This window comes from Homo sapiens, chromosome 9 (genome assembly GCF_000001405.40).
Source record: "Homo sapiens chromosome 9, GRCh38.p14 Primary Assembly".
Taxonomy (NCBI): Eukaryota; Metazoa; Chordata; class Mammalia; order Primates; family Hominidae; genus Homo; species Homo sapiens.
This window is the reverse complement of record NC_000009.12, coordinates 77,711,656-78,220,552: the sequence shown is the minus strand read 5'-3', so window position 1 is coordinate 78,220,552 and position 508,897 is coordinate 77,711,656. Positions and strand designations below refer to the sequence as shown.

The 508,897-nt window shown below is 39.6% G+C and overlaps 1 protein-coding gene, 2 long non-coding RNA genes and 5 pseudogenes across 5 annotated transcripts, besides 8 other annotated features; 5 read left to right on the top strand and 3 right to left on the bottom strand.

Moving 5' to 3' along the window:
- Window positions 1-1,011: 1,011 nt before the first annotated feature.
- Window positions 1,012-1,497, bottom strand: LOC107987082 (cyclin-dependent kinases regulatory subunit 2-like; annotated as a pseudogene).
- Window positions 9,237-9,556: an enhancer, noted in NCBI's record as "active region_28486". NCBI's record gives its function as "activates an Ori minimal core promoter by ATAC-STARR-seq in GM12878 lymphoblastoid cells {active_cell/tissue: GM12878}" and the evidence as "EXISTENCE:reporter gene assay evidence [ECO:0000049][PMID:35858748]".
- On the top strand, window positions 39,860-40,373 carry RPL21P84 (ribosomal protein L21 pseudogene 84; annotated as a pseudogene).
- On the bottom strand, window positions 40,812-42,391 carry ASS1P3 (argininosuccinate synthetase 1 pseudogene 3; annotated as a pseudogene).
- Window positions 42,697-42,910: a silencer, noted in NCBI's record as "fragment chr9:80792559-80792772 (GRCh37/hg19 assembly coordinates)". NCBI's record gives its function as "represses an EF-1alpha promoter that drives an FKBP-Casp9 reporter gene in an ReSE screen in HepG2 liver carcinoma cells {active_cell/tissue: HepG2}" and the evidence as "EXISTENCE:reporter gene assay evidence [ECO:0000049][PMID:32094911]".
- On the bottom strand, window positions 54,775-55,088 carry RN7SKP59 (RN7SK pseudogene 59; annotated as a pseudogene).
- Window positions 69,343-70,811, top strand: SYNGR2P2 (synaptogyrin 2 pseudogene 2; annotated as a pseudogene).
- Window positions 75,759-75,808: an enhancer, noted in NCBI's record as "active region_28485". NCBI's record gives its function as "activates an Ori minimal core promoter by ATAC-STARR-seq in GM12878 lymphoblastoid cells {active_cell/tissue: GM12878}" and the evidence as "EXISTENCE:reporter gene assay evidence [ECO:0000049][PMID:35858748]".
- Window positions 123,135-126,838, top strand: LOC107987031 (uncharacterized). The gene is made up of 3 exons (XR_001746571.1): window positions 123,135-123,218; window positions 126,128-126,635; window positions 126,799-126,838. It is a non-coding gene; the product is annotated as an uncharacterized LOC107987031 (long non-coding RNA).
- Window positions 188,659-189,553: an enhancer, noted in NCBI's record as "H3K27ac hESC enhancer chr9:80645916-80646810 (GRCh37/hg19 assembly coordinates)". NCBI's record gives its function as "activates a minimal SCP1, AML or CMV promoter by ChIP-STARR-seq in naive H9 embryonic stem cells {active_cell/tissue: H9 hESC(naive)}" and the evidence as "EXISTENCE:reporter gene assay evidence [ECO:0000049][PMID:30033119]".
- Window positions 188,742-504,456, top strand: GNAQ (G protein subunit alpha q). Of its 3 annotated transcripts, none has more exons than NM_002072.5 (7): window positions 188,742-189,453; window positions 298,208-298,392; window positions 404,783-404,937; window positions 422,905-423,033; window positions 425,961-426,090; window positions 491,886-492,039; window positions 499,040-504,456. In NM_002072.5, exons 1-7 carry the CDS (start codon window positions 189,318-189,320, stop codon window positions 499,228-499,230), a joined length of 1,080 nt encoding a protein of 359 aa, NP_002063.2. In that variant the 5' UTR covers window positions 188,742-189,317; the 3' UTR covers window positions 499,231-504,456. The 3 variants fall into 3 exon arrangements, with proteins under 3 accessions (NP_002063.2, XP_047279195.1, XP_047279196.1); XM_047423239.1 differs by lacking the exon at window positions 188,742-189,453 and adding an exon at window positions 189,632-189,811; XM_047423240.1 differs by lacking the exon at window positions 188,742-189,453 and adding an exon at window positions 236,505-275,757.
- Window positions 208,070-208,222: a silencer, noted in NCBI's record as "fragment chr9:80627247-80627399 (GRCh37/hg19 assembly coordinates)". NCBI's record gives its function as "represses an EF-1alpha promoter that drives an FKBP-Casp9 reporter gene in an ReSE screen in phorbol 12-myristate 13-acetate-treated (for megakaryocytic differentiation) K562 erythroleukemia cells {active_cell/tissue: K562(+PMA)}" and the evidence as "EXISTENCE:reporter gene assay evidence [ECO:0000049][PMID:32094911]".
- Window positions 242,926-243,220: an enhancer, noted in NCBI's record as "tiled region #6688; K562 Activating DNase unmatched - State 12:CtcfO". NCBI's record gives its function as "activates a minimal TATA promoter and a strong SV40 promoter by Sharpr-MPRA in K562 cells {active_cell/tissue: K562}" and the evidence as "EXISTENCE:reporter gene assay evidence [ECO:0000049][PMID:27701403]".
- Window positions 263,549-264,087: an enhancer, noted in NCBI's record as "OCT4-NANOG hESC enhancer chr9:80571382-80571920 (GRCh37/hg19 assembly coordinates)". NCBI's record gives its function as "activates a minimal SCP1, AML or CMV promoter by ChIP-STARR-seq in primed H9 embryonic stem cells {active_cell/tissue: H9 hESC(primed)}" and the evidence as "EXISTENCE:reporter gene assay evidence [ECO:0000049][PMID:30033119]".
- Window positions 301,559-325,340, top strand: LOC107987081 (uncharacterized). Its single transcript, XR_001746758.3, has 2 exons — window positions 301,559-305,204; window positions 305,327-325,340. It is a non-coding gene; the product is annotated as an uncharacterized LOC107987081 (long non-coding RNA).
- Window positions 364,234-364,434: a silencer, noted in NCBI's record as "peak7274 fragment used in MPRA reporter construct". NCBI's record gives its function as "represses an SCP1 promoter by STARR-seq MPRAs in K562 erythroleukemia cells {active_cell/tissue: K562}" and the evidence as "EXISTENCE:reporter gene assay evidence [ECO:0000049][PMID:32103011]".

Below are 508,897 nucleotides of genomic sequence, written 5' to 3'. Positions count from 1 at the left end.
TAACATCTGCATGCATGGATATTGTCAGACCAAGCACTGACCTGTTTGGACAAGGTATCTTGGTGGCTTTTTCTAGCCATGCTAAATGACAGTACATCAGATCTTGTCCTGGATGCAAACTGTTCACTCATCTGGGTTGAGTCACCATCGTGTGGTCTTCGTGAACTTGGAGGAGTCACAATAAATAGCCCCCAGGACTCCTGTAGCTGATATGAACTGTGCTGAGGGCTCGGTGATCCTGAACTAGCCTGGGAACCCTACTCAGCAGACGCCAGAGTGTCCAAATGCATCCCAGTGCTTCCTCATCCTCATTCACAGCTGCGTTGTCTGGGACAAAGCCTTAAAGGGCTGAGTGGAGCAATATCTCTCAAAGATTTCAAAGAGGGTGAGGCTACCAAAGAACAAAGCAAAGGTGGTGTGGGGGCCTCCATAAATGTGCGATGAAAGAAGCCACAGGAGCCACCTTTTGTTCTAATGCTGCCCTTTCCTCCTAGAGGGGTGAAGGAGTTAGGACAGTGTGGCCCCTCCTGTCTGCCCCCAGCCTGTCTACCTGACCTCACTCCTGCATGGTAGTCCTAGAAAAGGCACATTTAGCTTCCACTGAGTGGGGCAGGCTTGGAGAGCAAACAAAGACTAGAGTGTAGGGAGATTAATTTCTGGCTTAATGATCTATTTAATAAAACTGAATACCCATCATTGAATTTGATTTTTCCAAATTGAAATTTAAAGTACTCAGTCACCCATTAGAAGAAAAGCCAGGACTAGAGACCTCAAGGGATGAGACTCCCAGGCTGTGGTTTTTTTCATGTACCTGAGGCTCAAGGACTTCTCACCAAAGGAGAGTTTGTGGCTTGAAAGAGCTCAGGGAATGCCCTTTGGTGACATAGACAGTCATTTCTGTATCCCATATCTTTTTTTTTTCTTTACTGCAACATACAAACTTTATTGAACAAAAGTAACAGGTAAAGTCAAACAGGCACTTAAGAGAAAAACTGACTGGAAGAGCTTTTATCTTAAACATCTTACACTAACCTACTTGCAGTTGCATTTAACTGAGCTCTGTTGCTGTGAAGAATACAGCTCATGCACAGGTATGGATGAAGGATTTGTACGTTTCTCAAGTATTCACTGAATACTACCTTATATACACATATACATTAAATTTGAAAAAGATTTGACGATCCCCAGATAAACTTCATTTTTGTTGATCTTTTGGAAGAGGTCCTCTGAAGAGAAGAATATGTGGTTCTGGCTCATGAATCATGTAATGAACCCGGCCTAGACGCCATTGGACATAAGTCTCCTCCACTCCTCTTCAGACATCAGATGAGTTTCAGGTGCTTGTTTGGAAAGTTCTCTGGGTAACATAACATGCCGGTACTTGTAGTGCTCGTCGAAGTACTTGTCCGAGTAGTAGATGGCTTGTGGGCCATCCTGCTGGCACACTGCAGGAAATGAAATGAGAGAGCGCGAAGAGGGGGGTGCAGCAGGCAACATGTCCCCATCCGGCCAAGGTAACGACTCACCAGAGACTAACTGGATCCCATATCTTTGCGGATCCCCACAGACGCATAGCAGATGAAGCAATCAGACAGGATTTTTATGCTCAGGGAGCTAGTATGAGACCTGTCCCCAGTGGAGATGGGCACGGGTCCAGGAGAGGTGTTTCAGCACTGTGCTCCCTCCCCTTCCCCAATGCCTGTCCACATGGGAGAATGTAAAGGCAGAAAAGCTAACCAGCTGAATAATGGTGAGGGACGATCTTTTTACTAGGGAAACTTGTTAGTGCTTTGTGCACAAACGCAGGGCTCACAGAGGTATTAACCCAGGCGCTATCATTCAGTTTGCCAGGGTTGTACAGAAAGCGCAAAAGTTGCACCTCAGCGGGTGTCACTGACATTGAACATAGGAATGGGACTCCCTGGAGTTCTATACCACCAAACCTCACATCTCATACTAATGTCAGGGCAACCAGTGCGTGAGTTGGCAGGCACCTTGGGAGGGAAGAGCCCTCAGCGTCCTCATAGCCCAGCTTCCTCACAGCCCAGCTTCAGGGACCACAGATTTATTTAACATAGCAAAGGCAAGTGGATGATTGTTCTAGACTGTCACTAGTTTTATGTCAAACCATATCACTGAAGTCCATTCAAAGCTCTCTTTGTAGCAACAAACACACATGAAAAACATTTGCAGCTCTTGTTGCCTTTGGATGTATGCATTCCCAGAATAAACCCCTTCCTATGAAACCAACCTTAGCACTTAGCCTGGGCAGAAAGGAATTCTAACTCCAGTACCTTTCAACATGCAGTTAAGAATATACTAAAACTTAGACAGTCACATGCTACATTATGACTTTTCAGCCAAAAATGGATGGCAAATATGATGATTATAATGGAACTGAAAAAGTACACAATCATGTTTTATGATTGTGTCTATGACATTACTGTACACTACTATAGACTTTATAAACACTGTACATACACCTCACGTGTCTGTGGTGATGCTGATATAAAAAAAACCCTACTGGTCTAGCTATGAATGTATAACACATACAATTACATATAGTATATAATACTTGATAATGATAGTAAATGACATGTTACTAGTTCATGTATTAACTACACTATATACTTTTTATTGTTATTTTATAGTATACTCCTATTTTTTTAAGTTAACTATAAAACAGCCTCAGGCAGGACCTTCAGAAAGTATCCAGAAGAAGGCATTGTTATCATAGGAGATGACAGCTCCATGCATGTTATTGACCCTGAAGACCTTCCATTAGGACAAGATGTGGAGGTAGAAGACAGTAATATTGATGATCCTGACCCTGTGTAGGCCTGGGCTAATGTGTGTGTTCATGTATTTGTTTTTAACAAAAATTTTTTTAAAAATTTAAAAAAAAGTAATAAAAGAAGTTTGTAGAATAAAGATATAAAGAAAGAAAATATTCAAAGTATCTGTGGTGTTTGTTTTTTTGTTTGTTTTTGAGACAGTCTCATACTGTCACCCAGGCTGGAGAACAGTGGCTTAATCTTGGCTCACTGCAACCTCCATCTCCCAGGTTCAAGCAATTCTCCCTGCCTCAGCCTCCCAAGTAGCTGGGATTACAGGCGTGTGCCACCATGCCCCGCTAATTTTTGTATTTTTAGTAGAGATGGGGTTTTGCCATGTTGGCCAGGCTGGTCTCGAACTCCTAACCTCAGGTGGCCTGCCTGCCTTGGCCTCCCAAAATGCTGGGATTACAGGTGTGAGCCACCGTGCCCAGCCTTTTGTGGTTTTTTTTTTTTTTTTGAGACAGAGTCTTGCTCTGTTGCCCAGGCTGGAGTGCAGTGGTGCGATCTCTGCTCACTGCAAGCTCTGCCTTCTGGGTTCACGCCATTCTCCTGCCTCAGCCTCCTGAGTAGCTGGGACTACAGGCGCCCGCCACCACGCCTGGCCAATTTTTGTGTGTGTGTGTATTTTTAGTAGAGACGGGGTTTCACCGTGTTAGCCAGGATGGTCTCGATCTCCTTACCTCATGATCCGCCCACCTCGGCCTCCCAAAGTGCTGGGATTACAGGTGTGAGCCGCCGCGCCCGGCCGGTCCTTTGTGTTTTAAGCAAAAAATCCAAAAAATTAAAAAAAATTAAAAGTTTATAAAGTAAAAAAGTTAAAGTAAGCTAAGGTTAATTTATTATTGAAGGCATTTTAAAAATTAACAAATTTAGTGTAGCCTATGTGTATGGTGTTTATAAAGTCGACAATAGTGTACAATAATGTCCTAGGCCTTCTCATTCACTCACCACTCACTCACTGACTTACCCAGAGCAACTTGTAGTCCTGCAAGCTCCATTCACAGTCAGTGCCCTATACAGGTGTACCATTTTTAATCTTTTATGCCATATTTTTACTGTCACCCTTCTATGTTAGATACACAAATACCATTGTGTTACAACTGCCTATAGGATTCAGTACCGTAACATGCTGTACAGGTTTGTGGCCTAGGAGCAATCTGCTGTACCAGATAGCCTAGGTGTATAGTAGGTTTTACCATCTAGGTTGGTGTAAGTGCACTCTGTGATGTTCTAACAATGATGAACTCACTTAATGATGCATTTCTTAGATTCGATCCCCATTGTTAAGCATGTATACATGCACACAATCATGTTTTATGTCCCAGGATATAGCTTGTATTTTCTAAAACTAACCATAGCACTATTTCCAGTTCCTCATTGTCTTCCAGAACTTTGCTACCCTCCACCAAATGTTGAAGACATATTACCTTTCCTTTAGAGTTGGGTGGAATCCATTGCTGTCTCGGTGAATAGAATGCAGCAGACATGAGTGCATTCATTTCCTAGAGCTCCTGCAACAAAGTGCCATAGATTCGGTAGCTTAAAAAAAAAACATAAATGGATTCTCTTACAGTTTCTGAGGTTAGACATCTGAAATCAAGGTGTCAGCAGGGTTGGTTCCTTCTGAAGCTGCTTAGAACAACGGAAATTTATTTTCTCAGAGTTCAAGAGGCCAGTAGTGAGAAATCAAGGTGTCCACAGAGCTGGTTCCCAGCTTTCCCTGGAGGCTCCAAAGGAGAATCTTTTCCATGCCTCTCTCCTCGCTTCTGCTGGTTGCCAGTAATCCTTGGCATTCCTTGGCTTGTAGATCATCATTCCAATCTCTGCCTCTACTGCCACATGACATTATCCCCCATGTATATTCTGTGTCCAAATTTTCCTCTTCTTATAAGGAAACCAGTCATTGGATTAAGGCCCATTCTAATGCAGTATGACCTCATTTTAACTTGATTATATCTGCAAAAATGTGATTTCCAAATAAGGTCACCTTCACAGGTTCCAGGGGTGAGATTTCTAAGGTTAGGTCATAAAAGAAAATCCCTCTTCTGCCTGAATCTTTCTCCCAATAGATAATCACCATTGGAACCCAGCTACTATTTTGTGGGGAAGCCTAGAACATATAAAGAGGCCACATATAAAAGATCCAACTGACAGCCCCAGCGAAGGCCCCAGCCCACAGCTAGACATTTAAGGGAACGGGCCTTCAGATGATTCCAACCCCAGCCTTTGAGCTGTGCTAGCTGAAGCTCAGTAGAGCAGGGAGGAACCACCCCCACTCACCCCTGCCCAAAAATGCAGATTCGTGAGCAAAATATATGTAGTTGCTTTTTTAATCCACTAAATTTTAGAGTGGTTTGTTATGTAACATTCAATTCCCGGAACATTACCCAATGTCCACAGACCTACCTGAGACATTTGGAATCTCCTGTGGTAGGGTCACCTTTTGTCATGCGATCACGACCTGGTGATCTTGCTATGGGTTTCTTTTGAGTTCAACCATCCTTCTCTCTGGACATAGTATGAAGCAGTTTGGCTAGATACATAGGTGTTACCAGCTTCAGCCTGGCTTAAGAAAAGATGTAGCTAAGTACTGAAAGAATTTAACTACTTCTTTTGCTGGTAAGGTAGCTCTCCGGGCCTCTGGAGGACCAACCAGTGGCACAGAAGTGTAACTCTGACACTTACTAGTTGTGTGATCTGAGCCAAATTCCTCAAATTCTCCAAACTACATCCGTAAAATGGGCATTATGATACCCATCTCATTTATGTAAGCTTGTAGCTCAAGGTCTGGCTTATTTTAAGTGTTCAAGAAGTAATAGGTGACTGTTTTAATTGAAAGTTAAAATGTTCAAATTTTTTTTTCTCTTAATATGTAAAATAACCTCATTGATGGAGGTTGTATAAACTTGCAAAACACTTCCATACTTAGTAACCAACTGTAAGACTACGCTACTCTGGACTCTGGATTTTTCAGCATCAAGTAAGGGACAGTAAATATTTATAACAGCAACACAATCCTTGTTGCCACAGCTCACAAGGGCCTATTTATTAAAACAGGTGGCATTAAGCCAAGAGTGACTATTAAATTTGTAAGTTGAATTTTTTTGAATAGTGATAGCCCCCTTACTAAGCAAAAGAAGACAAAAAAAAAAGCCCTACTTCTAACACTTGGGAATTTCTAACTAAATAGTTTCTTTTTTGTGATGGCAAGATTTATCCCTTATATTAGAAACACACGTGAGACCGTGAGACCATGAATCCATGGTATGGGTTTTAAGACTGCAGAATTAGCTGGACTTAGGGAGCACTTAGTTGATCCTCAGATCTCAAGTGGGGGCCAAATTTAATGCTTCTGAGTAAGGTTATTTTTATACATGAGATTCTATGTACTATTTACTAGTAATTTTTTTCAGCTTTGTGCATGCATCAAAAACTCAGTCATTTTACAAATTGCAACATAAATAGCAATTCCATCCACACAGTTTTTGGCAGAAAGAAGTTTCTTTCCACAAAATCCACTCAGTTTTGCTTGTTTTATTCTCCTATTTGCCAGTATATACTAAGGAGAATCCATTCTTACTGATATTGCTGGCCTTTTTAAAAGCCTTCCCACTTGCCTCTTACAAACTGAGGCTCTACTGACAAATGGCTTTTTCTCCCTGCATTCTGTGGAAAGCTTACAAATGCTGAATGCTAAGTGGAAGGCAACCAAAACCCAAATTCACAAACGTGTGCACTTGAAAATGTGCAGTTGGAGTCAATCCTTTGTCTGGAGCCCAGAGGAAAATACTTGATTCTGTTACTAGGTGGCAATGTTCCTTTACCAAAAGGGTGGTTATTAGCGTCTGCTCTAAAACAGAAAGGAAAACGCTGCCTTCTTGACCCATCCTTAGCAACTTTTTAACCAGACTTCTTGGTTTAAGACCACAAAGAGACATCAGTAATGTCAGAAATTCCAAGGTTGGAGTGCACAAACGAAAACTTATTCCCCTGGTCACTGTACATTGCAAAACTCTATGATATAAAGCACATGGTTGCTTCCAATGACTGTAAAAATCCTCTCTAGGCTGGGACTAGAAGTATATTCCAGGCCTTAGTGAACAAGTGATATAATCTCACTTGTCCAATGATCAGTGGTATAGTATTAATTTTATTTATGAAAAAACAGCCCTTGCATTGAGGTTCTTTTTAAAAAAAGGAGTTTCTTCCATCCCATTATCAGTTAGGGTTACCAGATTTAGTAAATCAAAATACAGGACAGCTAGTTAAATTTGAATTGCAGATAAACAATGAATACACTTTTTAGTATAAGTATGATCCTTGCAATAATTTGCAACTACTGATACTAAAAAAATTATTTGTTATTTATCAAAAAAAGTTCTGAATGAGTGGGCCTGGTACCTACATTTTAAAAAATACGGTGTTTTCCGTACAGATAATTCTCAGATCACACTTTCAAATAGCAAGAGTCTGAAGCTGTGAGATCATGAATCTCCTTGAGAATCAAGTCTTTTCCCAGAAAACACTCATATAAACTCAATACTTTCACACAACTTCAGTGAAAGAACTGAAATTCAGAATTGGCTAGAGCCTACAAACCTCATGAACCCCAAGTTAAGCACTAGCCTTAGTAATCTCATGTGGTTTACTGAAAAGCTTGGCTCTTCCACAGAAGTGAGATGAGAACAGGCTCATTTTGAGCCCTCCCACTTGGCCTACTCTTTGTCCTTCCCAACACTTCTCAGCACAAGGAGAGCATTTTTTTTTTTTTTTTTTTTTTTTTTTTTTTTACTTTCCACAAGAAATAATCCATAATCCCCTGCAACAGTATGAGTTCCCTACTTAAGTGACATGCTTTTTCTTTAGTGCCTCCCAGTTACCTCTGTAAAAGGATTGTTTGGAAATAGGGTCTGCCTGAATGAAGCCTAGAGGCTGTAAACAAAATTCCTCTTCATCAAAGATGCAAGTAAACAATTCTGGGCCAAACTGAACCACAGAGAGGTCATCTTAAATGCCCATCAAGCCATAAAAGGGTAGCCAGGGGATTGAAATTTTACACCTGTGTAAGGCAGGGAAGTAATACTGAAGTTAAAATAAAATAGCAGGCTCATACACTTAAAGATGGTTATTAAGCAGAGGTTGTCACCTTATCTCTGTGAGAACTAGTCTTGCAGATGCCTTGAGAAGAAGGAGTCCCAGCGTGGGACTCTGAGGGCCTTGGTGTGCTGACCCTGTGGCAGGGCCATTGCCCACTACACACTAGCTTTGGGTGGGAGGTGTAGAAGTTGCAGTGAAGTCCCACACTCATGGAGCAGCTGTAGTGCTGAGAAAGTGCATTAGAAGGCATAGGTTGTGTTCAGAGATAAGGCACCCATGATACCCCTCTGAAGTCCCTTTAAGGTGCTCATCCTGCCACCTGTAAAGCATCTAAGGCACCCTGGCCCCAGGTCGGGGGATGGAACCACAGTAAGGCTGTGGTATTACTGTCCCTTGGAGCTGAAATAAGTGCCGGGTAAGATGGCACTGGGACTTGGTTGAGTCACTAAGGTAGAAGTCCCAAGGCCCTCCATTAAATTTCTCCCACCTGAAAGTCTGGGCCTCATGAAGGTAAAAACTGCTACACAGGGAAGGTGTCTCTGAAGCTGCTGGAGCTCCCTGTTGGGCTGGACCAGAGCCCTTCCGTAACCTCGGCACTCTTGCAAGAGAAGGCAACCCCACTGTATTATACTCTCATGGGCTGGAATAGGCCGGAGTCCCAGGCTTTAGCGCTTTGGGTTTATAGGGATAACCACTTCTCCAGAAGTACCATGGTTAATTTATTTCAATGACTCTATTGGCTAGCCTCCTACTGGCTCTCAACCTAGCCTCATGGACCTCTTTAATTCATAAAGGTAGGCTGGCATGGGGAGAGTATTGCTCCATTTTCCTTTGGAGATGGAAGTCTTAGTATATCTTAATTACCAGACAATGGAGTCTTCATTCCTTCTTTAGATTTGCCTAACCAAGAAAACCTCAGAGTAACATTCCAAGAGCAAAGATGAACATCTATCCTGAAAACAAATAAACAAACAAGCAAAAAAGCTGCTTTCGACTACAAAGCTACAGCAGGACACTTTCTCTGCAGTGAAATGACTGAGTCAAAGGATACGGGCATTTGAAAAGCCCTCTTTTGTGTAGCCACTATGTGGAATAAAGACAACTCATGTGATATAACTGTAAAACAATTTCTTATTTCCCAGTGCCCCTTTAACTGTTTCGTTCTTCCTCTCTCCTGATTGAAAACTCCTATAGTCCCACGCGATGATCAAAATTTTAATCTTCGTTCAAAGGTCAATCATCCTGCCTTTCCCACTGTGGTACTGTTTCAGGACAAGGTCGACTTCTCCATCCTACCCATAGCACTTTCCCTCCATCTGCCCATCAAGGCTATGATTAGGCCACCTGTAAAAGTCTGTCTTGGCTTCCTCAGGCTGGAACTGCAAGGTGGGAAAGGAAGTGAAAAGGGCGAGAAAGTTCTTATTTGATTGATGTTGTCAGTGGATGGCTTCTGCTTGCTGGAGCGTGAAGCTGTTTTTTTCTCTTATGTGCATTTTTTGTGGGTTATCATGAAAGCTGCCATTGTTGGGGGATGCTTCTCTTTCCGTTTCTTTGATGTGGGAAATGATGTCTCTTCTAGCTGGTCACTGGCAGCTCCTCTTGCGACTTCTCACCATCCAGTGACCCACAGCTAGCTTCCTTCTTCTGATGTTCTCTTAGTCTTCAGATAGCCCTCAGAAAGATTCTTGATGCTCCCAGACTGCCTGCCTCTCAAGAGTGGTACAAACCTCTTCCTCAGGAAATACACTTTCTTTGGCCACAGCCACCTCTCCTAGATCAGCTTCTAAATACTTCTATCTCACTGTGTTTACATTTCTTAGTGGGAATCAGACACAAGTATAGTCCCCTAAATCAAGCTTGTCCAACCTGTGGCCCATGGGCTGCATGCAGCCCAGGATAGCTTTGAATGCAGCTCAACACAAATTCATAAACTTTTTAAAACATTATGACATTTGCTTGCAAATTTTTTTTAAAGCTAATCAGCTGCTGTTAGTATATTTTTATGTATGGCCCAAGACAATTCTTTCAATTGTCTTTCAATTCTTTCTTTTGGTCCAGGGAAGCCAAAAGATTGGACACTGCTGCCTTAAACTGAATGTAGCACATCTTGAATTCTCTATGTGGGCTCCTTAAAACCGTTAAGTGGGAAACATCTTCTATTCCTCACCCTTGTTGAGGTATCTAGCACTCCAACATCTATCTCCAAAATCCTCCTCCCAGTTTCACCTTCAACCTCCATGTACTTCATCCTCTTTGTATTTTTAATGTGTGTGAGGGATGAGTTCTGTCATTGGTGTTCAGATACTTATTTTGAAAATTTGTATTTTGTTTTAGCAACTCACTTTGAAGTGCAATATATATTGTATCTTGATTCCTCAGTCAAAATCTTCAAGGAACAGCCAATTGCATAAGAAAGATTTGCTCTTGTTCTCACTCATAGGTGGGAATTGAACAATGAGAACACATGGACCCAGGAAGGGGAACATCACACACCGGGGACTGTTGTGGGGTAGGGGGAGGAGGGACAGATAGCATTAGGAGATATACCTAATGCTAAATGACGAGTTAATGGGTGCAGCACACCAACATGGCACATGTATACATATGTAACAAACCTGCACGTTGTGCACATGTACCCTAAAACTTAAAGTATAATAATAATAAAATTAAAAAAAAGAAAGATTTGCTCTTGTCACATAATCATAATTTCATATCAGGTATAAACCTGAAGGATTTGCAGGTGATATCATTGCAACTGCCATTTACTAGCCACCCGCAATATTCATTTACTCTTGAGATATTATTCATTGGTGGCCCTATGGAAACCAGATCCTCATTTGATTTCTCATTGATGTCGTCATTACTAAATCTTTGAAGGTATGGATCAGCTTTTCCACTTCTTCCATGAGCTTCTTGGGCTCATCCACAGAGGCATAAAAGTACTGAGAAAACTGGTTGATATGGTTACTATTTTGCTTACACCCTCAAAAAATTAAATACAATGTGTTTGTTAAAGCAAAAGTTGATTGATGACTTACGTATAATAAAAGCCATACACATTTATCACAAAAAGCCCAAATTGCAAAGAAAATTAGAAAGTGGAAAAAAGTAATGCGTGGTCCTACCACCCAAAGAGGTAATGAGATAGTCGTTTTACTTAATTGTCTTCCTTTTTTTCATAATTGTAATAATAATGTACTGATCCCTGGGTCCCGCCCCAAATATTCAGATTTATTTGGTATGGGGGCATGTTCTAGACTCAGTGTTTTTCAAAAGCTCCTTAGGTGATTGCGACATGCGGCAGTTTGAGAGCTACTGCTCTAGGCGCCTGCCATTGACTTGTTCTCCATGCTTTTACTGTATTCTTGGTTAATTAGACCATGCAGAATGGATCGTAGAACCCACTGAGAATCAACTGTAATCATAAGTGTGTGTCAGCATGAGAGGGAACAAGTCTTCTAATTACTAGTTCATACTGGATGGACATCTACATCTGGCCACTCATGATGAAGGATAATGATGGATGGGGATAAGTTGGTTTCCTTATCACCATGAGGATAGCCTCACTGCTTCGCCAATCCCCAACTCTCTCAAGGCTGGCATCAGAGACTAGTTAGCTTTCCATGTGGGAGGATTTACAGCGAGTGAAATCACTGTGGCAGTCTGACTCTCTAGTAATCACAAGTCATAGTTACAAGGGTTTTTTAAATCTAGTGGCAACTTTTAGGTTGCACTGAACTGTGAGAAAGGAATTGGAAGAGTCTTGGGGCTTATTTTATGAGAAGTCTCAAGGAACTTTTATGATTGGTTGCACCCATAAACAACTTCATAATCAAAATGACTTGCTCCATCATAGTTTCAGAGACCTTGGAGGGGAGGACAGAAATGGTCAGGACCCTTCTCAATGCTTTCTCTTCTCAGGAGTCCACATATCAGAAACAGATGTGTTAGCCCTCAGATTGATGGTGAGAAAACGTGTCAGGAGACTCAGAATGAAGGCTCACATGCTCACATCACATACTGGTTTTGCAGATAGCTTGTATTATAATTTACAACAAAATTATGGTAGTTAGCCCAGCTGCTAGATCTTGTTATTTATTAATAAAGCAGTACATGTTACATATTATTTTAATATTTTGTCAACTGTATTTCAATGTTACTGGTATAATCCTAGGTTTTTATAATGTGTTTACAAACATGAACAGGCTTTTGTTTCATATTATTTTGATAAGTGATGCATGTCATTTTCATTTTTAATTTAGAGGTGATTGTGGAATTGGGAGGAGAAAACTAGCAGAGATAACTAGGAAATTTTACATTGTTATAGCTTCTTTTTTTTAATTCTATACTTTATTTCCTGTGTTTCCAGTATACTTTTTATCTGATATTATGGCTTACTATGCTCATTTGTTGCCACATTTTAATTACCTTTCCCAGTGATTAATTATTTGCTTCCAGATAGTGGGCTGGTACGATTCCCGCTGGTTCTATTTTGGAACCAATGATAAGGTACATTAACGAGGCTCAGAGTTGCTCCCACGAGACTGTTTTCCTTTTCCCATTGATGTGGCCTCTTCTTTTCACAGTATTAGAAATTGTAACTCAGGCACAATGCTTATTAGCTTATTCTCTTATCCCCAGATCACAGATGGAGATGTGGTTTTTAAAATATCTCATATTAAAAGTTCCAAAATCAAGAGTAGGGTGATGTATCACCACCCCCAGGTTGATATTCTAGGAATAAATGTCAAGAATAGAGATAGAAATTACCTATTACAAGCGGCCTAATCATAAACATTCTCAGGGCTGTTTTTCTTGGGTAATGTGCTGCAACCCTGCTCCTGAATGATTTTCTCAGAAGTACATAAGCGAGAATGGCATCTTAGAGCTTTGTTCTACCAGATAGAAGAGAAAATGAAATTTATATTAGCACTAGTGAAAGTTAATATTCAAAAAAAAGTGAAATATGTTTATTTTTGTACATTTTAACACCTCCCCATCTAATGGAGAAAACTGTATTTCCACCATATGCAACATCAAATGCACCACCATACACATTCATCATGATGTATTGCCTCATTTTTGAGTCGTGTGTAATTTCCTTGCAATTGTCCTGGTATGATACAAGGTCAGCTCATTTCCTATTCAACACATTTGATAAAATATCTAGAGACAAAACAAAGGGCGCAGGGGCAGATTCATATATCATGCTATGTAGCTAAATAGTTTTTTTTTTTAATTATACTTTAAGTTCTGGGATACATGTGCAGAACATGCAGGTTTGTTACATAGTTATACATGTGCCATGGTGGTTTGCTGCACCCATCAACCCTTCATCTACGTTAGTTATTTCTCCTAATGCTATCCCTCCCCTTGCCCCCCAACCCCTGATAGGCCCCAGTGTGTGATGTTCCCCTCCCTATGTCCAGGTGTTCTCATTGTTCAACTCCCACTTATGAGTGAGAACATGAGGTGCTTGCTTTTCGTTCCTGTGTTTGTTGAGAATGATGGTTTCCACCTTCATCCATGTCCCTGCAAAGGACATAAACTCATTCTTTTTTATGGCTGCATAGTATTCCGTGGTGTATATGTGCCACATTTTCTTTATCCAGTCTATCATTAATGGGCATGTGGGTTGGTTCCAAGTTTTTGCTATTGTGAACAGTGCTGCAATAAACATACGTGTGCATGTGTCTTTATAGTAGAATGATTTATAATCCTTTGGGTATATACCCAATAATGGGATTGCTGGGTCAAATGGTCTTTCTAGTTCTAAATCCCTGAGGAATTGCCATACTGTCTTCCACAATGGTTGAACTAATTTACACTCCACCAACAGTGTAAAAGTGTTCTTATTTCTCCACATTCCAGCATCTGTTGTTTCCTTTTTAATGATCACCATTCTAACTGGCATGAAATGGGATCTCATTGTGGTTTTGATTTGTATTTCTCTAATGACCAGTGATGATGAGCTTTTTTTCATATGTTTGTTGGCCACATAAATGTCTTCTTTTGAGAAGTGTCTGTTCATATTGTTTGCTCACTTTTTGATGGAGTTGTTTGTCTTTTTCTTGTAAATTTGTTTAAGTTCCTTGTGATTCTGGATATTAGCCCTTTGTCGGATGGATAGATTGCAAAGATTTTCTCCCATTCTGTAGGTTGACTGTTCACTCTGATGATAGTTTCTTTTGCTTTGCAGAAGCTCTTTAGTTTAATTAGATTCCATTTGTCAATTTTGGCGTCTGTTGCCATTGCTTTTGGTGTTTTAGTCATGAAGTCTTTGCCCATGCCTGTGTCCTGAAAGGTACCGCCTAGGTTTTCTTCTAGGGTTTTTATGGTTTTAGGTCTTACATTTAAGTCTTTAATCCATCTTGAGTTAATTTTTGTATAAGGTGTAAGGAAGGGGTCCAGTTTCAGTTTTCTACAGGTGGCTAGTCAGTTTTCCCAACACCATCTATTAAATAGGGAATCCTTTCCCCACTGCTTGTTTTTGTCAGATTTGTCAAAGATCAGATGGTTGTAGATGTGTGGCATTATTTCTGAGGCCTCTGTTCTGTTCCATTGGTCTAAATATCTGTTTTGGTACCAGTACCATGCTCTTTTGGTTATTGTAGCCTTGTAGTATAGTTTGAAGTCAGGTAGCATGATGCCTCTTTTTGCATAGGATTGTCCTGGCTATACGGGCTCTTTTGGTTCCATATGAAATTTAAAGTAGTTTTGGCCGGATACAGTGGCTCATGCCTGTAATCCCAGCACTTTGGGAGGCCAAGGCAGGCAGATCACAAGGTCAGGAGATAGAGACCATCCTGGCTAACATGGAGAAACTCCGTCTCTTCTAAAAATACAAAAAAAATTAGCCGGGCTTAGTGGCGGGCTCCTGTAGTCCCAGCTACTTGGGAGGCTGAGGCAGGAGAGTGGCGTGAACCAGGGAGGTGGAGCTTGCAGTGAGCCGAGATCGCACCACTGCACTCTAGCCTGGGCAACAGAGTGAGACTCCGTCTCAAAAAAAGAAAAAAAAAAAAAAGAAATTTAAATTTAAAGTAGTTTTTTCTAATTCTGTGAAGAAAGTCAATGGTAGCTTGATGGAAATAGCATTTAATCTATAAATTACTTTGGGTAGTATGGCCATTTTCATGATATTGATCCTTCCTATCCATGAGCATGGAATGTTCTTCCATTTGTTTGTGTCCTCTCTTATATCCTTGAGCAGTGGTTTGTAGTTCTCCTTGAAAAGGTTCTTCACATCCCTTGTAAATTGTATTCCTAGGTATTTTATTCTCTTTGTAGCAATTGTGAATAAGAGTTCACTCATGATTTGGCTCTCTGTTTGCCTGTTATTGGTGTATAGGAATGCTTGTGATTTTTGCACATTGATTTTGTATCCTGAGACTCTGCTGAAGTTGCTTATCAGTTTAAGGAGTTTTGGGGCTTAGATGAAGGGATTTTCTGAATATACAATTATGTTATCTGCAAACAGAGACAATTTGACTCCCTGTCTTCCTATTTGAATACGCTTTATTTCTTTCTCTTGCCTGATTGCCCTGGCCAGAACTTCCAATACTATATTGAATAGGAGTGGTGAGAGAAGGCATCCTTGTCCTGTGCAGGTTTTCAAAGGGAATGCTTCTGGCTTTTGCCCATTCGTTATGATATTGGCAGTGGGTTTATCATAAACAGCTCTTATTATTTTGAGATACATTCCATCAATACCTAGTTTATTGAGTGTTTTTAGCATGAAGCAGTGTTGAATTTTATCGAAGGCCTTTTCTGCATCTATTGAGATAATAATGTGGTTTTTGTCATTGATTTTGTTTATGTGATGGATTACGTTTATTTACCTACATATGTTGAACCAGCCTTGCACCCCAGGGATGAAGCCAACTTGATCGTGGTGGATAAGCTTTTTGATGTGCTGTTGGTTTCAGTTTGCCAGTATTTTATTGAGGATTTTTGCACTGATGCTTATCGGGGATATTGGTCTGACATTTTCTTTTTTTGTTGTGTCTTTGCCAGGTTTTGGTATCAGGATGATGCTGGCCTCATAAAATGAGTTAGAGAGGAGTCTCTCTTTTTCTGTTGTTTGGAATAGTTTCAGAAGGAATGGTACCAGCTCCTCTTTTTACCTCAGGTAGAATTTGGCTGTGAATCCATCTGGTCCTGGGCTGTTTTTGGTTGGCAGTCTATTAATTACTACCTCAATTTCAGAATTTGTTATTGATCTATTCAGGTATTTGACTGCTTCCTGGTTAAGTCCTGAGAGGGTGTATGTGTCAAGGAATTTATCCATTTCTTCTAGATTTTCTAGTTTATTTGCGTAGAGGTGTTTAAAGTGTTCTTGGATGGTAGTTTGTATTTTTGTGGGATCAGTGGCGATCTCCCTTTTATCATTTTTTATTGTGTCTATTTGATTTTTCTCTCTTTTCTTCTTTATTACTGTGTCTGGCAGTCTACTCTGTTAATCTTTTCAAAAACCTACCTCTTGAATTCATTGATTTTTTGCAGGGTTTTTCGTGTCTCTCTCTCCTTCAGTTCTGCTTTGATCTTAGTTTTTTCTTGTCTTCTGCTAGCTTTTGAATTTGTTTGTTCTTGCTTCTCTAGTTCTTTAATTGTGATGTTAAGGTGTCAATTTTAGATCTTTCCTGCTTTCTTCTGTGGGTATTTACTGCTATAAATTTCCCTTTACACACCGCTGTAAATGTGTCCCAGAGATTCTGGTACGTTGTGTCTTTGTTCTCATTGGTTTCAAAGAACTTATTTATTTCTGCCTTAATTTCATTATTTACCCAGTAGTCATTCAGGAGAAGATTGTTCAGTTTCCACGTAGTTGTGTGGTTTTGAGTGAGTTTCTTAATCCTGAGTTCTCATTTAATTGCACTGTGGTCTGAGAGACTGTTTGTTATGATTTCCATTATCTTGCATGTGCTGAGGAGTGTTTTACTTCCAATTACGTTGTCCATTTTAGAATAAGTGCCATGTTGTGCTGAGAAAAATGTATATTCTGTTGATTTGGGATGGAGAGTTCTGTAGATGTCTATTAGGTCCGCTTGGTCCAGAGCTGAGTTCAAAACCTGAATATCCTTATTAATTTTCTGTCTCATTGATCTGTCTAATATTGACAGTGGGGTGTTAAAGTCTCTCACTAGTATTGTGGGGAGTCTAAGTCTCTCTGTAGGTCTCTAAGAACTTGCTTTATGAATCTGGGTGCTCCTGCCTTGGGTGCATATATATTTAGGATAGTTAGCTTTTCTTGTTGCGTTGATCCCTTTACCATTATGTAATGCCCTTCTTTGTCTTTTTTGATCTTTGTTGGTTTAAAGTCTTTTTTATCAGAGACTAGGATTGCAACCCCTGCTTTTTTTTTTTTTTTTTTCTTTCCATTTGCTTGGTGGATGTTCCTCCATCCCTTTATTTCGAGCCTATGTGTGTCTTCACATGTGAGATGGGTCTCCTTAATACAGCACACAGATGGGTCTTGACTCTTTGTCAAATTTACCAGTCTGTGTCTTTTAATTGGGGCATTTAGCCCATTTACATTTAAAGTTAAAATTGTTATGCATGAATTTGATCCTGTCATTATGATGCTAGCTGGTTATTTTGCACATTAATTGTTGCATTTCTTCATAGTGTCGATGGTCTTTACATTTTGGCATGTTTTTGCAGTGGCTGGTACTGGTTTTTCCTTTCCATATTTCAGTGCTTCCTTCAGGAACTCTTGTAAGGCAGGCCTGGTGGTGACAAAATCTCTCAGCATTTGCTTGTCTGTAAAGGATTTTATTTCTTCTTCGCTTATGAAGCTTAGTTTGGCTGGATATGAAATTCTGGATTGAAAATTCTTTTCTTTAAGAATGTTGAATATTGGCCCCCACTCTCTTCTGGCTTGTAGGGTTTTTGCCAAGAGATCTGCTGTTAGTCTGATGGGCTTCCCTTTGTGGGTAACCCAACCTTTCTCTCTGGCTGCCCTTAACATTTTTTCCTTCATTTCAACCTTAGTGAATCTGATGATTTTGTGTCTTGGGGTTACTCTTCTCAAGGAGTATCTTTGTGCTGTTCTCTGTATTTCCTGAATTTGAATGTTGGCCTGTCTTGCTAGGTTGAGGAAGTTCTAGATAATATCCTGATATGTGTTTTTCACTTGGTTCCATTCTCCCTGTCATTTTCAGGTACACCAATTAGAGATAGATTTGATCTTTTCACATAATCCCATATTCTTGCAGGCTTTATTCGTTCCTTTGCATTCTTTTTTCTCTAATCTTGTCTTCACATTTTATTTCATTAAGTTGATCTTCAATCTCCGATATCCTTTCTTCTGTTTGATTGATTCGTCTATTGACACTTGTGTATGCTTCATGAAGTTCTCATGCTGTGTTTTTCAGCTCCATCAGGTCATTTATGTTCTCCCGTGAACTGCTTATTCTAGTTAGCAGTTCCTATAACCTTTTATCAAGGTTCTTAGTTTCCTTGCATTGGGTTAGAACATGCTCCTTTAGTTCAGAAGAGTTTGTTATTACCCACCTTCTGAAGCCTACTTCTGTCAATTCGTCAGACTCATTCTCCGTCCAATTTTGTTCCCTCACTGGCAAGGAGTTGTGATCCTTTGGAGGAGAAGAGACATTCCGGTTTTTGGAATTTTCAGCATTTTTGCACTGTTTTTTTTCTCATCTTCATGGATTTATCTACCTTTGGTCTTTGCTGTTGGGGTTCAGATGGGGTTTTTGTGTGGGCATCCTTTTTGTTGATGTTATTGCCTTCTGTTTGTTAGTTTTCCTTCTAACAGTTAGGCCCCTCTTCTGCAGGTCTGCTGGAGTTTGTTGGAGGTCCACGCCAGACCCTGTTTGCCTGGGTATCACCAGCGGAGGCTGCAGAACAGCAATGATTGCAGAACAGCAAAGATTGTCTGTTCCTTCCTCTGGAAGCTTCATCCCAGAGGGGCATCCGCCAGATGCCAGCCAGAGCTCTCCTGTATGAGGTGTCTGTCGACCCCTGCTGGGAGGTGTCTCTTACTCAGGAGGCACGGAGGTCAGGGACCCACTTGAGGAGGCAGTCTGTCCCTTAGCAGAGCTCGAGGGCTGTGCTGGGAGATCCGCTGCTCTCTGCAGAGCCGACAGGCAGGAACGTTTAAGTCTGCTGAAGCTGTGCCCATAGCCGCCCCTTCCCCCAGGTGCTCTGTCCCAGGGAGATGCTGCCTTTCTTTCAGAGATGCCCTGCCCAGAGAGGAGGAATCTAGAGAGACAGTCTGGCTACTGCAGCTTTGCCATGCTGCGGTGGGCTCCGCCCAGTTCGAACTTCCTGTAGGCTTTGTTTACACTGTGAGGGGAAAACCGCCTACTCAAACCTCAGTAATGGTGAACGCTCCTCCCCGCACCAAGCTCAAGCATCCCAGGTTGACTTCAGACTGCTGTGCTGGCAGTGAGAATTTCAAGCCAGTGGATCTTAGCTTGCTAGGCTCCGTGGGGGTGGTATCCACTGAGCAAGACCACTTGGCTCACTGGCTTTAGCCCCCTTTCCAGGGGAATGAACGGTTCTGTCTTGCTGGCATTCCAGGTGCCACTGGGGTATGAAAAAAAACTCCTGCAGCTAGCTTGGTATCTGCCCAAATGGCTGCCCAGCTTTGTGCTTGAAACCCAGGGCCCTGGTGGTGTAGGCACCCAAGGGAACCTCCTGGTCTGCAGGTTGCGAAGACTATGGGAAAAGCATAGTATCTGGGCCAGATAGCACTTACAGCACAGTCCCTCACAGCTTCCCTTGGCTAGGGGAGGTAGTTCCCTGACACCTTGCTCTTCCCAGGTGAGGTGACGCCCCACCCTGCTTCTGCTCACCCTCCGTGGGCTGTACCCACTGTCTAACCAGTCCCAGTGAGATGAACCGGGTACCTCAGTTGGAAATGCAGAAATCGCTCACCTTCTGCGTTGGTCTTGCTGGGAGCTGCAGACTGGATCTCTTCCTATTTGACTATCTTGCCAGCCCTCCCCCGGTAAATAGTTCTTTACCTCACTATTCCCCTCATCTTTTCTTGGGTCTAGGATCTACAAGGAAGCTACAAACATATCCCCTCTACTGTTGGCATTAACCATGAAAAAGGATTGAGGATGACTACATGGCCAAGGTCTGGAATTTCTTCTAGGGTATATCACTCTGCTTATTTTGGAGGAGGTTATATTTCTCCCATAATCTATTTTACACCCTCTCCTTTGTAGATACAATAGGGTATTTATTTTCATTGTATTAATGCATTCAGTTTACATATGCTTAAATTTAAACAACTTCAACTTTAATGGAGAATGATCATGGTGAGGTAGTGTTTTCCATAATTCATCTTTTGTTTTCAACAAAAATAGCAAAAACAAACAAACAAAAAAAAAAACCCTCATTTCCAAACATTTACTGAAATAACTCTTTGCACAGGATTCTATTTGAACAAACCAATTCCTTTTGGACTTCGACAGGTGATAATGTTGTGAAGAAACAATTGTGTATGTCAGTGCATATCTCTGCAAAAGGCAATATGCTACAAGCTGCAGAGTATTCAAGGATGTTTGCTGCCTTGATGACCTTCGAATCTTGTAATGGAGAAGAGATAATACAAAAACAAAACACAAAGCAGAGGGAGGTAAATGACATAAGGAAGATATATGTAAAGAACTTTGGGAGTTCCAAGGAAGATGAACCTCAAATTCCAAGCCTCACTCACAGAAGCTTATTTAGAAAGTTTGCAATGTGGCCCAAAATCTGTAATGCATTTCAGAGCATCTGAGGCAGGTGGTCCTCAGACCACCCTTTGGGAAACACTGATCTAGTAGTCTTTTAACAAAGATAGCTTTTATGGGGCAGGGAAGAGTATCTTTTTATGACTCAGTTGCAGAACACTATCTTGAAGTAATTTTTAATGTTATCCAGAACACAGCACTTATATACCATGACAGAAAAACTGTTGCCATACCTTAAAAATTACTTGTAGGTCCAAAATCTCTTATCTGAAAACTTTTTGGACAGATATGTGTCAGAATTCAAAATTTTTCTTAAAAAGTTCCTAAACAATTAATCTTTAATAAAAATGTTAAATTACATTCTTCTATCAGCATGAAAAATCTTCAGGATCCATAACCTCTCTCTAATCTTCCCAGTACAACCCTACCCAAGCACTGCTTCCAAGACCATCCATGTTTTTCTGAAAAGATGTAGAAATTTAAGTTTAGTTATCAAATTTTCTTTATATTATACTTCTATTTATATTGACATTAAGCACTCCAGGCCTAGGCAACAAAGCAAGACTCCATCTCGAAAGAAAGAAGACTGGGCATGGTGACTCATGCTTGTAATCTCAGCAATTTAGGAGGCCAAGGCGGGCAGAGTACCTAAGGTCAGGAGTTTGAGACCGGCCTGGCCAACATGGGGTGAAACCCTATCTCTACTACAAATACAAAATTTGCCAGGCATGGTGGTGCACTCCTGTAATCCCAGCTACTTGGGAGACTGAGACAGGAGAATCGCTTGAACTTGGGGGGCGGAGGTTGCAGTGAGCCGAGATGGTGCCACTGTACAACAGGCTGGGCAACAAGAGTGAAACTCCATCTCAAAAAAAAAAAAAGAAAGAAGCCCCAATTTTTTAGATACAGTGATATATTTTTGCTCACTACTGCTTCTTTTCTTCCATGTGTTACCTCTCTTTATTCTTCCTGGAGCACATTCTTTCTTAATTTTTTATAAAATAATTACGGATGATAAATTTTATGGAAAATGTTTCTTCCTCAATCATCCGTAAATACTGCTTTAGATTAAAGAAGAACTGTGGACCAGAATTCCCACAGAAATTTGAGGACATATTCCTTCTCCCTCTTGCATACTGTACTTTAAATGAGTTACAGATCAATTTGATTCTATCTCCTTTGTACTTTTTTATTCTCTCTGAGTAACATAGGATATTCATTTTGTACTTAAAATTTTACTAGGCATTTGTAGGTGTTTTCACTATTTTTATAGGTATTTTTAATTATTTTTCTGGCTTACCATTTAGTAGACAAACCTTCTAATCTGAATGTTCAAGGCTTTTCCCAAGGCAGGAAGATTTTTCTATTCTTTGATTCTTTCTTTCTTTCATTCTACTCCTAAAGCTGAGACATTAGAGCACCAGGGATCTATCCTCTGAGTCTCTTATCTTTTCTCTAACATCTTTCATTTTTTATCTTTTACACATTCTGCACAAATAAGGTAGATTGACATTCCACTTTACTAATTCTGTCTTCAGCAGTGTCCTTCCTGCTACTCAGCCCTTCATCGAGTATAATTTTGTGTTTCAGCAATTATGTCTTTAATTTACAAAATTCCTGAGTGCTTATTTTTCACAATAGCCTTCTTTTCCTTGATAGCATGTCTTGCCAAGTTCATCTAAAGTTACTGTCTATATTTTTCATCTATTCTCCGTATTGACTCTACGTCCATGAAGATTAGTTGTATTTGTTGAGTTTAGAGCCTCTTTCATGCAATCAGTTTTCTCATGAGTAACTCTTTCTCTTAACTACAACTATTTCTGAGTTTGGGAATATTCCAAGGCTCTTGTTGTAGTATTCACTTTTTTTCTCATAGGAAGTTGAGAGTTGCTCAGCTCTCATGGGTTTTGTCATCAATCTTTTCCCTCTTGGATCTTCCAGAAATCCCTGAGGGTTTTTGAAGTATGGTGGCATATCTTCAGGCCTGCACAATACACAAGTATAGGTTTATGGTTGTATATGATTCTTGCTTCTATTTATATTGACGTCAAGCACTCCAGGCCTGGACAACAAAACAATAATAGAAAATTATTTTGTTTTCTATTTGGTTATTGCTTCTTGCATATATTTGGTCTGAAGTCCCACAAGGGGGAGAAGTGAGCATCCAGAAAGGACCCTTTGATTCTTGGCAGTAATGCCATCATTACAGCATACAAAATCCCTCCTTCCCAAAGCCCATACATATTGACTACCAGTGAGGGTCATGTGGATATCTACATAAGAATGAGTATTGGGGGCAAAGTATCACATAGGGAAGAATGAGGTCCTTGGTGCACCTGTGACAGCTGATACTGTAACTCAAATTAATATTAGTTTTTAGGAAAAGAGAGACTTTGGAGCCAGAAAATGCTCATCTCAAAACGGAACTTCCATATATAAATGTTTTAGGTCTGGCAAGAGGAGTAATTTTTAAAGAATTTTTCACCAGAGCTTTTTTTCCCCTTTATTGTATTTCTCAGGCAGGATGGTGGGCCAGTATTTTAATCTGTAAAAGTCATTTCATTCCTAAGAACTTGAGAACACTAATGTGTAAAATATTTGGAATTTAAATTCTCAGTACACTAGAATGTTAGTTCCAAATCTAGTTTCTCTTTTTGCTGTTTTGAAGAGAAGTCAAGGAAAAGAAAATCACTGTGGAATTCAGCTTTGGATTCAAGTGGCTTGTCCCTAGGTCCTGAAATTTACCACCTGGCCCCTCCCCATCATGGTCTCCACCAGCATATGGTCTCGTGCCGGTTCTAACTTGTTCATTTCATAAGCTCAAATCTTAGATGTGAGTCCAGTCTGTGGGATCAATTGTGGTGGGCTGGAGCTAGGGGTTGGCATAAGGGTGATCTTGTTTTAAATAATGAATATGTAAAGAGAATTGGAAACCCATATATTAGTCAGGTTGATGTAGAGGAAAAAACTCAGTGTCATTCTTAAAAATTCAAGAGCTGAAGAGGAAATTTAAAAGCTTGTGCCCAAACACTGTGCCTCCAGGATGCAGGTTTGCTTCAAACCCCAAAATGGAATGTGATCATCTCATGAAACAGGTGTTCGTCATACAGTCAAGACAGGCAGAATCTGAAACATGTCTTCTATTTTCTCTCTCTTGTTTTCTTTGTCTACCCACCTTTCCCAAGAAAACATTGAGTGTCTGCTATGTTCTTTGACTGCCAACAGCAAGGCGGTCTCGATTATACCATCTGCTGAAATCTAGAGGAATAACTTTGCTTGGAAGCAAACTGCTGTCATGACTCCTTATTTGCTTTATTTTGTGGGCATAGGCTAACCCACTGATGTTCTTGCATGTTCTGCTGATCCTTATGAGTGTCAGAAAACCAGAGTGGTGAGACAAATGGGTTTGGATTAGTCCTGTTTTAGAGGTGTTTGAGGGAGCTCCACCCATCCCAGCGGAAGATGTTCCAGGCCACAGCTTCTGAAAAAGGAATTGAAACTCCATCTGAGTTTAGCAACTCCAGCTGAGAGCAAAGAAAATAAGAAGTGAGGATGGTGAGAATAAGAGACCATAATTTCTTTTAGATTTTAATTTCAACCAAAGGAGATAGATTCTGTTTCTCAGCTTTAATTTCTCTCTAGTGAATTAAATGGGAGAATGTTCATATTGTTTCAAGTTTGGGGCATTCTTTATTGCATTACTTAGGCTTGTGGAATAAACTCCAGTGAGCCAGTCTGAACATCATGATTGTGCACAGGAAATAGAAAATAGAATAGGAGTGAATTTTTTCCCTTAAATAATCTGCAACCTTTAAGTTAACTTAATATACTGTTGTGACTCACTTCAGGGACTTCTGGGGGCAATAGTTAAACAGATTCTAGGAGGGTTCTAAGGGATAAGAGACGACATAATATAATGTCATCTAGTGGGTAGAAGCCAGGTATAATATTGGGGAAATTTCTCCAAGTCTGGTGGAACCAAGCTACTTTACAATACTGTAGGGCTCTGACCAACTGATCCTGTTTGCCTGGGACTTTTTCCTTTTTTTTTTTTTTTTTTTTTTTGAGATGGAGTCTCGCTCTGTCTCCAGGCTGGAGTACAGTGACGCGGTCTTGGCTCACTGCAACCTCCGTCTCCTGGGTTCAAGAGATTCTCCTACCTCAAACTCCCAAGTAGCTGGGATTACAGGCATGCGGCACCACGCCCAGCTAATTTTTGTACTTTTTTAGTAGAGATGGGGTTTCACCATGTTGGCCAGGCTGGTCTTAAACTCCTGACCTCGTGATCCACCCACCTCGGTTTCTCAAAGTGCTGGGATTACAGGCATGAGCCACCACGCCCAGCCGCCTGGGACTTTCTTAATTTTAGTGTCCCAGGAACCCTCACCCTATCCCTGTATGAGTGGAGGATATCCCACTGTCCATGGACCTTAATCTGTTTGCCATCCCTGGGGGATGAGAGGCAATAGGAAATGAAGATGAACGTGGAGGGGACTCTTTAGCTATCTCTGCCCACCTGTTCCCTCAGAAGGATAAAGGGAGGGGTTTTTTCATGGTCTTCTTCTTCAAATTTTTTTATTTTTATTTTTTTTAGAGAGAGAGAGAGAGACAGGGTCTTGCTCTGTCACCCAGGCTGGAGTGCAGTGACACCATAAGAGCTCACTGCAGGCTCAACCTCCTAGGCTCAAGGGATCCTCCCACCTCAGCCTACTGGGTAGCTAGGACTATAGGCATGAGCCACCGTGCCTAGCCAAGAATAGAGATTTTAGTCAACATGGTAAGACCCCCTGGGCTTTCATCAAGTGGTGTTTTGTTTTGTTTTGTTTTGTTTTGTTTTGTTTTGTTTTGTTTTTGAGATGGAGTCTTGCTCTGTCACCCAGGCTGGAGGCTGGAGTGCAGTGCTGCAATCTTGGCTCACTGCAACCTCCACCTCCCAGGTTCAAACAATTCTCCCGATTCTCCTGCCTCAGCCTCCCAAGTAGCTGGGATTATAGGCGTGCACCATCATGCCAGCTAATTTTTATATTTTTAGTAGACACAGGGTTTCGCCATATTGGCAAGGCTGGTCTCGAACTCCTGACCTCAAGTCATCTGCCCGCCATGGCCCTCCCAAAGTGCTGGGATTATAAGCATGAGCCACTGTGCCCGGCCATCATCAAGGGTCTTTTTACTTGTGGGTAGAAGTACTGCATTCTAAAACTATGCACCCACAAAGGAACTATTCTCTTGCTTTCCTGCCTCAGAACAAAGTGGAATCTACTTCCCAGAGACCCGCCAACCATTCTGTTCTCCTCTAGTTTCGCGGGGGGATTTTGGCCCCCAGGGGACATTTGTCAACGTCTAGAGATATTTTAGGTTATCACAACTGGGAGAGGTGGGTGTGCTACTGTCATTTAGTGGGTAGAAGCTAGGTATGCTGCTGAAAATCCTACACAGAACAGGTCAGTACTTCCCCACCTACCCCAACAAAGAATTATCTGCTCCAAAATGTCATTAGTGCCAATTGTGAAACACTGCTCTTCGCTTTTTTCTATGCCATGAGAATATGTATGTAAGTGAACCGGGGTATGGGCCATACTTCCTTTGCAAATACACTTGAGTGTGTTGCTTACATGTGAGGAAGCAGGAAGTCTCACTTAGGTTTCCAGGTCTTAGCCATGATTTTGAACATAGGTTTTGGGAAAGCCTTGCATTGTCTATTCTGTGTAATGATTTAAGAAGGAATAATAGGTTTCCCTTTTGCTGGTTATTCTTCATATTTGGTTCCCTCTTGTTATGATATCCCAAATCTCATATTGAATTGTACCTCCCATAATTCCCATGTGTCCTGGGAGGGACTGGGTGGGAGATAATTGAATCATGGTTGTGGTTTCCCCCATACTGTTCTTGTGGTAGTAAGTCTCACGAGATCTGATGGTTTTATAAGAGGAAACCCCTTTTGCTTGGTTCTTATTCTCTCTTGCCTTCTGCCCTGTAAGATGTACCTTTTGCCTTCTGCCATGATTGAGAGGCCTCCCCAGCCGCATAGAGCTGTGAGTCCATTAAACCTCTTTTTGTTTATAAATTACCCAGTCTCAGGTATGCTTTTATCGGTAGTGTGAAAACAGACTAATACACCTCCATTGGGAATTCTGTAGGGAAGAGTGATGAATATCAAGCTATGACATGGGTATTCCTTGTTCCTGGGCTATAGTACCATCATAATATCATGAATACTTTGCCTCCAGCCATAGCTCCTCCTCTATCCATGTAGCATCAACCTTTCTCTCTATGCAGAGTCTTTCCTACGAGTGGGAAAACATGCTCGTATTTCCTCCAACTGTTTAGCAAATAAAAAAAAATTAAAAACACAATAAAAAGCCCCTTTTCTTGATCTCACATCCTTATTCTCTTCTTCATATAATAGTGAAGCTTTTTAAAGTTAGTTGAGAAATGGCAAATTTAACACAGCCAACAAGTGTTCCATTAATATGTGGTAGTTGATGAGGTGAGCCCATGCTCAGACACAGACCAGATATGTGGCCACAAGCAAAGCATAGGTTATTGCTTTCATGCAGCCCACCCTTAGTAAATATTGCTAAGGATGAATAAAAAAATTAAGCATTGAATCACCTTTCAAAGCTCTTGCTAAAATCTGGACATGAAAACATTAAGAAAGTAAGGAAAATTCAAAAGTTCAGGATCTTCTGGGTTGGGAACAGATACTTCCAACTCTGGAAGCCAGATTCTCACCTTCCCTGGTTCCCTTACAACTAGAACACAAACATTGACCTACAGCTCAGCAATCAAGTGCTCGGAGTCAGACTTTGACTCAGTAACTAGCAACACAAAGAGTCAGGAAATCAGCGACTGTGCATAGTCAATTATCGGGATTGATCCTGGGAGAGCCCCCTCCACCTTCCAGAGGCAGTAGTGATGTTTTCTTTAGCCAGGTCAAAGGTCCAGAAGGGGTGATGAGACTACCACTGGCTAAGTTTCTTATCCAGTAGTGGGGGCAGTGTGGACTATGTGGGATCACTTCTGTGGACTTTGGATGTTTCTTGCTACGTAGCCTCTAGATCTGCTTCTTCAGCTTTCCTGGATATGAAGAAAGCTTCCAAATATCATTTAATACATTAGTTTCTGACTCAATTGCCCAAAATGTGTTTCTATTGTTTGCCACTAAGAACTCTAATTGGTACCCCGCTGAGGCTCCTTAGCCAAGTGGCAACCAAATGTGGTATAAATATGACACTGTCAGGCCCTGTTGCAAAAAGGGCAGTCAAGCTAATTGTTGAATAGCAACACCATATTTGATTAATTCCATTTCATCCCTGATTTTTCCTTCTCTGTTCACTTCTTCCCTATTGTGGTTGCTGTATCTGTTAGAATAAGAGTGGTATCACTCTTTTTTTTTTTTTGGATCTTAGGGTGAAATTTCTTCTTGTCCCTTAAGCTATACCTAAGCCTTGGGCACACAGTAATAGATGAATAAAAAGAAAAGAAAAAAAGGCAAAAGTAATAGGAAAATAAAGGAGAAATGATAAGAAATATGGATGTAAACTGCTCAGATTTCAATATTCTATGTCAGGAGTCTACAAGCATTTATTGTAAAGGATTAGTAAAGGGTTGCTATAAATATTTTTGGCTTTGTGGGCCATAGGTTTTTGTCACAATGATTCAACTCTACCATTGTAACATACAAGCAGCCATAGATAACACACAAACAGATAGGTACTGTTGTAAATAAAACTTTATTCACAAAAGCAAGTGGTAAGCTAGATTTGGCCCCCTGATCATTGTTTGTTGACCCTTGCTCAATGACATGGTAGGTGCTAGGTTTTCTTTTCTGTTTATATTTAGGGTGAATACTCTTATATTCATTCATTCATTCATTCATTCATTCATTCATTCATTCTGGAATCACTTCTTGAACACCTATTTTGTCCCACTGTCCAAGATTTCTATAACTGAAGGAGCTCACACTCTGGGATGGATCAGGTGGCAGTAGTGCCATGTCGGTGCCCTGTCCATGTTCCCTCAAGCTTAACTCTTCAGTGCATGCAGACCCAACTTCCTACTGCCAGCATCTTCATTTCTTTGCCTGGGAAATTTCTCTGGCCATGATTGTATACAGTTGTATTCCTCAAAATATTCCAGTGTACTTCTCTTGAAGGTGGATGGGCTCTGTGACTATTTTGAGCAACGGCATATACAACAGTGAGTCCATGTATTATTTGGTCCCAGGCTGGAAAGCGTTAGCAGCCCATATTTCCCATTTTGGGGAACATTTGCTCTTAGAGTCTAGCCACCATATTGTAAAAAGCCCAAGCAGTAGCATCGAAAGACCCATGTGGAAAGGACTGAGTATCAACTTGCTAGCTTTGAGAATAAACCATTTGGGAAGTGGATCCTCAAGCCCTAGTCAAACCATACCAGTTAAAGCTGTGTATGAATAACAAGAGTAAATTATCCCCACTGAGCCCAACCCAACCTGCAGATTCATGAGCAACATGTATGCATAAAATGTAGTTGCTTTAAGCCTGTAAATTTTGAAAGGGTTTTAATGCAGTAAAACCCAGGACACTCACCCTAGCCTACAAGTAGTTATTATTATCAGCCTTTAACAGATGAAGGATAGGAAGTTTAGAGAAAATAAGCACACCTTGTTCCAAGTTCTTCACAACTAGTAAATTACAGATTAATTTACTAGTTAATTATTTCAAACTCAGGTCTTTCCGACCCCAAAGCTCAGACTCTTTACCTTGTTGCCTGTCTAAGCCAGAAACTAAACTGAAAAGAAATTAAATAAGATCAAATGAAAGAAAAGGAGGTAATATGAGTCAAGTCAAGGTGATGATAGGTGCTTGCCAAGCCAAAGCTGTCTGGTGCCACTTTTTTGGGAAATGTTCCAGAATGTTGCTATCCCCATACTTCAGTCCTGCCTGTGTTAACTCTATGCCCCCATTTTTAAACTGCTGTCCTAACACTTATCACATACTTTATTGTCCATCTCCATACTTGGGTAAAGCTCTTCTAGATATCTTACATCTATCACTATTCCTGGCCTCATTGCAGATATTCAATAAATATTTTGGGGATGCATTAATGAATTCTGGAATAGATTGTGGGGCACAAAGAACCTTATCAATTAGACTAGAGACACAACTATTAGACTTGTGCTGTCTATAACCTGGAGAACAATGCAAAGATGTTTAAAGAGTTCACAAGCTCTCCCACTCCATTCGTCCCCACCCATACCTGCCTCCCCAGGGTAATCCATGTTAATAATCTGGTTGCATCTCTCCACACCTTTCTTCACAGTCATATAAATTTATACAAACACACTGTATGATTTGGAGGGTTGTTTATTATTCGAATGTTGCGTTACTTTCTATTTCTCTGAAACTTGTAAGCTGGATAAAAAGCACAGGTTCTAGAGTCAAATTGATTGGGCTTAAATTCTGGGTCCTTGTTTACTAGCTCTGGTATCTTTGGCAAATTATTTAACCATCTTTGTACTCAGGTTTCTTATCTATAAAGTAAAATGGGGGAAATAATTGTTCTCACCTTATAAAACTGTAAAATGCACAACACTGCCATCAATAGGTAAGGATCTAACTCTTCTAAAATAGCTGCATAATATTCCACAGAATAGAAGTACCAACATTCATTTGACCATTCCTAATCATGGCCATTGGTTATTTGGTTATTTCCAGTCTTGTTACTATTATAAACTTTGCTTCAGTAAACATTATTGGACTTAAATCTTAGTGCTTTTATTTCCATAGAATAGATTATTCAAAGTAGGATTGCTGTTTCAATTTAATTGAACAGATTTATACTTGGCACAGGGAGAAGTATATCTCAGGGAGAGTGATATGGTTTGGCTGTGTCCCCACCCAAATCTCAAGTTGAATTGTAGCTCCCATAATTCCCACTTGTGGGAGGGACCCAGTGGGAGATAACTGAATCATGGGGACAGTTTCCCCGATATTGTACTTATGGTAGTGAACAAGCCTCACGAGATCTAATGGTTTTATAAGGGCTTTCTGCTTTCACTTGGCTCTCGTTCTCTCTTGTCTGCTGCCATGAAAGATGTGCTTTTGCCTTCTGCCATGATTGTGAGGCCTCCCCAGCCACGTGGAACTATGAGTCCATTAAACCTCTTTTTCTTTATAAATTACCCAGTATCAGGTATGTCTTTATCAGCAGCATGAGAACAGACTGTTCGAGGAGCGTTCGAGGAGTGTGGTCAGAGACTGGGCAGTCATTGTCCACAGAAATCACATGAATTGCTATGAGTCATATATCCATCTGACTTTTGGCTTGAAGTTCATGTAAGTTCCTTTGGTCTAGGATTCATGAGAACTTTGTCTTTTTTTGGGGTAGATTTATTTTAATCACCACGCAGTTGAGAGTATTGAAGAAATGCTCAAAAACAAAATCACACTGGAGCCACCAGTTTCTCTAGCTTAGTAAAGTGGCTGTAAAAAATTTAAAACTCAGAATGAAATCATAAGCCAATCCCCTACAAATTGGGTATACCACATTACTTTAGATCTCTTGTTTTATGTGACTCAGTTTATAACTGATCTTCCACTTGGGAACCTATTGGTAATTCAAACAACTCTCAATGAAAACGTGTGCTGCCTAATACAAGATCTGTGTCCAGTGATTCTTCAGCAGAATAGGCTCTCTTTTTTTCTAAATTGGGTTCTTTTCCTTCTGTATTTTTCATTTCCCCTTTCCTTTGTACTTAGATGTCTGACCCTTGGTAGGTTCACGGTACCAACACTGAGACTTAGAAATAGATTATTTTCAAATTGCCATTTCTTTACCACACAAGAAGCTTTTCTGATTTCTTGGGCGTTAAGCACTTCCAAACGTCCGGAGACAGAATATGCAATATTCCTTGACATGTTCCTGCTTATCACTGAGCTTCCCTCCTAAATATTTTTTGGAAATACTTATTGCTCCCCCTCTGTGGGACAAAATTGATCTGGCTTCTTTCTGCTACTTTCTAATGGAAATGAATAACAATATGCCTCCCAAAATAAATAGGCCTCAGTCATCCAGGAACACAAAAAAAGCACTCAACCATACAAAGGTATTTGAATCTGTACTCAGCAGCAATTTTTTGCCGGTGTACAAATAAAACAAAGAGGCCAAGCCCAGAGTCCTGACTTACTCCTGGCTGCCTTTTGTCAAACTGAAACTGAGGACATGGGACCACACATACAAGAAGTATGAGGGAAAATGAGGGATTCTAATACACTGGTTTACTTTACTATTTTCTATGAGAGACTTCTTTCATAGAAATATTCTTTAGTAGAGAGGCCATTTGGCATTATGGAAAGTGACTGGACACTGGCATCCAGAAGAAATATTCTTTAGTATTCTAATACTAAATACTCTTTAGTATTCTAATACTAAATACTCTCTGGTATTCTAATACTAAATACTCTCTGGTATTCTAATACTAAATACTCTCTGGTATTCTAATACTAAATACTATTTAGTATTCTAACAAACTGGTTTACTTTAGTATTTTCTGTGAGAGACTTCAACAACAACCATATGGCTTTCAGAAGCTTGTCAGAGCCCTAAAATGGAGAACTGGTATTAATTGCAGGCATGTGCCACCACGCCCAGCTAATTTTTGTATTTTTTGTAGAGGCAGGGTTTCACCATATTGGCCAGGCAGGATTACAAGCGTGAGGCACCGTGCCTGGCCGTCTTTCTTTTCTTTCTTTCTTGTTTGTTTGTTTGTTTTTTGTTTTTTGTTTTTTGTCTAAACCTCTTCTTTCCTTGACCTCCTTTGTATTCTTACTCTGACTTCAGGCTCTCCCCACATTCCCTTTACTTTTTTTTTTTTAACCTGCTTATTCTCACTTCTGGTTTCTGGTCTTCAAGGCAGAAGGGAGGGAAGTTGGGAGGCTGCCCAGGCCTCTTCCCACAGCCTGATGCGTGCCTACTGAGCACAGCTCTTGAAAAGTTCTTTAGATTAGGTCTCTTTCCAGGATGTCTTTGCCTCAGCCCAATTGTCCAAATTGTAAATGGACTTAGCAGCCCTTTTGAAATAAAGACAAATGGGCCACTTAAAACTTCTCTAATTTCTTGTGAAAAGACAAACTCTTACTTATGCCAATTTGTTTCTTCTTCTCTTTTCTAATTTCCCTGCTTTTCAAGGCCACTTTGTACAGATGTAAAGAGGAGGTGGCATTCTATAAGCAGGAAGAATAAAATGTACATAATGAAAGTCCATACTGGCTTTCCAAAAGGGTTACATAAAAGCAAAACAAAACAGAAAGTTAAAATAAAAGGAAGGACAAAGTTATTTTGTTAGGTAAAGACTAACAAAAAACAAATGTGTTACAATATTTAGTTAAACATATAAAAATTAAAAAGCAAAGAATTGAACTAAGAAGGGTTCATTGAGAAAAAGTAGGATCCTCCAAGAAGATAAAAGTTACAAACCTTCATGCCCCAAGTGACATAGAGCCAAAATACATAAAGGAAATACTGTTAGGAATGCTTTGAGAAAACGAAAAAGGGAGGACAAATGTGCAATTGTAGCAAACTGTAACATATCTGTCAGAATTGATCTGCTGAGTGCAGTGGCTCAGACCTGTAATTACAGCACTTTGGGAGGCCGAGGTAGGCAGATCCCCTGAGGTCAGGAGTTCAAGACCAGCCTGGTCAACATGGTGAAACCTCATCTCTACTAAAAATACAAAAATTAGCTGGGCATGGTGGCGCATGCCTGTAGTGTCAGCTACTCTACTCGGTAGGCTGAGGCAAGAGAATCGCTTCAACCAGGAGGCAGAGGTCGCAGTGAGCCGAGGTTGTGCAACTGCACTCCAGCCTGGGTGACAGAGTGAGACTCAATCTAAAAAAAAAAAAAAAAAGAAAAGAAAATTGATATACCAGTTTCAAGTTCTCAAAATTTAAATAAGAATATAAGACATTGCAAATTAAAATATCCAATTAGTAAGAATGATTTAACAGCTATATTCTTAACTATGTTCTCAATGAACAGAAAATTATGTTTTTGTTTTTTTTGCCTTTCAGCCAGAACCACCATCTTCCAGTAATTCGCCAAAATGACGAACTTCATGCGCATCCATGTGAAGAGACCACCAAACAGGCTTTGTGTGAGCAATAAAGCTTTTTAACCACCTGGGTGCAGGCGGGCTGAGTCCAAAAAGAGAGTCAGAGAAGGGAGATAGGGGTGGGGCCGTTTTATAAGATTTGGGTAGGTAAAGGAAAATTACAGTCAAAGGGGTATTGTTCTCTGGCGGGCAGGAGTGGGGGTCACAAGGTGCTCAGTCGGGGAGCTTTTGAGCCAGGATGAGCCAGGAGAAGGAATTTCACAAGATAATGTCATCAGTTAAGGCAGGAATAGGCCATTTTCATTTCTTTTTTGGTGGAATGTCATCTGTTAAGGCAGGAACCGGCCATCTGGATGTGTATGTGCCGGTCACAGGGGATATGATGGCTTAGCTTGGGCTCAGAGGCCTGACATTCCTGCCTTCTTATATTAATAAGAAAAATAAAACAAAATAGTGGTAAAGTGTTTGGATGGCGAAAATTTTGGGGGATGGTTTGGAGAGATAATGGGCGATGTTTCTCAGGGCTGCTTCGAGTGGGATTAGGGGTGGCGTGGGAACCGAGAGTGGGAGAGATTAAGCTGAAGGAAGATTTTGTGGAAAGGGGTGATATTGTCGGACTGTTAGAAGAAACATTTGTCATTTAGAATTATTGGTGATGGCCTGGATACGGTTTTGTATGAATTGAAAAACTAAACGGAATAAGAGAAGGAGGAAAACAGGTATTAAAGGTCTAAGAATTGGGAGGACCCAGGACATCTAATTAGAGAGTGCCTAAGGATATTCAGCATAGTCCTGCCAGCAAAGATTATTCATTTACTTCAAGAGTTAAGAGTGGCAGTTTGGGGATAGCACCAGGAGATATCAGCTGTAATGGCTTGGAGAAACAGTGTAAACTGACGGTGTAAACAAGAGCATGTATGAGTAGTTGAGAATGGTGAATAGGAGTATGACTAGACAGAAGATAGTAGGGATGACAAGTGTTTTGGGGCACAGTCCAAGTTGGTCTGGTGTCTGAAATGAGACTGGGGCCTAATAAAAAGGAGCGTCTATACAGGATCTCAAATGGGCTGTACCTTGTAGCAGTCCGAGGACAGGCCTGAATTCTGAGAAGGGAAAGTGGTAAAAGTATTGTCCAGTCCTTTTTAAGTTGGTGGCTGAGCTTGGTGAGGTGTGTTTTTAAAAGACCATTAGTCTGTTCTACCTTTCCTGAAGACTGAGGACTGTAAGGGATATAAAGGTTTCACTGAATACTAAGAGCCTGAAAAAATGCTTGGCTGATTTGACTAATAAAGGCTGGTCTGCTATCGGACTGTATAGAGGTGGGAAGGCCAAACCAAGGAATTATGTCTGACAGAAGGGAAGAAATGACTGTGGTGGCCTTCTTACACCCTGTGGGAAAGGCCTCTACCTATCCAGTGAAAGTGTCTACCTAGACCAAGAGGTATTTTAGTTTCCTGACTCGGGGCATGTTGAGTAAAACTAATTTGCCAGTCCTGGGTGGGGCAAATCCTCGAGCTTGATGTGTAGGGAAGGGAGGGGGCCTGAATAATCCCTGAGAAGTAATAGAATAGCAAATTTGCCAGTCCTGGGTCGGGGCAAATCCCTGAGCTTGATGTGTAGGGAAGGGAGGGGGCCTGAATAATCCCTGAGGAGTAGTAGAATAGCAGATGGAACACTGAGAAGTTATTTCCTTGAGGATAGATTTCCACGATGGAAAGCAAATGAGAGGTTCTAAGAGGCGGGCTAGTGGCTTGTACTATATAGCATAGCCTGCCTTTGCTGGTGTGTGGCGATTAGGCCTGGTGAAACTGCCATCAATAAACCAAGTGTGATCAGGGTGAGAAACAGGGAAGAAGGAAATATGGGGAAATGGGGTGAACGTCAGGTGGATCAGAGAGATGCAGTCATGAGGGTCAGGTGTGGTATCAGGAATAATGTGGGAGGCCGGATTGAAGTCTGGGCCAGGAACAATGGTAATTGTGGGAGACTCAACAAAGAGTGAGTACAGCTGAAGGAGCCGGGGAGCAGAAAGTATATGCGTCAGGTGTTCGGAAGAAAATAGATTTTGGAAATTATGAGAGCTGTAGAGAGTGAGTTGAGCATAGTTTGTGATTTTAAGGGCCTCTAAAAGTATTAGGGCGGCAGCAGCCACTGCATAGAAACATGATAGCCAGCCTAAAACAGTAAGGTCAAGTTGTTTGGACAAAAAGGCTACAGGACGCGATCCCGGTCCTTGTGTAAGAATTCCGACTGCACAGCCCTGTGCTTCAGCTGTGTGTAATGAAAAGGGTTGGGATGAGTCAGGGAGAGCTAGGGTGGGGGCAGTCTCTAAAGCTGTCTTCAAGGAATGGAAAGAGGAGTGGGGAAAGGATTTAGGATCTATGGCGTCAGCTAGGTTTCCTTTTGTGAGTTTATATAATGGTTTTGTTAGGATGGCAAAACCAGGTATCCAAAGGCAAAAATATTCAACCATGCCCAGGAAGGAAAGGAGTTGTTGTTTTGTAGAAGGGATTGGGGTTTGGGAGATTAGCCGGACATGATCAGCAGGGAGAGCACATGTGTTTTTATGAGAATTATGCCGAGATAGGTAACAGATGAGGGAGAAATTTGGGCTTGACTGAAGTAATGAGGGCTGTCTGTGAAGACTTGTGGCAGTACAGCCCAGGTAATTTGCTGAGCCTGATGGGTGTCAGGGTCAGTCCAAGTGAAAGCGAAGAGAGGCTGGGATGAAGGGTGCAAAGGAATAGTAAAGAAAGCATGTTTGAGATCCAGAACAGAATAATGGGTTGTGGAGGGAGGTATTGAGGATAGGAGAGTATATGGGTTTGGCACCATGGGGTGGATAGGCAAAACAATTTGGTTGATAAGGTGCAGATCTTGAACTAATCTGTAAGACTTGTCTGGTTTTTGGACAGGTAAAATGGGGGAATTGTAAGGAGAGTTTATAGGTTTTAGAAGGCCATGCTGTAACAGGCGAGTGATAACAGGCTTTAATCCTTTTAAAGCATGCTGTGGGATGGGATATTGGCATTGAGCAGGGTAAGGGTGATTAGGTTTTAATGAGATGGTAAGAGGTGCATGATCGGTCACCAAGGAGGGAGTAGAGGTATCTTATACTTGTGGGTTAAGGTGGGGGGATACAAGAGGAGGACGCAAAGGAGGCTTTGGATTGGGAAGAAGGGTGGCAATGAGATGTAGCTGTAGTCCAGGAGTAATCAGGGAAGCAGATAATTTAGTTAAAGTGTCTCAGCCTAATAAGGGAACTGGGCAGGTGGGGATAACTAAAAAGGAGTGCTTAAAAAAGTATTGTCTAAGTTGGCACCAGAGTTGGGGAGTTTTAAGAGGTTTAGAAGCCTGGCCGTCAATACCCACAACAGTTATGGAGGCAAGGGAAACAGGCCCTTGAAAAGAAGGTAATGTGGAGTGGGTAGCCTCTGTATTGATTAAGAAGGGGACGGACTTACCCTCCACTGTGAGAGTTACCTAAAGCTCGGCGTCCATGATGGTCTACGGAGCTTCCGAGGCGATCGGGCAGCGTCAGTCTTCAGCCGCTAAGCCAAGAAGATCCGGGAAGGAGTCAGTCAGAGAGCCTTGGGCCAGAGTTCCAGGGGCTCTGGGAGTGGCTGCCAGGTGAGTTGAACAGTCCGATTTCCAGTGGGGTCCCGCACAGATGGGACACGGCTTAGAAGGAATCCCAGGCTGTGGGCATTCCTTGGCCTGGTGGCCAGATTTCTGGCACTTGTAGCAAGCTCCTGGGGGAGGTGGTTCTGGAGGATGCCTGGCACTGCAGTTTAGGCTTTTGGAAGTTCTTGTGTGCTGGAGATGTGGCTGGGGTTTGTCTCACAGTGGAGGCAAAGAATTGCAACTCAGAAATATGTTGCTATTTGGCTGCCTCTACTCTATTATTGTACACCTTGAAGGCAAGGTTAATTAAGTCCTATTGTGGGGTTTGAGGGCCAGAATTTAATTTTTGGAGTTTTATTTAATGTCGGGAGCAGATTGGGTAATAAAATGTATATTGAGAATAAGACGGCCTTTTGACCTTTTAGGGTCTAGGGCTGTAAAGCGTCTCAGGGTTGCTGCCAAACGAGTCATAAACTGGGCTGGATTTTTTTATTTGATGAAAAAGAGCCTAAATGCTATCTGATTTGGGATAAAGAAAAAGGAGCATTAACCTTGACTATGCCTTTAGCTCCAGCCACCTTTTTAAGAGTAAATTGCTGGCAGGTGGGGGAGGGCTAGTCATGGAACGAAACGGTAAGCCGGACTGGGTGTGAGGAGGGGAGGTGATAAAAGGATTATAGGGTGGAGGAGCGGAGGCTGAGGAAGAATTGGGACCTAGCTCGGCCTGGCAAGGAGGGGAGAGGTCAAATGGGTCTGTAGAAAAGGAAGATTAGAAAGACTCAGCAACGCTTGGGGTTGGGACTGAGGGGACAGGTGGGAGGGAAAGAAGGAGGATTTGGGAGGAATTGCACTGGGAACAGAGACTAGGGAGGGAACGAAGTGTGAAAAATGCCTGGATGTAAGGCACCTCAGACCATTTGCCCATTTTTTGACAAAAATTATTTAGGTCTTGTAGGATGGAGAAATCGAAAGTGCCGTTTTCTGGCCATTTACAGCCATTGTTAAGTTTGTATTGGGGTCAAGCGGCATTGCAGAAGAAAATAAGACACTTAGATTTTAGGTCAGGTGAGAGTTGAAGAGGTTTTAAGTTCTTAAGAACACAGGCTAAGGGAGAAGAAGGAGGAATGGAAAGTGGAAGCTTGCCCATAGTGAAGGAGGCAAGCCCAGAGAAAAGACAGTAGAGACACGAAGGGGTGGGGGGTTCTTGCCCTCCAGAAAAGCAGAGAAGCGGTTGGGGTGCAGAAATAAGTGGTTGGGGCACAGACATAAGAGGTCGGGGCATGGAAATAAGGAATTGGGGCACAGAGATAAGGGGTCAGGGCATGGAAATAAGGGATCAGGGCACAGAGATAAGGGGTCGGGGTGCAGAAATAAGGGATCGGGGCACAGAGACAAGGGGTAGAGGTGCAGAAATAAGGGATTGGGGCACAGAGATAAGAGGTTGGGGTGTGGAAATAAGGGATCGGGGCACACAGATAAGAGGTCAGGGTTCCTGCCCCTCCCCTAGAAAAGTGGGACTTGCCGCTAAGGGTGAAGGAGAAGGGGTTGAGGGGTTCTTGCCCCTCCCCCAGAAAAGTGGAGAAGGGATAGAGACATGGAGAGAAGGGCTTGGGGTTCTTGCCCTTCCCCCAGAAAAGTGGGACTTGCCACTAAGGACCAAGGCAGGCGTCCCTGCGTGGTCTGACACCTCTGAAACCTGGGTGAATAATCAGAGAGGTGCCCCTGCAATGATTAAGCACCAAGGGAAGGCTGCCTTCCCAGTCCATGACCGGAGCTGGAGTTTGGGGTCCACGGATAAAACATGTCTCCTTTGTCTCTACCAGAAAATGAAAGTAATTGAAATTAAGAGAAGGGAGAGATAGAAGTGTGGTGCCAAGATTGAAAGGAGAAAGAGGTTGAGGGATAGTGAGGGACGTTGGAGAAGAGAGTAAAAAGAGGCTGCTTACCAGATTTGAAATTGGTGAGATGTTTCTTTGGCTGGTTGGTCTGAGGACCTGAGGTTGTAGGTGGATCTTTCTCACGGCACAAAGAGCAGGAGGACAGGGGATTGATCTCCCAAGGGAGGTCCCCTGATCCGAGTCATGGCACCAAATTTCATGTGTGTCTGTGTGAAGAGACTACCAAACAGGCTTTGTGTGAACAATATAGCTTTTTAATCACCTGGGTGCAGGTGGGCTGAGTCCGAAAAGAGTCAGAGAAGGGAGATAGGGGTAGGGCCATTTTATAAAATTTGGGTAGGTAAAGGAAAATTACAGTCAAAGGAGGGTTGTTCTCTGGCAGGCAGGAGTGGGGGTTACAAGGTGCTCAGTCAGGGAGCTTTTGAGCCAGGATGAGCCAGGAGAAGGAATTTCACAAGATAATGTCATCAGTTAAGGCAGGAACAGGCCATTTTCATGTCTTTTGTGGTGGAATGTCATCTGTTAAGGCAGGAACCAGCCATCTGGATGTGTATGTGCAGGTCACAGGGGATATGATGGCTTAGCTTGGGCTCAGAGGCCTGACAACGAACACAAAGGGAAAGAGGAGAAGCACCCGATATATGTTCTCTAGGCCTTTTAGAAAATGTGGAGTTGTTTCTTTGGCCATGTATATGTGAATCTACGAGAAAGGTGATATCGTTGACATCAAGGGAATGGGTACTGTTCAAAAAGGAATGCCCCACAAGTGTCACCATGGCTAAACTGGAAGAGTCTACAATGTTCCCCAGCATGCTGTTGGCATTGTTATAAACAAACAAGCTAAGGGCAAGATTCTTGCCGAGAGAATTAATGTGCACATTGAGCACATTAAGCACTCTGAGAGCTGAGAGAGCTCCCTGAAACGCATGAAGGAAAATGATCAGAAAAAGAAAGAAGCCAAAGAGAAGGTACCTGGGTTCAAATGAAGCGCCAGCCTGCTCCACCCAGAGAAGCACACTTTGTGAGAACCAATGGGAAGGAGCTATGAGCTGCTGGAACCTATTCCCTATGAATTCATGGCATAATAGGTGTTAAAAAAGAAAAAAAGACCTCTGGGCTGTTTTCTGAATAGCCTTGAAAAATATATAACTCTGGACCAAACATTGGGCTATTTAAAAAACTCAGTAGATTCTAGGGAAATATACTAAGTTACGTTCTTTGACAATAATCAAATATAACTTAAAAATTAATATTAAAAGGTATTATATGTCTATGTTTAAGTCAGACATACAACTGGCACTTAAAAATAGTTTTCTAAGCAAATCATGGTTTGCAGATTTTAAAAAGCTCAATTACCAGTTAATTGTAAATAAATGATTATCAGAAGCCCATGTGCTATCAATAGGATATGGCCAAAGATACAGAGAGAAACACATTTATTACTAAATAGTAATGATTAAAAAATAAAAGGAAAACAAGACAAAGAAAGGAAGTGATCAATAAAGATATGAGAAGAAATCAATAAAATAAAAAGGAAATTAATAGTTCTTTTTTTTCCTTTTAATTGTAATTTTATAGCTCCCCACTCCATCTGCCCCGCCCCTTCCCTTCAATGATGACGTTTGCAGGTTTCAGGGGGACCAGGGAACAAAGCTGGAGCCTGGCAGCCCCACTATGCTGCCAGCCGGGGAGAGCAAGTCACAGTTACAAATTATCACAACAATTAGCGCCTGTACTTGGGGGATCTGCAAATTGAGGAGACCCCAACTCCTCATTGTACAGGGGTCTATTTGGCAGTGACCTTGCTCTGGAGACGATGATATTCCCTCAGCGTGAGGGAATTGATGTTGATGAACCTGATGGCATCAATTGGCTCATAATCATCCTGCACTTTCATGCTCACCAGCAACTGGCTGTAGAGAGACAGTGCGTACTCCCAGCTGAGGATGTACACCTGGCCCTTGAGGACGGACACCTGCACTTTCCCTTCTACTCGCTCCTGGAACTTGGCAATGCAGTGGCGGACAAATTCACACTCTGGTCTGTGCCAGAAACCGGTATACACCAGCTCAGCAAATTCCAAGCCCAGGCCTTGTTTGATTTTGCGCACTTCCAGGTCCATGGTGAAGGCCTTGATGTCTAAATGAGCGTGGTAAAGGATGGTGCCTGCTGGGGTATCCTAGATACCTTGGGACTTCATTCCAATGAAGCGGTTCTCCACGATGTCAGTATGGCTACACCCTGCTTGCCCGTGACTTCGTTTAGGTACATGAAAAGGAGGTACCAAGGTACCAAGGAGGTCTGGTGGGTGGTGCCATCCTTGACGTTGGTCACCTTCACAGGGACCCCGTTTTGGAACTCGAGAATATCAGGGGTGTTGGGGGCTTTGGCCAGGTCCTGGGTCTTCGTGTAGAGACCTGGAGGCACTTAGTTCTTGGGGTTCTCCAGGATTCCAGCCTCACAGCTGATGTGCATGAGGTTCTGTTCCATGCTCCATGGCTTCTTGGAAGTGACCAGGATGGGAATCCCGTGTTGCTTTTGTGTATTCTTCCATCAGGTCATTGAAGGCCTTGAACCAGTTGTAGAACTCGGGCATCCTCCAGGGAGCAATGACCTTTATCTGGGGGGGGGCCAGTGAGTAGCAGGTGAGTTCAAATCAGAACTGATCGGTCCCCTTTCCCGTGGCACCGTGGGACACATACTTGGCCCCCTCCTGCTGGACAATTTCCATTTGTTTGCAGGCAATGCAGGGCCTGGCAAGAGAGGTGCCCAGGAGGCAGTGGTCTTCATACAGTGCCCTGGACTGGATGGCCGGCCAGATGAACTCCTCCACAAACTCCCTGCTGGCATCCTCAATGAACACCTTTTTGGCCCCAAGCTTCAGTGCCTTCTTCCTGGCTTCCTCGAAGTCTTCCTTCTGGCCAATGTTGGCTAGGTAGGCAATTATGTCATAGCCTTGTTCCTTCGGCCACATGAGGATGCAGGAGGTGTCCAGGCCCCACTGTAGGCCAGAACCATGGAGTCTTTGCTGGACATAGCGTCTAGGATTGGAAGCACCAGTTGCCGGCATCTGGAATCTGTCTTCATGGTGTAGTGAACCACTCAGGCTTGGGCAGCGGTGGCAGGTGACAGAGCAGTGGAAATTAATAGTTCTTAAAAGGAAACTAAATGCTTATTCTTTGAGTATAATAAAACTAAATAGACAAACTTCGTTAAGATTGATCAAGAAAAAAAGGAAGAAGGGACACACACATAAACTCATTAGGAAGGGAAATAGAATATAAATACAATCAAGAACATTTAAAAATTAAAAAGAATAATATGTTAAGCTTTATGAAAATAAATATTAAAATTTAGAGGAAACAGATGATTATCTAGAAAAATATTAATCACCAAGGAAAACAAAAGAAAGGCCACAGATAAAACTTCAAGATAGGCTGGGCACAGTGGCTCATGCCTGTAATCCCAGCACTTGCGGAGACCAAGGTGAGTGGATCACCTGAGGTCAGGAGTTCAAGACCAGCTTGGCCAACATGGTGAAACCACATCTCTCCTAAATACAAAAAGTTAGCCAAGCATGGTGGCACATGCCTGTAGTCCCAGCTACTCCGGAGGCTGAGACAGGAGAATCACTTGAACTGGGGACAGGGAGGTTGCAGTGAGCCGAGGTTGCGCCACTGCACTCCAGCCTGGGCAACAAGAGCGAAACTCTGTCTCAAAAAAAAAAAAAAAAAAGAGAAAAGAAAACCAAAACAAAACAAAAACCTTCATGATAATCAAAACTTCATCCTCTTTCTAATAAAACACCCCAGACATAAATGGTTTTATAGCTGAGTGCAAACAAACATTCAGGAACCAGGTAACCTCTGTGTTTGTAAGCTCTCTCAGAACATTATTAAAAATACAAAGTTCCCCCAAATTATCCTGCAAGGCTGGCATAACCCTGCTACCAAAGCTCACAAAGACAATAGAATTAAAATAAACAAACAGAAATTACAGAATAGTATGACTTATGAACAGAGAGGCAAGAATTCTTAATAACTTTCTAGCAACTAAAGTATAGCAGAATATTTTTAAAAATGCTTCTAATTAAATAAGTAGATTTTCCACCAAGAATTTAAGAATGGAAATCTAACAGTATAATTCATTACATTTTTGACCAATAGAAGTGAAATTTATGATTATCTCACTAGACACCTAGTAAACATTTGATAAAATTCAGTGAGATTCTTTTTTGTTTTATAAACTCTAAACAACCTGGAGGAAAAGAAAACTTCAGCCTGCGTTATCTGAAAGCAGATGCTGAAACAGCATTCAATGTGCAAGATATTTATTAGGATTCACTCCCTGTGGAAGGGAGAAGGCAGCAGGATTTGGCAGAAAGAGAGAGAGAGCCCATCAGCGGTGTCCTGCACTGAACCTATAAAATCTGGCTTTTATACCCCTGCCTCGATCAATAATTGGATGCCCAGCACTGCAGGAAGGGTGTACTCTTGGCTGAGGCAGCTCCCTGTAGTTGAGGAAAACCCCGAAGGAATTGTAGCAGCAAGTCATTCCTTGGAAGGGGGTGGGCGGTGCATCTCCTACCCATCACAATTTGATTAAAAAAAAAAAAAAAGCAACTTAGAATCGCCTCCAGTAAAGGTAGACGTATTGATTGCTAACACTACTACTATTCATCATAGAAAATCATAGACAATGAAATAAAGCAGAAAAGAAAACTGTTTTGAGGTACACACATCGGAAAATGGAGACAAAATTATTATTTGCAGGCAATATGACTATACAGAAAACCAACCCCCCAAAAATTGAACTTTTATTTGTTCCACAAGATACACAGAATACAAAATCAACAGACAAAACTTTTCTAAGTAGCTTTTCTAAATATCCACACCCCCAATTATCATCTGAAAAAAATAATTATTAGGTGGATTAAATGAAGTTTTTCAAAAAAGCTTTAAAAACATTTTGTTAATATGGTAAATGAACTAATATGGACCCCTCTCCCTCAATCACAAGCACATTGAACTGCTGGATAAAATATGGGTTAAAAAAAATGTCAATACTTAACAGCTCAAAACAAAGAGGAAATTCTCCAGACAGCTCAGATGGAATACAGTTTCTAGAGGCTACAAGCACCCACCAGCCTAGAGGAGCTACAATATGATGTGAATGGCCACCATAGCACAGCTCCCATGGGGATCAGATTTCCTTAGATTTGGGCAAGAAAACAGCCTTGTTGAGAAGGATAATTCTAGATAAAACCAGGATTCTGGAAGGGCTGCCACTTCTGGAAAAGGAGAACGGAAAAAAACTATGTACCTGGTTCTGGGTGACCAAAAGAGCACTTGACCCTATGAGCCTCCAGGTAGAAATTAAACATGTCTACTGTAAGAAATCAAAGCCCCACATTTGGACCATGCATAGGGTGGAATAAAAATGTATATTACACATTTAGTATGACATTCCTTACGTTGAAATGTTAGTATAAAAACAGGTTTCAGGCCAGGTGTGGTGGATCACACCTGTAATCCCAGCACTTTGAGAGGCTGAAGCGGGTGGATCACCTGAGGTCAGGAGTTTGAGACCAGCCTGGCCAACATGGTGAAATCCCGCCTCTACTAAAAATACAAAATTAGCCAGACATAGAGGCGCACGCCTGTAGTCCCAGCTACTTGGGAAGCTGAGGCAGGAGAATCACTTAAACCCGGTAGGCGGGGGTTGCAGTGAGAGGAGATCATGCCATTGCACTCCAGCCTGGGCAACAAGAACAAAACTCCATCTCAGAAAAACAAATAAATAAAACAGGTTTTGGATTAGGGAAACCTCAGCTGAAGTAAACATTTAAACAAACATAATAAAAACACAGACCACTTTTATGGCTCTGTGCTTATAAAATTCCCACCAGGGAAAACAATTGCTAGCTCATTATAAGAAAATTACATGCCTCATGGGGAAGTGATTGACTCTGAGACAGTCAAAAGATAATGTAGGAGGATTATGACCTTAAGAATATGACCCTAAGTAATAAAATAATCTGAACAATTCTTTAAAAGAAGTATTTGTTAGTATTTATATAGATTTTTCTAAAGGAATAAATGCTATAATAAATACTATTGATTGCTTACCAAACAGTTATTTCTCCCAATTTCTGGCTTATCACAGACGTTATTATACTTTTGTTTAGATTTTAAAGCAGCTAGAGCTTCAGGGGAGCCTGGGTTCCTGCCCAGTCAGAGGAGACAGATCGTGATTGGTGTAAATCAGTCATGGTAACTCCATCTCCTTATAATTTAAGAACAGTGTGTGGCACAATTGTAGTCAACAAGACATGAGGAAAAATCTGTGAAGTTTATGGAAAAGTCTTCTTGGTTCATATACAGGGACATTTGAAGTGATATCCTCTTTCCGCCACTAGACAATCTATGTGAGGATGAGGTGCTTGGAGCTGCTGCTGCAGCTATCTTGTGAACCATGAGAGGAAAGGCCCAAGGCACAGCCAAACATTAAGGATGGAGAACAGAAAGATGGAAAGACCCTGAGTCCTTGATGATATAATTGATCCACTGAATTTAACTACTCTGGAGCTGCCCTATCTTTGAAGTTTTTATTGTGTGGAGTAAACTTATGGTTTAAATAATTTGCACTTGGTCTTTTATTACTTAAAGCCCAGATCAAACCAACTGATAAATTATACCAGGAAAAAGAGGATAATAGGGGCGGGGTTGGGGGGAAAGAACCGGCAAGTTTGAAAAGAACCAAATAATACTTACAGAAATGAAAAATGTGAGGTGTTGAAGTTATAAACTTGTTGGGCAGCTTAAACATCTGATTACTCACAACTGAAGTGACAACTAGGTAAACAGAGGACAGATCTGAGAATTCACACAAAATGCAGCCTGAAATAAAAGAAATATGAAAGACAGTCGTAAACCGACAGATAGAAGGAAAAGGTCTAATTCACATCTAGGCTCTCCAAAGGAAGAAAATAAAGAGAATAATGAGGCAATATTTGCTTATTTAATAGTGGGAAATTTTCAATAATTAATTAAATACATCCATATCCAGATGAGAGAGAAATAACGAATCCTAAGCAGGATAAAAATACTTCCTCAATGGTTACATCATAGTAAAAGGGAAAAGAGGGAAACCTTAAAAGTAACCAGAGAATAAAGTAGGATTATCTATGATGAAAAATATAATGGCCCCCTCACCAACAAGTATCTTCCTGACTCCACATACCACTGGCCTTCTTTTGAAAAATCTCATTAGAATGCTGATTTTGTTCAGATGTTGAATGAAGGTTTCTTGATCTCAGGAAAGATACACTTCATGTGGGAGAGGGACTCTTGCCAATGAAACATGAGAAATTTCCAGCCATGATGAGATCATTGGTACCTAACTATACTCTCATGGTTAAAAACAAAACAAAATAAAATTTATTGTGACTGTTTTTAGACATTTTCAATAGGTATTCCAAAACTGTGATCCCTGAGAGAAGGGAAATAAATACAGTGAGACCCATAAACACCCCGGATTTCTGCACAGACACACATTCTGCATATTGGTGTGAGGATAGGTGGCCCAGACAGAGCACAGCAGTCTCAAGGAGGTGAGGAGAAAGAGGCCATAATTCAAGAACCCTGAGATGCCCAGAATTTTCCTGGAAGAAGAGAGTGGTGTTGAAAAGAAGATCCAGAAATCTGCATAGTAGGCCAGACACTGAACTGGTCATGCACAGGGTTACTGCACCTGCCCAGGAAAGAACTATTACCAGGGAAAGAATGACTGTCAGTGTGCTGTGAGATGAACAATTTCCAGGGCTAGTGAAAGGGTCAGGGACATTTGAGTCCTGACCACCCCGAGCAGAGAGAATGTACTGAACACCCAGAGTACACAATAGAGGCCTGAGAAAGGCTATAATTTAGGAAGATGGCTAATTTAGCATGAAGGAGGGAAGCACCACTTAAGACTTTCCCAAACAAATCTTATAAAGATGACTTGGAAGGATTAAACTAATTCTCAAGTAAATTGCCTGCCTTTCAGAACAGAGCTCAAAACCCTGTTGAGGAATCAACAAAATCCAGATACTCAAGAAAATAGCTGAAATCCAGTATACAATGCAAAATTTCTACTCATGTGAAGAAGTAGGAATGTTTGAACCATATCTAGGACAAAAATCAATAAAGTTTGAAGAAATTGCCGAGAACAGCTCGGTCACGGAGACCCTAACCCAGTGGCGCTAGAGGAATTAAAGACACACACAGAAAAATAGGGTGTGGAGTAGGAAATCAGGGGTCTCACAGCCTTCAGAGCTGAGGTCCTCGAACAGAGATTTACCCACATATTTATTGACAGTAAGCCAGTGATAAGCATTGTTTCTATAGATTATAGATTAACTAAAAGTATTCCTTACAGGGAAACAAAGGGATGGGCTGAAATAAAGGGATGGATCTGGCTAGTTATCTGCAGCAGGAACATGTCCTTAAGGCACAGATCACTCATGCTATTGTTTGTGGTTTAGGAACGCCTTTAAGCAGTTTTCCGCCCTGGCTGGGCCAGGTGTTCCTTGCCCTCATTCCGGTGAACCCACAACCTTCAGCGTGGGCGTCATGGCCATCACCAACATGTAAGCAGAGAAAACAGTTTATTTTTACTCTTTTTAAAAACATTTTACTTATTTATTTATTTATTTTGTTTACTTGACAAATAGTAATGATAGATAGATAGATAGATAGATAGATATAATGGGGTATAATATGATGTTTACATATGAATATATTGTGATATGATTAAATCAGGCTAATTAACACATCCGTCACCTCACCAGCTTACTATTTTTTTGTGTGGTGAGAACATTTAAAATCTACTCTTCTAGCAATTTTGAAATATATGACACATTATTATTAACTCTAGTCACCATGCTGCATAATAGATCACTAAAATTTATTCCTTCGGTGTAACTGAAACTTTGCACTCTTTAACCAACCTCTCTCCTTTCCCCATCTTCACCCCCAGTCTCTGGTGACCACCATTCTACTCTCTGCTTCTATGAATTTGACTTTTTTTAGATTCCCCATGAAAATAAGACCAAGTATTTGTCTTTCTGTGCCTGGATTATTTCACTTATCATAATTTCCTCTAGGTTCATATGTGCTTGCAAATGACAAAATTTCTTCTTTTTAAGGCTGAATAGTATTACATTATGTGTATATATCATATTATCTTTATATATTCATCTGTTGATGGGTATTTAGATTGCTTCCACATCTTGGCTATTGTGAATAATGCTGCAGAGAACATGGAACTGCAGATATCTCTTTGACATTCTAATTTCAGTTCCTTTTACTATATACCCAGAAGTGGGATTGCTGGATCACATGGTAATTCTATTGCTAGTTTTTTTAAGAACGCTCATGCTGTTTTCCAAAATGGCTGCACTAATTTACATTCTCACCAGCAGTGTACCAGGGTTCCCTTTTCTCCACATCCTTGCTAACACTTATTATCTTTCATCTTTTTTATGATAGCCATTCATTCTAACAGGTGTGAGGTTATACCTCATTATGGATTTAAATTGCATTTCTCTAGTGATTAATGAAGTTGAGCATGTTTCATATATTTGTTGGCTATTTGTATGTCTTCTTTTGAGAAATGTCTATTCAGGTGTTTTGCCCATTTTTTTACTGGGTTATTTGTTTTCTTGCTATTGAATTGAGTTTCTTACATATTTTGTATATTAGTTGCTTTTTACTCTTAACAGTGTCTTTGGATGAACAGAAGTTCTTAAATTTAATAGGTCCAATCATCAATATTTTCATTTATAAATCGTAGTTTTTGCCCACCTCAAGCTCATGAAACTGTTTTGTTTTACAACAGTTATCATTTTATGTGTTATAGTTCCTGAGTGCTTGATTTTCATTCTCAATATTCTCATGTTCCCAAGATACTTGCTGGAACACCAGCAATAGTGTACACATGCCTGGTAACTGGAAGAAATGGAGTGGGAGGGACAAAATGGTATACCAAGACATCTACACATATTTGAAGCATCTGTCCCAGAAATCTCTCCTATCAATGTCTACATATAGTCTACATATAATTACATGACCATAGCAAGCAGCAAGAGAGCTTTTTAAAATTTCAGTTAAAGGTATTGCTCTCTTAAATAAAACTTGCTTCTATTATTAAAGATGGGAGAAATGAATATCGGTGGAGACTTCTGGCTGTTTACTGAAATCCAATCTTACCTTTTCCTTGGCACATGGCTGCTTAGCTAACGGTTATTTTCCTACCATATTTTATTGTTTTCTATGGCCTTGTCATTAAGTTCTGGCCATTGTAATGTGAATGGAAGTGGTGTGTGCAACATTGGCTTTACTTAGTTAAAATAAAATCTTTTACCTTGGTAGTTTCCTTTTCTTCTTCCTGTGAACTATAATATAGATATGCCTGCAACCCAGCTAAGAAGATGCATTTGAGGAAAACCCTTTAAAGATGGAAAAGAATTGAGATGAAAGGAAAATTGGTTTTCTCATGTAACGAAATAATGCCAGATCCCTACCTCATACCATCTAAAAATATAAATGCCAGAGGGATCAAAGATGTAAAATGTGATAAAACAAAATTTCAAAGACTTTTAGAAAAAAATCTTTATGGTCTCTGGATCAGAAGAGATTTCTAAATAAAATACAGAAACAAAAGAGAAAAGATTGAAAATTTTGACAATACTGAACTTCAAAACTCCTTGATGATAGAGGAAAATATAAACAAATTTAAAAGACAAGATAGACTTGTGGCTAATCTCTAATATGCAAACTGTTTTTACCCATTGACAAAAATTAAATTGCCTAAATAGAAATATAGACAAATATTTGCACAATCAATTTAGAGACAAGAAAATTCTAAACGGCCAAGGAACAGAAGAAGTTAGCTGGCCTTGCTGTTGATCAGGAAATGCCAATTAAAGCACCAAGGTATTTTTCCTCATAACAAAGATTGTAAGGACTGCAAATATCCAGTGCTGTCACAGAACAAGAAAACAACCTCACTACAAATACAGAAATCATTGCATAAATCGGCAAAGATTCATGCTACAAGATATTATGCAGTTATTAAAAGAATGAGGTAGCTTCATATTTAGAGATCTGTTTCTGATCTTTTTAAATGAAAAAAGCCTGGTACAAAATAACAAGCATAGAATGATATTATTTTTATAAAATCAGATGACCCTCCTTCTTGTAAGCAAGCAAAACAAACCTCTGTAAATGTGTGTAAAAGAAAAACATTGGTTGATATTAAGTGGGTCCATTTACTAAGGCAATTCCTGCATTACAGTATGAGAGCTTTCAAGCAGCTGTGAGCAATGCACTTTTTGGCTATTGGCACTGCTATTCCATTTACTTGTTTTCCATTATTTATAAAACCTAATATACAAGTTTTGGCTTTTATGGTAATACCATTCCCAAGGGCACATTGATAAAGTAGATGAGGGCTTAGCCAAGCGACCTGCACAGGCTTGGATGTTGTTAGTACTTCTTTGATATTTGCATAAATGCTTCTGAAACCTTTTAGCAGGGTCAGTGGGCAAAAATGTGCTGCCTGTGCCCGTGCGTATCCAAATCTTCAAAAGTTGAATCTGCTGCGAATTTTGTTCTCAAAATCATTTTTATGTTATTCTGAAGTTGCAATAAACCAGCTTTTTGAAAAGGCTGTTAATCTATGAGGCAGAATCTGCCATGTAGCCAAATCACTTTTTTTCAGTATGTTTGACACTTGGGTAGAAACATTAACTTGTTCATGCCATTTGGGATACTATTATTTAGTGCACCAGTAATAGCTAAATGCTTCTCTGGGTAACACTTACTCCCAGGGAGATTCTTGAGAAGAACAGAATTCATTATGTTCACCGATGCTGTGACATTAGGAATCAACAGAGAAACACAGCAATCATAGGGAGATACACAAGCCAGGGAAGGACGAGGACACGGGCCACATAATACAATAGAAAATACGCTCTGCTTGCTGGGGCTGGAGACCTGTACTGTAGACCCAGCTGTGCCATTAGTTGTCTAACTCTCTATGCTGTCATCTTCCCATCCAAGAACAAGGAGCTTGTCTTAGATTGTGGTTTTTTAGGTAATGTTTCTCTAATTCGTAGGCTTCTCGGGGGTGACTGTGGGAGATGTACGTTAGAAGTACTAATGAAGATGGGGCACTAATCTCAGGCCTGGTGAAACCAGAACAGCTCTGCCTGTCTTTGTTTTTTTGTTTTGTTTTGTTTTGTTTCGGACAGAGTCTCATTCTGTCATCCAGGCTGAAGTGCAGTGGCTCAATCTCGGCTCACTGCAACCTCCACCTCCTGAGTTCAAGTGATTCTTTTGCCTCAGCCTCCCGAGTAGCTGGGATTACAGGCGCCCACCACAACTCCCAGCTAGTTTTTGGATTTTTAGTAGAGACGGGGTTTCACAATGTTGGCCAGCCTGGTCTCAAACTCCTGACCTCAAGCGATCCGTCCCCCACTTGGCCTCCCAAAGTGCTGGGATTACAGACATGAGCCACCGTGTCTGGACTTTTGTTTTTTATATTAGTGTTCTATGTAACATTTGGTATGAAATAAAGTTTGAAAACCCCTACACAAGATTATTTACTTGCTCTCAAGCAGTCCTCAAAATTCTGTGGTTTTAAGTACAGATGGAAGATATTACTGTGGACTTTCTTTAATGCACAGTCTTTACTTTGTCAACAGGAATGTTTCCCAAAGTACATTCTTTGGAACTCTGTTTGGTGTTAATAGAAAAAAGGGGGAGGGGGCTATTATGTAGACAAATATGTCTCATAAAATCTTCATCGCAGGACTTAGTCCAATGTGATGGGATCCCTTAAACGCTTTTCCCCATATTTCTTTGCACTTTATGTTTTTGATCTGATTTCCACTGAGCTCCATCTTCCCACACTTTTCCACTATGATCCCAGGAAGCTGGAAGTTAGGACTTCTACTTGCGAATTTGGATGCTGGATGGGGGACCACAATTCAGTCCATGCCAGGAGTCATTTGTTACTGGGACATAGCCTAGTGTCTCCTCATATACCATCTACCTGCTTGCAGACACCAATATTTGGATGTAATATATATATTTGGATACCAATATATTAGCAAGTCCTGTAATATTTATCTTTTAAAGATCTCTATAAAATGTTCAGCATCGGCTGGGTGCGGTGGCTCACACCTGTAATCCCAGCACTTTGGGAGGCCAAGGTGGGCAGATAACCTGAGGTCAGGAATTTGACACCAGCCTGGCCAACATGACAAAACCCTGTCTCTACTAAAAATACAAAAAATTAGCCAGGAGTGGTGGTGGGTGCCTGTAATCCCAGCTACTCAGGAGGCTGAGGCAGGAGAATCACTTGAACCTGGAAGGCAGAGGTTGCAGTGTGCTGAGATCACGCCACTGCACTCCAGCCTGGGGAATAGAGCAAGACTCTGTCAATAAATAAATAAATAAATAAATAAATATCCTTTTCAGTGGGAACTTCCAGATCCCTGGTGAACACTGCTCTCTTGAGTATTGAGAATAGATTTGAAAAGAGTGAGGAAAGAAAAAACAAAAAAACAAAAAAACAGTGCATCAAGTATAAGCCTGATTACTTCTCCAAAGTGGGCTGGACAGATTCCATGTCAGATCACCGGGGTAGGGCTTCCCGGTATGCTAACAGGCTGTGGCACCTCAGACTATGTCAATAGAAGAACTTCAGGATTCCAACAGCCACCTGGCAACACTAGTGTTTTCTCTGGAGTAATCTGATCCTGCCATAACATAAGTAAGTAGCAACAATAACTAAAGCCAATGCAGATACAAAGACTCCAGAAGGAAACACAGCAAAATGTTAACTATTGTTTTCTCTAAGAAGTAGAACTAAGAAGGAGTTTTGCTTCTTTTGTTTGTAAAACTTTCTGAATTGTATGACTTTTTTCTTTTTCTTTTCTTTTTTGTTTTTTTGAACAATAATAGGTTTCTGTTTTAAATCAGACAAATAAAAGTGTCTCAAATTTGGAAGGCAACCACTGTCACCCAACTCAATACAGAGAATGGGTAATATGATATTTAGCTTAACCAGAAAGAAAATTTCTTGATTAGCTGGTAAATAAAAACAAAATAGAAAAGTGGGCATTAATATTCCCATTTTACTAGCATTGATTATTAGATTGCTGTGTTTATTACAAGGCTGTACACTATAAGCTTACCACGGATATACTGAAAAGTTTCTATGGCTTCAAGGTACAGAACATCTGACTAAAATGGCTTAAATCATAGAGGTTTATTCTTACATAACCAGAATGTGCAGGTAAGTAGCACTAGCTTCAGCTTCTCTGCTATTCTTTTGGCCTGTCCTCATGGCCTCAAGATAGCTGTTGTAGTTCCAAGCCTCATGCTTTTGTCAGGGAAAAAAGCAGGAAGAAGGGGAGACCTTCTACGTTATTGAAGAAGAAAATCGTTCCTAGAAGCTTTCCTACCACATTCCTCTCAGTTCTCATTAGCCAGAATTGGGTCACTTGCCCATTCTCTGACAGCAAGGGATGCTGGGAAACAATATTTGGCATCTTCCATCTGTGGTAAAAAGCAGTCTCTTCCCACTAAGGGGCATCATGAGCACAAAGAGCAGATAACTTGGAGGAGAGAATCCAGAGATAAATATATCCAGAAATATTAAGTCCTTTATAAAATCTTTTATAAGCATCTGAAATTTCTTAGCTTGAGTAAAAGAAAACTAAAGATCAGATTAATAACATGCTTCAACAGTATGACATTTTTATGTCACAGTTATCTGCTCACTATCTATCCTATGCAAAGGATGATTCTCAATGCTTTAAAAAAGTATGAAAGTGTGATAAGGGGAGGAAAAGTACCTACTACATGCTTACTCTAAGTCAGGCACTGTAGTAGGTGATTTAAATATATTATTTCAATTACTCCTTTAAGAGAGCTACTGGATTTATTTTATAGATGAGGAAATGGAAGCTTCAGGGAAATAGAGCATTTTTGCCACTTTCCCTTTCTGGGACTTTACACCTCATACCAATTCTACAGTTAGCAAGACCTCTTCTAGGAAAAAACAACAACAACAACAACGACAACCAGATTACACAGGTATACACAGAATATGACTAAGTAAAACCGTGAGTTTATGCATTGATAAAAGATAGCGGAGGTAAATATGAATGATCTCAAAGCTGGTTAGGCTTTGATTATTTTCCCTTTAAATTTTCCTAATCCAGGCTGGGCACGGTGGCTCATGCCTGTAATCCCAGCATTTTGGGAGGCTGAGACGGGCAGATCACTTGAGGTCAGGAGTTTGAGACCAGCCTGGCCAACATGGTGAAACCCTGTCTCTACTAAAAATACCAACAAACAAAAAATCAGCTGGGCATTGTGGCACACACCGGTAATCCCAGCTGCTCGGGAGGCTGAGGCAGGAGAATCACTTGAACCCAGGAATCGGAGGTTGCAGTGAGCCAAGATCATGCCGCTGCACTCCAGACTGGGTGACAGAGTGAGACTCCATCTCATAAATAAATAAATATTCTTAAGCTTAATGATGTTTTAAGAGCTTGTTTGGAGGTTCTAGCAAGGGAGTACAGCTACTTGTACACCCTTGACAGAAGAACAGTCCTCTTCTATGGAGGAAGGATCTGATCAATCCCAGGGCTTTGGTTAGGATGCACCTGGAGCAGTGAGGTAGAAAGGGGACACCCACCTAGCTAGCCAGATCAGCTGAATCAACCCTGCCAATCAATGAGGTGACAGATGTCACAGCCAGATTGCCCTCACATCCCTTAATGGCGTTTTGAAAGTTGAAGGAGCTTTTGAAAGTTTTTGTATAGGTCCAAGCTAAGATGTAAAAGCACTGGAATACTATGCAGCCATAAAAAAGATGAGTTCATGTCCTCTGCAGGGACATGAATGAAGCTGGAAACCATCATTCTTAGCAAACTATCACAAAGACAGAAAACCAAACACCGCATGTTCTCACTCATAGGTGGGAATTGAACAATGAGAACACTTGGACACGGGGCGGGGAACATCACACACCGGGACCTGTCAGGGAGTGGGAAGCTGGGGGAGGAATAACATTAGGAGAAATACCTGATGTAAATGACGAGTTGATGGGTGCAGCAAACCAACATGGCTCATGTATACCTATGTATCAAACCTGCACGTTGTGCACTTGTACCCTAGAACTTCAAGTATAATAATTTAAAAAAAAAGATGTAAAAGCACTGTGTTTGGCTAACTGTGAATAGTTCATTTCCATATTCATGTTGTTTCAATGGTTTAAAAATAGGAGTTTTCACCTTATATATATTATGTTCTTATATTCATTAGCATGTGGTATGTCCCATTATTAATACTTTAAATTAGTTTGTTTAGTGAACAGTTTAAAGATATACTTTTTGCCCAGATAAGTAAAATACAGTCGCTTAAAAGGTTGAAGTATGTTATTTTTCCTCTTAAAAATGTATTCATGTAAGTTATAGAAACTTTGTAATTAGAAAGAAAAATAATCATCCATTTCTTACATGATATGAAGACACTGAATTTGTCCAGAATTTTATTTTTATTTTTTATAAAAGACTGTTTACTTTTTTAATAAAATAAAACCTCTATAATGTTTATAAAAACGGCCATCTATTCCCCACACTTCTACTTCCCAATTTTTGTTCCCCAGGTGCAATTATTCTAAATTTAACTTTTTGTCTTCTATTTAAAAAAAAAGGTTAGATATTATCTGTTGACTTTCTCCTACGGAAGACGAAAGTTCACACCTTTGTTTCTTTCCTGCCCCTTGCCTCCCAAATATGCACTTCTCCTCCCTCAATTATCCCCACAGAATTATATCACAACTCAATACATATATTCCATAAGTATATTATGACTGTACAAATAATATTCACAACTGAGCCATGAAATTAACTTTGATTACATTTTCTTTATTGTACAACTTTTCGTATTACACAGTGTAAATATTTTCCTTGATCTTCTGCTTGCTTCATGTTCTATGTTGTTATTAAAAATTTATTCTCAAATTATCTGAAAGAAGCAAAATCTGAATTTAATTAATTACATCAGGAAAATCTATCTGCTTTTTTTCCTTTACTCTTTTCTTTTCCTTATTTTGTTGTTTTTTGGAGTCACCCTTCCTGAAGCCCTTTGTCCTCCACATCCAATCTAGACTCTCTGGTCTCCTTTCAATTGCTATTTGGGATGGGTATAAAATTCTAGGTTGAAAAGTCACTTCCCTTAGATTTTTGAAGCCATAGTTTCATCGTTTTCTAGCTGCCTTCTAATTCCCATTTGTATGTATGGACCTGATTTTTCTCTCTGAAAGCTTTTAGAATTGTAGTTCTACCCCTGATAATCTAAAACTTCGTGATGATATCTTTTGGTGTGGAACATATTTTTCATCTATTATGCTGGGCCCTTTCCCTCTGAATTTCTATCCTTCAGTTCTGGAAATTCTTATTTGGATAATTCCTTAATAATTTTCTCCTCTTTACTTTCTCTGTTCTCTCTTTCTAGAATTTCTGTTAGATGTAAATGTCTGATCTTCCTGTCTGATCTTCTAATTTTCTTATCTTTTCTCTTCATTTCCATCTCATTGTCTTTCTGTTCTAATTTCTAGAAGATATCCTCACTTATTCTGCAGCCATTCTATTGACTTTTACATATCAGCTATTATATCTTTAAATTCAGTACAGCAACCTGACCCACTTTTGAATGTAATAACTTTTCTCATATCTCTGAGGATGTTAATGATTTGGAGTCTTCTTCTGGTTTTGGTATTGACTACTTTTGGTGTTTCTTTTTATTCCCATTTGATCTGGTCTCTATGCTTAACTGCAGGGGTTGTTGTCAAATGGCTGGTGATTCTTGGCTTTCCAAACATGTTAATATGTGAAGGTCTCAAAAGCTGACTGGAAGCTTTTTGTGAAAGTGGGTGATGGGCTTTCCTAGAAGACAGCCTGGCTGTTCTGTGAGGGAATCTCCACTTGTCAATATCTTAGGCCTTTTTTCATAAGCCAGAATAGAGAGGAATTCAGCCTTCAGTCTTAAAAAAGTATATGATCTGACAAACTGTGTTCTTGGAGATAAGTAGAAGAAAATAAAACAGGAGTGATCTTTCAGTCACTTAACAGCTCTCTTTTTCTACTATGACCCATTCAATAAATTATCTGAATACCTTGACTTCCCCTAGTTTAACTTCCTTCTCAATAAATCTTGTCTTTTACTAGGGATTGTCTCCTGACTGTGAAGGTAGCAAGGATACATAAAGGGTCTAAATGTTTTTAAAATAGACTTTTAAGCAATTCTGAACCTCTGCCATCAAAGATGATCAGCTTTGTCAATTCCTCAGTCTTTTATAGAGTGTGGAGGCATGAACTGGCCTCCTTCTTATTTCTCCCTTATTTCCTCAGCTTTCTCTGGTTTTTCAATTCAGTTACCCTTGTGTATCTGCTTTCCAGAATCTAAAATTTAAATGAAGCCTCTCATCTTCTAGCATCTATAACCACATTTTCTTTGACTTCTTGGTTTATTGTTTGTTTGTTTTAAAACAACTATTTTATTGTTATTGTACTCTGGGTTCAGGAGGCAGCATAGGAAAATGCTCGCATTCAGTTTATAATATTTAACTGAAGTCTCGTCTAATATTCCATATGCTTTTGAGTTTGGTTTACACAGTTTTAATCATATTGAGGAATACAATTTAGTGTCCTGCTTTTAAAATGTATCATTTATCATAAGCATTTCCCAAGATAATATGTCAATACTTTTTGAACACTAGGATGATGTTTATAAAATTCATTCTTATTTCAAGTATATAGCTAGTCTAGTCTCTAATAAGCCATGGTGTTCTTCTCTGTGTGTGTGTGTGTGTGTGTGTTTTACATATGCACAATGGTCTGGGAAATGCTACCAAATCATTTGAATATAGCCACTGAGTTACAGAATATCAAATAATAATCTCACATCTGTTATATAGTATCATGGAGATAATGTTCACGTTCCTTGAAGAGGGAGAAATGAATTTCAGTTCATTAAGCATTAGGGAAAAAAATGATCTCTTATCTAAGAAAAAAACCTCACACTCAGTAATTAAAATCAATCATGAACATGTCCTTAATGATATAGGAATGGCGAAAGCTACTAATTTCACTACTTTGCTCAAACACATGGAGAGCTTTCCATATATTGAACATATTTCTGAGTTTGAGCAAAAAAAATCGAAAGACAGACTAAAGGCCCTGTTTGGCTTTTAAAATATCCAAATTAGCACCTAGGATGCTTAAATATCAGTATTGATTATGTGTGTGTGGCAAGAGGTGTAAAGGTTGCTGGTCTTATGTGCTTTTTAAAAAAAAAAAAACTCCGTATTTTTGTACCCACTTTAGTTTTCTGCTCTGACTGCTTTCTGTACCCCAGTCTTCCAATCTGCCTGTCAGCATTTGGTCCTTTCACATTTGATATATAGGACACACACAACCAGATACTTTTTAATACAGATGTACACATTCCTTTTCTATAAACTTTATATACATCCCCAGAAGGAGTCAATATGTGTCTGATATAAAATTACGGTCATGGAAAATCTAATGCAGCTTTCAAATCATTAAGACTTTCAAAATTCTAATCAACAATAGAAGCATGGGCCCTGTTTATATTTACCAGATGCCCAAAAACAACTGCTTCCACTCCTGTTTTCCTCCATTTACATTAACAAACCATCTTTCGTAAAGCCTGAGACTTTTTCCTCCTAATCAACGGGGTGATGGCTGTTGGCACTGTTGTCTATATTTTGCTGCCTTACTCTTGCCACGTAATATAATAAAAGGCAAGGGTTCTGAGGAAAATAACAGATAATCATTATTCAACTATGTCTTCAATGATGACACATTACTATCTAGAAAGAGCTTTATTCTATACTAAAGCTATTTACATATGTCTATTCCATCAGTAAACATCAGTAAAATGAATTCAGAAGCCATTTGGATGAAATTAAATAAAGAGACAAATAGGGTGAATGTTATAAGAGAATATATTTTACAAACTGCCTCAAAAATGCTTCCCTCATGCAGATGACAAAATTGGACTAGAGACAAGATATAAAAAGGATGGGGAGCTTCTCACGAGCAGATAGATGTCTGCTCAATGTCCCATTCTTCTAAAAACAGAGCACTGGTAAATTCTGCCCTGATGATCACTTTCTTTCAAAGTGTGCTGTGGAAGAAGTGAGGGCAAAGACTAACTTGGACCTAATTCTTAAGAACAAGGAAAAAATTATCGTGAAGTAGAATGATAGAATTCTGAGTACTATCAATGTGAAGAGTATCAGGATGAAGGACGGGAAAGCTGAGAAATAATCATGCGTATCCCTTAAGACTGTAAAAAAGTAGTTTTAAAAATATAGAAAAAAAGATAAAAGCCCAGAGAATAAGGGATTCTATAAATAATTTTTTTTCTCTCTAATCTGGAATGTTTTTAATGCAAAAGAAAGTTCTTAAATGTACTTGATGGTATAGAAAGCCAATTGTGAGTTTATAGTTTAAAAGAATATGTGGCCGGGCGCGGTGGCTCACGCCTGTAATCCCAGCACTTTGGGAGGCTGAGGCAGGCGGATCACGAAGTCAGGAGATCAAGACCACCCTGGCTAACACGGTGAAACCCCGTCTCTACTAAAAATACAAAAAATTAGCCGGGTATGGTGGCGGCCACCTGTAGTCGCAGCTACTCGGGAGGCTGAGGCAGGAGAATGGCATGAACCCAGGAGGCGGAGCTTGCAATGAGCCGAGATCTCACCACTGCACTCCAGCCTGGGTGACACAGCGAGACTCTGTCTCAAAAAAAAAAAAAAAAAGAATATGTACAGAAGTTATGTCCCTTATAATGCTTGAATTCCAGGAAGGTGAGACATAGATTAGTACATAATTGCAGTAGCTAAACTTCTTAGGTTAGGAGTTTTTACTAGTTATTAGAATATCCTGCTCATTTTTTCTTCCAGCCACGAGGCACTAAGAGTCTGCAATTAACCTTTCGTCACAAACAACTAGAAAGATGAATGAAATTTAGGAAATATCTATATTCAGACATTAAACAAAAGTAGCAATGAATTTTGACTCCTGAAAAAAGAGAAATAAAAGAAGTGAACCCTACCATTGCCTAGGTTTTTTCTCTCCTGGGATAGGTCTTGAACTGTGACACAGAAAGAGTTTGGCAATCTTCAGAAATTAAGGAGACAGAGATTATATTTCAGGCAACTAGAATTTGTTGAACAGAGTACCCAAGAGGACAGATATACACAGAGAATAAACTCTATAAATTCACATAGATGTTTCCTCACATTTTGATAAAATATTTATCTGCAGAAGTATATGATGAGAGCCCATGGAGCTGGGAAAGAACAACTCTGGAGGAAGAAACAATTACTGGGGAGCTGTTAGATGAACAATCCCCAGACTCACACATAAATTATTAGTGTTTTTTACAACCAAACTGGAGAGACACTGCTGAGTACATTTAGTACCACTCAGATGCACCTCAGAAATGGGATGAAAAAAATTATTTCCAGAAGAAGGCTCTTCTAGACCCACTCTGAAAGAGTGGATCTTAAAACAACCTCAAAAAGTTCAAGCCAAACTGCCAATAACCTATCAGCAAGAAAATATTCAACATTTTTAAAGGAATACAACATTCAGCCTTAACAATATAAAATTTACCATGTCCAGCATCCAATCAAAATTACTAGACATATAAGGAAGCCCAAAAATGGGACCTGTGAGAAAAATTATTTACTAAAAATAGACCCATAAATGGTAGAGATAATATAATCAACAGAGTAGAAGATTAAAATAGCTATTATAAATGATCAATGTTAAAAAAGGTAACACAAAAACATGATTAGGAGACAAATTGATAATACTAAAAAAAACATGAGGCCGGGCATGGTGGCTCACACCTGTAATCCCAGCCCTTTGGGAGGCTGAGGTGGGTGGATCATCTGAGGTCTGGAGTTCAAGACTAGCCTGAAAAACATAGAGAAACCCCATCTCTACTAAAAATACAAAATTAGCTGGGCATGGTGGCGCATACCTGTAATCCAGTTACTCAGGAGACTGAGGCAGGAGAATCACTTGAACCCAGGAGGCAGAGGTTGCAGTGAGCCGAGATCATGCCATTACATTCTAGCTTGGGCAACAAAAGTGAAACTCCGTCTCAAAAAAAATAAATAAATAAATGAAACAACTATAAATAAGATCAAATAAAAAATCACATTGAAAACTATATTAGATAAAATTAACGGATTATAGACATTGCAGAAGAAAATAAAATCAGTGAACTTGAATGCAAGCAAGTTTTTTGGAGCACAGAGAGTACAGAGAAGAAAAAAGTACCAGGAAAAAAATGCACAGAGCATCAGTGAGCCCTGGAAAATATAAAAAAGATGAATATATATATATATAATTGGATTCCAAAAAGAAGAGGAATGGAAAAGGAAGAAAAAATATTGAAAGAAACTTTAGTCAAAATATTTCCAAACTATGAAAACTAAAAACTATAATTTTAATAAAATCAGTGGATAGCAAACAGAATAAAGAAAACTACCCTGAGGCACACCAGAATCAAATTGCTGAAAACAAATGATAAAGAAAAAAATCCAAAAAGCTGCTTTAGAAAAAAAAAGACTCTGTATGTACCAAGGATCAAAGATAAGAATGACCTCAGATATTTCCTCATATGTTTTGCAAGCCAGGAAACGCTGTAGCAACATATTTAAAAGAAAGTAAAACACTGTCAACTGAGATTCTATAACCAGTGAAAATATCTTTCCAAAATGAAAACAAAATAAAGAAAGTTTCAGAAAAACAAAAGCTGAGATAATTCACTGCCATTTGTGAGGCTCTTGCTATATGCAGGAAGTTGTATGATATTTGAAGGTAAAATGTGACAAGATAAATATTTTATCGTAAACCCTAGAACAAACCTAAAAACATAAAACAAAATGTTATGTTTAATAATGCAATAGTGGAAATAAAGTGGAATCATAAAAATACTAAACAAAAATGTGCTGCCAAGAGAAGGCTGGAAAAGAGGGAAGAAATAAGGAACATATTCAAAGAGAACACAAATAACAAGATGGTAGATTTCGATGCAATCATATAATCAAATGTAAATGATTTTAAAACTTCAGTTGCAAATCAGAGATTTTACACCCCATAAAAAAGTAATATCCAATCATAGATATCTACATAAAAACTACTTTAAGTATAAATATACAAATAAGTTAAAGGCAAAAATTTGCCAAAGGTTAACCATATAAACACTAATGAAAAGAAATTTGGAGAGGCTATATTAATATGAAAGTACATTTCCGACAAAGATAATTCTGGGGATAGGAAGGAACATTTTATAATGATAAAGGGATCTAATCAACATAAACACTTAGTAATATTAATGACTATGCACCTACAGTTAGAGCCTTAAACGATGTGAACAAGAAACTGACAGACCTGAAAGAAAAATAAACAAATCCACAATTCTGTTGGATATTTTCATAATTAAGTAATAAAACAAGCAAAATATCAAAAAGGCTATAGGAGAACACTGTTAACAACTTGACCTAATTGACATTCATAGACTATTCTACTCAATGACAGGAGAATATGTATTATTTTCAAATCAGATGGAACATTCATCAGGAAATAACATTTCCTGGGCCATGACACAGGCTTAAAATTTTTTTAAAGACTGATACCATACAATGCAGATTCTCTGACTACAAAGCACTAAACTAGAAATCAATGAAAGAATGATAGCTTTAAAATTATCTGGAAATAAAACAACACCCTTTTACTAACCTGTGGTTCAAAGAAGAAATCACAAGGGAAACTAGCAAATATTCTGAACTGAATATTAACAGACACAACCTACCAAAATGTATGCAATACAGTTAAAACCCTGTTAAAGGAAAATTTTAGCATGAACTATTGATATTAGAATAGAAAACAAGGTTAACATCAATTATTTAAGCCTCTACTTAAAGAAACTAGAGAAAGAAGAGCAAATTAAACCTGAAGAAAGAAGGTTAAAAAATAATAAAGGGAAAAAACCAAATGAACTAGAAGACAGAAAAATAATAGAAAAATTGAACTAAAGCAAAAGTTGATTCCTTGAAAATATCAGTGAAATAAACATCTAGCCAGACTAATCAAAAAGAGAGAAACCACAATTGTTCAATATCGTAGATGAGAAAGGGGACATCACTACAGATGCCAACAACCTTACAATTATATTAAAGGAATATCATGAATAATTTTATGCCAATAAATTCAATATCTTAGATGAAATGTACAAATCATTTGAAACACACAACTACTAAAGCTCACTCAAGAAAAAAAGAATAATTTCAGTAGCCCAATATTAATTAAAGGTATTAAATTTATAGTTTAAAAACCTTCATACAAAGAAAACTTTAGCCCCAAATTGCTTTGCTGGTAAATTCTACCTAATATTTTCATTAAAAATTTCACCAACCCTACACTAACTATTCCAAAAAATAGAAGGCACACTTCTCAACTCATTTTATCAGGCTAGCATCACCCTGTTATCAAAACTAGACTGCAATATGACTAGAAAAGAAAACTACAGTTTAATATTCCTCATGATCATTCCCTAACAAAATATCAGCAAACTAAATCAAAAAAAGAAAAAATAATAGTTCATTACCAAATGAGGTTTATTCCAGGAATGCAAGGTTTGTTTGATGTTTGACAATCAACCAGCGTAGTTTACCAGGTTAATAGATTTCAAAACTCATGTGATTACCTTAAGATATACAGAGAAAGTATTTGACAAAACTCAACACCCTTCATGGTAAAAACTGTCAGCTAACTAGGAATAGAAGGGAACTTCCTCAACCTGAAAAAGGACATCTACAAAACACCTATAGCTAATATTACATCTAGTGGCAAAAACTGAAAGCTTTGCACCCAAGACAGGAGAAAGGTAAAGATGTCTGCTTTTACCATTTTAATTCAATTTGGTATAGGAGGTCTTAATGCCATAAAACAAGAAAAAGAAAAAAAGGCATACAACTTGGAAGGAAAGAATAAAACTGTCATTATTTGCAAATATCTTGATGCTCCTAAAGAATCTTAAAAATTAAGAAAATACATTACTTAATATAAAGTATGATTTTATGTTATAAATTACAATTTATAATTGTCATATATGAGCAAAACATCATATATTGCATTATAAAATTAATGTTAAATAATTATAAAAATATAAATATAATTAAAATTAATAATAGGAAATTTTTTTTAACTTTTATTTTAGGTTTGAGGGTACGTGTGCATGTTTGTTACATAAGTAAACTTGTGTCACAGGGGTTTGTTGTACAGATTATTTCATCACCCGGATACTAAGCCTACATACCTAGCAGTTATTTTTTCTATTCCTCTTCTTCCTCCCACCCTCCACCCTCAAGTACACCCCAGAGTCTGTTGTTCCCTTCTGTGTGTTCATGAGGTCTCATCATTTAGTTCCCACTTATAAGTGGGAGAACACGCGGTATTTGGATTCTATTCCTGTCTCAGTTTGCTAACGATAATGGCCTCCAACTCCATCCATGTTCCCACAAAAGACATGATCTTGCTCTTTTATATGGCTGCATGGTATTCCATGATGTGTACGTACCACATTTTCTTTATTCGATCTGTCATTGATGAGCATTTAGGTTGATTTTATGTCTTTGCTATTGTGAACAGGGCTGCAATGAACATTCATGTGCATATGTCTTTATGGTAGACTGATTTATATTCCTCTGGGTATATACCCATTAATGGGATTGTTGGGTTGAATGGTAGTTCTGTTTTTAGTTCTTTGAGGAATAGCCACACTGCTTTCCATAATGGTTGAATTAATTTACTCCTGCCAACGGTGTAAAAGTGTTCCCTTTTCTCCACAGCCTCACCAACATCTATTTTTTTTTTTTTACTTTTTAATAATAGCATTCTGACTGGTGATAGATGGTATCTCACTGTGGTCTTGATTTGCATTTCTCTAATGATCAGTGATATTGAGCTTTTTTTCACATGCTTGTTGGCTATATGTATATCTTCTTTAGAAAAGTATCTGTTCATGTCCTTTGCCCACTTTTTAATGGGGTTGTTTGTTTTTTTCTTGTAAATTTATTTAAGGTCCTTACAGATGCTGGGTATTAGACCTTTGTGAGATGCATAGTTTGCAAATATTTTCTCCCATTCTGTACATTGTCTGTTTACTCTATTAATAGTTACTTTTGCTGTGCAGAAGCTCTTAAGTTTAATTAGATCCCATTCGTCAATTTTTGCTTTAGTTGCAACTGCTTTTGGCATTTTCATCATAAAATCTTTGCCCATTCCTATGTCCAGGATAATATTGTCTAGGTTGTCTTCCAGGGTTTTTATCATTTTGGTTTTATATTTAAGTCTTTAATCCACCTTGAGTTGATTTTTGTATATAGTTAAGAAATGGGTCCAGTTTCAATCTTCTGCATATGGCTAGCCAGTTACCCCAGCACCATTTATTGAATAGGGAGATTTTTTTCCCCATTGCTTGCTTTTATCAGTTTTGTTGAAGATCAGATGGTCATAGGTGTGCAGCATTAGTTCTGGGCTCTCAGTTCCATTGGTCTGTGTGACTGTTTTTGTACCAGTACCATGCCGTTTTGCTTACTGTAGCCCTGTAGTAAGTTTGAAATCAGGTAACATGATGTGCCCAACTTTGTTATTTTTGCTTAGGATTGCCTTGGCTATTCAGGTTTCTTGTTTGGTTCCATATGAATTTTTAAATGTTTTTGTTTTCTAGTACTGTGAAGAATGTCACTGATGATTTGATAGGAATAGCACTGAATCTATAAATTGCTTTGGGCAATGTGGCCATTTTAATGATATTGATTGTTCCTATCCATGAGCATAGGGTGTTTTTCCATTTCTTTGTGATATCCCTGACTTCATTGAGCAGCACTTTGTAATTCTCATTGTAGAGGTCTTTCACCTTCCTGATTAGCTGTAATCCTAGGTATTTTATTCTTTTTGTGGCAATTGTGAATGGGATTGTGTTCCAGATTTGGCTCTCAGCTTGACTGTTGTGAATGTATAGAAAGGTTATGACTTTTGTACATTGATTTTGTATCCTGAAACTTTGCTGAAGTTGTTTATCAGCTGCAGGAGCTTACGGGCTGAGACTATGGGGTTTTCTAGATATAGAATCATGTTGTCCACAAACAGGGATAGTTTAAGAAAAATTTTTTAAATGCACCAAAACGTATGAGTTTCACAAGGTCAGTATATGAAAATCAATATTATTTCAATATAAGATCAATGAGCAATTAGAAATTGAAATTTCTAAAAAAATAGCATTAACTATAGCACAAAAACATGAAATACTTAAAGTTAAATGTAATAAAATATGTTAAGACCTGTATACCAAAAGTTGATTCTTTGAAAAAATCAATGAAATAAATATCTAGCCAGACTGATCAAAAAGAGAGCACAATTTTTCAGTATTACAGATGAAAAAGGAGACATCACTACAGATGCTAATTACCTTAAAATTATAATAAGGGAATATTATGAATACCTTTATACCAATAAATTTAAAATCACAAAAAATTACTAAGTTAAGAGACCTAAGGAAAAGGGGAGATATACTATGTTCAGGAATCAGAAGACTCAGTATTATTAAGATGCCAATTTTCCCTAAAGTGATCAACAGATTCTCTCCAATCACAATAATAACAGCAGTAGAATTTTTGGTAGGGATATTAAGCTGGATCTAAATCTTATATGGAAACACAAAAAACAGAATAAGCAAAACAATTTTGAAAAAGAACAAAGTTGGAGATATATTACCTGGCTTAAGGCTTACTATAAAGCTTCAGTAACCAAGACAATGTGGTATTGCCATAAGGATAGACATATGTATATGTCTAAATATTTATATATCTATCTATATCTGTACATCTTCACAGACCAGAATAGAGTTTTCACAGAACAGAATACATACATATCTGTCAATCAGTGTCTATCTACCTACCTACCTACCTACCTATCTGTCTACCTACTTATCTATCTATCTAACTATTCACAGAACAGAATAGAAACTCCAGAAATAGACTTATACAATTGATTTTTTGGAGGGACAAATGTTCTAAGGTAATTCAATGGGAAAAGTAGAGTTTTTCAACAAGTGGTAATAATAATTAGGCCAAAAAAATGAGCTTCAACCCTTATCCTCACACCATATACCAAAAATAATTCCATATAGATCATAGACCTAAATATTAGAACTAAAATTATAAATATAGGCCGAGTGCAGTGGCTCATGCCTGTAATCCCAACACTTTGGGAGGCCAAAGCAGGTGGATCACTTGAGGCCAGGAGTTTGAGACCAGCCTGGCCAACATGGTGAAACCCTGTCTCTACTAAAATCTACAAAAATTAGTTGGGTGTGGTGGTGCACACCTGTAATCCCAGCTACTCAGGAGGCTGAGGCATGAGAATCACTCGAACCCAGGAGGCAAAAGTTGCAGTGAGCCAAGATCATGCCACTGTGCTACGGCCTGGGTGACAGCAAGACTCTGTCTCAAAAATAAATAAATAAATAAAATAAAATTATAAATATTCTTGAATAAACTACAGAGGGAGATTTTGTGATCTGGGGCTAGGCAAAGATTTTTGGTAGGACACAAAAAGCATAAACTTTATTAAAAAAATGGATAAGTTGAACTTTTAAATGTTTGCTTCTGAAAAGACTCTGTTAAAAACATGGAAAGGCATACCACAAACAGGCATGAAATCTTTACAAAACATATATCTGATGAAGAATCTGTATCCAGAAGTATGCAGGACTCTTATTATTCAATAACAAGAAGAAACTAGTTCAATTTTTTTAATGTACAGAAGATTTGAACATACACATCACAAAGGCTATACAAATAGCAAGTGAAAAGACACTCAATTTCTTTAGTTATTAAAGAAATACAAACTAAAACCATAATGAAATACCATTACATATTCATTATAATGACTAAATTTTTTTTTTTTTTTTTTTGAGATGGAGTCTCTCTCTGTCACCCAGGCTGGAGTGCAGTGGCCGATCTTGGCTCACTGCAAGCTCCGCCTCCCAGGTTCAAGCCATTCTCCTGCCTCAGCCTCCTGAGTAGCTGGGACTACAGGCGCCTGCCACCATGCCCGGCTAATTTTTTGTATTTTTAGTAGAGACAGGGTTTCACCTTGTTAGCCAGGATGGTCTCAATCTCCTGACCTCCTGATCTGCCCGCCTCGGCTTCCCAAAGCGCTGAGATTACAGCCGTGAGCCACCGCGCCAAGCCTATAATGACTAAAATTTAAAAGGCTGACAATAACAACATAGGCAGGAATATGGTGCAATTGGAGTTCTCAGACATGGCTGGTGGAAATGCAAAGCCACTTCAGAAAACAGATTAGTCATTTCTCATATATTTAAACACAAACTTACTACATCACCCAGCAATTTCACTATTAGGTATTGACCTGACTTAAATGCATACAGATGTTCATACAAAAGAATATAAAGGTTCACAATGGACTTTATTCATAGTAGCTCCAAACTAGAAGCACCCCAAATGTCCAATAGGCTTAATGAACAAACAAATCTTGGTTATCCACAAAATGGAATACTAGTAAACAACAACAAAAAAGAATATGATTTTTGCACAAACAAATAAATCTCAAAACCGTTAAGCGCAGTGCAAGAAGCCAGACTCAGGAGACTACATACCATATGATTCTATTTTTATGACATTCCAGAAAAGGCAAAACTGTGGTGACAGAAATCAGATCAGTGGTTGCCAAAGAGTGGAGGTGTGAAAACAGGGTCAAATGTTATGTGACAGAAGGCAATTATGGTGGGTGATGAACATATTCTATACCTTGATTGTGGTGGTGGTTACATGACTACATGCATTTGTCAAAACTCATCAAACTGTACATTTAAAACACATGAATTTGGCTGCGGCGACGGCAACATGGAGAGCGGGGCCTATGGCGCTGCCAAAGGCGGGCGGCTCCTTCCACCTGCGGGCGCTTCCTGACGCAACCGCAGGTGGTGGTGAGCGCTGCGTGCAGGGTCTTCGCCTTGATCGTGTTCTCCTGCATCTATGACAAGGGCTACAGCAAGTCTAAGCAGAGGTACTGCGTTTTCAACCATAACGAGGACGCCTTCCGCTACCGCAATGCCATCAGGGTGCTGGCCTTCCAGGCCTCGGCCTCCTTGGTGGTCGACGTTTATTTTCCCCAGATCATTAATGCCACTGACCGCAAGTACCTGGTCGTGGGTGACCTGCTCTTCTCAGCTCTCTGAGCCTTCCTGTGGTTTGTTGGTTTCTACTTCCTCACTAACCAGTGGGCGGCCACCCAACCGGAGGACGTGCTGGTGGGGGCCAACTCCGCGCAGGCAGCCATCACCTTCAGCTTCTTTTCCATCTTCTCCTGGGGCGTGCTGGCCTTCCTGGCCTACCGGCACTACAAGGCTGGCGTGGACTTCATCCAGAACTACGTCGACTCCACCCTGGACCCCAACACTGCCTACGCCTCCTACCCAGGTGCATCTGTGGACAACTACCAGCATCTGCCCTTCACCCAGAATGCGGAGACCACTGAGGGCTACCAGCCGCCCCCTGTGTACTGAGTGGCTGAGTGCCGTTTGGGGTGGGAAGGGGGGCAGAGAGGACCCTCCCCTCTGCCCTGGACTTTCCCACGAGCCTCCTGGAACTGCCAGCCCCCCTCCTTCGCCTGTCACGTCCTGTGCGATTGACACACAGCTAAGGAGCCTCCCAGCCTCGGGGTCTGGCAGAGCCACACCCCAAGTGCCCGCACACAGATGGCTTCAGTCAGCCACTCACTCTTCCATGACACTTTTAGGAAAGGGTTTTTAGCTAGTGTTTCTCCTTGCTTTTAATGACCCCGGCCCCTCCTGGAGTGGCTAGAAGCCAGCAGGCACCCATGTGCTACTGACAAGTGCCTCAGCTTCCCCCCAGCCCAGGTCAGGCTGTGGGAGTCGCTGTTATCTGCGTTCTCTGCCAAAGACTCGGGGGAGCCCTCACACCTGCCCTGTGCAGTGGGGCGGGACCAGGCTCCTGCGTCCTCACTCAGGTTTGCTCCCCCTATCCCCACTGCTGTATGATCTGGGGGCCACCACCCTGTGCCAGTGGTCTCTGGGCTGCCTCCCATGGTGTGGGGGTGGGGCCGGTGCCCACAACACTTCCTCCTTGCTCCCACTCCTGGCAGCAGGGAAGAGCTTTGCCTGACAACACCCAGCTTTATGTAAATATTATGCAGTTGTTACTTAAGAAGCGTGAGGAGGGCAGGGGTGCCCCATGGCTCCCAGACTCTGTCTGTGCTGAATGTATTATAAAGCCTTAGGGGAGATGCCCCGCCCTGGGATGCTGTTTGGAGATGGAATAAATGTTTTCTCATTCCAAAAAAAAAAAAAAAAAAAAAAACATGAATTTTATGGTTTTTTAAATGTGTTTATACCCAATAAAGCTGATTAAAATTTCTAAAAATATTCTGTTCATTTCTACCTTTTACTCCCCTCACATTCTGTAGTAGTTATTAGTGCTGTTCATCAAAGATTCCCAGCTCCCACTTTCCAAGCACATAATGGGTTTGCACTTCTTGGTTCTCTTGTGATTGGATGGAGCCATGTAACTAATTATGGCCATTGAGTCGTGAGAGAAGTGATATCACTTCCCTATGGGAAAGCTTATATGACCATGCAACGAGCTCCAGGACGCTCCCTATCCCTAGGCCAACAACCAGCAATTTTGAGATTATGGCTGCTCTGTCAGCATGAGCTTTGATAGACTCCAAAGTTTCCTTCTGAGCTAAATAGATATGGAACATGAATAAGAAATAAATTCTTGCTGTTTGAAGCCACTGAGATTTTAGGATTGTTTGATGCCACTGTATAATTTTTATTTTCCAGGATAATAAAGAAGATGGTACCTAGAATTGCTGGGGGTGCCATTTAAAGAATTATATACCAGTGTACGTATGTAGATAGATACTACTTACATACATGCTTAGGAGAGGCAAGGAATTTTTTTTTTTTTTTTTTTTTTACCAGAGTCTGGGAGAATGCTTTCCAGATTTATATGAGGGTGAAATATTTGGTTAACTGTTACCTAAGAAAACTTGGAAGGCAGATTTATGTTCTGAATTAGTTCATAGGCCTGGGGAAGAGGTTGAAAAACAGAAGGCATTTGTTAATTATTATCGTTATTATTATTATTTTTTTGAGAAGGAGTTTCACTCTTGTCACCCAGGCTAGAGTGCAGTGGTGCAATCTCGACTCACTGCAACCTCCGCCTCCCGGGTTCAAGCAATTCTCTTGCCTCAGCCTCCCCAGTAGCTGGGATTACAGGTGCCTGCCATATTAATTATTATTAAATGCATTTGAGAAACCATTAAATAAAGGCAAGAGTTCAGTTTATGAGAAGAATAAAAGAGAATAGAGAGAGTTCAGAAATTCAGGGACTTGAAGATTTTGAAAAAGTAACTTTCTCATCCGCAATTGGCAAAAGAAGAAATCGGGAAGACCTTTGGGTGAAAGTCCAAACAAAAATTTGACACCCCAGTTTCTTTTAACTGAACAACATTGCTCAGGAAAAAGATAATGAAAGCATGACTTTCCCACCAGAGCCTGACAGACTCATGTACCCACAAGCAAATTGAGAGAGACATGAGAATGAGAAAGCCTGGGAATAGTGCAAATGTAACATGCATGTCTAGAAAATAACTTGAGTGAGGCTACTGGCACATTGGTGTTGATAGGAGTCAAACAGATAAAAAGCTTGCTACACTTTTGGAAGCATCATGAAGCAACAATCTGGGGAGGGACTTGTTCTTCACATAGAGGGCACATGGAACAGTGATGTAGCAGACACTTTGGAGTGTGCCTGTTATGGCAGTTCTAGAATATGGCCACACATTCTTTGACCCTCTTTTTATCTGTGCTTGTTACTGTTTCAACCAATAGAGCACAACAGAAGTGACACTATGTTCCTTGTTCACTGGAACACTCATTTTTAGAGCCCCGAGCTGCCATGTAAGAGGCCCATCTTACCTGAAGAAACCCAAGTCACAGGGGAAGCTACTCATCTAGCTGTTAGGTCAACAGTGCCATCTAAGCACATCCTGCAGCCATTTCAGCCCAAGCATAGAATACATGAGTGAAGAAGCCATCTCTGAGGTGAATCCTCCAACCCAGCTCTTTATCAGCACCCCACCATTCAATCCATCCCAGCTGAGACCCAGATATCATGGAGCAGAGAAAAGAATGGCACACAGTGCTCTTTCCAAACTTCTGACCTACAAAAACCGTGAGCAGAGTAAAATTTTGTATTTTACACCATTTGTTGAGGTGATTTTTTAGGTAACAATAGATGTTATGGGCTGAAAAGTGTGTCCCCTAAATTTATATGTTGAAGCTCTAACCCCTAGTACCTCTGACTGTAACTCTGTTTGGAGATAGGGCCTCTAAAGAGGTAATTAAGTTAAAATGAGGCTATTTGGGTGGGCCCTAATCCAATTTGACTGGTGTCCTTATAAGAAGGAAAGATTAGGGTGCACAGAGAGGCACCAGAGATGAGTGAATACAGAAGAAAGAGCATGTGAGGACGCATTGAGAAGGCACCCATCTGCACACCAAGGAAAGAGGCCTCAGATGAAACCAAACCTGCCAATGCTTTGATCTTGAACTTTGATATAGTTTGGATATTTATCACCTCCAAATTGCATTTTGAAGTTTGATGCCCAGCCAGCCAGCATGGTGACTCATACTTGTAATTCCAGCCCTTTGGGAAGCCAAGGCAGGAGGATTGCTTGAGGCCAGGAGTTTGAGACCAGAGTGAGCAACATGGCAAGATCCCATCTTTACAGAAAAATTTAAAAATTAGCTGGTCATGGTGCCATGCACTTGTAGTCCTAGCTACTTGGGAGGCTAAGGTGGGAGGATGCTTGAGCCCAGGAGTTCAAGGCTTCCGTGAGCTATGATTGTACCACCACACTCTGGCCTGTGTGACAGAGCAACACCCTGTCTCAAAAAATAAAAAGCAAGAAATTCAGCCAGGTGCAGTGGCTCACGCCTGTAATCCTAACACTTTGGGAGGCTGAGGCGGGTGGATCACTTGAGGTCAGGAGGAGTTCAAGTCTAGCCTGACCAATATGGCAAAACCCCATCTCTTCTAAAAATACAAAAATCAGCCAGTCATGGTGGCATGCACCTGTAATCCCAGCTACCCAGGAGGCTGAGGCACGAGAATCACTTGAACCCAGGAGGCGGAGGTTGCAGTGAACCGAGATCGAGCAACACTGCACTTCAGCCTGGGCAACAGAGCAAGACTCTGTCTCAAAAGAAAAAAAAAAAAGAAAAAAATTTTATTCCCAATGTTGGAGGTCATCATGAATGGCTTGGTGCCATTCTTGTGGGATTGAGTCCTTATTCTTAGTTCCTACAAGATATGGCTATTAGAAGGAGCCTGATATCTCCTTCTCTCATTCTCTCCCTTGCTTCTTTCCTCTCACCATGTGATGTTGGCTCCCCTTCACCTTCTGCCATGAGTGGAAACTCCCTGAGGCCCTCACCAGAAGCAGATGCTAACAACATGTTTCCCATACAGCCTGCAGAACCATAAGCCAAATAAACTCATTTTCTTTATAAATCATCCAGCCACAGGTATTCCTTTTTAGCAACACAAACAGACTAAGACAGACTTCTAGCTTCCAAACTGTGAGAAATAAATTTCTGATGTTTAAGTCACTCAGTCTGTGATACTTTGTTATGGCAGCTCTAGCAAACTAACATATACAGATTACTGGAACCACTGCCAAGCTCAAGAAAAATCTTTTCTCCCCCATTTCCAGCCAACTCTGCCAAATACACTAAGTGAGACTTCAGTATCCTTTTTTTTTTTTTTTTAAACTATGTGACCTTCATCCTTAACATTTACTTAAAATCTAGGCTTGGGCTCATTACTAAAGCTTAAAGAATGGGATCCTCTCAGATGGAAATTGGTTTTAGGATTCAGAGAGAGCTAGGGAATTTCCTCAATGTGGGCCCAGGAGTAGAAAAATCGGAGGTGATCTCATGGAGCAGACACTTAGGAATACGCAGGTAAAACCGACTGGGCAAGTTCTCTAAGATTTTTGCTTTTTCTAATCTAGTAGAACTTTTTTGAGGGGCAGTTATAGTCAGTCTATTCTGAGAGATAGCCAAGCATCCTTATTGTAAACTCTCAATCTTGGTTAAGTTAGCTCCAGTTGGTTTCTGTGACTTGCAATCAGGAAATCCTAAATAATCCAAGTGCCAGTTTGGGCCTAATAACTGCAGACATCCATGGGATGGGGGCCTAGACAGAAACATGTGAGGGGACCCCTATTCCCAGCTCTCAACTCACCCCTAACATGCCCAGAAATGACTGGAGAGACCTTTGGGGAGGTCAAGAGGTCTTACAGGAGCACGTGGGCAAGATGGGTCAGAGAAATTTGAGTTATTACGGTAAATGTGACCTTATTTATCCTCACAGCCTTCGGAGGCCTGAGGAAATTTGAGTTACAGAGAGATAGATGAAAAAAATTGCAGGAATCTGTGACAACAGTGCCAGGCAGACTAAAACCCAGCATGAACTGGGGTTTCCAAAAAGTGCTAAAGAAAAAAGTCACTTCAGGAAGAAACACAAGACAAATTAAATCCTCTGGCAGTGTACTATGAAATGGCTGGCCACGATGAAAAATCAATAAATCAATCAAAAATTTTTCAGGAAGAAGCTTCATGAGCCAAAAAGGAAGGCCTCTGATCCAGCTGCTAATAGGAGAGGAAAAGGAAGCAGACCACAATTATTCTTTGTCGAGCCTGACCTAAGCCTAGTCAGGCTATAGCAGGCCCAGACTCCACAATGGATTGGTTCTGTGATGGGATGAGGAGAAGGAGAAATGCTGGGAAGCCTGGCTTGGAGAGAATCCCAGAGGTCAATACACTAGCCAGCAACTCCATCCTAGCCAATGACTCAGAAGCTTCTTGTCCCTTTGCACTGACACATATATCCTGATAGAGAAGCAGACATGTCCTGATAGGCACATATACCCTGATAAAGAGCTACGTATTTCCTGATAGCATCAACACATATGGTGAACTTAATGATCATCCCTGAATACTCACATCCTAGAGAGGACAATGTTTTTCTGCACCATTGATTCGAGGCCAATCCATGAGATTTGCTCTGGCCAGTGAAGTGTAAGCAGAAGTGGCATGTGTCATTTCCAGAGAGTCACTTTTAGACTTGGTGTGTGGTTTGCTATTTCTCCCTTTTCTCAACCACAAGACTGGTAATGTTCTAGATAGAGGCCTGTCCATCAGCCTGTGTCCCAGGGTGAAAGGAATATGAGCAGAGCTGCAACAATTTGTAATAATCATGAAATGTAGTGAGAAATAAATCTTTGTTACCAGGCATTGCAATTTGGGGGATTATTTGTTACTGAAGCATAACCTAGTGTATTAGTCCATTTTCACACTGCTATAAAGATACCACCTGAGACTGGGTAATGTACAAGTAAAAGAGGTTTAATTGACTCACAGTTCCTCATGGCTGGGGAGGCCTCAGAAAACTTAAAGTCATGGCAGAAGGCAAAGGAGAAGCAAGTACCTTCTTCACAAGGCGGCAGGAGGAGAGTGAGTGCAGGGGAAATGCCAGACACTTATCAAACAACCAGGTCTCATGAGAACTTGCTCACTACCATGAGAACAGCATGGAGGAAACCGTCCCCATGATCCAATCACCTCCCACCAGGTCCCTCCCTAGACATCTGGGGATTACAATTCAAGATGAGATTTGGGTGGGGACATAGCCAAACCATATCACCTAGCCTCTCCTGGCTCTTACAACCTGCAAAATCAATAGCACGGTGATGAGAATAGAGCACTTCTCATTACCAAGAAGAATCTACAGGCTTCAGGGGATGGCAGTGAAAGTGTATTACAGGAAGTACTGGGGCAGCCCATCAGAATTTCAGGAGTAAGATACATGTGAGAATTTGTTTGTAAAAGCACAGCCTCAGAAATCCCCTGAATAGCAAATATATTATTTATTTTTACCCCAACTGGAAAAATAAAGGGCTGATGAAGTCAAATAAAACAGAGGTTATATTATATTACTGAAAAGGATTTGGGGAGATTTGAGATTTTGTTTGTTTTGCTTTGTTTTTTAGCTAGGTTTTGGGCCAAAAGGAGATAAAGTAAAGATTAACCTACTTAATTGAGGAAGAAGATAAATGGTGACAGATTGTGAGAAACAAACTCACCCTTTTAAAACCAAAGAATGAACTCAGAGACCCAGAGAACAGTGAAAGTGAGACTTTTAATGACAGTTTTGCAAGACTGGGTGTTTGATGGGCAGGCATACCCAGCACAGTTTTAACAAGCAATTTATCCCCTAGTGTGCAAATCCCTCCCCTGTTCCTTATAGGCTGAATACTATGGGGTCACAGTCTTCCGGACGTTGCTTATTGATTGTTGGGTAGGGGCTTTAGATGTTTTCTTTAGGGTTGTCTTGCTGCATTTTGTTGCAGCCCACAATGCATTCCAATCCTAGTTAGCTCAGGGGCTCTTTAAGTATTTGACTTATGACCTAAGTAGCTGGGCAGGCTGATAAGAGCAGAAAAAGTGAGCTATTTGCAGGCTAGTAAACTTTTATCTTAGACTAAACTTTTTTGGTTCGGGTGACAGCAACTAAGGTGGGGGCTGGGGGCTGACAAACAGGCATTGGCTATGCAAGCAGGGGCCTAGTATATCCTGTTTCTTCTTTAGTTTGCTGACTTAAACTGATTTAAGGCACTTTGTCTTGGAAATGGACTACTATATGCATTATCTCCTTCACAGATGCACACACAATCCCTAAAACTACTGTTGGTTTTGGGTATAATCTTTTGGATGTAGGACCCAGGGTGTGGTACTCTGCTGATGGCCCAGGCCATAGTCCCTTAGATGTGACTCCTTTTCACATACTGTTTGTGTCTCCATTATCAAAAAGCCAGTTCTTGCTCCCTATTTATTTTTCTATTCTTCACAGCAGCCTTATCTTGCTTTAAGCAGCTCCTTTTCTTGGGACAGGAAATGTGTCCCTGAACCTTTGCTTGGGGGCAAGATCCCAGTTTCCATGGGTCCCAATGTCCCTTTGCTGTCTACCTGCCTCCCGGATTCTGATGTTCCACATCCAGCTTACCGCCCACTTGTGAAGACATCAGTACCATCTTGGAATCTTCTGTCTCCCATCTCCTTGCTGGCCCTTTGCCTGGAATAAAACAGAAGTGGTTGGAACCCTAGGTCATCATTCTTTCCTTGCTAACCCGAGACTCTGTATTTGTCTCTATTGGGGGAACCCACCCCCAATATTTCAACATAGGTTCTTTAAATTTTCCATAAGTGTCAGCTGGCTGAGAAATAAACAGAGACAGTACAAAGACAGGAATTTTACAGCTGGGCCACCAGGGGTGACATCACATATTGGTAGGACCATGATGCCTGCCTGAGTCTCAGAACAGCAAGTTTTTATTAAGGGTTTCAAAAGGGGAGGGGGTGTAAGAACAGGGAGTAGGTACAAAGATCATATGCTTCAAAGAGCAAACAGTAGAACCACTAATAAGCATCTAACAAAGATCGCATGCTTCTGAGGGAACAGGACAAAGGGCAAAAGCAGAACCACTGATAAGGGTCCAACAAAGATCACAGGGCAAAGGGCAAAAGGAGAACCACTGAAAAGGGTCTGTGTTCAGCGGTGCACGTATTGTCTTGATAAACATCTTAAACAACAGAAAACAGGGTTCAAGAGCAGAGAACCAGTCTGACCACAAATTTACCAGGGTGGAGTTTTCCCAACCCTAGGAAGCCTGAGGGTTCTGCAGGAGACCAGGGCTTATCTCAGTCCTTGTCTCAACTGCACAAGACAGACATTCCCAGAGCGGCCGTTTATAGACCTCCCTCCAGGAACACATTCCTTTCCGAGGGTATTAATATTAATATTCTTTGCTAGGAAAAGAATTTAGCAATATCTTTCCTACTTGCACATCTGCTTATAGACTCTCTGCAAGAAGAAAAATATGGCTCTTTTTGCCTGACCCCGCAGGCAGTCAGACCTTATGGTTGTCTTCCCTTGTTCCATAAAAATTGCTGTTATTCTGTTCTTTTTCAAGGTGCACTGATTTCGTAGTGTTCAAATACACATGTTTTACAATCAATTTGTACAGTTAACGCAATTATCACAGTGGTCCTGAGACGACGTACATCCTCAGCTTACGAAGATAACAGGATTAAGAGATTAAAGTAAAGACAGGCATAAGAAATTATAAAAGTATTATTTGGGAACTGATAAATGTCCATATTAAGATGAACTCTTCACAATTTATGTTCCTCTGCCACAGTTCCAGCGGGTCCCTCCATTCGGGGTCCCTGACTTCCCATAACATGTCTCAACATTCAATCACCTCTGTGTTGGTCCTACCCAGTAGTAACTCTTGTGTCCAGCTCTTCTCTACCATTATGAAGCTGTGCTTGTCACAAATCAGAATGACAGCTGATATAAATTAATGGGAGACTCAATCTTTAAAATGACTTCAACTAGTTTTCATGAGTTATCTGTGAAAACTAGCCTGCAAAATAGCTCACTTTTTCTGTTCTTATCAGCCTACCCAGCTACTTAGGTCATAAGTCAACAAAAAAGACTCCACGTGGAAAGTTTACTCTTTTTTTTTTTTTTTTTAAAGAGATGAGGTCTCACTATGTTGCCCAGGCTGGGCTCTAACTCCTGGGTAGAAGTGGTCCTCCCACCTCAGCCTCTCCAGTAGCTGAAACTACAGGCTTGAGCCACCACACCCAGCAATGAGGAAGGTTTTGTAGGCACACTCAAAAGTGGAATGACATGACTCCATGATGGGGAAGATCCAGCTGTCTGTTGTTCATAAGAAATGGGCCTGAGGTATAATCAGATTGACCACAGGAACCAGTTGTGTAGCCACCAAAAAGCTTTCCAAAGAAAACAGGAATTCATCTCTCTTTAAAATATTTTTGCCTATGTCTGGAAGAGGCTGCAGGCTCTTACTTGTGAGGCTGAGGTTGGGCAGAATAGCTGGATTAAAACACTAACTTGAGGCCAGGCATGGTGGCTCATGCCTGTAATCCTAGCACCTTGGGAGGCTGAGGCACTGGATTGCCTGAGCCCAGGAGTTTGAGATCAGCCTGGGTAATATGGTGAAGCCCAGTCTCTACTAAAAATACAAAAAATTAGCCAGGCATGGTGGTGCATGCCTGTACTCCCAGCTACCCAGGAGGCACGAGAATTGCTTGAATCCAGGAGGCAGAAGTTGCAGTAAGCCAAGATTGCACCACCAAACTCTAGCCAGAGTGACAGAGTGAGACCCTGTCTCCAAAAAACAAAAATAAAAAATAAACATTAACTTGAGCAATGCCATAAAATTCATACAAAAATGGAGGAACTATTCTAAATAAAAGAGTCATGAAAAACAAATGCAAATGTGAGATCTTTTATTTTATTCTAGATTTAAAAAATAGCAGAAAGCATTATTTGCCTAATAGGAAAATTGTATATGGTCTGTACCTTATGTATTATTAAGTATATTAAATTACTGTTAATCTTCTTAAGTGAGATAATGATATTGTGGTTTTGAAGACAATGTCCTTGTTCTTAGAAGACACACATTGATGTGATTTAGCATGAAATGGCATGATGTTAGCAATTTACTTTCAAATGATTCAGCAAACATTTTATATATGTATCTTATATATGTATAAAATCTAGGTGAAGGGCATATAGGTGCTGATTGTACTAGTCTTCACATTTTTGGTAGGTTTGCAAATTTAAAGGGAAAATTTTATCTTGAGAAACCATTAAAAGAAGAGATAATTTTTGCTTAAAGAAATGAAGAATGAAAGAAGTTAAGGTTGCTCTGTCTAATTATGTGAGGAACTGCATCAGAAAAAAAGGGATGGAACTTCAGAATATCTCCAGAGAACAGAGGTAGCATCTAGGCCTGGGAGAAACCAGAAAGTAGATTTTGGCTTAAAAGAAAGAAAACTGCGTAATAAGACTCTTGCTCCTTGGCTACAGCCAGGCACTCTAGTAGCAGAAGAGAAGACATAATTTTAAGGTGAGAATGTGTTTGTCACTAAATACGATCTTTGCATTTTTATTACCCAGGAATGACCAGAAAAATCATGGGAGCTGCCTGAGAATTAAGGGAATAATTTCCCCACTGAATAAAAGTTAAAGAAACAGTGAATATTTGATACGGTTTGGTTGTGTCCCCACTCAAATCTCATCTTGGATTATAATCCCCATAATCCCCATGTGTCGAGGGAGGGACCTGGTGGGAAGTGATTGGATGATGGGGGCTGCTTCCTCCCTACTGTTCTCATGATACTGAGTGAGTTCTCACAAGATCTGATGGTTTTATAAGGGGCTCTTCCTCCTTTGCTTTCTCTTCTCTCTCCTGCTGCCATGTAGGACATACCTTGCTTCCCCTTCATCAACCACCATGATTGTAAGTTTCCTGTGGCTTCCCCAGCCGTGCAAAACTGTGAGTCAATTAAACCTCTTTGGTTTATAAATTACCCAGTCTCAGGTGAAAGTGTGAAAATAGACTAATACAATATTTTAAAAAATATTCTTGAGTAGAGCTTGTTCAAAATACTGAAAGCTTTTGTTCATAATTTAGTTATTGTATACTACATTAACTGATTTTCAAATGTTAAGACAACATGGCATTTATGGGATAAATGCACTTAATCATGATATATAATCACTTTTATATTTGCTGAGACTCATTTTCTTTTTTTTTAATTATAATTTAAGTTTTAGGGTACATGTGCACAACGTGCAGGTTAGTTATGTATGTATACATGTGCCATGTTGGTGTGCTGCACCCATTAACTCGTCATTTAACTTTAGGTATATCTCCTAATGCTATCCCTCCCCTCTCCCCCCACCCCAATACAGGCCCCGGTGTGTGATGTTCCCCTTCCTGTGTCCATGTGTTCTCATTGTTCAATTCCCATCTATGAGTGAGAACATGCGGTGTTTGGTTTTTTGTGCTTGTGATAGTTTGCTGAGAATGATGGTTTCCAGCTTCATCCATGTCCCTACAAAGGACATGAACTCATCATTTTTTATGGCTGCATAGTATTCCATGGTGTATATGTGCCACATTTGCATAATCCAGTCTATCATTGTTGGACATTTGGCTTGGTTCCAAGTCTTTGCTATTGTGAATAGTGCTGCAATAAACATATGTGTGCATATGTCTTTATAGCAGCATGATTTATAATCCTTTGGGTATATACCCAGTAATGGGATGGCTGGGTCAAATGGTATTTCTAGTTCAAGATCCCTGAGGAATCGCCACACTGACTTCCACAATGGTTGAACTAGTTTACAGTCCCACCAACAGTGTAAAAGTGTTCCTATTTCTCCACATCCTCTCCAGCACCTGTTGTTTCCTGACTTTTTAATGATCACCATTCTAACTGGTGTGAGATGGTATCTCATTGTGGTTTGGATTTGCATTTCTCTGATGGCCAGTGATGATGAGCATTTTTTTCATGTGTCTTTCAGCTGCATAAATGTCTTCTTTTGAGAAGTGTCTGTTCATATCCTTCACCCACTTTTTGATGGGGTTGTTTGTTTTTTTCATGTAAATTTGTTTGAGTTCATTGTAGATTCTGGATATTAGCCCTTTGCCAGATAAGTAGGTTGCAAAAATTTTCTCCCTTTCTGTAGGTTGCCTGTTCACTCTGATGGTAGTTTCTTTTGCTGTACAGAAGCTCTTTAGTTTAATTAGATCCCATTTGTCAATTTTGTCTTTTGTTGCCATTGCTTTTGGTGTTTTAGACATGAAGTCCTTGCCCATGCCTATGTCCTGAATGGTATTGCCTAGGTTTTCTTCTAGGGTTTTTATGGTTTTAGGTCTAACATTTAATTCTTTAATCCATCTTGAATTAATTTTTGTATAAGGTGTAAGGAAGGGATCAAGTTTCAGCTTTCTACATATGGCTAGCCAGTTTTCCCAGCACCATTTATTAAATAGGGAATCCTTTCCCCATTGCTTGTTTTTCTCAGGTTTGTCAAAGATCAGATAGTTGTAGATATGTGGCATTATTTCTGAGGGCTCTGTTCCGTTCTGTTCTGTTCTGTTCTGTTCCATTGGTCTATATCTCTGTTTTGCTACCATACCATGCTGTTTTGGTTACTGTAGCTTTGTAGTATAGTTTGAAGTCAGGTAGCATGATGCCTCCAGTTTGTTCTTTTGGCTTAGGATTGACTTGGCAATGCAGGCTCTTTTTTGGTTCCATATGAACTTTAAAGTAGTTTTTTCCAATTCTGTGAAGAAAGTCATTGGTAGCTTGATGGGGATGGCATTGAATCTAAAAATTACCTTGGGCAGTATGGCCATTTTCACAATATTGATTCTTCCTACCCATGAGCATGGAATGTTCTTCCATTTGTTTGTATCCTCTTTTATTTCATTGAGCAGTGGTTTGTAGTCCTCCTTGAAGAGGTCCTTCACGTCCCTTGTAAGTTGGATTCCTAAGTATTTTATTCTCTTTGAAGCAATTGTGAATGGGAGTTCACTCACAATTTGGCTCTCTGTCTGTTATTGGTGTATAAGAATGCTTGTAATTTTTGCACGTTGATTTTGTATCCTGAGATTTTACTGAAGTTGCCGATCAGCTTAAGGAGATTTTGGGCTGAGACGATGGGGTTTTCTAGATATACAATCATGTCATCTGCAAACAGGGACAATTTGACTTTCTCTTTTCCTAATTGAATACCCTTTATTTCCTTCTCCTGCCTGATTGCCCTGGCCAGAACTTCCAACACTATGTTGAATAGGAGTGATGAGAGAGGGCATCCCTGTCTTGTGCCAGTTTTCAAAGGGAATGCTTCCAGTTTTTGCCCATTCGGTATGATATTGGCTGTGGGTTTGTCATAGATAGCTCTTATTATTTTGAGATACGTCCTATCAATACCTAATTTATTGAGAGTTTTTAGCGTGAAGGTTGTTGAATTTGTCAATGGCCTTTTCTGCATCTATTGAGATAATCATATGGTTTTTGTCATTGGTTCTGTTTATATGCTGGATTACGTTTATTGATTTGCATATGTTGAACCAGGCTTGCATCCCAGGGATGAAGCCCACTTGATCATGGTGGATAAGCTTCTTGATGTGCTGCTGGATTTGGTTTGCCAGTATTTTATTGAGGATTTTTGCATCGATGTTCATCAGGGATATTGGTCTAAAATTCTCTTTTTTTCTGTGTCTCTGCCAGGCTTTGGTAGCAGGATGATGCTGGCCTCATAAAATGAGTTCGGGAGGATTCCCTCTTTTTCTATTGATTGGAATAGTTTCAGAAGGAAGGGTACCAGCTCCTCCTTGTACCTCTGGTGGTGTTCGGCTGTGAATCTGTCTGGTCCTGGACTTTTTTTTGGTTGGTAAGCTATTAATTATTGCCTCAATTTCAGAGCCTGTTATTGGTCTATTCAGAGATTCAGCTTCTTCCTGGTTTAGTCTTGGGAGGGTATGTGTGTTGAGGAATTTATCCATTTCTTCTAGATTTTCTAGTTTATTTGCATAGAGGTGTTTATAGTATTCTCTGATGGTAGTTTGTATTTCTGTGGGATCGGTGGTGATATCCCCTTTATCATTTTTTATTGCATCTACTTGATTCTTCTCTCTTTTCTTCTTTATTAGTCTTGCTAGTGGTCTATCAATTTTGTTGATGTTTTCAAAAAACCAGCTCCTGGATTCATTGATTTTTTTGAAGGGTTTTTTTGTGTCTCTTATTTCCTTCAGTTCTGCTTTGATCTTAGTTATTACTTGCCTTCTGCTAGCTTTTGAATGTGTTTGCTCTTGCTTCTCTAGTTCTTTTAATTATAATGTTAGGGTGTCAGTTTTAGATCTTTCCTGCTTTCTCTTGTGGGCATTGAGTGCTGTAAATTTCCCTCTATACGCTGCTTTGAATGTGTCCCAGAGATTCTGGTATGTTGCGTCTTTGTTCTCGTTGGTTTCAAAGAACATGATTATTTCTGCCTTCATTTCGTTATGTACCCAATAGTCATTCAGGAGCAGATTGTTCATTTTCCATGTAGTTGAGTGGTTTTGAGTGAGTTTCTTAATCCTGAGTTCTAGTTTGATTGCACTGTGGTCTGAGAGAGTTTGTTATAATTTCTGTTGTTTCACATTTGCTGAGGAGTGCTTTACTTCGAATTATGTGGTCAATTTTGGAACACGTGTGGTGTGGTGCTGAAAAGAACGTATGTTCTGTTGATTTGGGGTAGAGAGTTCTGTAGATGTCTATTAGGTCCGCTTGGTGCCGAGCTGAGTTCAATTCCTGGATATCCTTGTTAACTTTCTGTTGCTGAGACTCATTTTCTAATATTTTGCTAAGAATTTTTCCACCTATATGCATGAGGGATATTGATATATTGCTTTGTTTTCTTGTCTTTATATATATATCAGTGTTTGAGTTGGAAACAACATTATATATGTGCACCTTGAGATCAGGAATACGACAGTGAATAAGATAGACCTGGTTCCTACCCTCAAGAAGTTTACAGTCTGTTGGGGAAAGTTAGAGATAACAAAAGAAAATAAGTGTATGTATTTGTACATTTACAATTACAGTTGTGATAATGCTATAAAAGAAATAAATGATGTTATATGATTTTTAAAGTAATGGAACCAAGTAGGGAGGGCTAGGGGGACTTTCTTAAGGGGATGATAAGGAAGTTCTCTCCAAAGAAAACTAAAGAATGAGTCAGCTCCGGCCAGGCGCAGAGGCTCATACCTATAATCCCAGCACTTTGGGAGGCTGAGGCGGTGGATCACTTGAGGTCAGGAGTTCAAGACCAGCCTGGCCAACATGGTGAAACCCTGTTGTTTAGTAGAAATCTCTACTAAGCATACAAAAAATTAGCCAGACGAGGCAGTGGGCGCCTGTAATCTCAGCTATTTGGAAGGCTGAGGCAGGAGAATTGCTTGAACCCAGAGGCAAAGGTTGCAGTGAGCTAAGATTGCACTACTGCCCTCCAGCCTGAGTGGCAGAGTGAGATGCTGTCAAAAAAAAAAAAAAAAAAAAAAAGAATAGGTCAGCTGGAAAAGGAAGTAGGGGTATGAAATATTTCAAACAGAGGTAACAAAAGATACAAAGGCCCCAGGCAGGAAAAACCTTGCAAATTAGAGAAACTGAAAAAGATGTGCTTAGGGCATGATAAGTGACCTTAAGACAGATAGAGAAGGAAAGACAGCCAGCTCAGGCAGGCCATTCTAGTCCACAAAGGATTTTGTATTTTATTCTAAGTGTTATGGGAATCCATCAGTGAGTTCAGTACAGGAGCATGGTTGGCAGAGTAGGTTTAATTATTTTCATCTTACAGATTATGTTACTGAGTCTCAGAGAGGTTGATTCATTCCGGATCACACAGTAAGTGGCTGAAAACCAAAATAATTCAACTCCTAAGGTAATACTCCTTGGACTATTATATTTTGATTTTTGGTCTTAATGATGACCTCCACTTGATGCTGGAGCCTCAAACTTGAATTTGTCATATCTTCTACTTGTGAGTTATTTGCTTAAAAGGCCCACATAGAGGGGAGCCTGAAAGCTGGTTTACAGTGAGGCTTGGCACCGTCTGTACATTTCTCTTACCCATTCTGCCCCAATAATAGAGAACTAAGCACTTTTCAGGGAAAGATGCAGATGGATGAAGGAGGTAATCTTTATAAAAATTAATACTAAAATACAATTTTTCCTTTAATGGTGAAATCAACTTAAGATTTAGTTTCCAAAATGGTAATCCAGCACCAACATAGGAAGATAGAATTTTGAGCATTGCAGGCATAAGTGTATTAAGGGCTGTGTGAGTTTATGGGGACTGGCAGGGGCAAGACTTGGGAAGATGAGCTATTTTTCAGACCTAAATATTAAAAAGCTCTTTACTGAGGGCACAAGAAGAGAAAACTGGATTTTACATCTAGGAAATTTAGACTTTGTCAAATACCACAAGAATGCTATGAGGGACCTGTAAGGAAGGCACCATGGTGGCTTTATAAGAAAAGTGGTGACTTGCTTCTTGGGAGGTCACAGCCTTCTCAGGAGACTGCAGGTGAAAAGCTACTGGACCAAAGGTCAGAAAACCAGGGGTCTGAGTCATCCTTCCACAAACCAAATGTGTCACCTTTGGCGAGTTTTCTGGTTTTGGCTTTCTCATTTGTAAAGCCAGAGTTTCAAAATAGTAGGTCTTTAAAGACTCTTTCAGGTCTAAGATACTACAATTTAGAACTTAGAGTTCAGTTTTCTAGCCTGTATATTCAAACCATACTATCAAGTCTAATTTTTTTTTTTTTTTTTTTTTTTGAGACAGAGTCTCGCTCTTTCACCCAGGCTGGAGTGCAGTGGCATGATCTCGGCTCACTGCAAGCTCCGCCTCCCGGGTTCACGCCATTCTCCTGCCTCAGCCTCCCGAGTAGCTGGGACTACAGGCACCTGTCACCACACCCGGCTAATTTTTTGTATTTTTAGTAGAGACGGGGTTTCACCGTGTTAGCCAAGATGATCTCGATCACCTGACCTCGTGATCTGCCCACCTTGGCCTCCCAAAGTGCTGGGATTACAGGCGTGAGCCACCACGCCCAGCCTGTCAAGTCTAATTTTTCAAACAGTAGAAGAATTTAACAATTATCTAGTGATTTTGAGTGTAACTAACCCAAATAAATGATGGCAAAATAATTGACTGAGTATTTCAGACTGCCGCTAGTGCTTGCGCAGGTCCTGGTATTACTTTGGCTAAATAGTAAGTTTCAATTCAATTCAACCTCAAATTTTCAATGTTATCCTTCTTTTTTTTTCTACTTCTTGCAAGGTCATCCCAACCTCTATAACTATTTCATTTGTAGAGAATACAAGTGGAATTGTAAATATCTGTGGGAATTTAAAAATAGAAGTGGCACTTTGGTTTCCTTTATTTTCACATTCTTTAAGACACGAATATTTATTGCAACCCCTTCCAAAACACACAAAATGTACATCTACATACACACACATTGACCAACACCTAGATCTCTTCACATTTAGTAAAGCTTAACCTATTCAGTGGTCATTAAAGATTTCAGAGCCAAAGATATGAATGATTAATGACTGGCCAAGAGGGGATATTCAACTGAAACGTTAAAAGGCCCTACTTTGTATTCTAAAAGGTATTGAATTTTGCCCTGAGAAAAATGAAAGTGAAAGTGCTAACTGAAGAAGTCAAATGGTTTCCTGGATGGAAAGATAACTTCCTATCCTGTCTTCTATATCACTGTGTAGGTTCTTAGAGGCCAAATGAGATGGTACATTGACAAACGTTGAGACTGACCTGGTCAAAAGTGACTTAACAGATTTTTCAAACATCATACACACCTAAGCCCGAATAAGGGAAGCCTGCCCACTACTATTTGCTGGAAATTCTTGTATAAATATTTCAGTGTGGCTTTTATTCTTTGATGCTTCTAAGGGTTTTTCTGGCACTTGAGGAGTTACATACCCATTCATCTGTCAAAATTGAAAGAGGAATGTTATTCAAGAGAGTGTTCACATGTCTGAATAAATGCAGCAAAATAAGACAAGTGAAAAATGGCTCAGTCCTAAGTGTCCTAAGCATTCTGGAAAGCGCATGTACATTTTAAAACTGATTGCTTTTTTAATTTTCTGTGTATCATGTTCATGGCTTTTAAAAAAAATTTACTGATTTTCTTGATGAAGAGTTTAGCAAATGCAGAAATTGAATCTTACTTTCCAAATGTTTTGATTGCTTCTAATTGCCTTTAGTTTTTTTATGTGTGTTAGTTTAATACCACAGAAAGCTTTAGAATCATTAGCTCTAGAAACATAAGCCTGCCACTTAATCACACAATGAGTGAATCACTGGCATCCAGGCTAGCCAGAAAGCCAGATCTGGAGCTGTCTGTTCTAAGCCTCAACTGGGAGATTCATCTGTCTTAGGCTGCTCAAATCACTTCTTGTCTAGTGGAAATTTTCAGAATGCCCTCACAGCTATAAATTTCCAACATGGTATAGAAATTCATTGGCCCACCACAACTGACTATTCTAGGGAGTGGAAGAAGCTTTTAGTTATATTCATTTTCTGAAACAAAAAGAACTCTTAACGGCCTCTTGTCTATCTGTCTCCTCTCCTTTGCTACCCTACCCAACAGCAGCAATGGTATAATGCGAAGATAGCCCCCAGAATTCCATGTACCAAAGGTTATGAATTGGTCTTGTATTAAAAGCACAAACCTCAAAATTAGACCTGGATTCAAATCCAGCCTCCCCACTTTTAGTTGTGGGCCCTAGGAAAAGTTATTTACTCTCTCTTAGCCTCAGTTTTTTCATCTACGTGATGGAAGAAATAATCTCTACTTCAAGTAGTTGTTATAAGAATCGGAGAAGATAATACATAAAAAACAGACAGCTCCTGGCAGGGACTAAGTGCTTTTTTTTTTTTTTTCTTTTGAGACAGGATCTCGTTCTGTTGCCCAGGCTTGAGTTCAGTGGCATGATCATGGCTCACTGCAGCCTCGACCTCCTGAGCTCAAGCCATCCTCCCACTTCAGCCTCCCTAGTAGCTAGGACTACAGGCACGCATTACCACGCCCATATAATTTTTGTATTTTTTGTAAAGACGGGGTTTCTCCACGTTGCCCAGGCTCATCTTGAACTCCTGGGCTCAAGCAATCTGCCCGCCTCAGCCTCCCAAAGTCCTGGGATTACAGGCACGAACCACTGCGCCTAGCCATAAATCCTTATTTAATGGGAGCTGTTAATGTTGTTGATGTTGTTGCTATTGTTGTTGCTAAGTTCTATCTGTGAATTATTCTACATTCCCAATAATCAGTGGAAGTCTTTGAATCTTATCAGTGGAAAGGAGTTTAAAAATCTTATCCCCCAATCCACTTAATTTACAGATCAAGAAACTCATGTTTCTGTAAAATATTCAAGAGGCCACACACTTGTCCAAGGTCACACAGAATGACCTGAAGGATGGCAAAGTCTCTTGATTTCCAGACCACAGTTTATTCTGCATGCAGTGCTCATGTACAATACTTTGATTGTTCTTTGGTACATGCAGGATTATTTCTCCTGCTTTCATATTTTTCTGATCACTTACAGTTTTAGTTCCAGCTTGCTATTATGTGGAATCTTAGATCAATATATGCATCTGAAAAAATGTGAAAATAGTGCAAATTAATTAGAAGCCAGAAAACCTAATCAGAAGAGAAACATTTTGAAAAAAGTGCATAAACAGTGCAAAATAATTTAGAATACCTATCCAAAGAACTGTTGTAGGAGAATAACGACTTTGTTATGAATAATGATAAACAGTTTTCTTTTTGATTTTCTGAAGAAATATTGCCAGGAAAAATGGTGTTAGATGCAAAGTCTAATATATGTTCTCCATATATATATCTTTGTATATATTACCAAAAAAAAACTACATTTAAAGTTTTGTTTTTTCTTCTAAATGTTTCACCTAAACAAGAATGAAAGTTTTGGAGAGAGGAAGGAAGAGAAAGAGACCTAATGTTATTTTTCTCCTGCTACAGGAGGGAATTTACCAAGAAATAGAAAATAGATGCCTTATTGTTGGATTGTGGCTAAGCAGTTCTCATTGCTGGAAGGACTTCCACTGAAGCCCAAAGCAGAAGAGGGAATTAAGTAAGCGACTCTTGCTTAAGCTGAATCTCAAATATCTTGCTGGTAGCTAGAATATAAAAGAGGGAGTCGAGGCGAAGCTATGACTCCACACTCCTCTCTTGTGCTAGCATTGGCTCAGCTTTGTTCTCTTTGGCTGGCAGCCTCCTGCCCTCAGTGCCTCTGACCCACCCCTGCCTTGGGAGGAAGGGCATTGCCAAGGATCTCTTTTAGCCCATAGGCGCCCCCTAGGAAAGCTTACTGGACCCATGACAACAGTCATAACACCGCTATGGTTCCTGGATCCTATTAAGAAAGATTCCTTTTATTCTTATTCATACAGCAAAATGCGCTTGTCATAAATAATATAAATAATGTGAAACATAGAGAGTAGAAAACTAAGTACTCTTTGGCCATAGTACTTAATTTTTGCTTTTTTTCACTTGACATATGTCTTGGAATCCTGTTCCATAGTCAATAGAAATTACCTCATTTTTAAAATAATTTTTTTCAATACTGTATTACTTTCAATACAGTATTCCATAATATAAATAAGCGATAATTCATTTAGCCATTTCCTGATTGAGACAAATTTCTGTCCCACTCTTATTTTTCTTTACTAAAGATAAAGCTGCAATGATCATCCATGTTTATTTACTTTATAAACATGTGTGAATATTTAAAATTCTTAGAAATGGAATTTAAGGACTTGAAGGATATGCTTGTTTTAAATTTGGATAGATATTTCTAAATTATTAAAAAAAGCTTGTACTGATTTACACCCTTGGAAGCTGTGTGTGAAACTGCCCATTTCCACCTGATGATACTGGTAGCAATCTATTGAATTTTTAACGAACTGATTAGTTGGTAATAAAGTATATCTCACTGTTTATTTTGCGTTTTCTTTGTCACTTTTGAAATTAAACATCTTTTCATATTTTATTTCTTATTTTTTTGTGAATTGTCTCTTTGTCTCTTATGCTAATTTTATATTTTATATCTTTTCATGATAATTTCAGGTGCCTTTAGTATATTTTGTATATTATATTTGGTTTTCTATATACTACAAAGACTTTCACTGGTACCTTCTATTTTGATGTCTTTTGTCATGCAGGTCTTTTCATTTTTTTTTTTTTTGGCATGTAATCTGTTGGTCTTTTATCAATGGCTCCTGGAATTTGTGTCTTTCTTCGGACAGCCTTTATCAACCCCCAAAATTATCAAAACTGATGTGCAATATCTTACTCTGGTTCCTTTCTGCTGTTTTTTTTTATTTGATGTTTAGAATTTAATCCATTTGGATTTTTGCTTATGGTGTGATATAGGTATCTAATTTTTTTTTCAGAATCTACAACGTTCTCAATATTGTGTGTGGGTTTTTTACTGTTGTTTGTTTGTTTGAGACACAGTCTCACTCTGTCGCCCAGGCTGGAGTGCAGCCACATGATCATGGCTCACTTCAGCCTTGACCTCCCAGTCTTAAGTGATCCTCCCCTCTCAGCCTCCCAAGTAGCTGGGACTACAGGTGCGAGCCACCACACCCAGCTAATTTTGTATTTTTTGTAGAGACAGGGTTTCCCTAAGTTGAAATGCTATCTTTTTATATTCTAAATGTTCCTTTATGCATAGCTTTGTTCCTGAATTGTCCTTTTTGGTTCCATTTGTCCATGTCTTTATTCTGAGCCAATAAAATACTGCTTAATTAATATAAGCTTTGTATATTTTGATAACTGAAAAGTCAGGTTTTTCCTTGTTTTCCTTTTTTTTGGTAAATTTTGTTGCTTGTTCTGAGGTATTCTCTCTTTTGAACTCTAAAATCAGCTTTTCAAATTCTATAAATCTCTTGTTAAGATTTTTATTAGGATTGAATTGAATTTATGGATTAATTTGAAAAGGTGACATCTTAGGAATATTGACTCTTTCATCTGGAAACATATATAGCTTTCTGTCTTTTCATGTCTTCTTTTATATCTTCAATAAGATTTTATAGTTTTCTTCATGCAGACCTTGCATAGTTCTAGGGGATTGTTTTTAAGTCTCTATTGCCATTGGGAATGAGATCTCTAGAATTTATTTTTCTGAAGAGAAAGGGGTAAAAGAAGAAAAAAGAAAGCAGGAGTTGGAAGAATATGATAGAGAAGGAAAAGAGAAAGAAAAATCAAAAGGGGAAGATGGAATGGTACAAAAAAGGAAAAAGGAGAAAATTTTATTTTTATTGAACATCTATTATGTGACACACACTGTGTTAGAGGTGTTCACGTGCATCATCTCGTGTGTACTTTCAACCACCTGGCTTGTTTGACAAAACTGAAGTTTAGAAAGATCAGCAAGGGATTATGGAACAGGAAATGGAAAGAGAACAGGTTTGGAATGAGACCTGGGAACCGATCCCAGATTCTGCTCTCATCAGCTGTGTGATCTTGCTCCCTTTACCTAATTACATTCCTTATTTGTAAAACTTGGATTATATCTGCTGAGGTGACTGTGAGGACCAAGTAAAACAGTGTATCTAAAGTGCCTGCCACATAAGGAGCTCACCGTAAATGCTGGTTCCCACCCATCATCATCTCTTCTGACCCCGTGGCCTGTCTGCCCCCTGCACCAGCCTGCCATGGAAATCCAAGTCTGCCCAGGACAACATGGAGCCTTAATATAAATGTGCTATGAGATGTTGATTCCATGAGTGTGTAACACCCAGGAACACATACCAACAGTTCTTAAGAAACACTATAGGAAAGACAATTGTTATGAGTTATGATTTGATTTGAAAAAAAGTCAAATAAGCCTGAAAAAAATAAATCATTCAGTACAAAAGGAGGCATTGTTGAAGTGTGGATCCTTATTTGAGCCTAAATCCCCAGTGAGAAACACCCTCTATTTCTACTCAAACAATGGTTTCTTGTTTGGGAGACAATGCTGGCTGCATGGTACTGGAAAGCATCAAATCCCCATGGCAATGGCAATGGTCTCCCCTGCAACACTGAAACAGTGTCTGGAGGAGCAACTGCACCACCTGACCAGGGCCTCAGCCATTGGACAGAAGCTCCAGTCTCAGCCTGAGCTGTAGGAAAACAGAACTGGCCCAGACATCTTGGCTACACCTTATATTTGCTGCAGGGGTCTGACCATCCAGAGGAGTTGTGCTCATGAAATGGGAGCATGAAGTAGAAAGAACGCTAAAAATAAGACATAACTGAAATGCCCCAAATGAATGTTCTCTTGGAAGCATGTAAGTTTTTTCCCAACACCTCTTGATCATGAAGGAAATTCATGAGCCAGCCTGGATTTAAATCCTCCCCCTCTGCAGCTGGAGGCTCTTGAGGAAATTTGTTCACCTCTCCGAACCTCATTTACTTCATCTGAAAAATGGGGTTAATAACACAAACTGCAGAGAATTCCTGTGAGAATTAAATCACACAAATATAAAAATGTTCTCTGTAAAAACCAGAATTGTTCTTTCATCATATAGGGAATTGCATTCAGAGCCTATGAATGTCTTCAATGCTTCTGAGTTTCACTTTTCAGGGAGAAATTTGAGTTCTTTAGTAGCCAAATGTCATATGATCCTAGGACTAGTAAATGATGTATGTGATAAAAAAATTTTTTTTTTAAAGAAGTGGACTCTCTTAAATACTGAGCCTGGTTTCCATATGTGACTTGTAACGTGATCTTGACCCATTGATTCTATGTTCAAATTGTATCTAGAACCCAATCACTTCTCACCACCTCTTCTGCTACCACCTGGTCATATCAAAGCCATCACCATCATATTTTTCCTGGATTATTGAAAGTAGTCCCCTAACTGATTTTCCTGCTTCTACTCTTGCCAGAAACATATTTTGAGCAATGGCAGTATCCTTGGAATAAATGTATCATCTCCCCAGAGGAGAGCCTTGGCCATCATTGATTGAATATTTATCTATTCAGCAAATATTTACAGAGCCTCAACCAGATGCCAGCATTGTTCAGGCTCTGGAAAAAAAAATACAGCAGGAAACCCAACAGGTACATTGCGGAGCCTCACGGAGCATATGTTCTTGAAGGGTGCAGTGACCAATAAACAGACAAACAAGCAAAGTATACCCTGTGCCAGGTGGTGATGGGTGATATACAGGAAAACAATACAGAGTAAAGGGAGGAGAGGGGCACAGGCACAGGGGGTGGAAAGTAGGGACTGTTATTTTAAGTGTAGTGGCTGGAGAAAGCCCCCTCTAACAAGCTAACATTTTGAGTGGAGACCAAAAGGAGAAGAGGGAGTGAGCCCTGTGGTCAGGTGGGAGGAGGGAGAGGGGAAGGTGTTGTAGACAGAGGAAAAAGCAGGTGCAAAGGCCCGGAGGCAAAGTGAAGGGGCCAGGATGGCTGGGGCACGGTGAGTGAAGGGAGAATAGAGAGAAAGGGGCTTACGGGAATGGGAAAGGGATCACAGTGGGCCCTGTGGGCCATGAGAAAGACTGAGGATCTTACTGAAATGAGCTGGTAAAATCACTGGGAAATTTTGAGGGGAGAAATGGCCATGATCTGAAGGAATTTTTAAAAGAATTATTTGGCCACTCTATACAGCAGTGGTTCTCAGACTTGAACATGTATCAGAATCATAGTGGAGGGCTTATTAAAACACAGATTACTAGACCCCAGAGATTCTGATGGACTAGGTCAGGTGTGGTCCAGGAGAATTTGCATTTCTAGCAAGCTCCCAGATGATGCTGATGCTGCTGGTCTGGCGCCACCCGGTAAAGACCACTGGTGTAGATAATCATCTGTAAGGGGCAATTGTAGAAGCAGGGAAACCACTTAAGGGGCTATTTGCAATAAACCAGATGATGATGGCTTTGATAAACCAAGTGGTAGCAGAGGAGGTGGTGAGAAGTGATTGGATTCAGGATACAATTTAAATATAGAGCCAATGAGATTTGCCAAATGATCAAATATGGGGCATTATGAGAGAAAGAAATGAATCAAGAATTCTAGATTATGCAATTAGATGAATACAATTGCCATTTACTGAGATAGACAAGAAAGATGGTTGGGGTGTGGAGAAAGAATTTAGGAGTTTAGTTTGGGAAATGTTAAATTTGTTATGCCTGTTAAAGATACCCAAATGGAGGTGTCAAGTAAGCCTTTCTTTAGAGGAGTCTGGAATTCAGGGGAACGTCCTGGTCTGGAGATAGAAATGCAGGGATCGTCAGCATACAGATGGTATCAGAAAGACTGAGCTCATCAATGGAGGGAATGAAGGTAGAGAAAAGGTTCAAGGATGGAGCTCTATGGCAATCCAATGGTTAGAAGTCTGGGTGATGAAAGGAACCCGTAATGAGAGAGAAGTGGCCAGATAGGTTAGAGGAAATCCTGGACAGTGTGATGCCCTGGATGTCAAGGGAAGCAAGTATTTCAATAAGTTCAGGTTTCTTTGCTACAAAGCCAGCTTGTCATTACAATTACCACCAAGAATCCACTGTGAAGGAGGAACTACTGGCTATGATAAGCTATGCTACATTTTGACCTTATGAAGAAACAATTCCAACCAGAAAAGATGGTCACTAAGATTGAGATTTATTTTCTTTTTCATATACACTTTTGAGCTGATTTTATTTTGGCAACCAAAAAATACAGCATTGACCCAATGTAATCACTGAAATGGACTGGAATATTTTCTTTCACCTTCTAGTGTTCTGTGTAATTGACATTTTTCCTTGAAGCAAATCCTCCAATTCTGAGAGATGGAGCTATAAATCTGAGTGGTTATATGTGTGGTCAGACTGCTGGGAATTTGTATGGGTAAATTTGATAAATGTTTCCAGAGGTGCAGTGCAGGCACTCTTTTTCCTACCCCTCTCCATTTATTCTCTGACAGTGGTTCTTGGAATTCTCTGTTTATTCAACAGTAAAAACAAATTAATATTTCAAATTGCTCATTCATTATCTCTGTGAAATCTGGTCTTTAATTTCTTACTTTTTCTAAGCAGGTTAGGAGCAGCCATGCCTGTAATGGCTGGGGAAGACTAGAGGTGGAGCCTGTGTGGGATTTGGGGTTGGTGACAATAGGTGGGAAGAAGAGGATCTGGATTTCTTTTGGAAGCCTGAAGCTTTGGGAGCAATCTACTATCAGGGTTGGGATAGGTTCTGCCATCCATCCACGTGGGTTTGTCTAGCCAAGTAAAGGAAATGAAGAACACATGGCCTAGAGCACCATGCTGCTCATCCTGGTTAGACACAACTGCAAGCACATCAGCTTTGCTCTCCACACTGAGTCCCCAACGTTCTCACTGCAAAGAACTCTCAGGCTTGCTTCTCTGAAAAATACAATTGCTGGCAACTCAAGATGCACAAAGCAGGACCATTTATTGCATCTCTTATCAAGGCATATCTGATGACAAGTCAGCCTTACTCAGCAAAATCTCATTACAGAACATTCATCTCACACAATTTTATACTGCTTCATTTTGTGAGTTACAACTTCAGAGGACTCATCTTTACATGTAAGTAGTATATAAAAACATACACCACAGACCATGTATTGCTTCTTACTGTAAGGAAAAATACCACTTGTTAAGTCAGCATTATTTCCCCCAAGTAAATTAGGTAAATAAGACAATGCCCAAATCTGTGCATTGCAACTCTGCAGGTGATACAACTGCTGGGGACTTGACTTCAGAAGAAGTGGATGAGGACAGCACATTGCTGTACGCTGTTTCTCTGGGGAAATGTAGGTGTTGGTATTCAGCACTGCTGCATGTAGAAGCTGCCCAAGCACAGGCTTCACGGAGCTATAGTTTGCTTCTCTATAAGGAGAAAACAACTGTTGGTTATTCAGGTTTTCTTCTCAAATGAGTTATTGAAATACTTATGGCTTGAAGTGTAATCTCTCCATGTCTTGTTCATTCAACAACAATTGCTTTTACATGTCAGACACTGATCTATGTGCTTGGAATATGTTACAGAAACATACAAAAATACAAAAATTCTTGCTGCCTTGGAGTTCATATTCTAGTTGGGGGAGAAAAAGTAACTAAAAATGTAATAAATAGTTAAATTATATAATGTGTTGGAAAGCCATAAAATGACATGGGAAAAGTGAAGCATGATAAGAAGTTTGGTAGAGAGAGAGCAACAGGTTGCAATTTGAAGTAGAGGAGACAGAGTAGCTTCATTGAGAGGGTGACATCCAAGAAAAGATTTGCAGGAGGTGAAGTAGTAAGCTAAGTGAATCTCCTGGGGAAAGTGCTCCAGGCAGATGAAAGAGCCAGTGCAGAAACAAGCCAGGCACATGTCAGGAAGAGCATGGAGACCAGTATGGCTAGAGTGGAGTGAATAAGGGAGAGAATAACAGGAGTTGAGGTCAAAGAGGTGATGGGGCCCTGCTTGTAGAAGGCCTTATTGGCCATCTGAGGGACTTGGCATTTAGTTTGAGTGAAATGGGAAGCCTTGGAAAGATTATAGGCAGAGAGATGATATGATCTGAGTTACATTTTAAGAAGATCATTCTGGTTTCTATGTTAGGAATAGTCTCTTGGAACACGAGTTTGACAGCAAAAAGACCAAAAGGAGGCTGTAGCAATACTCCGGGCGAGAGAGGGTGATGACTCAACCCAGGGAGGGAGTGGCGGCCAGAGGTATGAGTGAGAGGGTCAACAATGACACCAAAGATTTTAGTATGAGCAATTGGGAGCTTCTATCATCTGAAATGGGAAAACCCTCTAATAGAGTAGATTTGTGGGAGAAGATGAGAACCCCATTTTTGGACATGTTAAGTTTAAGGGGTCTCCGAGAAATCTCAGTGGACATATCAAGTAGGCAACTGCGTATATGAGTCAGGGATTCAGGAGAGATGTTAGTTACAATATAAAAAATTGGGGTTCATTGGCATATTGACAAAGGAGTTTATTAAGAAAGTGACTGTAGGGAAAAGAAAACCAAGGACTGATTCTTGGGGCAATCCAAATGAACTGATCTGGGAGAAGAGGGGACTACAATCAAGACCAAGAAGGAAGAATCAGTGAGATATGAGGCAAATGAGAAAGAGTGTGGTGTCCTGGGCGCCAAGTTAAAAAAATATATTAAGGAAGAGGGTGATCAGCCATGCCATTGGATTTGCAGGTAAATTTCCTCCTCTATAAAATTCAGGTCATATGTTATTTGGATATTGGGGTATCCTGTTTAAAGAATTTCCAATTAAAAGCTTTTTATTCATTAAAAAATAAAATAAAGGCTGGGCGCAATGGCTCATGCCTGTAATCCCAGCACTTTGGGAGGCCGAGGCGGGCGGATCACCCGAGGTCAGGAGTTCAAGACCAGCCTGGTCAACATGGCGAAACCCTATCTCTACTAAAAATACAAAATTAGCCGGGCATGGTGGTAGACACCTGCAATCCAAGCTATTCGGGAGGCTGAGGCAGGACAATCGCTTGAACCTGGGAGGTGGAGATTGCAGTGAGCCGAGACTGTGCCACTGCACTCAAGCCTGGACAACAAGAGTGAAACCCTGTCTCAAAAATAAAAATAAAAATAAAGTAAAATAAAATGCAGGTAATGATAGTGTCTGCCTGATAGGCTTAAATAAGATACTATATGTGAATTGCCAGTCACAATACCTAATGCTAGTATGGGCTATTATAATAATAAATAGTATACTATTTATTATTTTTATTCCTAACATCTCTGAAAAATCACTTATCACTATAAAGCTGTTCACTCACCAAGCTAGCCCCAAGGGGGCGCTCAAAGCCTTCCCTTCTTCCCCATTACTTTTCCTACAAAAGGGAACTCAAATTTAGATGTAGGACAAAATGAACTCTCATTGGCAACTGAACCATTTTGTAGCAAAGACTGGAAAACCCAATGCAGCGAGTGTCAAACTTCAGTGTGGATAAGAGTTACTCGAGGAGCTTGTTAAAATGCAAGACCACAGCAGGCCCAACAGATCAAATAAATCGGAAGGGAACCTGTTTTCCCACCCCAGGTGATTCGAATATATGTATTCTCATGATGCTCTAGTATGGGGCAGGAGGGTGGTAAAAATAATAACTAGCCTGGAGTAAATATTCTCTTCCTCTCTTCTTCTTGGGACCTTGAAATGAGTTTTGCTCTTCCTTTTTTCCTCTCTTCCATGTAGCCAGTGAGGTAAGCCATCCCTGGTGCTTCCTTGGACTGGGAGGTCCCAGCAGGACCAAGATGTTTCTACAAAAAGCACAGTGGAGAGGGCGGCTTGGGCTTGCTTTTAGTTTGTCGACATCAGAGGACACAAAGTGATGCCTGCCAGTCCACATCTGGCCCCCAGATTTGTTTTATTTGACCTGAACAGAATTGGCCCATCCAGTGCTTTAATAAAATTTGAATTTGTTTTCAACATTTAAAACTCAGGAGATTTCACATACAAACCCAGATTTCCTGCTTCTCTGGAACAATAAGAAGATGTGAAACCTGGCCCCGTGTTCCTATACGGCAAAGCTGCTTCCTTTAGATGGGTGTGGACTCTGGAATCTGCCACCATCCCCTTCATTCTTTATTGTTCTCCCCAAAGTCAGGTGTCGGTTGCTATTTATCATCATACATACACTCCTATTTTCCTTAAAGTTGAAGAAAACGAAGCATTTCTTTAGAAAATGAGGATATAACAAGAGGAGTAGTGTTTTTAAAAATAAATTTTCTTATACCAGACCCCTTTTCTCGTTTGCATTATGGGCCTGTCTTCTCTAGGCATTTAAGTTTGCTATTGCAGGTCTAGCTCTTAATCCAGAGGTGAAAAGTTGTCTTTATATTAAAGAATGATGTGGAATATCACAGCAGTAAAAAGGAGCAGAACTACTAATGCACACTAAAATTAATGAATTCCAAAAGTTAGGCTGAGCAAAAGAAGTCAGACACAAAAGCATAATACTATATAATTCCATTTAGATGAAAAATTCTAGAAAAGTTGAAACTAAGCTATAGTAACAGAAAGCAGAGCAGTTGTTTCCTAGGACAGAGGTTGGCTGCAAAGGGCATGAGAAAAAGTTTCTGGAATGATGGAAGTGCTCTATCACTTAATTGTAGTGGGACTTATATGCAGAGATATATATTTGTTAAATCTCATTGACGTGCATTGTATTTTATTTTATTATTTTTTTAGACAGAGTTTCTCTCCTGTTGCCCAGGCTGGAGTGCAATGGCCCGATTTCAGCTCACTGCAACCTCCACCTCCTGGGTTCAAGCGATTCTCCTGCCTCAGCCCCCCGAGTAGCTGGGATTACAGGCATGCACCACCACACCTGGCTAATTTTGTATTTTTAGTAGAGACAGGGTTTCTCCATGTTGGTCAGGCTGACCTCAGGTGATCCACCCACCTTGGCCTCCCAAAGTGCTGGGATTACAGGCGTAAGCCACCACGCCCAGCCTGATGTGCATTTTAAATAAATGTTTTTCTTGCATGCCTATTATACCTAATAAAGTTGATTCTTTTGTTACCTAATAGAATTGTCCAAGGAAAGAGATGGAATAAAGTGGGCCCTTGCCTAGGGCTCTTTTTTGCCTATCGCTGTCTGGAATTTACTATAGTAGGTGGGAGAATAGAATAGAATAGAATTTCAAGATTCACAGGCATTGTGACCAATATTTATGTCTCCTGGAGATGTAAATAACATTTGGCAGAAGGCAACAGACCCAGTTGAGAGTTCAGTTGGTAGAGGAGGCATGGATTGTGGCACAAGTTCCTCCAGAGACTTTAAACTGCTGGAAGACCTGCTCTTCAGCCTCCTTCCATGTGAAGAGAGCCTCCTGGAGGCCCTGGGAGAGGAGCTAGTAAGCTGCATGAGGCGCTGGCAGAAATGTGGGGGCTTTTCTTTTTTCCCTTCTTTCCTTCTTCCTGCTCCTTCTTTGATAAACTCACACTCCGGAACCTCAATCTGCAAAGGCATCTTTTATTCGTGGTGGGCGACATTCCTTGGTGAGAAAGCAAAATCTGGTCTGGGCGACCCTGGATATCCTCCTGGAGGACCAGGGCAGGCTCACCTCCAAATACACAGGGCTTTGGGGTGTAGGCTTTTGGCTTGGTTGTATCTGACATTGCAGGCAAATGCCCCATCTTTCCTCCTTTCTTGTGTTTCTTAGTCAGGATTGAGAAACTGACTTGCACTGTAAAAAATGCAAAGCAATAGAATTTTTATGGTTGACTTGGCCAACTTACAAGAACCTGACAGAGCTCTCAGTAAATTCAGAACTGAAGAACTCATTACGTGGGAGTATTAACAGATACTATGGGTACTCCACCCATATTCTCTTGCCCTTACCACTTCCTCATAAGCTGTTTGATTTCAACAGCAGCACCTGCATTTCTTTGCCTGAGGGTTTTCCAGTGAGGTTGTACCATTGTGCATTCCCACCAGCAATATCTGAGAGTTCCAGTTGCCTCTCATCATCAACAGCACTTGATATTATTGTCAGGTTCTTTTTTAAAGTTATTCTAGTAAGTGTAGCATTGTCTCATCATGGTTTTAACTTGCATTTCCGTAATGACTAATGATGTTGAGCACCTTCCATATGTTTATTGGCTACCAATATATCTCCTCTGGTGAAGTATCTGTTCAAAACTTTGCTATTTAAAAAAAAAAAACTTGGTCTTTTTTTGGTTGAGTTTTGATAGTTCTTCATATAGTCTGGCTTCAAGTTTGTTGTCAGAAGAGTGCTTTACAAATATTTTTTCTCTGTCTGTGGCTTATCTTTTCTTTTCTTTTTCTTTTTCTTTTTTTTTTCTTTTCTGTTTTTGAGACAGGGTCTCACTCTGTCGCCCAGGCTGAAGTACAGTGGCACAATCTCGGCTCACTGCAACCTCCACCTCCCAGGTTCAAATGATTCTCCTGCCTCAGCCTCCCGAGTAGCTGGGACTACAGGGACTACAGGCACATGCCACCACACTGAGCTAATTTTTGTATTTTTAGTAAAGACAGGGTTTTGCCATGTTGGCCAAGCTGGTCTCAAACTCCTGAGCTCAAGTGATGTGCCTGCCTCAGCCTCCCAAGGTGCTGGAATTACAGGTAGGAGCTACCATGCCTGGCCCGTCTTTTTGTAATGTCTTTCATAGAGCAAAAGTTTTGCATTTTGATGAAGTTCAACTTATTGATTGTTTTTCTTTTATGGCTGTGCTTTAGGTATCAGATCTGAAACTATTTCCCTAATCCAAGCTCACATTCAGAATCAACACCTGTTTCTGATTCATTTTGAGTTAATTTTTGTACATGGTGTGAGAAATGAATCAAAATTCATTTATTTGTCTAATTCTTCCAGTTATTTCTTGATAATATATTTCATATAAGGTCTTTTTCCAATATTACTCCACTTGTTTTTCCTTTCTTTGCGCCCCAGGCATAACCAATCTCGAGATTTTTGTGCATATCCTTCTGATGCAGCTTTTACACATTTGGGTATAAATATGTGTCAGCTGGGCATGGTGGTTCATGCCTGTAATCCCAGCACTTTGGGAGGCTGAGGCGGTTGGATCACAAGGTCAGGAGTTCAGGACCAGCCTGGCCAAGATGGTGAAACCCCGTCTCTACTAAAAATACAAAAATTAGCCAGGTGTGGTGGCAGGCGCCTGTAATCCCAGCTACTTGGGAGGCTGAGGCAGGAGAATCGCTTGAACCCGGGGGGCAGAGGTTGCAGTGAGCTGAGATCAGGCCACTGCACTCCAGCCTGGGTGACAGACTGAGACTCTGTCTCAAAAAAAAAAAAAAAAAAATTGTGTCACTAAATACATATAACATAGTATTTATTTTTACATGTTTTAAGCTCTATTCATCTTGATATGCATAGATCTAGTTTATTCCTTTTAACTGCCATATAATATTGCAATATATGAGTATACTACTTCCATCTCTTAATTGATGGACATTAAGGTAGAATCAATTTTTCAGGAGTACAAATGCTGCTACAATAACCATCCTTGTACACATTCCTTGTGCTCATGTAAGAGTTTGTCTAGGATACATAATGGAAATTCAGTGGCTAGGTAGTAGGATGTGTGTTTTTACTAAAATGGCTGAACCAACTGACAATCCCACAGCACAGTATGATTTACAGTCCCACAGCTTCACCAGATCACAAGACTCTGAAATTACTGCCAATACAATAGGTATGAAATAGATTTTTTTAGAAACTGGCATTCATCTGATTACTAGTGAGATCAAGCATCCTTTTAAATGTTTGTTGTTCATTTCTGAATTGGCCTTTTCTGTAAGTTTCTTTCTCACATAAGTTTTTAATTTTGATAGATATTTCTCAATATTTTCTATATAGAACTTTGTCTTGTTTAAGAAATACTTTTCTACTCTGAGCTCATAAAGAGATTTTCTTATTTTTTCCATATATAGTTTTTCAGTGGAGTAATTGCCCCTAAAATTGTCTACTGAGATAAACCTTCATACAGTGAAATACACAAACCTTAAGTACAGTTTCATCAGTTTTGACAAATATATACTTATGTAATCCACACCTCACTCAAAATACAGAACATTTCCATCACTGTAGAAATTTTCCTTGTACCCCTTCCCAGTAACCCCATTCTCTGAAGCCACAACTGTTCAGATATTTTTCTAACATATTTGCTTATTCCAGAAATTAATGTGTAGAATCATACAATATGTACTCTTTTGTGTCTGGTCCAGCTTTTTTCACTCAATGCAATAGTTTTGAGATGTATTCATATTGATGCGTGTATCAGTATTTTATTCTTTATTGCTAAATTGTTCCATTGTATAGATGTATTAGTTTGTCCTTCTGATGGACATCTGGGCTGATTCCAGTTTGGGACTGTTACGAAAAAATTTACTATGAACATTCCCATACAAGGTTTCTTGTGGACTTAGTTTTTCTCTTCCCTTAGATAAATATTTAGGGGTGAAATTGCTTGGTAGCCACTTGCATTTTAAGTTCACAGGTAATGGTCACTGGGCAAATGGCTTTGACTGATAGCACTTGGTGAATAAAAACCAAGAAGTTTTCCTCTTTTTTTTCTCTTCATTTTTCTCTGCCTATTCCTTCTCACACTCCCTCCCTTTCAAGGTCAACAGCTATAACAGCAATGTGATTCTTAATTATGAGACATTTATTGGAGTCTGGGAACACTACTTCAACTTGGAAAACACCGTTTTATAAGGCAACAGTTTTCAAAGTTTTGCAAAGGGAGTGAAACCTATTTTCTAAATGAAATCTTCTGAGGAGCCCCAATATAAAAAAATGCTTTTTAAATATGGGGCTACTTTAGTTTTGGGGGGATGCCACTCTGCTTGTAGCTACCATATCATCCTTGTTAAGCAATTCCTTAATTTCTATAGAACATATTTTGAAACACTTTGGTCTAAGGAGATTCATACTTATGCTGTGGCTAATTTTGTGTTGTTTAAATTTTATGGGTATGGGTTGTTATGATATTTTATGTGTTCAGTTGATACTGTGAACTTTTAGAAAAGTGATATGCATGAGAGACTTAAAATTGGAATTCTCTAACACTGGAGATTCTGAAAGAGCTACTTGTTTCTAATGGAAGGACCCCCTGGCTAGAGCTGTTCCAAGAAGAAAATTTGGTGTTTAAATGGAACTCCTCTGCCTTTTGTAAAACTTTTATTTTTCTATGATAAAGAGAAATGGAATCATTAATGACATGTATGTGTGGGTGTGTTACTGAGTTATCTTAATACTATAGCATCATACTCATGAATACAATGTATTGTTTCGCTATAAAATCTAATAAAGTAATTTTTTGTTATGCTTAATAGATGGGAAAGAGACTGGGGGGCCTCCTTTGTTTAGTGCATAATATGGCTTGAAGTCCATAATGTGACTTGAAGTGAGTCACATTCGAAAGCATATTTCAGATACATTAAAGCATCATTCACATATGGACTTGAGAGCCTGAGTTGTCCAAGCCGCTGGTGTCAGATAAACAAGGAGACCGATGGTACAGGTTAGAAAAAGCTGTTCTCTTCTGACATTCAGCTGATATTCCTTTGTGGGGTAGTAGCAACAAGGTCAACTCCGGTTGGTCTACAGTGCAGCTGGGTTAGTCCAGGAAAGATCAAAATAGAAGGGAACATTAGCCCCACATGCAAACCCCTAGGGAGCACTGAAAGTTTTATATCTTCCCTCACCACCTCACTATCCCCCCCTAGGGGTGGATATAGGTCAAGGACAAATTATAGGTGGATATAGGTCAAGGAAAAAATGGACACCAAGGATGAATTTAAGTCACTGTACTAGGGAACAGAGTTCTAGTGGAAGGAGAAAAGGGATTATAAATAAGATAGAAGTGAGGCAAACACACTCTTGGACCTCTTTGGGAGTGTTTTACCTTAGAACTCATAAAGATACATGAGTCCTTAAGCTCCTTTTTATGCTTGAAAAGATGTGCCCCACCTTTGAAACAGGGTCTGCCTTTGCTCCCACTTGGCTCCCATTCAGTTCAGCTTTTTGCCTTGGATTTGTCCTTTTCTGTTTGTCTTATTCCTTATTCCTGCTCTTTGGACTTGCTCACTTACCTTGATTTCCCTGACATTCCTCTACATTCTTCACGACTTAAGTTTGGGTTTACACTTCTGAGCCTCTCCTTTCCTTGTCAACTCAGGAAGCAACTTCAGTTCTAGTTTGTTCCCCTCTCCCTGACCTCAGACGCTGGCATGAATGCACCTGGATAAATGCCTCGCTTGGCTGACTCTTCTTGATTTAGACACCAATAGGGACTTCAAATTCCATGAATACTTGTAGCAAATTTTGAAAAATAAGCATTGTCTCTGTCCTTAAAGGATTACAATAAAATATCAAAATAAAAGATTGCGTGTGACATCAGCAAAATCATGTAAAGCAATTTCTTTTTCCTTTTTCATGAAACCCTGCTCTAGAACATGTAAAGCAATTCTTATTCAGGGTAAATCTAACCTGGTTTGCCAATCCTAGTGTTATCTGAATTCATTTATTGCCTTGGAGTCATAAGATAGCTAAAATTAATTAAATGCTTAAGTAAACTGGCATTGTGGTAGCATTTATTAGAAAAAAATTTGATCTGTAATTTCAACACATCAAAAAAAGAGTTATAGCTGTATAGCAGAAAGGATTCTTTGAAAACACTTTTAAGGAAAAGGTAATTCTCAAATTTAGATTTAAATCAGAAGAGAATGTGTATCAGCATTCAATTATTAATTTAATGAAATGACAAATATAATATTATTTGGGTTTTGTGGGGTTTTTGTTTTTGTTTTTGGTAGGAACAGGGTCTCACTATGTTGCCCAGGCTGATCTTGAACTCCTGGCCTCAAGTGATCTCACCTCGGCCTCCCAAAATGTTGGGATTACAGGCATGAGCCACCACACCCAGCAGATAATACTATTTGTGGTTATTATTGTGGGATCAAAAAATTTTATCAAATTCATCTAGCCCTTAGATGAATCTCTTAGCCCTTACAACAGACATTGATAATTACATGACACACTTGGTCAAAGTGAAGCTTGAACACAGGTTCTCCTCCTAAAACCAAGAAAATTAGAGCTACTAATATGGTCTGTGATGATTATTTACACAACTAGGTGCAATGAAATGAGAGAAAACCATTTGGAACTAAATTTACTGATTATTTTCGAGATGCCATCTAGCAAGGTATACTTCTCCTCCCCCTTTAGTTTCACCTAAATTAACATGCATTCTGAATTTTCGACAAAATGTCTTCTAATGATTTTCTGTAGGCCCAACTAAATAATGATAACTAACCCCAAATGTGTTATTTAAGGTGCAATATAGGCTGGGTGCAATGGCTCACACCTGTAATCCCAGCATTTTGGAAGGCCGAGATGGGCGGATCACTTAAGGCCAGGAGCTTGAGACCAGCCTGGCCAACATGGTGAAACCCTGTCTCCACTAAAGATGCAAAAATTAGCCTAGTATGGTGGCAGATGCCTGTAATCCCAGCCACATGGGTGGCTGAAGCACAAGAATCAAGTGAGGTGGGAGAATCACTTGAACCAGGAGACGGAGGTTGCAGTGAGCTTGAGATTGCACCACTGCACTCCAGCCTGGGCAACAGAGCACAGACCCTGTCTCAAAAGAAAAAAAATAAAAAAGATGCAATATATTTGCTCCCAGGATACTACTAGAAGATCAGAGAGTTGAATCATAGCCTTGTGTTTAGTTCCTGAAGTGTTTCAGGTCAAAAGAACTCTAGCAGCCTATCAACCCATTTTCAACTGGTTTGTACCAGGTTATCTCTGAAAAATCTCTTCTCTATTCAGTTCTTGTTCAAAAAGACTCCTAAATAATGATTCAAGCTCAGTTTGAGGAGGAACACCATGACCATCTGAACTGGTTTTCCATTCAAACTCTCATTTAATTTCATCTTCTCCCTCACATGCTGCAGGACCTTTATTAACTGACCAAATAGACTTAAATTGTTGAACAAACATGAGGTTTAAAGTATCATAAAAGATAAATCAAGTGCTAGAAACCAGAGCATTCAACAATTTTTGCAAGCACACATTAGAAAAAACAATACGTTTGCTTGTTTTTCTTTCCCATGTATTTTTTTTCACGAACTGTCTGTTTCACTGTTCATAGAAATTTGCTTATCAACTTTGATTCTAGTTAGAACAATTTATCTAAAATTTGACTAATCTTTTTACATCTGCAGTGTCAACCACCCCTATTTTTCTTACAATTCAAACATTATAAAAGATACTAGCATGTGTTATCTAATTTCCTGATCTTTCTCATTGTGACATCCTGTAATAATTGCAAAATCATCGCTAAATACCAATATGATGATGCCATTTATTGCTTTACAGTTTGTTAACTTGGTGGTACAAAAAACATTTCCAAAAAAATATATTTACATACAAAACTAAAGAGCAGTCACAGGAGTGTAGAATTTTAAAGTAAGACAAGACCTTACGAAGAGCATTGAGTCCAACATCTGCATTTTACAGATAAGTGAAATGAACAGAAAGTGTAAATGACTGGTTCAAGATCTTTCAACGGTCTTTAAAATATTCTTCATTGTATCCAAGAAAGTTACAGGAGCATCTCAACATAGCCCAGCTCACTCCTCAGTTTCAGTATCTCCCCATGCCTAAGATTTAATCTATCATTAGATCTTACTCATTTCACCTATTGATATCTCCCAAATCTGTCTCTTTTTTCCATTTTCAACATCACTGTTATATTTTAGGTCATCATTGGCTTCAAGATAACATCCACACTGCTTGCCTTGGTAAGAGCCTTTTCTGGGCGTAACCCTGTCAATCTCTCAACTTTTACGTCTTCACCTCCCTCTTTCATTCTATACCCCAGAAAATGATTAACTACTTACAGTTCTTTGAGTAGGCCATGCTCTTTCTCATTTTAGTTCCTTGTACTTGTTTTTTCAACATACAGTTGCATCATCATCTTCTTTCATCCATCTATCGTTTTGATCTTAGCTGAGCTATCTCTACCCTTCAACCTATTCTCATTTGAGGCCCTTTTTATGTATTCTCATGGCACCCATATTTTTCCCTCTTATGGTATTCAGGACAGTCTATTGTAATGATCAGGTAGCTTATCAGATCTACATTTAGACAAGGACAGATTGTATCTTGTGAGTTGTTATGCCTTCAGAATCTAACCTAACCAAAAAAAGTAGATATTCAATAAAGGATAATAGCAACCACTGCTCTCTAGCTGAAACTGGATCCCTTCCTTACACCTTATACAACAATTAATTCAAGATGGATTAAAGACTTAAACGTTAGACTTAAAACCATAAAAATCCTAGAAGAAAACCTAGGCATTACCATTCAGGACATAGGCATGGGCAAGGACTTCATGTCTAAAACACCAAAAGCAATGGCAACAAAAGCCAAAATTGACAAATGGGATCTCATTAAACTAAAGAGCTTCTGCACAGCAAAAGAAACTATCATCAGGGTGAACAGGCAACCTACAAAATGGGAGAAAATTTTCGCAACCTACTCATCTGACAAAGGGCTAATATCCAGAATCTACAATGAACTCAAACAAATTTACAAGGAACAAAAAACAACCCCATCAAAAAGTGGGCGAAGGACATGAACAGACACTTCTCAAAAGAAGACATTTATGCAGCCAAAAAACACATGAAAAAATGCTCACCATCACTGGCCATCAGAGAAATGCAAATCAAAACCACTATGAGATACCATCTCACACCAGTTAGAATGGCAATCATTAAAAAGTCAGGAAACAACAGGTGCTGGAGAGGATGTGGAGAAATAGGAACACTTTTACACTGTAGGTGGGACTGTAAACTAGTTCAACCTTGTAGAAGTCAGTGTGGCGATTCCTCAGGGATCTAGAACTAGAAATACCATTTGACCCAGCCATCCCATTACTGGGTATATACCCAAAGGATTATAAATCATGCTGCTATAAAGACACATGCACACGTATGTTTATTGCAGCACTATTCACAATAGCAAAGACTTGGAACTAAGCCAAATGTCCAACAATGATAGACTGGATTAAGAAAATATGGCACATATACACCATGGAATACTATGCAGCCATAAAAAATGATGAGTTCATGTCCTTTGTAGGGACATGAATGAAATTGGAAATCATCATTCTCAGTAAACTATCGCAAGAACAAAAAACCAAACACTGCATATTCTCACTCATAGGTGGGAATTGAACAATGAGAACACATGGACACAGGAAGGGGAACATCACACTCTGGGGCCTGTTGTGGGGTGGGGGTAGGGGGGAGGGATAGCTTTAGGAGATATGCCTAATGCTAAATGATGAGTTAATGGGTGCAGCACACCAGCATGGCACATGTATACATATGTAACTAACCTGCACATTGTGCACATGTACCCTAAAACTTAAACTATAATAATAATAAAATAAAAAAAAATAAAAAAGTAAAAGACAATGGGGTTCCCCAAAGGGAAGAGCTTATCTACAACATGGTTTAACATGCATAGGTTAGGGAGTGGGTGTGGAGGTTCCTGCAGCTCTGAGGGCTAACTGATGCAGATCATTAACCACTATCTCCAGTGTGTTTTGGGGGTATGTTTGGAAAGGGTGGAAATTTTCATTAAAAAGTAAAAAAAAAAAAAAAAAATAGCAACTACATCAATAATAATAGCTAATTTTTATTATTTATTTCCCGTGTTAGACACTGTGGGAAAATTGCTACCTGCATTATCAGTACTGCTTTCATGATGGTTAATTTTATGTGTATATTTGGCTAAGCCGTGGTGCCCAAATATTTGGTCAAACACATCTGAATGTTGCTGGAAGGTATTCTTTAGATGACATTAACATTCAAATCAGTAGACTTTGAGTAACAAACATGGGTTCACCTCTACAACGTGTGTTGGCCTCATCTACAGTTGAAGGCCTTAGGAAAAAGACTGATCTACCCCTAGGTAGAACTGCAACATCTGTTCTTCCATGAGTCTCCAGCCAGCTGGACTACCCTGTAGAGCTTGGACTTTTCCAGCCCCATGATCATGAGAGTCAATTCCCTAATATAAATCTCTCTCTGTCTCTCTCTGCCTCTCTCTATGTCCTCTCTCTCTCTCTTTTCATGTGTATATACACACACACTATATATATACATTCTTTCGATTCTCTAGAGAAATCTAAAACACACTTCAATAGCCCTATGATGAAGATAATATTATTGTTTTCATTTAGAAATGAGAAAACAGAGCCACAAATAGGTCAATAATTTAACTTTCCAAGGTCATTTATCTAGTGTGTGGAGAAACCAAGACTTGAATCAAAGTCTATTTGACCATAAAAGTAATGATCTTATCTACAGTAAGCTAGGAAAAAATGAATTATTAAATGAATGAATCAAACACTAAATGATACTGGCTAATTCTTCATGTCAACTTCATAAGTAGTTAAAAGTAATATTTCTAAATGCTGTAATGATTCACAATCTTCTATCCAAAATACATCTACAAAAAATCATCTAGTCACTCAATCTGTTGTTTTACTGATGAGAAAACTGAGGCACACTGTTGCTATCCAGTTAGTGAGTTTCTTGAGAGTTATAAAATCCAGGTCTCTTGAGGGTCAATACTAGAATCTTTCTATTCTAGTATTGAATAGAATCACGACCTCTTGCATAATAACATTTGGTCATCAACTCCAATTTTCTATGAGAAATCGATGATGTAAGCAAATGTTCCTGGAGCAGGATCCTGGGGCCACCATGCTGCTCAAATCCAGGGAGCACCATTTCTTCTCTTCTCTCCAAAAACTACCAAACCAGAGTTCTAATACATGAGAATTCCAACATAGCCAAGGCATCCCTCAAACCACAGTATGGTTTAACATCTGGGGCAAAATAATGTCATAAAAAGGAAGAAACTTCACAATACCAAATTAGACTCACTGAATTCTTCAGCCACAGTTGATAGCTTCCCTTGTTCATTTTCCACAGACCTTAGAACAGAACTCTAAAATTTTATCCATCACAAAGGCTTTTCATCTTTTGTTGACCATTAGGGTAATGGTGCTTAATGGTGCCTGTGACATTTTCAGTCTTCACAAAATATACACTCAGTGAATATTGATTCAACAAATGCCTATTCAGAAATGATGGCTGAGACTATTTGACTGATGGAGATTTCAATACAGTAGGTAGTTTCACCTTAACTCCCCAAACGTTTTTTTTCTCTCACAGCCATCAATATGAGTGCCTTAAAGCTGCCCAAATATTAAAGAGAGCTCATGGAGATATGCCAGGAGGAGCATCTTCCCTGCCTTCTAGAAAAACACGTTGCAATATTTTCTTCCTTGATTATTCATTACAGTGTTCATTTCTATAGTATAATGAGATCTCTGGTCTTTGTGTTTAAGAGATAATGAATGAAGAAAATCAGACTACATATTGTAGACTATATATTATTCTAATATGTAGGCTAATTTACATGACTTGTTATTGCCCCAATAACAATGTTATTAGAAATGGAAATAAACTGAAGTGGCTTATGCCTGTTGACTCACAGTAAAAAAAAAAAAAAAAAGAGAGATAATGTAAGTGTGGTGGGAACAATAAGATGCAGTTACAAGAAGAGGAAAACTGATAGCAGTTTAAACTCTCTGGGAAGAGAAACAGGAACTATCTCAGGGGAAATTTTATCTTTCCTTTAGAAAGATGCTTCCATGTTTCTGTTGGTGGTGAAAGAGAGGGCCCAGACTAGCAGAGTTGGAGATATTGCGTAAAAAAGAGGCTCAATTCCTCTCCATGATAACATAATAGTGAAATCCAGATGGGACCCTGGTACTCTGAGAGAAATAATTGGGGCAAAGGCTCACAACAGAAATGATCGGTTCCCAGCCTGAGTAACATGGCAAAAGCCCATCTCTATGCAAAATACAAAAATTAGCCAGGTGTGGTTGTGCCCACCTGTAGTCCTAGCTACTCAGGAGGCTGAGATGGGAGGAATGCTTGAGGCCAGGAGGTCAAGGTTGCAGTGAACCATGATCGTGTGACTGCACTCCAGCCCGGGTGACAGAGCGAGACCCTGAAAAAAAAGAAAAAGAAAGAGAGAAAGAAAGGAAGGAAGGAAGGAAGGAAGGAAGGAAGGAAGGAAGGAAGGAAGGAAGGGAGAAATGATAGATCCCAACACATAGCCAACATAGCAGTTGACAGAGATATGAAAAGTGGCAGCCTGAAAGAGATTCTCTCTGTCAGAGAAGGGCAAGGATTTTAAGACCAGTGATGTCCACTCTCCACTGTTGGTTGTTTCTTATCCTGAGGTACAATTCATCTCCATTATCCCTACTCTTAATAAAACCTGAAGCACACAGAGTATGGTGATAGTTGTGCTTCAGGGCCTGATGGAGAGGGAATGAAAGAACATGGAAACACAGAGCTGCCCAGAAGCAAGCAGAGGGCATGAAGGGGAGGCCAGAACATCCGCTCAGAAGGAAATGTGAGTGCATCACCCTGCTAATCACTCTCCAGAATTCACAGGAGGTATGGGACATTTCACCATTACCCAGGAGATCTCAAGTATAACCAAGGGTTACTTGAGCTGCCTGGAGACCTTGAGGACTTTATATCTAGATAACACAAAGTATCATTTAAGATGGATGTATTAGTTCATTCTCACACTGCTATAAAGACATACCTGAGACTGGGTAATTTACAGAGAAAAGAGGTTTCACTGACTCACAGTTCCACAGGCCGTACAGGAAGCATGGCTGGGGAGGCCTCAGGAAACTTACAATCAGGGCAGAAGGCAAAGGGGAAGTAGGCATGGTCTTCACATGGCAAGAGCAAGAGAGAGAGAAAGTGAAGGGGGAGGTGCTGCACAACTTTCTTTTCTTTTCTTTTCTTTTTTTTTTTTTTTGAGATGGAGTCACGCACTGTCACCTGAGCTGGAGTTCAATGGCATGATCTCGGCTCACTGCAACCTCCATCTCCCAGGTTCAAGTGATTCTCCTGCCTCAACCTCCCAAGTAGCTGGGATTACAGGTGCCCGCCACCACACCTGGCTAATTTTTTGTATTTTTAGTAGAGACGGAGTTTCATTATGTTGGCCAGGCTGGTCTCAAACTCTTGATGTGGTGATCTGCCCGCCACAGCCTCCCAAAGTGCTGGGATTACAAGCATGAACCACCACGCCCAGCCACAACTTTCAAACCACCAGATCTCATGATAACTCTACCGTGAAAACAGAAAGGGGGAACTCCACCCCCATGATTCAAGCACCTCTCACCAAGCCCCTCCATCAACACTGAGAATTCTGATTCGACATGAGATTCGGGGTGGGGACAAAGAGACAAATTGTATCAACGACTATTGTAATTTAAGGCAGAATTCTGGGTAATTATTTACTTGTCTCACTCCACAGCAGTGGAAAAAAAAAATCCTTCCACTGTGAAATAGAGAAATGGGGAGACTCACAGAGAGAGACAGCTAGGGAGAGAGAATATTCCCTCTTGGGGAGCTGGGGTGTCTCTCTTGCCACAGGCGAAACAGGGATTCCTTTCTGCCCATGGCCCTCACTTTCTACTTAATAACCAGAAAACTTCTCATCTTTCTCTCCTGTAAGAGGATAATAATACCTACAGTGCAAGATTGTTGAAAGAATTAGAGCTGAAATACCTTTCATAACGTTTGGTACAAATAGATACTCAATGAGTGCTACCTATTGTATTTTCTAGTACCATTTCTAAATAAAATAATAAAAATAGCAGTCTGGCCTTCTGAGCATGAAGAGAGCTGGAGGAATAAGAAAACTCTTTCTTTGCTTGTTTCTGGAGCCTCTTTTTGTCCTTTGGGACAATTAAGGAAAATAACAAAGAAAGGGACGGGGTGGAGGGGAGGCACTCTAGAGTAATAGGTATAGTGAGTTTAGATTCTAGTTTCCAGGAGTTGCTGTGAAATACTTCTGTCCTGGGTTCACACCATCAGTCTCATATTCACTAGGACAGATCATCTCTGTTTACATAGGCATTATTCTTTTGTATTTCTGCTCTACTTCTCTCCTTGTTGGGGTTGCAATGCTGGCCAACATTTTCAATTAGCTTGAACAGCTATTAAAACTCATCCATTAAAATTCACTTCCCCACAGAGCTAAAGAGTAATTTTCTGCATAAACCTCTTAGGGTTGTTACAAGGATCAAATTAAAGAAAGTGTGAAGAAGTCTTGTGCAGGCTGCTCTGCTGAGAGGGCAGAGAAGTAGAACATGGGCTTTAGAATCAGAACTCCTTTATTCAAAGCCTTCTGATTGCTTCCTTTGTACTCTATTCCTTGATTTTCTTGCTTAAAAATAATAATGATAACTACCATTTATTGGGTGGCTTCCATCCCATTGATTAAATTCTGACCATGCTATATGGGTCAGATATATCATTTGGCACTCACACTCTTCCTAAGAAGCATGGTTCTAATACTTTTTCAGGTTTACAAATGAAGAACTGATGGTCAGAGAGTTTAGATAACACTTAAAATCACATAGCTGTTAAGTGATATAGCCATGAGTCCAATTTGATTTGTTGGACTTCAAAATCATGCTGCTTAGTATCCTGTTGTAAAGACCAAGTGAAATAATGTATGTGAAAGACCATTTTAACCCGCAAAGCTTTATGGCCTTGATAGCAATTATTATTCTAGTTGAAATGGCTTATCCTCAAGTGAAACAAGGTGTTCAGAATCAGCCCTGCATAGGCAGAAGAAAGAAAATTCAAAATAAAAGGTCCTGTGCCTTAAGTTAGTCTACATAAAAAACAGAAGACTCTGACTTGCTGCAAGCAGGTACACTTTTTTAAAGTCATAGATTCATTATTATCCCATTGAATGAATATTCACTGTGCTGCACACTGTAGAGATAGTGTAGGAAATGGAATCTAATTAGGAGAGAAGACAAGCAAATACAAAAAAACACAGGGATATGCAAAACACAGCAAATTTTCATAACACAATGCTAAGGCACACACAGTGAGGCCGACTTTGGATGATTAATAATCAATGATGTCTTATGGAAAATTCTGGAAGGTTTTGAACAAAGATGGCTCAGTGTGAGAAATTGTGGACAAGGCATTGGGCACACAAAATGACCCATGTCCCAACACCAGGAAGATGAAGGGAGGGAAGAAGGGAGCTGATATATAAGAGCAGCTAGGATGAGTTAAACACTGTAATATTTAATTTATTTGTGTTGTCTCATATATTCTTCATGACCACCCAGGAGGCAAATGTGTTCATTAATTCATCCATTTTCCTAACAATTATTTATTAATGTCTATTATATGCCAGGATTTGTGTGAGGTATCAAAATACATAAGATGAATAAGAAACAACTACAAGAAACAGCAAATCTAAACACATAAGATTTATTTTGATGTCTCTATTTTGATTTTCTCCATTTCCAGTGAGGAAATTGAGGCTCAGGGAAGTTGTATAATTTGCCCACGTTCACCCGATACTGTAAATTATTACCTGAACTAGGATTAGCACTGATGCTCACATCTTCATTTTCATGAACTTAATGTGAGCAGTAACTTACCCCATGGTAAAAGGTGAGGTGCCTGCCACTTGCTTAATGGGGCAAAGGGTGAGGATTCGGCAACACTTGGTGGTGGTGAAAGAAGTCTTCCTTCCTCATTCTCAATAATTGTTCTCTGAAAGGTTACATAATGAAGAAGATATTTTTAAAAGTCTGCTTCGTAACCTCAAGTACAACCTGGAAATGTTGCCTTCATATCATGGATCAAGTAAGTTAATATCACCAGACATCTGCTGTTTAAAATAAGGAAGCATTTGGTTTCTGTTTCTGAGAGAGGATCTAGAACGATATGGCTTTAGATGGACTAGACTCAGAGTAGTTTCCTGAACGGAATGAAAAACTTGTGGTCATGGGCTCTGCGGTGAAAAGAGTTCCACTGAATGCAAGTGACAGAAACTCATTTCGACATACATTAAGCAAAAAATGAAAGGTTATTTGCACACATACTGGGACATTAGAGGTGAATCCAGGGACTCAAGTAATGTTCTCAGGACTATTTTTCTCCCCTTCTCTAGTGGGCTTTAATTTCTCAGTCTAATTTTACGCAGCAGGATTGCTCTAGAGTGGGGAAAGTGGCTGCCAGCTTTCCCACGTTTTCATCATCACAGCTCTATCCACATATCAAATCTCAGGGAAGAACACTGATTAGCTATGCTAGGATCATATGCTTTCCCTTGGACCAATCACTATTATCCAAGCAATATAGCACCATGATTGATCAGGCCTGGACATCATGCCCATCACTGTAACCATTGGTGATTGAGAGCCTCAACAAAATTTCATGGAAATCTTGTCCCAAAGAAGGAAATGATGGGAAGGCAAATGAACACAACAAAACAAAAAATCTACGATAAAATCTCTCTTTAAAATCCTATGGCCTTTGAGGCTGGGCGCTGTGGCTCACGCCTGTAATCCCAGCACTTTGGGAGGTCGAGGCGGGCAGATCACGAGGTCAGGAGATCTAGACCATCCTGGCCAACATGGTGAAACCCCGTCTCTACTAAAAATACAAAAATTAGCTGGGCATGTGGCGCGCACCTGTAGTCCCAGCTACTGGGGAAGCTGAGGCAGGAGAATCACTTGAACCTGGGAGGCAGAGGTTGCAGTGACCCAAGATCGCGCCACTGCACTCCAGCCTGGCGACAGAGTGAGACTCCATCTCAAACAAACAAACAAATAAACAAACAAAAAACGATGGCCTTTGAAAGTTTGATTTAGCTAAAAGTGAGAGAAAGACTTCAGTGACTTGAGATTTACTGATTTTTAAAAGTTGTGTAATGTTTATGAACTGTAGGAGGGAAACTACTGTACAACTCAGGGGCACCATTCATATTATCTACAATTAGTTATATATTGACTAAAATGTGATTGGTGCCCCCTGAAGTTATGCAGTGTGATGGACCTGAACAAGAACAAAGTGATTAGAAATGGGTCCCATTGATGTTCAAAATTTTGTTTAGCTGATTGCATATACATATAAACTAAACATGCTATTTGTAGCTTTAGTGCATCTGATTGGTTGTTGACAACAGTGTTTACATCCTGAGAGAGCAGAAGAATAAACTGTTGCGTAGATTGCTGTCAAGTCTGAGTTATTCTAGCAGCAGAGTTATTTATTGACTATAAAAAAAATCTTGCTATTTCCATCTGGCTGTCTGCTTGATGAAACATATTTCCAGATAAAATGTAAGCAGAGGAAAATCCCTTTTGTTCCACCTAAAAAACATCATTGGCTTCTAGAACATGAATACTATGCTCACGAGTAAACCTGCTCCAAGGGATACTTCTGAAGATGGTTATTTAATAGCTTTAGCTTTAGAAGAACAATTAGGGTGGCCATTAGTTTTCAATATTTCAAGCACAAATCTTTTAAATAGCATCAATCTCAAAGCAATGTAGAAACTACCCATTTTCTTGAGCTTTTGTCTCAATCAATGCTGTTTAAAATAGTTAAAAAAATAAATTTCATTGAACATGAATTAAGTCTTAAATCAAATGATTTGCAGGATTTGAAGGACTTTTATCCATTTAATAACTTGCTAAGATGAGACTATGATTTACTTGGTAAAAAAAATTATAGCCCATGAATCACTGGGTTACCACTCATTAATTATTATTGACTGTGTTAGGATAGTATTTTACAGAAGAAAAATATCATGACTTTCACAGTAAAGTAAGCATTACAATAAGAATGACAATTTGTTCATGAAAACTAGTAGCAGAATTGAAAAGGGCCTCTGGGGCAATTGAGTTTCTCCCCAAATTTGTTGACTGAATAGCTGCCATTATTCTTCAGGGCTTTCTCAACAGGTGGCTGTCAGATCCAGGTCTGCCTGCTATTGGTAACAGCATTTCTTCAACATCAGCCAGCATCAGGCCCCATTATCTTGAACTCTTTATAAGCTTTCTTTCCTTCAGCTTCAAAATTTCTTGCGTTAGTTCATAGTCTTTCTTGCTTTTATAGGAAATTCCAGATCTCTCCTTTTCTAAATCAAATTTGATCTGTTAATAACATATAGCATGTACCTATTTAGAATGTCATCTTCCCCTTGCAGACTTTCAGTAAATATTTTATTGTCAAGGTTTGCCCACATTTACTCCTATCCAAATCTGATTAATCGACTTGCTGAATGGTATTCACTATGAAAACTTGGTCCTCAATGTTGAGTCTTTAAAACAAATATATTTGTCTAGTTATTTGTCCATCGATTCACCCCTGCATTTCCTCACACACACTCAGAAATTGGCACACAAACTGCATATGCATAGCTTCTAGGGGCTTGGAGAAAGCATCAGTTAGAGCCTGCTCCCCAGAGCTGCCTTATGTTGTGATGTAGATGCACATCAAGTTTAGAATCAAGAATGTTAGAGTGAAAGTAACCAATGAAAAACTGAGGTCCAGAACTGTTACTGTGATGTGCCTGAGCCACGGCCACATTGAGTGAAACATGATGCACCTCACCTTCTAGGTTAGTGCTTTGTCTTTCTGCCCCCCTTGTTTTCCTGTGTGAATTTGATCTTGAAAATTAGCCACGTGTGAAGCAAGCCTAAATCAACACTCCTCTGTAAAATAGACAAGGTGAATTCAAGATTACTGTGACTCAGCTCTTAAATTCTGTCATTTAACAATCAACATTTCTGTGAAGTAAATAATTACTCCTTAATTCATATTCTTTTTTTTTTTTTTTTTTTTTTTTGAGAGGGAGTCTCGCTCTGTTGCCAGGCTGGAGTGAAGTGATGCGATCTCAGCTCACTGCAACCTCCACTTCAGGCGATTCTCCTGCCTCAGCCTCCCGAGTAGCTGGGCACTACAGGCGCGTTCCACCTCACTCAGCTAATTTTTGTATTTTTCTAGAGACGGGGTTTCACTATGTTGGCCAGGATGGTCTAGATCTCCTGACCTTGTGATCCACCCGCCTTGGCCTCCCAAAGTGCTGGGATTACAGTCATGAGCCATATATTCTTTTTTAAAAAATAGAATTTTAGTTTAGAATATCTTTCAATGTACTTAATTTTTGCAAAGATAGTACAGAGTTCTCATACACCCCACACCCAATTTCTCCTAACATTTTTTCCTGTATATTTGTCACAATTAATAAACCAATATTGATATATTATTATTAATTTTATTTTCTTTTGTAACATTATAGTTTGGTTTTACATTAAAGGAGATGTGCTATCATTTTTTGAAGGGAGTATGTAATCTTATCTGATATATTACATGAAAATTATCAGCAAGTCATAATTATTTAACGTTATTCTTCATATTTCTGACCTCGTGTCCTTTTTTCCAATGTACAAAGCTTTCATCTATTTGTTAATCAAATACTTATATTGTGTTTACTGTGTGTCAGACACTGTTCTAGGTCCTCTGTAAACAGTAAGCATTTAATCCTCATAACATACCTACATATTATTATCATCCTCAATTTGGAGATGGGAAATTGATGCTCAGAGAATTTAAGTAACTTGCTCAAAGTCACACAGTGCAATCTAGCTCCAGAGTCATGTTCTTCGTCTCACATGTGCTCCTATGCTTCTCTAGGGGACAGAATCCAGCCTTACCTTGTTTATTTCTATAACCCTTCGCCAACTCCTGCACCATAACTTGCAAGTGGTGTGGTAGATGTATTACTCTGCTCAGGCTGCTGAAACAGAATGCCACACACTGGGTAGCTTACACAACAGAAATGTACTTTCTCACAGTCTTAGAGGCTGGAAGTCCAAAATTAAGGTGCCAGCAGGGCTTGTTTCTGGGAAGACCATTTTTCCTGGCTTGGAGATGGCTGCCTCCTCTCTGTGTCCTCACAGGGCCTTTCCTCTGTGCATGATGACTCCTGATACCTATTCCTGTTCTTGTAAAAATGCCAGTCCAAGGCTGGGCGCGGAGGCTCACGCCTGTAATCCCAGCACTTTGGGAGGCTGAGGTGGGCGGATCACAAGGTCAGGAGTTTGAGACCAGCCTGTCCAACATAGTGAAACCCCATCTCTACTAAATATACAAAAATTAGCTGGGCATGATGGCACATGCCTGTAGTCCCAGCTACTCGGGAGGCTGAGGCAGGAGAATCGCTTGAACCCAGGAGGCAGAGGTTGTGGTGAGCCGAGATTGCACCACTGCACTCCAGCCTGGTCAACAGAGCAAAACTCCATCTCAAAAAGAAAAAAAAGAAAAAAAAAGACAGTCCTTTTGAATTAGGGCCCTACACTTGAGCTCTCATTCAACCTTAATTACCTCTTTAAAGACCCTATTTCCAAACAGTCACACTGAGGGTGAGGGTTTAAGGCTTTAACATATGGATTTTGGAGGTGGGAGATGGGGGTTGGAACATAATTCAGTCCATAAAAATAGGCAATCACAAATGTCTGCTAAATTGAATTTACATTTTGAAGCAATGCACCCAATATCCAGTCAAGCAGGCAGTTTTTGTTGTTGTTGTTGTTGTTTTAATTTCTTTTGAGACAGGGTCTCACTCTGTCACCCAGAGTGAGGCACATATCACTATGCCCAGCTAATTGTTTTTTCTTTTTTATAGAAACAAGGTCTCCTTATGTTGCCAGGCTGGTCTTGAATTCCTGGGCTTAAACCGTCCTCCCACTTCAGCCTTCCAAATTGCTGTGATTACAGGCATGAGCCACTGTGCCCAGCCAGTTGTTTTTGTTTTTAATCACCTCAGATGCACATTTGCGATAATATTACAGTTATATCCCAAGTCTTTTATTGTGCACACCATCATCTTCATAGTTTATCTCCTATTCTTTCCAAGTCATTTCCAATAAACAAGACATTTGCCATTGAAATTATTGTTACGACCACACACATTTGTAATTTTTTCCTCATAAGCTTTTATAAACACATCATAGTGAGATCAAGGCAGTTAATTTATCATTATAAAAAAAATCACTGGGTGCAGTGGCTCACGCCTGTACTCCCAGCACTTTGGGAAGCCCAAGGCAGGTGCATCACCTGAGGTCGGGAGTTCAAGACCAGCCTGACCAATATGGTGAAACCCGGTCTCTACTAAAAATACAAAAATTAGCTGGGCTGTGGTTGTGCGCACCTGTAATCCCAGCTACTTAGGAGGCTGAGGCGGGAGAATCACTTGAACCTGGGAGGCAGAGGTTGCAGTGAGCCGAGATTGCGCCACTGCATTCCAGCCTGGGCAACTAAGGAAGACTCTGTCTAAAAAAAAAAAAAAATCATTATGCTGTCATTTAAAGCAATTCACTTTTGTATTTTAGATGCTAACTGATGATTTATTTACTTATTATCTTTAGGAGCCATCTTTAAATTTCAAAGGTAATGAATTGCAAACAATTCAGACAAAACAGAAATATGTAAAATAAAATATGTCATCCTTCCTCATTGTCTCCATCCCATCCTTACCAAATTCTCTCCCGTTTTAACCACTATTAGCAATTAGGTGGCATTCTTCCAGATTTTGCTATGCTTGCTACATAGATAGATAGATAGATAGATAGATAGATAGATAGGCAGATACATACATACATATAGTTTTGTTTTTAATCGTTTTTAAATGGTCATACTACACTTGTTGCTCTGCAGCTTTCTTTTATTAATCAATGATACATCAAAGCAATGGTCCCTGTCATCCCATAAAGATCTGCAGAGCAGGTTATCTGAACCAGCCCTAAGCACATGTCTGTGGATTCCATTGACCACACATTTCTTTTCCAAACCAGAACATCAGGACCTGTAAGGGAGGTAAAAAAAACTTTTAGAGATTAAGGTCCCTGCAAACTGAAAATAAAATCAAATTTGTTGCTTTATCCTGCTCCCCAACACCTCTTCCAAATTTTTCATGTATTTAATTATTTGTGGCTTATGTATATATGTGTGTATTTAAGTTTCACTTGCTTCACAAATGATTTTTATGAAGCTTGTTCTCACTTCTCATGGAAAGCAGACTAATTCCAGCTTCCAGAGCAATTCCACCTTCCGCACTGTGTACTGCCACAGAAGGAGGTGCAATAAGGAGCAATAGGAACCAAAAAGCATTTAATTATCACAACAATATCCCTCTTAATTTGACTGCTGCACAGCTGTCAAAGAAATTGCCTAGAAAAATAGGAAACGAATTTAGCGTAGATAGAAAGCTGAAAGGCATGAACAGATCAGGGCATCTCTTTTCTGCTTAACAGCAAGACAATGAGTCATTAGCAGCAATAACCAGCCAGTTCTCTCTCTTTTTTCCTGCCTGATGCTCACAAACCCCCTTTCTTGTGGAAATGCAGCTGTAAGGCAAATTAACGGAAGAGGAACTGATGAATAGAAATGAAAGTGGCAGCCTCCAAAAAGCAGAATACTGCCATTGACTTTGGAGTAGATGGTTATGGATTAGCAAATTGTATAGCTTGTTAAGTTCTATGAATCTACTCCAAGGTGGTGATATCAAGCCATCCCCACTCTTTTGAATGATTCTTCCGCTCTGTCAGGGGTGTATTGTGCTCTTAGACCTTGTTTTTTCTTTACTTCTACTGCAGTTCCTCTTCCCCTGTAAGTTTCCACAAAGTTCAACGTTCTGCTAGAGTCTGTGTGCTTCAACTCCACTCCATCTGATGGAGGTATCTCTCTTTTCCAAATTCATAGCATAAGTTACGTATACCAAGCACTTGCCAAATATGTAAGCATTTTTGACATATATAGTTGTCTTGTAATGGGATTTAATTTTTACCAGTTTTACTTAATTCCCTAACTATGATACAAACTTTCTTAAAGCTTTGCACTGTGTGTTTTAGAAAATTCTGATAGTTTCCAGCGGGCTTCCTCGAGGACCAGCTCAAAAAGTATATTTTCTGTGAAGGCTTGCTCAAGCAGTAGGGTGAGATTCATGGCTTCCCATTTCACCATTGTGAACTTGAACAGTCCTTCTGAAGTTGGAAATGAGAAATAATTGCATTTTTCTTAAATGCTTAAAGATGTCAAAGTTTAAAGTTGGTAAAGTAGAATGATTCTTGGCCACAATTTAAGGCTAACACCTAGGGAAAGCATGTAGTAAATGACAAACTATGATTTAATGGGCAGCTAGTCAATGAAACACAGAGGCTTGCAGACTTGGAAGCGGGAGGTGAAGATAGAACCAATGTGTTCCATTGGCACACAGGTGGCATCCACTAAAAGAAGATCCTGCTGTTTATCTTAGGACCATGTTTCCATGAACAGCAGTCCACTTACAATTAGACACCATGATCTAGTTGGGCCATATCTCAGCTAATGCAGGAGAATTTTCTCCTTCCTATTTCTTCATGGTACATAAATATATGAGCTTAGAAATGGCCACACACACACATACACTTGTGTACTTACACACATACATATATGTATACTCTATATGGTCATTCTGTGACTTAATCAAATTGAGATTGAGTTTCTGTGATAATACCACCTTTCTCCCCTCAAAGCATATTTGTTCAACCACTAAGTACAGTAAGTCATTTTCTCCCATTGCTTGACAGTTTACGTTGTTTGATTACAAAATTTCAATGATTTTCTTTTATCTCTGAAAATATGAACAATTTTATAGCTTTTTAATATGCAGCTTTCATGTAGAGTAATTCTCTATATATCATAGGCACACTAAGATAAAAGAAAGCATCCTAGATCATTTACCCTCTAAATCATGGTTTTGTTTTGTTTTATTTTGTTTTGAGATGGAGTCTCGCTCTGTTGCTCAAGCTGGAGTGCAGTGGTGCAATCTCAGCTCACTGCAACCTCTGCCTCCTGGATTCAAGCGATTCTCCTGCCTCAGCCTCCCATGTAGCTGGGACTACAGGCATGTGCCACCACACCTGGCTAATTTTTGTATTTGTAGTAGAGACGGGGTTTCTCCATGTTGGCTAGGCTGGTCTCGAACTCCTGACCTCAGGTGATCCGCCTGCCTCCGCCTCCCAAAGCACTAGGATCAGAGATGTGAGCCACGGCACCCAGCATTAAGTCATGTTTTTTAAAACTTCTTGTTTAAAACAAATCACAAAAAAAAAAGCAAGTGTCCCTTCTCTGAGAGCATACTGCTAAATTACACATTGAATTATAGTTCACAGGATTTAGTAGACCCTCAGTATTCAAGAATGTTAATATTTGTGGTTCTAAATACTTACAAGCTTTGGGAGGCTGAGGAGGAGGGGGTCACCTGGGGTCAAGAGTTCAAGACCAGCTTGGTCAACCTGGTGAAACCCCGTCTCTACTAAAAATACAAAAATTAGCCAGGCGTGGTGGCTCACACCTATAATCCCAGCTTCTCGGGAGGCTGAGGCAGAAGGATCTCTTGAACCTGGGAGGCAGAGGTTGCAGTGAGCCGAGATGGCACCATTGCACTCTAGGCTGGGTGACAGAGTGAGAATCCATCTCAAACAAACAAACAAACAAAAACTTACAAGCAACCCTGAACCCTGAAAGTCTGTGACCTGTAACTATTTATCATTTTATCTGACACACAATTTTGACTTTTGAGAGTTATGAGCCTGGCATCCAGAATCAAATCATTTAGGTAATCAGTGAGATTAACCAATGCTCAGCACTGTTGTTTCAACATGACCTCATGGTTTTCTACTTGCTACAATTGCCGTATGTGATGATTCCTATTAAGTAGGTGTCTTAGTTCATTCTGGCTGCTATAAAAAAAAAAATCCCATAGACTCATAGCTTATAAACAACATAAATTTATTTCTTACAGTTTTAGAGGCTGAGAAGTCCAACATCAAGGTGGTGGCAGACTCAGTGTCTGGTGAGGGCCCTCTTCCTGGTTCATAGATGGCCACGTTTTTGCTGTGTCCTCACATGGTGGAAGGGGCAAGGGCTCTCTCTGGTGTCTCTTTTGTAAGGGCACTAATCCCATTCATGAGGGCTCCACTCTTCATGTAATCACTTCCCAAAGGCCTCATCTCCTAATACTATCCCACTAGGGATTAGGCCTTACTTGTGAATTTAGGGGAACACAAACATTCAATCTAGAGCAGTGGAATAATAATACTTCCACAGTCTAGGACATCTTAAATTCCAAGGCTCTCTTATTTCTCTTGTTATTGGAAGGTAAGTTCCTGTAGTGTAAACATATTAGGCTTTAGCGCTATGGTAACCCCTGGTGCTTAGCACACTGCCTGGAATACACATATTAGAAAACTAACCTCAGCCTCCAAAAGACACACAGTGGTGCTCACATGCACATTTGTGCACACACACTCCCACATAATCTGTATATAATAGAACCATGATTTCAAAATAAGCTGCTCTTTTGGAATCTATGTGCCTCTGCTTTATTCCATTAGGATGGACTATTGAGAATTGATTTAATATTGCCAGGTATGATCATTTGCATTGCTTAGCATGTTATAGGGCTGTGGTTCTCAAACGTAGCTGTATGTTAGCACTACCTAGGAAGTTTTATAAAAATCAGGTGTTTAGGCTCTACCCCAGATCAAATAGTCAGGTTCTCTGGGGACAGGACCCAGACATTAGTATTTTTAATGCTTTCCAGGTGATTCCAATATGCTGCCAACGTTGATCACTGCTGTAGTAGAGATTCTCTCATAACAAGTGGAAAGAAACATAAAGGCAACATCTGGTGTGCTGGAAAGAATGCTGAAGAGAACCTGGATCTAAGCTCCAATTCTACGTACAAGCTGCCTGACATTAGGCAGTGATCCGGCTGCCTGCTCCAGTGTAAAAACTACCCCCAAAATCAGTAAAGTAAAACAACAACCATCTCATTATGCTCAGAAATCCCATGGTTAGGAATTCAAATAGTTCACTGTAGGCATGGCTTGTCTCTGCTCCAGAATATCTGAGGTCTTGGTTGGGAAAACTTAAATAGCTGGGACTGGAATCATCTAGAGGCTTCTTCACTTACTTGTTGGCTACCTGGGCTGGGGCTCAACTGTGAGAACCCTGGGCTGTGTACTGGTTCCTCAATGGCGTGGGCTTCTTTATGGCATGGCAGCCTCAGGATAACTGGACTTTCTACACGGCAGCTCAGGGCTTCAAAAGTGAGTACTATTTCTTTCCTTCCTTCCTTTCTTTCTTCCTTCCTTCCTTCCTTCCTCCCCTCCTTCTTCCCTCCCTCCCTCTCTTTCTTCTTTCCTCTTTTTCCCTTCTCTCTCTCTCTTTCATTTTTTGTTTTTTTTGACAAAGTCTTGCTCTGTCACCCAGGCACAATCATGGCTCACTGCAACTTCAACCTCCCAGGCTCAAGTGATCCTCCCATTTCAGCCTCCTAAGATGCTGGGACCACAGGCGCACACCACCACACCCAGGTAATTTTTTGTTATTATTATTTTTTGTAGAGATGAGGTCTCATTGCATTGCCCAGGCTGGTCTCAAACTCCTGCACTCAAACAATCCTCCTGCCTTGGCCTCCCAAAGTGCTGGGATTACAGGCAAAAGCCAGTATGCCTAGCCCAAAAGTGAGTATTTTAATCAAGGTAGAAGCTGAATGGTCTTCTACAACTCAGCCTTGGAAGTCACATAGCATCACTTCCAGGATAACCTATTGATGAAAGCAATAAAATGCCTGCCCAGATGCAAATAAAGGGGACATAGAACTCACTCCTGGATGGCAAGAGTGTCAAAGAATTTTTTACCGTGTTTTAATATTTCCACAGATAGGTTACACTCTGCCTCAGTTTACCTCTGGTATTACTTATCTATTGCTGCAAAACAAATTGCCACAAATTTACACATTTGTTAAATGTTTACTAAACAATAAACATTTATTATCGTGTAGTTTCTTTGGGTCATGAATCTAGACAGGACTTAGATGGCTTCTGTACTTCAGAGTCTCCCACAAGCTGTAATCAAGTACTTGGCTGGGCTGTAGTCATCTCAAGGTTTCACTGGAGAAGGATCCACTTCTATGCTCATATGGTTGTTGGTAGCATTCAGTTCCTTGTCATGCGGGCCTCCCCAACATGGTAGCTTGCTTCCTGCAAGAATGCAAGCTGAGAAGCAATGAAGAGAATCTGCTTCTGCGATACAAAGCGCAGTCTTTTCTAATCTAATCATCAAAGGGACATCCAATCACCTTTGCTATATTCTCTTCATTAGGTATAAGTCCCTAGGCCCAGCCCACACTCAAGGGGACAGAATTACACAAGGACATAAATGCCAAAAAGTGGGCATCCCTGGGGGGACAATCTGAGAAGTTGACATGCCAAACCCCTCTATAAAATGCAATATTAACCCTGGGCCTGCCCAACTCACGGGGTTTTTCTAAGAATCCAGTAATCTGGTATGTTTGACAGTGTTTTACAACACGTGTGTCACTATAGAAAAGTGAGTATTTTTCAACAGAGAATAGATTGTGACTGTCTCACATCAGCCTTTCATCCGAGAGGGAGGGAGTCTCTTAATGTGGACTGGCACATTCAAAGAGTGGGAAGGGGATTTAAGTTCTTTTTTAATCAGTGATTTCTGTGTGATTTACTTATAGCTACCTAACATTGTTCAAATAAAGAATATGACCTCTTATCCCCAGGAGAAATGGAATTTATTTTTTATTAAAAGCGTTTACTAATGCTAAGATCCATCATATCTTGTGCATTTCCAAAGCAAACTTAGCAAAAGGTCAATGTAAATGTTCCTATGAATCAAATTCTAACGTGTTCACACCCTATAAAGGCCAATCTGGAGATAAAACTGCTGAGAAATTCTTGTTTTAAGAAGTGGTCCTTTCTAGTTCTTAAGCTAGAGAGAATTTCTGAGGTCCAGAAGATATTGACTAGTATGTTTATGTGTGTGTACCTATTTTTAAAGGGTAAATAAATGCTCCACTTTTTTTTAACCTAATAGCTCTATTTGCAGATGTCAAATACCATTAATAAAATGTTATACAGTGTATAAACTGAAGTCTTAAAAGTCAATCTTTAAAATTTTTTTTTTCTTGAGATGGAGTCTTACTTTGTTGCCCAGGGTGGAATGCAGTGGTGCAATCTCGGCTCACTACAACTTCCGCCTCTCAGATTCAACAGATTCTTCTGCCTCAGCCTCCCACATAGCTGGAATTACAGGCATGTGCCACCACGCCCCACTGATTTTTGTATTTTTAGTAGAAATGGGGTTTCACCATGTTGACCAGGCTGGTCTCGAACTCCTGACGTCAGATGATCCGCCCACCTCGGCCTCTGAAAGGGCTGGGATTACAAGCGTGAGCCATCACGCCTGGCCTAAAAATTTTTTTAAGTGAAAATCAGCGATGATAAGGTATAAAAACAAAGTTATGCATTAAGATATACCATGTGATTCTAATTTTTTACAAAAAGTAGATATAACTTCTATCTATACATAGGCAAGATAGACACCAAAATGCTAAAAGTGATTATCTCTAAATACTATAATAAGGTGTTGGAATATTTTTATTTTATTCTCTTTGTCTTTTTGTGAGTTTTCTACAAGAAATATTTTTATTTTTATGGAGACAGAAAAGCTGTAAAAAAATAAATGGAAAAGAGCCTATATATTTCCAATTCTAAAGTAATCGTGTCTGGTCAGAGCAGTATGGTTACAGAAGGATGCAGTTTCCCCATGGTGATGGAAAGAGGAGTAGGCTCTAGGCCCAGGCCACTCCTGCCCTCCAGAAGGCCTGGAGGACCCTGGCTGTGCCCTTGGGATGCTTCTCAGCACCGGTTAGAGCCCTGTGCAGGCAAACCAGAGCTAGTAAAACTGAAAAATACCACCCCCGTCCATTTTTTGGTTCTGATTTGGAAGTAGACTTCTGAAAGCACTATCACGGAAAGAACTACCTCTTGAGCCACTTCTGGTTAATACTTAAAACTTTGAGTTGCATTCATTTCAAACATCTCTGAAGTTGAAAGTGGATAAGATAGGTTTACTCCAGGTGGCTGCTGTTCCTTCTCTAGTGTCTATAGTGTTAAGGTGATTTGTTTCACATCTGCTCCCAAATCAGGCCACAGCAAAGCCTAGCCCCCTCTTAAGATTACTCCTTGCTACTGTATGGCAACTGTCCTGCTAGTTTTGTTTCTCTAAAGCACAGCTCTAGATTTGAGAGGTGAGAGAGCAGAATGTGTCTGCTTCATAGAAAAGGATCAACTGTCTCTCAACACCAATGGGCTGTTCTCCACCAGAGATATCTCTCCCAGGCCATGACTCTCCACCACGTTAGTCATTCTCCTCTTTCTTCTCAGCTGCCCTAGCACAACCCCCAAATGTCTATTTATTGTTTCATATAAAGCAGTGGCACCGCCAACTACCTCCCTCCCCTAGCAGCACCCCTGAGTCTAAATTGGTTTTCAGGCCCACACTCGCACATTCAAAATAGCAAGAGTCACTCGCTCTCTGTTCCCATCCTTAGCCATACAAAGAACCCGGAATAGCTTTGAAATTAGTGGGGCATCCATTTATTTAATTCACTTTGGGTTTTTGTTGGCTCGTTGGAGATTTTTTCACCCCAATAACGTATATACCTGGATCAAATTTGTACACAGAGCTCCCATCCCGTCTTGACCAAGAATAGATCCCAACGGTGAGGGTTTCTCACCATTGTATAAGCTTTGCTTTCTTCCCATTGCACGAGGTCTTTCTGACATATGGCTAATAAGTCAAAAACCTTTAAATAATAATAATTACAGCAAGTATTTTTTGAGCAGTTACAATGTGCTAGGAATTGTGCTAATCCTGAAAACAGCCCTAGAAGTTAGACGTTACTACTTTGGGTTTCCGGATGAGGAAAATGAGAACAGAGAAGTCAATAGACTTTCAAAACCACAGAGATTCAGTAAGAAAACTTGAATCCCAGATTGTCTAGCCTCAAAGCCATCACTCTTCTATGACATCAGATTTAATTAAAAGCAATTATGGGATTGAGGGTCCAAATTGAATTCCTTTCTTCCTCCCAACGACATCTTACTGAGAGGATGTGAACCTTGTCCCTAAACGTCTCTACAGTTAATTAAACCAGTAGAACTCCACTCTTGGTGCATAAAAAATTATCCTATGGGTTCAGTCAGCAGCATGAACCCTGTACTACATCAATTAATTACCATGAGATCCTGCTCTGCACAGCAGTGTGGAATCCTGGGTTAAACTCTAGAGCTGGATTCAAGATGATTCCTTCAGGGATAACACCTTAGGATAATCAGTTAAGCCACGTGCACCTTGAGTTCCTCATCTGTAAAGCCAGGTTTCTGGATAATGTCTAAGAACTCTAGTTGGTCTTGATTTTGTGAATATCATCTGCATAATAAGTAGTTTTTCATTCTGTTTCCAAAGATCATTGTTGTGAGAGAATTCTATGTACCCCTGGGGACTTCACAAGAAAGAAATACTTTCAATTTAAAACCCAAAAGGATTATATTGAGCGGTCCCCTTCCAATGGGACAGGACAATAAAGAAAACAAGGAGTTCAGGGCACTGTTCACAACAGTTAAAATACTAAATGTGTTAGATTGAACTATATTATATTGCTGATAGTCAGCCATTTTTTATTTACAAAAGCAGCAATTTCATATAGCTCAACCTAATAGTGAGATAATCATATCAATAATGATAATCGTAATAGCTTATGTTTGCTGAGGACTTACCATGTTCTAGACTGTGATGTGACGGTGAATTCCAGCAAGACTGAAATTGCCCTGACTTGTTTTACTGAAATAGGAAATAAACTTGCACAATGCTAATGCCTGCCCCAGGCATGAGTTGTTTTTGTTTTTTTTTTTTGTAATTATGGGTCTGAGGAATTTGGGGCATGGCTTGTCAGCATTGTTTATTGCTAATAATGAGATAAATTATGTGTATCTAATCTTGGTGAGATACCCACCCCATCCCGCTCACCACCACTGTATTAGTCCATTTTCACACTGCTATAAAGACATACCCGAGACTGAGTAATTTGTTTATTTATTTATTTATATTATACTTTAAGTTCTAGGGTACATGTGCACAACGTGCAGGTTTGTTACATATGTATACGTGTGCCATGTTGGTGTGCTGCACCTTAACTCGTCATTTACATTAGGTATTTCTCCTAATGCTATCCCTCCCCCATCACCCCAACCCCATGACAGGCCCTGGTGTGTGATGTTCCCCACCCTGGGTCCAAGTGTTCTCATTGTTCAATTCCCACCTGTGAGTGAGAACATGTGGTGTTTGGTTTTCTGTCCTTACGATCTTTTGCTGAGAATGATGGTTTCCAGCTTCATCCATGTCCCTCCAAAGGACATGAACTCATCATTTTTTATGGCTGTATAGTATTCTATGGTGTATATGTGCCACATTTTCTTAATCCAGTCTATCATTGATGGACATTTGGGTTGGTTCCAAGTCTTTGCTATTGTGAATAGTGCCGCAATAAACATACGTGTGCATGTGTCTTTATAGTAGCATGATTTATGATCCTTTGGGTATATACCCAGTAATGGGATGGCTGGGTCAAATGGTATTTCTAGTTCTAGATCCTTGAGGAATCACCACACTGTCTTCCACAACAGTTGAACTAGTTTACATCCCACCAATGGTGTAAAAGCATTCCTATTTCCTGACTTTTTAATGATCGCCATTCTAACTGGTATGAGATGGTATCTCATTGTGGTTTTGGTTTACATTTCTCTGGTGACCTGTGAGGATGAGCATTTTCTCATATGTCTGTTGGCTGCATAAATGTCTTCTTTTGAAAAATGTCTGTTCATATCCTTTGTCCACTTTTTGATGGGGTTGTTTGATTTTTTCTTGTAAATTTGTTTGCATTATTTGTAGATTCTGGATATTAGCCCTTTGTCAGATGAGTAGATTGCAAAAATTTTCTCCCATTCTGTAGGTTGCCTGTTCACTCTGATGGTAGTTTCTTTTGCTGTGCAGAAGCTCTTTAGTTTAATTAGATCCCATTTGTCTATTTCAGCTTCTGTTGCCATTGCTTTTGGTGTTTTAGTCATGAAGTCCTTGCCCATGCCTATGTCCTGAATGGTAATGCCTAGGTTTTCTTCTAGGGTTTTTATGGTTTTAGATCTTACATTTAAGTCTTTAATCCATCTTGAATTAATTTTTGTATAAGGTGTAAGGAAGGGATCCAGTTTCAGCTTTCTACATATGGCTAGCCAGTTTTCCCAGCACCATTTATTAAAGGGGGAAACCTTTCCCCATTTCTTGTTTTTGTCAGGTTTGTCAAAGATCAGATGGTTGTAGGTGTGTGGTGTTATTTCTGAGGGCTCTCTTCTGTTCCATTTGTCTATATCTGTGTTTTGGTACCAGTACCATGCTGTTTTGGTTACTGTAGCCTTATAGTATAGTTTGAAGTCAGGTAGCTTGATGCCCTTGGCAATGCAGGCTCTTTTTTGGTTCCATATGAACTTTAAAGTAGTTTTTTCCAATTCTGTGAAGAAAGTCATTGGTAGTTTGATGGGGATGGCATTGAATCTATAAATTACCTTGGGGAGTATGGCCATTTTCACAATATTGATTCTTCCTATCCATGAGCATAGAATGTTCTTCCATTTGTTTGTGTCCTCTTTTATTTCTTTGAGCAGTGGTTTGTAGTTCTCCTTGAAGAGGTCCTTCACATCCCTTGTAAGTTGTATTCCTAGGTATTTTATTTCTTCGAAGCAATTGTGAATGGGAGTTCACTCATGATTTGGCTCTCTGTTTGTCTGTTATTGTGTGTAGGAATGCTTGTGATTTTTGCACCCTGATTTTGTACCTGAGACTTTGCTGAAGTTGCTTATCAGCTTGAGGAGATTTTGGGCTGAGACGATGGGGTTCTCTAAATATATAATCACGTCATCTGCAAACAGGACAATTTGACTTCCTCTTTTCCTAATTGAATACCGTTTATTTCTTTTTCTTGCCTGATTGCCCTGGCCAGAACTTCCAACACTATGTTGAATAGGAGCCGTGAGAGATCGTTTCCCTGTCTTGTGCTAGTTTTCAAAGGGAAGGCTTCCAGTTTTTGCCCATTCAGTATGATATTGGCTGTGGGTTTGTCATAAATAGCTCTTATTATTTTGAGATATGTTCCATCAATACCTAGTTTATAGAGAGTGATATCCCCTTTATCATTTTTATTGCATCTATTTGATTCGTCTCTCTTTTATTCTTTCTTAGTCTTGCTAGCTGTCTATCAATTTTGCTGTTCTTTTCAAAAACCCAGCTCCTGGATTCGTTGATTTTTTGAAGGGTTTTTTGTGTCTCTATCTCCTTCAGTTCTGGTTTTATCTTAGTTATTTCTTGCCTTCTGCTAGCTTTTGAATTTGTTTGCTCTTGATTCTCTAGTTCTTTTAATTGTGATGTTATGGTGTGGATTTTAGATCTTTCCTGCTTTTTCCTGTGGGCATTTAGTGCTATAAATTTCCCTATACACACTGCTTTGAATGTGTCCCAGAGATTCTGGTATGTTGTGTCTTTGTTCTCACTGGTTTCAAAGAACATCTTTATTTCTGCCTTCATTTCGTTATTTACCCAGTAGTTATTCAGGAGCAGATTGTTCATTTTCCATGTAGTTGTGTGGTTTTGAGTGAGTTTCTTCATCCTGAGTTCTAATTTGATTGCACTGTGGTCTGAGAGACAGTTTGTTGTGATTTCTGTTCTTTTACATTTGCTGAGGAGTGCTTTACTTCCAACTGTGTGGTCAATTTTGGAATAAGTGTAATGTGGTGCTGAGAATAATATATATTCTGTTGATTTGGGGTGGAGAGTTCTGTAGATGTCTATTAGGTCTGCTTGGTGCAGATTTGAGTTCAAGTCCTGGATATCCTTGTTAATTTTCTGTCTCATTGACCTGTCTTAATATTGACAGCAGGGTGTTAAAGTCTCCCAGTATTATTGAGTGGGAGTCTAAGTCTCTTTGTAGGTCTCTGAGAACCTGCTTTATGAATCTGGGTGCTCCTGTATTGGGTGCATATATATTTAGGATAGTTAGCACTTCTTGTTGAATTGATCCCTTTACCATTATATAATGGCCTTCTTTGTCTCTTTTGATCTTTGTTGGTTTAAAGTCTGTTAAATCAGAGACCAGGATTGCAACCCCTGCTTTTTTTTTTTTTTTGGCTTTCCATTTGCATGGTGAATGTTCCTCCATCCCTTTATTTTGAGCCTATGTGTGTCTTCACATGTGAGATGGGTCTGCTTAATACAGCACACTGATGGGTCTTGACTCTTTATCCCATTTGCCAGTCTGTGTCTTTTAATTGGGGCATTTAGCCCATTTACATTTAAGGTTAAAATTGTTATGAGTGAATTTGATCCTGTCATTATGATGTTAGCTGGTTATTTTGCCCATTAGTTGATGCAGTTTCTTCCTAGCATTGATGGTCTTTAAAATTTGGCATGTTTTTGCAGTGGCTGGTACTGGTTGTTTCTTTCCATGTTTAGTGCTTCCTTCAGGAGCTCTTGTAAGGCAGGCCTGGTGGTGATAAAATCTCTCAGCATTTGCTTGTCTGTAAAGTATTTTATTTCTCCTTCACTTATGAAGCTTAGTTTGGCTGGATATGAGATTCTGGGTTGAAAATTCTTTTTTTTAAGAATGTCGAATATTGGCCCCCACTCTCTTCTGACTTGTAGAGTTTCTGCCGAGAGATCAGCTATTAGTCTGATGGGCTTCCCTTTGTCAGTAACTCGATCTTTCTCTCTGGCTGCCCTTCATTTTTTCCTTCATTTCAACCTTGGTGAATCTGACAATTATGTGTCTTGGAGTTGCTCTTCTCAAGGAGTATCTTTGTGGTGTTCTCTGTATTTCCTGAATTTGAATGTTGTCCTGCCTTGCTAGATTGGGGAAGTTCTCCTGGATAATATCTTGAAGAGTGTTTTCCAGCTTGGTTCCATTCTCCCCATCAGTTTCAGGTACACCAATCGAACGTAGATTTGGTCTTTTCACATAGTCCCATATTTCTTGGAGGCTTTGTTCATTTCTTTTCACTCTTTTTTCTCTAAACTTCTCTTCTCGCTTCATTTCATTCATTTCTCTTATCGCTTCAATCACTGATACCCTTTCTTCCACTTGATTGAATTGGCTGCTGTAGCTTGTGCATGCATCATGTTCTCGTGCCATAGTTTTCAGCTCCATCAGGTCATTTAAGGTCTTCTCTACACTGTTTATTCTAGTTAGCCATTCATCTAATATTTTTTCAAGGTTTTTAGCTTCTTTGCGATGGGTTTGGACATCTTCCTTTAGCTTGGAGAAGTTTGTTATTACTGATTTCTGAAGCCTGCTTCTGTCAACTCATCAAACTCATTCTCCATCCAGTTTTGTTCCATTGCTGGCGAGGAGCTGTGATCCTTTGGAGAAGAGGCCCTCTGTTTTTTAGAATTTTCAGATTTTCTGCTCTGGTTTCTTCCCATCTTTGTGGTTTTATCTACCTTTGGTCTTTGATGATGGTGACCTACAGATGGGGTTTTGGTGTGGATGTCCTTTTTGTTGATGTTGATTCTGTTTGTTAGTTTTCCTTCTAACAGGTCCCTCAGCTGCAGGTCTGTTGGAGTTTGCTGGAGGTCCACTCCAGACCCTGTTTGCCTGGGTATCACCAGTGGAGGCTACAGAACAGCAAATATTGCAGAACAGCAAATATGGCTGCCCGATCCTTCCTCTGGAAGCTTCATCTCAGAGGGGCACTGGCTGTATGAGGTGTCAGTCTGCCCCTACTGGGAGGTGTCTCCCAGTTAGGCTACATGGGAGTCAGGGACCCACTTGAGGAGGCAGATTGTCTATTCTCAGAGCTCAAACACTGTGCTGGGAGAACCACTGCTCTCTTCAGAGCTGTCAGACAGGGACGTTTAAGTCTGCAGAAGTTTCTGCTGCCTTTTGTTCAGCTATGTCCTGCCCGCAGAGGTGGAGTGTACAGAGGCAGGCAGGCCTCCTTGAGCTGTGGTGGACTCCACCCAGTTCGAGTTTCTCGGCCACTTTGTTTACCTACTGAAGCCTTAGCAATGGCAGACACCCTTCCCCCAGCCAGGCTGCCACCTCGCAGTTTGATCTCAGACTGCTGCAGTAGCAGTGACCAAGGCTCCATGCGCATGGGACCCGCTCAGCCAGGCCCAGCATATAAACTCCTGGTGTGCCGTTTGCTAAGACCTTTGGAAAAGCACTGTATTTAGGTGGCAGTGTCCTGATTTTCCCGGTACAGTCTGTCATGGCTTCCCTTGGCTAGGAAAGGGAAATCCCCTGACCTCTTGCGCTTCCTGGGTGAGGCAATGCCCCGCCCTCCTTTGGCTTGTCCTCTTTGGGCTGCACCCACTGTCCAATGAGTCCCATTGAGATGAACCCAGTACCTCAGTTGGAAATGCAGAAATCACCCATCCTCTGCGTTGATCATGCTGGGAGCTGCAGACCAGAGCTGTTCCTATTCAGCTATCTAGAGACTGAGTAATTTATAAAGGAAAGAGGTTTAATTGACTCACAGTTCCGAGGAGCCCTCAGGAAACTTACAATCACAGTGGAAGGGGAAGCAGGTACCTTCTTCACAAGGTGGTAGGAGAGGGAGAGCCAAAGGAGAAGAACCCTGTATAAAACAATCAGACCTCATGAGAACTCACTCACTATCATGAGAAAAGCATGAAGAAAACCATCCCCATGATGCAGTCACCTCCCACCAGGTCCCTTCCTCAACATGCAGGGATTACAGTTCAAGATGAGATTTGGGTGGGGACACAGAGCCAAACAATATCAGCCACCCAAGAGGGCTTTGCTGTTGAATTGCTTAGTAACAAACAAAACAAAACAAAACAATACAAAGCCTAAGTGACCAGCAGGGTATAAGAAGCCCCTGCCAGGACTCCATTTTGGTGTTCCTGTCCTCAGGGTGTTTTGTGCACATGCTAATTATTCCTAATCAAAGAGAGAAAGAGCCTACCTTGGCTTTCATGGAGGGAGGTCAGGAGCTCACACCTGGCCTCTCCAAACCCCTCTGTAAGGTAGCCTTTGGTTGTAATGCATATCTTCAATGCTGTTGCTATGTTGTATTCTTCTATTGCAATACACTGTAGATGTGCAAGCTTGGTCATTTTGGGTCCTATGAGTCTTTTTCAGCAATTGAACCTCTCTGCTTACCACAATTAGTACATATACACTTTACATACTAATCTCTTAGTCCTCACAAAATCTCCTGAGATAGGCACTCATTATCTCCATTTTATGAGGAGAAACCTGAGGCACAAAGTGGTTAAATGACTTTTCCAAGACCATATTACTAATAAAGAATAAAGCCAGGATTTTATCCCAGGCAGTGTATATTCTTCAGAGGAGGTGAAGCCAGCAAAGAAGAGGGACTAAGAAAACAAAACTTTAGAAATAAATATAAGAAGAAGAAAGAAAACAAAACTTTTATGGGGAAAATGACTATAAATAAATATAAAGGTACAGTAAGATGAATGGAGAAAGAAAAAAATTAATTGATCAAAGTGAAGGGAATAAAAGAAAAATAAGTGACTACAGATTTTTGTAATATATATTATAGCTAGAATGATGACAAGAAAATAATAATAATAATGTTTCATGTGTAACAGCCAACTCCCGTTTTGGGAACTGGGAACTGTGTCCATTCCTGCTGCTATAGCAAAATACTACAGACTGGGTAATTTACAAATAATATAAATTTATTTCTTATGGTTCTGGAGGCTGGGAAGTCCAAGACCAAGGCACCGATAGGTTCAGTGTCTGTCTGACGAGGGCCTGTTCTATCAGTGATGTCTTTCCATGGCAGCATCCCCACATGGCAGAAGGGGGAACAGCAAAAGGGACAAGCACTGCATCTTCACATGGCAGAAGGAGTGGAAAGGCAAAAGGGCCTACCTAGTTCCCTCGAGCCCTTTTATAAGGCACTAATCCCTCATGAGGGCAGAGCCCTTAGGACCTAATCACCTCCTATGGCCCCACCTCTTAATATCATCATCTTGGGGTTCAACTTCAAGAACATGAATTTTAGAGGAACACGTACATTCAAACTGTAGCAGCCACTATCGTAAACATACAATACAGAGCCTATATTCACTTAACACTTTCCATCCTAATGCACACCAACTCATGGCTCCTAATTACAAGCTCCTGTGACTTCGCCCAAGGACTTCCTCTGGCTTCAGGAGCCTGTCAGCCCATGCCTCAACCACAGGGTGAGCCAAAGTGCCAGGAGTTGATGTCCCTAGAAGCAGCCCTCAACCAAAACCAAAAGTGAGAATGACTACCCCAGCACTCACACCTCTAAGGTACATGTTATACAATATTTCCCAGAATTCCCCAGTGGTTGGAGCTGGGGGTACTGGGGAGACACTGTCACAGGATACAAAATTTTAGCTAGACAGAAGGAATAAGTCTAAATGATCTACTGTATATCATAGTGACTACAGTTAACATATTGTATACTTGAAAAATGCTGAGAGAATAAATATTAAGTGTTCTTACTCAAAAAATAATGGTAAGTGTGTGAGGTAATACATACGTTATTAAGCGGTTCCACAGTGTATACATATTTTAAAACATCATGTGGTATATCATAAATATATGCAATTTTTTTTTTTTTTGGAGACTGAGTTTCGCTCTTGTCACCCAGGCTGGAGTGCAATGGCTCAATCTCAGCTCACTGCAACCTCTGCCTCCTGTGTTCAAGCGACTCTCCTGCCTCAGCTTCCCAGGTAGCTGGGATTACAGGCGCCCACCACCATGCCCAGCTAATTATTGTATTTTTAGTAGAGACAGGGTTTCACCATGTTCACCAGGCTGGTCTCAAACTCCTGACCTCAGATGATCCACCTGCCTCGGCCTCCCAAAGTGCTGGAATTACAGGCATGAGCCACTGTGCCCAGCCATATATGCAATTTTTATTAGTCAGTTTTTTTTTGGTTTTTTAAAATTTTTTTTAATTATACTTTAAGTTTTAGGGTACATGTGCACAACATCCAGGTTAGTTACATATGTATACATGTGCCATGTTGGTGTGCTGCACCCAGTAACTAGTCATTTAACGTTAGGTATATCTCCTAATGCTATCCCTCCCCCTTTCCCCCACCCCACAACAGGCCCCAGTGTGTTATGTTCCCCTTCCTATATCCATGTGTTCCCATTGTTCAATTCCCACCTATGAGTGAGAACATGCAGTGTTTGGTTTTTTGTCCTTGCGATAGTTTGCTGAGAATGATGGTTTCCAGCTTAATCCATGTCCCTACAAAGGACATGAACTCATCATTTTTTATGGCTGCATAGTATTCCATGGAGTATATGTGCCACATTTTCTTAATCCAATCTATCATTGTTGGACATTTGGCTTGGTTCCAAGTCTTTGCTATTGTGAATAGTGCCACAATAAACATACGTGTGCATGTGTCTTTATAGCAGCATGATTTATAATCCCTTGGGTATATAACCAGTAATGGGATGGCTGGGTCAAATGATATTTCTAGTTCTAGATCCCTGAGGAATCGCCACACTGACTTCCACAATGGTTGAACTAGTTTACAGTCCCACCAACAGTGTAAAAGTGTTCCTGTTTCTCCACATCCTCTCCAGCACCTGTTGTTTCCTGACTTTTTAATGATCGCCATTCTAACTGGTGTGAGATGGCATCTCATTGTGATTTTGATTTGCATTTCTCTGATGGCCAGTGATGATGAGCATTTTTTCATGTGTCTTTTGGCTGCATGAATGTCTTCTTTTGAGAAGTGTCTGTTCATATCCTTCACCCACTTTTTGATGAGGTTGTTTGTTTTTTCTTGTAAATTTGTTGGAATTCATTGTAGATTCTGGATATTAGCCCTTTGTCAGATGAGTAGATTGTAAAAATTTTCTCCCATTCTGTAGGTTGCCTGTTCACTCTGATGATAGTTTCTTTTGCTGTGCAGAAGCTCTTTAGTTTAATGAGATCCCATTTGTCAATTTTGGCTTTTGTTGCCATTGCTTTTGGTGTTTTAGACATGAAGTCCTTGCCCATGCCTATGTCCTGAATGGTATTGCCTAGGTTTTCTTCTAGGGTTTTTATGGTTTTAGGTCTAACATTTAATTCTTTAATCCATCTTGAATTAATTTTTGTATAAGTTGTAAGCAAGGGATCCAGTTTCAGCTTTCTACATATGGCTAGCTAGTTTTCCCAGCACCATTTATTAAATAGGGAATCGTTTCCCCATTTCTTGATTTTGTCAGGTTTGTCAAAGACCAGATGGTTGTAGATATGTGGCATTATTTCTGAGGGCTCTGTTCTGTTCTGTTCTGTTCTGTTCTGTTCCATTGGTCTATATCTCTGATTTGGTACCAGTACCATGCCGTTTTGGTTACTGCAGCCTTGTAGTATAGTTTGAAGTCAGGTAGCATGATGCCTCCAGCTTTGTTCTTTTGGCTTAGGATTGACTTGGCAATGCGGGCTCTTTTTTGATTCCATATGAACTTTAAAGTAGTTTTTTCCAATTCAGTGAAGAAAGTCATTTGTCGCTTGATGGGGATGGCATTGAATCTAAAAATTACCTTGGGCAGTATGGCCATTTTCACAATATTGATTCTTCCTACCCATGAGCATGGAATGTTCTTCCATTTTTTTGTGTCCTCTTTTATTTCATTGACCAGTGGTTTGTAGTTCTCCTTGAAGAGGTCCTTCCATCTCTTGTAGGTTGGATTCCTAGGTATTTTATTCTCTTTGAAGCAATTGTGAATGGGAATTCACTCATGATTTGGCTCTCTGTTTGTCTGTTATTGGTGTATAAGAATGCTTGTGATTTTTGCACATTGATTTTGTATCCTGAGGCTTTGCTGAAGTTGCCTATCAGCTTAAGGAGATTTTCAGCTGAGAAGATGGGGTTTTCTAGATATACAATCATGTCATCTGCAAACAGGGACAATTTGACTTTCTCTTTTCCTAATTGAATACCCTTTGTTTCCTTCTCCTGCCTGATTGCCCTGGCCAGAATTTCCAACACTATGTTGAATAGGAGTGGTGAGAGAGGGCATCCCTGTCTTGTGCCAGTTTTCAAAGTGAATGCTTCCAGTTTTTGCCCATTCAGTATGATATTGGCTGTGCGTTTGTCATAAATAGCTCTTATTATTTTGAGATACATCCTATCAATACCTAATTTATCGAGAGTTTTTAGCATGAAGGGTTGTTGAATTTTGTCAAAGGTCTTTTCTGCATCTATTGAGATAATCATATGGTTTTTGTCATTGGTTCTGTTTATATGCTGGATTATGTTTATTGATTTGCGTATGTTGAACCAGCCTTGCATTCCAGGGATGAAGCCCACTTGATCATGGTGGATAGGCTTTTTGATGTGCTGCTGGATTCGGTTTGCCAGTATTTTATTGAGGATTTTTGCATTGATGTTCATCAGGGATATTGGTCTAAAATTCTCTTTTTTTGCTGTGTCTCTGCCAGGCTTTGGTATCAGGATGATGCTGGCCTCATAAAATGAGTTCCGGAGGATTTCCTCTTTTTCTATTGATTGGAATAGTTTCAGAAGGAATGGTATCAGCTCCTCCTTGTACCTCTGGTAGAATTTGGCTGTGAATCCATCTGATCCTGGATTTTTTTTGGTTGGTAAGCTATTAATTATTGCCTCAATTTCAGAGCCTGTTATTGGCCTATTTAGAGACTCAACTTCTTCCTGGTTTAGTCTTGGGAGGGTGTGTGTGTTGAGGAATTTATCCATTTCTTCTAGATTTTATCGTTTATTTGCATAGAGGTGTTTATAGTATTCTCTGATGGTAGTTTGTATTTCTGTGGGATTGGTGGTGGTATCCCCTTTATCATTTTTTATTGCATCTATTTGATTCTTCTCTCTTTTCTTCTTTATTAGTCTTGCTAGTGGTCTATCAATTTTGTTGATGTTTTCAAAAAAATCAGCTCCTGGATTCATTGATTTTTTGAAGGGTTTTTTATGTCTCTATTTCCTTCAGTTCTGCTCTGATCATAGTTATTTCTTGCCTTCTGCTAGCTTTTGAATGTGTTTGCTCTTGCTTCTCTAGTTCTTTTAATTGTTATGTTAGGGTGTCAATTTTAGATCTTTCCTGCTTTCTCTTGTGGGCATTGAGTGCTATAAATTTCCCTCTACACACTGCTTTGAATGTGTCCCAGAGATTCTGGTATGTTGTGTCTTTTTTCTCATTGGTTTCAAAGAGCATCTTTATTTCTGCCTTCATTTCGTTATGTACCCAGTAGTCATTCAGGAGCAGGTTGTTCAGTTTCCATGTAGTTGAGCGGTTTTGAGTGAGTTTTTTCATCCTGAGTTCTAATTTGATTGCACTGTGGTCTGAGAGACAGTTTGTTATAATTTCTGATCTTTTACATTTGCTGAGGAGTGCTTTACTTCCAACTATGTGGTCAATTTTGGAATAAGTGCAGTGTGGTGCTGACAAGAATGTATATTCTGTTGATTTGGGGTGGAGAGTTCTGTAGATGTCTATTGGTGCCGAGCTGAGTTCAATTCCTGGATATCCTTGTTAACTTTCTGTCTCATTGATCTGTCTAATGTTGACAGTGGGGTGTTAAAGTCTCCCATTATTATTGTGTGGGTGTCTAAGTCTCTTTTTAGGTCTCTAAGGACTTGCTTTATGAATCTGGGTGCTCCTGTATTGGGTGCATATATATTTAGGATAGTTAGCTCTTCTTGTTGAATTGATCCCTTTACCATTATGTAATGGCCTTGTTTGTCTCTTTTGATCTTTGTTGGTTTAAAGTCTGTTTTATCAGAGACTAGGATTGCAACACCTGCCTTTTTTTGTTTTCCATTTGCTTGGTAGATCTTCCTCCATCCCTTTGTTTTGAGCCTATGTGTGTCTCTGCACATGAGATGGGTTTCCTAAATACAGCACACTGATGGGTCTTGACTCTTTATCCAATTTGCCAGTCTGTGTCTTTTAATTGGAGCATTTAGCCCATTTACATTGAAGGTTAATATTGTTATGCATGAATTTGATCCTGTCATTATGATGTTAGCTGGTTATTTTTCTCGTGAATTGATGCAGTTTCTTCCTAGCCTCAATGGTCTTTACAATTTGGCATCTTTTTGCAGTGGCTGGTACCAGTTGTTCCTTTCCATGTTTAGTGCTTCCTTCAGGAGCTCTTGTAGGGCAGGCCTGGTGGTGACAAAATCTCTCAGCATTAGCTTGTCTGTAAAGTATTTTATTTCTCCTTCACTTATGAACCTTATTTTGGCTGGATATGAAATTCTGGGTTGAAAACTCTTTTCTTTAAGAATGTTGAATATCGGCCCCCACTTTCTTCTGGCTTGTAGAGTTTCTGCTGAGAGATCAGCTGTTAGTCTGATGGGCTTCCCTTTGTGGGTAACCTGACCTTTCTCTCTGGCTGCCCTTAACATTTTTTCCTTCCTTTCAACTTTGGTGAATCTGACAATTATGTGTCTTGGAGTTGCTCTTCTTGAGGAGTATCTTTGTGGCATTCTCTGTATTTCCTGAATTTGAATGTTGTCCTGCCTTGCTAGATTGGGGAAGTTCTCCTGGATAATATCCTGCAGAGTGTTTTCCAACTTGGTTCCATTCTCCCCGTCACTTTCAGGTACACCAATCAGACGTAGATTTGGTCTTTTCTCATAGTCCCTTATTTCTTGGAGGCTTTGTTTGTTTCTTTTTTCTCTTTTTTCTCTGAACTTCTCTTCTCACTTCATTTCATTCACTTGATCTTCCATCACTGATACCCTTTCTTCCAGTTGATTGTATTGGCTACTGAGTCTTGTGCATTCATCATGTAGTTCTCATGCCTTGGTTTTCAGCTCCATGAGGTCCTTTAATGACTTCTCTGCATTTGTTATTCTAGTTAGCCATTCATCTAATTTTTTTTCAAGGTTTTTAACTTCTTTGCCCTGGGTTCGAACTTCCTCCTTTAGCTCGGAGTAGTTTGATCATCTGAAGCCTTCTTCTCTCAACTCGTCAAAGTCATTCTCCATCCAGCTTTGTTCCGTTGCTGGTGAGGAGATGTGTTCCTTTGGAGGAGGAGAGGCACTCTGATTTTTAGAGTTTCCGGTTTTTCTGCTCTGTTTTTTCCCCATCTTTGTGGTTTTACCTACCTTTGGTCTTTGATGATGGTGACGTACAGGTGGGGTTTTGGTGTGGATGTCCTTTCTGTTTGTTAGTTTTCCTTCTAACAGTCAGGACCCTCAGCTGCAGGTCTGTTGGATTTTGCTGGAGGTCCACTCCAGACCCTGTTTGCCTGGTTATCAGCAGTGGAGGCTACAGAACAGTGGATATGGTGAACAGCAAATGTTGCTGCGTGATCATTCCTCTGGAAGTTTTGTCTCAGAGGAGTACCTGGCCGTGTGAGGTGTCAGTCTGCCCCTATTGGGGGGTGCCTCCCAGTTAGGCTACTCGGGGGTCAGGGGCCCACTTGAGAAGGCAGCCTGTCCGTTCTCAGATCTCAAGCTGCGTGCTGGGAGAACCACTACTCTCTTCAAAGCTCATTTGGAAATGCAGAAATCACCCATCTTCTGCATCACTCACACTGGGAGCCGTAGACTGGAGCTGTTCCTATTCGGCCATCTTGGCTCCACCTGCAGTCAGTTTTTTAAAAAAGGAATCCCCCAGTGAGATTTCACATCAGGTGGCCACCAGTTACATAGTCTGCCTTTTTTTTTTTTTTTCTTCCTTCCCTTAACTGTCTCACTTTCTCACTCCCTTACTGATGGATCCTGGAATCACCTCAAACAGACTACCTGAAATCACATCCCATGACAGCACTTTTTCTGGGAGACAAAAACCTAAAATAGAAAACTGAAGGAACAAAGCACTCCTGCCAATGGGTGTGGCAAAACGTTTCTAAAGCACTGGCTTAGAGAAGGGATACTTAGCAAAAGTTTGCTTTAAAGTTTGAAAAGTATATTCAGCACTAAATAGATGCTCCCACAACTGACATGGCTGCCTATTGCAGCCAGTAGTCCTCTATTTTGCAGCCACATCAGTTGCCTTGGATTACATCATCTGTGGTGATTGAGGCTGCAGCCATTAGGTTACGCTGTCCATGTGGCTTAACTAATGTAAAGGGATCCAAATCCCAGGCCATTGTTGTCTGGTTAAATTTTTCTTTTTAATCAAAAATTGTTCCGAAACAAAAGACAAAGACCAGCAAAGGAAATAAGATAACAAACAGTTATGTGGGTTTTTGTGACAGGAAGAGGGCAAGAGAAAAGTGTCTTTGAAAGGAAGATTCAAAGCATGATTCATATCTCTAAGCTAAGTTGATGATGCAGCTCCTGGCAAATGACTTCCATTTAGGACAACTCCATGAATGTTTGCTGAGTGAGTGAGTGAATGGATGAGGGGATGTGTGAATTCATAAATAAGTGAAGGGATGTTTGCTCTGCCAAAGAAATCCTCTTATTGCCCATTCCTGGAAGATGAAGAGAGGAGGAAAGAACATGGTTACCTTCACAGTTAAAGTCATGTAGGAGGCTTTATGAGTATTTCAGGGCAGGGTGGAGTTGAAAGCTCTCTCTCGTCTTGATAAGGCCAGGGTCAATGTTCACAGAGAATAGAGCCAAACTTCTGAAAATTAAAAAAAAGTTGAAAATGCAAACCTGACTAGACATGGGAACAGGTTGTAAGAAACCCTTGAGAAATGAGTGATGCATGACTTCAGATGTTCTAGAGGAAACTTTATGGACTTCTGGACAGTGAAGAGCTATAGCTGGAGAAATAATCTTTTTGACCCTCTGATCTACCCGTAGAGAAACCAGCCTCACAGATTACACTTAAAATAGTCTTTATCCCCCAACCTAAACTATTTCTCTCCACCTTTCCTCCCTCCCTGCTTCCCGCCTAGCTTCCTTCTTTCCCTCCCCACTTCCTTCCGCCTGTTGTTCCAGTTCCCCTCTTACCATCCCCCCTGCTTTCTTCCTTCCTTCCTGCAAATAGTTGAATTACAGTTAAGAAAAATGACTTTTGACTTAAGTGAGATGTCAAAAGAAGAAGAAACCGGGCTTTAGAGAGGAGCAGTAGATCAGGAAAGAACAATTGGTAGAAAAGTCATTTGAGGTGATCATCAAATAAAAGTTCTAAAGGGAAGACCGAGGAAGAGAATTGCAGAAGGAAGTGCTGAGTGTGCGAAGGAATGGAGGAGCTGTCCAGGGCACAGGCTGCTCCACGTGGTGAGAGTAAACGATGAGCGTGGGTAGGCGCAGAGGATGATGTCAGAGAGTTGACAGGAGCCAGATTTTAAAAAGGCTCACGCCTGACACCATCAATAGCTGTTCCCAAATGTGAACAACTCCTGACCCACACCCCACCAAATTCTCTTGTAAGTGTACAAACACATGGACTGGCACACCCTTGTTTCAATATGAGCCATACAAATTCATATACTATTCCTGATGTCAGGGCACCTTGGACTATACCGTCTATGGTGATTGAGGCTGTAGCCATTAGCTGAGCTGTCCATGTAGCTTAACTAATGTAAAGGGATCCACATCCCAGACTATGACCCAGCAGTGCCCCTCAGGTCACATGTTTATATGTCGGGGAGGAAGGGCCGTGGAACATCTCTCCACTGGGGATGGGGTTGGCCTTTTGATCCATCTATTGTCCCTTGTAATTTCTGGCAATGACATCAAAGATCAGCAGCTCAGTCAATGGAAGGATTTTATACAGGAATTTGATGTAATCAGATTTGCATTCTAGACAGAAAATTTCAGACAGTTGAGAGAACAGCAACTTTAGTTTAATTTACGCTCAGACTTTACAACTGAATCCCCTTGTAAGATGTGACTTCTTAATCCTTACAACCAGAACAAGAAAGAAAAAATCTCTTAGCATGCATTAAAGGTACAGAGGTTTAATATTAATGAAACCAAATAAACACTTTGGAACTCCCCACCTATTTGCCATCAACACATGGGAATTGATAGTCATCTTAAAGCTAGCCTGGCATGACCACTCGGACATATGGACTTTCTTTTTCTTCCTGCTTTGATGTTAGCTCAGTAGTTCTCAAACTTTCATGTTTAGTTAGATTGCATATGCGAAACCATATATGCTGTGCTAGGTGGGAAATGTTTGAGTCATTTTGACTCTTTGAGACCTTTGCATTATATACTCTCTAGCCTCTCCACCTAAGTTTAAGATTCTCATCTCTAGTCTTGAGCAATGGTCCAGGAAAGAGATAAGAACAGCAGAACTCAAGGTAATGGCTGCAGGAATGTGAAAAACATCTATTCAGGAAACTGGAGCTTTGCTTCCTAACTCTGTCTCCTGCTCTCTGGTCTCATCAATCCCACTTCTTGCTTTTGACCTACATTCCCTGTGCCTTCACTCTGCCCCACACTTCCTAGCTGTTAGGTTAGATTATGAGCCCTGATGTGGATACACGTTCATTTTTCTCTCCCTTCTCTCTGTGGAAACCTGGTGCCTATGGCAAATTCCTGATCTCAGTGGGTTGACTCATCTCACACAGATTAAACTAAACTGGAATGGATCTCCCACAATGAGTATAATCTTTTTAAAATTTATTTTCCAATTTCCTCATCGATGAGCTGGGCATAATAATAATACAGACTTCATGGTTGTCAAAGGATTAAACTGGATAATGAAAAGTAAAATTTTCAGCATACTAACCAGATAGTAAGTTCTCAGTACATCTTAGCTACTTCTTCTGCCCTAATGTCTATGAGTTTTTACAGAATAATACACTTATTATTTTTATTTAAAATTTTTATAGATACATAATAGTCACACTGCACTTATCTTTAAGTTTATGCAGAAGAGTAATATTTTCAGACAATGAGTATAGATACACTTATGTTGACTTCTGCCTTGATATTCTGCCAAAATTTGCTCTTTGGCTCTGGTTTCAATCTTTGCCTTTGGAAAGCTAGAAAGCTGATTGCTCTTTTCACTCTCATTCCTCATATTTTTAACGTCGTCAATGACCAATGATCATATATTCAGGTACTCCACCATCACACATAACCAGCATAACAACTTCAGTTATGCCAATAAGATCTACCACTCAGATATTTTTATGACTGTCTAAATATTTTCTTTCATTCAACATGTAACTTAAAGTGAAAATTACCCTTATGTGCTTTATATATTGGAGTTTTATTAGTTGAAATAGATGCATATTTATTACAGTAAGTTAACATGCTATGAGAATTAAAGACAACTGTTAATGTCACTAAAATTATATACAAAAGCACAAAACAATTTTTAAATACTTAGATGAACAGGAATATAGATTGATGCTTAAGAATATTAAGAGAGGAAAATAGCTGGAAACATCCAAGAAGAGTATCATACTTTTTGAGCCAATATATCTTATAAAAATTTAAATAATAAATAGCATGTTATTCAAGATTAGATTAGACCATAATTCTAATATCTGCAAAATTGTTTGATATACTTTTGTTTATAACTTTACAGAAAATAACCTTAAGTTATTACATTCTTAAATTCTTAAGAATTTGATGTAATCCGATCCATTGTCATTTGGGCCATGAATATATACAGGGAGATTCTTGTTTATGAATTCTCATCTTATAGGGGAAACTAAAAGTAGAATACTGACTTTACACTTCAACATTTCACAGATAGGAATATTTTTAAATTATATATAATAACACCCATGATGAGCCAACTTTAATTCCAGAGGTAATAAAGAATATAAAGAAGGCTGGGCATGAGTGGTTCACGCCTGTAATCCCAGCACTTTGGGAAGCCGAGGCAGGTGGATCACTTGAGGTCAGGAGTTTGAGACTAGCCTGGCCAACATGGTGAAACCCCGTCTCTACTAAAAACACAAAGCCGGATGTGGTGGCAGGCATCTATAATCCCAGCTACTCGGGAAGCTGAGGCAGGGGAATCACTTGAACCCAGGAGGTAGAGGTGGCAGTGAGCCAAGATCGTGCCATTGCACTCCAGCCTGGGCAACAAGAGTGAAACTCCATCTCAAAAAACAAAAAAGAATATTAAGAAGAGAAGAAAGCAACAGAGAAAATGCCTATTTACAGACCCCCACATAGTGAATGGCACTACTAGTATTGTGTAGTGTATAACCTGTGCAACTGTATATGGTGGTCATATATGTTCAGAGTCAAAAATGCAGACAAGTGACAGGCTGGCAGTGCTGAGAAACTTTCATTCCTACACTGTAATGTCAAACATTTTGATTACTAAGATTGTTTAAAACAAAATTTTCGTAATAATGACTTTTAAGTTAATATTCTTGGATTTATTTTTAGAGGCCAGAGGTTCATCCTGAAATATGATTGCTGTCCTCAGCAGAATATCTATTTTACCCCATGGCCATTTGGCAATTAGCCAAAATGTGTATTCAGCATACCTCTAACTACATGAAGATTTATTTTCTGTACTCTTTTTCTTGTTACCATGATGATAATCATCTTAATGCAATACACACGTGCAAAAATGTGATTCTTTATTTTTCTCCAATCAAACTGAGCCCAACTCATATGAGCTTTGATTACTTCTAATAGAAGAAAAGGTAATCTGACCAATTCAAAGCAAACACAACTCCTTCTAGGTTAAAATTTCAGCTTCTTCCAAGAAAGTGATTGGTCCAGTTGCAGGCTTCTACACTCTCTCCTCTCCTTTTCTTCCTAGGAAAGATCTGAGATCTAGTGTACCATTTGGCAATGCTCAGGACTAGCCAATTGTCAGCACTAGGACTCAGGGTTGCCCAGTCATCTCATATAATGAGAGAAGGTGGAGATCTAGAATTTTATATAAAAATGCTTGCGACTGGGCGCAGTGGCTCACACCTGTAATCCCAACACTTTGGGAGGCTGAGGCAGGTAGATCACCTGAGGTCAGGAGTTCGAGACCAGCCTGACCAGTATGGTGAAACCCTGTCTCTACTAAAAATACAAAAATTAGCTGGGTGTTGTGGTGGGTGCCTGTAGTCCCAGGTATTCGGGAGGCTGAGACAGGAGAACTGCTTGAACCTGGGAGGGAGAGGTTGCAATGAGCCAAGATCGTGCCATTGCACTGCAGCCTGGACAACAGAGCAAGCTCCGTCCCAAAACAAAACAAAACAAAAAACAAAACTTGCATTTGTAATTCTGGATCAGTTTCTGCTCCAGCTCTGTGTCGAGAGGCTGGCTTTTAGGGATGGCATCAATGGACTTCTTTGCCTCCTGGCTTCCTGTTGGGCTTCTCCTGTGGGAGTCATCAGTCATGGGTCATGCAAGGGTAGAGGACACTGAAGCAGGACGCTCTCTGCAAGGCATTGGATTGGACTGGGCTGGCCATGACTGTCTCCTCTACCAAAGGCTTCTGTCCAAAGCCCTTCCAGACATGGAGGTTGTGACTGCTCTTGGCAGTTACAAGCACCAAAGTGTTTTTGCCATACTTTGTTGTCTTCTCTTAACTCTGTTCAAACCTTTAGGAAAAGCTTGTTTGAGAGTGTCATCTGTTTCCCACCAAAACCCAGATTGATTCATAGACTACTTAATATTTTCTTTTTTTTTCAACTCTATGGGTCAAATAAGACATAAAAGACTGGGTGGGCCAAGTAAAACCATGTCTATAGATCAGATTTAGCCCATGGATTATAAAAATTTTATTTAGAACACCTCCTAAGATATATTCTTGCCTTAAAAATTAATCTGAATTCAATCAGAATGTAAATCTACGTTCTAGTTTAGGGGAAATAAGAGAGATAGAGGAACAAGTTAAATGACATTATCCGGAATATGGGACGTTGCTCTACAGGGCAGATGACTCAGCTTCTCCAACAAACCCAGGACATGGGAAAAGGAAAGCTGGGCAAGAATAAACTATAGAATAAAAGAAATTTCAGCAACAAAACTACCAAAATCAACATGTGATTCTTGTTTGGATCTGAACCAATGCCTTTGAGATTATCATGGAATTTTAATATAAACTTAGTGTAACATAACATTAAATATCATAGTTAATTCTTCAACTTACTTATTAATTAGAGATACTTCATAAAGTACCAGCTAAAGATGCATGATGAAGACTATGAAATGCCTGATGTCTGCGGTGAGCTTTAAAATACCCCAGCAAGAATAATAGATGAATAAGTATGCACAAGATAAATGAAAGAAGAATGGCAGAATTGTGACAATTGTTGAAGCGAGGTGATGATACATGGGGGTTATCATTTTCTTCCCCCTACTGTTCTGAGTGTTTGAAAAATTTCAAAATAAAATGTTTTTGGAAATGGGAAACAAAGATTTACTTGTTTTTACTCAAGCAAAATTCTGCTAGAGAACAATGTCATAATCCACACTCTGTGCCAGCTTTCGCTCTTTCTAAGAAAAGTCCCTATGGGCCCCACAGCTCAAAGAAGCCTCTCCTCCTTCCATGCAGCTTCCATTCAAAATTTGCTTGCTCAATTCTGATGTCCCATATCATATTCTTTTGTTTGCTACCTTGCTTTCACTTCTCTGCCCAACTCACTGAACTGACCTTTCTCTCTGTCTCGCTTGATGCTGGGCTTATCCCTAGATATTGGGTCTTCCTACACCTTGACCTCTACTATTTGGGGCAGGAGTTGGAAAATACCATGTAACCTAAGAGGCTATCAAGTTAGCAAGAGGCCATCAAGTCTTTTCTTTCTGGGATGATGGAATTCCTATGTAAGACTTCCACATCGATTTTTATGACACATTCATTTTCTTGTATTAGCGTGCAAAAATCAGTATCATCTTCATTTTATAATTGGAAAAATGAGAAATATAGCAAAAAATAATAAAAAGCTTGACTGAAGACAACAAATAAATCTTTAGAAATGTTGATACTATAAGTCAAGATGTTTAACCATCAGGCATTATTTATAATCCAATTTTAAAAATCAGTAAAAGCCCAGATCTATGCCTTAAGGCCACTTACTGCCCAGTAAAATTTAAAGCTGCGCAGTTTTATACACACACATGCATACACACACACACATGCATGCACACACAGATGCATGCGTGCACACACACACACACACACATCTTTTACCCTCCCTTCTAGTTCAAGTAGCCTTTTAAGGATATATTTTTACTCTTTGAAATATACCATTTTAAAATTATCTATGCATAGGTCATGTTATTTGTAAAATATTATTTCCACAAAGGCAACCTGATATGGTTTGGCTCTGTGTTCCCACCCAAATCTCATGTCAAATTGTAAACCCCAATGTTGGGGGAGGAACATGGTGGGTTGGATCATGGGAGCAAATTTCCCCCTTGCTGTTCTCATGATAGTGAGTTCTCACAAGATCTGGTTCTTTGAAAGTGTGTAGAACTTCCCCTCCCAGCCCCGACTGCTGGCCATGTGAAGATGTGCCTGCTTCCTTTTTGCCTTCTGCCATGGTTGTAAGTTTCGTGGGGCCTCCCCAAAAGTGGAAGCCTGTACAGCTCTCAGAACTGTGAGTAAATTTAACCTCTTTTCTTTATAGATTACTAAGTCTCAGGTAGTTCTTTATAGCAATGTAAGAATGAACTAATACAGAAAATTGGTACAAGGAGAGTGGGGCATTGCTATAAAGATACTTGAAAATCTGGAAGCAGCTTTGGAACTGGGTAATGAGCAGAGGTTGGAACAGTTTGGAGGGCTCAGAAGAAGACAGGAAGATAAGAGAAAGTTTGGAACTTCCTAGAGACTTGTTGTATGTTTGTGACTATTAACCCAAAATATCTGACATGGGTCCCAGTCAATTTAGAAGGTTTATTTTGCCCAAGTTAAGGACGCTCCTGTGACGCAGCCTCAGGAGGTCCTGATGACATGTGTCCAAGGTTGTCAGAGCACAGCTTGGTTGTATACATTTTAGGGAGACATGAGACATTAATCAATATATGTAAGATGTACGCTGGTTTGGGCCAGAAAGGCAGGACAACTCGAAGTTGGGAGGGGGGTTCCAGGACATAGGTAGACAAGAGACAAACAGTTGCATTGTTTTGAGTTTCTGATTAGCCTTTCCAAAGGAAGCAATCAGATATGCATTTATCTCAGTGATCAGAGAGATGACTTTAAATAGAATGGGAGGCAGGTTTGCCCTAAGCAGTTCCCAGCTTGACTTTTGCCTTTAGCTTAGTGATTTTGGGGTCCCAAGATTTATTCTCCTTTCACATGACCAAAATGCTGATAGTGATATGGACAGTGAAGTCCAGGCTGAGGAGGTCTCAGATGGAGATGAGGAACTTATTAGGAACTGGAGTGAAGGTCACTCTTTACTATGCGTTAGCAAACTGGCTGCATTGTGCCCCTGCTCTAGAGATCTCTGGAACTTTGAACTTGAGATGATTTAGGGTATCTGGCAGATGAAATTTCTAAGTAGCAAAGCATTCAAGATGTGGCCTGGCTCCTTCTAACATGTAAGCTCATGTGTGTTCAAAGAGATTATCTGAAACTGGAACTTATATTTAAAAGGGAAGCAGAGCATAGAAGTTTGGAAAATTTGCAGCCTGACTATGTGGTAGAAAAGAAAAATCCATTTTCTGGGGAGGAATTCAAGCCAGCTGCAGAAATTTGCATAAGTAAAGAGGAGCTGAATGTTAATAGCCACGACAATGGGGAAAATGCCTCCAAGGCATTTCAGAGACCTTTGTGGCAGCTCCTCCCATTACAGGCCTGGAGGCCTAGGAGGGATGAATGGTTTTGTGCATCGGGTCCAAGGTATAGCTCAAGCTATGGCTTCAGAGGGTGCAAGCCCCAAGCCTTGGTGGCTTCCATGTGGTGTTAAGCCCTTGGGCAGAGGGCAAGAGTTGAGGCTTAGGGGCCTCTGCCTAGATTTCAGAGCATGTATGGAAATGCCTTGATGTCCAAGCAGGGGCTCTGCTGCAGGGGCAGAGCCCTTAATGGAGAACCTCTGCTAGGGCAGCATGAAGGGAGCATGTCGGGGACTATGCTCTCTGGATTTAGTCATGCTTTGCCACATTACTATATTTGATAATACTCTACAAAAGTCATTTGACTTGGGTCAGAAGAATTCAAGCTTTGGTTTTGCTGATTAGCAAATATGAAATAGCCCATGCCTGTGATATGACCTCAGGCATCTTCTTTGACCAATTTTTCTTAGTTTCTACATCTATAAAATGCAAGTATAATATAATATGTCCAACATTTAGTTAAAATACAAAAGGTGTTTGGCACATTGGAAACATTCTCCTGTGTAACTCTCAGCTATTATTATATATATATGAGCTAGTCTTTTCTTTGAATCTCATTTTTCATCATGGCAATGAAGACAACACCTCCTTTACTTGTTAAGAACTAAATGAAATAACACATAGGAAAGTATGCCATAAACTATATTTGCTTTGAAAATGTGGGTTATCATTTTGATCACATGCCAAGATTCATGCCCAAACATGTCTTTGACAGTATTTTCTGCTCTGAGGAAAGAGAGATGTAGAAATTGAGAAGGAGGATTTTTTAACCAAACACTCGAAACACCTTTTGTAAACTAAGCCTAAAAAATGACCAGCCATATTGTCTCTTAAGTGATGAGTGCTTCTAAAGCAATGCCTTGCTGGAAGATACATATATATATATATATATATATATATATATATATATATATATATATATATATATACACACACACACACACACACACACACACACACACAAGGGAGGTGGGGACTGGTTTTGGTGGGGAAGGGTTGAGTTGGTCTGTCTGAGTCAAAGAGTTTACAGAGGAAATAAGTGAGCCCATTGATAACATCAATATGTGCTTTGAGTATGTACATTAAACATGACTCTTTCAATTGCAAGTGGCACAAGCCTACCTAGCTCAAATTGGCTTCAACAAAAGGAATTTTTTTGGCTTATGTAACTGAAAAAGGCTAGGGTTAGCTTATCTGTAAGCATGACTAAATCAAGAGAGAATTGTTTCCCCAAGGAAAATCAGCAATCTGGGCACCAGAAGATTGATGAACAAACACTGGGGAACCAAAGCAATATACATCCATGACAATAAGAATTCCAGAAATGGTTTAGAATGAGAACAGTGGAACTTATACTCTATCAATATATTTGATGGACACACTGATATTTAAGTCTTGAAGCCATATCAAAGTTCTCTTAGAGGACATAGATTCCATGATGATATCATTGGGCCAATTTTTATTTTAGAAGACACAAATATTCTCAGGATAATAAGTACAAATCGACTAGTATGAGACTTGGTGCATCATTATATAATAGTATATTATCTTCCTTGCTCACCCTCTTCTATGCTCGCTGGAAAGAGATTTACTCTAAAAAAAATCGATGAGAATACTTTTGGTTACAAGCATCAGAAAACCAACATGGCTAAAGATAATTGTGCCACAGCTCCCAATAATTTTCATCTCCCCAACTCAAGAGGCCATTTCAGTCCTGAAATGGAAATTTCAGCCCCTATTGCAAATGATCAGGAAAGCCTCTGACTGGCTCTGTATGTACAGAATCTAACAACAATCCACCAAGCAGTGATGGCCAGGGAGACTGGGTCACATGCTATGAAAATGACATACATGCCCACCTTTAGGCCTCTGAGTGGAAAACAGCAGATATATTCAGAGAAGTGGAAATCACTGTGAGAAGGAAACACACCCAAAAGTGTCTGTGGGAGACTATTTTTAAATGCTAATGAGAGACTCCTCTAATGAGGCCCTGTCACTTTAATACTTTGGACATATCAATGGATTGAAAACAGGGGCTGGCAAGGATACCATCAGCATTTCTCCTCCATTTAGCTACGGAAATCTTCAGGCTGTGAATTGGCCTGGGAGAGTTAGCAATCTGCCATATCCAGGAAGGCAGCCAATTCACTGGTCAAAGGCAACTGAATGCCAAAGAGCCAGAGAAACAACACGACAAGAGAAAACGTAGCATTGTATCCAGGGGACCTGTAAATACTCCATCTGCTGTACACAGGAACTCTTCTACTGCAGTGACCAATCTTATAAACTAGAAGTAGATGACAAATAACCTTTTTCTACCTAGTAAAGGGCAAAATAATATAAAAACAAATGGAAAACAAAAGCAAATCACCTCCTTTCCTAAGTCCTAGCTTTTTAAAAAATGAACTTTTTGTTTTAGAATAGTTTTAGATGGATGAAGCTGGAAACCATCATTCTCAGCTAACACAAGAACAGAAAATTAAACACCGCATGTTCTCACTCATAAGTGGGAGTTGAACAATGAGAACACATGGACACAGGGAGGGGAACATCACACACCTGGGCCTGTTGCAGGATGGGGGCTAGGGGAGGGATAGCATTAGGAGAAATACCTAATGTAGGTGACAGGTTGATGGTACAGCAAACCACCATAGCACGTGTATACCTATGTAACAAAACTGCACATTCTGCACATGTACCCCAGAACTTAAAGTATAATAAAAAAAAATTTAACTTCAAAAATAAAAAAGAATTGTTTAAATGTACAGAAAAATTGAAAAATAATAGATAATTTTCATGTACTCCGTATCTAGTTTCTCTTATTGTTAACGTCTTACATTAGGATGCTACGTACTGAATGAAGTCCATATTTTATTCACATTTCCTTAGTTTTTATTTCATGTTCTTTGTCTTAGGATCCCACCAAGGATACCACATTACATTTACTTGTTATATTTTCTCAGGGTTTCCAAGACAGACAGTTTTTCCAACTTTCCTTATTTTTGATGACTTTGACAGTCTTGAGAAGTTCTGGTGACAGATGATGTAGGATGTCTATTTTGTCGTTTGTCTGATGTTTTTCTCATGGCTAAAATGAGGTTAGGGTTTGGGAGAGGAAGACCACAGAGGTAATGTAGCATTCTTATCACATCATATCAAGGGTTCATACTATCAACATGGCTTATCACTCATGATATGAAAGTTGTTCGTATGGCTGAAGTAGTGTCTGTCAGGTGTCTCTACTGAAAAGTTACTCTTTTTTGCCTCTTTTTTCTTCACCTTTTGGAAGGATGTCACTCTGTGCAGCCTATAGTAAAGGGATGGAGAATTAAGCTATCCTTTCTTGAAAGGGCAGTATCTACATAAATTATTGGGAATTCTTCTGTACGAGAGATTTAATTATTCTCCTTATTTGTTTATTCATTCATTCAAACATTTATTTTGATGAGTATGGACTCCTGGGTATTTATTTTATAGTCTGGGTTGGATTGTGTAATAATCCAACACTACCTTATTTATTTTGTTGCACAAATTGTTCCAACCTTGGCTATTGGGAGTTCTTTCAGTCGGCTTCTACGTTCCTTTGACATACCCCCATCATTTTGTTGTTGTTGTTGGTACTTCCTTACTTTCTGGCACTGCAAGATGCTTCAGGCTTATCTTGTATATTCTCTGCCCCAGCCCTAGAATCAGTAATTTCTACAAGGAGCCCTGGTTATTGGAAAATGGTATTAGAAACCAAGACCTGGCTAGTAGATGTGCTTGTTGCTATTGGGGTGTTATTTCTAGGCCCTTCAAGTGAACAGAGCTTGAAAATACATATGTGTGTCCTAACTTGTGTATACACACATATCTATAGTTACTTCTATATTTATCCATCTGTATGTTACACTAAGCTAAATGTGAGTTCATGCTGATGTCTTCAACTCTAATTCAATACCATATGGTTTATTCTAGCCTCCTCTACGTGAGATGCCTAGCTACCACTATTTATTATTCATTTACTTATTGTTTAATCCCAGGTTTGCATTTGAAAATTAAAAATATATAAATATACACTCAGATGGGAGATGAATATTGGCCCAAATAGGCCTCAGAAAAGTCTGTCCTGAGGAAGTTTATTTGTTCTCTCATTCTTATTGCTTAATCTGAAATTTTCACAGTTCTTTTTTTTTTTTTTTGAGATGGAGTCTTGCTCTGTCACCCAGGCTCGAGTGCAGTGACATGATCTCTGCTCACTGTAACCTCCACCTCCTGGGTTTAAGTCATTCTCCTGCCTCAGCCTCCTGAGTAGCTGGGATTACAGGCACACACCACCATGCCTGGCTAATTTTTGTATTTTTAGTAGAGATGGAGTTTTGCCATGTTAGTCAGGCTGGTCCTGAACTCCTCACTTCAGGAGGCCTGCCTCGGCCTCCCAAAGTGCTAGGATTACAGGCATGAGTGAAGGCGCTTGGCCAGAAATTTTCATAATTCTTGACCTCCTAAAATGTGTTGTGGAAACAAATGCTTAATCAGAGGGCAACTGGTTATCTGATGATACTCTCAGTTTTTAATGGGAATAGAGTTGAAACTGAGCATACTTACTTCTTGTTTTGTTTTGTTTTGTTTTGTTTGTTGCTGTTGTTGTTTTGAGACAGGGTCTTGCTCTGTCACCCAGGCTGAAGTGCAGTGGTATGATCATGGCTCAGTGCAGCCTCAATGTCCTGGATTCAAGCAATCCTCCCACCTCAGCCTCCTGGGTAGCTGGTACTATAGACACACACCACCACAGCTAATTTTTGTATTTTGTATTTTTATTTTTGGTAGAGATGGAGTTTCGCCATGTTGCCCATGGTGGTCTTGAACTCCTGGGATCAAGTGATCCACCTGCCTCAGCCTCACAAAATGCTGGTATTACAGGCATGAGCCACCGTGAAGAGCCCATATTTACTTCTAATTGGACCTTATAGGGCAGCCAGGAAATCAGTAAATGTGCATTCTAGAGATATCTTTGCCACTACTTATATGACTATGATAGTCACTTTACCTGTCGAGGCCTTAGTTTTTCCATCTGTAATTCATTCACTTAACAGACATTTATTAGGTGACTATTCTTAGTCATTAACTGTGTAAGAAGCTCTGCAGAGAAATGTAATGGAAGGCCCAGTAAGGTGGCACTCAAAAGGTTTAAGCTAGGAAATTGCCATTTGAATCTTGTTAGCAAAAATATTGAAGAAATAATGTCCCATGAACCCAGCAATTTCACTTCAAGGTATCTGCCCTAGAGAAGCTCTTCAAGGACATCCACTGCAGAATTGGTTGCAAGAGAAAAAAAAATTAAAACAACATAATTATTTATTTTTAAAGTACCAGATAAACAGACGTTTAACTGTGCAGTAGAATACTATACAGGAGGTAAAATGAATGAAATATATAGATATATATGAATATGGCTATATCTTAAAAACATAAAATTGAAAGGAAAAAACCATTTTCAGAACAATACATACAGCACAATGGTATTTCTGTAAATGGTAAAACACATAGAACACCACTATAGATGGTTTATGAAATCATACATTTGTCATAAAAGTATAAAACTCTGGATAGGGAGAATACAGATCAAGTCCATCTCAGTGGTTACCTCTGGGGAGAGAAGAGAATGAATTCAGGAAAGAGAACAGAGGGGTTCTCACTAGCTCTCTAAAAAGGTATATATTAAAATGATTAAAAGTTCAGAATAATATAGAATTAGATGTTGATAGTTGTTAATTCCGGGTTGTGCAGGTACATGTATATTTAATGCTCTTCTCTACACTTTATTCATTTGCTATGTTGAAATATTATTTTCCAAAAAGTGGCATACAGTTTGCATCAAGCAATGGGAATTCAAGTCACCATGGAGACAATTTTTTTGTGGACATCTGAGGTCAGCCATGAAGATCATCTCATTGTCCCTTCATCTCAAGAAGTGCCCATTTTCTGCCACCTGTTTGGCTCCTCTCTCTGGACTCTCCTATCTGCTCCCTCTTCCTCAAGACCTAAAAACAAATTTCTCTCCCTTTTTCTTTTTTTATTATACTTTAAGTTCTAGAGTACATATGCACAACATGCAGGTTTGTTACATAGGTATACATGTGCCATGTTGGTTTGCTGCACCCATCAACTCATCATCTACATTAGGTACTTCTCCTAATACTATCCCTCCCTCAGTCCCCCACCCCTTGACAGGCCCCAGTGTGTTATGTTCCCCGCCCTGTGTCCATGTGTTCTCATAGTTCAACTCCCACCTATGAGTGAGAACATGCGGTGTTTGGCTTTCTGTCCTTGTGACAGTTTGCTGAGAATGATAGTTTCCAGCTTCATCCATGTCCCGACAAAGGACATGAACTCAGCCTTTTTTATGGCTGCATAGTATTCCATGGTGTATATGTGCCACATTTTCTTAATCCCATCTATCATTGATGGACATTTGGGTTGGTTCCAAGTCTTTGCTATTGTGAATAGTGCCGCAATAAACATAAATGTGCATGTGTCTCTGTAGTAGAATGATTTATAATCTTTTGGGTACATACCCAGTAATGGGACTGCTGGGTCAAATGGTATTTCTAGTTTTAACTCCTTGAGGAATCGCCACACTGTCTTCCACAATGGTTGAACTAATTTACACTCCCACCAACAGTGTAAAAGCTTTCCTATTTCTCCACATCCTCTCCAGCATCTGTTGTTCCCTGACTTTTTAATGATCATCGTTCTAACTGGTGTGAGATAGTATGTCATTGCGGTTTTGATTTGCATTTCTCTGATGACCAGTGATGATAAGCATTTTTTCATGTGTCTGTTGGCTGCATAAATGTCTTCTTTTGAGAAGTGTCTCTTCATATACTTTGCCCAGTTTTTGATGGGGTTGTTTTTCTCTTGTAACTTTGTTTAAGTTCTTTGTAGATTCTGGATATTAGCCCTTTGTCAGATGGGTAGATTGCAAAAATTTTCTCCTGTTCTGTAGGCTGCCTGTTCACTCTGACAATAGTTTCTTTTGCCGTGCAGAAGCTCTTTAGTTTAATTAGATCCCATTTGTGTATTCTGGCTTTTGTTGCAATTGCTTTTGGTGCTTTAGTCATGAAATCTTTGACCATGCCTATGTCCTGAATGGTATTGCCTAGGTTTTCCTCTAGGGTTTTTACGGTTTTAGGTCTTACATTTAAGCCTTTAATCTAGCTTGAGTTAATTTTTGTATAAGGTGTAAGGAAGGGATCCAGTTTCAGCTTTCTGCATGTGGCTAGCCAGCTTTCCCAGCACCATTTATTAAATAGGGAATCCTTTCCCTATTTCTTGTTTTTGTCAGGTTTATCAAAGATCAGATGGTGGTAGATGTGTGGTGTTATTTCTGAGGACTCCGTTCTGTTCCATTGGTCTATATATCTGTTTTGGAACCAGTACCATGCTGTTTTGGTTACTGTAGCCTTGTAGTATAGTTTGAAGTCAGGTAGCGTGACGCCTCCAGCTTTGTTTTTGTGTTTAGGATTGTCTTGGCAATGCATGCTCTTTTTTGGTTCCATATGAAATTTAAAGTAGTTTTTTCCAATTCTGTGAAGAAAGTCATTGGTAGCTTGATGAGGATGGCATTGAATCTATAAATTGCCTTGGGCAGTATGGCCATTTTCACAATATTGATTCTTCCTATCCATGAGCATGGAATGTTCTTCCATTTGTTTGTGTCCTCTTTTATTTCTTTGAGCAGTGGTTTGTAGTTCTCCTTGAAGAGGTCCTTTGCATCCCTTGTAAGTTGTATTCCTAGGTATTTTATTCTCTATGTAGCAATTGTGAATGGGAGTTTACTCATGATTTGGCTCTCTGTATGTTATTGGTGTATAGGAATGCTTGATTTTTGCACATTGATTTTGTATCCTGAGAGTTTGCTGAAGTTGCTTATTAGCCTAAGGAAATTTTGGGCTGAGACGATGGGGTTTTCTAAATATACAATCATGACATCTGCAAACAGGGACACTTTGACTTCCTCTTTTTCCTAATTGAATACCGTTTATTTCTTTTTCTTGCCTGATTGCCCTGGCCAGAACTTCCAACACTATGTTGAATAGGAGTGGTGAGAGAGGGCATCCTTGTCTTGTGCTGATTTTCAAAGGTAATGCTTCCAGTTTTTGCCCATTCAATATGATATTGGCGGTGGGTTTGTCATAAATAGCTCTTAATATTTTGAGATACATTCCATGAATACCTGGTTATTGAGAGTTTTTAGCATGAAAGGGCTGTTGAATTTTGTCATAGGCCTTTTCTGCATCTATTGTGATAATCATGTAGTTTTTGTCATTGGTTCTGTTTATGTGATGGATTACATTTATTGATTTGTGTATGTTGAATGAGCCTTGCATCTGAGGGATGAAGCCAACTTGATCTTGGTGGATAAGCTTTTTGATGTGCTGCTGGATTCAGTTTGCCAGTATTTTATTGAGGATTTTTGCATCAATGTTCATCAGGGATATTAGTCTAAAATTCTCTTTTTCTGTTGTATGTCTGCCAGGCTTTGGTATCAGGATGATGCCGGTCTCATAAAATGAGTTAGGGAGGATTCCCTCTTTTTCTATTGATCGGAATAGCTTCAGAAGGAATGGTACCAGCCCCTCTTTGTACCTCTGGTAGAATTCGGCTGTGAATCTATCTGGTCCTGGACGTTTTTTGGTTGGCAGGCTGTTAATTATTGCCTCAATTTCAGAACCTGTTATTGGTCTATTCGGAGACTCAACTTCTTCCTGGTTTAGTCTTGAGAGGGTGTATGTGTCCAGGAATTTATCCATTTCTTCTAGATTTTCTAGTTTATTTCCATAGAGATGTTTATAGTATTCTCTGATGGAAGTTTATACTTCTGTGGGATTGGTGGTGATATCCCCTTTATCATTTTTTATTGAATCTATATGATTCTTATCTCTTTTCTTCTTTATTAGTCTTGCTAGTGGTCTGTCAATTTTGTTGATCTTTTCAAAAAACCAGCTCCTGGATTCATTGATTTTTTGAAGGGTTTTTTGTGTCTCTATCTCCTTCAGTTCTGCTCTGATCTTAGTTATTTCTTGCCTTCTGCTAGCTTCTGAATTTGTTTGCTCTTGATTCTCTAGTTCTTTTAATTGTGATGTTACACTGTCGATTTTAGATCTTTCCTGCTTTCTCTTGTGGGCATTTAGTGCTATAAATTTCCCTCTACACACTGCTGTAAATGTGTCCCAGAGATTCTGGTACATTGTGGCTTTGTTCTCATTGGTTTCAAAGAACATCTTTATTTCTGCCTTCATTTCGTTATTTACCCAGTAGTCATTCAGGACCAGGTTGTTCAGTTTCTGTGTAGTTGTGTGGTTTTGAATGAATTTCTTCATCCTGAGTTCTAATTTGATTGCACTGTGGTCTGAGAGACAGTTTGTTGTGATTTCTGCTCTTTTACATTTGCTGAGGAGTGTTTTACTTCCAATTATGTAGTCAATTTTAGAATAACAGTGATGTGGTGCTGAGAAGAATGTATATTCTGTTGATTTGGGGTGGAGAGTTCTGTAGATATCTATTAGGTCTGCTTGATGCAAAGCTGAGTTCAAGTCCTGGATATCCTTGTAAACCTTTGTCTCATTGATCTGTCTAATATTGACAATGGGGTGTTAAAGTCTCCCATTATTATTGTGTGGGAGTCTAGGTCTCTTTGTAGGTCTCTGAGGACTTGCTTTATGAATCTGGGTGCTCCTGTATTGGGTGCATATATATTTAGGATAGTTAGCTCTTCTTGATGAATTGATCCCTTTACCATTATGTAATGGCCTTGTTTGTCTCTTTTGATCTTTGTTGGTTTAAAGTCTCTTTTATCAGAGAGTAGGATTGCAACCTCTGCTTTCTTTGTTTGCCATTTGCTTGGTAGATCTTCCTCCATCCCTTTATTTTGAGCCTCTGTGTGTCTCTGCATGTGAGATGAGTCTCCTGAATACAGCACACTGATGGGTCTTGGCTCTTTATCCAATTTGCCATCTGTGTCATTTAAATTGGGGCATTTAGCCCATTTACATTAAAGGTTAATATTGTTATGTGTGAATTTGATCTTGTCATTATGATGTTAGCTGGTTATTTTGCCCATTAATTGATGCAGTTTCTTCATAGCATTGAAGGTCTTTAAAATTTGTCATGTTTTTGCAGCAGCTAGTACCAGTTGTTCCTTTCCATATTTAAGTGCTTCCTTCAGGAGCTCTTGTGAGACACGCTTGTTGATGACAGAATCTCTCAGCATTTGCTTGTCTGTAAAGGACTTTATTTCTCCTTCACTTATGAAGCTTAGTTTGGCTGGATATGAAATTCTGGGTTGAAAATTCTTTAAGAATGTTGAATATTGGCCCCCACTCCCTTCTGGCTTGTAGGGTTTCTGCTGAGAGACCCACTGTGAGTCTGATGGGCTTCCCTTTGTGGGTAACTCGACCTTTCTCTCTGGCTGCCCTTAACATTTTTTCCTTCATTTCAACCTTGGTGAATCTGACAATTATGTGTCTTGGGGTTGCTCTTCTCAAGGAGTATCTTTGTGGTGTTCTCTGTATTTCCTAAATTTGAATGTTGGCCTGCCTTGCTAGGTTGGGGAAGTTCTCCTAGATAATATCCTGAAGAGTGTTTTCTAACTTGGTTCCATTCTCCCTATCACTTTCAGGTACACCAATCAAACGTAGATTTGGTCTTTTCACTTAGTCCCATTATTCTTGGATGCTTTGTTTGTTTCTTTTCACTCTTTTTTCTCTAATCTTGTCTGCTCGCTTTATTTCATTAATTTGATCTTCAATCACTGGTATCCTTTCTTCCACTTGACCAAATCGGCTACTGAAGCTTGTGCATGCATCACAAAGTTCTCATGCTGTGGTTTTCAGCTCCATCAGATCATTTAAGGTCTTCTCTACACTGTTGATTCTAGTTAGCTATTTGTCTATCCTTTTTTCAAGGTTTTTAGCTTCCTTGCGATGGGTTAAAACATGCTCCTTTAGCTCGGAGAAGTTTGTTATTACTGACCTTCTGAAGCCTACTTCTGTCAACTCGTCAAATTCATTCTCTGTCCAGTTTTGTTCCATTGCTGGCAAGGAGCTGCAATCATTTGGAGGAGAAGAGGCTCTCTGGCTTTTGGAATTTTCCACTTTTCTGCTCTGGTTTCTTCCCATCTTTGTGGTTTTATCTACCTTTGGTCTTTGATGTTGGTGAACTACAGATGGGGTTTTGGTGTGGACATCCTTTTTGTTGATGTTGATGCTATTCCTGTTTGTTAGTTTTCCTTCTAACAGTCAGGACCCTCAGCTGCAGGTCTGTTGGAGTTTGCTGGAGGTCCACTACAGACCCTGTCTCCCTGGGTATCACCAGTGGAGGCTACAGAGCAGCAAATATTGCAGAACAGCAAATATGGCTGCCTGATCCTTCCTCTGGAAGTTTTGTCCCAGAGGGGCACCCGCCTGTATGAGGTGTCTGTTGGCCCCTACTGGGAGATGTTTCCCAGTCAGGCTACATGGGGGTCAGGGACCCACTTGAGGAGGCAGTCTGTCTGTTCTCAGAACTCGAACACCATGCTGGGAGAACCACTGCTCTCTTCAGAGTTGTCGGACAGGGATGTTTGAGTCTGCAGAAATTCCTGCTGCCTTTTGTTCAGCTATGCCCTGCCCACTGAGGTGGAGTCTATAGAGCCAGTAGGCCTTGCTGAGCTGTGGTGGGCTTCGCCCAGTTTGAGCTTCCTGGCCGCTTTGTTTACCTACTCAAGCCTCAGCAATGGCAGATCACCTTCCCCCGCCAGGCTACGGCCTTGCAGGTCGATCTCGGACTGCTGCATTAGCAGTGAGCAAGGCTCTGTGGGTGTGGGACCCACTGAGCCAGGCACAGGAGGGAATCCCCTCGTCTGCTGGTTGCAAAGACTATGGGAAAAGTGCAGTATTTGGGCAGGAATGTACCATTTCTCCAGATACAGTCTGTCACGGCTTCCCTTGGCTAGGAAAGGGAAATCCCCTGACCACTTGCACTTCCTGGTTGAGGCGATGCCCCACCCTGCTTTGGCTCACCCTCCATGGGCTGCACCCACTGTCTAGCCAGTCAGAGATGAACCACGTACCTCAGTTGGAAATGCAGAAATCACCTGTCTTCTGCATCAGTCTCACTAGGAGCTGCAGACCAGAGTTGTTCCTATATGGCCGTCTTCTCTCTCCCTTTTTCATGCCCTGCAATTCAGCCATCTCCTCTATACCCTTGACCCTAGCTCTCAGTGTCTCGCCATTAACCCAACAGATTTTCATCAGATTTTTTTCCATGACAATTTTCCTCCTATGAGGAATTTTGGTCCAAACTGTGAAATAATAAAAATTTCGCCAGCTTTGCATTTGCATAAGAAAATTCACCAGAAGGAGCAATTTTTAATACGTAGGTGTGCGTACAGTCACTGCTCTGGGGGAAGGAAATATCCAGAACTGTTCTGCCATAGCAAGTGCCCCAGGTGGCAGCTCAGAGAGGGAGCTGTGGTAGCCAGGATGAGGCGCTACCCAGTCCTTCTCAAGGAAAGACTTGCTGCTCAGCTTCTGAGAGTGCTGTTGTCAGTGTTCTGCTGTCAGCTCCTTCAGAGACTGCATCAGCCACAAAAAGCCACCTCACCCAAAGTCACACCCTTTCTGAGGGAGCTCTCACCCACTGACTGATAATGGCAAGTGTATAAAGGCCTGGTCATTTGGCCAAATGTGGAACATTACTTATGACCCATTTTATCTCTAGAGCTCCCAGGAAGTCAGCTGAGGCTGTTGTCAGGCTGGCATTTTAGTTTCACCTTTTTCCCACACCCAATCCTGCTTCCTTATCTCCTATCCACAGGTATTGGTCCCAAGGGAACTCTAATAAGCATCTTGCACACTAAGCTCCATCAGGTACCTTCCTCTCTTTCCTCCATACTCACTAGTTATGGAGTGCATTGGTCAGCTATTGCTGCACTAATGTTGAGTAACAAACAACTCCAAACATCTCAGTGGCATATAACAACAGACATTTATTTATTGTCATCAGTCTGGAGATCAATTTGCCTTTGCTAGGATTGTTGATCTTGATTGGGTTTAGCTGGACTTGGTTCCAGGCCACAGTTAAGTTTCAAGTCTACTCCACTGATCTTTCATTCTAAAAGCTAACCTAAAGGAGTAACAGCTACTTAGGACATGTCCCTATGAATGGATGGCATAGCTGTTGGAGGAGTCATAAGACGTCAGCTCAGGCTGGGCATGGTGCTCACACCTGTAATCCCAGCACTTTGGGAGGCCAAGCCAGGAGGATCACTTGAGGTCAGGAGTTAGATACTAGCCTGGCCAGCATGGCAAAATCCCATCTCAACTAAAAATACAAAAATTGGCTGGGCATGGTGGCATGTGCCTGTAGTCCCAGCTACTTGGGAGGCTGAGTCAGGAGAATCACTTGAACCTGGCAGACAGAGGTTGCAGTGACCTGTGGCACTACACTCCAGCCTGGGCAACAGAGAAAGACTCTATCTCAAAAATAAAATAAAATAAAATAAAAACCTCAGCTCAGAGCTGAAACTGTCACTACTACTTTTGTTCCACTGGCCAAAACAAGTTATGGCCAAGCTCAGCATCCTTAAGGATGAGGAGATATATTCCACACATAGCAAAGGAAGGCAGGGACAAAGGACTGTGAGCAAAGAATGCTGTCTACCACAAGGAGCCTGAGAGATGGGCAGATTTTCCTAAAACCAAGGAGCTTTCTGGGAAAAGAGGGGTTGCGAGTCAGGCTTCTTTACTTGGAGACTCAGAATTACTAAAGCACTATTGGAATGAACTTGGATGGTCCTAATGAAGGCCAGGTGCAAGAAGGGGCAAAAAGCCCCCTTATATAAAAGACCATAAGAATAGAAATAGATGAGATTAGTGGAAGCTAATTCTATGTACACATTTGGCTACTACTAGAACACTTCCTGAACATCTTGGGGGGACTGATTCTTTCTATGTTATAAACTGTCCCTAAATTAGCTTTCACATTGGGAGTCCCAGCCCATCTTCTGCATCCCAGCACCTGTGGAGAACCAGGCAAGGCTAGTGTGATTAATGGTGATGTGGGCATCATGTACCCTCGGTGACACCACTGGGCAATGAAAAGACCCATGGAGATCTGGCTGATTTTCCCTTTCTACTTTCTGAGGCAATAGTAAGCTAAATTGACCCTTTAGCATAGTAAGCACCACAACCCTAGAGTCTTTGGCCTTAGCATGAAGTACTTGGGGAGCAAAGACATGCTTGCAAAACAAGAGAGTTTCCTTCTCAGAGGGGTTACAATGTAAAGAGTCTAAATTATTTTGCCTGCCAAGTACAAAGAAGCAAGTCCTATTGATTAGGTTAAAATAAGTAAGACATTATCCCTGCCCTCTAGTATTTTACAGTCTTTATAGAAAATAAGAGTGCAAGTATATATATTTAGCATCTCTTCCAGCTCTACAACTCTATAATCTTAAGATATGCTGCATCTTCTCTGTATAATACTTGTTTAGCAGGCCAAATGTGCAGCGGAGTGCCACATTTAACAAGCTTCATGCCAATGTCAGCACTCCCTGTAGGATAAAGATTTGAGTATCTACTGATCTAAAACATCAACTACCTGATTGCAACATCAAAGAGCAAGCTGGAAGACTTGCCAGCTTCTATGAGAAAGTACCTGACATTTCAAAATGTATAGCTCTGGGCAAGGCTGAATCCAAGGACTGACATCTAATGGGATTAATTGCTCTTATGACAGTAGACAAGTCCCTGTTTTACTCTATCGACTAAATTAGTATTTTAACACCAGAAAAAGAGGTGTGTGAAAACAAAGGCAATATTATTATCAGTCCTCTGCTTCTTGGCATTGTCAGTGCTCACTCAGCCAAGCCCCATGCAATCCCTAAGTTGTTTGGGAGCACAACAGTGAATTCACTACAGTCACCATCCATATCAACAGTGGGCCCATGAGCTACTGTGTTTGCTATACAGAAAGGTCTGACTTTCCATTACTTTTATTACTTGATTCCACTCTAGGTCCTCTGAGGGGACTTGGATCTTAGGCTTAAGTCCATGCCATTTGCTTGGTGCCCAGCTCTGTCCAGCTTCCTTTCTTCAAAAGTTAGCTCCAACTGTCATAGTTCCAGGTGATGAATAATATTCTGCTGAAATTCAGAAGCTTCGTGAGCCCATGTATCTTTGAGTAATAGTGCTGCCAGGATGCCCCTTCTGTAATATTCTTCTACTACCTGAGCAGATCCCTTGGAGGGAGAAAGTCTGAATCAATACTGAATTAGCCACATCACTCTTGACTCTTCTATCCAATAATAGGGGCAAAAAGTATGAATAGCAGAGTCCTTCCTAGTCTCAGGGCCAATACTGAAGTCCCAGCATGCTTCCAAGCAAACCCATTCAAGTTGGGAAAACCACATCTGCATGTGTCTTCACAAAGAATAATAAATATACTCATGTTAAATAAATACAATACTATTGGCATCTTATTTTTTCTTTTTCCTAATGCTGTGTTATCATCAGAAATGACAGAACTCTTAAGGTTTATGCATGTGACTGTTTTTGCCCCTGGATTCTACTGAAACATTTATTGGAATCTTGAGAAGTTAGATCCCCAAAATGCATATGGATTATTTATTAGGATGGTGAAATTATTTAATCAAAATGTAAAAATGTAAAAATGATGAGACTTGGGAGTTTTACTGAATCAGTGATCAAATTACTGTTACACAATATGAAAATGATCTGCTTGAAAATTTCTAGAGGTTGCTGTCAGGCACTTCATGCAGCATGAAGTAACCAAGGGGTAATTGTGGAAATGAATATTTCAAAAGCAGAACTGTGGCTGGGAACAATGACCTTTGTTTTGGTTAATAAATATATTTTTTCAGGATAATATTTTAATCTATTTTTTTCTGTGTTTTAAGAATGAGCCAATAGCTGAGCACAGTGGCTCACACCTGTAATCCCAGCACTTCAGGAGGCCGAGGCAAGGGGATCACTTGAGGTCGGGAGTTCAAGACCAGCCTGACCAACATGGTGAAACCCCGCTTCTACTAAAAATACAGTAATTAGACAAGCGTGGTGGTGGGCGCCTGTAGTCCCAGCTACTCAGGAGGCTGAGGCAGAAGAATCACTTGAGCCCAGGAGATGGAGGCTGCAGTGAGCCAAGATTGCAGCCACTGCACTCCAGACTGGGTGACAGAGTGAGACTCTGTCTAAAAAAAAAAAAAAAAAAAAAAAAAAAAAAGAGCTAATATTGATATAGTATTATTAACTAAAGTCCATAGCTTACATTAGGGCTCATTCTTTGCATTGCACATTTTGTGGGTTTTGACAAATGTATAATGACATCTTTCTCCATCCTTACAGTATCATACAGAAAATTACATTAACCTAAAAATACCCTGTGCTCCACATATTCATCCCTCCCTTCCTCCCCTGAATCCCTAGCAGCCACTGATCTTTTTACTATCTCCATGATACTGACTTTTCTGGAATGCCATATACTTGGAATCATATAGTATGTAGCCTTTACAGGTTGGCTTCTTTCACTTAACAATATGCATTTAAATTTCCTTCATGTCTTTCATGGCTTCATAGCTCATTTCTTCTTAGTGCTGAATAATATTCTATTGTCTGGAGGTAGCAGAGTTTGTTTATCCATTCACCTGCTGAAGGACATCTTGCTCACTTCCCAGTTCTGGCAATTATGAACAAGGCTGCTATAAACAGTCATGTGCCGGCTTTTGTGTGTACGTAACTTCTCAACTCATTTGGATAAATACCAAGGAGAGCAATTTCTGGATATAGTAAGACTATTGTTAGTTTGAGTTAGTTTTGTAAGAAACTGCCAAGATGTCTTCCAAAGTGACTGGACCATTTTGCGTTCCCACCAGCAATGAATTAGAGTTTGTATTACTCCGCATCCTCGCCAGCATTTGGCATTGTCAGCATTCTGGATTTTGGCTGTTCTAAGAGGTGTGTATCATCTCATTGTTTTATTTTGTGTTTTTCTGATGACATAGGATGTGGAGCATCATTTCGTATGCTTGTTTGCATCTATATGTCTTCTTTGGTAAGGTGTCTGTTCAGATCTTTTGCCCAGAGTTCTCTTTTTGCTTATTCTTAAGAGTTCTTTATATATTTTTGGATACCAGTCCTTTATCAGATATGTGTTTTGTAAATGTTTTCTCTCAATTTGTGGTTCTTCTCTTCTCTTCTCTTCTCTTCTTCTTCTTCTTCTCTCTCTCTTTTTGAGACGAAGTCTCGCCCTGTCGCCCAGGCTGGGGTGCAGTGGCGTGATCTCAGCTCATGCAACCTCTGCCTCCTGGGTTCAAGTGATTCTCGTGTCTCAGCCTCCCAAGTAGCTGGGATTACAGATATACACCACCAAGCCCGGCTAATTTTTTGTATTTTTAGTAGAGATGGGGTTTCACCATGTTGGCCAGGCTGGTCTCAAACTCCCGACCTCAGATGATCCACCCTCCTCAGCCTCCCAAAGTGCTGGGATTACAGGTGTGAGCCACTGTGCCTGGCCTGTGGTTTGTCCTTTCATCTCTCAACAGTGTCTTCTTCAGAGGAGAAGTTTTTAATTTTAGTGAAGTCCAATTTTTTCTTTTATGGACCGCACTTTTGGTGTTGTATCTAAAAAATAATCACCAAACCCAATAAGGCCACTTAGATTTTCTAATAAATGTCTTTTTATTGTGATAAATATATATGAATGGTTACCGTTTTAACCATTCTTAAATGTACAGTTCTATAGCATTAAGTGCATTCACCTTGTTGTGCATCTAATAAATGTTTTTGGGTTTGTTTTTTTTTTTTTTTTTTTTTTTCAGACGGAGTCTTGCTCTGTCACCCAGGCTGGAGTGCAGTGGCACGATCTTGGCTCACTGCAACTTCTGCCTCCTGGGTTCAAGCGATTCTCTGCCTCAGCCTCCTGAGTAGCTGGTACTACAGGCGCGTGCCACCATGCCCAGCTAATTTTTTGTATTTTTAGTAGAGATAGGTTTCACCATGTTAGCCAGGATGGTCTCAATCTCCTGACCTCGTGATCTGCCTGCCTTGGCCTCCCAAAGTGCTGGGATTACAGGCGTGAGCCACCATGCCTGGACAAATATATTTTAAAAAATTTATTCGGGGGGGTGGGCACGGTGGCTCACGCCTGTAATCCCAGCACTTTGGGAGGCCGAGATGGGTGGATCACCTGAGGTCAGGAGTTCGAGAGCAGCCTGGCCAACATGGCCAAATCCTTTCTCTACTAAAAATACAAAAATTAACTGGGTGTGGTGGCGTGCGCCTGTAATCCCAGCTACTTGGGAGGCTGAGGCAGGAGAATTGTTTGAACCCAGGAGGCAGAGGTTGCAGTGAGCCTAGATCGCACCACTGCACACCAGCCTGGGTGACAGAGTGGGACTCCATCTCAAAAAAAAAAAAAATTATTGGGGTATTTTTCAAATTTCAAAAGTAAAATGGTTTTATTTTGAAAATAAAAATACAGACGAGCAAAAAATATAAAGTAAAAATTACCCACAATCCCCCTCCTGAGAAATACAGCTGCTGATATTTGATGCACAGCCATCTAAGCACATGTATGTACTCCTATTATGTATATGTGTATATACAAATTTTTAGAACATAATTAGGATCATTCTTTCACATCATTTGACACCTACTTTTTTATTTAACAAAGAATTTTATCTGATATTACTTTTTCCACTATCATTAGGTATTTTTTATGTGGCATGATAATTACTTCATATTCCATCATATGGATATGGTATAATGTATTTAGTCTGTTCTCTAATATTTAACTCCTGGGTTGTTTCCATATTTTGTGTAATCTGTTTTAATTGTGATAAACACTCCATAAATAAATATTTGTTCACATCCTGATTATATCCTTCAGATAAATTTCTAGAAATGTCGCTGGTAGGTCAATGGATATGTGTATTTTTCAGGCTTTATTTTTCTGTTGCCAAATTTCTCTCCAGAAAAGGAATGCCAATTTATAAGACAAGAGCATGCCCATTTCTTCATACTATCACTAATGCTTGACAATTAATTTAAAACGAAAAATAAATCTCCACCAAAGAATATGAATTGATACAGTTTGCAAGATGAGAATAGGAGGACGGGAGATTATATCCAGGAACCGAGAGATCAAAATTAAAATAATCATCTTCTAAAAGCACCAAAAACATGGAAGAAATTAAAAACCTCAGCTGAGAATATGCAAAATAAGAACTATCCCCTTTAAATAATAACATAGTTTTAAGGAAAGCCTTACTGCATCAGTCTGTTAAATGTACTCAATTTTTAATTTCTTGGCTATAATTAGCCCATATTTTTAAATCTCCAATGTTTTAAGCTGTATCTTTTTCAACAAACCACTGAGCCATTAAAGTACAGAGCCATGAAAAATGTTAGTGCCTTTTGAACTTGTTGATGCTCCTAACTACAACTACATTTTCAATGAATTGGGCATACGGGTGTGACACATAAAACAAGATTTCATTGTCTCCAATTTTGCAACAATTACTATGAGATGGCTGTATCATCATTTTCAGTCCCTGCTTGAGAATAAATGATGCCAGAATTGTTTTTCTAGTATGAACAATATTTGTTACATGAAGATACAATGTCACCAAAGTAAATTATAAAGTATAAGACTTTCTACTTTTGGTCAAATTAACTCAATTGACCGTTGACAAGTAGAAAAAGGCCTCTGAAGGCATTTTCTTCCCTTTTAAAGACTTCCTAAGATTTGCAAGAAATTCATCACAAAAGTTTTTCTGGAAATACATTTGTATTTCTTCAAATTTTTAATAAATGTCAAATATTTCATTTATATCATATACATCTTGTTTTGAAAGGATAAAATTTATAAACAGTTCTTATAGCTGAGCAAGAAAGGGAATAAAACATTTTAAAGAACAAAGTGCATTTCTAGGGCTCTTCATTTTCTCACACTTTGTTAAAATATGCAAACACTTATTACTTGGCTCACAGTTAATTAAATGATCCCATGCAGACAGAAACTGAACCACATACTTGACTCTGGTCAAGCAGTTCACCACAATCTATTCAAGAAAAAAGTGTAGTGTTGACCATGAAGCCTGTTTTCATAACCCTAACCTTTTGCAAATCAGTTAAGAAGCTTGACTTGTAGACTGTATACTGTTAATTAGCCAAAATACATCCCATGCTGGAGAATGTTTATAGCTCATACTTTCTGCTGGCACTGACATGACATTTGCATGGTGCTATAGTAAAATAAATAATTTCTGCAGAATTTACTTGATTCTTCCCCTCCCCTCTCTTTAGATTGGATGAACTACATTTAAGTTAGAAATCTCTTCATTTAGAAAAGCTTATTAAGGAGAGAAAAGCCACAAGCTTCTTTCTTGTTAACAGGAATGTGAAACCAGCATTTTTCTGAAACTTCCTAAGATCCTCCAAATTTGAACTATGTTTAAAATAAATGCCTTGGTAAGTGAGCACTTACTTTCTCTTGTCATTTTGCTGGTATGACTGCGTAATTGCTGAAGGTCAGGAGCTGCACCCTGCACAGTCCCAGGAGCACAGCAGATGCCCTACAAATATTTGGGCATTATAAAGTGCCCAAGAAGCCCCTCCAGAAATGAAGAGTCTGTGGTTTTGTCATTGTCACCAGGAAGAGTTGACAGGGTGGCTTTTTACTTACCTTACTTAAAACTAAATTTCCCAAATTCATCTGAGATAAACATGCCTTTTGATATCATTCAGCTGTTTGACATTATTACGTATTTGAATGCACACAAATGATTTTAACCCCCAGGAGAGCTAAATTATAATGACCCTGCTTGGGGAGTGTCAGTTCGCCAACAAGTATCTAAAAGTACGAGTTTGAAGAAGAGGTAAGGTGACCACCCTAACAGCCAGGGCACGCTTAGAATTCCTTGGATTCAGTCATGAGCTCAAGGTGCCACTGCTGTGGAGCTTCTGTAATGACATCATGCCACAGAATCAGCCCTGTCATGTCCGTGCTCCTCCTTCTCAAGCTCTCAGTTGGAACAGGACTCCCAGTCTGCTGAAAATTAAGCCCCACCAGAATTTCCAGAGAAATAGAAGTTTGGACTCCAGGTAAGCTATAGTTAAATGCCTTGAATTTTCTCCCCTTTACAGCATCTCCTCTTTAGAATTTAACATTTGTCATTACCTGGTAGCCACTGCTAATGCTCATGGAAATTCCCATTTCTCATTTCTCCCATTTCCAGTCACATGGTCCATTGAAGTTAAGCACGGCCATGTGACTTGCTTTGGCCAAGGAAATGTGAGTGAAAATGAATGCATCCCTTCCAACTAGAGCATTTAAGTGTTGGCGCTGCACTATCCAGTCCCCTCTTTGCCCTCTGCCTCAACTGTAGATGATGTAGATCATTAACCTGGGATTCCAGGGTGAGGACAATGTGGTTTGGAGCCCTTCTGTGACATGCGGTGGCCAGGCAGCGGAGGAAGAAGTACAATTTTGTTGTAAGACATTTAGATTTCAGGATTATTTATTACTGCAGCATAGCCTAGCCCAATCTAACTGATACGCCTCCCCCTAACCGAGATTTGTGCTCCAGGTCATTTCTTCATTTATGTGAGCCCCAAGTCAGCACTTTTTCTCATTCAGTAAGAGTGGTCCCAGGCCTGAACCTGTTTCCTTGCTTCCATGTCTAACTCTAGCCACTTCCCGTTTGTACAGGCTGGCTCCCTGCTTCTGAACTCTAGCCTCAGCTAACCCTATGGACGATCTTATGTATAATTCCTGTCTACCTATTCCTTCCAGAGTACTCATTCTTGATTCCGCCCAGCCGGCTCCTTCCTTTTGCTAGAGTAATGCTACCTTTACTTAATTAAGCTCCTGTTCCCTCCCATAGCCCTGTATGGTCACAGCTCCTGCTGTGCCCGGGGGATGCTGAATCTGATCACAGCTGTGCCTTTATGCTCAGTCCTGCAGCTGGAACGTCTCCTGCAGTGCACACCTAGTGTCCTTCAGTGGTTGTAGGTCTGGGCCTTGGCTTCCTCTGCTGTTTGCCCTGTGCTACCAGGTGGCATTTCTTCCAGAGTAAACACCATAAGCACAGCAGTGGCCAGGTGGGAGGAATGAGACATGAAGACCAACACAGCAAGCCATGGCAGATGGTAAGAATCAAGGAGTTTGTTTAAGATGAAGAAACAGGACTATGCCCTCTGTTTTGGTAAATTTCCAGTTTTGAAATAAATCTATAAAAGTATTCTATATTATGATGAGAATCCTCCATCCTACTCTTTACAGTTCTGACTGGAATATCAATTCGGGGATGCTCACAAAGATTTAAGACAAGGGGCTGGGTGCAGTGGCTCACGCCTGTAATACCAACACTTTGGAAAGTTGAGCCAAGAAGGTGACTTGAGCCTGGGTGTTTGAGGCCACCCTGGACAACACAGTGAAACTCCACATCTACAAAAACTAAAAGTAAAATCTAGCTGGGCACGGCATACACATACAGTCCCAGCTACTCTGGAGGCTGAGGTGGGAGGGTAGCCTGAGCCTGGGAGGCCAAGGCTGCACTGAGCTGTAATCGAGCCACTGCACTCCAGCCTGTGTGAGGAAGCAAGACCCTGTCTCAAAAAAAAGATTTACAACAAAGGATGTTCATGATAGTGTGTGCTACTTATAATAGTGAGAAGAGGAAGGGCACGGTGGCTCACATCCCAGCACTTTGGGAGGCCGAGGCAGGCGGACCACCTGAGGTCGGGAGTTTGAGACCAGCCTGACCAACATGATGAAACCCTGGCTCTACTAAAAATACAAAATTAGCCAGGCGTGGTGGTGCATGCCTGTAATCCCAGCTACTCGGGAGGCTGAGGCAGGAGAATCGCTTGAACCTGGGAGAAGGAGGTTGAAGTGAGCCAAGATCACGCTGTTGCACTCCAGCCTGGGCAACAAGAGTGAAACTCCATCTCAAAAAAAAAAAAAAAAAAAAAGGTGAGAAGAATAAGTCAATGTGCACCAAAGGGAGAAAGGTAAATATAGGTTATTAAATGCTCATATGATGAAATAACATCATGTTATAAAATATGGATAGATAAGAAAAAAATGTTAGATTACTGAGTAAAAAGAGCAGAAATTCAAAATATGTATTTAATTATATTTTTAAAAATTCATGTTTACTTTGTAAGCATAGAACAAGATAGACAAGTGATATATATATATAGCAAAATACTGACCATGATGGTCTTCAGTGTATTTTATTTCCTCCTTAATACTTCCATATTTCCCAAAGTTTGTGTAATTAGCATGTGCCATTTCTAATCAGAAAATCCTGTTATGCAATATGATAAGAAATATGGTATTTACTTTGGATATGGTCTCCACTATTATGCTGAGACTTATTCCCCGTCTGCCTTTCCTTTACAATCGAGTATCATCAGATTTTCTAACAGGTTCCTTTCCTTTTTTTTTTTTTTTTTGTCTTGCTCCACTTTTCACAAGAAAAATTTTAAAAATTATTACATACTAACAATTATCATACAGAATAAAATATGGAGAGTTCCAGGAATGTTTTTCTGGGGTTGCATTTTATATCCTGGAAGCAATATCAATACTTTTGAAACTTCACGGTTTTTTTAAAAAAACTCACTTATGAGTAAAGCTTTGGAACAATATATCCATTTGGGTTTGGTATTTTTTAGTTCAGAAAAGTCTTTATTTGGAGAATAAACAAAAGGTGAGGACCAGGCACGGTGGCTTATGACTGTTATCCCAGCACTTTGGGAGTCAGAGGCGGGTGGATCACTTGAGGTCAGGAGTTCGAGACCAGCCTGGCCAACATGGTGAAGCCCTGTCTCTACTAAAAATACAAAAATTAGCCGGGCACAGTCGCGCATGCCTGTAGTCCCAGCTACTCAGGAGGCTGAGGCAGGAGAATCCTGAATCCCTTGAACCCAGGAGCTGGAGGCTGCCATGAGCCGAGATCGCACCACTGCACACCAGCCTGGGCAACAGAGTGAGATTTTGTCTCAAAAAAAAAATTATAAATGTTTAATATTGAACAAATCTAAAGTCTTTGGAAACTTGTTTTAAGTCAATCCAGAACTGGTAATTACTAAGCTGACCGTGCTTGCAAAGGGAAGAAAAGAATTGTCAAGCACAGATCCTTCTGCCAGCTTCCTCCAAATAGCACATGGGGCCATTTGGTGCCCAGTGCAGGTATGGCCCGTCTCCAGCTCCCATGACCAATTCAGGACTGGCTGACTCTAGCCCTATTTTCTGGGGATCAGCATCAGATTCATTGTGATGTATCTCAGCTCTGAGGTAGTACACCAGATTTGGCCCCTACCTGTGAGTTCTATTCTGCTAACCTGCCTTGAACTTAATCTCCTAGGGAATTTGGCTTGTCCCAGGAAATAGAGCCAGGTTCCAACCTTTTTGTCTTGTGGCCAACCTTTTCTTTTTTTTTTTTCTGAGACAGAGTCTCGCTCTGTTGCCCAGGCTGGAGTGCCGTGGCACAATCTCAGCTCACTGCAAGCTCTGCCTCCCAGGTTCACGCCATTCTCCTGCCTCAGTCTCCTGAGTAGCTGGGACAGCAGGTGCCTGCCACCATGTCTGGTTAATTTTTTGTATTTTTAGTAGAGATGGGGCTTCACTGTGTTAACCAGGATGGTCTCGATCTCCTGACCTCGTGATCCGCCCGCCTTGGACTCCCAAAGTGCTGCGATTACAGGCGTGAGCCACCACGCCCGGCCATGCTCAACTTTCTTGATACTATTTGAGTCCTTCCAATCACAGACTTCTTCCTCTATGTTCTGACCTGTTATAAAATGGGTGAGTATATATATGAATAAAATGACTTTATACATGCATAATAAAAAGAATGAATGGGGTTATTTGAGCTGTAAGCTCATATGGTTGTAATTCTTACACACTGTGTAATACTGAACTGCCATGGGCAGAATCTACAGCAGGATCTATCTTGTTACGCCTCAGTGGGCAAACTAGCATGATCCCTGACTCCTGTTGAACTCTCTCCCATTATCTTGATACTAAGTCTACGGGGTCCTAGTAATCCCATAGGTCAAAGAGGTTGAGGTTCCTTTGCAAAGAAATGTCTATTTTAGTCTAAGTTGACAAATGTGGCCTGAGAATAAATAACATTAAATCATTTGAATATGCTGCACTGGGGAGACACAAGTTATTTCCATTTTACCAATATTCAGCCTTCTATATAGTCAGGGCACCAACCTCCTGCAGATCAACCCGACATTGAGGTATTTCTCATGAAGAGAAGAGAATGATCCTGGAATCCTCAGATAACCTTTCTTTTTCTACTCCTGCCTTGAAGAAGTTTAGAATCTGTAGTCCTGGAATTGCAGTTAGTGGAATTGGCAGCCTTGCACCCATCCCTGCAGAAAGATGTACACTGAAATAAATACCTTTGGCACAATGACATGGCTTAGATGGCATTTCAAAGCTAACAACAGGCATCTGAGCAATCTGCCATCTCATTGACATTCCACCACATGCCTCGAAATTCTTCAGACAGGCCCTACTAAAAAATCTTGCAAGACATGTACTTCAGGTAAATTCTAATCATAATTTAGGTGCATTTGAGTGGTTCCAAATCTTCAGATATTCATCACTTGGCAGGACAAAATGTCCAGAAGAAATGGTGTGTGATGACTTTTAGAAGACTTGAACAGTGAACGGTCAGAAAGAGTTCCCAGGAAATTGCTTTACTCTTACTTAATCCAGCTCCTAGTTTTTAAAATTAATTCAAATGTACCATATTTGAAGATTTCCCCTACAAGTACAGTAGTAGCAAATGCACAGCATGTAACCTGTGACAATAATAAGATAGATATTAAAGAGGACTCTATATCTTCCTGGGGAGCAATTTTTCCCCCAAGTAATTGGTAACATCCTTTTCTTGATCTCTGCAAGATGTCACCATTGAGGTTTAATCTTCATGAAGCTGAGCACTTTTCTTGAATTGCCTGTGAATGAATGAAAGGGAAGGTTTAGCCAGTAGAATTTTTATTTGCTTTGGGCAAGCTACACTCTTAGATGCAAAGAGTTAAAAGGGTATATGGGGCATCTGCAGAATAAAGTTTTGGAAATGCCTGCAGAACAAGCTCAAGGTTTTCCTAAACTATAGGGTCTGGTGGATTTGTGTTAAAAGAAAGCCTGGAATATTTTGGATTGTACTGTCAAGCAGACTTTTCACTGAATTATGGGTTTTATTAGAACTCCCCAAAATAAAGAGCAGCTCGTGCTTTAGACTTCCAGCTTTTAAAAACTCAGCTTTAGACATATGGTTTACTATTTAGTTATAATAAAATCCTGGTCACAATGATTTGTAGATAGACACATAGATTTATTAAAGTCTCTGAAATTATTAAAGCCGCAGAGTAGTTTATAATGACGGAAAAACCTCCCAAAATTAGTTAGAAAAAAATCACAAGCATTTTGACACAAACCCATTCATAATTTTACAATCAGTACTTGTATTTTAGCAAAGATGGGGGAATGAGAGCTTTTATATGTTGCTGGTGGGTATAAATTGCTACCAACTTTCTGGAGAACAACTGGCATTATATACCAAAAGCCTTAAAAAAGTGCATGTTCTTTGGCCCAATAATTCTACTCTGTGGAATTCATTCTAGGGACATGAAGATACACACAGATTGATATACAAGTATTGTTCATTGCAGCATCATTCATAATGAAAAAGAATTGGAAACAACATAAATGTCTAGCAATACAGTATTGTTTGAACAGATTATTATAAATTCAAACAATGGAACACCAAGCAGGCACTAAAATAATCTTGGAAGCATATTTAATAAATAAAAAAAAATCATGGGAAGAACAAAGGACTAAATGCATAAATATTTACTATAAAAGTACCATAATACTTGAAACAAATATCTATCAATAATGGACTGGTTGGGCCCAGAAGTTTGAGGCTTGAGCCCAGGGGTTTGGAGGCTACAGTGAGCTACAATTGCACCACTGCACTCCAGCCTAGGAAAAAGAGCAAGATCTTATCTTAATAATACTTATTATTATTATTATTAACCATGGACTGGTTAAGAAATTGTGGGGAATCTGTAATAGAATACTACGTAGTATCAAAAAGAATGTATATGATATGGACCCATCTCTGATACATTGTGAGTAGGAACAGTAAATTACAGAATAGGTTGTATAGTATGCAACGATTTCTGTAACTAAAAGATATAGTTATATCTATCTATGCACAGGAATTTCTGGAAGTCTGCCAAAGAAACTAGTCACACTGGCTGCCTCTGGGGAAGTGAGAGGTGGGTTGGGGGTGGGAGGGAGACTTACTTCTTGTGTAAAATTGAAAAAAAATGGAAGAAAATAATGCAGAGGGGGAAAGCACATAAAAAATGTCTCAAGGTCTAATGGGACAGCAGGTGGGGAAGGGGAGCAAGCTTGGTTCCAGTGAGCACTGAGCCTAGTACTGGCCTAGTCCTAAATGGGACTGCCTTTACTTCCCTGTCTGAATGTGTAATTATGGCTACATCATCCGCTTCCTGGCTGAGGCGTGCACATGTAATTAGTTTTATTGCTGTAACTCAGTTGTTCTTAATCTTGCTTGCATACTGGAATACCTGGAGGCATAAAAAAATACTAAAAACATACCAAGCTCTACCCCAGACCAATTAAATCCAAGTATCTGGGGTAAGAATCTGGCATCCAGTATGGTTTAAAGGCTCCCCAGGTGATGCTAATGTGCAGCCAGGGGTCAGAACCATTGTTTTAATCTGGGGCCTTGATTTGATTGAAATTGCAAATGCTCCTACAAGGGCAGTGTAATTTATTATCAGTAAGTTACGGACTTCCTGAGAATAGGTAAAAGGTTAAGTGAACATTGATCTTTTCAAAAAGATGAATACAAATGTGGAGGTCGGGAAAGCTGGAGACCAAGGAAGGGGCATCAGGAAAAGAAAATTCAGAGTGAGATAACCCATGTCCTAGTCCAACGTCTGGCACTTCTTTTTATTTTTATTTTTTTCGAGACTAGGTCTCACTCTGTCATCCAGGCTGGAGTGTGGTGGTGTGATCTCAGCTCCCTGCAGCCTTGACCTCTCAAGTTCAAGCAATCCTCTCCCCTCAGCCTCCTGGGGAGTTGGGACTATAGGCACACGCTGCCATGCCTGGCTGATTTAATTTTTTTTTTTTTTTTGTAGGGATGAGGTCTATGTTTCCCAGGCTGATCTCAAACTCCTGGGCTCAAGGGATCCTCCCACCTCAGCCTCCCAAAGTGCTGAGATTACAGTGTGAGCCACCACACCTAGCCTCTGCCACTTCTTGGCTGCATGGCCTATATCAATTTATAGACCCTCTAAGTGTGATCTTCTGTGGCAGCCGGATTAGTGCAGAGGTTTTGAAAATGGCCTCAGAGAAGAGGAAAGAGGAAAGACATGGGGATTCCATGTCACCTTTACCCTTTTATAGACTGGCTTTTCAGTAGGCTTTATTTTTAATAAATGATTGCCAGATTTAAAAAATTCCCAAATCACATAGCCTCTGACGTCTCTTTAGTCTAAGATCTTTGCTTCTTAATGTAAGCCAAATAGTGAGCCTAAATGTAATGCTTTCTATATTTTTCTCATCATTTTCTTTTGAGTGTTAGAGAGACTGTGGAAACTTCTACTGCTTTCATTTGGACAACCAATGGCTTTTCAACCCAGTTCTTTTGCTCTAGTTCCACAGGCAGCAATAATATATATTTTTAAGCTGTAAAGAATAAATAACCCCCCACTGCTCATTCCTTCCCTAGAGTGAGAAGTTCTCCAGTTTGTAGGCCTATTCATGCATGACTTCTATACCAGAGCTGGGACTGGGTGAGGTATTTGCCTTGGGTGCAAAATTTAAGTGGCATCAAAAATCTCAGTAATCAGGATAGGTAATATTTTAATGCAATACTTTAAAAATCTATAGTAATGCAAAAACCCCGTGATGAACAAATAATCAACATTTTATTTATTTATTTTTTTGAGACAGGGTCTCTACCTGCCCAGGCTGGAGGCACGATCTCGGCTCTCTGCAATCTCTGCTTCCTAGGCTCAAGCAATCCTACTGCCTGAGGCTCCAGAGTAGCTGGGACTACACACATGTGCCACTACACCTGGCTAATTTTTAAATTTTCTGTAGAGACAGGGTTTCACTACGTTGCCCAGGCTGGTCTTGAACTCTTAGGCTCACGTGATCCACCCACCTCAGCCTCCCAACATGCTCGCATTACAGGCGTGAGCCACCATGCCCAGCCCAGCATTTTAAATAGAGACAAGATCACTAACAGTTCTGTGCCATAACAGACAAAGCCTAAGCCAAAAAAAAAAAAAATCCTCACTCATCTCATCTTCTTCCAGGCCCTATTCCATATTGTCCAATGCACTCATCTCAAATCCGATGCTTAGGAATTTGTATAAGAATGGAAAGCTGGAAAACATTAACAAGTTTGGAAGAAGTATTTGGAAATTTTGTGGCTCAAATAGATTTTGGTAGGCCTAAGAGATAGAAAAGGACAAGAGAAAAAATAAAGCAATAAAGAACACTTTAATATCTAAATTTGTGGTTAGGAGAGGATATTTCATATTTATCTTAAAGTTAAAAGCGATTACCTTTTTTAACATCTTGATAAAATTCAGAATGGGAGGTTGAAAAATTTACAAGGATAACAAATTGAAAAAATTCATATGAAGACCATTTCAATCATTGAGAAGGCAGAACAGGCACTTTAATTACTTACGTGTTTTCCATCAGCAAGTGCTGTGTTTCGTTAACTTATCACACACTGAGCAATTAACAACTCTGACTATATATCTTGTCAAGATCTTCAATGTATAACCTGCATGTGGTCTGAAATGAATTGGTAATAGGAATATCAACTCTCCTATAAAGTTGATTTAGGTGGAATTAATATAGGCTTCCATCTGGGTTTTGAACAAAAATACTGCTTCCCAACTTTCTGAATACTCTAGTGATGGCTAATTTTCCTTGGTGAACGCATTGGAGGCAAGATTTTGAAGCACAGGGTGGAAGAACATTTTACAGAGGGAGCCAAGCTTTGGTGCACACAATCTGGCTAAGGAAAAAAAAAAAAGAGAGAGAGAGAGACTGTCATGTGGTCAACATGTGGCTTCTTTCACTGGAAGATCTAATTTTCATTCATTTAACAAATGTTTATTAAACATCTATTATACTCCTGGCATTGTTCTAGATGCTGGATTCAGGAGTGAACAAAACAGACAAAAATCTCAGCCTTATTGAGCTTTACATGAGAAATCATCAAAAGGAAATGAACGTAATGGGTTCATTTGCTTATTCATTCATCAAACATTAGCTTCTCTGGCTGAAACACTATTCTACTCAGCTTAAAATGAGCTCCCATCTGACAAGCCTTTTAGAGTCTTCCAGTCTACCGGGACTTTGGTGGCCTTCAAACTGTAAAGTACAGTACTTCCCTTGATATTGCTAACCCTGGATAAGCACAAGATAGATACATTTGATTGGAATCAGAGTATTACCCGGGTACGTTTTTTGAGCTTGGTAAAGGAAAGATGTCACTGAGGTACTATGCTTCATTTAGATTCTAGAATATCTGCTATATGATTTGTAATGTGGGTATTTTCTCTTTTAGAAGATGTGCTTCGTGCCTAGTTTTTCATCTTCAACATGTTGGCCCTGCTCTTCTTTCAACAGGACAGTTCCAATTAAGAATCTCAGTTTTTCTGCTGTTATAAGAATGTTCCTGTAGGTGGCGCCATTTGCAGCTCTCAGCGTCTCACTAGGTCGGCTTCTTTTTCTTCCCCACGAGCAAGTCCACTTTATTACTTGGCCAGACATCTCTTTCCCAGCTCTTGTAGGATCTGCGATGCTCTTCAGGCTGATTTCTAAAAGGTCTTCTGGGTGACCAGCGTGTGCTTCCTCATACTCTGGGTTAATTTGAATGGCAGCTTAGGGAACTGCTTCTCTTGAACTTTGTTAGCAATCCATTTTCCATACTGTATGTTAGCAACGAGTGTTTCTCATTTTGTATTGTTTATTCTTTGAAACACATGGCCTGTCTCACCAAATAGATTATGAAGCCTTTAAGGGCTTTGTATGCCTCAGGCATCTGGCATAATACACTGCCTGGGACAGGCAGTCTGTAAGTGTGTGTTTGTTGATGATGTAGGTGGTAGCATTCTTTTGTTTATTCATTATTTACTGAGTAGCTGTTCTAGGCTAGGCTCTCTTTCTGGTGCCTTGAAAACAGTTATGAAAAACATGGTCCCCGCTCTCAAGAAGCTCCTAATTCAGAGGGGAAGGGGGCAGAGAGAAAGAGAACACAGAGAATGACAGTAGTATGGTGCATATGAAGCAGCCATGCTAAGTGACTGGGAATAAGAGAGGTACTGTATATTGCCTGTGTCTGATGACCTCTATGGGCCTTTCCTTCCCCAGGAGATCCTTTTAGAAGAGCATGGCCTTTTCATTCTTTGACTGCAGAACCACTCCTTAAGACTAAACTATGCCTTTTACTGTTTTTCTTTGCCAGTCCCCAAAGGACAGGGTGATATGATTGTGGGGTTGGAGATCCATCTCAGGATACCATAGAAAAGGTGACAGTCTTCCTATTTTTCTCTGAAGTTCAATTTTCCTTGGGTATTGCAATTTGCTTTTCAGCTCATTAGTAATTGTCCTTGAATTCTCAAAATGGTTTATCATCTTACTCTCTGTGTGGGGTGACTTGGAATTGCTCATTTACTTTGAGGTGATGTAGGTACCTATTTATTGAAAACCTTTTCATTCTTTAACATGCATGTCAATGCCCCTTTTCCTGCCGTATCTTTTCCAGTTCTCCCCTTCCTTTTTATACCTTTATGTTGTTACTTCCACCCCAAATTTTATACAAATTGATTTTAGTCTTGTATTATAGCTGCTTAGAGCCTCATTATAAGACTATAAGCCTATGGAGGGTAAGGACTGTATTTTATTCATTTTAGTATCTCTCTTATCCTGTACCTTCACCTGTTATTTACACATAGTAGGCAATGAATAAATGCTTGTTGACTGAATGAACTGGGATTTTGTAACATAATCCCTGTTTAGTTGCATGTTTTAGAGTATGTGCTTGTAGAACATGGTCAACTATCAGTTGTTTCTGCATGGGTTCTATTTGTTTGACTTAGTCTCTAGGAATATTTGCTTGGCAAACGCTCTCCAGATAATATGAAAAGGTTTTTGGATAGATCTGGGCTCAGACTTGGAATTTCTTTTCCTGTTTCCTTCTTGACACCCATATATGGCTTTATCACTGTAGAGTGTTGGTTTTTCTTACTTCCTGGTTTCTCCCCAATACTTGAAACATTCTCCTATTGATTCATTGCATCCATTTAAGTATCTAAGTTGCCAGGGAGTGTTCATGATGTTGGGGGGATACAGGGGGGACAAAACAGACTCTGACTCTATAGCCCGCTGAAACAGATGAATTCATCAAATAATAGGACAATTCAGTCAAAACATATTACCTGATAGCCTGATGGCTCATTTTAAAAGACATTTTTAAAAGTCTCAGAGGATCCCTGGGTAGGTAACCAGAGACTTCAAGCTTTCTGTCATTTGGTTTTCCAGTGTTCTGTGTCTCTCCAAAGCTCATATACATACATATATTCGGAGGATGCAAACTTAAAATTTTTTCTTCTGAAGCCACTTTCTATTTTTGCATACTGAATTTCAATCTTTAATTTCTTTAGTCACTTGATTTTAAATTTTAATTTCATAGCAAGTCTAGCTGTTCTCTGTAGGCATTCACATAAAAGGGTTGAGGTTTGCCCTCTCTGCTCTCCAGGGCAAGGTGAAATTTAATTATTTTCTAGGTTTTAAACAGAGAACCTAAAATATATATTTTATATCTTGACTTGCTTGATTTAAATCGTGGTTTAGAGTGTGTGTATGTGTGTGAAACGGTGGAGTAATGGCAAATGAAAGAAAGAAGGAAGTTACACACCTGTTGTCTAAGAACCCTATATGAGTTCTTGATCTGTAGCAAAAGCAGAGTCATGACCGTACCTTACACTCTGGATCAGCAGGTTGCACCAGGGACACTTCAGAGAACACATGAAACGTGAAAAAGCGGTTCTCTTCATAAAAGACAATTTTCTTTGAAGACCTCAGGTTCCTTTAAGGCAGGAAGCAATATGAGTTTCATCTCCTGGGCCTGATTAAACAAGATTATTTTCGTGTGCTATTTATCAGTAGACGATCACAATGAAATGTGCATACGACAGTTTACTGCCTCAATCACATATTGCAAATCAAAAAAACTAGAATGCCGTTTTGCTGGGGCCTCCTTAGTTTCTCTTCTATTTCATTCTTTCCTTTCCTTTTATTCCACATTATTTTACATTTTCCCATAAGTCATCCATAATTCAATCTCAGTCTAGAAGAGTAAATTCGATTACTCGGCGGCTAAACATCGTGTGCCTTCTCAGAAACAAGAGAACTTGTAAAACAAAAACAAAAACAACTTAAAAAAACAAAAACAACCAACAACCACCAAAAAAACAAAGGCATGAAAAGTTGGAACCTATCGGGAGGCTCTTGGAAACTTGGGCAGCTTCCTTTCTCTGTTCAGGATTTAGATTTCTATCTCACGTTACTTTGCGAACAGCTTCGCCTGTGAATCTCCCCCTACACCTCTGGGCACCGGTGCCAATTCCTTCCCTTCCCTTCCCCAGTAGCCCCACACAGTATAGAGGAGCTTATTTTCTAAGACTGCACCGGTGTCAGAGGTGACGTGAGAGTTTCTAACCGAATGGCGTTTTAGAAATAGGAACGGGAAACACAGAAACGGCTGAGGAGCGACCCCGTGGAGCAGACAGGCACAGCCCGGGAGCGGCGGACGCCAGCGCCGGCGCCGCAGGGAGCGCGTGCGGGGCTCCGCGGGGCCGCCTCCCGCGACTTCAGCAGGGGCCGCGGCCGCGCTCCCGGGCCGGTGGGCTGAGGCAGGCAGAGGCCGCCATATTCCTGTCTCACCACGCCCGGCCGGACGGCAGCCGCAGGTCGGCTGCGGCCCTGGCACGCAACGGCGGCCGCCGGCTCGGGCTGCGCGTCGGCGGCCGGGTCTGGCCCCGACTTCGGCCGGGGGCGGCCGTGACTGCTGCGCCCGCGGACTCTGCCGAGGGTGCGGGAGCAGTAGGCGTCCGCAGAGCCCGCGGGGGCCGGCCCAGCCCGGGAGCCGCGCGGGCGAGGCGAGAGCCGCACTGGGAGGCGCGCCGCGGCGGCCGCGAGCCCAGGAAAGCCTTCCAGGAGGGGCCGGGCGGCACCGCCTCCCGGCTCCCTCCTCCCGCGCCCATCCCCTCCGCCTCTTCCTCCTCCTCCTTTCGCCGCCGCCTCCTCCCTCCCGGATCTGTGCTCCAGTTCAGAGAAAGAAGAAAATGTGTGTGTGTGGCGAGGGGGAGGGCTCGCACTGAGCAGCCGCTCCGCGCCTGGCAATCGGGGCAGGGGGTGGGCGTCTGGCGGGGGCGGGGGCGGAGGCGGAGGCGGAGGAGCGCGCGGTTGCCGGGCGGGACGGGAACCGGGTCTGCGCGCGAGCCGGGCGGTGGGCGCGGACAGGGCCGAGGGCGCCCGGGAGCCGTGTCAGGCGGCGGCGAGGAGCGGGCGCGCCGGGCGCGGGGAGCCGTCGGCGGCCGCTCGCTGCGGGGACACCCCGGTGAATGAGCTCTCGCCGCCAGGCGCACGGCGTAGGGGAGCCTCGCAGGCGGCGGCGGCGGCGGCGGCTCGGGGGGCGAGGCGGGCCGCCTGTTCCCGGGGAAGGAGGCGCGGGCGTCTGAGCGAGGCCGGGCGCGGCGGCCTTCTCTCACGCGCCCCCCGAGCCAGCGCCCGCCTCCCGCGCCCGCCTCTCTTCTCCCGTCGGCCCAGACTATCCGCTCCCACCGCGCCCCCGGCCCACCTGGTGGCCCCGGCCCTGGCCGCCGCCCCCGCGGCGGTTCCCGGAGCTCGTCCCGGACGCGCGCCCGGGCGGCGGGGGCTCGGCGGCCACCGCTGCCTCGGGGGAGCGAGGGCGGGAGGGTGTGTGTGCGCGCTGTGAGCAGGGGGTGCCGGCGGGGCTGCAGCGGAGGCACTTTGGAAGAATGACTCTGGAGTCCATCATGGCGTGCTGCCTGAGCGAGGAGGCCAAGGAAGCCCGGCGGATCAACGACGAGATCGAGCGGCAGCTCCGCAGGGACAAGCGGGACGCCCGCCGGGAGCTCAAGCTGCTGCTGCTCGGTGAGTACCGTCCGGGGCCCCGCCGGGCCTCTGCGCCCCCAGCCCACCATCCTTGGCCCTGCGGGGCAGCTGCCTTCGGCGCCCCCGCCCCCCGGCGCCCGCGGTTCGCCCCTACCCTCCCGGGCGCGCCCCCGGCCACTGCCTTCACCCGCGCGGGCGCGCGGGCGCGTTACACACAGACACACACACACACACACACACACACACACACAGCGACACACACACGCAGCACAGGGGTCGGGGCTGCCCTGCCCGGTGCCTTGGCTTGTTCCTTTTCGTGTCCCTGAGGGCTGTACCTTATCTGCTGTGCATCTGCTAAATGGCAGATCACTCCGACCAGAGGCGCGGGGGTGGAAAGGTGGGCAGAGGGGTTGAACTTCCAGTGTCGTGGCCGCGGCACCCCATGGGGTGGTGGCGTGGGGAGCCGTGTGTGTGGCCCAGCGGGTGGCGAGCGGAGCCGGGGCACGTTGGGGGATGGCCTGCGGTGGAGTGGCCGGTGTGCATCCATTATCAGTGCCCTATGGGGTCAGGAGGGAATGGGGGAACGGTGGGCAGACTCGCAGCTGGATTCCCGGAGCACTCATGGTGAGGAAGCCAAGTGGTTGGCCCTCCAAGGAAAGGGTCTGTGTACTGGGGGCGAGGCGGGAGGGCAAGCCCAAATGTGTCACACAAGTGCTGTTCTCTAGCCACCAGACCATCGAAAGGAGGGAGCCTAGAAGAGTTGGCCAGTGGATGGTGACAGGCGTTATTCTCGTCTGCACCATTCCTTCTAGATAAAGATGAGGGTAGGGGAGCGTTGTGCTGTGTGGTTGTTGACAGCGACCGGTATCTTTTGTTTAATGAGGCAACCTAGATGTAGGCCTCAGTTCACAATAGTTACTACCGAAAACCAGTGCAGTCTCTCAGTTACTCTCTTGGCAACAAATAGAAACCTTTTGTTTAAAACAGATAGCATTTTAATGTCTTTGGAATCTGGGCGAGAAGGAAAAACGGGAAGCATACAGGAAAAATTTCCCTCTAGTCTTGAAAAAAAAATTCTGCTTCAACACTAAGTTAGCAAGAAAATGCCATTTCTCAAATAGAAATTTATTGATGATTATCTCTGGGAGGATGTTCAGAATCAAGCGATCAGGGTTCATATACAAGCCACAGTGACAGAACCCTGAGCTACTGTGGCAGGAAGAGCAAACAGCTTTGCAGTAACGGGCCTGAAAAATGTCTGCACTTGTGTTCTGGGTATTTGCATGTATAATAAATGTGTTTCTCAAACATTTCTGTAAGAAAAGAATATTGTACTGTTAGTTGGTGTTTGTGAGAAGCATGCATTTTCTTTCTTATCTTGAGCATTCCATTTGCTGGCTCAAGGAACCAATTGCCTTTGGGAATGAACTGCTTATGTACTGGATCATTTACAAGCAGGAACAAAATATACTGATCACACACATAGTTACTAATAGTTAATTCCCATGACATGCTTTCTTTATGTCTTCATTTTGAAACTCAATTAGATAAATGTGCACATGTTTATAAAAAGCAGAAGGCAAAAGCACTGGATGAAAGAGTTGGGCTTAGGGGAATGAAGCCAGGGAGGAGGCAAACTGCAATTGGAAAGTAAAGATTTTTTTTTTTTTAATTCTCATTTTGAGCTACTTCTAGTGGCTGAAAACAGGCAGTTGAATGTTTTCTGAGTTCTCAAGGTTGAGAAGAAAATAAAGAACAAAAGAAATAAGAGTGTTTTAAGTGTATAATTAAGGGGAAACGCACGTATTTTAGAGAGACTTGTTTTAAGAATTGTGTTTTTTTTTTATTTTATTGCCCTGTTGACAGTCTTTGTTTCTGTTTAATTGTGAACTGGGCAGTTGAGGTCTCTCCAGCCAACCCTATTTGCCTGAAAAGTGACAGCTCTGAGTTTCCCAGCAGCTAAGAGTTAAAGCCCAGGGAGTTTCTCAGTGGGCCTAGGTTTGAATGTCTAAGGGAAATACACTTACATGGATGCTTAATTCCATACTGTGTATTTAAATAACACTGTGCTTTTAAAAATGAACTTGGAGATAATTTTCTGAGAAAAAGTGTAAACCAATTTTACTGCTAAAGTGGTGGTAGTGTGGAGAACTTTTTTTTCCTCTTATTAGCGGAACATCATGCAAGAATTGCTACTGCTTCATGTTCTTGGTATATTGCTTTTGCAACATGAATACTACAATACTTACACTATTTCTGTAGTAATATACGCTAAATGTGGATTTGTGCGTGCGTGTATGTGTATGAGTGTGATTTCAGGAGTTTTTGAATCCAGGACGGTTGATTTCAACAAGGAAGATATTAGGGAGGGATTTCATTTGAGGAATTCCTGATTCGCTGCTTTGATGAGTACACTGAATGTTCTGGTTCCTTCTATCATTTAAACAAACCTATCTAGAGGAGATTATAAGATGTATCCATTCACAGTTTAAAGATCTACTAATATTTTTAACTAGTTTATGGAGGAATAAGTATTTTGAAATGAAAATCAATGTAAAATTGTTTTCAAAGTAAATTTTAGTTCAAGGCTTGATACCATTTTAATGGAAGAGGATTTGTTTGACAGGGATAAAAGTGGGTACCCTTGCATTTGCTCATGTAATTATTTACTTTTGTGTATTAATAATATGGAGACATTTAAAAAGACAATTAGTGGGTACCTGACTAGATGAAAGTATGGCAGTAAAATTTGGGCTATGTTGATTTATATTCGGCAACTATGCCAGTCTTCCAAATTTATTCCGTATGCTTATATATTATATATTTTTATTTTAACTTTAGAAACGTGAACCCTGAAATCTACCACTATAAGAATATTACATTAAATTTTGAATTATTTTCTTGTTGTCTTTTAACTTATTCATTCTTTGAATTCATTTATGTTAGTGTTTGACACTCAAAACTTACTCTTTGTATTCTATGTAGATATACAAGAGCATACTTCATTTTAACTTGGTTAATGTTTTTATATATTTTGTAGGTATAAAGCACATATTTTCTTTAATTGATTAATTTTCATGAATATTCACTAAATATTTCTGTTGGTGGTACATAGATAACCTCATTTAATATAATTTGTAAGTCTGTGTAATACAAGTGGCCTTGAGTGCCTGCTTCATGTTACATATAGTTATCCTGAAATTTTTTTCAGTTCCTAGAAGAAACATTTTTTTCCTGTTAACCTGTTCTTATTTTACACGTTTTTGAAGTCTTTTACTCTTTAGATCTTAATTATCAAATAGGAAGACTTAGTAAACCCCTTTAATTGATTGAATTATCGCTATTGAAACAGGCAAAGTTTAGGCCAGTCTTTTTTTTTTTTTTTTTGAGATGGAGTTTTGCTCTTGTTGCCCAAGCTGGAGTGCAATGGCGCGACCTCACTTCACTGCAACCTCCGCCTCCCAGGTACAAGCGATTCTCCTGTCTCAGCCTCCCAGGTAGCTTGGATTACAGGCATGCACCACCACGCCCGGCTATTTTTTTTGCATTTAGTAGAGCTGGGGTTTCAACATGTTAGTCAGGCTGGTCGCGACAGGCCAGTCTTAAATGGAAGACCTTAAATGGTCTTGGTCTTCTGAAATGAATTTTATATATGAGCACAGATTTTCTTCCTGTTGTACACTGCAAACATATGAGAGTAGAGGTTGTGTCTGTTTTGCTCACTATTAAATCCCAGCTTCAAGCACAGTATCTAACTCGTAGAATGCTCTCAATAAATATTGGCTGAGTAAATGAATTTATTTATTACCCTCCTGCTGGAAATTAGACCAGACAATAATGAATAAATGTATAGAAACATAGGAATATATAATGTTTTTATCTGTGGCAGATAAAATCAGGATCTTAAAAAAATTGTGTGTAACTCTTTGAGCCAACTGATTATAAATGCATTCCAGGATAGGAAGTGTTAATGTAAGATGTTGCATCACACATTGAACCAGTGTATTACAGTTCTGTACTGGATGTATTTGAGAATGGTAACAGTCATGCTTAAAGTATGAAAGTTTAAAGAAAAGAAAAACCATTCTATATTTTTATTACTTTTTATTGTGTAGAGGCTAGTTTAACCCTCTCATCTTTTTACCATACATTTTTCTCCATGGTACAGGGCTCAGTGAATTTTTAATACTCTGTAGAGCACAGGTGATGACTAAATGGGTGTTTGTGATTGACTTATACAATAACGTGAGGAAAACCACCATAATTAAATACAGAATTTCAGGAATTGCAGTTAGAACATTTTTAATATGAAGGATATGCATTTGTACTGAAAGCTATACAGTTTTAGACCAAGAAGGGGCTTGGAAGGCTGGAAGTGCTGTAGCCAATTTAAGCTGTATGGGAAGTTAATTTCTACACATCTGGAAAAGAGCACGCTTCCCACTGCTCCTCAGTAGGGTTCACTGGAGTGGGTATGTTGATTGCCTGAATTAACCTAGAGGTCAGTGCCATCTAGGATGGTGACTCAGAACCATTGAGTGAAAGCCTTGGTCTAAGTAACCTCAATAACAGCAGCTCCCTAAAAATAGCAAAATATGGTGTTTATGAGACTGCTTTAAGGACCAACAGGTTTTATTTTTTGCTACTCTTTTAGCTTCCAAGTGTTGAATATGTTTCTGAATGTCAGGATTTATTTGGATACAGTTCCCTTTTTTGTTGTTGTTGAAACAAAGTACTTATAGTTTATATCAGAAGAACAAAGTGGGAACATCCCTCATAAAAATCAAAACTGTGGCTCTGACTGTATAACAAAGCCTTCGGAATAAGTTTTTTGCATTGAACTACGTAGATTCATCGTCTGGATCTCCATATAATGTCCCATCCTTACCCCTATATGCTATTTCTTCATATGGCAAATCTGACACAAATTAAAACCCTGCTGAACAGTGAAAATATTGCAGGTTTATCTATTCACATATTCTAAAGTAAGTTTAGAAAGGAGAACCAGAAGACTAATTTAGTAGCCATTTTAATATAAATAAATTTGATAGAATCTTTTTCATTAAAAAAGAAAACCATCTCAGCTCTACTTTAGGAGAAATGGCTTATGTTCAGTTTTCAGAAGTGCCTATTAAAAACAGTTACGATTTTTATTACCCATGAATTTTTTAGGACCTGAAACAGCCTTTGCAGTTGTGAGGCTGCGTGCTATGCTAAACTTAGCAGAAAAAAGGAACAGATTTTTCTTTATGATCCAGGCACACTTACACTTGAAAAGAAATTAACAAGATTCTCTAAGGAAGGTTTTGATTCCAGCATTCATATTAATTTTTCTTTAAGGGGAGTTATTCTACTAATATTCTGTTAATATTAGTAGAAATGTTGATTGGATGTTGTAGAGGGAAAATAGGGAGCTCAAAGGGTACATCTTGGAAGAGACAGAAGCCATTTTATAAGGAGGTTAGGATTGCTTTCTCCCTCAGAAGGTGGAGGGAATCTGTTTCCTCTGTATTGGGTTGAGGAAAATACAAGTTTGTGAAGCAACAAATTTTAAAGTCAAATTTCCTGGTTGGAACGGGAGGCAGTCACATTTTTCAAAGGAAAACTTTTGTAATGCCTTTTAAGTTATGTTAAGATCTCTGCAGACTTAATCCTAGTGAAGTGTGAAATAGCAATAGAAGGTAAAATGTGCGATTGTTGGTAATTAAATCTGTGGCAATAACTGACTACAGTAAACCGTGAACGTTTACTCTTGTTCTGCCGAATGGAGTAACATTAAAGAAAGAGCTGCTCTCAGACCCAAACACTATTTTGTGTGAATAGCTGTTACTGATAAAATTATAGGAAGTTGTTCAACAATCACCTTTGATTTGTTACATTACCGATATGTAAAAAATAAAATTATAGGAAGTTGTTCAACAATCACCTTTGATTTGTTACATTACCGATATGTAAAAATCTGTCTGATTTCTCATCTAACATGTAGTAAAAGGACCTAGGCATACTGATGAAATGAGTTAACACATCCTAGGTGGTCATGAATTTGGGCTTTAAAAACAAAAATAAATGTCCATGTTGCAGTGCCGAGAATCCCAAATTGGATTAACTATACAGCTCTGTTGTTAACCTTTATACATAGCCATAATCAGTGCAGAATATTTTGTTAAAAGCCTTTATGGTTAATTTTAAAGAACAAAATTAGTATTACTTAAAAATCAAATTATGAAGATATCTCAAATCCATTTTTTCAACATATACTTGTCAGTTATTAAAAAATATTTCCTCTAATTTTTTTTTTTAACCAGGCATAACTTAAGAAGGAACAGTTTCATGCAGAATGCTAGTCAAATGAACAAATATGAGCACCTACTATGTGCCAAATAATGTGCTGTGTGAGATGCTCCTTATGTCTTATTTGCCGACAGGAAAGACTAAGCACTTTGCATAGTTCTTGTATTGTAGCTGATGTCCTCGTACTGACATGCCCTTCTGACTTTATCCTTCCTGGCTTTGGCTTTTCTATTGGGTTTTCATACACAGAAAGAGACAAAATAATCTGAAGGCCATTGTAGGAGCTTCCTGGGGATCACAGGACTGGGGAATGCGGATGATTTTACCTTGTGTTTCTAAGTGGATTGGAAGCTCCGTGAAGGCAAAGATCCTTGCTCTTGTATCTTTATCGCAATTCCTGATGATTCTATTATCAGTAACTAGGGATGTGTGTGGAAAGCTGGATTCCAAAAAGAATGGAGGGTAATCGGAAGAAGTGAATTTAAATTCCCTGCTTTCTTCTAATAGGCATCATCCATATGTCCTCCATTTTCCACTCCTCTTTGCTGTTTTGTGGGCCACCGGGCGCACAGTGAAAGGAATTCCGTTTTAAAGATGGAACAGTTTTTGCCTTCTTGCCTTCCTCTCATTTGTTCTCTTGGGACAATGTTTCGGTTGAACATTCTCATATTGTTTCCAGTTAAAAGCCAATAGCAATTGATCCAGCTGTTCCAATGGAAAGCTGTTACACACACAAGTTCTTTGAAATCTGACAATCTGTGCACCTTTATTACAGGATTAATCATGGATTGTGAACAATATGTCTGCTTTAGAAATAAAATAGTTGTTTTCAAGTAATGGATTGTGGTGCAGTTGGGAACGAAAATGTTACTAATGCCATTATAGTGTGTGTGTGTGTATATACACACATATACAATATGTGTGTGTTTATACACACATAATTGACCCACAAATTAAAGAAAAAGAGATCTAGCCAGACTTTTTGGCTCTGTTACCGGAAGCGAACAGTGATGTTTAGACACATAGTTACATATATTTCTAGGAGATAGCCTCATTTTTTTTCCCTTTGGAAAACTAAAATCATGAATTAATTGTGCTTTCCAAGAATTTTTTTTTTAATCAGCATCACTTGCTAAAAAATAGAAATAGAATTTTTTTGTTTCTTTTTTATGTTGAAAAATTTTTTTCATTTTTATTGTTTCTTTCCTACATTTTCTTTTACTGTAGGGGCAACAGGGTGATTGGTGAGATCTTCTACCACCATGTATTTACTGGTAACTGCAGGCATCTAGTTGCTTCTAAAGAGGAATGCTTCTGTGATTTACCCAGTCCCTTTTCAGTCTACCAGTGATTTCTGTAGCCCCCCTACCCATCCCTTTCATGTGAATACCACCCACCCATTTAATTCCTCATCACATCTTTCTTAAACAGATGCTAAAGAGGTTCCTCAGATTCTCTGACTTGCACATTTGCATACGATTTAGAGAACTTCCAAGTTGGTGCTTCTGTGAGACATCATGTGGCTGTGAGCTGGTGAGAGGGGAAGTTGGGTGCTTTAATACATTCAAAGGAAGGAATTTGTGAGTGTGTGTTTAGGCAATGATTAACTTTCTTTTGCAATACTTACTCTGGTCCGTAAAGCAAAAATAAATTGTTACTGAACACAATGTAAAATCCTCCTTCCTTTTCCAGAGGGCAGGGACTTGAGATTGGTTCATGATTACCAGCAGAGAGTTAGTGAGCCAGTGCTGGATAATCTATCACGGACCAGTGGGTTTCAGAATCGGATGCAGTGCGTATGCTGGAAGGGGAGAAGGTGCTGTAGGCATGTGTAGGCATCTTCCTCACTTAATGATTTGAAAACCCTCTTCTCAGTGACTTGCAAGCCTTAACATCTTTTTCTGATTGTATTTCCATACAGATAGTTAAGGGTGATGGCAATAGCAGTGGCCTTTACTTTTGTTATACCCAATCAGCCTGAGTACATTTTTGTGGTGGGTTTGTTTTGGTATTTTCTTGCCATGTGAATTGATATTTAGGACCTGCGCTTTGCAGAGCTCCTTCATTATAGTATGCGTTCTTTCTGCAGATGGCAAATGCAATTTTCCTCTTGTCCTAGAGAGATGACCCATTTCCTGTGACTTGTTCTAATAATACAAGATGACTTTAATTTTTGTTCAGTTTGCCTTTAAAAGATTGCCAGGTTTAACTCTCTTGTCTCTGTAACTCTTGTGATATATTTTTGAGCATTGGTAAGACATGTAATAATTTAAAAACAATGGCAGACTAATTTTGTGAAAGTTTTTTATTTTTTATTTTTGGCTAAATAAGCACCTTTTATGGCTGTGCATTTTGGATTCGTTACATATATCTTTTCTAAAATCTGTGACTGAAAGTGGGGTGAAGTATTCCTGCCCTGCTTACTGAATCTTTTTTTCCCACATAACTAACCTCAGGGTATTTTGATCATTTGCTTTTTCTATAAAAACCTGTAGAATGAGGAGATTGCAGCAGATGATCTCTAAGGACCATTTGAACTTTGAATTTTTTTCTCCTTCCCCTTTGCAGCTTTGGCGTCTCGGCCACTTTCTGCCCAAACTCACCCCTGGATGAAGGGTCTAAGCTTGCTGCTGTCTCCAGCAGTGATGGGCTCTACTAGGAGGCATTGCCAGGTCTGGTGGGCTCCTTCGGGTTGGCCTGGCTCTTCTCTTTGACCTCTGTAATAACTCTGAGTGCCCTGCAGTGGGGAGCACTTTGAGGGGGGCCTGTGAATGAAGCCTTAGCAAGTCTGTCCAGAGCTCCCCTGGTGCCGCCTGGCATGCTGCTGATAGTTTGCAATGTCTTCACAAGAAATGGTATCAGAAACCTCCTGTCATATCAGCATGGGTCTCTTGCTTCCTGCAGGAAGGGCGATATCCTGGGAGGCACAGAGGTGGAGCCCGAGAGACGCAGTGTTCCAGCGCTGCTCGGCTCAGGACTGGGTCTTTTCTTCCGTATCCTCAAGCAGCTTCCTTTGACTTACTACTTCTTTTTGTTTGTTTTTTCTTCATTGGGCTTTAAGCGTTGCTTCTCTTTAGTGTATGTGTGACTGAAGCCAAACACAACATTGCTTTCCCTTTGCCTGCAAATAATCTTGTTGCCCAAGCCCATCTCTGCCATTTTCAGTGACAGCTGGCTGGCCAATGAGCCTGAGCACTGGGAATGCCCAGCAGGGCACATCTAGGGGGCTGCTTTATATTTGGAGCTAGCAGGTCTCTTTTCTAGGGCTTTCCAGGAAAGATTTAGAATTAAACATTGGATGGATTTTGTGTGTTCATTTCTTTTTCCATCACTGTGCCTTTATTTTCTTGGGGCTTTCATTAAAAGCAGAAAAACAGATAATGGTAGAAACATCTATAGCATGCATACAAAGAAGTAAAAGATTTTTATAATTTTTTGCCTTAAAATATATCTAATGCTGTGGCCTCTGAGCCATTCTCAGTTGGTATGACCATGATCAGAGAAACCTTAAGAAATCAGCTTTGCCAGGTGTGGTGGTTCACGCGTGTAATCCCAGCACTTTGGGAAGCCAAGGCAGGCAGATTGCTTGAGCCCAAGAGTTCGAGACCAGCCTGGGCAACATGGTGAGACCTGGTCTCTACCAAAAATACAAAAATTAGCTGGGCGTGGGTGCCCATGCCTGTGGTCCCAGTTACTTAGGAGCCTGGGTGGTCAGGGCTGCAGTGAGTTGTGATCGTGCCACTGCACTCCAGCTTAGGTAACAGAGTGAGACCTTGTCTCAAAAAAAAAAAAAAAAAAAAAAGCAGCTTCCTGTGTTCCTCGTTTGCATTCTGGACAAAGACTCTGTGGCCAAAGAAAGAGCAGCTGGACTCTCATGCTAGTTCTGGAGAAATGTAAGAAAAGCTTAATTCCACTGGAGGTGCCAGGCAGGCAGTTGGCATTCCTAGGCCCACTTTACTCCTGGCCCAGGGCCTTCTCCTCATCAACTTATCAGCGTTGGGCTTCCTTACCTTGACCTCACATTTGCAGTTGAATGAGTGCCAGGGAAAAGAACAGACATAGGGTAAAGTAGAGTAATAGGGAGTCCCGTGGGGCTTGGAAGGGCAGAGGGTGTTGTTGCCAATAGGGGTAGCGCCATTGTGTCTTTGCTGGGCTCTGGAGAGAAGGAGAGAAGAGCAAAGGAGAGGTGCCTGATGCCTTGGATTGATGTTCTCAATCAGGAAGAGCCAGACCAATGCTGCCTCTTCTGGCCGCCTCCACCATCCTACCACGTGTTTTCATCCTCATTGTCACATCCACTGTGCCCTTCCTCACCCAGATGGTGGGTTGGGAGATGAGCAAGTAAGTGTAGACGCCTTGGTGGAATGGGAGTAGTTTGTGTTGCATGTACTCATTCCTGTCCTTTTGTTCCCAGAGGTGGTTAAATAGGTGAGCATAGAACTCTCATGAAGCTGTGTCCCGAGAAAAACCCTTGACAGAGTATAAAGAAAATTTGCAACATGTTTCCTCCATGTTTTTTTTTCTGTCAGCTGTTTCAGGTGATAGAAATGCATCTATTACTGTTTTGAGAACTCTGCTAATCCTGTGATGTGTTATGAGATGTCTCTTGAGACATCCTTGCTCAGGAAATCTGCTTTTGCTTGGCTTGCATCTCCTATAGTAAAATGGCTCTCAGTTTCCCACGGCAATAAATAAATAAGCAATAGCATGAGATATTCTTGCCAGGTAGATTCATGCAAAGTGGAGGCATGTAATGTAGAAATAACACCTTTTAGCTGAGAAAAGGCACCTATCAATTGGATGTATTCTCTTGTGTCTTTTTCATGTTCTGGGCCATTACATCCAAGCCTAAGAGCAGACTTTTTCCCTAGGATTTTTAAAGGTTCCTAAAGTCTCTTTTCTTTCTTTTTTTTTTTTTTTTTTTGAGATGGAGTCTCACTCTGTCACCCAGGCTGGAGTGCAGTGGCGCAATCTCAGCTCACTGCACCCTCTGCCTCCCAGGTTCAAGTGATTCTCCTTCCTCAGCCTCCCAAGTAGCTGGGATTACAGGCGCCTGCCACCATGCCTGGCTAATTTTTTGTGTTTTCAGTAGAGACGGGGTTTCACCATGTTGGTCAGGCTCCTCTCAAACTCCTGACCTCAGGTGATCCACCCATCTTGGCCTCCCAAAGTGTTGGGATTATAGGCTTGAGCCACCGCACCTGGCCTAAAGGTTCCTAAAGTCTCTAATTATGACCGACATTCAAAATGAAGCTGCATATGTTTTGGTTAATTTGAATAATTTTTAATAATTTGAGAGAAAAACTCAGTAGTGCAGAAACAAAAGGTACTTGAAATGAACCTTTATATTTTTATTTATCAATTACATTCTAATGGTCCAAGAATTAATGAATTGGCAAGCACTATCTCCTATTGGAGTCAAGTTTGGCTCTGACATGGAGTCTGGAGGTGGAAGGTTCTTGCTGTCTTTCAGAGCTAACGAATGGGTGTCCTCTGAACATTCTACCTTCTCCTGTTTTGCCATGGGTTACCATCTAAGATGTTATCCAGATCACGTTAGAAACGATTACAAATTTTGGGCACATACCACTTCTTGTAGTAATGAGTCCCATGCATTTTCTCATCTTATATGGGAGAAAATACCTGTATATTGCTTTATCATTTTCAGAGAAACAGTTTGTGTTTCCTTATCCAATACATCTTGGTAAAGAGTGGCATTTTAATGGAGGAAATTACAGGACTTCATCAATATTTCTTTAGGGAAATCCTGATTCAAAGTATATTTTCATGAAAATCACTAGCTCTGTCCTTTGAGAAACGTATTTTTTGTAGGGCTTTCTACTCTAGGCCATGCTTGTTATGAGAACAGATTCTTCTGCAGCGGGTGGGAGGATGTTTCTAAACCCCTGGAGTCTACCTATGAATTGCTACTCAAATTACAGTGTATCCATCTCAGAATTAATGTGTTGTGCATGCCTAGTCCTTACTTGTGGGTTGACACAATGATTTCTATTAAAAATATTCTTTATGTTTTATACTATAATGTATCCTTAAGCAGTATGCTGTGGCCTGAATTTACCTTGTCTTTTATTCTCTTTTTGGAATGAAATAAGAGCACTTGAGATACTGTCATTTGGTGGTTTGGTTGTTTGTAAAATAGTAAAAAAAAAAGTTTGGTAAGGAGAAAAGCTATTGTGCTTAATAGACAGTCCAAGTTTGAGTCGAGAAGAAATGTTTATTTTCTTCCACTTAATGTTCTGACATTCTTAAGAAATACATTATGTTGTTTTCATGCTAGTCTTTGAAAGAATGACAACCCACATTCTGTTATTTAATTACATTATTTTTTATAGCCTGTTTTTCAGTGATTTTGAAATTTTACAAATAATGCAAGTTTTTTGCACAAAATTTAATAAAACTTTTTAAAATATTCATAAATTTATCAAAAATATACCAGTCTAAACTAAGAACCATGCTCTTTTTGCACATTCCTTTATAGTCTGTTTTATTTTTATGTTTTTTACATAGATGTGATCATACTGTACAACTTAACATTAGGTTGTAAGCATTTTTTATGTGGCTATGTAGACTTCATATTAACATTTGAAAAGACTGTATAAGATTCTTTTGAGAGGATGTATATTGTTTACTTGTTTACTCTTTTTTTTTTGTACATTTAGGTTTCTCCCAATGATTTCATTTTAAAAATAATGCTGTGATGAAGTTCTTGGTGGAGATAGCTTTTTAAAACATGCACACACATAATTTTGTTAGAATAGATTCATGGAAATGTTATTTCTAGGTCTGAGGATATGAAAAATTTTACAACCTTGGTTATACACACCCAAAACATATTCTGAAACGATTGTATACAGTTTCCAGCATCATGAACAATATTATTAGAATATCAGTAAGTTAGGAGGCAAAAATGGTACATAATTCTAAACTTTGCATTGATCATTAGTGAGAATGATCATTTCCCCATGTTTGTTTCTAGTTGAATTGCTTCTTTTGTGAATTGTTTCTTCATTTCCTTTGCCTATTTTTGAACTCCAAACCTACAAATGAAATTAGCCTTTTGTCATTTTTATTGCCAAAAACTTAACCCCAGTCTGTTGTTTTCCTTTTGTTTTGTATTATTTGATACAGAAGTTTTTAATTACTATCAAGCCAAAACTGTTGATCTTTTGCTATTCTGTTTTAAAATAAAAATCATGATCTGCTTTAGATATTCCATGAAAGCTAGATTTACTGCCATTGTTATGGACAAAACTAGATTGAATGTAGTGTGTTATACATCTCTGATGTATGGTTCTTTTTCTTTCAAAATGAAGGTGAAATGTACATACAAGTTTCAGTGTCACAGATGACACAGCATAAGCTGTTCTATGTGTAATTGGATTTTTTTCATTCAGTAATATGTAGGATGTCTTGCCATGTTAATATAAATCTTTTGGAACATATTTATGGCTGTTTAGTGTTTCCTCCGTGCATTTTGAATCATACAGTGCTGTGATGCAGCTAGTTTGTACCTGCTCACGAAAGCCAGTTTTGATCATTTTTTTGTCTCAACTTTACATTTAGTGACCGAACTTTGGTAGCTTGAAATCAGACATGTTGCTAGGGTTTACACCACAGAAATTGGCAGATACAGATTAGGTCTTACTCCCATCTCTGGAAGAACTAATTGTTAAATATCAGCACAGTACCATTTATACCTGATACCTTTTAATGAATATTTACTTTGATTCTATTAAGAAAATGTTATAATCAGTGCTACAGTGAACATTGTTGGGTATTTTTGCACGCTGTATGATTCTTTTCATGCACATTTTTTAGAGTTTGATTATCAGCCGTTTTGGTCCATAACATAACATAACATAACATAACGTAACGTAACACAACACATAACAGTTTTAGCTGTCCTTGGATTATGTCTATTTAATGGGTTAAAAAAAAGACATGTCTTTGTTGTGTTTATTTGCATTTTATTGAATCAGTATTCATTTTACAGTTTTTATTTTCTAAACTGCTTACAAAATATACTAACAAAATTACAAAACATGCCTACAAAAATAATTAACAGATGCCTGAACTTATCATTTGAATTAGATTTTCTATCACTTTTAGCTTTCACTTTATTTCTGTATTTCTTTTTTTTTTTTTGAGACAGAGTCTTGCTCTGTCGCCCAGGCCGGAGTGCAGTGGCGTGATCTTGGCTCACTGCAACCTCCGCCTCCCGGGTTCAATCAGTTCTCCTGCCTCAGCCCTCCCGAGTAGCTGGGACTACAGTAGCTGGGACGCCTGGCTAATTTTTTGTATTTTTAGTAGAGACAGGGCTTCACTGTGTTAGCCAGGATGGTCTCGATCTCCTGGCCTCGTGATCCGCCCACCTTGGCCTCCCAAAGTGCTGGGATTACAGGTGTGGGCCACTGTGCCTGGCCTAATTTATATATTTCTAAAACTTTGATGGTTTTCTTTATGGAAAGATGGAGTGCCCTAGGACAAATGTCTCCAAGGGGGAAAAGAACAGAACTGATAAGATTAAATGATAGGTTTGGCTATATGCAGAATTGTTCTGAAGCGCAACAGTTTTAAATGGTGATGAAGTCCAGTTTATCTATAAGAATTGCTTCTGCTTTTTGGTCTCATATGGAAGAAACCATTGGAAAAATCCAAGGTCACAAAAATTTACGTCTCTTTTCTACTAAGAGTTTTGTAGTTTTAGGTCTTACACTTTGAGTTGATTTTTGTATGTGGTGTGATGTGGGGTTTCAACATAATCCTTTGCGTGTGAATATCCAGTTGTCCCAGCACCATTTGTTGAAAAAAACGTATTCTTTTCTCATTGAGTTGTCTTGACATTCTTGTTAATTTTTCTTATCTTTATTACTTTTTTCTTGGAATTTTTCTAAGTTTATTTTTTACTTTTTCTTGAATCAGAATTCTTAGATTATTTTAAAAAATATTTTCTCAATTTGAATTAGTAGTGTTTAAGGCTTTGCATTTTATTACATGTCCCTATGTAGCATTCTTATCCTTTTACAGATATTCTAAAATTACAATTTTTATTTTTGTTTTTGAACCAAGATTGTTTAATATAGTTTAAATTTTTCAAGTGGTTGTAGTTTTTTTTCAACCTTAGTTATTTATTCTGAGGTCATTTTGATAGAATGTGGTCTGTACTGTTTCTACTTTTTGGAATTTATTGTAGTCTAATATATATAGTCAATTTTTGTTTTATGGGTACATAAAATGCATATGTGTGTTTGTCTTAAAACCATAAATATATGTGTATTATTTAATTTTATGACTGATATTTGCTGCTAATCTGCTTCCTTATATTGTGTGTGAATCTGCCAAGTACTGAGAATTTTGCAGAAGTCTTCCATGACTCTGGTGTTTGTGGCAATTTCTCCTATTCCAGAAATTTTGCTCTATGTAAGTACAGTTATGTGTTGCTTAACAATGGGGATACCTTCTGAGAAATTTGTGGCCAGATGATGTTGTTATTGTGTGAGCCTTGTAGAGTGTACTTACACAAATCTAGATTGTATAGCCTACAACACACATATAGGCTATGTGGTAAAGCCTATTGTTCCCAGGCTGCAAACCTGTAAAGCATGTTATTGTACTGAACGCTGCGGGCTTTTGTAGCACAGTGGTAAGTATTTGTGTATCCAAACATATCTTAACATAGAAAAGGTTCAGTAATAAAAGATAAAATATGATACACATAGAGCGCACTTACCATAAATGGAGCTTGCAGGCTGGAAATTGCTCTGGGTGTCAGTGAGTGGTGAGTGAATGTGAGGGTCTAGGACATGACTGTACACTTTTGTACAACTGGCAGCTTGGTAGGTTTGTTACACAAGTATTACCACAAACATGTGACTAATGTGTTGCATTATGATAACTACGATGTCAGTAGGCGATAGGAATTTTTCAGCTCCATTATAATCTTGTGGGACCACAGTTATTTACGTGGTCTGTTGTTGACTGAAACATTGTTAATGTGGTGTAGGACTGTACTCTTTTATGAGGTACCTAAAAAACGTCGATGAGAATTAAAATTTTGTCATTACCGCATTACCTTTTATGTAAGTTAATGCTATTATATCTTGAACTCAGCATCGTTATTAATATTGTTCTGTTGTTTACATTTACTTGATGTATGTCTCTCATTTATTTTCAACTATTCTTTGTTTTAGCTACCCTCACAAGTTTGTTTTGTTTTGTTTTGAGACGGAGTTTGGCTCTGTCACCCAGGCTGGAGTGCAGTGGCGCTATCTCGGCTCACAGCAACCTCTGCTTCCCGGGTTCAAGCAATTCTCCTGCCTCAGCCTCCTAAGTAGCTGGGATTATAGGCATGCACCACCACACCCAGCTAATTTTTGTATTTTTAGTAGGGGGGTTTCACCATGTTGGTCGGGCTGGTCTCGTGATCTGCCCGTCTAGGCCTGCCAAAATGTTGGGATTACAGGAGTGAGCCACCACGCCTGGCCTAAAGTTTTTGTTTTTTTAAACCTCAGCCTGAGTGAATCTTTTCTTAAAATAGTTGAGTTTGTTCTTGTTACACTTGATGTATGATGAATAATGTTAGGGTGTATTGGCGTCTGATTTCTGTTTTCTGATTCTTTCTTGATTTCTTGCAGCTACCCCTATTCCTCCTCCATTATTTCCTTTTCTCTTTCTCACTCCTTTGGAATTTGTATTGGGTTTGTTGTGCTTTCCACACTGATAATTTGAAAGGTATGTACTCTGCTTTTAATTTTACTGTTGGTAGCCTATATAACTTTTAGTAGTCATATTCAATTTATGTTTCTCAGTTTATCATCTTCAGAGATCAAATGGTATTATATGTCCCTCCCCTGCATGGGAGGGAAATTTTTTTCACCTATACCAAGGATCATCAGCAAACTTTAAGGGTTAGATAGTAAACATTTTTGGCTTTTGGGCTATATGGCTTCTATTAGAACTACTCAACTCTGCCACAAACAGTTTGTTAATAAATGAGTATGGCTATGTTCAAATACAATTTTATTTACAAAAACAAACAGAAGCAGGATTTGGCATTCTGGCAGGTATTTGCCAACCTCTGATTACTCCATTTTCTGCTTTTTGTGGTATTTTATTTGCGTGTATTAACTTTTTTGTTCCTGTCTGTTATAGACAAATTAGCAATACCAGACTTAGAATGGTTCTCTAAGTCTTCGTGGTTAGTAATAACATCAACACATTTTATTTTATATATTTATTTTCTTAATAGTCTTCTCAGAGGCAACATTGGATATATAAAATGATAAAAGTCTTGTTAGAAATGAGAACACATGGACGCAGGAAGGGGAACATCACAAACCGGGGCCTGTTGTGGGGTGGGGGGAGCGGGGAGGGATAGCATTAGGAGATATACCTAATGTTAAATAACGAGTTAATGGGTGCAGCACACCAACACGGTACATGTATACATATGGAACTAACCTGCATGTTGTGCACATGTACCCTAAAACTTAAAGTATAATAAAAAAAAAAAAAGTCTTGTAAGAAAAACATAAAATTGTCAATGGCTAAGGGCATCTTTCTGAAGTCTAGGATTTATTGATGGTTATTAAAAGGCTAAGCATAAAATTGAAATTACCTTAATTTCAATATAATATGGGTATTTGTGTCAGATGGAAGGAGAGGTGTTTATGGTGTTCAGATCACTGCCACGTTCATTGCTCTAACTTACATTTCCTTTATTCTGTTCTTCCTCCTGATTACGGATTCCTAGCAATTCACCTATTTCTGCCCTCTTAATCCTGAAGTAGTTTACTCTTCTTTCCACTTACGCCCCCTTTCTTCACTGTCTTTTGTCCATCTCTGCTAGCATCAAGTTAATATTTGATCTTGCAGCCAATGTGATCTTTAATGTTTTGAAAGTGATTCTGTAGTAGTTTCTCAAATTTCATACCTAGAGTTTATTTATTTTCACACTTTCTAAAACTCTTAGCCCTTTGATTTCATATTGAATATCAGGGATGATCACAGGGAATCATTATAATTAAACCTAAGGAACCTCATTTAAGTATATTGTCATTTATCACTTATTCTGTTTTCCTTGAGAAATTGTGTACATATATGTATATATATATTTGTGTCTGCAATTAAGATGCATATTTAGCATTAGTTCTGTGTTTAAATGCTTATCACCAAATATTTCTTCTCTCAATTTAATTATATGCTTTTATTTATTTTTATCTATGAGTTGGCTAGATTATACCTTCAGATAGGTTTTTAAATGATGGGTCCATGGGTGATATATTTCCTGAATTCTTGGGTATTTGAAAATGCCTTTCCGAGGCCAGGTGAGGTGGTTTACACCTGTAATCCCAGCACTTTGGGAGGCCAAGGCGGGTGGATTACAAGGTCAGGAGTTCGAGACCAACCTGGCCAACATGGTGAAACTCTATCTGTATGGCGCGCACCTGTAATCCCAGCTACTTGCAAGGCTAAGGCAGGAGAGTCACTTGAACCTGGGAGGTGGAGGTTGCAGTGAGCTGAGATTGTGCCATTGCACTCCAGCCTGGGTGACAAGGTGAGACTCCGTCTCAAAAAAAAAAAAAAAAAGAAAATGCCTTTCTGTGGCATGCACATATTAATAACAACTTGCATGGGTATAGAATTCTTGGATTAGACCTCTTTTTTACCTACCTTGCTTGCCACGTAGTAGATTTTTCTCCATTGTTTCCCAGCAGATAGATTTGATAAGTCTGTGGCCAGCCTGAATATTTTTTCTTTGTGATTTGCTTTTTTAAAAATTTGGTTATTTGTTTCTATAACATGAAAGCTTAACAACGTATCCAGGTTATGCTTCAGTGTTTTATAATTTTTGTTATTTATCTTGAAGCACTGAACCCACTCCATCTCTATAATATTCTTTCATTTCAAGGATCTTGCCTATTTTATCATTGAATTTTTTTTAATATTCCACAGGAATTGTTTTTCTTCTTTAGGTACACCAATCATTCATAATTGAATTTTTGTTGTTTCTCTGCCAAAGCTGTTAGCTTCCCTCTAATTGCTGTATCTCTCCATTATTTGTGTGGTTTGCCCAAATCTCTTGTCTGCAATGCTGATTTGGCACTGTTTTGAATATCAATGTCAAGTGCCAGTAAGTAGGTGTTAAATGAATGAAGTACCTGCTATCTCTTTGATGCTTCAGATTCATTTTTAAGTTCTGCAGTATTATTGTTTTTTCTCCTTATTTCCTTTCTTAGTTCTGACAATTTTTGTTTCACCTTATTTTTTAGAATGTCCTATTTCAACAATGCACATTTTGTTACATTTTCTTGATATAGTGCAAAGCAATTATAGTCCATTTTTTTCTTCTGTTTTCTAGAGTAAACCTTTCAAAGCATTCTCTTCATTTTTCTTTTGCATGTCCTTTGCCTTGTCTTCATTTGTGCTTAGGAATGTTCCAAATTTTGTCTGGCCCTTGTATTTGTCCAAAAATAGGGTGGGTGGAATCTCATTGACTTCCTTCCCTATTTGTCTTGGGTCTGTTTGTATCTTTCCCTTAGCACTTGAGCTGGAGGACTGGAAGATGATGGTATATATTCTATTTTTAGCTGTTCAGTTGTCTGAGTAGAGTGGTAGGGAGTGCTCTCTGGCAGTGGCTACTATGAACTTTGCTTCATCTCACAACTGATTCTGTTTGTCCTTCTCTTTTGAGTGAGCCAGCCACTTTGATGAGAAGTCATTCAGAATGGAGCCTTGCTGTTTTTGGGATTTTCTTGCTGTGCATCTATAGGGTCTTTTTCTCTGCGTTTCTAGACCACTTTGCAAAGTAGTCTTGCTTTTAGCCCTCAACTTTTCCAGTAAATATGTCAAGTCAGAGGGGAAAACAGATCTGTTGGCTATGTTGTTCCTCTTTAGCCCCTTCATGGCTAGAATAGGTAGGAATGTGAGTTCTAATTAGACATTACATGTTCCTTGAAGTTGGGGGACATAAGGGAGTCTTTGAGAACCTTTGTCACTTATTTCCCTCAACATTGTACTGTTTTTACAAGCAGAAGAGCTGTGTGTAGACTCAGCCGCTTCTGTTTGGTCCATTTGTATTACTTCTGGTTGATAGGTCCGTTGCTATTATTAATGTAGATAAGGTTTTTCTTTCTACATTTTTTTTCTTCTTGTTCATCTTGAGGGATAGAAAGGAAGTTGCTGTTTTTAGAGGGCTGCCGTCTTTCCAGGAAGTGTGCTTTATGAGTCTTGATGACTGTAATTAACACATGTGAAGTCTTTCATAGAGAGTTATAATTATAGAATCTCAGTTAAGAATGTGCTTTAAAGTCCAAGCATGCACCCCATACTTGAGTGGCGTCTGTGACATCCCCAATTTGTCGTTAAGTCTGTTCCCCTCTAAATTCAGTGATGAGAACATTATCCCCCAATTAATTCCATCTTCAGTCATCTGTTTATTAGAAATCTTTCATTGAGCTGAAATCTGTCCTGTAACTAGCTTCAGATTCTATTCCTGGGGAACACGGAGAGACTGGAACCCACTGGAACACATTTGTTTCTCCCAGTAATTGAAGTTGGCCTCATGACACCCTTGGGGATGGCTTTCTTCCTTTTATGAACCATCGTGAGTTCTTGCCATCATTTCTCATAAAGCAGGAATGAAATCTTGTTCCTTAATATCCTGATTGTTCTCATCTTTTAAAAATTACCTGTAATGAAACCCAGCACTTGATGTGTGCCTTGATGAAGTCAGAGTAGATAATTCTGTCTTTCCTCCCTGACATTCGTGTGACTCTAGAAATCTTTGTCTTTTTGTCTAAATAAATTATCCCAACAATTACAGCAATTTTAGTGCAAAGGGCACTCAATAACTTTCTCTACCAGTACCAGTTCATGTTTGTTTCATTTTTCTTGATACAGCATTGCACTGCTAGTCCTGTTTTTGATCTGTGGTCATCTGTGATGTGTACATAGTCTTCTGCATTTTTCCTTTTCCCTTTATCATGTATTTGCTTGGATTTTTTTTCAATTCTGAGAGTTTTTACTGCTATTGAATTTCATCCTAATTCTGGGAACATCCTTCCAAGATCAGATTCATTTAAACTTTATTCCCAATTTCTAGCATTTGTAATTCTACCCTGTTCATTCTCTAAAGGAAAGTAGAGGAACCTGTTACAATAAGATTTGTAGTTAGATCAGGGAAAAACAACTATTTTTGTTAATACTGTCAGTAAAGATAGGGAAGTTTTTAGATTTCAAGACAGATTGCCATAGTCTGTCATTCTGTATCTCCAGTTGATTCCAAGTCTTTATTACTTTGTTGTTTACTTACTTAATGGGCATGAAGCCAATAATAGGCTACCCACATTTGACTTCACCACTTGTGTTGGTATAAAAGGGAATAGAGAAATCAAGAGAGAGGGACGTCTGCTCTTCCTTGACTATGGCACACTCTCCTGTCGTAGGAGGAAATCAGATTGGCCTTCTGGAGTGGGCTTCTCACATGTCACAGCTGTGGTGGTGGTGGTGGTGGTGGCAGGTGGCGGGTGGCACCCCTGGCAGTGCACATTGTTGGTGAACTGTTTTAATCTCTCCCGATAACCTGAAGTTTAGGTTGCCAACCAGTTGATAATAGCCATTATTGTTAAGGAGAGAAGGAGTATTTTCTTTTTCCTTCTTTTCTGTGAATATTAATTTCCATGTAGAAGTAAAAGGATATTTAGGAAAAGCAAACTTCATTTGGTACCTATTTACTTTACAGCCAAATAGATTTAATCTCCCTTTACCCTCCTCCTAAGGCAGGTGGTTCTTAAAGAGAGAAAGCCAACTTAGAAATCTGTATACTTTATTTGACAGTATGCCCACATTTTTAGCAATAACATTAGCTAGTGTCAATGTTTAAATTTCTTCTTTAAGAAATTCGATAGTTGGCTGGGCTCAGTGGCTCACGCCTGTAATCCCAACACTTTGGGAGGCCGAGGTGGGCGGATCACGAGGTCAGGAAATCTAGACCATCCTGGTTAACACGGTGAAACCCTGTCTCTACTGAAATACAAAAAATTAGGTGGCTGTTGTGGCATGTGCCTGTAGTCCCAGCTACTTGAAAGGCTGAGGTGGGAGAATCGCTTGAACCCAGGAGGCGGAGGTTGTGGTGAGCTGAGATCATGCTACTGTACTCCAGCCTGGGCAACAGAGCGAGACTCCGTCTCAAAAAATAAAATAAAATGAAATGAAATGAAATGAAATGAAATGAAATGAAATGAAATGAAATGAAATAAATCGATAGTTAAGTGAAAGTTGCATTATTCAGTGTATATGTATGATTATTTAATGTAAAATAAACTCAGTTTTTCCAGTTGGATGGTGGGGGTGGTAGCAGGGGAGGAGTTGATAGTAAATAATTCTGGATATTCAGCAAGAAATTGAGAAGGGATCTTGCCCTCCCTCCTTTTATCCCACTCCCTTGCCCCCATTTCTTAATTGAGTCTGGCCTGAGCCCATGTGGCTGGCCAGCACAGATGAAAGGCCCTTCTTCACAGCAGATGTATGATGATTCCTGGACAGTGGTCAGGATATTGCCTTTTTGTGGAACTTTTAACAGAAAAGGTAACTGAAGGTTTGAGCATGTCCCCTTTACAGGGGCCATCTTTCCCCCACCTGTGTAGAGGTACATGGGTCTTTCAGCGGCTCAAACAACACACCTAAGTGTCCTTGAGTCTCACCTTATTGTGAGTGTTGCTTGTAAGCAGTGTTGTCACTAAATTTATTTCTTCTTTAATTTGGTAATTTACCAGAATATCTTCTTTTCTAGCCTCGATGATTATAGCTCGTTGAAATGCCTGAAGTCATTTTTGATTTCTTCTCTCTTGCTCATGAGAATTATTCCAAAAAAAATTTTGGCCTTCACACCAGTGTTTAAAAATTGTTCTGTACCTAGGTTTACAGTGGGGATACACCATCTTAAATCTAGTTAAGGTTAACAAGATTTATATTCTTTTCTGGAGAGTTCAGTCTTGGAAGCCAACCTGAGTTTTTAAAATGTGCTGACTGCATGTGGATAAATTACAGCCCTGTTCCCAGATGTGTGGGATCTCACAAGATAGGGATTGGATGGAGAAGTATCCCTGATTTGTCAAAGTGCTAGTCTAAGAGAGCTGCCTTTGTTGTAAGTATACTGCTTGTGTAATTTCAATGATCAAGATTCCCTTTGAGAAAAAATGTGGTTGTACTGACATTTACTTTGAGCAAATGAAGCATAATTCATATCTGTTGAAATTGAAATTAATAATGCATGGCCATGGCTATGTGAGTACTTTTTTCAGCCTTCTTTGTATGTTCTTGCATATAAATTTTTAGAACCCGTGGTAAATCAGATGGTGCAGAGGCTGTTCGATTTTTTTTTTTTCTTCCTTGTTTTCTAGTGGGTGGCTTGCTTGAGCAAGGGAATGCAGTGAATAAGTTTATCAGCGTTAGAATCTGTGGTTATGAAATTATATCACTTATTAAAAACTAAATATTTTAGTCAAGGTTTTTAAGTGTCCTTTGCAAAAAAAAAAAAAGCTTTTAGATTGCTCTTTACTTGTACTTTCCCAGCTGAAAATGAAAGATAAGGGACAAATATTAGTATCAATTCTTTTATTTGCATGCCTTTTCTCTAATGGTTGTTCCTTGCCTTTTAGTCCTTGTGTAATGAATACGTTAGAGGCAAATGTCACCTATCTTGAAACCATAAAGACTTAGTTTCTGTACTACTACTTTTTAGGTACAAGTGCAGTCTGACTTCTGAATGTAGAACCAGTCATCAGAATAGCCCTAGATTGCACAGTGGGAAGAACTTGCATTGGCTAAGTACTCTGGTGAAGCTGAACAATTCCAGGTTGCAAAGAGTACTTGGCTCATCTCTCATTTTCATGAGGACTAACATCACACACAATGCTAAACCTCACTAGCAAAGAACTGAAATGAACTCCTGACAGGCCAAGAAATGCATCCAGTAACCTCATGTGATCTTTTACCCCATCAAGCCAAGGCCATATCTCTGAGGTTAAGAAAATTGTGCATTACATTGCAAAATCTTCTATTTGTGAGTTAGAAGTCTCAAACTCGACTTTGTTACATTTAGACAGTTCTAAACACACATATGAAAACAACTCAATTTCCATCATAACTTTGCAGTAAATTTCCAAAAGGCGTATTTCAGGAGACCTTAAGATAAGCATTGTTTCTGAAAGCATGATCAAATGAAGGAAATGAAAGAACAAACACTATCCTAGTTTGAATGATGCTTGGAAAGGTTTTAGTCCTGGGATTGCAGATAATTTATTTTTTTTGGTAGTACCAATTAGGGATATGCTGAGAACAGTGGGGAAAGCAACAGTAGGTTTACTTCTTATTGCCTGATAGAGTATTTTTCTCTAAGATTTTTTGGTATGTGTGTACAAGACAGTGTTTTTGGTTGATCCTATGTCTCAGTTGAAGACAGTCCTACTGAATTGAGATCTTATGGGGCAGGGGGCAGTATACTTCTTTTTTATTGACATAATTGCAGCCAGATAGAAATAGGTAATTATATTTCTTATCACACACATAATGGATTTGTTTTATGTTGTGTTATTCTCTGAAATTAACTGACAGATTAGAACAAATTGCATGTATATTTCACATACCCAACCTGCACTAAGTCCCTCAAATTCCTATTTATGACAGTTTACCTCTGGGAATTAGCTAGGGCATTTAAATCAATAGCATTATTAGAACTCACGTTCCAGGAATCCATTTGTGACCCCGTACAGGAAAGAGTTAACATAGTAAGCCTGCGTGCAATAACTTAAGACATTTCATGTTTATTGTCACAACTGGTTGTTGGCAGCATTAAATGTGACCCCACTTGGAGAGGACCCATGGAAGCTTGTGTCTAGTTTCTTCCAGACTTCATCCCATACCCTTTTCCGTTGGCCGATTTTGCATTTTGCTTTCTTGTAATACATTGTAGCCATGATACAACTATATGCTGAGACGGGCGAGTCTTCCAGGTGAATCATTGAGCCTGGGGAGTAGTCGTGGGGATGCCTAACACATACCCATCATCAACTGCTGAAGGCCTCTACTTGGTTAAGGTGGAGTGCTCTGGGCTAGAGTATTGGCACTGCAACCTTGACCCATGCACTACTGCACCAAGTTTGTTGGGAGGATCACATGGGATGGTGTTGGTAAAAGTTCCTTGAAAACAGATCACTATCCAGATGCACACTGATGTGATTATTATTTTGCTTCTTCCGTGATATGTTTTGGTAACTACTGTGAGTAAGACATTATTATGCACACATAGAACGCTCAGTTATTTACCCTTTGGTTAGTATTGGGCCTCCTTCTTCACATGAGGCAAGGCAAACTCCCGCTTCCCCAGACAATGGGGAGCACTCTAGACACTAATTCCCCACCCTTCCTACATTTTTCACATTGCTCTCTGGTTACTTTTCTTAACCCATGTTAATTACAGTTGGGTGGGTACAGTGGCTCATGCCTATAATCCCAGCACTTTGGGAGGCCAAGGCGGGCAGATTGCTTGAGCCCAGGAGTTCAAGACCAGCCTGGGCAACATGAAGAACACCATCTCTACAAATAATACAAAAATTAGCTGGGTGTGGTGGTGCCCACCTGTGGTCCCAGCTACATGGGGTGTGGGAGGATCGCTTGAGCCCGTGAGGTGAGGGCTGCAGTGAGTCATGATTGCCCCACTGCACTCCAGCCTGGGTGATAGAGCAAGAGCCTGTCTCAGAAAAAGAGAAAAATTGTAGTTTTGTCATCTCTCCAAACCATTAATTACATTGCATTCATTGTGAAATAAAGGCCAGATATGTTTATCTGTCAGTCAAGTTTATCTGATCCCACCCCCTCTTCTAGCCTTATTCCTTACTGCTTGCCTTGAGGTATTTGACAGTTTAGCCAAATGAGGACACTAACCCTTTTCCTTCCCCTCCTCAGATATTTGTTGCTTTCCTCTCTTCTCTCCCACCCCTAGGATGCTTTTTCCTCCATCGCTCTCTGTGCAAATCCTACCGTGTTTCAAAACCCATGTTAAATGGTGCCTCTTTCTCATTGCCTTTTCTGATCCCTCTAGTGGTCAAAGTTTCTGTTGACTCCTATGACGTTTTATGTTTGTTTATGTCTGAGTTTTTTTGATATGTGCAGGAGGTATTGGTATGCAAGTGGAGAAGTGAGATAGCTAAGGGAAGGCAGCCAATAAAGGTGCATTATTAAACCACTAATGGCAATGGGCAGTTGGAGGTCAAGCTTGGGGAGAAGCTCTGGGAGATGATGTCACGCAGGACTTCTCAAACTTTCATGTTCATGAGAATCTCCTGGGGACCTTGTTAAAATGCAGGTTCAGACTCAGGTCTGGGGTGAGACCTGAGAGTCTGAATTTCTCATGAGCACCTGGTGATAATGATGCTGTTGGCATGGGTCCAGAGACCCCACTTCGGAGAATGGTGATGCTGTAAATTTGTCCCACCTGAAGAGTAAGGTAGCTGGAGCATTTAACTTAATTAATTTTTTTTTTTTTTTTTTGAGACAGAGTCTTACTCTGTCGTCCAGGCTGCAGTTCAGTGGCTCAGTCATAGCCAACTGGAGTATTTATATACCAACTTTGGATGGTCATTAGTTGGGGGCTGTCAATTCCTGCCACCTTTGGCTTCTCGGGTGGCCATCCCTACCTTGGAGAAAAGTCCTCAGGCAGCGAGGTGCAGATACCTGTAGTTGGAGGTCAGCTTTGGGTGGCTAGGGCAAATTCAGCCCCATCTTGTAATTGTGATGATTTATACACATTTGTTCCTCCATAGCAACCTGTCAGATCCCTGAAGGCAGGATATGTAATTTGTCTTGTGTTCTAATAGCATTTAGTGCATATTATGCTTTTTTGTTTGCTCAATGAGTGAGTTGATTGTTGGTACTTTCTACTTTGGCAAAGTGTTACAAGTGCAGTTTATGGTGCAGTTCGGACTCCAGCTTTTTTTTTTCTTTTTTTTTTTTTTAGACAGTCTTGCTCTAAAGCCCAGAATGGAGTGCAATGACGCTATCTAGGCTGACTGCAACCTCTGCCTCCCCGGTTCAAGTGATTCTCGTGCCTCAGCCTCCCCAGTAGCTGGGATTACAGGCGTGCATTACCACACCCAGTTTATTTTTTGTATTTTTAGTAAACAAGGGGTTTCGCCATGTTGCCCAGGCTGGTCTTGAACTCCAGGTCTCAAATGATCTGCCCGCCTCGGCCTCCCAAAATGCTGGGATTACAGGTGTGAGCCACTGTGTCCGGCCGCAGCTTGTCATTTTTAGTCTCAGTGTCTAAGATAAAGATTCTGTAACACAAAAGCCTTCTTCCTGGTTCGTCATCTCTGAAGGTATCAGTGGCCTTGTCCTCACTGGTCAGTGCTAACAGGTACAAGAGAGAAGAATACTATGGAAGACAGCAAAAATTACCCCATCAAGGACTTCTGGGTTCTGTTTATTTTTAAGATGAAGATAGAGAATACGGCTCAAGAGAAAGAATTCTGGTGAGAAACTTTGGAGATAGCTAGTGCTCTCTCATCTAATTTTCCCTCTTGAAGGCACTTTTCATTCCTTGAGGGATTTCTGTTCTTTCTTTTTTCTTTTTGGACATTCTCCTTTATATTTGGATGGATTTCCTGTAATACAGACACAAATTTGGTTTTGAATTATAAGGCTAAAACAAATCTTTTAACTTGGTTGCTAAATTTCCTCTACATTATCAAAGCTCTTTTTATTTTGAATACCGTTTTCCAAATTTCATTTTTTCTTTGACTCATAAAATCTAGTGTTTTGAAAACTTCTTATATGGAGCTTTCTTTTGATTTTTAATATGAAATAACTACTATGTATTTGTTTGAGACCTCCTGTGTATCTCGTTCTGTACTAGATGCTATGGTAGACTGAAAGGAAATGTGACATTTTCTACCGGCCCTCAAAGAATTAGTCATTTAGGTGGGGAGAAAAGGTAGTTGATATGATGATAGAAAACCAATTGTAAGTATTAAGGGATATTCAATGACAGTTGGATGTCTTTGATTTTTTTCCATTCAGTCCTAATTTCATGTATTCCTTCATGCTATCATATTGTATAAGTTGTGGGTTCAGATTCCTAGTTGAAAAGATGCAGTCCCTGTCAGATGTAGAAATTTACCTGCGGGTAAGATTGTGGGTCAGTGTGGTTAGGGAATATCACAGAGAATGTACAGTTTTCTAGGTCATCCTTTGAAAAGTCAGCTGACTTAGAAAAGGCCACGCGGAGATCAAGGACCTTGTAGACATTGTTTGGCTCTGTACCAAGGGCTGGTTTGGTGTCTGGAGGGGCCCTGAAGTTAATGGGAGAGGCCACTGTCTGCTAGTAAAACTAGCAACCAGATGAGAATTCTTGATTCTTTTTCAGCGTATCTTTCTTGTGGTTGTGTGTCTCTGTGTGGGGGTGTGTTCTTCTCTTTGTGTCTGTAAATATTTTAAATATTAATTTCACAATCCTCTTGACTTTGACTCCTTTCAATCTTTGACAACTGGTATAATCTCTGTGCATAGATTCTTTCTGTGAGGTGGCTTAGGGGAGTAAATGATAAGGGGGTTATTTCTCAGTTAGTTCACATGGGGAGGAAATATGTCTTCCTCTGATTAATTCACATCACTTAACTGAATAATATTATGTGGAATGGTTGACTGCTAATGTCAAAGGAATGCAAAGAAAAAAGTGCAAATCACAGAAAAATGGCATCAAGGTTTTTCATTAATGGCCTTATATTGACAAATCTTTATCTTCTGGATAAATTTACAACCTTTTTACTTTATGATGCCCTTTCACAAGTGTGACTTCATTTGAAATAGAAAATTGTGATGAAGTAAGCATACAGTCCTCATCTAGAGTGACCTGGAGAGGCTATATGAGCTTGTTTGTAAGTAGAATCCTCTTAGAACTTGTGTAGTAGAATACTCCTAGTTGAAATCTTAGTCCTATTACTTATCAATCTTGGAATGTTGGTTAAATTTAAGGCCTTGAAACACAGCTTCTTTATTTGTAAACTAAGGAAAATAATACCTTCTTTTATGGGTTGTAAAAAATAAGACAGTGAGGCTGAACTCATGAGAGGGTCTCAGTAAATGTTCCTTCTCCTCTGATCTGAGATTCCAAGTACTAGAATCTGAAGCCAGAGGAAATCGGTGTTTCAACTCAATCCATGACTTCTTAAAAAAAAAAAAAAGTACAAAGAAGTATGAAAATTCAAAGTAACATTTATTTTTATAATTCTGCTGACTGAGAGTATCCTGTGATCATTGGTAGAATCTGTACTTATTAAATGCATTCTAATGATCCACCATTTGGGGATATATCTTGGTGCTGTAGCCAAACTTAGAGGCACTGCTTTCTATTTCTCTTTTTTTTTTGAGATGGAGTGTCGCTCTGTCACCCAGGCTGGAGTGTGCAGTGGCGCGATCTCAGCTTACTGCAGCCTCTGCCTCCCAGGTTAAAGCAATCCTCCCACCTCAGCCTCCTGAGTAGCTGGGATTACAGGCATGCACTACCAAGCCTGGCAATTTTTTTTTGTATTTTTAGTAGAGATGGGGTTTCATCATGTTGGCCAGGCTGGTCTCTAACTCCTGACCTCAAGTGATCTGCCTGCCTCGACCTCCCAGAGTGTTAGGATTTACAGGCATGAGCCACCGTACCTGGCCTTTCTATTTCTTACCAAAACCCAAGGCCCTTAGTTCCTTGTTTTATAGAAGTTGTTGTCAAGACAGAAATGCCTTTGTTTAATTTCTTTATTTGCTGTTTTCTGTCAGATTTGCGTGCTGCTCTGATACCCAGCTAGTCACAAGGTTACTGCAAAGTTATGTTTTTGATTTTTAATCTTGTGTTTATTGTGATTGGTTGGTGCATTTGTTCTGTTTGGTTATTAAATATTTTGAATCTCACTGGGGATTACATACTTTTAAACATTTTTTTCTGTGAGGGTTTTTGGATGTGCCATTTAAGAGAAAAGGTTATTTTAGTAAGTTCTACCAAATTAAAAGATGAATAGTAAGAACTTGCTAGTATCCTGTTTATGGCTGAATCTGAGCAGGCGTTTACAGTTATTTTCTAAAATAATCTTGAGTTAACGTTAATGGAACTATGTATTATCAGTCCCACACTGGAAAGCTAATTATTGGTATGTAATCTTAGCAGAATTACTATGCTTGTTGGTGTAATCCATGTCAGCAAGGTGACACATTATAATTTTATATTCATTTTCCACTTACTTTTCTCATCTTCTGCATGTATCATCAGACAAGCTTTCTTTATTACAGATGTGGTTATTTTAGGGGCAACCACTTTTACTTGAATTGACATAAAAACCATCCCTCATCTCTGGGCCACATGGTCTTTCCTGAGACGTAAATGTGATGTAGCATCTGCCACATAATCTTTCTTAATGATATGTGTGTAGACACCTGAAAGTTCCTTTTGTTTCTGTGTCTGAACTGTTAGGTCATCAGCTTACTTACCAGAGGACTGATGTGTTTCTTCAGGTTCTGCTGGCATAACATTTGGGGCCTATTTTTCACCGCTCTACATTTGATTTCCCTATAGTTTTAAATTCAGGAAAAAAAATTGAATTTTTGATGCTAATTACCCTCTTTTTAATTCTATCATTTGTAATTTAAGATGATAGATTAGATTTTGGACATTTATAGTTTATGTTCTCTAATATTTTAACCTTTATTAGATGGCTTTCTAAAATAAGTGTCTCGTACAAGTAAATTTCTCTTTTAATGTGTGGTTTTAGTACTTTCTAAGCATATTAACTTCATATTTTCTTAAGTTATGATCTAAAACTGATGAGAAATTAACCTGTTTTGGCTCAAGGAAGCCTAGATACTCCCTAAATGTTACCCTAACTTAGAGCTTTAATAACATTTTTTCCTACTAGGGAACTAATACTGTTATAGGAAGTTGTTCTTTCCTCATTTTTATTGGCCTCCAGTTTTCCATATTTGGTGATTTTTGGCAGGGTAATATATGAAATTTGATTTTAGTGTTGGCTTAGAGATTCAGTAAGAACAAATCATTTCTTTGTTAATCCTGTTCATCCATGTATCATCAGCTCCTAGCACAGTCCTAGGCCCAGCATAGATGGTCAGTAAATGTTTGTTGAAATAAGTAGCTTCCCAGAGGCTTGCTTGAATCTTTCCCTTGTCCAGTCACCTGGGAAGAGAATGAGATCTTTATACTGATTTTATCTTAGGAGGCCTAATTCCTTAGTTCTTGTGCAGATCGGCATTATGTAATCTTTCCACTATTAGATAACATTTTCTGTGACAGCTGACTCCTTTAGGTGACTGAATTTCTCTATCAGCTTTTAAAGTACTGAGTTTGGTTTAGAAGAATGTAGAAACTTTTGCCCATCAAGCCTAAAGAGATTGTTTAGCAGAAGAGAGGGGAAGTATTTAAATAATAAAAATTTGCTTTCTATTTCAGATTCTTCTTAGCCCTCCAGGCTGGCCATAACTTCCCGGATGGAGTAAATTCTTTTGTTAGATGACTAGAATTGAATCATGTAAGCCAAAGTTATTTTGCATGCTGATTCTGTTTGCATTTTAGAAGAGAGGATAATTCTAAACATTTATAGGTAATCTACAGTTGTGCCAGATTGACCCTCTATTACAAATTCAACTTTTTCTGTAAGTCTTTTTTTTTTTTTTTTTTTTTTTTTTGAGACAGAGTTTCACTCTTGTTGCCCAGGCTGGAGTGCAGTGGCATGATCTCGGCTCTCTGCAACCTCCGCCTCCTGGGTTCAAGTGATTCTCCTGCCTCAGCCCCCCGAAGTAGCTGGGATTACAGGTGCCCGCCACCACACCTGGCTAATTTTTTTTTGTAGTTTTAGTAGAGACGGGGTTTCACCATGTTGGCCAGGCTGGTCTTGAACTCCTGACCTCAGGTGATCTGCCCGCCTTGGCCTTCTAAAGTGCTGGGATTATAGGTTTGAGCCACCGTGCCCGGCCCTTTTAAGTCTTATTGCAGTGGTTATTAAATACAGTTAGTAAATACATTTGTCTTTGGTTTCACATAGTATAAAAAATACTAACAGTTTTATTCATCAGTAGTTCTGTGAGCCTCATTAATATTTTGATTTATTTTATCTTATGTAGTGTTTACTTTTTGTTCATAGATATTGAAGCAATGGGAAATAATTTCTAAGTAACTACATGTATCAGGTAATTTGAAGACATTGATAATGAAAGTGGTATATGTGTACCTTTTATAAAATCAGATTCAGCTGTTTGCAGTGACAGTCCAGATGTGAAGTAAAATGGAACATGGAGAACAGGGATGTTGTTACCTTTTTCTTGCATAAGAACTGGAGTATAGATTTAGGAAGAATCGAGGAGTGCTGTTCAGCATTAGGCAATGGTTTATGCAGTTCATTTTTGGGTATTTCATAGAAACCATATTCTCACTTCAAATCTGTTTGAAAGAGTAGGTATCATGTAAATTATATTTTTAAAAATGCTGCAGACAAAAAAGGCAGCATGAGAGGTGCCGTTGCCCTATCTCTCCTCATTTGTTGTCTGCTCTTGCGGGTGAACTGTGAGTGTATCCTGATCAGTTAGTGGGAATGCCTGAGGCGGACTTCAACAGGAAGCCGAGCAGCTTGACCCTGCCCTTCCTGCACATGGGCATTGGAGGGCTTGGTGCTCTGGTCCTGGGCCCTCGCCAGCGTGTGTGTACATGCGCGCGTGTGCGTGTGTGTGTGTATGAGAAGTGGGGAAGAAAGGAGGAGGAGAGAGAGCAGTTGATGGATTAATTCTGCTGGCTGTTGTCAGTGCCTTCAGTTAAGGAAATATAGCAGTTCTTTCCGCCAGCTCCTTGGCCCAAGGCACCTGATGTGGCTCATCCTCTTTCTGATGAAGTCACTAACCATATTTATTAGTAGTGTAATGATCATTTACATGAAACTCTGCAAAACTCTCTTGAGATGCCCTTTGGGACGAGACACAGTGGTGCCTAGGGACTGCCCTTGCCCGCCGGGTGCCTGTGATTAATGGCTTGGAACGATTACACTGTGAATCTGGGCCTCCAGGGAGGATCTAGGCCAATTCCAGCCTTGAGCTGCAGACTGCTTCTTCAGGTCCTACATTTATTGATGTGGCGGAGCAGCCTCCTGCTTGGGTCCCTTGTACAGAGAATCAGGCTGGCGTGGCTCTTGACCACAGGAAGGGGATCCCGTTCTGATCACCTCGCCTGACTTACCGGCACCTGTACCTGACTTTACTTGCACCTGTACCTTACCTGCTAAGGTGTGGATGCCAAGCCCTGATGGGGAAAAAGCACAGCAGCATCAGGTAGAAAGCAAGAAGCAATTGGAGACAGAGAATTCGATGGCAGAGGAAGTTGGAGCTGGAGGTCACAGAGCGGCAGTTAAGCCCTGAAAAATCTCTGGAGATATGAGAGTGGGTGGGAGGGCAGGCATGCTGATTGAATGTAGGAGGGGGCTGAAGGCCTTCTAATTGACATTTTATAGAAAAGGGTGACTGTACAATATGGAGGCCTTGAGAATACTCATAGAAGTTACCTCCATGTTACTGTTAAAATGCTTGCTGGGGCAGCTCACAAATGACATTTTAGGATGAATGAAGTATGATGGCTAAAGCTATGGGCATGCGCATCACCTAGCCTGGGTTTGAATCTTGACTTCAACATTATTTTCTCTGTGATAAAAGATAAAAGTAACTTTCCAAGCTCAGCTGCCTTATTTGTAAAATGGGAGATAAATCACAGTGATTGTTACAAAGAATAAATGAGATAATACGTAGTGAATATTTTGCACAGGGCCTAGGAGTAGTAAATACTCAGTAAAAGCTAGCTGTTGTTGATCTTTAATGCTATGTATGTCTGACTAATATCCGTAGAAGGGAAGAACCAGTAACAATTGTGGCAGATACTGCTTATTTGTTAGTTTAATGAGATCAGAACAGTGTAGACTTCAGCCTGGATCCTGTGAAATATAAGGGTTACAAAATTAAATTTTATGTGTGTAAGCAAAGAAAAAGACATCTTAAAATCTTAATTTATCTGACTATTGCATTTGTTTTTCTTTTTTTCTTTTTTCTTTTTTTTTTTTTTTTTTTGAGATGGAGTCTCGCTCTGTTGTCCGGGCTGGAATGCAGTGGCGCGATCTCAGCTCACTGCAAGCTCCACCTCCCGGGTTCAAATGATTCTTCTGCCTCAGCCTCCTGAGTACCTGGGATTACAGGCCTGTGCCACCATGCCTGGCTAACTTCTGTATTTTTTGTAGGGATAGGGTTTCACCATGTTGATCAGGCTGGTCTCGAATTCCTGACCTCGTGATCCGCCCGCCTCGGCTTCCCAAAGTGCTGGGATTACAGGCGTGAGCCACCGCGCCTAGCCAATTGCATATTTTTGATAGCTGGGTATAAATGACTTCAGTAACACTATTTGTGCTTGTCATCAAGTTTGTAGTGAAAACCAGTGCATTTTTGCTTATACTACACTCCCATCAAGTTTTAAACTTATCAAAAGATGAAATTAAATAAAGCTCTAAGCCACCTCTAGCCTCAGTTAATTCAAGATAAGTAGGTAGAAAGTGGTCCTGGGAACAGCAAAGCATTTTTAGGTGCATGTTGAGGAGCTTTGCTGTCCTGACCATTGGCAGTTCTGCAGCCTCCCAAGCCCTGTGTACTCTGCTCCTCTGAATGGTGCCGTTTTGTGTGGGTTCCTGATTCTGTGGTGAAGAGGAATTGCTAGATGTGAATAAGGGGACACCCCTCCTTTATAAGTAAGTTCTTTCTATACGCAGTCTTCTTTCTGTGTGCAAATAGAATGTATGGCAAAGACTTGGCTTTGTGTATTCCTTAGTTTTTTACTTCTAGAGAATTTAATTTATCAAGTTGTGTCTTCTAAATGAAAACAAATTTTCATTTTATGAAACTGAAGTGTCTAATGAATTCTAAAAATGAAAATTCTCTGTAGCCTGACAAGTTTAGAACTTTATTTAAGAATGTTATGTTGGGTCAGGTGTGGTCATGCTTGTAATCCCAGCACCTTGGGAGGCTGAGATGGGAAGATTGCTTGAGCCAGGAGTTTGAGACCAGCCTAGGCAACATAGTGAGACCCCATTTCTACAAAAAGTTTAAAAAAAAATTAGCCGAGTAGTTAGCTCCCAGCTACATGGGAGGCTAAGGTGGAAGGGTCACTTGAGTCCAGGAGTTTGAGGCTGCAGTGAGCTATGATCCCACCACTGCACTCAAGCCTGGGCAACATGACACCCTGTCTGGAAGGAAAAAATATATATATATGTTAATAAGCTTCTGCCCTCACCCTCTCACCTTAATATTCTACCCTGAATTGCTGAAGACTTTTTTTGATGCCTTTCCTCATCCTCTTCCCTCACCTCTACCCCCAGTTGTACCAATTGTAATTCTTGGTCATTAATACTCTTTGGATTGTAAAAATTAAGAGAAGTAGTGTAAGACAGTGGTTAAGAGTGTGGACCTTACGGTCATAGAACCAGAGTTTGAATGTGAGTTTGCCATTTAATAGCTGTAGCATCTTTGAGGCTGCAAGGCTTCTCTTTGCCCCAATTTCTTCATCTATAAATGGGGGTATTATTAATAATAGTGCTATCTCATACATTCATATATGTAGAGTATGTAGAGTACTTAGAATTTGGCACATGGTAAGGATTATGTAAATGTTAACTTCGATTTTAGAACACTGTAATAGGGTAATATGAGCTGCTATAGCACACATAGCCCATATATCAGTGACTTGATTCACTAGATTATTTCTCACTTTGTAAAGTCTAAAATGGATATTCTCGATAGGTAGGTGCTTACCAACCCAAGTGACACTTTTTACTATTAAGATGTTAGAATATCTACCTAGAAAGTGGAGAAACTTAAGCTGATCCTAGCATTAGTCATATATGGCCCATATTTAGGCCTAGAACAAAAAAGCTGCTAATAAAGACTTACAATATAGGAATGTTTTGAATTTTCAAGTAGAGGTTTAGGCTTTATAGGAGGTAACTAATTACTTTTAACGGGGCGAATGAAGTAAAAGTAAGCTCAGAGGCAGCAAAACATAGAAGTAACTCAGGCTAGATAGGAAGGGAAAATTGGTTCATATTAAGCACAGGGAGAAAGAATACCTTTGAGTGTGGAGCATTGTTAGTGATTGAGGTGGATCATAAGTGAATACAGCAGTAGGAGTTGATGAAAGTTAAATTAATATGGCTGCCGGAAACCAGTAATACACCATGAAATGGATGAATCTGAGATACTAGTAACCCAGTAGGAAGGATGGATAAAGTGTTCCACAAAGTTCTGAAGGAATAGTAACAGATTCATAAAGCAAATAGAATGATAGGGCTAATTAAAGAACATTCACATATTCCTGGTATCAAAAAATAACTATAGATATATCTTGTTTGTTTAAAATACACGTGGCTAGATGAGGTGGCTCACGCTTGTTATCCCAGCACTTTGGGAGGCCAAGGTGGAAGGATCACTTGAGCCCAGGAGTTAAGAGACCAGCCTGGACAACATAGTGACACCCCATCTCCACAAAACATTTTAAAAGAATTAGCTTTGGCAAAAAAAGTTAGCTGGGCATGGTGATGTGCACCTGTAGTCCCAGCTACTCTGGAGGTAGAGGTGGGAGGATCACTTGAGCCCAGGAGATCAAAGCTGCAGTGAGCTATGATCGTGCCACTACACTCCAGCCTGGGCAACAGAGTAAGACCTTGTCTCAAAAACAAACAGACAAACAAAAAACCCAAAGCCCCTCAATATATTTGGGTTTACAAAGCAGCTTCAGTAAGGGAAAATTATGAGATGGTTTTTCATTTCTTAAGGATTTTACTCTAGATTTTTTTATACCTGACTAGTTAAAACATCATTTTATTACCTATTTTAGCTCTATATAAATCATTTCAAAATGATATTTTACAGTTATGTGTTCATATATTTAAAGTAGTCTTGAAATGTCATTTTTTATTTTTCCTTTTGGAAGATTTCAAGCAATATTGTGAGTACCTTTATAATAAATTATAATTTAGCTGCACCTTTTTTTTTTCTTCCCCTGAGATGGAGTCTTGCTCTGTTGCCCATGCTGGAGTGCAGTGGCCCAATCTTGGTTTACTGAAACCTCTGCCTCCCAGGTTTAAGCAATTCTCCTGCCTCAGCCTCCGGAGTAGCTGGGATTACAGGCACGTGTCACCATGCCTGGCTCCTTTTTTTTTGTATTTTTGGTAGAGACAGTGTTTCACAATTGTTGGCCAGGCTGGTCTTGAACTTCTGACCTCGTGATCTGCCCGCCTCAGCCTCCCAAAGTGTTGGGATTACAGGCGTGAGCCACCGCGCCTGGCCTATCTGCACTTTTATATTCTTTTTTCTCCTTAGATTAGTACACATAAATCAACAATGTGTTTATATTCCATTTGTTTGCTTTGCTTTACTTATACTGAAGACAAATGCTGAAATATCTGATATAGTCTATATATATTATATATCAACTGTTAATATTTTCTGACAGCTAATTAAAAAATTGAATACCAAAGCATATTTCTCCATTAGAGAGAAGGCATACCATAAATGTTGTGGTTTAGACCTTTAGAGCCTATTTAGAGCTGAATTAAGTTGACTTGCACTGAATTTAATTAGTTTCTAATCCAAAACAAAGGCGCTGTGTTTTATATATAAGGTTACCATTAAGATAGATATTTTAGCTAACAATATTGGAATGTGTTTTGTAGAGGATAGGGAATGTTCTGATATTACAATAGAAAAATAATAAAAATTAATTCCTCCTAATATCTGCATCTTTCCTTTTTTATTTTTGAGATAGAGTCTTGCCCCTGTTGCACAGGCTGGAGAATAGTGGCTTGATCTCGGCTCGCTGCAACCTCCACCTCCCGGGTTCGAGCAATTCTTCTTCCTCAGCCTCCCAAGTAGCTGGGATTACAGGCGTGTACCACCACACTTGGCTAATTTTTGTATTTTTAGTAGAGAAGGGGTTTTGCCATGTTGGCTAGGCTGGTCTCAAACTCTTGACCTCAGGTGATCCACCCGCCTTCAGCCTCCCAAAGTGCTAGGATTACAGGCATGAGCCACCATGCCTGGACGTCGTTCCTCTTTTGTTTCAAACCTGCTAGCTTTTCAAAAATTATGTAGAAAAACTAAGTTATTTCATACCTTTTATAGAGGTTACTTGGATCAAGAATTTTCTGTCTTTATTTTTGAGGAATTTTTTTTTTATACTTTTGGGTCTTTAGAGAGATCTCTGTCCTTCTGTCTCTCAAAAGTCCAAGAAGGTTTAAAAAATTAAAAAAACAAATTTCACTATTTTGTGTTCATCCTTTTCAGAATAAAAATCCTGCATATAAGGCATTATAACATTTGGTGACTTTAATCTTTCCAGTCTACGGTTAACTTGCAAGTGATGTAAATGCCAAAAGTTGAATCGAAAACTTTTCTGTTACGGAAATTAAGGTAGTTGACTAGCCAATTTTAAATGTTTCTTGCATGGTTCCATTTACAGGGAAATGACAGAAAAATGCGAAGAGAGAGGTAAAACAAGAGGGAACACTCTTAAACACTGCCGGTGGGAAGGTAAACTAGTACAACCACTATGGAAAACAGTATGGAGATTTCTTAGAGAACTAAAAGTAGAACTACCATTCGATCCAGCAGTCACACTACTGGGTGTCTACCCAGAGGAGGAGAAGTCACTGTATGAAAAAGATGCATGTACATGCATGCTTATAGCTGCACAATTTGCAATTGCAAAAATATGGAACCAGCCTTAATGCCCATTAGCTAACAAGTGGATAAAGAAAATGTGGCATATATACACCATGGAATACTACTCTGCCATAAAATGGAACAAAGTAATGGCCTTTGCAGCAACTTGGATGGAGCTGGAGGCTGTTATTCTAAGTGAAGTAACTCAGGAATGGAAAACTAAATATCATATGTTCTCACTTTTAAGTGGGAACTAAGCTGTGAGGATACAAAGGCATAAGAATTATATAATGGACTTAGGGGACTTGGAGGGAAGCATGGGACGGGGGTGAGGGATAAAAGACTGCATATTGGGTACGGTGTACACTGCTTGGGTGATGGGTGCACCAAAATCTCAGAAATCACCTCTAAAGAACTTACCTACATCACCAAAAACCATCTGTACCCCCAAAACTATTGAAATTAAAAAAAGATTTTTAAGAAGGAGGGAGGGGAATACTGAAAGGAGTTGAAGAAGGAATGAGCAGGGCCATGGAGATGTGGAGGTAGAATATTAGAAAAGACAATCTCGTAGTCTTCCTGTTTCCTGGTGTGGGTTAGCATACTGGTTCTAATTAAGGACTGTGGTATTTATTGTTGAAACGTGACCAACATTAGGCCTTTTCTGGTATTTGTGGCCATTCCACGGTGGTTTGTATCTCTTAAATACATTCTGTATGCTAAGGTGAAGAACATCACTGAAAGGTCACTAATAAAGAGGAAAGGCCAACTGATAGTGTTGGATCAGTTTAGTTCGATGTTACCACACGAGCTGTCTGTACATCTAAATTCCTTTTAAACCCACCTGCTTTGCTTTGAAGGATTCTCTGAGTGAACAAATGATATGTCAATTGTAAATGGCAAATATGCTCAAACTGGTATAGAAACAGTTTTGTCAGTAAGGTTTATTGTTTCACTTTGTGCACCTTCTGTCATGCATACTTGAAAGCAATTTCTCTAGTTGGAGTATATAAGTTGCCTTGAAATCCGAAGTTAAAGTGACTCTATTAAATACATTTTGAGGGAATTTTATTTGGCATTGTGATAAGTGACTCCAGTAGAGATTTTCTTTCGTATGTATAAATAAGGTCAACACAGAGTTACACAAGGAAAGCATTCTTAGGTCATGTGTGTATGAGAGGGCAGGCAAATAAACATCTCCTTGTTTGCTGAGAGGGAGAAATTGCTATTTATTGGCTTACCATAACTACACTCTACTTTCATGAAAGCATTTTGTAGGAAAGCAGTCTAATGAAATGGTTAGGCCAAATTTTCGATTCCAACACCCTTTTATACTTACGCTATTGTCTCTGATAACATTAGATTCACATACATGTGTGCTTGTATATATACATGTATACACATACATGCATTCAAATATGCACACATATTCACCCCACAGGGTTCTTGAGATACTAATGGAGGGTAAAGTGTGAAAAACCTGGAGCCTTTGACAAGAACTCTGGAAAAGGCTTAAAAGAGGTTGGATGTTGTGGCTCATGCCTGTAATCCCAGCACTTGGAAAAGGCTGAGGCATGAGGATCACTTGAGCTAAGGAGTTCAGGACTCCTCCAGGCAACATAGTGAGACTTGTCTCTACAAAAAAATTTTTAAAAATTAATGGGCCATAATGGCATGCTCATTTGGTGGCCCAGCTACTTAGGAGGCTAAGGCAGGAAGATTGAACCCAGGAGTTCAAGGTTGCTATTATTGTGCCACTGCACTCCAGCCTGGGCAACAGAGTGAGAGCATGTCTCTAAAAAATTAAAGAAAGAAATACAATAAAATAAAAGATCAATTTTCAACAAGAATCCTCCAATTCCATGAGGCACTGAATACCTACAGAATGAAAGCACAGCTCAGAGGTTGCAATAAATCTTTCCAACCTTCTTCTTATCAAGAATACTATGGGCTTATGTAGTCATGGAGTTTTCCTTAGCTTTTGTAAATAACTGCCAAACCAGAGTAGATGTAAGTTTAATAAAAATGAAGACACTAGTTTTTGGAAATCTCAGACTTCAGTCAGTTCATTTATGAAATTTAAAAGTGATTTTTCAGAAGGGAGTATATATTACACTTATGATGAAAAGGAGTAAATAAAAGGGGAAAGGTCATCTGTTTATTCATTTGTGCAAATGTGATGTCATTTATCAAAATAAACTTTCAGCTGTAATACTAGATTAAAATAAAATTAATAATCATCTATGAAACGGTGTTTCAGCAGGCTGCTGGTAGCAGAAACACCCACTTCTAATTGGTTTCAGCAAGAAGAAAATGCATTCCTTCATGTATGGAGCAGTCCAGTGGTAGGGAAGGCTCCAGATGTCAGCTCAGGGCCCTGGCTGCAGCCTCTTTGGGATCCTGTTGCCTTAGGCCCTTAGCAAGCCCGCCACAGGGCTTCCAGCTCCACAGCCATATGCAGCCAGACTAGAGACAAAAAGGTCTCTCTCTTGCAGTGTTTTCTTCTTGGGAGCAAGGAAAACTTCCCCAGAGCCCTTCTAACAGGCTCCCAATATCACATGGCCACCTCCAATATCAGTTCTTCCCTGAGTCTCACAGTCAGAACTGCTTCACAGGCTCAGCTCAGTCACTAGGGAATTTGGACTTGCAGCAATGGTCCAATTCAGGATTCAACATTCGAGTCTGAACTGAGGGCCACCACCCCTTGATGCACATGAGGGGATGGGTGCCCTAACTGATTTGGGCCTTTGCTGGCAAATGTTTAATGGAGAGGGGATGTTGGGTAGGCAGCCAGAGGTACTTGCTTTTATAAACAGAAAATGACGGATGAGAATGGGTTTTTGAAAAGATCATAAAACGTGTCTGTCAAATAAAACATTTGGTTTTCAAGATTTTTAAAAAACATACTTCATTTCTGTAAAGAGAATGTTGCTAATAAGAACTAAAGATAATTTTACTAAAAAAAAGTTTTGCCAGCAGAGAATTTATTTTTAAAAAATAAACAAAATAGTTATCCAGGAATTCTTATGTAATCTCTGGCATGGGGCTTGAATTGAACAGCGTTTTATCTTTAGGAATAATGGAGTTCTAAGTCCATAGCTGACACTCATCTCTGATCATCTTAGGAGTTACTGCCATCCTTACTAAATCTTATGAAGTAATAGTCTGATGAAATATGAGTATTTAGACTTGCATTAGCTTTCAAAAAAGTCCCCAGTATTTGAAGAGGGTACTTCCTGTGGCTGGTTTGGCAATTGAGATTAGTAAATTAGGAAGATGCTACTGTCTTCATTGACCTTTTATAACATGTGTTTGACAAAGCCTTGAGTCTTCTATAATAACAACAATGGTAATAGCCATTCTTTATTTGTCACTTGCACACACTGCCAGGCCCTGTGCTTCACAGGTAGTATGTTAATCATATGTTTATTTTAAGGGGAAAACCTAATATGTACCATGCTTCCTATCCCATAAGTGGTGCAAGATGAGAGTTGGAATCAGATCTGTCTGTCCCCTGAATCCTGTTTTCGATAATACTTCTTCAAAAGAAGAAAGATGAGAAAACAGCAATTACGTGCTCCATTGATGGAAGATACCAGATCAAATCCTTTGGCAGATTAATCAACATGATCCCACATCCTTTTAGGTTGCAGTGTAGGACCCAACCTGTACTATTTCCAGTGTAGCAAGTACTGAAGGAAGTTCTGGTGTCCAGCCGTTTTCCTGGTATTCTTTCTGCAGCAGTCAGTTATCCTGCTAAAGCATAAAGCAACTGTGTTATTCCTCTGTGGAGAACCTTCTATCTCTCTGAGCTGAAGCTAAAATGTTAGAGGGCCTGCTGGCCTTGTACTTTCTCTTACTGTTTCCTTCCATTCTCTGACATCATCTCCTTCTACTCCTCTCTTTATTGACTCCACTCTCTGCTCTGTCCTCATTGCTGTTCCTTGAACCTACTAACCTCTTTTCTGTCTCAGGGACTTTGACCTTGAGGTCCAACTGTCTGGATTGCTTTTCGCACCAGGAATCAGCATAGCTCATTCCCGTCTCTCTTTTCAGCCTTGACTTAAGTTGTCTCAGTGAGGACTTGCTGACCACAACACCACCCCCTACTCATGGGATACTCTAACTTCTTTCTTCTTCTTTTCTTCCTAGGTGTTTTTAGTATTTTTCTTTTTTAGAGATGGGGGTCTCACTGTGCTGCCCACACTGGACTTGAATGTCTGGGCTTAAGTGATCCTCCTGCCTCAGCCACCCAAATAGCTGGGACTGCAGGTGGATGCCACTGTGCCCAGCTGTTTTCCATATTTTATGTACTGTACATTTATTTTCCGAATACTAGAAGCTCCCTGAGAGATTTTGTCTATATTGTGTATTGCTAGATCCTAAGTACCTAGAACAGGACCTGGTACGATGTTGCTTAGTAAATATTGCGGACCGGATGAATGAGTGAATGACTCATGTATAGATTAGAACTCTGGCTGTGATCAAGCAGGTGGATTGCCGAGAGATATTCACAAGGACATAGTGTTACTTAATTGCAAAACCATTTAGATGCTTCTATTAGATTAGTGGTGTCCAGTCCTTTTCTGTCATCAAAAGAGTGAATCAGAGTGTCTGGTTTTATTCAGCATATGTTACTCTGATATGCCTCAAAACATGGGAATTATATGTAATTCTCAACCGCAAGGATTTTTTTTTTCGGTCTAACTGACTCCTACCATTTCAGAAGTCCTTGAAAGCAAGCACCCAGAGGCTTTCATGTGCCAATGACTCTGCAGACCCAAAGAGATACTCAAGATAATATTGACACTTTTATAGTCTGCATGGTGCTGCTTGCAGATGATAAGCCTACATGCCATAAAGCAGAACTTCATATGGAATTAGTATTGTTTTTGCTTTCCCAACAACATGACGACAGGCAAAGAAAAGAAAAGGAAGAACAAGTGGCCCTCAAATGCCAGACCAGACTGAAGATGCATGTAGTGAGGGTAGTAACCAGTTTGCACCTTTAATATCTTGAATTGTTTCCATCACTTAGGAACCATTTCTTTCATATGTATGATATGCAGGTGCTGTGCTAAGCATTATCAATATAATGATAAATAAAAGAATAAAATCTTTATCCTCATGGAGCTTCCAAACAAGTAGAGAACAGTTACTAATACACACATATGTAAATAATTTAAAAACCCTTATCAAAACTCTGAAGAAAAGGTTAAAAAAAAAAAAAAAAAAAAAAGGGCCAGGTGCCATGGCTCATTCTTGTAATCCCAGCACTTTGGGAGGCCAAGGTGAGAAGATTGAGCCCAGGAGTTCGAGACTAGCTTGGGCAACATAGTGAGACCCTCATCTCTACAGAAGTAAAAAAAATTAGCTGGACATGTTGATGCACACCTGTAGTCCCAGCTACTTGGGAGGCTAAGGAGGAAGGATCATTTGAGCCCAGTATGTCGAGCCTACAGTGAGCTGTTATCATGCCACTGCACTCTAGCCTGGGCGACAGAACGAGACCCTGTCCCAAAACAAAGAAACAAACAGAAACTTAACAGGCACTGCAAGAAAGAATGATGGTAGGAGGAGCCAGGGTAGACCTCTCTTAGAAACTGAGGCTTAAGGTTTGAGCTTTGATTAGGTTTGAGGGTTGCTGCTTTTATAGAGATTATTTTGGTTTCATTAGCAATAGTCACAGTTAGCCTCAAATGTCAAATCTGAATCTGGACCAGGGTGCACAATACTGTGAAGCTCAGTAAGATTCAAAGGTTACTTAGAATGGCTGTTTCTGTTAGGCTAATAGTGTTGCTTAGAGCAACAGGATTCTGTTGGATGGGAAATCTGTATGTAAACAGCAGGTATGAGCCAGATATCTTGCAGCAGCTATGTGGCAAGGGAAAGGTGGTGGTGGCTATAATCTGCATGGCTGGAGAATAAACAAATATTGATGTGGGACTTTAAACTATGGCAATGCTAGGACATTCTAGGAAGAAGCAACAGTAGAGGTGGATTGTACTTTCTAGTTAGGGTATCTTTCTGACTGCTTCGAATATTAAGGCCGTATACAGTCAAACTGTCCAGAAAAAGGAAAAAAAAGTCTTTGTGTCAAGAAGATCAAAGTTCATTTAAATTTGAATGACAGCTGTTTTAAAAAATCATACTTAGGCCAGGTGCGGTGGCTCATGCCTGTAATCCCAGCACTTTGGGAGGCTGAAGCGGGTGGATCACCTGAGGTCAGGAGTTTGAGACCAGCCTGACCAACACAGTGAAACCCCATCTCTACTAAAAATCCAAAAAATTAGCCGGGTGTGGTGGTGCATGCCTGTAATCCCAGCTACTCAGGAGGCTGAGGCAGGAGAATCGCTTGAACCCGGGAGGCAGAGAGATTGCAGTAAGCCGAGATCATGCCACTGCACTCCAGCCTGAGCCACAGAGCGAGACTCTGTCTCAAAAAAAATAAAAATAGAAAAATTAAAAATTATACTAATCTAAAAACACATAATCAGTTACTGTGTTTTAAGCTGTGAAGCTTAACACCTTGTACTTTTATAGGGTATGTAATATTTGAATGACATACAACTATCCTCTACTTGGGGAGTAGGAATTTCTGCAACAGTGACTGCTCACAATTAATGTCTTCAGTCTCCTCCATTATATGATGTGATGTGGATCTCTGTAAAAGGAAAACCAAAACAAAACAAAACTCTACAAACTCTTTTGTTTGTTGGTTGGTTTTTCTGAGATGGAGTCTCTCTCTGTCACCCAGATTGGAGTGCAGTGGCGAGATCTCAGCTCACTGCAAGCTCCGCCTCCTGGGTTCATGCCATTCTTCTGCCTCAGCCTCCCAGCCTATAGCTGGGACTACAGGCACCTACCACCATGCCTGGCTAATTTTTTGTATTTTTAGTAGAGACGGAGTTTCACCATGTTAGCCAGGATGGTCTCGATCTCCTCACCTTGTGATCTGCCTGCCTTGGCCTCCCAAAGTGCTGGGATTACAGGTGTGAGTCACCGCGCCTGGCCCACAAACTCTTTTGAAAACCATGTAGGGGGAACTAGTGTATGTCCATGCCATAAAATTGCCATTTCCTTGCCATAGTATCAGGATCCTCAAATGGTAGTCCATTTTGATTTTGTAATTCTCTGCTTTCTCCTCTCACCTCTTAAATACCTGAATAGATGTTGGAGGATTGCTCCATTCTTCACTCGGGAGCCTGGTCCCTTTGTCAGTTATAATAAGTGAATCAGGGAGTTTCTCTCTCTGGCTCTGCTCTGTGCATTGTAAAGCAGAGTTTCTCAAAATGTGGAATGAACCCCTGCGTTAGAGCACCTGCACTGAATCCCTGGGTATACTTCTCTTAAAACTGCAGGTTTTTGGTTATATAATGTTATACCAAGGGAATTTTTTAAAAGAGAATGTTTTAAAAAGGTATTTCAAGACAATAAGGAGCTACTTGTTTGTAAGAGTTCTACAGAAACCAAAAATTATGCGAATTCATACTTTTGGGAATCTTATCTTTTCCAAGGACTTTGTTAACTATTTCATCAACTCTAAGGCAGTTAAGAATAAACACAGTTAAACAGGTACTTCAGGCTGGATGTGGTGGCTCACGCCTGTAATCCCAGCACTTTGGGAGGCCGAATTGCTTGAGTCCAGGAGTTCGAGACCAGCCTGGGCAACATGGCAAGACCCCATCTCTACAAAGAATACGAAAAATTAGCCACGTGGTGGTGCATGCCAGTAGTCTCAGCTACTCAGGAGGCTAAGGTGGGAGGATCACTTGAGCCCAGGAGGTCGAGGCTGCAGTGAGCCGAGATCATGCCACTGCACTCCAGCCTGGGTGACAGTGAGGCCCTGTCTCAAAAAAAAAAAAAGAAAAGCAAAAAAATCCCAGAAATCTACGTACTTCAACTAAAATTCAAAAACTTTCTGCTTGTGCCCTACCTGCCTAGATGACCAACTTCATCTAGGTGATTTTTTTTTTTTTTTTTTTTTTTTTTTGCTCTCCAAAATTCTACTTGCATATGCTGCAAAAACCCAGGATGACTTTTGAGGAGAGAGAGAGAGTCTTTGAATAAAAGCACAACGTGTTAGATCTTTTATTTCTGTATCCCTCAGTTCTGAGCAAAATGCCCACACAGTAGGATCTCGGTAAATCTTCCTGTCTCTTGGAGTGGACTTCCTTTAGGATACAGCAAGTTCTGACCGTGACTTCCTAGGAAAGAGTCCTCCCCACTAAAAGAGTGGAATAGAGTCAGTGGTCATTTCAGTCACTAAATTCTCCTGCTGGTGATGCCAAAGGCAAGACTAGATCTGCTAGTGATGCTGATTTTAAGTGCATAGATACTTTTCTGTGTTTCCATAAAATGCCAGAAAATGAGCTGCTCAGCCAAACCCTGTGCCACAGTAAGGGGAACCTTGAAAGAAAGAGGCAAAAGGCAACATACACCAACTATGAGGAATAAGGAATACACCAACCTTGAAAGAAAGAAGTAAAAGACACATACACCAACTATGAGGAATAAGGCAAATGGCTCTTCGAAGAGGCTCAAGGCCATACCAGTCCTCTCAGTTCCAGAGGGGAGGGGCCCAGAGGAGTCATCTCCCAGCAGGGTGAGAACCAAAAGGTTGGTGAGGTACTGAGGCTACCCATGGAGGAATTTGGGAGGGAATAAACACCTACATCCACACAAGTCCTTTAGAAGATTTTTAGCAGCAAGAGTTGGCTACTAATAGGTCAGCCCTCTTACCTAAAATGACGCAGTTGCTTTCTATGAAAGCATGATTTTGATGCTCAGCACTCCACAGATACATACTATGTAAATGTTATCACCATGCACGAGTTCATACTGTTGCATAGAACTAGCTGGCAAGTGAGAAACAAAGTGCCAGTTTCTATGTAGGCAGTGTTTCCACAGTTACTTCAGCCCTTTCTACCCCAGTACAGCAGAATTCTGGGTAGTGTAAATAATTGATGAATTCAAGCATTGGTACATTATATAGGGGCCAGTTAGAGACCCATGTAGGTATTTTCTCTGTTATGGTTCTTCTAAAAAAGTTTTTATCTTGTTAATACTGGTTTTGACTTTTTTATTTTTTTATTATTATACTTTAAGTTCTAGTGTACATGTGCACAACGTGCATTTTTGTTACATATGTATACATGTGCCATGTTGGTGTGTGCCGCACCCATTAACTCGTCATTTACATTAGGTATATCTCCCATTACTATCCCTCCCCCCTCTCCCCACTCCACGACAGGCCCTGGTGTGTGATGTTCCCCTTCCTGTGGTTTTGACTTTTTTTTTTTTTTTTTTAAACATAGAATCAACAGTTCGATACAGGTAGAGGATTCATTAATGAGAATGCATCTTTCACTACTGTGCAATGAATATTTGATGGCATTTTTATTCCCCTGAAATGTTCAGGTGCTGTAAATACTTCTGAAAAAGCTTTTCAGGGAGTTCACATTACTTCTCAGAATAGGCTAATGTTTGTTTGTATCATACTTCTAAGATAGAATGGTGGTCTCCCCGTCCCCCATGTCATATGTCTCTCTCATAACCCCATGAAAAGGTGTAGAAGAGATTCTCCATGTGGAAAATTTCTGTGAGGTTTCAGAAGCCTATAACATTATTCCCATAATTGACTGATCTTTAACTTGCCATTCTTAAGTAAGAGGATTCAATTAAAAAAATTTTTGTTTTACTTCGCCAACATCAGTGGTCAAGTGTTTCTCTAATTTGTTTTGAACTGCGTGGCAGGAGTGGAATTTGAGCCCACACCTCCCTACAAAGACCAGAATCATTTCTTTTTTATAAAACTCTGAGAATAGTGATACTGCTTTGCCAAAAATGAAAAGACTTTCTATAAGCACATAGACAAACATGATGAGTGGGTATGAAATGCTTACCAGTAATGGTAGTCATAGGTTGTATAATCTTTCTGTGCTAAGAATTAGCAGTAGGTTGGCTAGTCATTGGCCTGGGATGGCTTGATGTGACCCAGCTTCCAGGTAGGAACCTAAATCAGATACCAAGAGACTTTTCTACCTCAGGAACCTAAACACAGAACAGAGCACCCTCCTCAAATCTATCAAGTCAGTTAATTGTTAAATTCATAATTCCACAGTTTGTAATCACTCTTATGGATGGTTAGGCAGTTAACTAGCCATATGGAAGTGATAGGGAATTCCAATCAAGGTAAAATTGAGCAGCAGAGTGAAAATGCAAAAGCTTTCTAGTTTTTATTCTATATGGGAAGATGAGTTCTGGAGCTGCGAAGAACACCTGGTTAATGAGTTCTTGAGACATGTCTAATAGCTTTTCCCTAAGGCTAGGGACATGAGAAATAATCATGAAATTTGAGAGAAAGGAGATTTAAGATAAGGTTGTCAAAAGGGATAAGTATTTTAAAGACACCTCAGCCTACTGGACTTTTGGTTGCATGCAAAATAGAGTATACAGCCTGGGAGTGCACAGCCAGCTATGAACTTCCTGATTCACAGTGAATGTTATTTTTTGCCTCTGCATGCACCTCCCTTGCTCTGACTTGCCCTGCTGTGCCGTGGCCTTCCACACCTTCTGCATGACTGGACTTTGCCTTCAGCGTCTTCACATGGCCTGTAGGGCACAGCCTCTTGCAAAGGAAGTGCTCAGAAGGTATATTTAGAAATGAATTTCCTAAACAGTTGAAAGTATCCTTCATAAACAAAAGGACTGATTATATTTTTTCCTCTCTTTTTTTGATGATTAAAAGCATTTTAAATACTATTTTTTTTGTCTTGATTGATTAAAGGAAATACTATGTATGGCAGAATATTGGCAGTGAGTAGAAATTCAAAGCAGGCTTAATATTGACTTTATGGAGAGATAGGGAAAGGCCAATTAAATAATGAAAGTAAAGGCTTACATAATATTGTATACTAATGTAATTAAATAAATGTGGAAAAATCCGTGTATTTAAATGGGGGGTCTGAATCTAACACCTCACCACTCACTTTCTAATAGAAGCTATTTTTGTAAGTGTGTGGGAGTCTGGCAATATCCTTTCAGATAGAAATCATTGTAGGTTTAAATCACTGATATAGCATGGATTAAGCAGATGAAAGCAATGAAGGAAGAGCCTGTTTAGATTCCAGAGAATAAAATTCATAGAACTGTGAGAGGTGGAGCTTGAAATACTGCCACAGTTTTGAAGTTGTTTTAGTGACATCATGTTTCTATGCATGATTCTTACATATGTATCAAAGTGTGGGAGTATTCATCTTCCAGAATTCTAGAATTCATGATTTTGTAATCTAGCCTATCAAGTGATTCACATACAAAGCCTTTCTTTTTTCCTGAACTGTTGAATTTGGATAAATTGTGAATTGTGTTTTTTTTTTAAACTAGTAAAGTGGTATCTTTTGGAATTGCTTCTTAATTGTCTATGGTAAGGCATAAGGCACGTTGCATGTTGCTTTTCAAAATATCTTGATATGATAAAGTGCAGTTCAGAACTGTAATAAAAGGGGCTATTTTTTAATATCCCAGAGAGTTTAATTATAAAATAATTTTGTAGTAACATGATCTTTGACCAAATTTCCGTCTAGCATTGTAGATCTTCATTTTGTATATTTTCTTTAGTTTTATGACAAGAATAATAATACTCATTCTCCTCCTCATATTTTCTTAGGACCTGAGTAAGTACTACAGCTTGATGCTCAGTCCTCACTTACTGTGGCTAATTCGAGAGACACTTGATACTGAAATGCAAGATCTGGTGTTACTCAGCACTGGTTTATGAGCACCAGGGGCTATGCTTTTTGCTATATACACATCACAGTCTGCCTTCATAGTACCCCTGCAGAGGAGGTGGTATTGTGCCTGTTGTACAGGGTAAGAAACAAAGGTTCAGAAAACTTCAGTAACTCTTTCAAGGCTTGAGGTCACACCACAAAGAACGTAGTTTATCCAGGATTTGAACTCAGCATTCTGTTACCCCACAGCCGTTGCTCTTTCTGTTGTGCAGCATTGATTCTCTTGTAACTTTGTCTATTTTCATAAATTAATTTGTCTCTAGGAACAGGCAGCTTTCTCTCTTCTAGATGTTATGACCTATTTTCTGTCTCATAACATGGCCAAGTACATAATTTGAGACTGTGTTTTTTATTGTTTGTCTTACGTTGTTTTTCAGCAAATAAACATTAACCAAAATCAGGTAGCCAAGATGCCAAATCATGTAGCAAACCTACACATAGGGGGAACAAAGAAAAACTGAACATGCTAAGTAAGCCATCTTTTCACCTAGCGTCTTAATTGTGAGGCATATATGTTGCATGTTGCTTGTGAAAGTATCTTAGTATCATAAGATGCAGTTCAGAATTGTAATCAAAGAAGGGGCTATTTTTTAGTCTTCCAGAGAGTTCAGTCTCCCCCCCCTTGGGCATGCACCCTGGGGCTTTGGGACCTCAGAGGTTCTTTTTATTAGCTTAATTGTTTAGCTCGTTAACTGTTCCCTTGTGCTTTCCTAGTAAGGGGCACTTCCCTACTAGAAGGGGATGAACTCCAGCTGGTATTGAGGTCATATGAGTGTAGTTTTGATTGAAAAAAAGAACAACATGGACACAAATATTGGCCATGACAGGTAGATATCAAATAGTTCTTTCATATATTTTAATTTTAATTTAATTTAATTTAATTTTTTTTTTTTTGAGACAGAGTCTCGCTCTTGTTGCCCAGGCTGGAGTGCAATGGCGCCATCTCGGCTCACCGCAACCTCTACCTCCTGTGTTCAAGCAATTCTCCAGCCTCAGCGTCCCGAGTAACTGGGATTATAGGCATCCGCCACCGTACCTGGTTAATTTTTGGATTTTTAGTAGAGACAGGGTTTCACCATGATGGCCAGGCTGGTCTTGAACTCCTGGCCTCAGGTGATCTGCCCACCTCGGCCTCCCAAAGCACTGGAATTACAGGCATGAGCCACCACCCAGCCGAATTTTTATTTTATTTTTCTGAGACAGAGTCTTACTCTGTCACTCAGGCTGGAGTACAGTGGCACAATCTAGGCAGAGGCAACCTCTGCCTCCCAGTTTCAAGCGATTCTCGTGACTCAGTCTCCTGAGTAGCTGGGATTACAGGTCAGTGCCACCACGCCCGGCTGATTTTTGTGTTTTTAGTAGAGACATGGTTTTACCATGTTGTCCAGGCTGGTCTTGAACTGACCTCAATTGATCCACTCGCCTCGCCTCCCAAAGTGCTGGGATTATAGGCGTGAGCCACTGTACCTGGCCCATTTTTTTTAAAAGTGAAAAACCAAACTAAAGTGTGATAATAGTTTTGAACATTTAGTGGAGTGTAAGAAAAGAGAACCCATTTGACTCAGGTTCACTGATAAAGGGTTCTATTTCCTTTTCTAGGAGTTGAGCATTGCTGTTGGTTTTGTGGGAGGTAATATTTACACAATCATACTGCTGTGGATGTAGCTAAATAGTTTATTGGTTAATCCCCACACAAGACAGGAAAGATGTAATTATAACTACAGAGAGAAAACAATCATCAAGGTTTTAAAATCTAGCAATGCAAAGGGAGTGAAAGAGCAGACAGAAGCCTGAGGCTAGAAGGCAGGAAAAGAGGCAGGAGGGAGAGGGACCTTGGTACTCATTTTCTTCTTTTACATGGTGGGATGTAGAGAAATACTGTGTAATACTGCTGAAACAGGAAACAGAGCTAACCAATTGAAGGACTAAAAATAGTATAATCAAGAAAACTAGAGACAAAATAGAGGTGAAGTAAGTGTGAATGAGTTAGATACGGGGGAGGCGGTAAGTCAGTAGATTCTGTCTGAAGTTGACACATCAGGGATAGAAGCCTGTCATTTCGTTAAGCTGATCACCATAGAAGGACTGTAAAAGCAATAATGGAAGGGAGTGGAAATGGGGAGTATGGGCCCAGAGACACTTACTTTCCACTTTTTACCATGCTTCTGTTTAGGAAAAGTTACCTGCACATGTATTACTTTTCATATAATTTAAGAAAAAGGAAGAATTTCAGCAAATTGTAGATGTACAGTGTCAGGAATAATTTTCCACGCATACTATGACATTACTGTTATTACTAGGGTACCAGGGACTGCTGTTGCCACTGGTGGAGGGTTCTGGTTTCCAAAGAATCAGGACAAGGGGGTTAAGTTGGGGCAAGGTGACAGATAACTACACCCATGATCCCATTCAGGTATTCAACTGGTTTCATGGTTGGATCCTGATCAAAATATGGCAGAAGTATTTAGATAGAAGAAACATAAAGGAAAGAACCCCACTAGCCTTCTTCAGACTTGCAAAGTGAAAATGTTCCTCCTATAAGGGGCTGCTGGGGAAGCCCAGCACCCTGGCTAATGCTCCAGGGTTGCAGAACCCCGCTTCTTGTTCTGGGATGCCATGGCCATTCTGGAGAGTGCATGTCTGCGTTGCCTTTGTTTTCTCTAGTCTGAGGAGTGGCTGAGCTTCAGGGCACTGACTTCCTCCCAGGAACTTCCTGAAAGGGGAAATTTCGACTTTGCTGTATGAACACTCTGAATGCCTGTGGGTTGAACAATGGTAGCTGCTGTTGTTTTTTTTTCAAGAGGGAGCTCAATTTTGTTTTGACCTTGGGAAGTGTGGATAGTTGTGTTCATGGCGCCTCCATGTGGGCGGTCAAGGAAGAAAGTCTTGGGGTAGGAGCCCTTGGAGAATGAGGACTTGATTTTGCCATTTTTGCTTTTGGCCTTAATCTGTGTTGTTGTGGAGACAGTAGTACTGAGATGGGGTTAGGGTGGGGAATGGAGTGTGGAGAAGGGCCAGGGAAGGAGCTAACTAGAGGGTTAGTGCCAATAGCTGAAGGAAGCGCTCTGCCTTAGGAGGCTTTATAAATAGTTGCCTTTATCCAGTGTGTCTCATTTTGCCTCTCTCAGGCCTAATTTCTAAATAATCCCATTTTTCAAGATAAAGGAGATAAAAAGGGGTACTCTGAGATTCTCCCAGCAGGTGTGAAATCCTGCCTAATAATTGTAGCTGCAGATTTCTCTATCAGGAATTGATTTGCTGTTAATATAGTCTAGTGCTTGATGCTTGCAAAGTCATATGCCTTTGGGATTCAGGCAGGTGGTTTTAAATGAGTGACACTGGGTGGGACCTCTGGCCAACTAAAACCTTATGGCTCATTGAAGCTGTTGTTCAGCTTTGAATGTTGCCATGTATGGAGAGCAGGTTTTTAGGCTTGCCAGAGCTTCCAGTTTTTCCAGGTAAATAAAATATCTGCTTTTTATGTGAAATCTCTTGGATTTTAAATGTTGCCAACTAATCGAAAAGCTTAAAACTATTGTCTAGAATTAAAAAACAAGCCTGGGCCGGGCGTGTTGGCTCACGCCTGTAATCCCAGCACTTTGGGAGGCTGAGGTGGGTGGATCACGAGGTCAGGAGTTTGAGACCAGCCTGACCAATATGGTGAAACCCCATCTCTGCTAAAAATGCAAAAATTAGCCAGCGTGGCAGCGCGTGCCTGTAATCCCAGCTACTTGGGAGGCTGAGGCAGGAGAATCACCTGAACCTGGGAGGCGGAGGTTGCACTGAGTTGAGATCGTGCCATTGCACTCCAGCCTGGGCAACAGAGCGAGACTCTGTCTCAAAAAAAACAAAAACAAAAACAAAAAAAAACCAAAAACCAAAAAACAAAAACCAAGCCTGTTGAGTGGATAGTTTTTGGCTGCCAATTTTTACCACTGGTTAGGACTCTTAACACCTGACCCCAGTTGTTCTTCAGCCTTGATTGTTGAAAATGAGCTGAACATTTACTGGGCACTTTACTTTGTGTTCTACCTTTTTCTAAAAGCATTTAAAGATGCTTTTGTTAAATATAAACTAATATAAATTAGAAGCAGGTGGAAGACAAAAAGTTAAAACAACTGCAGGATAGTAAATGGAATCAGAATGAAATGATACACATAATGTCAGTGAACCTCAAACTGGGCATGGAGCTTGCTAGCAACTGGCATAACATAGAAGCCTTATCAGTTATACCACTTGTAGTATCTTTAAAACAAACTGTTTAACAGTGACATGGCTCTTCCCGATGCCAGGATCAGAAGGACAGCTCTCAGAAGGGTCTTCAAAAGAACACACTGAATCCTATGACTCTCATTGCAGTGAGAGCTTTATAGGATTGTTCTTCCTGTTGCTCTCCATTAAAAGGCCGATAACGGGGCTGAGCGCAGTGGCTCACGCCTGTAATCCCAGCACTTTGGGAGGCTGAGGCGGGTGGATCATGAGGTCAAGAGATCAACCATCCTGGCCAACATGGTGAAACCCCGTCTCTACTAAAAATACAGAAATTAGCTGGGCATGGTGGTGTGCGCGTGTAATCCCAACTACTCGGGAAGCTGAGGCAGAAGAATTGCTTGAACCTGGGAGGAGGAGGTTGCAGTGAACCGAGATCGCGCCACTGCCCTCCAGCCTGCTGAGAGAGCGAGACCTTGTCTCAAAAAAAAAAAAAAAAAAAAAAGGGGGGGCTGATAACAGTAAAAGTGTAGTTTGGGAAATGAGATACTAGCAATGGGACCTTGGGTAAGTTGCCCTATTTTTCTAAACCTGTTTCCTTATCTGTATAATGAAGATAATTATATTAATACAAAGCAACCACTCTCAAAGGACCATTGTGAGGCTTAGCTGGTACAGTTTGAATAAAGCACTTATTGCAGTTCTTGGTACCCAGTAAGCATTCTGTAAAAGTTGGCTGTGGTGAGTTAGAGAATTGCTAGCAGTGAGAGCTTAGTTGTCAGAATGATTTAAATGTGACTGTCCAAGATTTATTTACGGCACTTAAATGTTTTCGTTTGCTGCAATACAATTTTTTATCCCACTTAATCCTGGGTCACCAAAAAAGTGTTGAGTTACTTATGTACAGAGGATTTTGCAAGGCTCTAGGGGATGGGCCCTGTAGGGAACTTGTATTTTGGCTAACTAGGTAAAGACACAATACAAGACAGGGAGCACCAAGGGCCATCTGAGCAAGGCTGAGTCGATCCATTGAGGGGTTGTCACAGTGGGCTGATACCAAACTAAGACTTCACAGTGATCCACTTTATTATTTGGCAGGTAGAATTTTATAGTTTGAATCATTCCAAACACTGTACAAGAATATTTCAAGCTATGCAACAAAGTAAAATGAGGATTTACCTGAGTATTTTGTATGAATCATTATAGGAGCAAGGTGAACAGCAGCAATCCGTCATGCTTTGCAGTTTGTATTAATTAAACCTTAGAACGTGGGGTAGTTAGGTTGAGCCATCCTTTGCATATTTTTTCATTACAGAGAGTCTTCTCAGCTGGCCTTGGGGCATGCAGAGAGGTGGAGATCTGTGTGAGCAGCTATAGCACTAGGCAGCCTTGCATCCTGGGTGTTGAAAGTGCAGGCCATTATCCTCCCCTCTGACCTCCAAGATGTTAGGTGGCCTTTCTGTGCCTCAGTTTTATCATCTGTAAATTGGGTATGATTGTACTAGTGCCTAGTACATAAGGAGTGCTGCAAAGATTACATGAGTGTCTTTAAAGTCCTTACAACAGTATCTCACACATAGTAAGCATGGCATGTGGTAGTTACTATCATTAGTCCCTCTTGGAGCAATGTATATTAAAATTTTAAAGACAGCTGTCTGGTCAGGATTGGACATGCAGCCTGTAGTTTCAGAACAGAATGCAGCTGACTGTGTACATGGGGATAACTTTATAATGCCCTGGACCTCATTAGCTCATGGCTGTGGAATGGATGGGGGCATCTGGAGGGTCCCTGTTTCAGACCCAGAAATTGAAAGCTCAGCCCCAGCCTCAGCTCCAGCTTACTTGCTCTGTTGATATATGGCGAGTTCTTCAGTGTCTTAAAGTTTCTTTGTGCCTACAAAACAGGCTTAACCTTTCATTCTTGGTGTGTGCTGAATTTTCATAAGAAATTCAGGAATATAATGGTTGGATGAATGAGTTATATTTTAAAGATTATTAAAAATTAAAGGAGATGCAAATATAACAGCTAAATATTATTGCTTTGACTTCTAGGTTTTTGTAAGAATCTAAGTATATAGTATTCACCATATGAGAAAATTAAGTTTTACCTTATTATATAATAACCCAGTAAGGACTTTAGTTAATTGTTCAATTTTTTAAAAAAAATTTCCTGGAAATCTCTAAGATTGAACATGAAGACCCAGAAAATGACTTCATTGCCCCCTACTTTGAGTCTCACTCTGTCGCCCAGGCTGGAGTGCAGTGGCACAATCTCAGCTCACTGCAGCCTGTGCCTCCCACATTCAAGCGATTCTCCTGCCTCAGGCTCCCAAGTGGCTAAAGATCATAGGCACACGCCACCATGCCCAGCTAATTTTTGTATTTTTAGTAGAGACAGGGTTTCATCATGTTGGCCAGGCAGGTCTTGAACTCCTGACTGCAAGTGATCTGCCTGCTTTGGCCTCCCAAAGTGCTGGGATTACAGGTGTGAGCCACTGCACCCGGCCATTGCTTCCTATTTCTATGTTTCCCTCAAAGAATTGACTTGAATCTCAGTGTGGTTGTGAACTCTTCCTAATGAATTTCTGCTCCTTCTGCTGACAGCATTTTCCATACACGTTAGACCTGCTTTTTTGGGAGAGTTGTTCTGAAGTGAGTGGTTCACAGAAATGAGGGCATACACCAGCTGCGTGTAAAAATATGCCCCTGCCCTTACTGCTGCACATGCAGGGACAAGGACTGGGGAGCCTTGCAGTAGAGCCAGGTAGCTCAGCCTACTTGTGTCTGAAGATGTGGGGCTGATGTCGTGAGTTCTGTTTAGGAGTAGTTCATTTCATGTTTTCCTTAAAGGATAATTTTTGGCCATTCCCACACATTTATTCTTCATATAAAATTTAGAATCATTTGTTAACCTCTAAAAAAACCCCATTGGTTTTGAATGTGATCACACTAAACATATAGATTGATTTTGGGAAAATTTATACTTAAAGTCCAGTAATGTGGTATGTCTTGTTTTTTTTTTTTTTTCCTTTCTTTTTTAAATGTCTTCTCCTTTTTACTTAAGTAAAGGAATTTTTTTTTTTTTTTTGAGATGGAGTCTTGCTGTTGTCACCCAGGCTGGAGTACAATGGTACGATCTCGGCTCACTGCAAACTCCACCACCCGGGTTCCAGCAATTCTCCTGCCTCAACCTCTTGAGTAGCTGAGATTACAGGTGCCCACCACCACGCCCGGCTAATTTTTGTATTTTTAGTAGAGATGGGGTTTCCCCATGTTGGCCAGGCTGGTCTCGAACTCCTCAGGTGATCGATCCACCCGCCTCGGCCTCCCAAAGTGCTGTGATTACAGGTGTGAGCTACCGTAACTGGCCAGTAAATGAAATCTTGTCCTTTTATTTATATGGGTCCTACGTTTCCTGTTAAATTTATTCCTAGTTATTTTATATTTTGTTTTTGATTGTTGTAGTGAATAGACTTCTTAAATTGTATCTTGTAACTAGTACTTACTTATTATGGAAAAGCTGTTGGGTTTTTCACATTTATTAGTGGGCTTATGAAGCCCATTTACTGAATTGCCTGAAAATGGAACCGATGTTACTTGCATTTGTTTTGTGAACAAAGGAAAAAAAAACAGTATGAGAAACTTATATTTTAATTTTATTCTCTGTTAGACTCTACAGTGCATCCTGGGTCCCTCTTTTTACTCACTGTTGTGTCCCTAGTACCTGCCTCAGGATTTGCCATGGTGCGTGCACGATTAATATTTGTAGAATATTTCTTAACTTTCTTAATTCTATAATAGTTTTTTCTCTTGGGTTTTTTAAAGAAAAGCAATTATATCATCCCCAAATACTAATGATTTTGTTTCTAGTATTTTTTTTTCATTTTAATTGTTATTATTTTGGCTAGAACTTTCCTTGTAATATTCAATGATAGTCACCCTGTTGCAGATGACACGATTGTACATTTAGAAAACCCCATCATCTCAGCCCAAAATCTCCTTAAGCTGATAAGCAACTTCACCAAAGTCTCAGGATACAAAATCAGTGTGCAAAAATCACAAGCATTCCTATACACCAATAACACACAAACAGAGAGTCAAGTCATGAGTGAACTCCCATTCACAATTGCTACTAAGAGAATAAATACCTAGGAATACAACATACAACTTACAAGGGATGTGAAGGACCTCTTCAAGGAGAACTACAAACCACTGCTCAGGAATAAGAGAGGACACAAACAAATGGAAAAACATTCCATGCCCTTGCCAGAACTTCCAATACTATATTGAATAGGAGTGGTGAGAGAGGGCATTCTTGTCTTATGCCGGTTTTCAAAGGTAATGCTTCCAGTTTTTGCCCATTCAGTATGATATTGGCGGTGTGTCTGTCATAAATAGCTCTTATTATTTTGAGATACGTTCCATTGATACCTAGTTTATTGAGAGTTTTTAGCATGAAATGCTGTTGAATTTTGTCGAAGGCCTTTTCTGCATCTATTGAGACGATCATGTGGTTTTTGTCGTTGGTTCTGTTCATGTGATGGATTACGTTTATTGATTTGCGTATGTTGAACCAGCCTTGCATCCCAGGGATGAAGCCATCTTAATTGTGGTAGATAAGCTTTTTGATGTGCTGCTGGATTTGGTTTGCCAGTATTTTATTGAGGATTTTTGCATCGATGTTCATCAGGGATATTGGCCTAAAATTCTCTTTTTTTGTTGTGTCTCTGCTAGGCTTTGGTGTCAGGATGATGCTGGCCTCATAAAATGAGTTCGGGTGGATTCCCTCTTTTTCTGTTGATTGAAATAGTTTCGGAAGGAATGGTATCAGCTCCTCTTTGTACCTCTGGTAGAATTCGGCTGTGAATCCGTCTGGTCCTAGACTTCTTTTTGGTTGGTATGCTATTAATTATTGCCTCAATTTCAGAACCTGTTATTGGTCTATTCAGGGATTCAACTTCTTCCTGGTTTAGTCTTGGGAGGGTGTGTGTATCCAGGAATTTATCCATTTCTTTTAGACTTTCTAGTTTATTTGTGTAGAGGGGTTTATGGTATTCTCTGATGGTGGTTTGTATTTCTGTGGGATCGGTGGTGATATCCCCTTTATCATTTTTTGTTGCATCGATTTGGTTCTTCTCTCTTTTCTTCTTTATTAGGGGTCTATTTTGTTGATCTTTTCAAAAAACCAGCTCCTGGATTCATTGATTTTTTTTGAAAGGTTTTTTATGTCTGTATCTCCTTCAGTTCTGCTCTGATCTTAATTATTTCTTGTCTTCTGCTAGCTTTTGAATTTGTTTTCTCTTGAGTCTATGGTTCTTTTAATTGTGATGTTACGGTGTTGATTTTAGATCTTTCCTGCTTTCTCTTGTGGGCATTTAGTGCTATAAATTTCCCTCTACACACTGCATTAAATGTGTCCCAGAGATTCTGGTACGCTGTGTCTTTGTTCTCATTGGTTTCAAAGAACATCTTTATTTCTCCCTTCAAATCTTAGTCTATGTTTTTAAAGTTAATGTTTTAAGGATGAATAGGCAGAATGGGAAGAGGACTGCCCCTGCCTTCAACCCCAGATTTTGATTATAGCCCACCATACTGCCTTTGAAAAGCCATAGGTGCCTCTCTTCCTGATGTGTGTGTGCAGTTGGGCCGTTGGTAACTTTTTGATAACACTGAATCAAGTTGGGAAGAAAACTTGTGTCCAGGGCAGATGTGATGCAGGTTTGCAATGTGGAACTGAGCAGGAGCACGGGGCAGAGTAGAGAGGAGGAGTTTGTGACTCAGTCAGTTTTTTTTGTTTGTTTGTTTGTTTTTTTTTTTTTGTGGAGATGGAGTCTTGCTCTGTTGCCTAGGCTGGAGTGGAGTGGCATAAATCTGGGCTCACTGCAACCTCCATCTCCCGGGTTCAAGCGATTCTTCTGTCTCAGCCTCCCAAGTAGCTGGGATTACAGGCGTGCACCACTGCACCTGGCTAATTTTTGTGTTTTTGGTAGAGACAGCGTTTCACCATGTTGACGAGGCTGGTATCAAACTCCTGACCTCAGGTGATCTGCCCGCCTCTGCCTCCCAGAGTGCTGGGATTACAGGCATAAGCCATCACTTTCGTAACAAGGTTCAGATCTTTGGCTCATGAAGTTGCTCATGAAGAATTTGGTGGTGAGTTAGAGAAATGGGTACTGGTCTCTGTGTCTACGGAATGCATGCCTGAAATTAAGACAACACTTTGCTCCTTTTGCCTTACATTTAGTAGGCATGCATTACATGCCTGATGGATATATGAATTTGATGCCTTCACATATTTAAAGAAAGAGCTGCCCCCAATTTCCTGGAAAATCCATAGTGTTGAACTGTTGATGTGGCTAGAAAGTAAGCTGGGTTGTTTTCCAGTGCTCTTCAAACTACTGAAGATTTTGCTGTGCGATATTTAAAACTGTTAGTGTATTAGTAAAATTCATAGTATGTACTTATATAAAACATACATTAGTATAATCTGTATTATATATAATGTAACCTCTCTTCCATCATCTACATTTTATGACTTTTTGTTTCTAAGTTGGCCTTAATTGTATTCTTCCATGTCAGGAAATGTTAAATTGGCTGTCGCATCAGGCTAATTGTATAGGGAGGCAAGATCTTGGGCAGTAAAGCTAATTCCTGAGTTTAAATTGGAAACTTTGATGATTGCATTAACTTTCAGTCCAGCAAAAATTCTTAAATTGATGCTTTAGGGCGCTGGATGGTAATTCGGGTGTGTTAGAAAATTACAGGGAATCACAGGAGTGTGAAATCATTAAGAAAACCACAGTTGTATTTACCACCTGCCAGGTGGAAAGGCCAGAGGGAGAATTGGGGTGTTGAATAAGACTGAATGGGCTGCTTGGCTGCATTATGAAGGAGTTACTGTATCTCCCTGGATTAGCAATAACAGACCTGGGGGTGCATGCAGACCAACGGCAAACCTCAAAGAGTAAATATGCTTTAATTTCTTCAGGGAGAAAGTGAAGTCCTACCATGATTGGTTGAAAATATTTTTATCTGGAGTAAGCTCTTGGCTCCGCCATCACACCTCACTAGGCAGAAGAGCACTGTCCATTAAGGTGCCCTCACCTGGGTGCATTTGCTGGTGGCATCACTTCCCCCAGACTCTCTGGGAGCAGAATCACCTTGCCACAGGAGGTGATTTCCCATAAAATCCCCATACTTAGGGGTTACTTAGCCAGTGAATTCTGGCTCTGGTATTCTCTCTGAGTTCCTCTTTAAGAGCCCCGGCATAATTGTGTCTCTGTTTTGGCAAACGGCACTGTCTTGCCTTTGGTTTGGTACACTTACGAAAATTAATTTGGAATGAAATGTAATTGAAGGCCATTTACATCTGATGGCCAGATCTATTAGAACAGAGCAGTGTTGTGGATTGGGAAATGGAAAGCATTTGAGATAGTGTCTGGGAAATACATTCAATACATAGAATGTCACTGCCTTGTCTAATAGCCTAATTTAAATTACTTTTTTGCTTTGCTATTGCATTAGGTTGTTCCAGATAAACTTTGTAGTTCAAGAGGAAGGAAACTGTATGGTAAATAAACACTTAGGCATCCTGATACATCTATTATCATTTGTATAAGAATTGGAAAACACTTAAAGGAAATCTTTAGTTTTTGATTCCTCTAATGAAAAAAGGAATATAATTCACCTTTTGAATTTATTGATTCATTTAGCCTGTAGGGATTTAATTTCATCTGAAGTGGTCCTGAAATATTTTATTCTAAGCAGACAACATCCATGGTATTTTTGTTTCTGCCTTTCTACCGTTTCAGTTCTTTATCTTTAAAAAAAAATTTGACATATAATTTACATAATATAAAATTCACCATTTTAAGTATACTCAGTGGTTTTTTTAAGTATACTTATCACTGAATTATAAAGTGATTATAATGTATACAATTCAGTGGATAGTATACTCGCAGAGTTGTGCAACCATTACCACCATCTAATTGCAGAATATTCCTATCATCCCAAAGGGAAACCTAAACATGTTTTTTTGTTGTTGTTTATTATTATTTTTTTTAGATGGAGTTTCATTCTTGTTGCCCAGGCTGGAGTGCAATGGTATGATCTCGGTTCACTGCAACCTCCGCCTCCCAAGTTCAAGCGATTCTCCTGCCTCAGCCTCCCAAGTAGCAGGGATTACAAGGCATGTGCCACCATGCCCGGCTCATTTTGTATTTTTAGTAGACATGAGGTTTCACCATGTTGACCAGGCTGGTTTCGAACTGCTGACCTCAGGTGATCCATCCGCCTCAGCCTCCCAAAGTGCTGGGATTACAGGAGAGAGCCACCGCGCCCAGCAGACCTGAACATTTTAACAGTCACTCCCCATTCTTCCTTCCCCCACCTCTGATAACCACTAATCTACCTAATATGCCTATAGATTTGCCTATTTTGGACTTTTCAAATAAATGGAATCATATGTGGCATTTTGTGGCTGGCTTCCTTGAGTCACCATGATATTTTTAAGGGTTATCCATGTTGTAGTATGTGTCAGTACTTGAATTCCTTTTGTTGGTCTTCGAGTGGCTAAGGAGGGGAAACTGAGCACAAGAAGAGGGCACTTTGAGCACAGAGAAAGCTGGACCCGAAATCTACCAACAAGAGCAGAACCTAAATATTGATGAAGAGGGGCTGATTCTAGGCACAGCAGGTGGTGGAAGCCTAATAGTTGTGCAGGTGATTTTATAATGTTAAAAGCACGGAGTGGCCACAGTTGGATCTGACCGAGGGAACTGAATCTTTTCCTCCATGTGAGAGCTGTTGTCAGCCCAACAGGGGTATACATGTACCTGGGACAGGGCAGCTTCCCATTCTGCAATAGTGGCATGATACCCTTTTCCTGAGATGCATTCAGGGTTAAAGAAGATAGTTCACCTACACGTTAGATTTCCCGTGAAGATAAAAAGTCCCAAGTTTTGAAAAGCAGAAGGAATTCTAAAAAGAACTGAAAAACAAAAGCCCATGGGGAGAGTGATGAAATGAGTTTCTGAGAAAGACTGTGAAGAGGGGTTCAAAGCGGCCGCTGACGGACTGCCCGAACCTAGGGCAATGAAAGACCTGGGGCAGGAATTGATGTTGACCGTGGCAGAGGCAGTGGACCTGGTGGGCAGCCCAGAGGAAAAGGCCTTTGGCTTGCTGAGAGAGCTCTTCCAGAACTGAGCAAGAGCATAGTTTGTTGAAGAATGGAGAGGTCCACAGTCCATCTCCTGTGCCAAGGATTAGTATTTCATTTCAAGAAGCGATTTGGTAGTCACAGAGTGAATATTATTATTTTTCCACAAATTCATTACCTCTTTCCCCTCATGAGTATCTTAGCATTGAATTTCCTGACTTTATGATGAATAAACTTTGTTTTAGTGTTTATTAATGCCCTATTTACTTTCCCCTGGGTGAAGTTTTGGCTAGTAATAAGATTTTGTGTCTCTGCTGTAGTGAGGCATTGCTGTAGAAAGCCAGGTCTAAGAAAAATGAATTTTGTTCCTTTGGGGAAGCATAATTACCTTAAAAAAGTTTAAAGTGTGGTTTTCAACTTAGTAAAATCCTATTATAAAGAAAAACGTACATAGCAAAAATTTTGCTTGTAGGTAATACGATCCTAGTAAAATAGAATTTACATTGTCTCTTATAGTTTGTTGTAATAACATTTTGTAATAACAGTTTTTTTGCGATGTAATTGATACTCAGTAAGCTGCACATATTTAATATGTAGAATTTGATGTTTTGTCACTTACATGTGTCTATGAAATCATCACCACCATGAAGATAACAAATATATTCATCAAACCTGAAGGTTGCCTGTGCCTCTTTTTTATCCTCCCTCCCACCTATCTCCCCCTCCAAACACTGATCTGATTCCTGTCACTGCAGACTTACTTGTATTTAGTTACGTTTTACACCTGAGGGAACATACAGTATGTCCACTTTTGCTTGCCTTTTTCCACTCAGTCATTTTTAGATTCATTTATGTTGTTGTGTGTCAATAGTTCGCTCCTTTTTGCTGAGACATATTTTGTTGTATGGATGTACTACATTTTCTTTATCCATTCATCTACTGATGGAGACTTGGATTGTTTCCAGTGTTTGGCTACGACAAATAAAGCTGCTGTGAACATTCATGCATAGGTTATTGATAGATACGTGCCTTTTTTTTTTTTTTTTGCTCGGAGTAAATCCAAGGACTGGAATGGCTGGAACACATTACCAGGGGTATGTTTTACTTTTTAAGAAACTGCCAAGCTGTTTTCCAAAGTGATTTTTAATATTGTGCAGTGTATGAGAGTTCCATATCCTTGCTAGCACTTGGTATAGTCAGTCTTTTAAAAAAATGTTGCCATTTTAAATGGGTGTGAAGTATCTAATTGTGGTTTTAATTTGCCTAATGACTAATGTTGTTGAGTAGTTTCTCATGTGCTTTGCCATCTGTATAACTTTTTCGATAAAGTGTGAAACCTTTTACTGATTTTTTTTCCTTTGGATTACTTGATTTCTTATTTTTTTTGTGTATTAATATTTTCTGGATACAAGTCTGTATGTATGCTTTGCAAGTATTTTCTCCTTGTCTGTGGTTTGTCTTTTTATTCTTTCAGTGTCTTTTGACAAGCAGTTTTTAATTTTGATGAAATTCAGTTTTGGTGTTAATTTGATGGATAGCTGAGTATGATGGGCTGGTGGTCGTAGTTAATTTTAATTGTATGGGAAGTTGAATGGTTTTTGAGGGTGAGGGGACAGGGTTGATTCGTGAGGATTCTGTGGGTGTGGGTGCTTTATATAATTATGGGTGTTGATTGGTGGTAGTTGCTGGTTGAACATTGTTGGTGTTTATGTTGTGATTGAAATTACTCAGGGTAACAGGTTAGATAATTCAGAGTAAAGTAAAAAAGGGTGGAATAAAAAAAGAGGAAATAAAATTTAATTAGGCCTTTTTGAGTAGTTACAGTAATGGAGGCTGTGATCTGGGTTTGTGAAATTGTTTTTGGTATAGACTTTTCTAGTCACATTAGGTCTAATAGAAGTGATACCAGGTTTTGGCTTGTGGATAGGCTTGAGTGAAGGGTTGTACAGTGAATTGTAATTGAGTAAAAGCCCAGTATATTAGAGAAGTTGAGTATTTGTAATGGGTATTTTATCTTAAGATTATTAGTTATAAAAATGAGTTCTGTATTTTTAAATACAGGTGTCTGGTACTACCTATTTACCTCTAAGTACAAGTCAGTGGTATTTCACACTTAATATGTTGTTTTCATTATTACTTAGTTTCTAATACTTTCTAATATCTATTTGATTTTTTTCTTATGTGTTACTTAGAAGTGGTTTTTCTTGTTGTTTTTGTTTTATTTTTAGTTTGCAGATATTTGGAGATTTTTCTAGGTATCTTTCTGTTACTGATCTCTAATTCCATTGTAGTCTGAGACCATATTTTATATGACTCTTCTAAAATTTATTGAGACTGGTTTTATAGCCCAGAATATAGTTTATCTTGATAAATGCTTCAGGTGCACTTGAAAATAATGTTTTTCGTTGTTGTTGGGAAAGCAGCCTATGTCAGTTTGGTTAAGTGGTTAACAGGGTTGTTAAAGTCCTCTATTATCTTTGATGTATTTCTCTCTACTTGGTTTATTGCTTTTCTCTCTACTTGATCTATTAAGTATTGAGAAAGGGGTATTAAAATCTCTGAGTATAATCGTAGACTTGTCCGTTTCTCTCTGCAGTTCCATCATTGTTTGCTTCTCATATTTTGAAGCTTTGTTATTGGATACATAAACATTTAGGATTGTTATGTCCTTTCGATAAGTTAACCGGTTTATCATTATGAAATGATTGTTTTTATTTCTGATAATATTATTTGCATTAAAATCTGTGTCTGTTATTAATATGAGATGACTTCAGAAATTTTGTGGAAAAATTGATTAAAAGATAAAAAGTATTAACTTCATTTCCCAACATAAGCCCCATCACGTTCGAGACACTTTTGTAAGCAATGATACTAGCCATGTAGTCCATTCCTAAAGAATTGAGGGTCCTGATGATTTAACCATGTCAAGGCAGTCTTTTTTACATTATTAACTGTAGAAAAATGGGTGCCTTTTAAATTTTTTTTTAAGATTAGAAAACAAAAATAAGTCAGAAGAAGCCAAATTAGGACCATAAGGTGGATGCCTAATAATTTTCTGTAAAAATTCTCACAGAATTGTCCTTTTTTTGATGAGAGGGAACGAGTAGGAACATTGTTGTGGTGAAGCTTTCCCAGGCATTTTTCTGTTAAAGTTTTGACTAACTTTCTCAAACCACTCTCATAATAAGCAGGTGTTGGTGTTCTTTGGCCCTTCAGAAAGTCAGTGAGCAAAATGCCTTCAGTGTCCCCAAAACCTTTTGTCATGACCTTTGCTCTTGACCCTTCTGCTGCATTTGCTTTGACTTCCACCTCTTCGTAGCCATTGCTTTGATTGTGCTTTTTTTTCAGGATCGTACTGGTAAGGCCATGTTTCATTTCTTGTTATAGTTCTTCAAAGAAATGCTTCAGGCTCTTGATCCTAGTTGTTTAAAATTTCCACGGAAAGCTCCACTCTTGACTGTAGCTGACCTGGGCACCCACTGAGTGAAAAGTTTGCTAAACTTTAATTTTTCAGTCAGAATTATGTAAGTTGAACCAATTGAGATTTCTGTGGTGTCGACTGTTTCTACTGTTAATTGTCAGTGCTTTTCAATTAGGGCAAGATTAATTTTTTCCTCACAAATTGATGTGGATGGTCTGCTGTTGTGGGCCTTATCTTCAGCATCATTTCATCCGTTCTTAAAATGAGCTATCCACTTATAAACTGCTGATTTCTTTGGGGCATTGTCCTCAAAGTGATTTCACCGTTCTTCCACGTGAGTTTCACTATAAATTTGGCATTTGTTCTTACTTCAATTTTAGCAGAATTCGTGTTGTTCTGATAGTGGCGTTTTTCAAACCAGTATCTTCTTATTCTTAGTGCCTCAAACTAGATCCTGTTCAGATATGTTATAACAAGTCTGTATTTTGGTACAAACATTTTTGAAATCCATGCATAGTTTTTTCATAATACACATTTTCCATGCACTGTTTTTTTTTTTTTTTTTTTTTTTGAGACTAAGTTTCACTATTGTTGCCCAGGCTGGAGTGCAATGGCGTGATCTTGGCTCACTGCAACCTCTGCCTCCCGGGTTCAAGCAATTCTCTTGCCTCAGCCTCCCGAGTAGCTGGGATTACAGGTGCCTGCCACCATACCCGGCTAACTTTTTGTATTTTTTATTAGACACGGGGTTTCACCATGTTGGCCAGGCTGGCTTCACACTCCTGACCTCAAGTGATCCGCCCGCCTCGGCCTCCCAAAGTTCTGGGATTACAGGTGTGAGTCTCTGTGCCTGGCCTTCCATGCACTTTTTGAAGACCTCTTGTATATATCCACCATAGTTTTCTTCTAATTAGTGTTAGCATGGTGTATCTTTTCCCCTTCTTTTATTTTTAAACCATTTTTATCTTCATATTGAAAGTGTTTTTTGTAAGCAGTAAATAGTTGTGTCTTTACATGTAAAGTGTCTTTCTCTCTCTGGCTGCTTTTAGGATTTTCTCTCTGTTACTGGTTTTCAGCAGGATGATTATGAACTGCCTCATGTAGTTTTCTTTATGTTTCTACTGCTTGATGTTTGTTGAGGGTCTTAGATCAATAGTGTTATAGTTTTCATTTAATTTGGAAGATTTTCAGATGCTGTTTCTTCAAATATTTTTCCTTTTATATTCCCACCTTTCTCTCTTCTTCTAGTACTCAAATTCCAAGTATATTAGATAACTCGATTTTGTTCCACACTGAGACTGCTCGTTTTTTTCTGTCTTTTTTTCCCTTTGTGCTTCATTTTTGATAATTTCTATTTTTGTGTCATCAGGTTCACATATGTTTTCTTTTCAGTCTCATCTGCTCTTATTTCTATCTGTTGTATTTTTCATTTTAGATACTGTATTTTTAATTGCCAGAAGTTCATTTGGGACTTTAAAAATACATTCCTTTCTCTTTTCTTCATGTTTATGTTTTCCTCTACATTCTTGAGGTGGTGGAACCTAACTAGTACTGCTTTTTAAAAAACATCCTTGTCTTCTGGGTCTAAATTTATTGAGCTTTCTTGGAGTTATGGGTCACCTTTTCCTGTTTCTTTATTTGCCTGATAGTTTTGGGTAAGATGCCAGACATTGTGAATCTTACATTGTTGATTGCTGGATATTTTGGATTCCTTTGAAAAGTGGTGGACTTTGTTCTGTCATGCAGCTGATTTACTTGGGATCACTTCAGTAATTTGTAGTCTTGCTTTTAGGCTTTGTTAGGGTAAGTTTAGAGCAGCCTCTCTTTCATAGTTACTTAAACTTCACTATTACGTTGATACCCTTATGAAAACTCACTGATTCCTTCTTTGTGGTGCAGTGAACCTGTGTGAACCTTGGGAATTGTTCAGACTATGTGTTCCCATGTTTCTTTCTCACCCCACTCACGTGTAGATCATTATTATTGAGCTTCAGGTTCAAGGGCACCCTTCTGCACATCTCAAGAGCTTTCTCTCTGTTCAGCTCTTTCCTTTCCAGCATTCTGTCATGCACATTCTAGGATTCTAAGCCTTTCTCGATTCTGATCTCTGTTTTTCAACCCAGTGAGAGCACTGGGTTCTTTTTGGGATCCTCCTTGCCATGTTGTTGTGTGGAAACTGAAGCCGTGTGGTTATGTGGAGGCAGTCCTAGGATTTACCTTATTTGTATCCCTGTGCTCCTTGTTGTCGTGTGTTAAAACAATTGTATATTTTATTTGACTTCCTGGGCTTTTCCCCCCATTTTATAAGTGAATGAGTATAAATTCAAAGTCTGGTAATATCCATTAGGTTCTAAAAGCATCTACTTTTGTTATTTTAATTTTAAATATAAAAGTGTTACCAGACATTACTTTTAAAGGAAAGAGTAAATGGCTAGAATTTGAACTGTTCTGTTTGTTGGAATCCAAACTATGTGTTTCAAATAATGAAATGTATTAAAGATATGTCATACAGGGAATGATCTCATATATCATTTATGAAATGGTTGCTTGTACAAAATGATTTCCAGGCCTCCTGTGCTCGTTAGTATTTCATTTTAAAGATAGCCATGAAAAATACAGGAAAGGATGTAAACTCTTAAGTTTCTTATTTTTCTGTTTATTCTAGTGTAGTGAATAGATCATTTTTTTTAGGTTAAAGTGATACTTTAGATTCTTTGTGGTTTTAATTTAGCTAGTTTTTCCCATCTTTTGTAAATGATATTTTGTATTGACTATATTTTCTTATTTTCTGTATTATTGATGATCCAGCATTTGGGGCTTTGCTAATCCTAAAGACTCCGCCCTCTCTGGGCTAGCTAATTCCTAGAGTTAACAAGTGACTCCCTGCGGCATGCCTTTCCTGTGCAAACCAATCAGTCCAGAGCACACAGCCACCAACCACCTCCTTTAGCTCTCAGAGATTGAGCCGGGATCTCTCTTCTGTAATATCACTCCAGGGCCAGGGGTAACAGGGCAACTAAGGGCAATCCCTACATACCACAGTCCACTGAAAATATTCAAATTAGCCAATTCTAATTCTGCCTACCTCGCTTTGCCTGTTTCTTTCTGAAAAAACTACAGTAAAGGACCTGACCCATGCCTTCTCCTCACTCCCTCTGCCTCCTGACCCATTCTGGTGTGATGACCAAACAATATCAGTCCTTTTGTCAATTTCTTACTTTCTGAGGTGGCTGGAAGAGAAGGAAATAAAGAGAGCAGAAAAAATGCAATACAAAAATAAAACACAATAAAAGAAAGATGAGCAGGATGATTCCAGTGAGCATAGAATTAAAGCAAGTAGAATTAAAGTTCCCTTACCCTTAATAACAAAACTAAAGCTATACCCATTCTCTTGGTTAAAGAGAATTATATGAATAAAAAAAAAAGAAATGGTGTTGAGTGAAGAGGCAAGGAATCCATTTATCATCCACTGTCATCCTTCTTTCAGAGGATAGAGGTGATATAGCAGGTCCAAATTAGCTTCCACAATTTAGGTTTTACAATCCAAGGGGCTGACGCATGGGTGGAACATGGAGGATTCCTAGAACCATGGTGCCACCTTTTTGGGGGGCCTGAATCTTGACATCCTTAGTTTCCAAAATTCTGCTGTAGAAAAACTGATTGGCATATAGATTTGTAGCAGTCGTTTGGAAAGGAGACTCTTCTGATTTTTTTTATACTTTGAGTATTGGTAAAATATTAAATATTGTGCAAGGTAGGAAGAGAAAAACTCAATGATTTTTAGCAATTATAGAGATAAAAATAATTGAAGGAATAAAACAGTGAGTGAACAAAATATACTGTGCTATAATGTTTTGATAAAAATATTCAAAACGGACTTGTTATTTCCCAAAAAACATACTTTCATGCAGATTGAAATTTGCAAATGATAGTTTAGAAAATTTATCTACAGAATTATTTCTATAAAATCCTGACTTGCAATGGCAGTCTGTTTTTATTTAAAGATTTATTTGTATTTTATGGATATTTAGAATATCACACATTTACTAATAAATTTCACATTATCTGTAAGTATGAAGGATGAACTAAAACATATAAAAATAAAAGTTATATATGAAAACAGATGATTGCAAACTAATGATTCTTTGGATTAAAATACACCAGAAGAAAAGAAAATATTTTATCATAGACTGAAAGTTGGGATATGTAAATGAAGCAAGAGACTTTGGAATGACAGGACAATGTGAGTAGAACAGAAAAACTTTACAAGGTAAATTAATTATTTTAGGGAGAAATGGGTTCTCTTTAATGCGTGAAGAATCACCTGGAAGCTTACTAAATATTGAACTCTGGGGCCCTCTCCTTGCGTGATTCTAATGGAGATGTTTATATACCACACCTTTCAAATGGACCACACCTTTGAAGAACAGTGATATTGAGGCTTATATGCACAATAAAATGCTCATTTCTTTCTTTATCTCCTTTTCAATGAATTGTCTTAGTACTAAGTATTATACTAATAACAGTTTGGGGTACCTCTGAGTTGGGAAAAGGGGAAAATCATGAAAGAATTGAGGAGTTTGCCAAGGGTTGCAAACTGCTAGTTTTGGGGTTGAAATCAGTCTGCAAATGTATTTTGTTTTGCATAGCTGGTGGTACTCCCCAACCCCCATTGCATTTGATTGGCCACAGTCGGTACTGCTCCCTGTTACCCTGTACTGCACCCATGGCTTCATGGATTTGCTTCACCTGCCTGTTTGTTAATGGCATTAAATTGTGGCTGACCATAGAGGACCTCAGTGACAGATATCTTGGCAAAGAAATGATGGCCCAGTTAAAATAATATATCACTAACCTTAGCAAATAATTTAACCTAAACTGGTTTCTTGAAAAATATTTGTCAGTTTTATGTATAACAATTCTTACATTCTGTCAATTTTCTAACTTTCAAAGGAAGTCCTAAATTTTCCCATTAGTGAATAGGACAGAGTAATTCACAATATTGCAGAATATGAAAGTCATTTATTGTTATTTTAGCAGCACATTTCATGGCTGGCAGCTGTAGATGTACTTTTCTACTTCCTTTTTTTTTTCTTTTCTGGTCAGTTGTTAAAACTAATCTTTATTCTGTTCGTGTTGCCAATAGGATACAATGGAGACACAGCCCATAACTGATCATGGAAAAAGTACATCTATATGTAGAGTTTTAAGTTCCAGTCCTTGAAGGGATTTTGAGAAATAATGAAAAATAGAAAGCAAAGCCAGCATTAACTGATAATTTACGCCATTCCAGACACCAAACTGAACACAGTATTTGTGTTTTAACCCTCCCAACAGATTTATCAGTTAATAGCTACTCTACTATTCCTGTAGATGAGGAAACTAATGCTCAGAAATGTTAAGTAATTTGTCCACATTGCCTTTATAAAGGCAAAATTTGTATTTTAAGAAACCTTTGTAAAGGTGACCATAGATGAATAATATAGTATTTGATCTTGTAAGAAAAATGCCTGCCGTTTAAAATGTGTCTCTTCTTTAAGTTGCCACACTATGTAAGTTGCCAGGAGATAGACATACCACATAAGCCACGTGGCCAGCAGAAATGATTAGTAGCGACAAGCACGTGCCTAAACATATCCTGCCCTCTCCCTTTCTGACTAGACTTGCCTCTGCACTTCCACAGTTCCCTCCCTCCAGCAGGTGCAGAATGGCCTGTTTCTCCTTCATCCTATGATGCTAGTGGCCTTCATCCTGTGATGTTAAATAAGATGGACTCGCTTTTGCCTGTAGCCTCCTCCTTCAGCTTGCAGATATATCTGACCTTTCTTTCACTCAAATTACTCATGAAATCCCATTGCCTCTGTGAATCTGACCTAGTTGGAAAAAACAAGCAAATTCCCCTTGCTTTTCTCCTGCTGTTGGAGCATTCACTTCTCATCAGTTGCTTTCCATGCAAAGGTGATTCTGCGCCTTCCTGTGTGTAGTGCAAAGTTACGTAATGAATGCCTCCAGGGATAGGGGCAAGCAAGAGCTGTAACTGATGTGGATATTATTATTAAGGGTTTTTTTGTTTGTTTTGTTTTTGTTTTTGTTTTTTTGTTTTTTTTTGAGACTGAGTCTTGCACTGTCGCCTGGGCTGGAGTGCAATGGCGGAATCTCAGCTCACTGCAACTTCCACCTCCCGTGTTCGTGCAATTCTCCTGTCTCAGCCTCCTGAGTAGCTGGGATTACAGGCACACACCACCACACCTGGCTAATTTTTTTATTTTTAGTAGAGAAGGGGTTTCACTATGTTGGCCAGACTGGTCTCGAATTTCTGACCTCGTGACCGCCTGCCTCGGCCTCCCCAAGTGCTAGGATGACAGGCGTGAGCCACCACACCCAGCCTATTATTAAGTTTTTACATTGCCAGCATTTATTTCTATCATTCTGTTCCGGGCTGTACTCTTAAACGAGGCTACTTTATTAGTTATCCTAAGTACTGCTTCAGAATATTCTTACATGGTCCCTTTGCTTGTCCATCAGGATCACCTAGACACATTACTATTTCAAACCCCAAATAAATGATGCTTCCTTGAATTTGGCTTTTTGTATCATTGAGGTGTTATAGAACTCTCTCACCTGCTGTCTTTAAGTAAAGAGACAGTGTGTCCCTGGAGCCCCGCAGTGCACAGGAAGGGCTCTCATTCAATGTTGAGTACATATTGCATATGCAGAGGAAATGGTCCCCTCCACCTCCATGCCCCTACAGTTAGTTTACTCAAGTTCTCTTCCTTTAGCTGAGTTGGGAGCAGTTATTTTCCCTCCTCCCCCTTCCTGGGGCTCTGTACTCACCATTGAAGAGAGGCTATATATTAGAATTTGGAATGCTGAGAAGAGACTCGATGACTGAGGCAGTGCTAATCCAAGAGGGTTGCAGTGCCCCAGGATTCATGTTCCTTCCCATAGGATATATGGCTTTGAAAGTGAGGGATCCTATACTAAAAGGGTAATATTAGTCTTCTGGATTTGGAAGCCATTTTCCTAGCTCTTCCTGCATTCCAAGGACATGAAAAAGGAAGCTGGGCATTTGTAGTGAATAACAGGATCACAACAGGGTCATAACAAGATAGCTAGGAATCTTAAATTTGTACAAGTAATCAAGAATTGTTTTTCTAGTAGTTCCCTTCAAATTCCCTCTCTTTAGGGCCTATACATTTCGGCTTCAATTTTGGGGTCTAATTAGTGTAAGATGAAATGATACTGGATTTCTATGTAAAATAGTAGTATTACCTAACTTTATAAGGTTCTAGGGAGGGTTACACTAATGAACATATATAAAACACTTTAGAATAAGTCCTGGTAAATAGAAAGTGCTCAGTACACATATTATTGCTATTACTATTTCATAACAAAAAAGACAATATTTCTTTTAAAAAACTTAATAAATCAAAAATGTTTCACATGTAGGGTTTTATTTATAATATATGTGCCCTATTCATAGACCCACTAAGATAGCCAAGAAATTGCCGTGGCAGGAATTGCCATCGGAAGAGAAACATCACCTCTTGGTCTTGAAATAAGTGATTCCTGTCATCAGTGTGTCAGACAGCTTTATGTGATAATGATTTTGGACAAACCTAATGCAGAAAGTCTGCTGAATATTTAGTCAGAGTTATACTAGAGAGCACTTGAAGTCCTGTAAATCTAAAGGTTTAGAGTTAATGTTCCTGTAAAGCTAAAGGTTTATAATAGCTATCAAAAGAGTTTAGATTAATTCATAAAATTAATCTACTAAGTGATTTCAAGTAGGCAAATTAAATACCTATTTTGATCTTTTCATATTTATACTAGTCAAATTTTAATGAATTGAGCTTTTTGAGAATTACTGAGCAAAATTCTTGGTTTACCAAATTTTGCATTAATAGATTTGTTTCGCATAGGAGTAGACACAAAGTATAGCGTTATGTACAAAAAGTGCTTAAATGCAGTTATATAACTTTCCTATTTTCTTTCATGATTTCACTAAGGAGTAAACATTCTTGGCTCGGCGCAGTGGCTCACGCCTGTAATCCCAGCACTTTGGGAGGCCGAGGCAGGTGGATCACAAGGTCAGGAGTTCAAAACCAGCCTGGCCAAGATGGTGAAATCCCGTCTCTCTTAAAAATACAAAAATTAGCTGGGCGCAGTGGCAGGCACCTGTAATCCCAGCTACTCAGGAGGCTGAGGCGGAAGAATTGCTTGAACCTGGGCGGCAGAGGTTGCAGTGAGCCAAGATCGTGCCACCGCACTCCAGCCTGGGCAACAGAGTGAGACTCCATCTCAAAAAAACAAGAAAAAGATTCTTGAAAGCCTCCCCACTCCCACTTATCTTGGAGCAACTGCTGTGGAGTTCGAACATTCTTAGCTTTGCCAGTGTAAACTGTGTCATACGTGTATCTTAAACTACTTCAGGCTTATGATCTGGCCAGTTACTATTCGGTGGTTATGCAGGAGAGGCCTGGTTTAACAGAAATCATGCGGTGGTCAAGAACAAATTTAATGAAAATTGAACATGTTACCCAGAGTGCTAATATGGAATTTTCTCTGGTGACTACTATTGCCTTCCTCAGAAGGTTTTTGTTATTGTGTTGGTGGTTAACACAGGAATGACTGGTGACGTTTTGTCAGCTTAATAGCGCCGTTGCAAGATTCAGGAGACCCTTTTGCCAGGCCATTAGCCAGCTCTGTGGGTGTAGTCTGATCTCTTAATAGCCCTGTGCCTTAGCTTATGTCTTTAATAAATGAGGAATTCAGGTAGAGGATCTTGAAGACCTTTTGCAGCTCTGGAATCTCAATTTTGTGTCATTAAACTCTAACATTCTTTGAAATATAGCATGCTTTGTTGAGTGCTGATCTGAATTAATTAGGATTTGATGTTAAACTGGCCAGGAAATTATGAGGCATGGAGGAGGTGACACAGTGGGTGTGCCCAACAGCGTGACTCTTTGTATCGTTCTCCTGTTTTATCAAGCATCAAGATGCTTCTGAAACACAAATCTAAAAATTGTAGTGCTCTCAGTTCTTCTCTTCCTTAAGCCGTACTATGGTGGTGCTGTGCCTAGGTTGACATCGTATTAGCACACCTTCTTTTGCTTTGACACTTACTATGTGAAAGGAAGATGACTTCTCCTTAACAGGAATTCTCTAACACCATTTGGCACATGGTTGAGCTGAACAAATTAGGAAGGAAAAATAGTCCAAAATATTCCAGACCGCATAGTCATCTAGTTACAGTGCCTCTTGCAGTGAAACTCAGCTGAATGCTGTGTACGTGATGGCATTACTTACTTCCCAGTATCAAATGTGTGCAAAGGGTGAAATTGGACTTTTCAGGATCACATGATAAACAGATGATAAGGAAATGAAACAGTTTTCATGTTAGAGTTTCAAAGACATCTTAAACCTTTTTCTGGAAGAAAATATGTTTTTATGCCACTTGGTAAAGTGGGATACAAAATATTTGTGACTTGATTTTTTAATTTGATAGGAATAGATAATTAAATATTTGGTCAATGAAGGAAGATAACAGTGTTGGGGATGATAAATTTTAGGGGCCAAATTGTCTGTGCTGGCAGCAGGCAGAAGGCTGGGTCAGTCACCTGTGCAGAGTTCTTTGTAACTGTTACTTGGTTCTCATTGCCAGCAGCTGTATTTGATTTACTTCCTTAGTTTTGATAGCCACAACATTTATGATCTGTTCAAACACTGGCAGATTAAATACCATAAGAGGATTACTTAACACAGCAGTCACAGATGAAGTATCTGTTCATATTTTGTTTTTGTGTTAAGAAAGAAGGCCTGCCACTAGGTTTGGGTGTGCAGGGATTCACTGCCTGGTAGTGCCTTTTGGGAGACCTTCGCCGGGCCCTTGAAGCCATTTCTAATTCCGGCTCATCCCCTTCATATGTGTATACTGCAAGGCTTGCCTTCATTAGATTTTGTTCTGGGAAAGGTCCAAGGGGAAAACACACCTCTCCTCCATGTAATTTTGTAATCCAGTTTACACCAACTTTTGGATACTGTCTTAAAGACACTGAATGATTTTCAAAGCATACAAATCATTTTCTTTGTATCATAAACATGAAAATAACATAAACACCCAGAGATGATTTTGTTGAGAGACATGAACTAATTAGGGGTTCTTGCACTTAAATGCACTTTCAGATCATCTCAAGAACTTGTGTAAATAGACCTGGTCCTACATTTCCTGGGATGGGCTATGCTGAGGGCACCTTTCAGATAGGCTGGGTGTAACTCCCAGACCAGCAGCAGCAGCTTAGGAGCACTTGGCCTTACCTAACCTCTTGGGACCTCTGTTTCTCCACGTCCAAATTGTTAGCAACGATTTCCAGCTAGTAGGCTTCACAGAGCTGCTGTACTTGGAACTGAACACAACATGATACTTTATTGGAGTGTATTATTTTATCAATAATGTAGCTTGAAAACAAGTTTTCTGTGTTTATTCAAACCTCTGTGTAGTGAATTAACAACAACAATTGCTGATGTTTATAGGATTCTCAAAAACATACTTAATATTTCCCTGCTTTCTTTTTTGGAAGTGTTTTTCATGTTTTCCCAGTTTCATTCTTGTCTTGGTATGAGTCACTAGCATGAAACCTGATATTTTGTTTTATTATTTATTAATGGGCTTCTTAGACATTTACCAATGAATAATTAAGCAATACAAGGAGTGAAACAGATGTTGGGTTTAGTAGTCAACTGACACTTTCTGATTTAGCATGGTAAACTGAATTTGGAAGATGCTAGATAAATGCCTAATGGCTATTTTGCATTGAAATTTAATAAATAAGGAGTAACTTGATGAAAGCTAAAACTTAACTTTTTTCTGCAATTCTTAATTTTTCTTCATTTCTTAACTGTTCTAAGGCAATCATTTGAAAACAAAATGTAATAAACTTAAGAATAAAGTTTGGAATAACAGCACAGTTGGATACTGCTAACATACTTATTTACTTTTTTATTATTTGTGTCATCAATATTTTTGTTATAGAATGACTAAAAGTTGGAAGATAGAAGTGACAACTTCTTATAAAACAAGTATTCTTTGTACTGTTTTAATATTATGGATTCAACATACGCAAGGAAAAATTTTGAAGGTAAAATTAAAAAGATTTCTTCTCTGTTTTGTAGAACTGTTGGGTCATATTCCACTCCAGTGTAACTTTAGAACAACAACAACAGCAACAATGTTATTTTAAATATAAAAACTGAGTATATTTCCTGCTTCAAATCAACCCACCTTTGGGCATATTTTCTCACTTTGTTAAGTGGGTTAGAGAAATAGAAAATACAGATACTACCCAAACCTCAATTTCAGGCTTCCCAGGAAATGTTTTTTAAGAACAGGGAATTGAATATGAGTTTTGTCTTTTTGCCCACTCATGATTATCCTGCTGGTCATCAGAATGCCTTTCGGCTGAAGCTAGACGGAATGAGGGTAAGGAGCAGACATTCCCTGTAATTGAAGGCCTGAGATTCATGGGAATGGATGCTGTGTTCCATGTCCTAGGTCTGTGGACCTGCTTTGCGTCACATGCACTGATCCTAGGGACAGAGTGAATATTGAACAAGCTTATTTAGGAAAATTTGAAATGTGAGCTTTGAGATCATTCACATCTCTTGGATCTGATAACTCATCGAGATGACCCCCTTCACCACCTTCCCACAAATGGAACAGAGAGAATCGTAAGGTTGGGTGGTAGAAAGGCCTTGGAGCTCATCTATGCAGCCTCTCCTCCTTAAAGTAACCCCTTCTGTGGTGTTCAGGTTGAGGGACCTATTCCAACCATGGACTGAGAACAAATCAGACTTTACAAAAAGAGGTTGACCATTTATATGATTACATTTTTAGGTACACAGCTAAGTAAATAAACTATAAAGTTGACTAATTTGTCTTGTAAAAACAAACCAAATAAGTAAATAAACTATAAAGCTTGACTGATTTTCACAAATACCTGTGGCATTTGTGAAAGATGAGTCCAAACATATCTTTAGCAATAACTGATTTATTAAAATAAGTGAATGGGCTGGATGAAGTGGCTCACACCTGTAATCCCAGCACTTTGGGAGGCCAAGGCGGGCAGATCACTTGAGGCCAGGAGTTCAAGACCAGCCTGGCCAACATGGAGAAACCCCGTCTCTACTAAAAATAGAAAAATTAGCCGGGCATGGTGGCGTGAGCCTGTAATTCCAGCTACTAGGGAGGCTGAGGCAGGAGAATCGCTTGAACCCAGGAGGTGGAGGTTGCAGTGAGCTGAGATTATGCCACTGCACTCCAGCCTAGGTGACAGAGTGAGATTCTGCCTCAAAAAAAAAAAAAAAAAAAAAAAGAACACTTGACTGCGTTCAGTATTCATATTTTATAAATGTGCCCTAAACAAAGTATACTGGGGTGAAGATACAGGATATACATCTTGGCCTCATAGTGTTTTTAATCTTATCTAAAGAATGTAGCTTTTTTTAAATTAAAAAGTTATTTTATAACCTTTTTAAATATAGATGTTTTCAATGACAATATAGTATTTTTAGCAGCTCCGCAGTATTATGTTTTATAGATGTCTCTTATTTATTACATCAGGGCCCTATTGATTGATTGATTTATGTGTTTCTGCTTTCTACCTATTATTTTCTACCCTGTTTTATTCCCCCAGCCATGAGAACATTGTAGTGATTATCCTTGTACCTGTGTTTTTAATACTAACTGGTTTCTTTCATAAAAAGTGTTTAGTGAAAAACAAATGCTGTGCGTGCTCATTAAAATTTCAGATGGCACAGAAATAAATGAAATGAGAAGTGAAGCTTCCTTCTCCTTCCCCATTTCCTCCCTAGAGATAACTACCTGTAAACATTTGCTTGTTTATCAGTACAGATGTTTTTGTTTTTCATACATGAGAAAGCAGATATTGGAACTTTAGTAGATGGGCAATAGGTTGCAGAAACGAGCATGGGAAGGTAGCTGTATTCTGAATGGGGAAGGCTTGTGGGAGCAAACGGCTGCTGGTGTGTGTGTTCAAGGATGGGACAAAAATGTGTTGTAACCTGTTTTCCTGCATCAGGTAGTGACAGCCATGTAGCGTGGAGGCACAGAAGCAAATCAGGGAAGAATCAGCACTAAGAAGTGAGCAAGCTTAATAACATACTGCAGCTAGAAAATGAGTTACTTCCCCCAAATGGGAGATTCCCTTTGTAAGGAATTGAGAATTTCATGATGAGTTTAGAGCTGACCAGCACATGAATATGAGCTTAATGGAATCATTTCTAATTGCCTCCAGAGAAGCAAAGTTTCAGGAAGGGAACCCGGTAAGAACATTATAGTATGTAGTTTAACCCAGATATGATAAGTTTTTTGATAAGAGAAGAGTCAGGGTAAATAGGAAGGTTCATCTGTGAGAAATAAAGTACAGGAAGAGGGAATGGAGCTGGAGGAGGGGGGATTATGTGAGGGTTGTTTTACACCAGATGGAGCAAGACTTGGCTGCATGGATCGGGAATCTTTTTTGAGGATAGCTTCTTCCAAGGATTCAAGACAAAAACCAGATTGCAGGAAATTCAAGGGGGAATTGGAGAATAGGATTCTGAACCAAGGTGGAGCTTTCATTGAGTTAGAATATGAATAAAGATACGGGAAATATGGAAAAGTTTCCTGCCCACAAGGAGAATGTGCATGTGAATCTCTAATATTTCCCTTTAAAAATAAAATGAAGCTCCCAGCTCTGGTAGACCTGGTGTTAGCCCCACATCTTTTCCTGCAGACAGAGCAATAGGTCTTTCCCTTCCTCTAGCTCACCTATGCCAATTTTCCAGAGCTGTCAGGTCTAGGGCTGAGATACTGGTTGTGGCTCTGCCCCAGCTGCTGCTGTTCCCTCATTAACTCCAACCAAGGGCTTTGGGACTTGTGTGGCCGGCACTACTGCTCACTCATGTTGGGGTCCATGCTAACCAAGTTCATATTTGCTGGGAGCCCTCTCTCAGCCCCAGGAGTATTCCAAAGCCCCTGTTTCTCCCAAGAGATTCAGAATTTGAATTCTGCTTTGGTTCCCATTGTGGAATACTGCTGTGACAATCTGTCTCACTCCCCAGTGGCCTCTGAGCCTTGTGTTGCCACCACATTCATTTCTGCCCCTAAGGACTGAAGTTCCATCCTTGAACTTGCCTCTGCACCAGGGCTGAGCTATCTTTGCTTCTAGCCTCATGGTGTGTGGCTGTTGCTCTACAGCCTGGTGGTGTCCTGGGTTCACATACCAGTTTTGCCGCTTAGTATTTCTTTGGGTTCAGGCCAGGTATTTAACCTCTCAGTGTCAGTGTCCTCATTTTGTATTTTAATAATATGAATTTTCTGTCTGTTATCCTAAGAAGGTGGCTGCTTCAGTAAATGCAAGGGAATTGATTGAACACAGGCCTCGAGGCATGTGTGAGATCCTCTTGGGGAGACCCTGGGGCACCTGAAAGGAGTTACAGTCTTGTGGGAGAAGTGGGCTGTCTGTATCAAGACATTGTGGGCAGAGGAACCGACACCAAGTTCCAATGTGACTCCCAAATGGAAAGTATCTAGGGGCAGATGCTTCACACGGAGCTGTTGGTTCTTGGTCAGGTGTTTGTCTGTTCATGTCCTTAGGGTCCAGGTTCAGTGGCTGTAGGAATATTCATTTAAAAAGGATAATAAATCTCCTAAACAATGCTAGGGAGGCTTCCCAGGCTGCAGAATCAGGAAAATAAAATTTACCTCACAGGGTTATTTATAGGATGAATGGCATGATTTGGGCCTAACGAATAATGGATGTTCAGTCAACAGTAGCGGTCGTTCTTTCTGCTGTGCTCTGCCCACTTCTTAGGACGCTGTGTTAATTCTTGCATGCACAGGCCTAGGCTGCCCTCCTGGCTGGACCCCACAGTCATCTGCCCCCCCTCTGTGTCCTCCTTCATCCGTGTCCTCTTCCATCCCTACCGCTAGGTCCCCCGCTTTCTGAGTAGTCCCGTGTCAGGCCTCAGTCTCCCTTTCTTTGCTGGAAAAGGGTAAAAGGCCATCTCTGGCTGATGAGTGCTAGCAGTTTGTGTCCTGTGTTGGGATAGTGAGCCTGCAGTCCAGTGAGGTTCCTGCGAGGAGCAAGATTTGGATGCAATTCTTCATCAGTTTAAAATGACTATAGTTTTAAATATTACCTATCTTTTACTACATTTAGGCCCTCTGAGGATTTAATATAGGCACTATTTTGTTAATTGTTTATACTATCTTATAAACATGTTAATTCACAAATAACATTATTTTATTCAAAAACATTTATGCCGTTTTGAATTGTTCCTTTGTATGATAGGTATAGGAGATATTCAGAAATAAATATTAATAACAATAGTTAACACCTGTCTAACACTTTCTTGTGCCACGTATTCTTCTAGCTACCTTCACACATGTTCATTCATTTAATCCTCAAGAACCACCCTATGAAGTAGGTGCTCCTATTTTCTTCTTTTTATGGATGGTGGAAAAAGAGGCCCAGAGATTTTAAGTAAGTTGCTCTAGGTCCCACAGCTGTTAAGTAGCTGGGCTGTGAACAGAGGCCTTATGGCTCTGACACCTGTGCTCTGAGACCAGGCTGCTTCCATGGCGCTGAAGTCTTGGCATCATCTGGCCCCTGGTTAGACATGCAGAATCTCATGCTCCACCCCAGAACTGCAGAATCAGAATGTGTGTTTTAATAATGTTCCCAGGACATTCGAATGCACAGTCAAGCTTCAGAAGCACTGTTCTAAACCATTCTGCCTACTTACTGTCTCTCCAGCCATGGGAATTTCATTGTTGTGGGGGAAATAAAGGGGCATGTATGGGTAATAGCTGCCCTTGTAACATTTTGGTGAAACAGATTGAACACCAGTTGAGTGCTTTAGACATTTCAGATTCCTTCCCAGATAGCCTCGTGTCACACACTTCTGTTTCTTGTACCCACACATGCATACACAACCAGTCACACATGGCTTTTGTGAAGTTTAGTAAATTTAGAGATAACATGGGATGGCACTGGCATAGGGCAGAGTCATGCTTGTGGTGTTTTGAAAACTTGTCCTCTCTTCGTTTTAAGTTGGGGCCCTCCCCACAGCCTGTGCCCCTGGGAAGTACAGTCCAGCCCAGGGCTCACTGCTTGCCTCCTTGTGGAAATAGCCTGGATAGACTGGTCCTCACCCTTCCCCCTCATTCCAGTAAATAAATGTCTTTCTTGTTACATAAGTAATTATAATCCAAATGTAATCACATAATAGACATAGAAGGAGCAGCCAGCTGGCCTCTGGGGAGTTGGCCAACTTAAAGGACAAGAATGGGGGAGGTTTTGCCCAGCAGAGAAGGATATTTGGGGAAAGGGAAGTAAAAAGCCTGAAGGTCTGAAAGAACATAGCTTGTTACTCGGGAGAAGTTGGGCGTAGCCCGGAGAGGGCAAATGAGGCTTTATTGTGAATGGCTTTATTTGCCATAATATTAAGTTACAGAATTTATTTTGTGGCAGTCAGGCTCTACCTGTATTGCTAAGGGCTCTACCTGTATTTTTTGCAAACAAACCCTGTGAGCTAGGCATCATTATCCTCATTTTGCAGATGAAGAAAGTGACAGGTCCCTCAACTTGCTCAAAGCTACCTAGCTAGTGGTAGTACCTGAATCTGATACCCTGGGCTTTAACCCATGTGTTACTGTTGATCCGTATAGCAACTGCTTTAAGGCATCAGAAATACACTGTTATTGTGTAAAATAAAGACTGCAGTTAACAACAATACAGAGAAGGTTTCATTTTATTTTATTTTATTTTTGTCTTATTCTGCATTGCCTATTTGAAGAGACTGGTTTTTCCAGCAGTCAGTGGTGGAGCACGACTGCTGGGTCATACGCCCAGGTTTTGCACGTTGGTTTGTGGGGTGCAGGCACTGACTGACTAGTGCTAAGACGTAATGTGCTTTTGATGGAGTTTCCTTTGCCTGGGTGTTTTTGGGGTTTTTGGAAATGTGGAATCTTAAGAGGAAGAAAACATAGTATTTATAGAGCTGGAAAATGTTCTGCTTATTCTCAATCCTTTATTGACATAGTGGTTACTCTGCTGTTTTGGTTGGCAGTGTGATTCTCTTAGTTTAAGCAAAAATTTCTTTTGTCAACAGGTAGATTACTAATAAGGATATTTTACTCACCAAGAAATTCCTAGGAACCCTTTTTCTGGACACATCAGACTTCACAAAATGTTTCTGTTTTTCTTTAGTTCCTGTTGCTTCTCTCTTCTTGCAGTATCCACTAGCAGCATGGTGGTTGTTCTGTAGATAGTGATGTTACCACTTCACCATTTGGTCCTCTCTCCTCTGCGTCAGTTAACTTCCCATCTAATATTTTGTTCTGTGAACTATTCCAGGAATGATTATCAAGCTCTCGTCCTCCACTTAAAGTAGCAAGGCATGCTAGCATTTTCTGTTTAGGACTGAAGAAATGCCTGCAATTCAGGAAGTGTGGCAACCTTATAAGTAGTGGGAAAGTTAGAGGATGTAAACTTGGGTGATTCGCATAACTTCAGTAGACCTCAGTTTCCTCATTTATAAACGAGGAGGCAGTCTAGAGCCTTTAGATGCGGCCTCTAAGGGTCCCTTGGATGAGGTGTAAAGTTCATGTTCTTAGGGAACTTCACCACTAGTACTTGGCTGCCTTTAATAGGTCTTAATGCTCCTATAAATTTAACTATATTATCCCTTTTGCCCATTTATGATTTATTAATAGCTTTAATGAATTGTGAATGACAGTTTAATTAGATCATCCATGTATAATTAGGGCAACCGGGTTTTTTTCCCTAAGAGGATATATTTTTCATCCGTGAGTATGTAGCTTACCTCTAACCTAGGTAATTAAGCATTTTAAGGCATTTTCCAAAATAAGAAGGCTTTTTCTGTTTTCCTAATAAACACTTTATTGAAAAGCCACATGCATAAAATAATGGAGGGCCGTTTTGACCTAGGTTTTGCATGTAATCATAACCCAGACAGACACAACCTGAGGCAGTACATTTAGTTTAGTGGTAACAAAGCAGTGTGGAATTTAAGAAATCTCTCTCTCTCTTTTTTTTTAAACTACTTATTTTCTTACTTTTTGAGTAAAGCAACTTTATAGCTACTTCATATCTGTTTCAAGTGCTACATTTTCAAAGCTGGCAAATAGATTTACCTCTTTTGTGAAGGTGCCACATTAAACACTTAAAAGAAGAAAATCAGCCTTATCTGATGGATGATCCCCAGTTAATAGCCCAAGAACCAATTTGTATTTGGCTTTGCGATGTGTTTTTCTACTTACATTTGAGTATGGGTGTGCCTGATATTCTCGGAATTTACAATACTTCAAACAAATAAGGAAGTTGCACTGTGAAGACAGACTCAGAAGGAACTGGAAAGCTGACAGACCTTTGTGCTTCCCCAGCCGCCTTGCTGAATTCTCTGCGGTGGGTTGAGACCCCTGGTGTTCTTGGATGGGACAGCCCACATGAGCAGAGTGGCTCTCCCTTGTTTCCTTTGCTCTCTTTGGATTTATATCCTTCCAGAACTAGCTGTTTCGTAAAGTATTTAGACTCTGAATACCTGAATTATTCAGATCTTCTTGTCACTCCAATCACAAACAGGTAATTATGGAATCACAGCTGCTTTAAAGAGGCAGTGTGTCATCTTGTGTTCACTGAATATTTTACTGTACTTTACACAGTTAATTTCACACTGGGCAAGCTAAGTTAGTGTCAAAGTGGCAGACCAGATTTCTCTTGCGTTACAATGAGTGGCAGAGGTTGGAGCAATGCCTCAGTGGAAGAAATGGTGGTTCACAGAGTTATGTGAGGGGTCCCATGAACTTCCACCTACTCCCAAACATATTTTCTACTGGGCCTGACCAGAGGGGCCTCAGAGGTTGCTGAATGGTAAGTTTGGTGGAGGAGGGAATAGGAATGGTTTGGTTTCTGGTCTAAAGAGGATATATGGGGTGAGGCGGCTTGATGGTGCAAGGATGATTGAGTGTTTTAAATGAATGGTTTAAGTGACAACCTGCATCTTGTATACACAGCTTCATAAAACAGCCTCTATTGGTTGTTTGATGGAGCCAGGTGATCTGGTATGGCGGAAGATTTGTGAGCCCCACTGGAATAATTCTAAAATGCTTTTATTATAGTTTTTGATTATGAAAGTAATTTATTTTCAAATGTACCAGATTTTTGAAATACTGAAAAGATTAAGAAAAAAAGTACTAGTATTGCCATTAGCCAGATATCCTATTGTTAATATTATGTATGTATTCTGAATGAATCAGTAGATTTTGAACAGGTATCATTCGTTCATACTGCCTGCCTGTTTTCTCTTCTAATATATGAGGAACATATTTTCTCACTATTGAATGTTCTTCTAAAGCAGTATTCTGGTAGTTGCCTAACACCACATGGGACAATTTTAAAATAAGAAGTCACTGGCTAGGCACTGTGTCTCACGCCTGTAATCCCAGCACCTTGGGAGGCTGAGGTGGGTGGATCACCTGAGGTAGGGAGTTGGAGACCAGCCTGGCCATCATGGCAAAACCACATCTCTACTAAAAATACAACAATTAGCCAGGCGTGGTGTTGTGTACCTGTAAATCCCAGCTACTCTTGGGAGGCTGAGGCAGGAGAATTGCTTGAACCCAGGAGGCAGAGGTTGCAGTGAGCCAAGATCACGCCACTGCACTCCAGCCTGGGCAACAGAGCAAGACGTCGTCTCAAAAAAAAAAAAAAAAAAAAAGTTAGTTACTTCCAGGATAAAGGTACTTTATTTTTTTTTCCAATTTGTGTAGTAGAGGAAATCAAGCTTTAATTAAGAGTGGTCTCACATGAATGTGCATACTAGAGATTTATATCATTATAGAAAGAGAAGACACTTTTGAGTTTATCCAGTCTGACTCTTGTAAATATGGGAGAATTGTGACCCATATTATTCCTGTGACTACTGAAAGTCAAACATTTTAATCGCAGAAAAGGGACTAACATTCCCAGTGTTCTTGCCCGTGTCATGTTACATTTGCAAATCTGTTACAACATATTTTTCCTTTTCTCAAGACACGTCGAACATGTGTCAGTATATACTGTAGTTAATATCTCTTAAGTTTCTTTTGTGGTTTGTAGCTTGGCTTTAAAATGATCTTGAGGCTCAAATTTGACTCAGGAACCAAAACCCCTGAGGGGAGCCCTTTCCTTGGTTCCCTGGGTTAGAATAATCTTCAAATCTATGTTGACCTGAGAGCTTTTGAGGTCAGAAATGGGTTCTGCAATGCCCAACATCTGCCTTGTGAGGTTATTAGTCTTATGTGCTAACTGGGACTAGTGGAACTTCTAAAAATAGTACTCTTTTTTCATGGATTTTGTTTCTATCCATTAAGAAGTCATCATTCCCAGCCCATTTAATGATAAATGAAAACCAGAAAGGTAAATTCACTCATTTACAGTCAAATAACCAGTTGGTTAATTATTGGATCCAAGTGCAGCAGATTTGCAAGGATTGCAAAGATTGCTTAAAATTTAATTTGTAAATGCTTGTTAGAAATTTGTAAAATACAGACAAAAAGATAATATAACCTGTATTTTTACAAGCCAGACACAGCTATTGATCATATTCTGGTAGATTTCAAGTGTCTTTATTTTTAAAAGTTTTCTACATGTGGATATTTGAAGGGGTGCAGTTGAGATAATTATGCATTACCCTTTTTTCTTTGATCCTCTACTGTGTTTAGGGTCCTGAGGTCAAGGACTATGAGGAATATATGTGGTGGGGTGTTGATTGATTTTCTACTTTTTGGTGAGTTTCCCAGGAAATCTATTGGGAATGCCTTATTATTTTTTGTTTCCATTGATTAGGACAAGGGTTACTAATGTAAAGGCTGTGGTTTTCATCCAGCATGCCAGTTCTGTTTCTGCTCTGTCCAGCCAACCATTTTGCAAGTATATCACAGTACTCACAAAGCAGAGTGATGGATCACTGCAGAATTAAGAAAAACAACTCAACCCAAAACATGTTCTGCTAATGGCTCACTAGTAAAATCATTCCATTATATAATATTCAAATTCCTTCATATAATACTTGACCACTCTCTGACATTTTCTTGTATATTTTATCTCAGTTTTATCTTCACAAGGCTGGTCTTAGAGGAATTCCAAGTACAGCCCCAAACTACCTCACCTTCCACATCTTCTGACTTAAAGAACATGATCTTTTAACTCTGTTACCAGTTCTGTTACATCTTTGAAGTAAAGTCCTTGTAAGGGGATAGACCTTTTTTTTCTCCCAGTTTCTTAACAACTGTTTTATTTTTACAAAATATACCATTTTAATTTGTTAAATTGGGAAAATACAAGTTAGCAATAGGAAAAAGAGAAGTTACTCATCCTACCACCCAGAGATAATCACTTTCAACACTTTATTATAGATTTTTCTACCCTACCTCTTTCTATATAATACTCTGTGTGTGTGTGTGTGTGTGTGTGTGTGTGTGTGTGTGTGTATGTATGTTGTATGTAAGTGCACATTTTCGAGAACTGGTATGAGGTTTACATATGAATTTGCAGTCCACTCTTTCCATTTGGCAATATATTGTCAACAGTTTTATTTAGTTAAACGTAATAAAACATTGTTTCTCCTAGTTGCGTAGTCTCTCATCATATGGATGGACTGTTATTTATTTTACCCATTCCTTATCGTTGAATGTTTAGGTTTTGATTTTTTGATGCTTTTAATCAACTGTGAATACACATCCAATAGCTAATATTTGCAACATACATGAGCATTTCCTTGGGGAAAGTTGCTAAAAGTGGAATCACTAGAGCAGAAACGTATACAATATTTTAAGATATGGTACCTATTGGCCAGGCATGGTGGCTCACGCCTGTAATCCCAGCACTTTGGGAGGCCGAGGCAGGCGGATCATGAGGTCAGGAGATCGAGACCATCCTGGCTAACATGGTGAAACCCCGTCTCTACTAAAAATACAAAAAATTAGCCAGGTGTGGTGGTGGGTGCCTGTAGTCCCAGCTACTTGGGAGGCTGAGGCAGGAGAATGGCGTGAACCCAGGAGGCGGAGCTTGTACTGAGCCAAGATTGCGCCACTGCACTCCAGCCTGGGTGACAGAGCGAGACTCTGTCTCAAAAAAAAAAAAGATATGGTAGCTATTGTTGAGTTTTTTTAGAAAGCTTTGTGGCTGTTTGTATTTCTCACATTGGTGTATAGAATTCCAATTTTGCCTTAGATTTCCAAATCCTAAATATGAGCATTTAAAAACATCTTTGCCAATTTAATACTTGAAAAATATTATGTCATTGCCATTTGAATTTGTTAATTCTTTTAATACTTGTGAAGCTAAATTATTTTTTAGTTGTTACTTTTTTTTCCAATTGCCCTTTTCTTTATTGGGAGATTTAAAAAAATGACTTGCAAATTTTTTTTTTTTTGAGACGGAGTCTCGCTCTGTCGCCCAGGCTGGAGTGCAGTGGTGTGATCTCGGCTCACTGCAAGCTCCTCCTGGGTTCACGCCATTCTCCTGCCTCAGTCTCCCAAGTAGCTGGGACTACAGGCGTCTGCCACCACGCCCGGCTAATTTTTTGTATTTTTAGTAGAGATGGGGTTTCACCGTGTTAGCCAGGATGGTCTCGATCTCCTGACCTCGTGATCCGCCTGCCTCGGCCTCCCAAAGTGCTGGGATTACAGGCGTGAGCCACCGCGCGCAGCCGACTTGCAAATTTTAAAATACATCACTATTAACTCTTTGTAGTATTTTGCAGATACTTTCTCCCAATGTGTTAGATTCTTTTTAAAATTTAATTTAATTTTTCTTTTTTAAGAGACAGGGTCTCTGTCGCTCAGGCTGGAGTGCAGTGGTGTGATCTCTGCTCACTGCAGCCTTGACCTCCCAGGCTCAAGTGATCCTCTCCCCTCAGCCTTCCAAGTAGCTAGGACCACAGGTGCCCACCATGCCCAGCTAATTTTTGTATTTCTTTGTAGAGATGGGGCTTTGCCGTGTTGCCCAAGCTGATCTCAAACTCCTGAGCTTAGGCAGTCCACTCGCTTTGGCCTCCTAAAAGTGCTGGGACTACAGGTGTGAGCCGCTGTGCACAACCTAGGTCCTATTTTTAAAGGATTGTTTGTTATGGGAGTTCATACACTTTTTATAATCTGTAATATGCACTATAAGGGATATTAGGACTGTGTACTACTGCTAATATTCAGATTTTTTCCATGCCCTATGTTCTTCACCTTTATAACTTCTCTTCAGCTTTTTAGATGCTCTTTTACAACCTTCTTCTATTCCAGAATACTTTTAATAGGATCATATGTATGTCCCAGTTTGCCTAGGACTATTGTGGTTTACACATATTGTCTAGTATAATTTTTAATAGTACCCCTTTTACTCTTAGAAATTATTGTTTTAGGATGATAAATTATATGATCACCCTAATCATTAAGTGTCAGGACATCAGCGAGTACATAACTGTGAGGTAACCCAATCAGAACTACTTTCTTGGATTTGGTTTAAAAGGGGAGGGTGCAGAAATCAGGCTTGCCACACAGTCTTATATTCTTAATATGCAAAAGAGTTCAATGGCCATGTTTCAAAACACCCAACATATTATGATTATAAAATATTCTCTATATGGCATTATCTGTTTGATTCTTGCTAATTCTTGTTGGACAGAATAATTACCTACTCTAAAATTAGGTTGAAATCAAAATTCCAGAATGAGTTTTTTCACCCAGTTGATTATCTGTTATGGCTATTGACTTGTGGTTTGGATTTTTTCTGTTTTTTTCTTTGCTTTCTGTATTATTCATTTCTGGAGATGAATTGGGAGAGAAAAGGGGGGAACTTATTTAGTATTTTAGAATTATTCATGCTTTATACTATCTCAAGGTGGTGAAATTTATGAGTTTATAGTCAGCAATAGGTTGGGACATCAACTGTACTCTTCAGTTTTAGTAAAAATAAATGAGTTTTCAATAAGGTGACTAAAATATTCCTAGTGAGGTTTGAGTAAACATATTTAGTTCTTCATGCTGCAGGATCAGAATTTTCTTATCAAACTGAAGGCACATGACTCATGCGTAGCCGTTGCATGCATTAATAGAATTTGGAAATTTACTTTTGGCCCAGTGGAGGCTCTGAGGTAGAGTTTCATGGCCATTGCTATAAAAGACTGTAAATGTGTGTATTTATTCAACATTTCTAGAACCTTCCTTGCCCCTCATTCCATATCCTTAGGAAGGTCATGGGGACACACCTGATATAGGAGAACAGTGGGAAAGAAGTGACACTGGAAGGTGGGATAAACTTGATTTGTACTGGTGTCTCTCCCAGGTCAGCCTGGGCAGACCCTCACACCCAGAGAACCCTCAAGGCTGCCCTCTCCTCCTTCATGCAGCCATTTGCTACATTGCAGAGGGGCAGGGGGCCCTGTCAGTCCCATCTGCCTAGTTCCACTGGTCCTCCCACCACATCTAAAACCTTCCATCAACCAGTATCCAGATGATTTTGTCTCCTGCTTTGAATATTCAGTTGTGCATACTTAGCAGCGTTTCCCTTCCAAAGCCCCAGGAAGAAGCTTTCCAGAATCGCGCTTCTAGCCTGTATGCCCTGAAAATGCGTTTGACAACGTAACACAGCTAAAAGTGGCCTATCAGCTTCACACTTCACCAGTTTTCCTTCTGGACCTTCCAGTAGTGCTAAAGGTGCTCCCATTTTCTCGGATTCCCAGGTTCAAGCCGTGCTTCTTTCTTGGTCTCCTCTTTCTCTCACTGCAGCACAGACTACAGCCACAACCTGCCTGTTCTATCTTTTCAATATTAAGTCCTTCCTTCTTGCCCATTTTCACCACACAATTTCAGGCACTTACCTCCTGTGTGGGCCTTGCGGTAGCTTTCTTTGGTCCCATTTATTTGTTGTGTTTCTTCCCTGTAAAATTGAACTGTTTGTGCCATGCCAGTGTCTTCTTCATGAGTCCTATGATGAAGTTCTTACCTGCTCAGAACTTTTCAATAGCATCTCATAGGCTGTTGGATCTGATCCAAACTCTGTCATGTGTTACATAGAGAAAGAACAAAGCGGTTACATCAGAGCCCACATATAAATATATATAGTTGATCTTCTGAATCCATAGGCTGTGTGGATTCAACCAATCTCAGATGCAAAATACTTAAAAATAAGTAACAATAAAAATAACCTAAATAACAATACAGTATAACAACTATTAACATAGCATTTACATTGTATCAGGTATTATAAGTAATGTAGAGATCATTTAAAGTATACAGGAGGATGTGTGTAGTTTGTATGCAGATGCTATACCATTTTATATATGGGGCCCCTAAGCATCTGCAGATTTTGGTATCGGTGGAGGGGTGAGGGTTGTCCTGGAAACAATCCCCTTGATACCAAGGGACAACTGTACTTGAAAGCCAAAACAAGAAGGAATGCATTTAGCAGCAAGCTCTTCTATCTTTTTTTAAATTTTATTTATTTATTTATTTTGAGACAGAGTTTCACTCTTGTTGCCCAGACTGGAGTGCAATGGTGCAATCTCAGCTCACCGCAACCTCCGCCTCCCAGGTTCAAAGGATTCTCCTGCCTCAGCCTCCCGAGTAGCTGGGACTACAGGCATGCCCCACCACGCCTGGCTGATTTTGTATTTTTAGTAGAGACAGGGTTTCACCATGTTGGTCAGACTGATTTCGAACTCCTGACCTCTGGTGATCCGCCTGCCTTGGCCTCCCAAAGTGCTGGGATTACAGGCGTGAGCCACTGTGCCCGGCCAAGCTTTTCTAAGTAGTGTGATGTTTTGAGTAGTTAGGTATTTGACAACTCCTTAAAAGTCTCATTACCCAAATGGAAACGTTCTAAAATGGATTGTGATGATGCTTGCACATATCTGTGTATATATTAAAAATCATTGAACTCTACATTTTATTTATTTATTTATTTATTTTGAGATGTAGTCTTTCTCTGTCTCCCAGGCTGGAATGCAGTGGTGCGATCTTGGCTCACTGCAACCTCCTCATCCTGGGTTCAAGCAATTCTCCTGCCTCAGCCTCCCAAGTAGCTGGGATTACAGACATGCACCACCACTCAGATAATTTTTGTATTTTTAGTAGAGACAGGATTTCACTATGTTGGCCAGGCTGGTGTCGAACTCGACCTCAAGTGATCTGCCCCTTTGGCCTCCCAAAGTGCTGGGATTATAGGTGTGAGGCACCACGTCTGGCCAGAACTCTACATTTTAAATGGCTGAGTTGTAGGGTATATATGTGATATCAACAAAGCCGTTATTTAGAAAAAAATTAATTACCTGTACTTTATAAAATTCCTGTGGCACCTGTTATAGTACAAAACAAGCAATAAGTAATGACTTAATTGCCTCAGCAGTAATATTTATTAAGAAGAATATATGGAAAAGAAAGAAGAATACTTCATCATTGGAAATTTTCCCACCTCTATATTCTCAACTCTAGTTTGTGGAAGATCTAGAATATTGTAGCAGTCATTCATTTAATATGTAGTATATTGACAGGCTCTAAAAAAAAGTTGATGGTGAGTATACTTGGGAGAGCCTTAAGTACACAACAGGACAAGAAAGGAATCATTCTAGGGTCAGCGTTAGGCTACAGCTTTTGGTTTTTGAAGCCCTGCCCCAACTCATGTGTGGTGTGAGTGCGGGGGTATGGGTGTGATTTCACAAACCCCTGGAAATATCACCCAACTTAGTGATGCCTAGTGATTCAATATTTTCTTTTTTTGATTTGTTAAAGTATTTTGCATTTAGTTGGTTTAATTTCTGTTAACTTCCTTACTGGTTCAAGTAAGCAAGTACAGTCTATGTGAGGCACTGTTTTCACTAGATGCCTTAATGACTTTTTTATCTTTTCTATGATGAAACATTTCAGGGGGAAGGTTGCATATAAGACAGTTGGTTTCTGATCGTTTTTTTAAAGACTAAAACCATGTTTATTATGCTTCCTCCAATGTTATTTTTATGTATTATTGGGTCGGTGTATTAAAAATAAGGTCTGAGTATATACTGCTATAATTCAGACAGCATTTGTTGGGTCATGAGGCCTAAACCAAGAACTAATCCAAGAGCCATACATTATATCTTGGGTTATGATATCTCTTCCCCTTTAACTCTAGTTTTTGCTTCTTGGATCACTTCATGGGTTGTAGAACAAGAGGAGAGGCTCAATTTAAATTAAGAGGCAAATTGGTTTCACTTCCTCGTTTTTCAGGCAAATGGTAGGAAGTCATCATATGTGCAGGCTTTACTAAACATTAATAAAATGCACCGATGTACTTTCTTTAACTTTACTTTCTCAAGGAGTAATTCTGGTTGTAAGAGTGTCCTTTCTTATTTCCTGCCTGCTTGTTATACATTTCAAGGTGTGATACTTCCGAGCAAAGAGATCCTTCCCTTTGCAGGAAGAAGGCATATTTCCATGTGCAATTTACTTAGTAGTAAGGAAACCCGCATTTATTTATTTTAGGCTTAGGTTGACTATTGCTGTTTCTGAAGAAACTGAAGGGGAAAGATGGGAAGAGAGACTCCTGCTCTGTTACCATTTTGTTGCACGTCTGTTCCTGTCACTGGATTGAATACTGGAGGAACATAGGGCAATCAGGTGAAATAAATTAGAGGACAAAATTTAAATTAATGAAACAGCCCATAGGGTACCTTTTTTAACTGGCTGGTGAAATCGTCTTGACATCAAAATTGGTGGTACCAGATGTTGCGCCTGTCTTTTGGACAGCACATGTGGAACACACAAGAAGCATCTTTGGACTGCTTTGGAGTAATTATAACCTAAAAGAACAGGGACATTTCATGTACCTATCTTCGAAGTTCTCTGAGCATTCGCTACCAAGGGGCAACTTCCTATCTCCAATGGCAAATGTATTGGCTTTTTACAAAAGCTGAATCTTAAAAAATTTTTTGTTTTAGGAGAAGTGAGAACCCAACTGATTTCCTAATGCATCTCTTTATGACGTAGTTGGATTCTCCCAAATAGCCATTTGGAAATGATACTTTCAAGAGTCCTTGCTGGGTGGTTTAATGCCAATAATGAGACCCCCCAGCAGGTACTATGGTTTTTGATCAACATCAACATTTCCCCCCAAGAGAGAATTTTAAACTTTAAAATGTGAACAATGCAGAGGTTTGGCTTGCTTGTACATGTGTGTTCTAATCATGCTCTTTTTCTTCCTTTAAGAAAAGGGAAGTATTTCTTTGGGTATAATTTTCTTATTTTTTTGAGACAGCATCTCACTCTGTCGTCCAGGTTGGAGGGCAGTGGTGCAATCTTGGCTCACTGCAACCTCTGCCTCCAGGGTTCAAGTGATTCTCCTGCCTCAGCCTCCAGAGTAGCTAGGACTACAGGCCCACACCACCATACCCTGCTAATTTTTGTATTTTTAGTATTGACGGGGTTCCACCATGTTGATCAGGCTGGTCTTGAACTCTTGACCTCATGATCCACCCACCTCAGCCTCCCAAAGTGCTGGGATTACAGGCGTGAGCCACCGCACCCGGCCCTAATTTTCCTTTTAACTGACTATTAGATGCCACATGAACAGTGGACTTCTAAAAGTCCTTAAAGGTCAGTAACTGCTCTGCATGTGCAGATTCAGTAACTTTTGTTTTCCATGATACTTTCTGTCTTCCAGATCCTTTTGTGGTTGTATGCGTATTAGGCACACTTGGAACATATATAAGTCCTTCTTAGTATTCTCAATGTCATTATTTGAAATTACTGGGATAATATTAGCCCAGAAAGCATGCCATGTTCTGCAATCTGAAAATCTGCGTATTTTTTGAGACTTCCTAGATCATTGCTTCTCTTAACTGGGGCAGTACTTGGCTGGCTCCCTCTAGCACCTTAATTCCCCTACCTTGAAAGATAATTATTTTTAGAGGCTCAAAGTGAAGAGCCACGTGAGTAAAAGCAAAAAAAAAACTTGACATATTAACCTTGAAAGAAGACTACTGTAGTTTTTAGTCAACTTATTTGAATTATTATTTGAATATATACTAAATACTAGGTGACGTTCTCGTGAGAAATTTAATAGTTGTTAATGCTGTTTAACAATATAGAGAGAGGGAAAATGATCATAAAATCCAACGCTGGAGAGAACCCTTGAGGTCATCCAGGCCAATTCGCTCATCCTCAGCTCTCATTGGCCAAGTGGCTATGTGCGGATCGTTGTCTCCTGTGGGCGGGCTGGGAGGGCCCCTGACTTCAGCTGATGTTCTTTCTGTGCCGCACCTCTGCCTGTAGCTGATCTCTTGATGAATATGCAATAAGGTGGAAAATGGCATTTCAAATCCATCTTAGGCCTTTTCCTCTGTTATAAATGTAATTTGTTGTTCTCTTTTGAGGAGGGCCACATGAGCTGTTCTATCCTGAGGAAGTATTTGCAGGGTTAATAAGGAAATTCAGAGTGCTTTTCAAAAGAGCGTCCCATAATTTCCCAGCCGCTGCATTTTTAAAGTGTGCAATTTATCTTTATGTGTGACCTAATAATCTGGATTGCGTGTGTCACGTTTTTTATTATCTGGAAAAAAAATGTTAAATTCTGTGGGTGGTGTATTAAGTTTGAAGGGTCCTCGCTGCTTAAAATCTGTTATTATTATGACTTTATATTTTTATATCTTTCTGCTTCCCAAATAATGTTCAGGGAAGTCCCGGTTTTCTCTAAAAGAAGTGTGCATGTATCAATGGTGCCACTTTTTTTTTTTGAGACAGGGTCGTACTCTGTCACCCAGGAGTGCAGTGGTACAATCTCAGGTCACTGCAACCTCTGCCTCCTGGGCTCAAGTGATCCTCCCACCTCAGCCTCCCGAGTGTCTGGGACCACAGGCGTGCACCACCCCGTCTGGCTAATTTTTGTATTTTTAGTAGAGATGGGGTTTCAACATGGGCTGGTCTCAAGCAATTCACCCACCTTGACCTCCCAAAGTGCTGGGATTATAGGCATGAGCCGCCGCTCCTGGCCAGATGATGCCACTTTATAAATGTGTGTGTGTGTGTTTGTGTGTCTGTGTGTGGAACTTAGAGACCAACAAGTTTCTTACCTTTTCTTTAGCTAAGGAGATTTATCTCATAGGAAGTGAAATTGCAAATCAGGTTTTGCAGCCTGCTCTGACTCACACATTAGCAGAAGACGGTCAGTCATGTCTGTGTCCTTGCCTTTGAGGCCCAGAGAATGTAGGACACAAATCGCATCCTCTGTTTCATCCTCCGTGGGTAGTCTCCATGTCGATGCAGTGAACTTTCTAGGTGTACGAGAGTGCTTTTCATTGGGATGAATACACATTTCAAACTTAACCTCCTCTCTTTGCAAACTCTTTCCTCTTCAGGCTTCTCTAAGAATCTAGTGCCTCCATCCATCAAGCCAGAAATCAACGAGTTCTCCCTATGTCATCTCCTCCCTTTTTCACTTCATCCATCTCCAAACTATCCCTCCCCTTGTCAGCCCCACACAGACTTTTTTAGGATTTTTTTTTGTTTTGATTGTTGGAATACCCTACTAATTTGTTCTTAACAGTCATCCATTCTTTACCTAGCATAAATCAAGGCCTGTTACTTCACTGGTTCAGACTTTCCAAGGCTGTCCAGTGCACTTAGAATAAAATCCAACTTGTTTCCTAAAATATAATGCTCCAGGTGACTTGGCCATTGCAACTGTAGCCTGTGCTCCTGCCGTGCCTCCTACCTCTGCCATCCAGCTGCTGTGCCACAACCACACTGACCCTCTTGTACCTGCAACATGCCAGCTAAATATGTTCCCACCTCAGCCTCCAAGTCAGCTGGTCAACTGCTTGGAATGCTGTTTCCTTCTAATTTTCTTGTTGCGGGTTCTTGAATATTAGTTTTAATGTACCTTCTTAAGAGGGTATCTCAAAGCAGCAGTCAGGTCACTCTGTATTTCATTGTCGTTTAATTCTTTAGCGCATAGCACTCATCTCCATTAGATATTTTATTATTCATCTATCAATAAATCATCTGCTCACACTTGCATGTTACCTTTGTGACAGTAATGACTGTGTCCTGCATCCTTGATACTGGAAGAATGTCTGATATGCAATCTATATCCAATAAAATTAAGAATAAACAATTCAAGCTAAAAATCTCCAAACACTATGAATTTAAATACTGAAATGCTGGTGATGGTTATCTCAGTTATTTTGGGAATGGAGAATTTGAGTCAGGGCTGAGACTAGATAAGGTGAATAAAAGCACTTGCCACTGGATCAAAACCAAAGGCAGCTTCTTAGGTGCCAATATGGTGCAACATAGTTCTGTTAATGATCCTGTCTTTATTTTATTCTTTGTGAATTTTGGGTATTAATTTTGACTTTTAAAAGTATTGCATTAAAATATTATTTCTCTTGACTACTGAGGTTTTGTTGTCCCCCCACCCAACCCTGCCCTGTAGCCTTTTATCAGACTACTCTCTCATTTTTGCACTTGATTTTGCATTGTAAATTATAGCTAACATTTATTGTCTATTTCCTACCAGGTACTGCTTTACTTGGATTAACTAATTGAAAACTCAGAGCAGAGCTGTAAACTAGGTGGTGGTATTTGCAGATGAAGAAGCAGGCTTAGAGAGGACAGGTAATTTACCCAAGGCCACAGGGCTATTAAGAGGAGGAACTGGAATAGGTAGCATATGCATAATATGTAGGTAGGAATAGATGTATAAAGTGGAAGAGAGATTAGAGTCTTTAACTTCCTGGAATATTTTCACTACTGTTCTTGAGAGTTCTTTTTTTTTTTTTGAGACAGAGTCTCACTCGCTCTGTCACCCAGGCTGGAGTGCAGTGGCATGATCTCGGCTCACTGTATACTACGTCTCCGGGGCTCACGCCATCCTCCTGCCTCAGCCTCCTGAGTAGCTGGGACCACAGGTGCTTGCCACCATGCCTGGCTAATTTTTGTATTTTTGGTAGAGATGGGGTTTCACTGTGTTAACCAGGATGGTCTCGATCTCCTGACCTCGTGATCTGCCCGCCTCGGCCTCCCAAAGTGCTGGGATTATAGGCGTGAGCCACCGCACCCAGTGAGAGTTCTTTAAATAAATTGGCAGTGAGCAAAAGTCTAATGCTTAGGGATGGAAATGCGGACCTGCTGGTTGTGTAAGGAAGAGAAAAAGAGGGAACAGAATGAATGTCATTGAGATGCTTGTAGGACAGGGACCGCTGTCCTACAAGCATCTCAATGACATTCATTCTGTTCCCTCTTCCCATTTTGTTCCCATTTTGGCAACAGAGACCAGTTTTTTGGGCAATTTTTCCAGGGATGGGGGTCGGGTCGGGGGGTTGGTTTCGGGATAAGACTGTTCCACCTCAAATCATCAGGCATTAAATTCTTACAAGGAACATGTAACCTAGATCCTTCGCATGCACAGTTCCCAGTAGGGTTCATGCTTCTATGAGAATCTAATGCACAGGAGGGCATAGCTCAGGCAGTAATGCCTGCCACTCTCTTGCTGTGCGGCCCGGTTCCTAACAGTCCAGTGACTGGTGCTGGGCTGTGGTCCTGGGGGTTGGGACTGCTGCTTTAGGACACTTAATATGCTTCATATATTTTTTTGATCACCATTTAGCAGCACATTAGAGGATATGAAAAAATTTCCTATTGAGGCCAAACACTCCTGAGACCCTGTGACCTTAAAGTATGTAATGACTTTGAGAAAAAGTTTTTTAGTAAAAAAATCACTGCACACCACACATCAAAATATGTATGTTTATTTTGTTAGTTAATTGTAAAAGGTAAAACTTTGAAACCTAGAATAAAATATATATGTTTGAGCCTTTTTAAAGACATAAATGAAAGAAATCACTAAAGGAAAGCTTATATGAATGACTGTAATCGTTTCTTTCATAGTGCAAATTTATGCATCAGTTTTGTCAACAAATGAAAATAAAATGACAAATTGGGGAAATATTTGTAAATGAGCATTAATTTTGTGTTTAAAAACTACATTGTTTTAAAAAACGAGTAGGAAAAACAGCAAGTCCTTAAATAATTAAAATGAAAGGGCAAGTTCATAGAAGAAATAGAAATGGACAAGAAAAGTATGAAGCATGTTTCTTCTCAAAAGATGTAAATTAAATTTAGTTCAGTCTCTCAAATTTGTAGGGGTTAAAAAATATAGTCTTTTCAAAAGTGAGGTGGGGGATGGGTCTGTGGATGTGTCAGCTGGTACAGTTACAGGACTGCCAGATCCTGCACAAAGATTACATCCTTGGTCTAATCACATTTCTATGATACTCTCCTAAGGAAATGGAGATTCAGGCAGAGATTTTTGTTCAGGGGTGTTTATCAGAGCATTATTTACAAAAGCAAAAAATTAGAATTGCTCAAAATGTGTTATGACAGGGTAATTTTTAAATTATCACACATCTTTATGTTGTTTTTCAGATAATCATTATTAACCATTTCTGAAGAATAATTAGTATCAGAGAATAATTGTCATAGTATGTTAAGCGAAAAATAACAATAAAGTATTGTTGCAGGTTTTAAAAAAAAATTTTTGTGTGTGTGACAGGGTCTTGCTTTGTCGCCCAGGCCAGAGTGCAGTGATGTGATCTCTGTTCACTGCAGCTTTCGCCTCTTGGGTTCAATTGATTCTTCCATCTCAGCCTCCCGAAGGAACTACAGGCGCACATCACCACACCGGGCTAATTTTTTTTTGTATTTTTAGTAGAGACAGGGTTTCACCATGTGGCCCAGGCTGGTCTTGAACACCTGACCTCAAATGTTCCACCCACCTCGGCGTCCCACAGTGCTGGGATTACAGGCATGAGCCACCGCACCCAGCCTGTTGCAGTTTTATTTTAGAACAAGAACAGGAAAAAGTACATTTACCTAGAAAAAAAAGACTGGAAAGAAATATATCAAAATGTTCAAGTTTTAAAATAATTTTCTATAACAAATATTTGTAAGTTTTATTAATAGAAAAAATGTTTAGTGTATGAGGACACAAGATCAGGAGCTCTGGACAGATAAGAGACCTTGGTAGGTTCCAGTCTTACCTTCTCCCTCATTAGCTGTCAACCAGCAGAATCTTTGAATGAGTTGGTTCCCTCCTTAATGAAATCAATGGGTTCAGGGCTTCTCACACCTTTTCTCCAAAATACATCCAGAGGCAGAGAGAGTGAACATGTACTCTTAGGGGAAAGAATAGGAATAAGTTGAGCAGATTGGCTCAAAGTAACTTGCTGAACAAGTTTTAGCATGAAAATTCACATAAACTTCCTGTTCTCCAAATTATACTGATGCTAGTTTAAAAAAATTTTTAAATTGAGATATTTATATACCATAATTTACCATTTTATTTTTATTTATTTATTTAGAGACAGAGTCTCACTCTTGCCCAGGATGAAGTGCAATGATGCGATCTCAGCTCACTGTGATGTCCGCCTCCCTGGTTCAAGTGATTCTCCTGCCTCAGCCTCCTGAGTAGCTGAGATTATAGGCGCCTCACTACGTCTAGCTAATTTTTGTATTTTTAGTAGAGACGGGGTTTCACCATGTTGGCCAGGCTGGTCTCGAACTCCTGACCTCAAGTGATCTGCCCACCTTGGCCTCCCAAAGTGCTGGGATTACAGGTGTGAGCCACCATGCCGGACCTAAAATTTACCATTTTAAAGTGTACAAATTTATGTTTTTTAGTATATTCAGGAAGTTCTGCAACCAACTGATGTTAGTTTTTAATACACAAATGTTTACTACGGGCACTCCAAGAAAATGCTCTTGTACCTTTGAATAACCTTGTATGATCAAGTGACTCTTCTGGGAGGATTTTACCACACTGAGAAGTCCAGGACTGACATGACCTTCTAATACTTTCAGTGAATGAATTTTCAATGTGTTTTGCCTGTCTTTTCCTTTAAAACAACTTAACTGGATTAGTTATTATTAATAGTCCTGGTTACCACTAAATTACATGTCCAGTTTCCACTTGTAGTTGGTTATACTAAATTCAGTTCTGTTCTGTGTTAAATTTTAAAAATTGTCTGGGATCTTCTGCACGACCATGCTGGGGACAAATGGTTAATTGTATTCAACTCTTGCCCTCAACAGACAGTCATGAAAAGACGGGAAGTTATGGCAACTTTGGTCTTAGAGCTGCTGTGTTTCAAATGCAGGATTTTAATCTAAGTAGAGGAAAATGTGCAGAAAACAGAATACACATATTTTAAAGTAGATATAGCCTGGAATGTGGACAACACATGGATTGAGTTTTGACTCAGTGTTATTGAATACTTTTTTCTTTGCAGGTGTGGATTGATGATGTGCTTATTGGTAGAAAATTTCTCCTTAAAATTTCTAGTTCTACTTCATCCAAGTGTATGTGAAAGTAGCCCAAGTTCAGATGAGGTGGTGCTGAGATTTCATGTTTCAAACTCCTAGCTTAAACCAGTGGACCTGAAGTACAGTTACTCTATAATTCAGCTCCATGAGTCTTGGGTTTTGTTCTTGGCTGTTGTTTATCTGGGTGCTGACCAATTAAGAGAGTGGGGTGGGGGCATTCGTCCTGAGCCTTCCCATTCATTAAGATCTTCAGATTAGACTTCTGATAGTTTGACAATATCTCCAGATACAGTCATGAAAGGCCCTGGCAGTGTGAAATAAATATATTCATTGTGTAACTTTAAATGCCACAGTTTTGGTAACTGTTTTGGCATAACAGAGACCCTTGAAAAAAAAAAGTAGAAGTGGTATGGGCTTCCCTCAGTCTGTGAGAGGCCCTGGTAAGGTGTGTTTTCTGCCCCCACCCCCTTTTTTTTCTTCAGAGTAAAGATGATAAACCATGTAGACCCTTGAAGTTCCTGGTAGTATTCAGTGATTGTTTTCCAGAGCCCTTGTATGGAAATGGGCACCACCATCCTTCGGAGCAGTGGCAGTAATAACTGACATTTTTTAAGCATTGAGCAATGCTTCTGTATATGTGGTTTGGCCTTGGCAGCTCTTTTGATAACATAATAGCCCAAGAAGCCAGTTTAAGTGAGAGAAGGAACCAATGAGTCCACGATTGCTTTCAACAATAAATGCTAATTTATTACCATTAAGAAGGTACATATGATTGGATTTAAAATGGTCATTTTACTATTTGCAGACTATATCATGCAAATAGGCAAAATAATCATTGTAAACATATATATGGCTTATGTGAATCAGACACATAGAGTAAATACAGATTTTTGGCAGAACTTGTATGTGGGAATCCTGTTGTGTTGAAAAGATCTTGGGGGGAAGAAAAGGCCTAAAATGGAAGCATCAGATTGTGTGAGAGTGTGTGTCTAATGTGATGTATTCTAACAGCTTACAAATTGATGCACTGTATCATAGTATATTGAGTTTGTGTTTGATGTTTGTTCTGATGGAAGGAGATGTGAATGAACTGGAGATTGCTCTCTGTGCTTTATCCTGATCTAGCGAATAGGGAAGAAAAATTAGTATTCCTTATAGCCAATTACGCACACTGGATGAAGTGGCCTTCTCATAGCATGGTTCTTAAATAGTCTCATTTCTGGGTAATCTCATTTCTGGGTATTTAGATGAGCTGAGATAAGAAAAGGCAGAGTACTTGCCTGAAGGTACAAATAACTTTTATGGGGATATTTTCAAGTCATATTTATATAGGCCATTGAAAGAGCAGGGTTTTTTCTGGGACTCACACCCTTGTGTGTGTTCATTTGCTTGTTAAAGTTATTAAATGACTTGATTGGAGATATATTTAAATTAGCAAAAATGAGATCCTTATCCCTCCCCTAGATATTTTATGTAAGGGCTTGTCACCAGATTTTATAGTACCAGTGGTCTTGGAAGCAGAGTCATATTTCTTTAGATTGGTCAGAGTTATTTGTGCTTTTCATTGCCCTATGCTGTGAAAAGACATTAGTCATCACTGCATTCTTGAAATAATCTACTAGTAGAAAAGTCTGCTTTTTTTCATTCAGAGATAGAGAATTGTGAAGTCTCTTACAGTTTTCATTTTCATGTGGCCTTAGGAAACAACATAATTTTATGTAATTTGGGAACAGCTGTTTTTTTATTATACCAAAATTTTTCATACTAATCAGGACTAGATTGTTAAAATGGCCATTTCAAACTCAGAGAGTATGGTATAATTCTATAAAAATAGGAGAATGACACATGAAATTTGGCTTACACATTTGTTAGAAATAATTCATTTGTCTCTGTCATAGAACTGTATGGAACAAAGAAGCTGAGTTTTTTTCTTTGTTGATGTTTTAGTCCATATGCATTTGGCCTTCCCTATTCGCGGGTTCCATATCCATGGATTCAACCAACATTGGATAGAAAATATTTTTTAAAAGCCATAAAAACAATACAACAGTAAAAATAATACAAATGACAATACAGTATGACAACTATTTACATAGCATTTACATTGTATTAGGTATTATAATTTAGAGATGTTTTAAAGTATTTGGGGGATGTGTATAGGTTATATGCAAATATTATACCATTTTATATCAGGTACTTGAGCATCCTTGGGTTTTGGTGTCCAAAGAGGGAAATCCTGGAACCAATCCCTTGTGGATACCAATGTATGACTCTGGTTTTTTGGCTGAATTCTGTTCTAGTGCCAAATAATACCTTAATTTCCTACTTTTATTATTCTGCCTACAATATTTGCATCATACAGATTTTTCTTACGTGAAACTTTGCCTTCACTTTGAATTCACAACATTTGTATAATAAAATGAAAATGTGAACATTAAGTTCTTGAGTGAAATTTACCTGGAATTTAGGGCTGGTCAATTGGAAGATGGCAGCAAGATTCAAAATGGGTCCCTTTAATTGAAATAACATTCAGAAATTCAAAATTAGCTTAAAGGGAGAAAAACTGGGTGTAGTCAAAGCCCAGATGAGATATTTTTAAATTGTGGGCAATAGAAGTGAATTATCATGGATTTAGGATAATTGTGAAAATCATGCCCAGACCTGTTTCTTTATCATGATTGGCTTCCAGAAGTGTGTCATGAGAATGAGTTACTGAATAGAAAACACTTTATAAATAAAAGATTTATAGAGAACAGGACAGAGGAGAAAGAGAGGATGCCCTCCATTCCCTTGTATTCCTTGTCCTTCATTTGATTGGTATTTGTGCTAGTCAGAGCTCCAGAAGGAAACGAACAGCACACTCCAGTGTGGGGATTGAGGAGTGGACCAGGTGTAAGTAACTTGTAAGAGCTGGTGCAGTAACCTGGGGCCAAGCAATAGCTGGACAAGGCAAGGGAGCAGTTGTTGGGACCCAGAGAGAGCAGCAGTATGGAGAGGGCCACCCAGCAGGAGCTGGGACCTTTTGAAGGCAACATAGCACACCTGTGCTGCCACTGCAGCGAGGAAGCTAGGAGAATAAATGCCCCTTCCTGTTTGTCCCGCTCTCTGGTTTCCTCTTGGCTAAGCCCAAGCAGAAGACAGAATATAACAAAGCTGTTGAAATCCCTATTGGTCAGCCTCCTGGGGGTACCCAGCAAGATGAGATGGTTGAGAAAGGATCCCTGGGTGTGTTTCTGGCCAACAGGAAAATATCTTAGAGTTGATACTTTTATTGTTTTTTCTTTCCTCTTAATTTATCCTAATTCATTCATCAGTCACATGTTTGGCCCCTACTTGGAGTCTACATTAGTGTGATATCCAGTGTGTGGACAGTGCCCAGGGGCTTGGTGACTAGATCCAAAGAAGTGCCAAATGTTGACTGCTCTTGCCCAACGTGATTTCATTTAAACACATGCCAGTGTGCTTATACTTCATATACTTTCTCTTTTTTGGTGGGGGCGTAGGGTAGTGATAAGTATATAAAAATTTCTCAGGTGACCAGGAGAAAAAAGGTCCTGTTGCCTGATATTAACCTCACAAATTAGGATTTCTTCTTTTTTTATTGTGAATTAATGATTGTTTACACTTGGGCCTTCAGAGCAAACCTTTGGCTCTGGGATCGTGATAATAAAGAAACAATCGGGATTTTTTTTGTCTTGTATACTTTTAATTGCTTGGGAGAGTAAAAATACTAGTTTCTATAAATCGTTGGTTGATAATGAGAAAAAATTTTGTAGCTTTATTTCTACTAGAGAGATGGTAGTTTTCAACCACTTTATGCTTTTATCCAGTATTCATGGTTGGGATTATAAAATACTCATTTTAAACTTTTTGGATTAATCCTGTTAAACTGGGGTGATAGCATTCACATTACAGCTGTTAATTTATATTTCTAGGAGTTCCAGATCACTTTACTAAAAGTAATAGGAAAATTATTATAAAGGAATCAGCCACTGCAGGACTCTGTGGCTAGAAATACCTTTCATTGTAACTGTGTGAGGGCTATGTATTTACCAAGACATCTGCAGTCATTTAAGAGGCTTCTATGAAAACTGTAATACTTAATTGAAATTTTGTGATTGTTTATAAAGATAGTAATGAAATCCAACCATCAGAAAAACAAAATGAATTTAGGACAGATGGCGTATTACTAGCTTTTATTTTTTTTCTCCCTCCTTCCTTCCCTCCCTCTCTTCCTTCTTTCCTTCCTTTCCCTCTCTCTTCTTTTCCTTCCCTTTCTTTCTTTCTTTTTCTCAGCTTTGTAGTGAGCAAATGGCATTAAGGACCCTGATGATAGGGACATTCTGTGTTTCATTCTATTATTCCGTCTTTAATATCCAAATTGGCACTTTTATTTTCTTCACATTTTTGGGGTAAGGTAAAGACAGTTATTGTTTTGGAGATCTCAAGGAAATTTGAGAGGGAGTGAGAAACAGGCCCTGAGAAAGGACACATGAAAATAACCACTCATATTTAGAAAAATGAAGCTTTTAGATTTGAATTCATTGTAGGAGAAATATGCTGTCATTTTGTGAAGTGATCCCATTTTTCTGTCTTGTCTTCTTCCCAGGGACATATATAGCTCTGTTAGGGGTTACCTTCAGGCTTATGGTAACGGAAAAGTAATATTGAAGATGTGAAAAAGGAGATAGCACAGAAGGAAAAAAAGCTAATCACAATAAATTTCTATATAATGTTACTAGTCAAGAATCGGGAGAGGGAAGAACCACCGTTGCTTTCCTGAATTACGTGATTCCTTGGAATAACTCAGTCAACCAACCTCCCACCAGAAATAAATTCAGGGGATATGTGTTATCTAGAAAAATGATTCTTCTTGTCCTATCAGGATACTGTGTTCTTATGCCACATTTTAAAATTGGAGAAAATGGGCTGGGTGTTGGAAGGCAAGGCTGGTGCACCCCTTGAGGCTAGGAGTTCACAGCCAGCCCAGTCAATCTAGTGAGAACCTGTCTCTACAGAAATTTAAAAAAAAAAAAAAATTAGCTGGGCATCGTAGTGCATGCCTGTAGTTCCAGCTATGGGGAGGCTGAGGTGGGAGGATCAAGAGACTCAGATGGGATTTCTTTATCTCAGGAGTTCAGGGCTGTAGTGAGCTATGATCACACCACTGCGTTCCAGCCTGCATTACAGAGCAAGACGCTGTGTCTAAAAAAAATAAAATAGGGAGCGTGTCTAGAAATTTTCAGACCTTTTTTTCTTATCTCTGTCTGAATACCGTTTGTGTAAGTACACTGTCATTTCCAGATCCAAATCCTGGCTAATCAACCCAGTGTCCTGGAAGCGTTTCAGATATTCTCCAGGGAACAGAGCTTTATCAAGTTTTATCATGTTCAAAAGATGCTGTTGCCATTGTTTCTTGCAAGATACATGGTTACAAATCACTATCAAAATTCAGTGCTGAGTGGTTTCCAAGGAGGTGACGGGTTTGGGTTTTTCATTGTTGTTGTTTGAGGTCATCTGCCTTTGAAATAGACTCTCTCCCTCTAATTTTGCTAAATGTTCACCATAGGTAGTGTTTCCAATTCTAGAGTCGCTCCTCTCAGCAGGCTATCTGGGGATGTTAAATCCAAGGCATGGTATTTGGTTTAGTTATCTGAGAGACTGAGATGGCACTGTGGTCTGATGAGCTGCTATTGTTCATCTTTCAGGGACAGGAGAGAGTGGCAAGAGTACGTTTATCAAGCAGATGAGAATCATCCATGGGTCAGGATACTCTGATGAAGATAAAAGGGGCTTCACCAAGCTGGTGTATCAGAACATCTTCACGGCCATGCAGGCCATGATCAGAGCCATGGACACACTCAAGATCCCATACAAGTATGAGCACAATAAGGTAGGTGCGACTCTTCATTGGAGCAGTCAGCTGAATGTTCCAGGTGTTCACAATAATGTGACAACACGAGTAGCCTCTTGACATGTCTGGAGTGCATAGGGGGGTTTGGAAATATACATTTTCCATCCCATCATAAATGAGACTTTTAATAGATAATAAGTTATTGATAAATGTCTTTTTCTTAAACCTCTAAAGTTATACCTATAAAAAACCAGATTTGTATTTTTAGTGATATCAATGAAAGGCATATTTGGATGTTCAGCAATAAATATTTTCAGGTTTAAAATTTGGAGAAGCACATTATGTTAAGGAGAGAGTTTGTAAGTATCATAAATTGGCCAAAATAGGGGATTTCAAAGAGGTGGTGGCCTTGCTTTTTAATACATTGAAAAAAGAGTGAAAACAACCTAAAACTATTCTGTCTGGTTTAATTTTGAATTTTGTGATTTTCTTTCAGTAGTACCACAGGCTTCATTTGATTTCAAAATAGGTCCATCTGTCACTTCCAATAACCTTTCCAACGCATTTCCCTGCAACTGTGTTAAAGTAACAGAAACTTCTAAAACCACTTGAAAAAGGATTGGGGGAATAAACCCTAAAATTATTTTAGCTTTTTACAAAATAAGCACACTTCCAGTATCCTCTAGCATTATTTCTTGGTTGAAGTAGAATACCATCCCACTTCTCCCCTGAGTGAAAATAAATGCTGTGATTGCTCATCCTCTAAATATTAAAGAGATGTAATACCAAACAAGATTGGTATACCTGAGTGTTGTCCCATGTTTGAATTTATGCTGCAGTTGTCCTACATAAAGCTTGTAGGCAGGAACTGGACCTGCACCCAGGGTGTGACTGTCTGTGCTGAGGCTACCAGCCCAAGGGAAGGGATATCTATTTGGAATTTGTTAGAAATGTCTTTGTTGTCTTCAAAAGACTTCGTTGCCTTCCCGTTAATCAATACATCCCCCATGGATGCAGTCTTTGCTCCTCAGGGATTTTAGATATGCTGATCCTATAAGTGAGCCTTGCCTTTTGTTGATAAAACACTGCATTTATACCTATAATTATTTTAGAGCCTTCAATAAGAAATTTTCATTCTCTCAGTACTTTTGATAAATCTACTGTGAAGGATATTTCCATTTTCCAAGATCAGTAAGCAATAGCAAGAAGTTGCAATGTCCAGTGGGACTCATAGATTTAACTCACAAAGTGAACCCACTGCTAAAATAAGGCAATTCTGTATACCTTTGCCTCTGTTACCATCCCAAGGCTTCTATAATAAAATACCAAATCATCTTAAAATCAGGCATTTGTTTTTCTTAGATGGTTCCTTGAAATTAACACTGGTTTCTTACCTAATTGATACTTTCATACCTGGTTTTCCGGTGGCAACAGGAATCTTTCCACAAATAACAAAAAGACCCTCCACAAATAATTCCTCCTGCTTTTATTTTCAAGGGTGAAAAAGAACTGTGCAAGTTTGTGAGCCCAGGAACATGGTAATTGAGCCAGAGTAAGCTGCATGGATATATCTAAGTAGTCTGAATTTGAAAGGATCAGGGTTCTCCCTGCCCCAAGAAATCTCAGTGGTTTCTGAAATCGTTAGCATGCTTGTTTCCTTGTAGTTGTAATTGTGTTGAGTTTGTTTGTTGTTTATTTTTTTAATACCAGCGAGTTTTCCAGTTTACGGTCAGTTAATAATATGATGATCTGATGAATTCTGCCTGACTTACCATGTGTGTGCTATTTGTTTTTTATATATACACACCACACTGCCAGTTTACACACTAAAATATAATCTCCCTGAATTTTATCCCCCAAAATCTTATTTCTTAGATGTTCCAGAAGAATCCTTCAGGACCTTGCCCTGTTTTAAGACAGGACCTTGCCCATATGAAGATCATTTATTATACAGTCATGTAGATGTTAAAGATGGGGTGGAATTTATGCCTTATTCATGTAACACATTGAAGAATATTTAACAAGTTATTTGAACTTTTCATGTCAATTCTTTTTTTTTTTTGAGACAGAGTCTTGCTCTGTCATCAGGCTGGAGTGCAGTGGCGCGATCTCAGCTCACTGCAATCTGCGCCTCTCAGGTTCAAGCGATTCTCCTGCCTCAGCATCCCAAGTAGCTGGGACTACAGGCGTGCACCACCATGCCCAGCTAATTTTTATATTTTTAGTAGAGACGGGGTTTCACCATGTTGACCAGGTGATCTTGATCTCTTGATTTCATGATCCGCCTGCTTCGGCCTCCCAAAGTGTTGGGATTACAGGCATGAGCCACCTCTCCCGGCCTCATGTCAATTCTAATTAAGTAGACATTACTGTGTTGAATACTATTCAGTTATAAATTGACATCATAAAACGTTACAATATATGAGTTTTCCTCAGATACCATAATTATCCTCATAAATCCTCCTACATATCATGACTTTAGTGTGATGACCTCCCAGTTTCCCATGTTTAACCACCTTTCATTCATATTACAAATGACTTTCACGTTTGTTTCTTTTTCTCTATATCATATACATGTTCTAAAGCGTCATTTTCACCTTGCTTCATCCATTAACTTTCTGAACTCTGCCCACTTGTTGCCTTTGTTTATGCTTGTTAAGGACATCATGTCTACTCCTTCCTGTTCAGCTCAGCTGCCTCTTCTTCCGAGAGTTCTCTGATAGCTTCCCAGCCCCTCATAGTGCTAAGTAATCCTACTGTTCTTTAGCATATCCATAGCGAAGTGTTTGTAATTGCCTAGCTTGTATTGATTATGGTGACTTGGATGTTGATCTTATTTTCCTCACTAGATTCTGAGCTCCTTGAAAGTCAGTCTTCATCAGTTCCATCTTTGCATTCATTCTTCATTGTCCCTGGCATTATATCTTGTACATAGTAAGTGCTCAAAAAATACATCTTTTTGAATAGGTAAATTATTTGTGGCCAGGTATGGTGACTCATACCTGTAATCCTAGCACTTACGGAGGCTAAGGCGGGCTGGTAGCCTGAGGTCAGGAGTTTGAGACCAGCCTGGCTAGCATGGTGAAATCCTGTCTCTACTAAAAATACAAAAATTAGCCAGGCGTGGTGGCACATGCCTGTAATCCCAGCTACTTGGGAGGCTGAGGCAGGAGAATCGCTTGAACCCTGGAGGTGGAGGTTGCAGTGAGCTGAGATCATGCCGCTACGCTGCAGCCTGGGCAACAGAGCAAGACTCCATCTCAAACAAAAAAAATTATTTGTGAGCTTAACAATTGAGAGTCTCCTCGTCTGCCCTAAACTTGTCGAAATGATTATTCAAATCAACAAATAACTCTTGAAATCTGTATGCATAAGGGAATAAATGCTATATACTGTCAGGGATACAGAAAAGTTTAATCAGGGCTGGGCAGAAATTTACAATCCAGAAAGGGAGAAGGGCAGATCTGAGGGAGGGGCACATTGGGGAGAAGGAATGGCTATAATAAATGATCAGAAGAAGGAATTTGCATGGGATGTAGAAATCTGCCAATTTAGCTTGAGTGGAATTCTTATAGAGGAGGACTAGAAAATGGTTTAGGATGTTTCATGAAAGATTTCACATGCAGGCTAAATTTGGATTTTATTTTCTTGTGTTTATTATTTTAATAATAATATTTTATGTTTTGGTTAGAGTTTTCTATGGTTACAAAGGTATATACTTTATAATTTATAAATAGTCTAAAGAATTTGGTGTATATTTGATTAACAGTTACATGGAGGTATCACATTCTGATTTATATTATTGTGACACTAAAGATATAAAATAAATAACTATTTTGGAAATTTGGCTTAAAAACATAACCATTTGGTTTTTAGTAAAGCTTCTCTGCACCCACCATCACATTGGCCATAATCTATAGTAGCATAAATAAAGATACTTTCTAATATTGTCCAGCATAACTTTGTACTTGCTTTTGAGCTCCTGTATTTTATAAAGCAAAACATGGCCTGTACATTATATGAGCTCTTCTGAACTGGGAAAGTGTTCAGTTTTGTTTGCTGTGAAATTGATTCTGGCTTTTGGAATGCCACCCCAGAGTAACTGAGGTTTCTGTTGCTCCTGCTTACTTGTTATTGCTTGAACCGAGAGTCCTGCCTGGTTAGCTGGCCGGAGGGTGCTGTGGTCAGGGGGAGTCCAGTTCACAGTCTCTGGACCAAATGGTGTGACATTGCATGCCCTTTGTCAACAGATTGCATAATTAGTAAGGAGCTTGTAATTGCACATTTTACCAAAAGAAAGATGAATTCTTCCCCGAGTGTGTATCTGTTGTCCTGTTCTTGTACTTTTTGCCAAACAAGCACTGTTTATAGGTGAGCTGCTTGGACTCAGCCCAGGTGAGAGAAGACATACGTCTTAGGACTTCTGAATAGTCTGTGAACTAGGGTTTGTTTATTCCTAAATATTATTTTGCATTTTCCCTGAACACAAATATTGATAACTAGTGATAAAAAGGGATTAAGTATTTGTCACTCGGTCAAATCAAAAGCCATATTTAAGGCTCTACTAGGTGCAAGGGCATTTGACTGTGAGATAACTGTGTCATTTCTTAGTTTACAAAAGAAAGAATTTTTATCCCTGTTATTTTATGGCTTCCTTTTTTTTTTAAGTTTATTATTTTAAAACTTTTACTTTAGGTTCAGGGGCACATGTGCAGGTTTGTTTATAGGTAAACTCGTGTCATGGGGGTTTGGTGTACAGATTATTTTGTCACTCAGGTACTAAGCCTAGTACCCAGTAGTTATTTTTTCTTACCTTCTTCCCCCCCACCCTCCTTCCGCCCTCTTTATACCGATGTGCTTTTCTGATGGATCTTTGCTTTGGTGTTGAAATCAGCTCTTAATTAAAAAGGAAAGGATATAAAGTGCCTGTGTTTATGTGGCCAAGGAACTGTCTTTGAGTTACAGCTGAGGGAGTGGATCTCAGGGTTTGGAATCCTTGATTTTTTACTGTCTGAACTTGGCAGTTGGGGTTCTTCCTGCGTTGCCTGTTACTAGTTATTTCATATTTGTTTGCCTTATTTTCTCAGATTGAAAATTATCTTACAGTAAGCAAGCTTCTTCCTTTATAATTCTTTATCTCCTCCGTAACATGCCAGACATGTTGTAGAAGCTTTTGTTTATTGAGTGAATTACTCCAGATAGCGGATCATAGTATCCTTTGATAGTTGGCTTATAATCTCTATGAACTGTGAAATAAGGGTGGTATTGTGGCAATTTCAAAGTATTGATAGGCCATTGCTCTCTTTGCCAGTCCTGGGAAGAGAAAAGAATCTGATACAATGCTTCTTCATGTAGTGAATTTTAAGACAGTTGTCTAAGAGAACTCCGCCTCACCTTGGGCCAATGTTGAGTGGACAGTTGCACCTTTTTTTTTTTGTAAACCAGTTTTTCCTTTTAGACTTGAAAGTCCTGATAACCAGGGCTTATTTAGCACCTTGGCTGCAGCTGTCTCTGACAAACTAGCCAGGCGTTTTGAGGCCTGACACCTGTGTTTCCCTTTCGCCTAGCATGGAGGGGTTATGAGAGGATGTATTGCTACAGTGCCTTTTGTCCTCTCTAAGCAATTCTGAGAAAGAACTTGTCACAGGAAAGTACCTCGTTAAACACATTTGACACTTTCTGAATTTTCTGTACTTCCTGAATAATCCAAGGTCCCAGAAGCCATTTTTCATTTTCCTGAAAAATGTAGCCAGGATTCTGGAAAACTTGCCAACTTATTGTTGCCCTTGATCAAGGAATAAAACATTACTACTTTGTGCAACATGAGTGAATTTTCTTAGTTTACAAAATGCCAAAAGGCTGATTTCATTTTAGTATTTCCCACCTAGATAATAAATACATAATAGAGGCAGAATTAATAAATACATATTCTTATCTACCCCTCTGAAGAGCTCTATCAGTCAAGGTTCTCTGCTTGCAAGCAACAGAAACCAACACTGGCTAACTTAAGCAGAAAATGAATTTATCTGAAAATGGACTCACTGGGAGAAGGGAGTAGAAGCTGAAGGATGGCCTCTTAGAAACTAGGGCAGGCTCAGAGAACTCATCTGTGAAATGGATGAACTCTGGCCATTTCCAATCTTCTGTCACCCACCTAAGATTCAGATTTCTGGGAAAAAGTGCCGATTTGGAGCAGCCTGGATTCTGTGCTAAGTCTTTAGACAGGGGAAGGCTCAACAATATGATTGACAGCCCCTGAGGGAAATCTGGGTACAGTTGGTGGAAGAAGGGGAATGATGGTGTTACAAATTACACATCTTCACTGCAAAAATACACAGCGTGAAAAATAAAGTGACACATGGATTCTCCATAGAAGCAAGCCCTCTGATTTTACTGTTTGCTAAGTCTTTGTTAAAATAAAATTTCTTATTCTGGAGTGGAAAGAAGTAAAGGGGTTAGTGACTTAGTTATATACGAAGTAGCTAGCTGAATTTGACTCTAAGGATTGAATATAATAAGCTTGGGATTATCCCATTTCCACACCACCCCCACCCCCGCCAGCTTCAATTGTTTTAACTCTCTAAGCCTTGAATTTCTCCATCTGTGACAAATAGTAATGGGATTATTTCAAGGGTTAAATAGATAATGTATGTGAAAATGTCTCATAAATGGTTTTTGAAAGTTTTGAAGTTATAAGAGGAATTGTCATTATGTAGAGAATGAATACTACTAACCTTCCATCTTTTTAAAGAATAAAACAAAAAAACAATGTGACCAGATTTAGGAGGTATTTAAGGAAAACCTCAGAGTCACTTCAGAGTGACAGTCATTGAAATGGGATACTAAAAGAGGTACAGAAATAAAGAATAAAACAAAGAATAAAACAAACAATGTGACCAGATTTAGGAGGTATTTAAGGAAAACCTCAGAGTCACTTCAGAGTGACAGTCATTGAAATGGGATACTAAAAGAGGTACAGAAATCTCCTTATCTGGCTGTGTTCAAAATAGAATGTATTTTTAACATGTGAATTTCTTTAAAGCACTTTTGCTAAAATAAAGCTAGGAATGTACTAGACAACCTCTAAAATTCTTCTCAACACTGTTTTTCTTCATGTTGATTTTCTCATTCTGAAACTCTAAAAAAGAGATGATGCTGTTATTAAAATTATTTTCTTATATTTTGAAGCTTTTGCCTTTCTTGAACTTTATCCATTCTACAGCACCTATGAAAAATTTTTAAAAAGACAATAAACAACAGATTTGCTTTGATAATGGTCTCCAGCCCAATAGAGATTTTTTTCTTTGTATCTAAATCCCATACGTGATTGTAATGATTACATCTATGTTGATTTTTTTTTTTTTTTTTTTTGGTGTTCAAAAGTAAAATATCAGATGAAGGTTTTTGTGGGTGACAGTGATTTTAATTGGATTCTTGGCCACAGGGTACCAAAACAGCCTATGCTTTTTCATAGGGAAACTTTCTACTCCTGCTTCTATAAATCTTTGAGAGTTTTCTCATCTTTTTTTTTTGTTTTGAGACGGAGTTTTGCTCTTGTTGTCCAGGCTGGAGTGCAATGGCACAATCTCGGCTCACCGCAACCTCCGCCTCCTGGGTTCAAGCGATTCTCCTGCCTCAGCCTCCCAAGTAGCTGGGATTACAGGCATGCGCCACCATGCCTGTCTAATTTTTTGTATTTTTTAATAGAGACAAGGTTTCTCCATGTTGGTCAGGCTAAATCTCAAACTCCCAACCTCAGGTGGTCCGCCCGCCTCGGCCTCCCAAAGTGCTGGGATTACAGGCATGAGCCACTGTGCCTCTTGGCTTTTTAATAGTCTAAAGGAATCTATGGACTTTTCATGGCCAATTTGATGAGTCAGCCACCTCTTTTTCTAAGATTGGTTTACTGCTTTCTCCCTTCTCTCCAGGACTCTTGGGAGTTGAATCACCATGGAGTCTCTGGTAACTATATCAACTTTCAAAATCCCTTTCTATAATTTCTTTTCTCTTTTAATATCTTGCAGATACTTCCTAGCCACATTTTCTTCTCCTCCCTTTATCTTTGCAGTTCTTTATTCATTTTATACCCATGACGGCCATGTAAAAATAGCAGATGAATATGAGATATTTAAAATTCCTTGTTTTCTTGGCTAAAGTTAATTCGTAATCCCAAGGCATGCCATATTGCCTTTCTAGGATGTACATCTAAGTTCATTTTCATCAGAGGAGGGTTCTGAAACAAAGGAAGACTTCAGCAGTGGACTGAGACTGATATTTTTTTCTTTTTCGATAATAAAAATTTCAAAAAAATACAGAAGAGTGCACACAACATCAGTATTGAGTCGTGTGTGTTTTTCCATTGTCAATACATGTATATCTGGATTTTTTGATCTGGGTCAATATAACCATAACCTCAGAAGATTCTTCATGCTCCCTTCCAGTCAATACTCCCAAGTTCCGAAGGATGACCACTATCCTGACTTCTGGTAACGTAGATTAGTTTTGTTAGTATTTGATCTTGGTATGAATGAAGGCATACAAAATATATATTCCTTTGTCTCTGGTTTATTTTACTCAACATTGTGTTTGTGGAATTCACCCACGTTGTTAACTTGTAATTCCTTTATTCTCATTGCTATGTAATAGCAGTGCCTCACAGAACTTTCTGTGGTGATAAAAATGCTTTCTATCTCTTCTGTCCAATACAGTCGCCACTAGCTGCATGTGACTATTGAGTTGTGAAATGTGCCTAGTGTAACTGAGGAACTCAATTTTTACTTTCATTTAATTTTATTAATTTACATTTAAATTTACATGTGACCAGCAGCTACTGTACTGGACAGTACAGTTGTATGACATTTTATTTTATAAATATGCTATAATTTGTTATAATTATATATATATAATTATATCCTATTATAAATTTGGGCATTTCTGGCTGATAAAAATACTGCAAATATAAACATTCCTGTACCTGTCTTTGGTGAACATAAGTCTGCATTTCTTTGGAGTATGTATCTAGCATTTGGAATTCCTGAGTCAGAAAGTATGCATATAATCAGTTTTAGTACGTAGATACTGCCAATGAGTTTTCCAGAGTGATCATACCAGTTTACATTCCCACAAGCTGTAAGAGTTCTAGTTGCTCCACATCCTTGACAACAGCATTTGGTATTCTTTTTGTTTTAGTTATTCTCATGGCTGGTATTACTAGTTTTGGTTTGTGTTTGAGACTGGGTCTCAGCTATGTTGCCCAGGCTGGTCAAGAACTCCTGGGCTCAAGCAGTCCTTTCACCACAGCTGGGATTACAGGGGTGTACCACCTCACCCAGTAGTCTTTTTAATTTGGCTATTCTGATGGCTGGATAGTGGTATCACATTGTTGTTTGAATTTGCATTTCTTTGATAACTAAGCATCCTGAGCACTTTTTTATATGTTTACTGGCTATTTGGTTATCTCTTATAAAATACATTAATTTTTTACCCTTTTTCCATTGGCTTGTCTGATTTCTCATTGTTTTGTAGGAGTTCCTTTTATATTAAGGACATACATCTTTGTTGAGTAAATGGCTTACAGATGTCTATTTTGTGGCTTTTTGTTTTCTTAATGGTTCTTTCAGTGAAAGTTCTCAATGGTAAGATAGCCCAGTTTATAATTTTTTCCCCTTCTAATAATTGCTTTTTTGTGTCCTTTTAAAGTAATCTTTGCCTACTTAAGGTCATGTAGATAATTTGCTGGATTTTCTTCGAAGTTCTTTATTGTTTTACATTTTACATTCAGATCTAAAATCCATTTCAGGTGGATTATAGAGTATGGTATAAGGTAAAGGCCAAGTTTTTATGTTTTTTATCTGGATATCTAATTAACCCAATTCATTTATTGAAATGACCATCCTTTACCCAGAGCAATACAGTGTCACCTTTGTCACAAATCAAGTGAATGTATATGTTTGAGTTTGTTTCGGGACTCTCCATTCTGTTCCATTGATCTATTTTGTATATCTTTGTGCCACTGCTGTGCTCTATTAATGACTGAGCTTTGCAATGTTTTAATATTGGGCAGCAGTAGAAGTCACTCAGTGTTGTTTTTCTTCTTTGGGATTGCACAAGAGCTGAATTTATTCCTGTGTACTTTTAAAGAAGAGCATTTTTTTAACTGGCAGGTAGATTTCCTAGGGTTAATCCAAATGTGTTAATTGTTCTCTCTAATGCAGACATCTTCCTTTTTCTTGAGGCCTCGGTTTATTTCCTTATCCAGACTGTGTTAGCTGCATAGCTTAGTAAAAGGACTTTTATTTTTCCTAGTTTGATAATACGGTTTTCTTTTTTAGATCAGTGTCCTTATTTATGAAGGGTGATGGTGGCTTCATTATTATTCAGTGATGTTCTTTCTCACTTTAAGCATTTCCTCTAACAAGAGTTGGAGCTGGACACTGAGTGCAATGGAGTTCTACCAAATTCCCCTTCCACAAATCGCTTTTTGGGCCAACATGGCTCTACAGCACCGGATTTTGCATCAGAATCCCTTCGAGTTTCTTATCTTCACCATCTGTAGCATTTAGATTGAAAAGGCTTACCTGGGTTTTCTTTTTTTGTGTTTTATGATCTCAAGCTATTGGGAGTAGACCAATTCGTGTGGCTCAATATGAGAGTTAAAGTTACGTCAGAAGGTAATGAAAGCTGATTTTGCCCTTTTATTAACTATAGTATTTTAATCCTGGTATGTAAAATTATTACTCATTTGTGCCTAATGCAGATAATGGGAAGCAGCTCACTGTGGTAAAGTAGGGGCATTAAGCACAGGTGCAACTGTAAACATGTATCCACATACACACGTATACACACACTCATGTATGCCAGCAATGACCTTTGGACACTACATTGTATATGTATGTGGGAATAAAACTGATGGACGTCCAGCATTATCTCTAAATTGTACACATGCAGTGACTGTCTTTGCATAATGTTCCCCCAGCTTATGCTTGGTGGCCTATCTGCATTGTTTTTCATCTCATCTCAAAGTAACCTAGCTCAGCTTGTCTTCAGCTCATGCACAGCTTCCACAGCCACAGCTCAGTTCATCTTTAGCTAATCCAAATCGTTTAAAATTGGATGAAAGGAAGAAAATTAACACTTGAGGGCAGAGATTGGGCCTTAATTACTTAAACCTAGTTCAGTATTTGACATATGGTTCTACTCTGTTGAATGAATTAACGAGTGAACACTTGTTGACCGTGATGGGTTTTGTGTACTGTGTGGTATACACACAAGAACACAACTACTGGAGTCATACACAACTTGGTTTGAAACATACTCTACGACAAAACTGTTGTGTGGTGTTAAGCAAATTAATGTCTCTGAATTCCAGTTTTCTTATTTCTAAAATAGTGGTGATTCTAATGCCTAGTTCACAATGTGTTTTGAGAATTACATAGTCTGGAAAAGTTGAAAGTGTTGTCCATTGTTAAATGGAGATGATGTTCTTTAGTCATTCAACAAATGTTTGCTAAGTATCTCCTATGTTGTAGTCAACAGAAACTGATATGGCTGATTAAAAAAAAAAAATAGCACTCTAAGGAACATTACTGATTGGTCCAAACACATGAGCGAACTCTGCTTTAGCAGCCTGTCTCTAAACTGCTCTCAGCTGCTTAGACAAACCTGCGCAGAATGACCAGGAATTGACAGCCACCATATAAAACACATGTGGCATAGTTTAACGCATTTTAGTAGGAAGTTGTGAAGCTGGTCATTTGGCTGTTCTTGGTTAACTCCTGGCAAAGCATCAGATGAATACTTTCCTTGTTCTTTTAAACCAAGTAATGTATTGTTTTCCCTTGTTAATTTTAAAACAATGCATCTATTTTCAGTTAGGCAGAATATATTTGTTGGAGCCAAGGAAAGTGAATGCCTGAATGGAGGTCGAGGGAGGATATGAGAAATGCTGGGGCATTTCCTTCTCATTTTTACGCCACTGGAGAAGTCATCTCAGTGATGCACTTAGTTTTTGCTATTGTAGAAAATCAGGGTAGTGCTTACTTAATATTTAGCAAAGCAATAGTTTCCTTCATTTTAATAGCATGTATCAAAACCTAAAAACTTGTTGCTTCTCAGGAATTGTAGTCTTATTCTTTATTATATTGTTTTGCCCTAAATTACTTACACCTGCTATGCAATTATGTTTTTAAATAGTATGTTGTTAACCTACTCATGATTTTCATTAGTACAAGCATGTATATCCAAACATGAATATCAGCAAGAAATGCACTTTAAAAAATGACTTTTTGTGTCATTTCATGTTATATTATGATACTTTTCCTTTCAGGAGAGAAAAAAATAAGCTCTTCATTAATAGCTGCAGTTACTCATTTTGGCTTTTCCCGTATAAATGTATACTTTTACCACCTTTATTTTCCTGATTTTATGTTTCTTAAAGTGAATTTGTTAAGAAGATACCTTTAAGTTGTTGCTACCACTTTGTAAGATGCATATGCAGTTGTTGTTTTTTTTTTTTTTACTATCTTGTGTTATTTGTTAAAACTGAAATGTAACTGAAAGGACTGGCATATATCAAGAAATGTGATATCCCCGCTGAGATGAGCAGTAGTATTGGATTGGCTGGTAGGTTATCTGCTTCTGTCAATGTGCACACTTCCTTTGTGGTAAAAAGTATAACGGTTTTGAACTAAAAAGAAGACTGTACTGAGTGTTGTCGATATTGGCCTCCCTGTGAGGTGGTGAAACGTCCTTAAAAACAGTGCTTCTGTGGTAAGAGTTCAGTTAATTAGGTGATTGTGTGTGCATTCTCTAAGGCACTAGCCTAGTCTTTCTTCTCTTGACCGTCTTCTAGCCATTTTACTATCTACTGGGCAGCTGGTGGATGGCAACAGGATGAGATCATGTAGCTGTTTGATTGTATTAATGGAACACTGCAGTCAAAGTACCTCACTAAAGTTGGGGATTAAAATACTTTTAGATTCACCTTTCAGTTGACCTTGATCCTTGGCATAAAATAATCAATACCATATGCTTTGTGGGTGGCGTGTATCAGTGTTGTGCAGTTTTTGCCAGCCATGGAGGAGAATGGTGGCCCAGAGGAAGGGGTGCCTTTTTCTCTCTACAGCACTCTCTTTTTGCCAGACTCTATAAACAGAAAGTGGAGAGGTGGGTACATTATTCTCATATGCACAGAAGTGCCACATATTCCAGTGATGACAGCTTTGGGTCTTCCTAACTGAATGTGAGGTTGAGAACATTGATTTTGTGTTCTAGAGTATTGCTTCTCGAACTTGAATATGTATACAAATCATGTGAGGCTCTCATTAAAATGCATATTTGTATTTCAGTAGATCCAGGGTGGGCCTGAGATTCTGCTTTCCTCACAAGCTGATGCTGAAGCAGCCCAAAGTAAAGGCCTCTTGGAAGTAACTGACTCTCTGCCACCAGAGGCAATATGAAATCACCAGTAGGCTACCTTTTGGAGAGAAGATCCCAGAAAATACTTCAATAGGATTTTGGCCATGAGACATTCAGCAAATTATTTAAACTCTCCATGCTATGCCTTGTCGGAAATGTGAGGAGATAATAGTATTCACTTTGTATGGTTAGTGTGAGCATTAATGACAATATATAGATGCAAAACTTTTGGGACAATAACATCAACATAGTCAGTGTCTACTAAATGGTTGTTGAATTCTTCCCAGAAAGTGCTAGGTCAGGAGAAATGTATATCTGTTTGGGGAAAGTGCACAGTATTTGAGAAGAAATTGCTTATTGTTTAAAGACATACAAGAGGCTATGATCCAAGAATGAGACTTGGGTTCCATGATCCGGTGCAACAGTGGTTTCTTGGGAGCAGTGGCTGGCCTCTGGTAGGATTTAAGGCATCAGAATGTCAATGAAAGTGGGGGCCCTTCTGAAGGGGTTCATGGATTTCTGTCACTGCTGAGATAAAGGAGTCTTAACTTTTTTCCCTTGACTGCAGGGTGTTTGTAAGGTAAGGAAGGAGGCAGATAGTCGAATAACGAAAGAGGCAAAGGGACAGAAGAAAAAGGGAGAGAAATAACTTTAGCCAACCACTTCTGGGCCTTTTTCATTTAATATGCTCCAAAATGTGAGGTAAGTAGTAGTGTTCTAATTCTACAGATGAAAAATGTTTAAAATACCTGCCCCAAATAACTCAATTTTTAAGTTTATGGGGCTGGATTAAGCCCAACCCAGAATTAGGCTTAATTCCCTAAAGGCAGCTCGTATACTTGACTCCATAAACACCTTTGGCACCTAGGACACATGTATTTAATTTTCTTGTGCAAAAGAGTAAATGCAGTTACCTGTGGCCACTCCAGCTGTCTTTCCACCACTTCAGCCAGCTAAAGTTACTGCCGTGTCCCCAGGACCTAGCAAAGGGCCTGACCCACAGTTAGGCTCAGTAAATACTATGGAATGAATGAGTCAGTATTTAATCAGAGAGCCGATTACATGATACCACTATTATTATGGATCTTTTAAACTTTTAACTCTGATACCACCTATTTGATTTCTCCTTCTTGACTGTACACTCCTTTTACTTGTTCTTTATGTTTTTTGTTAATCCACACACTTCACATCGACTTAAATAATTTTTAAAATGCCACCAAGTATTTTTCATTTCTCTTCGAGCCAGAGGAAGTGTAAGACATGTACTTTGCTTATGGGGACTTGCAGTCTCATTGGAGAGGCAAGATACTTAACAAAATTATTTAGTTCTTTAATGTGCAGTCAAGGCAGAGTTTCTATAGGAAAGCTCATATATTCTTTCTTTCTTTCCTTATTTCCCTTTCTTTGCCTCCTTTCCTGCTGTTCTGGGTTGGTGCATGTAGTGATGCATCTGGCAGTGCTGGGTGTTTGTCCATTTTCTGACCATTTCCCATGGCGATATCTTTGTTAGGAGCCAGGGAAGGCATCTTAATTACCACTGCAGTCTTGGGATAATGAAATGCACAACTCTATGAAAAACTTGGTCACAAATCAAGAAAGTGATTGGAAAGCTTATGCAGCAGAAAAATAACTTGCCCATGAATTATGAAACACCTCTGGTATGTGAACATAGCTGTACACTTGAAATTAAGAAGCTTGTTTCTATAAATACTAGATCCTTTTTTCTTTTTCTCAAATAGAAAAACATTTTATAAATATAAAGATAAATATGTTCATTGTAAAAATTCAGATAACATAGAAAAGCAAAAGAAGAAGGAAAAAATCACTTGTAATCTCACTGTGTGAGAAAGCCACTGGATTTTATGGTATATTCACATACTGAGATTTAACTTTGCACATACAAATGTAGGTTCACTGTCCCACATCTAAAACTTCTTGGGACAGTTTTCTTAGATTGTAGAAAGATAATGTGAGAAAACCCCCATTGAGGTTTGGAGTTGTACTGTGTAATCAAATACATTAACATTTTAGCAGCAAAGTATGTTAATATTTGCAATTAGTGGAACAAATGAAGATTGTAAATAGCTTTGCAGCAGGTTACATTTCCCATAAATTAATTACAAAAAAAGTCTTTTCAGTTCTTGGAAATTTGGAGATTTCAGTTAATAAGTAAGAGAGTATGGACTTATATACAAAATAGTGATTTTTTTTAATCGAGTATATATCACAAGTACTTTTTTCTGAGTTGTTTTCTCACTTGTGCCATAATGAACATCCTTGCAGGATAAACTGCTAGCAATGGAATTGCTGGGTCAGAAAATACACACATTTTTGAGGCTTTTGATAAAGATTATTCAATTGCCATCCAGAAAGATCATACCAGATTACTGTGTGGCATCTGAACTTGCCTGTTTTTACCACGTCGTTACCAACTCAGTTTTATTAGTGTTTTAGGTCTTTCCAATCTAATTGGTGAAAGTGATACTTTAATCTACATTTTTGAATACTGATGATGTACTTCATTTCATAAACGTTTGGCTGTAAAATTTCCTCTATATTCATTCCAGAGATTAAGATATTTTCAAATCATTAAACTGGGGCTGTTATCTTAGGTTGTTCTGGAGATACTAATTACATGTCAGGTAGTATCAGTTGCATTGGTTATTTTATTTAGAAATTATTTTTTTTTTAACTTTAAGTTCCGGGATACATGTGCAGAATGTGCAGGTTTGTTACATAGGTATACATGTGCCATGGTGGTTTGCTGCACCAACCAACCTGTCATCTAGGTTTTAAGCCCCATGTGCATTAGGTATTTGTCCTAATGCTCTTCTTCCCCTTGTCTCCCACCCCCTGACAGCTCCCAGTTTGTGATGTTCCCCTTCCTGTGTCCATGTGTTCTCATTGTTCAACTCCTACTTATGAGAGAGAACATGCGGTGCTTGGTTTTCTGTTCCTGTGTTAGTTTGCTGAGGATGATGGCTTCCAGCTTAGAAAGTAAGTTTTGTTGAAGAGCAAATGTTTCCGTAAGTGCTGGCAATCCTGAAGGACTCTTTCAAGAATCATTTGGACAGAATTTTCCTGAATATGAAAGCAGTATTTAATGGCATTGACAGCTAAAGGCTTCAGGTTGAATTATCTCCAAGTGTATGATCGACTTTTAAGTGAGAATAAGCAAGTTTATGCCCCATGTTCCTGTGCAGTTATCTCATGCAGTTTTCTGACAGTGTAAAATATTACAGCCCCACTGCATGCTTTAAAAGAGAAATTTTGAAATTTTATTCTTTCATTTTGTAGAGTCTGAAAAGATTTCCCCTAAGCCTGAAGCAGTGATAAGCTTTGGAATCACCTGGGGGGCTTAATTACCATGCAGACACCTGAGCCCAGCCACCAGAGACTCTAATCCAGTAAGCCTTAGACTGTCTTTTGAGAAAGGTAGCCCAGCTCTGATTTTAATCAGATTATTAGAACAATAGTAATACTCATAGGCGTGGTTTTGTAGTTGTAAAAACAGGAATTGTTACTATAATAGCAGTACTAATAATTGTAAAAATTTCTATTAATGGTAATGTTATGAATCTTTTAAGTATATCTGATAACTCAGCGATGTTCCAAGTTCCACATTCAATGAATGGGCAACTTCTGGATTTGCCTTTCTTAACATCTAACTTAATTTTATTTCTTGGTAATAGAGGATGAGTACTTGAAATTAGGGCCATTCTTAACTTCTGAACACAGAGAAAACTTTTTTATCACAAAAAGTCATTTTGGGAGGGAGGAATTAGTTTTCTTTAGTTGAACAATAGACTATTACAGACAAACCAGAAATTTTCTTATTGCCATTTCACTTTTGTATAATTTATTATATTTTGTATTTTCTTCCTCTGTGTGTGTGTGTTTCTTCGTGTGTCTCCTTTAAAATGATCCCATATAGAATCTAGCTGTTGTAAGCATTGTTCTGACCAATTTATACAAAAAATAATAGCTGCATCGTTTTCAAACATGTTGATGTGGTTCAGCATTTTGGAGTCAAAGAAACTGAAAAGAATGTTAGGCTACACCAGCTTTAATTTGGATCAACCCAAAAGACTTGCTAATTATTTTACCTAAGCACTAATTATTATGTGAACTTTATTCTTAAAACATAAACAGGGCCGGGCACGGTGACTCACACCTGTAATCCCAGCACTTTGGGAGGCCGAGGCGGGCAGATCATGAGGTCAGGAGATCGAGACCATCCTGGTCAACATGGTGAAACCTTGTCTCTACTAAAAATATAAAAAAGTAGCCAGGCGTGGTGGTAGACGCCTGTAGTCCCAGCTACTCGGGAGGCTGAGGCAGGAGAATGGGGTGAACCCGGGAGGTGGAGCTTGCAGTGAGCCAAGATCGTACCACTGCACTCCAGCCTGGGCAACAGAGCGAGACTCTGTCTCACAAAAAAAAAAAAAAAAAAAAAAAAAAAAAAAGCCGGTGTGAACTTCTGTTAACTCCACTGCCCATATCTCTTTTGTTCTAGAAATTGATTATTTACAGTTTCCACAGTCAGCTTTTTGCTAAACTAAAAGTGTAAGTATGCCAAAATGTGGTACAAGAGAGCAAGCTTATCATCCAAGTAGATGCAGGATAGATCATTAATCTTCCACACACTTGCTCTAGCAAGTGTTCAGCCTACCAGGCAAAAGGGCTGGGCTTTATCTAAGATCAGCAAGTCTGATCCAGCTTGCCAGAAAGCCAAATTATCCAAGTTGATATGGAAATTCCAAAAGGCATCCCATCACATCCTTGTAAGGGCATTTACATTTTGCCTGTTTTGAGAGTGATTTCACAAGATTTTTTTGTGTGTTTTGTTTTAGGGTTTCCCTAAAATATGGAAGGTATGTGTAGCCTGGCTGTCAGGTATGAGGAAACAGGCACGGGTTTTAGGTGACCTCCCAGAAGTCACACACAGCCCTGGAGTGGCAGTTAGAAAACTGGCAGTTCACTTTTGAGCATTTTTTTTCTCTCCACTTAAAATAAGGTGTGTATATATATGTGTGTGTGTGTATATGTATATATACACACATACATACACACACTTGTGCTTTAATGAAAGGTTTGGACTAGAAATGCTAGTGTCAGAAATTATTTTGCTTCTCACCCTTTTTACTCTCAGCTTCCCACAGGAGAATCACTTGCCTGCCTGTCAACCAGATAGAGCCTGCCTGGAAGGAGTCACCTTTAGCCCCTGGGGAAAGGAAGGGAATTATCATTTAGTGAGAGCTCACCCTTACTGGGCTGTCTGTTCCCACTGAGATGTTCTAGGATCTTCCTTTAAACACTTAAACATTTTCCATTTTCCTCCTTACAGTCCCTGCTTCTATCCTCTCCCTTGCATAAGTAAGGAAACTGAGGCTTTGTGAGGTGAAATACAATTCAGGTTGCAGAGTGAGGATGAAGTGAGGATGAGGCATCTCTAGCGTCCAACACCCATGCTGCCTTCTCTAGGGAATAGCTTCCATCAGGCAGCTGGGCATTCAGGTCCATCCTTGCAGCCTGAGTCTGTGACCAAGTCCACTTATGGAGTGGGATCTGGGGCTCCTCAAACTTTAATCTTGTTTATCTAGTCTGCTTCTCCTCCACAAGTACAGATCCTGCCATTCTGGGCTGACCTCTTCTAACGACCTGTGTTGCTCATGAGCTCTTCCCACCCCTGCCCTGATTAGCTGAGATACCAGGCACTTCTTCCAGGCTTTGCTCACCTCTTCATCTAACAGACCATTGACACCTGCTTGGAGATTGATGACAGCTACAAATTTTACTTACTCCTAAGATTATAAGTTCCCTGTGATACTAAGGCCTGGCCCAAATTGCAAAATTGTTAAAGCAGAAACTCCAGCTTGCATGTTGAAGGAATACGTGAAGTAAAAGAAAGCTGTGAAATAGGCTAACTCAGTTACCATAGCTTATGGTTAAGAAAGCTGCACTGGCTGATTGGGAAGCAGTTGCACACTCTCTAGGACCATTAAGGTCAAACTTGGGTGAAATTTTGCAGCCTCCATTCAAATTTATCCTGTTTTGTACAAAAACAAATTGGCGTTCATTTTTCTAACTTGGGTTAGGTTTTGTAAACCCTGTTCTGAAGACTAAGACCAGAACTCATTATCAATAACAGTTTGTGGATTCCTGATTTTATGAAAACCATCTTGATCTTTCTTCCTTTATTATTTTTAGCATTCTTGTTTTCCTTTTTAGTATTTTAAAACTAAATATTTTAGCTGATATTCCATGTCAAACCAAGTATCTCATCTTGTAATGTCATAATCTGTTAAGACATTCCTCTCAACTTTGTAAGCAAGGCTTTTATTATGTAAGTCAGCAACAAAGGTGGGATTTTAGATTAAGGAGGATGCTAGTGCTAATTGCCAAAGTAATCATACTGAAAAGCATTCTTGTTGAAACTCAGACATATACCACAAGTAAGAGAAAATGATATTCTTCATCAGATGAAATATTTGGAAATTAATTATTATGATAACAAGTGAAAAGCAAACAAAATACTCCTTACAAATATATTTTTACAAATTTATAACTTGTTTAAGGTGTAAGAACATTCTGAAAGTTTCATTTTGCATCAGCCAGTGAGTTTTAATGTAATGCTAAGAGGTGGAGGCATTAGTAACCCTATTTATGATAAATATAAATTCAGAAGAGTTAGGTAACTTGTTATGGTGTGAATGTGTGTCCCATCAAAATTTGTATGTTGAGATCCTAACCCCTAAGGTGATGGTATTGGGAGGCGGGGCCTTTGGGAGGTGATTCAGTCATGAAGGTGGAGCCCTCATGAAGGGGATTAGTCCTCCTATAAAATAGGCCGAAGGAAGCTAGTTCCCTTCTACTCAGTGAGGACACAGCAAGAAGCTGCCATCAATTAATTAAGAAACTGGCTCTCAGCAGACACTGAGTGTGCCTGTGCCTTGATCATGAACTTCCTAGCCTCCAGGACTGTGAGAAATAAATGTTTGTTGTTTATAAGCCACCCAGTTTATGGAATTTTTAAATAGCAACCCAGAAGGACTGAGACTGTAACTAGACTGAAACTGTAAAAGTATAGGATGGTAGCGTTCAAACCAGGATTTCTAGGGTAGCTGTGTGAGGAATGCAGAGGAGAGTAAGGTTCTCTGCCCCCAAGGTATGTGCCATTTTGTGAGGGCACAGACACTTATAAGACATTGAGGGAGCCTAAGAGAAAGAGTAGCTCCAGCTCGGCCTAAGGAGGAAGAGGCAGGACGGCTCTGCCAGGTGATGGTATCTGTACTGCTCTTGAAGATGGGAGGGTTTGGACAGATGAATGAGAGTGGGAGCAGAGTGAAGGCAGAGAGTAAGAAAGTACAGGAACAGTCCCAGGAAAGTTGAGTAATTTAGGGACTAAATACACAGATGGGCCAGGTTTTGTGGTGAGAGATAAGGCTGTAAAGGTGTAGGGGAATTGTATTGTAAAGAGCCTCCAATTCCACATCCTGGAGATTGATTCTAACCACTGTGGAGGCTGCCCAAGAGCCCTTGGGCAGGAAACAGATGTGATAGGAGTTTGTGTTTTTGGAATACAGGTGGCATGAGAGTGTGACAGTGTGGTACTACTATCGGGTACTACACAGGTGGTGTGAGAGTGTGGTACTTTCTGGAAGCAAGATCGTGACCAGGAGTGAGGAGCCGGAGTGAAAGGATGGACATGGAAGAGAAATGGCAGCTTGAGGATTCAAGCAAGTATTTTTATTTTGGTTTGCTTGTTTGGTTCTTTAACTTCAGGAGAGAACCGAGTGTGTTTGTTGGTCAGTGGAAATTTGCTGGTAAAGAGGGAAACTATTTGACAGTATACAAGCAATATAAAATACAAAGAAATGGAGAAGCAGGACACTCATTGCTTTGAAACTGTTGGGAGCAAGCAGAGAATTGGTGAAGTTTAAGGTTTTGAGAAGAAGGCGGCTTTTAACAGACAGTGCTAGTCAATTTTGTCTGAACTGGTACGGTCTTCTGCCAAGAAAGAAGGGTAAGTAAGTGGAGAATGGGAGTAAGGATTGTGGGAAAACATGAAGGAAAAAAACTGCATGGAGAAGCCAGGTGTGGTAGCACACACCTGTAATCCCAATACTTTGGGAAGCTGAGGCAGGAGGATAGTTTGATCCTAGAAATTGGAGTCCAGCCTGGGCAACATAGCGAGGCCCCATCTCCACTGCATGGAGTGTAGATAATTAGGAATTAGTGAACGGGAGTGAACCTGAGATGAATAAAAGAATTGTCTGTGCACCCAGTATCTAACCACAAGTAGATATTATCAGCCTGCCTTACTGGTAGTGAGATTCCGTATAGTTATCCCACAGTTTTCCATGAAAATGGAGAACATTGATAACATGAATAATTAAAATCTCCAGATGAGCTCTAAATCTCATTTTAGCAATAAGCTTCTATTGCAGTAAAATATCTTAGTGTCTCCTGATGGAGTGACAGAAGGATCTTTTTTGACTGTGTTATTCGTACATGTGTTTCTGTTAGAATGTGGAATACCTCTGGCCTCCACATTCTAAATTTCCTACTTATTGAAACTTAGACGTATACCACAAGTATGAGACATATACCACAAGTATGAGAACAGCTCAGCAGTCTTAGATATCTCAAAGACTCCAGGATTACTGATTGACTTAGTAACTGTGTCAGGCCAAGGAGACCTGATTGAGTCAAGAAATAGCTTTGAGTACTCTGTTAACTTGGTGAACAGGTGGACTCTGGAAGGGCTGAGTACATCCCAGAGTGGACAGGTTGGCAGCAGGTAACAAAATTTAAAGGGCATATTGTCTTTCCTGTAGCAATTCCACCCTGCAGAATTTGCTCTGCTAGAATGCAAGCTTTTGAGGCGGCAGGGATCATGTCTTTGTTCTTGCTGAATCAGCAGCACCTAGCACAGTTCCGTGCATTTGATATGTGCTTAATACATATTTGTTAAATATGTGATTGAAACACTCATAAAAGTGCAGAGACGCCATTCTCTGCCCAAGTTCTCTGAGGTCCAGTCAGATGGTCTTTTGCCTCTGACCTCTGCTGTCTTTCGCCTCTGACCTCTGCTGTCTTTCCTCCTGCACTGCCTTTGCACGTGCCACCCACCTCTTCATTCTTCCAGATTATTTTATGAGATGCTTTCATATGATTATATTCCTTTTTTTTCCTAGTCATGTAGTCCATTTTTTGATTTTTTTTTTTGTTAATGTGATTCTTTGAATAATGCCTGTGTCTCTCATTAAGTGTGGGATAGTATCCACTCACTCTTATATCCCTAGAACAGTGCCTGGTAAAAAGCAGAGTACACACACACACAGACACACACACAGACAAACACATGCACACATTAGTGAATGAGACCGGACACAGTAGCTCATGCCTGTAGTCCCAGCACTTTGGGAGGCTGAGGCAGGTGGATCGCTTGTGACCAGGAGTTTGAGACCAACCTTGCCAAGATGGTGAAACCCCATCTCTACTAAAAATAAAAAAATTGGCTGGGTGTGGTGGTGCATGCCTGTAATCCTAGCTACTCGGGAGGCTGAGGCAGGAGAATAGCTTGAACCTGGGAGGTGGAGGCTGCAGTGAGCCCATATTGCACTACAACACTCCAGCCTGGGCGACAGAACAAGACCTTGTCTCAAAACAAAACAAAACAAAAAAACGGGTGAGTGAGATTTGGTTGGTACAGCATTGTTTATAATAGTGAAAATTTGGAAACAAGCCAAATATCTATCAATAAGGAAGTAAATTATAGTACAGCTACTCTTTGGAATTCTTTTCAGCTGAAATAAACATTGAAGTAGAACTATATGTCCTGATCTAGAAAGTAATGCATGATATATTATGTCTTTTATAAAGCAAGTTGCAAACTATCAGGTATAATGTAATCCTGTTTTAATAACAATATATGCAAGAAAGAAACAACCTCAAAATGTATATGTTGTAAAAAATACTAGATGGATATAATAAATTCTTAATAGCAGTTTATTTCTGAGTTGTAGAATCAAGGATCAATTTTTATTTTGTTTCCCATTTGTTTGAAAAAACTCACTTTTTCCTGCTATAAATTGTATTCTCTACTCTTTTCACTTGTTCTTCCATCTGTCCATCCATCCATCCATCCATCCATCCATTTATTCATTCATTCATCAATCCATCCATTAAATCCAGATATTTAAGGAGCACCCATATGCCATGCATTGTGCTAAGCAGTGCATCTATAACTAACAGATAGGTTGCTCTTGAATTGCTAACCTGCTAGCTGGGTTACAAGCAAGTCCATGGGCAATTTATAATACAGTGCAGTAAGTGTTACAGTAGGAGAAACTATAGCATACTCTGAATAGGCAATAGCCTAGATGGGAGGGACAGAATGGCTCCCTAAGACTTTTTATTATTTTAACTAAAGATGATATTTATTGAGCATCTGTTCTGTCAAAGCTTTGGGTTGATTTAAGCCCAGTCACTGTCACCCAAGAGCCCAAAAGCTATTGGAGAGGGATGATGGCAAGCTGGTAATATATTGTGCCTTTTATTAGCATTAAGTAACAGTAATGCACAGCATGTGGGATAATGACTTCAGATTGTAGAGAAAGAGGGAGAAGAGCCTGGATTATCCAGTGACAGAACAGTTGGCCTCTTGGTAATTAAGAGTGGTTCTATCGTTTCTACAGATATTACTCTTCCATAGACTAAGGGTATATGATAATTCTGAATAAATTTTGTCATCCCGCTTTCTTGGCCCTTCTTACAATTCACTTTCTTTATCTTAAATGAAGGATTTCTTGCATTGCTTTTTTTTTTTTTTTTTTCCAGGGAAAGTGTTTTAAAAGTTAGTGAACAAAAGTTCACTAACTTTTGTTGTTGTTGATAATAGTAATTTCTGAACTAAAATAATGGGTTTGAATGACTGATGTGGGGGAGCAGGGAGTGGGGCAGGGGAAGTCCCAGTGCCTTCCAGCCTCACATTGTGGCCCCTGGCCATCTTGGCACTTAGCAGCTGCTCAGATCCTGAGTGGCCTCCCTTCACTCAAACATACGTTTTTTTGGTGTTTCAATTTGTAGACTATAAACCAGGAGCATAAGAAGGAGACAGTCTTAATGAGAATCTCAGGGGACACCCCCACCCGAAGTTTTGCCCAGGTCCTGCTTTGGAGGCTCATCAGCCCATGGCAGGAGCCCAGTGCTGAAGGGCAAGCCGGCTGAGGGCAGGCCAGGGAGAAGCTGCATCCTATGAAAGCAGAGACCATTCCAGCATTGTGCTGCCCCTGGTGGCTTCACTGTGAGATTAAATTGAATTTGCCTTTCGAAGTTGGCCACCTCTCACTTTTTTTTCTGTAGACAGTCCTTGCTGGTTACAAAAAGCCCTGGCTCCCTCATTGTGCTCTCAGCAAAGATTTAATAGCTGTGCTCTGCTGCAGTAAGGATTCATGTTACTAAGACTTCATTATTATTACAAAACATTCAATAGAGCTTCATCATAAATAATTTTAAAATCCCTGACAAAGAAAATAAGCTGAGCACATTCTGTGATCCAGCAAACTGATTTTCCCCGGCATCATAGTCGTCTGTTAGCCTACTAATTCCCCAAACTCCATAATTAACAGTGGGCAGCTCTGTTCTGCAGAGAATTACCCCGGTTTGGCACGGGTGCCTCCTTTGTAATGGGGCAAAGGGGCGGGTTGGCAGAGTTCCTACCAGTCTCTCAAATGGGACTTAAGTGTGTTTCCCTTTATAATTAAGTATCATTGTAATAACAGACATGCTTAGTCCTTAGTAGTGTAGATAACTTCTGGAGGACAAAACACAGCTGCCCATGCAATGTGTCATATGTTGTCATTTTCCTCTTTTATGACAAATAGTGAAGGAACAGAAATAAGTATTTGAAGCTAGAAGGTGTCAGCCAGATCCACTATGTTCTGAAGTGCATAGTAAATAATTAGGGTCATGAAATGAATGAAAATGGTTTGTAAAATTGAGCTAGTGCCTTCATTGAGCTAATGGCATGATAAAAGGGGAAGTTGAGGAGGAGCTGTTCTGTATTAAAATCTAGAAGAGACAAAATGTTGTTAGTGCATGTCCTTTGTTTGTATCCTGATTGGAACAAAGAAATGAGAAAAAAGAAAAGAAATATAATTTTTAGGTAACTGGTGAAATGTGAATATGGACCAGGCTTGATACCAAGAAATTATTCTTTCTTTTGTTAGGCATGACAGTTGGCATTGTCGTTGTATAAAAAAAGTTTTTATTTTATTGCTGCATATTAAAGCAGGTAGGGATGAGTGACAGCTTTAGGACAGATAGGACTTCCTCTGAAATACTTCAGTAAAACAGTTTTAAAACGTAGAATAAATGAAGCAAATAGTATAGTATGGTAAAATCTTGGTGATTTTTGAAAGGTTTATGGGAGTTTATTTTATAATTCTCCAAACTTTTATGTATGTTTGAAATTATTCCTGGTGAGTGTTTTAAAGTAACTGAGTTCTAGAAGGAAATAGCTACTGAAGTTTATTAAGTAATTCACAAGTGTTCCAATTTAGCTTCTTTTGTTGTAAATTTCTACTTTTAAAAATGGGGATCATGTATTAACTAGGTAAGTGCTAATAAACTGCCCCCTGCCCCCAGATTTGTAAATAAAATCTGTGATCAGGCTTCTATCCAGCATGTCTTCTACCACTTTGTAACTAAATGCAAAATTTTAGGTATTTTCTAATTTAGGAATTGTATGAGTCCATTTTCATGCTGCTGGTAAAGACATACCCGAGACTGGGCAATTTACAAAAGAAAGAGCTTTTATTGGACTCAGTTCCACGTGACTGGGGAGGCCTCACAATCGTGGCGGAAGGCAAGGAGAAGCAAATCATATCTTACGTGGATGGCAGCAGACAGAGAGAGCTTGTGCAGGGCAACTCCTGTTTTTTAAAATGGTCAGATCTCATGAGACCCATTCACCATTATGCGAACAGCACCGGAAAGATCCATCCTCATAATTCAGTCATCTCCCACCAGGTCCCTCCTGCAACACATGGGAATTATGGGATCTACAAGATGAGATTTGAGTGGGGACACCGAGCCAAACTGTATCAGGAATTTTCTGTTTGCCATTTTCCAGTCCGTTTCTTGTCATCTCTCACAAGGAGGAACAGAGGGTATCAAGAGCTGTAATCCAACTTCAAGGCCATGTTGGATTCTTCTGAGGGCCTCAAACCCTGCAGACCAAGAGAAGGTTCTCTCTAGAGTGTCTCCACCTCCCTCCTCAGCTCTGAGGCTTCCTCTAACCATCTGTGTAACTAGCAGCAGGATAGTACAGTGCCTAACACTGCAGTCAGATTCCCCTCACCAAGACTGGATCTGAGCACCACCACTTACTAGCTGTGATCTTGGGCAGATCAGTTACATTCTGTGTGCTTGATATTCTCCTCTGTTAAAGGGGAATGATGAAAATAAATAGCTAAGTCACAGGGTGGGTATTAAATGAACTAACACATGTGAAGCAATGACCAGAGTGCCTTGCACAGAGTCGATGTTTGCTGCCATTCTGTTTTTTTTTTTTTTTTGAGATGGAGTCTCGCTCTGTCACCCAGGCTGGAGTGCAGTGGTGTGATCTTGGCTCACTGCAAGCTCCACCTCCCGGGTTCATGCCATTCTCCTGCCTCATCCTCCCAAGCAGCTGGGACTACAGGCGCCTGCCACCACGCCCAACTAATTTTTTTTTTTTTTGTATTTTTAGTAGAGACAGGGGTTTCACCATGTTAGCCAAGATGGTCTCAATCTCCTGACCTCGTGATCTGCCTGCCTTGGCCTCCCAAAGTGCTGGGATTACAGGCGTGAGTGCCCGGCCACTGCCATTCTTTTTTTAGTTGATTGTTATTTTATTTAAGAGAAAATATTATATTGAGGTATAATTAGCATTCTTCTTAAGTTTATTATATAAATAAACACTTCTGGAAAATAATGCTCTTGATCAATGAAAACAATAATATTTATTCTCACCATTTTATCACAAGCAAATCCCTTAAAAAACATTCCATTAAAGGCTGGGGCAGTGGCTCACGCTTGTAATCCCAGCACTTTGGGAGGCTGAGGCAGATGGATCACAAGGTCAAGGGATCTAGACCTTCCTGGTCAACATGGTGAAACCTTGTCTCTACTAAAAATACAAAAATTAGCTGGGCATGGTGACGTGCACCTGTAGTCCCAGCTACTCGGGAGGCTGAGGCAGGAGAATTGCTTGAACCTGGGAGGCAGAGGTTGCAGTGAGCCTAGATCACAGCACTGCATTCCAGCCTGGTGACATAGTGAGACTGTCTCCAAAAAATATATATATATTTTTTCTATTAAATATATATATAAAATATATATTTTTTTTCTATTAAATATATATATAATATATATATTTTCTATTAAATATATATAATATATATTTTCTATTAAATATATATTATATATATTCTATTAAAACAGTGTATTATTAGCAATACTGCTTCTTTTATGACTTAAATGAAACATTTAAAATTTAGTTATATTTTAAGAATACTGTAATACCCTTATCTATGTAGTACAGATAACAGAGAAATAACATGAAAGACATGGCATTCTGGAAAGAAGAGTTTACAAACCAGACATCTCGATTGGAATGCTAGCTTTGTTACTTATTTGCCATGTGAGATAATTTCTCTAGGACACATTTTCCTCACCTCTAAAATGGGGGACACTAGAAGAGCCCTGAAGTCCTCAAGCAGTGCCTGGTATGCCGGAGCCATTCTGAAATCATCTCAGAGAAAATGTATTTCGAGAGTTTAGCATGGTGTCCGCAGGTGAGAGTGGGGAGGAAGAAGGTGTCAGACAAGACTGGGGCCCCTGCAGGGAGAGCAGACTTCACCTCTAATGGATGCTGAGGCTGTACCCTCTAATGGCTTAGTTGCAAGGACCTGATTTCCTTGAATTCTTCTTCAGGTGCCAAATAGACAAGAATCCATAAATTTACTTAAAGCTTGTACTATAAGTACTTGTATGACCTACTAGTTCATCTGTTTTCCTTACAACCCAGCTTTTCCTCATTGTTACCAGAAAGGGATCCCCATCCAGACGCCAAGAGAGGGTTCTTGGAGCTCGAGCAAGAAATAATTCAGAGTGAGTCCATAGAGTAAAGTGAAAGCAAATTTATTAAGAAAGTAAAGGTGTAAAGAATGGCTACTCCATAGGCAGAACAGCAGCATGGGCTGCTCAACTGAGTATGCTTATAGTTATTTCTTGATTCTGTGCTAAACAAGGGGTAGATTATTTATGAGTTTTCCGGGAAAAGGGTGGGCAATTCCCAGAACTGAGGGGTCCTCCCCTTTTCAGACCATATAAGTTAACTTCTGAACATTGCCATGGCATCTGTAAACTGTCATGATGCTGGTGGGAGTGTCTTTTAGCATGCTAATGTGTGATAATTGAGCAATGAGGATGACCAGAGCTCACTTTCACGGACATCTTAGTTTTGGTGGGTTTTGGCTGGCTTCTTTACCACAACCTGCTTTATCAGCAAGGTCTTTATGACCTGTATCTTGTGCTGACCTACTGTCTCATCCTGTGACTTGAAGTGCCTAATCTGGGAATGCAGCCCAGTAGTCTCAGCCTCATTTTACCCAGTGACTTCAAGATGGAGTCGCTCTGGTTTGAAACCCTTTGACATCATGACCCTGTTGAAGCTTTCCAAGCCTAGTAGATTATCCATAAAGTGGGCAGTTTACCCTTAGATAATTAAGTAATGGATGGAACAATAAAACCCTTTGACATTTTGATAGAGTTATCTTACCTACTACATTCAAATATGCATATATTCCACCCATTGTTTCTTAATTTTATTCCTATTCAAGAGGTGAAGGAAAAACTTTGAGGAGCTTCTTGTTTACCAAACATGACAAGGGATTTTCTTTCTTTTCAAAGTATGTATTATTTACTAGTTTCCAAAAGGGATCATTCAGTGTTTTTAATCTCCTCATAGATTCTTATCTGTGCCCTATAAATGAAGCTTTTTTCAAGTGAGAATGAGTAGCATATGTTTGATTTCCACGTCATTTATGCCACAGAATAAAGCCCAGGTCATGTTAATATTCAATAATGCTCTTCAGCTTCTATTTTTAACAAAACATTGCTTATGACTGTTGTTAAAGATCACTCGCAGCACCGAGGATTTCACATCTCTGAATGAACTTTTTATGAAATTCACTCTTGTAAGATAGAACATCATATATATATTCTGAACACTGTCCATGAAAGTGGGCATTGACCTAGAAGAAACCAGTGTGGGTGTGATAGAAACCAGTATTGAACCTATGAGAAATCCAAGACAGTGTCCTTCTTTGTGTTTATTTTGTGTTTGATAATCAGTTGCAGTGGTTGTGGGCAGAGCTGGGAGCCTACTTAATGCATTTACATGGCATAGGGAGTGATAGAAGGTACTTGTGAAAGGGGAAGAGCTGCAGAGGAGTGAGGAGGATGGGTTCCACACTAGGGCTGGAAAGCCCCATGAAGACAAAGCAGGGGAGAGAGGCCCCACTGTGACAGATAACGTTTCAGAAGAGCTCAGTGGACTCAAAATCCATGCACTAGGCTAGATTTAAGAATCCCTAGATGCCATAGAAGGACAACTGAAACTAGAACCTAGTATGTTTTAAAATAATAATATAATTTGCTGCTCAAGACCTATTAGCAAACAAACAAACAAAAAAACAATCTGGGGGGTGCTTTCTGGTTACAGAATCTTGGCTTTTGAAAAAAGGCAGGGTTTGGTGAAATTAGTATTTAAAGGCTTATTTCTCATCTTGTTTCATGCCTGGGGCGATGACCTGGCTTCAAAGCTGTAGTTCAAAGGGGTTTGTCCACAAGGATTAGTTGCTTAGAGTCTAAAATGTGCTTGAAGGGGAAAAAGAAAAAGCTTAGACACTAAAGGAATACATGCTAATGAAATCACACTGGAAGAGTGAACAGCAAGCACTGCACACAGTTGTTTGGTCTGTGTTATTGATATGGAGGCCTTGCTAATGAGAACTAGTACGGCTTTCAAAGCTCTGACCTCACATATCTAATAGGGCAAGCAAAATGGAAAGACAGCGTATACTTGGGGGCAGTGAGTGGGCCTCAAAGAAGTGGCAAAGGCAGGGCCCTCAGGCTGGGGTGTTGAGGAAGTCCTAGATGACAATCGTATAATACATTCATATAAAGACAGAGCAATAGCAACATGTCCTCAGCCTTACAAAAGGAACTTAAACGTGAAATTTTCTTCCAAATTATGTGGTGGCAAGGTCAGTAAATTGCTTTATTTTTAAGATGTAAAATTAAAATAACCATTTCCCGATCTCCTACTTCCTCCCCTCCCCAAAAAACAACCTATTTTAGGTAAAGGAAATAATTCAACAAAAATATACAGAAACTATTTAAACGTGCAGAGAAAAGATAAGAACTGCTGCTACGAAAGAGAGCAAGAGATGGAGAGGAGAACGTGTGATAGGGCTGGCTACTGAGAATAGGCAAGAAAAAGAATAATTTAGATGAGAATATGTATGAGGATATATAAATGGCAAAATGGATACAGTAAAAAAATCAAAATAAGGAAAACTAAAGGTTCTCATTTTTGCTTAAGTGCTGACTTCAGTGCATTTTATATTTGAATATTATGTTAATGAATTAGAAAGTTAAGCCCTGAAACAAGGATACATAAAGTAAGAAACAGATTATGGAAATTTAAAACACTCTCTTGCTATACCATATCTTTTGCATTTCTTCCTTCTCCTACTCCTCCAGGGAGACAGAGTCTCACTAGCTTGCCCATGTTGGTTTAGAACTCCTGGCCTCAAGTGATCCTCCTACTGGGATTGTAGGCATGAGCAACTAAACGTGCCCCACCTATACCATGACTTTTGAGTAAGATACTACCATCTGACGAGTCTCTGGGCAAATGATTGAAAACTAAGTATCCTGATCATGTCTCCTCAATGCATTTTTGATGGAATTTTTGTTACTAGAGCTATGCTGTTGTTTTTTTAGACAGAGTTTCACTCTTGTTGCCCAGCCTGGAGTGCAATGGTGTGATCTCGGCTCACCGCAACCTCCGCCTCCTGGGTTCAAGCGATTCTCCTGCCTCAGCCTCCCAAGTAGCTGGGATTACAGGCATGCGCCACCACGCCCGGCTAATTTTGTATTTTTAGTAGAGACGGGGTTTCTCCATGTTGGTCAGGCTGATCTCGAACTTCCAACCACAGGTGATCCTCCCACCTCGGCCTCCCAAAGTGCTAGGATTACAGGCATGAGCCACTGTGCCCAGCCTTGCAATGCAGTTTTATGACACGTTTCTAATTCTCATATTTCTATGCCCCCTCTATTTTCAGGATGAAATAAGAACATTTAGAAAATGAATGCTACTAAAGCTTTCTTAGGCATAGCTTAAGTAATGCCAGATGGCTTCGATAAATTATTATGAAGTCTTTCAGTCAAACTCTCAAGTTTTTTAGGGGTCTGGAAGAAGTACTGTGGAGGATTCTAGGAGTATGGTATGCCAACCCAAATAACCAATACAAAGATATGTGCGAATCGGCAATTACATTGGGAACAGAATTAAGATACATTATAACTAAGATAAAGTATTTCAAAATTTAAACATTTAAAATAATTTTTAATAAAGAATAAAGTAGAAAACTTACAAACCCATGTCTATTTGAAGGATTAGCTATTATGTGTTTTGTAAGCGAGTAGATAAAAGGAGTAACTAACTTGTAGTTTTACTTGTTTTTAGTATGCATATTATAGAATGTTTGCATGTAAAATTAATACAATTTGACTTTGACAAACATTTCGGATAACTGGAAAGATGGAAGCAAAAGCTTCATTTGGGATGAAATGTCAGTTTATTAAAATTTCTAGGCCATGATAATTTAAGAGTTTGGGAAAAAACCAAAAGAACAGGTATAAAGATAGTTGTGCATTTGGTTAGAAATAAGCGGTGACGTATTTTGACAAAGAGAAGCATACTAATTGAATACAGTGGGCAGGACTCATTAGAGACTGTGATAATAAAGGGAAGAGAAAAAACAAGAAACATTTCTGCCTGGTATCAAGAAGGACTTAACACAGCAAATTGGAAATGAACTTGCAGCATCACTAGGGATCTGGAAGGATCAACATGTGTCCAATAAGCATTGGACAGTTGATCCTTCTTTGAGAATATTCTGAAAACCCTGCAATTTACAGACAAAAGCAAGATGCTAGAAACAGATCAGAAATGAATAAACATCATAATGAGACATTAAACAGGATTAAGGATTTTTTTTTTTTTTTTTTTTTTTTTTTTTTTTTTTTTTGAGACAGGGTCTGGCTTTGTCGCCCAGGCTGGAATGCAGTGGCAGGATCTTGGCTCACTGCACCCTACGCCTCCCAGGCTCACGCAGTCCTCCCACCTCAACCTCCTGATGAGTAGCTGGGACTACAGGCACGCACCACCACACCCGGCTAATTTTTTTTTTAAAAGATGGGATTTTGCCATGTTGCTTAGGCTGGTCTAATTCCTGAGCTCAAGCAATCTTCCTGCCTTGGCCTCCCAAAGTGCTGGGATTACAGGTGTGAGCCAACATGCCCAGCCTCAGGATTAAGGAATTTTTTTGAAATGTTTAATTCAGTAGGTATGGCATGACTAAGTAAAGTGAAGGAATCAAAAGTTGTTTTGAGGTGTATTTAAAAGATGATATATGGTGCTTCAAAGGAAACTGGGCATTCAAGTTGTAGAATGACAAAGAGGAGTTCAAGCTTATGGGAAGAATGAAAAATTTTTTGATTTTCTAATTTGATTCTAAATGTCATGCTGAAAATGGAATCTCTTCCGTGTCCTCTCCCCTACTCTGAGGGAGCAAATGGCTTTAGTGCTTTGATGCGTCAGACACTCAAGGGACTTTGCTAGACTAATTGTTAGTGAATAATCCAGAGGCTCCCATTCTGCTGCTCTGATTTACAGGAATGATTATTTTCCTCATCTTTCTCATAAACCTCACTTTTTTTCCAAAATCTGACACTCTTCTCAGCCAGCGTTCCACGTGAAGAATAAACAGACTCAGTCTGGATTTTTCAAGATTCAGAGTACTTTTTTTAAGGCAAGCAGAACTCCAACCTTAGGATAACTCAAAATAAGGTTTAAATGGTAAAAGTTCATCTTGTCCTGAGGCATTAGGGGATTGCGACAATGAGTAGACATTTTAAATATTTTCACTCTTATAGCAAGCCACTTTTCTCCTTGCTGCATTTACCCCACTCTGCTCAGGAAAGTTGTTTAGTGAGCTATTACTGCTATACTTTCCTATTTAGATGTTTTCTCTGGGAACACTAATTTTGAAGGTCAAGAATTCCAGAAGTCATTCAAGAATTAGTATTCTGAAATCTGTGTAGTAGCAGGAGGAATTATTGCCAGTGATCTAGAATGAGGATTCTCAAATGTTTTAATCTTAGCACCTCTTTATATACTTAAAAAGTTATCGTGGATTCCAATAATGAGCTTTTATTTATATTTATTTTATTTTAATGTCTATTGATATTTATGTTATTGGAAATTAAAATTGGGACCCCATCAAAACAAGTGTGTGCAAACACCCATTCCATTAGCCATCAGAAAGATGTCATCATTGCATGTCTTGAAACTGCATTGTGCAGTCATGAGAGAATGTGAGCAGTAAAGGCACAAAATGTCTTAGTGTTAGTGTGAAAGTAATTAGGCATCCCGTACCCCCTTCAAGGGTCTCAGCAGTCTCCAGGAGCATCCCGATTACACTTTGAGAACTACTGATCTAGAATAATTGCTAAAAGAATTATTCATGTGCCAGTACTTGGCTCATAATGTCTTCAGTAAATATTTATTGAAAGGGTGTGGACAAAATGATTAAGAGTGCAACAGAAAGAAGCCTTGGGGAATAATAGTGTGTGTGTATATGTATATTAAAAACATGTTATATGTAGCATGTGATATGTTATATATTAATATAACATCTAACATGATTTATAGTCTTTTAATATTTCTAAGAATATATGGTAGAACAATAATAGGAACATTCTGCTTTAACTGGGGGGATTAGAAGATTAATATTCTCTGAATCACAAGCAGGCACTGCTGGAAGTTCACTAATAGTGCACTCCAGCAAAATGCCCACAGTTTATCTGGTGTTCCTTACCTATGTCCATGGACACAAAACTACATATAGAACTGCAGAACCTCTTATTGTCTTTTGAGATAGAAATGTATGGAGTAAAGCAAGCAAATAGTAAAGCAAGCCTAATAGGCTGGGGCTTGGCCCTAAAAACTATTTCCTTATTTTCTTTGATAAATGAAGGTAAAAGGAGTATTAAATCCAGTTTGGGTTTGAAATTACAGACTAAAAGAATAGGTAAATTTGCTTTACTGTCTTCACCCTGAAGTATAGAAAATGAGTCTTCAGTTTTTAGTAACATTGAATGTATCTGCCATTATTCAGGAATCTTGATTCATTAAATCATCAGTCAAAGCAAGCTCAGAGCTGTTTCCCAAACATGGGAGACCCTGCTCAGCTTCTCTAAGCAACTGCATATTTTATTTTATTTTACTTTATTTTATTTTACTTTATTTTATTTTAGAGACAGAGTCTCTCTGTGTCATCCACGCTGGAGTGCAGTGGCGCAAACTTGGCTCACTACAACTTCCACCTCCCAGGTTCAAGAGATTCTCCTGCCTTAGCCTCCAAAGTAACTGGGACCACAGGCACCCGCCACCACGCCCAGCTAATTTTTTTTTTTTTTTTGTATTTCTTTAGTAGAGATGGGGTTTCACTGTGTTGGCCAGGCTGGTCTTGAACCCCTGACCTCATGATCCCCCTGCCTCAGCCTCCCAAAGTGCTGGGATTACTGCCATGAGCCACCGTGCCCGGCTGCGTATTTTATTTTTTTGGATGGCTAACATGCTAAGCTGTATCCATAGCCAGATAGATAAAAGGTTCATGAGCCAGTAGCTTTTCTTTACAGCGTTTTTTTGTTTATTTGTTTGATTGCTTTTATTGTTGTGATTGTACAGCCAAAGATGATATTCAGTTCACAATAAAGTTTATTTTACATCATTTACTCTTTCATTTGTCTTGTAAATACTGTATTGTCAAGTGATAGAAATTTGTCCTACTAACCAAAATATTTCCTGCTAACCAGCCCCCTTTGTTTTAAGCCAATAGAATCCTCTTTTTTAAAAAATTCAAAGCTCATTCCAGGAGTCTGTGGGGCGTTCTTTCTGAACTGTAGCAATTCATAATGCTCCCACTTTCTGGGGAGAAATGGTTGGAACACTAGAGATTAACCACTAAGATGCTTTTTTTTTTTTTTTTAAGAGCATAGCTCTAAATTTAAGAAATCAATTTAATAAAATGTGAAATGTGTAAATATATTTTCTGACAGATTTCTCCAGATTTGTTTAATTTTACAAATTAAAAAATGGCTGTGACCGGGCGTGGTGGCTCACACCTGTAACCCCAGCACCAGAACTTTGGGAGGCTGAGGCTGGTGGATCACCAGAGGTTAAGAGTTCAAGATCAGCCTGGCCAGCATGGTGAAACCCCATCTCTACTAAAAATACAAAAATTAGCCAGGCGTGCCTGTAATTCCAGCTACTCAGGAGGCTGAGGCAGGAGAGTCACTTGAACCCAGGAGGTGGAGGTTGCAGTGAACCGAGATCGTGCCACTGCACTCCAGCCTGGGTGAGAGAGCAAGACTCTTGTCTCAAAAAAAAGGTCCTGCCTTTCTTTTTAAATGCCAGGGAGACTGTATTAGAGCATTTAATAGATCACTGAATTATATTACAATTTTAAACCTTAAGGGGAAGGCTTTTATTTTTATATCAGCATTTATTGAATTTGAATGTAGTTTCAACAAAAGACAAATTTTCATGTTGATAATAACACTTTTTTTTTTTTTGGTCCTTGTTCTTGTTCTTTCTCTTCCTAGTTTTCTCTTTCAATCTCATTAAAAAAAAAAGTTTTAGGGAAATGTAAGTTGTCCAAAATTATGAGTGATTTTTAGTGAATTTGGAAAGAGGCTTTTCTTTCCATCCGTACTGAGACAGTAACCTCAGATTTGGGGCCTGGTATTTCAAACTCTTAAAAGCAAAGGATTGTTTTTGTGGGCTGTAAATGTAGAATGCTGTAGCTACTGGGAAAGTTAAACAGAAATCTAATTTATACTTTTCTCCCTTTCTGAACTCAGTTGCTAAAGCACAGTTAACTCTCAGAGAGTTGTGCTGGACAGGGCCGACCCTGTTGGTATGTGTTTGCTTTTTTCTCCCCTTAACAAATAGAAAGAAAATAGTTCATTAAAACCTACTACCCTCACTTTTCAGCAAAGCTCACTTAGAATTCCAGTTTGTTCTTGGAGTTTTGCTTGCATCCTCATTTTCACCTGGCTGTGTGCCTGGCTGGTCTCAGCCTTCCCCGGCTCCTTGAGCTTGCTGACTTCCTGAGCTTGAGTAGAGTTTAGGCCTCTGTCAGGGTACTCCTGCATGATGAGGCACTGGGAGGTTCCAAAAAAGACCACAACTTTGGGCACATTTCTTCATTGCCCTTACCTCTGGTTTTCTTAGCTACAAAATGAAGGTATGGGACAAATATCTCTAAAACCCATCCGAAACTCTGTTATTACTGTAACAGTAATAGTCCCTGACTTTGGACAGCTTGGTATAGGCCAGGAATCTGTGTAGTCTTATTTAGTCTTTAGAAACCCAGCAGGTGGGTTCCATTATTTTCTCCATTTTACAGATAAAGCTTTGAGAAATGGGTGTATTTCCGCAAGATCACAAAGCTACAAAGGAGAATAGTACTTTCTTTTCAAAATCTCCCTCTCTGAACTCTGACACCTACAAGGGATTGCTGATTCTTGACCAGTTTCTTAACTCACAGTGCCCTTGGGGCATTGACCTCTCCCAGGTAAAATGAGACATTTATAGTTAAGGGAATGCTGATTGAAACTTAGACTATGATGGGGTAGATGGGTGTACTGAGATGCAAACTATGCTTCCCGAGTGAACAGCCACAGCCTGTCCTCCTTAGGAAAGAATGACCTTATTAAGAGCAGCCACCAATGATGACAACAGGTATAGGTGGAGTTTTAGCTTCAGTTTGAGGGGGTGGGGTGGAGAACTTATTCTCCAGGCATCTCTGGCTTTGCAGCTAGGATTCCTAACTCAGATTCCTAACTCCTTATTCACCATTATGGGAAGTCGCACTTTTGTTGCAGCTTGCTTCGTTCATTGTTTTCTTTCATGCTTTAAAATTTTTTCCCGCTTGAAATAAGCCTTCTTTTGGTTTCCTAATAGTCGTTTGCATTTTCTCTTCCTCTGAAATATAGCAGAACAGAGAAGTCAGGCAAAATGGCCAGCAGACTGATTAGAGACAACTGGCACATAGTGGTCCTCAAGGCAGCTGGCTCAGCAGGCAGATTGGATTAGAACAAGCCTTCACACCCCCACAGGGGCTTGCCAGAAGCAAGTGCTGGAGGAGTCACCTACACAGCTTCAGAGAGAATCTTTTTTCCCCTCCCAGTTCCAACCCTGAGAGTGTTTCTGAAGCTATAGAAATGCTAGTAGCTCTGAGCATCTTCTTGGGCTGGCTGTCTCTTTTTGTCAGTTGTTGCATTATTTGCTTCTCACCCAGAGCAGCCACCCATCCTGAGATTTTATCTGCAGTTAGAGAATTCTCCCTCCATTTCTGTTTTGAGGGCATACTTGTTGGTCAAAGACATCCTCTTGTCTTCAGTTAAACCTGTTTTTCTGAAATACCAAAATCTTGAGAAGAATTTGAGAGCCTGTGACAGTGTTAAATAAACTTGGCAGTTTCTACTTCATGAATTATCAAAACTACTTTGGTGGGCAATGAACAGGGAACAGAGACTAGACAGTTTGGATTTGGAGTAAGTGGAGGAAGCAAAGATAGGGTGTGACCACATGGGACAGAGCACATTTTCCTAGAGACCAAAAACTCTGATTGTACCCTGGTCCACAGACTCAGTGCAGAAGCAGGTATATTAAAACCCAAGCCTTATAATAGATACTGGGAATGCCAAAAGCGAGGAGAGTGGGGGCGGGGGCAAGGGTTGAAAAATTACCTATAGGTTCAATGTTCACTAGCTGGGGAATGGATACACTAGAAGCCCAGTCCCCGCCAGTATGCCATATACCCATGTAAAAACATGCACATGTACTGCCTGAGTCTAAAATTAAAACAACAACAACACAGAACCTAAGGTTTGGAAAAAAAAAAAAAAAACTACCCCCTTTTTTCTCTGTCAGAAGTAACCACTGTTCCTCAGCCTACCTAGAAAAGCACTCTACTCTGATTCATAAGTTTCTTTTCTCTAAATCAGGCAATGAGAATGAAGGTACATGAGGTGTCTGGATGTTTTTGATGCTGCTGTAACCATCTGGAGACTCTCATATAGGGCACAGTGTCACTTCCCTGGCCACTGGCAGAGGCTAGGCTAGCTGGGGACACACTGGAGAGAGTCAGGGTAAAGACTTATTTATAGAGAGAAATGGAGAGATGGGACATCAGTTATATTTCAGTTAACTGCTGGAACATGTCCCTACTTAAACTTCCAGCGACTATGTTTTTCCCCGTAACTTAAACAATTTATTTCACTAATCACATCTGTTCTCTTGTAAGATGGTTTCTTGGGTTAGTAAGCTGTGAACTGAAGTGTTTGCATTTTGATTTTAAGAATTTGCTTTTTTTCTCAGAAGGGTGCTAACTCTTTTAGACATGGCTTTGATATATGTGTTTGGTAACAACAATAGACTTATTGGTATGGAAATCATGAGAATAAGTTAAATGCTCAGATAGTTTCCCTCAGAAACAGTAACATATTCCTGTGTATCTCATCTGCACAAAGGCACTTTAAAAATAGTTTATTACAAAAATAATTTAGACAATACAGACAAGTGAAAACGAAAAAAAAAATCCCATCAAGTGTCATTTCCTGATAGGCTTGTGAATACTTCTAAAATAGTATCTTTCTAGTTTTTTTCCTATGCTTTTTTTCTATCTCACCAAAAACTGGATCTCAACACATCATTTTTCATGAACCTCGTGGTGAATACCATTCCATGTCATTTGGCCATCTTCTCTAGCCCTGTGTTAGTGGCTGTGGACTTTCCCATTGTATATCTTTAAACAGCTCGCATAATCAACCCAGGTTGTTGGACATTTAGATTATCTCTGGTTGTTCACCAGTATAAGCAGTGATGCGGTGAAATTCTTGAAAACCTTTTATCTTGCTTGTTTGCAACCTTTAGTTAAATTCTTAGAAGTGTAATTTGCTGGGTCAAAGGTTTTGCCAAACTGCCGTCCAGATGGCTTATTTTTTTAAGCTTCTGGGTTCAATTTGGGTTATTTAAATACAAGATCTGGAACAGTAATTCTCATCTCCCATTTTATTTACCACTTTTCCTATGTTTGGGGAAAGAGAAAAGAACCTCAAATCAACTCATATATCAGCAGGGTCTTCTGGTTTTCATAAAATTATGTATAAAGCTATGGCCATAAACTCATACTGCTGTTTTTTTATTTGTTTGTGTTTGTTTGTTTGAGGGGAAGGGAGTCTTGCTCTGTCTCCCGGGCTGGAGTGCAGTGGCTCGATCTCAGCTCACTGCAACTTCCGCCTTCTGGGTTCAAGCAGTTCTCCTGCCGCAGCCTCTCAAGTAACTGGGACTACAGGCGCCCGCCACCATGCCCAGCTGATTTTTGTACTTTTAGTAGAGATGGGGTTTCACTATGTTGGCCAAGGTGGTCTCGAACTCCTGACCTCAAGTGATCCGCCTGCCACGGCCTCCCAAAGTACTGGGATTATAGGCGTAGGCCACCATGCCCGGCCCATAATGCCATTTAGAAGAATTCTTGGCAACTGATTCAGTCAGCAGCAGTTTTCAGACTTTGATCCTCTGTACACCTTTGGTTAATACCCATAAAAACTCAATGAAGGACAAGAATTGGGCAGAACACAGATTGACTGAAAACACAGCTGTTCTGTTAAAAAATAATCAACCAGCCAGGCATGGTGGCTCATGCCTGTAATCCCAGTGCTTCGGGAGGCCAAGGTTGAGGGACAGATTGAAGTCAGGAGTTCAAGGCCAGCCTGGGCAATATACTATAGCAAGCCCCTGTCTCTACAAAGAACAGAAAAATTAGCTGAGCATGGTGGCATGTGCCTGTAGTCCCAGCTACTCGGGGGGCTGAGGTGGGAGGATCACTCAAGCCCAGGAGTTCAAGGCTGCAGTGAGCTATGATAGCGTCACTGTACTCCAGTATGGACAACAGAGCAAGACCCTGTCTCTTAAAATAATAATATTCAACCAATGGGACACTTTTCATTTATTCACCAGTGAGCTTTTGGCCCTGGCCACGTGCCAGGCAGTGTTCGGGGTGCTTGGGATACGTCAGTGAACAAACCAGACAATGGCTCTCTGCCGTTGTGCAGCTGACATTGTAATGTGTGTCTGTGTAGGTGTGAATATATTGCCCGTTTTGGGGGGGGTGCGGCATAAAATAAATGGTAAACATAATTTGTGTAGAAAAAGGTCTATATTATGGGAACAAAATAGATAGTAGTGTCAGGGGCTTGGGACATATACAGAATGAAGTAAGATGTCAGCCTCACTGAGATACTAGCATTTGGGCCAAGACCTGTAGGTAGAGAGGGAGCATGCTAACTCCTATGGTGAGCCTGGCAGGGACGTGCTGTGGTCCAGAACTTCAAGGTCTTCAAGCTATTTTTGCACACCCATAAGCATAAGCCCAGAATATATTCAGTCCCAGTTCCTACTTCGCTCGTGGTCCTCTAAAGCACTGTCTTCAGCCTCAAACCTGTCATGCAGGGACAGACCCTGGGAAGCATGTCCTTTCCATGCAGTGAAAAATACTCCATGCAGTGAAAAACACACTCCAGGCATAATGCGTATCAGCAGGGGCAAACTAACAGAAAATGAGTTGTTCCAGAAGGAACAAAACATACTTCATGATGAAGGCAAATTGTTTTTCACACTTAGCTAAATAGAATTTGGGATGTGGGGTGCCATGTGCAATTAATGAAGTAGGCTTTCTCAAATGAAAATATGCCACCCTGGGCAACATAATGAGACCCTGTCTCAAAAACAAAAAAAACAAAAAAAAAAAAACAGAAAAAATCATCCAGGTGTGGGGCACATATCTGTAGTCCCAGCCATTCAGAAGGCTGAGGTGGGAGGGTCGCTTGATCCCAGGAGTTCAAGGCTAAAGTGAGCTAGGATCACAACACTGCACTCCAGCCTTCCAGTTTAGGTGACAGAGTGAGACTCTGTTTCTAAAAAAGAAAAGAAAATACGGTCCACCAAGATATCTTGACTTACTGGCTGTCTTACCTGTGTGAGAAAGGGTATAAATAATTCCACTGGAGAGTGGAACTATAAACATTATTACAAATTCCTAAACACTAAAGAATCAGACAGGACATATTTCTGAGCTCTTTCCTTTTTTATGGTGGGGAAACTAAGGCCCAGGGAGTTCAGTGAACAGTTCAGCTGCTTCTCACAGCAGGTCCCTCCTGGGGCCACGGTATTGCCATCAAGCTTCCTTGTTCATTAGAAGAGCTGACTGATTAATACATTTCTAAATACCATCAATTATGAGATAATTTCCTATCACCTTTCCTTGATGTGATGATTGATTTTCTACTCACTAACGTGCTGTGTGGCATGCTTGGACACTAAACAAATTACTGAACTTTGTAATTTTCTTGAAGGAAATGTAATGCACACATAATGAAAACCAGACAGGGGCTGTAAAATACAGCTAACTGGGATTTTCAAGCCTCGCCACATTTCAGAACCCAAAGGGCAGAATTTACTTTTAACCTTAGTGAACTGGTTAGGTGAGATTTTTCAGATATGGTCTGTTTTCTTTCTAGTCACAGTCTAAGTCTTTCGGTTGAATCTCACCGTATCATATCTGCCTCTCAAGGGACTACTTTGCAGTACTTTGCAAAGGCATTAGGTATAATTTTAAAAATATTTTAGGCCTTATTCACAAATATCCATTAGATATCAAGTGATTGCCAAGAAAGTAATCAACAAAACTAGAAGATATGCCTTTGTAGTAAGTCTGGACAGATATTACTCATACGTCCAGTAAGAAAAATCCAGCATCGGCTGGGCGTGGTGGCTCATGCCTGTAATCCCAGCACTTTGGGAAGCCAAGGTGGGCGGATCACTTGAGGTCAGGAGTTTGAGGCCAACGTGGTGAAACCCAGTCTGTACTAAAAATACAAAGCTGGATGTGGTGGTGGGTGCCTCTAATCCCAGCTACACTGGAGGCTGAGGCAGGAGAATCATTTGAACCCGGGAGGCGGAGGTTGCAGTGAGCTTAGATGGTACCACTGCACTCCAGCCTGGGCCACAGAGCAAAAACTCCATCTCAAAAAAAGAAAAAAACTAAAAAAGAAAAATCCAGCATCCAGTAAGAACAATTTCTGGGTGACAGACAATTTTTTAAAAAATAGTCCTTTAAAAAATTACAATTAAAACTGCAGTATTTTCCTGTATTTTTTTCTATTTTTCAGATGCTCTTAGTTCGTTTTTACTTTCCATGCTCATTTTCCTCATCTTATTTTTTTATTTTTTGGTTTTTTAAATTTGTTTGTTTTGTTTTTTTGAGACACAGTCTTGCTCTGTCACCCAGGCTGGAGTGCAGTGGTACAATCTTGGCTCACTACAACTTCCTCCTCCTGAGTTCAAGCGATTCTCTTGCCTCAGCCTCTTGAGTAGCTGGGATTACAGGCATGTACCACCACGCTCGACTAATTTTTGTATTTTTGGTAGAGATGGGGTTTCATCATGTAGGCCAGGCTGGTCTCGAACTCCTGACCTCAAGTGACCCACCCACCTTGGCCTCCCAAAGTGCTGGAATTACAGTTGTGAGCCACCCTGCCTGGCCATTTTCTTCATCTTAACTGAAAATCTTATCCCAAATATCTTACCTTTAAAATGTCTATCTCAAATATTTAGTTTAAAAGCACCAAAACACATCTTAATTTTTACCCTCTTCTCTTTTTTTTTTCAGGAACCTTATTACCCGGTTTTCTTTAAATCAAATAATTAGGGGTTGAAATAATCAAATAATTAGAGGTTGAAAGTGCACCAACATATTAGGTGCATTTTATGGCCCAGGAAGTGCATTGGCATTTTATATACAATGCAGTTCAATTTCAAAAATCCTATTTATTAGGTGTTACTAGGTGATATGATCGTCTTAGAGATGAAGAATCCAGCCCAAGAAGATGAAATTGCCCAAGTCACAGATTTGTAAGGCACAGAGGTGTCATGTAAACCTTGGCTATTTTGAATTCAATCCTTTCTTTCTCCTTCCCTTTCTGCCATTACCCTGGGCCATTTTCCCTAGACTGAGTTTTAAAATTTTTGGTTGGATTGTAGGTTTTTTGTGTTTGGAAGGGTTTCAAAAAAAAAAAAAAAAACACCAAATACCTCTTCCACTTTTTTGCGTAACTCCTACCAGAGAGCCATCTCATATTCCTGGGAACTGGCAGTCAAGTTAGGGACTAAACAAAAACAGTAATTCATTCAACAATTATTTGTTGAACATAATGCAACTAAAAACTCTGCCAGTTGCCAGCAGAATGAGACCTATCCTGTTCTATCTTCATGGAACACCCAGGCTAGTGGGAAAGAGGGACATGGTAATTAAAATTGTGGTGTACAGTTCAAAGGGGAAGCAAATGGTGTTAGGGAAGAGGGCTAGACATTAAGTTTTAGTCAGTGGAGTGGACTGAAAATGCATTGGGCATTCGGGAATGGGAGTAGTTGGGGCAAACTTGTTGGAGGTACTAGAACTTGAACTGCAGGGCCATAAATAATTACAGTAACAGAGAAATGAGCATTGCAGATGGGTCTGCGTTGTTTGCCATGCAATTTAAACCCATTTTCTCCTGCCCTTGTCTCATAAAAATGGGTCATTCCTGTTAGCCAAGAAGAGATTATGCTATTCAATCAAATTCTTATGAATTAGTTATTTTAAGTACAGAATGGGATCATATACTTGTACGTGAAAGTCAGTAATTAAAGTAGGTTACGGTAATTGTTTTCACACTCCTCCTCAAATAAAAAGCATAATTTGGTGGAAGATATACATTTATTACCCACCTATATTTTTTCCCTAATTTGAAAAATAATACAGGAGTCTCAATAAATGTGCAGAATCTATGTTTGAAAATACGTGAACTTGTCTGTCAGCAATTCAGCTTCGATTTTCAAGTGTCCTTGAAAAGAACTGATGAGTTTTTACCTATTCTCGTCATTACATGGGGTGGTGAAGGAGCTACTTCTGTTTCTGAGACTACTATACTTAGTATTTATAATGCTAAAACAAAGTTCATGAAAAACCAATGATACCCTTATAATGATAGTTTCTATGACATGGAATAGGGATTATAAACAAATTATATGAGTACAGAATATTTGAATATTCTTCGGGGAGAGTTGGTTTACAAGACAAGCATTGGAGCCATTATTAGGTGTAGAAAAATGTGACAGAGTAATTGCAGCTGCCCATTCATTCGTAGGACTTTCTAATCATTCTTGGGAACATCCCTATTGAAAATGGCTAGTCTCAAATGACTCCAAATATGAGTTTTTTGGCTACTATGTTGAAAATCAATCTAGTTGAATGGATTTGTTATATTATATTTAATTGATGATAATAATAGATATGGCCGTCTGTTTTAATTGATTTTTCCTCAGTTACTCTGTGTGGAGAATTTTGACCTTTTAAGGTTCTATTTTGTGGCTAAGAGATAAAGAAAGTCAAGTTGAGACTATCGCTGTTGTAGATAGCTCACACTCCTACAGTTCTCCAGTTTTTAAATGCTTTCTCAGAGACTGGAGTTGAAGCCAGCTCACTGATTTATTACTGAGTGACCTGGGGCAAGTCCCGCCTTCTTCTTTTGTAAGTAGGGATCCTAATAATACTTATCATATAGGTTATTAGGAGGCTCAAAGAGATAAGGATCAAATGAGAATTAATGTCCAGTGCTTAGCATAATGCCTGGCACCTAGGAAGCAAATCCCTTAATAAACAGTGGCTGGAAACAATGGGTTTAAGGCAATCCTGTAAAGGAGATATGTTTGCTTATCCTCATTTTAGGGTTAAAACAGCAGCAACAACAATTATAATAAGTCCCTGTTATCCAGCAGGTAAAGTGCCAAGTGCTCTATGTACATTACTCTATTTCATTTGCTCTCTACAACTACTGTAAAAAGGAAATTTGTTGTCATTCTGTGGAATAGAGTGATTAAGCAGCTTGCCTAAACTCCCCCAGACAGGGATGCAGTTGGAGCTAGAAAGTTAACCGAGGCCTGGCTGACAAGGCCTCATTCTCCATCAGCTGGTCAAAGGAACAGGAGCTCTGCATCCTGTCCTGCTCAGTAGAGGAGGAAAGGAGACAGCTCCTCCGGGAAATCTAGAGGAATTTGCATTCTCTGCCTGAGCTGGCTTGGGGCCAGCTTTGTGGAATCCTGGTGCCAGTTCTTTTTCTGCTTCAGGGGCTATTTTTTAAAAAAATCAGTAGTTACATTTTATGTTTACCAATAGATTTATATAGCAAATGATATTTGTTTTTTATTTAAAGCCACAATATCAAGTGTCTTTTTAAAAATATAAATAATAATCCTCATGGTATGCAGATGTAGCAGAAAATTGTGCAGGTGGTATGTGGGCAACTGGATTTGGGGAAATGCTGCTGCATGTCATGCACCTCTCCATAGGTAGGTTTTTCCCCTTTATTTTCTCCCTCTTTTCAGCAAAACTCTCCCCTCTACTTTCCCACTGAAAAATAGCAATGGTGAGTTAAACTAGTTAGTCTGATCATGGTGTGGGCAATGGGTGGTTGGGTTAAGATTCTTATTTCATTTGACTTGTCCATCAAGGCCTTCTTGTTATGTCACTGACTTTGAGCAATTCCCATTGGGTGCATGATTGAAGTATAAAGGGATGCCTTTAGGATTGTGGCTTCTGTGATTCTCCTAATTTCCAGGAAAAGGGCGACCAACTCATGAGCTCAAATTCTGAAGCTCTTTAGTGGCATTAAACCTGGCTCTGATCTGTGAAAGTTGACATTCCCAAGGTGTTTTTCCCATTCCTGAGAGCTCTGCAGAGATCTTATTTGCGTGAAGCAAATCCATAAAGTCATTAGCAGATAAGTAGATGGACCTGCCTGTGGTGAACACCCAGGCTTTCAACCTAATAGTTTGTTGGCCTGGCTGGTGGTTCCTGCTGAAAATCTTTGGGGATAATTAGCACAGCTGACTGTTGCTGAGCCAGGTAAAAAGTTAAATTATATTTATGTTTACACTTATTCCAGTGGCAAAGATGTGGACTCATGTAACTTCTTGCCTTTGACTAAAGAGGTTCATTTAGTTTGTGTAAAGGATTTAATTTCTTAAAAAATTGTGTTGTTTAATTTCATTCTATTAGTTCTAGGATGCAGGGTAACCAGCCGACCATCTTTAGATTTGAGGAGTATGACGAAGTTAGTTATCAGAAGCAATGATGAAGTCATCTCTTACATTCTCCTTTGCATTTAGCATGCTGTTTACTCAAGCCTAACCAGAGAATTTGGTTTTCAGAATCTCAGTGGGTCAAATAAATTACACTGAACCAGTTAGAGGTGGGAGGGTTCTTCACTGTCTCATCACCAACCCCAACCCCTTCTGCTTGGTCATGACCTTTCCTTCATCTGAGAGGGTTATTTTAAACTTTAGGTAAGGCCATGTGAGGTGGCTCACATGTGTAATCCCAGTACTTTAGGTGGCCAAGGCAGGAGCATTGCTTGAGTGCAGGAGGTCAAGACTAGCCTGTCCAACATGGCGAAACCTCTACTAAAAATTCAAAAAATTAGTCAAGCATGGTGGCACACACCTGTATTCCCAGCTACTTGGGAGGCTGAGGTGGGAGGATCACTTAAGCCCGGGTGGTGGAGGTTGCGGTGAGCCATGATCGCGCTATGACACTCCAACCTAGATGACAGAGTGAGACTGTGTCTCAGAAAAAGAAAAAAAATTTAGTTGAGGTGCTTAGCCTAGTTGTCCTGAATGTAAGTAGACATGGCAGCTTCCAGAATTCAAGGGATTTTGAGGGACATAGGGAAGGATTGTTGCCCCAAATTCTCTCTCTAGACTCCTTGAAATGACCAGTTCCTTTCTTTTGAAGCTCCTAGTATCTAATTGTATCTGCAAATTCCTAGGCTAGTGGGTTAAAAGGGAACAGATTGAGATGGGATGGGAGATATGAGGAGGTGGAAGGAAGAATATCTTGGAACGCGGGCCAGTGCCCCAAGAGTTCATGTCTAGGCCAGAAATAGGTAGGAGGTTTCATAGAAGACAAGTTGGACCAGGAGGAAAGACTCGTTTTACCTTTTTTATGGACTTACCCAAGGGAAGCCCAAGCCTAATAAGCTGTGTGAAGTACCTGTCACAGACTACCTGTGTTCTGTACTTATGAAAAAGGAATGACAAGAAGGCTTTAGATATATTTTTTTCTTTCTTGTTTTTTTGTTTTTTTGTTTTTTTGTTTTTTTTTTTTGAGATGGAGTTTCGCTCTTGTTGCCCAGGTGGAGTGCAATGGTGCGATCTCAGCTCACTGCAACCTCTACCTCCCAGGTTCAAGTGATTCTCCTACCTCAGCCTCCCGGGTAGCTGGGATTACAGGCATGCACCACCATGCCTGACTAATTTTGTATTTCTAGTAGAGACAGGATTTCTCCGTGTTGGCCAGGCTGGTCTGGAGCTCCCAACCTCAGGTGATTCCTCCGCCTCGGCCTCCCAAAGTGCTGGGATTACAGGCATGAGCCACCGCGCCCGGCAAAGGCTTTAGATATATTGAGAACTACCACGATCATGAAATCTGAATGCAAATGCAATAGGTGTTTCATTTGTGTGCTTAATTTACTCATTGCCTATGCACAGAGCTGCTTTTGTATATCTTGCTTCCCCTCGTTGCCTGGCCCAGAAGCAGTGTTGTGGCCAACTTTTGCTGTCTTTCTCCAGGAATCATTTCTTCTTCCCTGGCTACGCACTGCCAGTCTTTCCCATCCCTTCCTCCCCCTTTTTACTTCTTCCTACCCCTTCCTTATTATTTCTCAGGAGATGTCACTGAAACAAGGACACCTGCCACAAATGCCTAAATACATTGTTTACAGTAAGGAGATCAGCTTATTGATTGGATTCCTATATATGCTTTCATGCGGGGTCAAATTTTCAACTCCTGAGAGCACTGCAAGTAAATATAAAACAAATAGGCATTTTTGCTATTAGCCTTATTAGAGAATACATAAGCATTTATTTCCCTTGGGGGTAAAGTTAAGCCTAAAAAATGATAATAAATGTAATAATGTAATGAGGTTCGTTTCCTTTTTGTGCCCAACCACCTAGTAGGTATTGGCTGTTCTACCTTGCATGTGCAAACAGATAAAGATATTTCATTGTGCTAGTAAACATCTGTTTGCCACCATTATTACAGTTCTGTTTCTATTCTTCAGCTAGCTTCAGCTAAGTGGGTTGTTTGAATGTTGTAACATCTTCAAGATTAGACCCCAGGGGATGAATACAAAATCTTATTGTATTATACTTTCCAATACATTCTCTTTCCAGCGAAACAAATTCGCTTGCTAATCCTTCCCTCTAGTGTCTTTGTGGGAACATTCTCATGACCTAGAATATCCTCTTATTTACCTCCAAGCCAGATCTTCCTTCTGTCAGACTCCACCTTGGAGTTTCTGTTTTTCCTTTCAAATTGGTCCTTACCGAGGGAGAGTGCACTATCAGTTTGTAAAACCTTCAGGTGTATTGTGTTGGTTTCTATGTGTACTTAAGCCCCTTTCATGTGTCTGTGTATTGTATCCCTAAAGAGGCTGGTATGCTATTAAAAATACAGAAACAGGAGTCAGAAACCCTGAGAGTCTTGGTGTGTGAACTTGGACTTTGTCTTTGTTTCTCTGGGCTTCAGCGTTTACATCTGTGAAATGGAAGATAATCTCTTCCATGCCAGTCACACACATTCATGGTCAAGAACTATGTGCTGAGATGTGTTAAAATCTGCTTTGTATTCTACACCCTGTTATGAAATATATGTTTGTATTATGGGTTTCTTGGAGGCAGGAACAGTTTTTTATACAGTAGAGCTGTATATTACAAATTTATATGTATATTAATTATAATTTAGCACATGGTAAATTCAGTTTACACATTGTGTTCCCTCTGAAGCTAAACCTTGGCTTCCATTGCCCCAGGGAAGGGAAAGCCACAGTTGAGATGCTAACAGAAACAAAAGAAATGATTATTTTTTTTGCTTCTAAGCTTCCAAGAACTCAGATCCTAGTAGTTTAATGGTAATTTGACAGTGATGTTAGGAATTTTCACATAATGGTAATTTGACCATATGTAATTTTTAAGTTCTGCTTTACAACCAAACAACAATACATTTGCACTGCATATTGCATAGTTGCAATTACTTAGCTCATTGCTGAGTGGATGTTCAAGAAATATTGAATAGCATATAATAAAATATGGTAGGAAGGTATAAGAATTCAACAAACAAATGATAGCATTTGCCATTCAGGAAATTTTGGATGCACATGCTACCTATTATTTGATTTGGAAGAACTGCTAAAACATGTATCTTATTAGCCCTGGAATAAGAGTTTGAATTCCATATACATGAGATAATAATTTAGGGCATAGCAATGTTTTGTCCAAAGTTTCAGTCTCTACCCTTATGCCCTTTCATGTGGTCATTTATGAAACCATACCTCTCCCTCACCCCATGAAAATCCAAGTGCTACACAATCAAAAGAATATTAAGTTGTCATATAGGAAGATTTTTCTGTTATGCCACTTGTCCACTTAGGTAGTAAAATTCTGCAATTCTATTATAGATCAGAAAAAAGTGATGTTTTTATAGTACACTTTGAGCAACTGACACATCCTTATTGCTCCATCTGGGAGCTGCTGTTGGAACAAAGCATGGTGAGGATATGGGGAGGAAGCCACCAAGAGGCAGCATTTAAATACCTGGCCTTTGAAGGGATTAAAAGGGATATTAAAAAGGATATTAAAAGGGATCAGAAAAGCCCACCACTGTTGAGGATCTCTCCGAGATTTCATAACAAATCATCCCACCTTTCTACCCCTAAAAAACAAAACACAAACCATGTCTGTGATTTAGAGAAGCAAGGAGTAATTTAAACCAGTCTGGGTGTTTTGAAAATCACCTTTCTCAGCTCTGTATTTAATCTGTCTCACCTGAGTAGACTCCTGGGATGGCTACTCTTATCCCTGGATCCTAAGTAATGAGTAGTAATTGTGATTTGGAAAGAGTTCAGTGCTGAGTAAAGGACTATTTATCCTCTGGAGAATCCAGAGGACTATACCTTAAGAAAATAGTCCTATAGACTACATCTTAAGAAAATTGTCAACTAGATTTTAGTTTCCTTAGCTATCATGTGTAATTGTAATATGGATTATGTTAGAGGCAGTCATAACTAACCTTTAAAAATGTTAAATTAACTTTATTTGAAATATAATTTGCATTGGATAAAATGTTGCCTTTTCCAGTGTACACTGTGAGGTGTTATGACAAATGTATGAACCATGCACCCACCACTACCATTAGCATGTAGAACATTTCTATAACCCTAAAAAGTTCACATGTTCATTACAGTTAGTCTCCCATCCCTAGACAACTAATTGCTTTCTGTGATGACAGATTCATTTTGCCTGATGTCAAATTCCATAGGAATGGAATCTCATAGTATCTATCATTTGCGTTTGGCTTCTTATATTCAACATAGTGTTTTTGAGGTTTTTTTTTTAATGTGCTTGTACCAGTTTATTTTCCTTTTTTATTGGTTAGTAGTATTTTATTTGGAATGTACCACAGTTTATCCATTCACCTCTTGATGGACATTTGAGTTGTTTGTCATTTTTGGCAAAACAAGTATTTATCTCAAGAAGAATGTGACTGGAGTGAGACCTAGCCATTGGTGGGTAAAAAACTAGCACCAAAGGCGGGGCGCGGTGGCTCAAGCCTGTAATCCCAGCACTTTGGGAGGCAAGGCGGGCGGATCACGAGACCAGGAGATCGAGACCATCCTGGCTAACACGGTAAAACCCCATCTCTACTAAAAATACAAAAAATTAGCCAGGGCGCCTTGGCAGGCGCCTGTAGTCCCAGCTACAGGCTGAGGCAGGAGAATGACGTGAATCCGTGAGGCAGAGCTTGCAGTGAGCTGAGATCGCGCCACTGCACTCCAGCCTGGGTGACAGAGCAAAACTCCGTCTAAAAAAAAAAAAAAAAAAAAAAAAACTAGCACCAAAAAAAGGCATCAAGCTTTCTTGAGGTTTCAAACTGCTTCCTGTAACCTCATTTATATGTAACAAATATCAATATCGCATAACTAAATTATCCCCAAAAGAAATTACTCAAAGATTCTCTATTAGCTGATAAAGCTCCCATAGCCTTCTCAATGTAGAAGATCACTTTTTGTCTCAGTGTTGAAAACTGTTAGATCAGCATACTCGCTTATTACCTTATTTAAAAGAACCAGGTGATAAATGGAAGCAATTATTTTTCCTATTATTCTAGCTATATTTCTGATTGCAGGTGATTCAAAGACCTCAAAGAGAAAGTCCCTATTATGAAGGCATTATCTAGAAGAGAATCTATGTCTATACACATGTAGATATAAACATTATGAATTTTTCACATACTCATCCATTTACTTATCAAATTAAAAATTCTAAATATTGTCAGAGTTCAGTGTAGCTGCATGGCTAGAAAGGCTAGTAGCAAAGGGGACCTTGTGTCAGGCTTTTGAGGACTGGGGAGTGGGGAAGGCATTCCCAGAAGGAGATGGGTTTGACTATAGGCAGGGCAATGAGGACTGCTTAGAGGAGAGTAAATCAGGGTAGCAGATCATAAAATTATGTAGGTAGGAAGTGGCCAAATTAAGGAGTATTTTATAGGCTGCATTTTGAAGTTTGGATTTTATCCTAGAAGCATTTGAGACTAGCTACGAATTTTTCTAGAGAATGATGATGTTATTAGAGTAGTATTTAGGAAGGTCTCATTCCTGTCCTCTTTACATTTATATATAGCAAATATGGTTGTTTACCAATTCTGGTAACTAAATTATCCCAAGAAGGAATAATTCAAAATTCTGCATAAGCTGATTAAATTTATTTAACCTTTTTAACACAAAAGATTGTTTTCCTATACACCCAGTAAGCGTAGGAAACCGTGACTTATTAATTTCATCAATATTCTTCTGATATTTTCTCCTTATGCACTGAGGTTGGGGCTAGTTTTTTCCACTGAAATGAAAATGGCTCAAAATTGAAGAAGCAGAGAAAACATAATCTTTTTATTTCATTTAATCAGTTTTGTCCTACTAATTAGACAGCTAAATTTCCCCTCTAGAATGTCAATTTTTTGTTTTTTCCTATTGAAATGATGATAAAATGAATAATTACTTACATGGTTAGTGTATTTAGAGATCAAAATTTTATATAAATAAATATTGACAAAGACAGTGGAGCGACAGTTGAAACAATGTTGTTCATAATATGAAATATATTGACTGAGTCCCTAAATATAACTTGTCCCCTGGTGTTTAGCATTTATATTTCTTCCCCCCTCCCCCGCAAGACAGAGTCTTGCTCTGTTGCCCAGGCTAAAGTGCAGTGGCATGATCTCGGCTCACTGCAACTTCTGTCTGCCAGGTTCAAGCAATTCTCTTGCCTCAGCCTCCCAAGTAGCTGGGATTACAGGCATGCGCCACCACGCCTGGCTGATTTTTGTTGTCTTTTTCTTTTTTGGTTTTTTGTTTGTTTGTTTTGAGATGGAGTCTCGCTCTGTCACCAGGCTGGAGTGCAGTGGCCCGATCTCGGCTCACCGCAATCTCTGCCTCCCGGGTTCAAGTGATCCTCCTGCCTCAGCCTCCTGAGTAGCTGGATTACAGGCACGTGCCACCACACCCAGCTAATTTTTGTATTTTTAGTAGAGACGGGACTTCACTATGTTGGCCAGGATGGTCTTGATCTCTTGACCTCATGATCAGCCCGCCTCTGCCTCCCAAAGTGCTGGGATTACAGGCATAAACCACTGCTCCTGGCCAAGCATTCATATTTCTCAAAGAATTAAATTTTATATTTAAAGCTGATTTTGGGAAATGTCATCATTCCAGAAGAAATTTAATAAACTGCTTCCTTATTAAAGGTAAGTCCATTAATCAAACCATGCCACAGATCATTAAATATCCTCTTATTCATGATTCATAATGTTTGGTCTGTTTCAACAAAGGTTGGCCTTTTGCTTGAAAAGGATTATTGCACATGTACAAAATGTGACCATTAATACTGAACACCAAGAATGTTTGTATTGGATGGAGTAGGTTATTTTGAAAAGTGTAACCATTTGCTATTATTTCTATTACTAAGTATATGTCTGTTGTTTAGGATACACAGAGGAATACTATATTCATATGCTATATGCTGTGATATGCACATGTACTTATAAAGTCTAAAGTATATTCCAGTATATGCTGATGCTTCTCCTTATTGCATCTATGACAAGGGATGATCACAGATGCATATAATTGACTACTCTTAAGCAAAATTGGCTCTACTGAGGTCAGGGAGGGCTGATATGGTAAATTTTACATTGCAAAGCTAAATTATTTGTCAAGTTTGATAAGTTGTTTTGCTCATAGCATATTTGAGTTCTTCTAAAGGGGATTAATGATGATGTGGCCTTTGAAAAGCTTTATTCCTGCATGTCCTTTTACACCTGTCTCTAGTCCTCTTCCATAATACTATGATTGGGAATAATCCATATTGGATGGGCCAGCTCTTAATGGTGTGCAACCTCACTTCTTAGAAAGGACTGCAATTGAGAGTCTGGATTGTTCTCCTGCACATATGTACTTGCATGTGATGCTTCCATACACAGTTACTGTTGCTCTTCCTGAGGGCTGCATACAGAAGGATTGGTGCCTGGGTTTAAGCCCAAGCATGCTCTCCTTCTGCTTGACTTTACTTCATTCACACACTTTGGAGTTTGTTTCAGATGAGTGTATAATCTTAATAAATTATGATTTGACTGCAAAATTTTAAATCAATCACTTAATAATGTTTTATTAAGACTCTACCATATATTTAGGGCACAGCCCTGGTCCTTTTTGGAAATCTTTAATTTTGTTTTTCTACTTTGCCTTGATCCAAGAGGATTTTAAGTGGTTTACAAGGAGCAAAGTAATATAAGTTGGAAGTATTACAGTTTAGAAAAGGAAAACAGTAATTTGGGGATCTGGTCCAGGCTTCTATATAATTTTTCATTTAGTTGAGGGAATACAAATGAATTTTTCAAACAATAAAAAAAGTCCTCTGTTGATTGGCTCCAGTGAGTAGCACAGTGAGCACTCTTTGAGAGTCCAGGAGAGTTCCCAAGGCGGGGGGAAGTGGGGGCCAGGGGCATTGTAGCTGGGATGCTCAGGCAAAGAGATGGAGTTTGAGCTGCTTCTTAAAGTGAAGGGTAGGGAAGATGATGCAATTGATCTCTGAACAGTGATAAATGTAGAAAGGATGTTCAGAACACACTCTGTCTTACTAAAGGAGCTCTCTTTTCAACTGGTACATTTTTCATGCTCAGTAACTACCTACTTTAAAATTCAGTAGGGAAACATCTTTTTAATTCTCAGTTTAAGATGCAAAGCATAAATATATTTCTTTAAAGACAGTACATTAACTAACTATAGAAAATAATAAACTCCAGATGACGACTGTGTTTTAATAAAAATCATAACTTTATATACCTTCATTTAAAAAGTTTGTATTTTAATTTAGACAAAATATTGGCCAAATTTTATAACAGCTAATTTCCAAGCTTACATTCATTTTCAACTCAAGATAGTGTTGTTTAATTTGCATTTCAAGAACTACTCAGTTGTTATTTTTATATTCTTTTTATAACTCATTGCTGTATGCATCTAAAGTTACTGTGTGAAATTTCTAGAGAAGTACTCCTGATTGGGTTATTTTGTCCATCAGTATGATTAGTACATGCAACTGATAATTTGGTAATTTACTCAGCTATAGCTTTTGGTAAAGACTGACAAGATATCACAAGTAACCGTCTTAGCTGTGATGATTTGGTTTAGTTTTAATTTTTAATTTTTAATTATTTATTTATTTTTTGAGACAGTACTCAGCTTACTGCAACCTCCGCCTCCTGGGTTCAAGCCATTCTCTTGCCTCAGCCTCCCAAGTAGCTGGGATTACAGGCACCTGCCACCACACCCAGCTAATTTTTGTATTTTAATAGAGATGGGGCTTCACCATGTTGGCCAGGCTGGTCTGGAGCTCCTGACCTCAAATGATCTGCCCGCCTTGGCCTACCAAAGTGCTGGGATTACAGGTGTGAGCCACCACACCCGGCCTAAATTTTTGTTTTTTTTAAATCACTGCCCAACTTTATTCTACCAGCTAGTGATAAATATTATGAAGCAGAATTCATCAAGTATGGTTGCTTCTTTCTTTCTAGGAATATTAGACTGAAACACAATTGTCTGTGTCCTCACTGAACTTCATGTAAACATCTATTATAGCAACTTTCTCAGTTTAATATCTGTTCCTCTTCTTAACAGTAAGTTCTTCAAGGATAGGGTTACTGTATCTTAATCATTATATTCCTAGCACTGGAAACTGTAGCCAGCACAGAGTAAATCTTTAGTAACCATTGACTCAGTGAAAGCTTTAGTGAGCATTGCTACAACTAATTATAATCAGCCTCACCCAACTCTGTATTACCATTTTGCAGCACTTGCCAACTCAGTACTTCATAGACTCATACAACACGAGAGATGGAGTGATTTTTAAGGAGACCTAATTTCCTTTTTTACGGGTGAAAGAAAGCTGAGATCCAGAGAAAGGATTGACTTGCCACGGGACAGAGAGACTGTGACTGGCAGAGCTGGGCCTGGAACTCTGAACACCTTGTGGTCAGGCATGTTCCTAGCCACTCCTTGCTACTGCTTACTGACCACTCAGCCACCTCTCTCCAGCAATTAAATTTGTCACGTGGTTGGTGATGCTGCTCTTTACATATAACAGCTCCATGGACTTTGCTCCTTGGTATTTACAATGTTTAATTGGGTTGCTTTGAAATAACATTTATCTGACAAAGGCTGATATCTAACCTAGTCAGAAATTTCCTAAAGTTTCAGGATACAGATTATGTGATACAGATAGCTTTCTTACTGCATGAGTTTAGTAATTTCATAAAATCACATAGGTAAGGATGAGAAAAATGACTCTTTATTCCCATAGTACTGTAAGTCACATGTAGTTTCTTGAAATGATATTCTGAAAAAAGTATTCACCAAATGCCATCATTTTGAACTCACTTTATACTGACTCTTGATCTGATGATTGGCCTCAGTGGCCTTTCAGGTAGGAAAAGAAGTATGGAAGAGCGGAGTGAGCTGTTTGTTAAGTTAAAAGAAATTCATAGATTACTGACAAATGTGGAGTCATTCTAGGTTTTAATAAATTTGACTCCGTTTGCAGCTTAGGGTGAAAAGGGGTTAATTTTCTTTTAGTAGGTGAAAAGGTGTTAATTTTCTTTTTGATGGGGAAAAAGCCAAATGATAAGGTAGGAGGGATACATGATTCCAAATTCCAACAAGGGCACACTCAAAATACTCTAGAGTAGGGTTTAAAGAAGCTGTCTCCAAAGGCATGGGTATGGAAACCACCAAGGAGATTTCATGATGTGGTAGAAGACAGTCTGTTTCCTCCCCAGGCCTGAAAGGAGAACAGTGAGCAGAACCAGAAAAGAGTGTGTTCATTTCCTATTGCTGCTGTAACGTATTACCACAAGTTTAGTAACTTAAACCATTGGAGACATCTGGAGGTCAGAAGTATGAACTGGTCTTACTGGTCAAAACCCAAGTGTCACTGGGGCTACATTCTTTTCTTGGAGGCTCTAGGGGAGTGTCCGTTTTCTTGTCTTTTCCAGGATGGTCCCACATGCATTCCTTGGCTTGTGTCCTGTTACTCCATCCTCCCACGCAGCAGCAGGGATCAGGTCCATCTCACTTTGCATCACTCTGACCTCCTCTGCCTCCTTCAACTTTAAGGACACTTGTGATTACATTGGGCCCACTTGGATAATCCAGGCTAATCTCCTTATCTTAAAGTCAGCTGATCAGCCACAATAATTTCATCTGCAACCTTCCCTTTGCTATGTAAAGCAACTGCTATGGTTTGGATATGGTTTGTTTGGCCTTGCCAAGTCTCATGTTGAAATTTGACCCCAAGTGTTGGAGGTGGAGCCTAATGGGAGGTGTTTGGGTCATGGGAGCAGATCCCTTATGAATGGCTTGGTTTCCTCCTCCAGTAATGAGTGCATTCGCGCTCTGTTAGTCCCTGAGAGAACTAATTGTTTAAAAAAAAAAAAAAAAAAGCCTGGCACCTTCCTCCCCTCTTTCTTCCTTCCTCTCTTGCCATGTGGTGCCTGCTTCCCTTTGCCTTCTGCCTTGAGCAGAAGCAGCCTGAGGTCCTCCCCAGATGCAGGTGCTGGTGCCATGCTTCTTGTACAGTCTGCAGAACTATGAGCCAAATAAACCTCTTTTCTTTATAAATTACCCAGTGATGTGGTTTGGCTGTGTCCCCACCCAAATCTCATCTTGAATTCCTACGTGTTGTGGGAGGGACCCAGTGGTAGGTAATTGAATCATGGCGGCAGGTCTTTCCCTTGCTATTCTCGTGATCATGAATAAGTCTCATGAGATCTGATGATTTTAAATACTGGAGTTTCCCCTGCACAAGCTCTCTCTTTGCCTGCTGCCAGCCATGTAAGACATGACTTGCTCCTCCTTGCCTTCCATCATGATTGTGAGGCCTCCCCAGCCACGTGGAACTGTAAGTCCATTAAACCTCTTTTTTTTTATAAATGGCCAAGTCTCAAATATGTCTTTATCAGCAGCGTGAAATGGACTAGTACGGTAAATTGGTACCAATAGAGTGGGGCACTGCTGAAAAGATACCCGAAAATGTGAAAGCGACTTTGGAACTGGGTAATAGGCAGAGGTGGGAACAGTTTGGAGGGCCCAGAATTAGACAGGAAAATGTAGGAAAGTTTGGAACTCCCTGGAGACTTGTTGAATGACTGACCAAAATGCAGATAATTATATGGACAGTGAAATCCACGCTGAGGTGGTCTCAGATGGAGATGAGGAACTTGTTGGGAACTGGAGCAAAGGTGACTCTTGTTATGTTTTAACAAAGAGCCTGGCAACGTTTTGCCCCTGCCCTAGAGATTTGTGGAACTTTGAACTTGAGAGAGATGATTTAGAGTATCTGGTGGAAGAAATTTCCTTCTTTCTCTTCCTTCCTTCCTTTCTTCCTTCCTCCCTTCCTTCCTTCCTTCCTTCCTTCCTTCCTTCCTTCCTTTCTTTCATACGGAGTTTCATTCTTGTTGCCCAGGCTGGAGAACAATGGTTCAGTCTCAGCTCACTGCAACTTCTGCCTCCCGGGTTCAAGCAATTCTCCTGCCTCTGCCTCCCAAGTAGCTGGGATTACAGGCATGTGCCACCACACCCGGCTAATTTTGTTTTTAGTAGACAGGGTTTCTCCATGTTGGTCAGGCTGGTCTCAAACTCCTGACCTCAGGTGATCCTCGTGCCTCAGCCTCCCAAAGTGCTGGGATTACAGGCATGAGCCACCGTGTCTGGCGGAAGAAATTTCTAAGCAGCAAAGCCTTCAAGAAGTGACTTGGGTCCTGTTAAAGGCATTCAGTTTTATAAGGGAAGCAGAGTATAAAAGTTCAGAAAATTTATAGTCTGACAATGTGATAGAAAAGAAAATTCCATTTTATGAGGGGAAATTCAAGCCCGCTGCAGAAATTTGCATAAGTAACGAGGAACCAAATGTTAATCCCCAAGACAATAGGGAAAATGTTTCCAGGGCATGTCAGAGACCTTTTCAGCACCCTCTCCTATAACAAACCTGGAGGTTTAGGAGGGAAAAATGGTTCCATGGGCCTGGCCCAGGGTCCTTCTGCTGTTTGCACCCTAGGAACTTGGTGCCCTGTGGCCCAGCTGCTCCACTAGTAGCTGAAAGGGGCCAAGGTACCACTTGGGATGTGGCTTCAGAGGGTGACAGCCCCAAACCTTGGCAGCTTCCACATAGTATTAGCCTGCATGTGCACAGAAGTCAAGAATTGAGGTTTGGGAACCTCCACCTAGATTTCAGAGGATGTATGGAAATGCCTGAATGCCGAGGCAGAAATTTGCTGCAGGGTGGGGCCCTCATGGAGAACCTCTCCTAGGGCAGGGCGGAAGGGAAATGTGAGGTCAGAGCCCCCACACAGAGTCCCTCCTGGGGCATTGCCTAGTGGAGCTGTGAGAAGAGATCCTAGTGGAGTGACAAGAGATCCTCCAGATCCCAGAGTGGTAGATTCACCGAGAGCTTGCACCATGCACCTGGAAAAGCTGCAGACACTCAACGCATGCCTGTGAAAGCAGCCAGGAGAGGGGTATACCCTGCAAAGCCACAGGGGCAGAACGGCAGAACTGTCCAAGACCATGGGAGTCCACCTCTTTTTTTTTTTTTTTTTTTTTTTACCCCAGACAGAGTCTTGCTCTGTCCCCCAGGCTGGAGTGCAGTGGCACGATCTCAGCTCACCGCAACCTCCGCCTCCCAGGTTCAAGCAGTTCCCCTGCCTCAGCCTCCTGAGTAGCTGGGATTACAGGTGTGTGCCATGCCACCACGCCCGGCTAATTTTTGTATTTTTAGTAGAGATGGGGTTTCACCATGTTGGCCAGGCTGGTCTCGAACTCCTGACCTCGTGACCCCCTGCCTCAGCCTCCCAAAGTGTGGGGATTATAGGCGTGAGCCACCATGCCTGACCTCATGCATCACGCATCAGTGTGACCGGGATGTGAGACATGGAGTCAAAGGAGATCATTTTGGACCTTTAAGATTTGACTGCCCTACTGGATTTTGGACTTGTGTGGGGCCTGTAGCCCTTTGTTTTGGCCAATTTCTCCCATTTGGAATGGCTGTGTTTACCCAATGCCTGTACCCGCATTGTATCTAGGAAGTAACTAACTTGCTTTTGATTTTACAGGCTCATAAGCGGAAGGGACTTGCCTTCTCTCAGATGAGACTTTGGACTGTCTGAGTTAATGCTGAAATGAGTTAAGACTTTGGGGGACTGTTGGGAAGGCATGATTGGTTTTGAAATATGAGGACATGAGATTTGGGAGTGGCAAGGGGCAGAATAATAATGGTTTGGCTGTTTCCCCACCCAAATCTCACCTTGAATTCCCATGTGTTGTGGGAAGGACCTGGCCGGAGGCAATTGAATCATGGAGGCAGGTCTTTCCTGGGCTATTCTTGTGATAGTGAATAAGACTCATGAGAACTGATGGTTGTAAACACTGGAGTTTCCCTGCTCAAGCTCTCTCTCTTTGCCTGCTGCCATCCATGTAAGACATGACTTGCTCCTCCTTGCCTTCCATCATGATTGTGAGGCCTCCCCAGCCACATGGAACTGTAAGTCCGTTAAACCTCTTTCATTTGTAAATTGCCAAGTCTTGAGTATGTCTTCATCAGCAGCATGAAAATGGACTAATACATCCAGCCTCGGGTATTCTTTTATAGCAGTGAAAATTGACTTTAGACAGTAATATGTTCACAAATTCTGGGGAGTAGGATGGTGGATATCTTTGAGGGGCCATTATTCTTCTTACCACAGAGAGTGAGAGATAAGGAGAGTTTGTTGCCTTAAGTGGAGTCATGAACTTCAGCTGGGAGTACATCTAGCCTGAGGCAACCTCCACGGAAGAGCCAGGGAAATAAATGCTCTGCCTTCCAGTCCTGTGGGGACTGTTCAGTGTGTTATGGAAGGGGTCCCGAACATCCCGCGCCATGGACCAGTGAGCTGCGGGCGAACTAGCACTCACTGCCTGAGTATTACTGCCTGAGCTTCGCCTCCTGTCAGATCAGTGGCGGCATCAGATTCTCACAAAAGTGCAAACCCTATTGTGAACTGTGCATGTGCAGGAGGGATCTAGGTTGCACGCTCCTTATGAGAATATAACTAATGCTTGATGATTTGAGGTGTAACAGTTTCATCCCCAAACAATCCCCCCGCCGCCTCACCTACTCAATCTCTGTAGCATTCCACAGTCTTTATAGCAACAGAATACCCCCTGGGGTGGGGTAGTGCAGTCAGCCTTTTTTTGAGAACCACTGGCAGTGAGATGGGGTCATCTTTAGAGTCATACCAACCTCCTCAGGGCATTGTCTAGCAGGGAAACTAGTCAGAAAGATGGGCTGTCTGAACAGGACTAAGAGAGCACAGAGAAACCAAGCACTAATGAGCTACCTTCACTCTCTAACCCAGCCATAAGCTCCAGCTAACCCCCACTCAGCCGCCTGCAGATGCCCAGGTGGTCATGGGCCATGCTACTAAGAAATAGTGAGTCTGTTCTAGGGCAGCTTTAATATGAAATCTCAGTTTAGGAGTATTTTATGGCTTCTATTAAATGGAGACGTTAGACGCCTTTGAAAAATTTTGCATGAAACACACTGAATCATTTCTTTCCTTTCTGTTATAAATTATAGATGTCTGTGCATTTATGTAGGGATTTTTTTCTTTGCCTAAGAAGAAGTTAAACATTTTTTTACTAAATCCAGCACAAAAAGTTGTAATTTTGCTAGCTTACTAGTAGCTTGCCAGGACCGATAAGACCTTCACTTTTTTGAGACCAAGAATAACTGTAAGGTAGGGTCAAGCAATTACTCTTCATCCTACATAGCCAGCCTCATATTTTACTGCATTCTGTATGGCTGATGCTAGTCTAAAGGTACTTTAAAATACCATGTTAAAATCTTGGCTTCCATTGAAAAGCTGCTGTTATGCAGTCTGTCCAAATCTATAAACAAATGAACATCCTGAATGGAGCTAATTTTCTTGAGCTTCAGATCTTCTTACAACTCCGGGTCTTATGGTTACCAGGGCTTAGAGTTGGTGTGTTTAAGTTGAAAGGCAACCGTTGTTTCTTTACTTTAAAGCAAAAATTCCAATTTACGCTAATGGAGATAATTCTTTTTAAATCATATTTTCAGGTTTCATACTGATGGCTTACTAAGCTTCATATGCTTTTTACTATACATAGTGTATCCAAACAGATATGTGGATCTAAATGTAGGATTGATTTAATGAAATTATTAAATTTATCATTATTTCACATCTATCTCCTTCTGTAGTTAAAGCAAAACAAATCCATTAAGGGAGTGAATAGGATAATTCTTCTAAATGTACTGTAAGAATATACTTTCATTAGCTCTTCGTTTCTGGGTTTCATTTTGTTATTCATCAGCAGAGTATGAGGTGTTACAATTACGTTATAGAATAGTACTGGAAAGAATAGAGTTCTTGCATTCAAAGGAGACCAGAGAAAATTTCCAGGAGTTAGCATTTAGAGCAGGTATTGGTACTCCCACAGGCGATGTGAAATTGGGGGTGTCAACATGGGAAGATCATTTTAGGTAGGAACAGGCAGGACTCTGCTCCTGTGTTTGATGTGTTAGGCAAAGAAGTAAAAACAGTCCAAGAAGCTGACATTTATAGCTAGTGTGATGGGGCCTAAGTATGGAGATGGAAAGACACGAATGGAAATAGGAAAGTACAGAGGCACCAACGGAAGGAGTGAGTTGAGGTGAGGTGCCTTCAGGCCATTACAAAACTCAAGTGCTTTGAAGAGGGCCTGAGTTAGGGAAGGAAGAGACTTGGCTGTTAGTTGTGTACAGGTGATAGCTGCAGCTCAGAGAATGGCCAAGATGGTCAGTGGGCTAATATGGAGAAGTAGTGGGCTGGGCATGGAATTCTGGCAGATGATTGCACGTGGGATCAGTAAAAGGAAAGAAAGAGCCAAGCAGAGAAAGGAAGCATGGCTGGAGAGGCTGGTGGAGAACTAGGCAGCATTTCCAAGAAGAAGGGGGTGACTGATGGCGTCAGACACTACAGAGGAGGGTGAAGACTGAGAAGAAGCCACACGTAGGCTTTTGGAGACCTCTGAAAGAGTTGTTTCCATGTCCACTGAGAGCAGAAGATTGATTGAGAGAGGGTGATTAAGGGAATAGGGAGAAGTAAAGACAACAACTTACGATCTGGCAGTGAAATGAAGGTAGTAGTGGTCACTCTAAATGGTTGAGGGGGGCTGATTGGGGCAACAGAAAACCCTCCCTTCTTTGATTCACTCATTCCTATGGATTTAGAGCAATGGTCTTCAACTAGGTCAGACTACGTATTGTATTGAAAAGATCTCCCAGGTTATGTGGTCAAAGTCCTGTCTCTGCGTTGGAATCCCAGTGCTGGAGGATAAAGCACAGAACCCACACTGCTGCTGGGTCTGGAGACTCAATCTCATGATTGTGCCAGTGCTGAAAACCATCTCCTGCCCTGAAATCCTAGATACTCCTCATGCCAGGGTTGGGGTGAGCAGAGAGAGCTGCTGTGGAAAGCAGGAAGGGGAGATTGAAAAGCATGGTTTGTAATGGAAATGCTGCAGTAACTTTCCTACTTGGTACTTGCTCTCATCCATGGACGCTTTGTAAATCAGGGACTGGAACAAACAGAGCTGACAGCTCTGTTTAAAAAAGCTTTTGGGGAGTTTGTAAGGAAATAAAAAGAAGCCTGATGCTATGTGAAACATGTGACCTCAATTCAGAACTGGAAAAAAAAAAAAACCTTTATTGCCTTCTCAAAATGTTTTACCTATAAATTGTTTTTTCATTAAGGTAAACAGGAGAAAAGAAAATGGCCTTGAAAAAAAAAAGAGTATAAAAGTCTTCCCTCTTATTATTAACAGGCATTAACATTCAGAGTAGAAATTTAGGTAGACTCTTTCCTCCCTTTCCTGTCTTCCTTTCTCTCCTTCCCCTCCTTCCCTCCTTCCCCTCCTTCCCTCCTTCCCCCCTTTCCGTCCTTCCTTTTCTTCCCCACCTTCCTCTCCTTTCCTTCCCTACCCTTCTCTTTTCTACCCTTCCTTCCTTCCTTCCTTCCCTCCCTCCCTCCCTTCCTTCTTCCCTTCCTTCCTTCTTCCCTTCCTTCTTTCCTGTGTCTCTTCCTCTCTTCCTCTCTTTCCCTTCCTTCCCTTCCTGTTCCCTCCCCATCCTTTTAGATTGGAATACAGTGTGTACTACATATGATCTGGATCCCTGCAAGTTAAACAAAGATCTAGATAAGAAGTGTAATGTTAAAAATGGTATTTCAGGGAGCTGTACACCGCTGATCTTAACAAAGCTAAGAGATGTAGGTCGAGTTCTAGATGCCTGTTGAAAGTGATTGAATTTCACAACAGAGTAATCCATGTTTGGTAAAGAAATGGGCCCGCGGTTGCAAGATGCTAATACCAACGGTGATGAAGAGAATCTGGTCAATTCCATGTTTGGGTTTTTCACCCACTTGAGCCTTGACAGGTTTGAATTTCACTCTGCTGCCTTGCCTAGCATGTCTTGCTGAACCTCTCAGCCTTGCTGTAGTTTTAGAGGTGATGGTGATTAGAATGCTAAGAAAGTCAGCTCACTGTTTTCCTTGAGGAAGAGGAGGGCATGGTGACAGAGGGAATTTGGAAGAGAGTGGGTCCAGATGGCACTAACACCTCTTGGTTTCACAGACTATTTCCACCCTCTTTACAAATTCCCTTTCAGCTAAACAAACAAATATTTAAGAGAACTGCTGGTACCAGGTCATGTTAAATATTTCTCTTACTTATTTCATGATACTGCTTTGCAAGGTTAAACAATGAAAAGTAATAACGGCTTAATACAGCCTAACTCATTTTTCCTGGATGAATCATTAATTTCCTGCTAAACAGATGCATTTAGAAAGTATGCACAGTATATATTATAAAAATAATTTTAAAGTAATTACTTACAAAGAAGTTTCCTTAAATTTGCTAGGTAGTCTTTCTCAGTCTTTTCTCTTCTGCTATAGTCATGTTGAAATTCTGAAGTTCGGGGCAAGGCTTAGTCTCCTTAAGAGGATCTCCATCAGAAAAGAATCACTTAGATGTTACCTGCTGCCAATTGTAAACTATTGTGTATGAAATACTGATATTATTCACTTACTCTAGAAGAAAGTCCTAGTTTCCCCAGTTTATTAAAAAGTTGAGTTAATCCATGTGTAATAGTTAAAAACACATCCACCCCATGCCTTCCTTCCTATAGAAATATATATATATTTTGAAATTTTCCAATTCTTTCTATATACAATACATCAATCATTTGCATATAAAATGTTCATCTCCCCTGCTCTGGGGTATTGCACTTGGCTTTCATAGGAACCAGCTAAGTCTGAAATCACAAGATGGAGAACCTAGATACTTTTCAGTTCCTCCAGAGTTAGAGAATCACTTACAGGGTAAACACACCCATAAATCAGCCTGTACCCCCATCAGTCAGATAATGAAAGTATTTGTGTAGGCCCAAGAATGCCTTTCATTGAAAAGCCAGCACTACCCATGCCAAAATATAAAACACATGTAAATGATGTGTAGATTATTATTCATTCAGCAAATAGTTGGTAAGCAAGATCTATGAGCTGAGCCTAATGTCAGCAGTTTAGCTATAGTCTGTGTTATGTTCCTTATTCTCTTGACTAGAAGGTTTATTGTGTTATGTATATCTATAGATACATATACATTAACCAAAGTGTGTATAAAATATAAGAACTAAATTAAAATATTTTCAATGAAATTATAAAATAACAATAGATGCTCCTGTTAGAGTCACTTTTTTGGTTATATTATAGCCAGTCATGACTTTTATAGCAAATGGCAGAGGGCTTTTTTTTTTGAGAGTTCATTTTATTGCATTTTTATTGGTAGGTAGTGAAACTGACTTTCACTAGGAAATTAAATCTCAGCATCTTTGCCTTGAAATACTTTAATAGATTAACATGAGTGATGGCATTTGTTTTCTTGCTGTGGGTAATCATATTTATTTCTGCATGTTTAATTACGGGGTTTTTATTCCATCATAGACATGGGCTGTGTTTTCATATAAAACAGACCTTATTTCAAAGAGCTCAAAGAGGGCGAAAAAAAGATGACATAATTGGGCTAGTAATATAGATATACCATGCAAAATCAAAGTATAAACCTGCAAAGTCATTTTTTGGGGAACTGCGATTTAAAACACAGCTTATATCTCTAGCCAGGAAGCCACAGGTTCTTTCGTTTGCTTTTATTGATTTTTATTTTTTACAAGGGACTTTAAAAAAAATAACTGCTCGTTGGCCTTTAACTAGGATCTCTGCCTTTCTTTTAATTTATTTATATCCTCTGTAATTACTTTTCCTTTCTTTATCCTAATTTTTCTTGATTCTGCTGCATTACACCAATTTTCATGTCTCCTCTTGTTTCCCTTCTAAATTTTCATTTATGTTTTCAGATAAATTTATTCACTATGATGTCATCTGACCATTCTTGTGATGCAAGGTAGTGCAATTTCTTTAAGGCTTGAAACAAGGGCACACTAGGGCACACTATTGATACTGTCATATGTTGCCACTGACGTCATTTCTGGGGTAAGAGACAGTTGTAACCAGTAAAATATCTGCAGAGCTTTATTAAATATTCTCTTCTCCTACTTTTGAAGTGCCCATTTCCCAGAAAGACTGGTTATTTGTTCTTTGAAAATGTAAGCTTTTTTCAATTAAACTTTTCCATTCCACACGAAACCCTGAACTTCTAGGTGAGCAAATCTTATTGTAATTATCCTCTCTTCATAGAAAAGCAGGATCGATACCATTGTCCTGCATAGCATGCCAACCTATAAATTATACTGTCTGTCCTTTGGTCCCTGTAGATTGCATTAGGTACACTGCTCCAGCAGAGTTTGAACTTTGTGGTTGTGCTGGTTATAGTATATGGAGAGAGGAAATAAGCTTGCCTTGGCCTTAGCTTCTTAAACGGCATTCACACGTTTGTTTATGAATGAGTAGGGCAGACCAGGGCAGAGAAAATAAGGCATTTGTACATCTTGCTGATTTGTTTCTGGCTTCAGGGGCCATTTAAAGAGAAAGAGTAAGCATGAACAGACCAAACCTGAAGCAATTAATGAGCAGATAACTTCCCAAGCATGAGCATCACTGCCACTTAACCTGTGTTTAGTCTTGCCCCATGACAAATCTTTCCTGTTTTCCTTCCTTTTTAACATTTCCTGACAATAGCACATATTTTCAGAATTTTGATTTTGAAATTGATGTGACCTATAATTCCTAAACAGTAAGTAGGGGTATCAGTTGCATTAGGTCAAACCTCAAAGTTGATCAATTCTTATTTCTCATAAGACATTGTTCTTTAGCCATTGTATCTTTAATAGTCTTTTAAACACATTCATCTCTGGGCTAAAAATGCTTTTTAAAAAAACCAAAAAGAGTACTTTTCTAGAAGCAAACTTCATAGTCCTCTATATTATGTACTTATGGATCTTCATGTTAGAGTTATAAAAATATACAGGATGTAAGAGAGGCATGTGACCCATATGAAATAATGGATCTATATTTGGGTTGTAGGATAAAAATCAGAGGTTCTTCCAACTTAGGATCAAAAATAGTTTGAGCCCCTAACTCATTTTTTCCTATAGCAGTGGCTTGTCATCATATCAACAGATTTCAGGAACCTCTGTCCTCTCGCCTGGAGGCACTCCAAAATTCATTTAGGTGGTTTATGTAATAGTGGAACGATTCTTAGAAATGGGACAGGGTGGATATAAGGTAATTGCTTTTTTTTCCTGATGAAATAGTGCCTGTGGGTTTTTTTTTTTTTTTTTTTTTTTTTTGGTAGTAATTTCACAAAGATCCTAAATTGAAATCCGCTGGAATAATAGGACACACAGGAGTAGCCGCTGTTCTCTATTACGTACAGCATGGCTGTATCTGTGACCTGTGGTTGTGCATATTGTAGGTTTATTTTTCACACTGCCAGTTAAGATTTCCCAGAGTTTGACACAAAATCTACAATCACTGAGCCTCTACTGATATATTTGTATTGTCCGGAAGGCTGTCGAGTTCTTAGTCAAGAGAATGGCTTCCATGGTTTTCTTTCATAGTGAATGGTTTTGGAAATAAAATTTTATGCTCATACTTACTGAGGTCAGAATCCTGAAATTTCGTCCAGTGGTATAAATAATAATAATATGTCACAAGGTATATTAACCATTTGCCTTGTACTAGGCCCTGTTACTACTATTTATATACATCATTTCATGTAGCCCTGTAACATCCCTTTGAGATAACTACTCTTATATCCTTATTTTCAGATGAGGAACTAAGAAGTTAAAAATATGCCCAAAGAGCCACATAGTAGCATTAACTCCAGCTCAGAGCTGACTCTTGACAGCTGCCAACAAATTCTCTTTGTTCTTCTGGGTGGAAGACCATGAAACAGGAAAATATTAATAACATGTAGTGTACTGCTTTCTAAAATTTTCTTCCCGTTATCATAGTTTGGTTGGTAACAATTCTTACCCACTTTTATCTGTCTCTTTTCCTTTTCTAAAATACTATCCATTTTTATAGAAAGAGACAAAGGAAAAATGTATGTTCTTTTCTCCATCTGGACGTTCTTGAAGGTTTATGCTGAGAGAACCATTATTCTGTAGTGTGCCTTACCACTGACAGCCTGGGTGTATATTCTTCAGCCTATTTTGTTTGTTTCTCCGCTGGAAAAATGAAGATGAAATCACTGTGCCTTGCTATCAAAGTAGGGATGAAGGAGTAATGTCCTTCATAATTACAGACAGTATAATTATAAATAATAGGCCATGGATATAACTGTAAATATGAAAATGTGAGGTTTCCTCATGAGATACTGAGTGATCTCAGCAGCCTGCAAAAGGTGATATGTGTCAAAGGACATAAAACAGTAGGAGGAGAAAGAGCACTGAGCGATCACGTAGTCCCAAAGTTAGCAGGGATGCTTTCGGGGAGGCATACCTGGAAAGAGGATGTAAATTCACCTTGCTGTGAAGGACTGGAGGAGCCAACCTTTTCAATCCTGTGGCTAGTGGAGGGTCTTGAGTGTGCCTTTGGGGCATGAAAGCCAGGAGGAAGCACACCCTGTTTAGCAGATGTGTGGCTTCAGGGCCTTGGCAGGCAGAACAGGTTGATTATGCATTGCCATGGTTATTCTGCCACTGAACAGTTATACTCCAGCACCCTTCTTCATTGCTCTGCCAAAGCACTTATGCCTTGGAGCTCTGAGTCCAGGCACAGAAGGGACTGTCCTAAGTGAGTGAAGTGGTCAGGACGTCACTGCAGGCACTGAGAATTTATTAAAATGAGGATGAGGCAGAATGGAGAGTTTTATTCTCTGTATTTGTGAGAGCTTTCTTCCGATGCAAGAAGGAAACCCCATCTAGTTTCATGAAAACATGAGCCTTGCCTAACCGACTTGGCTGCAGGCAAACCAACCCTGCCCCTGTGTTTTGAAATTTGGGCTCTTTCCTCTTTCATGTTCTTTTTCATCAAGTGTGAACTCCTGATTCTATGTCAGCAGTTGATCCCCATTACAAATAATCTTCAGCAGAATCTTGTTTTCCATATCCTATTGACTTTGGCACCTGCTCTGTTTACTTAAGCACTCAATTGATAAGAACTGGAATCTTTGCTGATTTTTACCTAAAGCTAGAAAAGAAAACCTTTCAAGCCAGCAAAAATAACCTTCCTCTGAAAAAATACATCAAAGGAGTGGTGCCAGCTCAGTTGGTATTAGGTTGTGCATTGCATGGGTTGGAAACGATGGACTGTAAAGAAAAGGGGTCTTTGCAGCAGGCAGAAGTAAAGCAACAACAATTAAAGTAAACAGAGCAAACTTTCCATGACATGCTGCTACCAGCATTTGTAATAACCCCCAGGATAGGACCCTACTGGAAGACGGGTTAGCTAGTGGGAAACTGACAGGAGGGATCAGGAGTGGGGAGGCAGGACACAGTTACTAGAGCAGAGATACGTAATAAAGGCTTGGAGATAGAAACAAAAGCAAAACATTTAGAATGGTTAAGACTCACTTGATGTCACTTACCTGTCCCAGTGATTGGGTTCTTTTCAGTGCCCTCTGTGAAGACAAGAATGACATCAGAGCATACGTCCAGCTCTACTTTCTCAGGAGCCACAGATTTTGGCTCTTCATGCAGAAATACTCAGAATATGCAGATAATGACACATATCAGAAACCTTATCACTGAACATTTTAAATTCCATGGTGGGGGAAGGAGGCATGTCCTACACAATAGGCATCCTGTTTTGGGGGAGGTTTATCACAAAAACTTTTTATTGATCACTGAGGGGAAAAAATGGGGTTTTCATCTGAAACCTTGGGTGTCTCAGTCTTTTTCTTTCCGATTTTGTGTAAGCTAGACAATTATGTTGGATTTACTTTCTCCATCTTCAGTGGAAGAAATGACCTTGTTGAGTAAAACAAGTATGTTAAGTGTCAATTCATAAACACAGGTTTGTATGGAAAGAGAGGATATGAAATTAGACACACCTGTGAAGATCTGGGGATGGGTGACATCTTTTTTTTCCAGTAAACATTTATTGATCCTTTATGAGGTACCAAGCACTTTAGTAAGAGCTGGGAAGAGGAGAAAAGAGCAATGGTGGTCCTTGTTCCCCAGGAGCTCTAAGACCCTGTGTGAGACAGATGTGGGGGTGGGGATGTGCCATGGTGGTGAGCAGGCAGGAGTGATGGTGCCTGGGAAGAGGCAGGCGAGGGTCACGAGAGCCTGCAGAGAAAAGGAGGCATTTGAGTCGGTCATGAAGGACACCAGCAGTTTTTACAGGTGGACAAAAGACATGTAAGGCAAAGAGAACCTCAAAGAGAGAAAGTGTGGACATCTGGATGGGTTTGCCAGGTCTGGGGAACTGAAAGGAGGTCTGAGTGACTGCTAAGATTAAAGGCACAGAGTGGGAGGTGAGGAGGCTAGGAAGTTCTAGAGGGTTCAAATCAGAAATGCTTTGTCCTGTAAATCGTGTGGAGCTGTGGAAAGGCTTTAAGCAGGTGAGTGATGTGATTAGGTTTACGTTCCCGAGAAATCATTCCATCACACTGTGGAGAACGGACTGGAAAAAGATCTTCGTGGATGCAGAAGATGAGCATAGACACTGTTGCTGTGGCCCGAGCAGGAGAGAATGAGGCCCAGACCCAGGGCAGTAGAGGTGGAGGTGTAGAGGAGGGACACAGTGAGAGAGAGAGATGGAGGAGACTGAAGAACACTGAGTGAGTAAACTGGAAGTGGTGGATGCAGGAGACCAGGAGGAGCCAGGGTTGTCCAGGATTTCTGGCAGAGCTGACTTGGTGAGTGAGGGCATTATTGACTCTGACAGATAAATGAGAAGAAAACCAGCTTCTGAGGGGTAGTGGAAGCAGATAGGGGCATGCGGGGCATGTTGAGATGTGTTGGGACATGCTGCGATTGAAGGGGCCTGCGGCCATCAGGTGAAGTGTGTAGCCGACATTTGGAAGTACTGGCCTAGAGCTTAGGTGAAAGCCTGGCTGAATAGGTAAGGTGCCACTGGTGTCATAGAATGAGGAGAAAGTAGTATCAGAAAATCACAGAAGAACGTAGTTTTAGACAGAGTGGTCAGTACAGCATTATCAAATACTGTCAAGGGCTGGGCAAGGTGACTCATGCCTGTAATCCCAGCACTTTGGGAGGCCAGGAGTTTGAGACCAACCTGGGCAACATGATGAGACTCCATCTCTACAGAAAATTTAAAAATTAGCCAGGCATGGTGGCGCACCTGTAGTCCCCAGCCACTCAGGAGGCTGAGGTGAGAGGATCGCTTGAGCCTAGGAGGTTGAGGTTGCAGTGAGCCATGATTGTGCCACTGCTCTCCAGCCTGGGCATCAGAGAAGGCAAGTAAGAGAAGAGCTGAAAGGGGCCCCTTGGATTCGATCATCTCCTGCCAGCTCTTGCTTTGTGGAACTGTGGTGGAGGTGGAAAACAGATTACAACAGGATGGGGGAAGCAGGGTAGGAAGCAGGTTGAAAAGCCAGTACGGATGACCAGATGACCATTTTCCTTCAGTTTAGCTGGGAGAGGATTCAGAAAGCACTGGCCGGTAAGGTACCCATGGGGTCAGGTTTAAATCATCATTCTAGTTGTAGACCCCACATGGCTCCACATTGAACTCCTGACCCCACTCCAGTATCAAGGCTTTGTCTCGATATTGTCTGTGGCTGAGAAGTAGTGCACTATCAGGTCTATAAAATCTCTGGTAAAATAAAAAAAAACTCTTATTATTTCTATTTTTTAGATAGTTTTAGGATGCTTGAGAGTCATGTTTTAATTCCCCCATCCCTGCAGTGAGATGTTATGTTGCTTTCTGGAAAACCTTTGGGAGTCATCAGTTATCCTCTTCCACGGTTAAATAATCGACGTCCTTTGCTGTCGGCTGGAGCAGGGGGTGCTGTCCTGTGACTCATGTGTTCTCATTCACAGCATGTTGAGCAATGCACTTGGTGCTAGTGCCTAATAAAGCATGCTGAGGATGTTGTCACTGAGCTCGAATTTTCCTCAGTGGGGCTAGATTTCTGTCACCACACATTTTTCTTCTTGCTACACTCTGAGACACTTCTCAATGAAACATTTGTCCTTTTTTCCTTTATTATGTCTAGAACGGTGTCTTCTCTAACTTAGTATTGCATTTTGCTGTCGGGTATTTATCTCTGATTCTGAATTGTATTTTTAGTGTTGCTTGTGTTCTTTCCTTTTCCTTTTTCCCCAACAAAGAACTTCTTGGAAGGTCTTCCATCCCTGTCTCCCTCCAGACTGCCTTAGGGAAGCCAGAAGCCATGCACAGTGAGACTTATGATGCGGACGTTGGCTCTGATGAGAGGCCAATACCACAGCCCTCAGAAGGGCAAAGGCTCAGCTCCCTGGATAGACCACTCCTTATTCCCACCACACTAATTAATTGTCATCTCAGAAGGCAATGAGACCAATTGTTCTGGCATTGCCCTGGCCAAGCCAACTCTGGAAGAGGCAGTGAGCTGCCAGCTTTTCTGCTGTTGGCCAGGAATCTGTATCCCAGCAGTCTGTCAGGGAAAACAGGCCAATTTGGGGTTTGAATTGCTGCCTCAGAGATGCCAGCAATGGGGTTGCTTGTTAAGAGAGTTGCACCCTAAGACTCTAGTGAAATAGCTTGAAGATCTGTGAGAGTGGTTTGAATTCCGACATGTGAAAGTATGTGCTTTGCTTGTGAAGTGGAAATTGCCCTATTCAAGTGGGCTTATGAGTCCCCTTTGTCACTTAGCTTGTCACTGAACTTAAAATCTTTGTTCTTTACTTTCAACTTTACTGAGGGGGAAGAATTTGGTGTTAATAGATGTGAAAGCTCTGTAGAAGATGTTACTGGACACATCAGAGAAAGAACTGTGATTTTTAGACTCTTGGCAGTGGCTTCACAGTGGCCCCAAGGAGACAGGGGTAGGTGGGACTGTTCTCATTGATCGTGATAGAGACAGTGAAGCAGAAAACCACTTATGTGATTTGTCTGAGGTCCTACCTAGCTGGCTGAAATCCAGAGCATCCAACACGACTACATCACCTAACATCTAAAATGACATTGCCTTGAAGGGAGAGAAACTGAAATGGACAGATACTTAAGTGCAGGTCTGCTGCTACCATAGAGTGCCTTTGTGCAAATGGAAAAGGCATCTCTAGGCCCCATGGGCAGGCAGATTACACAAAGGTGCTTCTTAGTGACTAACCAAGGCACACAGCTTGGTGAGCAGAATGCTGACTGGTTCCAGGCCCCAGGTTGATCTCCACCACATGTCCCTTTGCACAAGGCCCAAAATGCACAACCACATAGGGAGGCCCTGCATAGACGTTTGCCTTGACAGTGGACTAGTTCATAGATATTTGTAGCCAGTTGACCAAATCCTTATTTTACCTCCCCACTTTTCATTCCCAAGGTAAAAAATAAAGTTCATCTATTAAAAAACTAATTGTATGTGCCCCACCTTAACAGTATTCTTAAGGAGCTCTATTTTTTTAACCACTTTTCTCTCCCTGTAAATTATACTACCCACCCTTCCTTTTTGATATCTGCTGTAGCAAATTGTAAGGCAGCACTCTGCCCACAGGACGTGGTCTTTAAAGGAGTCATTTCCTCTTCCATCTCCTCCAGGCCATTCCCATCGTGTTTTTCGTGGCACTGGCAACAGGAAGGCACACTGAATAGCAGTGCTGAAAAGGCACTTTGTTGTTTATGTTATTACTGTGGGTTTGTCTCTGCCTAATAATTAGCGTTTCCGGCTTTCTGAATTTATTTGCCAAAATATTTGCAGGACTTTCGTGAACAAATAAGGGATGTGTTTCTTGACATAACTGACCACTGCCTTGCAAGGCTGAGCGAGAGATGTTTCTAGACATAATAGACCACTGCCTTGCAAGGCTGAGCAAACTTCTGGCTGTCGGAGTTTTTTTAGATGGATTTGCTCAGGGAAAGATTATCCTAGTAAGGCAAACACCTTCTAAATCACTAATCTGGCATTGATGCTATCTCAGCGACCACAGTTCAGGAAGTTCGAAGTATTCCAGTGTTCCTTTCAGGACAGGGTAGGTCATTACTGAGGGGTGGCGAGTTCTTGGGTCCCAGGGGCAAAAGTCTAGTCCTGTCTGAGTTCCCTCCCAGTGAAGTTCGTGAGCCTCAGCTTCCTCATCTGTAATGTGAGATAATCATATTTGTCTTGTCTGGCTCATAGAATTGTAGTTGAGGGTTAAATGAAAGAAAATATATGTAGAAGTGCTTTGCTAACTCTAAAACATTACAAAAATGTTATTTATATTAGACTCTAAGGATACTGTTCTCTGAGGGAGGATTAACCAAGGAGAGAGCCTTGTTCACTATATTTAGGTTAAAAGGGACGTGCTTCACTCTCTGCTGCATTTTCTCCTCACATAAAGGAGAAAATAAGATGATAAACAGTTCGGCCATCTCCCTGGCCCCTTCCCGACCTACCTTACCCATCTAACTGGTTCCTTCTCTGTGTTGTTCTTTTGAAGAGGTCTTCTTGGCCTACCAGGATTGCCCACGTTTCTTTGGACCCATTGCACACCCATAAGGACCACCCCCTTCATTCTTTTTTCCTATCATAATCAGCCTCTCCTAACCAGCTTGTTTTTCTAGCTGGGCAACAATAACTCAAATCCCTGCAAGTGTGCAGGTGAATGGAGCAGGCAGGGTGAGGAATTGATGGCATTGAAGCAGGCGGAAAGCGCTTGCCCCTCCCAAGGGGCAGCCACAGCTTGGCTGCAGCCAGCTGTTACCTTGTGGAATTGAGGGCCCTGACTTGCCACACATCTCCTGATTTTTCAAGAGAAGGCAGAAATCAGGATTTTTAAGGGAAATTTCCTCATTTTTAATGTTGGAAGCTATTTCAATGTTTTTTAAATTATATTACGCAAATCAACAGACCGTGGCCAAACAGCACGTTTGTGAACTGTGTTTTGCCCACAGACGGCTGGTTTGTGACCATCTTCAGGTCTTTGAGCACAAGTGTGCCTCGTTTCCTCAAGGATAATACACATGAATGCAGTGCTCAGCTAGAGCATCGCCTCCTGGCCTACCTCTGACTCTCTCTAGTTTCACTTGGTCACATTTCTCTTTGATCTGCTGTGACATGACTCCCACTTTAAGCAACAACTCTTTCTTTAGTTGACGGTGACATTTTTTTAGGACCCTCTTATCTATACTAGTCTTGGCCTTTCTGCCCTCAGGGTCCCTATGCTAGACCCTCCAAGATACCACCCTTTCTTCAAGCCGAGTGATGATTGCCCATGTCAGTCACTTTCCATCTGTTGCAGATTGTTTATACTGTGTAAAGTTTTACAGTAAGTGTCTTTGCTGCTTTCAGTGTTTCTGGATGAGGTGGTCGTCTTTCTGATTATAAAGAGATGGTTGTGAGATGCTGAGGAAGGATAGATACAAGCCTTATAGTGAACTTGGAATTGTGTTCTTTATGTGCTTATGGAATTGTGTTCTTTAAAGTAACTTTGGGGGTTCATATGAGAATATAACCCTGCTCAGAAGAAATTACTTTTAAAATAATATCCACAAAGGAACTGGTTAGATTTTCTCATGTGTTCTGCAGATATTTACCAATGTAACCTACATTTTTTCTTGATGCCAGATAGATTGTAAGGAATTTGCATTATTCCATCTCAAGTGTATAATGAAATAATACACTGAAGCAATTCACCACCAAGAGTTTTGTTTAAAAAAGGAAGTTCCAGCTCCAACTTAGGTTCAACAATTGCTTCTGACACTTGCCAGTGGCTCATTGTAAGAAACAAACAATAAACATTACCAGTGGAGAGAGAAATGTAATACCATTTTAGATTTTCTGACAAGAAGTAGTGCCAAGGACCCCTGCAAAAATGGTTTGTTTTTAAAATCTCCAGTTCTTTGAGTTATATTTCCAACGAGTTACAGTATTGAAATGCTTTAAAAAAAAACTAATTTCATGTTAGAGTAGTACTTTGCAGTTTAGAAACTTTCATATATAGTATTTAACTTCATCCCCATAGTTTTGTAATAAGTAAGATAGTTTTTAAAAAGATTTCTAATTTTGTTTTATACATTAAAAATAGGCAGATTCCCAGTACTTGGGAGGCCGAGGCAGGCAGATCACCCAAGGTCAGGAGTTCGAGACCAGCCTGGCCAACATGGTGAAAACCCTGTCTGTACTAAAAATACAAAAAATTAGCTGGGCATGGTGGCAGGCACCTGTAATCCCAGCTACTCGGGAGGCTGAGGTGGGAGAATCACTTGAACCCGGGAGGTAGAGGTTGCAGTAAGCCGAGATCATGCCATTGCACTCCAGCCTCAGTGACAAGAGCGAAACTCCATCTCAAAAAAAAATAACAAAATAAATAAAAAATGTAAAAAGGCAGATTCAGAGATGTTAAATAATTTTCTCAAGGACACACAGCAGGTAGTATATTGAAATTCTGATTCACATCTTCCATTTTTAATTTCTTCCTACAGTTTGTGATTTTCAGAATCTTAGGGATCCATCTTATACTTAGCAGCTGGTTGAAGCCTGGAATCTTCTGATCAGAATTTTTTCTGATGGTTTATTTTATTCCTATGCATTTGTCTCTGGTTATATAGAGAAATAATATAAAGAAAAATCCTTTAAGCCAATATAATGGATTTTTCATTTCTAGACATGATTTTAATGGAGGAATGGCCCAGAGTGGATGGGGTTGTTGAGGAAGAGAACAGTGGGCCCCTTCATGGCCTCTTTCAATTTGACGTGGTCTTGTCCTCTTGCCCAGGAGTGGGATCATTATTTTAGATGTGAAGCCCTTGGTAGTTTCCATTGTTTTCTGCTAGATGAAGGCTTAAAGGGACCAATTAGTGCACCACAACCTTCTTGGAAGTCCACTGTCATGATAACTTGAGATTAGTGTTCTGTTTCAAATCCCAGGAACTCCAAACCTGGAATTTTGTAAATTACCCCAAAAAGAAATTGAGGCCAGTCCTGGGAGAAGTGTCTTTTACTGTCTCCGTGGCAGATTGCATTAGAGTAATTTGGCACTTATTGGATTCTGCCAGAATGGTGGGGTGTGGTCAGCATAAGAAGTTTCTGAGTTATAAGGACCTGATATGATAATGAACCCAGACACAACCCTCTGAGCCACAGACCCATCCAGGCCCTCAATTAAGGTCCTTGAGATGGAACTGCAAATGGGCTTTAGGTGGCTTAGTCTGATGAGTAAGCCATGACTGACCCCATGCAGAAAACATGCCCAGGAACAGCTGTTTAAATTGTGTTACAAAGAAATTACATCCCCATGTTTGTGTGTTCATTATATTTCCAAAGAAACCTTTAGGTTCCCTGTAGACTTCCTTTTACTTCCACCTCGAAAGCCAATTTCAGAATAAATGGTTCACCTGACACCAGTTTCCTCTGACTTCATAGGGCAAATATGCCAAACTACTCTATCCAAGGGGTCAGCATCCATCCCACCCATGCTTCTGCACAAAGCAGAAGCTAGTGATTCTTATCTAGGAAGACTGACACCTGGCATGCCCTCCATAAACAATAAATCATCACTCAATTATCTGGAATCACTTTGGTGGGCTCTGTGAAAGGAATAAAGAAATTATTTTACTGGGCCTTGACCAGTAAAACCAGGCCAGCTCTATAAGGGCTGTGTCTCTCACCTTAGCACTCTTCTGCTCGCTTCCTCTGTCCCTGCCTCTGCAGCCTCCTTGCTGTCTCTAGGACAGTTTAGCCTCCCTCCCGCCTAATGCTCCACCCATCTGCCTGTCTTCCCCCAGATATCCGCATGGCTCAAGGTGGAGGGAGCAGGCCAGAGGGAGGAGCAGGGAGGTGATCACATGCATTGTTTCAGTGCCACATTAATGTTTAAGGATGGGTTAGATTGATCTTAGATAGTGATATCTAACTTTTGTAAGATCCAGTTAAGTCTTTCAAATTTGTATTATTAAGAAGGCAATAATGCATTAAATAAAATACAATCAGATTACGCATACCTTAGTCTGTGTGTTCTTTTATTTCTATATATTTCTTTCTGCAGATATCCAAAATAAAAGGTTTGCGCTCAAAGACTTTATGGTCTGTCATTTGAGCCCTTTCAGTAGGGATGGAAAGACTGGGATTGAGGGACTGTGGATCATGTGCCTCTATTAATGAGTATCTTTGCATTGAGATTGTATCTAGAATTCTAGGAGCCTGGCAGAAGATACACGTACCCATTGGAACCTTGTAAAAGATGCATATGTTCATCAAAGTATCCCAAGGTTCCGAAGCCATCTCAGCTTGGGTTGGGCCATATGCCTGGAGGTCCCTGATGCTGCAGAGGTGCTATTCATCCAAGACTGAGAGAATCCTAGCATGGGAAACCAGGGGAATCTCTCAGTGTCTCAGCATCCTCAGCCTTGGAAAGCATGCTGTAAGCAAGATGACCTGTGTTTCTCCACGATTCTGTCTCTCTAGGCAGTCTTCAACAAAGCACCTCCAAAACATAGCAAATAGAAATCAGAATTCAACAAGTATCTTTTTTCTAAAACAATGTTGTTTTTCATTCCTAAATATTGAGGTTCCCCCTACATTCCACCCAATAGCATGTCTGAACTGGTTTTGATGAAAACCAATTTATTTTCTCAGCCAAGGAATGTTGTTTGTCAATTCTGTGCCCTTCTGCTCACATGGTACTGTCAGGATTGATCAGACCGTAAAGAGGGAGCCTGGTTGATGGTTTCAGTTCAGCTTTTCTTACTACAGTTAGAGCCTTGAAGCCCAAGTGGTAGTTTCCATGCCAGTGCAAGGCAGTAGTTACTCTCATCCTTTCCTAATAATAGCTAGGGTTAGAGGAAAGCTAGAATAGGGGATGGGAGTTGTAGCTCTGATGACAGCTCTCTGTGAGGGGAAGACAGTCAAGGAGTTCACCTTAATATAATTTCTTAAGGCAGAGAACTCCCCCTAGAGGGATTTGATTTATTGAAAACTAAACTTCTAGGTCACATAGTTATTAACTAATTTCTAAGCTATACACCTGCAGAGGAGTGAAAAGGCTATTCTCATTTTTAATATTTTGGCATAGATCATACAAAATTTTGTGATAACCAAAACTGAAGCCATGCTTTTGGGCAGTAGAGGGCACTCCCAACTTGAAGACACAGAATAGAAGCGTTTTACCTTACCAAGAAACCACTGAGCCTCCCTACTAAGAACTTATGACTCAGTTTTTCCTTGTTTTTAAGAATAAAACTTGAGTATTAAGGATGGTGTCTAGTCAGAGTCTTCCATATAATGAACGTAGTCCTGTGTCAGAGGAGTTTGACCAGTGCCAAACTGTGCGTTGCATAGTTTACATATTATTTGTTTCACTTACTCATTTATGTGTTTACATATAATAGTTGGGCACAACCCTTGATAAATCTAAAATAATAATGATTCTTGTAGCTTCATTTGATATACAAATTCTAGGATGCAGCTAAGTTGGAGGCAAAGGGGGAAGAAGAACCTTAGAATAAAATATAATTCCTGAAAGGAACATTTATACCAAATTGCAGTGATTTTGTCCAATTTATTGTGAGAAAATTGCCGAATACTGATTGTTCCATTGCCAATCATTTCTCTGTGGCCGTGCTGGTTTAAATATATACTGAGAGCTTTGGGCTTTTTTCCTCCCATTTGCCCTTGCAGGAAATGTCAATGTAAAATTTGACTCCAGTGTGAGATGCTGGATAATTGTTTATTTAAATGCTTCCAATGTCTATTTTTACTGCAAGCCTCTCACCACAAAGCAGTTAAGAAAGCTTCTCTAATATATGTGTTATACATTCGGAGTTTTCTTTTTTTCTTTTATAGGTAAGCATAAACTCCCATGGGGGCAGAAAATATTACGAAAATTCTTTGTATGTGTGTCTGTGCTTCAATACAATTTGGTTGGGCTGGGGTTTTTTTGTTTGTTTGTTTTTTTAACATGAATACATGAGGTGTGATATCTGGGCTTCACGTGTAACAGTATGAGCTCAGCAGTGACTGGTAGAGGGAGTGCTGTTTCTTCTACCATGTGTCTTCCCCAGAGTCCAGTTAATACTCCTTGTATAGTGCTCAGGAGTGGCCTATCGGTCTGCTTTCCCTACCTGTGTCCCTTTCATCTCTCTCCAGTGCTCTCCCTGAAGGGAAGAGTATGAATTGTGACCCTGGGCTCAGATAAAGGAACTGCCCCACGAACTTAAGGTCTATGCCCAAATCATCATCTTCTCACCCCTTCCCTAGAGACAAACACATTGTCATGATCTAGACTATAAAATCAACAATGGAAGACTGATAATTCATTTATTCTTTTTTTCTTTTTTGTTTTAAAGTATTTGATTCAGATGTAAGACCAAACATGTTATATATGTTATAAAACAATCAAATGCAGCCAGGTGCAGTGGCTCACTCCTGTAATCCCAGCACTTTGGGAGGCCGAGGCAAACGGTTCACCTGAGGTCAGGAGTTCCAGACCAGCCTGGCCAACATGGTGAAACCCCATCTCTACTAAAAATACAAAAGTTAGCCAGGTGTGGTGGCGCATGCCTGTAATCCCAGCTACTTGGGAGGCTGAGGCAGGAGAATTGCTTGAACCTGGGAGACAGAGGTTACAGTGAGCCAAGATTATGCCACTGTACTCCGACTCCGACTCCGTCTAAAAAAAAAAAAAAACAAAAAGTAATCAAATGCACACATCTGCACCAAATACCCATTTGAGAATGAGGACAGAGATAATAAACTTGCATCTATCTACATGCTAATTCATTCATTGTTTTTTGAAGGAGGTAATGTTCTATTTAGAAGTATACCAATTATTTCATGTCACCAGACTGTATCTTTAGAGAAGCCATTATTCAACCAACCATTTACTGAATACACTATGCATCCAAAATGGCAAAGGAAGAACTATAACATTTTCTTAAAAAATGAAACATGTACTTTGGAGCATTTGCAGAGGAAAACGCACGGGTTCCCAGACAGGAAAAATGAATTAAAGATGAATCACTGAGTCATTTGGAAAGGTTATGCTCTCCATTTGCCTGTGAAGAAAATAAAACAGTCCAAAGTTCAACTTGGCTCTCAGAAGTCTCAGAAGTGTTAAGAAACAAAGCTCTCTGTCATCATAACTTGGCACAGGAATGCTAAAGTATTAGGGAAGGCATTTTTGGGTTAATGTTCTAATTAGATACATAGTTCTTATGTATTTTTCAGCACTTAACCCACTATGGAGTAAGGTACTTTTTCTTAAATAGAAAGCTTCCACCCACCTAAATTTAATAACAGTGTTTCCTCCAAGTTAAAGTATAGCCACGCTAGTGATCAACCCATACCTTCTTGCCCTTCTGGTTATCTCCAGTTCTTGGAGCCTCGTTCAAGTTATGGCCCACATGATGCTTCAGGGCAGGCAGCCCATGCTGCTGCTCTATCACTGGCAGTGCCATGAGGATTTCAGTACCACAGGGAAGCACATACTGGAATGCAGAACGTTACCTTTTTCGGGAAACCTGTATTTAAAATCAAATGAGGAATCTGAAGGCTATAATTTGGAAGTTTAAAATTTCTTACCCTTCTCTCCCCAGTATACTTAGCCCAGGACTTTGGATTCCTGGTACCAGTCTCTGGATAAAGTTGAGAGATGTAATGATTTATGGATAGTGGAAATTGTCATATCAACCCTACTTTAATTATCTTAGTCTCAAACAAGCTAATGAAGGGTTGTCTGAAATAAAGTAGTTTTTGAATGGCCATCCCATTTTACTGTAAAAATTGAAGCTCTTGATCAGTCAAGTCTAACTTCTAGTTTTGATTAACCAATGATTCAGTAAGAACTTTGATTATTCACCAGCTGCTGTAGCAGCTAACAACATATTGCTGTTCACCACGAGGCCTGGGGGAATAAGAGAGATGGAGTCTGAGAACTAGAAGTGAAGGGTTCTACTGGAGGCATCAGGGAAGGGAAAGAGGCAGTTCCCAACCCAGCCAGTATGGACCCCAAAGAAGAAGATGGTGAAGAGGGTACCATATGACTACTCTTCTCTTAATGAAGAGTCAGGTCTCAGAAACTAAAGTTTTGGGAGTTTTTTTACAGTAGATTTTTTTTTTCCTCATCAGAGTCACAAAGACTATCTAGAAATCATCTTCTCTTCAGAATTGCCACTAAAAATCTCAGCAGCATCCAAGTGAAAACTGTTAGGGTTCTCTTTTTAATGTATACATTTATATATATATATTAAATTGTACAAGTAATGTAGCTCTTTGTAGACAAATCAGAAAATGCTGCAGCAAGTATCAATTTAAAAATTCTTGTGGCCGGGCACGGTGGCTCACCCCTGTAATCCCAGCACTTTGCAAGGCCGAGGTGGGTGGATCACCTGAGGTCAGGAGTTTGAGACCAGCCTAGCTAACATGGTGAAACCCCAATTCTACCCCATTTCTACTTGGGTTCTATTTCCCATCATGAGGCAGAAATATAGTTGCTTCCCACCCAGAAAACGAATTATATATTTTGGATTGTTTGGGCACACAGATTTCATAACACAAAACTGAAAATACGTGAGCAACAACGTTTTACTTTAAGGATCTTGGCTGGGCGTGGTGGCTCATGCCTGTAATCCCAGCACTTTGGGAGGCAAGGTGGGCGGATCACCTGAGGTCGGGAGTTCGAGACCAGCCTGACCAACGTGGAGAAACCCCATCTCTACTAAAAATGCAAAATTAGCTGGGCGTGGTGGTGCGTGCCTATAATCCCAGCTACTCGGAAGGCTGAGGCAGAAGAAACACTTGAACCCAGGAGGTGGAGGTTGCGGTGACTCAAGATTGCGCCATTGCACTCCAGCTTGGGCAACAAGAGTGAGACTCCTTCTCAAAAAAAAAAAAAAAAAAAAAAATCATTAATGCCTGTAATCCCAGGACTTTGCAAGGCCGAGGTTGGTGGATCACCTGAGGTCAGGAGTTCAAGACCAGCCTGACCAACATGGTGAAACCCTGTCTCTACTAAAAATTAGCTGGGCGTGGTGGCGCATACCTGTAGTTCCAGCTACTCAGGAGGCTGAGGCAGGAGGATCACTTGAACTTGGGAGGCAGAGGTTGCAGTGGTTGCAGTGAGCCGAGATCACACCACTGCACTCCAGCCCAGGCAACAGAGCAAGACTCCATCTCAAAAAAAAAAAAAAAAAAATTTAAATCACTCAGTATCTCACTGGGTATAATCATTCTTAATATTTTGCTGTATTTCTTTTAGGAATTTATGCACATAGATTTAAAAATAAAAGAGGTGTTTTACTATTTTACAATCTACTTTTTAGTTCCAGTGTTCATTTTAGCATCTTTTCATGCCAATATATTTAGAAGTCATTTTGATTTTTTTTTTAGAATAATTTTATTCCCTTTTTGGAAAATGGTACACTGTTGTTTTTTTAAAAAATCAATCATATGATGAAACAGCTTTTTTAAAAAAAATCTATTTATTTTTGAGACAGAGTCTCACTCTGTCACCCAGGCTAGAGTGCAGTGGCATAATCTCAGCTCACTGCAACCTCCACCTCCCGGATTCGGGCGATTCTCCTGCTTCAGCCACCCGAGTAGCTGGGATTACAGGTGAGCACCACCTCACCCGGCTAATTTTTTTTGTTTCTAGTAGAGACGGGGGTCTCACCATGTTGGCCAGCCTGGTCTTGAACTCCTGACCTCAGGCGATCCGCCTGCCTCGGCCTCCCAAAGTGCTGAGATTAGAGGCATGAGCCACCAGCCTGCCAGAAACAACTTTTAAAAGTCACTCAGAATTCCACTTCTGAGAAACAGCTGTCATCAATATTAGGCTAATATCATTCTAGATGAATAGAGAGAAAGACTGATTAACATATGTCTTTCCATGTAAATATATATATGTTACTTAATTTTACTTGAACTAAGAAGTAGTAGAAAGAAATTCAGGAGACCCTGAAGAAGAGCCACTGAATTTCATATGTCCATTTATTCTCACAGGAAATTAATTCCTAAAAGTTCCTCCTACAAGATTATAGAGAACATCATAATTTTGAAGTTATTTCTTTAAACTGTACATTTCAGCTGAAGACTCATTTCTTTACTCACTGCCATGAAAGAAAAATAGAAAACTTTTATGTCCTATCTCTACTCCACCTGTTCTTCAGTATATGATGGTTATATTTTTTTACACTGTCAACTATTTAAACATAATTTTCACAATTTTAGATGTATAGATATAGGATTTAATACTAATTTAAATGGGTATAGTTTAATAGTAATAATTACCTGTGATATAAATATATGATAGTTTGGATACTACTAGATTCAGCAGATACAGGATTTAGTACTATTCTTTTCTCCATTTTTAAACATCTTGTGGTTTTGTTTTTGTTGTTTTAAGAATGGTTGATGCCTTCTTGCCTGTTGAGAATCTTTGCTGAGTTCCGTCCTTACTTGTACTCCAGTGTCTTCCAGCATTGGTAATTAGAAGACGAGGGGCAATAAGATTTTTCTTCCCTAGAACCTGGTTTGCTTTTATGCCTAGAGGTTTGGTGTATAATTTAAAAGAAGAAATAGATTATTTCAAACCGAATAAGATTACCTAAACAGTGGTGTTTTTTCTGCTCTAAAGAATCTTTTGCAAGCATATCTACATTTTCAGATGGGAAAGTTCACTGCTAAGGAAAGAAATCCTACAACTTTCTTACTCCTGCTGGGCATTGACTAAGTAGCACAGTTAGGGAATACCTGAAAGGATATTGGGTTTTCTTGGAATTGGAGGAGAGAGCTTGGACAGATCCGGGGGGGGCTTTTAATCATAGGGAGTTGGAAATAAGGGTATTTTGAGGAAAAAAAAAATAGGAGAAGGCTTGCAGGCCTAATTTACTATACCCGCTGACTTCCATCCAGTCCATGTCTTCAGTCATAGTTTCTTAAGTATACTTGTCTGGATTGGTTATTTTGGCCATAAGTTTAGTGCATATTCAGTGAATAGTGAATGTTCAAATTTCAGATTTTTTTTCTTTCTTCTTCGTTTTTCTCAATATCTTAAAATCATCTTACTAGAAAGCCTATTTTGCAGTCACTTTTGGAAACATTCCCACTGTACCAATAACCTAGAATTGCTATCTTCAGCTTTTTAATACAAAATAAATAAATAAAAGACAGGCAAGAGAAGAGTCTAGGCACACACACAAATAACTTCTGCTGTATCTCCATTATTGTTGTATTGTTATGAGATAGGCACTGTGGACCAGCCTTACTGGGTTAAATCTTGGCTCTGCAATTCGTAGGCAAGTTATTTATCAGTCCTCCTATGCCCCACTTCAGTTTTCTGAGCTATAAATGGGTCTAATAGTATTACCTACCTTAAATGGGGGCTGTATAGATTAAATGCATACTCTGTGTTAACTGCTTAGAATGGTGCCTGCCTGGTGCACAGTCCATGCTCAATCAAAGATAGCTATTTTTTTCTGTCTTTACTATATATGATTTTACATATATGATTTTATGCTGCATAAAATTTTTCTCTACTTGGTTCAAGATAGCCCTATGAAAGTTATATTCTTAGCCAAGTATTTTTAAATCGTTAGATTTAAAGTATTAGATTTCCTTTCCTCACTAGCCTCTCCCTTCTAGTCTGAAGAGTTAGTAGCAGCTGCATAAATATAAGGTCATTATTTTTTGTCTTGGTTGAAGTTTAGCCATTGCTTAACTTGAAAAAGAAATACCATCACCCCGAACAGTAGATCCCTTATCTAGTAGGGCCTTATCTGTGGTTTCTCTCTCCATTATTTCAGTTACTCATGATCAAACATATTAAATGGAGAAATCCAGAAATAAACGGTTTATAAGTTTTAAATTGCATGCTGTTCTGTGTATTGTGATAAAGTCTTGCCCTATCCCACCTCACCCTGCCCAGGGTGTGAATCAGCCCTTTGCCTAGTGTGTCCATGCTGCACAGTTACGTATGTATAGGAAAAAATGTATACTAGGATTCAGTACTGTCTGTGGTTTCAGGCATCCACTGGGGGCCTTGAAATGCATCTCCCTCAGGTAAGGAGGGAAGTACTGTAATATGTTGTGCTGATCAAAAGTTGAAAACTCAACCAGTATGGTGACAGCCCTTGGCTATGTAGTTCACTTGAAACTCATTGAATTCAGAGACCTGAAAGTAGATCTTCACTATTTTCCTTTCCATAAATTTTTTTAAAAGACAGATTGGGAGTGGGGCATAGGGTTTTGTCTCTTTGGAGAACTGTTCTTACTGCCATGTACACAGGAAGAAAGTTCTTGATAATCTTATGGAAATGTCAGAAGTCACTACCTTTCTGGTACCTACAGGCAGCTCTTGCTCCCACCAGCATCCAGGCTGGGAATCTGATTGTTTCAGGACATTTTAAACAACTGCAGGCAAGGCTTTGTCCTCAAGTAAAGCTTGCAGTTCCTTCTAAAATCAATCAGGTTTATAGAATATGATACATTAAATTTGGCTAATTACATAGAACTCTGAAGTATTCTGTTAAAAAAAAAGAAAGAATAGTGTATTTGAAAGAACAGTCCCCAATTTTAAAAATTCTTTAACAAAAACCATTCAAGCCATAGAATCTCAATTCAGGTTGGCCTAAAGATATAAAATCATATTTACTCAAGACTCACAAACCTTAAACAAATGAGTAAAAAAGCAATATGCTACTTCATTTAACAGTTCATGTTGTTTGTCATAATTAATCTCTCAGTAGCCAGGGCTTCTTGAAAATGGTTGTAAACTACAAGAGAACAAAGATGAGGAAGTGCAAAATATTGTAACTGAGCTCCCTCCATCAAAGCCCACCTGCTGGGTCAAGACTAAAATCTCAAACTGCTGTATTTCAGCATTCACAAATACATATTTGTAGTGTGACACTAAATCATTGTTGTGTAATTATTATTACTTATTTCCTATTTTAATACTGAGAAATTTAGACATTGAATTTCTAAAACTCATACTATTTATTGGTACACAATACCCAATTTCTAGCTGTATGATTACATATTTAAAACATTTTTTCTCTATGTTAAAAAAAACCCACCATTTTCCATGTGGTTTTAATTTTATCAGACTGTGGGAATTTTGGAAACTGTCTTTGCCTACATGTTGGAAGAAAATATTTTTTCCAGAATAGCCAAGTCTTTCATACTTTAACTATTGGATCAGCTTCTTCTTGTGTAGGGTGTGTATTTCTACGAAAGAAAGGGTGGCAACTGTAAGATTTACATAAAACAAGTATAAGAATAAAAAAAGGTGTGTATATGACCAGACTAATTTCCTAGAGAGGAAGTGGAGCATGCTTGCTTCCTTGCTCTCCAAGGCCACTCTTATATCATATGCAAGATATTTTACAGGAAAACTTGTCAGTTCTCACTTTATCTTCAGCACAAGCATCTGAACAAATGGAAACTAAACTTTAAGCCTAGGATACATTTGTCTTTTCAAGAATGGTTTAGTGTCTACACATAGCCAAAGGCAAAGATATGAACTGGACAACCCTAGAAAGCAACAAGAAGCTTTTCCCACTTACCCTGGGGACTTGTCATTATCCTAAAGTGACTGAGTGCCAACTTACCAGTTGCTTACTTTGTACTTTGGAGCCACACTGGTACCTGAAACACAGGCATTCAGAACTAGCTAAGGGAGTCCCTTTAGGGAATTCGACTGCCCAAGGGAGAGAGGTGCTACTACCCTTTGGGGAAAGTCTAGCTAGTAGATGATATTTTAAAAACTAAAATAGGCCAGGTGCGGGGTGGCTCACGCCTGTAATCCCAGCACTTTGGGAGGCTGAGGCAGGTGGATCACTTGAGGTCAGGAGTTTGAGACCAGCCTGGCCAACATGGTGAATCCCCGTCTCTACAAAAAAATACAAAAATTAGCCAGGTGTGGTGGTGCATGCCTGTAGTCCCAACTACTTGGGAGCCTGAGGCAGGAGAATTGCTTGAACCCGGGAGGCAGAGGTTGCAGTGAGCCGAGATCGTGCCTTTGCATTCCAGCCTGGGAGATAGAGCGAGAATCCATCTCAATAAAAAATAAAATAAAAATAAAAAATAAAGTGCCTTTCCTTCAGGCCTGCAGTTAGTCTGAGCAGTGTCTTCCTGTGAAATTGAAAAGGCCAACCTGTGAGTGGACGCAGCTTGTGTGTGTCTGGCCAGTGGCCTACAGCTGGGGGTGTAGCTCCCCCCTCTCCTCTTGGATTAGGGCCTTGTGCAGTGAATAATCTGACAACCGTACAACGTAACCACACTAACCCAGCTTCCTTCTCCGAGGCATCGTAGGTTTAAGTGTTCAGATGGACATGTGAATTGCTCCCAGAAGGATTCGCATAGATCCCTGGTATATACACTGGGAAATATGCATTCAGTTAACCTTAATGAGAAGGGGGACAGATGATACTTACTTGTTATAGTTTTGAGTACTACCAAGGTCATGTTTTTAGGGTTTTCTTTGGTGCTTTTCTAAATACACAATTTAATGTTAACTTTATGGATGCTGTGGTTTCTCACCCAGATAAAATATTATGCTGCCATACACTTTGACTCCAAGCATCTCCTTCCTCCATCCTCTTCCAAGTGCACCACATCAGTTTGTTCCCACCCTGTAGTGTAGGAGCTCAGCATAGTACATGTGGCTCTGCAGAGCCGGATATCTACTTTGTATCATAACATTCAAACCAGACCACTTTGTGAATAATTGAAGCAAGAACTTTGTTACTGGACATCTGGATTTAAGGAAAAATACAGTGTCCTTGTAGATGAAACTTAGCCTGGATTTACTTTTTTCATTTTCCAGCTCCCCTCCATTATCAGTTAGCAAGCAGGGAGCAAGTCATTTCCAGTACATTGTGTAGAAGAGTTGTATGTGATGGGTACAGTATGGAGAACATTAAAAAAAGTGTTGGAAAAGCCAAAAAAAAAAAAAGTGCTCTAATCTCTCCAAAGGATGTCTTTGACCTACATGTGCTATATCCTGAGAGTTACCCAGAGCAGAGGCACCTCAGGTGAGAAGAGCACATGACACTGAGCCAGTGGAGGATTCTTCTGCTGGTTAATGCATTATGAGAAGGAGCTGGCGAGGGCAATTACATACAACTAGTTTAGGTCACATGAGACTCTGATAGTCTTAGAAAACTGAAGGCAGGTATATAGATACATAAAAGTGTTCATGAATACTTATTACTTGCAGCTCATCCATTTTCTTTAAAGATTTTCATTTAAGGGTACAATTTCACAAAATCATGAACAGTATTTCTGTGATCAGATAAGATGTATTCTCTATATAGCAGTGTCCATTATATCACGTGGGCATTTTTACAGGCACAGTAATATTAAGGTCAAGATGTTTAGTGATTCTAGCAACAAAACCAAATATTAATACACAGAGTATGAAACAGATAATTCTGTCACATTGAAAGCGTATGTCATCTGGTCCTCAGAATGCTGTCTAGTAGTTTTCCACTGTATTATATTTAACAGAGGCTTTTTATAAATACAGTCATACCAATTAATAATTTTTCCACTTCTGGTGGGTGGCCATCGTAGATACTAGAACACATTATCAATGATATGAATGATGGTTTTAAATTGCATGGGTGGAAATTGATCCTCCTGATTTTGGTGTGGGATACTACTGAATGCCCAGTGTAGACTGCCTTTTAAACTGCATATGGTCCTAATTTTTAAAATCATGCACTCCATCATTAAAAGTTATTTTGGCTTTTCTTAAAATTCTATGTGATGAAAATTTTTAATCCTTTGTGATATAAAACATTTTAATTCTTTTTTAAAAAATGATTAATTTGTGACACATTAATCCAGTGGTCTGGTAGTAAGTTCTGCTTAAGTCACTACTTACTTTTAATGTCTCATAAATAAAAGAAAACCACATAAGATATGTAGTTATAAATGGAAGGAATGTTACTAGCTGTGCTTACATCATGATTCTTTCTCAATCTTATTCACCAATTATGCAAAGGGTTTTAATTGAAATTTTGCTAGTAAGTGTCCATCTTCACTGATGTCAGCTGTTCTTTCAAACTAACTGAAAGATGTTGCATTATTCATGTTTAACAAATGGGTTAAAAACTCCACTGAAACTCTTTCTTTAAAGGACTTTTTCTCAAGTTTTACAAGTTCACACATTGATTGTGTGTGTGTGTGTGTGTGTGTGTGGTATAACACCTTAACAGTGGTTTTGACAGCAAAATCATACCACAATGGAAACATATCCAAATATCCATTTTCAAAATGCTTTTTTTGCAGCACAAGTTTTCTAGCAGTTGCTTTCACACTCATTGTTGAAATGCTCTTTGGCCTTGAAGGGATAGATGAAATATGTTCATACAAAAATATCTGCCAGATAGGCTGCCACTTCAGCCCCTTGTGATGACAACAACAAAAAAGGTCAGCATATTTGGAAGACTAACATTTTGTAAAAGAAAAACGTGTTTTTAAGTTATCTTTAAGTTATTCAGGTCTTTCAAAACATAAGAAACCGCTTGTGTTTTAACAAAGATACTTAGTAACGACTCCTTAGAACTCCTGGTCACCACACAGGGACATCAGACAAGTCCTGGCGCCATTGTTACTCCATGCATTAAATATGACAAAACTTACTATCTTTGTCTTCCTCAGGTTATATGCATAGGTTTTGATATTTTCTCTCTGTGCCCCATGGATGATGTGTGCCCCATACTTCAGATACCAAGGTCTCTACCAGTGTAGACCACTTGGGGGGGCATTAGAAAACCTTGGCCAGGCCAACCACAGTGGCTCACACCTGTAATCCCAGCACTTTGAGAGACCAAGATAGAAGGATGGCTTGAGCATGGGAATTCACGACCAGCCTGGGAATCTAGGGAGATCTTGTCTCAACAAAAAAATTCAGAAATTAGTCAGCCATGGTGGCGCATGCTTGTAGTCCCAGCTACTTGAAAGGCTAAGATGGGAACATCACCTGAACCCTGGAGATCAAGGCTGTAGTGAGCTATGATCGTGCCCTGTACTCACTTCAGCCTGGCAAAAGAGTAAGACCCTGTCTCAAAAAAAGAAAAAAAAAATTGGTCATGTCTCAGACCAATTAAATCACAATGTTCAATGGTGGGATCTAGACATCAGAGTCTTTTTTTTAAGCTCCCCAGGTGATGCTGATGTTCAGCCCAGTTTGAGAAGCACTGATCAGCACTTTCCAAACTTTAATGTGCACACAGATCACCTGGGGATATTGTTAACCTGGAGATCCCTATACAGTGGATCTGTGGAGAGGCCTAGAGGTCTGCATTTCTTATAAGCTCTAAGGCGATGCAGAAGCTGCTTGTGGGTGGACCACTTTGAGTCCAAGAGCTACATCAGCCCTCCCCTCTGTTCTCTGATTCATTCTCTTGGGCTCTCAAGGCTGCGGGTGGGCCACAAAGCTGCAGCTGTGTCGAGAGGAGCTTCAAGCCGCAGTCATTGCTGCTTCATGTCACAGGGAATTTTATTGTGAACACTAAATAACACTTTTCTCATCTGTAAAAGCAGGATAGTAGTCAGATGTGTCCTTGGCTTTTCCACTTTATTTATTGAAGAAAGCAGGGAACATAGTATGGTTTTGGGCTCCTCATTGCAAGATGAGCTTAACACTACTATGGAGAAGCCAGGAATTATTACTTGGCTGCCTCAAAAAATGTTGAATTATAAGGATGTGAAGAAGAACAATAAAAAAGATTATTGATAGCATTGGTGGGAATTTGTTTTTATTTTCAGATCTGTAAGCATTCGTAGCTTTCATGTAAGAATAAAAACCTTCAAATAAAGTAATACTTAGGACTCTAAGGTGTTTCTTATATGTTGGGTTAGTATTCAGCCCCTACTATTGATAACACCATACCTGTGTTAAAATGTCTGAAAAAGTATAATATTATAGCTGCTTCCCCAAGTTCCATGAATGGCCCCAGCAGCTCTTGTCCCACCCCAGGACATCCTGGCCTTTTTGTGATCCAGCACCTAAAAGGCTGATGTGAGGCATGACGAGGAAAGTCCAGGGCCTTGCTCTGTTCTGTTTGGCTGGTGCCCATGCCATACCACTGGTTAAATATTTTAATTTCACTTTAGCCATGTTTGAATGTGTAATCATAAGGGCAAGGTGTCTCAGCCATTATCTAATCCAATATTCCAGTTATAGAAGTCAACCCTTAACATATAAAGGTTAAGAGACTGGTCCTAGACCATAACAGAGGCTCCCCCAGGCCTTCCAACTACTTTTTCTGTCCTGTACTGGTCATTGTATCATCTTTTCCTCAGTCTTGTTAGATCACATTTCAGGACAAATATATAAGAAGGCAAGACAGCTCAGCCCCATTGTAGAAATATTTATTGATCTAACATGAAAATTGTGCTAGACTGCAAGAAATATTAGTCTCTGACCTAAAGTAATTTACTGCATTGTTGGAAATTCTTTATGTACAAAACATGATCAGTTAAATAGCAGTGACAGGCACGATACAGCTTGGTGCCCAACAATTGTGCTGTGAAGACTGTGAATGGCCCAAAAGAAAAAAGTAATTAGGAAAGGCTTAATTACAGGAGGATGGGTAGGATTCTGGAAAGTCTGAGGCCCTACTACATACACATCCATTCTTCACCAGATCTATAGGTTAGCACCTCCTGTGCAGTGTCTACTGGCAACACACTCAGATTGTTTCTGATTAAAATTTTGAATACATTTGTTTGAAATTGTCCATTTTTACAAAAAAAAATTTTAATTGCTATATAATTCATCTATCTTAAATCTGCTATTAATGAATAGAAAATAAAAGAGAAGAACATTTTCATGAAATGATAATTAACCCAGGTAAAGGATTCAGAAGTTTCTGTCTATAACTGCAGTGGTTTGTCACCTCATACCACCATACCAGCTCTGTTTTCACTGCCCCTTCTTTTTTTTTTTTTTTTTTTTTTTTTTTTTTTTTTGAGGAGGAGTCTCACTCTGTCGCCCAGGCTGGAGTGCAGTGGCACGATCTCGGCTCACTGCAAGCTCTGCCTCCCGGGTTCACGCCATTCTCCTGCCTCAGCCTCCCAAGTAGCTGGGACTACAGGTGCCTGCCACCATGCCCGGCTAATTTTTTGTATTTTTAGTAGAGACGGGGTTTGTTTTCTTTCTCCTGCCTTAGGTTAAAAGAGATGAATTTCTTCCTCTAACTCATATATTTTTTAACAAGAGATTGGTTTAATAAAAAATGTTGATGCTCTAGAAAGATTGATATTTCTACCAACAAGTAAAGGGAATTTTTAAATATTTAAAATGTATGTAAGTGGTGCCCCTAGAAATGAGAGAGAAGAATGAAGCGGTCATTATATACTATCCAGTACACTCCTTGTTTGCAAACACAGAAGAGGTTAGTAAGAGGTTATCTTTGCTCTGAAAGGCAGTTTCTGTATAGGTTCCTCCGAGTGAAGATCAGAATGTTATCAGACACTGGCTGTAGCTCAGATGACACAGTAAAAAGGAAGTAGGGGCTAAATTTAGAAATTACATGAAAGCGTTTCAAAAATAAATATATAGCTAAGAACACATAAAAGAGGCAATATGCATTTTTATCTCCTTGAAAAAGCAATGCAAGTTGCTCAGTTTTTTTTTTTTTTTTTTAGTTATTTAAACATGGATTTGGTTTGATTTCATGACCATTGCTACATCACCAATCACTTTAGCTTTTCATGGGAAGCTCATCAGAATTCAAGCAGAAGAGCATGCGTGGATATGCTGTCTGGTAAAGTCTTCACGCACATGTATTTCCATATCTTAGACAAGGTTTTATTCAGGTTGTGGTCTTTGCCTGTTTTAAAAACTCAACATTGAGATTAATGCAATATAATGAAATTCGGCCTTTTCTAGAGAGAAAAAAAAACCTTTTCTATGTCACTTTAAGTCAACATGCTTCCAGTTGCAAAACAGTTATGGCTATAAAATAATCACTATAATTATTACATGTAACCCATATCTTGAGAATTTAAAATGGCATTTTCTTAAGATATAAAACTGATAGTGCTACAGCATGTTGGTAAGAACCGTAGAAATGATTGTTTTTGTAACAGATCCCCAAAGATCTTACACCCAAAAGCGTTGTTTTACTGAATACAAAAAAAGGGTTGTGTAAGGACATTTCACTATCATTCCTCCTGAGTCATATCTGAAGTACAAACCAAGGATTGTTTCTGTTTACTGACCCGTTAATGTGTGCCTATTACTATACTGTTTTGTATATATTATTACATTTAAACTTTATAACGGTGCTGTGACATAGTTATCATTACCTCATTGGAGGGATAAGGAAATTGAGGCTTGGAGAGATCCCAAAGCAAGTAAATGGGAACATGGTTTGATTCAATGTGTTTGACTCCAAAGCCGTAGGCCCTTATAACACTGTGCATATGACCACCCCTGACAACCCAAACCATGTGGTACCATTTGGCACTTAAGGCGTGCCTCAGTTCCCTTGTTTAGACTTGTGTGTGTTGGAACTCATAACACAAGCATCTAGGGCATAAATTAAAGGGATAATGGGGAAAGAACATCAGAAGATCCCAGGTGCACGTTTTTTAATGGATTCTAGCCAGGAAGCTGAGAAAATGCCCACTGGTAGGAGTCAGATTCAACATAATTCTCAGTTCTGTGGAGAGTTCACAAGCTTCCTTATCACACAAAGCACACAACAAGGACACCAGCGTTATGGGGAGTTGGGCCTGGGGGTAGGGTGCAAACTCAGATTATTTCAGGGTCAGGCAGGTAATGAGAAGCTGGCCAGGTTCTATTCTTTGCCATAGCATTGTTTGTTTTTGCATTATAGAACACAGAATATTTTTCACTTTCATAAAAATATATGTACTCTCTCATTATTCTTGACAATAGTGGGAAGCTATTGGCAGCCTTCTTAGCTACAGCCTGTTGTCCTCTTGGAATATGGATGCAGTGTTGCTGGGACTTCTAATTTGTCAAGAGAATTAGGACATCTGTTTTTGGGGTGTGTTTTTTGTTTTTGTTGTTTTTAATGCTAAAGCTCTTAATTTTAGATATTGACCCCTTTATAAAATTTTGCTGTATCAGGTAGATGTGCAGACTGTTATCTCACATTTAGGCCTCTTATATCTAACCCAAGTCTTCCCCATGCATAGGTTGATCATAAGTCCTAGTTTGCCTGAGATACTTGTGTTTGCACCTGTTGTCCCAGCCTCCCGCCTGTTTAGCATTTATTCCAGTTTTTTTATTTTTTTAATGAAGCATTCTTATTAATAGCTGCATTAAAATAATCCAGGATGTTTTTAACAGACATTCACTTTGTATTTCTAGATTCTGCCTTTGCAGTTAAACAGACTTCTCACTTTACACTTGGTTGAGTCTGATATCCCTTCCCAGATGCATTGTTAACTGCATCTCTCTTTCAAAGACAGCGTGTGGGCATTCCTGCTAATATGGAGTAAGCTGGGACAAAAGTGACTAGGGGCAGCCAAACTCTTCCAGTCTGAAAGATGGTGGAGAAGCATGTGGTGCTGCTGCCTTTACCGTCTGCTTGAATCAGCTAGTCATGCTATGGTCTGGCGTGTAGGCTGCCAGGTCCACGAAGACACCACACTTCTGTGAGTAGGGTCAGTGGGCAGTTGCTAGGTGTATGTGAAATGTGTGTGGAAAATGAAGGCTGAAGCAGTCTTACTGTGGAGGTATGAAAGATTTTGCTTTATCATTTATTGTTTGGTATAAATCTGTTGTATTGTTTGATAATGCTTTTATTTTGCAGCAGATCTTTTTGGCCATAATAAGTTTTTTTAGAAACTTGAAAATGCATGTTTAACAAAAAATTAAGTACTGTATTTTTGTTTCTAAAGAAAGTTGATAATGTGTAATTCATATAAAATTATTTATCAGTACTTAACATTCACCATTGTAGCCATGAATATAATCAACCACACAAAATACGAAAGACACAAATCTTCTGCTTCAAGAGTTCGCTGTTATTTTCAGAAGACTGTGCCCAAAGATGACATTTTAGCATGTGCAGCAGCAGAGAATGCATTTTTATATCACTCTGTGAAGCATGACTTTTTGTTTAGATCAAATGACTTTCTTTCCGAGTTAATTTAGCTCATTTTTATTCCAGGTTTTCTTATGCATGTACAAAAAAATGAAGCAATAGCAATTAATCTGTTAATTCTCTTAGCAGAAGAAAAACTTTGCAGGTAATTGATGGTTTGTTTTTTCTTCATTAATTCATGGAATCGAGATGAAGCTTTTAGAAGTTCATGCTGATAAAGTGAAATATCCAACATGGTTTTGATTGCTACAGTAAATGCTTTTGCTTCTTTAAAAAATTTTAAAAGTCATTGTTCAAAGTAATGTATTTTGTGGTAATGATACGAGTATAATTTTTCATGGAGCATAGTGTCATGGTAAAATACTGTATGTATTAAATTAATAAACTAGTGGACCAGAAATATTCTTAGAATAGTTATGGCTCACACATAAATCACAGTTGTATCCAAACAAGCTGCAATAATCTATTTATGAGTTTCATCTCCTAAACATATTTGTGAAATAATACTATTCTGAACTAATACCGAAAGATAGTTCTATGAAAATATTTGAACTGAGATATTTATGTCTTTCCATTTGAAAAACATAATAGAGTGAGATTACTTACCATTCAGCAGACCTTGTTCTAAGCTTACCAAGTATCTGAACCAACAAGAGAGGCCGTTTCTGAATTAAAACTATTAAGGTCTACCAAGAAGAGCATGGTTGAAAATGTTAACAGTTTCAAATTTATTGACCTAAAATAGTTAAGGCAATTTTTAAGAATGTTACAAACAATTCTATGAAATAGTTAAATACATAATATGTCAATATTGAAAAAATATAGTTCTCTGAAGGATGTTAGGGACATGATGTTAGAAAGAGATATGGCTAAGAACATGACTAAAGTACATGAAGGTACCAAGAAAAGTATTTCTGCTCATTTTTTACTTTAAAATCTACATTGATTTATCAAAAGTTTATATTTTAGGAAGATTTTATATTTTGAAAAATTTTTTAATGTGCACACTTCCTTGAATAATATCAATGTAATAAAATAGATTTGCTGGTCAATAAATACTTTAAAGACATACAACATTGATATGGTTTGGCTCTGTGTCCCCACCCAAACCTCATCTTAAATTGTAATCCCCACTTGTTGGGGGAAGGGCCTCATGGGAGGTGATTGAATCGTGGGGACAGATTTCCCCTTTGCTGTTCTCATGATAGTGAGTGAGTTCTCATGAGATCTGATCGTTTAAAAGTGTGTGGCACCTCCCGCTTCTCTGTCTCTCCTGCTCTACCACGGTAAGACGTGCTTGCTTCCCCTTCACCTTCCACCATGATTGTAAGTTTCCTGAGGCCTCCCATTCATGCTTCCTATACAGCCTGCAGAACCGTGAGTCAGTTAACCTCTTTTCTTCATAAATTATCCAGTCTCAGGTAGTTCTTTATAGCAGTGTGAGAACAGGTTAATACAAACATTAACTGTTTTGGTAGCCTTTTTAATACTCAAAAGTGTTAGTAGACTATAACTATATTATTATACTCTCAGTGGAAAGTTAACAGTTTCTCAGCAGTGGTCCAGGTAACTTTTTACACTTCTTATCTATAATATTTTCAAAATTTGGGTCTTTATTTAAAGTGACAAATTATATAACTTACTACAAAAAAACCAGGCCTTGTAGGATGTGAGTTATTTTCCTTCCCTTCTTCCTACTTAAATTCTAGGCCAGGCGTGGTGGCTCACGCCTGTAATCCCAGCACTTTGGGAGGCTGAGATGGGCAGATCATGAGGTCAGGAGATTGAGACCATCCTGGCTAACACGGTGAAACCCCATCTCTACTAAAAATACAAAAAATTAGCCGGGCGTTGTGGCAGACGCCTGTAGTCCCAGCTACTCAGGAGGCTGAGGCAGGAGAATGGCATGAACCCGGGAGGCGGAGCTTGCAGTGAGCCGAGATTTGCCACTGCACTCCAGCCTGCCAGCCTGGGTGACAGACCAAGACTCCTTCTCAAAGAAAAAAAAAAAAACAACTTCTAAATGCTTCATTACCGTTTTTCATAGGATAAAGAGGTATTGTTTTTGTTTCTTTATTTTTATTAATGGAACAGTTTCTGGCTCTGTTAAAGGGGCATTTAAGCAAGGTATTCTAAAAGCTCTATTCCTTCCCCAAGATTCTAGGAAAGTGAGCCTTTTACTTTCAGTTTTTCCTAACACAATTTCTTGAATGTCTGAAGCTTCAGTGGTCAGATTTCACATGGGATGTTCCAGAAAGATGATATTCCCTATGTAAGACTCTGAAATTCTTGGGAGCATTTGGGCCTTTTTTTTTTTTTTTTAATCAAAAAGCTTGTTCTTTTTATTTTTTCGCCTGTCTGAATTCTACCAACTGAACAGGGAAATCTTCTTTATCTGTTTTTCCTGTTGTCAAATAAAATAAAATTCCAAACCAGCAGCAACATACTCCTCTGGTTAATGAGATTGTAGGAGCACAGACATTACAAAGGACTAAAATGATTAGGCTTTTTCTGAGGTATAATATCAGGAAATGAACCACATAACATTATGTGATCTCAGAAATGAAGATGATATGAATCTATAAAGCAGGCATTTACCTATTATGCCAGGGTGGGGAGAAATCAGTCAATGAGTTGTTTTGTTGGTATAAAATCAACCTACAGTTGGTTGTTAGGGGTCTCAGTCTCTAGTCAGTGTTTTCAAAACATGATTTAATTCACCAACAGTCTCGTCAACAGATCTGGAGGCAAAAAAAGCTTCCATGGTCAAACAAGTTTGGAAAATTCAATAATATCCCCAATGCTAGGCTCATGGATTTATAGCACCTTTCTAGGTAAGGGCCATTGCCTTTTTATAACTTCTGTGTTCTGCAGCACAGACCTCTGTTTGACTATTTATAACCATTATTCTCCCCATTCTCTTACTTGGACTTCAGAATCCATTTGTCAAATACCTATTAACATTCCAATTAACTTAGTTTTCCATTAACTTAATTTTCCATTAATTAATGTTCCTCAGATATTCTTTGAAAGTAGTCATACAGACCATACCCTAATTGTTTTGAATTTTAATGAATATGCATATCTTTAATCTCTCTTTTCAATTTTTTTAAATCAACTGTGACTTTGTATAAACTCTCTGAAGATAAACTAGTTTTTTTGGTGGTATTAATAATGCATACATACATACACACACACACACACACACACACACACACACACCCATACTAGGATAGTACAACATCATAATTATGAAGATAATAGTAGAACTTCAGAGAGTGCAAAATTTTAAATTGTACCCCAAGATTTTATAGACCTGAAGGCAGTGTTCTTTGTAATGGAATTATGTAATTATATCAATCAACATACTCTGGAAGTGTTTGATGTAGGTTTTGCCATGCTGCATCAAGCATCTGACCTACAATGTCATTGATACTGATAATTATGACATTACAGACAAACATGAAAAAGGAAAATGTTAAGCAAAGAACCAAATAGAAGAATATTTACATGGAAAATGGTAGTGGTAGGGCCAAGAAAGAGATTGAGTTCTCTGAAAAGAAAAAAAAATATATTTTAAACAATAAAGGAGGGGTATTTCCTTTACCCAAGAAGGAATCCCCATTCTATGTTAGAATGAGCAAATAAAGCCTATAGGCCAGCAAAACCAAGAGGAGAATTGTAGTTCCAGCAAATGTTTTTTGGGAAAGACAGTATAACTATAGTCATTGATTATCTTGGTGACCATAATGGAGATTAAAAATAAAAATCTAATGATAGAAGAACAAACTTAATAATGAGTTAATAAATCAGTTTGTGAAGTCTTAATGAAAGGATATGTGGCAGTTTAATAAACTTTCTTCTCTAACATTGTAATCTAGAACATTGTATTTAACATACATTCTCTATTTTTCCTTTTCATCATTGTCTTGTGTATTGTCTAACACATGAGCGATAAATATTTGTTGAAATAATTATTAATGGTACTTTTGAGATACCACAAGATTTCATAGTAATTATAATATTTTGTACTAGGCATTTTAGAAACATCTCTTTTACTTTTCCTAACAGCCCTACAACAAATTGTTCCATCTTATAGATGAAGAAACTGAGGTTCAGGAAGGTTGAGTGACTTGTCTAAAGACACAGGGCTGGTACATGACAGAGTTATTATTGATACCTGATTTGGTCTCAGGCTGTTCAAGTTCTTCCTCTTTGCTACTGTGGTTCCCAGAATTACTAATTTGAGATTCAGTAGTCTCCATCTAATGCCAAGTTTAAGAAGGACATGGAAGCTTAGTAAAGGAGAATCAGTAGATCCTTACCACTTAAAGACTCCACACAGAAGATCTTTCGTTTTCATGAGGGGCTTCAAAAGGCTGTGTCATGTAGTAATTTCTAATTTTGCTGAGCCACATGTTGAATCATAAGTGTGGAGAGGCTGTTTTATGGGAGTGAATCACTCACAATGAGAACCCAGCCAGCAGCAGTTCAGTATGACTTTGCTGTTCTTTGTCATTTATGCAGTAATGCTCAGAAAAAGATAAAACAACAACTGTCACTCTGCATATAATGCACCTGAAAGGTCAGGGTTCAGGTTCTAATGAAGTCAGAAAACGTGAAACAGTCTGATAAATACAGTTCACGTCCAAGTTTTCTGCAGGAGATTTTATGCTAAGCAGTATTTGCAAATTTGAGAACTCAGAGATCTATTATCCAGTCAGGGCCTCCAGACTGTAATTTCACATTTGAGCAAATTTAGGCTTCAGTGACTTTCCCAATGTCACAAGAATCTAGTAGGTATTTGTACCATGGTTTATATTTTTTGTACTATTTTTCCTTTTTTTTTTTTTTTTTTTGCATTTTAAATAACTAGTAGCCTTAAGTGTCTGGCTCTTCTTCGAGTATTTTATATGCATTCTGTAATTTATCCCTCTAAAATAAGTGCTATGATTACCTCCATTTAATGGATTATGAGAGGGAGGTAATTAGGAAGCAGAGGTTGAGGATGTTAAATAGCTTGTACAAGATGACAGTCAGCTAGTACTGGGTGGAAGTGGAATTACAACACCAGCAGTCTTGTCTCAGCATCCATCATTTCACTCTGTACTTCCTTTGAGCAGAAGAAAACAAAACCAAAAAGGCTGAGGGTTTTTTTTTTTTTTCCACAGTCCATTTAGGAGTTGGTGATTTTTTTCTTTAGAGTCAAGTGCCAAAAGGAAATAAGCACTTAGAAAAAAAGTAGGAAGATGTGTGCTGCAGTTCAGAATTGAGATGAAGTCTGATGCTGGCTTGCACTTTTTCTGATTTTGAGGTCTTCTGTGTGTGTTGGGCATCCCTTCAGACAGAGCAGGCCTAATAAGCTGGATATTTGTGTCTAAGAGCTTCCACAAATGTGGAAGTTACCATTTGGCTTTCTACTTCTGGGTAGGTGTGACATTCCAGTCTAAAGCCGCCTTCAGCTGTTAATGAGATTTTGAAAATCCTTCCAAAGTGACTATGAGGTCTTTTTCATTTCACCTAAAGGCTTGGCCTGCTGTGGGCTGGGTAAGACCCACTTTGGTAGGACCTCAGTTCCTCCTTCCCTTTGCAGAAGCAAACATGGAAACATCAACACATCGAAGATTTACCTGAATTTTATGACGACTGAATCTGAAAACAAGACATTACCACATTGGCACATCTTGCGGTTTCCATGTGGTCTTTCCCTAGAATTCTGCCAGAGTTCCTGAGAGTAGCTACTTAGTTCTCACAATGTTCCCTCTAAGCCTTGCCACCAGCTTGCTAAGAATTCTGAAAGCTAGCATTCATCATTATTTCCACCCAGTATATTTTAACTGTAACTTAAAATGAAATAGAATTATATTTTACATTTTGTTTATGTGATTCATTAAATCATACTAGGTATTTTTGGGTGTTTTTTTTTTTTTTTTTTTTTTTTTTTGGAGAGATGGTATTTCTCTCTGTTACCTAGGCTGGAATGCCGTGGTGCTATCATAGCTCACTGTAACCTTGAACTCCTGGGCTCAAGTGATCCTGCTGCCTTAGCTTCCCAAGTAGCTGGGACTACAGGCACATACCACCACGCTCAGCTAATTTTTCTGTTTTTTATAGAGATGGGGTCTTGCCATGTTGCCCAGGCTGGTCTTGAACTCCTGGCCTCAAGTGATCCTTCTGCCTCTGCCTCCCAAAGTGCTAGGATTACAGGCATGAGCCAGCATGGCTGGCCCTCCCTTGCTTTTCTGTGCACAATGTTCAAAATAAACAAGATAGTCTGTTGTAATTGACTTGTTACTTGTAATATTTGAGGTGAGTTTTTTCCTTTTCATCATTGTCTTTTTCATTAATAATTGTTTAATTTAGCTTAACTACTTATAATTTTTACTACTATTTCACATTCGACATTTGGACAAATAGAAAAAAAGTATCTAATTTATCTTCCTACTCTAACATACTAGAAAATATTGTTTCCACATACAGAACTTTTTTTTTTTTTTTTTACAAAAAATTGAGAGTATTGCATTTCCATTGGGAACGTTTATATGCACAATTTTAAAAATCTGTATATATTTTGTAAAATGCTGTCATACTTTTAAATAACTTAGAGAATCTGAGATGAAAGCTCTTACATAAATGCAAATTATGGTTGATTATATTTGAATGTCATTTTCCAAAACAGCAAGGATGGAATGAAACAACAAAGCTTAGGAGGCAGTAAAAGTGACTTAGAAATTCCAACCTAGGTGAAGGCAACATGGTGATTGCTCTGTTTTTGAGGGCAATATTCTCTCTCAGTTTTGATGGAGGTTGACTTCTGAGTAACGGGTTTATAGCAGAGACAAATATAACTTACACTGTAGAGGTTAATTTGAATTCAGAGTCAACATGAAACTTTCTCACAAGACAGTTTTTTTTTGTTTTGTTTTTGTTTTTGTTTTTTTTGTTTTTTGCAGTCAAAAGAAAGTAGCTTCTTTTAACTGTGAACAGCAGTCACAGTTTTTAAAAAGTGCCATGTTTATTTTGTCCATGCTGCTTTTCCTTGGAGGGATCATTCATCTTCATCTTCACCCGCCAGCTAAATCCCACCTTCTCTCTGACACCTCGTTTGACCTCCTTGGTCCGTACACAGTTGCACTTAACACCATCCCCATGCAGCATCGCTCATGTGCGTATGTAACTGCATTCTGTTCTATATTCTCAGTTATTGTGTGACATAGTAAGTTCTTGTTTTGCTCAGTGGTACTGGGTGCTCCCAGAGGGACAGTGTCTTAACATTTTGGTGCTCTGTGCGTTGTAGATGTATTCATTATATATTTACAATCATACAGCTTATGGCTAGATGAGCTCTTTGGTGATTTGGTTTAATTGCCTTTTCTTATGAACACAGAAAATTAAGTTATAAAGAGGAAAAGTAGTTTCTCCTAAAGGTTATGACCAGTGTTATGGGTAAAGCCAGAATTAGAAGTTAGAATGCCTAATTTCTAGTGTAGTTCAGTTCCTCCCTCCCTCCCTCCCTCCTTCCCTTCCTTCCTTCTTTCCTTTGTTCCTTCCAACCAACCAACAAATATTTATTGAACATCTACCACTTGCCAGGCACCTTGCTAGGCCCTGATTATGCGGTGTTGAGCCTATCTTGGAACTTGGAACTTAAACCATGATTAGAGAGAAAGACAACAAATATTACACTGCCTAAGAGGCAGAGCACAGCAGTGGGGATTCATTGAGGAGCCAGTGATGCTCTGTTTTCAAAGGGCGAGTCTCAGAGGGGAACGATGATTGAGGTGGGCCCCACCTGGCGTGGGATTCAGGAACAGGACTCCAGGCTGGTAAGATTGTGGGTGGGAGAACACGGAAGATTGCCTACACAGGGACTCAGTACAGAAAGCAGCTACAGGGATTCATTTTCCAAAATCAGAATACCAGCAAGAGCTAGGGCTTCTCAGTTACTAGATCCGATTGTCACAGTCAGAACAGAACAAATAAGAAAGGTGATTTCTTCAGTCTTAGTGTGTTGAGCTTCCTAAAACCTTAAGTCAAGATTAGTCTATTGGCATGGGGCCCTTCTCACACAAGAGAAAGGAAGGAAGGTAAAGGCCTAACATGGATCACATTTATTAAAATTCTATCTGCTTAATACTCTTGTGAAATGAATAGTTTGGCCATGATGTCATCATGATAGCCATTCCCTAACCTTGTTTAGAAGTTTGTATTTCTATACAAAATCAGGATTGTTTCAGTAATTATCAGCCATCTGCCTCCAGTGTCCAACACAATTAGTTATTTGTGCTTAGTTGCATATTTATGTATATATACTTTGTGTGTGTATATATATATGTGTGTGTATATATATATATTGCATTCCATAAACCTTAGTTTGATTTGGATTGTTAGGCAGTCGTGTATTCCGGCTAATTTGAGGGTTGACCATAAAATATTTTCATTGCAATCTTATTTTTAAAACATTTTAATCTCTTTATCTCTTTCCTGCTAAATGAATATAGCCAAGTTATTTTACATTGTTAAAAAATTGAATAGGGCGTACTCAATCTGGTAATATAGATAAGGCAGATACAAAACAAATATTTTGAAAGTTTGGGTGCATAAGAGTGGAGGGGTAATTGTCATTGTTGTCCAGATTAAATTATTACTATTAATTGTTCTTCTAATGGTTTTACGCCCTGTCCTAAAAGTGAACTAGAGAAGCTAATCCTGATTAGTTGAGGATTCTGATTGAGTTTCTGCTTAGACATACAACACCCATAAGCTGGCTATATTATATGTTTGATTATAATAAACTATAAACATAGAGGGGATAATTACTCCTGCCTCCTTTTCTTTTAATAATAACATTTTAGGATTATGATAATATGTGAAAATAGTGGTATGTGTAAGCATAACATTCTTATTGTTTTGATGGGAGAGCTGAATACGCCACCTTCCTCTAGTTTCCTCTAATCAATTCTAAGTAGCATCAAGGTTTACTCTAGAGGGAAAGATTTGGGACTGAGTTCTCTCTAAGAAAAACAAAAAATATGAAACATGACTTTATTGTAAACCAGTGTAAAGACCAGTATATGAAGGAAGGTGTTACCTGAATTGTATATAATGTAATATGCAAAGCAAAGAAAATTTGGAAAGTAATAGGGTATTAAAACTGCCTTTTTTTATTTAAACAGGCTCATGCACAATTAGTTCGAGAAGTTGATGTGGAGAAGGTGTCTGCTTTTGAGAATCCATATGTAGATGCAATAAAGAGTTTATGGAATGATCCTGGAATCCAGGAATGCTATGATAGACGACGAGAATATCAATTATCTGACTCTACCAAATAGTGAGTATCTTTCCAGGTGGCCCTATGGATTTTTCTCTTTACTTCCATGTGGAGGTTTTATGATTATCATAACTTCTTTATTCTGTCCTGTATATGTCATATATGATTAAAACTTTAAAAGTTAGGGAATATAGATATTGAACTTATGCCAACCTCATAAATCTAAATTAGGTTATAAAGGACTGGTATCATGAGTCAGGGAGAATATTTCTTTTACTGTTTTCTGTTTGAAAAACAAACTGAAGACTCTAGGAATCTGATTTCACCAACCTGTCTCCTCCCCCAAATTGCAAACTAGCAATTCTCACATATGCCATTGTGATTTGAAATCTTGTAATAATAATTTTTGATAGAAAATCCAATCTTATTCATGTGCTAGAAAACACCTACACACATTAGAAACTGCAAACAAAAAATATGTTTGATTATGGCTTCTTAAAACATCAGACTTCCTGGTTTCCAGTTTTCAGACCCAGAACTTGACTGCTTTCTGAGAGCCACTATTATGTTGATGGATAGGTTTTCCTTTGCGTGAAAATTTCATGTGAGTCTAATTTTGCATACATTCCAGAATTATTTTGTGAGCTGTCAGTCAGACTCATGTCCTGGGAAAGATTTACATCCTAGAAATCTATTACTTCTCTAGAATTAAATCTCACCTAACAGAAAGGAAGTAAAGATTTGGCAATCATTGGATTAATGTGATCAATGTAGTCAGCAATGTAGATAACCAGGCACCTGAATAGTGAGTTTTCTTTTGGTGGTATTTAGCCAGGTTTCTGTGTACATTAGTTATATTAATACAGCATCTGCCTCTTGTTTTGGATCTGGGCAGACAGAAGAATGGGTGGAAAATAATCAGTAACCTTATGCCAGTTCATATGATAAAGTGATCCACTGGATGAGAGTGGGCCCTTGGGGAAAATAAGAGGCCCTGATAGGCTGCTTGACATCACTCAAAAGTGCATGGAATATCTAAGAGCTATATGACTCTGTTTTTTCAGTAAAATTGTCATGCTTTTACTCTAATTCTAGGCATTTGTATAAGATATGATTCACATCAGCCACAGAAATGTTGCCTGATCAAACTATTTCTTGTATTCTTATGGTAAATTTGAATTATGCCATTCTGAAATGTGACACAGTGCTCATGAGCACCATTTTTGTAGTATTTAATATTTTAACTAGCATTAACCCCCTTGTGTGCCTCTGAAATGTGTGCTTTCTTCATTCTTCCTTTCATCATCCTTCTTCCATACCTTCATATAGTTCTTCTCATTTCTGGTCTTTCTCTTCTGCTGTCCTGCATGCCTGCCTTCCATTCTGCCATTCTCCCTCCCTCTGTCCTTCGTCCCTTTGTTCCTTCCTCCTGGGCTCCCACTGTATAAGTTTCTGTGAGTACAGAGATGAAAAAGATGCATTCAGCTCTTGCATGTTCTAAATTCTGCCCCCTCAACCTTTGACCAGCTGTCTTTTTTACTCCTGCCCCCTCTGTCCTTCTGTTTCTTTTGCCATTTCAGATTCCATCTATCTCCCCATGTTGCTGCTGTCTCATCCATCATTCCCTGTTCCCATTCATTATGTCTCTCCTGTCTGCTTATTTACCCTCCACCCTCAGTTTTGAATCTCTCTGGCTCTCTCTTAACTCCTCTCTGCTTCTCACTTTGCTACTGTGATGTCTTGCCCTAGCCTTTAAAACTAACTCATCCTCCATTATAAAGTTACATTTACTGATAAATTCTTCACCTTGCATCATTTTTCTTCTAACCTCTATCTTTTAACTTTTAGTTTCAGTCTTATCTCCTCCCCTCCCTACCTGGTCTACTCTTTACCTGTCAACTGTAACTGTTCTCCCTACGGAGAGTCCTGCTACTGGGTAGTCAGAGGCCCCCATTATCTAGTAATTATGTGCTTACTAGGGTTACGTCTCCCCCTTAGGGTTTGCCTCCTCCTCCTGGGATAGACCCTCTGAGAGAGTCCTCTTTGCACCTAGGACACCTGTATTGGACTATGGATATGTTCTTGAGACAAGACTTCATCATATCTCTGATGACATACCCTCAGTTTAGATTTGCAGATTTCTAGACATGGACCCATTAGTTAGTATGAGGATTGGATGCTGCCATATCTAACTTGCTTAGGGCAAGAGCTCTCCCAGACAGTTTCTCTAGACCTGTCAGTGCTGTGATCCTGGGAAAAGCTGCTATCTTAGAGTTCTGTCAGTGCAGGCTTAGTCTGCCATAGAAACGGGCACACTCCTTACGATAAAGCAAGACCAAAACGTGGGGCCCTCTAGCACAGGCTGATCTAAACTCCTTCAAATGATTATTCTTTAAATAGTTCTACATTTCCCTAGTGGGAATGAGGATAAATTGATTTTCTAAATTATATATATGTGGGCCAGGTATGGTGGCTTACGCCTGTAATCCCAGCACTTTGGGAGGCTGAGGTGGGTGGATCACTTGAGGTCAGGAGTTCGAGACCAGCCTGACCAATAGACAGGTGAAACCCTGTCTCTACTAAAAATACCAAAAAAGTAGCCAGGCGTGGTGGGGTGCGCCTGTAGTCCTAGCTACTCAGGAGGCTGAAACAGGAGAATTGGTTGAACCCGGGAGGCAGAGGTTGCGGTGAGCCAAGATCGAGATCAATCATGCCCCTGCACTCCAGCCTGGGTGACAGAGGAAGACTCCATCTCCAAAAAAAAATAAAAAATAAAAATAAATTATTCTTATATATATGTATATATATGTAGACATACGTCACCTAAATCTTTTTTAATCACATTTTATGCTGAAGTAATAAAGTGAATTCTAACAACATGTACTTACATCCTTAGACATCAATATGTATCTTTTTTAAAAAAGTAGGACATTTTCCTACCTAAATAATAATACATTATTATACCTAAAATTAATTAAGTTCTTTTTATCATTCTATACCCAGTTCATATTCAGATTTCCCAAATTCTTCCAAAATGTCCTCTAGAGGTGGTTGATTTCAGGACTTCACATTGCATCTGGTTGTTGTGTCCCATAAGGTTCTTTTAATCTAGTAGAGACCCATTTTGCATTTCACTGGCACATTCAAGAGATTGGCCTAGATTTGCCTGATTGCTTCTCATAGTATGATTTAGCTTGCTCCTGGATCTCATTGATTTACTCTAAACTAGAAGTTACATTTAAAGTCTTTATTAGATTCAAGTTAAACGTTGTGACTAGAATGTATTATAAGTGATGTTGTACACTTGTTTACCCATGGTGGATGAAGGTAAGATTTACCATGGCGTTAGGGTAGTGGCACCCTCCATTATAAAGTTGTATTTTACTTGTCTCTTGTTGTGTTAGTTTGTCATTGAGCAGTCTCTAGTTCTTCATCAGCTCTTCCTCTGATAGTTTTATTTCCAACTGATAATTTTTGCCAGATTTAATAATTCCATTGGGATTTGTAAAATAATTATTTTCCTCTTTTATCAGTTGGTCTACATTGGCATTCTTCTGCATAGAAGATTTTATCTCTTCAGCTATTTGATTAATCATCTGAACCAGGACACATTGAGAAAGAGGAGGCTGTATTAATAATTATGGTGAAACAGCGACTCTCCAGGACAGGCAGGGACCTGTCACCTTTGGTCACCTTAGCTAAGTGAAACTGAGGGAGGGAGGTTTGTTTCCTTCATTTTTTGTAGAATACTCTCTTTACTTCAAAGGGAGTAGAATCAGTTTATTCCTGCCAGTTATGTAAGGGGTTGTGTGTATAAACCAGAGTTAACTGGACCCACATTTCAGGTCTCCTCCAGGGATGTTTTGGCACCACCTATACATCAGTGCCCAAGCAGCCTGCCTGGCTTGCCTTAATCCCACTGTGCCAGGAGGCCCGAGTGTTACTTACTTTATTCTTCACCGTCTTAGTAGTGAGCACTTTACATTTTCCTTAGCCAGGTAAACCTCTCAACAGAAATAGGACCTGGGCATCATAGAGTCACTCATTTGCTGCTGTGTTCCACATGTTTCTCCAGTGTAATCACTGCAGATGCTCCAGGAACTGGCAAATACGACAGCACTGGCAAAGATGTAGGTCCCATATGTTAAACATCGCTGATTTCCCAGTACTAAAAATCATGTTCACAAATAACTCAGAATAATTCCTTTCTCTGTGTTTGAGATAATTGTTAGCCCTTTTCCTTTCTGACTTTTTTGTGTATATTCCCCTAGTGCATCTTCAGTATGTTATATTGCCTCCTTTTTTTCATATCTTTATATTTTTATATCTTTATATATAATATATCTTTATAAAGATATCTTCATATCTTTATAATTGTTCCTATCTTTATAATTGAAACATACTTCATTGTTATTCTGGACCTAATTTCTTATTCATTATCACCTTACAGAAATATTCATCTTACAGAAATATTTCTGAGCTTAGGACCAACTTCTTTTGGTGCTGCCTGTCTCTAGTGGTAGGTCTTCAGAGTAGATTTAGGGAATACTTAACATCTACATTTCTGGTATTAGGAGAATCTCCCTGCCACACACACCTACTTAAAGGTTGTAGTGTAGTAGCAGTTCTCTCCACAACTCTAGTGGTTGTGAGATTCAGTGCAAGCGACTTAAAAAAATACTGGGAGCAGAGGCCAAGCATGCCTGTCTTCTTTTCTCTCTGATGAACTCCTATTCATCCTTTAAGACCCGACTCAAGAGTCACCCTTTCTGAAAGCCTTGCCCAACACCAGTAACAGTAAGTCACTATGTCTTCTATCTTAACACTGTGTACATATCTCTTTTATTTCCGTCATCACATTTACTACAGTGCCTCTCCCCTCTACCCTCTGTTCCTGACAGCAGTGCTCATGTTTGACTTTCACAAGTGATTGTTTCATGAAATAATAGAAGTGATTGTTTCACGAAATAATAGATGGGTAATTTCTACTATTTTAATGACCATGGTATAAGCACCAGTCTCTCTTTGGCTGTTAAATATTATGAAGCTTTAGAGCCGAAGGCATTCAAGTCTTTTTTCCTGCTGTTGTTGAAGGTCTGGGATATGAAAAGCCTTATCAAAGACAATAATAGCTGCTATTTACTGAATATTTAATATATGTTAGATTCTGTGCTTGGTCATTTACATGTGTTATTTCATTTAATCCTCAAAGTCACCTACAATGGTACATAGTTATTAGCATCCCCGTCTAACATAAGAGGAAACTAGGATTCAGACTGAATAATTTGTTCAAGGCCACATACTTAGTAAGTGAATGGAGGAGGAGTTGAATTCAAATTTGCTTATTCCAGAGCCCAAGCTTTTAACCACTGAAATACAGCCTCACACAGGATGGATGGATGCATGACAGATAGATAGATAGATAGATAGATAGATAGATAGATAGATAGATAGATAGATAGATAGATGATTGACAGTTTTTAGATAAGATAGATGGATAGATAGGTAGATAGATGAATCAGTAGATAAATACCTATGATTAGGTGTTTTATAAATCACTTACCATGAAGAACAAATTATTAATCTTTACCAACATTGTCTACAGACAGTTTCATATTTATAAAGTCAAGAAGGAAAATTATATAAAATTGACTGGAAAACAAACCCAATAGGTTTTTGGTTATCATTATGAAAACTTAGCCATGTTTAGCTAAGCAGCAATTATCCATACTAACATGAAAGATGTTCTAAGTTACAGATAATTCAGGAATGTTATTTCTTTGTTTTAACCTACAGTCTTTATCTCTCAACCCCTCTCCCCCAAAATCCAGACAATCACTTTTTACTGGAACCAGTAAGAAGGACACCATAAAATGATTTGAGCTTCCCTTCTACTTTGATTAGCCAACTTGCCTATCATAGTAAGTAATCAGATGACTCAAAGGACAGGCAGCAATGATAGAACCACAGAGGTAGGAAATTCCAGATAATGGATAAGCAGTTGTGGATACATTTGCAATTGGCCTTAATTTGGTGAATTCTTCCAATTCTATTTAATGAAAGAATAAAAAGCATTCTAAGATCCTAGGGAGTTGTGTAGATTACTTTATTAACTTTTTCGTTATTGATAAAAAGCCTGAAGGCTCTGAAAATGATTAAAGAGCACAAAAAACAGATGGTTGTAGGTTCACTTTTTTTCCCCTAGATTTCACCACCTGCTTTAATATACTGAGAAATCAGGTCAAATGAGTTCACTGCCTACAGTACCAAAAGCTCCCTGACATTAGCCAGAAGACACAAGTCTCAATCACATTGGCGTATAGTGAGAAAAGGCCTCATCTGCAGGCTTTGGCTAGTCTACTGTAGCTGTGTTTGCCTTAAGAGACCAAATAATTTCTAATCTTACTTCACCGAATTCCCCTCCAGGGAGCTGGGTAAATCAGACACCTTCTTGAAATTTCCACATGATCCGGAGCCCGTAAAGAACATGAGTAGATTGGCTTTTTGGCATAAGTCAACATTGGAGTTTGACTTTCTAAACGCATGCTTACATTTTTTGAGTCTGATGATGAACTAGCACCAATATATTATGTGCCATGTTGAATTTAACAAAAGGCATTTCAGAGATAGGGTAACACATCCAGCTAACTTAGGGCCAGTCCTTCTTGAAGAGGAAGTACCTTGCTAAGAAGTTGCTGACTGATGAGTCAAATACTTGTACTCCAGGGTATATTGGTTTGGCCATTGTATCCATCCTCACTTTCCTCTGATAGTTTTTTTTGTTTTGTTTTGTTTTGTTTTGTTTTTTTTAAGTTTAAGCCTACTCCAGGCTTTTGAAGGCAGATAAGACCGTTGTATGGTGAAAATATTAGGTCAAGGTCCAGCTGGAATTCCCTCTGCTACTCACTACCTCGGGGGCATTGACTAAGCGTCACTTTCCTCAGACATAGATTATATGTGATACATAATCCTTAAATTCTCCTCCTAAATTCTGAAGTCCTTTGATTCTGTTGGAGTTGACTCCCTTTATCTGAGAAGTCATTATCCTATGCAGTCAAATGAAAACCTGGCACCTTAAAATTTACCTGGAAATGTAATGAACAGAGAAATTATTCTCTACATGATTAAATTACTAAAAATGCTATCTTTAACCAGCTCAGAAGAGGACATTGATCTTGCATATGTTTGCTCTTCTTCAGAGTGTCAATAATAACACAAAGTGTCATTCTTTTCACTTGAGTGACATATTTAATTCTCTTCCTGTTTTGTTATCTAGTGGGCCACATTTTCCAATCTTTGGTAAAACAACAAACAAAAAGCCCTGCATTTGTCTTCCTCGGTGAATGCTGATGATTCTAAGATGTGGTCTTTATTATTCCCCTTTCAGAAAGCTCTTAAAGATAAAAAGATAAGGCTTAGGTATGCTTAACTCTACTCTAACCTTCATTACAGAGAAGGAACAGGAAAAAGGGCTGGGTTTAGCCCCAGTTTATCATTTTTTCACTCTGCCTAAAGGGCAGGGTGGATGTGGGCAAGTCAGTTTGCTGTTTGCTCACATTTTATCAGGACGTTTATTTGGACTTTGAGTAGTTTGGCCTCTTCTTTGTAGGCCTTTCCACAGTCTTTACTCAGGATGATGATGTGCCTAGCTAAAGCCTATTACCGTAGAACAGGGATTAGCAAACCTGCAGGCCAAATTTGGCCTGCTGCCTATTTTTATAAATAAAGTTTGGTTGGAACATAGCCATGTTCGTTTGTTTATGTATTGTGTATAGCTGCTTTGGACCCAACGGGAGAGTCAGATAGTTGTAACAGAGATCATATGGTCCAAAAGTCCTAAAATATTTATATTTACTATCTGATTTTCATTCTCACACACACACAAATTCAAACCCCTCTTAGAGGTGAAGAATAACTATTAAAACACAGTAGCATTCTGCTTATGCTATTTAGATAAAACCTAGTTTAAGACTCTGATGCTCTGAATTAACCCAGAGATATCTTTTAGAGTACTGAGTGAAGCAATGGCCTGCATTCCTTCAGCAGTCCTCTAGAGATACTGCTTTGCACAATGAAACGTTTGGTAGGAAGTGAGCAACAGAAAGTTCTAGATCATATTTCCTGGACGTACCACTAAATGCCACACAAAGAATGTCTGGCATAAAAATGGCATGAATGACCAGAAATGTTCATTGAGTTGATTTGGCTTCTGAGTGCAAGGATTATGTGTCATGTGAGCTTGACTCATAGTGTCTGGTATGGTATGGTAGTATGTTGCAGCTGATGAGAGGGTTTCATAGGATTTAGCAATCAATTGAAGCAGAGATAGGAGTGACAGTCTTTTGTAAGAGGGCTAATAGAACATGCACATGATTATAAGACAACCCCATCCCACTTCCAGTCACAGGAGAGCCAAAGAATCTTGCTGTCTTTATGTAACCCATAAGGTCATTCAGCACCTTTTTTGACTCCCCACTTCCCAAGAAGCCTTGCTGACTCTGGTATTCTTGAGTTCATTATCAGGTTAAAGTCTTTTCAGTTGAAAATAATGAATTGAATTTTGATTTATAATTAGTTTACGTTAACTCATGTTAGCATGACCAGCTCTCCAGACCTGATCATCCTTGTCAAAATGAAAGTTCTAATCTCACAGAAGCAATATCCAAATTAAGGTGACATAACTGACATGACCATGGGAGACCCACTTAAATCAGTATGACCTATTTATTGCTCATTGCTCTTGGCTGCAATCACTGGAAGCTCTCTTTTGACCCATATTACATCTGCATTGTATTACGGTTATTTATAACACGTTTTTCTTCATTGCCAGACTATAATCTCCTTGAGGACATGATTTGTGTCCTTTTTTCTTTGTAGTTCACGCTCAGCCTAAGCCTAGTGCCTAGCTTACTGTAGACTTTCCGTAAAAGTTGTTGAATGAATGAGTGATAGAGGAAAAAGGAAGTTCTGTACCTTTCCTAATTTCTTCTCATCTGTCATCTGTCCTATTCTGCCTGTTCAAATCCCATTCTGTCTGCACAGAGTAACCCATCCCCACCTCTACTGCACACTATTCTCCAGTGACTACAGTTCATAATCATCTCTCCCTTCCTATTGCATTCATCATTAGCAGCTCACAATCTGGCACTTAATTGTTTCTTAATTGATTCATCGGTGCTCTCTTTGCTTCACAGGTAGCCTGAAATCCCTAAAGGCAAAGAAGGTATTTTAACATATATTGTGCCAGTTCTCTGTGCCAATCTCCCTCCATCTAACACACTGCATTAGAAATTAATGTATAACAGATTCCCAATAAATATGTGTAAATTAACTGAATTAAGCATCGCCATCCAGTTTCAAGGCAGGCAGACCAGAATTAAAAAGTAATCTTCAGCTATTTCTTGATATGTTTTAGAATTGTGTCAAAATTAACCAATAGCTTGGAAAGTTATCATATATAAAAGATGAATAAATTAACAAAGCCAAATAGGCAAATTGAAAAAGACTTCCTTCTTTCTTTTCTCTCTTTCTCTCTCATTGCTATTGTTGTTTTGTTTTCGTTTTCAATTACAAAGTTGATTTATTTTTTGGAGCACTACACCTGAGAATCTATTGCTGTGAGCCCAGCCCTGGCATCTGTCTGGCAGACACTTAGTTGCCTGGCCCTTTTCCTATTTGGCACTAGTGCTCTCTTTATGTCAGACTTTCAGATTCATAAGATAATGAAACTATTTACCAAATGCAGTGATAGAATCTTTTTAGGAGATATTTAATTTAGTTTTAAAAATCTTTTCTAGATTGGGTTAGTTCTTTGGTAGAGGGAAATTGAAATGCATAATTTCGAAGCCTTCTCTTTTATCCTCCAGAATAGTCTCCCTTGAACAGCATTCATAAATGGTAGGATTATAACCCACCTGCTACCGAGTGATCTTTGTTTTGAACCTGCCACTTTGTATTAAAAGCAAACTTTTTGGCCGGGTGCGGTGGCTCATGCCTGTAATCCCAGCACTTTGGGAGGCTGAGGTTGGCAGATGACGAGGTCAGGAGTTCGAGACCAGCCTGACCAACAAGGTGAAACCCCATCTCTACTAAAAATACAAAAAATTAGCCAGGCCTGGTGCTGCGCGCATGTAATCCCAGCTACTCGGGAGGCTGAGGCAGGAGAATCGCTTGAACCCAGGAGGCAGAGGTTGCAGTGAGCCAAGATCATGCCATTGCACTCCAGCCTGGGCGACAGAGCGAGACTCCATCTCAAAAAAAAAAGAAAAAAAGTAAGCTTCTTATGAACAAAATGCCTGTTAATAAATGCTGCACATCCTTGAACTCTAACACGTATGTCAGGTATCAAAAAGGAAAAAGGAAAGTTGATTTGCTCTCTGCAAAATGAGCTTTTTAGGAGATGGAAGTGTTTGTGGAGTGAGCAATCTTGTGCCACTAACCATCCTAACCAGATTACCAGCCAGGCTCCTGTCAGCCACAGGATTTGCCAGATGAGGAAGGGACTAGAGTAGGTTATGCTACCAAAACCTCTCCTTGACTCTCCCCTCAAGATACCAGTTTTGCAGAACTGTTACTTCTTCATTTGTTTTTGCAGGTCACTTTACAATTTTTTTTTCACTTTTTTCCTTTGGACTTTTGTGGTCATATAGCAACTGCACGATAACTGTGTGTTTCTGATTTCTCTTTAGCTTCCAGTGCTTTTGATAGTGTCAGACACCGTCTCATGGCATGATCTAGCTTTCAACTCCCCAAAGACTGTTCCTCTCACAATGAGGTCTTCTTAATTTTTTTAAATGAAGTCGACCTCGTTTTTCTAACCTTCTTTTCAATAATTAAAAATGTGAAGACCTACCCAGAATCATTTTCTGTGCCATAACTTCATCTTAATATTTGACGTGAACTGCAAATTTGTTATAAATGCAGCCTCTCTATAGGAGGCCCTTACATAGGGGTCAAAGAGCTCCCCAACCTCCAACACACACCCCGTGTCATGCTACATTGAAAGCCCCAAGATGCGATTTCATTTATCCTATTGTGTCTGGTTGGATTTGCATGAAATTTCAGAGATTTCTGTTCCTACTTAACTATCCACAGGTACTTTTTGCCTTTTGGTGTGATTACTGAGGGTTGTATGCCTCTAACTTTAATATATGTATTTAGAGTCAGGGTCTTACTGTGTTGCCCAAGCTGGAGTGCAGTGGTTACACCCTGAAACTCCTGGGTTCAAGCAATCTTTCTGCCTCACAGCCTTCCAAGTAGCTGGGACTGTAGGCACATGCCGCCACACCTGGCTTATAAAATTTATTAACCCTAGCTATAATGTGATATGTTTTACCTGCCAGCTCATATCTCTAAATTTTAATTTTTTGTTTCCTTCATTTAAGAGAAAACAAAGCACTTGAATTTTTAATTTCTGTGCTATTCTTGGTCTAGATTTCAGTTACTCTTCCAGTCATAGGTGGGGGGAGGGGTGGTTCTTTTTAATCTTAAAAAGAGACTTTTAAAAATCAGTTTGCATTCATGTCAAATGGGAGCATAAATTAATTTGAAGGTCACCTCAAAACTGTTATTGATAAAGTGTCAAAATTAAGGAACAATTGGAATCTCTTTTTAAAACATAAGAGAGAAAGTGTTGTATGTAATATTGATTTGGGCATATTATTTTAGAGAAGTTGAAGCTTCTGTCATATATTTTAATCATTTAAAGTAGTGGATTATGTCCTGTTTCTGAATTTATTTTTCTTCAGCCAGAGATTATCCTGACATTCAGCGTGTAAAGAATTTATCTGTTACAAGGTGTAAACTAATGGGCATGATTTCTGTTAAGTCTTTCATGCAGTGCAGCCATACTACACAGAAGAATGTTTTGAGGATTATCACCAAGGGCTAGAGATTGTTCGAACAGGTTCCCAGAAAGTGACTGTATCCAAAATATACAAAGGTTCATTTCATCTCTATAAATCTCACCATTCTTGTTTTTATGTAACCCTTATTTCCCCACAAATTGATAAACTCCTTGCAGGTAAGGATCATATCCAATGAATCTTCCTATCTGTAGCATCTACCATAATGTCATGGCCAAAATATGTTGTTTAATTCCAGATGACTCTGCATTTTGCTTATGGTCAGAAAGGAATCACTGAAACATTAATATGCAAGTGTCTGTGTTCCCTCACTTTTCACAGAAAACCATCAAAAACCTTTTTTCCATCAAGAAGATTGTGTCAGAAATGTCTTGTTGATAAAGTCCCACCTCCTCAGTTTGCACTGTGTTAGACAGAATGCTAAGGCCTGAAAGCTTGAAACAGGTATAAAATGGACATAAACATTTTGTCATTCTCTAGCCAGGACCTAAAGAATAGCAGGAAGCAAATCTACTAAATGAAGTTAAACAAATAATGCTTTCTCTTTCTGTGTTGTCTTTGTCAGAGACATTTTTATTCAGAACTTGGTTATTACATGATGCAGGCCAGTAATAGCCGAGAGAAGTAATTTCGTAAGGATGGATAGCTAACAACCTCCCCTCTCCTGTGTTTTTGCCTTTCTAACCACTACAGCACTTCCCATAAAATAGTTTTAATTTGGGTCCATGCTGAGCACCTGCTGTGCTCCAGGCCCTTGGCTAAGTGTTGTTGATATAGCCGTGGACAAAGGCACTTGTGGGCCCTGACCACCGAGTGTGAGGGCCATAGCTAACTGGGCAAACATGTGGAAGAATATTGAGCTCGGGGTTTCTTTTTTTAAAAAAAATTATAAATTAATAATTTATAATGTCTCAGCACAGTGAAAAGTCATTAAATCCCCATGGAGGGATTGGAGTAAGGTGGGTTTAAGCAGCTAAATCTCCCATTTTCTAACATGAATAGCTTGTCTCCTAGACACTTAACAAGCCTTATGTAAAACATGGGAGCTTCCTCTCCCTGACATCAGGAGAGAGTCACTACCAGATACTTGTTACACATACATTGCCTTGGAAATGTACCTGTGCCTGGCACCATGGCAACACCCTTGAGAATGACCTCAACAGCCACTCAGAATCATTCCTACAAAACAAATTATGGCTATAATTAACTCTGAATTTACAGTATAAATTTGTTCAGACCTCGGTGTGGTTTTTTTTTTAAAAGGTCGAATGAATGGAATAATTTAACATGAACCTGTCCCTCATATTCCACCAATTTTTTTTTTAGAATAGAAAATGCTTCAATGGAAAGTACAATTCAGTTAAGAGATTATTTTATTACCTTTTCTCAGTATGTGACGAGGACCATCAAATGATGATGTTCTACTCTTACCATGCTAGAACTCCATTTCTAGGGGAACAAAGTTCCCTTTTTCCCTGGCAGATGTGAAATACAGAGTGTGCTGAATCCCTCCTCTGAGTCCTGTGAGCCCAGAGTGAGGGGGGTTGCATGGGATTGGGGGTTATGCGGGCAGCAGCTCTTTGATCCCTTCTTGGCAATGAAAAATGCAGGGTTTTTTTGTTTTTTGTTTTGTTTTTGTTTTTTTGAGACAGAGTCTCACTCTGTTGCCCAGGCTGGAGTGCAGTGGTGCAATGGTGGCTCACTGCAACCTCTACCTGCCAGGTTCAAGCGATTCTCATGCCTAAGCCTCCGATGTAGCTGACATTTCAGGTATGCATCACCACACCCAGTTAATTTTTGTATTTTTAGTAGAGATGGGGTTTCACCATGTTGTCCAGGCTGGTCTCAAACTCCTGGCCTCAAGTGATCTGGGCTTCCCAAAGTGCTAGGATTATAGGTGTGAGCCACTGCGCCCAGCCAAAAATGTCGTTCGTGGTCTATAAATTTTACCTGCTTCACAAATTGTCTGTAACATATCTTCAATCCTGGGTAGCTTCCCAGATTTTACTCTAGGAGCAAATAGTTTGTATGTCTTTTGTTTAGTTGGAGGTTTTGTTGTTTTTCTTTGCCTTGTTTTGGGTTTTTGTTTGGTTTGGTTTTTGGTTCTAGATGATGTATGTTGGAACTAGCAGAGCTAGATACAGTTCCTCTTAGTCTTGTCTTTTGTTAAGCTAGATTAATTTAACTCTTTCACCCCAAGCAAAGTGAGCCTTTCTCTCTATTATTCAACTGAGGCAAAGCAAAAAGAATGGCAAGCAAAAACTGCAGCTTCCTTTTAAGTTAACCAGAAATTTATGAAGCGTCTTTAATGGCCATTTCATTGCTGTGAACTGTGTTGATACCTGGGCAATGAACAGACAGAACAGAGCCTGGCAGGCATCAGGTGCTCAGTGTTATTTGTTGTTATGCTGTTGTTGTCATTCTCTGTGATCTATACTGCCATTGAAAAGATGAAGAGGAAAAAGTATTCTTGCAAGTATGAGTGTCTTGGATATTCATTTCAGTACCCTGAACTTAGGAGTGATACCACTGACAATTTTTTTAGGGTATCCTCTAACCCCTTGTAAGTGGAAAGTTTTCTAGTGGCAGGTATGTGCCTGATTCCATCTTATCCAAGCAATGTGACAGGTAATTTCCCACTTCATGTGCTGGTTCTTTAAATTCTCCTGTGCTAACACTCATCTGTGCTTTACTATGGAGTGGCAATGAGTAATCTGTTAGGTTCATCTCCAGAAAACAGAAAACCACACTTTCCCTTTACCTCAGGAACACCACAGCACCTTCCATTACAAGAATTAACAGCCCTCTGTTCTGACCTCTGTGTACGGCATTAAGCGAGTAGAGATGGTTTATCAGGCAATATATTTCTGAGCAGCCTTGCCAGTGGAAATTTAAAGTTATTTGATTCCTCTGAAATAAGTTTTTGTATACAGTAGTTAAATGGTGAACTTGTGGATTTCGAAATGTACATTCAGGTTTTTCAAATCAAGAAGCTGATAAATTAGAAAACCCCATCCATACAGAGTAGCTATCTGATTTTTGTTGTTGTTGTTTTGAATTACTTGATTTATTTATTTTTTCTTTTTTAAATTTATTTATTATTATACTTTAAGTTTTAGGGTACATGTGCACAATGTGCAGGTTAGTTACATATGTATACATGTGCCATGCTGGTGCGCTGCACCCACTAACTCGTCATCTAGCATTAGGTGTATCTCCCAATGCTATCCCTCCCCCCACAGCAGTCCCCAGAGTGTGATGTTCCCCTTCCTGTGTCCATGTGTTCTCATTGTTGAATTCCCACCTATGAGTGAGAATATGCGGTGTTTGGTTTTTTGTTCTTGCGATAGTTTACTGAGAATGATGATTTCCAATTTCATCCATGTCCCTACAAAGGACATGAACTCATCATTTTTTATGGGTGCATAGTATTCCATGGTGTATATGTGCCACATTTTCTTAATCCAGTCTATCATTGTTGGACATTTGGGTTGGTTCCAAGTCTTCGCTATTGTGAATAATGCCGCAATAAACATACGTGTGCATGTGTCTTTATAGCAGCATGATTTATAGTCCTTTGGGTATATACCCAGTAATGGGATGGCTGGGTCAAATGGTATTTCTAGTTCTAGATCCCTGAGGAATCGCCACACTGACTTCCACAATGGTTGAACTAGTTTACAGTCCCACCAACAGTGTAAAAGTGTTCCTATTTTTTATTTATGATGTGATGAGCTGGTTTATCAGTAGAGTGAAATACAGATCCCTTCCCAGAACATGGGCTCGTCTAACTCTTATCAGAGGACTCCGTGATCATGGCAAGATATTTACTAAAATTCTGGGTCTAGTCCATTTTTACGTTTCCTTTCTGTGTTTCACACCAGTATTCTCCCAGCCTCCCTCTATTTGTCTTCCAGCCAGTTTTATAATAATTGGAGCTATCAGGCTGGTTCCTGTTACTCAACAGAGAGCTGATTGCCAGCTAGAGAATCATCAATGTATCAGGGATAAGGCCCCTGGAATACTAATTAATTGATATGCAATAGGAATTTCTGGGCTGATACTTTTTTTGTCTTAAAGAATTGATAACACACCTCCAAAGAAGCAGTAATTTTATTTCTTTGTTAAAGTCAGACTTAACTCTTTGTTAAACTCAGATTTAATCCTCCTACTTTATGATTCCAGGAATCTTGTAGATTTAACATTTTTTTTACATTCAGTTTCAAATTTAAGGGTATCATTCATACAGAAATACCACTGGTAAGAATGCTATTTAAATAATGCTAAAACTAAATCTCAGCATAGGAAATCCATCAATCCATCCAACACATATTCATTAAGTTCTATTTGTCTGGCATTCTTTTAGGTACTAAGGCAGAAATAAAGATGAGTGTGTCAGAGTCCCTACCCTGGGTAGGTCATGTCCACTGAGTATTTGTTATTGTTCAATTATAACATGCTATGCACAAGGCATTCCTTGTTATGTATCTTAGAACTCACCTCTTGTTTGTGGGTATACAGAGTTGAAGATCTAACCCCTTCCATTTCTATTAAGGGTCCCACCTTTTCTTTAATCTGGCTCATAAGTTAGTTACTTTGTGCATATACTTTGTAGTTGTGTGTTTTGAAGCCATGTCTGTGCCCCATCCTTTCCAGGACAAAGGAGAACACAGTTACTCTTTGAAATCATGAAGATACCACTCAATTCTATCATATTATGTCATTCTCAACATTTCAGATTATTTTTTACACTTTGAGAAAATGAAACATGAATGGAATAAAAGATTCTTGACATGGCAGAATTACATTGATGAAGAACATATGTGTGACTGCCAGGGATAACACAGGTAGTGATAGAACAATTCTGTGTCCTGATTGTGGTGTTATTACACAAATCTCTACATATAAAATCTCATAGAACTAGATACCCCCCCATAATACAGTCAGCCCTCTGTATCTATGGGTTCTGCATTTGTGAACTCAACAACTTATGGATCAAAAATATTCAGAGAAAAATTGTATCTTTACTGAACATGTACAGACTTTTCTTGTCATTATTCCCTACACACTACAGTATAACAGCTATTCACATAGCATTTACATTGTTAAGTAACCTAGGGTTGATTTAAACTATAGGAGAGGACTATGCATACATTATATGCAAATACTGTTCCATTTTATATGGAGGACTTGAGCATCCAGGGATTTTGGTATGTGCAGGAGGTCCTGGATCCAGTCGCTCACAGATACTGAGGGATGACTGTATACATACATACAATATATAGCATATGAGTATATAACAACGGATAAAATTCAGTAAGGTCTGTAGTTTTGTTAATAGTATTTGTGTCAGTGTCATTTCCCTGGTTTTGATCATGTACTATGATTATGTAAGATGTTATTGTTTGGGGAAGCTGGGTAAAGGGTACAGGGAAATGTTCTGTAATATTTTTGCAACTTCTTGTGAGTCTAAAGTTATTTCAAAAGAAAAATTCTTTTAAGGGAAGGGAAAAGTATCAAGTATCATATAACTAGATAAATATAAAGTTAAGGTGTGGTGACTCCAAACATTGGGAATATCTGACCTTAGACACATTATTACTGCAGTAACTAGAAATGTCATGGCTTCACATTAATCATGAATGACTTAGGCTCTGGACAGAATTTAGGACACTGTAGCCTGCTGTCTTCTCTTAGGAGAATAGTGAAATTCATTCCAGGAAGACTCTGATGTTCTGCAAAAAAGAGAAAAAAGAAAAAGAAAAAAAAGGCATTCTGACCTTATGTGCAACTCTCTGTTGTCTTAAACACTATTTGTTTTAAACTCCTGCTTTGACAACCAAACCTACTAAACAAGTAGAGAATAGGAAACTAATTTGAATTTCTTTTTCTCCCACCCCTTGCCTCTGGGGAGTATGAGTTCTAATTGATAATAAGAGAAGAAATGAGAACTATGGTGTGTATGTAATCCATAGATGGATAACCTTCCAGTAATGGAAGGTTGACTTTATCTTTCTTTTCCACAGACTCCTCTACCACTTTCTGATATTTTTCTTTCTCTTCTTTACTTCTCTGTTAGGACTCATTTTTGTCCTTCCCTTTCCGTAGACAGCTTTGGTGTGATGGTGTCACTGACATTCTCATTGTGTCTTCCCTCCTCTAGCTATCTTAATGACTTGGACCGCGTAGCTGACCCTGCCTACCTGCCTACGCAACAAGATGTGCTTAGAGTTCGAGTCCCCACCACAGGGATCATCGAATACCCCTTTGACTTACAAAGTGTCATTTTCAGGTAGTAACTGAGTCCATGAAACCTATTTCCCAGCTTTTATGCCTTGAGTACATTTGGTAAACTCTATAAATACTGGAATCATGTGTAGGCTTCAAAACAAGATAGGCTTTATACCAATTATTATCATTAGTTATACAAATAAAATGACATATCCCTGAGGGAGGAAATAACAGAAAGATGTACTGGAGGCCGGGCGCGGTGGCTCACGCCTGTTATCCCAGCACTTTGGGAGGATAAGGTGGATGGATTACCTGAAGTCAGGAGTTTGAGAACAGCCAGGCCAACATGGTGAAACCCCTTCTTTACTAAAAATACAAAAATTAGCCGGGCATGCTGGCGGGCACCTGTAATCCCAGCTGCTTGGGAGGCTGAGGTGAGAGAATCACTTGAACCCAGGAGGCGAAGGTTGCAATGAGACGAGATTGCGCCACTGCACTCCAGCCTGGGTTACGAAGCGAGACTCCATCTCAAAAAAAAACAAAAGAGAGAGATGTACTTGTACTAGAACATTTGGCATTTCAATTTAAATCACTAAGAAATCAATAAAATCTTAGTTTTGCTTGTGGTTGAGTAAAATCGGTTAGTAAACCATTGGTCTTAACTGTAATTTTTTGGGCAATCATTTTAACTGTAAGGACAATGGATATGTTTTTAGAATTATGTAAGCTATGAATGATCATATGATGCTGTCAATCACAGAAATTAAGTAGTGTCAGAAGTTTTCATGCTGGTGTTTTCCCCACGTCCTCTGGTACCAATGCAAAATTTTTCAGTAGCAAGAAAAATATGTGATGTTTTGTATTCATAAAATATGTTGCTTGAAAAATTTTGAAATACATGATTTTGAAAATGGGTTAATTAACCTAGTCTGTATTTACCTAGCAAAATAGAATGAAAATTTATTACCTCATCTCTCACTGCTGGTGTTCTGTCTGGATAATACTTCAGCAGAAGCATTCTGTTGTTTTGTTTTTAGGATGAGAAAAAATAAACAATACTGATGTACTTTCATTCAATCTCTTATTATGCAATCACTCAGTTGTACTTTTAGTTAGAATACAAACTACATGGTGCTTTGAGAAATGAGAATGTGTCTTGGAGTGTGGAGAGTTGATTTTCTAGGAGCGCCCACCCCATTGAAGATGGATGTGTGCAATATTGGTTATGAAGCAGAAGTTATTATCTCCTGTGTCACTCTGCCAAGTGATTCTGATTAGCAGGCCCACCTTCATTCCTTGCCGTGACACTGTGTTTTCTTCTAATCGGCCTCTGTACCTGAGGTCAAATCTGGCTGCCATACATTGTTCTAATAGATATTGCCACAAAGTAGGTGGCATTTTGAAACTATTTCTGAGCCTCAGTTTTTTAATCTATAAAATGGTTGTATTGCATTAGATGATCCTCAGGGTTCCTTGTAGCTCCAGCATTCTATATTACTTACGTTTTAAGTCTATGGTATTTAGAAATCTTTAATTTGAGACACCCAGATTTCCTTCCTCCATGTTACAAAATATTTTTAGAAAACATAGCATTTCATGGGGATTTTCATCTCCTTATTGCTTCGCAATTAGTGGATTCTGAAACCAGATTACAATTACATGTTGTTTTTTCCACGTTTTGTACACTGGCTTTTGAAGTACATTTTTTGCCACTACAGTAAAAGTAATGACTTAGAAGTATAATTTTCCACCACCATCAGAAGCATCTTTTACGGCCCAGTGTGACAGAGTTTCATGGAATGAGGATTTCACGTAAATTAGTAGCGTATTATTCACACCTTGGCATTAGGGAAGAGCCAGCATTTTAATACTTCCGAAGATCTAAGAATTCTGGCTTTGATGTCCATAGTACGTGGATCTCCCTGAATGCATTGTTTTGCCCCTTAGATCTCTCTCCTGTGCCTTACTAGGCTTACGAGTAGTGACTTAGAAGATCTTAGTTCTTGTTTAGGTTTAATGTCAGGAGGCAGGAAAACACCAGGAGCAACTGCAATTTTAAACAAATGTTTAAAGAGCCCTACTTTCAAATTTTTGTACCTAAACCGCTCATTCTCTGAGACTATTTTTTTCCTGTGAACATTGTATACATTTCATTCAAGATACGGATTCAACAATTTGGAGAAACTTTGACTCAGTGCCAAGCATTGCTAGATATTTTCAGACATACATTGTCACTCAAATTAATTGATGTCAGTGTTGGTTTCTGAGCAGTAATTCAGCACAGAATTGATGTGTTAAAAACAAATGATTGAAATGGTTCACATGATGGCCTCCGTCTTGTACCTTGTAGTATCTTCATTCACTCACACTTTATTTCAAGTAAGTGACCTGACATGACTGGACCTGTGCCAAATTCTTATCAATATTGGGAAGAAAAAAATGCCCAACATGCCGACCCTGCTGATAAAGGATGAGTGGGGTCGTATCTGCATTTAGTGGAAGCATCATACCACCCATATTGAATTGTATAGCATCTCACATATTTTAAGTATACTTGTAGTCATATCTAGCATCCATAAGAAATACATGAGGATCTTTTTTCCGATTTTATAGGAAAAGAAACTGAAGTTCAGTATTTGCCAGTAGGGCTTAACACAAAACTCATTCAGTTTTGGACTCTTCAGCGCTTCATTAAATAAAATACCATTTTGCTTGGCACAGATAAGGATGTTTTTTACAGTGTTACAGTTTTCGTACACACTGGTAACTTTCTTAAAACCATCATGATGTGTTACCCAGAATGTTTTAACTTTGAATATTAGGTAATAAGAAATTAGTAATTATTCAATAAGTATTAATTGAATTGACTTGGATGATCATCGTCATTCAAGAGAATATTTTCCCTAAGTTTGTAAGTAGTGCTATATTTATGTTGACTTTTTAGTTTTACTTTATATGTTATTAATATGAGTATTGTTAACCTTGCAGAATGGTCGATGTAGGGGGCCAAAGGTCAGAGAGAAGAAAATGGATACACTGCTTTGAAAATGTCACCTCTATCATGTTTCTAGTAGCGCTTAGTGAATATGATCAAGTTCTCGTGGAGTCAGACAATGAGGTAAGTGTTCTTTAGACAGGCAATGGATTATCATTTTATTATCTGATACAAGTAAATGATAGAAAGTAGGGTGTGGGGAATGGAGTGAACTTACTTCTTTGCTTTCTTGAAATTTGATTTTAGGACTTTTAAAATAACCAAAAATAATCCTGTGGTAAGCTCTTCTGTCAGATGTGTGAGCAGGTCTTTGTGTTCAAATCTAATTAGAGCCTATTTGATACTTTTTAACACTATGCAGAGGTTCTGAAAATGAAAATAACATGGAAATCCTAGGCTAATCATCAGATCATTTTATAGTCTTCCTCCTACAGGATAGAACTGGGAGTGTTGGAGTGAGTCATCCTGTTTTGTTTTGTTTTCATTTTGTTTAAATCATTGTTTGTGTGATGGGTGTGTCCCAAAGAGTACTCAAAATCTCTCTTGGCAAATGTGAATGACTTCGCAGCTGGGCTCTAAATCAGTTCATTATGAACCATGGAATATCTTGGTGATGCGGCCTTTCTGCTCTTATAGAATTCTCTAGGCTGTTGCATAATTTTGTCTCTATTAAGCAGTGAGCAGTTGAAGAAGTATCCTTAATATGCCTGTCTGGAGAACAATTTCAGTATTGTTATCTCCTCCCTGTTACAGGGAAACTTAATAGGTGTAAATGTGGATTTTCAGGATGGTAAAGACCTGACGATGAATCGATTATGGAATATATTAAGGGATGTAGAAATCTGTACTTCTGAGCTGTAGTTGTGTGCATGTGTATGTGTGTGTTGGGGGAACGGGGAAGACACCATTGATATCCTGTTAGAGGCAGAGATTGCAGTGTGGTAGGTTAATAATAAATATTAAATATCCCAATAATAGGGTAGCAAAAAAGAAGGAAGTGAGAGATCCCCGTTTGCTGACTAAAATAGGATCTAGCATATTATGCTTTTAATACAGTACATTTTTTAGGTACACAAGAATTCCTGACTGGTTCTTTTAAATATTTTTCTGCCAGTATTAATATCTCCATTAAAATACATATCCAAGCTCCTATAGTATTTCTTTTATGTATAGGATTGATAAAGTTTCCGTGAACCAATGTCTATATAGAACCGAGAGTCACCTGTTCATGCATTTCGGAATCATTCCTGAGTTACAAGTATATTGGCTTTGGAGTTAACCAAATAACTTCTGTTTAAGAATGAGGCTTGTTTATCAATCAGTTGCCCCCAATAACTCTAAAGCAAAGTGCCTAAAAGCATGCTACAATATATGACAGTAAGTTACCAAGATACAAGGCAGTTACTGTCAGAATTTTAGCTATGATATCTTTATCTGTATATCTTTATGTCTGTGCTTGTTTGTTACATAATCCCTGGATGTAGTATTTTAAACATACTGCATATTTTGGGAGCAGATCTATTCTAACACTTCTGATTTTTTTGAATGTTGTGTCAAGACAAAAAAATATTTTGAGGGCTTCCCTACTATATGCTGGGTACCAGAGTATCTAAAAAGACACAAAAATGGGGAAAAAAATCAACTCTGCCCTAGAAGACCTTATAAACAAGATATGCTTTTGGTCAGAATAAGCCATAGGGGGAAAGGTAAGCCTTTGTTATGTAGGTTGTCATTTCTCTTCTTTAATTTGCCATCCAGTAAAATAAAATTTGCATTTATCAATTACACAAGAGATGTAAGAAGCAAATGTGAATTTATTTCTGATGTTTACATTATAGCTAGAGGAGGACAAGTGTTTATCAATACACATTTTCCACAAGATAAATGCATTATATATATATGAAGAAGTATATGTCATGATGTAATACTTATCAATTTACCACTTCAAAATTATCAAAATAGAAAAGAAAGTAGAATCCTTTGGCAACTCATCAGCTAATTCAGTTCAACCGAATTGAATCTGGTTCTTCAGTTATCTGAACATTACAGATCATTTATTCCATTTTTCCTCAGACATAGCTAATAGTGACTAGATTTTTATATAAAAGTATATTATGTTAATTAGAATAAAATGGCATCGTTTTTATTATCATGTGTCATAATTAAAGTTCCCACAGTAACTTGACATTCAATGTACAGGTACTAAGAACGTCTAAAAATATTGTCCCAGTTCCTTTGATTCCTGTGGTGATGTCTTATGCTACTTTTAAATAATTACAAATTAAAATAATAAAGCTATCATTTTTTCATTAGGACTCCCTAATCACTTGTGAATCTTTTGAAAGTCTAGGTAATTCTATAAGATGAAAGTCAACTTGTACGGTGTTCCTTTCTGAGACCTCTAGTCAAGCCTGATGATAGTATGGGATCATGAGAAAAGTGCTGTTCATTAATTCCTTCATCCATATTAGCCACAGCTATCACTGTCTGTAATTAGGAAGTACTGTCAAAAAAATATTTTTTAATGTTGGGATGTAGTCTCATTACCCCTTTTTTTCCCCAGTTGTACTAATGTATGATAATGTCATTGCCTCTCAGCTTCCTTAATCATTAAGAAAATTCAGAACTACAGAATTCTAGTTTCCCCAGATTTTTTGGTTTTGGTGAGACAAAACTGAAATAAACTCCAGAAACATTTTGTTCTTGGTTTAGAAGTCTGATGTTCATAACTTTAATCCAAAGCAGACTTTGTTGTGCCTCCCTCCCTTGGTATATATTTGTGAGAAAAACCTAGGAATGGATTCTGACAGCTTTTCTTTCTATCCCAGGAAACTGTGGAAAATGCATTGCAGACCACAGACAAAAGCAGCTAAGGGAAGCATTTTAGATTATTGCTTTTGCTTTTTAATATTTCTAAAACCTTATAAATCTTCATAATTTTATGTAGGTCTGCTTTTGTCTGCCTAGATTCTCAGCCTTTCTATTGTTTGGGGAATGAATTTCTTTTTTCCTTCAAAGAAGGAAATACATTATCAAATAGTGGCTAGAATACCCAGGGTGGTAGAGCTGTGTTGATTTGCGTATTCCCTTTACTGTCTTATTGATGTGTGTATTCCCTTTGCTGTCTTATTTTCCCTGTGATAACACACCAGCATGGAATCCACTATTCTGCTGTAATCCTTTCATGGGTATGTTATTTCAGTGCTCCTGAAAGCCCAAAGCACACAATAAGACATGCTTATAACATATTTTAGTTTATCAGTGTGTATCCAAACACTGCCTTTTAATCTTTATTTTTCTGATTTTCTGTTTCATGAATATCTGAGCACTACTACAAAGATGTTTTCTCAGACATTGTCTCAATGACTGTCTTCCAGGCTAAGCTCTTTATAGAATCTCAAAGACTGAGACCTTTTTCTCCTCCATGTCCTCTTTGAATGTGAGCTTTGAATTTATTAATCATCTTGAAATGGTCATGAGGAATTATGTTATCATTTTATTAAAACGTCAAGATAGTTCTCCCTACCCTAGGCCCTCCTTGATCAAGGTGGATTCCCTGACCTTGGTTTCCATAAACATGTATTCATCCTTCAAACCTGATTTTTGAAGTTGCTCAATTGATAAAAGGAAAGCATAGACGTTTATAATACCTTAGCACTTTATACCCAAAACTTGCTGAAGCTGCTACTCATCAGAATCTACCAGCTGACCTCACCGTGGCGGGGACAGATCAGGTTTGCTGGTGTGCGTCATAACGATGAGGTTACAGGAATGAAGAGATGAAGGCCTGTGGCCAAGGTCACTGAAGGCCAGGTCCCCTGCCCTTCCAGACCAGCTTTCTTTCCCTTCCCTCATAGTGTCTTCTAGATGTTAGAGACAAACTTAAAGAAAAAGCAAGAGGAGCTATAAGGCAGCAAAGAGGGTGGAAGTAGAATGAAAATCCTGCCCTTTCATGAAGGAGTTGAAATAACTCTCCTCTACCTCTAAGCTCTTCTTACACCAATTGGTAGTAGTAGACCAGCCAGAGATCCTTTACCAGTCATTTAGAGTTCCTGTATTGCTCATTTGATTTTGAACTATCTTTAAACAATTAGTCTAAAATATGCATTTCCTTTGGATCCGTCTCTTCTGGTAGGTTTTAAAATGAAGCCATTTTGAAGTTACTCAGCTGCAATCAAAATTTGAACATTTTCTTTAAAAGTGTGAAACATGTACTTTGTTCTGCTCTAAAAATTGTTGAGTGAGCTTTTGGGAATTTTCTTCAGATAACATTCAGCTTTGCGGGGAAAACCTGACTAAAAATTGAGGAGAAAAAAACTCAAATCGCAAAGGAAAGACCTAAAGAACATTTATAAGTAGTTAAAAGTAAAAGCTTAGGTTAAGATATCTGGTCTCTGATCGTTAATTGAATTGAATCAAGCCCGCCTTTATCGAATCTTAATCAAATTAGGCCTTTGGTACACTTGGCTTGGATTCATGACCTGATTCATAAGGCTATTCCTGAAAGATGCCTAGCATTTTAATATTTAACCTCTTTCCTCTTTCCTCATTACTTTGTTCATTTTCAGTCACTTGTCCCTTTTTTAAACTCCTTCTCTCACCTTTCATTCTTTGGCTTTTTTTTCTTCCCTCATTATTGTACTCCTTCTTCATCTCTTTGTTCTCCTTGCTTCCCTTACGCTAGAAGGAAGTTTTCTGATTACCCAATTATGAGTTTGAACCAGAGACCTGGAGTTAGTGCTGATCCGGGTATAGGGAAGCAGACACACATGAACACTTTTTGTATGCATATAAATTGGAAAGGTTTTAAAGAATTTACATTGAATTTATACAGTATAATCTATGCAATAGCTTTTTTAAAAGATGAATTATGTGAAAAAGGCCGATTGTGGAATAGTGTATTTAATATAATGCAATATTTGTAATTACAACTAATTATGAATATAAAATTATTATTTGGATGGTTATTCACCCCTCTGCAAAAAAGAAAAGAATTTGGAAGATTTTCTACCAAGGCTAAGGTGTAAACAGTGATTGTCATTGTCACTAGGTAATAGCATTAGAAATAATAATTTAAATGATACTTTTTTTAAGGTAAAATAAAATAAGCCTTCAGTTTGAGAATTTTAGCTCTACCATTTACCAACTTTGTCCATTTTTCCTTTGGGTTATCTTTTTCTTACTAATTTATAGGGGTTTCTTATTTTCTTTGGATGTGAGCCTTTTGTATATGTATACAAATATCTTCTTCCACTTTGTAGCTTGCCATTTATTCTCCTCATGGTATCTTTTGATGAACTGAAGTTATAAGTTTTAATGTAATTAAATTTGTCAAAATTTATTTTTATGGTTATATGTTATTTTGTGTGTAGCCATATATTCCATGCCCAGTGGGATAAAATAAATCACATGAAAAATCTGGATGAAAGGACAGTAAGGATTGGATGGTGAGATTAAGAATTAAAATAAGAACCATACAATTGTGTACCTTTCCTAATGGTAGGCCACAGATTTAATCAAGCATCTCTTAGCAACCAATGAAAGGAGATAATCACGGCCTATTGCAAGAGTCACTGTGTCCTTAACATAAAAAAGAAATAGTTACTCAAATTAGCTTCTTCAGGTACTGAGCCCCAAGTGACTTCTCCTGCAGCTTGAGAAGGAGATGCCATGGAAGGAAGTAAATCAGATTCATGATAATATCCCTCGAGGGAACCAAGTGTTAGAATTCATAAGGGCTGTTTCTTTAGCTTCCCTCAGTGACAGTGCCATAACATAAAAGCGTGTGATAGGCTTATACCGTGTGGTCTAAATACACAGTTTGAAACAAGAATAAAACTTAGAATAGCTTGGAAAATGGGTTTTGTTTACTTCTATTTCTATAAACTGTTTGAGTGAGAGAAAAGAGTATATAATTATAGAGAACTTAAAATAATGACCTACCTGCTTCCAATTTTCATTTTTCACACAAGTAAAATGATACAGATAAAATTAAAGACTATGTGTAGCCCTCCCTGATTCATTTCTCTCCTTCCCCAGAAGCCACTGGCCTCATGTTGGCATTTATCATTCCTAGGCATAGTTTTTCACTCTTTTACTACATGTGTATGTGTCACTGAGCAATACTGGATTCTAAATATTATGCATGATTATACATTTTATTAAAATGGTTTCATTTTGCAATTTGGTCTTTTTTCACTTAGCATTGTTGTTGAGATTTTTTTTCATGTTGCTACACATGACTCTGTTTCATTTATTTAAACTACCATGTCACTCTATTACGTGACTGTTCCCTGCTGTGTTTCACATGCTCCTTAGCCAGTTGGGTTGTTTGTAATGCACATTACCTTTTCCTAGTCTTGCTTGGTCTCCCTCTCACCCCAACCCCTAAGGAGTTTTCTTTTTGTTTTTGATATATACACAATTGAAAATGTCTTCTGGAAATACTGTTACACATATGGAAATTATCTGTCACTACATGGTTTGTCGTTTTCATTTTGTTTATTTTGCAGAAGGGTTTTGGGTGTGTTTTGTTTTGTCTTGTTTTGTTTTTTGAGACAGAGTTTCACTCTTGTTGCCCAGGCTGGAGTGCGGTGGCATGATCTTGTCTCACTTGCAGCCTCTGCCTCCCGGGTTCGAGCGACTCTCCTGTCTCAGCCTCCCAAGTAGCTGGGATTACAGGCACGCGCCACCATGCCCGGCTAATTTTTGTATTTTTAGTAGAGGTGGGGTTTCACCATGTTGGCCAGGCTGGTCTTGAACACCTGACCTCAGGTCATCCACCTGCCTCGGCCTCCCAAAGTGCTGGGATAACAGGCGTGAGCCACCATGCCTGGCCAGCAGAAGCGTTTTAATTTAATGTGATCAACTCACTCATTTCTTTTATTGGTTATATTTCTGTGTTTTCTTCAAGAATTCTTTTTCTTCCCTAAGAATATGAAGATATAATCTCTTATTTTCTAGTAAAATTTATAAGGTTTTGCTTTTCATAGGCTTCCTGCATACATATAATTGATTTTGTGCATGGTAGGAAGTAAGGATTTAATATTTCCTTGCTATTCTTCTATCAGTTGTGCCAATACCATTTATTGAATGGTAAGTTCATCCATCTTTTCTCCACTATTTTTACCTTTTTAATTGTGAAATACACACACATAAAGAAGAGTACACAAAAAATATACAGCAGTGGTTTATCACAAAAGCAAACATCTGTTTAACACCCCTGTCAAGAAACAGAACTTTGCCAAGACCATTGATGCCTGCAAGTGCCCTCTCCTACCAGGTAGCCACTATTCACTCAGGTAATTATTTTCCTTTTCTTGTTAGTTTTTTCCCCTCCCCGTTCTTTTCAGTTTTAACACTTAAATATGCTTCCCTAAATACCATTGTTTAGTTTTAACTTGTGTTTAACTTTTATACAAAGAGAATCAAGTAGTGTATTTTTTTAACCTTGCGTAGACAGTATGTTATTTTAAACTTTTTTATAAAGAATAGCAAAGAGTGTATTTTCTTTTGTGTCTAGATTCTTTTGCTCAATATTATGTCTGTAAGGTATATGCATTCTATGTAATTCACTCATTTATACTGTCGTGTAGTATTCTGTTGCATGAAAATTCCACAATTTACTTACCCATTTTACTATTTATGGACTTTCTGGATGTGTTTCCAATTTGGGGCTATTACAAATAATGCTGATGTGAATACTCAGTTGTGTGTCTCTTGTTGCACATAGGTGTACATATCTGGTGTATATGTACCTAGTAGTAGTATTACAAGCACATAGAGTAAGCATACCTTCAGATTTAATAGATAAAACCAAAGTATTTTTCCACAATAAATGAGCAAATTTACCCTCTCAGCAATGTCTGAAAGTTCCTCTCATTTCACATCTTTGTCAACCCTTGGCATTATCCGTCTGTTCCATTTTAGCCTTCTGGTGACTAGGTAGCTGAGCTGTGCCTTTTTACTCAGGCATATCTTCCTGGTGAATAGCTATAGTGCAATGCAAAGATGCTTCACTGGAGTCCCATCCCTTCAGCCTCTCAGCTGCTGCTTCCAGAATCAGCAAATATCTCCGTGGGAAAATTGACCCCGAATACTGGGCCCACTTCTCTAGACCTGTTCTTTCCCAAACCTTGGCCTGGTAATTCTTCACTACCTCTTAGTTCTCTGAGGCCTTTAAGCAGATGTATTTTTTAATTTGTTAACTCTTCTTTTTTTTTTTTTTTTTGAGACAGAGTCTCACTCTGTCACCATCTCGGCTCGCTGCAAGCTCTGCCTTCCGGGTTCACGCCATTCTCCTGCCTCAGCTTGCCAAGTAGCTGGGACTACAGGCACCCGCCACCACGCCCAGCTAATTTTTTTGTATTTTTAGTAGAGACTGGGTTTCACCGTGTTAGCCAGGATGGTCTCGATCTCATGACCTCGCGATCTGCCCGCCTCAGCCTCCCAAAGTGCTGGGATTACAGGCGTGAGCCACCGCGCCTGGCTTGTTAACTCTTCTAATTGTGCTCCTTCCCATTGATATTAATGACACATGTGACATGTATCAAGTTTTATTATATGCACGAGTCTTTCTCTGGGCTATTTGGTTGATCTGCTTCTGCTATACCAGTATAAAAGTTATCAAATCACTAGTTACAATAATCTTAATATCTAGTAGATGAAATCTGTCCATCTAGTTCTTTGGAGTTTTCTTGGTTATTGTCTGTCCTTTACTCTTCTATTTGAATTTTAAGATCAGCCCGTCAAATAAGTACTTCACAATTGCTTCAAATTGTGATTTCATATTTTGGGGTACAAAATTCTGTATTATGTCTTTTATAACAAACTATCTAATTGAATGATTTAAATTTTAATTTATTGTCTGCATGATCAGTTAACTGACAGGAACTGTCAGATACTGACAGTATTGTTATTGTTTTTAATAATGTTTTTATTGGCATATACATGTATAGAAAAGTATACAGATTATAAGTATTCAGCTTGATGAATTGTCACAAAGTGAACACATCCATGTAGTCACCATCTGCCACAATAAATAGATATTATCAGCAGCTCCCTCTGATGGTTCACAGGGAATACATATGTTCAACTGTGGTAGATACTGCCTGTATTAGCTTCCTAGGACTCTTGAAACAAAGCACCAGAAACACTGTGGGTTACAACAGAAACTTATTCTCCCCGGTTCTGGAGGTTAGAAGTCTGAAATCAAGGTGTTGGCAGGGCTAAAATTCCTCCGAAGGCTCTAGGGGAGAATCTCTTCTTTTTCTCTTCCAGCTTCTGGTGACTGTTGGCATTCCTTGTGGCTGCACAACTCCTATCTCTGACTCTGTCTTCACATGGCCTTCTCCTCTGTATCCACCTTCTCCTCTTCTGTGTCTTCTAAGGACTTGTCCTACAAGTGTGGGTGAGATTTAAGGCCCACCCACATAATCTAAGATGATTTCATCTCAAGATCCTTACAGCAAAGACCCTCTTGATAAATAAGATTGCATTCACAAGTTCTGGGGTTAGGGCATAGACATACCTTTCTCAGAGTCACTATTCAGCCCAATGACACTGCCAAACAGTTTAAACATTGGAAGAGTTGGCACTCCCACCAACAGTGTGTATGTGTTCTATTTGATCCATACCTTAGACAGCGTAGATCAGCTTTTAAATTTCAGACATTCAGGTGGGTGTATAGTAGCATATCATTGTGGTGTGAATTTGTTTTTCCCTAATTAAAATCAGATTGAGTACTTTGCCATGGGAAATATTTTTGAAGTGCTTATTTAATTCTATGTCAGTTTTCTGTTGATCTGCCCTTTTTATTATTAATATAGAGGAATTCTTTATAAATCAGTGATGCACGTCCGTTGTTAAGTTCACTGTTTTCAAATAACTTCTGCTGCTTCATGACTTGCCTTTTCACTACATTGAATTTATCAATCTTTTAAAATTTGTCTTTTATCATGTCCTCCTTAAGGAATCTTTCCCCCCAATTGTAGTGTATAACATTTATATTTTATAAGTGGATATTTTAGCATGCAGATTTTTTGTTTTTCAATTATATTATCTGCATAGTTTCACGTTTTATAAAGTTTGTCAATTCTGAATACACTGAAAAAATAATACCAACATTTTAACATCATAAACATTTGTACCTAACCACGGACATAAAATTTTTTGTCAACACTGAGATCACTTGGGTAGGAATAACCCGTTTATGTAATTTGGGAATTCTGGGGAAAATTGAAATATATTAAACTTTTATTTTAAGGTACACATTTATCTTAAATAGAATAAAATAAAAATACATGTAAAATATAAATTGTATACACTGTGTGATATATTATCAAATTACCTTACCAATCTAGTGTCATAAAAGTATTTTGTATAGCTTGGTTGGCTCATAAAAATATACCAAAATGGATCTCTGGCAGGGGAAAAAAGGAAGAACCATCCACTCACTTTTTTGTAGGAAAAAAAAACAAAAATTTCAGAGGAAAAACAAAATGTGCATTTGTTTTCCCCTCAATGACTTATTTTTATATCTCCCACTGTGATTGTAAACTTACGTATTTCTTCTTTTAATTCCATACTTCTCTATTTTTGAGGCTTCATTATTATGTGTGTTATTAGTGTGAAATTTTTTATATTTCTGATAATTTATTCCTTTTGTCATCAAGAATTTTTTTTAAGAGACAGGGTCTTGCTATGTTGCCCACATTGTCCTTAAACTCCTAGGCTCCAGTGATCCTCTCTCTTCAGCCTCCAAGTAGCTGGGAGCTGGGACTACAGCCATGAGCCACCATATCTGGCTCAAAAATAATTCTTTTTTAAAGTCAGAAGTGCTCTGTGCCAAAATAATGCGGTTATACAGGAAGCAAACTAGAAGTGCTAGTATCCTGCCTCTCAGCCCTAGGTTAGAAGACAGAACAAGATCCATGTTTTCCTAAGTAGTAATAACTGAGCAGTGGGAAGGTAGGTGGTGGCAGCAGCAAGGTCAGAGCAGCAGTGGGAGCCCGCACAGGCAGGCAGTGACTTGAAGAGGTTGGGACCAACGTGAGAAGGAAAGATGATATGAAAGAAGCAGAGTCTGTAGAGACAGAAGAGCCAGCTATAAAGGAAGTAGAAAATATTAAATTGAGTTTTAAAAAATAACGGCTTATTGAGATATATTCATATACCCAAAAAGTACCATTTTAAAATGAACAATTCAGTGACTTTACTGTGTTCACAGAAATGTACAGTCATTACCACTATTTAATTTTTTATACACACACATACTTTGTGTTGTAGAGGAATTTTAGGTTCACAGCAAGATTGAACAGAAAGTACAGAGATTTTCCCCTGTATCTTCTACCCCACATGCAGGAATAGCCTTCCCCACTATCAGCATCTGGAACCAGAGTGACAAATTTGTTACAATTCATGAAACTACATATATACATCATTATCACCCAGTTTACATTTGGATTTACCCTTTAGGTTGTATGATTGATGGGTTTTGACAAATGTAAAATGTTATATATTCACCATTATAGTGTTGTACAAAATGGTTTCACTGCCCTAAAAATGCTCTGTACTCTGCCTATTTATTTCTCCCTTCCCCCTGCCATTTGGCAACCACTAATCTTTCTGCTGTCTTCATAGTTTTCCCTTTTCTAGAATGCCAGTAGTTAGAATCATACAGTTTGTAGCCTTTTCAGATTGGCTTCTTCCATCTAGCTTCTCCTGATAAGTATTTGAAGTTCCTCCATGTCTTTTCATGGCCTCATCATTACTTTTTGGTACTGAAATAGTTCATTGTCTAGATGTAATACAATTTATCCATTCACTTGCTGAAGGACATCTTGGTTGCTTCCAAGTTTTGGCAGTTTTATGAATGAAGCTATAAACATTTATGTGCATGTTTTTATGTGGGCATGTTTTCAGCTCCTTTGGTTAAATACCAAGGAGCATGATTGCTGGATTATATGGTAAGAGTATGTTTAGTTTTTTTAAGGGAAACTGCCAAACTGTCTTCCAAAATGGCTGTACCAGTTTTCATTCCCACCAGTGATGAATGAGAGTTCTACTGCTCTACATGGCCACCAGCATCTGATGTGGTCAGTGTTTGGGATTTTGGCCATTCTAATAGGTGTGTAGTAGTACTTCATTGTGGTTTTTATTTGCATTTCCCTAATGACTTATGATACAGAACATCTTTTTATATTTATTTGCCTTCTATGTATCTACTTTAGTGAAGTGAACAGATGTACAAGTCTTTGGCACATTAGAAAATTTTGGAGCATTTTTAATTGAGTTGTTCATTTTTTAATTGTTACATTTTAAAAGTTCTTTGTATGTTTTGAATAATAATCTGGCTATAATCACTTAATATTTCCAGGAGATTTTTTTTTTAAGCTTTTCTTTTATTATTATACTTTAAGTTTTAGGGTACATGTGCACATTGTGCAGGTTAGTTACATATGTATACATGTGCCAGGAGATTTTAAGTTAGTTTTTTTCAGATGAGAACAGAGACAGTTTTCTTCCTTCTCAATCTGTGTACCTTTTATTTCCTTTTCTTATTTTATTACATTTGCTAGGACTTCCAGTTCAGTGCTGAAAAGGAGTGTTGAGAGGAGACATCCTCACCTTGTTCCTGATCTTAGAGAGAAAGCTTCTAGTTTCTCACCATTAAATATGATATTAGCTGTAGATTTTTTAATAGATGTTCTTTATGAAGTTGAGGAAGTTCTCTTCTATTCCTAATTTCATGCAAGTTTTTATCATGAATGGGTGTTGGATTTTGTCAAACATTTCTTCTGCATCTGTTGATATGACCCTATGATTTTTTTCTTAGCCTATTGACCTGTGGATTTCATTAATTGATTTCCAAATGTTGTACCTAGGTATCCCATTGCATACCTAGGATAAATCCCACTTGGCTGTGGTGTATAATTATTTTTATACATTGTTAGATGTGATTTGCTAATATTTTGTTGGGAATTTTATATCTGTGTTTATCAGAGATACTGGTCTGTAGCTTTCTCGGAATGACTTTGTCTGGTTTTGGTATTAAGTTAATGCTGGCCTCATAATGAGTTAGGAGGTATTCCCTCCTTCTGCTTCTATCTTCTTAAAGGAATTGTAGATAATTGCTAAGATTTCTTTCTTAAATCTTTGACAGAAGTGACAGTAACCCCTATATCTATAGCCAACTGATTTTTGACAAAGTTCCAAGAACATACATTGGGGAAAGGACAGTCTTTTCAATAAATGGTGTTGTGAAAAGCTAGATATCCACATGCAAAAGAATGAAACTAGACCCCCACGTCCCACCCTTTACGAAAATCAACGCAAAGTGGATCAAAGACCTAAATATAAGACACAAAACTGCTAGAGGAAAACATAGGGGAAACATCAGGACATAGGTCTGGGAAAAGATTTTTTGAATAAGATTTCAAAACCACAGGCAACAAAAGCAAAAATAAATGAGATTATATCAAACTGAAGAGTTTCTGTGCAGCAATGGAAACAACAGAGTAGAAAGAACCTACTGGATAGGAGAAAATATCCGTATTCATCCAACAGGGGGTTAATATATATCTAGAATATACAAGGAATTCAAACATCTCAACAGCAAAAAAAAAAAAAAAAATCCAATTAATACATGAGCAAATGATCTGAAGAGACATTTCTCAAAGGAAGACACACAGTCAACAAATACATGAAAAGGTACTCAACATTACTAATCATCAGGCAAATGCAAATTAAAACCACAATAAAGTATCATCTCACCCCACTTAGGAAGGCCATTATCAAAAAGACAAAAAATAGCAAATGCTGGTGAGGATGTGGAAAAAAAGGAACTTTTGTACACTATTGGTGAGAACGTAAACTAATATAGCTGCTGTGGAGAACAGTACAAAGGTTCCTCAAAAAACTACAAATAGAACCACAATATAGTCCAGTAGTCTCACTATAGGGCCTTTATCCAAAGCAAAGAGAAGTTATTATATCAGAGAGATCTGCACCCCCATGTTGACTGCAGCACTGTTCACAGTAGCCAATGTATCAGTCTAGGTGCCTATCAACAGATGAATAGATAAAGAAAATGTAGTATGTATGTACACAGTGGAGTACCGTCCAGCCATAAAAAAAAAAAAAATGAAATCCTATCATTTGCAGCAACATGGATAGAATTGGAGGATATTACATTAAGTGGAATAAGCCAGAAACAGAAAGTTAAACACTGCATATGCTTATATGTGAAAAAAAACTGTAGATCTCATAGAAGTAAAAAGTGGAACAGAGGGTACTAAAGGCTGAGAAGGGTATGGGGAGGGAGAGATTTGTTAAATGATACAAAATTACAGGTAAATAGGTGGAATAAGTTCTAATGTCCTGTAGCACTATTTTAATGTAGTTCACAATAAAATGTTATATATTTTGAAATACCTAGAAGGAGGATATTGCATGTTCCCAACACAAAGAAATGATATACATTTGAGATGATGGATATGCTGATTACTCTCATCTGATCACTATGCATTATACATATTGCTATATTACTATGTACCCATAAATATGTATGATTATTATGTGCCAATTTTAAAACATTGTTTTATAGAAAAAAAGAGATCACCAGTGATTCCATCTGGGCCTGTTTACTGTTCGGGAAGGTTAATTGTTGTTCCATTTCGGTTACTGAATATAGGCCTATTCAGATTGTCTGTTTTATTTTATAGGAGTTTTGGCAAATTGTGTTTCAAAGAATTGGTCTGTTTTATCTAGGTTGTCAAATTTTGGGCATAGAGTTTTTCTAGTGTTCCTTGATTGTCCTTTTAACGTCCGTGTGATCTATAGTGATCACTCTTTGATTTCTGATACTAGTAATTTGTGCCTTCTCTTTTTTTTTTTTTTTTTTTTTGTTTTGTTTTTTAGTTAACCTGGCTAAAGGCGTATTTGTTTTATTGATCTTTTCGAAGAATCAGCTTTGGTTTCATTTTCTTCTGTTGATTTCCTGTTTTCAATTTCATAGATTTCTGCTCTAAATTTTATTACTTATTTTCTTCTGCATACTTCGGATTTACTTTGCTCTTCTATTTCTAGTTTCCTGAGGTGGAAATTTAGATATCGATTTTAGATCTTTCTTCTTTTCTAATATTTGCATTTAATACTATAAATTTGTCTCTAAGCATGGATTTTGTTGTATTCCACAAATTTTGATAAGTTGTATTTTAATTTTTCGTTTAGTTCAAAACACTTCTTAACTTCTTTGACTACCCATGTGTTATGTAGAACTGTATTGTTTAATTTCCATGTATTTGGGGATTTCCCAGTTATCTTTTGGTTATTTGTTTCTAGTTTCATTTCATTGTGGTATGAAAACAGACGTTGTATGATTTTCATTCTTTTAAATTTGTTAAGGTGTCTTTTATGGCCCATAATGTGGTCTGTCTTGGTGACTGTTATGTGTGAGCTTGAGAAGAATGTGCATTCTGCTGTTGCTGGATAAAGTAATCAACAGCTGGCCATTATATCTAATTGATTGATGGCATTGTTGAATACAGCTATGTTCTTGATTTTCTGCATGCTGGATCTGTTCATTTCTGATAGATGGATGTTGAAGTTTCTAACTGTAATAGCGGGTTTATCTGTTTTCCTTCTATCAGTTTTTGCCTCATGTTTTGTGATGCTCTTTTGTTAGGGATATACACATTAAGGATTGTTAGAGTTTTTTGGAGAATTGACCCCGTTATCATTATGTAAGGCCTAATAACTTTCCTTACTTTGAAGCCTGCTTTGTCTGAAATTAATACAGCTACTTGGGTATAGCTACTTGTCTTTTCATTAGTGTTAGCATCATATATATTCATTCATTTGTTTTTTATTCTATTTATATCTTTATGTTAAAGTGGGTTTATTATAGACAATGTATGTGGTTGTGGTTTTTTTTATCCATTCTGGCCATCTCTGTCTTTTAATTGGTGTATGTAGACCGTTCACATTTAAAGTGTTTAGTGATATATTGCAATAATATCTACCATGATCATTATTGTTTTCTAGTTTGCCCTTGTTCTTTATTCCTATTTTTGTCTTCCACTCTCTTTCTGCCTCTTATGGTTTTAACTGACCATTTTATATTTCATTTTCTCTGCTGTCTTAGCATATTCGTTATACTTCTTTTATTTTAGTCGTTGCCCTTGAGTTTGCAATGTACATTTACAACTAACCCAGGTCCACACTCAAAGAATACTATACTGCTTCATGGGTAGCACAAGTACCTTGTAATAACAAAATACTTTTAATTCCTTCTTTCCATCCCTTGTATTACTGTCATTCATTTCCCTTATATAGAGGAATACGTGTGTGTGTGTGTGTGTGTGTGTGTGTAAACGTGTAAAACTATGTATATATAAAAACATACATAATTGAACACTTGCTATTAGAGCTGTTATCTGTTAGATCAAATAAGTAAGAAAAATAAAAGTTTTTATTTACCTTCACTTATTGATGGATACTTGAGTTGATTATACTTTTTGGCTATTACAAATAATGTTGCTGTGAACATTCATGTACAATTTTTTCTGTGAACATACAATTCAAATTATTCAAATGGTTTTCTCTTCTCTTGGGTGTATTCCTGGGAGTAGAATTCCTGGATCATTTGGTAGTTCTATGATTAACATTTTCAGGACATACCAAACTGTTCTTAATGTGGCTATACCATTTTACAGTCCTACCAGCAATGTGTTAGCGTTCCAGTTTCTCCTTATGCTAGCCAACACTTGTTATTGTTTTTCTTTTTTATTTTAGCCATCCTAGTGGTTATAAGATGGTATCTCATTGTGATTTTTATTTCCCTAAAGGCTAATGGGGTTTTCAGGTGTTTATTAGGCATTTGTATCTCTTCTTTGGAGAAATGTCTATTTAGATCCTCTGCCTATTTTTAATAGACTTGTGTTTTTATTGTTGAGTTGTCAGAGTCCTTTATATAAAGGAGACTAGACTTTTATCAGAAATATGATTTGCAAATACATTATATTCTGTAGGGATTTCACTTTCTTTATAGTGTCCTTTGAAGCACAAAGGCTTTTAATTTTGGTGAAGTTCAGGTTGTCTATTTTTTATTTGGTTCTTGTGCTTTAGGTGTTATATCTAAGAAACTTGCCTAATCCAGGGTGACAAAGATTTACACCTATGTTTTCTCCCAATAGTTTTGGTAGTTTCAGCTCTTACATTTTAGTATATTGTTCATTTTGAGTTGGTTTTTATACAGATGCTCTTGATTTACAATGGTATTACAGTTTCTAATGAATATATATTGCATTTGCACTATCATAATGTTGAAAAATCTTAAATTGAACCATTGTAAGTTAGGACCATCTTTATATGGTATAAGAAAAGGCCCAACTTTATTCTTTTGCATGTGGTTTTCCAGTTGTCCCAGAACCATTTACTATAAGACTGTTCTTTCCACATTGGATTGTCTTGGCCCCCATGTTGAAAACCAGGTGATCGTGAACATAAAGTTTTATTTCTGAATTCTCAGTTCTATTACACTGATGCACATGTCTTTTTTTAAGTCAATACCACACTGTCTTTTGTAGTAAGCTTTGAAATTAGAAAGTATGGGTCCTTCACCTATATTCTTCTTTAAGATTGTTTTGACTATTTGAGTCCTTTACATTTCCACATAAATTTTAAGATCAGCTTGTGAGTTTCTGCCAAAAAAAAAAAAAAAGGCACCTGGGATTTGATAGGGATGATGTTGACTATGTAGATCAGTTTGGGGAATACTGCCACCTGAACATGCGAGAAGATGTATATTCTGCTGTTGTTCAGTAGCATGTTCTATTGATATATGTTAGCTGTAGTTGGATTACAGTATTTTTCATTGTGTTTTTGTTTGTGGATATTCTGCCTTTTTGTTCTATACATTATTGAAAGTGAATCTTGAAGTCTCAAACTGTTGTTGAATTGTCTGTTTCTTCTTTCAGTTTTGTCAATTTTTGCTTCATGTGTTTTGGGGCTCTATTGTTCAGTGCACAAATTGTTATTGCACTATTATTGCACATAAGCATACAATTGTTATGCCTACTTGATTGACTTAACCTTTATTATATGTACTTATTTGTCTCTAGTAATAATTTTTACCCTGAAGTCTGTTTTGTCTGATATTAGTCTAGCTCTCTTTTGGTTACTGTTTGCATGGTACGTCATCTTCTGTCCTTTTTCTTTCAATGTGTCTTTTAATCTAAATTGTGTCTCTTGTAGCCAGCATGTAGTTTGGTCATTTTCTAATTCATTTTGCCTATCTCTGTCTATTGACTAACGTATTTAGTTCATTTACATTTAATATGTTACTTTTGGTTTTCACAGCTACTGTGGCTGAGAAGCTGTTGGTTTTCTAGGCTATTGCAGAGCTGGAAAAGGGAGATGGGAGGAACACAAGTTGCACAAAACAAGCTATTGTCACCTAGATTCAGCTGTTTTTCTTGAATAAATGTTATGTTGTTGCAAGCCTGTGGTTAATTTCCAGATATCTGAAAAAGTTGATATTGACAATTTTTGCCACTTTTGTGGAAAGATAGATTTTTAGAGGTCCTTATTCCACCATTCCATAAGTTTGTCTCTAAATTGAATTTTTTTCTTTTTCTTTTCTTTTATTTTTTATTTGTTTGATACAGAGTCGTGCTCTGTCACCCAGGTTGGAGTGCAGTGGCACATTCTCGGCTCACTGCAGGTTCCATCTGCTGGGTTCAAGTGATTCTTGTGCCTCAGCGCCCCAAGTATCTAAACTGAATTTTAAAAGTAAATCTCAGCATGCCATAATTACGGAAACACAATTGATGAGTGAAAGTGCCTTTTTACTTGCTAGAATGGCAAAGATAAAAAGAGAGATGAGGAGGCTGGGCGTGGTGGCTCATGCCTGTAATCCCAGCACTTTGGGAGGCCGAGGCAGGCTGATCACGTCAAGAGATCGAGACCATGGTGAAACCCCGTCTCTACTAAAAATACAAAAAAAAATTTAGCTGGGCGTGGTGGCGGGCGCCTATAGTCCCAGCTACTCGGGAGGCTGAGGCAGGAGAATGGCGTGAACCCGGGAGGCAGAGCTTGCAGTGAGCTGATATCACGCCACTGTACTCCAGCCTGGGTGATAGAGCGAGACTCTGTCTCAAAAAAAAAAAAAAAAAAGAGAGATGAGGAGAAGTGAACATTCTTAGATACTGTTAATAGGAGGATAAATTGGTACAATCTGCCAGTAGTATGACAATATATAAAATCTTTTGAGGTGTTTATACCCTTTGATCCAGTAATGCCACTGGTAGAAATGTTATTGCTAATTGTAGTTAGTAGGTTACATGTCCCAAAGACAACATTGCTCAAAGTTGTTAACAATGAAAATAATTAAATTATCCAATTGTAGGAAATCGATTAACAAATTCAGAGTACACCTAAAAAATAAAATACTATGCAGATGCTAAAAATGGTAATATAGATGTATAATTAATATTGGACAGAAAGTCGCTCATGATATATTGATGTAAATAATTTCAAAACAGCACGTACAGCATGCATCTGATTTTTAAAGACATATAATACAGATATTTATTATAGGTGCATACATATATGCCTGGAAGATTAATTCAGACTGTTAGCAGGGATTATTTCTGAATAGTTGGGGTAAAGGTCATTTTGTTTTTATGTTTTATTTATTTTACTTACCTGCATTTTTAAATTTTTACATGAACAATCCATTTTACATGGATTAAAGAAATAATGATTATCTTAAAAGATAAGAAATCTTAAAGATTAAAATCTAATAAAATAAAAGTAAGCTGAGCTGGGCATGGTGGCTCAAACCTGTAATGCCAGCACTTTTGGAGGCCAAGGCAGAAAGATGACTTCAGGCTAGGAGTTGGAGTCCAACCTGGACAACAGAGTGAGACCCTGTCTCTACAAAAAATATAAAGAAATTTGCTGGGCATGTGGTACACACCTGTAGTCTTAGCTACTAGGGAGGCCAAAGCCAGAGGGTCACTTGAGCCCAGGAGTTTGAGGCTGCAGTGAGCTATGATTGTGCCACTACACTCCAGCCTGGGTGACAGAGCAAGAACCTGTCTCTCTATTTTTTCTTTTCTTTTATTTTTTTAAAAGGCATTTTAGGCAGCTTTCTCTTTTTCTGATTGGTTTCAGAAAGATAAGATGCAGTTACAAGCAAATGGAGAAATTAAGTACAAATGTCTGGTCCGAGAAGCTTAGCAAACGTAGCAGTATTAGTTCTAACATCCATTTTCTGTCAATTTATTGAAAATATCTTCAAAACTGATACATCTTTTAGAAGTAATACAAATTAAAGAGTTCATTGAAATAAAGGAGATAGTTTTATGACACCAAGATTTATCTCCACACTTGTTCCTTCATCTTAGATGGAACAAATGCAGAGAGTGTAAAGCTTAAAATAACTATATGCTCTACAATGTAGATAATCAAATGAAAATGCTGTGGTCTCAAAGCCAGAGGAATGTGGACCACTTTGGTGGCCAAATTTAACCAGCTGAGGTCTTTCTTGAGTACCATCTGAGTCTTCCTTTTTAAAAAAAAAAAAGAAGAAGAAGAATTTGTCTTTTAGCAGGGAACCTACATTTTATAAAACTTTAAATCATTTGCTGTGGCTTTGTTATTCTATAATATCACTTTGGTTGGGACACCAAGCTCAATAATTAATAAAGGGTCTGGATTTCGTGAAATGTTCTTCAGAGAGCCTAGATTAAGATCCAGGGGCAGTATAATATATGTGCCATTCTTCAGGTCTTATTCTGCCTCAGTTAAATCTCCTACAGTAACATCTCTAACATGTTTTCACACGGGAACCTATGAAGAAAAGCAGCATATTTTTGAATTGCCAATGAATATAATGTGAATCGTCACTTTAAAATGGGAACAAGAAAAAAGTGTAGTGTCTTTTGTGGAACATTAGTCAACTGTGAGGTACAAATCCAAGGCAGTCCCTGAAGAGACAACAGGGAAATAGAATCAGACTATCTTGGATTAAATCACAGCTTCACTCATTTCAGGCTGGTTAATCTTGCACAAGTTAATATCACTGTGCCTCCCTCATAATGTGAAGAATGAGGATATCATTACTCTTAAAGCGCTGTGAGGATTATTAAAATAGATAACATACAAACTTCCTGGAACACACAGATGTTCAGTAAATTATAGTTCATACTATCAATTTTAAGGTACTGTTATTACTGTTGGTGCTAAGTTAGTGTTATAACTTTCATTTGGAAACATTATCATCTATGGCTAATTCTGTCTTAAGAGAACTCTTTGATTTGACATTTATGCCTCACAGCCAGAGTCATAAGCTTAATCATTATTTGTTAAATAAGATTAAAATATGGGGAAAAGTATTATTTGTGTAAGTGCTGAAAAATAAAGAAGCTTTGGTTTAAGAAAATTTCTTTTACAATAAGAGAATGAAAAGGTTTAACATGCCCAAAAAAAGGGACTGAAAACAATATTTTTAAGATACAGCTACTAATATTTATAACAAGCTTGTCCAACCCATAGCCTGTGGGCCTCACGTGGCCCAGGACGGCTTTGAATGCAGCCCAACACAAATTTGTAAACTTTCTTAAAACATGAGATTTTTTTTGGCGTGTTTCTGTGGTTTTTTTGTTTTTGTTTAGCTCATCAGCTATCTTTAGCATTAGCGTATTTTACATGTGGCCCAAGACAGTTCCTTCTCTTCCATTGTGGCCCAGGGAAGTCAAGAGATTGGACACCCTTGATCTATAACATATATTTGTTATCTGTTTACATGTTCTATTACAGTGTTTGTATTAGTCATGGCTTTGTTGTTGAAAAAAGACAAAAATTCTCACAGACTAGCTGACGTAACCAGGAAGAACCAGGGTGAAGATGCTTTATTAGTACCTTGAACCAGGAGTTTGGTTGGGAATCTCTTTCTCTCTTCTGATTTTTGTTTTGTTTCTCCTCAAACAGTCCTGAATTGTACCTGCTCAGCCTTGCAACCCAAGAGAAAAGGGAGTTTCTATTCCACTCCAAAATGGAAAATCCCACCGAAAGGGGATGTAGTACTAGGTTTGTCTCAGTGTAAATTAATATTGACCCCAGTGGTCAGAGGCAGAATGTATTCCAGGAAGATTGGGGGCAGGGAGCAGAGCACACTTGGTGGAGAAAAACAATGGCCAGGTACCAATCTTTTCCAACCTGGGAGTTTCCGCACAGCAGTGAATTGGGACCATTATTGGGCAGTGAATTCCATATGATGGGGTCATGAGCAGCATCTTTAAAAAAGTGAAATAAATACATTTAAATGAAATTGAATAGAAAATGTTAAAGGATATCACAGTCAGGTGAATTATTGTTTCATGAAACTTTCGTTTCCATTATATTTACATGTGTGTGGGTTGGGGGACTAGGTACAATATAAAACATAGTTGTTAATATGGGTCATAATTTTTAAAGTTTACAGGTCTACACCGTACAGTGCTCTTCAATTGTAAACTACTGTTGTCAATGGGAAGGTAATCTGCTTGCTACTAGGATCTTATTCTTCACTCCAGTCCAGGCATTGGGCGGAAGGGTGAATGCAGAGTGGCACACAGCAGCAGATGGGAATTAGCTGGCTCCTCAGCCTTCCAGGGTGGGTTTTTTTTTGTTGTTTTTGATTGGAGAGTCCAGGTGGGTGGTTGCTGTTTTTCCCCCTTTCTGTGACACAATTTAAGGTAAAGTAATTTTCAGAAACAACCATAGCCATAAATTCAGCTCAATTTGTATGTTTCAGTATGCAACATTTCTTCCACTAACAGGGCCAGCTTCACAGACATGCAACCTCATGCAGTTCCACAGGGCCCTGCACTTGGTTTAATACTCTTCTGTCTGTGGCCATCTTAAACAAGGACCCCACATTTTTATTTTGCACTGGGACCTGCAGATTCTGTAGCCAGTCCTGTCCACTAAACACTAAAATGAGAGATTGGTAGTCCAGAATCATTTTTTTCCCATACCCAGAGAGCTGCAGACATCCTTGTCTTCGCCTGTGCTCACAGAGCACGTGATACTTAACAGGAGGAATATATCTCTCATTTTCTGTTAAATTTAGTTTCACCTGATGCCTCTTAATTTTAATTCTCTTTTAGAAAATGACACTAAACGTGCTCTTCCTGATTAATTTGCAGCATGTTAATATATACTCTAATTAGCAGCTGATTTCCTGCCTCACTTCCCCAGTGGTACCAGGCTGATGTGCCCAATGAGGGCATTCAGAACTAATCATTGAATCCATGGCAGCCCAAACTTATAGTTTAATATATGCCCCACTTCTCCCATCCCCTTATGGCCCCCACATCCCTTAAATAGACTGTCAACTTACTAAAAGGAAAGAGATAGCATAGAATTTAAAAGAGCTTGCATTCAGGTTATGTGTTCATTAAACTGAGTTTCTAAAGTAGGTGTTAGTGATACCAGTGATTCCTCCTCTTCTCATCTTAGGGTTGCCCATTGAACTGGGATAATGGATAGACCCACTTAACCTCCAAAAACCGACTTACTAAAAACTATGTAAGAACTGGGTGAAATGTTTTATTTTTCATGATCTGAAAATATTTTTCAGAAAATGAAAAATGTTTTATTTTTTTCAGAAAATGAAAAATGTTTTATTTTTCATGATCTGAAAAATAAAAATCTTAAGCAGTGTTATCTTTGCTTTGTGATTAAATTTCCAAATCGCCTGGTGCTCATTAAGAATTCCTGTGGCACAGATACAAAACATATACAATCTTTTTGTTTTGTTTTAATTCAGCACTCACTAAAGTGACCAGAGGTCCATGATGTTCAATTTTCCTCCCACTGAATAGCAAGTTCTTGCCCGAGTTCTTGCTCTGGGACTGGTTAAGCCAAGAGGAAAAGCTTATAAAATGTTTGAGGTAATTTAGGGCAGTCCGAGCCATCTGACTAAATGATTCACAGGTTGGAATTTCAGATGCTAGTTCACATAGAAGTAGAGCTGCTTCCGAAGGGAAAGACAGTAACGAGAAAACACTAGTGGGAGGATCTTTTCCGACAAAGGCCTGTTGTTGACACTAATAATAAGCTCCCTGTGTTTTGTTGTTGTTTTTTATTCTGGCAGGCACTGGCCTCGAGTTTTCTGGTTTCAGCTAAGATTGTGTTTTTTGGGGTCTTGGGATGGGAAGTGAAGCCTTTACCTGTCTTTCCACAAATCCTGCAAGCACTGGGCACATTATAAACTAACCAGCATCTAATTGGATACAATTTCTGTTGATTATCAGACTGAATAAATGTTCATCATTACATGTTGTGTTCTTTCTCCTCTTATCCACAGAGAAAAAACCCTATAATTGTAAACCTAACTTTGTTGAATTATATACACATACATATAACCCTCGAAACCCTGAAATTCATTTAGAATTCTTAATATCCTAGACCATATGCTAAATTCTCAAACCTGAAATTTCTCAAGTTATACCAATCATTTCACTAATTATTCAGTACCATTCACTAGTGTGCATCATTATGAGGAAAAGCTGCTACTTGTTGTTATTTCATTACCCAAATACACAATCCCCACTAAGAGTTCTTGTCTTGGCCAGGCGCGGTGGCTCACGTCTGTAATCCCAGCACTTTGGGAGGCAGAGGCGGGCAGATCACGAGGTCAGGAGATCGAGACCATCCTGGCTAACACAGTGAAACCCTGTCTCTACTAAAAATACAAAAAGAATTAGCCAGACATTGTGGCGGGCGCGTGTAGTCGCAGCTACTTGGGAGGCTGAGGCAGGAGAATGGCATGAACCCAGGAGGCAGAGCTTGCAGTGAGCGGAGATCGCGCCACTGCACTCCAGCCTGGGTGACAGAGCGAGACTCCATCCCAAAAAAAAAAAAAAAAAAGAGTTCTTGTCTTTTTCTACTAAAGAAAAGGGTCATTCTTGTTGGAATTATTACAGTCTGCATTCGTTTTCTTTTCAACCGAGTAGCATAGTCTCAGTAGATAAGAAACACGTGCATTCTTACCTCACCTTCTTCCTGCCTGTGTTACAGAATTATGTGAATATTGAATGGAGTTTGCAGTTCCCATTTCCTTCCTCCAGCAGCTGTGCCCACCCTTTCAATAATGTTTGGCAGATTAGTTCTTCTTCCTTTTTTTTTTTTTTAAGGTAGTCTTGTGCTGTCACCCAGGCTGGAGTGCAGTGGCGCAATCTCTCAGCTCACTGCAACCTCCATTTCCCAGGTTCAAGTGATCCTCCCACCTCAGCCTCCCAAGTAGTTGGGATTACAGGCGCATGCCACCACCCCTGGCTAATATTTTTATGTTTTGGTAGAGATGGGGATTCACCATGTTGGCCAGGCTTGTCTCAAACTCCTGACCTCAAGTAATCCACCCATCTTAACCTCCCAAAGTGCTGGAATTACAGGCAGCAGTCACCGCACCAGGCCGATTTGTTTTTCTAACAGTTGTTTAGCTGTCTAACATGAGGTGCTACTTCAGTGGGGTTCAAGGAGCAAAGGTTTACCTTGCCCTCTGTCTTCCCAGGCAACACAGTTCCTCCTTTTTATTGGTGTCTGCATATCACTGGCAGAATTAAGGAATTCTCAGTGCTAGCCATCTCATTCTACTTTGTTATCAGAGTGAGTTTATTCAGAATTTACTACTCAGTCAGAAACTCCACTCAGAACATTTTGGAGTCATAAATAATGTTACAGGAGAAATCTTTATGATGCCAACACCAAGAGTGCCCTGGAACATCTTCAGTAGCCCAGTCTAAGACTACTGCTAACCGAGAGGTCTCTCCAAGCTTCAAAATCCACCAGGTTGCTTTAGGACTCCTGAGTGGTTTAGCAGTGTTGAAGTAGAACCTGTAGAAGAACTAGTTCTTAAACAAAAGTCCCAAGACAGATTTCTTCAGAAAACACCTCTCAAAATAAAGGGATGCTTCAACTGCTTTTCTGCTTGCCGTTAAAGTTAACCAGTCCATTGTCTTAGAGTGAAACTCAAGATGGTAGTGCATCTTGTGGCAAGAAGGGGAAAGCCTTTGAACCCATGCTTTCAAGTCCCAAGCTCAGTGTTTCTTCCACAGTATTTCACTTGAACATCAAGCTTAGGTGGAGACATTCCTGTCTCTGAGTTGAATATCACATGGCAGAAAATTCCAGGGCTAAATATTTATTGAGCATTTATCATGATCTAGGCACAGAAAGGGTCTTAATAAATCATCTAGTTCAGTCATCTTTTACAGTTGAGAGAATTGAGGCCCAAAGAGATTAGAGTATTTGGGGTTATTCAGAGTTAACTTCCCATTAGCAGTTTTAGCAAAAAGTGCATAGAATTCTTCTAAAAGGCAGTTTTGTGTGGTGGTTAAGAGCTCAGACTCTATAGCCAGACTGCGTGGATTCAAATCCCAGACCTGCCACTGTCTAGCTGTTTGACCTTGAGGCTCTCAGCGCCTTAGTTTTATCACCTGTCTTTGGGTTATTGTAAAGATTCAGTAACAATATATGTGAAATATTTAGCACAGTCCCTGACATATAGTAAATGCATGATTATTTTAATAATATAATGATTTCTAATCTAAAAGTCTAAATATAATTTCCTTTGATAATTTGCTACTTATTTGGGGCTCAGACCGTGAACACTAAAACCTCAAAACATTAAAACTCAATAAACTCCTTGTATTTGGAGAGTATATTAGGGTACTCTTGCAGAAGGGGCAGGTTGTAGGTGGGCACCATGACTTCAAGATTTACCTGTGTTAAGTGTCAGGATGGGCTGAGAGGACATAAAGGTGGGGGAGGATGTGCATATAAAATCCTACGAAGACAGACCAAATTGGGATCTAAATTATTCTTTAAGTAGTTTTATCACCTTTTAAGAGTTTTTTTACAAGAGGCTTTTCTTCAGGTATCAATAGTCTCATCCCATTTTATCGAATTGCACTAGGAGCTTCTTGTAGAAATCTAAAAAGTTACACTCATTGTTTGCACTTTCAAGTGCTTAGTCTTATACCCTGGCTTGTATTACTTGCTGATAATTTCAGTGTAGATCTGAGTGCCTTAGTGAGATTATAAGCTCCTTGACAAGAGTAGCTAGTGATGCATACTACCAGAGCAGCTGACTGCCCACCCACATGGTATGTTCAGAGCAGTGGTTCTCAGCAGAGTTAGGGGGAGGCTAATTTGTCCCCCCATCCTGCCCCTCAATGTGTGGAGACATTTGGGTTCTCACAATTAGGGGGTGCTACTGGCATCTAGTAGGAGAGGTCAGGGATGCTGCTGAACCTCTTGCGGCACACAGGACAGCCCCTCACAACACATAATCATCCAGCCCAAATGTCAGTAGTGTCGAGGTTGAAAAACCCTGCTTTGGGGGAACCTAGAGGGCCGCCATACCTTTCTCCCAACCCTTCCCCTTGCCAACTCATTGACATCAAGAATTATGAAGTTAGAGGTTCATTTATTTGGTTTATGACAGACCCTTTTAAAGTGCCAGTACACACTAAACGTTCCCTGACATTTATGTGTTAGGGTAATTTAGTTTGTCCAAAATCTCTTTCCAAATGTAGGTTTTATAGAGATTAAGAACATGAAGTCAGAGAGTATTTCAGAAGGGAAAAAAGCACTGGACAGGGCTTATTAAAACCTAAAGTTAATTAATTTCTGCTAAGGACAGCCATACCTTTCGTAACCCCCAGAGAGGTCCCACATAGCCACCTTGTTCAAAACAAGAGCAAAGGGCATTCACTCAGAACCAGTCTTTCCTTATAGACTGTCCTTCCCTTCTGGCAAAGGCAGCTCCAGTTGTCACTAGTTAAACACCCACACTTGGACTGCAGACTGTGGTAGCAAAAAACGGTGCATAACAGCAACCCAGGCATCTGAACACTATTGTCTGACATCCCCAGCCTCCCACCCTACACCCCCACCACACTCCTCCTGCCCCGGTGTTGAGCCCAGCCTGGAACACAGCAAACATCTTCACTTAAAATAAGCTCATTTCTCTTCTGGATCAAACTCAAAGAAAATCAGAGACACCCAGAAGTCTCATCAAATGAGCATTATTTTTTAGTCAAAAATCACAAGGGACAAAGGAGTTTATTTTCTTTCTCCTGGATTCTTAAAAGTACATATTCCCCATCTGAAAGTATTTCAGAAGTTATCAAGAACAATTCACTTTCTAATATGTACTTTACAAGCTAATTATTACATGTGAACTGTAAATCACTGAAAAATAACAAGGAAACGTTGAAACAGAATGTTGATGAAACAAAGAGCTTTTTCTAAAAACAGACTTCATTTTACACTTCACACTGATAAAAAATTTTTATTGTAAAATATACATATATAAAATTTACTATTTAATTTTTGTGTTAGATACAGTTCAGTGATACTAAAAACATTCACATTATTGTGCAGGTATCACTACATGGATCGTCAGAACTTTCATCTTCTCAAACTGAAACTCCATACCCATTACACAGTAATTCTGTCCATCCCCCACAACCACCATTCTATCTCTATGAATTTGACTACTCTGTGTACCTCATATAACTGGAATCATACAGTATTTGTTCTTTTTTTGACTGGCTTATTTTACTTAGCATAATGTCATCAAGATTTATTCATGTAGCATGCATGTGTCAAGATTTCATTCCTTTTCAGGGTTGAATAATATTCCATTGTATGTGTAAACCACATTTTGTTTATCCAGTCATCCACCAATGGACACTTGGGTTCCTTCCACCTTTTGGCTGTCGTGAATTGTGCTACTCAAATTCCTACTTTCCGTTCTGTTGGGTATACACCCAGAAGTGGAATTGCTGGAGCATATGGTGATTGTATTTTTTACTTTTTGATGAATTGCCATACTGTTTTTCATAGCAGCTGTATCTTTTTATGTTCCCACCAGCAGTGTACAAGAGTTCCAGTTTCTCTACATCCTTGCCAACACTTATTTCCTGTTTTTCTTTTAAAAATAGTTATTCTAATGAATGTGGTATCTCATCGTGGTTTGATTTTCCCTAATGATTAGTTTTGTCGAACGGCTTTTCATGTGTTCGTTGGCCGTTTATATAACTTCCTTGAAGAAATGTCTATTCATGTCCTTTGCCCATTTTTGATTCAGGTAGTTTTTTGTTGTTGCTCTTGTTATTGAGTTGTAGGAGTCTTTATATATTCTGGATATTAAACCCTTATCAGATATGTAACTTTCAGATATTTTATTTCATTCCATAGGTGATATCCGTTTTTAAATTATTATTTTCTTTAGTTTACCAAGTAATGGCATTCAGTCTTAATAAGAAGATAGATTCTCATATGTTGATAATAGCTATTTTTTGTCCCTTCCTCAATGCATGGAGAATGTCCTTTAGCTTTCCTTTCAGTTCTGATTTTTTTTTTAAATAAGTTCTTTACAGCACTTCTGTAAACTGAATTTTTGTACTGCTCTTAACTGCTCAAGTTAGCCAAATGTCCACTAGGTGGTACTCTCACTATGGCATGAAGTACTTGCATAAAACCGAAGACAAATTCCCAGGTTATCCCGACAGGATTTTACTTCACAAAAATATGAGATGTATGTTAATTTGAAAAAACTAATCACATTTATAGAATGTTAACACGGAAGAGTCTGTTGGTTTCAACCTTCTCCTTGTAAAATGAGAAAACTGTGATCCAGTGAGGGCAAATGACTTCCCCAAGATCACACACTGGTTCTTGTTGAAGCCAGGATTTGATGCAGGGGTTTTATTCCTCATGTGGTTCTTGATTTGCATGTTGCCACTGCTTAACTATTAGCAAGTCTTTTCGGCTGGGCGCGGTGGCTCACACCTGTAATCCCAGCACTTTAGGAGGCCAAGGCTGGCGGATCACGAGGTCAGGAGATCAAGACCATCCTGGCTAACACGGTGAAACCCCGTCTCTACTAAAAATACAAAAAATTAGCCGGGCATGGTGGCGGGCACCTGTAGTCCCAGTTACTCGGGAGGCTGAGGCAGGAGAATAGCGTGAACCCGGGAGGCAGAGCTTGCAGTGAGCTGAGATCGCGCCACTGCATTCCAGCCTGGGTGACAGAGAGAGACTCCATCTCAAAAAAAAAAAAAAGTATTTTCAGAGAATCATAGAGTATGCTAGAGTCCAGCTTAGTATAGCTTTATCCACAATACAGGAAACTGCAGATGTAGGCAAGGTATTATATTGCCCTTGTGAAAGATCTTTGGATTACAGATTAGGAAAACAAAATTCCACTAATCTACCCATTGACCTTAGGGAAATAATTTAATATCTGTGATTTGGTGCCTTTATCTTTAAATTAAGAGATTGCATTCAGAGATGATCCCTGAGTTTCATAGTATCATATAGAAATTCAGTCCTTCAACTCTGAGACTAGAAGCCTGAAATTCACCTGACTCAATCTCACTTTCTTGTTTAGGAGTATAGGTTTGTATTTGGTTTTTGATCATAAAATGAATGGAAGTTCCTATTAACCTTTTCTCATGGCAAGGGATAAAATCTATGTACCAGCTCACTGCTTTGAAACTTTTTGCAACTCTTATTTCACTATTGTTAGTACTAAACATTCCCCAAAATCCAAGCCTTCGAAGAAAACAAAACAACTAACAAAACACAACTATTTTGTAGCCATGTATTGCCGAAAGAACAAGAAAAGCTCTTTTGTGGGATATTTATATAGGCTTCCTAGAGCAGCTTGCCATGCTAATCATTTACAGACTTTCACAAACTGTTTCTCACCTGTCTTCTCCCTGAGTAAACTGCCTCTGCATTACCAGTGTGCTTTGCTTCTTACTCCATGTTTGTTTACAGAATCATCCCAGCAGACAGGACATTTTTGACTTTGTGTTTGTACAGCTCAGTCGTATTCACAGTAACAGTTTTTATTTACCCTTGTAATGAATGTAAATAATATCTCTTCACACTTGATCCATCGCAATACAATAATCCCTCACCAAATTCATAGTTATCTTCCTGAAAAGTACAGCAGTTAGCAAAATCGCAAATGGCAAGATCTTTGTCTCACAGAAAACAGGGGTGGGGTGAGGACAATTGAAAAGGCTTCACACATACAGTATTAATTATTTTTGTGGAGATGGGGGTCTTGCCATGTTGCCCAGCTGGTCTTGAATTCCTGGCCGCAAGTGATCCTCCAGTCTTGATCTCCCAAAGTGCTGGGATTACAGGCATGAGCCACCACACCTAGCTTTACACAAAAAATATTATCATCACAACATATAATAGTTGTGGAAGGCAAAGCGATGTTAAAATCCTGCTCCCTTTTCATGGGTTACCTTAATACTACACACATTGCAATCTTGAGATGTTTTATAGATCATATCCTTTAAAATTTTTCCAGCCAGTTCCTGGGCCTCTGGCACTTACCTTTTCCTTTGTTTTTTTTTTTTTTGTTTGTTTGTTTGTTTATTTTTTTGTTTTTTTTTAATTTTATTTTTATTGATCATTCTTGGGTGTTTCTCACAGAGAGGGATTTGGCAGGGTCATAGGACAATAGTGGAGGGAAGGTCAGCAGATAAACAAGTGAACAAAGGTCTCTGGTTTTCCTAGGCAGAGGACCCTGCGGCCTTCCGCAGTGTTTGTGTCCCTGGGTACTTGAGATTAGGGAGTGGTGATGACTCTTAACGAGCATGCTGCCTTCAAGCATCTGTTTAACAAAGCACATCTTGCACCGCCCTTAATCCATTTAACCCTGAGTGGACACAGCACATGTTTCAGAGAGCACAGGGTTGGGGGTTAAGGTCACAGATCAACAGGATCCCAAGGCAGAAGAATCTTTCTTAGTACAGAACAAAATGAAAAGTCTCCCATGTCTACTTCTTTCCACACAGACACGGCAACCATCCGATTTCTCAATCTTTTCCCCACCTTTCCCCGCTTTCTATTCCACAAAACCACCATTGTCATCATGGCCCGTTCTCAATGGGCTGTTGGTCACACCTCCCAGATGGGGTGGTGGCCGGGCAGAGGGGCTCCTCACTTCCCAGTAGGGGCGGCCGGGCAGAGGCGCCCCTCACCTCCCAGGTGGGGCGGCTGGCCAGGCGGGGGGCTGACCCCCCCACCTCCCTCCCGGATGGGGCGGCTGGCCAGGCGGGGGGCTGACCCCCCCACCTCCCTCCCGGATGGGGTGGCTGGCCAGGCAGAGGGGCTCCTCACTTCCCAGTAGGGGCGGCCGGGCAGAGGCGCCCCTCACCTCCCAGGTGGGGCGGCTGGCCGGGCGGGGGGCTGACCCCCCCACCTCCCTCCCGGACGGGGCGGCTGGCCAGGCGGGGGGCTGACCCCCCAACCTCCCTCCCGGAAGGGGCGGCTGGCCGGGCAGAGGGGCTCCTCACTTCCCAGTAGGGGTGGCCGGGCAGAGGCGCCCCTCACCTCCCGGACGGGGCGGCTGGCCGGGCAGGGGGCTGACCCCCCACCTCCCTCCCGGATGGGGCGGCTGGCCAGGCGGGGGGCTGACCCCCCCACCTCCCTCCCGGACGGGGCGGCTGGCCGGGCAGAGGGGCTCCTCACTTCCCAGGAGGGGCGGCCGGGCAGAGGCGCCCCTCACCTCCCGGACGGGGCGGCTGGCCGGGCGGGGGGCTGACCCCCGCACCTCCCTCCCGGACGGGGCGGCTGGCCGGGCGGGGGGCTGACCCCCCACCTCCCTCCCGGATGGGGCGGCTGGCCAGGCGGGGGGCTGACCCCCCCCACCTCCCTCCCGGACGGGGCGGCTGGCCGGGCAGAGGGGCTCCTCACTTCCCAGTAGGGGCAGCTGGGCAGAGGCGCCCCTCACCTCCCGGACGGGGCGGCTGGCCGGGCGGGGGGCTGACCCCCCCACCTCCCTCCCAGACGGGTCGGCTGGCCGGGTGGGGGGCTGACCCCCCACCTCCCTCCCGGACGGGGCGGCTGGCCGGGCAGAGGGGCTCCTCACTTCCCAGTAGGGGCAGCCGGGCAGAGGCGCCCCTCACCTCCCGGGCGAGGCAGCTGGCCGGGCGGGGGGCTGACCCCCCCACCTCCCTCCCGGACGGGGCGGCTGGCCGGGCGGGGGGCTGACCTCCCCACCTCCCTCCCGGACTGGGCGACTGGCCAGGCGGGGGGCTGACCCCCCAACCTCCCTCCCGGAAGGGGCGGCTGGCCGGGCAGAGGGGCTCCTCACTTCCCAGTAGGGGCGGCCGGGCAGAGGCGCCCCTCACCTCCCGGACGGGGCGGCTGGCCGGGCGGGGGGCTGACCCCCCACCTCCCTCCCGGATGGGGCGGCTGGCCAGGCGGGGGGCTGACCCCCCCACCTCCCTCCCGGACAGGGTGGCTGGCCGGGCAGAGGGGCTCCTCACTTCCCAGTAGGGGCAGCTGGGCAGAGGCGCCCCTCACTGGCCGGGCGGGAGGCTGACCCCCCCACCTCCCTCCCGGACGGGGCGGCTGGCCGGGCGGGGGGCTGACCCCCCACCTCCCTCCTGGACAGGGCGGCTGCCGGGCAGAGACGCTCCTCACTTCCCAGATGGGGTGGCTGCCGGGCGGAGGGGCTCCTCACTTCTCAGATGGGGCGGCTGCCGGGCGGAGGGTCTCCTCACTTCTCAGACGGGGCGGTTGCCAGGCGGAGGGTCTCCTCCCTTCTCAGATGGGGCGGCTGGGCAGAGATGCTCCTCACCTCCCAGACGGGGTCGCGACCGGGCAGAGGCACTCCTCACATCCCAGACGGGGCGGTGGCGCAAAGGCACTCCCCACATCTCAGACGATGGGCGGCTGGGCAGAGACGCTCCTCACTTCCTAGATGGGATGGCGGCCGGGAAGAGGCGCTCCTCACTTCCTAGATGGGATGGCGGCCGGGCAGAGACGCTCCTCACTTTCCAGACTGGGCAGCCAGGCAGAGGGGCTCCTAACATCCCAGATGATGGGTGGCCAGGCAGAGACGCTCCTCACTTCCTAGACGGGGTGGCGGCCGGGCAGAGGCTGCACTCTGGGCACTTTGGGAGGCCAAGGCAGGCGGCTGGGAGGTGGAAGTTGTAGCGAGCCGAGATCACGCCACTGCACTCCATCTTGGGCACCATTGAGCACTGAGTGAACCAGACACTGTCTGCAATCCCGGCACCTCCAGAGGCCGAGGCTGGCGGATCACTCGCGGTTAGGAGCTGGAGGCCAGCCCGGCCAACACAGCGAAACCCCGTCTCCACCAAAAAAATACGAAAACCAGTCAGGCGTGGCGGCGCGCGCCTGCACTCGCAGGCACTCAGCAGGCTGAGGCAGGAGAATCAGGCAGGGAGGTTGCAGTGAGCCGAGATGGCAGCAGTACAGTCCAGCTTCGGCTCGGCATCAGAGGGAGACCGTGGGGAGAGGGAGAGGGAAGTCCAGGATTTTCTTTTGTGGTGATGAAAATGTTTTCGAACTAGATAGAGGTGGGTATAACATTATGAATTAACTAAATACCCCGAATTGTAAACTTTAAAATAATTAATTTTATATTTGGTGAATTTCACCTCAATTAAAAAAAAAATTAGAAAAAGGCCAGGCATGGTGGCTCATGCCTGTAATTGCAGCGCTTTGGAAAGCCAAGGTAGGAGGATCACTTTGTGCCCAGGGGTTTGAGACCAGCCTGGGCAACATAGCAAAACCCTGTCTCAAAAAAAAAAGAAAAAGAAAAAGGAAAAGAAAAAAAAGAAAGAAAGAAAAAAAGAGAGAGAAAAAGGTAGAAGAAATAGGGACTAAGAACATTATATACTGTAGTCTACTCCAGTGATTTAATAGATCTAAAAGGCTCAGAAAACTGAGCCTTTTGGAGATGGAGAGACCTTCCCAAAATCACATCACTGGCTAGAACACCTTTTCCTTTGTTTTTATTCTTCCAGATATCAACAGAATATCTCTGTTCTTGTCTGGCCTTTTCACAAGTTATCTAGGGTGTAGGGCATGGTTTCCTAAGTTACGTATTGAAGGAGGAGAGCATAAGTCAGTCCAAACTCTACACTGTTCCATAGACCTGCCACATGGTCCACAGTAGAGGGAGCAGTACTTAGAGTCACGTGCTGTAGTTGTTGATGAAGGAAACTGAACATTGGTTTTTAAGTGTTTCGCATATAAGTAGAAAAGCATATTATCTCAGAATTCTGCTTGGCAAAGGATTATCCCATTTTTGTTTCCAGAAAAAAAATGCCTTATGAAAAGTCATTTTGATATGATTGAATTTAGCAGAAACATAAAGATTTTGGATTTGTCATGTTCATTTAACATCCAGCTGTTTTCTAATTCTTAAATGAAAGACCAAAAAATAATAGTTTGCTAAAATGTTTAAGGATATTAGAGAACTGTAACGTTATTTTTGCATTGGGTAGTATTATAATGGCATTCAGTTCAGGTTAACAATATTGATAGTCACAATTTGCCAGGATGGTTTGGAATGCCATTTTTACATTGCTTATGGTAATCTGTGAAATCAGAAATATTTCTTTTCACATGAATCTACAGAAATTCTGCTAAGAAACTGTGTCTTTAGAGACTCGTACATATTCAAATTGTTTAATATCCTAAGAATACTCTATTGAGTTCATTTGTTTATTCTTATCTATATGTTTAGTTTAATAGGCTGCTTTTAATTTTTATAAACAGGATGATTTTTTTTAAACATACAGCAGACTCTTGAGAATAAGTTTGGATTATCTTTCAAATTTTTAAATATATATGTTATTTGCCTTTGCATTTGTACTTATTTGTGTACATTTGTACAAAAACTTACGTGCAGAGATGGAAAAGACTAGAAAAAACAAAATGAACATCAAGCAGAAAATTACTCAAGCTCTTTAAAAATACATAAGCTACCTTTACATGTGCTGACATAGAACAGTTTTAAAAGCATGTTAATTGAAAAAAGCAAAGTATAGGCAATACATGTGCTACCATTTATCTAAAATTATATATACATAAGTACATATGTTTATTTGTAAATTAAATTTTTCTGAAATGATACAGGAGAAAATAGGAAACATGGATCTGAGGTAGAAGGTATTCCTACTTTGTATATATTTTGATGTTGAAATTTTCTGCTATATACATGCATTTTTCATTTTTAAAATTAGCAATTTAGTTTAGAAATTAGTAACCACTAAAACACAAGTATGTCATCTATATCATTTGTGCCATTTAAATATACATCTAGTTTTTCTTATTAATACTGTGTCAGTGTATTATTTGATGATGTTTTAGAATATTTGTGATGTTGTACAAGGCTTTCAATTTAGTTGTTGTTTCAACCCTTATATGTTGATGCCTGTGTTGAGTAACCTTGAGGAAAATCATGTCAAAAACACAGGCAGCCTGTATTAGAAGGTTAATTTGAGGAAAGACTAATTTGAAAATGGGTAAAAATAAAACTGAAAGCAAATGTAAGACAAATGTCTTTGCGTGGCGCAGCACACAGAGAATTAAAGATGGTCCCACCACTGGAGAAAGCAATCCTTTGTACTTGAGGTTTCCAGATAAACTTTTTTCTGACTTCGACTTAGCTTAAATTCATATAATATTTTTAGACTTTAGTGTTTAATCAAGAAGCATTATATTAATAGTTGGGATGACTGATGTACCTGTTAGAATTTTCTTTTTGCTCGTAGGAGCATATCTGGATTTAGCAGGCTTTAAAATTTCAAAGCAGTTAAAATGTGCATGATATTCATATGTTAGGGAGGAGTTAAATTCTCTCAATTGGGAGAAACTAAAGAAGGACTTTCCGTGTTACTAGAACTAGATATTGGACTGCTGAAAATTGAAAGACCAATTGATATACCAATGGGAGGTTTGTGTACAGTCAGTGAAATTGAAGAACATTTATGTCATTAATGGACTTACATAGCTATTGGAAGCCAGAAAGTTATGGTAGATGTGGTTCTTACAGAGTTGATAGGCAAGACTTATTGGGAGCACTATCGTGATAGCTGATGGTTTGGTAACATTAATAATAGTAAAAGCATGTTATAGTGGGTATTTTTTATGTTGGCACGAATTGGAGACCTGAGCCAGTAAAAGCAGACGCTGGGCTCTAAGAGATACAGATGTGAAGGATATATTTGTAGTTTTCTTTCTAACAGGAAGCATTAATAAGCTAGGGGGAAGAAGGAGGGGAGAGAGCGAATGACTTAGTCAATTTGAGCGTAATGGTGGAAATACATGTGGAGATTTTTAAGCTAGTAGAAAGTTAATGATTATTTGCAGATCTGGTGAAGGGTAGATATGAGGCTAGCTGAAAGTGAGATAAATGAGTATAGTCATCATAGGTTTTTAAGGATGGTTGCCTTGCCGATTTAGAAAAAAAGTTGGGGCTTGTTTGTCGTGCTTATGGGGATAGATTCTTATCTATTTGGAAGACAGTTATAACAGATTTTCAGCAGTTTATGTTTTAATACAAGCAGGGCTTAACTCGAAAGTTCTATTTCACAGGAATAATTTCATAAGACATCTTTGCCTTTCCATAATCTCATCAACTCAGGTAGGCACCTGAACTTTCAAATATGAACTCAATCCTTTAATTTAAGGATTTGATCCCTAGTAAATGCCAAAGGCTCCAAGTAGAGATAACAAGCTGTTATCAGTGTGAATGGAAGCTATGGAGCAGGCTTTGAGAAGGCACAATGAAAGCAAACCTGAAGAAACAGAGTGCTTATTAGGGTGGGATTGGATAGGTCTCATGGGAACAAGAATAACAATGAATCATAGCATTTTAGAGCCAGAAAGGATTTTAGTTACCCTTCTCATTTTACAGATAAGGAAACCTGAAGTTCAGAAACATGGAGAAATGAGGCTACCATATCCTTCTAAGTAAAATGTTTGCTTAAAGAGTGTATTAGTCAGGGGACAACTCAGCTGCTATAACAAAGAGTCCTGAAAATACAGTGGTTTCAAGAATGCAGATGTGCATTTCTCTGTTAAGGAAGCAATCCAGTTCAGTAGAGCAACTCTGCCCCTCATGGCCAGTCAGGAACCCAGGTTCTCTCAAGTCATTGTGCCAGCATTCCCTAGGCCATGGTTATCACTTTGCTCATATTCCATTTGTAAGAACTTACTAACCTGCCCACCTATAACTTCAAAGAATGCTTCCACGTGGAGTCTTGCTGGAAGTCATTTCTCTGGCTATAATTCTCCTAGAGGACAAAGGAGAAACACATCTGGATGGACAGTGAATAGTCTGTGCCATAGGGGCAGACCAGACTTTCAGTCAGGTTGCTGTCTGCAGTTATGGCTTTTCAGAAATCCACAACCATACCACGTGGTTCCCACCCAGCTTGTAATATGTTGTAGTAGGGTTCTCTAGAGGGACAGAATTAATAGGATAGATGTATACATAACGGGGAGTTTATTAAGGAGTATTAACACAGTCACAAGGTGAGGTCCTACAGTAGGCCACCTGCAAGCTGAGGAGCAAGGAAGCCAGTCCGAGTTCCAAAGCTGAAGAATTTGGAGTCTGATGTTCAAGGGCAGGAAGCATCCAGCACAGGAGAAAGATGTAGGCTCGGAGGCTAAGCCAGTCTAGTCTTTCCATGTTCTTCTGCCTGCTTTGATTCCGGCTGCACTGGCAGTTGATTAGATTGTGCCTCAGTCACCCAGACTGAGGAAGGGTCTGCCTTTCCCGTTCCGCTGACTCAAATGTTCATCTCCTTTGGCAACACCATCACAGACACACCCAAGAACAGTACTTTGCATCCTTCAATCCAATCAAGTTGACAGTATTAACCGTCACAAATCCACCCCTTGTCAACTTGAACCCATACACATCTCCTGAAATCATACATAATCTTCAAATAAAGACAATAATAAGGTCATAATTATGCCTAACATAATACAACTCTCCTTCATACAACCGGAAATGCACCAATCCTCAACCCAAATGCTGTTACATAAAGTTAACGATACTTAAATGCTGTTATGAAGTCAATAAATCTTATGTCACATGATAAAGGAAAAAGGAAATAAAATGAAGATAATTTCTTAGTACAGGTGTATACATGCACAAACATGTTCTTACCAAAATAAGGAGGAAATATTCATGACATATGTCCTTGAAGTTTCTTTTTTTAAAAAAATTATGAGTACATGGCATATATATTTATAGGGTACATGACACATTTTGATAGAGGCATGCAGTGTGTAATAATCACATCAGGGTAAGTGGGATATCCACCTCAAGCATTTAATGATTTTCAAAGATTCCAATTATACCTTTAGTTATCTTAAAATGTACAATAAACTTAACTGTAATTACCCTGATGTGCTATCAAATACTAGATCTTATTCGTTTTATCTAACTATATTTTTGTACCCATTAACCACTTCCCCCAGCCCCACTACCCTTTCCAGCCTCTAATAGCCATCATTCTGCTCTCTATCTGCATGAATTTGTTTCAATTTTTAGCTCTTACAAATGAATGAGAATATGCAAAGTTTGTCTTTCTATGCCTGGCTTATTTTAGTTAATATAATGTCCTCCAGTTCCATCCATGTTGTTGCAAATGACAGGATCTCATTCTTTTTTAAGGCACAGTAGTACTCCATTGTGTATATGTATCACATTTTCTTTATCCATTTGTCTGTTAAGAGAGACTTAAGTTGCTTCCACATCTTGGCTGTTGTGAATAGTGCTGCAGTAAACATGGAAGTGAAGATATCTTTTTGATACACTGATTTTCCTTCTTTTGGGTATATACCTAGGAGTTGCATTGCTGGATCATATGGTAGCTCTATTTTTAGTTTTTTGAGGAACCTCCATACTGGTTATATCTCCATAGTGGCTGTGCTAATTTACATTCCTACCAATAACGCATGAGGGTTCTCCACATCCTCGCCAGCATTTGTTATTGTCTGTCTGGGTCTCTTAAGTTGATGTACTTGGCAGGTCTTGGAACCATCTTTCCTATTAATGACTCCTCTTGATCCCCAGCTCCTGTGCAGAACACTTACATAACAAAATACATCACTTACCTGGTCATGACAGGATCACATTATATCTGCCATTGATATTCTGTTAATACACCTAAGGAAGAGTGTGATTATGACAGAACAAGGGAATCTGCAGCTCATAAATGCCTTTTTGCTCTGTTTACTGGAATAATTAAAAGAAACAGCTGTTATGATGTGGGAACTTGTTATGAGTGTTAAATGAGATAATACATATAAAACACCTACTTATTTTGTCAAGAAGTACAGATGGAGTGTCCCAGGAACTATGTTAGATGCTTGGGATGCTAGTGAACAGGGTATTGCCCCTGTTCTTAAGAAGCCCCTGGCCCACTCAGGGAGACACTAAAATGGCAGTCAGAATGCAGTGTGGCAGGAAAGCATTTTCATAGCAGTTAAGTACAGGTGCTGTGGGGACAGAAACAAAAGGCACCAAACCTGTCTTGGGAGAGAACCAGTCCTGAGGAAGGCCTGCCTATGTGATGCCTAACAGAAGCAGCAGAGACTCCAGGGTGCCATCCACGCTGAGGCTAACTCAGAGAGGCCTTGAGTGCTCCTTTTAATTTGGTTTCTTTACACTTCTCCAGCATCACTTTCAACAGTCCCATCATCAAAGCTTACAGGGAAAAGACTCAGATTTTGCTTTCAAGAGAAGTTTTTTCCCTCAACTTTATCCCAACACACAAACAAGAGAAAGTGATTTTAAAGATGACTTCCTGACAGGCAAGCAAGTACACAGGGTAATTTAATGTTGTTAAATATCCCACTGTCTTATGAGCTTTTTAATTAATTCAAGTATATGGGTTTTTCAAGGGCGACTATACAGTGCCTTTTCTGTTATTCATATTGTACAATAATGGGCTTAGGTAGCATGCTGGAGAATAATACTCATGATCCACAGGTAGATACCAAATTAGTATTTCGAGACCTCTCTAGGGAAAACGGAGGAATGTTTTTTACATCATGTTTTTTAAATTATCATGCTATACTTCCTCTTTCTGTCACCCTCAATCATATCAACACATGCCTAAGGATTCTTAGGAATATGTTTATGGGCCTAATTTCAGACATCCTTGACTCTGTGAAAGGTTATTCGTTCACTAACTAAAAAGAAGCTCTTAGTCTTACTCTTCATCATTCCAAAGGCAGTGGTATCCATAGAGTTATCTAGAAGGAAAGTAAGCATGACTACTTCACAAAAGGACTGTTTATCATCTTAAACCTCAGAAAACATGTTAGATGCTGATAGACGTAAATGCTAAGATGTGCCTTCTGCAGCTATTTCATATCTTACCCTGAACCTTTTTCTTCAGGGGGTGGGTGGGGGTGTGTGTGTGTGCGCGTGCGCACGCGCATGTGTATGTGTGTTTGTGAATGAGTATACCACCTCCCGATGATCATACTGAAGAACATGTGCCTCGGGTATGTGTCTGAGCCATGTGTCTTCAAAATTGGACTTATATCCCATTTATGAAAAAAGATTATCAGTGAAGCCAACTAAATCTTCTTTTTTTCCTTTTTCTTTTTTTTTTTTTTTTTTTTGAGACAGAGTCTTGCTCTGTCTCCCAGGCTGGAGTGCAGTGGCGCGATCTCGGCTCACTGCAAGCTCCGCCTCCCGGGTTCACGCCATTCTCCTGCCTCAGCCTCCCGAGTAGCTGGAACTACAGGCGCCTGCCACCACACCCTGCTACTTTTTTTGTATTTTTAGTAGAGACAGGATTTCACCATGTTAGCCAGCATGGCCTCAATCTCCTGACTTCATGATCTGCCTGCCTTGGCCTCCCAGAGTGCTGGGATTGAAGCCAACTAAATCTTTATCCAAAAGAATGCTAATTTTGAAATTGCTCCAAATTTAAAGTCACTTGGGGAGAAATAAGATAAAATTTACATGCAGAATAACATCTGTAGAAACCCAGTGACTTTGCACACATACTTCAGTGTTGAGGTGTAATAACAGACACAGGCATTTCCATCTAAGAACACAAGGAGACAAAAGAGCCTTGGAATGAAGGTTGAGAAAACCGAGTTCTAGTCTTGGCTTCACCAGAAATAACTTTGTGGGTTTGGGAGCAAGTTACTTAACCTCTGCAGGTTGCAGTTAGATCAGCTGTAAAAAGAGGAGATTGGATGTGAATGAACTCCATATTCCCTTCTAGCTTCATTTCTGAGTCCTTGAGGGGAAGTGTGAAGCACACATTCAGTACCTACTCTACCTCCCGGTGCAAGTTATTGCAGCACGTGAACAAGACACTTTTTAGTCAGTATAGACTCAGATAGAGTAGTCACTTCCTAATAAGGATCTAAATGAAACATTAGAACTCATCTTAACCTTTTTCAGCTTTTCAAGTTTTCACATTTCTGTAATACTTTGGAATACTCCTGCCATTTTTACCGAGGTACATTAACTGCAGTTTTGCCTAGAGACCTCTCTACACCATGTTTATTTTGTTTTATTATCTGTTTGACAATTCAACTGCAAACAGAAATACTTGTCAGAGTGATTAACTTAAAGTGACTACAGGTTTTAAAAAATGAATTTTTCCTTCCCACTGCGTGCATACTGAGATAAAGTTGTTTTGTCATCCAATTCCAAGGGAAGCATTTACAAGCACTCTTTGATAGATGAGTCTATCACACAGCCTGAACATGAGCACTGTGTACCTCAACCATCATTTTTCAGGACAGTGGCACCTCATTTTAGATTCAGTTTCGCATTTCCCTTGGCAGGGCCACTGTTCCTGTGTTCCTGTTAGAAGTTAGAATTAATATAGTAACTTCACTTCAGTGACCTGTTTTTTTCGTTTGTTTTTTTTGTTTGTTTGTTTGTTTGTTTGTTTTTTGGAGGTCTGTCTGTTCCTTGCCTCGTTTCCTAGTTGTCCTAGCAACAGCCATCAAATTGAAATTACAGGAAGTGGAAGGTCTTATTACTAAGGAGAATAAAGAGCTGTTGACTGAGTTACAGATTCTAATTTTTGGTATCCACATGGGGGCAGCATTGCTTTAAGTGAGGTTGTAGCTCTTTCCACGTCTCTGTCCATCCCCAGCCCACCTACCCACCCCATTATAAAATTTCTGTCCGCTTCTAGGCTAACCGCACTTATTCATGTCTTTTCTCTACTGGGCTTTCTGAAGTACACTCAACTATCTTAAGAGATTGCATATGAATTTATTACGTGAAAATTACAGCATCTGCTTTTCATTTTACTGGTTACATGCCATGTATATAGAGTTAGTTTCAATACAGGAGTGTTTCAGGCCCATGTATTCAATTAGGGAAACCACCCAACCCATTCTAGGATATTTTTATTCTTTTTAGCAATACTTTCAGAGAAAATATGAAATTCTTCCAGATCTTAGCAAGGCAAGACCACAAAGCAGGTTTGGCAAAATCTTCCAAAAATCAAGGCATTAGGCAGTGGTTTGAGGGAAAAGGCAGGCCATTACTAATTTCCCATGCCTGGAATAATATTGAAAGCAGATGCCTGATAGCTCTTGTAATCACCTTTAATTGCTAAATGGGATTCACTGACTTAACATGATGGATGCTATTTAGTCTATAAAGCGGGGAAAGATTTGTAAAGGAATACACCAAAAGGGAAAAACTTGAAAAGGCCAAGCAGTGCTGGGTCTCCACTTATTAGACTCATGAGTTGGTATGTATTTACAGCACTGTACAGTAGCACCATCTTCACAGGTTAGATAAATGCCTATTTTCACTGTTGTTCAAAATGTTCATTTTAACCAACAAAAATTTATTGATCACCTGCCACAGCAAGGTGTTGTTTGGGTGTTGGGGGAGTGTATAGAAATAAGTATGATACAGAGTTGAGCTCCAAGAAGCTCAGTCAGTCAGGGTTGGTATAATATTTACATGACCAATTACAAAGAAAAGCCCAGGGAGGTTAATATAGCAAGTGTTCTTAACAAGCCATACGTGATTTCAGGGGAGGGAGGGATTTTTTTTTCCAGCTTGATGACTGGGAAGACTTCAAGAAAGAGTTAGAAATAAAGGTAATAAAACAAAAAATATGTAAGCATATTCAGGAAGTTTGAGCTGTGCCATTTGGCTGGAATGGAGGTTATGAGGTCGACTTCTGTATACCATCTTGAAAATGACTTTCACTGACTCATAAATTTTCTAAATTACATAATGATGATAACATGATCATTACTAGTGGGATTATATTATCACAAAAACCTCTTACATTTAAAATGTTCTTATTAAGGCCCCATCTGTATTTGCTAATTAAGTAAAACTGTATTATGATTAAAACTGCATGGAAGAGGCAGAATGCTTTGTTTGCTTGGTTTTCATATTTTACATTTAAGAAAGATTGAATATCAAAAACATCTGTTTCTGATAATCCTATAACAGAGTTTTTAGTCCATGCATTAGAAATCTTTTGGTATTGGTAGAAAGAATTTTGCAAGATTTCTTCTTTAATATTAATTTGGTATTTATAAAAGAAAATATGTTTATAGCTGATTTTCAGTGGAAATAATATTTTTTAAAGATGTACCTTATGTGACTAATTAAATGTTCTTTGCCAATCAGCACATCTGCAGCCAGATTTCAAAACTATATATTCATTTGGCCACAGAGACTTTTTAGCCCAATCTTGCAAAATATTTGCTATTGTAGTATAATTGAGAATAAAACAGTCTAAATTAGTGAAGAAATACAGAATATGAACAATTACAATGTATGAAAAAAATATACACAATATTTTTTTCATCACATCAAAACCCATTTACTGGGTCGTAAAATCAATTTAATAGGTCTTGTTAGCATTTTTTTATAGGGAGGATGGGATGGAATTGAGAATAGAGTACATTGCATGTTGTAAGGAAAAGTATGGTTTCATGAAATGTTAGTTTTATATGTCTGTGTTTCTGTGTGTGAATATACTGGATTGCTGTGTAAACTGTATTTCTTACTGTGGATTGTTATCATTAGTTTGAAAACATTATTTTAGAGAAATACCAATTTGTGTATAGTATGTGGAATTAACCCTTCACCTATTGTCCTGGAAGACCCATCCAAGTCCCAGTATTAGCAACTAGAGAAAAATTATATGCATTTAGTATATTATTTATGGAAATAAATGTTTCTGAAGTCCTCAGTTCTCAGCAAAAACTTGTTCCTGTACAAGACATTCCTGGGAAACCTAAACAAAGAGAAAAGGAAGGATAGAAGGATCTGCTAACATATTTAAAGCCTTCTGCCTGTTTTCCTGAATAACATTCTACCACCTGGTTAAGGGTGTTTATTTATAGTAAGGAGTACACGGGGGTGAAATGCCCAAGACCCCTCACTTTATAAGGTCTTAACTGGCATCAGCTCGTTGCTTCTGTACAGTGGAGCCTCATTCCTCACAAGGTATTGGTTTGAGTGGGATGTTTTGACTTAGACCCAAAGCAAGAATGGGTCCATGGCAGCCAGGGGGAGAGAGAAAATGCCAAAACTATGGAAAGGATTGAGAACCTGGCGGCAGTGAAGAGTGAAGACCCCACAGCCTTCCCAAATGCTAAGGTCGAGAACATGGGGCAGGGAGGTAGGTCTAGAGCCAAAGCTTGAAGCCTGAAGTGTTGGATGCAGTCAACCACTGGAAATCTGTCAGAAGCCAGTGTCCCAGCCAGAAATATGGCCTTCCTTCAGAACTCCCCCTTTCCCTTTCTTACCCTGAGGAGTCATTCCATCCCTGTGTTCAACTTTTTTATACTGGTGGAATCTGGCTTATAACAGGACCAGTCCGATACAACATCTGGACTGGCTCCAGTACCTGGATCATACCTCACTTGTGGGCCAAAATCCAATTATTAAACACTTGTCATTTATATTTACTTTGTAATTTATTAAACATTTGTCATGTTCTTGCTGTGCTACCTATTTTCATATTCTATCTGACAATAACAGTTGACATTTTCTCTCAAGAAGTGGAGAGAGCTGGAAAATTCAGCAAAGAAGGGTTAAATAACTTTTCCTTTAGCCAGTGCTTTCAAAGATGCCCCAACCCTAGAATTACAGATACCACTTAGGCTACTAAGCTAGGCTGTTGTTTGAAACTGACCTACTTCTGTCATCCTCCACAGTTGTCTTAATGGGAGGCAATTTATGCCCCACATTTACTGTAGTGCTTGCAGAAGGCATCAAGCTCTACAAAGCTTCATGCTTGTCCTTAAAAGTTAATTGGGAGCATCAGGGGAGGAGTGAGTGCTGGGAACAGCTATTTCCATTTCCCAGAACAGTAGTTGAATCCTCTCATCTTTCCAGGGTAATTTTAGGAAAACCTCAGTCATTTACTCTACTTTCATTGCCTAGATTTTAGGTTTTCAGTACTTTGAAATGACAGCTTTTCAAAAAGATACTACCTAAAGAGAAATGAGATGTAGATTTAAACAAAAGATGAATATTGAAGTAATCCATTTAAGATAATAGCTGAAAATATTTATTCCGTTATTATGTCTTTCACTGGATTTTATTTCATCTGAAAATGTTAGATAGAGGAGACTCTGGATTTGGAAACTGGACCCCAGAGTGGTGAAAGGACTTCCCAAGAGGTGGCCTTGGGACCAGGCTAAGAACTCAGTTCTCCTGACCACCCCTCTCTATGCCACATTGTCCTGCTAGATCTAAACATGAGGAATGTTCACATGGATGATGTCACCAATTGACACCATCCAACATGGCTTAATAGAAAAACCATGGACTTGTAGCCAGGGAAATTCAAACTTAAGTCTTTATCTCACAAGGTTGCATGAACTAATTGAGGTAGCATGTGAAGCACCTAGCGCAGAGCAGATGTTCAAGAAATTAGGTCCCACACGGGAATTACAACCTGAAGACACATTCTAAAGGTAGGAAAGTTTGTCACTAATTCTTTCTCGCCTTCTCTTCCTGTTGTCTAGCTGGTGCTATGGGTGGGTGCATGGAGTCTTCAGGCTGCCCTCAGAATACCTAAAGTTTTCTCAATACAGTGTATGTCAAACTTCATTCCATGCATCATCCCATTCTGTGCCTGTTTTTCATTTAAATTAAGGGTCTTTGGACCATTCCTGCTGGCTTTGCTAATCTTATAAACTGATGTTTATGAAAATGGTAATAACTAAAGCTAGATAATGTCTTAGAATGTCAAGTCTTCAGTTAAAGATACTTGATCTCATTAGAGTAGTCTTCCCAGTCTTACTTTTTACTGATCTCCTCTACCTTTTTCAGTATGAAAAGTCTTCTTCATAACAGGGTATTCAGGATCAAAAGTAGGAGTTAAAAGGTTCTGGTTTTCTCTGTGACATTTATCAAACTCTGCACCATGAGTCACTCCCAGCAATGAGCTTGTCTGCTGCTTTGTTGTCTTGCCTTTTGATGTTTCTGTTACATTTAAAATATAAAATAAATGTATTATTTTCTTAGAATATATTTATTATTTTAATAACTAAGGTAATATATGTTCATTATTTAAAATTCCACATACATAGAAGGCTACAGAAGAGAGTGAAAACTCTCCTGTGTTTCCACTCTACCTCCCCCATTTTAAAATTTGGGTAACTACCACCAGCTGTTTCATATGTATCTTCTTCCCAGAACTGTATTTTACACCTGAACCAGTATATCTTTTTTTAAGTTTAAAAATCAATCAGTTTGTATTTTTATCAAATAATGGTTTACAAAGCCAAACAACTAAAAAAGACAAAATTTTTTAAAGAGCACTTTCTCAGTCACCATCACCACCACCTCCTGATAGCCAGGGGGACTGCCCTTAACTCCTAACTCTTAGTTTCTGTTATTGTCTTCGTGTCTCAAAATGGTGTGCTTTTACTCTTTTTTTCTTGATTTGTCGATTGTATTATCTTCTATTATGGTAGGTAAAAATCATGCTGTCTTAACATTCCCACATCATTTTTCTCCCATCCTTTCAACAGTTATATAACCCAATTTTTTGATAATTCACTGTTTACACTATTTAACAATGTAAATATTGTTCATTGATGAGCAGCTGTAATTTCGTTTATTTTTTTGGTCAACTTTTTTTCCCACGAGTTAATTGCCTTACATTTTAATTTTCTTTGTTTCTTTGTGTGTGTATATCTCTAGCTGATTCTTTTCTAATTCACTGACAGATCTATGAAATCTTTCAAAACACGGTCAACATATAAGATAATATATCAGTTCCATTTTGTTCATTTTAAATCAGAGATCTCCCTTTTGGCTTTGTCTTTTCTAATCAGGACTGGTTGTTCCGTTGCATTTTATACATTTGTCATCCTGGGACCTTGCTTCACTGCTGCCCCAGGAGTTCATTTACATCTTTCTTGTGTTGAGTTCCCTGTTTCTAGATCCTATGTTGTTTTCTTCCTTGGCTTATTTCCTTGTTTTACTAGGACATATCCTTCTGTAGCTTTCTGAGTAAGGATCCAAGGAACCCTTGGAATAATTTTTAAATTCCATTCATGTCTAAAAATATCCCTATTCTGCCCTCTAACTTAATTGATATTTTGGCTGGGTATAGACTCAGATATAAATCATTCTGAAAACACTATTTCATAGTCTTCCAATGATCCCTTTCAAAAAATCCATGGCTCTTCGGCTTCCTTATTCTTTATATGTGACCTATTTTCTATGAAAAGTTTTTAGAATCTTTTATTTATCTAAGATAATTCTGAAATTTAAGGAAGGATCTCTTTTGGTATAGGTATTCTTTCTTCTTCTTCCACCCCCAGCCCTTCTGGGGCCCTTTAACCTAGAGATTTGATTCCAAGAAATGCTCATTTAGTATTCATTTGAAAGTTTCCTCCTCTCCATTTTCTCTGTGTTCTGTTACTATAACGTCTTTTAGCTGAAGAGGAAACTACTTTGACTAATTCTTTTTTTATTTTTCTGAAATTTTTTAAATATTTTTTAAAATTTTTTTATTTTTCTCTCCAGTTTTCTATTGCTTTTTCTACTTCCTGAGAAATTTTCTAGAATTATCTTTCAAATTATCTTTCTTTGTTTTTTGGCTTTCATAGATTTTTTTTTTGTGTGTGTGCATGACCTGCTGAATCATAAGATTTTTTTTTTGAAATCCTAAGAGATCTTTTTATTCTCCAAACATTTTCTTTCTTAAGTCAGTATCAGTATCCTATTTTTCTTTCAGAAAGATCTGAGGATTTTTTTTTTCCACTTTAAAGTATTTTAAGTTTTTGCATTGATCTCTTTACAGTGATCTCTGTTTACTTCTTCCCCTTCCCTACTCACTGCGGTGCGTTTGCTTAGGTCTCAGTATTTTCTGCTGGAGATTTTCTTCAAAGGTTTGGTATTCCTAGGTGTTTTACAGCACTGAAGCACTAAACAGCTTTCCTCCCTGCCTCCTCTCCAGGCAGTTTCCTGGGTTAGGAGTCTGGGTGTTGGAGAGTGTAAAGATGGCAGAACCCAGCTGTTTCTCCCATCTGTCCTGCCTCTTGTTCAGCCCAGTTACAGAACTAGGTGCCTACTCGACTTTTCCCTGCCTCTCGCAGAACTGAACCAGTTCAGTCCTCCACTCCTCTGTGTTAGTAAACATTATCACTTGAATGTTTCCAGAGCCTATCATTTACTCACACAAATCTCAGCCTGATTGAAATATGGAAAGGTGATTAATAGTTTTCAGCATCCTTTCTGGGTTCACTGCCGATACCATATATTTGGCAGACATCCTTCCACATCTGTGGCTTGAATTATTTCCCAGTTTCTTCATTAGGTTTTGTTGTTGTTATTGTTGTTTCATTTTCTTGGGGTCTCGGGGAACAGAATGAAGTAAATAGTTTTTTCCTGGAAGTTCCTGGAGATTTTATTTAAATCCAAGTTGCCCTGGGCATTTTTCAGAAGTGTTGAGTCATTTTCAGTTTTTACCTTTAGTTATTTAACAAGTTTTGAGTACCTACTAATAGTAGCATACAGCAAGATGGTAATTCTTACAAGTCATTATATTACCTAATTATCCTTGATTATGTAATTTTCTTCATAATCCTCTACCCACCCCATTTTGTCCTTTTAAAAGTTTAAATCATTGGAAAGCTAGCCCAATGATTTTGGAAATTCCCTTTCACCTTCATCAGAATGCATTGGATTAAGCAAACCAAATAATCTCTTTCAGACTGTCTAAATCTTTTACGGCTGGTGTTACTTTTAGAGACACATGGCTATGTAATTACACAGTAGAGTCACATTGCGTATTTGTAAGAATATAGTTATAAGTGCCCAGGAAAAAGGGGTTGGGGGAGAATTAAGAGGGAGTAAATTATCCAAAAGGCTCTGGGCTGCCTTCATCAAATGAAGGCATGCAGTCAAATAATGTGATGGAGAAGTCGGATCCATTCTTCCCACAGTTAGTCCTGGTTCCTGGATGCCTCATGTAGTGTGAGCACTTCTCAGTGCAAAGTGCGAGCCTAGTTCAGTGACACTAATTCTTGTTCAGCAAGGCCACTAACTGCAAACACAAGACAAAACCAAACTTCATCCTTCACTACAGTAACTATAACTTTCCTACCACTAAGAGAATGGCAGTCTGTATCCGAAATATGGAATGGCAAGATGGTCTCATGGTCACCATGGGGTGCATTCAAAATGTACTTTTAAGGGTAATTTAGACTATGTATGATTTCTTCCTTGCACTCTGATCCGAATTGCTATTACATTCCTAAAGTCAGAGGAAATATATAAATCTGTGTACCTTTTATTTTATGCCAGCTGTTATGAGCACATGGTCACTGCCAGAATTCCTTCTACTTTGAGTTTCTGACTTCCAGTGGGAAGCTGAGAGTTAGACCAGGAGCAGCAGTTCCTTAATCACTTATTCAAACCTTAAGGAAGATATTGGTGGAGGGTGGCAGAAACAGTTTGGGGAATTTCAGATGTTTTTGTAGTTGAATAAAACCGTACAGCTTATAAACTCACAAAACCTCAGAAATGTACTATTTAACAAGTATGGCATAGCTATCAGTCAGTTTAAAAAAAAAAGATCAGCCAATCCAAATGGATATTAGCCATAAACTGAATGTCAGCCAGCTCATAACACACATTGTTCCTGAATAGTTGAACTCTTACTGCCTCACTCTGCCTCTGTGGCAGCTTTGAGATCTTCAGTGCTCATTTCCCTCATCTGGTCTATTTCAGCAATAGAATTGGTTCTGATCCCTTCTCCCTTAATCCTTATTTAAATACTCCACTCTTCAAGACACTTGTAAGTTCAAAAATTTTCCCACCTATTTCCATTCTCTGGATACCTGAAGAGTTACTTCACCCCAGAGGTTTTAAGTGTGATACACTCTTTCATGGCTCTGTGCCGACTGTGGACCCTCTCCTGCTGATGTTGTTTGTTTTTTTTGTTTGTTTGTTTGTTTTTTGTTTTTTGTTTGAGATGGAGTCTCACTCTGTCATGAGGCTGGAGTGCAGTGGCATGATCTTGGCTCACTGCAACCTCCGCCTCCCGGGTTCAAGCTATTCTCCTGCCTCAGCCTCCTGAGTAGCTGGGACTACAGGCTCATGCCCCTACGCCCGGCTAATTTTTGTATTTTTAGTAGAGACGGGGTTTCACCGTGTTAGCCAGGGTGGTCTCAATCTCTTGACCTTGTGATCCACCCACCTTGGCCTCCCAAAGTGCTGGGATTACAGGCGTGAGCCACGGCGCCCAGCCTCCTGCTGATCTTTCTAGTAGCACCTGCTATAGTCTATGATTCTGTACTGGTGACTGTGGGACAACTCTCCCTCATCTTTTACCCAGCATTTTTTCCCAACAGAATCACTGGCATTTGTCCATGTATTCATCTCTCCAGGTTTTCCCTCAGGTCTTTCAACGTTGTCTGCTTTCTTCATGATGCTTGAATGATCTTCCATCCCACCCCACAGTCCTTCACTATAGAAGGAGCTGATTGTGTCTGATTTGTATGTTTCTGTTAGTTGTATTTAAAGGTGTGTTTTTGTGTTGGATCTATCACCCATCGCACTTGTTTAATAGCTACTGGAAGAGATCTTTTAACTTCCTAACACAGTACAATTTTCTTACCTAGTGGAACATTGGTTTTTTTTTTTCTTTTTTGTCTTCTGACTGCGTAACTTAGTAATAGGTCATAATGCAAACTTTTTTAAAACACTTTATTTAAAATGTTGAAAAATTATTCTGCAAACTTTTCTTAAAAGAGTAAAGAGAAGAAGAAAACTCTTATTTGGGGCAAAATATTGAAACCTTCAACCTTAACACTTTACAGCCATTTCTCAGTTTTTCATGGGTGTAATTAATACTTTTTGTCAAAAAATGCGTAGTTCTTCCTAAATTCTATACCATTTTTGCCTTCTATATTAGTTAGTCACATGTGCATTATATGGAATGCTGCGTTTAAAAAGGAGGTACAGAGAAAAAGCCCATTTTTTTCTCAAAGCTTGTTAGTGCAAAGCTGATCAAGCACTTTACAGTTTGCAGGGAAGGGGGTCCTTTTCAGTAAACCCACATGTATTTGAGTGAATTTGTTGTACCTACAAGTAAGTCAACGTAGTGACACTGATTTTTCAAGCAGACAGTAAACATTGCTTTTAAAGGTGCCAGGGCCTTGCTCTGGTGTGCACTGTCAAAAGCACTGGTAATAGAACATGGACAAAATAAATCACTGAAGTCTACAGATAATATATACAATATGTAACAGGATTTTAGCCAAGAGTTTGCCCAAAAAATCTCATAACCATACCTTTTAGTAGATACAGAAACCAAAGCTGAGAGGTTTATTGTCCCTGCCCTCCTTAACTTGTCAGTCATTCTCCTGGAAGAATCAAGAGGAAAAGCAGGGATGGAGTAAATCCATATGCAGACTATTATTAGTCTCTCATTAACAAAGAATGTTTACAGAATTTTTTTAAGCTGCTTAAAGTATTATGAAAAGTTTACCTGTGTCTTCAAATGAGCACTGTTTTACAGTAATTTTACTGGTTTAAAATGCCAGATATATGGCATTAGAACATCTGGAAAGGCATTTTTTACATGTGTGCAACATCTGGCTAAATATACTGCCCTGACACTAAAAGTTAAGTGAATGAATTAAAACACTGATTGCCTTTCCTGTGTTGCATCCTCTGTGCCGTGGGAAGAAAGAAAATGGATGCTTTTTGGGGAAATAAAAAGGAAAGTAAGAAACCTAATATCTAACCAAGAACTATGAAGAAAAAAAGACAAGGACAAAATTAAGGCTCAAAGATATAATGACAGATTTATCGGGGGAGACCTTACTTTTGCTTTTATTTCCATATATGTGCTTTGTTGTACATAATAAATTGTACAAACATAAATTATAAGTAAATATGCTCAGACTTTTAAAACATATAAAATTGGAATGTTACTAATAATTCAGGTGGCTGTGATAATTATTTACCTTCCTTCTACATGTGTTACTCAACTTCCTTTTTATCAGTCTTCTCATGCCATATGAGTATTCAATGCTGTTTTACACCAAGAGTCAGTAAACTCTATGGCCCACAGGCCAGATCCAGCCCACTGTCTGTTATTGTACACTTAGCCAACTAAAATTGGCTTTTACATTTTAAAATGGTTGAAAAAAATCAAAGTAAGAATTTTTATGACACATGAAAATTACTTGAAATTTAAAGTTCAGCATCCAAACAAAGTTTTATTGGAACCCAGCCACACTCATTTGTTGTATATTGTCTAGAGGTGCTTTCCTGGTACATGGGCAGAGTTGACTAGTTATGACAGACAGTGTGGCCAACAAACTGGAATATTTACTATCTGACCCTTTATAGAAATGCTTGCCAGTGCCTTTTACACACTAAAATGCTCTTAGCATTGTCTAGTGTATATTTGTACTAAACAATGCTAGTTATCATTAATATTAAGCTTCATAAAAAGTAATAACATTCATATAGCCAAAAATACATATCAGAGTCTAAAAAATTTCATCCTGTATTGTTCCTGAAAATGAAAAGACTAAAAAGAAAACCAACTATTAATTATATAACAAATTCATTATTATTTAAAAATAATATAACATGGCCTTAGAAATATAATGCGCTAAGCTCATTTTAAAAGGACTTGTATTCAGAATATTTTATGTATTTTGTATGCAAAAACTTTTAAGCCAATAAGTTACACCTGCTTTCTTATCATTTGATCAATGTATCTGCTTATTACTGTCCTTCAGTTCCAAACTTACTCTGATTGCCTATGTTATTTCTCTATTTTTACCTACTGTCTGATTTTTCTTAATGGAAATGCTCACCATATGCTTACAGTCTTTGGTGGGTAGACAAAGGGAAGAGAGAAAACTTAGAAACCAAAAGATAAAGAAAAGAACTTCAGTGTGGACATAGTCATGGGCACATCAGGACACTGGCACCTCACTGAGCAGGGCTCAGGTGTCATACAGGTCCTTTGAACTTATCTCTTTGGACACAAGGCAGACCAAATTCTTATCCACTGATACCACCCTATCATGTTGGCCAAAGAATCAGGCGGCCACGTGTGTTTCTGGGCCAGACTGACCCATCCATAAAAATATTTTGAGACAATGAAGGAAATATTTTACTGAATTGTTTTGGGTTATTTATTTCATCCTATTTCCCCCAAATGTAGATTTTCCTGGCCTAACACACTGAGAATTTGTTCAGATTCTGTCTGATGCGCTGATGTGTGCTTTGTTGGTTTATTAGCTAGATCAAATCTTCCTGGGACATTACCAAGGTATTTAGTGTTTCTTAGCTCAGTTGTGTCATCTAAGCCTGCTTTCTGTTTAGTCTCTTACCTCTGCATCCTCACAGTGTAGTTCCATTTCTCTTTATCCAAAATCTCCTGTAATTTGGCCAAGTCACTGTTCATCAACTGTAAGATCAGAAAGTGGACAAGTGCAATAAAGGAAGCTGACATCCAAACACACTTTGCTCCTGCGAACAACTCTCCTACAGTTTGCAAAATGCTATTTCAGGATGGGCAGTGGCTTATATTCAGCAAGTTAGGTGGTGCCATAAACTGAGCTGACTTTAAGGAAAACACCCATTGGGAAACTGACATTTGATTTTTGTAAAAGTAGAACTGTTTTCTAAGTTAGGAAAGGTCAATCTTAGAAATATCAAAGCTGTTTTAATCTTATTTCAAACATTCTCTTAATAACTTCTTTGAAACACTCAAAATTCAAAATGACAAGTTAGTAAGAAACATTAAAATCATGGTTAATGACTTCAGTATATAAAGACTGCATACAAATTTATAACAAAACATTAAGAGCAAAAAAACCTGAGCAGACTGATTTTCATGGACAAAAAGACAGGAGCAGACAATTCTCGAAAAGAGAAAATACTACATGTTAGTAAGTAATCTGTTGGAAAATCTTCAGCCTCACTGCTGTTCAAAGAAATTCCAACCAAGACAGCAAGCTATCATTTTTTCACCTTGATGTGTCATTTCATGCCACATGTAATTTGATATGAAAAAGATTCTAAAAGGGTAGCTCTCCCGCTTAAGAGGAAACAATCAAACGAGTAAGTTCACACATCACTACGAGATGAATAAGTTTGTTCACCCCCTGCGGAAAGTTATTTGGTAGCCTGTAACCAAGAGCCTTAAAATTTGCAATATGCTTTCATAGGCTGTTACATAGAAAATTTCAACCATGAAAATTCCTGTGTACAAGGTTATAAATTGTAGTGTTATTTATAATAGTACACAAAAAAACTAAGTATTTCACAGTAGAAGTACAGTTAAGCCCACTATAACTTAAGAATTTGACAAAAAAAAAATGCTTAGACTAGAATGTTGAGAGCAAAATATAGAACATAAGATTTTACATCTAGGGTTCACAGTCCTTTAAAACTGCACTAATATAGTAGCTGCAGACCCCATGTAACTTTAAATTTTAGTTTTAGTTAGTTGAAGTTAAATAAATTTAAAACTCATTTTTTCAGTTGCATTAGCCACATTTTAAGTGCTCAGTAGCCACATGTAGCTAGTGGCTTCTGAGTGAGACAACAATGGTACAAAAATGGCTTTTCATTATCTCAAAGTTATTTTGGATATACTGCCATAAAATAACCTCCAAAATTATGCATAGCTCAAAGACTGGAAGAAAACAAAAATTAACAAAAATACAATAGTTTTATGTGGGCAATTCAACTATGGGAACTTTTTTCTTTTCCTACTGTTATTTTTAAAGTGTTCTATCATGACCACATATTAATTTTATGATAGAAAAAAATTGAATTATTTCAAATAATTTTTTAATGTAGAAATGAATACAAGTATAGCTTGGGAAAAGCCAATTAAAATTTACTCTCCATAGTTGAGTGTGTGTGTGTGTGTGGTTTGTAGCGTGCTATTAACATTCAAGTAGTATCAGAACTTCAGAAACTCACATTCTTAGGGAGTGGAGCACTATTGAATTGGAAAGCACTCTTGCAGGTGTTTGCACACAACCGTGTATACATGCAAATACATTCTACATGTTACAAATTGAATAAAAACTGACTATGGTATATTTACATTAAATTTAAAATGACCACACCACCACGTCCTCTGTTTACTGTTCTTCACAATTCCAAACAGATAGGTTACAAATGCATTCTTTTGGCCTTCACTTGTGCCCTGGAGCCAACATTAAATGCTCACTGTGCCTCACTAGTGATACTCAAAAAAAAGAAGAGTCACTACTGTCTACAGGAATAATCTGTGTTGTCTGTTATAAGTTCATTTGTGTCTGCTTCTGGCTAAATCTGGCAAAGAGATACTAAGCGGACCTGAGCAAATGAGCTATTTCTATAAGCAAATGACCTAGGATGCAATGGGAACAGATGCCTGTTCAGCCAAGTTGTACCTTTGTGCTCTTGACACAGTGCTAATGGGTCCATTGAAGTTCAAAATTAGAGTCCACCCATTCAAGTAGCCACTTACTATAGGTCTGTCTAGTTGTCTCCTTGGCTCTTTTGATGACTGGTTTGGTGCAATATCCCAAGGCTGCTCTGTTGATTATTGCTGAAATATTGTTTTATGTGAATGGGGACATAACCCAAGGAGTTGGAATACGTTGGGATGCTGAATAAGTTATTGTTCTGACTAAAGTGTGAAGGTAAATCTGTATCCTAATTATGCAAAAAAAAGGAATGTCTTTTCCAATAGCTTGTGGGAAACAAATTATAGCCATCAACTTAGACAAGTTTGTAAAGTAGGAAGCATTGATCATCATGAGATTCAGGCTGGAAGGAATGCCTGTTACACCAGCTAATGGCAATTACCCATCTCCTAGATACTTAGTAGAGGGAAACGTCACTTACAACATCACTTACAATGACAGTGACAACACATAGGATTTGAGTTTGCAGTGCAATAGAGCAGTTTTTAAAAGGCAGTGGTGGCAGTTGCTTTGGCCATCAGACATTACATCAGAGAGCAACGAGAAGGTGATCTCTCTTGAGCTGTTAGTGGCACTGCCACGAGATGATAGCACAGAATAATGGGTGTAGAGAGAGTACTGGAAGGAGGAAAGTTCAGTGAATTGAAAAGTCAGTGTCATGAATACACAAACCGTTAAATACCTGACTCTCAGCTCAGTAAGTAACCCTTATGAGAAAAGGAAAGGAAAGAGTTAAGGATAGACTGCATGTAAGTTAAGGATAGACTTCGGATCCCTGACATCTAAGCATAAAGTAAAAAAATAAGCGTAAAGTATGGCACATAGGATAATTGGTAAATAGATCAGTGTGCTGTGCAGTAGACTTTGAAAGGAGGTGGTTGGTCACTTAACTGAAATACTAGGAAATATTAATCCGTTCATCTCTGTTAGTCCTACCTCTGTAAGTTCTAGGACTGTGGGCTTCCACATCGGAAAGGGTTACACATTTGTCCTGTTACCTGTCACTCACGTTCTGGCTCTCTACTCTCCTTTGTCTCTCCTTGATCCCCAGTCTCTCATTCTGTCTTCCTTTTTTCCTCCTACACTTTTCTCCTACAACACACTCTGATTTGCAGCAGTTCACTTTACAAGGGCCTGACATGTGACCGCGACTTATTGCTTAGTAACCTTAGACCTGGAGGTAATAGGCAAATATGTTCTATTTCTTTTCTTCTCTAAACATCCTATGCAGGTAGAATACATTGATGCATATGCAGAAACTATAACATTAAAACCTTCGCCAAATTTGATCTCAAATAATTGCTTGCAAAGATTTGCCTAGACTAAGAAAATTATCAAGGAAATAATATCTATTCAGCTGAGTTTGACGTTCTTATTTCTATCCCGGCTGTGTGATTTGGATAGCAAAAGTGCAATGGCTAGGAACCTGTCTTTAATTATTTCTCACTCCACCTACTCCATTTGTATATTGTATCTGTTGTTTTCTTGGTTTGCTCTGGGGTTGAGCGTATTGAGCATCTTTAGAGATTTTGAAGATCCTCCCCTTTAACGGGTGGAGAATCTTAGGAAGAAACATTCTCTACGTAAGGAAAATTGGCAGAAACCTGGATGACTTTCCAGTTTTCTATAAATCAGATGTGCCTGGATTTGATAACGTGGATAAATTAACTAGGTGCAGTTCCAGGGAACGGAAATATTTCACTGGGTTTAGTTTGGTCAGAGATTTGAGAGGAGCAAATTGCCTAACCAGGAGGTTCTTATGTAGCAATTTTGCCATCAGTGATAGAAGGCTACTGTGTGCTCAGGCCACAGCTAGGGGCTTGGATGCATTGTCTCATCTATCCTCACAAACCATGGGAGATACATGAGGAGACCAAGGCTCAGAGATATTTAGCCACTTGCCCAAGGACACGGAGAGTATTTGAAACAGAGCCATGTTTCCACTGAGGTCCCTAGCTCACAGCCCTGGCCTGTCACCACTGGGCCACATTGCCATGTCAGCGTACTCTCCCTGCCAGATCGTCTGGAGCACATTTCCATACAGCAGATTCATGTGAATTCCTGTACTTTTTTCCTCTTCCCACCTCCCGCCCCAACAACAGGAGTTTGGCCCAGAATGTGTTTTGAATTCTCAAAGCGTTGACATCAGATAGGACACATAACAATGTGATCCTGCTGGAGATACAAAGTCAGACACAGCAAGCTTTTCCCTAAACAATCAAGGGAGGAAAGAAATATGCAGAAGACTAGGCTTGCAAATTTTTTTTCATACAGCTTTGGAGTTATTTGTCTTCTGGGTTGTTGCATTTATTTACCCAGTAGACACAGACAAATGAGATAAATACCTGAGAGAGTATGTTCAGATTTTTCAAATTCTTCAACATTTGGTAAGCTACAAATGATAATATTGATTCAAATTTTACATTATGGGTCATTACATAGAAAGTAAATCAACTGGTCTTGCTTTTTAAAAGTAATAATGACCTTTAATAAAGTAATCTGTAAGGTGTTCTTTAGTGAGTTATGTCTTAGAAGAAATAGTGAAGCTGTTATAGCAATTAAAAGTGAAGAGTATAGGTTTGGAATGTCTTATTTAAAAAAGAGAGTGAAGAGTGTTATTTAAAACGGTCTTGTATGAATTCTGGAGCATAAAATTCCTATATTCTGACAGTCTTTTTTTCTTATCAATTTCATAAGCAGAAGTGGTGCCAATAAAAATGGTACCTGGTATCAGCGTGTTTCGTCATGTACAGTGTATGGAATGAGGCCCTGTGAGCTACTTGGTATAAAAATTTAGAGGGTAGGTGTACCCAGCAGATGTTGTCTTAACCTGTAACTTTGAAGATCTGTGTTAAAAATATCATAAAGCAACATAAACTGTGTGTTTTCCCCTTTTACTGAGCAGTCGACTTTATAGACATGCTCATGTATTCATTCTGTGTCTGTATATCTGGACTTCACTCATTTAAGTAAAGGGCATGATGGCTCTGGCCTTCTTTTTTAGCAGAAAGCTTAGGGGACACAGAATCCCAGAATCGTGAACACAGAAATTATCATCACAGAATCACAGTCACCTGACTGGCTCCTGGCATCAATTAGTGAGTCTGTAGATCACTCAAGGTCACTCAACACCTTCTGTGTCTCCCTGAGACTCAAGAGCATCTGCACCCTGGAAAGTTTTATCACAGTTTCTCTGGGGTCCATCCTACCTCAGGTCAGCTGAGAACAGCTCATAGATGCATAGATGACTGTCAGGCCCTCAGTGATGATTGTTATGAATGCCCTCATGACATTCTGCATGCTTATTTATTTCTTAACTGTCTTGTTTGCATTTAAGGATGTATTTTAGACTTTATGGGAAATGTAATTCAATATGGTTTATCAATGTATTGATGGGAGAAAAAAATACCACCCGGGAGAGACAGGTGGATAACTTGTATCAGGTAAAAGAATTGAGGATCTTAGTCTAAATTTGTCTTTGCTAAGAAAAGAAGTGCGTTTTGTGAGAATATGTTCTTATTGGCAAGATAATGATAATGAGGCAAGATAATGAGGAGTTGCAAAAGTTATTAAAATGGATACTCAAATCTCTAGTTTAATGCTGACTTTTGACAGAGGGAAGCACCAATATGGTGGAGGGGGATAAGGAAAGCCAGCCTGCTGAGTAAATGTTGACTTCGATGACAGCAGGGATGCAAAGTGTAGACACGAAATATTGTCCCTTTAGGCCCTTTGGTAATTGTTATGCGGAGATTTGTGCCAGACAGTAGCCTGAAGAAAGCTAGCTTCCAGCTGGGGTCTTGGGCCATGTCCACTGGATCCAGCCTTCTCCTTAATCAGAGGAATGTTTGCTCTCTTTTCCTCCTTGCAAGCTCTGATTCATCTATAAAGATTTCAGTTTGAAACTACCTTTCCTTTTAAACCTTCCCTGATCTACTGCACAGCAAACCTTTCCTTCTGTGTCACCCCAGCATCTCCTACTTATCACTGCTTTGGGCCTACCATGTGGGCCTGTGATGATGCATTGCATGCTTGTCTTCTTCAGTCTTCCAGGACAAGGGCTGTGTCTGCAGCATGCTCATGCCCAGCATCTCAGAAGCTCTCTTATGTGTCCACTGAACCGTTGGCAAACTAGGGATAGGACATCCTGTGCTGGGGATGGGAGGAAGGAGCAAGTCCAATGGGGCTTGGGAAAGAACTGCTTGGGGAAGTTGGGTTGACCTGGATATTGAAGGATAAGAAGTGGGGACAGCATTGTGGGCCACAAGTCAGGAACATGCAGTCATGTGGCAGTGGTGACATGGAATCTGTTTATCAGGAAAAAAGACCATTTGTGTAGGGGCTCAGATTAAAGACAGTGCCAAGCTGTGAATGCCAGGCCAGAATTTGTAGCTTCACCCTGTAGGCAGCCTTAGTCAATTACATGTTAACAGGGAAATGCATTAAAAAGCAATGTGTTCAGGATATCGGAGATCTTGAGAATTGATTTGAGATGTTAAATAAATATTAGAGGTATAAGACCCTTTGCTGATGGCTCAAACAGGGCTTTCACAGATAACTGGTCAGGGTAGAACACTCAGGGATCACACCATCCTGCTTGCAATTACAAAGCAGGGAGCAGGTACCCATCTTTCTCCCTCAGGGCCAAGGATTGGAGTGAATGTTTCCCAGTTTAGTGTTCTACCCTTTGGCTGGTTCCAGCCCATAGAAGGAATGACTTACCTATCAGTGTGGTCTAGGCGAGTCTGACATTTCCATGGCTTCATGTACCTGAAGCAGAGACCAACCAGGACACACACCATGGTCACTAGCTTACAGCCTGTCCTCAGCCTTTGTGGCCTCTTTGGTCCTCCCTTCTCTGTGGAAGTGGAGCCCAGGCAGGACCTACTTCTGGCAGCCCACCCTGTCCCTGCTCTCCCTGATCCAGCTCTCTCACCTGCACCAAAGCCACCCTTCATTGAGAGGGACAGTTGTTTCCAGCTCAGGAGAAGTGGTGGGTGAGGACAACTGGCAGTTGGAAGCCTCCTAGAGCCTCACACAGAGTCTAGGCCCAACCTGTTAACAAGGAGCCCTGTGTTAGGGGTAGTAAAACCTTTACTAGTATCCTGCCGGGTGCGGTGGCTCACGCCTGTAATCCCAGCACTTTGGGAGGCCAAGGCAGGCAGATCACTTGAGGTCAGGAGTTCATTACCAGCCTGGCCAACATGGTGAAACACTGTCTCTACTAAAAATACAAAAATTAGCCAGGTGTGGTGGCGGACACCTGTAGTCCCAGCCACTAGGGAGGCTGAGGCAGGAGAATCGCTTGAACTCAGGAGGCAGAGGTTGCAGTGAGCTGAGATCACGCAACTGCACTCCAGCCTGGGCAAGAGTGAGACACCATCTCGGTGGGGGTGGGCAGGGAGGGGGACCTTTACTAGTATCCTCTTTGTACATTTCCCAACTGGTCAAAACCCCAAAAAGAGGGCGTGATTACCACCACCCCCCAGACTGCCTTTAAACCTGTCTTCAGAGTAAACAAAACCTCCTTGTTTTATATTATGGGTCATACACGTGGCTCGTACATTGATCCCTCTTGAAACGTCATGCTCTGGCAGATTACTGCAAAGCAGGTGCCACAAAGTCTCCTGGGACGTGCTGTTCCCTCATAGATTTCAATTTTTACTGAGCAAAGTGGATTATGCCTCACACTCTGCACGTTCCACTACCTTATGAGTCATTGTGAAAATCTCATTTAGTCCATTTAGGATTTAGTCCGGGGCTTGATAACAGAGCATGTCGGTTTGTAACTGTTCTTCCATAAAGGAAAAATAAAGGCATAAGGAATTTTTACTATGGAAAACATCATATAGCATAGCATAAAGAATCTTAATTGGGGGGAAAAAAAGAAGTCTGCACAGAATCAAACTCTCGGCTGTATGTTTTGACTTGCACTTCTTATCATGAAAATGGGATAGAGCATCACCTCCCTTGTTGTCCTGGGCTTGGCAAGCTTTCTGTACCTTCCAGCTCAATGCGGTCTTGTTAGAAATGCAGACCCTCGGGCTCCACCCCATGCTGAAGTAGAAGCCTTGTTTTAAGACGACCCCATGTGATTCATAGCTACACTAACAGTGCTTCACAAAGTTGAGTGTGCATTCAAATCACCTGGAGGGCTTGTAAGAAGCAGATTCCTGGAGTGTCCCCTCAGAGATTCAATTTGGCAGGCCTGGTTGAAAGTTGATCTCATCTGCCAGTCATCTGCCCATTTTAGCTTTCCCCTGAGCTAGAAGCGCAGGCTTCAGTCCACATGGCACCTGGTGAATGGAGGTATGTCCTTGAGCAGCCCCAGACTGCATGCATGGGTGAGCTTCAGCAGGACCTGCCTCCAGAGCAGCCCCAGTGCAGCAGTACTGGGTGCAGATGGGCAGCACCCTGGGCAAGTTGTCTCTGGAACACAATGCTGGGCTCAGTCGGGCTCCAGTCCAGTCTGGAAATTGTTAATCAGAGAGACATGGTACACCTTCTTCTATATCAATGCAAAGTCAGGCTCACCCTCCCTGTCTCTGCGCATAGTCTAGTCACTTCCCCTCCCTGTCTCTGCACATAGTCTAGTCACTTCCCCTTGAAAGTCTCCAGCCAGAAAAGGCTCTACTAGGACCCCTTCCCTTGGAGCCCATCACGCCCCTTCTCAAGAATGCTAAATATAATAAGGCTTTCTAATAGAGACTTGCTGGGTTGATGCCCAGGTGAACATACCTCTTTAGATGGGGCTCCTCTGAAGACCACAGCATGACTTTCTAGAATTTCTCTAGTTATAAGTAAGGGGTTAAAAAGAAAAACACCACTCTCCCATCAGGGATGTCACTATCTAATTAACTTTCTTTAAATTTTTTTTTAATTATTTCAGTTCTTATTAAAGCCTTTGTCTTCAGTCCTGAAACATTCAGCCTATAAAATCTCAAGCTACAAGATATCATTTCTCAGTGTTATTTCCAGGGCTTAAAATCTTATCACTGGCTATGAGAACTAGTAAAAGGCCTATAGACAATAAAGGTATGTTAAAGTCTGTGCTGTCATTTATATAAAAGAGAAATGTATGCAGTGAGATAAACACTGTCTTTTGAGCTATGAAGTTATCTTTCATTATATCAGCCCGCATATTTTATTAATTTTAATTATCTATGCAATTGTTGGCACAAAATTAACAGGTTGAAGAGATTGGGGACAATGGACTTTTGGCTGATTTGGCAAAGATCTGCTTTGGAAAAGTGTGCCTTATGACTTGATTTGAATTGGCACACTTTACAGAAGAAAAAAAGAAGACATATTCAGGATCCAGATTATTGTACTTGGTAAAAGCTGAGTTCCCTGGAGGTTTCCAGAACACCAGTTAAGGGTTATGCAGAGGAGCAATACATGGCCTTTGTAACTCTTCACTGTGAAATTCCAGGAGCATCCTACCGCAGGCAGGCAAAAGCTGAGCAGAAGGTGTTCATAGCCAGTCTATTCAGTCATTCTCATTCACTTCCTTGTATAAGTTTGGAGGGAGGATATATCCAGGTTTACCAACTGAGAGTATTTTGTATAATAAAAACCAGAAAAGTACAGCCCCAACTAGTTGAAAAAACAAAAGGTTCTTTTGACTGATGTTCCTGACAAATCTAAAGGCATGACCAAGCTTAGCCCTGGTTGGAGCAAGAGGTTAAAAACCAGGTGAGCAGGACCCAATTTGTTTTTCACTCACTTTTCAAGATGGCTGCTAAAAGCTCCATGATTCCTTTTCCACACTCTGCATGAAAGCAAGGTTCTCTGTTCCAGAGTTCCCAGCAAAAGTGCTCAAGTTAATTGGCCTAGTTGAATTGCTTGGCTAAACTAATTACCATAAATGAGGGAAGGGAAGCTCCAGGTGATTTGGGGCCTGGATCAGAGCCCAGCCCCAAGCCAGCTCACATGGCAGGAAACTAGGATGCTCTGGTGTACGCCACCAAACCACCCCGTAGCAGCAGAGGTGGGCACAATCCCAGGCAGCCCTTTCCATTGCCACAAACCCAGTCATAACATGGAGAACTAAGAAGGGAGGTTGGAAAGTGTGTGCAGGATGAAGCATGCCCATACATCCTGGCTTTTATCTCCTCATGGGAAGGAGAATTCCCAAATCTGCTGCCTTCATCTGTAACCCAAGTGTAGGAATGATTTAGAGAGGTGAGTCTATGGGAGAAAGAATGGTAAGGAGAGACGAAAGAAGCTCTGAGGCCCTCTAGTTTTTGGCTGATATGTTTTTTTTTTCAGAGGAATGATTTAACTCAGGAACAGCCTCAAATAGCATCTTCATTTATAGTAGCAAGCTGACTAATTTTCTTCAGAATCCATTTAGGGTTTCTGTTACCAAGGTAGGCTTGAAAGTGTAGCTTCAGGTGAGAACACTTACTCACAGATGCTGAAAGTGAGAAATATTACATTTTTATCTCCACATAATTACTATGTGTGTCTTCACAATTCTATATTAATAGTATAGTGAAACATAGGGAGAAAGCATGCACTCATGAACAGGAAATGTTTGATCTTACAACATTTTCCATGTGTTTATAAAGGGTGTGTGTATGTGTGTGTGTAGAGTAATAACTCTAGAAAACATCTAGAAATATAGATATGCTTTTGACAAAGAAGTAACTGTTTTGATTGCTTAGAATAGAGTTAATTGTGAGGCCCCAAATAAATATAGCTTAAGAAATACAAAATGAAGCCATATCTAGTCCTTAGTTCAGATCTCAAATATTTAGTCATTAATGAATGATTTTTGATGGGAATTTATGACAGTGTTCCAGATTCACAACATGATTCTCTAGGCTTTCAATTATTTTCTCTTTCAACCGTAAGAGCTATTTTAGCTGATTTTTATTATTATTACTCTCTTCTGCTTGTCAGCCTGAGAGTTTGCATAATGAAAACAGCCAATGTGTGTCATGAATCATTTGCATATAAATCCTGACAAATCCAACACAGGGCTACAAAAACTGGTCGTATACAAAAGATGGGTTGGACTTATAAAATAAACACAATTCACAAATTAAGTAATCATGTAATTCACTCCTTGTTTTTTCTGATTTTTTTTTTTTTTCCAGAACCGAATGGAGGAAAGCAAGGCTCTCTTTAGAACAATTATCACATACCCCTGGTTCCAGAACTCCTCGGTTATTCTGTTCTTAAACAAGAAAGATCTTCTAGAGGAGAAAATCATGTATTCCCATCTAGTCGACTACTTCCCAGAATATGATGGTAAGTCAGCACTCATACCACAGCTCAGTAGCTGTGAATAGGTTTTGTCTCCAAACCCCAGTGTGGGAGTTAACGCACTACAGTGCACCATTGCTGCCCTTGCCCTGTGCAGCCTGCGTGTTGAAACTGATACAGTAGGAATTCTTGTTTGCCCTGTCTTTTAGTGACACAAAACATTGCATTCCTTAACAATGCTAAAAGTCATAGAAAAAGAAACTCATGGCTGGGCACAGTGGCGAGCGCCTGTAATCCCAGCACTTTGGGAGGCCGAGGCAGGCGGATCACGAGGTCAAGCGATCGAGACCATCCTGGTCAACATGGTGAAACCCCGTTTCTACTAAAAATATAAAAATTAGCTGGGCGTGGTGGCAGGCACCTGTAGTCCCAGCTTCTCGGGAGGCTGAGGCAGGAGAATTGCTTGAACCCGGGAGGCGGAGGTTGCAGTGAGCCAAGATCGCGCCACTGCACTCCAGCCTGGCAACAGAGCAAGACTCTGTCTAAAAAAAAAAGAAAAGAAACTCATCTGCTTTGAAATAGCAGATCAGAAAAAGGAACAATCCAGTAGTTTTGACCAATTGTGTATTAACTCTTATAGTCCCCTCTGTGTCTCCCTTTCATTTGGTTACCGTCCACCTCTGCCTCTCCTCTCTCTGGGGAGGAACACAATTTTGAAGTTAAGAGCCCACCACTGAAATCAGTCTATCAAGGTTGAGATCCCAGTTCTGACACTTCCTATTTGTAGAACTACCATCAAGTCACTTGATTTTTCTGGGCCTTACGACCAAACTCATAGGATTGTTTTGTGCACTGTAGTATATAACATATGTGTACGTTTAGCATGATGCCTGACACGTAGGACACTTATGAATACTCAGGAAATACTTCCTTTTTTGAAACTTCATAGCCCAATGAAGTCCCACCACCATTACTAATAGTAACCCAGTGTTAAGCTCTTTGTGCAGCACTTAGAATCTATAGCATCCACTTCACTACTCCTATGGCTCTGCATTATTTGCTTTGTTCTTAGAAAAGGATCTTACCCTCCCCAACTAGACTGTGAAATCCTGGACAACTAGACACCCAACCCATTCTGAGAAACACTTGAACACTTGGTGATTGGTAACAAAATGCATCCACATGTAGCCACTATGTAAAACAAGTGAGAGTCACGACTGCTGCCCTATAAGAGTCTATGTGGCCAGGTGTGGTGATTCACACCTGTAATCCCAGCACTTTGGGAGACTGAGGTGAGAGGATCACTTGAGCACAGGAGTTCAAGCCCAGCCTGGGCAATGTAACGAGACCTCTATCTATAAAAAATGAGGCAGGAGTTGGCAAGAGGTCAAGACTGCAATGAGCCATGATCCTGCCACTATACTCCTGCCTGGGTGATGGGAGACCCTGTCTCAAAAAAAAAAAAAAAAAAGTTTATTTATTTGGCAAGATAATCACATCTCTCCCTTATGGCCCACCACCTGGTTTTATGAATAAAGTTTTATTGAGACATAGCCACACCCATTCATTATACACTGTCTATGGCTGCTTTCACACCATAACAGCAGAATTGGATAATTGTGACAGAGATAGAATTGTTTGCAAAGCCTCAATTACTCTGTGGCCCTTTACAGAGAAAGTTTGCCAAGCCGTGGTCTAGATAGTTAAGAGCACAAGCTCTGAAAAGTTCCACTTTGCCACTCACTGTCTGTGTTGCCTCAGACAAATTTATTTAGCTACTCAGTTTATCCCTGGGCAAGAAAGAATTGAATGGAATCATACATATATCACATAGCAGAAACCCAAAAGTATCTACCATAGAGGTGATATAACAACAAGAGAAGAGACTATTTTTAAAATTACATTGTCAACATATGATATCCAGGATGGATATCATTCCACAGTGTTTTTGTACTTACTAAAAGCTTCCTCAGAAAAGTAATTACTTTAAAAACCAAGATTAAATTTAGCTTCATAGCTTTCTATGATGATACAAACACATCAGGGATGGAGGTTTAGTCATCTTTTCATCCCACATGGAATGTGGTACAGTCCTGGCTCATGAAAGGGAAATGTTACATGTTAAATGAATTGAAGTTCCCTTCTCAAATACATGTAAGATCCTGAAGGTTGGTGAATTGAAAATATAAACATTTGTGGATGTCACCAGATGTTAGAAATGGTACCTTTTGTTAGCATTGTGTTCATATCCTCTCTTCAAGTACATTTTCCTTTGTGCTTTGCTGTTCTTTGAAAAACACTTTCTCAGTCTAAACAGTGTTTTCTCTTTCACTCCTTTTAATTTGCACTAGCCCGGAAACAAATCATCAATGCCTGAGACTGCACTTCTCAGTGTTGCTCAGAAAACTATGGAAGGAAGTGACTGTGTGGGTAGTTAACTTGCTTTCCCACCTCAAGCTTCAAACACATCTACCTGAATACAGTAGGCATGAAACATCTGGCTTAGATCTAAACACGCTTGCCTGCCACACACACACACACACTCGAGGTTCTTCTTAATTTTTCTTGGAACTTGGTAAGAATCAGCGTGTGAGAAATTGCCACACCATACACAACACCCCATCTTGTGGGCTGGCACGTTTTCATGATGTGCTTGCATAAGGGAGGATGCAGAACAGATAGAGCATGGTGCCCACGGAGGTGAACCCTTCTGAGGGGTTCATTCAAACTTCTCAGATGCAGCATACCTAGCCACACTTCACAGTTGCTGATTTTTCCGCAATAAAAGACTTAGTTTGTGATCAGTGCTTGCAGTGCTGTTTTTTGATCTCTGCACCATCTTCCTAATCTCTTCACGTACCTCCTTTCTCCAATAATTTCCCCAGATTCCCCACCACTACAAGCATTTTCCTTCCAGCATGTGCCCATTGTGAATATTCTGAAATCTGAAGACTTTTTTTTTTTTTTTTTTTTTTTTTTACTGTTACCTTACCCCAGTATACATATAATGCACAGAGGAAACTTGGCCACAGAAAAAGAAAAAAGACATTGATTTTGTTATTACAAAGCCAGCGCAGCAGTCATTACGTGAAACTCCAAGCCCTTGTAAGATGAGCAAACACTGAAAAAATTGAGGCCCACTCTGCAGTGATGTTTTTGTAATAAGCATGTTTATAGTATTATAAATTTCACACTTCCACATTTCTATACTTACAAGGTCTTAATCATAATGAATGCCATTTCTGTATTTCTCTTCAAGAAAGGAAATTACCCTTTCCACATGGACTTGAATTGCAAGATTGTTCATAGAGACTGTGGAATTCTGCTCCTGCTGTGATGGCTGTAATGAGTTCTTTGTAGTGTATGTTTATTCAGATAACAATTTATGCTTAAAAACATAACACTTTTCAAGTACACTTCAGTGAACTTGGATCTAGTTCTTATATTCTGTAGGGTAAATAAAAAAGAAAAAAAAAAGGTATAGTCCCTTCCTTCCCAAATAGAGTAAGTACAAAATCATACAGAAGTTCATTCAGAAGCCAGAAATATAATGTTCTTTTTATGAAATGAGAGACTTCTCCAGCTCTGGTAATCTGTTACTTTCTGGTTTTGAATAGTTTTTATTACTTCTCTGGAGTTAATAGTACATTGAAAAAGATGGAACATTAATTATATATATATTTGCTTGTATATATACTTTACATATTGTTTTTAATTGTACTTTTTATCTATTAAATATGATGCCAGCCCTCTTAGTCATTAAAAAAATTGAATTCTGGGCACCTACATCAAAAATTCAACATTACTTTTTTAAATTGTACAAATGAGGATAGTCTATTTGTTTTTATAATTCTTTCCTCCCATCTTCTGGCATTATCAGATATAAGTTTATTGGAGTAATCTCCAATTTATAAAAAGGTTGGTTTGAGAATAATTCAAGTCAGCTGTCTGAAGCTCAGGGTGCATTTTGTTAGAAATGGTGGTCAAGCCCTCAATAGAGTTCTGCAAGATCTCTTTATCCCTACTAGTAGGTAACAAGAATATTGATGATAGAAAAAAACCTGCTGGGTGTGGTGGCTCACGCCTGTAATCTCAGCACTTTGGGAGGCCAAGGTGGGCGGATCCCTTGAGGCCAGGAGTTGAAGACCAGCCTGGTCAACATGGCAAAACCCTGTCTCTTCTCTTCTAAAAATACAAAAATTAGCTGGGCATGGTGGTGCACGCCTGTAGTCCCAGCTACCCACGAGGCTGAGGCAGGAGATTTCGCTTGAACCCAGGAGGTGGAGGTTGCAGTGAGCCAAGATCATGGCACTGCACTCCAGCCTGGGCAACACAGTGAAACTCTGTCTCAAGGAAAAAAAAAAGTTTCTTATTGCTTGGTATAGAACTAACTTGAAAAAATAGGAGGAAATGCATATATAAAGCAACACAAAGACAGATATATGATACGTATCCAATACTTGAAAGGTGATGGTGTTTTGATGTTATTTACAGTAAGTTTTAAGTTAATATATCTATCGGTACCTATTAAATACACTTTTAAAACAGCTTTATTGAGATTATTTATATACCATGTAATTCACTTATTTAAAGTGTACAATTCAGTGGGTTTTGATATAGTACTTTTTTTAATTATAAAATTTGCCATTTTAACATTTTTAAGTGCACAATTCATAAAAGGCATTAATTACACTCACAATACTGTGCAGCCATCACCAGTATTTTCAAAATATTTTCACCACCCCAATTAAGCAGCAACACCCCATTTCCTTCCTCCCCCTAACCCTTGGAAACCTCTAATCTACTTTCTGTCTTTATGAGTTTACCAATTCTAAGTACGTCATATGTGTGCAAGCATACAATATTTGTTATTTTATGTTGGGTTTATTTATTATAATGTTCTCACAGTTCATGCATATTACAGCATCTGTCAGAGCTTTACTCTTTTTTATGGCTGAATAATATTCTTTTTGTTTCTGATATTCTGATATTCTGTTTGGTTTGGTTTTGTTTCTCCATGTATCTGTTGATGGACACTTGGATTGTTTTCGCCTTTTAGCTGTTGTTAACAATGCTGCTATTAAAATTGATGTACATTGCTTCTTGCCCTTTTGACTAAGATCAAGTGTCTATCAGAGCCCCTGCTCTCAATTCCTTTAGATATATACATTGGAGTAGACTAGCAGGGTCGGTCATATGGTTATTCTATGTTTAGCTTTTTGAGGAACCACCAAACTGTTTTCACAGCAGCTGCACCTTTGTACATTCCCAACAGTGCACAAGAGTACAAATCTCTCCATATTTTCCCAAACCCTTGTTAATTTTATAGCCATGCTAGTAGATGTGGAGAGGTCTGTCACTGTGGTTTTGATATGCATTTTTCTAAATGATTACCATTATTGAGCATCTTTTCCTGTGCTTATTGACCATTTGTATATCTTCTTTAGAAAAATGTCTGTTCAAGTCTTTTGCCTATTTTTTAATTGGGTTTTTTGTTATTGAATTGTAGGAGCTCTTTATATATTCTGGACACTAAACGCCTATCAGATGACATGATTTGTAAATATTTTCTCCCATTCTATAGATTGGCTTTTCACTTTCTTAATAATGGCCTTGGCCAGGTGTGGTAGCTCATGCTTATAATCCCAGCACTTTGGGAGGCTGAAGTGGGAGGACTGCTTGAGGCCAGAAGTTCAAGACAACATAGTGATACCCCCATCTTTACAAAAAGTTTAAAAATTAGCCAGGCTTGGTGGCACCTATAGTTTCAGCTATTCAGGAGGCTGAGGCAAGAGGATCACTTGAACCCAGAAGGTTGAGGCTGCAGTGAGCCATGATCATTCCACTACACTGTAGCCTGGGTAGCAGAGCAAGACCCTGTCTCAAAAAAAAAAAAAAAAAAAAAGTCCTTAGATACATAAAGTTTTTAATTTTGATGAAGTCCAATTTATTTTTTCTTTTGTGAAAAATATGACCTGTGCTGTGGTGTCATATCTAAGAATCCATTGCAAAATTACATTTTTAGTTTATCTTGCTAGATATGTCACAATCCTTTTTCAAAGCATCTAGGAGAATTCTTGGTACATAAGAGACTCCTTCTTAAATCAATGTAAGAAAATATAGGTTGGGCACAGTGGCTCACACCTGTAATCCCAGCACTTTGGGAGGCCAAGGCGGGTGGATCACCTGAGATTAGGAGTTTGAGAACAGCCTGGCCAACATGGCAAAACCTTGTCTCTACTAAAAATATAAAAATTAGCCAAGCATGATGGCAGGCACCAGTAATCCCAGCTGCTCAGGAGGCTGAGGCAAGAGAATCGCTTGAACCTGGGAGGCAGAGGTTGCAGTGAGCTGAGATCTTATCACTGCACTCTTACCTGGGCAACAGAATGAGACTCCATCTCAAAAAAAAAAAAAGAAAAGAAAATATAAACCAATTGTTTTATCATCACACATGAACTGAATGCTACACAAATGTAGTGTGCTCAGAAATACCAGAAATCTATGGAAGTGAGACTGTTACAGAGGCCCATTGTAGATAGACCTGACCTTACAAACAGGTGTTCTAAGAGAGATGTCAGTCTGGAAGATGTAAAATGATCCATAATATTGGGTCGTTTGGAGGACAGATTGACAGGAGAGCCCGAGGCAGCTGTATCTTTGTGCACACTTATTATATAGCTGAAACAAGCATACTTAACTCAGTTGAACAGAAGTAAGCTATCACTCCCCTGATGAAGAGCCTACAGTGGCTCCCAATCACTCAGGGAATCAGAGTGAAGGCCAAGCTAAGAAATAAACTTAGCCTTGGCTTTCAAGTCATCTGTCTGCTTTCACCTATCCACATTTTGTGAATGGGTGGGTGCCTGGGTGGGTGGATGGATGGTCAGACATAGCAGTGTTAGGGAAAATGATTATAACAGATCAAATCTGCAGTGCAGATGTAGGCTTCATGAGCAATGACACAGTATTTATTGAACCAATGATGATTGAATACATTAGCAGATTAGGTAACAAAGTGTCCCTCTTGTCTCTTGGCCGAAAGGACCCCAGAGAGATGCCCAGGCAGCCCGAGAATTCATTCTGAAGATGTTCGTGGACCTGAACCCAGACAGTGACAAAATTATCTACTCCCACTTCACGTGCGCCACAGACACCGAGAATATCCGCTTTGTCTTTGCTGCCGTCAAGGACACCATCCTCCAGTTGAACCTGAAGGAGTACAATCTGGTCTAATTGTGCCTCCTAGACACCCGCCCTGCCCTTCCCTGGTGGGCTATTGAAGATACACAAGAGGGACTGTATTTCTGTGGAAAACAATTTGCATAATACTAATTTATTGCCGTCCTGGACTCTGTGTGAGCGTGTCCACAGAGTTTGTAGTAAATATTATGATTTTATTTAAACTATTCAGAGGAAAAACAGAGGATGCTGAAGTACAGTCCCAGCACATTTCCTCTCTATCTTTTTTTTAGGCAAAACCTTGTGACTCAGTGTATTTTAAATTCTCAGTCATGCACTCACAAAGATAAGACTTGTTTCTTTCTGTCTCTCTCTCTTTTTCTTTTCTATGGAGCAAAACAAAGCTGATTTCCCTTTTTTCTTCCCCCGCTAATTCATACCTCCCTCCTGATGTTTTTCCCAGGTTACAATGGCCTTTATCCTAGTTCCATTCTTGGTCAAGTTTTTCTCTCAAATGATACAGTCAGGACACATCGTTCGATTTAAGCCATCATCAGCTTAATTTAAGTTTGTAGTTTTTGCTGAAGGATTATATGTATTAATACTTACGGTTTTAAATGTGTTGCTTTGGATACACACATAGTTTCTTTTTTAATAGAATATACTGTCTTGTCTCACTTTGGACTGGGACAGTGGATGCCCATCTAAAAGTTAAGTGTCATTTCTTTTAGATGTTTACCTTCAGCCATAGCTTGATTGCTCAGAGAAATATGCAGAAGGCAGGATCAAAGACACACAGGAGTCCTTTCTTTTGAAATGCCACGTGCCATTGTCTTTCCTCCCTTCTTTGCTTCTTTTTCTTACCCTCTCTTTCAATTGCAGATGCCAAAAAAGATGCCAACAGACACTACATTACCCTAATGGCTGCTACCCAGAACCTTTTTATAGGTTGTTCTTAATTTTTTTGTTGTTGTTGTTCAAGCTTTTCCTTTCTTTTTTTTCTTGGTGTTTGGGCCACGATTTTAAAATGACTTTTATTATGGGTATGTGTTGCCAAAGCTGGCTTTTTGTCAAATAAAATGAATACGAACTTAAAAAATAAAAGCTGGTATCTTAAAATGTAAGAGAGTAAGACTGTGAAGCCTAAAATGACTGGCTGAGAATGAACCAGAAATGCCATTTGCCAAACAGTTGTAACTAGAAATTTGATTCTCACGGTCCATTCTTTTCTTTGTCCTTAAGATGACATTGTTAGTGTTCACGTCCCATGTTCAGTGTCCAAACCGGCAATGTAAAAAGTATCCTGTGTGGTTTAACAGGAAATCTGTTTATGTCTCTTTATTTGAAACCAGTTTTACTCTCAGTGGTTCTTTAAGTTCAATGAAGTCTGCCAGGAACATTGGTTGGTAGTATTATTCCGACACCTTTAATTTCCAAAATCTGAAGTTCCTGCTAGTTTACCACCTTCATGATCTTCTTGAACTGGTAACTGATTAGGTTGAACTTATGGAAGATTTGTGGACTTAACTCAAAAGTAACCTCTCAGTGTTCTATAGAACATGTATTTGTGTAACTGAACCTACCAGGAGAAATGTTTGGAATTCTATATGTGCAATTTTTCAACAAATGCAAAAAAAATACAGCACATGTATTGACAAGCTTCTGTCAAGCAGCTTGAGTTGAAATTTGATTTAAGAAAATAAATCATGATTGTTCAAAGCTGCTGGGACGTTAGAATTAGGCCATGATACTGGTCTCATTTTAACTACAGTGGTATTTGGCACTAGTGTAAACTTCCATATAAATCACTCTTTTGGAACAACAAAGGGGGAGGGAGAAAAATCACGGCCTGTTAAATGAGTACCAAAGCCGCCCAACAGTAATGAGATGTTCTCATCCTTGATTCTCCCAGCCTCAAACAACACAGCTTACTTTTTTTTTCCCTTGCTCAGAAAGTACCTGTAATTTAACAAACAGACTGCCTGTAGGTATAGTGCAATTACAAATGCTCTAATCATTGTACATACATCTCTCTTGATATTGCAGCATCCATACTGGCTTTGTAATCATTAATTTTTTGGCAGATTGAATGTGCTGTATTGATATGTATCTATGTAATTGTATTGTATGTCTATAGCTAATTCACGTTTTGAATAATGTTATTTTATTTACTTTTTTAAGAGAGGAGAATGTAAATTTGTCAGTTTATTTCTGACTAGGGATATTTTCTTTCCATTTAGAAAAGAAGAAAAAAAAAAAACCTTACTGTCATACAGAGCGGTACTAGCGTCGTGCTGTATAAAATCATTTGCACATTCCTGAGTAGAGGTATACTGATTATAAGACCCAAAGGTAATTTCATAGCAAAATACATAAAATCAGTCGGAGCTTTTATACAAACATGGAAACCAACTTTGTAGAACTTTTGCCATTTGATCTAGGATTGGAATATGAGCTTTTATACAATTCATATTCTTATTTGGCAAATGCACAGTTTAGTATTACCTCTCTGATGGCCTTTACTAGAAAGGCAGTTTTAGAAGCTATTGTGATCCACTAAGGAAATGTTTTAACAGCTAGAGACCACTGCTTGCCTGAAAGGGCGTTCTTAAATTTGGTGCAGCAAAAAAAAAAAAAAAAAAAAAAAAAATTAAACAACAACATTTGAAGGCCTACAGTGTGTATAGAGAAAACCTCATCACAAGATCATAAGTGTTACAGTTTTAGGGAATCAAGATATTCTATTTAATAGAGCTATAGTAAATGTAGTCAATTAAACCTGATCTCAAAGCTTGAAGAAGCTGAGCAAAACAGGGAAAGATTGTTATATTTGTCTTTATGAAATTGGGATGGAATTTGCTATGCAGAATTGAGGTTTGTGGCTTCGCTGTTCCTGTAGGGTGCATGACAAGATCCCTTCTCTTGAGAAAGGAAAAAATTGATCACCCTAGCAGCAGTGATGCATAGAAACCTAATTTTAGCCACACCAGTCAATCGAAGCTAAAGGATTTTCTTTTTTGTTTCTTCGGGGTTTTATTGAAGGGGCTAGGGGCGGGACGGGATTCTTTTCAGTTTTGTATAAAAACAAAGTTTACTCATGCTTTATATTATATTGTGATTGCAAGCGTTATAAGCGTGTGCCACTGGCCTCCTATTGTTGATGCTTAGGTAATGGAGGCCTGTGGTGAGTTTTATGGTGACTTGGGCATGTCTTATTCAAAAACAAAAACATAAAACACAGAAACCTTTCTTCAGCATACCAAGGCAAGCAGCCATTTCATGACTCACTTAACACATTGCAGTGTACCAGTTTACAGATGATTTTTCCCTTTTTGCGTGACATGGCAGTTCTAACCCCCAGAGAATTCCTTATTTGTAAATTGGAAGTTTCTACTATGCCTTACAGAGCTTAAATTCAGAAGTTTGTGCCTCATATCTGAAACAAAGGGAAATAACACACCCATTCAAAAGTAAATAAATCTCCTAGAAGTTTTTGTTTTTAACATTTCCATATAAAGAGCTCTGTTGAATGTCATGAATAGACTGGAAAAAAAAATTTTAAGAACCTGCATATGTTGTTTACTAGCAGATGACAACTACAAAAGGAATCTGAAGAACACGTAAAACTTGTATTTTTTTTTTTTTGGTAGATTAACTAGCAGGCCTATTTTAAAAAGGTAATTCAGCTAAAGGGCAATTTACTTTTTTGTACTTCAGACTATCTTGATTGTCAAAGTGTACGAACTGTAATTTTAAAATTTATACTGCCACATGATTGTAAATTTTAGTTGTCTTAAGTTAGGAATTGGTGAAAAGCTATTTATGCTGGATTTGGGTCAAAATGACTTATTTGCAAAAAAATAAATAATGGGAAGAAAGGGCTGTATAATGAAATACTGCAAGACTCACATATTGGTTGGAAATTTCCCTCAAATCACCTACCGATTACCCTTGATTTCCCTTTGTTTTCAGTTTCTCAAAACGAATGAAATGAAATATAGCAGAATGTTAACCCATATAAAAATAAAGTGTACCCAAATATTGTAATGTATATTGCTGCTCTTCTTCAAATTAAATAAGGGTTTAAAACCACTTAATTGGTAATCAACATCTCAATTGATACAAATAAGGTGTGCTTGGTATACATTAATATTTTCTTCCAAAGATATATCTTTGGTTAGAAACACAAAAAAATAAAACTAGTAATATTGTATGTTTATCTATCTCTACATATTTCCAGCATATGTAGCGTTAATAGATCTGTCCTGGTAACTGTGTCTTTGGGATTTCATTTTGGTTCCATCAAATTAGGAAAAGAAATGGCTTAGTTGTATATGATTAGCTAGAGATTTTTGGAGCCAGACACCTGCTGTTTAGTAGATAACTTAGTACAGACCCTAAACTTGTCATTTGTTTTTCTCACAGAATAGCCATTTCCTGCTGTCTTCCCAATGATCACTGCCCTTTCAATAACACTCTTGCCTCTAGAATCATATGTTCAAAGTATGAATACACACCTAGCACATAGTAGGTGCTCAAATATTAATTTCCTCCTTGCCTTCCTTATCTACCCTGTGTCCTCCATTTCCCCGTATGATTCCAACCCAATATAGCAAATGACATTTACATGTTATGAAAACATCTATTGGGTAAAATCAGATCTTGGATAAAGAAATTCTGACTTTTATATAAGCTTTTGGTAGACAGAAAAAACAGAAAGGTATTCGTTGGTAGAACATTTTTAAGTTCAGGAAAGAAAGCTGGAATAATACTACGTAACTTTGTCCAGGTTACTTTGACTGAAACACGTTTTTGGTGGATTTCTTTTCCTCAAAGAACTCTCTAAATGCAACTCCTTGCTGGATTCCTCACCCATCATCCTGTTGGAAACCCTTACTAGACCTATGTATTTAGGGAGTTTTGTCAGAAAACATTTTTAACTTGCAGTATTTAAAAGAATATTTACTGTTCCTAAAATGTCATTCAAATGCATGTACTGTCTATTGTTTGGGGATGGGAACTAGTTTTGCAAAAAACACCTAATGTTGTATAATAATGCCCCAATGATCTTGCTGGTTAAAAATACAGTATTTTTGGCCATAATTTTGTACTATAGTATTCTTCATTGTTGAGTTTTGCTTCCATTAAAGTTGCCCGAGCCCCTCTCAGAATGTTTTGTATTAGTAGGAGTACTGAAATACATCTTTCCTTCCTTAACACACCTTGTGCATATTGCATTTTCCAAAATAAACAAGTTTAATGGTTTCAAAAAAAAAAAAACACCAAAAAACCTTTTCCCTTCTGTGTATAATCAGAAATAAGAGTCTCCTGTAGTGGAAATACACATATTGGTAGCATTTATCAAATTTGCTCTTTGAAAAAACTTGCCTTAATTTAGGTTATAATTAACTGGTTAAAAAAAAAAGTAAATACCTATCCAATAAAGAAAGGAGCCAGCAATCTTCAACCTGAGGCAGTCTCCCAATCAGTAAAAAGAATCCACACATCTGCCCTGGTTTACTGGGTAGCACACTGGACTCAGGCCAATGGCTGGCTTAAGAGTTTTGCCCATTTCAACACTGGCAGTGAATAGGTAGACTCCACATGGGAAAAATGACATGTCACAGGTGTCCTCTCTGAGTTTTAGAAACACATCCAGGCTTTTGAGGTCAGCTAAAAATCAGCTGCTCCTGGGAGTTTTATTAAGTGGAGGTGATGGTGGCAAGTGGCTTTCTGGAAAATAGGTACTTTTGTGGGGACTTTAAGCCACAGCAAAAGCAAAACCTGTTCCTGTTACTCCAACTGGCAGCCAGCCCTTGCTTATGGATTTTTGTTTTTCAGAATATGTCCCCTCTAAATACTAAGAGATGAGAGTGTCATTTTTGCTTAAAGGCCTTCAGCTCTCCTTGTGTGATTTAGAGACCATTTCCAGTAGATGGTATTCTCTCTCTCTGTCTTAACTGTTCAAGGAATGGCGTGGCACTGACTGTCATCTAGCACAGGCCTGGAGTGATGGTTCCCACACCCTAGTTCTGCAGAGACACTGGAGTGTTAAGCTATACAGGAGCACTCCCCTCTCTTTGGCCTTCTAACCTGAGTTTGACCCCTTTAGGACCATGATCTATTTGTACCATCATTCCAAAGACCCCCACCCAGAGGAAAAAACACAAACTCACTAAACAGTCATTGGGCCAAATATTTAACTTGACCTTTTGGCTCATAGAGCAAGCCTATGCCATCAGATTGTCTTCTGTCCTGTCTTTCTGGAAATGGTAACAAAACAGTTGGCTTGAAAGCTTCTCTGCTTTACTCCCCATCTTTCCTGCCTTCTCACATTTTTCTCTCAGGTTGTGATGCCCTGAGTCCTGCCTCTTGAGAGACAATTAAGCCATAGCAAAAAGGTGGAACTTGATGCTAAGGAACAACCAGGTACACTGCATAATGTGTGCAGAGCAATTTCAGATGGTAAACTAGCCAGTTTCTTGCTTTTTTGTCTAATTTCAAATGATTATCATACTCATGAGTTTCTCCATATTTGAAGCTCTTATTGAAATTTGATCAGGGGTGGAGAGTGAAAGGCAGTGGTTAGAAGTGGCTTTCTGGCTGATTTGTTTTAAATTACGCATTATCGTTATTTTTTTTTGTTTCATTGTCATGGCTGACTAAAACATGGATCCAGCTATTACAAGGAGCTATATCCAGTCTGTTTTAAGGGAGTCCCGTAGATTCCTGCAAAACAAGACCCTGGTTATAAAATGTAGGTCTCTTTAAAATCTAAGATGCATAGAGAGTACTGAAAAGATTATTTTCCCTTTGAATTCTTATGCCTCAAGACTATTGGAATTTGATCTCTGTTGATTTTTCTCTCTTCCTGTTTTCCTCAAGAATGCAAAGGCCAGAATATTTTTCTGTCTCATAAGCCTGTGGATAAAATAAGGCAACTTACCCTCTTTAATTAAGAGTAATCACACTGAACCATACTAACAGAGAGCTGGAAGGCAGGGCTCCCAGGTTTCAGCCCTTTCGTAGCCCTAGAGATGTTTTTGCAACTCAGGAGACTAGGCCTGTCCCACAGAGATAGACTGCTTAAAGGGCCCTGGGGACTCTCCATCTGTTTCCAGTTTGCTCCGTGTGCTTTTATGTTGGGTCTTAAAAGCATCTTAAAAGGACCAGGAAGAGACAAGGTCTGCAAATGGAGATTCCACACTGTGTCCAGCTGCCAGGACGCTAACGTAGCTGCTGCTAAGACTGTGTCTGCCCTGAGGCAGACCTCACCTAGGAGGGCATATCTGTTAGGAATCCTGGCACTGCCTGCCAACCTACTGTCCAGTCAGGGCACCAGCCAGTCATGCCTGAAGTACAGGTGCCATGTCAGGGGTTATAGCATCAATGGTTATATTCTAGGAATCTGAGCAGTCTTAGCAAAAGGGACCAGCTTGCTTTTGTCACTGAACTTGGAGTTGAGAAGAGATGCTGACACCTGGCTCTCAAAGTGCCCTGCATGCCATCCTCAGGTGCTTTAGGTGATGCCTTTCTGTAAACCTGGAGAGTGTCAGCAGGAAAGACCACCCTGGCTTACTGCACCAGAAACATATGCATTCCCTCCCCTGTGACTCAGACCCAATGACCAAAAAGCAAACTGGCCCCATACCCATGATGGGCTCTGACAAGTGGCGGCTCTGCTGGAAATACAAAATATTTAAACTCAAAAGGAATCAGTTTGGGTAGCAAATTTAACTAATACGTGTGTGTGCGTGTGCGTGTGTGTGTGTGTGTGTTTAATGTCTCAGCATCTCCAACCAACTCAATCATTGCTGAATAAAGAGGAAAACCCCACACAAATGTTTATGTCAATTGGGTAAAATCAATCCTAATATTTTTAAAAACATAGTCTCTACACATACGTGGGTACACATGTAAAATCTCAAAATGGTTTTATCTTGACGCTGTGTACACAGATACACGTGTACAAATATCCGCACATCTATACAGTGAGGCTTGCTTATCCCTATGGTTATAAGCATTTTATCTCATGGAAGGTAATTCTTCATATTGACATGATTGAGACTAAAAGTATCATAAAATCCACAGCTCACGTTTTCTTTTTTAAAAAACTGTTCTCTCACCGCTCTTTTCAAAACTCTGCCTTAATCTAGGAAAGAATACCTAATTATTGCACTTTTTTTTTTTTTAAATTGTTTTAGGAGAGTTGAACTTAGACTGGGGTTTCTCTGTCTCTGGGCAATGAGGGGATGTATTTCCAGCAGACAGGAAGAGTCTCAGACCAGGTACAAAAACTGGATGAAATGTCTGTCTCATTACGAAAGCCACACTTTAGATGCACATTCCTGTAGATGTTATCGTTTCCATTCCTGAGTTAAGTCTTCTCTGTGTAGATTGCTCACTTCCTACTACAGATGATGAATTGCCAGAACACCAGGCACATACCACACAGCTTGTACAGAACTACAGACTCAGAACAGACAGTTTGGGGACTGTGTTCTTCTATAATTATTCTTCAACCTGCTGGAGGTGCCTCGCTGCACGTTCCATACCCACTAGTCCACCCAGGGGGTTGCTGCAGGCAGTTCAGGGCAGGAGCCCCCTGCACCCTTCTAGCATTCCCTGGCCACCAGCCAAAAACCAGGAGTTGATGCCTCAGGAGTGACACGACCAGTGGGGGACAGGAGTCCGTGGATACACGCTTCTGCTGTTGGCCCTCAGTAGATAAACCTGAGTTTCATCCTACAGGTCTCTCTAGGGCCCCCAGAGCAGGACTCAGCCCCAGCTGTTATCAGTGAAACTTGCTCGCGAATGTACCCTTTATTGGCTTCTCTCTCCTGGTGGTCTTGCTTGTGCACTCTCTTGTGGTTCTTTATGACATCACTTCTCAAATTCATTGCACCCAAACTCCTAACACAGGACCTACTCTGGGGGAAATCTCAACTAAGACAGGATCAACGGATGGCTTTCATTGTCAAAGACAATGGAATAATCAACAGGCCATAACTGAGACTAGTAAACACTTTGCCTTGAATGGACTACCAGCTGCAGCTGATGGTTAAGGTTCAAGATTAGTACCTGGAACCCTAGCATAACATGAATTTGCCACAAAGGCCCACAGTGGGAGATTCTGTGGTGAGAGATATGTAGATACACAGACACACACCTGTACTAATATAATCTATACAATATGACACAACTTATTCAATACAAATTTATACAATAATATACTTATGAAAAAATTTATGTTTCTTAGAAGTTACATGTAGAGACCGGGCATGGTGACTCATGCCTGTAATCCCAGCACTTTGGGAGGCCAAGGCAGGTGGATCATTTGAGGTCAGGAGTTCGAGATGAGCCTGGCCAACATGATGAAACTTTGTCTCTACTAAAAATACAAAATTAGCCGGGCGTGGTGGCTCACACCTGTAATCCCAGCTACTAGGGAGGCTAAAGTAGGAGAATTGCCTGAACCCGCGAGGCAGAGGTTGCATTAAGCCAAGATCACTCCACTGCACTCCACTCCAGCTTGGGCGACAGAGTAAGACTCTCTCAAAAAAAAAAAAAGAAAAGAAAAAAAGTTACTTCTACAGCATTTTAAAGAGATAAGTTAATAGTTAATAATCATTATTTTAGAGGTAGAGATGGGGGTCTTACCATGTTGCCTAGGCTGGTCTTGAACTCCTGGCCTCAAGCGATCTCCCCAGGAACTTGGTCT

Bases quoted from the DNA above. Each gene is read 5' to 3' on its own strand.
- GNAQ (NM_002072.5), top strand. From the start codon at position 189,318: ATGACTCTGGAGTCCATCATGGCGTGCTGCCTGAGCGAGGAGGCCAAG. The intron at 189,454-298,207 runs GTGAGTACCGTC...TTCATCTTTCAG, and splicing joins GCTCAAGCTGCTGCTGCTCG to GGACAGGAGAGAGTGGCAAG. The intron at 492,040-499,039 runs GTAAGTCAGCAC...CTTGGCCGAAAG, and splicing joins CTACTTCCCAGAATATGATG to GACCCCAGAGAGATGCCCAG.